This window comes from Oryzias latipes, chromosome 5 (assembly GCF_053564925.1).
Source record: "Oryzias latipes strain Hd-rR chromosome 5, Olatipes_Hd-rR_3.1".
In the NCBI taxonomy this organism is placed as follows: domain Eukaryota; kingdom Metazoa; phylum Chordata; class Actinopteri; order Beloniformes; family Adrianichthyidae; genus Oryzias; species Oryzias latipes.
Window position 1 is genome coordinate 21,800,487 of NC_136241.1, and position 518,437 is coordinate 22,318,923.

Genomic DNA, 518,437 nt, shown 5'->3' on the forward strand with positions numbered 1-518,437 from the left:
AAAAGAATCTTGAATCTTGAATATGGCTTCCAACTGCTTTGTCGATACTACTTTAGCCTTCATTGTCTTGATACATTCAAAGTTCAACGTGATTGAACTTGATTACATTTTTACTTTTTTTTGCTTGTTTGTCTTTTACTTGTCTTGAAAACAAACAGTTAAGAACTGGGGCCCTTTTGCGTTGGACAGATTTTACTATAACAATAGGGGGTTACATAGTTGAGGACACACAAGTTGTATATTTGCATTAACTTATTTTGTATTTTAGGCTAAACTTTATTTTCATCAGGGATCAAGGTAGAAGCGTTAGGTTACAGGGGGCTGAGGTGGAGAAGGTGCAGGAGTTTAAGTACTTGGGGTCAACAGTTCAGTGTGATGGGGGGTGTGGAAAAGAAGTGAAGAGGCGAGTGCAGGCAGGTTGAAGCGGGTGGAGGAAAGTGTCAGGAGTGTTGTGTGACAGAGGAGTGTCAGCAAGACTCAAAGGAAAGGTGTACAAGACAGTGGTGAGACCAGCTCTGCTCTATGGGTTAGAGACGGTAGCAGTGAGACAGAGACAAGAGGCTGATATGGAGGTAGCGGAGATGAAGATGTTGAGGTTCTCCTTAGGAGTGACCAGGTTAGACAGGATAAGGAACGAGTACATCAGAGGGACGGCTCATGTTGCCTGTGTTAGCGACAAAGTCAGAGAAGCCAGACTGAGATGGTTTGGACATGTTCAGAGGAGGGATAGTGGATATATTGGTAGAAGGATGTTGGAGATGGAGCTGCCTGGCAGGAGGGCAAGAGGACGGCCAAAGAGGAGATATATGGATGTCTTAACAGAGGACATGAAGTTGACTAATGTTAGTGTAGAAGATGTCCATGATAGAGTGAAGTGGAAAACGATGATTCGCTGTGGCGACCCCTGATGGGAAAAGCCGAAAGAGAAAGAAGAAGATTTATGAATTTTTTTATAAACCGTACAGAAGATAGAGGGACTTTGGACTAGTAGAGCTGGGGGACAAGGGTCCAAAAAAGAAAAAAAATCTCCACTTCTCTCTGGTCTTTGGATACACCATCAGTTCTATAGTTACCAGGTGCAGAGCTATGGGGGGACAAGCCCCCCCCCCGACACAAAGACACACACTTGCCTCCCTAATTTTTGAGCCAATAGTAGTATCATTATTGAGACATATTAAGAAATCATCAATACAAGCGTCTTTAAGGATTGCAAAAGTAACCATTAAGATGAAATATCATTAAATTAACAACACATTCCATTAAAGTCACATTAAATTAAAATAATACATTCTGATTTGCCACCCTTTCTTTGTTTGCTGCCTCCTTCCAACCCCTTATTTTATGTTCTAGCTCAGCCACAGATGGTCACTAGCCTGATCTGAGCTTGTCGAGCTTCTTTCCAGAGACTGACCGCCAAAAGACTTATATTGTAGGAATACATTTCACATTCTATATCCTACTGTTCAAATACCCCTTGTTTCATTCCTCTAAGATCTCTCCTTAATGAATTGAGAAGGTAATTAGTCCAAAGAAACCTGAAATCGGTGGAGCGATTTCCATCCTCTCACAGTTAAGTCTTCATGCTTAAAATATCCTCACAACATGTCTCCTCCCTGCTACCTGCATGTAAAACTACTTTCATGATTGTACTCTGCCCGAAATTGTATAATCAGTTATTCTAAACATTATAACATAATACTTTTAATTATGCCTTCCTGGTCATGCCAGCATTCCAAAAGAAACTTTCTGGCATGTTTTGCTGAAGAAGCAAGTGCTCTCAGTGACATGCTGAATGTCCAGCCCCCATGTGTCTCCTCCAAGGGCGTTAAGAGGTTGTGCTGCAGAGAGGGACACGCGGTCTAAGGTGAGATTGTCGACATTTCAGCAGGAACAAGCCATTTTCCAAACGTATAAACCTCCAGTTTGTCTTTGTGATTTATAGCCAGCCAGCTGTAGGTGTACACCCCGCATCGCTCATGTGGGCGAGCAGAGCGTTAAAGGACAAACAGAAAGAAAAACATGCAAACTGCAACAAAAAGGGGCAGGCAAACCAAATTATTAGTGTGGAATACTTTAAAAAAACAAACATCCGCTTTCATGTACACAAAGATAAATACACAAAAGCACACTCCCAAACAGATGATGGTGACCTGCCTCAGATATGTCCAAAACTTTACGTGAGAGTATATGCTTATAAAAAAATTCTACATAATGAATTTTTTATTGAATGGATTCACAGAAGCTTTGACTACATCCTTGTATCAGAAGGAGTTTTTTTTAATTATTTTTGGTTGATTTTGCAAAAAGTGTTGGAAGAATTGTGACATTTATTTGGAGACCACCTGAATCAAAAAGCAGCAGCCCGGCTTTTTGTCAATTGTCCTTCAGAGCTGGTTTAAAAAAAAAATTCTGATAACTTTTGGAGTATCATTTTATTCATGAACGTTCCACCTTTGTTCAGTTTGAATCAGTTATGTGGAAACAGCTTTTCATAACCTAACCAAGTGTAGTTAAATCAGTGCTGAATCAACTTGCATTAAATCCGAATGAATTTAAAAATTCAATTGATTTTCTTTTTGCAGTGATACTCGGCTCTAATGTTCAATTTTACCTTTTAACCTCTTTTTCTGATGTCCTTAGAGAGGTGCTGGCCACTAATCTTGTTTCAACCATCTCCTCTCTTTTGTTGGCCTCATCCCTCCATACAGTTGCAGTCATTCCTCACATCCTGTTCTGTTCAATTGTTGCCTTTGTCTCTACAGTAGTTCTGCCGTAAATTGCAGAATAATTTCTTCATCAAAAATTTATGATCCTACAAAATTGCTTTAACTAGATTCAAACACTTTTTTGCCCATTAGTAGCTAGGATAGGCTCCAGCAACCATTTGACCCTGACAAGACGGACGGACGGACGGACGGACGGACGGACGGACGGACGGACGGACGGACGGACGGACGGACGGACGGACGGATGGACGGACGGACGGACGGACGGATGGATGGATGGATGGATGGATGGATGGATGGATGGATGGATGGATGGATGGATGGACGGATGGACGGATGGACGGATGGATGGATGGACAGATTTAGACATGAATATAAAATCACTAGTTAATTGGAAGTTGAAAAAAATAAAGAGATAATCAAAGAAAAGGTTGTCATATACTAACAAATGAGGTAAAATACAAACATCCTGAAGGATCCCGCTCGACAGATAAGCCAGTTTGTTAAACTCCAGGCATGTGTAACCCAGGTGGTCATTAGCACAACAGAAACACAGCAGAAACATTTCTGCCATTTGGCTGTGGAAAAATTCTGTTGCAAAGTCGTGAACAGAATGTGAGACAAAGTCAAATAATTCTCATGTCACCTGCTGTCCAAAAGTAATTAACCAACCACTGTCTGTCTCACACACTATTTGAGAACACATACACGCGACTTTGTGGCACAATTAAATATTTTGACTGACAGAGTCATTGTTGCGTGTAAAGATAACCCTACATCCAAACACATTCACACACATCATTAATATTCAGGATCTTATAGCTGTATACACTGTTTCTTCCTCCTGCTCTATTACACACCCAGATAAACTGTAAGCCATCCCAGAGCCTTGAATGTAAATTTAATTATAGTGTGTTAGTTTTAATGAGGCTAAAGTCCCTGGAATCCTTCATTGAGCTCACACAGACGCATAAAGTAACACGACAAAATAAAACACATTAAAGCAATAATTTAAAACAAGCCATGTAGATGAACCCACAAACAAATATATCATAAACTCTTTGTAGATACAGATTTTCCTATGACTTGAGATTTTGCTCTTTAAACGAGAGCAATGTTGTTGTTTTTTCAGATTGAGAACAAACTTTAACAATATTAATAACAGATATCGGGGTTTCTCTGAAAACCCTTCAGTCGCAATACAAATGTCCACTTCCTGCATCTGTTATGTTACCACAACTTCTTCCATCCCCACTGATCTATTTTTGCAGCATGTCCATATACAGCATTTGCTTAATGAAAACAGCACCTATCATGTCAACATATAATGTTATGAATTCTGTTAGATGAAGAGAATGGCTTTGCAATTATCATCTATACAAATATAATGGGGCAAAGAGAGTCACAGATGATGTCCCATCTTAAAATATGTGAGATGTGAGAGATCTGTCATGTTCATCAAAGATAGACTTCAACTATGGAAGACAGAAGGTAACAAATATAATTCAGGAAAGGGATCTTGTGCTAATCAACTAACACAGGTGTCTGCAAGCTGAGGCTTCTGAGCCACATGTGGGTCTTTTACCCCCTCCAGTGTGGCTCTCTGGTTGAAGAAAAATTAATAGTTTTTAATTAAAAAAAGTAACTGTAAAGTTAAAGTAAGAAAGTAAAGTAAAGAAAAGGAAGGTAAACCAACTCAAACTTTATTCAACTCATTCACAAAAAGTTGAAGAACAGTACGTCACTCCTCGAGGCTCCCATCTATATACTACCCATGATGCTCCAATAATTCATCAAATAGTTTGGCTTCTGTCTTTAAACACAGATTAAAAAGAACGTATATATGAGACCTATGGTTTAACAGTGAAAGTACCAGGTACAACAGCTAGATCTCCTAATAAGACCACTCACTGTACGACTTATGAGCAGCTTTTTGTGGTTATTCCATAACTTCAGAAAATTTGAATTCCAACCTGAATGGGTTACAAATGTAGGCCTATATTTTACCAAAAAAAACAACAACAATTGTTGTGAAGAATTTATCGAAATGTGTGTTTTTAGAGCAGAAAGTCAAGGACTCAGGTTACAGAGTCTTCAGTTAGTATTTCTACTCACCATTTTCTAAGCAAAGAGTTGAGGGTAAATGCAAGTGCACGAGGGCTATGTTTTAAGGAAAAATTCCCGGTCAAGTCTGGCACAAAATCAAATAAACCAACAGTGTTTGAAAACAGCCCATTTAAATATTCATTCAATTTCATCCAAGAAGATTCTCCGGAATCTTTCACATCAGATGCAGATTAAAGTTTCTGCATAAATACTGTATAATTCATGAGTCCCTGTATTATTTTATTGCATAATTCATGAAATGTAACCCACTACTAATGACTGGATTAACTTAGATCAATAAATATCTTATTTTTGATACGAATAGAGCTCAAAAGTCTGTTGAGCCTTTTGATCCTGCCAAGTTGACGCCGCTTGGAGGTGAAACCACTTTATACTGTTAAAGTTTTGTTTGATGAGTGCACTTTTAAAATTGTGACTATTTCCTAACTATTTCCATGAAATTTGCAGGAAATCTAAAACTCCTGGGATTAAGAGTAAACACAAAGCACAGTGCATAAGTCTATTTTCCTTAAAAAATCAGTCAGAAACGTTGAGGCTGGACCATTCTTAGTTGACCAACTAAACCTACAAATTTTGGCCTTTTTACTCTTTAGTCCATCTCTATTGAAACTCTTTTCTTCAATATCAGTAAACTCAAATAAATGAGGTAATACAGAAAAAATGGAAATTTAACCTCCAAAAATAATTAACTAAAACATTTCTATCTTCATTTTCTATCTTCTTTGCATTAAAATCAGTTTAGTTTTTCATTTTTGTAAGTCTATATTCATCCAAGGGAAATCCACCAAGACTTCAACATCTTTAAATCAAGTAATTTAAAATAATCTAAAAAGTTTATCTTTTGTGATTAGTGTCTCAATATTTATCTGTTTTAAACTGAGTTAAATCTTACAAAATACTGGGGGGTTTTTTGTTAAAAAAAAAGTGGTTTCACACTTATATGCCCCACTTTTGTTAGGTTTGGAGTTGCTGGACCCAAAAAGGTAGACAGGGACTTGGTATGATTTAGTGAGTTTTATTGGAGGATAAAAAAGAAGGGGTTGGGCGTTGGATCTTTGGCGTTGGTCTTGGTTCTTTGGGTTTTGTTCTTTGGAGGTGGATTCAGAGTTTCTTGTGGCTTTTGATCAGGAGGCTTGGGTTCTGGAGGCTTTGGTTCTGGTGGCTTTGGTTCTTGTGGCTTGGGTTCTGGTGGCTTTGGTGTGGACGTTGGTGTTGGCTTTGGCGTTGGCTTGGGGCGTCGGCTTTGACTTGGTGTTGGCTTTGGGCATCGGCTTTGGCTTGGCTTTGGCTGGGCGTAGGCTTTGGCGTAGGCTTTAGCATAGACTTTAGCATAGACTTTGGCTTTGGCGTTGGCGTTGGCTTTGGCGTAGGCTTCAGTGTAGACTTTAGCGTAGGCTTTGGCTTGGATCGGCGAGTCCTTCATTAGAGCAGGCGAACCGACACTGGCTGGAGGGCAAGATGGACTAAAATAGGTTCCCCGATTGGATGCTGAACAGGTGTGCGAGACCGGATCCTCAAGCAGGTGTGCGGGGACGACCCCGACGCCTTTACAGCTGGGAAGTACTCATGTACTTGAAAATACAGTACTGTGAAGTACTTATGTACTGTTTCCCTTTCTGAGCTTGTCAGATTAGTTGGCACAATGAAGTCCTCCTCTTGCTCTCTCGACGTGCTGCCAACATCTCTGCTCAGAGATGTCTTCCGGTCCATCTGTCCCTGTGTCCTGTCAATAATGAACTCGTCTTTGCTGTCTGGTCAAGAAAGCTGCTGTCCTTCCTCTCCTTAAAAAACCTGGGCTTGACTCCTCCCTCTTGAGCTGTTTTAGACCTATTTCTAATCTTTCATTCATTCTCACTTCACTGAAACAGCCCTTCTCAGAGTCACTAATGACATCCTGATGCTGAGGGCTGCTGTTACTGGACCTGACCGCAGCCTTTGACACTGTTGACCATTACGTCCTCTTGGAAAGGCTAAAAAACTGGGTTGGGGTATCCGGTTCCACTTGAAACTGGTTCTCCTCTTATCTGACTGGTAGATCTTTTTCTGTTGCTTTTTCCAAGTTTAAGTCCTCTTCTGCATCCCTCACTTCTTGTGTCCCACAAGGCTCAGTTTTGGGAACATTATTGTTTATTTTATATATGGTCCACTTGCTTCCCTTATCATGGTGTGTCAGGAACCTTGGGGTAACTCTAGACCTGATTTTATCCCTTGACTCTCACGTCGGGTCACTTGTTCGCTCTTGTTTTTATCATCTTAAATATGTTGCTAAACTGAGTCCAATTGTGTCACGTTCTGAGATTGAGATGCTCATCGCTTTTATATCATCTCGTCTTGATTACTGCAACTCCAGCTTCACATGTTTAAGCAAAGAATCTCTAGAACAGCTCCAGGTTGTCCAGAACGCTGCTGCAAGGCTTTTAACAAATTCATCCAAGCTTTCACACGTCACCCCGTTGTTAATCTAGCTGCACTGGCTCCCTATCAGCTACCGGGTTCATTTTAAAGTCCTGGTTTTAACATACACAGCTCTTAAAGCCCAAGCACCAGTCTAAATAAAAGACTTTTTGCAGCCGAACACTCCCAACAGGTCCCTGAGATCATGTGACCAGGGTCTGCTGGTTGTAAAGAAAACTCGGTTAAAGACTAAAGGTGACAGAGCTTTTGCTGCAGGGGCTCCATCCCTCTGGAACTCCCTTCCTCTCAGCCTCAGAACTGCAGACTCAGTGTTTTCTTTAAAAAAAACAGCTAAAAACCTATCTCTAAAATAGCTTGTGACTGTTGACTGTGTTTTATCGTGTTTGACTGTGTTTTATCGTCTTTTATTGTGAAGCACTTTGTGATTTTTATCTTGATAGATGCTTTACAAATAAAGTTTATTATTATTATTATGTAGCCTAATCAATGACTATCGTTGAACTGCCGATATGCAAAGCCGCTTTTCTCCACTACAGAATCAGCTTTCATAATAAATGTGTGAACATTTGCTCTTTTATTACCTCTTTTTAAAGAAGTACACCTCTTCAAAAGGAGGTAATAAAAGAGCTGACAAAAACTTAAAACATTCTCAATATGCAAATAACTAATAATAAGGAATGTAAAAGCACTTTCAAAAAATATTACAATTCATGTCAGTTTCCTGCACTTGTTTTCATTGTCAAGATAATCTCCAAAAATATCTCTTTGTCTAACCATCAACTTTTGAACTGCATATTGACTTCCAAATGGTCATGGTCAAACATCCAAAGTGGCACACCAAGTCAGCACGTCACGTATGTCCAGAGTTGGTCTCCAATCAATGGACGCAAAATCTTTAAAAGCATTCGGTTAAAACCACCGCCATTTAACTGATGGAAACACGAGTACTTTTAGAGCTCATCAAAAAAAATTCTTCCCTTTCAACAGAAAAATAAAATGTAAAAAAAAAATTTTAACCAGTATTTATGCTATTAATTTTTTGATTTACTTACTTTTATTAATTTTTTTATTTACTTATATAAAGCTTCTTTGCAGAGGTTGTCTTCTTCTAAAGTTGTCTTATAATGGAAAACATCAAAACAGGAAGTCTCAAATTTTACAAAAACAGAAGACTGTTTCAATTCCAAATATATTTCTATAACAGTTTTTCCCAATGGCTAAATCGCATTTTCTGTAACATTAGACCAATTTAACCAAACACCAAAGACAATTTACAAAATATAAGCTAAATATACAAAATACTTAACTCTTGAGTCAATAGCTCAATTTGAAGTCAAAATGAAGACTCTTCTAGCCATCTGACAAATTTGGGATTTGTGTTAAACTAATGTCTGATGAGCAAACTTTTGTGAAAACTGACAATATCACAGAAAGATGTTTCTGTTGACTGATTATATGAATGATGCAGAGTAACAACTTGAACCTGCTAAGTTAAGGGCTGACCTTTTGACCTGCGTCCCTCATGGCCATTTCATAAACCAACAAATGGTCAATAACTGTGGCCTGGATCTAATCAGAAATTCTTGTCCTCTGTCTGGATCCAGGTCTTGGTGCAGGTTCGGGTCTTAGTGTGGGTCTTGTTCTGTTATTCATCTTTAAAAGCTGCTCAGTTGTTCAAGAACTGTCCTTATATTTATGTCTTCAGTTTTGCTCAGCTGTGTGTTGATGGTGACTGTTGTGTTGAAACAGAGTTTGAGTTTTTCTGTAAATACTCCTTGTAAATCCCAACTGTGTCTCAAAAGTAAGAATATGTCATGTGTTTAGCAAAGAGTAGATTAGAGTTTTGCAAATTGTGTGTTAACTACAAATTGTGTTTTAAGTTTAGACCCAAGAGTGCTGTTTTTGAGAAAATAGTTAAAGCAATTGTTTGGGTGGTTTTGAGAATGGCACTTCATGTTTTAGCAATTGGGAAAAACTGTAAGTTCTTTCACCTATCCTGAGCAGAACAGTTCAAGTTAATGTCTTGTATCATTTTCAAACATCCCTGAACAATGAACACCATTGAATTTCAGGTTTGCCCTGCTGGGACACCATCACTCCCTCAGCTCTGTTTACCTGCTTACTGGAATAAACACATTTCCAGACATCTTATCCTCCTCTGTCTCTCATACACATAAACACACGCGCCAAAATGATCAACAAAATAACAGTTAGAGGGCAGAAAGTGATTACTCAGTGCTTTTTTTCTTCTCAGCGCTTTTCATCTGCTTTCCCCCTTTTTTTTAAACTGCAAGAAGCGGCTGTCACAGAAATATTGCTTGCTCCTCTTTGCTTAAATGGATATTGGGAAGAAATCAGATAGAAATGCAATTTATTTCTTATATCTGCTGATTTACTGTTGACTTGCAAGAAAAGACAACAGAGAAATAACAAAAAATCCTCAACAAACTCTGGACAATTGCACACAAAAAAACTGTCAAAATGTGTGCTACAAAATCTAAATATAAAAGGTCAATTTAAATTTAACATTTTAGCAAAATGCAAAGTAAATTAAAGGTGTAGTTTTAAAAATTTCCAAACCCACACAATAAATAAAATATCATGACTATCTACCTACTCCACCACATTGAAGGATATATTACAAAGTATTAGCAGAAGACCTTTCAAGTTAGTTTAGTTAGAAGTGGGGCTTTCATGGAACTGCACACCTTTGTTCAGATCGTCCCAGATACTTGTTTGAATTAAGATCTGATGATGTCACATCAGTCTAGCTACTGTGCTCCATAAAGCACCCTTGAACCATTTTAGTCTTGTTCCAGGACATATTATCCTGCAGAAAAAAATCCATCAGGGACCACAAATCAGTGAATGGTAATGGTCCATCACAAGGTTTAAATAGGTGGTGAATGTACCATTATATGCGTGGCTAGACTAGAGGTTTTCCAGGAGAAAACTGCTTAACCCTTTAACTCCGGAGATGTCATTGTCGAAATCTAAATAACACACGCTCTGACATATCGTAAGTCCTCAACAATTCACGCCATCAATGTGAATCAGCTGATTCCGATGAGGAAAGAAGCAGCTCTTCATATGGGCTTTGCACATGAAACACATTACTAATGCAAAGTGGTGCAAAGCCACTTTTCTCTGCTTCAGAATCCATTGGAATTGCATTGATTGCGTATCAGTTGAAGTGTTACAATAGTTAAAAGAATGTCAACACAGGAGCTAAACCTCTAACTTTAGAGAGTTAAGCATCACACCACCCGCTAGGGGCTTGCCTTCTTCCCATGATGCATTCTGGAACTATAAGTTCCATGGTAAGAAACAACCATGAACCCTGCCTTTTGAATGATGAGAAAGAAAACATGGTTCATCTGTTAGGTCGCCTTCTGCTGTCACTCAGTGGTATAATTCTTTAATATTTGTGTAGGTTTTTATTGCATTTGTGCATTCCTTCTTAAACCTGTGCAATTTTAGTGATGTGCACAAGATGTAAGCGTGAACGAGTGGCATTTGAAAAAAAGAAGTTCTATGTGAACTGTTCTGTGAAGGACCAGGCAGCAACATGATTAAGGTTCCTTGTGTCTGGCCTTTAAAACTCTTATGTTCTTTGGTCAAGCTTTATTGGATCAGTTTGCTGACCAGCGTGACGTGACTCAAAAGGTCAATCCATTTATCTGGCCATCAGCTGACTGTCACACAAACCCTCGCTTGCTTCTTCAAAGAGGTGTTGCACTTACATCACATTAGAAAGCATTCCAACTTAGCTTATAACAACAATGGGAATTAAAAAGATATCACAGAGACCAAAGAGTCAAAAGGCGATTGCCCATCAACTTGCTTTGTCTTCTGATCCTGCTAACATAGAGGTGTTGATCCTTTTAGTAACCCTGTGGCTTAGTGTCAACAGCAGTTTACTGACCAATTTGTCATGACTGTTGTTTGTAATTACAAGTAACATTTTGGCTGATCTTTCTCCATTTAAAAGTATTCTAATCTGCAGCATCAGCTGGCTCAATCAACAAGAACAGTGAACTTGGTTTAACCATCATCTGTGGTCTGACATAACTGTTGAGTAAATACTAACTATTTTATTAAACTGGGTAAGGAGTTAAAGTTGTTAAAGAATACACCAGTAAATTTGACTTGTATGTACATTCAAAAGCTAATTTAATGACTTTGATCAGGGATTCATTTAGGGGTGTCAAACTCCAGGCCTCAAGGGCCGACCTCCTCCTGGTTTTTCAGAAATCCTGCCTCAACTGCTGTTGATTACCTGGATCAGGTGTGTTTAGCCAATAAGGAGCTTCAATGGCAGGTTGTCTATGGTCTATGGTGGTCTCAGGTTTATTCTTCTATCCATCTACGGCAGTGTTCTGAAACCCATAAAAACCAAGCCAGTTCCACCTGGGTCATTAACAGCTGAAAGAGATGACCAGTTTGGGGAGGGATTCACTGGCTCCCCAGCTGAGGACAAAGGACTCTTAACGACCCGAAAACATGTAGGCTAAGTTGACAATACCATTCAGTTTCAGGTCTGACTCCTCCCCCATGAGCGCATATATACCAGCTCTTTTACCAGCTAATTCAGAAGGGACAAAGCCTTTTGGATAAGAGGTGAAACATCTTCTAATTTTTATAACTAAGTCCAGATGACAGCCCCTAAACCTACTACTATCTATGGCAGGTTGGTTAGAAAACATGCAGGACACCGGCCGGCCCTTGAGGTCTGGAGTTTTACACCTGTGCTACATGAATGTGGAGGGATTGTTGTTGGCCCCAACCAGTCATAGAAAGACGCGATGACAAAAGAGCAAAATGTGAACAGATTATGATACAAAACTTCTTGTGCTTCTGTTGTAAGAAAGGACATTCTTTAAGTTTGAGTATTTACCATGTTCCGCAGTTGAACTCTCTTCTGGTTTCTCCATTCTTTTATTTATTACAATTTTTTCTTAACATCAAAGGGGCGCATTGTCAATCCTAATAGACACTGGAACTGACATCCTAAAAGGATGTCAAACTAAAGACAAAATATGGCTCTTAATGTGCTTAGATTTTACTTTCAAGAGTTTGGATTTTTGAGTTTTTCATTAAACAGTTTCTAATTATGGGCTTAGTTGCTACTTACTTGTTTGTCTGGGGATGGGTTAAATACAGTCAACAAATTTGGCACATTCTAATGTATACACGCAACAATACATATCAGCAAATCCCCTGGGTTCTCACTAGTGCGAGTTGAATACTCCTCCTGTCTTTGCCACTTTTGATAGGCTGGACATACCTGGTCCAGGTTATCAACGGTAGAGCTAGAATATTTGGAAAGCAATCAGCGTCTCCAAAGTTCTTCATCTTGCTGAAGTTCAGATGGAGCAAAATCTTTTAGGATGGACTCCATCTAAACGCTAGCAGTCTCCTGCGGTGCCCTCATCTTAAAACTATCACCACAGATTAGCAAGTCAAACTTAGATCTGGAGTTGATAAATACTAAATTTAGTGAAGCTGCAAACAGTTGATATACAAAATGACTGGAGGAAACACAGTACACAGTGCAGGTAAAATGTCACAGAAAATCTACGGGTTCACATTCACTATAGATGTTTTTTCTTCTCTTTGATAACTTTCTAAAACTGACTTTCTCACAGCCATTTTTAACTGATCTCCCTGTAAAGGTCAGCGGTTCAATGTTACAGTCTCTCATGGACAAAATGCAACTAAAATATTTGTTTTATTTCCCACACAACACTGATCATCTCAACTGAGCAGAAAAAGAGCCCAACTCTGCCCTTCCACGACCAACTGACAGACTGGAGGTTAATGGGGGTCAGGTGCTGCTTGTTCTCTTGTTGAGCCTTGCTTTATCCTCATCAGGAGTAGGAACAAAACTGTATTTGACTGACTCCATTAGATAAGTCAACATGCTCAGTGACATGCCAGATGGCTAACTATTTGTAATTAATTTTAAAAACGTTGCACAAAAACATAATTCCTTCTTGATTTTATTGAACTTGTTTACATGTGGTTCTCCTTAGAGTGCTTAACCGTCATTTACCACTGAGTACTCAGTGTCCTCCATTTCTGCAATGACTACTTAACAATTAACCCCAAAAGGAACAATAAGGTCGAAAGACTAAAGGTTATTTAAAAAAAGACAAGATTTCATAGTCATTCTCCATCATTACTACCCCGAAAGTCTGGATGATATCACAAGCAGCAAAGACCACATAGTTTAGGAGCAGTGTTCCAATTTGGTTCCGACACATACCTGTTAATGATTGCAGTGATGAAGGACTGGGATTTTTTTGATCAGGTTTATTAGGAATTTAGGAATTTACGAGGTCTTGTGACCCCCCAAAAACTATTTGATTTTGTATTTTTTATGCAATCTTATTGGGAGTGAAGAAATTAAAACTAAAGTAAAATTTCACTTTATTATTAAGATTTAAAATTTTTGTTTTATTTAAATTATATACGTAGATACCAAACAAAAGTGTTTTTATGCAATGCAATTTTTGTTCCAACCTAACTACTTCTGGTGGTTTGGGTTCGGTTTAGCTTGTTGAGACCTATTCTTTGGTCCTTGTTCTCTTAAATGTTTTTTCATAATGGTTTTAAATCAAATCAAATCAAATCAAACTTTATTTATAAAATAGTGCTTCTCATGCATTTTGCGCAGCTCGAAGCACTTTAACATTAAAAACAGAAAACACACAGTAAAAACAGTAAAAACCCAACCCACCCTTCACCCTTCCCAATCCCCTCCGTTAAAACATATGACCCATGGCCCCCATGTACAAAGAATAATGACTATGTAAATTTAAATAAATAAATAAATAAGCAAACAAACAACAAGTATGGCTTGGCTCTGCTGTGAGGAAACAGTATCTTATCATGATAAGATACTAAAATTAAAGACATAAGATGTATATAAAAACATAAAATTGAGAATAAGATGCATAAAATGAAAATAAATACATAAAATAGCCTATACTAAAACTAATAGAATAAATTAGTAGTTAAAATGAACTAAAAGCTAAATTAAAAAGGTGGGTCTTGAGCCTCTTCTTAAAAACCTCTACAGTCTCTGCGGCCCTGAGGTTCTCCGGCAGACTGTTCCAGAGGCGAGGACCGTAATGGCAGAACGAAGCCTCACCATAAGTTTTGGTCCTCACCTTAGGAATAACTACAAGGCCCGCACCGGAGGACCTCAGGGTCTGCGAGGGCTCATACTTTAAAAGAATATCATTTAAATAAGAAGGTCCAAGACCATAAAACATTTATAAAGCATTAAAAGAATTTTAAAATCAATCCTGAAACACACAGGGAGCCAATGCAGTGATTTTAAAACCGGTGTAATGTGTTCCTGCCCTCTGGTCCTTGTCAGAACTCGTGCCGCTGAGTTCTGCAATAGCTGTAGATTTGAAATAGACTTTTTGGGTAAACCAGAGAGCAGGGCATTACAATAATCTAAACGACTGAAAATAAAAGCATGCATCAGCACCTCTGCTGGCAAGAGAGAGGAACGGGCGAACTCTGGCAATGTTTATAAGATGATAAAATCCTGTCTTAACAACGTTTTTAATGTGTGGGATAAAATTTAGCTCAGTCAAAAAGTACGCCCAGGTTTCTCACACATTGAGAAGGTTTAAAAATAGGAAGATGTGGTAAAATCATCTCTCTCTTGTCTTCAGAACCGATGATTAAAACTTCCGTTGAGTGAGCTGTAAGAAGTTTTCTGCCAACCATGACTTTATATCTAAAATATAGTTTAAAAGAGTGTTAACAGGTTCAAGGTCATCAGGAGACACGGCGATGTAAAGCTGTGTATCATCAGCATAGCTGTGAAAGTCAACGCCATGTCTCCTGATGACCTCCCCAAGAGGCAACATATATAAATTAAAAAGTATTGGCCCTAAAATCGACCCTTGGGGAACCCCACAACTTGTTTAATGGATTCCTGAAGAGCACGTATCCATACTTACATAAAAGTGTCGCCCTGAAAGGTAAGAGTAAAACCACTTACCAGTTTATTTATGACCATAAGATGTGGGAAAGATGCACAATTTCAACGAGTTATAGAAACTGATTCAGTTCTTCCCCTAAAAAATCGTGAACACAAAATAAGTTTTTGGTTGCCATCTTTAACATTGTGCAGTTATTTCCATAAAGGCACAATCATTTAACACTTTATTTGATTTGCTTTTTATAGTTTATAGGAAAAATTTCCTCGGAGGGTCAAAAGAGCAACTGTGTTGCATTTATATAGTATAAACAACAGCTTGAAGGAAAAAAGAGCCACAGCACTGCCAGAAGGATCAGGATCAATTCGTGCAGATACAGATCCTCAGTGTCCTTTCCAGAACCTGGCCAACCAATGCAAAGTGAAGATCTGGCAAAACATAAACATCTAAAAGCAAAAAAGCAAGCGAACAAAATCCAATAAAATAGACAACCAAATAAAATAAGAAAGATGAAAACTTTCTGGACAAGAAGAAAACTTTAAATGTGAAATATTGAAGTTAAAACCAAGCCACAAAATACATGGCAAACAACAGAAGTCCCAACAAGCTCAAAAACATTTTAAAAACCTACCTTCTGTTATGTTGCTCTTGATCAAACACATTGATCACCTCCTGTTCCCTTCATTGTTTGTACAGTTTTGCTGTTTTTAAAGTCATGATATGTCAGCAAAATTTGGGCCCTGTAGTCATGTCATAAAGGGAATGTTTTTGCATCCAAAATGAGAAAATGCAATAATCTAAAAACCTAAACTGTGCTGATGCTTCTTCATGGACAGAACCCTCTCACTAATCTAAATATTTCACAGTCTGTAACAGCCACACTTTAGTGGTTCTAATGTGACATAAATGAATATGTAAAAAGAAACAAACAGTGGAGCAAAAAACCTAAAGGCTACTTAACAGATTTTCTGTTTGTAAAGGGCCCCTAACGTGTTCATGAATATAAGATTTTTTTCTTTGTGAAAATCTGAAAGAAACGCAAAACTCTTCCATTCACACAAACAAATTTAACCAGACTTTAGAGATTGCAGCTTCAGTCAGAGTTAACTGTGAAAATGAGGAGACCAGCCATTATCAACAATGTGTTGATGCTTAAAGCAGTTTGACCCCAGCGAGACCGAGTCACAGAAGGACAATCCCATTAGTGACAAGTCAACCAAATTCACCAAACAGGAGGTCAGAAAAATACCTATAGATGCCAATCCAGTAAAAATCTGCTTTTGTTTTCATTGTACTGCAGCTTTGGCTTTACTGTTTGTATAACAGGAGTTGCAAAAAGTATCAACTTTGAGTAATGACACAAGATGTATTATAACAACAAGTGGTGGAATGTTAGATAAACCCTAATGATAAAAAAAGGGACATTGACAGACAGGAATCAGGCCTCTGGATCTTAGCTGAAGAAACTCTTGAGTGTAGATGCTGATGGTGGCCATAAGGTGGATGATATCCCAAAAATAGAATACGGTGGAGAAAAAGGGTGGAGGAGAGCATGCACACACAATGGTAAATATTTAGAGTAAAGCAAATGAACACTGATTTGCTGGAAACAACATTGAGGTAGACCATTAGAATGAAATAATGAAAGAGCATGAGAGTGAAAGTGACAGCAGCCCAAGTTGTTGTGAAAACCGCAACAACAGATCCTTCTTACTGAAATTACGCCAAGGCTTTACTTGGTTCTTCTTGCCAATATTTGATAGATCCGTCTCATGGCTATATTTTAATTTAAGGTGAGCTGATGTGCATTAGCGGTGCTGTTATTCCCTTGATGTGTAAATACAGAAGCCCAACCGAATAACTATTAAGCCTACACTGTTCACACAATGACCTTGGTGACCTGTTGGGTGGAGCTGGTGAAAACCTTCTGAAAGGGAACAACAACAGAACGCAATCAACACAGCCTACACTTTCCAGACATCCAGACAACACCTGAAGCTACTGAGAAAAAGAGCTGATAAAAGTTGATGTCCATCTTCTTTTTATGCATGTAAATTAGGAGAAGGGGATTGTGTATGTTTGCATTTCTTATTGTAACCACTGTAACCACTTTACACTTTATTTTTGTGCAATTTTCCTCACTTTCTTAAAGTTTATTTAAATTGGTTCAATGGAAAAAAACAACAACTTACAGGGAGTGATAACACTGACTTTCAACTCATTCAGCCAGCACTAGATATAACGTTATGAAAGTCACCCAAATAGTGGATTCATAAATAATCGAATCATAAATAATTTCCAAGGAGTTTCAAAGTTTAGATCTTTACAGATGAAACAAAAACTGGAATACAATTTGTTATTCTACAAGGAAAATAACTTGGAAATGTTTAAACCCTAGACAGCTCCATTTATTTTCAGCTATAAAAACATTTCACTTACGTTTTTGCTTTCAGCCAGATGCTAAATTATGGTAATTTTGGAGTCGAAAGGGTTTGATGCACATTTGCATCAATAGGCGTCAAGGGGTTAAGAAGATTAATTATATAAATAATGTCAGATTACCCATGTGTCCCACACAGCATCACATTGTAGGGTAATCTATTTAAAAGCTTTGATGGCTTGAACGGGACAACCTTTTTAGCCTGATAGATGCACCCATTGCTGATCTTCCTGCCGTTAATGGCTGAATACTTTTTGTCAGATTTTTTAGCTATCAAGGAATAATGATGAACTTAACACTATTTTTTGTTGTTTGTTTTTTAAAGTACAAGGTGAGACATATGATTACTTTGAAGCAAAAAATAAATAAAAAATAATAATAATTCAATGTTTTCTGTTTGGCTTCAGATGCAGCAACCTCAGTAAAATGTGAGGTAAACATTGTAAAAACAGCCCATGGGATTTTTTTTTTCCCCAGACAGCTCCATTAGACACTTCTTTGTTCCTGCATTTGTTTGTCATGGCAGGTGAATCCTTTTGAGATGCCACTGAGAGCCCGGACATGCAGAAGTACACAAAGTGTCAGTGTCAGAAGTTAAGCCAGAGGAGGATCACAAGGTGTCTAAGCCTGTTAACTGCAGAGGGAAGCATGCCAACATTTTACATAAGCTATTATGACAGCAAAGCATGATGCAGCTGGCAAAATGGAGAGCAGAAATAACCAAAGGGTGCAGCAGCTTTTATGTCCTTTGCGTCTTTTTATGCTGATCAGCTAAGCTGTTGCTGCTGTGGGCTGACATGAATAGTATTTGTGGCTTTGATTTGTTACAGACGCAAAGGAGAAGCACAGGAAGGTGTTAAGAAAAAGAAAGAAAGAAATTATGCTGGACAGGAATGAGAGAAAAAGTAAAGTTCAAGAGGGAAATGTCTTTTAAGAAGATGGGGAATTCAGAAGCAATGACAATGACAGTTTGAGGTGCAGAAGGGGGTGGGCGGGGTGTGAACCTGCCACAGATGAAGATGTGTGTTTAAATGAATTTTTCACAGTTGGTATTTCTTTTTATCATCCTAAAGACTCTTCAGTGATGGAGGACAGACAGACAAAGAGAAGCACTTCCAGACAGGCACTTCCTTCCACTGGATTATCCTCTCCTCTAATACTAATCTCTGCTCACACATCCGTACCCTCTCACTTAGTTCCACTAACACATCTCTTTTCCAGTCCTTTTATCAGTGTGTGTGTTTTGCTACGACAGAAAACAGTGATGTACACCTGAGCTGATTACAAACAAGAACAAACAAGGGAAAAAAATGTAATAATGTGAACTTTTTGTGGGTCCATCATTCACTGAAGTGTCTTTGGGTAATGTACTGAATCAATGTTGCCTTCAATGTCTTCATTAGACTTTTAGAACCTGTAAATATCTTTAAAGGTTTTTTTTTAAAATAAATATTTTTTATTTTTGCCAATGCAATTTCACAAAGCAATAAAACATAAGTAGAGTTTTCTAGTGAAAAACATAATGACTGTCTTTGGGACAATAATTTGCATTTTGTAATTTACCTGTCTAAAACTCTTCATCAATTTATCCACATTGTCTGTACTAAAACCTTATAAAAAACATTGAGATGTATTTCTTTGCTCTAGGTTTTTTATCCTCGATTCTGTTTCCCTTCATAGGTATCCTGGACATGCTTCCACATAAATCAAGCAGCTGCCCAGCAATGCCACAAGTAACATGTGACAAGCCTAAAGTGTGAAGATGTACAGTGACAACACTCACCACATGCTGTCCATCCATCCATCCATCCATCCATCCATCCATCCATCCATCCATCCATCCATCCATCCACCCACTGTCTTAACCTGCTATATCCCTTTTTGGGTCACTGGGTTGCTGGAGACTGTCCCTGCAACTGTTAGGTGAAGGTGGGGTACACCCAGAACAAGTTGCCAGTCTGTCGGATACACCTGCACCAGGTGTATCCTGGGGCAGCCGTGGTGCAGCGATAGGGTGGTCGACCCATGATCTTAATATTGCAGGTTAGATTCCCGCCTTGCACGTCCATGAGTCGATGTGTCCTTGGGCAAGACACTGAACCCCACCTTGCCGCTGGTGGTAGGCAGGCGCCTGTGTTCGGCAGCGGAGCCACCACCAGTGTGTGAATGTGTGTGTGACTGGGTGAATGGGTCTGTGACTGTAAAGCGCTTTGGGTCTTGTAGGTAGAAAAGCGCTATATAAGTATACGCCATTTACCAGGTAATCAGCTATGAAAAGAGCAGGGATATCTGGATATCATGCAGACACACAGACCCCTGAGGGCTGGTACTGCCCACCCCTGCTCTTACTTGTGCTAAAGACTGAACATTGGAATCATAATACCTTAGTCATACATACCTGTATGGGGTTGACCCGTATGGCTGCTGCTGGTTTTTGGGTTCTTCAGGGCCGTGAAGGTTGTTGACAGGTGCAGCCGCATCTTAAGGGGAGCACACGTGTGTCTTGCAGTTCCTTTCTGGCTCGTGCGGCCACCTTAAGGGACATAGAATGTACCATTGTTGGTAAATGTATAGTAAAACGTTTGTAAGGATAATGTAAGTTATACGCAGTTATGACGTACGCATGATGTTCTTGCATGGTGCTCTTTACACATGACTCTGGTCATTAGTAAGGTGCGCACACTGGCTCTTTACTGACTGCCCGCAAATGCTGCTCGCACGGGGTGTGCAGGTAACACATAAGTGCCTGTAGAATGCCAAGACAAATGAGGCTCTGATTGTCTTATTTCCTCATTTCCTAACAGTCAGGCTGCAAGCACGGAGTGCACAACAAGTGCGAAAAGGAGCACGTACTGATCACTTGAACAGTACTGATGGGCGCAGGTTTCAGTGAAGTTAAAAAAAAAAAAAAAACCTGTAGAACGCTCTTACCCTTGCATGTTGCTTAAGTGTTCACTACGGCCTGTGACCTGCCCGTAGAAAAAACGACATCAGCATTTTCCCTTTTCAGGACTCACAAGTGGTCTACAATCTTAACATTTCCTGCGCTCCACCTGTGTGCCTCGTACAGGTTTGCTCATTTTTTACCCACTGACAGCCCATGTCCACTCAGAAGAGCTGTTGTGACTAAAACATTAAATACTTTGAATTGAATCCCGATGTAATTAAATAAAATGTAGTGAAACCTTTTCCTTAGTCTTCAAACTTTAAAATATATTTATAGATTGTTAAAATAACTGAATTCTTGTAACTAAGTTTTTAGTTCCCAGTTAAAGTGACCTTGGATGAGACTAGCAATGTGAAAGATCAGGAGTAATAATGCCTAACAGAAGAAGACAAGTGTGAATGCATAAGTGCATACAGATGGTTTGAACATTTAAGTAAACTGCAGAAATGTCGTCTACCTCAAGGTTACAACTCAAAAATATAACACACACAGCAGAATTAAGGTCACATGGTCAATGAAGTCAGAGGCCATAACCTTTTCAGAGTGATACATGACAACACACTCTCACCAGGTCATGGGATATTTTGTCCTTTTATTTACAAACCTCTTAAAACTTAGCCAGCTCTGCCTTTTTCTTCTAAAACTACTTTGTTATAATAATTCAGTTATGTTTTTGACAAAGTATGTAACTTGAAGGTGGAAAAATAAATATCCTAATCTGTGCCATATATAGGGAAATCCTTTAAAAGTCCCAGCTCATCAGAACCTGACAGATTCCTCGACAGCCTGCATCGCATCAGTTACAACGTCTCGGTAAAAGCCTCATGAGCTGGAACATCCAATGTGAAGAAATGAAGAGAGCAGGAGTGTGTTCACGTTTTAGGAGGTTAATAGAGCATCTCCCACTCTCTGAGCTCCCAAGAGTCATTAATTAAGTCATGCACCCACACACAGAAAGACACATACACACTTAGGCACACACACAAAAGCTGCTGCATGAGCCGCAATCTTTCAAGTTCATGCAAACGCACACACTGCCACCTCCATGGCTAAGGAGATAAAGGATTAGCAGCTGATCCTGTGAGCCGGGCTGTTTGGCTGAGCTGACTTTCACACTACTGGGTTTACACTCAGGAAAACACACTCCAGAGTGTGAGACACAGGCAGGAAGTGTGCCATACAGAAGGTAATACAGTCAGAAATGGATGATTTCCCATTATATTGATACAAATGGTTTTAGCCCCTTTAAAGGTCATTTAACGTTCACAAACAACTCATGAAAACATGCATAAGGGTGTCAAAATTTGAGCAAGATTTAAACAAAAATTGTTTTGGGAAATGGGCTTTGTATGATGGCTGCTCAGGATAAACTGGCCTGGAGAACCATAGAATAGCATTTAATATTTAAATAATTTTATTTGATCAAAACCTTGGTATCTTACCCAAAAAAACTGTTTTAACCCAAAGTTAAAAAATGTGGAAATGATAAGAATTCAGCATCCATCCTCTGAAGTATCACAGGGAATTCATTATCACTGTAGCTGTATTGCCACTTCTGTACACAATGACATCCCTATAGCCAATTTAGTTGTTTTCACACCTCTAATCACCTTGCTGTAAACAAACCCAATGGTGTCTAATGTTTTTCTTTCAAAGATTTAAGGTGCTTGGACTGCTTGGGCTGTGCACTTTGCTGAAGAACACTTCATACGAGTTGTTTGTCCATTTTCTGCCCATTGGTAGCACTACTGGTCTTTTGCAATCACTCTCTCAGCACAACAGCTGAAGAAGTTTGTCTGCTTCAGCATTTTCTAAAGCTGATTAAATTCAAACACGCTCTACACTGCAATCCACTTCAAAATAGGTTTAAAACCTAAACGTTTTTTATTAAAAGTCCAGTTTGTTGGTCAGTTTGCGAGCAGATATGGAGCTGAAGGTCAAGGCAATAAATCACTGTCAATGAATTTGAATCCAGTTGTATGTTTTTTTGTGAAACATGGCAGAGGGGAGAGCCAGTGAGCCAGTCTTTTGATTTGGATTTGTCCTGAAAGCGAACTGGTTTCAGCCAGAAGAGAGTAAGATGGAGTTCTTACCACAAAAAAGTTCATCACCACTTGGTGTCCATCTTTGAGCAGGTTGATGTTTCTCCTCAACATGTTTCTTCAATTATGTTCAGGAGGTGAATTTTCCTACATGCTTTCCACTCCAATGCTCAAATCTTCTAAGGAAAGGTCAAATGTTAAAGGAATTGTCAATAATTTTTTAATGGACTGTGTGATACCATTCTGCTTGAAGTGTGGCCTAAATAAGCAAGTATTTTGCTTCTTTTCCCAGTACTGTCACCGATTCTCCCTTACTCTATGCTTTTGTGTTGCTGTGGTTTCTTGTTGTTTCCCCATTGCGCTCTCTCCATCTCTCTCTCATACTCTGTTCAAGTGCGGCTGAGGGAGAGTCCCTTAAATTCGCTGTGGCTCTTTAACAAGGTGTAGGCAGCTGTGACTGCTCCACAGGATCCACAGGTGCATGGGCGGAGTCATAGACAGCCTGCACAGAAACACAAGAAAAGGACAAAACTGAAGAAAGCTAATCAAGCAAATTCTAACAAAATATTTTTGTTTGTGTTTTTTTTCTTCTTTTTTTGGATTAGCAGCTTTTTACCTGACAGGAGAGAATAACTAGGAAAATATAGGGAGGCTGGGGCTTGGATTTAGAGCAGTCATCTCCCAGCTGAATGGTTGATGGTTTGATTCCAGCTGATCCCACATGTCGAGGGGTCCTTTGGTGGGTTAGATGTGTGAAAGTTTTTGCAGGAAGGAATATGTGATGTGAAGCAGTACACATGAAGCGCCTCCCAAGTGCTTGCTCTTTAACACGCGGGTGAGTGAATATTATGACATCCACAAAAACATTAGTATTTTAGGTCCTCCAGTACTGGAACCAATCTTTTAAACACGCAAAGACGTGGTAAAATATAGCTCAAAAGCTGCTGTCAATTTTATTTTACCTGCTACAAAAAAACAATGAAATCTCATTTAATCCTTTAATACTGTGGTTGGCAAAAAAATAAGTAATGAGATTAAAATATGTGAATGACTCCCACATGTGTGCATTTGTGTCTGTGTGTGTTTCTGTTTGCATACTAGGATAACATGACCTGCTTCCGAGAAGTTCAGTGGAGTGTGAAATACAGACTGTTGCACAGTTAATGAAGACTTCACCTGCCTGCAGTTTTCTCCATTTCATTTATGTACGTGCCTTCTTGTTGCTTGTTTCCCCCCATAATCATCCTGGAATACCTAAAATATCTATTAAATCTACCCTGAAAGAGTGTATGCAACTATTTTTCTCTTGTGTTGTTGCATGTTGACTGATTTAATGTAAAGCTGCCCAACCATACTCATTTTTGTAAAGCCTGTGCATTTGCTGAGTGTGTGGCATGTCTAAATGTGTTGCCTTTTGCTAGTCCCATCTCTATTGCCCCCCAACACACACATCTCCCCAGTTCTGTCTCCCTTGCCAATAGATAATTGATTTGGTTCCAATCTGCTTGCTCTACTTACTCAAGTAGTTAATTAACTTAACATAATTTACTTTCACACGCAGAACTCAAGTAGAAACAAAAGCTCAGTGGCTTCATGTTACCACTTTTTTTGTTTTTTGTCTAAAAGGCATCCTAGAAACCTCATCTGTCCTGCAGGGGTCTCGATGAGCCTTTTCTTTTATTCTTGCGAGTCTTGTGCTGCTTCAGGACTTTAGGATAGCTCTATTTCTGTTCCTTCAACTCAGTTTTTGCTTTTTGCTTATTTATTTAATCAGTGTGCAATAAAAATTACTATTGACTGCATCTGCATGGGGTTAATGGGGTTCTTGATGAATTACAATGACTATGAAATTACTTCACCTGGTGCAAAGATCTCTTATCTTTCAAAAACAAAATGGAGGAAAATCATTTTATAACATTGGCCTCATTTACAACTTTTTACATTTGAGCAATTTCACAAAAACAACAGAACCAAATAATTGTGGAGTCCTGAAAGTTCTAAAAAACACAAATTACTTAGAATATGGTAGAAGAAAAATCCTACTATAATGTAGGTTGCCGTCAGCAGTTTAACATGGGCTACATTAACATGAAGAGAACAGAGGATAAGCAATATCTTCAGTTTTTCATGTAAAGAATTTGTAATTACCCATTTATATTAAAAGTGCTTTTTTTCCTTAATAGGTTCATGCCAACAGAGAAGTCCTTGCAGGACTTATTAATATCATAATTTGTGCTTGATGATCCAATTGACAATCGATATTGCTTCATTTTGAAATGAAGAGATATACCTGGGTACGGAAAAATGCAGGTGAAGTTTTCCAGTTTCCTTGTATTTCTTGCAAAATAATCAAGTGTAAAATAAATATGTGTACCAACATACAAGAAAACAAGAATTAATAGCAAATCCATGAACATTTGTATTTAAAAAATTCAGCTCACTGTTGTTTTTCTACATCAGTGTATTTCGTGATTTGCTGTTGTGTTTCAGTAGTTGCTGTTGTGTTTCATGATTTGTTGTTGTGTTTCGTGATTTGCAGTTGTGTTTCGTGATTTGCTGTTGTGTTTCATGATTTGCTGTTGTGTTTCGTGATTTGTTCATTTGTACTGGGATTTGCTGTTGCTGTATCTGAAATGTAAGCGTGTCTTGCACCTCTCGGCCACCGTCGTATAAATGACTGGACAAACTTTAAAATGTAGTTGTATCTAATGTTTATTTGATGACACGACCTGCAAATTGAAATTTCATTTTATGCTTATGGATTTATATGTTCATAAATGTCGGCAATGCATCTTACACATTGATTCATCTTGTTGCTGTGAGATGGTGAAAACCCAACAAAGATTAAAGGGCTTTGGAGTTTCTGTCACAAAAATGTGGACTTTACTCAAAAATTCCTTCCATGCAAAACAGAGGGTGGATGAGGATTGACAGTTGAAGACAGGAGGTCCCAGAAGAATGAATGTAACTCATTGTTGGAGTGGTGCAATATTCAAAAAAACACTGCCATCTGCTGGACACCTTCCACCTTTACTTTGTGTTATGTGCAAAAAGTATATGACAGTTTGGTATTAAAGGCCATTGTCTAAGATAAAGATTCTTTATCTTTTTTAAGCATTTTTTAAGTTATCTTCTCACTCCTTTTCAAGCAATCAATAAAGCTCGAGTTGACATTGGTTAATGATCACTATATTTAATTAAGCAAATGTGACTTAAGCGTCTCTTTGTTTTTGTTTGTCTGTTTTTTTAATCTATGCATTTCATCATTTCTGTAATGAGTTTGATAAATCTGTGTGACTTTTTATTGGATTGTACAATACAAGCTTAAAACAAAAAAAACAAAAAATAAATAAAATAAAGTCTTTATGTTTTCCCTCTCAGAAATTTACTCCTTATGTAGTATGTAGAACATCTTCAAATGTTGATTTGTTATTGACTGTAAATTTAAAAAAAACTTCAAATTGAAGTCAGACAGAGGCACTTGAACCATTTCCTTTATATTTTTACACATAATTTTGAGGTTTTGCATCTTAAGAGTAAATGGTGGTTTTCTCTTGCACCTTGTGTTGTTGAGCAGCAGAGGTCAGCATCACTTAGTTTTCATTTTTGCATTGTAATTATGGCTTTGTCCATATCTTTAAGTTGGACAGCAGACTTATAGTTGATCAAAGAAAAAACAACTTACATTTAGGTGGGCATTGCAATCACAAAACCCAGACTTTTCTTTTTTTTATTATTATTATTTAGTACTTTTATTTATCCAGGCAAAACAGGTTAAGAATAGAGATTTATATTTTCAGCTGTGGTCTGGCAAAAGGCAAGAAATTTTGAGAAACAAAACAAGTTTGATAACAAAAAAATACGAGTTACAGGAGAGACATAGAACAAAAATCAGGATAAAACAGCAGGAACATCAGACAATCATTAAAATAATTAAAATAATAAAACTATTACAATCATTAAAATTATAAAACTAAGTTAAAAAAACATTTTTCTTTAAAATGATCACTAAGATTCCTTTTAAAAGCTTCTTTGAAATAAAAATGTCCATTCTAAGGTTTTTTTGTAAATTATTCCAGTCTCTAGGTGCTGCAGACTGAAAGGATAACAAACCCAAAGAGGACTTTGATTTAGGGACTGTTAACAGAATCACTTTGCAGGCTGGGTGTTGTACATGGGAGATGAAGTGTCCAAAAGCTGGCTCACAAAAAGGAGGAGAAAAGCCAAGGTTTTACAAATTAAGGCCAAGGTTTTACAAATTAACAGCAACCAGTGGATTGTATGTCAAGTGAATAAGGAAGTCCAATTTAATGAAGAGTATCGGGAACAGCCGGTAGGTTTTGAAGGGAGCATTTGTTATAAATTGAATGGCAGAATGGTAAAGAGGGTCCAATTATTTCAGCAAATGTTTATTTGCTGATCTGTAAATGACATCACAATAATCAAACAAGGGTAGGATGGTCATTTGGACCAATGTTTTTCTTGTGGAACGCATTCTATAAAGAATTCCTAATTTATATTAAAAGGAAAAAAACTAAAAACATTTTTTAGAATTGAAAAAAAAGATTATTTTCTTTAATTTAGAATTATTCCAAAATGTTCAAATATTTAGAGATAAATGATTGTGTGGCCATGTGACAGGGTGGTGTACTGTCCAGGGTGCACCCCACCTTTGCCCAACAGTAGACTCTGGCAGCCCTGTGACCCCAAAAGGGGCACATTAGGAAAAAAGGGGAATGTATATTTTATATTATAAGAAACTTGCCATATCAGTGATGTCTCTGGATCTCATCCACACCAGAGCCACTAAACACCTGGCAACCTTCATCTAGCTAACTTTCCCCAACGCAACAACCCAGCAGCCGGATAATACAAAACTGGGAAGCCACTGTAATGTCTATTTCAGCAGAATAATAACATTTATATTCAAAGTTTGTTTAGGTCTGGCCGGGTTATTTTTAAAGTGCCTTCGCCTTGACCAAACAACGTTTTTCCAACACTTACAGCTGGGTCTCTCCAACAAACTGCAGCCTGACCCAGCAGCAGGTCTTTGCTTCATAGCTGCATCACAGAGCTGTGGAACAGTGCATAGTCAATGTGACATTTTTTGTACAGGCCCACAAAACAGGAAGAAGATAATGTTGTTGCGACCATCAAACGGGTGCGGAAGTTGTGGCGCAGCAGGTGTCAACCCCCCAAGCACAACCTAGAACCCATGAGCATGTAAAGCTCTGCTAATAATCCCACAAACCTCACTAGATGTTCCATAAAGTTTGTCAGCTCACATAAGAGGTTCAAGCCTTCCCTTAGCAAAATGTAGTCCAATTGAATTTGATTAGGTATAATTGAGTAAAAGTATGGCTACCAAGTACTAACTAAATACTTCTTCAAACTAAATTGGAGCTATTTAAGTTTATAAAATGGAAACTTCAACAATACTGCCTAACTTTATAGTATAGACTAAGTTTATTTGCAGTATGCTTAAATAAACTACAATTTGCGAAGAATTGGGGCAGAAATGTACTCATGTCCCAAGCACTGCAATAACCTGAGTTGCTTTTTACCCCTTGTGCTATCCTAGGCACTTTACCGTTGGGAGTTGGGTCATCTAGACCCACTAGACAGTGCTCTGAACCTTTTTTCTTCAATGATTTGTGATCTTCACTGTCCATGGATTACATGAAATCTTTCCACCTTTATCCACCTTTGTCTTGGTAGGGAGACCACATCAATGGGGTGGGGTCATCTAAGATAGCAGAAGGGTTACCAGGCTCAAGACGGAAAATAACGACTCAATAAACAGAATTTTACAGAAAAGCTGAAACGGATCAGAATAAAAACAAAAACGTATACAGTAATAAAGAAAGCTTAAATAGTTGTTGTAAACTAGCAAACTACTTGTCTGACCATGAAATTCCAGTAGCAAAAATGATTAAAAAGGCATTTATTGCAAAGTAAAATGTATTAATATGCTTGAAGATATTTTACATTCTGTAATATTGATTTTTTTTTTTTTTTAACATTGAAAAATCCCGATACCGTTCAAAACTGTCCGGTGTCTGATACTTTCAAAGCGCTCTTGCCTCACAGCAAGAAGGTCCCGGTTCAAGTCCCAGCTGGGGGACCTGAAACAGAACATGAATGGGGGACCTTTCAGTGTGCAGTTTGCATGTTCCCCCCGTGCATGCGTGGGTTTTCTCCGGGGACTCCAGCTTCCTCCCACCGTCCAAAAACATGCTTCACAGGTTAGTTGGTCACTCCAAATTGTCCATAAGTGTGAATGTGAGTGTGCATGGGTGTGTGATGTGTGACCCTGCGACAGACTGGCGACCTGTCCAGGGTGTCCCCTGCCTTCGCCCATAAGTTGCCGGGATAAGCTCCAACAGCCCAGTGACCCCGAAAGGGACAAACGGAAGAAGAAGATGAATGAATAAATAAATGAAAAAAAAACGTTGCAGTCAACTCCAACTGTGTACAAAGCAAGTAAATGCCCATTCTGAAAAAAAGTAAAATAAAAGAAAAAGCCAAATATAAATCATTTATTTGTGATTTGTTATATTATTAAATATGGCACTCTACAAACAATGTGACTGACAAAAAGAAAACGAAAAAAGTTTTGTTTTCTTTAACACAGTACCATAACACAATGAAAGGTTCAGAAATAGCTGAGTGTCATTTAGTTGTAAACAAAACATAATAAGATTTTTCTGATATTACCGTTGAGATAATAATTAACCCAGTGCTGCATGTCAATCGCTTCAAACAACTCAGCGTAAAACAACAACGTGAACTGAACTGAAAACAACATTATGCTAAATAAGACTGACCATAGTGTAAAAGAAAATATTCTAAAAAAACTTTTTTGTGTGTGTGTGTTTCCACAAGTACCTTTCCTTTGTTGGTGGTTGGTAAACCAATGAAAAAAAGTGCATACCGCCGCCTGCTGTCTGGGACCCAGAACAGCAGCATCCTTGCTCGTGGCCAGCTTATTTTTGACAAAGTGAGTGCAGAAGAGGGAAGAGTCGGAACAGTGGGACAATAGTTTCAAAAGTCCTAATTTTGCTCTTGTTTTTCAGTACACATATGATCATGCAAATAAATGTTCTCACACAGCATCAAAGCTCACTACCTGTTCAAATTGTGACACATCTGCTGGATCTGCTGGATACAATTTTTCACCTTATTTTGAAGGCAGACGAAAGAGGAAGTATGGTGTTGATGGATTTTAAACTGGTTCATTTCTAATAAATACCACTAATCTCATGTTCCTGGTTTATTTTGAAACTAGGACTGAAACCTCCTGATGTCCTTCTCCAGCTAATTCTCAGAATTTGTAGGAGTTGGATCAAACTGACTGTGCTCAAGAACACCCTGAACACAGCATGTGTCCTGCAGAACCACTGCATTTTTCAGAAGATGCTGACCGGTACTTACAAAGTGTTTCTTCACTCTGTGCTTTCTGATCCTACATCCCTGTTTTTCCATTTGTGGACCTTCATTAGCATAAGTACTCTGAATATGGGTACCATCAGAACTTCAACCACTGATTTCAGTTCAGCCTCCGGTCTGCCTCTATCTTTAGACTGTTCCACTCAATGTGGACCGCACTTGATCTACTCCAAGAATCTTGATTTGTTAGTTTGAACTCTGCACAGCTGAACTGAAGCACACATAACCGTGTCCTGTGGTTTCACATCATCAAATGTTTTTGTCTGGAGAATCAAACTGCTGATGGTTTTGCTGTAGGATGTATTCATCCATGGTTGATCAATCTATGATCAGCAGCCTCTACCCTCTCTCTGATTGTCTTGTAGGCACATTGATGGTGTCTCCAGCTCTGTCTGTGCTCCTCATCGTGCCAGCATGTCCTCAGAGTCTACTCACACCGTGAGCCTGAGGAGCATATCTTCTTCTCTTGCTGCTCCTCATCACAGTCTTCTCTCAGTGTGTTAGTGGCCTGTTAACTCATCAACGCGATGTCCTCCGGTGGACATCTTCTGTATCTGCTAGACCTCCTTCTCCTCTTTGCCATGACAGGACGTCCGTCTCAGGTTCTCCCTGACTTTGACGAACTCTGGAGCTTTCAGGTTTTCCTGCTGCTGCTGCTCCTGCTGTCGTTCCAGCTGCAGAGACAGATCACAACAAGAACCTGAAAACCTCCTTAGGGGCTGATGCTGTGAGTTGTTGTTTTGTGAGCTTTTATTGACCTATTGTTAAGTCTGTCGTTTCAATTTATTATTCTCATTTTTTGGACTAAACTTTCTCTGCATTCATTTAAAAAAAGGCATTTCTGTTCATTTTGCTTTTTTGCTGGTAGTGTGTAAATGTGTGTGTCTGTGCTTTTTATTGCATGTGTTATTTTGTATCATTGTTCTTTGCTGTGTTTAGTGTTAGTGTGTATATTGTTGTCTATCTCTGTTGTGTGTCATTTTGTTGTTACTCTGTCATTGGTTATAGTGTGGTTTTGAATTGTTCTGCTGCTGTATTTTTGTTTGTATGTTGTGCATCATTGTTGCGTTGTTGGGTGTTCTAGTTGTGTTTCTATTTTCTAAAATTATTGTGCTGTTATGCATTCTTGTTTGTTTTGTGTGTGGTTGTGTGTCCTTGATGTTAAATTGTTGTTAAATGCTGGGCGTTGTCTTGAAATTGGTGTTTTGTTGTGTTTAGCTGCTGTTGTGCAACAGTGTGAAGCTCCAGTAACTATAGTGTGAAAAGTGTGTGTTGCTGTGCTTTTTTTGGGGTTGTTGCTATGGTGTGCTGTTGTGTGTTGTAATTCTTTGATGTTGTGTTTCCTCGTAGTGTTGTGTGTCAGTTTTGTGTGTTGTTGTGTGACCTCCTCCAGCTTCTTGTGTCTCTTCAGCAGCTCAGCCTCCAGAGGGGAAACCTTGCGGTGGGCTTCTTCCTCCTGCTTTCTCTGTCGGATCAGCTGCTCTCTCTTCCTGGACTCCAGAACTCTCTGCAGCTCCGGCTTTGTCTCCACACTCGTCCCACTGCTACACAAACACACACATTGTGTATATTAGCATGTAAGCTCTGTGAATGTGTTCTGTCAGAATTATTAAAATGTTTTAAAATCTTCTGCTGCTTCTCTGGTTTTTAGGTATTTGGCCTGAATCTTTGTGAGTAAATCGGTGTTTCGTGCAGCAGAGGGCGCTGTTTCACACAGGTCATTCACTTTCTGTGTCTAATCAGTTTTGGATTGTGTGACCAGGTTTTTGACTATTATGTGAATATCACTCAAAAATTGCATTTATAGGGTTTCCTACCTATGAAAGTACACTACAGAGGCTTTCTTGCAGGGGTTTTAGCAGGTAAAAGACTCAAACGTAATGCATTATGGGAGTTTAAGCACTGAATTTTGACAGGATGCCTATAGACTTAGGAGTCCTGTCCTGATGGTGGTGGTGACTCTCCTTAGAATCACACAAACGTATTCAGTGATGTCTCTGTTTTGAAGTTCTATAAAAACCCATGACAGTAAATCATCCCATCCTCCCCGGAAATTCCATTTAATGATCATACAGTTTTCAGGACAATTTCAGGCTCCTTTTCTGTCTAAATTTCGTTTCTTTTTGGGGAGGCAGATGCTGCTTACTGACTGAAGGTTGTCTGAGTCACAGATAAATTATTTGTTTGTTATCTGTCTGCTCTTTATGTCGTTTTGGTCAGAATTAAAACATGTTCCGAGGGTTTTGCTTCACATTTCTACTGATTAAAGCAACAGAAACAAATGTGAGGGGGTGAAACAGTGGGGGTAAAAAGCTACCCAGCATCCTCTAAGCTGAATTCCTCAGAGGTGGGAAGTTGTAGCTTAGCAGCATGTTTCTGTCTCTTCTCGTGGTTTGAATAGTCAATTGAATCCAACGTCTGAGTCCTAACATGTTTTCATCAAAGACATGAAACTCTCAGGGTTCTTACCTGTTTAAGGTTGCTGCTGTGTCTAATTTATAAAACTAAAAAGATTGTCTTTAAAAAAACAACATTATCTACCACATGATGGCTTTCTAACCAGGCTGTGAGTGATTGCAGAGAAAAGGTGGCTCCCCAGTGTCTCAAGTCTAACTCTCCTCACCGTTTGCAGCTGCTTAGTAGTTCACGATGAAGCTCCTGGTGGCTTCTGGAGGACTTCACTGGATTTACCAGCTTCCTGGGTTTGATCAGTTCTCCATCCTCGTCTCTGTCCAGGTAATCAGGTGGGGGAATCCCGCTGGAGACCGGAGCCGCCCTCCGCGGGAGGCTCTCTGAGTGGTGCTGGTGCAGCTCTGCATGTGCCGAAGCTAAAACAGGAGGACAGAAGATAGAGCCATGAAGATGTCAACCTCAAAAATCTCAGATGAAACCTCCTTCTCCTGCAGGGGGCGCCGCTTAGGTATTCAGTCACTAAATCCTGGTCTTCAGCATACACTGTCCTATTCATTTTCTAACCTACTTTCCCTAAACACAGATGGCTTTAATGACTATCATTGTAAAGCCTCTACAAAGGTTAATGATGAGCTAAATGAAGTGTGTTTGAGCAGAGTAGCTTTGAAAACATGCAGGATAGTGAGCCTCAAGGACCAGCATAGGGAAACTCTGTGCCGGAGGACAGATTCTTGGCTATGTGATTATCTCCCTCAGATATTCTGGGACACAGATCGAATGTCTCCAGTCATTTTCGCACAATAACTTCTTTCCTCTGTGGTGCAACCAGAGACCCACATGCACGCCTGCGTCATATTTCGGAAAAATGAAATGAGCTGCTGCAGGACTTAACTGCTTTGTTCTGAGGTCAGTCACACTAAACTGATTCAGGCCTTGTTGCAAATTTTATAATCACACACAAAAACACATTTTCCTAATATTACGGGGAAGAGTTGACCCATTCTGCCACGTGCAGTCCAATCTCGTACTCTAAGTGAATCATTTTTGGACCTGCTAAATCCAGATATTGCATCAAGAGGTTTCTGAAAGCATCTGAAGTTGATCTAAAACTGAAACTCTTTCAAGATTCAAGATCATGTTCATGCTGCTTTAAAAAAAACTCAATAAATGTTTGCAGCTATGGGGCTCCAGAGAACCACACTAAGGCTCATTATCCACATGGGCAGAAAACTGATAAGTGGAGAACCTCCATGGATTTAGCAACCAAAATGAAACCAATCACTCAAGGACTCATTCAAGGTCATTTAAAAGAAAACAGAGAAACAAAGAAGTACAGGCTTCAATTGTTTACAGACCCAGTCTGATGAAAAATGTGTTTTTGGTGTTTTTAACATGTTCTTGTGACATTTTTCTCATGATGGAAGACATTAAAAAAAAAAACGCCCCTCTCACCCTCTGCGGGTGGTTTCTCCTCCAAGCTCGGCTCCTCTACCAAAAGCCTGGGAGCTTGAGAGACCTGTGCAGTATCTTAGCTGTTCCTAGCACTGCACCTTTCTGGACTAAGAGGTCTGAGGTCTTTCCAGGTATCTGTTGTAGCCACTCCTCCAGCTTGGGGGTTACTGCCCCGAGTGCTCCAATTACCACAGGCACCACTGTCACCATCAACTTTCCAGGCTTTCTCCAGTTCTTCTCTGAGTCCCTGGTATTTCTCCAGTTTCTCATGTTCCTTCTTCCTGATGTTCCCTTCGCTTGGCACTACCACATCCACCACGACGGCTTTCCTCTGTTCTTTATCCACCACTACAATGTCTGGTTGGTTCCCCATTACCATTCTATCAGTCTGGATCTGGAAGTCCCACAGGATCTTTGCCCTCTCATTCTCTACCACCTTCGGAGGTGTTTCCCATTTTGACCTTGGGGTTTCCAGTCCATATTCTGAACACATGTTCCTGTATATTATTCCAGTCACTTGATTGTGGTGCTCCATGTATGCTTTCCCTGCCAGCATCTTACACCCTGCAGTTATGTGCTGGATTGTTTCAGGCGCCACTTTGCACAGCCTACACCTTGGGTCTTGTCTGGTGTGGTAGATCTGAGTCTTTATTGCTCTGGTGCTCAGGCCTTGTACCTGAGCTGCCAGGATGAGCGGTTCAGTGCTGTCCTGTAGGCCAGCCCTTTCTAGCCATTGGTAGGACTTCTTGATATCACCCACCATCAGTTATGGTCCGGTGGTACATCCCATGCAGGGGTTTGTCCTCCCATGAGGATCTGTCCTCCAGCACTGTATCCTCTGCTCTCCATTGCCTGAGACATTCACTGAGCACACTGTCAGTTGGGGCCTTGAGCTTGATGTACTCATGCATCTTGGATGTTTAATCCTGGATAGTGGCTTCTACACTCACTAGTCCTCGGCCTCCTTCCTTGCGGCTAGCATACAGTCTCAGGGTGCTGGATTTGGGATGGAACCCTCCATGCAAGGGGTTACTTGAGTAGTAGCATTTTAACAGAACCTTGTTCTCACATCTAGTCCATTTCCGTCTTGTTCCAGTAGCCCACTTTCCATCAGGGTGCTCTGGTCCCCCAGCACCTGACACAGACCTTGTTTGGCCGGGTGACGTCTGATCCGGCATGACATGTGTCAAACCCTGTTTTTCCTGCGTGACAGTCCTGCACCTTACCAACTGAGCTACCCAGCTGTATACACACACACACACATATATATATATATATATATATATATATATATATATATATATATATATATATATATATATATATATATATATATATATATATATATATATATATATATATACATAAAGAAAATTAAGCTCAAAGTGGTATTTTTGTGTATTTCTTTATTAAAAAATGTTTGAATCAGGAGCAGACAAAAAAATGCCATTTTAAAAAAAGCCTCCTGCCCTGCTCCATTCTGAGGCATCCACTTGCAAACAAATTGATCCATGTACGTCGTAATTTTCCTCATCTGAGCTAGTATCTGACTCAAAACTAGACACAGTAAAGTTTTAAAAATCGGAATGTTCCCCTGACTTAAAAAAAAGAACGTTAAAAATCAAGAGATGAGAAATTATTTTAGAGAAGACATGATCTTCTCAGGTTAAAGTTTATGTCTTAGTAACCTGGGACTGACATCTGACCTAAATGATCACTCCAGCGTTTAAAAAAAAGAACCTATTTAAAACCTTAAAAGCAAATAGTGCAATCATAAAATCAAGTGCTGGTTCCCAGTAGAAGATGAGTGGCCCATAGAATATAAAATACAACTCTCAACTGTCTTCTCATTGGTTGGGGGTCAAAGGATGATGGCTGCACTGGTTCTCCCATGTCCAGGAAGCCTTGAGATATCATATCGACCCAAACCGTGTCTGAGTCTTCATCGACGTCTCTGAGAGCATGTTCTCTGGTTACATGAGGAGGCTGAAGACATCAGTCTGACTCCACCTCAGAGGCTGGAAACGTGATCATGTGGCACAGAATCGCCCTATCTCCCACCATCCTGTTATCCCAACGTTAACCTTCCAGGTTACTGAGTCGGATCAAATCTGCTGCTGACGCGCTCCAACTACAACCATGCAACACGAAAAAGGTCAAGTCGCTATCATTAGAAGGTCTGACTCTGTCTGCTGAAATGTCCACACAGCTCTACTTTAACAAAAATAATTGAGAAAGGTGTCACAATGTTATGCAAAGCTTCAGCAACACTGATGCAGGATTTAGCTTATCAAACATTTACAAAGACAGCCGGTCAGCTGAGGAACTGTCAAGCATCAAAGCTCCTAAACAAACGTTTCTCTCCTTTTCTTGACATCCTAAGGAGGGACCAGCTGTTCCTGTCAGAGTATGCTGTGGAGTGAACACACTGATTTTAAGTGTCAAAGGTTGTCCCAGTGAGCTTGTGCAGGATTTAAGGATCTTTGCATAGAAGGTCAGGAGATGCCTGCTCTGCAGCAGACTGGACTTTTTTTTAAAGCAAGAATAAAGCAGCACATCAACAACTGTCTCAGAAAAGAGCTTGACATCAGCCTCAGCTTTGGGTCTCTGGTTTTTGGCTTTAGAATGACTAAAAGGTTAATGGAGTGGTCAGTTACTCAGATCCTCACAGATTTGGACCATTATGATAAAAAAAAAAATCTTCATTCTGCATTAAAAACCCTTGTGCTATCTTAGATGACCCCACCCTTACATTGACGTGTTCTCCCTACCATGACAAAGGTGGATAAAGGTGGAAAGATTTCATGTAATCCATGGACACCAGTGAAGATCACAAATCATTTAAGAAAAAAGGTTCAGCGCACTGTCTAGTGGGTCAAGAGGACCCAACTCCCAATGTTAAAGTGCCTAGGATAGCACAAGGGTTACAGAATTTAGGTCCTCTTAAGCATAGACATCTAATTCTCTGTAATTTTCTTATGGATTTGTCATATGTTTGGGGCAGATGAAACTTTAAGACACAAGTTTTTATTAGTAAGTTATGATTATGACAATTTATTTATTAGTTTTTAACTAATATCTGTGGTTTGTGATCCAAGTGGTGCACAAATGATGGTTAGGATGAAGTCTAAATATTCAATGAGCAGCTCACATTTACTATGTGTAATTTTTTACAATAATGTTTTATCTACAATAAATTAACTATTGAGTTTAACTATGTTGGCTTTTTGATTTCATATAAAGTTTTGTGTTGCAGGCAGCTCAATACCCTTGTCCCTAATGTTAGCAGTTAATAGTCCTGATGCTGATGGCCAATAAGTGTCACCAACAAATCACTAACTACAGCCAGAAACAAGAGTTTTTACACTCATCAATGTAAAGGAATTCCCAGAGACTAATTTTAAACTGTTCAGTGGTTTGTACAGAGCAAAACGAAGGCATTATCTCATCTTTTTTTGCTAGAATTAAATGTTAACCTTTCCAAGATGGCGATGACATTGACAGACAATCCAGTATCTTATGATGCAGTTAATCTTTCTACATATCTATGCCTTCTACAATAAAGATAAAAATTAACTCTGGTGCAGGTGCATATTAAAACACCTGTAAAAATAGTAAAGAACGACTGAATAAAATGGAGGTGGCTTTTTTAAAAAGAAAAAACAAGACCAAACTGGGATCCTGGGATCATCAACAAGACAAAAATGATTAAAGCTTCTACTGGAGACTGGACAGAACAAAAAATTTACATTTGTTATTTTTCTGGCATTGGTTATGCAACATCCCAGCATCATTCACGATCTGCGCTCCCACTCCGAGTAGGTGCTCATGCCAGCAGTGACTTCATCTCCATCATCCCACGCTCACTTTGTCCAGAACAACTTGAAGCTGCTTTAATAACAGTTAGCCACTCTTCATTTTATGACTCACATCCTGAATAATTCATGGGTTAAAGGTGTGAAAATGAGAGAGGCTACATCGACAGGTGCTGCAGCAGCAACAAAAAGGGAGTTTATGCACTGAAACCCAGAAATGTGTCCGTTATTTTTATCTTTTCTGTGCTACAGAACAAAATAAAAACACCTCACCTGCTTTACACAGGTTCAGTTATCTGGTTCAAGGCTGTACAACGGTCTCAATGATAAACAATCGTTCCAGCTGGTCTTTTTTAAAATCTGCTGAAATTTTTGTCCAAAAGAGAATTTTACTTGTGCATTTTCAGGTTTAAGTGACAAACCACAGTTCAACAAAAGTTTATTCTCAAAGCAGATTTATAAAACAGTATACAGTCATTTTGGGCAGAAGATGACACTGAAGACAGCTGCTTTGCAGCTGCACAGTGTCTGACAGGATTTGGGAACACCGCAACTGAACAAACTACAGGTAACAGTCGAAAAATACAAAACAGCACAGATGAGTGGAGACTGCACGAGCTTCAACCTTACCAGACTTCAGCATCCTTTCAGTGGTTGTGGTGTGATGTGGGGGGCTCCTGGGCATCCTGTGGTCCATGTAGTCCATCAGATCGCCTGATGATGTGTTCTGCTCCTGTTGTATTTCAGTATGTGGGGACTTTCATGCTCCCTGCAGCAGCAATGTTCACCTCCTCCTGCCTCAGTCATGTCATATGTAAAACAGCGATCACATGATCCTATGTGCTCCCCTTCCTCCTCCTCCTTTTCTTTGTGAAGTTCCAGCCCCCCTTTCAGTTCACAGCTTTTTCCCACGCTGCCTCACTTTTTTCAACACATCCATCAGCAAGAAACAAAACCTGAACTACACAGTGGTGAAGTCCAGGTTTCCAGTAAACAGTCATGGTATCATGATGGTAGCACGGTGGCTGAATCATCATCTTTTCATCCTTTTCTGACCCAAAACTGTGAAGTGAGCTCAGACGTAAATAATCTGGGCTTTATCTCAGGCCATAGGAGCAGCTCCACAATCTGCAGAAGAAGCTCATTCTGGGTTTAAAAAAAAACCTAAATTGATTCTGCGTGCTGCAGCAGGGCATTATGGGTAAAGCAGTGTCAATCCATTAAGTTGGAACCAATAGTGAAGGATTCAAACATGAATCTGCCAGAAGTTCATGTTGTCTGGAAGAGTGGGGAATAACAGCAAGGTCCGATGTAGAAACTTGTCCGTGTCAGAAACATATTTCTCCATGTGATCCGAGTCCAGCTGGCAGGATTAACGGAGCCTAATCTCACAAGATTACAGGCGAGCAGCGTCACGGCACTGGCCGGCAGGAAGTGAACTCCTGTTCTATAAATCACAGCAGTGAACAGTTGTGTGTTTTAAAAGAAACATCTAAACAAGCAACATCTAAACAAGCAAGGTGGAAGGCCTTCCCTTTAGAGTTTAATCTGCAGCCCTGATGGTGAACGATCACTCCCACTGAGGCTGGAAGAGGGACGATGCCTCTCTCTGATAAATCTTTCTAGAGTACCGTAACTGGTTATGATGACATGACATATTTGCCTTATTCTATCAGGATCTTCTGTTGCTAACGTTAGGAGCAGATTTCCACAAGGTTAAAATACTCTGCAAAAAAAATCAATGTTTTTGTGCAAAAAACGACATATTCATGAATGTTTCATGCAAAATATCATCAGCATCTTCTGAAGGCGTGTTCATAATTGCTTAAAAAGCTTCTGAAAACTCCTCGAAATTTCTTCTGAGTCTCAGTCGGGATTAGCTGATGAACCAAAACATCCATTTAAATGTGAACCTCCAGTCTTTTTCCAACTGAAACAGGCTTCAATAAAAGCGTAGCTTCCAGTTTCAGATCCAGCAAAAAAATCCCCCCAAAAAGATTAATCTTTTACTTTACTTCTGTTTTTTTCCTCTTGAAATCATTCATTAAAGCTTTTTCAAACTTTTTTATCAGAGGTGGTTGCACATTGCTTATTGGCATTGTCAGTCTGAACCTTGCAAATAAATAATAAAGCAATAAAGAATACAAATATTAAATGAAACTTACATGAATAAATTATATGAATTTTTGGAGTAAAATGTATTAAGAATACTGTGATTATATATTTGTTTAAAAATTGCTCTTGTAAAAAATTAGTCACCATTTAGAAACAAATGCTATTTTATTTGGCTTTTGTGAGGTTACATGAAATTGCATTTTGATAAATGGTAGAAAAAACAACTACCTTGGCAATTTTTCAACTAATTTAATTGAAAATTATTATTGAAAACCATCGCAACTTCTAGGAAAAACAGCTGCAACTTCAATTTTTTGTGCCTCAATTATTGATAAGAGGGCACGCGAGATCGAAGAGGGACTGTAGATCAATACAGACAACAGTTTATCTTTTTTCAAATTTCTAGTTCCTACTGTGCCTTGTGATTTTTGTCCAAGATAAAGTGTACCTTGTGTCAAAAAAGGTTGAAAAACACTTTTTTAGAGCACTAACAATATTTCCATTTTTGTAAATTAAATGAAAATAAAATTAAAAACCTATGACAGACTGGCAACCTCTTCCAGATCTACTTTGGCTTTGCCCGACAGTAGCTTGGATAGGCTCCAGCAACACCATGAAACCAAAAGGGATGTTGTAGAGTCGGAAAATGGATGAATAAAATAAAAGCCTGTAATTCAGACTTTAAAAATGGGTTTCAACATTTATGAAGGTGTTTTAAAATGAAATAACTTGTTTCACATCAGTGAGTTTCATTTCTCAGACTTGATGGATTTTCCAGTGTGAATAATGTCTTATTTCAATTGCAGGTAAATTAAAAAATCATGTAGCTAACTGCTACATGATTTTGTAGATCTGACACTTTGAGCTTTCACCCTGAAAGGTTTTGGCCTTTTAAAATGTGTTTCCTTTGGTTCTATTTGTTTGGCAGGTGTGACAACTTATCTCAGATCTGCTGTGGACCAAATATAAAAATAGCTGGAACCACATCATTTAACAGGGTCCACATCAACTGGTTTATTAAGCATGTCAAGCCCTAATCCATTTCATGTAAAGTCGTTTATCAGAAATAAAAAATCTGGTTAAAATGCTTTTATTGGATTAGATATGCATAATAACATAAGAATGGTCTACTGAATGAAGCCCATAATTAGCTACTGTTTGAAATCAAAATTATTTTTTAACAGATGTGTATTTTATTGATAGGTTAGAGTCAAATCTTTATTTCTAGTGCAGGTTTAATGGCCATGTTCCAACAACTGTTCCAATGGACCACCTGTTAGTCCATTTTAGAAAAGACTTGGGGTCTTTGATGTTATGGAAAGTAGAGATGCATGTGACATCCTAAAAACTATGAGCATTTTTTAGGAACAAATACCAGAAGTCAATTAAGGCCAAAACTTAGGTTTTTTGCCATCTCAGACAGACAAAGAGATTCAGAAATCTCATGTCCGGATTTGGAGAATCCTTCATTTTCTGCAGTCTAAAAACAGTTTTATGTCTGCTCTTCCTTAAAAAACAAAAACAAAGTTAGAACGCTGGATTTCAAGGAAAAAAATAATCATCCGAGAACCTTAACACTGACCATCTCCCGGTGGTCCACAAACCCAGTAGGACAGAGATGCACAAAAGACTTAGCCGTTGGAACCTAAAGTCAAAATCTAACAAGGGGAAGCTGCTTTCAGGAACACAGATGGAAGCATCTTCCTCATAAGGTCAGGTGTTCCTCAACAGTTTCTATCGATAAGTCCAAGCATTCACAGTTCTGCACATAACAGCTGGTTTTCTGTCATGAAAACATCATAGGTCAGGAGTTCTTCCATTGTCATCTGGATCTGTGGTGTCACAGAAGCCAGCAAATGTAAGCAGTATTATTTAACTTTTAGACCACATTTTTATGTGGTACTTCAAGGGTTGATTTTACGTGTGAAATCAAGGTTTTGAGTCAAAAGTCGATTGCAATACCAATATTTATGCTCCTAAACTGTAAAAGGGTTATTTTTATGTGTGTTGCCTAAAGGTCACCTAACTGCTCTGCAGCTTGGATCCGGTCTGATTTCAGAGCTTTTATCTGCTCCTGTGGTGCAATAAGAGCAATCAGCCATGTCAGAGCTGGTCTCTAGTAAACAGGCCCATTACAGGCTGCTACACACCAACTGTAGCGTTCACAGGTCAGAGCTTCTTTGTTTTCAGGAACCTGAGAAACCTACCTCTGCCCTTTGCATGCTTCCCGTTCTTCACACACTGCTGCTTCGGTGGAGGCTCATGATCAATGCTGTACGACTTCTGAAAACAGACAGTAAAGTTATGGTGAGACACCGAGTTTCAGACTAACAAGAAAAAATTCTGGCAGATTCATGATTTTTTTGAAAACACCAGACAAACAATGTAAGAATGTAAAGCTTGGTTTGTGAAGTCCCGAATGATTCTACTGTTCCAAACTGTTGCATCTGTAAAAGTTAAGTTTGTCTCTGTCCAAGTCTGACAGCAAACCCTGAAAATAGACCTAGCGTGAGGGTCCATGTGCATCTTCGGGGCAAATGTAAGCCTCTTGGGAAGCAAGGCGATCTGGTTGTGGCGTGTCTTACTTTAGAGACCAAGCTATTGTACAGAATAGGCATCTCATTTACAGTGACTTCTGAGGGAAAACTCTCATTCCAGGAGAAGTTTGGAAAGGATAAGATTCAGATCATTTTCCTCTGCAACAGAACCAAAAGAGATTCAAGGAGTTCTGCTTTTTAGAATTTAATCATTGATTGACTCAAATAAAATCAAAATAGTTTTTTACTTTAACCCTTTCCGAGGGTTTGGGTTGTGGGGGCACCAGTCTCCATATATATGCAGAAGCTCTTTACTATGAAATAATGAATGGTTTTATCCATGTAATACAGAGGAATTCAAAAAGAAGCTAAACATGTTGCATGTGACAGAGAAGAGATGTGTTGTTGTTGTTCACCTTATATACAGCCTATCCCTTTTGGGGGTTGCCACTGCAAATCAGCTTTTACTGATTCGCACGGGTGGTTTAGCACAGAGTTTTACACCTGATGCTCCCCCTGACAAAACCCTGCATTTGTCAGGGCTGGGGACCGGCGCAGGGAGACCCAGACTTGGGCCCCTTGTGGCTACATAGTTAGGCAATAGCGTGACGGGTCTTGCCCAAGGACCCAGACTGGATGAAGCTCATTGCACCCTCTGAGAAACAAACCCTGATTTCCCATGCACAAGTCCTACATGCAGGCCACTGAGCCATCCAGCTACTATAGTGAAGACATATGTGTTTTATTTATGTTTTATTTTAAAATATAACCTAGTTTATCTGCTGCCAGTAAGACTGATTATGTATGACACTTTACCTCCTTCTAGGCGGGTGGTTCATCCCTGAATCTCAAATCTCTGTGAAAGCTGAATGCAGATCATACTTAAAGCAGCAGTTGCCATCCTGTAAACAACATTCATCTGCACCACCAAAGAAAAAAAGAGGGGGGCATGCAGTGTGGTCCAGAGACAGTGGGAGCCTTGTCACCATGCTGCCGCCGGATGAAGTCGCTCCTAGCAACTAAAACAAAGTCCCTTAAGTGTGAAAGAGGGGAAAAAAGGAGGAGACAATGGCATATCTGGCTTGGGAGGAAAAAAAAACTGGAGGAAGGATGTGAGAGCGGACTTTTATCTGTAAGACACAAAGAGTGACCCTTCTGCTTGAAAACTGAAGGACATGGATGTCTTCAAAACAGTTAAACAGTCTGATCTTCAGTCAGATGTTCAGATTTGAAAAACCTTTCTCTCTTCAACGGTAAACTGATGCTGCATGATGAGCACCTCAAAAACAGACAACGGAAAGTTGCTGCCACCTTCTGTGGGCTTCCCTGTTACTGCAGTCAGCCACCTGCAACCATGAATCCAGGCCTTCAATCTCAGCAGTTTATCTCCTTTGGATTATTGTTGATTTACCATAAACTCATTTTAACTGCCCCTTTAAACAGGACCTCAGATGCTGTAATCTAAATGTTGGCTTCATTAAACTTTCATTAAATTAAATTCAACCCCAGCTTACTGTATTTAACTGAACAATAACAAGAAAATATTGATATTACCAAGTTTCGGTCACAGTAACATAATGTGATCTCATTTGACTGGTGTTCTTGGATATATCAACTCATGTTGCATGATGTGCTTTGGCTGTGGACTTCAGGAATGCCTACAGCTTTATAACATCATCTGTTATTTCTGCCTCTTTGGCTGCTTCAGCGCCTTATATCTGTTTATCTGGCTTCAGTCTGCTGACAACAGTCACGACACACAGACCCACAGCACAGACGGGTTAAACACACCAACCACAAACCAGTGACCTGTCAGCAATCTGAGCCCGGGTCAGCGGAGCCCTCGGTCACAAATCCTCCTAGTTAATGAGGGCTGTTGCATAAGTGCAGCTGAAAATACTGTTTGGTTCCACAGGCCTCATTCCCACTCTGGTTCATGAACTTGTTCACAGAAAGAGAATCTGAGCTGTGATTGGTCAGCAGCAGGCCCTGATTGTGTCTACTCAAAGACGCTGAGAGGCTCATGCTGGCCTTCTCAGCAGCTCTGACTGAAACAACACACTCTTGTTTCTGTGTGAATGGCACAAACAACAAACTCCACTCGCTTCACTGCTCAGACATTTACAGGAAGATTATTTTCTCTTCTTATTACAACTGAAGCTGTTTGTTCTCATTTTCTTCTTAGGGTTTTGTACACTTCCATGAACAGTACAATAGGTTCCACTGACACAATCACACTATTTCAGGGGCACAACTGACAGCCATTTTGTTGCCTCACTTTAACTTTAAGTTAATACTTTGAGTTCTTTTTGTTGTCTACTTGCAACATTTATCTCTCCTTCTTCTCACTCTGTCTTAGTTTTTCCCAGTCACCTGTTGGTTGCTCTGCCCTTGAGTCCCTTTTTGTTGCAATTTTTTGTTCTATGCGGAAGTTGTCTTCACACCAGCCTGCTCCCTGTGTTTGAGTCTTATTTCTAAATCCCACTGTGACTAGCTTAACTCAGGGTTTAGCCCGTGTGTCAGACGCTAAGCTCCTGGGTCAAAACAAAAGACCATAAAACTGAAGTTTTCCTGTTGTAGATGTGTTACTGTGCTTAGATAAAACTAGGTCATGCAACAAGATAATGACAACAACTAATCTGACCAAAAAATATCAAAATCTTGTAACCGTAAAACAAACCCATATCATAAAACTTCCACCACCATGTTTAACAGTTGATATTGAATGTTTACATCTTTGTTTTTTGTACCTCATTTGTCCAGATGTCATTTTGTGAAAATCAGTCATTATAAATGGCTAGTTACGTCCGTTGTGTGGAAGTAGAGTGGTCGACCTCTGATTGGAAGATTGCAGGTTTGGTTCCCTCCCTGCCCACCTGTGTGTTGAGGTGACCTTGAGCAAGACACTGAGCCCCAAATTGGTCCAGTGGTTATAGGTTGGCGCCAGTGTTGGGCAGTGAAGCCATCATCAGTATGTGAATGTGGGTGGGTGGGTGAATGGGACTGTGACTGTAAAGCGCTTTGGGCCTTCTAAGAAGGTAGAAATGTGTATACGCCATTTAAATCAGTCTTTTTTTTATGCTGTCATACCCTTTACATCCAGACAAGCTCCACAAGGGAGGCTTGTGAAGACAGGTTCTACTCCTGCCCTAAACTTCCTTTGAAGTTCAACAAAATGGTCATAAAACTCTTTCACTTGTGTTTGAGCCAAAAAACTGAGAAAGACTTGGTTCTTAGTAGGATTACCAGAGGTTTATCTTAATTGTTTCTTTCAGTACATCACTTTAGGCATAAACAAACAAGCTCTTTATATTAAATTCTAGCTGTTTTGTAAGCATGCTGCCATTCCTACATCCATTGGTTGTTTTAAAGAGAAATTGTGACCCAAAAAAACTTACTTTAAGACCAGAGACCAGAGGCTTGTCACTTTGACTCACAAAAAGTGAGCATATGGGACTTGTGAGCATCTCTAATAATCAACGACCCAAAGGTGTCCTCTGGCTGGGGTTCAACTCACCTGTTTCCATGAGGGGAGGGGGGCTTTTAACCCCCTGGATCTGTTTACAGACATTCCTCTCTGTGTCTCAGGCTTATGTAAGACACGCATGCTTCTGGTGTGAGATAACACTGACGGGAAACTCAAAATAACCCTCTCAGCACATGAGGCTACATTCCTGGCTAGCCTCCTGTCAGCTGCTGGTTGCTGTAGAAACCGGCGCACCCCAACACAACCCCTCCCCACACCCCCACCCAGCAGGTGCACCTCAGGCGCACCTCATAACTCAAATATTTGTCTGCACTCAGGTTTCCAACGCTTGGTTGAAACTCCAAGGGAGGCAAAGAAAGCACTTTCCTCTTCAAAAAAAATAATAAAATTCATCACCATGACCAGCAGATGAAGTCTTTGACATCTACTCTCACAATTGGAGTCACAGTGGTTTCACTATAAACATTGAAAAGATGGAAGAGACTGAATGCGGGGAAAATGAGGATTTATAGTCTCAATCGGACTTCAAATCAGAGCATAGCATTCTCTCCATCTTTTCAAAGCTAAGCAAAGCTTAGGGACCAACAATCCACTTTTCCCTCAGCTGTATCAGTGAGTCCAGATTCTAATATCCTGAAAACGTTTGACCCTTGTAATAATAATTTAACAAACATTTAGTAACAACATTTTACACTGAAAAGGGAGAGGACCGTGGTCGGAACGCCCTGCCATGCATTGTTCTACCTCAGAAGCTTTTGAGGCAAGTTTCTGAGGCTTTCTTATTGTGGCAGCAAAGACCACAAATGTGTTGTTTCATTGACACATTTTGGTGTAGTATCTCTAGTTTCTACTGCTCCACTAAACGCTTCAGGAGGCAGGCATCCTCTCAAATCCTATAAAATGGACTTCAGTTTTTTTTTTTCACGAGGGTTACAGCTAGACAGCCTTAAAATGGTTTAACAAACAAAAGGATTGTGCAAAAATGTGTGCAGGGCAGAAAAAGACACAACATTTAAAGAAATTAGTAGTTGTGATTCATCAAAAAAGTTTAAATTAAAGAAACCTTGAGAGTAGTTGACTTTTCAAGCATCATATGACAAACAAGCAACAGTTGAGGCCATTGGAAACAGAATTCAGCTGTGAAACAGACAGGAAGCAGAACTCTGCAGAACAAGCAGCTTCAAAATAAAATAAAAAGTGGAATTCATTTGAACCACAGTTTGATCAACTGAGCACGATAGACTTTGGATGTGATTCACATATTTACTCTGTCAATGCTTGACTCCCCATTGAAACTAAGGCTAGTTTTAGCACAAACTGGTCATGGATGTACAAGTAATGAACATCTGTGAGGGACCATCCGAGTCTATTAAAGACATACTCTTGATGTTTCTCTGTCGGGCCTCCTGAGCAAGCAAAGGTCATCAGGCTTGTTAGAGCAGAATGTCATCCGGTGTGTTCTGTGATTTATCAGTCTGGTGAAGTCTGACAACCCCAGGTTTATATTTTTGCTTCAATGTGTTCTGATATCAAAACCAAACAGGGCAGGAAGCAGAAAAGTAAAATATTTGTGATTCCTGCCTGAACGTGAGTCCAGCAGCAGGTGAACCCACATTCACATCATCACCTGACAATTCAGGAACAAACCAAAACCTTAAAAGAAGCACCGATTGTAAAAAAAACTACAACAGAGCAGTGTGGACGAGAAACAAGCACTGACCTTCTTTCCATAAGAAGCTCCCATTCTGCCTTTGCTGGGCCTCCCTGGTTTGTTTGTGGCAGCAGGTTCACAGTCTAGCAACCTTCCTGTCCTAATTTCCTGTTCAAGACTTCAAGATCAGCAGAGGTGTCCCCTTTCTTCTGCTCTTCCCCCTTGTCCCCCTCCTGAAGCTTGACGGTCCACTTTCTGGGATTTCTTTTTAATTCAGCGCACAGTCTGAGCAACCCCAGCAGCCAGGCCAGCTCCACACCAGCTAAACAAAAAACAGAGCAGCCGGTGCGACCTGACACAGTCCGGGAGTCCAACTGTGAGGAGGAAAAGGAAAAGGAGGAGGAGGAGGAGGCGTCTCTGCCACCTGTTCCAGCCTGACTCTCAGCTCTCAACAGCGAAGAGTTAAGTTGATCTGAAGGGATTAATCTGACTGAAGGTGACACGTATCCGGAGAGCAGAGAGAGAATGCCAAAGGATGAAAAAGCAAAGAAAAGGTTTCAACTTCAAACATCTTTTGATAACAAGTGATTAATTCCCAGTAACCAATAACAAAAATGACACAGTCTAGAACAATTTAATGAATCCAAATAAAAAGTTCAACTTTAAATATATTTCCCTCACAGAGCACATTATTCATAGCCCAGGTTTTAACAAAAGTATCAATTTATAAAACTTGAGATCCTATCTGCCAAAAATCTCTATGCCAGAAAAATTGACTTTCTCCTTAAGACACAATCCTTGAATCGGATTTGGTTCTCTTCTTCCACACTGAGAAATGGTCTCCCATGAAAAAACAGATGTTCGATTTATTCACTCGTGACAACAAAAGGGATGTGTCCGATGCCAGGATTGAGGTGCACCAGACACCTGTTAGCATCCATAAACCCATTCACAATACCACTGGAGATCAACAAAGGAACTCTGTGAGAGCAGCAAATTAGTCCACCTCAACATACTGTCCCTGACCTCTACTAGAGAAGATAAACTCAAAATCTTCATGCTGACAAAACATGAAGTCTTTATGTTAAGCTTCTTAAAAACATAAAAGGTAGAAAACATCAGAGTTAAAAGTTATTCTCCTGCTACTTTCCAAAAGGCAGTAAACAAAGAACAATCCTGTTTAATTGCTAAGTTTATGTTTGCTTTATAGCAAAGTCTCAAAAGCATCCCGTCAGTAAAACACAATCCTCCTTCACAAACCTCAGTGGCATTTTAAAGAGATAAAGTGAGTTTAGAAGATGGATGGATGGATGGATGGATGGATGGATGGATGGATGGATGGATGGATGGATGGATGGATGGATGGATGGATGGATGGATGGATGGATGGATGGATGGATGGATGGTCTGCATGTGGAGGGAAGTTAAAGGAAAATCTTGTTATAAATGGGTGGAAATAAAGGTTGTGTGATGTCGTGTTATTTCCAAATGACAGTTTGTGTTCATTTGTTGTAGCGGTGGGTGACATGTTAATGTCATTGTCAGCTGCTTACTTTGATTCTTCTCAATTGCTTGAGAACAACTGAACTCCGAAATGAACTTTTCAAACTTCAAAAACTAAACAGGTTGGCATGAAGGTTTTATTTGATTGAGGTCAATCATGAAACAATAAATGGAGGGTTGTCAAACAAACCAGTCAATGACTATATATGAGTCCATTCTTTTTTCTTGATGGCATTTTCTGTCTCCGTTTATTTATTATTTTCTGTAGGAGTGGGAGGCTGTCTGTCTATTTCTCTTGGTCGATTTTTCCTTAATTGTCTGGAGCACCTGATTGGGTAAAGATCTGCGAAGGCAACGTGCAAATGTTGGAACACACCCCCAGCAAGCAGCAAAAGAACAGAGAACTGGTTTTTCTATACAGTTTATATAGGCTAAATAGTTCGTTCTTTTTTCTTTTTTTGGTATATTTATTACTAATAATTTTTATTCCTGGGATTATTGTGAGAGTTTTTGAACCGTTGAGGCATTTAATTTGTTTTTCTTTCCATCATGTTACATACATTTAAAATTCTCCAGACTGGGGTGTAACTCTATAGCTGACCTGCATTTACAGATTTGTTTTATCCCCATGTTTAGGAGAACCTGAATAGTACATGTCCCACATTTTAAATTCCCTTTTTTTTCCTCCTAAGTCCATTTTAAGGACTCTGAAAAACTTTTATTGCTGCAGACTTTGCAGAATGAGCACAAGGAAGATGAACAGTGACGGTGAAAAGGTACATTCCATTTCTTTTTACAGTTTCGGCAGTCAGGTTGTTCAAACAGGAGCTATATTTAAAAATACACCATTAAATTGTGGGTAAATAAGCTTGAAAGTACAGATGGTGAACCACAAATAAATCAACATGGTTCTTAAAATGTTCTATAACTGATGATTTTTTTCTTTTATTATCCTCTAAAAGGTTCTTTAGCTTCATGTCCTAAAACATAATTGACAATAAACAGTAGATCTCATGTCAGGGAGCATGATGCGTTTGTCTGGTGCAATCAGAGAAAAACAAATCGAATCTGACAAAGGGAGGAGAAAAGATGCTAACTGCAACGGTAACAATGCAATGAAGAAACTGGGAATCTGACCCTGAATTTGAGATGTCCCACCACATTCTAGAATCATTCCAAATCTCTGTCCAGAAGTTAATATTTCTGACATGAAAACCTGCCCACATGGTTCTGGTTCTTCTCATCAGATCAAATATCAAAATATAGTTTAAAGACTTCAGGATATGCTGGAGGTTTGTGAAGCTAAAATAATCTAATTTTCAACTAAAATTGTGCATGAAAAAAGGTGCCCCTCTCCTACCAAACATAAACTACCTTCTGGTTCCAGTTTACAGCTCCTGTTGACCAAACAGGTATGGAGTGGTTTTTGCCTTGACCCAGCAAATGGCTGGTGCCAATAGAAAGCCAGTTTATGATAATGTATTGTTGTTCAGGTATATCTCAATCTTTTCAGATATTCACATTCAGATTCATCACTATCCTATGTGGCCAGATGGTGGAACAGCTGCTAATGTTTCTTCTAGAGCCACAAGGGGCAGTAAGGAGCTACTCAAGTGAACATCAATGCAGTCTGAAGGATAAATTCATAAACAGGTGGCTACAGCATGGTTGTGCTCACTGCACTTGTTGCAGGTACAGCTTTCACTCAGGCATGGGAATAAATGTATAAATTTCACACCAAAGTCCCACGGCACAATGATTCTGTGTTAACTTGTAAGTACAATACATAAAACATTTTATGTCATAAACAAGCTCACACAGCCTAATTTTTTAAAGCATTAGTCCTGATGTGCCACAGGTTTCCATGGTGACAAGGAAAGGCAGCCTTTACTGGTGTGACGGGGCTGGAGGGTCTGGTCCCTCCTGGCCTGGCCCTGACATCTGCATGAAAAGCTCTTGCAGCTCAGCGATGTCATCATCCATGGGGGGCAAAGGTGGGCCTGAATGCTGTTCGCGCTCTTCGATGAAATCCCAAAGGCGGACGTTATTCATGAACTAAACACAAGGAACCAAAGCTACATTAATAGACTACAAACCCCAGAAGCTAAGAGCACACAGGAGCAGCTTGTTACCCGGATGTTCCCTTCAGAGCTCAGCTGTTTCCGAGGCCGATCCGGTTCTGCTCGGGTTCCGTCTGGGAAGGCGTGAAGATACAAGCACTTTCCCCCAAAGGGACACGAGCCGCGGCCCTGATCAAAGTACTTACAGGCCTTTTTGCTGCAAAGACACAGTCATCAAAGATCAATGGCTTACATGAAGTGAGCGTGGCACAGGCAAGAAGCTTACCTGACACCGGACTTGAAGAGCTCTATTAGGTGATCCTTCTCGTCTTGGTCTTCCACCCAGTACACCGAAGGAATTACAAACTCTGAGACCACCCGACATTCTGGACAAGATCTAATGTGCAGAGTGAAGCAATGGTCAAAACATGCAAACCTCTCAAGACTTCAATACACCCTGCAGTTCTGAAAGGCTGATGAAGCTATGAGTGATTATTTAGAACCAAGACTTTACTTAGATCGACAACTTGAATGAGACCCAGAACCCATCAGAATAGGTCAAGATCACATCAAACCACTGATGCAACAGAAACCTGATGATGGGCCATGTTTGAAGATGTAGCTACAGTATGTCAGCTGGTTGAAACTGTAGGATACACTTGTGTTGATACTTCCAAGTTATGACTGATCAAACACATTCGAAAAGAGTATTTAGCAGTGAGTGAAGCAGGAAGAAGTGGGTAACAAGCAAGGTGGTAGTTGTAAATAACTAAGACTGGGCAACCATACTTCTGTCAAAGTTGAAAAGTTGTAAGACCCAACTAATCAAATCGCCTCCTGAACTCCAGCCTCAGATCTAGGACCATGCTACCAGTCTAGTACCAGCTAAACGTAAAAGATTCAAACAGACACAATCATGACAACATGACAACTAGTAAGTCCAATGAGTGGGCTTCTCATCAAAGTCAACTTGAACTAATGTATCTGCTTCTGAAGATGGCACAACAGACTTCGTCGTTGTAGCTGTAGCTGGTGTAGCGCCTGGTGGACTTAGCATGCTAACATAAATGTTCTCAGGGTTTTTTCATTATTTTAGATTTTTTTGAACTTCAAACTTTAAAAAGTGTGTTTCTTTCACACAAGGATATACCCTCTCACCTTGGTTCAGATGTGCAGGTAATGCAATAAAGTTTCAACCAATTTAACTTAGTTTACATTCACATGGCACACTTGGTAAAGAAAAATTAAGAGAGAAGCAGACTAAATGCATGAAAAAAATCTGCAGTTCCAAGAGCTGCTCGTTTGAGGTCAGTAATCAAACTGGAAATTAAAGGAAGCAAAAATAAGAAAACTGGATAGCCCCCAAACAATAATGTATTAATTCATACCTGTATCTCCTAGCTACACCCTACTTACAGAGCAGAAGTTGTCTAACGTACTCATGATTTCTGCATTTTCTCAATATTTAAGCTGTTATGATTTTTTTTTTAATTTGTCAGCACTTCTGACAACTCCTAACTTTGGCTCATGTTTGTTTTTTGTCAGTGGATCATTCACACTCGGGCAAACTAGGGTCTTTTTTTCTAAAGAGAAAAAGGGTTTACCTGTTTGAGTCACACTAAAGTTTGGGGGAGCTTTTAAATCTGCTAAACCAAGAGGAACATGGGATGAAATGAAGCCTGGTGCGAATCACCTGCCAGTGTGAATGTGCCCCTAAAAACTATAGACATAAACATGAGATTTTTTTTGTTAAAAGGTGAAACATTTTCAATAATAAAGACACTAAATATTTGATTAGAATTCTTTAGAACCTTGGTAGAATAGCGGGCTGAATGTTATTCTCAATTTTCTTTCCAGTTCAGTTTAGATTCATATAATCATGATTTTACAATCATATACTGTTCAGGTCAAAATTAAAATTTAAAAGCAATTTTATTTTGTTATAATGAAACAAGTTTGACTTTTTTTAATCAAATTGTTAAAACAATTGTGGACTATCATTTATAAAACAAAATTTAACTGAATCTACTTTGAAATGATTTGGATCTATAGGTTTCACAAATAAATACTGTACATTGTAAAGTAGAATATATTTTCTCGGTTTTACTGTGAATCAGAATCATAACAGACGACCCCAGACCCTTTCCTGAAACCTGCATGCCATTCTCACTTTATGATCTTGTTACAGAAGCTTCTGGTGCAGCGCCACTGTCGGATGCAACCCAGGCAGAAGACGTGACAGCAGGAGGACAAGATGCCGAACCTCCGGTCTGACGGATTCGCCTTCTGTACCACCACCTCCATGCAGATCGAGCACACCTGGATAAAAACAGCGAGGGTCAGGGCTGCCACCATCACAGAAACCATTTCTGGGACTGAGTGCACCCACCTTGTCCTGGCTAAGCTGAGCTGCAAAGGCTTTTTCCATGTCAGCCTCAAATGCAAGGAGACATGTCTGCAGACAGGAACAAAAAATGAAGCAGTTTCAAAACAGACAGTCAGACAGGATGAAGAAAAACAAAAACTAACATGCACACCTTCTCGTGTGCTCTCCTCTGCTCAGGGTCATAGGGATGTAGCGCCTGCAGTCCACACACATCACACTGGTCGCCATGGAGATATGTACAAGTATCTTCATAAAAGCAATGTCCATTTGCGGCATATGGGCACAGAGGGGCGAACTCTCGCAAAGCATTAGCCATTGTCGGCTGAGACGCTAAAAACACAGGAAAAAATCTGTTACTGATGGCATTGCACAAAACCACCAGCCAAACAAATGAGTGTGTTTGTGCCTCACCTTGATCCTGTGTGGAGGTGTCAAGCCCAGTTCTGATAGCATCCACGTAAGACTGTGGAGCTGCCGCTGCTGCCAAGAAATCTAGACCGTCTGCTGAGCCTCCAAACGCACCATCAGGACCCAGAGCTGCAGGAAGAGGTGGCATTTGAGGTGAGGAAGATGTCTGCACCCTGAGTTCATCTGTTCGTGTTTTAGGGCAAAGCAGCTGGCACCCCACCTCTGTCCCTCAAGACAAGCGCCCTCCTCCCTTCTCCTCGGCCAGCTCTGCTTCCACTGGGGGTCTCCTCTGAAGTACTCCCCCCTCTGGATGAAGGTTTGATGTGATCATACCTAAAAATAAAACACACAAATTGTGCTTGTGTCCCGAAGACGATCTTTGGCTTGCCGGCTGAACAAAACTTTTTAGAAGAAACAGGTGGGTGCGGTCTCACCTGCAGCGCTCCCCATAGGCACAAACTCCTCTCTGGTAGAACTTGCAGATGGTGGAGGGTTTACTGTTGGTTAAGTCATGAGAAAACAGACACCTGCTGCCCTCTCTGCATACACCATGGATAAAATATCTGCAACAAAAAACAACAATGAACCCTGCTGACATGTTTAGTTTAGCAGCAAGTAACCATAGCGATGAATCGTCTTCTTCTCCATCTTTTTGATCCTCTATTCTTTTGCTCTCTCAAGAAGTTTTACGATTAGGGTCAGGTTAATACGTGCAACCAACAACAGCATTTAGCCTACGACGCACTAATAATACGTGCAGGCAATGCATGTGCATCTTCCATCATTTTTTGCGCTTGGTCGCATGTAAACACATGCAAATAACATCTGCTTTTCTCTATACATCTGTCAGAACAATTTGAGTTTCTGAAAAAAGCGATCAGATCAAACCAAGCAGTTTGTCTTTTTATTCTTGAAAGTATACTGTATTTAGCTAAAAATCAGATGTATCCTTGTCTTTCTCACTGTCTTTATATTATTGCTTATTCACCCAATTAATGTTTTGCTTTGTCTTTTGCTCTGTGAAAGCAACTATGATTACTTTCAGGATCAACCGGCATGAGTTTTTTTTTTTCCAGTGTTGTTTTAAGAGTGTTTATTTTGTGCCATATATTAAAAGTAAACATTCATATTGTTTGTTTGCAATAATCGTCTCCATAAAAGATAAATATATTTCTATTTTACACCTGTGGGGATGATTTTTTTGCAATTAAAAGCTATGTCAGGCAGGGTAAGCTGCGTCAGGAAGGGCTTCCAGCGTAAAAAGTCGGCCAAAACACCTGTTTGATTCAGCGAAGGCTGATTCACTGTGGCGACCCCTGGGGGGATATGCCAAAAGGTGACCAACAACAAATAAGGTTCTATTGAAAATCAATTCTATGTAAAGTTTAAGAGTTTACAAAAAATGTGGTTACAGATTAAAATGTGTCTCGCTTTGTCTCATAGGAATGATACTGTGAGCAATGAAATTACACTTTTTTCCGTTTTCACAAATCAGAAACATGTTATTTATAAAATGTAACAGGATTTTCACTTTTTCAGTCTGGTAAACTCATTTCTTCCTTGAGTTTACCTAAATATTTTTGGACTTTCGTTAAATATTGGGGGATTCATTCCCTGTAGTCATAAATAATAATGGACCATTGATGTATACATTTGAACATCCAGAAGGCAGCGCCTCACCTGCTGACCGTTGCTATGGTAACGCGTGAGCCTCACCCTAAAACCACACAAAAACTGGCATCATCATCACCAATAGATTCGTGAAGTGTCCTCCCACTTGAGCTGTGGCGCTCCTCTGATTTTTATCAGGTCAACCAACCAGGTGAGTCCAAACTAGTTCGAACCTCGGAGCTAACAGCTAAAAACATTAGCACGAAGAAGAAAGCGCGTGCGCAGTACCCTGAGTCAGGTCCGGACAGCAAGCCGAACGGACGAGTGACCGACAGACGGGCAGAGAACCGCACACTTACCTACATGTCACCTGTCTGGTGCTCATCTTCCTCGCGGTCTTCAGACTTTGCAGTCGGAGTTGTGTTTGGTGTTCCCTTCTAAACACTCCGATAGGGAGCAGCAGACAACGAAGGTCAGTTCCGGCTGCCATGGAGCATCAGCACCCCATGTGGACGACCTGACCATGAAAATGATGTCATCGTGTGACAGAGTCATTCAGAGAGACAAAAAATACGATGGACAATAAAGAAGACCAAAATATGCTCAACAAAACCTTTTTTCTTATCTTGTCAATTTCCGTGAGATCAGTGGCATTTGGAGTCAGAAAAACACTTTTTGTCTATTACTGCTTATTATGCCCTGTCCTATTTTATTGTTTCTGATGTTTCTTGCTGACCAGAATAATGACAAGAAGAGAGAGGAGTTTTGTGGCCAAATAGATGCTCTGTTTAGCTAAAAATGATCCATGTGTAGCATATGTTGCATTTGAAATTTAATGGATATCTGTGTTTAGTTAAACAACTTTTGCTCACGGGACTATAGTATTTTTAACAGATAATGACTAAACTGAATAATTTCTCTTTTTTTTTCATCTTCATTTTTCCTGCTATCTTGCTATTTAAGTCCTATTTGAGGAACAAATGCTGCCTTTATGATCTTGTGGGAAAAACAGGAAATCCTTTTTGACAGACAGAGATCACTTTGTTGCAGAAGTTTTTGCATGTGTGCTTGATTATTTCCATACCAACTGTGTTTCTTGTGACATTAGGAATGGGGTTGCACAGGGAAGCTTTTTTCTGTGATAGCAAAAATAAAACAACTAAATGCAACCCGATTGCATACTACTTTCATCAAAGTCTTATATGTTTATTATCTGGTGAGATTAAACAATGTGTGCTCTGACAAGGACACTGACTCCATCATACTTACATTTTAGCTGTGGGACAAGATGGTAAGGGTCTAATTTGAAGCATAGTTTTGAATAAAAACTGTTTCTTCTTTTTCAAGTTAATTTTTTATGACATCTTTCATCCATAAAAAAAAACGTTTAATATGTCTTGACTATTCCTTCAGAAATATTTTTCAAACATAGCCTATTTCTGGTTCAAACATAGAAGATGAGGATGGTGCTGCTATTATATTATTTTTCTTCTCTCTTTTTTTATAAGCAAGTTCCAGTGTTAAAAAAATAAATAAATAACAAATTCAGTAAAATTGGTCATTTTGGTTTCAGCATAAACTACCTTCCTGAAACCTTCCTGGGGAGATTCTGTGACATTTGTCCACAAAAGAAAGTCTGTCTCAGACTCACCTGAGCTGTCAGATCAGATCTCTTGTGAGATGGAAAAAGTGTCCACTGACCAGTCACATCTCTGTTCTACTACTCATACAGGTTTTCATTTTAAAATTTACCTGAAAATTGTTTTAATAATTCAATCTTTAATCATGACTCTGCACCATTAGGAGATGTAGCTCCTCCACAGATAAAAACAAAAAGAAAGTTTTAATGTAAACGTACACATTTTAAAACCTAGTTCAGACTTTTCAGATTTTTTTGTATTAGTTTCATTTGTTTTCTCAGTTGACATCCTATTTTGTCAGACACTTTCCTCCAGACCAACACTGTTGGTTTCCATGACAACAATAGGCACACATTCCAAAGGTCAATGTTCAGAGGTAAACAGACACAGGTGGGGCAGATCACATGACCGTTTTATAGTAGTTTGGCACCTGATTGGCTGGAGCCAGGTACAAAGCTATCGTATGAAAGGCTGTGACCAAGCAACTGTGTGAGGGGGAGGAGCCAAGTAAGGAAGAAAGAATTGGGAGTCAAGGGTGGGGGCAAAAAGAGCTGAGGGTAGATGAGTCTGACAGAAGCAGTTGAGTCGAGAAGAAAAAGGAGAGGAGATGGAGCCCAGTGTGATCCGACTGAGTCACTGCCAGAAGGACATCTTCTGCTTCTCTGTTCCGGAACAGTGCCCGAGCTGCGGTGATGAGCTGAGGGGGAGCAGACTGCAGGAGGCACCGGTCAGCCTGCCCTCCCCCTTTACCAATGGCCACAAGAGCTCCTGCTGCCTCCTGATTGCACCTGCACATGACAACCACACCAGGTAAGAGCGATCATGAATAAAGAAGCATACAGAGAACTGATGTGTTTACCCAGAGGGTCATTCAGAAGCAGTTTAGACAGAAACATGTGGGATTGGTGTGGAAGACAAATAAAGACAGGCCACTTCCTAGGTCCAGTAGTCATCATCTGTGATAATATAAAACAAAAAAAACAACAAGAGTTGATGACTAAACCTTAGGAAAAGGATTGTGTGTTAATAGACACAATGTCCCAAAATTCAGCCTTGGGGAACCAGTATCCCCATTGACTCTATAAAATGAAGTTCAGTGATGCTTGGCTCAGATAAGCTCCGTTTTTTAGACTTGAATATCCATGTCAGCGAGTAAAGGATGTGGTTTATTGTGTCAGACTGTGCAGAGAACTCAGGTAAGTGAAGACGTTGGCGTCTCAATGCAGAAACCAGAACGATCTGGATCAAGATCAGAAATCAGAGACCTGCTCGGAAACTAGCCTTTAAACATCATTCGATAGGAGGGATAGGAGCGGAAGAAGTGAAACTGGTTGCAAGTATTTTGCTTTAGCAGATTCTAAGACATGCCAAGGTGCAACCTGAGCCACCGGAGGTTCAGATGTCACCTGCACACCTGCTTAAGATTAAAAAGGCAGACCTTACTAAGGTGACTGTCCGTGAGTCAGAGCTCAACTGGTAAAGACCAACACTAACATTTACCAATGCTGTATGAGCACAAGGGAGGATACAAGGTTTTTTGTTTCTTTTTAAAGATTTGAAGACAAGGTTGGAGTTGTGAAGAACCACTTGTACGTGTGGCTGTGTTTCCTTAACTCTCACTGTGAAAAAGGAGTTTAAATCTCCTTTTAAATAGATGCTATATTTTGTGTGGGGGGGGGGTTTATATACAATATTTTTCAACAAAAAAGACACAAATCATGCAGCCGATTCGAAAACCATGTCATACACACAAACATACTGTTTATAAGAAAAGAACCCTCTCCATTCCCCTGTTGTAGGCTAACCCATTTCCCCATTATCCTTTTCAGTATTTGTTTCAACACACCTGTTTTCATTGAGTCTGTTTAGGGGTTACTTTCTTTAAATGTTTGTATGTGTAAAAAAGGCAGCAAGTTTTGAAACAAAAGCTTCTTGCACTTGGTTTACTAACTGGATTTCATCTATCAAATGGGCAAAAATAAATGTGTGTACTGTAACCCACCTACAACATCACCAAACACCTCACAATCCTTTCAACTTCATTGCTGGACAACACCTTACACCCCAGCATCCAGAGCTTTGTTAGCAAGGTGCATTATATCAAGTTGGTATCAAGTAACACAGATGACACCGTGGTCTGCTATGATGTGTCAGCCCTTCTGATCTACATCCCCACTGCGGAAACCACAGAAATGGTGAGGACAAGACTGGAAAAACATACAGCCCCATCTAACAGAACCAATCTGACACATGTATATAACCAGTTCATCCTACTGTGTGTTATATAGCGACTTCAATGGGACTTCAGATCTGCACACTGGGATCTCCAATACAAAAGGTAAAACTTGTTTTTGGGGAGTCCAACTTCTCTTCTCTGGAATTCTGCTGGCTGCTGTGAAGACAAGAGCACAGTTAAATTGTTTTGGAAGCTGTCCCTCATGCCTGCAGCTCACCTTTGGGTACCTGTGTGCAGGAGTGGTGTACAACTACACCCAGAATGGGGTGCAGAAAGAACAGAGAGGCTGGGAGCGCTGCATCAACATCCCTTTGGTCCGACCAGACATGTTCCACCTGTTGGCTCAGTGGGATCAGTACTTGGAGCGCTTCTCAGAGGGACCCATGTGGGACCCTGTGTGGCACAGGTAACTCACAGGTGACACAGTCAACACAGGTGATGCCAGTCAAAGCCCCTACCCACCTTTGTCTTCCAGATTCCATGAAGACGACCACAACTGCTTCAGCTTCTGCCTGCAGTTTCTAAATACCGTCCTGACAGTGGAGGGTTGCAGCTCCCTGAGCAAAGAGGATTTCACTCGCTGCTTCATCTTGCCAAGGATGAAGAGGGTGTCAAAATATACCACACTGGTCCAACACATCGAGAAACACCAGTTCTACATGGTGGACCGACCGCAGGCAGCAGAACCCAGTAGCTAAAGTGGCCTGACCTTTGACCCAATGAAAACAGACCCACTAGACTAAGGGTGAATTCAGACTGGACACATTTGGTTTGTTTTAAGTGAACCAGATTTCATTCCTGGATAATCCGGAACAAATTTTCAGTCTGAATACACCCAGGTGGACCCTGGTCCAGGACCAGACACCGCTCTCTGACCCATCTTTGGAGGGGGTCTTGGTTCATTTCCAATCGGACCAAGCTTTGGTTTGCTCTGGGATTCCTCAGTCTGAATACAATCCGTCCTCTGAGCGGAACAACTGAACCAAAACAGCCCCCATAGCTGACGTAAACAGAGTAGGAATGAAGGAACCGATGAGCTGCGAAGAAATGTGAAGCAATGATTGTCATGTTATCAAAGAGGGAAAAAAAGAGTCCAACTGTTTACTTGTTACGTTTGTTTTAACTCAGCTGAAAATGCGTCTTACATGCTTTTCTGTGTGGTTACGCGGCATGCACCCGGCGGTGCTGTAACGTCACCATAAAAAATACCTTGTAATTCCTTAACAGAATTTACTTTAAAACTATGCCATGAAACCAGAACAATGAGACACAGCACTCATTGAAATTTGGTTGGATGTATGCAGGCTCATTAAAACACTTTTCAACGTGACACACATTGCTTCTTATACTGTTTTCCCAACAAGAACAAAGGATTTGAATCTGAATACACCCTTAGCGGTCACACTGACACAAGTTCTGAATGATATATTGCTTTCCAGCAGCAGTACGGATCAGAACAAATCAAAACTGGCTCATAAACCATTCAGTACATAAACTTTATTCTTTTAAAACGCACTTCTTAAACCAGAAGATTTTCACCCAGTTTGTCTCCATCTGCAGAGACGACACCCCGACATAAAACATAAAGTCGTAAACATAATTGGGATTTTTTTTTTTTCTCCAACATGTTTCTTTTTTATTGGTGTTTAAAACTAAATGTTGATGGATGTCTGTTTTATTTATTCGTTCAATGAAGCAATAACAAAACAAACATGTATCAGAACTGTGCAGATACAGTAAGTGTGGAGGGATTCCTCAGAGTGGTTTTATTGTTGCTAAAGATCATTTTGCCTTTTGTTTTGTTTTGTTTTTTCTTGTTTTTTTAATTTTATTTTGCACAATATTTAAACATTTATCTTGTATTGTTGTTCACCTTTCGGTTTATTGAAAATGAGCAGGATTTTTCTGCTCATTTTTATGTCTGACAAAACAACACAGGAGATAAAGACATGTATACACAAACATGAGCAGAAATGACAAAATACAAGTTCAAGCAAACACATGGCTGATTTAAAAGATTTCATGAGGCATTTATTAAGGCACAGTAAAATTTTCTTGAAGGATGTGCAAAATTGTCTGACCTCTGCTGGTTTATTAATGTGTAACATAGAGGATGGAACTAGTAATAATTTTACATTTTTGACAAATTCTGGAAATGAATATTTTTGTTTCAGTTTGGTGTGATGTATTACACTTATCCCATGTTCAGTGGAGCATTTATTGTTGTTTTTAAATTAGTTTGTGGTAAAAACTAAATAAAACCAACTAGGAAACCTGTATAGTTTCCTTTCAATTTCATTCATAGTCATTATTGTAGACAAGCAAACTTTAGGGAATCATGGACTGTTTGTATGTCGCTTTAAAGGTGGATTGTAGTTTACCTCCATGCCAATAGGTGGCTCTCTTGAGCAATTTTGTAAAAGTATGAGTAACTACAGAGAAAAAAATTCGAAAGGACCAGTTTGATTAGAGAGGACCCACGTGCACGGCAAAACCCACATTTATTCTGGTTCAGAAAACAGTACACAAATTTCCAGGTCAGAATCCCACAAAGAGGTCAGCCGTTTAGTAACGGGTCCACAGCAATGCAGGCCGACTTCCGCGCTCCCCGGCGGCGCGCGCGTGTTTACGAAGAACTGGAGGCTCCGCTGCCGGTCATCCGTAGTGCCGGGGAGAAGTGCGTGTACCGGGCTGAGCTCATCAACCAGCACGTGCTTGTCTGCCACCCCGACCATGTCAGGAAGATACACAACCAGGTCAGGGTTGCCAGTTCCGACTCACTGACAGCAAAGCAATCCTGCAAAATGTTACTGAAAAGATCCAGTGTAGATTATAGGATTTAGTTTAGAATGCCTTAATTACATGAATACTATTTTTGTTCGTTTAATGCCGTCGCACTGATACATTATAGGTGCATCTGCAGCAACAGTTAAATGTGCTGGACTCAGATAACTGTTAAAGCTGGGCGTAAATTTTGTATTTCTCTGATGAAAACAATCTATTGCATCCCGTCTTTCTTTTACCATAATAAATAATCAACGAGAGGACTTCATCATCATGCCAAATGATAATGATCAATAAATCAAAACTGATCAAATCAAACTGAATGTAAACCCTTTAGTTTCCTGGATGGAAAGCTCTTAAAACGGGAAGAAACATGTCAGTTTGTGTTTTCATTATTGTCTTCTTTCCCACCTTGGTCCTATGGTGACACTATTGCTGCTCTATGCCTCTGACTACAAGGACTAGCAGTGATGGAAAGAACCAAGTAAAAACTAAGGAGATTTACTTCAGTTTTATCTAACTAGGTTTGATTTTTCAGGGTTATTTTGGAAAAGGCATCTTGTCCAGAGCCAGACCAGATCACAGCATTTCAGAAAAATGGGAGGGTGAGTCTACACCTGCACCTGCATGAGATCATCATTGATCTGGTCTAACCCACACAGCTCTGTGCAGTCAGCTGGTTTGTTTGTCTTACAGATTTCGAAGATTTGTACCTTCCCGTTGTCTCTCAGGCCAGGTTAGCAGCATCTTGTTCTGTCTGGCTGATGACATCACTTCCTGCCTTACATTTCAGTCTTTTACAGGTATGAGGAACTACTTGGATGGGCAAAGGCAAGTCTGTGTGCTCAGGGAATGTCTGCAGAGGCTGTGGATCAAATATTTCACAAACTAACGCAGAAATTGGAGATAGAGGATGTGAAGAGTGAACTGAGGGAGGCTGAGGGGGCAAAGACTGAGGATGGAGTTTGTGACAACACAAAAAGTCTGGGAAGGGAATCTGAGGCGGAGCCTGAGGCCAAGAGACCATGCAGGTGAAGTGCTTGTTTCATCCATAGACATTTACTAAATGGACAGATAATCTCTGATGTCACCCAAATTCAAAACACCAAAATAGAGGTGAAATGGGTCTGCCAAGTTGACTGGAGTATGCTCTTCCCAGTCAAAAATGGCACAAGTTCTTTAAAACCAGAGGTGTCACAGACAACAGGAAATAACATGCTCTTTGACTTATTCTAACTCTTCAATCGTTTACGGAATTATTGAGAAAAGCAGCTTTGTGCTGATATGCAGCACTTCATTACTGAAAAGTGTTGCAAAGAATCAGCTTCAGTGTCAGAATCTGTTGGAATTCTGACATTCTGAATGGTCAAAGAGTTACTGTAATTCAAAGGGGAATCAACAAACACCGGAGCTAAAGCTCCAGTGTTGAAAGGTGAAACACTAATAAAATCAAAACAGCAAGCTGTCGAGAAGAGTTCATAAAGAAATAGAAAACAAAAAGGTTTTGTATTCAGCCTGTACATACACTCCCATTTTGGTGTGAAGTGGGATTTTCTTTTCCTCTCATTACTCTGGAGTGGGAAACCTTCCCTTCTCAACTTCTGTGCCGGTCCCAAGCCCGGTTGCTTTGAGAGGGTTGCGTCAGGAAGGGCATCCGGCGTAAAACATTGCCAGGTTTACCATGCGACTCGTTCGCTGTGGCGACCCCTGATGGGAAAAGCCGAGAGAGAAACAACAACAACTCTGGAGTTGGAAACTGCCCCTTTTATAAACCCAACTCTAGAGTTCATTTAAGGAACTATAACATTTTGATACCTCTTGGTATATTTTAAACTCAGAAACAAGACATGGGGGTTAACTTAACTGTGTTTTGTTTCAACACTCAGGTCGGACATACAGGACCTAAACTTTGACCAGAACTCTGAACCCAGTTTTGACTCCGATCAAGACTCTGAACCAGATCTTGGCTTTCAGGTTCCAGGTCCTGGTTTTGTGCTGGTAGTCTCTGAGAACCAGGCAAGTCCCTATATGAATCTGCATGTTGTTAAGTGTTTGATGAGCTGTTAATTAGGTTTGTGTTTCTACAGAATGAAGGTGGGGTTAGAGAAGTGAAGCGGAGCCCATTGTCTCTAACTGAGTACCTGCAGCTCAGCCTGGAGGAGGTAACCCACCTGGCACCTGCATCCACAGTTGGGACATTTAAGTGGCCTTCTCACCTTTATGTCCCTGAACTCTGCAGGCCTTCTTCCTTGTCTACAGCTTGGGCTGCTTATCTGTGTACCTGGACCAGGTGAGTTATGATTGTTTTGGCTGTTATATTTGTTGCATTGCTATATATGAAGAAGTAAACCCTGTTGTGCATTGTGGTTGGTCAGGAGCCACAGTCAGTCATTCAGCTGTGGCGAAGGTTTAGGTCTCTACGTCCGGACTTCACCAGCTCTTACGCTGCATATCATCATTTCCGAAGCAGGGGCTGGGTCCCCAAAGGAGGCAGCGGGGCCAAATATGGTGTGGACTTCAGTAAGATCACACACAGAGCTGAGACCTTTTACCTGTGTTTGTGAAAGAATTTTCCTCACACTGAGGGGACAAGAGAAGCTTGATAACTATAATGTGTTTTTTTGCAGTGCTTTACAGGAAGGGACCCCCTTTCTACCACGCCAGGTGACGCTCACACAGGTGACTTTACTCTGATCAGCCACGGTTTTATGAGTGTCTAATCATGCCTGTCCTCTGCCTGTAGTTACTCTGTGGTTGTAGAACAAACTGATGATGAGTTCAGGGGCTCAACTCTGCGTCCGTTTTCATGGCGTTCTTTTGCTGCCCTTAGCAGAATTACCGCCAGTGTCTCCAAGGTACAGATTCATCGGGAGGAGGTACACTTGGCCTGCCATGTCCCTCTGATTGGTTTTTATCTCACAGGAGCTGATGCTGTGTTACATCGTGTATCCTGGTGAGCTACTGAAGGAGGAGCTTGATTCACCTGTTTGCCTGAGCAAGCTGAAGGTTCAGGTGTGGAGCTGTGATGTTTGTTCAGCGTTGCTGCCAGTTTTCTAGTTTTAGCTATCTGCTGTTCCTCATCCCTCCCCATCTGGGTCTAGTTGGTTTGTAGATTTCACAGCTTTCTGTTTGTCTCCTTGGGCTCCAGAAATAAAACTGGAGCCCAGCACACCATATCAGTGAGCATGATCTTCTACATTTTGTCTCTACAGGAAGTCATCATTAGCAGGTGGGTTTCCTCCAAGGAGCGAGCCGAGCAAGATGACGACTGATTCAAATGAATTCGCAAAGAACAGTTTGGAGCCAATCAGGGACGTGGATCATATTGAGCTCATGAACTTTCTCGTGTGTGGAGTATATAGAATATGCCTTCTTCCTCAAACAGGAGTGGGAAGAAAAACAAGGAGAGAAATGTAGAAAAAATCTTATTTCCTTTCAAATATGATCAGAGCAACTATGACAAACTACAGAGAACGGAAATCATCTTTCATCAAATGAGGACTTAAAGGTTAGTAAGCCTGACAGCTTGAACACAAAGAAATATGACCACTCTCCTTTAGAAAAGGACAGACTGAAGGATGCTCCTCTCTGTATTGTAGTGTAAGTTTAAAATGAAGCAGAACAACCATGACTTTAAAATCTAACTCTTCTGAACAGTCTTCCTTCTCAAATATGCTGTTTTCAATCTAACATGGCTTCACATCTCTTAAATAGTGTGTACCTTTGTAAATACTGTAAAAAAAAACGATTTTTATTTTTGCTGAATTCCTGCAACCAAAAAAAGAAATGTAAAATATAAATATTATTTCAAAAGCGTATGTTTTATTTTTATTTGTGCATTGAAAAAAGGTTTTTCATATTTATTAAACATTTGTCGTTTTGGCTCAACCAGTAGAAACGGTATGGACACACCACTGTCCTTGTTAACCCTTGTGCTATCTTATGACCCCACCCTTACATTGACATGTTCTCCCTACCGTGACAAAGGTGGATAAAGGTGGAAAGATTTCATGTAATCCATGGACACCAGTGAAGATCACAAATCATTGAAGAAAAAAGGTTCAGCGCACTGTCTAGTGGGTCTATATGACCCCACTCCCAATGTTAAAGTGCCTAGGATAGCACAATGGTTAATGAAGGATAAAAGATTTATAATAGTTGAAAATATTTCTTTTAAATAGTGGCTAATATTAAGGAATTGGAGAGATATGTTAAACACATTTTGTGCCTCGAAATAAAAACGTCACTTTATTTTGTTGTAATAAAATGCTTACATTTACAGTGCTTTATGTGTAGTACTCCCAAAATACTTTTTACTCATTTTCGCATTTTGCTCGCCAAAATCTTATACAGCTGGTGTATTATTGTTCAGTATACCTTTAAAATCATTGTTCTACGTTTTAGCCGCGTTCAGGGGTCAACTCCGTGAAATCAAAATCTCGCGAGAATATTCGCGCTCTCTGTTTGGACCTCGAATCCTCGAGCTGCAGGTTGGAAAACTTGCCTCGGACGGACAGAGTGACGGTGTGCAGATATTTACCCCAGGAGCTACCGAATATTCAGGTACAGGGGTATTCTACTGTCGATAACAAGCGCACTTCGACCGTCCTACCCTGGAAGGTTCCGGTAAAAGCAGACACGTATCGCGAGAGGCCCGTTAGCCTTTAGCTGCTAGCCTAGAAGGACGGGGCTCGCGCTCTAGGACCATCATGGCATGTCACATGCGAGTAACTGTTATTTCTGCAGAACTAAAGCCGGAAAAATAGTCATTTTAAATTAAATTTTGATACATTACCATTCTGTCAGTGCCGTAGCACTTTGACCCAGTTGTTATTGCGCCTGTTGAACATAGTATGTTTTTTGTTTTTAAGAAAGGGACGAAAAAATACGGCGGATCGGATAGATCTTTGGCCGACAAGTCAAGAGCAGATGCCACATGTTAACTTGTTCTGATACTGTTCTAATTGACTCAGTAACGAGGTTAACACCGCGATGATATGTGATTCGTGACGCCAATGAAACCCTCGAAAGTCTGAACCTCGACATTGCTGCAGGTCAGTGTGTGGGTCACCTGGGGATCGGTCAGGGTCCAAACTCCCCACCACAACACCCACATACACTATGACGGGATGTTTTTGCCTAGAAACTAATCGATTTCACCTTCACTGCTTTGCTTGTGATCATCGTAATTCATCAGGTTTCCATAACACAGTAGACCTTTATTTTGTTCCTGTCTGAATGATGTGATGTGATGTTGTGTTTTGACAGAGTAAACTTGTGCTTAATACATAGACTCTTGTTGGTGCAGTTCTAGGTTTTGTTGCTTGATCTGCTCAGTTTTTAAAATGGTCTTATCAAAAATTACAACAATCACTTTACAAATCCAGGATTTAGAAGTGGGTAATGATGTTTCTATATCTCTTACCTCCCTAGCCTCGTGTGCTCAGCTGCTAGTTTTTGCCATGTGTGGACCATCACCATTCTTGTTTTACTGTCAAGAATTCCTGATAAAAGTGACGCTGTGTTTTTGTGTTTGTGAAGGACCACAATGGCGGATGACCTGGACATCGAGGCCCTGCTGGATGCTCCGTTTAGGAAGGTGAGTGAGCTTGTCCACTGATGTGTCGATCGTCAGCCGGACCCTACTGCTCCTTACACAGCCATCAACACACAGTTGTTCCCCTTCAGCTTAGGGTTCAAGAGAAACATCAGTCTTTTTTTTGTGTGACTTCCATCCAGAAGGTTGTTCACTTATTCGTTCATTTTTTACGGTTTATTTTTCCCCTTTCTGCTGGACCAGAGCAGGATGTAATGATAAACAGTTTGAAGTTGAGCTGCTAAAGCAGGGGTCGGGAATATTTTTTAGAGAGCCATAAACGCCACATATTTTTAAATGTAATTTCGTGAGAGCCATACAATATGTTTAAAAGTAAAAATACAAGATAATGTGGGCCATCCATCCATCTTCCTCCGCTTACCTGGGACCGGGTCGCGGGGACAGCAGTCTAAGAAGAGATGCTCAGACTTCCCTCGCCCCAGCAACTTCCTCCAGCTCCCCTGGGGGGGCTCCGAGGCGTTCCCCGGCCAACCGACAGACATAGTCTCTCCAACGTGTCCTGGGTCTTCCATGGGGCCTACACCCAGTTAATGTGTGGATTTTATGTCATTTTAACACTTTTAAAGTATAATAAGTGTGGATTCAGTTTTAATAACATTGTTATTGTAGCGGACTGAGTTGAATTTGGCGGCTGTTGGGTCGCGTTCTAAGTTCCGGAGTTCATTGACCGCATCAAGAAGAGATGCTGATTAGCCCTCAGTTCTGTCGCTCAGCCTGTCGTAGGGGGTTTCGACCAATGGGGTTCAGCTATGGGCAGAAATAGGAGGGCTAATGCGGGAGCAGGGGTATAAAAAGTTGGGGGAGCGCTCTCGGGGGGAGAGATTCAGGAGTTGCTGAATAAGTTGTGCGGCGTTGGTTACGGCCTGCAGTAACCGGAATAAAGAACCTTAAAATAGGTTAAGTCTCTGTGACTCAATGTGGGAAAGGGAGGCTACATTATGCTATTGCTAATAAATGATGATTTCTTAGCATTAATGTGACTTCTGGTGCTGCACCGTGGTTTTGCTGATGGTCTTGTATGGTTGATACGTGGTGAGTTTAAGCTTCATGCGGGCGTTGAGACTTTCATTCGTTAAACGTGATCATAGGATGGTCTGAATGTTCTTTAGATGTGAGAAAGACTGCCCACATTCAGACGTGGAGCCAAACATTGTCAGTACAGCAATACTCACATGATGCAGTGTGGTATGTGACGGGCAGCGTGTTCTAATCAGAGCGTGGTTCACCTCGCTGCCTGAGCCCACTACCCCTCCCCAATTCAAAGACGGAAGCGCGCATCTGCCGGTGTAGGTACCACAACCGTTTGGCCTGGAACTTCCGTTCGGGGTCCTGGGACTAGTGCCGACATCACATTATGTGAGTGGCTGTCCGTTGGTCCGATGACGTGTCAGATAGTGATTGGTCTGGACAAATTACAATACTGTCATAGAAGTAGAAATTATGAAGTCTGTTGTAAACAAGCAGAGCTCCGACACAGAGCGAGATTATCTTCTAAACGTGCCTTTATTATTGTTATGATTATTATTAAATGCATGTTCGCTTATAGTTTTTTTAATCTGTGCACCTAGTGCTTTATTATTGGCAGAACGGACCCGGCAGAACAACATTTAGCCGTGCTAACAACATTTTCACCCCCAGCTGAACTTAAACTGTATTACAAACGGATTGTGGCAAAATCCCTTAATGAAAATTACAAGGAATTTTGTCAGACACAATTTATAAGGGAAAATAACTTTAGGTTACAAAAGAGAACATAAAAGGAACATTTGTAGAGCCCGAGCAGATCTCGACGTACGTAGTTTGTCCAAGTGGGGTTACTGTAGTGTGACGTTATCTTCAGTCGAAAAGACCCCGAACAGAAGTTCCAGGCCGAACGGTTATGGTACCTACACCGCAACTGCAATTCACAGGTTTCAGGCCGTTACATATTTGGAGTTTGATACGCGGTTTTGATGCGCAATACATTAGGCGCTGAATTGACACAATACGTTACAAACTGGCATTGCGCCAGAGAAGGACTGGTCTAATGAAACTTTATATATATATATATATATATATATATATGTGGCCATCAAGAGAGCCGGATATGGCTTGCGAGCCATAGGTTCCCGACCCCTGCCCTGTGCTAAAGTTTGGTTCTCATTCTTTCTGCCTTTTTACCAGTACTGGGCAAAAGCAACCCCCAAATAGAATTGTTGTCTTTTCCTGCTAGATTGATCCACGTCTGTTTTTAGTTATTTCCAGAGTGTGTCGCGTGTGAAAGCAAATCTAAACAAGATGAACAGGGCATATTTTTCAGAATTTCCACTTATGCCAACAGACCCTATGGGATTGTCAGATCTTTTTGGCCCAAACACTGTCAGCAGAGACACCCTGCTTCATATCTGCAACTTCCAGAGATGGTTACAATGTTTTCATGATCAATGTTTTAATTGTGCCCTGAAAAGGAGCAAAGACATGGTCAAGTTTCATCCAAAGCTCACTCTGTGCTCATCTGTTGCTGAATAGAGTAACATTGGACTAGAAACAATGTCAGATCAGACGTTCTAAACTTTTCCCTGAGTGGTTCCTGTGAGCAGTAGGGTGGGGCTGACACGTGATGATGATGCTGTGGGGGCGGTGGCACCCTGTCAGACTGTCATAAATAAATGCACATGTATCTCTCTTTTAGACTTGCCTAACGATTTCTCATCTGTACTCCCCTGAATGCCAGTGTGATCTGTCACAGACACCAAGGTAGTAAAACAAAAAGCCCCATTATGCTTTGCTGTTCTGTGGTCCCCATGGTAACATGACTGTAGTTCCCTGGGTAATGTCACATAGGCCCCGGCCAACCCCTTCCGCCATAATCAAGAAGAGCTGAGAGTTGTGGGTGGGTTAATTGAGACATGAGGGACTGGTCAAAGATTAGAGGACAAGTGGGAACTGTGAGTTTGTTTTGGTCAGTCTGGGTCCAGGTGAGTTCTGAGTTCAAAGCTGTAGCGGAGGCTTACCTAGGCTGAGTATTGTAGTCGAGTTAAGCTCTTGAAGGTGAGACATTCCTGAGGTAGGTACAAGGCAGGTTTGTATGCCCAGTAACAGTTTGCCAATCGGGAAATATTGATCAGGTTAAAAGAGGTAACTTGTTCAAGTTTATTTGTCTAAACCACTCACATAGATTAACTAGATGCTTAATCTATGATGTCACTTATTGGATTCTGAATGTGAAGCCTGAAGTGGGTCAGGCATACTGCACCCAGGTCAATAAAGCACCAGAAATGGGCAAGACAAAGTACCAGAATGCATACAGGCCCACCGAGCTGACAATAAAAAAACACATCCTTAATTATACAGATATTTGAGCTTTTATAGAGTCAAATATGCTGATACACCAAAAAATGTCCACAAAAGAAATCACTGGATATTCATGAAAACAAACATACCAAACCTGTCTATATTTATATGTTTGTTTTTCTTAGTGCAAAGTTTGACTTTTTAAGATGGAGTTTATGGAAAATTGCTTCCGTCTGAAACCAGCCTCTGTAGGTCATTTAAGGAACTGCAAGATTTGGGGTTAAAATTTGTGAACATTAGGCCTGCACAATATACCGCAAATTTATCGTTATCGCGACATCAAGCTGTGCAATATGCTTACCGCAAAAGACGGCGAAAATCGCAATAAATGGTTACCTTAAATGTGCTAAAACAATCTCATGGCAGCTTGAAATATTGAACAAATAAAATAAATCCCTTTATGCATTTAACCAATCAGAAGGACCCGTTTACGTTTTTGACCAATCAGATTTTTTATGTTTTGATGTTTGCCTCCTACGTCGACAAGGGTCATTTGGAGTATAATTTTTAAACTGTTGCAGTGAAATGGAAATTATGTTTTTGGGTTTTTTTGCTATTTGTTTATATACCGCAATTTATATCGTTATCGCAATATTAATTACCAATATCGCATATCGCGAGTTTTCCTCATATCGTGCAGCCCTAGTGAACATAATGGGGATTAGGTTAAATTAGGTTGATGGTGGTGATAATCTGCTGTAACACAGATCCTGCTGAGGTCTGGACTCCTGCAGGAACTCTAGAACATGATTAGAACTAACTTAAACTCCATAACAGTTCTAAACCCGGGTAAAAGTATGGACCCTGGGTTTGTGATGGATTTGGATGGATTCTGGGCTCCAAGAAGGGTTCCTGTTTGCTGTGTGGTTCTTCAGAGGAGGCCACACAAAGAACAGCACATAGACAGTCGAGTGACCCCCTTTCCTTGAAGATTAGAACTCGCTCTGGCTTGTCTTTAAGCTGCCCAAGCAACCAAAGATTGACTCAGACTGCCCCGTGCCAACAGAACTGCTTTTTTTGTCTCATTAAACATTAACTGTTGTATTCTCTTTGCCCCTCCCTGAATGATGCCTCTGCATCCTCACGCTCTTCTCTGTCGACCTGCTTAGGAGGACAAGAGCCAGAGTCCCAATGGACAGGAGGATCGTAGCAAGAGGTAAACCCACCCCACTCTTTGCACGTTATTGCTGGATCATATTAAACCATGATGGAAAATCTTTAATGGCGATTAAAAAATAAGCAGGGATGCTGCAAAATTATGTTTAGAAAATTCTCTTTTTGTGAGATTAGATACCTGCAGCTTCCAATATCAGCTAGTTAGTTGCTGTTAAAGTGGGTTGGTTAGGAACTCGGTAGAAAAAAATGTATTGAATCTTCTACTGATGAGTCACTTTGGTCATCAGACCAAAACAGCTTTACATCCTTCCATGTTCCTTTGAAGTTAATACTGCAGGACTTGACACGATCACAACCTGCAGTTCCTACTTAAAGACTTATTTCTGCTGCTGGTCAAACAGAGGGAAACAGTTTAAATGAGCTTCAGTACCACTGATGTACGGCATGCAACTTTCCAGACTACATGCACGGATAAATATATAGAAGAAAGATCCACAGAGAAAAGTAAGAATAAAGATAGATAAACTCAACAATTTCAGTTAGTAGAAGATCACTTTTCACAGTTTCCGCATCAGCTGATCTGAGCTTTTTACAGAAAGTTTGTATTATTGTTTGAAATAATTTTCCTGCAGCTGGAGCTTTACCTTATTGTCCCTTGCAGGCCAGAGAAGAAAAGGCGCAGCCGCAGTCGCAGCCGGGACAAGAAGCGGAGCCGCAGCCGAGAAAGGAAAAGGAGTCGCAGCCGGGAGCGCAAACGCAGCCGGAGCAAAGACAGGAGAAGAAGCCGCAGCCGAGAGCGCCGGCGCAGCAGAGAGCGGGGGGGCCGCTACAAGGACCATCACAAGCAGTGAGTGACTCGCTTCCTCCTGTTTTCAGAATAAAAGTTTACAGTGACTGTTTGTGTAGCGGAATTGCTACACTGATGTTTGAGAGTTTAAACCACACTAATGACTGTTTGTGTTTAAGCCGTAGGTGGTCAAAGAGTAAGAGTCCAGTCAAGAAGGAAAAAAGTCCAATCAGGTAGGCGCACCAAGGGTTATGTCTTTTCTGTGGACTTTGACAACCGGTTTGAACCTGGTTGTTGTTTGCAGGATGCCAAACGACAACTTAACCCCAGAGGAGCGCGATGGCCGAACCGTCTTCTGCATGCAGCTGGCGGCACGGATCCGACCACGGGACCTGGAGGAGTTTTTTTCGGCAGTGGGAAAAGTACTGCAGATTTCTGTTGATGTTGGTCATTCCATTCGTTTGCTACTCTGGTAACAGCTGCAACATCCTGCAGGTGCGGGATGTGCGAATGATCTCTGACAGAAACTCCCGCAGGTCGAAGGGAATCGCTTACATTGAGTTTGTAGAGGCCAGCTCCGTTCCTTTGGCCATTGGACTGACCGGGCAAAGGCTGCTGGGAGTCCCCATTATCGTTCAGGCTTCCCAGGTACAGCTTTTTCCACACATTTCACACAAGTAGTTAAATAGTTGAATTAATGTGTGTGCATATTTACAGGCAGAAAAGAACAGAGCTGCTGCTGCTGCTGCAGCTAATAACCTGCAGCGGGGCTTGACTGGACCTATGAGGCTGTACGTGGGCTCGCTGCACTTCAACATCACAGAGGATATGCTGCGAGGAATCTTTGAACCATTTGGACGGGTAATTTACTCTCATTCTTGTGCACACACACAGACCCGGACTTGTGTGTGACAGCTGTTGTTTTTGTCAGATTGAGAACATCCAGCTGATGATGGACAGTGAGACCGGGCGCTCTAAAGGCTACGGCTTCATCACAGTGAGTTTCTCATTGGGACTTTTTCTGATCGTTCATCAGTTGAGCTGCAGCCTGAAACTGGTCCCATCAACACAGAAGCCTAAATGTTGTAATGTTAGTTTTCAGACGCAGAATGCGCCAAAAAAGCTCTGGAGCAACTGAACGGCTTTGAGCTGGCAGGTCGGCCTATGAAGGTTGGTCACGTGACCGAACGGACAGACCCCTCCTCGGCTCCGTCCATCCTGGACAACGACGAACTGGAGCGCAGCGGCATCGACCTGGGAACCACGGGGAGGCTGCAGCTCATGGCCCGGCTGGCAGAGGGTGAGGGTACATTTCCTGGTATCTATTTGAGTACATCATCAACCACAAGTGACCTCATTTGTGTGTGTGTGTCTTCAGGCACCGGCCTGCAGATCCCTCCTGCAGCTCAGCAAGCTCTCCAGATGAGTGGTGCCATCGCTATTGGGGCCATGGCTGCCGTCTCCGGTAATGATATAGTTAGGAATGAACCTTTAGGTTTGAAGTAAAAGCAAGTACTGGTTTCCAAAAGTGCTTCTGCTGATAATGGTGACTCTTAGATTGTGTGTGTGTGTCAGATTGGCACTTACACATGCACACACCTATGTGTGGTTGTCTCTGTGTAAATCTGTAATTTAGCTGGTGTCCTGCTTTTCAGCTGCCATGAATCCCTCACTCAACGTCAACATGAACTCTGGCGCTCTGAATCTTCCTTCTCAACCGCTCGCCACTCACTGCTTCCAGCTGTCAAACATGTTCAACCCCAGCAGGTAAAGAGTGTCTGAAAAGGCAGATCTCCAGACTTGGCTTCACGTCGCTCATCTGAATGTGTGTGTGTGTGTGTTTCAGTGAGAACACATTTGGCTGGGAGGTGGACATCCAGCGTGATGTGATTGAGGAGTGCAACAAGCATGGAGGAGTGGTTCACATCTATGTTGACAAGAACTCTGCAGAGGTACACCTTTTCCAAGAGCACTGTCAACACACAGATGTACAACATAGCAGATCCTCAACAGGGCATGGGTTTTGGCAGAACATTTTTTACAACAGCAAATCAGTAAAATTCTTTCAAGCTTTTCTAAAATCTAAGTGTAGCTGTTGGTGTGTCTGACAGAGAGAGCTCTGTAACTGTAATTGCTGCATGTAGTGACTCAACTACCTGCATAGAGGATGTCTTACTTGTGTTACATTTCAGGGAAACGTTTATGTCAAGTGTCCGTCAATCCCTGCTGCCATGTCTGCAGTCAATGCCCTGCACGGAAGATTCTTTGGTGGTGAGTCGTGTTTCCTTACAGCTGTGTTGTTCTGCACCAATGGTAGCGCAGCCTTCACTTCCTCACCTGTGTTTTCAGGTAAGATGATCACGGCAGCGTATGTACCCCTTCCCACCTACCACAAACTCTTCCCGGAGTCGGTCACTGCCACACAGCTGCTGGTCCCTCCTTTGCGACGATGACTCAACAATATTCTTCTGTGACTGAACATTAGAGCCCGTCGACTCTTTCAGTTTTCTTTTCTCCTATTGGTCAACCAGTGAGTCAGTTCAGCCAGTTCAGATTTTTTCTGTTTTGTTTTCTTCTGCTGGACTCAAAGGCCACGCCCTCTTGCTGGTGTTATTTCATGATCCTTTGGTCATGTGATCACCATGCTTCCTGTCTTCGAGCTTTTGCGCGTGGTTTCAGAGAGGCCTACACCATCTGACTTTTGTCCAATGATGAGCTCTGTGAGCTGTGGGAGGGAGGGGGGGGGACTGATGGGAGGCTGTCATCTGATTGGTTAATTTAGGGGTGTTTGGTATTTAACTGTTTTTGTAAACAGATTTGATTTTGTAAAACTGATGATTAAATTTTATTTTCATGCGAGTCTCTGCGTCTGTTTCTCATTGGCTGCATCAAGCACAGTAATTCTGACCAGCACCCCTCTTTTGAACAGGGTAAAATGAAATACGTTTTTAGTAACATGTCTGCAGATTGTCGTTCTTCAACGTTGATTGTATCCAGTAAAGTGACCGTCAATTGGAATTGATTTATCTTCATAGGAACTTAAATACTTCACATAGTTTTGATTCAATCTCCTTTTGTGAAAATCTGAGCTGAAAATAATCTAAGACACAATCACAAGACAAATCTCCATGGTAACTGAATTAAGCTCCAGTGATTCCTGAGTCAAGAATAAGTTTAACTGGGTTATCTGGAAAATTCTATCTTCGTTTTTAATTTCTGTTCAAAACCCCCAAGTCATAACATCAGTCATGTGAGGCATCTTCTCCAAATGGAAATCACATGATGCATGCGTGTTAACACTTTAATCCATGTTAAATGTGACTAGTGTTCATATCGAGAACATTTTTATACATTTTTTAAAAAACTGGACATTTTTTTTTAAATCGGGTATCTGAAAAAATATTTGACCATAAGTAATTTATGTCTTTTTGTTACTTACTTGTGGAACTAATTCATTTGAGTTTCAAACTTTAAATAAAATAAAAAAACTTTACTTAGGCAAACTGGAAGGGACGGAATCACATCGCCACTTCTGCCAATTATAGTTGTAGAGTTGTTGTGTTTTAGAGCTTGAAGTTGTAAATCTGACTCCAAAAGGGCCTCATACCCAAGATCCATCCTTCACCTAACTAGTTGTCATGTATGTAGATTCACAGTTGATATCAGCTAAAATGTGTAACATGTTCAAACTTTAAAAGTGAAACTTCATGGCCAATGTCAGCTGTGTTTTAGAGATAGATTTTGTATTTTAAAAAAATGACACAAAAAAAGAGAAAAGCTATCTTAGTGAGGTGTTGTTTTTAGAACTGCTAGAGCAAAAGTCAATTTCCCGCTTCTTATAAAAAAGATTTGGATGACCCTACTCTATCTAATGATGTTTTTCTAGGTCAGGTGGGTTTCCCACTCAGAAGCTGCCAGGATGGGACTGTTTGTTTAGTTTCTTCTGCAGATTTTTACCTGGCAGCTCTGAGGTTTAGAAAAAAACGGTAGGGTGCAGAATTAATCATGAAAAGATGAGCACAGATTTGATTCTCACTTTTTTTAATACTAAAAGTATTAACTGTTCAAGCATTTAAAATATCGAAACTGTTCAGCCTGTTGGACTTCAAACTGTAACTCACTTTAATCATCTTTTGATCCATTTTAAAAATGGTCTTTTTATCACAATTTGCAGTTTTTTGCCAAAATAAAAGATGCCTGGGCCCTTTTATAGGACATAGTTTCAGTTAGTTACAGAGTGGCTGTAGTTCATTCGAAATTTGTCGGGCAGGACTGTTTGCACAAAGTAACTCCACCCCCTCTTCTCCTCCCCGTTGCTGAGAGATCGGAAAAGGGAGCTTGTGGCCCGGCTTACGTATTTCTTTAAACATCTTTTTACATAATTATATTTTTCATTTGCTCATGTTTCACAACAATTGAAGAAATACTCAGAAATGCAATTTTTGAGGTTAAATTTCTTTATATATACCGTATACATGTCCTCCATCATCAGAAAAATGCCACAAGACTATGTTAAAAACACCCAAAACACAACTTTTATTGGAGTGTGTCTTTAAGTTGGTATAATTCAGTAACTAGCCAGAATTTGATGGATTCAATGTCGTGACTTGAGTTCCTAATAATGACATTCTGTAATGTAGAACAGTATATTACTCTTCAGATAGTCACACTTCTGTGAGAGCTCAGTCTTCTTGAAAGATTTATCATTTTGGATTTAACTCTTTAAAAACAGAAGATCCACGTGTCAGTGTGGAAATAAAACGACATAATGTAAAAAATTACTTCAACATATGCCTTCAAATCCATCAAAGTGTCCTAGCAGGGGCATCAATGCTACTGAATGTCTCAAAGTAAAGCCTAAAGCCCTTGAAGGCATCAGGATGAAACCTTGACCTCTGGAGACTCCTGCCTCGGCTTCAAATACGCTGAAGATGTTGTAGGGAGAATGCCTGAAGGGTAAAAGACCTCAGTGCGGACCCTTGATGCTTTTTGCAGCTCACATGCTGCTCAGCAGTTGTTAGAGCTCGTTCAGGTGGATGACGGTGATGGTGATGTCATCACGGTACCTGCGAGCCAGCTCTGTCGGCAGGCTGAGCATCTTGGCCAGGCGGTTTGGGGACACGCTCCCATAGCCATCGTCCCCCAGAGCATGCCGAAGCAGATGAGTGGCAGCATTCTGGTCCTCCAGCACAGACAGTACTTTGCCCTTCCTCTCCAGAAGGAGGCGCTGCAGGCTGCCCAGCGTCATGTTTTCACTGGGAACAATGGGCCTCTGCTGTTGAAGACCTGCAGGACAAAGAAACAATGCTGTAACAGCAGCAGATTCACAAAATACACTCAAATCTCCCTCAGAGACGCGGGTGTTGCACTTCCCACCTGCCTACTCTAATAATGGGAGGAAATGGAGACAAGTTTGGTTAGATGTCATGAGGACTTTCTACATCCTGTTTAATGTCGATATTGATGTGTGACATAATTCCTTTCATCAACCCTGCAGAGAAATCTAAAAGCCACGCAGGCAGTACTCCTAATAGAATGAGACAAAACTCATCTTCATCAAATATGATTTTAAATGTTTCACAGCACTCTCAGGAAATAACAAACATTAAAGTGAACCTAATCCAAATTCATGCAGCACCAACGACGACTGATCATTCAGGTACAGTTTTGCCTGGAAGGAGGTTTGACCAGACAGGAAAATGCATTTCCTTCTGACACAAAGAGCTTACTTTCCTGTTTTTTTTCTTCTCTGCATTCAATGGAAAGTCCATCTACCTTCACACTGAAAGAAATTGTTCATTTGAATGAGGACCAAAGTTCTCTGGTCTGATCCAAACCAGAGATCAGGTGAGCTTTCACATCCATTAACCCTTGTGCTATCTTAAATGACCCCACCCTTACATTGACGTGTTCTCCCTACCATGACAAAGGTGGATAAAGGTGGAAAGATTTCATGTAATCCATGGACACCAGTGAAGATCACAAATCATTGAAGAAAAAAGGTTCAGCGCACTGTCTAGTGGGTCTAGATGACCCAACTCCCAATGTTGAAGTGCTTAGGATAGCACAAGGGTTTAACCTAATGGAATGGTTAAACTAATGGAAGAAACCAGCTCTGGATTAAACCAGGACCAAAGCTGGTATAGTGGATGTCACCAGAGTACCTCGTGACATGATGTGAGATACACAGACACAAAGTAATTTGGACTAAAGTGGATCATTTAAAATAATGAGGAAAAGTAGCTTTATTTACCTGTCAGTTGTTCTGCCACCCGCTGGATGACGGTTTGTCGGTGCATCAGCTCCCAGAGTCCATCCGTCGCCAAGACCAGGAACTTGTCTGTAGGTCTGATGTGGTGTTGGGTGACCTCTGGGAGGGCGCTCAGGTAGGGTGGAGTCATGTAGTGTTGGGGTAGAGTTCGGACGGCATCGTCGACTGCAGACATGACATCCGGCCGACTCTTGTAGACTTGTCTCAGCATCTCTGCGCTCCATTTGAAGCGAACATCGCCAAACGCCCTGAAGGGCAGCAGCAGACCCAGTAGGCGGTCATGCCGGATCACAGTTTTATGCTCCGAGGGCGGATGCTCTTCCAGAATCCTTTGCAGTTCATCTGGGTTTTGGGCATTGTGGTCATTTGTGAGGCTGACTGCAGACCAGCGCCCATCTTCATCCAGGACACCCAGAACAGCCCGACTATCACCCAGGTTGGCCACATGCAGGACACCATTAGAGACGTGGACAACACACGCAGTAGAACCAGACAGCGCCACCCGGAGGGGGGAAGACGAAGACAGTCCTTCTCCCGGGACAGACACCCGTCTGCGAACAGACAGTGAGACATTAAAAGGCTGCATTTCAGGAAAAATTTACCAACTTGCCTTTCTGCTCCAGGTTATGAGCTCAAGTTTTTTAAGTTGCACTGCTTGTGAAGGCTAAGGGTTTGATCCCTTTGGGGTTGTGTGTACCAGGTTACCACATGAGCGCCTGAGATCAGAAGGGTTTACAGTTTCTGAAGGCTGTTGTCCACTGCTTTTTTCCTACCAAAGGATGATTACCTCCAACCAGATGGTGCGAGGGCAGTGGTGGTTGAAAGAGAACCAGGACTTAAGTTGGAGCCTAACCTCAGAAGAGAGAACGGAAGGATCACCTGGGTGAGGAGAGGGATAAGTGCACCTGGGCCTCTACAGACAGATCATAGTCAAGGCGACGGAAAGCGCTGAACAAAGCCGATGTCACTTTGCCTTCATCCTGTATTCAATCAGATGATAGATGAAAGTGTGTCATTACCAGAGAGAATATTTGAAGCTGAGCAGGCAGAGGCTCTATGTGCTGTGACACCTTTATCTGGTACTAAAGCAGAGTATCTTGTTAGTCACTGACGAAATACATATTCAATATTAAATGCTCACTGTAAACTTCTCAATTTCAGTCATGTAAACAGGAAAATAACACAGTTATCTTTTTCAAAATTACAGAAACAAATACATTTGGTCTTCTCGTTTGGCCCCAGGCTCTGAAGGTTGAGTAGCCACAGGTTGCTACCACAGGTTTACATTGGCTTCTAACAGGATTCAGCCAACCACAATGAAGAAATCATAGTTCTTAGAAAGTGGTGGTGTCTGTGTGTGTGTGTGGGGGGGGGTTCTTGTTGATTTTAATACTGAAGCCTGCGGGACGGTAAAAATTTGAATACGGGCCGCATTGGACCCACATGCCGGACTTTGAACATGCCTTTGTTAGTGTTTGCAAGTTTTAGCACAATGCCATCGTTGGACACTTCGAGTGATAGTGTTTGAACAATAGACACCTAAGGAACTGGCATTGATGTCCTCCTGTATTCAGTTTGCTGCGAATGGAAACATTTGACAGGGACTGCCTATCCCTGGACTCTTAGATCGACTTCCCCTGAATCAGGAGAAAACAAAACTATTTAAAACCACCAGTAGGAGAGCAAAGACAACTGGAAAACAAGGATTGTTAAGCCGAGGTGCTTAAGTTGGGCAGCTGTGCTTAAGAAAGTAACTGGTACAGACATAAAAAAGCTCTCTTTAGTGTTTAGGTTTACTGACGGTGTGTCTTTTACACACTTTGTTGTCTTTGTTCTGGGAGCTCTATGCCTGATTACCTCCTGGTCCTCGCCATCCTCCAGCCTCTCCTGCCAGAAGTTTCTAAGACTGTGGAAGGAAATTGAGCCTCCGTCTTGGAAGCTGTGGTCCTGAGGGTGCTTATGCCACTCCAGCAGCTGTGGCACGGCCCGCTCATTCTCCACTGCCCACTCCAGCTCTTCCAGCATCTTCAGTGGCAGCATTGCCATGGTGATGTAGTAGAAAAGTCGCTGGCTGATGGCCTGTGCACAAGCTGGCCCCGCGTGACCGTCAAACACGGCAAAAAGAGTGCCGCCCGGAGCCGGCAGAAAGGTGGCGCTGCTTCGACTGTCTTCGCAAGGGTTGTTAGATGGCAGCATGTTACTATGGAAGCTGAGGACTCCATGAGAGGCGGGGCCTTTAGGGAAGGTATGACTGTACTCATTGGCCTGGGGATACATGGAGCATCATGTCATCTGTGGCTGAAATGTAGAAATTCTGAAATTTGCATTAGTCTTACCTTTAAGATTCTATTGATCTGAGCTGAACTCATCTGCCCTGCCTCCTGCCTCACCTGAGACCACCTGCTCCCAGTGCCTGCTGGGAATTGCAGACTGGGAAGTTTGGGAAGAATAGGAGAGGAGGAAAGGGATTGGTGCTGCTGGAATTTGAATCTGCAGCGTTTCCTGGAGGTTCCTGTTCTTCCCAACATGACGGCCCAACAGAATCAGTGGAACCCGAGGAGAAGAGGCTGGTTTGGATGGGAACCAGAGCAAACATCAATGAGAAACCCTTGATTCCTGCGTTCTGACAACAAAAATCTTTAAAGCCACTTTCAGTTCTGCATCTCATTTAATCCTTTAAACCAGAAAACCCAACAACCTCAGATCCTGATCTTCACAGACACTAACTGGAACCAGTCACAGTCCCATCGCATATTAGTTAACTTGTCTTTAATGGGTAAGACAGCTAAGGAAAGGCATGAAAAACTCCCAACAGCTGCTTTCAGCTTTCTACATAACCAAACCACGATCCACTTGTACCGATAAAAAAATGGGTTCTGTGCTCATATTTGTAGACAATTTATGATCCAAATATATGTAAAGGACAGGTATTGGCCAAAACAAACAGAACCCCTGAAGGATCACAGCTGGAAAGTTTTAAACCTTCAACTTCCCTGTAACTGAATTCATCTTCTCAGTCATGTGGGTAATATTAAGATTATTTGAACTGCAGAACCACCAGACCAGAAACCACACATGCACCTGGATTCCCATGTTTCTGTTGTTCAACACTCACCCGGGCTGACCTTCCCGCCGTCTTTCCCCTCTGCTCCACTTTCCTGGGCTCAGTCTAAGGCGTTTATTCAGAACCGCCTTTTTTCATCTCTCAGAATGAGGACAGAACAGATATTGGAGGTGGTTGTGATTGCTGGAGATGTTGATTTCCTGGTGAACTTGCTGTTTCCTGTAGCTGGACAGGAGAGCTAGCGGTTCTCTCTGACCTCTGACAATTCATATCTACGTAATAAGTCACCCATTACTGAGTTGCACTTTACCTTCCTCTCCGATTCAAACACAGACCATTGAGGTTCCGTCTGACTGGACAAGTGATCATGGAAACACAACCTCCTACCCGAGTCTCCACCTCCACAATCCTCAAAACCTAAACCTGTAACATTTTAACTCTCAGGGTTTAGTCAAAGAACAGAAAAAGAATGTTTTCAATTTAAATCTCTCACTGTTCTTAAAGTTATCCGGGTTTCTGAGTATGACCTTGCTACAGTGTCTCTCTCAAATGACTTAACATCTGGGTTAGGTATCAGTATTCACTCAGTGAAATACATAAGTGCGTCTGGTGTCCTGCTTTGAAAGCAAAACTTTTTCAATTTAAAAAGATGAAGGTGTGTTTAGGTTTGTGAAAGCTCACAGAAGGCTGTTCGGACCAGAACAAATTCAGTCAAAACTTGAAGAGAGCTGCAATTTTAAGTTTCCATAATTAACACCGTGAAGACCAATGTTTTTTAATGAAACAAAATGACATGGCTCTAAAAATTTTCTTAAAGTAACCAGAACACGTGTGTGTGTGTGTATGATTAAAGCTTCCTAAACAATGCGATTTGTTTTACATACACCCAAACTGCATGGTGATTCATTTAGAAAAAAAGACAAATGTATACAGATATATGGGACTTCATATGCACAGAGGACTGACACATGACAAACCACACTTTAGTTACAACTTTATTAGAACTTTTTCCACATACTATGAAGGTTGACGAATATAAAGAACAATACAGGTAAAACGTGGGCAAACAAGACGGTTAGAAATCTGCAGAGATGTTGGTGGCGTTCAGCTTCAGCTCTGCGATGTGCACCTCAATCCTCCTGTGCAGCTCCTCCATGGAGGTGGACAGCGTGTCGTACAGCGCCTGCATGCACACACATGTCAGCCAGGATCTAGGAAGGCGCTCACAGTGGGGAGCATTTTGATCGCTCACCTGAGCTTTCTCGGTCTCCTTGCTGCACACGTCTCTCAGGCTCTTCATCTTGGCCTTCAGCTGCTGTGTTTCTCCGGAAATTTCCTGGATTTTGTCAGCCATCTCCTCGCGCTTCTGGTGGATCTGGTTGCACTCCCTGGAGAACATTTCAATTATTTCAGATCCAAATACATGAACATAGCAATTACTTGTATGGTTCCTGCATGCAAAGATGTTGAAGTTGTACCCCAACACTTCTTGAACGTGCTGCTCCTTCATCTCCCTCTTCTTCTGCCTCCTAATGTTCTGCTTGTGTTCTTTATCCAGCTTCATGGCATGAGCTCGCTTTAGCTGGCTCTCCTCCACGCAGAGGTTTTTCAGCTCCTTCTGCTTTTTCTCATACTGAGCCATCAGCTCCTGGCCCTGGGTTTCAGTCGTCAAAACTTAATGAACGCCAGAGCAAAGTGATGAAGGTCATTACGATTGGTCTGTATTGTACCTCCTCCTGCCGCTGCTTGGTGTTGTTCATGCTGGTTTCCAGGTCCTGAAGGAGGCTCAGCATCTGCTGGATCTCAGCCTCGGTCTGGGTCACACCTTGCATCATGTTCTGCAGCTCGACAATGCGCTCATCCGTCTCTTCCTGCACGCACAAAACTATGCGTCACCCTTCCCCACGTCAGCCTGAAGGGGGCGCATCTTCTTTGTGACTCACAATGCTGTTCTTTATGTTTTTCACGTTCTCCTTCATCTTCTCCATCTGGCTCTTCAGCTCCTCCGGAGACTCCACAATCTGAGACTTCAGGCTGCTGATGTCTTCCTTCAGGTTGGTGATTTCCACCTTCACCTGAGCCTGATCACACGCAAACACGGATGAAAACAGGATGAGGACAGAGACGCACATACCAGAGATGTTCTAGTTTCACGTACCAGCTTCTGCGTCTTCTCTGCAATCTTGGATTTCCACTCTGTGATGCTGTCATTTTTAGCGTTCTGAAAAGGAAACCAGTATTTGCTTGGTCTGACAAGCACAGGCTTCATGGTTCTGACAGCGATTCCTCGCCACCTACCACTTCCTGATACTCGTGCATGGTGGTGGTCTGCAGTTCGGACAGAGCGGCCGCCAACTCGTCAGCCTCAGCCTGCTGCTCGGGTGGAATGGTCCTGTAGGAGCAGGCGAGGAACCTGTGAGCCTTTGAAGCCGTGTGTTTAACTCCAGCACTGATTTGAAAGAAACTCATCAAAGGCTTACGTCAACATCTCAATCTTCTTCTCAGCTTCCAGGTTGCCTTTGGTGTAAGTCTGCAGTTTGTCCAAGTCTGCCCTCTGATGAGGAAACAACAACATTTGTTTAAACGATTATTCTCCTTTATAAAACAATCAGAATTGAACAGAGTTTAGCACTTTACAAACGTGCCTGCAGAACATGATTTATTTGAAAAAAACAGAAATGAACATTTATCCAGAAAACCTAATTGAGAAGCAGCTCTCATGTACCTGGAAAAGCCACTGCAAAAATAAATAAATAAATAAAAACAGGCAACAAGCAAAAGAAAAGGGTTCTGAGACCCAGCCTCACATAAAATAGACTGTTTCAAAGCAAAACTTTGTTCTGTGATGCGACGAATCCAAAAGTGATGTTCTTGTTTGTTATTTGGGACATTGTGTACTCTGGGCTAAAAGGCAGAGACCTTCCAGCATGTTGTCAGTGTTCTCCTGCAGTGAGAGCTATGTAGAAGATTTATAGCTTCTTTAACCTCATAAGACCTGGTGTCCACGTGTGTGGACATCACACTATGGGTTATATTACCACAGTAGTTCATTCTGCTCAACTGGGGCCCTGTGACTATGTGTGTACATCAAATATTAAAGACAAAAATACGTCACAAACCCAAAACAGACAAGCATGGGACAAACTTTTACACAAAAACAAACAAGACTGAAAAAAAGGGTTTCCAAGGAAACCAAGAAGCTTGACACCCAAAATTTCTTCTGAGCGTTAGGAAAAACAGACAAGATGCTGCACCGTGCTAATGTCCAAATACTGAGAGACACAGCACCACCCCCCTTTAATTATGGAGAAAACTAAACGTTTGTACTGGCATACCCATTCTAGTGAATTAATGATTGCCAAACATAGTTAAAAAGTCTTTTAGTTTGCGTTCCTATTGAAATTTAAACAGTTGACCCACTTTTCCAGGATTGAGTTGCACATAAAATCAAATGATTCTGAAAATGACGTACAAACTTGGCTTGTTTCTCCATGATCATCTCCATCCGCTGCTTCCTGAAGTGCAGAAAGTTCATGATGGCACTTAGGATGGTCAGGGTCCTCTGCTTTTCTGTAAAAACAACAGATGGCCTTTTATCAAAGAAAAAACAAAAAACTGAAAACAAAGGCTCATTTAAAAAAACGAACTAATTGTCTAAGAATATTTTTAACCGTGGAAACTTTCCAAAGAAACCCTCTTTGAGAGAAAGGAACAGACACTCTTTTTACTATTTATTATGTAGAATCTTTATCATTTTAAAATGTCTTTTAAGAATCAATAAATGCTTGTTTTACATGAGTTTGCATTGAACAAAGGTGAAACTTTTCTTGATGAAAAGGATCAGTTCTTTAAAAAAGAAAAGAAAAAAGAAAAAAAAATTCAAATAAAATCAATCCATGGGTTGGAAAATTGAATGTTCTTTTTCAAACCCCTCAGCGCGCTGAACAAACACGATGAGAGCCAAAGAACTTAGCTGTGAGAGCTGAGATCCCATCAACCAGACTTACTGGGAGCCAGCAGGTCATTCAGAGAGAAATCGTACACCAGGCACACGGGCAGGAACTGTCGCCTGAGAACACACACAGAAGAACCACATGAACGTTCACGCTCCCACAGCCTGACAAAATGAGAAGCAGAGACTCACATGCGTGTGTACACGCTCATGATGACGGTGGCGCCTTCATGGTACTCTGGATACTGAATGTTCTCCAACATTGGAACCTGTTCAAGACAAAAGGGCTGAAGCTGAGAGAGACGGAGCTCTCATCGTTGCTCACAGATCGCCGCTTCCAGCAGCTAAACACGCCACCTCTTCAGACTGCTCAGCTGCCATTACTGTACTTCAACTTCATAACATACAGACATTTTTCCTTAGTTGGTAAAATGTCTTATTCTCTTTGCTGAGTAAAATTCAAATTTATGACCTTTTGAAATCATTTTTATTTGCTTTTTATTTTTATGTTCGAGTTCCTTCATGTTTTTTTAAAGAACATTTACATACGGTGGCCCTGAAGTGCAAACCATTCAACAAATCACTCGATACAAAAACATTTTTAAGATCACAGCAACAATTTAAAAAGCGTATTACATTTTAGAAAACAAAACAAAATTTCAGAAACCAAAACATAAAAAAGAAAAAAGAAAAAAAAGAAAAAAAGATTTCAGAAAACAAAATTAATTTCCAGAAAAAAAAGAAATATTACAAAATGAAAACATTTCAGAAAAAAAAATAATTTCCAGAAAACAAAATGAAATAAAAAAAATGAAAACATTTCAGAAAAACAAAATGAAATATTAAAAAATGAAAAACATTTCAGAAAAAAAATAAAATATTAAAAAATGAAAAACATTTCAGAACACAAAATGAATTTCCAGAAAACAAAACGAAATCTTCAAAAATGAAAAACATTTCCAAACCGGAAGAAGCAGGTACTATGGGACAACGCTGATTGGATGATGAAGTTTGTCAATCATTTGAACTGAAAAGTATTTTAAATGAAGCGACGACGGATTTTATCGTCCAAACAACAATGTACCATGATAATTCCCGTATTTCCCATTTACATATTAAATCAAAAATGCAGCAAACAGATAATGAAGGTTTAAATTATTTTTTGAATATTTCGTCTGAAGCAGAACGGTCACCCGGAAGTAGTTTGTGTGGATGACGTCCGTTCTGCAGGTAAACAAAGAAAGGGACGGTAAAACGTTAACATAAACGTTAATCTTTGAATATTTAGCGGATGTGATGACAGAACGCACGCAGAAATATCAACACCAACCAGGTTTACAAATGTTTCAAAATGTCGTGAGAGGATTCTGTCTAAAGCAGCAGCTGCGAAGAAACGGGCGTTAAAGACGGCGCACTTCAGGAAATGCAGTCCCGCCATCCACAGATAAGGTATGGAGGCACATTTATTTGATCTAATAAATGTAGCGTTAAACGTGATTTCTAGGTGGGTGTTTACAGACAGATCCAAGATCCTTCAGTCATACGTTAATGACAGGTTACCTCATCAGCTGGAGAGGGGGGGGGGGGGGGGGGGTCACGTGGGCAGGATTCTCAGACAGGTGTACCAGCCGCATAAATCAGCAAAGCTGTCAGGTAAACTGCAGCAGTTTGTGTCTCAGAATAACATTTATGAATGCGTCTCATTCACACTATTAAGATCTGTGACTTTAGAGTGTGTCAGTGCACAGAAACATGACAGTAAATGACTGGATGTGCTCATCATCAGACACGTCCAGGTGTGTAACTAAAGGTGGCAAAGTCTGTAGTGTAAAATAAATCTTTAAAAAAAACGTTTTAGTCTTTCAGGCAGAGGAGGAATACCAAATTGTTTTAGAATGTATTTTTTATAAGACTGAAATAATGTATTTTATTCTGAGTTTGGTGTTTTGACCCCTCCCTAATGAATTTCTGGTTTAACCCATTTTCTCCTCATTTTGATGAACTCAACTTTTTCCTGAATGAAAGATGAACGGCAGCCGATGTTTTTCTGTCAGGGATTTTTAATTTATTAATTTATTTCTGTCAGGGATTTCAAGAGCTGGAGCTGGAGTCCAGTGCAGAGGAAGCTGCAAGCATGTACGAGCAGGAACTGGGGTCCTTTACCTGTGCATCTTCCTCTGGATGTGATGCTGAGCAGCAATGTGGACAAAACTTCCCTGACATGACTCTTTTTGATATAGTTGTTAAGCACAAACAGACTTTTCCCAGATGCATCTTTTCCTCTAATAAATGTGACTGACAGGTACGCTGAGTAAATGCTGATTGTAAGCACAACATTTGATTGACTGCATGAAGAAGCCCATAAAGGAAAATCCACAACTGTTTCTTTGTTTCTGTTATTGAATGACGTATTCATGTTAAGTTTTCAATAAATATACTGCATTGCTATGAAACAGATTTGTTTATTTTCATATCCATTATTACAATCCTCACGTCAGCATTCAGTTTTTTCATTGACAAAAAAACATTTCTAAACAACAGCTTTGAAAATCAAACATCATCTTTGTTAATAAAGCTTTAAAACCTAAAATGGTAAACATGGAAAAACTCCTAAATGAAGCAAGCCTAATATGAACATTTTAAACTGGAGTTTTGCTTAAAGGAACATTAAGTTGTTTGGAGTTGTACAAGTGTTTGATGCGATTCCTCATAGATGTGATTTCCAGATCATCAGCCCGACGCTAAAGCCAGGAATTGTGCTTCGTTTTTCACTCCCCACTGCATCATTTACAACTAATCAGGCTTATGCAGCAGGTTAAAGACGTTTTTTAAAGGACCTGCAATTTAAAAAAAAAAAAAAATAGATATTAAGGTTAAATAATATTTATTGATTACATTTCACATAAATCATGGTGACTTGCCTGTACACTGCACAATGATATGAATGACTTTAGTCTTCTTGTATTCCCATGTAGAGCTGCCATCTGTTCTTCTGCAGCACAAACCTTTCTGGAACTTCGCTTTGAGAAACTTCACCTGCAGAAATATCACATGTTAATTCAATTAAGTATTTTATAAACTTTTAAAGTTCATTTTTAAGTTTCAGTATATGTGTACATGCATGGTTCAAAAATATACAATGCACTTTAATATTATTTACCATAAGAACTTGTTTACTGATTTCAGTCTTAAAGTCGATTTTTAGCAACACTGATGCCATATAATTACTGTATAAATCACAGAATCAGGCTGGCTCGGAGCTTTTTCTCTCATGTTGTCACCGAAAACGGGAACGGCTATCATGTGAAGACGATTCGTCTCCATCGGGTTCTTTTTGCGCATGCGCAAGATAAAAAGAAATTATCTTTTCAAAGCAGCACTTTAACATCCTAAAATTAACATCCCTAGAGACATGTGACTGACAAAAGAAAAGATCACAGAATTGATTCTTACCTAAAGATGATTGACAGCGTGAACCTCGCAGCCGTAGACATTAGCGCACAGCGTTCAAAGTAAAAGTGCTCACAAACTACTTCCGGGTGACCGTGTGTCAGGCGAAATGTTAAAAAAATAATTTTAAAGTTCATTAACAGTTTGCTGCATTTTTTATTTGATATATAAATGGGAAATACGTGGATTATTATAGTACATTGTTGTTTGGACGATAAAATCCGTCATCGCTTCATTTAAAATACTTTTCAGTTCAAATGATTGACAAAAATCATCATCCAATCAGCGTTGTCCCATAGTACCTGCCTCTTCCGGTTTGGAAATGTTTTTCATTTTTGAAGATTTCGTTTTGTTTTCTGGAAATTCATTCTGTGTTCTGAAATGTTTTTCATTTTTTAATATTTCATTTTTTTTCTGAAATGTTTTTCATTTTTTAATATTTCATTTTTTTTCTGAAATGTTTTTCATTTTTTAATATTTCATTTTTTTTCTGGAATTTTTTTTTTCTGAAATGTTTTTCATTTTTTAATATTTCATTTTTTTCTGGATTTTTTTTTTCTGAAATGTTTTCATTTTTTAATATTTCTTTTTTTTCCTGGAAATTAATATTTTTTTCTGAAATCTTTTTTGTTGTCATTTTTGTTTTTCAAGTTTTGGTTTCTGAAATTTTGTTTTGTTTTCTAAAATGTAATGCTGCTTTTTAAATTTTTTTTTTTTTTTAATTGTTGTTGTGATCTTAAAAATGTTTTTGTATCGAGTGATTTGTTGAATGCTTTGCACTTCAGGGCCACCGTATTTACACAATAGTATCTGAAATCCAAATTCAAGAACATTGAGGTACTTAATTAATTTAAGAAACTGTTCAGATGCTTCTTCTGAAAGGTTTTAAAGCCCAAAAGCAACAAATTTTTCATTTTTTACATTTTATTTGTATTTTTCAGAAAATTGTCTTCCCCTTAGTATAATGTTTAAGTTTGTAACTGAATGTGTTATTTTCATGCAGGTTTTGAAACATCCTGAGGAAAAACAACACCACGTGCAAAACAAGACGATCTGAACATTGTCCTGATCATAAACCAGGGGTGTCAAACTCATTTTCACAGAGGGCCACGGGATCAGCATAATGGCTGTCCTCAAAGGGCTTATACATTACTTATACATTAAAACTAGATGTAATGAAAAACAAATGTAACTACTCCTTAATGTTAAACAACTCATTATTTATTCATTAGAATGTTTTAAAGTGAGAATTACAGTTGCATAGAAAACATGTTTGCTTGTTACTCTAGCATAAATCATGTTAAATTTTGTCCGCTTATTAAAACCCACATAACTCCATTAATGAAAGATCAAACTGTCCAAGTGAATAAAGAAAAATAACATTAAAATGAGCTAGAAAGAAAATGTATTAAACGTAACATTTTGTCTGCATAAAGACATAAGAGCTGCAAATATTGAATAATTACAGCAACTACACATGAATAATATGTAATCAACGTAAGAAAATTTTTATTTTAAGAGATTAAAAACTTTTATGCTCTCGCGGGCCACATAAAAATAGCATGGCGGGCCGCATGTGGCCCCCGGGCCTTGAGTTTGACACATGTGTCATCAACTTAAGGAGGCTGAATACAAATGGAAGAAACAGCGCAGGGTTTATGCTGTTTATTAGTCATTCATGTTTCCAAAGGATGAAAGATGGAAGTCCAAAACAGGGAAAGATGTGACCTTACCATGGAATGACACTCGGGCCTGAAACGGTACAGCAGGTGCAGAACTCTCATGTATAAAGTCTGGACTGTTTCTGGCTGAAAGAAACAAAAGCAAAAGGTCTTTAGTCTGAGTCAGTATAAGTATGCAACTATGTCCTATTATTATTATTATTATTATTTTTAGTTTGTAAGGAGAAAGAGCTGCTGTCTTTTGAAAGTCATTTCCTTCGTTAAAAGATCCTCTTTTAAAGACATTTTTAATTTAAAGATCATAAGGATTCCCAAATTCATAAACTTGTCTAAAAAATTCCCAATGTGGTTTATTATCAATACATTATTAGCTCAAAGAGAATTTCATATAGTTGTAAAAACAGTCTTTATATAATGACTACATTAAAGAACCATATTAGGGTGCAAGACATCTTATACTGAAATTCTTTAATATCAGCCTAATGATAAAAGTTAACTTCAACTAACAAATCATATTCTGCTGTTTATTGTTTAAACAGACTTTTTTATATATATAATTAAATCATTTGGAAATCACAGCCGACTCCAAAACTTCTGAATTTAGCTCATCGCTTTAGCTAACTGAAGAAAAGAGAAAAATGCTTCAATTTTACATCTAATGTGACAAAGGAGATTTGTGTTTTCTTAAAAATATGAATAAATCATGAATTATTCTTTAAAGGAGGTTTAGAGATGACCCTGACAAATATGTGTGGTTTAAAAGGCTTTTTATGAGCAGCACAGGAAAAGACCCGGATTGTCTGAAAAGACTGTAGGTCAATAACTACTGACTGGGTCACATGATGCTTTGCAGAGAATATTTGGTCACATAAACCGTTTAAAGCTTTTATAAACCTGTTGAACATTAAAGTGTTTGGGTTTACACAAGTAAACCATGCAGTTTTAACAGTTTTTCCCCCCTGTTTAATAGGTTAAATTTATGGCATTTAAAAGCACCTTAGTGTACAAAGTGACCATAACAAGCTTACATTACATAAATGTGCAGAATTTAATTAAAACAGGGTCTCACTTAGTATGAAAAAATAGGAAACATAGAGTTTAAGTTTTTAAAAATGCAATTAAATGTGCAATATGGTAATGTTTTTCCTTACATTACAACACAAGGGAAACAGAAAATAAGTTTTAAAAAAACTTATGTCGACTCGTAGCAAAATGTGCTACATAATTTTTTTTCTAAAGACAACAAGCAAAAGCACACCTTTAATCTGAAGACAAATCCGGATTTTTGATATCGTACTAAACTAAAATCGGGAAATATTTTGATTAGTTTTCCTCGTCTCTTGTCTTGTCAATGTCAGAAATTCATGAGGGGCTTATTTTGTCAATTCAACGCTCTTTAATACATGGAAGTGTTGAAAAACTTGGCTTGCTAAATTCCATGACTTATTTGAATGTAACATATGTGTTGTGGTATTCTGTTTCCCATCCGAGGACATTGTTGTAGTTTTGCAGCAGGAGGATACCTTGGGAACCGGAGTCAGGTCTCCTTTAGTCAACTGTTTCGCCTCCTGGCCGGTTAGAATCTCTGTTCGATAAAAGTTCACGATGGCCTCCGCGTTGCAAACCGGAAAAGTGTTTTCAGTCATCGTCGCAGTTCAGATAAAATTCCCAAAACAATTTGCAAACCTCCGGAAAAAGAAAATACAAAAATGTCTACACCAACCGAAAGTTAAATTGGCGCCTTCCTTGTTGTTTTCTTTCTGAGACATCTGATTGGTCTATTTCTTTTATCTGTGGTGGGTTTGGTGTTGGTAAATAGTAAGTGGCTCATTACCGCCACCAAGTGGAATGGAGTGTCAAACAGTATTTCCCGCTGCCTTCTTCATTTTTTCTTTTCCATTGTCCCCAAAGTTTTTTGTGTCTTCTTGCTCTAAACATTTCCTTTTCCTCCAGTCATCCACATATGGAGTCCTATACTGTTCATAATTAAATAAATAAATATTTAATTCAATAAATAAATATGACCCCATGCAAATACACAATCAACCAATAAATCTCTCATAAATACATAAAAAGATCATGAAATTGTGAAAAACCAGCACACTGATTTTAAATTAGCCATTGTATTATTCAATATATTTCATTTTGCTTTAAAAACATGTTCATTATTTTAAAACAGCATTTTAAAATATTCATTTTTAATCATGTTGAATTTTACTATAATTCTGTCTTTTTTCAGAAGCTGATATTTCAAAATCGAATATTTTCCAAAGTAGCTTTGTTTTTATTTCATGTTGCTGTTTTTCACAATGGCGTATTTATTTCATGAAGAGCTTTTTCAGCAGAATGGGTCCTTCTGTCAATCAGTGAAAGTGGGCGGGATCTAAACGCTCATTGGCTGATCCATGGAAATCGACTCATATTCCTCGATACCCGCTCAGCGGTGTGCCAGTCAGAGAGATGACACATTTCAGCGATATCCGCGAGGCTTTGCCGACATTAGAGGATCAAATAGAGACAAACTATCTGTCTGCTGCAGAAGATGCAAACATCCACAACTCTGTTTTTGTAGTTTGAGGGTTTGTGTGGACCAAACCACAAAGGAGCTCCGGTCGTCAACATCTTTCACACTCCTCATTCTTACGCCATTCACTCACAGCTCACATCGTGACATATGTCGGCTCGCAGGAGGATCGACAGAGTGAGACCAGGCAGCTGTGCAAAGCGGGACAAGCCTGCTCGGGCCTCCTGAACCTTATGATATTTTTCTATTTTCAATGAGACAATGATTATAATCAGGTCCTCTGGTTTTATTTTTCCCTCTCAAGAAAAATGTTTAACCTTTCCTGCGATGACGTTTCTGACATCTTAACACACTCCATGTTCATTGTGCTTCCATGCATTGTTACTGAGATAAGCACAAGCAACCGCTCCATGTGGCTATAAGGCTAAAAACATTAGCTTGTTGCCCCTCCCACACGCGGCATGGTGCGTTCATGGAAACTCCAGTTCATAGAAGCTTAGTGGAACTCCAACAACCACTCAGCCTAACTTAGACCACTACTATACGTTCATGAGAAGATGAAAATTGCCAAACCGACCACAAAATCACCTGAATTATGCACACTCGCCCAAAGCCACTTTTATCCGCAAATTTAGAACCAAAACTGCCCAATTTCTTGTAACACTGTGGATGTGTTGAGGTGCATACTCCCCCTAGTGTTGAGGGGTGTGCATTGCGCCATCACGTTTGCTGACGCATCTTCGATCGATATAGTCAGGGGAGTTAGGGTGCTGCTGCTCATGTCTGGGTAAAGGATTAGCCAATCACAAAAGTGTCTCCGCCTTGTCTAGTTTGATTGACAGATAGACTCATTCTCCTGAAAAAGCTCTTCATGAAATAAATCAGCCATTGTGAAAAACAGCAACATTAAATAAAAACAAAGCTACTTTGGAAAATATTGATTTTGAAATCCGAGGTTCTGAAAAAAGACGTAAAATTATAATATATTCCACATGATTAAAATGAATATTTTTAAAATGCTGTTTTAAAATAATGAACATGTTTTTAAAGCAAAATGAAATATATTGAATAATACAATGGTTAATTTAAAATCAGTGTGCAGGTTTTTCACAATTTCATGATCTTTTTATATATTTATAAGAGATTTATTGGTTGATTGTGTATTTGCATGACGTCATATTTATTTATTGAATTAAATATTTATTTATTTAATTATGAACAGTATAGGACTCCATATCCACAAAGTACAAAATAAATAAACAATCTAAACAAATAACAAAGTGAGAATTCTGACTTTATTCTCAGAATTCAGATATTTTTTAATTCAGAGATCAAAGAACAAGGTCAGAGTTCTTTGAAGAATAAAAATGAAAAAAAAAAAATATAATTGCTCTTAACTTTTTTCTTCTTCTATGGTGCCAATCCCCTTCAATACAAGACAGTGGAGTGAAAATATTTACCTTTTGAAATTTCTTGTTCATGAAATCATCTCTGATTTGTGTCGGAAATACATAATCCCAAGTAAATACAACAGACATTGTCTCCTCAGTTTTTGAGGTTTCACAGTTTTTTCAGCTAATTTAGATTTTAATTATGTTAATAATAATACATTTTTAGGACAATAGGCCAATACTTTTAAATTGCACTTTGGTGATTTGCACTTTTTCCTCTATTTAATGCTTGGACTATATGGTTCTTTTTTCTCACATCAATAAGCGTGTTAAGCTTGCAGACCTCATTATCCAGACTGCATTTCAGTCAAAGCCTTTAAAAGAAGAGATAAAAGAAATTTTTTGATCCTTTTTGGAATCACATCTGTGATATTTCTGTGTAAAGTATTTCCTGTATTTTTGGTCATAAGGCACAAAAAATATGGTATGCAGAACTCTACTGCGTTAAATTACCTTTATCAACGTTAACTTTTCTGAGTCACTGATCTTTTTTTTGCCATTAAAAATATGGAATGGTTCTACAATCAATTCATTTGGAGTGGAAAATGTAATATCAAATTGTTTTTTGTTGTTCTTTCTGAAGTAAAATTCATTAAATTTTGTATCAAACAATTTTCATGTGCTAAATAATTCCTAAAAAAAATATAAAATACAATAATAGATTAAATGTTGTATTAAAGCAGAATGAAGTTTTCCTGAGATTCTTGCAGCGCATCTGATATAAAGGATCCCCCTTGTAAAGTTTTGGTAAAAGCCTTTTGACTGTTTGTTCATTTTAAAAATATCACTATAGTTTCCACCTACGTGGATACTATGTGATTTATAACATACAACAAGAATACTGGAAGAAGCATAATTAATAAACATCAGCATGTAAAGCACATGTCAAACTCAAGGCCCGTGGGCCAAATGTGGCCCGCCATGTCATTTTATGTGGCCTGTGAGAGCATAAAAGTTTTTAATTTCTTACAATAAAAATTTAAATTGGTGTGTATTTATTCATATATTGGGGGAATCTCACTTGAAATATCGGATTGGACTTAAACACTGTCCATATAACTTAGCCTGACAGAATCAAATTTAGAGGGATTTATGCTAGAGTAACAAGCAAACAGATGTTTTCTATGGAACTGTAATTGTCACTTTAAAACGTTCTAATAAATAAATAAATGAGTAATTTAACATTCAGGAGTAGGTATATTTATTTTTCATTACATTTAGTTACATGTATAAGTTATATCTGGCCCTTTGGGGACAACCACTATATTGATGTGGCCCTCGGTGAAAATGAGTTTGACACCCCTGATGTAAAGCCCCTGGGGCCTCATTTATAAACGTTGCGTACGCACAAAAGAAGGCGTACGCCACTCTCTACGCAATAATTGAGATTTATAAAAAGCAAACTTGACGGGAAAATGTGCGGTCCTTCGCGCAAGCTCTGACCCAGGCGTACGCACAAAAACGGGTGAAATGAGAAACGGCGACGCCGTCGGCAGATGGAAGAAACACGTGAAAGTGAAAATGAAGATACTGCCTCTCAGAAATAACATGAAGACTTCACAAAGCAAGTCTTACAATTACCAGCCTACACAAACACCCGTTTGATCCATCAGCAGTGAAACAAACAAAAAAAATCAAACGAAAATTACAACAGAAATTCAAATGAACACATATTTGCAAAAAGAAAAGTGAAACATGTTCTGCAATATTGGCATGTTGTGCAATTCATCCTCACAAATAATATAGTTAACAGAACGAAATAATGTACAAAACTGACATTCCCGTCGATGTGTCCGTCTGGCGGAGCAGATAAAGGTGCAATTAGACAGACAGATGGATAGATAGAGAGATATGCATTAATTGTCCACTGGGGAAAGATGTTTACATATTAAAACATTTCTTCATAAGCCACGGAATTATGGTATTCATGCATATGCCTTTAGTTTGTTGTATTTTTAATAAAACAATGCATGGTGTATGTCTCAACCATTCAGAAAGCAACAAGAAATTACATTTGCGCTGATCAATTTCCCTTTTCCACGTCGATTATTACCGACAATTGTAGCTTGTCAGATGTAATTAAATGGATGGAAATAAAATGCCCCATCACAATGCGTAATGATGCACAATGGCTGATCTTGCGCTCCTAGAAGATGAGGCAAATGGAAGAATTCTAAAGGAGTGAACGCATCTTTAGACAGCAAGAAGACTTGCTGGCAAACATGGCCGGCCCTCCCTATACGCGAATTACGCAGCCGCGTAGGGCCCCCGTCACCACCAGGGCCCCGAAGTGGCGAAAAAATAAAATTAAAAAAAGACCCAAATCTGGCAACCTTTTTCATAGCTGTGAATGTTGTGCAAAAGAATATTGCCTGCACTTTTGTGATCCCCCCGTCAACACACCTGAACCAATCTGGCAACCCAAATAATGACGTTACGCCACTCTCAGCAACGATTGGTCAACATCACTGCATCTGATCCTGGCACAGTGTGCATTTACGAGCGCATTTTGTTTCAATAAAGTTGAGAAAAGAAAAAAAACGAGCGCATTTTGTCACGCTGATCAAAGCGACAACAAGAGCACTTCATGCCACATAGACTTTAACCATCAGGAGCTGAAAAAAGATGAACAACTTCAGCATCAATCACCAGGTAAGTTTGGAGGATGATGGGGCCATATTTTTTACATTATCCAGTATTTCTGTGCATTCGCGATTTACTAATTGATCCGAAGTTCGGTAAAGTTAGAAAGACAGGTGAAGTTTGCACATAAACGACCCTGTTTGTCGTAATTTCCAATGGAAAACTCTGAAATAATTCTGATACCCAAGTTTCCTGGATGAGGTCAGACAGGACCTTCCAAAACGGCGAAGAGAAGATTAAATAACGACAACGGTGATGGCTGATAAATGTTTAACTCACGTTATTGTATTGTTTAATTGTTTTGCTAACACATATTTAGTGCGTTCTGCATTTTCCGGTTTATGTCAGTATAGAAACTGCTGTTTATCTGTTATAGACAGTCTGGTAGTCTGACTTTTTCAACAATGTGTCTTAAAATCTTGCATTGGCATGAAATATGGAGAATCAAAACTGCCAAATACATAGGAAATAAAGGTTCTAATTTATTAATGACAAATAAAATAAATGTACTCATTTTAAAATTATGAACATACAAAATAATAGAATAAGAAGTGTATAAATTCTTATATTTCCATTTATACTCAAATTATTATTCACATTTATTATTTATAAATAGGTACATTTCTTTCTTATTTGTATTTTGCAGTTTTGGTTTTACATAATGAGGATGTTTTGCACAGTTCCGTGTCAGCCAAGATTTTCTTCTGCTCTCAAAAAGTATCAAAAAGTATTGGAGGTGGTGCAGCATCCACATCCCTTCATGTGGCATGTAAAGTAATTTAAAAAACAGTGTCTGCATAACCCCTTTTTTTCCATAAACAGCGGCTGAAGAGTATGGAGCCCCAAACTGTTCATAATTAAATAAATAAATATGATCTTGTGCAAATATATAATCAAACAATCTATTTCTCATAAATATATAAAAAGATCATGACATTGTGAAAAACCTGCACACAGATTTTAACTGAACCACTAAACTATTAGTAGTATTCTGCTATAGTTATTTTATTAACTTCATCATTAATTATTGTATAATAATTCTTGTTTTTTAGCTGCAGAAGAAACTCCTGTCACCACATCTTCTGTTGAAAGGGAAAACGTTGATGTTGCTGCTGGTAAGTTCAAATCTACCCAATATGGAACCCAAATCAAACTTATTGTTTCATTATTACTTAAAAGGACAGTCATACATTTGTGCACAGACGCACAACAGTGAAGGCACTTCTTTCCAACATTCTGCACTAGATATATCTCATTTATATTACAACAACAGTTGCGTTTTGTTGGTGCTGCTGATCAGTTAGAGGGCCCACAAATTAAATTTCGCTTAGGGCCCCCAGAAGACCAGGGCCGGCCCTGCTGGCAAACGAGGACGAGTGGCTTATGAGCCGGTTCCGACCTCCGCGGGCTTTTGGGGGTGTGTCACCCGATGCATCTGGCGCGTCGGCGTCCCCCTGCGCCTCAGTCACCACTCCACTAAGGGATTCCCCAATTCTTGCCGCTAGTCCCCCCCCCCCCCCCCCCCCCCTGGCAGATACACTCTCGATGCAGCGCCAGACGTTTTTTTGCCTCGACTTTGATGTCCGACCATGCCTTCTTTATTTTGGCCACGGTCCGAGGTTGTCAGGCTACAGCATTACAGCGTTTGCCACTCACGTGGCTTAGGCATTAGTAATGCCCACACTGTGCTCTCCAAACAACATTATTCTCCTCTTTTCCACCTCGCCAACGATAACTTCTACTTCACATTGAGTGAAGTTACGTTTTTTTTTTCATTTCCTCTCTGTGTGTGCCATGGTTTCGCAATCAATGAATATTCATTTGTGGGCGTGTCACGGACTATTTATGGGCAACTATAGGCGTGTCATGAAGCCGCAAAAGCTGCGCAGCATTTAGAATTGGTTGTGATTTATTAAGGGAAAGATGCGTAGGATGTGCGTGCGCACGGTTTTATAAATCCGAATATTTCTGTGCGTACGCACGTCCTATGTTTCATCCATACGCCACTTCTGACGCAAATCCTACGCAAAGTTTTATAAATGAGGCCCCAGATCTCTGCATGACACATGAGCTGACGAGGAAGGATTTTAAGAGGAAGCTCCTGGATCTTTGGTTTGGAACTTTTATTGACTTACATTTTAAGAGAAGACTAAAAAGGGAACAAACATAGGTTTATTAACATGCTTGGCGTTGCAGCACAGACTTGTGACGGTCAGTGATGAAACGGCAGGTATGAAGACACCATGCTGAATCCGACAGAGCTTTTGTGGCACCAGTGAAGATCTGAAGCTTTGAACTGTCCAGCTAAAATGGTCCATGCTCCGTCTGTGTGTAAAAACATGCATGTGACATTCAGTATTTCTTTTTCTCAACAGGAACAGTGATCAGCTGAAGTCCCGATTGGTGAGGATCATGGGAGCCACCAGAGTCCAGATGTAGAGGGCCAAACACAACCAGCTGGAGGAGATCTTCACCCACACTGTGGGCCACTTGCTGGTTATCGTGTAGTCTGCATCAGGACTGCAGAGAGGGGAAAGAACCATTTGTCTTTATTTTTCTCAAATGAGTGTGGACAGAATGGAGGTGGGGTGTGGAGTGGGGGGGGGGCACTGACCTGTACCAGTTGGTGAGGATCATCATGATGTACAGTGAAGCCAGGAAGAGCATGAAGTGGAAGAAGGAGTAGCTGTACTGCACCATTTCCCGTTCGTTGTCCTCCACCCGCCGGAGGGACATGGACTCGTCCGACAGCTCGCCGCTGCCCCCACCCTCCGCCAGGATGGCCGAGTCTTTGGAGGCCATGGTCAGCTTGTTGACTTGGGTTGTGTTGGACGATCGAATGCTGGGAACAAATGAAGACTACATAAAGAACTCAAAGACTGGGATTGGAACCCCCATTCTCTGTCTGCTCTAACACTTTCAGTTTGGTCTGGTGATGTGATTGCTGAGGATTTATTGCCCTTTTTTTTTTACCAGAAAACATTTAACAAATAAAAAGATTCATATGTTTTGAAGAACTGTGTCTCCAGAATAACACAAATGAGAAAAAGGGCGTCTGTAAAACCTTAAAACAAATTTAAAAAAAATAAAAGGAATCTTCTTTTTTTTTGGAGGGGGGGTGTTCATTCCCAGACCCTTTCCAGAGCACAAAGCTTATGTTTGAGGGTTTACCTGGAGTACAGAATGCACAGAACAAATATGATGAGCCCAACAATGCTCTGACCATCCCACCACTGCAGATATGGGGACGTCGGGACGGGTTCTTCTGTGAGGAGGATCACCACAGCCGTCTGGTTCTCGATTTCCAAAGTCGGGGGTGTCGGGGAGGCAATCTGCTGGAAGATGCTGAGCAAACTGGGGTTGCATTCTCTGTCTAAGGAAAAGAGGAAAACCCGGATCATCGTAGGACTTTTTTTTTTTCCACAGGTTTTAATTAAAATTACGGCTTCAGAGATGAAACGATAACCGAGAAATAAAAACACGGATGATACATGTTCCTACATGTTTCCTGATCCTCTGTTTCACCAAAGAGAGGCCAGAAGGGAAAAGACAGTGAAAAGGTGCACGCAGGGAGACTGACCAATCAGAGGCGAGGAAACATCCACTAACTCCAATATCTAAAAACCAGACAGAATTTAATTTATTTGATTTAGAAAGTGCCAATTCACAACTGAGGTCGCTTGAAGGAGAATCACAACAAATGCAAGAAAAACATTCAACTGAGTGAAACTAAGTAATTTCTTCTTGATCAAACCAGTAAATAAAAATTATATTTTTTTAAGCTGATTGAAGTGAACAGTAGATTACATGAGGACATTTTGGTCTGCTTCCCCTATCCTCCCTGTTGAGCATAAAGCTAGGTGATTGTGGAGAAACCAGTGAGTTTGTGTTGTTCAGGTTTTCAAAGAGGCCCCTTTTGGTCATGTGATCTGATGCATCCACTTTGGAGACCAAGTGGCTCTTTTGACAGCACAGCTAAGCTCTGCTGTGTGATAAACACTGCAATCATAAAAAATTACAATAAAGGCGTTATTAGTTTTATTAAACAAAAGTACAGTAAAACTAAATGTTTGTCACTGATTAGAGAATAAGATGCACAAAACCTCACGGCCTTCATGCACCCCCCTTTTTGAAGCATGGCAGCAGCAGCATCATGATGTGTGAGCTAAAGTTAGCTGAGGTTGAACGTTGGCAGGTCTGAGATAATGGTCTGTTCAAGTCTTCTAGATTGTCTGCAAGAGGTTTACAAAAAAACATGAGATTTTGGATTTTATGGATAAGATCGAGCCAATGCCAATAATTAAACAAGACTGAAAATCGGTCATAAATGGAAGGATACTGTAATCCGTGGTGGAGTAGATGGCATGTATTGACTTTGCAAACAGAGATAGAGTGAATCCTGCAAAAGTGTTTACCATATGAGTTAAGGCGCCAAGTTTAATTCCAACTTACAAAAGATAAATACGACTAATTCTGGCAATTATTCACACATGTTGTGGAACATTGATTGAAGTTACTTGAAAAAAACATTTATACGTCTATTCAGAGCCCTCAGAGTTGGAGGGGGGGGGGGGGGGGGGTGCTCACCAGGCTCGTTGGTCATGGCAGACCAGGTCAGAAACATGGTGTACAGGGTAATGAAGGACGACTGCAGCAGACCTGAGCGCGGCTGAAACTCCTGCAGCAGCAAACAAGAGAGAATTTCATCAATCTGTACTTGGGAATATGAAGCACTTCAGAATAGAGTTTTCTGTGTCCGAAAAGAAAAGCAGGATCCATCAGAGGTCTGTTCTGCTGTACCTGGACTTTACGCAGAACAGAGACTACAGAGGCCATGATGCACAAGAACAAGTTAAAGCTGATGAAGAACTTGTTGATGAAGCACTGATCCGGTTTGGTGTAGAAGACAAAGAAAAGCCCGACAGCAGTCAGCGACAGGGCGTAGTTCAGCATGGTGACGGTGAGCAGAGCTAAGAACAGAAAGAAAAGCAGAAAATCATTACTTCAGCAACCAGAGGTCCTATTTTTCACAAAAATAGAAAGATGAGGTGGAGCTCACTAACCTGCATACCAGCCTCTGAAGCTGCCGCTCTCCATCTTCTGCATCCACGATTCATTCCAAGAGTGAGCAAAGTCCACCAGCAGCACCAGCTGGATCAGGATGAAGAAGAAAGCTCCACAGGAGCCTATAACAAACCACGCTGCAGAAGCACAAACCAGAAACAACCTTTTTCAACTTTTCTGCCACGGCCCGACTAACCCAAATTCTCAGCGTCTTACCGTAGGTGAAAGGCCTGTCGGGAATATAAAAGGCACTGACCATGATGGCTACCAAGGCAACAAACTTGAAGAACCAAAACCTGAAAACAGACTGCATGTAACTGCTCTGGTTCAACACTTTGACAAACCTTTCCTGATTACAAACAGAAGAGTGAATCTGGACAGACAGGCAGAAGTTATAAAGACAAACATCAGGTTCCCTATGTCTAACAGCCTAACAAATGTCTGCTCTGCTCCTTTGGTTCTTTGTTACAAGTTTGTTTGCTTTTTATGTTGGATTTCTTGAGAACCAATGATTATGTTTGTGATCACCACAGGCTGTAAAAACTGTCCTGACTTTTCTTTAAATCTATCATGGCTTGCATTCTGCCTTTCAGAAGGCTGCTGCACAACTACTCAGGATTGTGTGTGTTTAGTTGTCTAACCTTGTCACCAATCAATCAGCCAATCAAAACATTATTATTATTATTTTTTAGCATTTTTAATACAGTTCAAATAAATCAATTCAATTTAGCCATTTGTGAAGCTTTTACCCGTTGTGGATAGAAGCACGGAGGTCCCTGCTGGTCTTGATGTTTACCATAAGAATGCAGAGGCCCAGAAACCACAAACTCATGCCGCAGCAGACGCGGTACACCGCTTTATAGCCCACAAGCATCTCACACCGCAGGTGGGCCTGGAAAACGGGAAGATGGGGGCTCGCTCCGTCCTCACAGAAGCCTGGAATCTGCAGGAATTTACAGGAGAGTGAGGTTTGTTCCTGAAGGAAACCTGAGACACAGAGCCACATTATCTACAACAGCTGAAGACGCTGAAACACTAAAGAAAATGTAAAAAGCTATAATATTTTTAAAAAATAGCTTCAATTTACTTGTATAATACTGCATGAGCTAAAGAAGTTAACCACAAGTCCAAAAGAGTTACTTACAGGAAAAACCTTCCCAACCCAAAACTCCCTCAAAAAGCTGCAAAGTTAAATTATAAAAAAATAATAATAATGAACAAAAAAGTGCAACAAACGTGAAAGCATCTGTTGGATAAAAACAAAATCTCTTTTTGGTTTCTTAAGGTTAAAATTATGCCTAAAATGAATAATTGATGATAAAGTTGCAAATGTTTATACTTAATTCCACTGAGTGATCCAGTTACCAGGCAGAATTCTCTGCCTGAATCAGCTCTAAGTCCCTAAACATGACATCTATAGAAACCTTTTAAAAGGGCGGCCGTGGTGCAGTGGTAGGGATATTGTAGGTTTGATTCCCGCCTTGCCTCTGGTGGTTATAGGTTGGCACCAATGTTGGGCAGTGGAGCCGCCATCAGTGTGTGAATGTGTGTGTGTGTGTGTGTGTGTGAATGGGAGTGTCACTGTGAAGCGCTTTGGGCTTTTCGAGGAAGGTGGATGGGCGCTACACAAGTATATGCTTGAAAATCTTACAAAACTTTGAAATCTGTGACAAAACCATAAATAGCTTTTAAAAGGACGATTGTAACGATCAATTCTTTTAAGGATTTTTAAGGTTTTCTTAATTATTTTAATTTTATTCATAAATGAAGGCTTCCCATTCAGGCCTGTGAAGTTCTGCTAAATCCAAGATTCAAGCAGCTTTCTGACAGAGAGAAGCACTACAGAAACCTCTCTCTGACAAAGAGAGAAAAAGACTGTTCCATTTCAGTGGAGCAGCAGTCACACACTGACGTTTTAACCTTGAAGAGGAGAACATACCAAGATACTCATCCCCCCTAAAACCTTGAGAGACTTCGAACAAAGATTTCTTTCAAGTCCATCCTTGAATTTAGGAACAGATAGCTAGGAGGCATGTCATGAAATATATGAAACATACCAGGAGAGGAGTTTGTTGGCTGTAATTAAAAAATAAGCATGACAGTAGGAAAAGGGCGTTAGCATCGGGAGGGCCGTCTTCATCCTGCAGGGTGTCGTGTCCAGGAATTGAAGTGACCCAAGTGTCAACCATCGGAGAGCCGAGTCCTGAGCCTAAGCTATTGTGACTTTGTGACATCGTCCATTTCTTAGTTTTAACATATACGGTAACTGGATTTTATCATCTAGAACTTCATAAAAAAATCTTGTCATTCTGAAAGTCTGAAGAAATTTTGGAACAAAGAGTACAAACTGAGAACAAAGCGGGCAGTGTGTGGAAGAAAACAAGGGTGCAGGAATTTCCAAATACGTCGATACATCCTTTTAACAAAAAACAGTTTAAAACTAGTTTCAATTGTTTTACTTTCATGAAGATTTAGGAGTTTGTCTGACATTTTTTCCAAGTAAATGAAACCAAATGAAATTATTGAAGTGCATTTAGATAAACTGAGATCCCTGGGGTAATTTTGCCAGGTTTTGGTTTGATATCTATATTTTTTAAGCACAAAATGTTTGTTATGAAAAATCACAAGAAAATCAGATGTGTTTTATACTGAAATTCCTTCCCATACTTCCTTTTTACCATAATGGACAATCTTCATAAATCCCTAAGAAGCAGTTAGAGGCTACAAAGTATATTATTTCTGACCATACAACTTCCTCCATTTTTTAATGAAATGAATTAAGATTGGTACTCTTTTGAGCTGCTGATCGACCCCCGGCGACAGCATGATGCAGGAGACGAGTGTGCCCAGCAGCAGGATGAAGGCGTAAACGATCCTGGTGACCGAGGAGTTCCTGCCTCTGGGACAGCAGCAGCAAACTGGACAGGTGGCGTTGCTGCACATGCATGGCATCTGGATGAAAACCACAGGAGCTATTAGACAAACATCAGCAGGCAGGAAATGAGCGCGCAATCACAACTCAAAAACAAAAAGCCACCTTAGATTAAAGCAAGGCTTGTCAGACAACCTAATGAAGGTGTCTAAGAGTGTATAGCGGGATACATGGTGGCACACATTTCTCTTGTTTTCATTGTTGCCATTTTTCATGTCTTGCAAAAAATCTATTTTCAGGCTGGAGTGAATGTTGTGAAACTTTGAACTTGTGCAGATGAACTCTGTCACCTATGACAAGCTGCTGACAACCCACAGCAAAATAGACTAACTTTCTTTCAAAACAAGCTGTTTTCTGCTTTTTTTGGAGGAAATGTGGGATGATGAGCTAGGGAACGAGAACAGTTGAATTTAAACCTTTAATTTTCTGTCACTTCGGGCTTCACCTTACCGTAGCCTATGATACATGCCTTAAAGACACATTGTGTTTTAGGGGATTTTTAACACACTCTTGTGGCATTTTTTTGTTGGATGTTGGAAGACAGGTATATAGAAAATTAAGTATTTCTTTATTCAAATCAATGTAAATATGGAGCAAACTATGTCCTGGAAAACAACACAGGTTTTTTGATTTACCTAAAAAACAAAAAAATATATTTAAAAGAACTTTGGGAATGCTTTTACAATTGATCTAAAGATGATGGGAATGAGAGATAAAGATCTTTAATGGTCGTTAATGCTTTTCTGTGGGGTAAAAAGTGGAGCTAGATTAGAAAACAAGAAATCAGTCAGAACCTGATTGTTAAAGGAGATTCTAGAGTCACTTTCTCCAATCTAAAACTTGGATTATCTGCATCCATCACTTTTAAAAGGCTCCTTGTGGAGCCTGACCGTTTCCTAACAATGACAGCTGAAAGGACCTCATATGATGAGATCTTAGACCTGAGTGAAGGTTTGATGGACTGGAGCAACTTTTGCAGACACAAGAAAGCTGCAACAAACATGTGAACATCTTGATTTCTTAGTTGCTATTTACAATACAATTCTGCAACAGGATTCTAACCTTCTTTGGTCATGAGCTTCAGAGATGACGGAAAGACTGAGGTTATAAATTTCTTCTGAAGGGCAGCTGGATTTGCTCTGAGGTGGTCAGGACGCCTTCTGATCTCCCCCCACTGCATGGGGATGTAAGGCAGTTCTTACATCCAATGTTTTTATCTTTCTGCTGAGCTAAGAAAACTCTGGTATCTCCTCAGACCAGCTGGAGAGAAGGCGGTGTAAAGGGAATCAAGCTTTTCTTCTGGACCGGGATCTTCCCTCTTTTTGCAATTTGAGCTCCTTTTTTCAGCATCAAGGGGTGATGTCAAGAGATAAGGAGACCCAAGACTGTCAACAAGTTAATTCCTCTGCCGGGCAGACAAAGTCGGCTTACTTCCCTCACAGTCTGGGACGCGGGAAGTCATGCTGGAAACATGAGGCAGGAAAATGCTTCAGCCTGATCTGAACCATGAGGAAAACCCTGAAATGATTGAATAAAACTCAACAAACAGTCTCCAAATCTAGGGGAGTTTTCTAAAAATGTCCCAAAGAAGACACAGATCTGTCACATATTAATAAAAAAAAGAAAACCAAATGAAGTAAACCAGTAGCTTGTGTTAGGAAATATAACGTCAATATGTAAAAAAGAGGAATATGGTTTAAATTTTTTCAATGCAGTATACGACATCCCTCTAAAAAAGACTGAAAATATTCATCTGACCTGTCACTATTTGAAACAGTGTTCGTTGAAGCTCCTCTGTCGCACATAAACACATTCTGGATTCCCCGCAGAGTTCATGCGGCACTAACTAACCAGTTAGCACTGATAATCCAATTAAACACGTGTAAGCCAGTATGAGCAGCTGACCCAGTGTGGTGATGTTAACCCTTTCTTCTGCTGTCAAACTGGAACAACTGACAGATTATATTCTGCAAATTAACTGTATGTAAATAATATTTTGATAAACCTGCTTTCCAAGCAGCTCATGTTATTGTTTGGAGTCAAGTGTATTTTTTTGTAGGGATTATGCTTCTGTTCAGAAAATGCTCATAGATAACTTTAGTTTCTTTGGACTTTGATTTTTTTTGAATGGTATATTTGATTTTTGCTTTTTGTTACTGTTTTCTTTTTTTGTTTTGCATTCTTTGAATATTTAGTGCAGCTAAGGCTTGAGCAGCATACAGGAAAATGAACAATAAAATACACTCAATTAAACAGGAGTGCAGTTTTTTAAAACAAACACAGCAGTAATTGATTCTACCAGCTAATTGCTTCCAGCATATCTCTGATCTGTTGGGTTTTAGGAACACCCGGGAAATTCATGCGTTTAAGTCCTAAACCATAACCTTAACCAGCTTTAACCCTGTCATGGCGTACGTACCATATAACCTAGGACTCTGCTTAATTTAGCATCATTTTGAAAAAAAGAAAACACTGAAGAATGTTATCTTTAATATATAATTGGAAACAGGTATTAAACGCAGTTCCCTATCAAACTAGTGATGGCTGCATAGTTTGGGGATATAGTGTTAGTTTTTTTCTGGACTTTGGCAGCATCCTGAATGAGCTGCAGCTTTCTAATATTCTTTTTTTTTTTTGTAAAAGAGCAAAGAGTAGATCATCTTGAAGGAGATGGACCAGCTTCTCTAAATTTGGACATGAGATCAGTGAGTCTTGGCCTTAATGTGAGCACTAAAAGTCTCTCACAGACTGAGTCCACAATGACACCAAGGTTTCTAATTTGATGTTTGGTCTTGATTCTTCTAGAAATTTGCTATATGGGCTACTTGTTCTAAAAAACAATGAATACCTCTCATTGTTTAGCTAAAGGAAGATTTCCATTCAGAGGATCTAATAGAACACAGTAGTTTGATGTCTGAGCCTCATAAAGCTGAGTGTTGTCTGCATAACTGAAAAATGATGAATCTATATGATCAATAATGCCTTTTAAAAGAGAAACTCACTGACACTTTTTATTTTAGGGTTCAAAAACAAAGTCTTGTTCGTTGACATAACAACTATAAACATAAAAACTTGACCTTTTGGATTTTTTAGACTGTTTTTTTCTGTGTGGTTAAATAAAAGTGTAATTTTAATTTATTTAGACATTGTTTGAAGTCCTGTGAAAAAACGGGTTAGTGCACACAAAGCACATCCCTCACTGTGGTTCACCTTCAGCCAATTGAAATTTACTTAACTTGGTAGAAGATTGGACCTTTTTTTGTTTGCATCACAAATACTTGTAAAGGAAGACAGTAAAGAGCAACAGAAAGAGAAACTATGACAAAGTTTGCCTGAAATTGATTATTTACTTCCAGATCAATTTGATAGCAACATAATCTTGTTCTTTGGTTTTCAACCACACTGCTTCTACTCTCAGCACTAAACAGATTTTTCGTGGAAATTGCTGTGCTAGCATCACACCCAGCTGCAGACTGTGGAAAACATCAGAACTGATGTGAACCAACTCCTACACCCACGCAAGGGGGACTAAGATTGTCCGACATGGTCAAGGACAGGGCTGTGCAGACTGAGAAAAATAATATGCCTCGGTGCAGACTAACATGTTGCCATTCTCTGTGCCCATTGCTTCATGTAGGACCAAAAGATAAGTTTTGAGTCTGAGTCTTATTGAATTGTGCTGGGAAACTTGGGTACAAACAATCAGCAATATTCTACAGTCCATTTTTGTAATTTTCTGATCAGATTAAATCTGATCAGAAAATTACACTCTAATCCCCATCCACAGTTGCCCACCCCCACTGTGGATGGAGTGGGCAAACTTTTTAACTTGTGAGCCACAAAGATTTCTAAAATATAACAGAAAGGCTGCATCAGGAACAGATGCATGGTGTATTTTGGTAACCCATCATCTTAGAAAAATAAACAATGGAATATGGACAAAAACATGCCTTAACTTTGATTAAAAGTATATTTATAAAGATAAATAAAGCATGTTTTTATTTTGTCTTAGAACCTATGGCACTACTACCCCATTAAAAATTCTCATGTTTGTTTTTCTGTAAAGCACCTTCTGCTAATATAAATAAAACGTGATATAGATTAAAATTATTAACAGTCGAAAATCTGAATAATCTAATTTACATTTGTATGTGGAATATTATTAGCCGGTAATTTTTAACCTATTCTGCTTTACTTTTTAAGGTTCTCAAAGTTAATTAAATTACATTTGCAGAAATCACTGAACTTTATCTTTGTTAACTTTGAGAGGACATGTTGCTACATCAATATCTCTGATCACTTTTCCATCACTTACACAGACAGAGAGGATCCTCAATGCAGCTCCCATGATGGATCATCTGGATCTGAACGGAACCAGGCGCTCCTGCGAACAGGTCTATTCCTCCTGAGTCCTGGTGCCGGTCATCTGCGCCGCTTGGAGTTTTCAGAACTTCGAGCAGCCGAAACCGAACGTTCCGGGTCCACGAAACACTGATGGAGCATCACGCGTGTTTTGTTTGGCTGTAATTTCATTTTTTCCACTTCAGCGTCAGTCCGTCCGTCCGCCCGGATCTATGGAAAGCAGGAAGTGCCATAACTTTTGGTTCAAGCCTGTTTTAATACACACATCACACTTAATACTTTCTTCAAGAGGAAAATATTCCAAAATTGTGTGTTTAATTCGTACGACAGAGTTTTAGGGTCACCAAAAAAAAATACCTGAACAAATAAAATACAATAAAAAATTTATGAGAAAAAAATCTTGAAAATAACGACTTTAAATCTAGTAAATTTACAAGATTAAGGTTGACGTGAGCACACAGTGCAGCAAGTGAACGCAGCAGCAGACCGGACCGAATAAAAACATATTTGAACAGGTAAACTGAATGTTTATTGATAACGTTACACATATTTGGATTCAATTTACGACTTATTTGCAGTGGTTTGCAGGACCTCTGCAGCCCGTTGATGAAGCCATAGGTATCGCTGCAGCTGTCCACTTAAATTCTTTCTTCCTCCACAAAATGGTAAATGGTCTATACTTACATAGCTTTTCTACCTACAAGGCCCGAAGTGCTTTGCAGTCACAGACCCAGTCACACACACATTCACACACTGGTGGCGGCTCCACAAAAGAAAAAGATCTCTGAGTCTGTGTGACGCTTCTGTCCGAAAAGGCCCAGTTTTCTGCATTTTCAACGTTCTTATGCTAATACAACACACTATTTTCATTCTTTTTATTGTTATGTGTTGAAACGAGACTTTACATTTGGAGGAAGGGGATGTATGTAACACTATTTTCATTCCCCTTTGGTGTTTCTTGTGCGCATGTACTATTATAGTACCAGAAGACATTTTAAATCACATCAAACTTAAATTTTCATCAGTTTTTAAAGAACTGTATGTGGGCCAAATGGCTTTCCAAAAAAAAAAACAACAAAACAAGTCCAAAATATCAAAGAGAAACGGTTTAAAAGACAGATAATTTTGTTTATGCTCATTAAAATTGACAATTAAATGTTCTTACACTGCACTGAAAAAGCTGTGGGAAAATACTGTGGTTAAATGTCTTCAAAGTTTAATAGAGTCCCAGAAAAAAAACAAATGTAAGTAGATGAAGAAACAAAAACAGGACTTGGCAGTTTTCCAATTAGCCATAGAAATAGCACAATGACAGAACAAAATTGGGAATAACAGGATTTAAAATATGCTGTAAACAGTGTTGAGAAAATGTACATTTTGAGTTTGTTAGTTCAAATATATTGTCATACCAAATCATAGTTTGTAGAAATGCTCACTGTTTCTGATTTTTTCTTTAACTTATATTATCATAGATTTTAGTTGTAAGAATTGTTAGACACTGTTTTTATTATGAGACAAATTTGTTGTGACATTTTTCTGCACCTAGAAGCAGCCGCTCCAAAACAAACCCAGATCTAACTTCATCTACTAGGGAACCCAAGGCTGCAGACATGCAGGTATGGGAGAAAAGAAAATCCTTTAAGTGTGTGTGTGTCCCGAACAGCATAATAGACCGTGATTTTCAGTGTGCAGATCGAATGTAACCATCTTTTGCTCTTTCCTTGCTGCAAGTATACCTCTAAAAGACATGTATTGGACCTTTTGAGTCTTATTGAATCTTTCTGTTTGTCTGGAAAACTGGTTACAAACTAATATAATTTTTTACTGTCCTTTTTCAGAAAGAGTTTCCTGACTCGCTGGTTGATCAGAGACCCACATTTGAATCTGCCACCTTTGATCTAATACAGGGGCTACATGGACATTCACACCAAATACAGGCTAAACAGACACAAAAGCATTTTAAAAAAGCTGGACAGCTCCTTGTTCTGAGCTAATTTTGTGAACCTGGTCTGTAGGAGGTTCGAGTTTGTATGATCTGCTCATTTCCGCATTTTGTCGAAGTAATGATAAGAAGGATATAACTGAAGTTTTTTTCTTGCCCAGAATATTCTGCTTGATATGGATGTTCTTACTTTTTTTACGAGATGCATCAACTAGAACTCTGAAACTGCAGCTCCATCTTATGGTCACAGTGTTCACACACTACTGACTGACCTTTGGTTCCTGTATCAGAAACGCTGAAGGTGTTTTATCAGACTGTAACGAATCAAACTGTATTTATTCAATAATTGTGTTGGTTAGAAAATTACATAAACAATTTGTCTTTATAGTAATTCTAGTAGAACAACATAAGAATTATTGTGTTGAAAAAGAGTGATCTGTCCGTCTCAGGATCAGCTCCACTATAATTACAGTATGTAACCTCACCTATGAAGCTACATAGGCCTTAGAAATATTAATGATTACCTGATGCTGATAAATCAGGATAGATGGTGAACTGTTGGTATTTGTTATTCATGTATACTTTATTATTTCCAGTTTCTTCTGTAACTATTTATCAAAAACTGATCCATGTATGAACACTTCATGTATAAATTATTACCACCAATATTTGATCGGCAATTTAGGTTTTTTGACAAGCACTTTAAATAAAGTTATTTTCAAAAACTAGGCGGACATGCGCACTAGGGCTTGTACGTGGTGCGTGCGCGTTCCCGTGATGCAGTGGTAAACATGGCAGCAGCCGCCGGATCAGGTAGTACAGCTTTCCCGCGCCCGTACTTTTGTCATTTTTATTTATGAGACAATAGGGTTTGTTTGTTTTTTTTCATCTTTTGCTATTTCTGTTTAGTCGTAGTGCTCACCAATGGTCTCCCAGTTTCCGGCGAAAGTGAAACGGGGTTAAGTTTTAAAGATTTCTGGGGTCAGAAAAGGATTTTGCGCTGTTAGCTTGCATGCGGCTCTGTGGGGAAGCAGACCTCCCCTTTCGTAGCTTTCTACTTCGTTTTCGGCGGATTCTGTGGCTGTAAAATGATTAGAAGACGCGAAGACCTGTGGTTTTGTATGGCAGATGATGGTCCTTGGCCTGGGTTTGGGTGGCCGCAGCGGACGTGGGTGTCGCTTGGCAATTGTTGTTCAACCGGAGACGCAACATTCCTGACAAAACTTACTGCTGAACCTGCTGCGTCCAGCAGTGATGATGCGTTCACCGTTTAGGGCTAAAACATTCAGAATAGGGGGCCCACAACCTCACACACGTGTGAAGATGTTTTTTTATTTTAAATGATATGCTATTTTATCAATTTGCATGTTTACAGTCAGTTATTTATCATAACGCAATGTTTAGGATTTTAACAAATGAGGTTCTGTCCATTCATGCTTCACCAATAATGTATTATAATTTAAATTTAATGTAGTTTATTTCTTTTTGTTATCCAGCCATCATTTCTCGCTTGTTTCCTTTTGGCACGAATGGCGTACCCGGTAAAGTACTGGAGGTCTGTGATCCCCAACTAGGTCAGGGTTTTACAGACATTTTCAACTCGTCTCTAACCCGAGCCAGCATCCCACCCTCCTGTCATCGGTAACATCATCCAGATCCCTAAAAAACCTCTCAGCCAACCGAACTGTAGCAGTGACCTGTTCAACCCCCACCCTAAACCCGCATCAGTTTGCATACAGGTCAAATAGATCCACAGAAGATGCCATTGCCATCACTCTGCACTCGGCCACCTGGAGCACCAGTACGACTAGACCTATGGAGACCTGACCCTCCACCCCGTTTATAATTGGTCAACATGTTGAGGGAGTGAATTCCTTCAGAGTCCACATCACAGCAAACAAACCTCTTGGCCCATGAACACAGCAGCAGGGGGATAGAGAAGACTCAGCAGTGGGTTCACTCTTTGAGGATACTGAGAAAAGAGAACTGGTACCCAGCTGCTGGTGACTTTTTACTGCCCCAGCATAGAGTTTTCTGACTTATGCCATAACAGTGTGGTACTGCAGAGGAAGAGAAAAATCTGTGGCAGAGGGTTGTGTGAACAGCAGAAAAGACCTCAATAAAGCTCAAAGCATCACCAAAGACAGTTTCCGTCCCAAACGAGGTCCTCTGGGAGGCAACACAGGCCACTATGAACAAGAACAGACTAAGAGACGGCTTCTAGCCCCGTTTAGCTGTCCGTCTTTCTCAACTTGTATGCGAATGTATGAAGGAAGCAAACTCGAGATACATATGTAAATAAACATGTGTTTGCCAGATGGTTTCCTTTGTCAACCGGGTGTTTTGAACGCTCAGTTCCTCTGCAAATCATCTGTGGCTCACACACTTTCTGACGAAAAGGTAGTTTAACTGCTGCAGAACATCAGTCAGGACACAGCTCCAGTTCTGGTTCAGGTTCAGGTTCTGGAGACGATGACTGAATGTGCTGCGTACTGTCAGACGGAGACTTTCTTAGCCAATAATAGTACCCTGCTTTAGTGCTGTGTCTGAAACCTAACCGCAGCCAACTAATCAAGATTATGAGGCCAGTCATTCAGCTTTAATCATTCTCCGTACTGTTTTTATCATCTACATTAGTAGATGATAATACATTAGTCAGATACTGAAATGTGTGGCTGCTGTGAGAAGGTAAAGTTGCTGACATGTTTGTGTCTCTTGAAGGCATCACGGTTCCTCGCAACTTTCGGCTGCTGGAGGAACTGGAAGAAGGTCAGAAAGGGGGTGGAGACGGAATCGTAAGCTGGGGTCTGGAAAATGACGAGGACATGATGCTGAGCCACTGGAATGGAATGATCATCGGTCCCCCGAAGGTGAACTGCACTCCCCAACACCCGAAAGCCCTCCTCTCCAGCGGGCCGGAGCTGTGCTCAGGGTTCTGGTAGTAGGTTAGGAGAAATTGCAGTGAAGTGAAAAGTGGTATGTAGACAGCTGAACCACAGATGGAATGGGCCAAACACACTGGTCAGGACAGACTGAGCTGGCATGTTTGCAGTCATGAAGACTCTTTTGTGTCTACAGGTGTGAAGGTTGGGTCACATTTTTGGCCCGACAGTCTGGCGTTCTCTGGATTAGGAAAGAGACACCCACTTCTTTACATTCGGTGTCTTGCAAATGTGGTTTAAAAAATCCAACATATTATCTGTGAGTTCAGGGCATTTCTTTTTATTAGGTCTATAATCTGCTGTGTTACTCAGTTGCTGAGTCATCCACCAACTTCATACCTGCAGTAGGTGTCTCCACACCCAACCTTTTTTTCATTATGATGCAAGAAAACTGCACAACAGTGAACCCTGTTGAACAGAAAACAAAACGGATTTCCATAGTTCTATTTTTGATCAAAGATTTTTCACATTTCTGTATTCTGGCTAAGGCAACGTCAGCCAATGAAAACCTTTGATCGTCACTTCACAAGTGGAGTTTGATCTTTATGAATGGAATGGCTCTGTGAATGGGTTGTAGATATTAGAGGAAGTTCATTCATTAAGCTGAAGTTGTGTAAAGAGCACACATGGACCCTCGATCTGTCTAATGTTGATTTCAAGACAAAAACCTTTGGAATCGGGCTTTGAGGAAGTTCATCCCTAAATGTTTAAAAGAGTAAATGTGCTGGAGAACTATGATGATACTTTCCTATTTTTTGTATCAGTGCCACTACGTCCACATTTGCTCTTTGTCTTATTCTATTGTCTGATGCTATGAACGGTTTTCAGGCAAAGACGATGCGTTTTAATTTTCCTTCAGCAGATTTAAAGGAAAAGAAAATCTACCAAAGCTGAACAAGCTTCCCTATGATGTTCATGTTGTCATTTCCTGACTTGCAGACGGTTTATGAAGGCAGAATGTACAGCCTGAAGATCGACTGTGGCTCCCGGTACCCAGAACATCCACCTCACGTGCGCTTCATCAACAAGATCAACATGACTGGTGTGAACAGTTCAACCGGAGTGGTGAGAGTCCTTTCTTACTCGCAGAACCCGTGGGCTTACTGGTTCCACCGAGTCTCGGTCAATCCCAACTATCAGGCCGATTAAACTGTTAGTTTTTTCTCAGGTGCAGCCGTGCCGCTCTGTTTCCAGCGTTGTCACATTGTCACACACTGTAGAGCCATCCTTTCACCTTATCACCCTCCACCACCTTTTAATCAGACATCTCCACTCATCATGGACCAACATATCGTTTTACATTGGGTTTTATATGTATACTGTTGTTTAATTGATTAGCAAGATTCCATCTGAATTGTTTCACCCAGTGGTGAAACGACAATAAAGATCCTTGATATCCATGACACCATCCAGTCTGCAATAGTGCAGTGTCCGTGTATCCTGGCCCAGGCAAAAACATCTTTCGTTTGTTCCAACATTATTGCAATGGCTTTCTGGCTGTATTTTGTCCCGTTACCCCCTCAAGATTTTCACTCTTCATAGTTCTAACTTGAGACTGGAGGTTCATCTTTGTTTCTGTTCCCTCTTTTGGCTTCATGGTTTTAACGTCTTCCTAAAGCATGGACGCCACACATTTTTACGCAACAACACTTAGCAAAGTCGCCTCACATGGTAAAATAACCATGTTGCTTCTCTGTCCATCTTTTATATTTTATTGACAAAATTCTGAACAATAAAACATCTATAAATTACATCAACATGAAACAATGGGTCTACACCCTTTAGTCTTCACACCATGTGTAGGTTTATGATTGAAACAGCTGATAACAAATATATGAATTTGATGGAAGTTACCATAATAGAAATAAATTAATAGTTTTAAAAATCATCAAATTTGGTGCTTTCACTGTCCTTAAATGTGTTTTCTGCCTGTAGTGCAGCTGTTAGAAACGTGTTTTCTGATGCAGTTGTGACTTTGGGTCTCGATCTCTTCCTGTCAGGGTTTCTACTCAGTTTCTGAGAACCTTTGATGGTGAAAGAAACTTCATTCATTGACACCTTTTCGTTGTTAGTTGTTCTTTTTTTTGTCGTTTTTGACACAACACAGCAGTGCAATACCACAGTGTGTTCCAGGACAGCTTTAATGCAGCTGGAGAAGAAACGTTGGAACACCTACAGCACAGGTGTCAAACTCCAGGCCTCAATGGTCCATGTCCCTCACATTTTCCATCTAATCTGCCATTGAAGCTCCAAACCTGCAAAACACGCCTGATGCAGGGAATCGGCAGCAGGTTGGCCTGGATTGGTCATAAAACCAGCAGGATGTTGAGCATTGAGACCTGGAGTCTGACACCCCTGACCTAAATGAATGACTTGTAACACTTCACTGGACTTTCATTTTGGTCTACTTCGCAACTCTTTGTCTCCCAGATTGTAGTCATTTTATATTTATTTTATGTCTCCTTTTTATCTTTTAAACGATTTTGCAGAATTTCATTTCTTTGATTATGAAGGTTGTTCTAATTGAAGTTGGTCTTTTTTAAAACATTTTTATCAACATATTAGCTTGTTTAGTATTAGTATTGTTTCAGAATCAGAATCCTTTTATTGTCATTGTCCATGGTGATGCAATGAAATTGCAGCAGCCTTGGAGTGGTGAAGAATAGAAAATAAAATCGAATAAAATAAAAATACTGTAACTCACATGTCTAAAGAAAAATGTACAATATGTACAGAAACAATAGAATAAGATGAGTTGAGTTTCCATGAGCGCAGCAAAGTAGATTTTGTGTGTGTTTGAAATGTAACATCAATTTCAATAACTTTCACTGGTTAATCTTTGTAGCTCTGATTCTAAAAGGGATTACTGCAACACAATGTGTCATAAAGGCAGCATGAACTTTTCCAAACACTGCAAAGGTTTTCTGAATTTCCACTTAAGAGCTCCAACGTTTATGACACTTCAGGCTTCTGTGCTCATTTCTGACGCAGCTTTTTGTTCAGGTAAATAACTGTTATTGATTCCAAACTGAGACCACAACTTATTTCTTCCACCATCAGGTTGATTTTCTGCTAAAAAGGCAGAAATGGAGCGCATCTGTAAAGCCTCGTTTCCACTAAGCGGTTGGTACGCTCCAGTTTAGAATGGTCCAGGCAATTCAGGTGAGCGTTTCCACTCAAAGTTGGACCGTGCGGAGTGAAGCTAACAACAACAGTGGAGGTCATCCAGCAGCAGCCCCCCCGCTTGGCTTCTGGTACTTCGTACATACAAAGAATTAAATGTTGTTTGACAGAAGATTGCGGACGGCAAAGACGAATACAGCTGCTTTTCTTGGCGCTTTCTTTTATCATTATGACCTTCAGCCAATCAATGGGTTTCAACAGTAGCTCCGCCCTAACCAGTCCGTTCCATTTTTCCATGGACCCACAACCAATAGGGGGCCCAAAAATGGTATGGTTCGGTCCGGCTTAATGGGTCTATGTTTATAATTGAAACGCTCAAAATACCGGACCGAACCATACCACTCAGTGGAAACGAGGCTCAAGTGTGCAATGATTGAGGGAATAACAACCATGAGCACTTCCTCACCGCAGGTTTGTTTGTCTTCAGGTGGACCTGAAGTCCGTGCCGTCTCTGTCTCGGTGGAAGAACTCCAACAACATCAAGATGGTGCTGCTGGAGCTGCGGCAGCACATGATGTTGAAGGAGAACAGCCGTCTGTCACAGCCGCCAGAAGGCCAGGTGTTTCGCAACTGAGGCTCCTGCTGCTCAGCAACCCCGCCTTTGCCTGTCACACGTGCGCACACCCACCACCGACCTTCATCCCCTTCTTTTTGGGGAGGGGCAATGCAGAGGAGCCTCCTCCATCCTTCCTTCCTGCGTGGACGCTTCATCTTGACCATCAGGACCCCCCACCTTCTGTGATGTCTGTGTTCTTCTGTAGATCATGAAATGAGTGAATGGATGCAGCTGCCAAATCTTCACATCAGATCAAGCTTTACATTTCCAGAAGGGTTAAAGGTTGTTTTTATTTCCCCACTAATGTCAGGATTCTTAAAGAATAAACAAATCTCCACCCATTGACCTGACATCTCTAAATTATTGATCTCCCTCCCTCCATACTGAGTTTGACCCCCGCATGTCCACTTCAGAGGAAGAAACGATGCTGAAATGCGGTGTTTGTATCAGCAGAACCATGGTGCCTCGTTCTTTCCCGTCTCTGTGCCATCAGTGCGCTGCTGGGGGGCAGTTTCTGTTTTCTGTTTTGGGATCACCACTGTATTCTGATGTGTGTGCAGAAGGGGGCGCTGTGCCTCCTGTTTACTGTTTGTATTTCCTCTCTTTGGTCTGGGCTGCCTGTGTTTCTGTACGCCTCTGGATGTTTATTTTCTAACTGGGTGAATCTTATCAGGGTGGCGGTGTCCTGTCGCATGGTTTCATTTGAATTAAACATTATTACTTTTGCACAAATGTCTCATTATTGGCAGTGGAGAAATATTAGGATTTCACCTGACAAAATTCCATTTTTCCCTCTTTTATGTCAGAAAATGAATCCATGCATTAATAAGATCAACATCAGACTTCATAAAAACTCTTGTGTTATTGTTCTTCAAGGTGCATGTTGAAGGATGCCTGGCCATGATAGCGCACACATTTTTACCTGGATGAGTACATGAATCTTCATGTACTGATGAATCTCATTCAAACCCCTAAACTGACTCCTGCTTGTTCTGCAGGAGTTCTGGAGTAAATGAAGGTTCCTTATGTCCTTCATCAGATCTAGACTAAAGATTTTGGGTTTCACGCTAAATATCAGCCAAAAGAAACAAACGTTGCAGAGAATTTCATTACCCAGGAACATGTGACACAAGAAGCAAACTTTAAACACCATGAATGAATCTTCAGTGTCTGCAAAATAAGCATTTAAACTACTTAAAGGATTTTTTAGTTCATGAAACTTCTCCTTAATCCAACACCAAAAACGTCAGTTAAAAGTTATAAAACTTTATTTTTTAATAGCTCACTTCTTAAAAAGAAAAAGCAGAAACATTAAGGCACAATTCATTATGTCCATCAATTAATGTCAGAAAAATCCACTTAAAAAAGTAAAACTATTCAAAAAAACATTAAGAGACATAAAACAATGATTTTAAATTGTTGTTTTATTGTCATTGTATGAATAAACAAATGAAACGGGTCCCGACAAATGTGTTGCAGTATTTTCTGAATCATGTGACCCTTTCATAAAAAATGTGACCATTTAAACAGGCAGACTAACTGATCACAGGGTCAAAGACATCAGTGATGCTGATTGGAGGATCGACTTTTGTTGTGGCTGCATATCCCTCTTCCTTCTTTTCAGGAGGAGCAAACATTTTGTTCTGACCTGTTTCATTACCTTCCTTTTTTAATGATCCTTTTGTCAATAAAAAGAATAAGACAGCACCCAAAATACGGGAGACCGGGCTTAGTGGCAGAAACTCCAAATTTTGAATAAAATTCTGAAGAAAAGGAGAAAGAAAAACATGGAAATATGAACTTAAAGAGTGTATCAACACAAACTGAAACAGCACTTTTCTGAACCAAAAACTTTTCATGATAGGCAAAAATGAAAACGGGAAACTGAGGTAACAGAACATTTAATACTGTAATCTTTTAAAAGTGGTATATTTAAAGTTTATTTTATTAAGTATACTTGAGTATAAGTACTTGTAGAGCAAGTCTACTGCAGACTTAGAGAGACTTACAGAGATATATATGTGTGTATATATAGTACACACCTCTATTTAGAATAAATTGTAACATTATAAGTTGACAATACGTAGATAGTATATAAAAATACAACAGAGAATATTCAAGGACAAATGGGTATACTGAAGGTAAACTGGAATATACACAACATGCTAAGTACTACAGCTGCTTAAGAATTTGAAATTAGGTTGGAACAGAAAGTTGTTAAGGAGAATTTTGGTGATGTGGTACTAAAAAAAGAGTTGGAGTTGGAAAGAAACACCACCCAACCCTCACACCAGACTGGGTGGTGACGGAGCCACAAAGCTGTTTGCCAACCGCCAGTAAATCACAGAAGAAGAAACTAAAAAAATTGATGGCTGGACCAGGTGTGAAGCAAAAGAAGCATCAGCATGATTCATGAAAACTCAACCAAATGGACACCAATACTCAACTCACATCGTTCTCATTTCAAATGACAAAAGTTCAAAAACATTCAATATCTAATTTGTATCCATCCATCTTTTAAACCCACAGATTCCCTTTTGAGTTCACAGGGATGCTGGAGCCCATCACAGCTTCTGTTAGGGTGAAGGTGGGGTACACCCTGGATGGGTGTCAGTCTGTCACAGTGCCACACAACCACATACACACTCACATGCACACCAAAGGACAATTTAGAATCTTCCACAAAAAAACAACAACATTCAAAGCATGTTTTTGGACTGGGAGAGGAAGCTAGAGTGCCTGGAGAAAATCCATGCATGCACGGTAAGAACATGCAAACTCTAGAACGGACCCAGCTAGGATTTGAACCATGACCTTCTCACTGTGGGGTGAGAGTCCAAACATTAGACCCCTGTGCAGCCCTGTATCTGATTTCATGGTTAGATTTTCAGATGAGCTTAATTTATTACTACTTTTTCTGATTCAAAGATTTCAGGAAACCATGTGTAGCCATAGGGGGCCCAAGTCTGGGTCTTCCTGTGCTGGTCCCCAGCCCGGACAGAATACAGCACATGTGTCAAACTCAAGGCCCAAATGTGGCATGTTATTTTATGTGGCTCGCGAGAGCATAAAAGTTTTTAATTTCTTAAAATAAAAATTTTCTTTAGTTGATTACATATTATTTATTTGTAGTTGCTGTAAGTACTCAATGTTTGCAGGTCTACTGTCTTTATGCAGACAAAATGTTACACGTGTAATACATGTTCTTTCTAACTCATGTTAATGTTATTTTTCTTTATTCACGTGGACAGTTTGATCCTTCATTAATGAAGTTATGTGGGTTTTAATAAGTGGATAAAATTTAAAAGGATTTATGCTAGAGTAACAAGCAAACATGTTTTCTATGCAACTGTAATTGTCACTTTATAAAACGTTATAATAAACAAATAATGAGTTATTTAACATTAAGGAGTAGTTACATTTATTTTTCTTTTCATTTAGTTACATGTACCGTATAAGTTATATCTGGCCCTTGATAAGTAATGTATAAGCCCTTTGAGGACAGCCATTATGCTGATGTGGCCCTCGGTGAAAATGAGTTTGACACCCCTGGAATACGGGATTGAGTCAGCAAGGGTGTCCGGCGCCAAACCACCTGTGCAAATCAGTAAAAGCTGATTTGCTGTGGCGCCCCCTGGAAGTTTGTGAAGAAACTTAAGGTTACCTGAGGGATACAGAGCTGTCACTGTTTGTTATGATGATACAAATTTGAAAAGTGTGGGAGGGGAGGGCAGACTGGATTCAACTTTTTGCCTTCACCACAGCCCCTCTGCTCAGTGTGAATGGGGAGGATAAATGGCTTCTTTCAGGAGGGTGAGGGCCTGGTCCCCCCGCTCCTAAACAGGCCCCGTCATTCACACCCTTCTCAGCACTTTTCTAAAAGTTTCTTCTCTTTGCCACCCCCCCCCCCCCCCCCCCCCCCCCCCGCAGTCCTGTCAATACAGGCGTTTTCCCAGAATCATCATCAGTCCACACAAACAGACCTCAGTCAGATGCCGACCCACCCTCCCCCGTCCCACCCCAGCATGAAAAACCTGCTTTATGCGTGAATTGCGTTGCTTCCACACAGACGCATTCATTCAGACATTTTCGAATCTGCATGTGAACTTCTGGAATTGAAAGTGACGCTGGAGCAATGACCCCACTCCATCCCCTCCCACCCACCCCCACACACACCCTACCCATGCACAAAGACACACCACACTAAAATAGGAGAACTCACACACACTTGTTCCGATTTACTTTTTGGATTTTATCTTTTTCTCGTCACTGGATCATCTGTTTGTCTGCTACACAGAGTCCATGCAGCTTTACAGGAAACCTCCTTATCTTCCCCTCCGTCAGAAATGAATGTGACAATGTTGCATCTTCATCGTGGTGATTTGATGAATATCTGGTCAGAGATGGATGCTCTTAACACAGGAACATTTCAGCTGGAGTACAGAAATTTGTTTGAAGAACTTCCTGGTGAACTCAGGCCACTCCCCAACAAAACACTTACAAAAGTTCTATTTTTAGACATCCCTCAATCATCAAATTCTTACTCAAATATTCATAAAAGGGGAAGCTGGTCAAATTAATCATTAGTAAGGAAACATCTGACTTCATCCAGCATTTAAAAATAATCATTTTTTTAAAGAAATCATAGATTTGTTAAAAAATTGACGCGATTTGTTTGGAAAATCAACAAGAGCACATTTATATGAAAATAGTGTTTAAAGTAACCAAAACTTATTTTTATCCAAATAAGAAAAGAAAAAAAAACACTCAGACATTGCTTCCTTTTGCTTTTGTACTTTTATTTTCAGAGATTTTTGGAGACCTGAATGTTTAGGCTGCCTAACCAGAAACAGAAACTGTGAAAAAAAGTGAATGTTGACCTTCAGACTGTTCTAGTTTTAGACTGAAGAAGATAAAACACACTGAAAGACATGGAAATAGTTCAAACTGGCATCAGAGCTGCTTTAAGCATCTAAAGTTTGGTGAATAAACTCATCTTAAATCAACAATAGAAGCTTCTTTCGGAGACACACAAACTAAATGATGCAACTTCAACTCAGTTTGACTTGTTTATTTCCAAAGACGACTACAACTGAATCAAAAATTTGACAAAGTAGGTCTCACTGTCAAACTTAGGACATGAGACTTCACTAACTTGTAACCAAAGACTTGACTTTACATTAGGACCAAAGACCTGAGGCTTCATTTAAACATGTCTCCTCAAAATATTTGCATAAAGTAGTTAGATATGTGTAAATGTTGATGTTAATAAAAAATAAAAATGTGTAAAAACTCCAATCATTTTTACACATTTTAAAATTGATTTAGAACGCTAAGTGGAACACTAAAAGGTTTTCCACTGCAACATTAGAGACATTTAACAGCAAAAAAAATAAAAATACTCAACTGTAAAGGACAACATAAACAGACATAACATCACATTTGTACTCTGACCTGTTCATTTTTGTGACTATTCAAAAAGTCATTCATGAACATGATGGAACAGAAATGACTGAATACATTTTCCAGTAATTAAATATGCTGTGATGCAATTTATTACACAGCAACAAATGACTAACAACTATAAATATGAAGGAGTGACAGTCTGCAAGGTGCAATAAAAAGCAGCTTTGAATGAAAACATACATTTACATGTTTAAATTAGTTTCCTTTCAATTACAATTTGTGAAGGTAAATCAAGGTAAGAAGATACCTTTGTCCACTTATCAAACTGTTCTCTTTGCTGATTATTAGAATAGAATAGAATAGAATAGAATAGAATAGAATAGAATAGAATAGAATAGAATAGAATAGAATAGAATAGAATAGAATGCCCTGATGGTCTGGAGGCCTGTTCAGTACATCCCTTTCCTTCTCTTCCAAGGCAGCTGGGATGGGTTACTTCACCTTCACGCCTTTAACGTTGTAACATGTACAGTGACATTTAAAATTTCTAACTCAGTCCATGTAAGAAATATTTAAAATTGAAAATTAATGGTATTATGTACATAAAATAAACAGATTAGGTTTCAAGACACTGAGAGGTTTTTATGAGGTATGTAAAAAATGAGTTAAACCCTTAAAATATAATGCACATGGATTTTTATAGGATTAAAATTTAAGCGATGAATAAATGAATAAAGGCAACAATTTATGAAGACTTAAGGTTTAAAATTAAAAACGTTTTTTTCTAGCTTAGCTGCTTCTGTGTTTATTGAGTATTTTTACGTAGTATAATAATTAATCTCATCTTAATCTTCTTAGAGACCTGTCAAGCGGTGAATTTAGAGTGAATTAATCGGTTAATCTGTCTGACACTAAAATCCAACAAACAAAATGAATCATCCGATTCTGTTCAAATATACTTTACTGACCCTGATGTGTGAGTTAACTATCAGAGGGATCTAGGCGTGAAAAGGATGAATCATAGCTGAGCTCAGAAGGGGCTGATGGAGCATGACTGAACACTCAGCCAAGAAACCTGACTGTATCCCTGATTGTATCTTTGCTCCTCTGTAATCTGGAACTTTGTGTTCTGTTCGTGGTCTGGTCTCTTGGAGGAAATTGATGAACCTTCAGGTTCAGACCTTGTCTTGATGCATTTCTGCTGCTGGCCTGCAGGGGTCTCTAAAGCACGTGTCAGTTTATTAACCATTGTGTGACGTTCAGAAGCTCATGGAAATATTTGAAATCACCACAACAGGTGAGCTTTGACGCTGTGATGTTTTTTTTAATTATTAGGACGAGAGATAAAATCCACACATTTCTACAGATTTTAAATAGGTTTAGGCTCTTAAATGTAAACTGGAAATGAGAAGAAAAATATAACTTTAAGGAACAACAGTTATTGGTTTTACTTCTCAGATTACATTTTCATTCTTGGGGTAGAAAATGCACACGCACAGGTGAAGACAACGAACAATGAATCAGAACAGATTTTTATTTTTATAATACATTTCAACAACAATTAAAAAATAAATCTGGAAAGAAAAACAGCATTGATTTGCAGATTTACGGTCAGAAGAGAATAAATTAATCTGGGTTTTGGACCGACTCGGTTTTCACACATTTCTTTGTCAATAACTCGGCTGTGAATTTAGAAAATCGTAGGCTTTTGGTTTCAGATCCTGTTAAACATATTTTAGATTGTCATTACTTGCATTCGTTATGTAGAGTTTGTGTAAAATCCGGAGCACATGTGAACGCAGCACGTTTGGGTCAGGCCCCTATTTGTCGCCACGGGGAACAGGGCGCGCGGAGTCTCAATACAGCCGCGGCTGCTGCGCTGCTTTACGGACGCACGCGGGGTCACAGAGCTGTTCACGGTGACCGGACCTGTGGAACTTCACCGAGCGGCTCTCCCGGAGGTTTAGCTGGGTTCTGTTCGTGGGGTTGAGAAAGTTTAACTCTAGCGTGGAAACGTTTAAGTTTTCAGGAGCAGAGTTGGAGAGGCGTCGGGGTTTGTTTGGTCGAACCTCGAGGAGTGAAGTTCCCCAGTCTGTCTGGGGGGTCATTCATCTGAGGATCAAGTACTGAAGTAGCGGGAACCGAGCGGTGAGTTTCAGCCCTCGGGTGTTTTTTTTTTATGACTGCTGGCATTTGACAGGGGAAACTCCAGCGTGCAGGTTTTCCCACTTGTTCCCATTCTGAGCTTTAACCGACCTGCCGGAGAGAAGCTGGCAGCTTGTTGTTGTGAACGTATTCAGTCCCCCTGCTCCGTTTTCATCACCGTATCGATCCCTGCTGGAAAGCAGACGACCGCCTTGTCCCGGGTCGAAGTGACCCACCATCATGGACCTAACCAGTTAGGAGCAGAACCGGGTTCCTCCAAGCTTGGAAAGTCGTTTTGTCATTCACAGCAGAGCGGAACCGCAGTGATGGTGGACTGAGACCTGTGATAACCAGCAGCACAGATGAATTTGGTTTTAACAGTCCACTAACTTTTGGTCCTTATATTTTGATGATTAGTTTGCGAAAATTAAAGTGACAAAAAAAAACTCCTCCTTCAAGGAAGACGCACACAAACCTTTTAAAATAATCAAAACAAAACCAAATAATCAAAACCAATTCAAAAACAACTTTATTTAAATCTGAAGGCACTGGTACAATCAATGTTTTCCTTTTTTGTTAGTGAAGCACATCTAAACAGTGGTTAAGGAGGAAAATTAGCTTTTCTAAAATATACAAACACGAGTAATACGATTAAGATGTATCTTCCTCTAATATGGCATAAAAATGATTACATTTTTTTTCCTTTTTGTGTTGTCTTAAAGTAAATCAATACGTTTGTTGCAAAGAATTTTTTTTTTACCTGGTTAGTAATTATACAAATATGTGTGCCTGTTTTAGACTAATTATCATTCAGAGGCTTTTTCCTTTTCTTTTCATTCCAAAAAATGGGCGTTCCAGGAATCCTTCTATGATGACTTTACTTCTTCCATTCATGTGCATCATATTTCCAGTTTTTGATGCCTTTAGCTGTATGATGGAGTCTTTTGTAGGGCTGGGTTTCCCCGCCAAGATACAGAATCTGTTCCATTTTCAAATTTACCATTTGATTTGCTAACTGATTCAACAAGATTTTATTTGGTTGAGGAATTCCTACATTAAAGCTCAACAGTCTGTTTACATTAGAAAAATGCAAGAAATTGCTTCAAACTTTTTTGAATGGACATTTTCTCACTTAATTCAGTTAACCCTTGTGCTATCCTAGGCACTTTAACGTTGGGAGTTGGGTCATCTAGACCCACTAGACAGTGCTCTGAACCTTTTTTCTTCAATGATTTGTGATCTTCACTGGTGTCCTTGGATTACATGAAATCTTTCCACCTTTATCCACCTTTGTCATGGTAGGGAGAACACGCCAATGTAAGGGTGGGGTATCTAAGATAGCACAAGGGTTAAATATATAATTTTTTCTCTCTTACCCTGTCCTAACATGTATAGTCTGCTGCGGTTTTTGCACTTACTTTAAATCCTCCTGAAAGTGTTACTTTGTTATTCCAACATCAATGTTATTCCCACATAAAGAGTACGGTATTTATGTTTTCTTGTTGTTCTTCCACAATGTTTTCCTATTGCAGAAGATAATATTCCAATAAAATATGCCACTTATGACTGCTTGCATTACTAATAGTGAATTTATATTTTTGGCTTAAAAATAATTATTTTATGTATTTTAATTGTAGTTTTTTATGTGTCAATTTTTACCACAGAGCAAAGTTTGAGTTGAGACTAGTTTCACACAGAGTATTGATTGTAGATGTTTTGTTTTTACAGTTAACATTTATTTGGCATCACTGGAATAACAAAAGTAGTCATTGTGGATAAACACATTTTTAATTCTTGTATAAATTAATGCATTCTCCATTTTATTTTTAGAAGAAATAATGTTTTAAAAATGTATGTTTTTTTTTTTACCTTGGAATAACTAACTCTTTTAATATATGTTTATTCTAGCTGTTAGATGCATGAATAGCTTGCTGTAGCGTGCAAATGTGGAGGGGCTTAACTTTCATCTTTCATTGCTCGGAGGCACAAACTAAGCCGTTGTGTTCAGTCTGTTGGGTGAGGTGTGGCCACAGCATTATGGGTTTCGAGTGATTAACTTACATCTACATCAGTGAAACAGATTTATAGTCCCAGCTTTGTGCTGCAGCGTCATTGAAAAGTTCAACATTCCTGTTAAGTCAGGATGAACTTCACCCTGACTTATCTCTGCTTAATGAAGGCTGTCAGGTGGATGGGAAGGAGGATATTTTTGCTTATTAAAAAATATATTTTCGAACCATGCAAGGATGTAGATTTCACTTCTAACTCTCATTAACAGCTCTTTGATTATCTCTGTATGTTCGAGTGAAACTTAAAGACTCACTCCAGTGATATTTGTTTTGGGTGTTTTTAACACGTTCTTGTTGTTGCATGTTTCTCATGATGGAGGACATGCACAAAGAATATTAAAAATTGCATTTCCTGTTGTGAATCAGGAGCAGACGAGAAAATGCCATTTGAAAAAGCTCGTATTTGTGATGTAGAAAATACACAAGGCAGACCACAAGCTCCCTGCTCATCAGAAAGGCTCTACTCTGATGCATCCACAAACAGACGACTAGATCCGTGTGCGTCTTCGTTTTCCTTTTCTGAGCTGCCATCTGGCTCAAAACTGTACGGCTGGATAGCTCCAATGTTGCTCACCATTTTTGATGCACGAGAATGTTGGTTTTGGGTCTGAGGGGTTGTAAGCTAATGGGAACATCATGTTACCTTACAGGAAGCATTTGTGTAAGTCAAGTATCTGTTGCCTTTGGCTGAAGGGCTTGTCCCTGTGGTTAATGTGGTTGCATTTGTCAGGTCTTCTTTACCTGGCTCTGGGTGTGGATCTAACTTTTTACTTATTTTTGTGGCGTCAATGGATGCCGCTTGGTTGCCTCATGGGAGAAATGTCATTAAGTTTTTAGATGCAATTCAGCAGCCAGCAGGTCTCTACACCTCCAATACCTGCCAAGAACAGCCCGCCTTCATCCAGCTGCTCTTTTTATTTGAAAGTTGTGCGTTAAGAAAGGGATTTCCCCTTTAGGAATCTTCCTCAGGATGGAAGGTCTCTATTTTGCATAATGTCTGGTAAACAAAGCTGATGCTTATTAACAATCTGTTTGTTTCACGTGTAAAAGTTATTTTCCTGGGTTCTTTTTCAACCTAGAAGTAAGAGGTCTTGATCTCTAAGGCGCCATTTCATGATGTCATTCAAAAGTCGTGTCTGCGTCTCACCCACGGAAACGAACAACTTCCCAACTTTTGCAAAGATGGATGTGCATACTGTGCACCTTGAATTACTTTGTGTACGAATTTTGCTATACAAATAAACTTGCCTTGCCTTACTGTGCAGATAAAATGAACTAGCTAGCTCTGCAGAGAAAGTGGGTGTTTGTGTTAGCCTGGGGGTGCTGCTGGTACTGCAGACTCTTCCTGGAAGGGGCTGTTCTCACTGGTATGCATCAGCTCACAACCTGCTTGTTTTCCTGGGTTGGGGGGGCTGGGACTCAGAGAGTAGGTTTTTAGAGGAATACTCAGAAATGTGTGAACAGATCAAAATACCACTTTGGGGCTTTCTCTTCATGAGGAATGAACATTATAATACATTTAAAAGCTAAAAAAACTGATTTAGCATGGTGTTGGCCCTTTAAATCCGCTAAAATGTGGAGGGGAACTATTCACACAGAGCAGCAGGGATCTACACCACTGAAGCTTACCTGTATTACAAACATTTGCAGAGTGTTCTCAGCAAAAAGCCTCAACAGAGATCACCGGAACCAATGAGTTAGCAGAAAACCTGATAGAAAAGAGGGCGGTCCAAAAACAGCTGATAGGAAAAAAACTAACCCAGTAAGTCATTTATTTATCGATCACTTCTCTTCACTTTACTTTACTTTACTTTACTTTACTTTACTTCACCGTCTTCTGCTTCATAAGCCAGACTTTTATAGCAGTTACCAAGAAGCAAAGCCCAGCATTGATCCCACAGTTTGATACACCAGGATATTTTTACACTATACAAAGAAGACATATTTGGATGATTAGCCTCAACAGGTGTTAAATTGTTTCCTTTAAACCAAATTCAACTAAAACTAAACCTTCGACCATACATAGATTCAATTTTAGTTTATTTGCAAGTTAAACGATGTCCTGCTTTGTTCAGATCTGATTTGGCTTTTCTTACATCCTAAATGAAAACCGTAGCGAATAGATGCATTAACTACGTTAGTTTTGTCCACTTTTGACTCGTTGTTATTGCTTCAGTAAAGACAAAAATGTCTTTGTGAAAGGATTGAAGTCAAATTTTGGGGGAGATCATCAACACAGTTGGGTAGAAAGCCCCAGATTAGTACTTAATTTTTATTTAAATGTGTCTGTGGGCTTTTAACAGATTAAAATCCTCTCTCTTATCAAGAAGAAGCAATTATCAGCCCTGAACATGTAAATATTTAAATGCCTTGATGCCAAATCTGAAGCTGTTGAAGCTAAAATTCAGATTGTCTCCTTGTTTGTAGTTAAGATCGGTGCAAGTTGGTATTCTGTTTCTGACTATTCAAAGCAAACTGCAGTTGGTGTCTGCCTGCAGCAGAGACGGTTATTAATTCATAATCTGTCATAAATCACAGGATTAGTGCTCATATGGATGAACATCAGATTCATCTATTTAATCGCAGCAGGTGGAGGGTTTGTCAAAGACAGGATTTTAATAGATGGAAATAAATCACATTTTATAAGTCTAGAAAAACAGGTCTAAAATTTATCCCAAATACAATAGGGGATAATTCACTGTGAATGCCATTATTTACTTTCTTTTTTAACTTTTTAAATAAAAGATAAAATTCAAAGAACATCCTCTTGAATTCACAAAAAACAAGATTAAATAAAAGTTCTTCTCACATTGAAATTGGGAAAATAAAAAAGAATTTAAACCCCCTGTAATAAAGAGTCATGAAAATGATCTGCACTTTTTCTTTATTTGAAAAAGCACCTAAACCTGTTCATATCAGACTGCACAAGAGTGACGCAAACTTTGACAAGGAGCTCAGATAATTCCTTGTCAAAGTTTACTTCACTCTTGTCATCATGAAAGGCCACTCCAAGTTGTAATTTGCACCCAAGTATGTTTACAACCACGGTCAGGTTTATATGGGTGCTATGATGAGTCTGTTTTGTGCTTGGAGGCAACCAGGGGATTTCTGCTGAATTCACATAATTGGTCCACTGTAGACCACTGCTGCCGGCTGGCAGGATTGGTCCACAGCACAGTTTAGTGGACATTTGCTGTGATCATTTGACGTGCCAAGGCATGATTACCCCAAAGCTAAGTTGTAAAAATACGTAACACCCCACGATGACTTTCATCAGCCCAAAACGGCTCCATTTAGAACTCAAACTTCAAACAACATCGTGCCCTACAAGCATGACCATTGTGAAAAACCTAAAACACTTTTTTTCCTCCTCCAAACCCACAGGTTTTTCTTCTCTTATTTATTGATGGATGGTAAATCAATGAAAAGAGTGCATACTGCCCCCTACTGTTTGGGTGATGAAACATTTGCACTCAGACTTTGGGAGAAATTAGTTCAGGAGAAGCATCAGTACTGTACAGATGAATTTAGGTGAATACATTCCTTATTTTAAAAAGTTTTTACATTCAACAGTTCATTTCTGGCTCATCTCACAAAAAGAACATTTTGATACTTCACATATGTATTTGTGTTTGACACAAAACTGCAGTTGGGGAGATTTCATTCTTGCAGGTTTTGTCTTGGTTTCATCCAGAGCTGCTTTTTTCTGGTAATCCATTTTGTGTGGCAGGTGTGAAACCTCGCCTGAACCCTGGTCCTCTGTAGAATAAGCGTCTCTGCTTACCTGCGCAGGAACTTCAGAGTGAATACAGAGAGACTTTTCACAGACTAAAGAGAGTAAAAAACAAACTCAAGGAAGCAAATGACGCCAACTGTGTGTATTGCAAAGAAAAAAATGGCCCAAAAAAGTGGGAGTTTGAAAGAAGGTCCATGTGCTTTTTATCTCATTTAGTGAGACTAGCTTGTTTTCTTTCTATTGCTTGTATTGTTTTCAAAGAAATAAAACCTTTGTGTAGCTTAGTATAGCTTGTTTTGGACAATAGCGCCCCTCAAATGAGAACCTGTTGGAACTGCGTGAATTTTTTTCAGGAGGTTTTTCTTTGTGCTGTGAGGGAGAAAAAAACAGATGAAGGGGGATTTTTTTTATTATTATCACAGAGGAAGATGCCTAACAGAATATCCTGATCCGAATGAATCCACATGAAAGCGATGAAAACCTTTGGTGAATTGTTTCCAGAAACACTTTTAGGTTTTAAAAAGGCTGTAACTCCTGCTGAAGACAGCAGCACCAACACAGTTCGGTGAGACATTGGGCTGGGGGCGCACTCCTCTTCTGCCTTTGCCTTTGTGCCTGGCACTTTGGAGATGCTGCCTCCCGTTTACCATGGAGCAGATCTGCTGCTAAGACGACCTTTGATTCTTGTTCTTCTGCTGGGCTCGTGCACCTGAATGCAGCTGAAGGTGGACACATGCCCACCAATATAAGCCATGCTCCAGTTGCTGCTAATTACATTTCCAAGCAGACACAAAGGCTAAGCCGCGTGCCAGACAGGATGAAGGCCCTGAGTTTTTCTGCTTGTCATCTGTGCTATAGGGTTTAAAAATCCCATGGCCTTCATTGTATGTGCAGTCTGATGCATATTCAACCATGCAGTTCAGGAATGCACAACTGTTGAAATGACGCCGCATAAGTGAATCATTGACTTGTTGCAGTGTGTTGGTGATTGGGTTCAGAGTGTGTGTTTGTGTGTTTTCATTGTTGCCTCATGAATGAGGCAGGTGTGTTTGCATAAGGTCGCAGTTGAAGCAAAGATGCGGTCTACCCAGAATCCTTTGCTCTGTGAGCATGAACCACACTGTGAGGAGTACAAAGGCCTTTTTTTCGGACTCCCACCATTAACACATATGTAATGTGCATGTCATGCTTTTAAGGGATTTACGTGGAGCTCTGGCAAAAGTCCAGAGTGCGTCACAACTGACCCACTCATGGATCTGGAATTGGAGCATCACTTCATGGTAACACTGACGTCACAGCCATGTGACCTATTATTGACCAGTAAACTCGAAATGAAAACATGGTGTTAATAATTTAGTTCACTCTTATGACGGTCATTAAAATGAGAGGCACAACAGAGCAGCTAGATGATTAAAATAAACTTATTTTGAAAGAGAAAACATGAAGGAAGAGTGTGAATTAAAAAATAAACTATTGATCAAAGCCATTGATATTGGGTTGATGCGTGTTGAGGGTTGTCTACATAGTGAAAGACGGCGGTAATCATTAATAATATTCTTTAAGCAACAGACTCGTAAGATGTCTGCATAAAATATACCCGTGTCTACAGAAAGTACGTCATTAGTGCTTTTCCTGTGCAGTAAAGGAGCAGAGGGTTTTCTTCACTCTCAACATTGCTGTGCATGCTTTCTGTCCATTTTTGAATTTTGCAATTTAGTGAATATAATAAGGCAAAGAATGTTTTACTTCCAGTTTGTCTGTGTGGATCAGGTGTTAACACTTCGGGAACCCAAAATTGTAAGCCATTTGATTATTCTAGTTTTATTTAAGACTCCTTTTTCTTCATTTGTGCCGTGTTGCATTTGCCCTTCAACTCAAACCACTGGAACTACTATCCTTCCCGTCCATCTTAAAACTTGGATGTGAAACAACAACATTCTTATGTTTTTCTCTTCGAAACTGCTTCAAATTCTCCTTTCTACCAAAAGTGAACTGGTTTTAGTTCACGTTTTGGCTCGTTCCTCTTTGGTGCCTAAAATGTCAAGTCATTACATTATCTATTCGTTTGTCTGCACTTTATTGTTATAGAAAAATAAGGATTGTTTCTTTCCAGGTGATTTGGCGTCTCAAAGGCCAAACATACAACATCTTCTGAAGAATGAGATTCTGTGTTTCAACTGTAACTCCGCCTCCAACTGTTGGCCTAACCATCATGAAGGGGTTATTACTCTGGGCCAGCCGGTTGGTGCCTGTTGAGAAGCAGTTTTCAGAGCTACGAGTCCAAGCTTAGGCAGTGATTAGCCAAAGAAGGGATGCTAAGTCAGCCTTCCAGACTAGAACTAGATACAGCTTGGTGGAAAAGGGGCTTAAAAAGTCTACATGTATCTCAACTCAGACATTCAAAAAGCTCATTTCACTACCAAATGTGTGGGTTTCATTAGAACTTAGATTTTTGTGCCCTGGTTGACCATTTTCCCTCCTGATTCAACCCTTGGCACTCCATTCAGTTTCATCCGTCTTCATTCATTCATCCACATTCTCTAGGATCATTTCCATTTTTTCCTTTGTGCGTGAATGAAGCTGGGGTCTCTGGAAGGCCCTCAGGGCTACAGAGAGTGGAGGAGCTTTGGGGCAATGCTCTGCATGAGAAGACGAGATCTCCATTGAAGAATGAGACGCAAACACACACGCAGACCTGCTGTGAAACCGTAAAACTCTTACGCCTCATCCCCAGCTTTAATCCTCTCTTCTGTTTAATGCACATCCAAACCTACTGAGCTCTCATTATGAACTTAAATCGTGGCGGTAGCTGCTTTTTCCTGCTGTGCATCTGATCCTTAGAGCAGCTGAGATGTATGTTATTTACTTTGTTGTTGTTGCAGAAGTAAAATCCAGAAATATATTAGAATGTTCCGAAAAGCAGAACCAGGTAAAGTCGGAGCTTAGCGCTAAATATACTGACAGTAAGTTCCTAAAAGGAGTTCAACTATAAATGTTAATTAGGTAAAAACAGGCCTTTATGCAAAGATCAATCTACTGTCATCATTTAAATGAAAGATTGTAATGTTCCTAACGCAACATAATGATATGAATGAAAGCTGTATCTGCATGGTTTGCTGAACCACTGGTCTTGCAGCCGCCTCTGCAGCCGCCCTGCTGCCATCATTAAACTGGTAGATCTAGCTGTGCAGCTAAACTTCTCAAATTTTAACTAAAAAGGGCCACGCGTGTTTTATCAGGACCAGTCATGAATGTTGCTGTATACATTATTTTAATGCATTGCTAAAGTCCCACTTCAACTACATTTTGATCTTTTGTAAAAGCGTTCATAGTGTTCTTTTAATGAGGGTTATGCCGTTTTTAGCCAAAATCAAAAACCCTGTAATTTATTTTTTTTAAACGAATTTTTTGCTGAGCGGCGGCTTTTTATCAGAAATTCAGCTTTAAGTTGTGGGCCAGACAATTGGCACTGAAGTAAGCCTCCACTGATATTGCATCATCCCTTTTTAGTACGCTCTCTCTACCGGGATCTTACAGCCCCTCACAACCCTAACCTAACATTACAGGTGAAACAAAAATGGCGAGCAATTAAGGAGCTATCCAGCTGTACAGTTGAGCCAGATGCCAGCTAAAACGAGAGGAAAAAAAGACGTACATGGATCTATTTGTCTGCAAGTGGATGCATCAGAATGGAGTGGAGCAGTGAGATTTTGGCCCACTGCATTACAAATGAGAACTTTTTCAAACTGCCTGTTTCAATCTGCTCCAGAATAAAGAAATACTCAGAAAATGCAGCTATATGTTCTTCATTATGAGAAAAATGCGGCGTAATCATTATTAAAAGGCCACTATAAATGTTTTAAAACAGATCAAAAAATTATAATTTTTACTCAGGTCTTCAAATCAATAAAAGGCAAACTTTTAAAACATTAAAAAATGATTGTAATTGGAAAAAAGCTTTGAAAACTTATGTTCTTGGTTTTTTCATTCCCCCCTCAAATGTTGTAAACTGGATTTTAGGACGTTTCTAGGGTTGATGTTTCACTTGTTCCATGAGCGCATACACACTCCTCAGACGTGCCGGACTGTTTTCAGTTTGCATGTTTTTGCATGCACTTGTCTCTAAGGTAGACAGAGGTGGGGGCAGGGTGGGGCTGCCTCCCCCTTCTTTGTGCCCTTTGTTAGGGAGGAGCCAACCAGAGCTTATCACACAAAGGTGGGAGTCTCTGGACGTGCCGGTTGGAGTAGAGGAGGGGGATGTTGAGATTAAAGAGGGCTTTTTTTCCTCTGGAAAACAGCTGGTGCTGATGGCGGAGTGGATCAGCTGAAGGACAGGTGAGTGGGTGTGGCTGGGGTTAGCGCCTTCCATCTGTGAGACTAGATGATGGTCCATCTGATTAAGGTGGTCACCTGGTTCTTCTGATAAGGTATGGCGTCTTAAAGAAGTTCCCTTTGGTGCATGGAGACCTGCAGGTGCTGGAAAGTTGCTATTTTTCCTTGTTTTGGGTTTTTATGCAATACGATGGAAACTGAATGTCCTTCAGGGAGCCTTCACTGCAGTTTCTTGAGTTTCTTGATGGCATGAGAGCCTGTTTTTTTTTTTACTTGTGTGTGCATGCGTGTAGTGAATCCGAAGCATAAAAGCAGCATTTTGAAGCCCGGCCAGTAAACTGTCGCCAAGTGGCAGCCCTGAAAGCTGCTGGGGAAGAATGAATACTCAGTTTCCGTAGAAACGCCCTTTTCTCAGGACAGGTCCCTCTAAATCGACTCACCCCCCCTCAACTCCATTTGAATGCTCTTGGGGAGGGATCTGCTGTGGGAAAGGGGGAGGGTTTCTATGGAAGGCCAAAGACGAATGCAGGACAGGCGTGCTGAAGTTTCCGACTGGCTGCAGGACTGCGATGACGGACCGGCCGTCCTGGGACATCTGAGACCCTCTCACTTCATTTGAGGTGGGAGGAAAGCTAATGCTGCTGGGAAAAAAGTAAAGCTTTCTTTATAAGTGAATATTTTTTAGTTTTGTTGTGGAGTAAAGGTATGTAGAAGTGAAACCGAAGAGGACACAATTGTTGCTTCAAAAATGGTCGGAATCCAAAAAAATACTTTAATGACAGCAGTGTTGATAGTTCATATTTTTCCTGAAAGTTTAATAAAAAGAAATGTTTTTTAATTACCGGTATCTGTCGGTGTTTGTAACAGAAAATGCACAATAACTTTGAGTGCATTGAAACCAGCAATGATAATACTGAACAATGCCAAGAATTTTAGATCTGAGGCAACAATGTGAGGTTAAAGCTGCATGCTAACTTAGCTAAAAGCGCACGAAAGCTGAAAAGAAGCAACACGTGCAAAATAATGTACTAAATATAAGAAAATAGCAGCTATGTTAATCTGGCGGAGTCGACTGAAGGCCACGACAGAATGCTAGCCATTTCTGAGATGCTACATTACTAAACAGGCTAAAATTTCGAAATTAGTTGTGAGATGGCTAAAAAGACAATGTTGTCATTGAAAAGAAAAATGTCTATCTTGAAAAATGCAAAATAAATGCTTGGAGCCAAAACTGAAACGTAAAACTGCTGAGCATTGTTAAAAATGCTGCGTATATTTAAAAACCGAATTGTAAATTACACAAGAAAAAAACAAGAAAGTCCAAAAGACGACTAAAAACCAAAACCGTATTGCTAACTTGCAAGTAAGTTTGGACAAAATAAACCTGAAAACTTAGAACTATAAATTAAATGATAAATACTAAACTAGCTTAAAAACTCTTGCTTGTTAAAAAAAGATGAATAGTTAAAACAGCTTTTTACCTAATTGACAAAGAAAACTGGTAACTAAAAGTTTTTTTTAACTCAGCCTAAATTGTTAAATAGGAGGTTTGAGTGATGACTATAATGACGAAAAGAGAATATTTGCTAAAAAATAAAAACTTTAACAAAAAAGCTCCACTTAAACCCCAAAACTGAAATGGAAAATGATAAATTAGAAAATGTGTAAAAGGGTAAAAAAGGTTCAAAACGGATAAGTCTCACTTATTTCTGAATCTTTTTAGAGTATTTTCTAAGTTTTTTGTAAATGAATGAAGAGATAAAAAAGTGAGATCAAATCTTAAATTGGATTTGATCAAAATACTCTATTAAAATCTGTAAACAGAACCTAATCAAAAATAAGTGTGTTTTAGTAGTTTTAGTGTTTTGGGGATCTCAAAGGGCAGCTGTTACTGAAGATCTGTTTTACTATTTGATTTAAGTTGAACCCTTAAAGTAAAAAAAAGGTTTAAAATAATATTCACAAAACTTAAAAGTTTGAACATTTTGAAAGTAATTGAGATTTTTTTAAGCAAACCACTTCAATGGTAATAATGAAAGTCTGCAGCATTTAAGCCAAGGAATGAGCTTTAGCAGTAAAGGTTGATATTTTTTATTTGGACTTACCATTGGTTTGTTGCTTAGTGTAAAGTGGCTAAAGTCAATCATATGATAATAAAAGACTAAAAAGAGTTTGATCCCAACTGTTTTCATAAACATAGAATCTTTAGAAGCAAAGACAAATGGGAGGTTAGACTGGTAGAAAAATCAGAATTACAGTAAATTACAGATCTTTGCACAAAACTGAAATAGTTGCAGCGGTTTCCCTAAGTCTATCGTGTTTAATTTATTTCACTACTGTTTATTTGTATTTGAAAAGAAAATTCAAAAATGGTTCTCATTCAAATGCAGCCTCTGCAGAGTGAAATAAAACACATACAGAGTAAATGTTAAGTGGAGGCCATCAAGTGTTAGAAAGGATGGGATCAAATTCATTTTTGCTTGTTCAAATTGCACTTGAGTTCACAGGTCTGTTTATTTTTGCTGCTGTGTGTGTGTCATGCTGCAGGTTTGGGTGAGAGTTAGTGACGATGAAGCTGCTGTTTTTGTCAGTGATGCTCCCAACTCTTCTCTGTGACAGAGCTGCCTTCTTTTTCTTTAGCACTTTCATTGTTGGCACGCTTGAAGTTTAAAATCCTGAAACTATGAAGTAAACGACAGCCTAAAATGCAAAGATCTCTTGGAATCCGCCTCTGATCGTAAAGTTTGATCATGACGATTTCTGCAAAATGTGAGCTATAAGGAAAGCCTCAGCTGCAAGTGAACTGACGTGGAACAGCGGATGTTGCTGTAGTCGTGGTGTCTTTAATGTTCAGATGTTCAGGTCCAGTTGGATTATTTCCACTGGTTCAGCCGTTTGTGATCTTTGCTGCTTTCTGAACTGTTGTTTAATGCGTCTCACTAGAATCTGTTCTTGGGCCAAATCAGGTGTTTTGAACAAAAAAAAAATCCCTTTATTCCAGACCTGCTGTGATTGGCTCATGGAAGCACATAAAACGCTTCCATCGCTGAGACTTTGAATTGAAACCAGTCTGTAAAAATTGATCAGTAAATCAGTCAGAATAGTTTTAGAACTTTGTTGTCATGGTTACATTTATAACCAATAAAGCCCAGATGATACTGTGTTTGGGATTAGGGATGGTTGTTATTGCTGATTCTGAATCAATTCAATTCCAATTCACAAAGTCACATTTTACTTATCTTTATTCATTCTTTACATTTCATTCAAAATTGCTGCAGGGCAGCCTAACGCTTCCTGCTGGGGTCAGAGGTCACAGGGTTCTGTAATCCGTGTACAGACCTCTCAGTGAGGTTTTTTGACCTCTGAACTGTGTTAACAGCATTAAAGGTGGTGGAGCTTTCAACACATTTACGTTTTTAAAGTCCTTCCAGGGTCCAAATGGGCCCTGAAAGCTATACTGCTGCACAGTTAATCAGTGTGCAGAACCTCTCTCAAGTTCTGTTTGTTCTGCAGAAACAGAAAATGTTTTTCTGGCTGTGTTTGGACGTGGTTGTGGTGGGGAATCTCACAGAGAATCTGTTTTGTGTACTCAGAATCTGCTGCACGGGTCAGAACCGCTAAACTCACACAGACCCGCAGGTCGTTAACCCGCAGTGACGCAGTCATAAAAAAAAGACTTGAGGTCACCAGAACGGAGAGCAAATGCTCCACCTCTGCACCTTTGAAAGACCTAAACATGAAGCAGGCCTCTGTTCAGACTCCCCCCTCCCCTTCACTGTTGAAAGTTCTGCTCTCCTTCTGCAGTTCCTCTATGGAGAATCAATGATTCATGAGTGGTTGGAGCCATTTCAGAAGTGTCAGACGAGGCTCAGACAGTGAATGAAGTCCAGTCGGGCACCTCGGTGTGCTCACTGCCCCCTCCAGCATAGATTGATGTTCATTATGCTGCAGATCAATCAGGGGCGACACACTAACCCACTATACTCACCCCCGACCTCCGGTCCTGGGGGGCAGACACACTCTGATCGGATCTGTGGCTCATTTCTGTTTCAGAAATTTTACAGTCACCGATGAGTCCATCTGCAAAGACCCACAGCTGCCCTCGCACATGCTGGTCCGATGATCAATGAAACACCTCATTGATCAGAAGCTGATTGATGTTGGATTCACGCTGGTTTGGAAGATTTCCCTGAACTGATTGGTGTTGATGTCATTGTAATGAACGAATGGACTGCAGACCTGCTCTGCTGTCGTCCTGTTCAGTTTAAAAACCAAAGCACTGAAGCTGGGAGGCGTTCCTGCTCAGACATCAGGATGACAGAAGAACTTCTTCTTGGGAAATGAATACCTTGTTTTTAATTGGAGACAAGTCCAGCCACTGGGTGTTTAATCAAGGTCTGAAGCATTTACAGAGATAGTTTTATGAAAGTGACCAACAAATGAGGTTTTTGACAAGGAAAAACTGTGTCAGAGTCACAATCTAAATTAAACCGTGCCTTTTTTATATTGTCAGATAAAAATGAGACCTGCATTTTGGATCATATGGAGGCTTGATTCCGCAGGTTTGCAGTAAAACAAAACCTAATTTGAATAAACTCTGAAGAAAGTAAACAAAGAGGAGGGTCAGATCTTTCCTGTCCTGTGCTCGCATTGCCCATGAAGATCAGAGGCTGAGCCTGGATAACACACAGGTTATACACTTTTCATGGGTTTATCATGTACCAACAAAGGAAAACAGAGCAACTTGTAGATGATAGAACTATGTTAGTAAAGCGCGCTTATGTTTTCCTTTATGGTCTGTCTTAAGCATCATGTTGTTGTCGTTTTGGTTTGGTGGGCTTCACGAAATCAGGAAAACTTGTGATCTGTGATCAGTATTGCGACGACAATAGGACTTGCGATACATTAAAAAAAAGTAAAACAAACAAATACATCATTTCCGCTTCACTACGACAGGTTTGTTTAAATATAAGTCATCATAAATTGTACTCCAATTTGCCCACGTCTACATGGGAGGCAGGCATCTAACATGAAACAGCTCAACAATGTGATTAGTCAAATGCATAAAGGGCTCAGTTTTATTTGTTAAATACTTCAAGTCTGATGGCAATGAATGAATTTATGGTGCAGGCCTAGGCTGCGTGGTTGGTCGATGCATGTACTTAAAGGGCACTCAAGGGGACCAGGATTCTCATGTTTGATTTGCACCAGGGCAGGGCAGCAGACTATCCAAAGCAACAAACTTTGGTGCCAATCAAAGCTGGCATTGTAAAAGTACCTTTTAGCTATAGGTAAACATTTAGTAATCACAGCAGATCCGTTAATGATCCGTTAGATCAGTTAATGAGGGCAATTTTCCACGGCACACTTGACCATCTCCCACGGCACACTAGTGTGCCGCGGCACACTGGTTGAAAAACACTGCTCTAACCTGGCATGGTTAGGAAAATTTTTCCAAGAACACATAATGAAGCCATCCCATCAGCCAAATAATAAGCAAATTTTGGTCTTAGATGTACTCTGGTAGGAGCTTTCCGGTCTAAGTGTAACCTCAGTCATTAAAAAATCTTACTGAGACCTTACTGAAACAAGAAGACACCAGGTGTTTGTCTGAAACATTTCCTTTTTTCATCTGCGCTTACGAGTGCTTTGGGGAAAAACCTGAAAGTTTATGCACACAGAAAGGATCAGTGATGAGACTTCAAAGATGCTGGAGGACAACAGGTGTGAAGCTTTGAGCCACGCATGGCCCACCATAGTCCTTCATGAAGCCTTTTTGCAGGTTTGGACAGGTTGAGAATGTCAGAAGATGGGATGCTCTTCTTGTTTGTCTGGCTCTTGTCTTAAACTTGTCTTTTGTTGTTTTTAAACGGAGTCACCTTAGCTGAACTGCAGTGCCTCGTGGACTTGGACTTGCAGCACATCGGCTTCACATTCCTCCTCGGCGAGCTGCTATTTAAAACTGCTGCTGCCCCCTCCATGCCAGACCTCAAACCCTTGTTTTCATACCTCCCTGCCCTGCAATACCCCTCCTGCTTTGTGGTCTTTCTGTTTTTCCTCTAGCTGACCTTGGTTACATAAATGAACGTCTGATCCTCCTTCCTCGCTGCTGTTGGTTTTTGTTCTCCTAATCCTTCCCTCCTGGATCCTGTGAGGGATCTGTAGGCAGTGGGCTGTTCCCATGCTGGGGCAGCTGGGGAAGAGCTGACCGTCAGCACTGGAGTAGTACTTGCTGCTGTCGGTGGGTCAACTGTTCACACGTTCTCTGGCAGTTTTCCAGCTGCATGCACTTAAACCTAAAAATTGGAAACTTTAACAAAAAAAAAAGTAAAAGTGAAAGAATATTTTCATCCTCTCAATTTTATTTGTGAATTTATTAATATGGGTTTGATCAGGCTAACGTAACTAAGAGCTTAACGACAGCTGAAAGGTTGTTCTGTTTTCCTTTGAGAAATGTTCCTCCGTCATTCTGGAGATGAAGACAGAGATAATACCGTGTTTTCCTTTTTCTTTTGTTTGGTATCACAGCATGAAGCAGCTGGCGGATAAAAACCTTGCAGAGTCCACCTCTGTCTTTCTGCCTCACACAGACAAGGTGACTTTCGGGGCGTCTGGGACTCCGCCTGCAAACACAGCTATATAATCAAATCATGTCATTTAGTCGCCCTCTGTTTTTATGACGGCAGTTTGTTCTTCTCATGCTCTGAAGTCAGAAAAAGACAAGAGAGCCATGAAGGGGAAGAGCTCTGCTGCCCGTGTCCTTGTTCCTTTGAAGACTCCTGCATCGTCTGTGCTTTATCAGACTCCACGCAGAATCTCAATCACAACCCCTCTGCTTCCTCGACTTTCATCGTCCTTCGAGGTTTTGTTACGGTCCAGCTCTGATGTGGGTCTGAAAGCAGCTCTTTTTTTGTCACACTTTGATGATTCATGGTGGGTTGTTGACCATTAAGCCTCCAGTTCTCCAAGAGATGTTTTGGACCCATAACTTTTTATAGTGCCATTTTTCCTCTTGTTGGTCATACATGTGTGCTCCTTATTACCAGTTCTTTTGTCTTCAGGTGCTGTTCTACAGATCTGTAACCCTTGTGCTATCCTAGGCACTTTAACATTGGGAGTTGGGTCATCTAGACCCACTAGACAGTGCGCTGAACCATTTTCCTTCAATGATTTGTGATCTTCACTGGTGTCCATGGATTACATGAAATCTTTCCACCTTTGTCATGGTAGGGAGAACACGTCAATGGAAGGGTGGGGTCATCTAAGATAGCACAAAGGTTAAACGTGCTGCAACCTCTGATCAAGAACCAACAGTGCTAAATTCAGAAAAATTCCTACTGCTTTTATCTCAAATCAGTAAAAACAACTAGTAACAACTTTTTTGAAAGAGCAGGTGATCTGATTTTAACTCATTCATGAAATAACTTATTTGCACCGTGTAATCCAGGACACCACTTTATATTTTTTTAAGGGCTGCACGATAAGAGGAAAACTTGCGATATGTGAAATTGGTGATTAATATTGCGATAACGATATAATTTGCGGTATATAAACAAAGGGCAAAACAACCAAAAACATCATTCCCATTCCATTGTTACAATTTAAAAATTATACTCCAAATGTCGGCGAACATCTAACATAACAGGGCTCCATCTGATTGGTCATCAACGTGAAGGGGTCCATCTGATTGGTAAAATGCATAAAGGGATTTATTTGTTGCCATATAAGTTGCCATTAGATTGTTTAAGCACATTTAAGGTAACCATTTATTGCAATTTTCGCTGTCTTTTGTGACATGCATATTGCACAGTGATAATGATAAATTTGCGGTATATTGTGCAGGCCTAATTTTTTTAATACTAAATAAATTCAGGCATGACTGGGTTACCTTTGTCCAATATCAATGTCTCTTGTGCTAATTAAGGTAGCAAAAAAAAACTGTGATATTTTTGCTTCTGATCATACTTTGATTCTTCTGGTTCACTGGAAGCGTTCCAGATCAAAGTAGAATCTCAGGCTCAGGTTCTTTAGCCATGCTTTGATTAAAGTAGGTTTACGGGAGGTGCGTGGGCTGTCAAGGTTGCATATCCTGGAAGAAAATCTGTTTTTTTCTTTTTTGGAGGAGGAGGAAAAAGAAGGTCTGAGGATGTTCCTAAGGAAAAGTTCCCACATCTCTGCAGTAAAGTGGAAAACTTCAAGTCCATGTGAGTGTTTAATCAGATAAAAGAATGGCCAGCTTCAAAGGCACCTGCTAAAACCTGGCAGTAGTTTTGCAGATGTGGAGGCTCAGAGGTTCAGGTAACTGTGGTTTGGGAAAGAGCAGCTACACCTCAGAGGAGCAAGTCAGAGCAAAGCAAACAGGGTTTTTTGATGCTTTTCAGCTCATCAAAGGTGTAGTTGCTTTGATTGGTTAAAGGTGGAGATTTCTGTGTCTTAACTGTTTCCATGTAAAATAATTTAGCTCATTTTAGCCCACAGTCCTGTGGGAAAGGGTACAAAGTATTAAATACTCAAGTTTTTACTGTTTCCATTTACCTGTAATTCAGATTTATTTAAGGGTTTCCACATATTAACATCTGAATATTTTAGCAATATATCAGGTACTGAAGTGGCATCACATTTGTGTAAACTTTATTTTCATCATTTCTTTTGTAGTTCAGTAAAGACTGCGATTAAAACCTTTTCGGATGATGGAGGAGATAAACTGAGAAAATTACGCTGAAAATTGCATTGCTGAGTATTTCTTTATTCAAATCGTGAATTAGGAACAGAAAAAAAAATGCTGCTTGAAAACAAAAAACAACCCAACTTTTGTGTGGCGTAGAAAATATACAGGGTGTACCATAAGCTCTCAGCAACTGGGAGGGGCAGGCGGCGTAGGGTTGCTCCGTGCCAACGGTCCCGCCCACAACTCTGAGACAAATTTCTAATGAACTATTGCTGCTCTGCAGAAATTATGCCCTAGAAAATGACAGGTGTTTGGGATTCTGGCTAAAAAACAGCGTAATCATAGTTAAAAGACAAAAGGAACGTGCGTGTTCTGTTGTGTGGATGTGTTGGATTTAGTTAAACTTTGAAAGTTCTAGTTCTACCTGAAGTTTCTGGATGAAGAGCGTAGCTCTCTGATAAGAAGCTCTTTGAGGAGTCACCCCGCTGCTGGAACCATAATGGGACTCACGGGGGCTGGGAGAAGCCTATTGTGTTCTGGGGGAGGGGATATGTATGTGTGTGGTGGGGTTACCACAACTTCAACTACCCTTCTCAAACACAACTTGGTCTTTATCACTAGCTGCGTTTACATGGACAAAAGTAATCGGAAAGAACGCCTGATCGGGAGGAAAAATGCTTCGTGTAAACACGCAGTTCGGAATAGTCTGCCCTGATCGGACTCTTTCAGATCAAAATTTCATGTAAACGGTTCATTCCGATCGTGTGTCAATACTGCTCTGGTTTAACGTCATGCATAGACGATGTTTCGCTCCAGAGAAAGCTTTGGAGCTCAAACAGGACCGACCAGCTGCTCTGCGGTCGCCCGGTGCGAAGCGCCGCCCCGTCCACGCCCCGCCCTCCCCCCGCCGGTTCTTCGCCTCTCCCCTCTCTTACACCCCTCACGAGGGGGCTGCGGGAAGGAGCGTTTTGTGCCCCGTGACGTCTGGACCCTGTGCGATCCTGGCTTGGGTGCCGGTGGACCGAAAGAATTGTGTCTCTGAGCAGAGCAGCTGGATTAATAACTTTGTTTTTGAGTGGAGGATGCTTTGTTACGTGTGCGTTTTGTTGTTTAGTTATGTGTGGGAGACTTCGGACTGCAATCCGTCCCGCCGCTCTGGGTTAGGGGCTGCCGGACGCAGGAGATCCGTGTGTCTGAGCAGAGCTCGGACTTCCAGCTCACACAGCGGCTTTGGAGTGTGAGCTTTTCAAAGCAGAAATGTTGCTCAATCCTTAGAAACTGTTCAAACAATCACATGGATTTGTGCTTCCAGTCGTGTCCCGACTAAATAAAGGCTGCTGTTATTCCTACATATTAACGTGCAGCCAAGATACAGATTGCAGCATTTCCTGCATGGGTTTTGTGTTCATCAAACAAGGCTAATGTTGTTAACACGTGTTAGCCCACTCCTAACCCTGGCTTCTTCCAGCTCCGTTCCTCCACAGAAAAAGCACTGACCACACGGATTAAAAATAACATGATGAGCGAACAGGCGCTTCATAATATTCATAAAATTAATAAAAGCACGTTTAGGAGATCATTTCGTATATTGCCGAGCTGCTGCATTAATGTATGTGGCATCTCAGTTTGTTTACAATGGGACTCATTTCCTCTTCCGGTATTTTCAACACTACAGCGCGTGCCCAAATGATTTATTCGGACCCATAGTGTGACCATGAGAACGTTTGTTCTAATCGGAAAAAGTTTTTCTGATCCCATGTACACGGTTGAATTCTAATCCATGACCATTGATCCAATCAAGATATTTTGCGCATGTAACCGTGGCTAGTGAGGGTTTCACATTGATATAAAGTTCCCTGACACCATTTTCACCCCTCCCTATCAGCCAATGCATCTCAATGCATCACCCTGAAACCTCCTTCTCCCACCCCACCCCCAAACAGACCACAGCTCTGTGAGCTGAAGTTCTAATGATGGTGGCGGTCCTCACAGCTACATGAAGATGTGTTCATCACCCTCCCCGTTTCCCAGCCGTTCCTTTTATGCTATTGAAGAGAGTTGGGGGGAGGAAGCCACACACACACACACACACACACACACACAGAATGAGAGCACTGATGCGTCTTGATTGCTCCAGAAAACTTGTTGCTCCAACGCTGCTTTCTATTATCCCCTGAATACTGTAGAAGAGTGTTCGAGCTGCTGAATCACGCATTTTGCCGTCTGACGTCATGTGAAAAGATGAGGCTGACTGTCTGTGGTTAAGTGGTTACATGTGGCTGTCTGTTTTCCCAATTGTTAAGGTTTTTGTTTTTACTTCAGGAGCACAGGGTAGGAATTTATTAGCTATAATGATTAATGGTATTCCCTTAGGCAGGTTTGAAAATATTGAAATTTTGGCAAAAATATTGAATTCCCCTAATATTGTTTTTATCTCTCAGCAGTAGAGAAATCTTACACCGTGATTGTTCTAAAGAAATAGTAAATTTGTGGCACTAAGGAGCCTGTCATCTGCATATTTATTTGTTTGTTTATAATTGCATGTTATTTATTATATCACATGTTCTGGGAAACCACAGTTGGGATATTTTATATAATTACAACTGAATACTCACAGGATTTCTATTGTATATAATCTCTGGGCTCTGTGGATCTCCAAATTCATGAACCAATCTGATATCATGACTTTGTGGAAGGGAAAAAACAAACAAAAAAATAAACCTCTACAAATTTTAGTAACTGATGCTGGTTGTCCTTTGATTCCTACTGTGTTCAGGAAAAGCAGCCTCGTTTTGACTTTGTGACTTTGCCATGACATTTAACAACACCCTTGTGTCTAATTTATTTTTGTCACTTAGTTTTGTTTTAGTTTGTTGAAAGAAATCAGTTAATAACTTGGTGCCCCCCCCCCTGCTGTTAGTTAATTTGACCTAATTTAATTTGGGGGAGCAGATTAACTAGGATGAAGTGCAGATAGAAAATTTGACTTGAGTCATCACAGATGACAGTTATGACTAATATGATGACTACACAAAGCTCTTTAAAAGGTTTAAAGCCTATTGGACCATGAGGCTTTGTTTCACCAACTCCATCCATCTTCTGAACTTCTTTATTCTCATTCAGGGTGATGTGGATGTTTATGCACACAATGGACACGTTGCCAGTCCCATCAAAGGCCTACAGAGACATACTGGCATTCACACCTAATTTAGAGTCCTTGTTTGATCTACCGTATAAAGCATATTTATGGACAGTGGGAAGAAGCTAGAGTTCCTGGAGAGAGCCCACAAATGCACAAGGAGAACATGCAAACTCTACACAAAAGGTCCCAGATGAGATTTGATCAGCCTTCTTGCTGTGAGGCACAAGTGCTAACCACTACACCACTGGGCAGCTCAATCCACCAACTGAGACTTCAAATCTGTGAGGGTGGCCCAAACCGCACTGGAAACTTGGACCTCAGGGTGGTCCACTGTTGTACGCCTGTCTGTTTTAGATGATTTTGAGCTTTGGGCAGAGCCTGTGTCCGTTCTCTCTCATGCATCCTCCATCAGAGGCTCAGTCTGCACTTTCCTCCCCTGGAGTTTTGCAGACAGATCTGCGGCTTTCTGAGGGTACGATTACAAAAACTGGATGTAGTTAACAGAGAAGTTTGGAGTTCTTTCCCTTCAGTGTGACTGTTTGTTTGCCAGTTTGTCAGCTCTAGAACGGCTTTACTGGGCATACAGTACATTAAGAACTAAAAGGCATGTTTGTACAGTACTAACTGGATGAATAATCTCTGACTCACCATTGTTCTGAACCTGGGCAACTGGACGGAACAAAGTAAGAGATTTGTTGAGTTTATTCATGGGCCAATCCACCTGCCAATCAATAAACATGCCCCTGATGATGCTCAAATTTAAGGTCTAAAAAAATCCAAACACAATTTTTCATTTGTCTCCTATTCACACACTTACAGAATGACATTGAAAATAAAGCGATAACCACAAAAAAGTACCAAAGGTAATTTGGGTTTAAACTTTGACTTTTTCACATGGCAGCTTATAAGAAATTGGTCCCTTCTGAAACCTGCCTCCAGTGGTCATTTAAAGAACTGCAACACTAATTCTGATACTTCTGGGTTGGCTTTAATATTGGGAAAGGAATATGGAAACTTTATTCCAGAGGGAAGGTGTCCAATGTCCGTACTGGCCAACCCAACTACTTGTCAATGTAATTTCCTGCCTGAAATCTATTGGAAGACCCCCTACCCCCCATGTAACTGACTATCTCAACAGGGGATAGCATTCGTCTACTTACAGAGTTTTAAAATACAAACCTTAAAAGTTAAGTTTGGTTTCCTTGAAGGAATGGCTTACTCTGACATGAATGAGATGAAAAGACTTTTATAGTTCAATGCCTTAGAAATGTCTGCTGCTCTTCCTGAATATTTCTCCTTTTCTAATCTCTGCTAAACAACAAACATTTATCCTCTTAGTTGTGTTTACGTGCATTTAAGTAACATGAGAAATCAGCTTACAAGTAACCACTTCCACGTTCTCACGTGTTTATTGTGATTCCTCCGTTGTGCTGGTGTAATCTTGAAGAAATCTGATTTCCCTGTGGAAAGCTAAATAGGAATTAGGAATAAGGACCCTAACTCCAGCTTGGTTACACAAGCCTGGTTTTCCGGTTTAGAAGGAACTTTAAGAAAGCGGCTACCTGAGAAAATCAGTGTAACATAGTTATTTAAGCACATGTAAACACACCCAGTAATTAAGGTGCGCATGAATCCCTGTTATTATGTTTCTGTGATAATGTCAGGTGTCGTTACTCTCAGCTGTTTTTGCCTCGACTGTCCAGCTCTGATCCCACAATGACTACATTCTTAAATAAATGTTAAAGTCCTGGAGCCTCAGCACTGAAGCTCCGATGCCTCAGGTTTTTACCTCTAAACGTAGAGTCCAGCTCTTCTCACCCTGATGTTTTATGAAGAAACGTGATGGAAAAGCTGCTTTCTCCACCCAGAGCACAAAGCAGCTTTTTATTCAGCGCTGCTGTTTTCCACACACGGCTCAGAGATGAGCAGCACTAACATTTACCCTGCGCTGGCTCTGCCCGCCTCCTGTTATTGGCGGGGAAGCCACAGAAAGGAACCTTTATTTGTGCGTGTGTGCTGGCATGACCCAGCCCTCCACAAGAATATGCTTTGGCTGTTCCACCAAATCTCCTCTTCTACTACTACAGCAGCAGCAGAGCTGGTTTTTTGCCTCGGTTGGAACAGCTGATGGCTTCTCAGAAATAGTTATAAGTTATGACGGAAAGAGGATTATGAAGGTCTGCTGCGGCATGGATACAGACTGTGCTGCTTTAACCCTCGAGGGCTAGATAATCCTGATTTGTTGCGCTACTGTTGTTGTTTACAAACAATCAGCAAGTTTACCGTCGTTGAGATGTCAAAGTCCTCTACAGGCAGTTGGGCTGATGCATTCATGGTCATTGTGGCTGTAGAATCTAACCAGAACTTTATTTGAGACTTTTCTGCAAACATGTTTATATCTGCAGACACCAATTTAGCAGTTTTAGGACCCACCATTTCTGATGATAAAGAATCGATCATTCAAATATTTTTCCTCTTCAGTTGTTTGCCTGACTTGACTCCGCCTCCTCAGAAGGACTTGAAGTAGTATTATTGACTGTATGTGAGAATTGGACTGGATGACCCCTCACCCCTCGTGTTGGAAATAGGAAGTACGTTATTCAAGTCATAAATTAACCAATCAGTTGCCTCAATAACAGCATCACGTCAAACTTTTAAAACGCTTGATTGACAGATTCTCCCGAGCCCACTTTCAAGTGGTAGGGGTGTGGACTTCCAACTACCTCCTTCCTGATGGGTGAGAATGGTTGCCATAGAAATGTTGACTCAGACCAATTCTGACCAACAACTGCTAATTGACGTCGTCTGGCTCTGTATTGCGAAAAAATAGCGACTGAATTGACTTCCTTTTGTCCGTTCAGTTTGTATGGGTCCAGTTCTCATATACAGTCAGTGAGTTGTATGCATGATGAGGACAAATGGGTTTGTGGCCCTGGAGTGACAACTTTTTTCAAGGGTTGTTAAGATGTTGTGGGTCATGAAGGGACCCCCCACCACCACCACCAAAAACACGGCACCCCTTTTTAACCACTTTTTAAAGAGCACCCTGGATAATGAGTACAGACCAAGCACACATGATCTAAGCCAGCTTTATGCACACAAAGAACAATGAATATGTAGGTAGAAAATGGCAGCTTTAAACTCACAAAGAACATTTCTCACTTGAAAACCAAATACTGTGTCAAGATAAAGAGCCAAAATGTACTAAAACCCAGTTCTGGTTTCTGCCTTTGTTAATCATATTTCATTCGTTGAGAAGCAACTGTTCAGGAGTTCCTGGAGGATCAGAGAAAGTTCTGTCATTCAGATGACTGAATCTTGTTTTAACTCGTGTTTTCTGGTTTAACCCCTGCAGGAGCATCTTCCTCTCACAGTTTGTGTTCCCGTGTGTGCTTATTTTTCTCGAGGCCTCGTCGTGTCTGCCCCATCTGCTTTCAGCTCTGGTCCTGCTGAGAGTTAAACAGTCTGGAAACCTGTTAATTCTTCACTGCAGAGTTAAACTTTGACCAAAGATGAGGGCTTCAGGATGTCTCGTGTATTTTTAAAGTCTTAAATTTTCCAACCAGGTAGAGTAATTGGTCATGAAGCTTTTGTCTGCAGATCTGCAACTTACTCTTTATGAACCGTCTGACTTTACTTTTCATTTCTCTTTTTTTCTTGCCCTTAAAACCATAAAGATCAACTAAACGTCTTTATCCAAACTAAATTTCTTGTATCGTCGGACGCTGTTACAGGAAAATGTTTCAGCATTAAGCAAGGTTTTTGTCCAATAGGTCCCTAACAGCTCCTGGGGTTTTAGCAGAAAACATTTATTCTTTCTTTTTCTGCAACGTTACACTGTTTCAAGCTCCAGAAGCTGAGTTGTTGGAAAGGAGAGGTCTGTCTGTAGCTGTGAGGTTGCTGCTCTTTAATCTACAGCAGTTAAAACCTATAGTTTGTTTCATGTGAATCAAATTTTATCTTGTCAAATGAGGTGAACTCAAACCCGTTTCTGGTTCATCATTCTATTAGGACTAGTTTTCCGTGAGCTGCTGTTTGTGAAAGACTTATTGAAACCTTTTAACATCAAACTTTGGTTCAGTGTTTTTATTCATTGTGATTTTAAGACAGCTGTAGTCTTTTCAGAGCAAGACTATGATGGCAGGAAACGCCCTCGCTTGACCAAAGCCACAGACTTCTCAGAAGGGAACCAGCAGATCCAAGCTGGGCTCATAAAGTTACCATACTTCCTTCGCATCTACAGCTAGAAGCAGCAGTCCTCTGACCTCTGAGACATTTCCAGAACACTGACCCACTGTGAACGGGATCAGGGACTCATCGGGAATTTACTGTCCTAATTTTCTGGAACACTGTTGTCTGGAAAGGAATGCAATAGACCGAATCCTCGCTTTTGTCTTTACTTTCCTTGACTTTACTCGGCTTCATCCGCCGGTCAGGAATCTGTGCTTGCAGAAGGCCGGCAGTGGTTGAAAGTTTCTCTATAAATAACTTCTTGTCAGGAAGCCAACAGGGCTTATCCAGCTCCAGTAGGCAAACTAATGAAATGACTAAAGGGTTGCACAGTTTCACAGTCAGTTGTGCTGCTACACATGACCGAGAAAATAAGAAAAAATCTGAGAGTGAAGCCCAGACATGTGCAGAAAGAAACAAGAGCATAACCTGAGGTGTGGGAGTGAGCTTCAGGTGGGTTGGGATATGTGATAACTGTGAGACTCATAAAACCACCATCATATTCTGGACATGGTTCTGTTTGAACCACAATGTCAGTCATCTTACTCTTTAATGGTCTCTCAGGCTGCTTTCTTTCTGGGACTGGAATAGGTGGGAATGGGGATGAATGTCCTCCCATTAATCTGGTTCGGTTTGCTTTCACTCACGGTGCTCAGGACAGAACCAAAGGCTGAAGCAGACTTTAGCGCTTGGAAATCCCCCAATTCCAACAGCTGCTCATTTTGGGATGCCATTGTCCAAAACGAGCTCTGACTGTGGCAGGGAGAAAAGAACAAAGAAAAGACCAGGCTGGTACCATTATTGACTGTTAGGCCGAATCCAAATTCTTCCCCCACCCCTACAGCTTCTCCCTACCCCTACATTCATCCCTCCAAACGGAAAGTTATGGAAAAAAGCGTCTTCCAATTTGGAGGTGACTCCCACTCGATGGCGTCATCAATAGCCGCCGGTCATTAACATTAGCGAGTAGCTGCCAGGGCTCGGAAAATGCACAACAACATTAGTTTTATAACTTTTAAAAGTCATGCTAAAATGAAAAGTTATTACCAACATTTAAATGTGAACTTCTGTGCTTCAGAGCACACCCACATGAAGAAATGCGTTTCTCCTCCACGGCACAACGCAATGCGGATTTCCCCTAAAAAAAAAAATAGAAAAAACTATTTTGTACACCCCTACCCCTACAAATGCTGAAGGGTTAGGGGAAGAATTCGGATTCTTCCTTATATATTAAAAAGAGCTGTAAATAATAATAATGGATTGGATTTATTTGCGCTTCTCAAGTCACTCAAAGCGCTTACAGTGTGTCCATTATTCATTCACTCCTCATTCATTCTTGGTGATGGTAACTACTGTTGGAGCCACAGCTGCCCTGGGGCAGACTGACAGAGGCGTGGCTGCCAGTTTGAGCCTACGGCCCCTCTGACCATCACCGGGATCATTCATACACATCCACACACCAGTGGATCCTCACTGGAGGCAGGGAGGGTGAAGTGTCTTGCCCAAGAACACAAGGACAGTTGGCTGGTGGAAGTTGGGATCGAACCGCCGACCCTTTGATCATTGGACGACCCGCTCAACCGCCTGAGCCACTGCCGCCCACAAGATACATAGTCGAAATAAAATAAACTACATTGAATTAACAACTGACAGCTTTTAACAGCTTTTAGAAAAAATCTTTTAGAAAAGATTGACTGGAGTGGGTCTTAAAACAAAAAGGTGTCCCAGAAGTTTTAATATCCACCTACAGGGGGCGCACCGTCCTGAAGAAACACAGAGAAGCTCACAGATTCCTGTGTAAAGCATTAGTACGTTCTGGCACAAGTGTTGCAGCTGTGGGTGTGTGGTTCCTTACCCAGGTAAATCATACATACATCCCATTTACCATTAAACATGTTTGCTTTCATGACTACTCCTGCCAGCAACCTGTTCATAGTGTACCCTGCTTTCATCCTGATGTATTCACCTAGCACGGGACTAAGAGGAAATAGGAGGTGGATGGATGATTCCAGCTTCTTTAGAGTCACACTATGGACTGCTGTTTTCTCGTAATGTAGTGATCTCATGTTCTTTCCTCCTCTTGGTTCTCTTCCTCTTTGATCTGTGGAAAGTCTGTTTGTAAACCACATCAGACTTCATCTGCAAGTGAAGGAAGATCCCTGTTTTTTAAGAGAAATGGAATTCTCTTGTCTTTTCCAAACCATAGTTCATAAAAGGATTATGAGAGGACAAAAACTCTGGATAGAACTTCAGGGTTCAAGTCTCTGCTCGCGGTCCCCTGTGTCGGAAAACTTATCGAGTGGATGTTAATCCAGGTGGACATGGCGTATTTTCACTTTCCTGCATTCCTGAATGGGTTTTGTTCACTGGAAAACCAGGTGGACCCCCATGAGATCATGAGTTTTTGGAAAAAGAGGCACCAGATTTACACATGAAGATTTAATCAGTCAATCAGCCAACAAAAACAAACACAGCGGTTTGATTGAAGATCCTGCAACAGCTGGCAGGAAGAATTTGTGAAAATGTTAAGTTTGTGCTTGAATGGGATCAGTCTCCATTGAAGGTCCAAACACCTAGAGGGCGTGTTCTGGTTGCCATTGTTAATCACCTTTCTTTTTACCACGCTTCCTCTTGTGTTTCATCAGCCACGATGAAAGACGCCACATACAGAACAGCGCGTCTTTCGTGTGTTCCTGGGTTTAGAGTGACCCTGAGAATCTGCGGTGAATGTTTGAGCCGCCCTCCGTTATGAGGTGGTGCTGATGGTTTCCACCGCTCCTGTCGGACAGCAGGGACGGCAGAAGCTGCAGCAGGATGCTGATGTTTGTGTAAATGAAGAGAGCGCTTCAGTTTCCAGAGCGCTACATGAACACTGTTTGTTGATGTGAAGCCGATGAATGATTACAGATGTCTGTGTTTGTTCAAGACTGCCCCCTATCCTGCTGTGTGTCTGTGTGTGTCTGCTGCCAATTTAGAGATTTTTTTTATTTTTGTGTAAACATGACTACTTCTCATCATAGTTGTGTGTTTTCTTTCATTCATGTAACTAATTAGAAACCCGTTTCATTTCTCCTCCTCCTTGTTCTGGCAAATGAGTGGCTGCTGAATGAGCTATTATGTGTAGGCACTGTAATTAAGGCCTGCTTCATCCTCCTCTTCCTCACTCCCTCTTTCTTTCCGGTTTATTTTCATTGGTCACATTCCATCAGAGCACAGATGAGACCTGCCAGCACTTGTTGCTGTCGCTTTCCCTCCTTTTCCGACTCCCTCCCCCCGTGTTCGGTCTGTTCTTCCACATAGATATGTTTTCCTCTCTGGAATCTGGAGCTACTGAATTGAAGATTAACTGAATTAAAAAGAAAGAGTGGACTCAGTGAAGTGGATAAATGCTCTTTGGAATGCTGTTGTATGTCTGGTTTAGCACTAAAGGATAACAGTCTTAAAATATCTCAAATGACATGGGCACAGCAATGAAAAAAACCCATATCCTTCTGTTTATTCTTTATTTCATTTTAGTAAAACTCAAATTTTGACAATATTGTTTTCTCAATGGGCAGTTGTTGGTTAGACCTGTGTGTAGACTTAACAAAGCTCTCCGCCCAATTGCCCATCTTGGAACATCGAGAAGGAGGGTCTAAGGTCAGGGATTCATTATCCTGAATTTTTTTTACCATCTTAATCCCAGAACTGCTCCAGGTGAAATGTCAGTTACAGAGACTTCTTCATGTTGCCCACCTTGTCAAGGCCTTGTTCAAGTAAGGTTTAATATGGATTTGTATTTATTTAGAGATGTCTGCATGAAAGCATGTGCCACACAGTTTATATTTGGTTGTACGCTTTGTTGTACTACGCAGTTTGAAGAATAATTTGTTTAATAATATTTGTTTTTTTCATAGAACACCATTAAAACATTGAGAACTCAAGCCAGGCCCACGTCATCTTTCAGAGCAAAAATATTTTTATATTTTGTTCTTAAATAACTCCTGATTCATTGTGTATTTACTTTTAAAACAGGAACATTTTCTCTGCTAAAGTTTCTTAACAGCTATAATTCAACCTTAATCTCCTTTTTAAAGGTTTCCTCAGATCAGAAACATCTTTAGCAAGTTGCCAACTTTATTTGAGTGAACAGATGTTTGTGACTGGTTTCAACTTAGACTTTGTGATGAAGATGAAGACGTCAAAGTGGATGCTAACAACCAGATGCTAACTTTAGCTGTGACCAACTTGTAAGGTGTGATGGATAAATAAAGCAAAATGAAATGACAACCGTCGTAAAACTGGTATTTTCTAAATATAATCATGAATCCACCGTGTCTGCGACTTTCTTATCTGCGTGTGTGAAACATTTGAGAATCAGTCGCCGCATATCAGGCAGAGCGGCTTCTGGTATGTGAGAACAACTGTCTCAATAAATTCATATGATGAGTAAAACACAGCTTTATTTCTCTTTGAAGTTGAAGTCCCTTATTCGGCTTCCTCACTGGCTCTTTTCTTCCTGCAGAAACTTTCCAAATACGTTTTTTCGTTTGTTTTTATTAGCCTTTTTGCTTTGGGCTACTAACTTAGCAATCCGAACAGCTACTTAAAGTCACATGATGCGTCAAAACAGACGGGTGTGGAGAATAGAATCCAGTAGTTTTCCAAAATAAAACTTCCTTCAGTATCAGAAAATAAACTAAACTGAAATAATCAAAGTTAGCGTATGCATTGCTTTTCTGTCTGCGGCCTTACCAAGTGGCTCATGGACTGGCACCAGTCCACAGCCTGGGGGTTAGGGTCCACTGCCTTAGAAGATATAACATTTTAGTGAAGCTAAAACACTCTACTTCCAGCGTGAAGCTGATGATATTCCACCCTACCTTTCATGTGGATTTGAATTCATTTATTTGGAGACGGCACACATGTAGTACACTTCAACTTCGGAAGTGTCAACCAAAGTATCAGCCACTCATTTTGAGGTATTACAGGATTGTGGTTTGTCAATTAATTGTTGAGCAGCAACAAAGTTTAAACAACTTACCTGTGTATTTGACCAAAGTTGACATTTGTGTTGTGTTTGCGTTCAGCATGGCATGGCATTTTCATCAACTGCTGTGACTTTAGCACAAATTCTTCTCTGGTGATATGTCTAGTGAGACAGAGCTTCAGTCCATCAACAGATGTTTTGGATTGATTGGATATACCTTCTTCCTGATACAGGGGTGCTTCTCCTGTTTCTTTAAAGTAGGATGGCTGCTGATAAACCAGTATTCTGAGGACCCCTCTTGTTAAAGTGCTAAAGAGGAAACCAGTGTTTTCTGTGTTTTTCCAAGCAGGTCAATGTTGCAGGAATTATGAAAATTAGCCCTTTGGATCTTGTAGAATACAATATATATTTTTTAATACAGCCTCCCATGTTGGCAGTTTCCCATTAGTTGCCATCTTTTGGCTTTAAAGGCAGACAGCTCCTTCTTCATATTTATCAGCTCTTACTTCAGGACCTCATTCTTGTTGCATGGGGTCAACAAGTGTCTTTTTCCAACTAAAAAAAAACAAACTACCGGATATTTCTGTCTGGAGTCAGCCAGTGATCTCCTCCAGTGGTGACTCAGCCGTCTCATCATTTTAAAGTTTTGGAGTTTTAAGTTTCCAGATGACAGCTATATGATGCTTTTACATTGTAATGTATCACAAATGTTTCCTAAACATGATCAAACATGAAACGTATTTACAGCCTAACAAATTCTGACAGAGCTCTGTCATGCCCATATTCCCCCTCTACCTTTACGGATGTCCTCTCAGCCAGTGCTGAATGAGAGGCTTCTTTTCCTGTTCATCTATCTGAATGAATTGAATTCTGATTGGATTATATGCTGCATAAATGGAGGATTTTTTTTTAGTCCAGTTCACAGTTCCTGAGACTCTTTAGCAAAGACTTTGTTAGAATGCCGTCAGTTAATTTGGAATTTGTTGAGTGGTGGCAGAGTTTTCAATTGGCCCTTGGACCAAATGTTCTTAACTGAAATTTTTAAAAAGAAGGACAGTAGTTAGTTAATTTCCTTTAATTTTTGCATAAACACGCTACAGATATTTGTCCGGGTCTGGAAAGTGTAGTTTTATCTGCAGTGTTATCTGTGTGAGCATCATCAGAGATTCATGGCTCCTGTTGCTGTTATCCTCCAGAACTGCTGCCATCCTTTTTATTAGGGTGCTGTTCAGCAGATAATAGACTCTGAATCCCCTGCAGGCTTATGTTTTTAGTGCGGCTCTATAATTTTAAAACTGGAAAAAAGGGTTTGATCTTTAAGTTTGAAGCTTACTTTTTAAATGTGCTTTTCTACTCTCACAGTAGATGAGTTGGTTAATCTGTTCCAGGGCTGGGATGCTTAAATGCAGAGGATGAAGAGATGTTTGAAGACGCTTCTGAGAGATTAAGTGCAGGATTTGCCGAATATAGTAAAGGAATTAAAGTTTGGCGGTTGAAAAGTAAAAGCAATGTAAAGCCAGAAAAATGAGAGTAAACACAAATGGGAACTACTGCTAGACGTTTTTATTTTGTTAGACCAACAAAACAAATCTGAGATTTGAGAGAAATTGGAGATGTTGGTAATGGAATTTGAACCAGCAACAGACCAATTAGCAGATGGTTCCTCAACTATTGATCAACCAGTGTGTGAGCCTTTGCCCCTGAGCTTCAAGTTCAGCGGTTTGTTGGAGTCTTTCTGGGTTTTTGTGTTCAGTACAGTTCCTGTTTAGGGGGTGTCCTTTGGTATCATTACTGTTAGATTTGAACTTGAGTCACATCAAACTTGCAGGCATGTTTTAGGCTGGTGGTAATGTGCACTTTTTCTGCATTTAATGCTTTAAATTCTACATTTTCCAAGAACAAATAGTAATATTTATTTCTTTATTCTGCAGGTTGTGTCTCAAAGGATGTGCTTTTAAACCTGCGCTGCCGGGGGGGTCAAGAGGTGACATACCTCTGTGAAGCTCCACTGGAAACAAATGGTGAGGACACATTCTCCTTGAGGCTTATTAAATGATCAACTGCCACTTTGTGCGCCACCTACATACCTGTTAAAGTCAGCACTATAGAAATAGTTTTGTTGATGCTTCCAGTTTCCAATTAATTTGGTTCTGCTTTTACCATATCTGGGGAAAATTTACCGGTAAATCAAATTTAATTTACGACAGTTCAATTATTTATTAAAATCAATGGATTGATTTTCTTTTTACACAATTATTATCTTATTTGGGTTGACCTTTATTGCCAAACGTCATGCCTACGTTTAATATTCAATGAAGATTCTAGGGCCACACGGTGGAACGGTGGTTAGCCCCCTGGCTCAAATCCCAACTGGGACCTCTCTTTGTGGACTTAATGTTCTCCCCGAGCATGCGTGGGTGTTCTCCCGGCTCTCCGGCTTCTTCCCACAGTCCATAAACATGCTTCGTAGGTTGAGTGATGACTGCAAATGGTCACTAGGTGTGACTGAGAGTGTGTATAGGTGTGTGATTGTGTTGCCCTGTCCAGAGTGTACCCTTATCATTTATTTTAATTGAGCTAATTTTCATATCTGTGAAATACTGTTTTAATTTTTGTATTAAAAAGTAACACAGGCAGATTTTCATCATGGAAAAACAAAAAATGGCTCTCATTGGGAATAGGTCCTCTGTGTCTGATCATTATTTTTTAATCGAACCACACTTCTTGCAAATGTCGTGAAAAACCTTTTCAGTTTTGTCAATGAAAGATCTTAGAACTTTGAGAAATGATATCCGTAGGACTTAAATACTTGGTGTACTTTCCTCAATCTCAACTGAAATCTGAGCCAGAAGCTTTCAGTACAGGAAATGAAAGGGAAACCCGTGACACTGCAGTTTATGACTGTTTTCTCTTTCTCAGCTTTGCTGCCATGCCTCCAGGGCCAGAGCAACGTCTCTCTGTTCTCATGGTCCAAGTGCAGCTTTGTCTCCTGCTCATCGCCATTGGCTGGCCCTGCAATGGCGGCGTTGTCCATGGGTCAGGCTCATCGGAACCATATCCCACCTTTAAGTGGAACAACACACTTTTTGAGCACCTGGCCCTGCACCCTGATCCCACCATGGGTTGGATCTACATTGGAGCCAGAGATCATCTGTTCCAGTTGGACCAGTTCCTCCAGCTGCATGTCCAAGACAAAACTGGACCCATGATAGACAGCCGAGAGTGTTTGCCCCCTGTGACGGAAACCAACTGCCCCCAGGCAAAGGAAACCAGCAACCATAATAAGCTCCTGCTTGTAGATCCCTACTCCATGGAGCTAATTACCTGTGGCAGTGTCAACCAGGGAATCTGCCAGAAACGGAATCTGGATTCTGTGAATAAAGTTCTTTTTTCTACAGAAAGGCCAGTGGATACTCAGTATGTGGCGGCCAACCACCCTAATGTCAGTACTGTTGGGCTGGTGGTTCGCTCTCGTCCTGACAGGCAGGCGGTGCTGTTTGTTGGACGCGGTTACACCAGCAGTCATCCACCCATTTCCACTCGAAACCTGGCCCAGGAACCCATCTTCTCCTACGAGGAGACCGCGAAGCTAGCTGTGGCAGGACGACTCTCGGAATACGATCATCATTTTGTGGCCTCGTTTGCCCACCATCAGCATATCTACTTCCTCTTCTACAGGCGGGACCTGAAGTCTCAGTCGCGAGAATACCGCACCTACATCTCACGCATTTGTCTGGATGACCAGGCCTATTACTCCTACGTGGAAGTACCGCTGACTTGTCGCTCAAGGACAGGCAAAATGTACAACCTTTTACAAGCTGTGCAGCTCGGTCTCTCCAGTGATGGGAGCCAAGGTTCCGGGTCAGAGATTCTTCTAGGCGTCTTCTCCACTCCCACGTCCTCAGCCTCGCCCAACGAGGATTCAGCCCTCTGCATGTTTCATCTTGAAGATGTGGACCAACGTATTGACTCCACCAGAGATCTGTGCTATACAAAGATGGGGAGAGAGGAAGGAGACGAGGCGGCCTACATAGAGTATGAGGTCAAATCCAACTGTGCCAACCTTCCAGAGGTGAGACACACACAGACCTACCTCTTCTGCAAATACAGCACAAGCTATAAACATCCATCTTCACATCCACATTCTGGGCATTTATTCAACTTAATGTATGACTTGCTTGCTCAGATGATTCCAGTAGGTGTTTATCGACCTGTCTGAAGCTGTTACGTTCCATAGACCTTTTGTTTTTGTTGCTTAAAATAAAAAATACTAGTAATGAAAAGTTTCTCTGTTAAAAGGCTTTTTCATTTGTTCGTTTTAAAAGCCAAAAGAATAATAAATATCTAGATTGGATCCATTTAGGCTAAATAATTGGACTGTGTAGTCTCGCAACAAAGTTACTTGAACGTATGGATTTGTGGACCTTGTATCGAGATCGATATCGAATCATAATAGGGAAAGATGCACAGCCTGCAGGTCCAAACTGTATTTGGACCTGAACACTTTCATAAAAACGGATTTTTTTATTAGGAACACAACATCAGGCAGGAAACATCTTTTAATGCTTCACAGCTCTCTCTGCAGGACTCAACTGACTTGAAGTCCCTGGAACAACACATGACAATACCCCTTTGTGTTACTATTGTAACACAGCAAACAGTGAATCTTTATGCAGAACTGAGACAGTTCTAACCTTTCAGACACATCACAACCATCAAGCTTGATTTAGAAAGAGGCGTGAAGTTTGGGCTGTTTTGTTTTTTTACCTTGGAAACCACCTGAAACTAAGACTGAGACGTCGTGATGTTTAAATAAAGATTTGTGTCAACTAACAGTTTAGTTTCTGCATCTCTGATGTCTAAAATCTGGTTTAAATTAAACAGGATTGTACCAGTTTTTAAAATGTATCCACATTTTAGTTTCAGGAAAAGATATGGTTAGAAAATTGTTTGGTTTTGAGTGCACCCAAACGTTCAGTAAGATGTCTCCTATCCGAACTCGAACCTGGACCTTGTCAGACTCTTGAGGTCTCTATAGAATGAGTCAAGTTAACCAAAAGTCTTAAGAGAATTCCTCCTGGAATACACTTCAGAGAGGGAAACCACTCAGTGGCATTCTTAGGAGCTGCTCCTCTCAGTGTTTCTAATTACATGTTTGTGTGGCTGTGGCTAAAAGAAGTGACTGCACACAGGAATATTGAGAACCCTCCTGTAGCAGCTTCTCTGAATATACGTATAATCTTCATTTGTTCTTCATTTTTCTAAGAGGTCACAGAAAATGTGAATCTTGAGCTTGTTAGGAGCATCTTTGTGGATTGCAACAGATAACAATTATATTTACAGAGATTTTGTTCTTTAGAGAGGAATATGACATTAGCTTAGTGTGATGGATTTAGAGATGATGATAACAAAGACCTTTCAATGACAGTTGGAAACTCTACAGACAAAAGAAGGTAAAGAGAAAGTGGTTGGTGGGTCTTCACAGATGTCCCTTAAGTACTTTTGAAGATGAAGGTAGAGAATGGAGATGACAGCAGAGAACACAAACACACAACAGTGCAGTTAGACATAGAGATGTATTTTCTTTTTAGTAAAATGTGCTGGGATCCCTGAAGATAGTCGTTTGTGATCAGACTTTTCTAAGACTCTGGCTGTTCCAGAGATCCCACAGCTCATCCAAGTCTTCTGTAGCTCCAGGTTCATGAGCAAAATGGATTACCTAACATTGGTGTATACAGCTGAATACTCATAGCTGTCATTACAGTGTAGACACTGACTGGACGTCCTTGACCTTCATGTTTTTTGGTGCTATTTTTAGCATCAGGTCATCTCTTCTGTATCAAAATAATTGCTCACACTCCAGATTTTTCCGTGAGACGTCAACTGAGTGTGGTAGACGGGTCTGAACCGTCCGTTAAAACATCTCCTCTGTTTGCTTAAGATTTTTTTTAGCAGCATCTGAACTTAAAACACATAATATTGTCCTTTTCTTCAGAACAGCACAAATGCTTTTAGAACCCACACTCCATTATAGCCATTTAACATTTTGAAAGCAGTCAAAGATAATTTAAATAGAGCTGGTTTGTAAAATCATTTAAAAAAATGTGCTTCTTATTATACTTTTGTTTATAGTCTTTCTAACAGAGTTTTGGAGTTGATACAAAGGGACCAAACTCTCACTAGTGGGTGGTTTTTGAAAGAAACCAACTGGAGTCAAGACAGTTTACTAATTGACCTCTAGGTCACTTGCTACACAATAAATGTAATCATCCTATGGTCCAGCGTTAATTGGTCCAACTATGCAAATCAGTTTTTGAGTTGAGCAATGTTAAAAGGTGAGCGTCCTGATGGGCAGAAAGAAGAGTTCGACTGACGCATGGTTCTTCTATCAGTTGCACGAATCCCAAAGAAAACAAACCAAAATCTTATTGTTTATAAAATTGTGTTCTAAAAGGAAATCCAGACAAGAGGATGCTGTAGATTTAATTAGCAATTGGCAAATAAATTGTATATTTAGTCTTAAGTTCAATGTTATCTCAGATCACATTCATTAACCATTTAAACGAGGCTAACGGAGAAAGGACAGTTGAGGAGAAAGTTCAGGGAAAGCCTGTGTCACATGGAAGTAGGTACAGTTTAAAAACTGCTGTGAGGTTTGGGAGAAAGACCCCAAGTTTCCCCTAACTGACAGCTGACTGCAATACCTGTTAGCTTTGAATGTTGAAGTCTTCATTGGCTGTTTTCATTCTGCAGTAGAAACCTGGTGTGAGCCTCGTTATTTTGGTCTGCATTTTGTGAGGGGCAGAGTCACGGTTTCCATAATCTATAACTTCTACAAGGTCATGGGTGTGTTCCAGCTTCTGTGAGCTTCTCTCAGAGGAGACATTGTTTTGGGCGCATGCAATGGTTTCTGTGGTCCAGCTCTAAAGTCTCTGGACCTCAGCGGTATTTCACTCATAGACCTCTGCTCCTCATACTAGATTGTGGTGATATGTTTTTCTCTCCATCAAACTTTCCGTGTGAGAACTTCAGTCTCTTCTCGTTCTGATGTTTTACTACAGAACACGTTGAAAGCGTACCCCTGCGGTTCAGACCACACCCCCAGCCCCATGGCCAGTCGGGTCGCAGTAGAGGTGGAGACCATACTGGACAGCCCGTCCGCCCAACTCACTGCTGTGGCTGTGAGTGTGAGGCCGGGACACACCATCGCCTTCCTGGGAGACTCCAAAGGAAATCTGCACAAGGTACCAGTGTGATGGGGACCCTGGGTATGCAGGGGCAGGTTGTTCAAGGGGTCTATATCATGCAAAATCAACTTTTTTGTGGCGTTAAGTGTATTATAATGTTGAATCCTCACAAAACAACCCCAAAGCAGTGTTTTGATCCATTCATGCATTTATGAGTATTCCTCTAAAAACCTGCGCTCTCAGCCCCAGCTGCTCCCAATCCACAAAGACGAGGGGGTTTCTCACATTTATATGTATTAAAGTGAGGAACAGCCCCTTCCAGGAAGTGTCTGCTCTGCCAGCACCGCCCCCAGGCTAACACACACACACACACACACACACACACACACACACACACTTTATCTGTGAAGCTAGCTGTGATCAGCAAAACATTTTCCTTTTAGATGCACAATAGGCACTTCCATCTTTGCAAGAGTTTGGATGTTTTGTTTTTGTGGGCAGAGCACAGACACACTGCGAGGGTGTCACTATGTTCATGAAAAGGGGCGGCACCCAGAAGGAGCAAAAGACGATGCTTGAGAGATCCAGTCGTCTTACTTCCAGATAGGAAGCTGAGCTGCGAAGATAACTCATATTTCCTAAAATATATGTTCTTTAGTGTGCCAAAGGTAATATATTACCGTATATTTGAATATAGCTGACTCTGAAAGGCTTGAAATAGTGTGATATAGGCCCTTTTAAGTTTAAGAATGATTTGAGGCCTGCTGCTTCTCATGCAGCATTTCAGTTTTTAAACTCACTCCTCATAACCTAACTGGACATTTCTGAAGATGTCAAAGTGTAGATTTGGAAAAGGGGTTTTGGGGAATGTGCACACATGTATGTTTTCAGCTTCGGTAAGTGAAAATGACAACATCTCTGTCGATAACTTCACATCAATGTAGGTCATTAAAATTCTCGTTTCAGTGGTAAGGCCATGACTCCAAATCCTAAAACATTCTGGAGTTAGTGTTCCTTCTGATGGCAGTTTTGTAAATTCTGGTAGATTTGCAGGAAAAAAACTAAAAATGGGACAACTTTGTGTTCTTTGTGATCAAATGACTTCTGCAGACTTTGACATGAGTCAAGCTTTGTCACTAGATTCTGGTTTTAGTCTCCTTTCAGTTTACTGATACCATTTTGTTATACAGACTTGATTAAATAAACTAAGATTTACTTAAGTAATCGTCCCTTTCAGTCTGTTCACGGTGGTTATATAAATAAGTACTTAACATAAACATTCTTCTGCATGATTGTATTTCAATCAATTCTGAGTAATATCCAGCTTTTCTTAAGATGGTTTATACTTTCTTTAAGTATTTAAGTAGTGAGATTTTTCTTTTTTGCCTTTTCAGCATTTAATTAAAATTGTTACATGTATTATTTCTAACATTATTTTGTTTTATTTTAACCTTTTTATGCTATATTTTCTGAAAAATTTCTCTGAATTATACATTTTTACGCAGTGTTAAGTGTGCTGGCAGACGTTCTGCTGATGGTCTGGTGCTCACAGTTGCGTCTTTGTGTCATTTTGCAGCACAGTGAAGTACAGTTACATGTTACCATGCAGTTGCATCACCCAGCGCTGTGCATCAGTGTGGGTCTCAGAGAAGCCCTCACTGATGTCACCACTGACGTGCACGCTCAGCAGAGGCTCGCTCTCCACCCACAAGCCGGGAGTTTACTTTAAATTACAACAATTCAGAATCCATCAATTTGTTGGATTGTTGATCTGTTTGTGGAAACACAGCTGTTGGTGGTTTTGAGATGCAAACTTCTGTGTTGTCTTTAGGATAAAAACCTATTTCCTCGAGCTTCATTTTTCTCACCTGCTGCTGCTAAAACATTAAAAACTGTAAAAATGTGTCTAAGATTGGCTTTTACTTGTACATCCATCTTCTCATTCTGCTTAGTCCTCTGCAGAGTCACAGGAGCTCGTGCCAGCTACTTCAGGGTTAGAAGACACGCTGGAAGGGTCACCACTGCTTAGCTGGGCCTTACACTCACATCTAAGTGACCATGAATAAGAGTGACCAATAATGTTGACACAGGGATTATTGGCAAAATTGACAGAAAAGACTCCACTGGGATTCCAACCAGAACCAATTTTATAGTGAAGAAACATTCTAAACGGCACATACTCAGCTCTCTGCACTGTTGTCAGCTAGTATTTGTAACAGTTCCTTGAAGCAGAAACCTTTTTTAAGTTAAACCAGGTTTTGCTCTAATGACACTCTCCATCCCTTTAGAGAAGAAGTCTGCAACTTTAAAAAAAAAAAAGAGCCATTTGGTCCAGTTTCTTACAGACCGAAACCCAGCGAGACCCTCAACGTTTCGCTGCACAATTTTAGGAAAAATACACTTTGTTTTTGTGGACATTAAGCTATTACGTTTCTAAATATCTTCAATAATTGAATGATAACAGTTTTTTATTCTATTTTTAACTTAAGTTGTGACAGCAGCATATGCCTTTCAAAATAAAATTCACCCTGTGTCAAATAAGATCCTCTTATTGCAGCAGATTTCTTTGAAATCACATATGACCTTTTCTATTTAGATGACTTTAGTGCACTTTCATCTTTTTATCTCCTTTTACCATTGAATATAAACATGACAACAATGGTATAAAATCCAGTAAAAAAAAACCCTGTATGTGCTTTAAGCTCAGTCTGACAGTAAAATGAACCTTTTACCATCATTTTGCTCAATTATCTGAGATGTAAACATAAATGACAAAACTTAAGTAACTGAAACAAGAAATGAAAGACTCTGCATACGACTCCGGAGCCTCAGGTTGCAGACCTGTGCTCTAGATAAATCCAGAGTAACTTTTTTTAAACTCTTTTTCTGGCTTTCCTTTCATAGATTGAAGTCTTGGTGCTTTTAGAGCAGAACTACAAACTACAAAAACAGCCAGTTTTAGAGCACAACTTTGTTAATGTGCAGTTTCATTCAACTGTTGTGCGTCTCTGCTGCCTCTATGTGTAGCCTGTTGTGTCGCAGTTGTGACTTCTGCAGTAATCACTGAGTGACAGTGATGCTGTGAAGTGAAGATTCCACTCATGGAATGAGTTTAATCATCCATCCATGACTGTGACCTACATGTTTTTGACTTTTCTCTGATCTTTGAGAACTTTGTTGTAATATTTCAGTCTTTCTCAAAAACCTTTAAAAGCTCCTGTAATCTCTCAAAATACTTTTGAAGTTTGTCTTTGAACATTTCCAGCTTTTTTTTTACTCGTTTTTAAAGCCTGATCATCTTCAATGATGTGGAAACATCACTGGATTAAACTAAATGGTTATGAGAAAGTGAACGTGCTGAAAGTATCGGAAAAGTTTCTCTTTTTTAGTTGGAAAAGTTTGCTTGAAATCGTCATCAAGTTATAAAAGAAATTTAAAATCAAAATTTTGGCTTTTAATGAAGAATCTAAAGTATTTAAAAAATGTATTTTAGATTAACTTTCTAGTTTGTTCTATTTGAAGTTCAAACCATCTTTTAGAACTTTTTAAAAATGTCACAAGAGCAGGAATGTCTTAAATGATAAACGCGTTGATGCTGGAGCTGCTGTAAGACGGGAAGGATGCAGGAGGAAAACCTGTGCTGTACCTAGATGATTCCCTTCATCAGTGTGTCTGCATCACACTCAGATCTGTGAAGGCCAGGACGTGGTAGCACCAAACCACACGAGTCAAAACAACCAGCTTTGTTATTTCCTCGATCCGTCCTGTCAGCAGCAGCTGGACATGAACTGTGACGCAGCAGAAATCTTCCCGCCTCTCTGCTCCTTCACATTAAAAAAAATGTCTTCAGCGTGTCCTTTCCTGTGTTTGCTTCAAACATCTCCATGGAAACGTTCAATCCTGAAGAGTGCAAACAGTAATTATGTTTTTTTTTAACTGTTGAATGTTTCCAACTACTGCATCTACTCCCTCTGCTGGTGGAAACTGGAAGGAATGCAGAGGATGTGGTTTTGAATGCGGACAGTTTTAGTTTGCTTAAGGTTCTGCGGCCTGAAAACTCTTCCCTCACTGACTGTGGATGCAGTTTCTGCTTCAGAGACACAAGATAAGAAAATCCTCTGGTTCAAAATCCTCAGAGTTTATGCGCACAGCAGTTTCCTGTGGCGCTTATGGGGATGTTTGACAGTAAATACATCAGAGATTTTCCAAATTATGTTTCCAGGCTGACATGGAGCAGCTGCTGCAGCTAAACTCGTCCACCAACAGCTCCGGTTTTACATTTTTCCTTTCAAACCAGGATTTCCAATATTCCTGTCTGGATTTGTTCTTCCAGGAACTCAAACTGGATTTTCCAGTTTTTATTTCTTGGATTTTGGGGAAATCCAGACACATTGTTGCTCTGACATGTCTCCTCACAAAGTATAAACTCCAGTGATGATCAGCTTATCAGCTTGATGGTCCTGAAACTGCTGAGGCTTGTGGGTAAAACCAGAACAATCTAGAGTTCAGCTGCAGTTCAAAGCAGAAGCTGCGTTCAGATCCCCCAGTTCAGTTCTGGTAATCTTCTGATTGGATTGATGCCCATCAGCAGAACCTTTTTCATTCCAGGACAGGTTGGGGAGAATCAACATCATTGTTACCATATAATTTGGTTGTTTGTCTTTAAATACTATTTATTATGTTCTTTTTTTATGTTTTTACGTTGCATTTTTTTGGCCGCTGTCAATTACTGCTACCCAAAACAAACAAACAAAAAAAGTCAAATTTACTTTAAAAGCCCAAACGAAATGTGTTCTTGGATTCTCCGGGTGTTTTCTGTGTGCAGTTTTTCAAATCATACCAGAAAGTTCATGAACACGTTTTTGTTTTTGATATTTTTTTGCTGTTGCCTCATCCCTTATAAAACAGTTCAGATCTTCTCTATACATTTAACATATTGACTCCAAGAGAAGGACAAAAATGTTTATTTTGTATGTGATCATATCTGTGACAGTGTTGTGCGGATCTCCTCAGGTGTTCCTTGGGCCGCACGGCGAGGTGGAGGAGTACTCTGTCACGTCTGTGCAGAAGAACGCAGCCATCAGTTCAGACCTGATCCTGGACCAGAGTGAAGAGCATCTCTTCATCATGACGCACAGCATGGTACCAAGCCCCATCCAAATGAAAAGATCATTCTTAGTGTTTGTTCCATGAGGGCAGAAGGATTATTTGGACTTTCATTTTTTCATTGTCATTGTTGCTCTGGGGAATGTGGGCCATCTATTGTTTGTAATCAGATTTGGGGAGCTTAGTGGGGACAGTTTGCATGACTGAACACGAGGCTTTGTCCTGCTTCCAGTTGCAGAAGAGGCCGGTGGCTGAGTGCCAGCAGAACCCCGACTGTAACTCCTGCCTGCAGGCCCACGACCCGTACTGCGGCTGGTGTGTCCTGGAGGCGAGGTGAAGCACCGCAACTCTGTCAAAGACGCCGCCAGAGGCTCTTCAAAGCAGAGTTTCTCGTTTAAGTTAACATAAAAAACATTTGGGTTGCATTTTCACTACAGATGTAAAAGTTTATAAGTTAACAAAGTTCAAACTGTACCAGAAAGTTCAGAAGAAGTCTCATTTCCACAATCCAAGAAATTTTACCAAAAAAACCCTGAAATTTAAGTTAGAGTTCCTGTAATCTCCTTGCATTTATGTATCCCATCATCCCCCAGTGCATCAGTGTTTTGTTTATACTCCTGGTGTCTGGCTGCAGGTGTACGCTCCAGTCTCAGTGCAGTCGGGGGGGTCAGCCAGGTCAGTGGCTGTGGAGCTTCGACATGGAGCAGCACTGTCTGTACATCAGCGACTTAAACCCATCCAACGTCAGCAGGGAGGAGAGCAGGCCGGTGAGTCCTCTCTTTTTCTGCACAAACTGGAAATGAAAAGAAGCGCATTAGGATGATGGAGCACGTTTTGGTCCTCAGGTCTTCCTGTCTGTTCCTGGACTCCCCGTGTTAGACAAGGGGGAATCGTATTCCTGCTTCTTTCGGGACGTCAGGAGTCCCGCCGTCCTCACAGACCGCGGGATCAGCTGCCGCTCTCCTGACAGCAGCAGGATCCCTTCAGTGCCCCAGCGACAAGGTGAGTCCACTAAACCCAGTTCTAACGGGAACTAATGGGTTTAGGACCAGTTTTCAGGATTAGGACCATTTTGCCCTTGAATCTGTTTCACCCGCACATTTATATCATGATCTATGAACTTTATTGAGATAAAAACTGAAGCAATAAGAGAAGGTCTCCAATTTTGTGACTCCACAAAGGGAACCTGGTTACTAAACCTCGGTTCCTATGTTCCGATGGATTTTCTTGGATCAGCTGAGTGACAGAACCCTAGTTTTGAACCTGTTGTTGCATTTCCATGTTAACAAAGCCTTCATAATTCTTCCACAACTTTCCCGTTTTTAAAACTGTTATTCACAGATGCAGAGGAAGGTAAAAGAACATTTCCCAAATCGTTTAACTGATTTTGTATTTTCCAGAAAAAAATTTGGTTTTGAAATCAAATCGAAAATAAAAATCAAATACTGGTAACCATAAACTTCAAATGAGTTGCTGCAGTGAAGACGAGGTTTTATCAAGAACAATTGATTTATTTGATTTTAAATCTGGAAACTGAAGTTGCTGAAGTTTTTCAGTTACTAACTTCAAGAACTTCTGAGCAACTTTGTTGTTCAGCTTTATCCATTCGTTTTAATTGTTGGTTGTGATCAGCTGGGATCAGATGCGTAAGAACAAAATGTTTCCAATGGAAAAATTTCGTTTGGAATTTTATTTTGTGGAATCCGTTGTGATCGGCGTCCTGCTTTGTTTGTCTGTAGACGTCCTGCAGGCTCAACCTTCGTTCTCGTTCGTCTACAGATTTTGTTGTCGTTACCTTGTCTCTGCGGTTTGGGGACGTTGTCGTCGCAGCGAAAGACTTCACCTTCTTCGACTGCACAGCTGTGAAGCAGCTGTCAGGAAGCCAACCGTGAGTTTCTCCTCTGTAACTCTTTATCCTGGTCCTACTACCTGGATCAGGTGTATCCAGCAAATCAATGATGCCTAATGGGTTTGTTTTTTGTCTTTACTAACATCCTCCTTTCAGATTTACAGCCTACACTTTTTCAGTGAAAGGTTTCATGTTCTTGAAAAACAGTTGTTTCCATCTCTGACACATTTGTATGTGTTCTTTTCTGTGTGTTTAGTTGTCACAGATGTGTTTTGAGCAGATGGGGCTGTAACTGGTGCGTTCACCAGCACTCGTGCACACACAAGTCTGTCTGTGGGGAGGGCGTGATCATCTACAACCAACACGTAAGTCCCAGAATCACAGGACGCTGTGGGATCTGCGGGCCTTTGAACACATTCTCTCCTTAAAATGCTGTGTTTGTTCAATACATACACGTTCCTGAGCTCTAGGCTTTAGAGACAAAGATCACAGCAGAGATTTCCCTCATAAATAACTCCCTGGAGTCAAACTGGACACTTGCTGTTTTTGGCGTTTTGCGCCGGAATGAAGCGTGGCACTTCAGCTCGTCATCCTGAACCTGGAAAACATGCACTTCCCCCAAAGTTTAGGCTCCTTCACGTTCTTCCTCCAAAAAAAACCCTCAGTCGTTTGTTTGTTCTTTTTACTACATAAGGAAACCTCATTACATTTGTTTACATTTGAATCAAACTAACCTTTTTTTACTTGATATACAACATTGTATTTGTATTGAATATCTTTTTCTTTACAAAGTTTCTAAGACATTACCTGTTCAGTCATTTATCCTTAAATCTAGTGTAAAGGGTGATTTTGACCGAAAAATAGACAAATATAATCACTGAGATTTATAATCTTTGCAGTGAAAGTAGATCATTGTCAGTTTGGCTTTTTGTTGTCTTATGTCAAATTCATCATTTAACCCATCCATCCTTTTTTTGTTAAATAATAGTCATCCAACAGACTTGCAATGAGATGACACAAGAAAAGCTACACATTTAGGAATACATTTGGTGCATTTTATTTAGCCACTTTAGTCTTGTAACACTGGCTTGAGCATAATGAGCAGAAAAAACAGACCTTATGATCAGGATGGTCAACTATTTTATTTAACATTATTGTTTGTCTAACTTCATCTTTTTTATAATTTATCATTAATTTGTTTGTCCAAAAATACATTTAGTAAATAGATTTATCATTTTAACTCGATTTTGCTTTATTTTTTATTAAGTTATTGTTTCCTCTCCCCTTGTTCCCCCCCACCACCTTTATGTTTCCATCAGTTCAAACTCCCCACCTCCCCTCCTCCCACAGCCAAACCCGCTAAAGTCATAACAACAGGCCCTGTCACCACAGCAACAAGCCCACCAGTGCCCACCACAGCCTTCATCCCTGAGCTAACCACGCTGCCCCCTCCTCTGCCCCCCGGGCGCTCCAGTCTTCCTCCACCTGTCACAGCTGCACCACCCTCTGTCATCACAGGGGGCAGTGTTGTTGTCGCTGATGAACTCGTAGTTGTCACTCAGAGCAGCCCTGCTGACACTCCCGGTGTCGTGATGGTAACAACAGAGGTGGCTCGGCCCAGCGACGGACTGAGTGGAGATGTTGACCCCACTACAATGCCGGGGGCCACCTCCACCAGCCTCCCAATGACAACCCGCTCTGTGGAAGAGGCTCCCCTCACCCCATCACCCCCTGAGCCTGCAGGGCCAGCGGAAAACGATACGTTTTTAGCCCCAACCGTACTGTCCGGTGATGGGGAAGTGGACCCCGGACTGCCCTCCTACCCTCAGCCAGTGGACTTAGAAGCAGAACTGGAACTGGACTACCAGAACGACCCGGATGATACTTTCCTCCCGGTGAGTTAAGCTCCGCCCTCTTCTGTCATTCTTCTTCAGCCCTTGCTTCAGTGGACTCCAATCACAGAACTTTCCCATTCTGCTGTTGGGCAAACAGGAAGTCCCGCCCCCTGTGGGAAACCGTTTCTGCCTGATGGATAACACCTTTGAACTCTAAACAACATCTTGGCTTCATCAGGCTTCCTTTCTCCTCCTCTTCCAATGTTTGCTTTCAGATGTTGTTCTGTGCTTGACTGAGTCTTTCCTCTTTATTTATTTGTGGTCTGTTATTGAAACTTCTTCATCTCTCAAAGTGGGATCACAGTTCATCAGGTAAAATGTTAGTTAATGTAAAGATGTTTATCTGTTCTGTGTGAAATCTGTCTGTAACATTTCAGATCTAACAGGGAGGGCTTTCATTTCTCAACAACTTGAAAAGAACTGCTGGGACTAAATGCTGCAGTGTGAACGCCCTGTGTGTTTAAAGCTAAAAAAGAGTTTAGGAGTCACTTCCATCTGAAGTTGTGGTCTTCAGGGATGTTCCTTTTTAATTAATTTGAATCCTGCTATTCAATAAAAAGGGCAGATAATTTCTACTTGATAAAGTATTGAGGAGAGGATGAAGCTGCACCAGAACAAAGGTTTTGTAAGATGAAGATGATGATTGGTTCGATTCAAACAAACTGTCTTTAAATAAAAATAAAACCAAGTACATTATATTTGGCTATAGAAAACGGGAAAACATCTCTGAGTTAAAAATTGAGGATGTTGTTCTTGAAAGAGTAAATGAAATAAAATTTCTGGGAGTAATTTTGAATCATACATTATCATGGAAACCACACATAACTTATGTTCTCTCTAAATTGTCCAAATCATTAGCCATTCTACATAAAGTCAAATATTTTTTAAACACAGCTACATTGTATATTCTGTATTGTTCCCTCATAATTCCTTATTTGACCTATTGTTTAGAAATCTGGGGGCATAGTTACAAGTCAAATACAAAACATATTTTTATTCTGCAAAAAAAGCAATTAGAATTGTAAATCACTCTTCATCCAATCAATCCACAAAACAAATATTTCCTAAATTAAGGGCAATAAATTTTTTTTGATTTAGTTGATCTTAGTACTGGAATTTTTATGTTTAAAGTTAAAAAACAATGTGTACCTGCCAAAATACTGAGTTTGTTCTAAATAAAAGTTAATAATTATGATTTTCGAGGTAAAGATATGTTTAAAAAGAAAGTGGTCAGAACTAATGCATTAAGGAATTGTATTTTTGTTCAGGGGGTCAACACGTGGAATTTATTATCAGACGAACTGAAAAATGCAAAATCCAAACTTCACTTTAAGAAAATGTATAAAGTTAAAATGTTTCAAAAATACCTTCTGGACTGAGAGACTTTGGTGGTTGTGAGGTCATTTTGAGAAGTGTTTGTTTTGTTTTTTTCCTCTTCTTTTTTCCTTTTCTGATTTAAGGTTCTAACAATTTGTAGGTAGATGTGATGTTTGTATTCAGGGTTGGGGAAATAAGCCTTGGCTTCACCCAACACCTTTTTTGGTTAATTTTGTTCAATGTTTATGCTATTTTTTTATTTTATTTTATTTTTTTCCCAATGTTTATGTTGACATTGATCAGTGTCAATGTTTATGTTGATGTTTTTAAGTTTGTTTGTTTAACATAACCGAAATAAATGTTTCTCACATTCCCATGCTGCCCCTCAGGGTGATGAAGGCTCCTTCATCAGCTGGGGCTCCTCAGCGTGTCCGTGCGTTGAAAAGGTACTGGGGTCGTCTCTGCTGCCTGTTCACGTGGAGAAGAAGATCACGTTACTGGCACGCAATCTGCATCTCTACCAGGTAAGTGCAGACCTTTAAGCCATGCGCCTGTCTGTGTTTAGACGTGAGAAATGTTTATGTTTGTGTGTGTTCAGGACACAATGCTGGAGTACGAGTGTGTGCTGATCATTGAGGGTCAGACGGTGGTTGTTGACGCCTTTGTTGAGGCCGACTACGTGAATCCCTCCAGCTTCTTCATCACCTGTCAGCAGCACAAGGTTTGAGGAGCTGGCATGTTGTTCTGGCTCTGTCCACCAGGGTACCATTGAACCCCAATTTAAACCAGATAAACTGGAGTTTCTGTGAGGTTCCACTCACACTTTTCCTTTTTGTTTATTCACCCGAAATGTTTTAAGGCCCACTACACACTTTCTACACTTTTCTCAGACAAATATGAACATTTTTACACGTTTCTCTCTTATTTGAACTTTCAAAGCTCAAACCTTTGTAGAAAAATAAATCCAGCATTAAGAAAAAAAACAAAGATCTGCTCTCGATTGGAGATTTATGTCGATTTTGAGAGCTGCTCATACCACAGACACAGCATAGAGGAGATTGATTAACAAGGTCTCCAGCCAATCACGGCGCAGAACACAGCGCACCGTTTAAAGAAGAGGCATGCAAAATTCCACAGAAAGAAAGCAAAACAGCAAGACTGTGAAAGGTAAACCGGGATATAGCAAGGAAACACTGTATCTAAAAAGTAAAGTACCGTAATACATGTATGAGACACAATCTACCCACAGGAAGGCTTGTAAGGGATAGGTGCAGTGAGATTTGGGAGCCAGTTGAAGGCAGATGCCTCAATGGTGGGGTAAGAGAAAGTTTAAGGGGGCTATTTTTCTTCAGAGTAGAGCATCTGTTAATGTGTTTTCTGCTCATGTGAAATTGTCAACAGAAACTTGAAGCTCCTGATTCTCTCCAGCCTGTCTCCAGAGAGAGAAAAAAGGGTGACAACCATCTTTTTGTAGTCCAAAATGAGTCCTTATGTCCTCTGGCTGTTGTTTTAAACCTCTGCTCTGTAAGGGGCCCCTTCCTCCACCGTGATGCTAATTGTTGTATCATCTGCAAATTAAATGATACAGTAGTAAACCAGGATGACATCATAAAACAGCAACTCACAGTTCTTGGATCATGAATTAACTTTGAAACAGCAGTTTCACTGGAGGGAGACAGATTGGGGTTAAAAATGTTTTAGATATTTATTACAGACAGATAAATTGTCAGAGTTTATAGAAATTCTTCCCTCAGTAAACTCAGTATGATCTCAAAAATCTACTATTGATTGAGGCGAAATTGGTGTTTTATTATTGTAAAACTCAAGTATTTCTGTCCCTAAAGGTCAGATTTTCTAAAAGTGCTCAAAGTCTTTTTTTACTTAATCTAATCTGAATGAAAGTTAAGATGTTGGATTAGATTAAGCAAATTGCTGCAGTGGGAATCTGCCATTGGAATAAATCCTGTTAGGATTTTTTCTGTGCAAATGTCCATCGCTGATGATCAGCTTTAATCCAGGGAGTCAAACCCTTTTCCTTAGCATTGATGTCTGAATGAAAATTGTTTTTATTTGCTGCTGCAGTTAACGTACTCCGCTCCTGTGGAGGAGTACAAAGCCATGGTGTATGTGAAGAGGAGGAACACTTTTCACGTGGACAGCTCTCCGGATTTGTACGGTGAGCTCTTCAGATCGGGACTTTTCCTGTCAGAGGTTGTGGCTGTAGCATTAAAAGCTTGTTTTTCCTGTCCTCAGTAACTCTGTACAGCTGCTCTGTGGGCCGATCAGACTGCAGTCGCTGTCGCACAGCGGACCCAAAGTACAGCTGTGTGTGGTGTGGGGGGGCTCAGCCCAGTTGCTTGTATTCAAAGTCATGCAGTGCAGCTGCAGAGACATGTCCCGCCCCTGTCATCCACTCGGTGAGTCATGAGCTTCAATTCATTTTTGTTTTTTTGGGTTGAAATAAACCCATTTCCGATTGGGAAAGATGCTGATGTGGACTAGGATCAATCAGGTTGTCAGGTTGCTGACATTATTGAAAGCAAAGCCGCACATTGGGTTCTTCAGTTCCTGCAAGGCTCCTCTTTTCGTCCCTTCAGTTTGAGCCACTGTCTGGTCTGCTGGAGGGAGGAACCCTGGTCACCATCTCGGGCTCCAACCTGGGCCAGAAGCCCACAGACGTCCTGGACTCTGTGTTGGTGGCAGGGGAACCCTGCACTGTCATCCCAGAACTGTACCAAGTCTCTTCCAGGTACGCAGCCAGCAGTTTCAGAGGTTTACATGAACATTTTTTAAGAATTAGAAACTCTGTTGGCATCAGTAGAAAACACACAGGCGGCTGTTCATCCTGTAGGATCGTGTGCAGAACCAAACCCAGTCAAGGAGAGAAGGTGGGATATGTTTCGGTGTGGGTGAACGGAGGAGAGCGCAGCCTGTCCTCGCAGACCTTCAGCTACCAGGTTTGTCAGATTAAAAGGGGCATCTGCTGATCTATTTTGTAAAAGCGTTCACAATGGTCTTTTCAGTTTTTAGTTAAAGTTAAAGTTTTTTAGGACATAGTGTTTGCAGAGCTGCAATGGTTCTGAGAAAGGGTGTCAAACATACGGCCGGCATGCTGTGTCCGGCCCACAAAATGGTTTAATCCGGCCCAGTCATGAAGAGTAAAAATTATAAGGATGTTTTTTTTAAAAAAAAGCACGTTTCTAGTCCATTCCTGTGGAGAGTATGTAATGTTTTTTAAAAGAAATAACCAAAATGCGCAATCCCGCCACTAGGGGGAGCATAGGAAAAGCAAAACAGGTGAAACAGCATATCTCTGCATGTGCCATAAGCAAAACCTAACAGCTCTGCGTCTGTGTAAGATCTAGTTTGGTTCCTCGTGAGCCCCACCGCTTTTGCAATGCTATAAGACTGATCAGTAGTGACTCCCTAATGACCAAAATGTTGTCAAAAAGAAAAAAAAGGTTGAAGTGGAGTGCTGAGCTTTCCAGGAAAATTGACAAAGTTTTATTTATGTAAAGAACAGTTTAACCATAAGCAGGGGCAGTTAAGAAAAGAGAAGACTTACCAACTATTAGCTGGACTGATAAACAACCGTCTGCATTTTCCGCAGCCGTGACACCAGTGATGGAGCAGTGACACCTAGCTACCTTATTGCAAATAAGTTGGAGCAAACATCCAAACCATTTTCGAATAGTGAACTTATTGAAAAAGGCTGAAGGCTGCAAAAGTCTTGTGCCCAAAAAAGCAGTCAACCTTTGCTAGCATGAGTCTGTCAAGGATTTTGATTACAGATACAGCATCTCTGAGGAGACTTGGGCGGCCAAATGAAGGAATCCAGTCATTTATTGCATTTTTGGTCACATTTTTGGATACAGATATTGCACAACTGTGCATATTTATTAGAGGTGTTAAGGAAACGTCACAGTAGAGTTTCTTGAGTTGATGGACACAACAACAGCTGTTGACATAGTCAGCTCTGTAGTTATTGCACCAGACTATGTTGGAGTGAACTGGTCACATGGTGTCAGTCTGGTCACTGATGGCGCTCCATCAAAGGTCAGGAAGAAGGCAGGTGTTGCTACAAAATTCAGGCAGCAAACCAGGAAAAGATTCTTGAATATTTCATTGTGTGTTGCACACTTGAATGACGGTAAATGGGTTTCTGCACAGGATTTGAATCCTGTTATTGATGGCCGAGTGAAGTTTCAGGAGAGAAAGGGAGTTTAACTCCAAATTCTTATATTCACAAATGTTTGCAAGTTTAGCTTACTGGTAGTTTAATTTTTCATTGAGTTGCACATTTAGATTTTAGGAAGGTGTTTCATTTTTTTCCGTAGCCCGTCTTGAGTTTATTATTTGGATTGCTTCAGTGTCAGATATAAATTTTTCAGTCCTTAAAAAATTGAATACACCAATTTTTTAAAAGTGAAATGCATTTTATTTGAGATCCATTGGCCTCTGCAAATGAATGTATAATAATAAGTGATTAGACTACAATGTTGGCATTTTTTCAGTAAAAAAATAAAAAACCTGTTTTTTGCTTTTATGTTACTGGTCCGGCCCACTTGGGATCAGAAGCCTTGAATGTGGCCCCCGAAACAAAATGAGTTTGACACCCCTGTTCTAGAGCAAAGAACATCACGTGTAATGTCAACGTTTGCCTGTAGGGGCAGCATTACGTCCCTTTTTCTTCCCCAATAAAGGATTGTAGTGAAATCAGGGATATTTATTGAACATCTGTTCTGTGCACTATCCTGTGTTAGTTTACTAAATGTCAAAGATGGTCAGTTTGAACAGGTTTCCATAAAAAATCAAATCAGAGTAGGTTTTTTTTCTATATTTTCCTTTCATGTTTTTTGTCCAATAAAGATTATCTATGTTAGTGATGTCACAGCTTCCAGGCAGAGGAAAATTAGTAGGAAAGTCCTCCATGATTCACAATATGTTCATTAATCCTCGTTTTCTTAATCCTTAATACTTTACAAATTAATTTTTTCATCCCAGGACCCGTCTGTGATGGGGGTGACACCTGAGAGGGGCCCAAAGGCAGGAGGAATATCTTTGACCATCACAGGCCGAAACCTGCGGACGGGGCTCCCGTCTGACCTTACCGTCACTGTGGGAGGGGTCCCATGTGAAATGTGAGACTGGGATCAACGGGTGTCATCTTCATGCTGATCTGACGGTTCCTGACTCACTTCCTGTGTCTCCTCAGCATCTCTGAGATCCAGAGCTCCAGCGTCGTCTGCAGAACAGGCAGCAGCAACACCACTGGAGAGCACCGGGTCACACTTCACTATGGCAGCCACCAGCGCCACCTACACTCCTCCTCCTACCGCTACACCCCCAACCCCAACGTCACACGCGCAGCTCCGGCCAAGAGCTTCATTGAGTGAGAGTGCAAGTCTTTATCTTCTCAACTTCATCCTAGTTTGCAGGGATCTTCATGTGTCTGTCTGCTTCTTTGTTAGTGGGGGTCGACTAATAATCGTTCACGGCCAGAACCTGGACGTGGTTCAGGAGCCACACATGGTGGTCTCCTACCCCGTTAGCCAGACTCAGAGGAGGCAGAAGAGGAGGCTGACCAGTTCGTCTCCTGACACCGGGTGTCAAGGTGACCCGCTTTGTTCCGTTAAACAGGTGGGTTCTGGTCGCTGTAGGTTATATGTTGACAACAAGAGTTCTTTAACCACAAATTCCTTCTTTTCTTCACCAGTTCACAGAGCGCTGTAAGGTGAACTCCTCCTCCCTCATGCTCTGCTACTCCCCCGCCGTGGACGAGTCTATCTTGAGGTCAAAGTTTAGGGTGGAGTTTCTGCTGGACAGTCTGCGCTTCGACTTCAACGCTCTGAGCCCGCAGCCCTTCAGCTACCAGCCCAGCCCGGTTCTGCAGCCACTGAACCAGCAGAACCCCCTGAAGGCGTACCGCTACAACCCTGGCAGCTTCATCCAGCTGGAGGTCAGTTAGACCGTGCTGGCAGGAAGTTACCGTGGCAAGCAGTCCCCATTGTCATTAGCAAAGACACGCCCCCCCTCAGCCAAAGCTGCAGCTGTTGGATCAGCTGCAGGTCCACGAACCAGAGCCTCCATGAAAACGTTGAAGTTCATCTGTGAATCATTAGATGTGTAGAATTTTTCCGAATTAGGCAGTTTAATATCAACGTGAACAACATGAAAAGTAGATCTGTCATCTAATCAAACTTACCAGGAATTTTTCGGCAAAAAAATATATGGGATGTTAAATATCCACTCCGATGAAAATTGAATTTTTGGCGTTTTTAACATGATGGGTTCATATATGAAGAAAATTACGCTTAAAATTGCATTTTTGAGTATTTTTATTCAAACTTTTGTGAATCTGGAGCAGATAAAAAATTCACTTTATGAAGAAAATACTCTGGGCAGACCACAGGCTCCCTGCTCCGCTCCATTCTGATGCATCCACTTGTAGACGACTAGATCCACGAATGTCTTTGTTTTCCGCGTCCGAGCTGGTATCTAGCTCAAAACTGTACGGTTGGATAGCTCCAATATTGATCGCCATTCTTGTTCTAACAGTAATATTAGGTTTGGAGTGTTAGGGGCTGTAAGCTAGCAGGAGAACGTGTACACAGAGAGCTCACGGTAAGGCGGGTGGGGTTGCTCTATGCCAACATTCCTGCCCACAACTAAGAGGTAAAATTCTAAGGAATTACTGAATTACTAAATTAGAAGGAATTACTAAATTATTGGGAATTATTTCAACTTTGCATAGAAATTGGACCTGCAGGTTTTTTTTCCTTCATTAAACTTAACTTCAGTTTGCAGTGCATTTGAGGCTTTTCTGTTTTTCTTAGTGAAACGTGTCAGATATCTTCTTATATTCGAGCTTCATGATGCTGGGGAGGTTTGATGTTACAAACCGGCTATGAAGCTGATGTTTTCCTAAGCCAGTCTTGATCTTCTCAGGGCGACAACCTAGACCTAGGCATCAGCAAAGAGGAGGTGGTGGTTCTGATCGGGGACGTTGTGTGTGCTGTGAAGACCCTGACCAGAAACCACCTGTACTGTGAGCCGCCGCCCCAGCAGCTCAGACCCGGGCCCAACTGCAAGAAGTGCGAGGTGTTTGACCAGCTTCCTGAATTCACGGTGAGTCCTTCCTTTTATGCTCACAGACAAACAACAGTTTTTTCTCCCATAAGAGCCTAACTTAGGATGTGTGTTTCAGGTCCAAATGGGAAACAAGAACTTCTCTCTTGGCAAAGTGCAGTATGATACTCTCAGCTTGGCCACGTTTCCTCTGGAGGCTCAGATTGGAGTTGGAGTTGGAGCTTCTATTGTTGCGCTCATTGTCCTCATTATTGTGCTCATCTATAGGTCAGTGTTTGTTGTTTGTCACCAATGAGATTATTCAAATAAAGAAAATAATCTCGGAAAGACAGAATTTCTGATACTAAAATCCCTTCTGGAAAAGCATCTTTTGCAGTGTGGAAACAGGAGGCTAACATCTGACTCTTGATTTGCTCTGGTTTCTGTAGAAGGAAGAGTAAGCAGGCTCTGAGGGACTACAAGAAGGTCCAGATCCAGCTGGAGAACCTGGAGACGAGTGTGAGGGACCGCTGCAAGAAGGAGTTCACAGGTAAGAGCCAGCTTGTTTGACGCATGAAAAGGATGAGATCAGGAAAGGAGGGATTAAAACTCTCGCCATTACATGTAGCTACGTAGGTTTCTACCACCGTTTTCGGGCTCTACGTACAAAACATGCAGGCGTTGAAAGCGCTTTCCAAGTAAAACCAGGTCAAAGTTTGACCAGTCATGGACTCGGATTTGGTAATGAGGTAGGGAGGACATGAATGGTATGGCACCAGGTCTTTCATATATCAGAATGAAACTGTGAAAGAAAAAACTTCTGAGACTTTTCTAACTGTAGGTGCTGGACATGTAGCTAGTAAACAGTAGAAAAAGAAGAAGAATCCACTTTCCACACTTTCCACACACTGTCCAGTGTGAACACCACACTAAAGGCTCACTCTTGAATGTGCGTTCTAGAACCTGTGTCATTTTCCAGTGTGTACGTAGCTTGACTGATAGAAGAATCCTCTCTCACCCATTACTCTCTGTCAGATTTGATGACGGAGATGATGGACATGTCCAGCGACCTGGTGGGCTCAGGCATCCCCTTCCTTGACTACCGAATGTACGCAGAGCGCATCTTCTTTCCTGGCCACCGGGAGTCTCCACTGAGGCGAGAGTTGGACATTCAGGAGAGCCGGCGGCAGACGGTGGAGCAGGGCCTAGTGCAGCTGTCCAACCTCCTCAACAGTAAACTCTTCCTCACTAAGGTTGTCTTCACACTAAGGAAATGTCACGCTGTGGACAGGCTGAGCATTTTCAGGGGGAATGACCTGCCCTTTTTTTCTCCTCAGTTCATTCATACTCTGGAGAGCCAGCGTACCTTCTCTCCCAGGGACCGGGCCTATGTGGCATCGCTGCTGACTGTGGCTCTCCATGAAAAACTGGAGTACTTCACCGACATCCTCAAAACGCTCCTGAACGACCTGGTGGAGCAGTACGTGGCCAAGAACCCCAAACTCATGCTGCGAAGGTAAAACCAGGAGATGAGACTGAGCGTCACTTCAGATCAGTGTTCTAACTCAGCAGTGTTCTTCTTCTCAGAACCGAGACCGTAGTGGAGAAGCTCCTGACCAACTGGATGTCCATCTGCCTCTACACGTTCCTCCGGGTCAGTTGGGTTCTGTTTGCTCTGTGTGTCATGTTCTGGGTTTATGCTGAGTTCAGAGATTTTGTGCTGCAGGACTCTGCAGGGGAGGGTCTGTACATGCTGTTCAGAGCCATAAAGCACCAGGTGGACAAAGGTCCGGTGGATGCAGTGACTGGAAAGGCTAAGTATACCCTGAATGACAACCGCCTGCTGAGGGAGGACGTGGAGTACAAAACGCTGGTGAGGAGAGTCACAGATCTGCTGAGTGTCTTCTCATTATGAGCACCAGATGACGCATATTTACCCTCGCCTGCTCTACAGACGCTGAACGTGCTGGTCCAGGGTGGAGGCGTGAACGAGACTCAGCCGGTGCCTTCCAAGGTGCTGGACTGTGACACCATCACACAGGTGAAAGAGAAGCTCCTGGAGCAGGTCTACAAGGGCACCTCCTTCTCCCATCGGCCCCACGTGGACTCTCTGGACCTGGGTAAGGAACCACACACCTCCAGCTGCAACTCTTAAGGCCTGTTCACACCGGGACGAATTTCGCCGGCGATTTTCGCCGACGTTTAACGCCTCGTGACTAAACAAAGGGCACCAATGAGAGTGTGCACACCGACGCGAAAAAACGCCACGCGTTAAAGCGTCAAAAAAAAAAAACGCCTCGGGTTCGTTTTTTTTTTTCGACGCATCGCGTCGAAATCTACTCGACCAATGAGAATGGCGCTTTTGCTCACGTGTCTGGAGCTTCTGAAGTTACAGTAAAACACAACTTGGGGGCGCTCAAACACAAAACTGCCTTGCTGAGCACACATACCAGCGAAGAAGATAGACGCCAAGTAGCGTCTACACAGCCGCGAAGCAATAATGACGGACATTCTAAAATATCCCCGAACCAAGCACCAGTTGGAGCTACTGGTGCTTGAAATATTCATGTTTTCTTTGTTTGATTCTGACAAGCACGTAAATACTTGCTCTCTTCTTCTGAGTGAAAAGCGACTTTAAGAAGCGTAAAGTTGCGCAGCGCCACCTTGTGTACAGGAGTATTTCTGTTTTACATTAAGCGCCATCTAATGTCAGGGAATGAAATTGCATGTTCACTCCACTCATCGTCAGCGAAAATTGCCTGGGTGTGAACACAAAAAACGTGGCGAAAAACGCTGGTGAATAACGCCTGTCGAATATTCGTCCCGGTGTGTACGGGCCTTTATGCTTTATACAGGAATCTGTGAGCTTCTCTGTGTTTCTTCAGTACGGTGCGCCCCCTGTAGGTGGATATTAAATCTTCTGGGACACCTTTTTGTTTAAAGACCCACTCCAGTCAATCTTTTCTAAAAGCATTCCCAGTTGTTAATTCAATGTAATTTATTTTATTTCGACTATGTATCTTGTGGGCGGCAGTGGCTCAGGCGGTTGAGCGGGTCGTCCAATGATCAAAGGGTCGGCGGTTCGATCCCAACTTCCACCAGCCAACTGTCCTTGTGTTCTTGAGCAAGACACTTCACCCTCCCTGCCTCCAGTGAGGATCCACTGGTGTGTGGATGTGTATGAATGATCCCGGTGATGGTCAGATCGGCCGTAGGCTCAAACTGGCAGCCACGCCTCTGTCAGTCTGCCCCAGGGCAGCTGTGGCTCCAACAGTAGTTACCATCACCAAGAATGAATGAGGAGTGAATGAATAATGGACACACTGTAAGCGCTTTCAGCGTCTGGAAAAGCACAATCCATTATTATCTATTATTATTATCTTTTTTTGTTTTTAATGTTTATTGACAATGTTGTTAGTTTTGTTTTTGGCATTATTATTATCGCGAGATTGAGATTACGCTACATATAGAAACATGATATTAGTTACGATTGTTTTTCTTCTTTTTTTGACAAAAACTTGAATTTTATGGCAGAAGAAATCTGATATGGCTAACGATAAATCAACACATATAAATGTAAGATATCTTCAAATCCACATAATGACCATTAACCACAAGAATAAAAGTCCTTGCAATTAAAAAAAAAAAAACACTTTTTTTTTTCCTGACACCAAATCTGAATTTGCATTAATGTAGTCTAATTTTGTAAATAAGTCATTGCATCATCTTCAAACAAGATGATTTGATTTTCTTGTTCAATGGAGTAAATTGTTATTTGAATATAATCTTGCAGCTAATTATTTTAAAAAAGAAATTGCTGTTTTCTTAACAGCTACTTAGTAGACTCATGAAAGAAAAGTGTATGTGGGTTGTACCTATATTTGTTGATTGTGGAGCCCTTACTGATATGTGTGGATGGTGTTTTCAGAGTGGAGGTCCGGCGTTGCGGGTCATCTCATCCTGTCAGACGAGGACTTAACTTCTGTGATTCAGGGGAGCTGGAAACGGCTGAACACTCTGCAGCATTACAAGGTGAGGCCAGAAATGCTGCAGGAGGACAGGGAGAACGAAATTACCAAAACAGTTTGAACATGGGTCTTTCCTGGTGCTCATCAGGTCCCAGATGGAGCAACAGTAGCTCTGGTCCCTCGCCACACCAAGAATCTCCACCATGACAACCACGACTACATAGCTGGAGAGAGTGAGCCCCTTTAATCTCTGTGTTTCTACCTGGAGGCGAGTAACGGTGAAACGGAAATTCTCAGTCAATCACATGGACATCTTGTGTGTTCAGAGACACCGATGCTCGAGGACGCAGATGAAGGCGGCGTCCGGCTGTGGCACCTGGTGAAGGCCAGTGAGGAGCCTGAGCTGCCAAAACACCGGCGAGGCAGCTTGAGGGAGCGGGAGAGGGCCAAGGCCATACCAGAGATCTACCTCACCCGTCTGCTGTCCATGAAGGTACTGAACAGACACGACATCCGTCCACTCAGACGTGAGTGCACACGTCCACGACAGACTCCGGGATGACAGCAGGTGTCTGTGGTTTGTTACGGACTAAGGCTGAGCTCCAACTGAATCCAAAAGAGTTTCCGACTAAAGAGTGAGGTGGACCCTCAGCTTTTGCACTAGATCTTGGTTCAAGTTGATCAAATAAAAGCAACACCAGCAAAGATGTGGATGTACACATGCAGAAGATCCAGAGGGGAGGACCAAATCCCCACAGGATAGGGTCACTTTTTGAAATTGGGGACAAATTGGAAAATAATAGCAATAATGGATTGGATTTTTCTGTGCTTTGTAAGCGCTATGACGCTCCCCCCGGCCACAGTTGGCCGGGGGGAGCGAGGATCGACCTGCTCAACCACCTGAGCCACTGCCGCCCCAGAAAAGTCAGACACGATGTCTAAAGAAGGCATAAAGCTGTATAGGGGATGACGCATACAGCTGCTGCGGGTTTTTGAGTTGTCCGGGACCATGGAGGGTCGTAGACAGGAGCGGCTGCATCTGAAGTGGAACGCAGGTGTAGTTCTCTTGAAGCTCATGTGACCACTTTAAGGGACCTCTTGAAAATGGTACGTGCTGTTGTTCTGCGTGCGGTAAAGGTATCGTGAAGTATTTGGAAGGATAACCCAACTTGCACTCACTTATGACGTATGGGGGATACTATGGTACGGTGCCCCTTACGCCACGCTCTAGTCGTTGGTAGTAAGGTGCTCATACTGGCTCTTTACCAAATGCTGCACACACGGGATGCATGCGCTGTTCGCAGGTTTTTGGGGAGGTTGAAAAACATGAAAAATCTTTCACATGCCTCCGTCTCGCCTACTTCACCCATAGGTGTTCAAGTGTTCACTATGACCAGTCGCCCGCACCATGCCTGTAGGGAAAAATGTGCATAAAATATTTTCGTGCCACCTTCCTGTCCCGTACATTTCCAACCTGCAGACGGCCCCTATTCCCCCTATGGGGCAGTTGGAATGCAAGCTTTGCCAATGATGTCCAAAAACGGCTGTTTACAGGTGTCCCAGTCGTTGCTATTCTGATGTATTTCTTATGTCATCGCTTAAATAGCAGCTTGCTTGGGTTTAAATTTCTCTTCCCTGGTTTGTGTCTAGCTTTATGTGAGGAAGACGGGGAGACTCTAAACGTGACCTTTGATCCGTCCTCCTTTTTGTTTCTCAGGGAACGCTTCAGAAGTTTGTCGATGATCTATTCATGGTGATCCTCAGCACCAGCCGCCCCGTCCCGCTGGCTGTTAAATACTTTTTTGATCTGCTGGATGACCAGGCGGGCCAACATGGCATCACAGACCCTGAGACCATCCACATCTGGAAGACCAACAGGTACCAAGTGTCCAGGTGAACTCCTGCTTATCTGGGACTGCGTGATGTTCAGGTTCCCCCTGTTTTTTTACAGCCTCCCGCTGCGCTTCTGGATAAACATCATCAAGAACCCTCAGTTTATCTTTGATGTCCAGGCGTCTGACCACGTTGACGCTGTGCTGTCGGTCATCGCTCAGACCTTCATGGACTCGTGCACCATCGCAGAGCACAAGCTAGGGCGGGTCAGTGTCACTTAGTTATGAGATGGTGCAGCTTCTTCTGGACATTCGGACAGACAGGTTTGATTTATTTAAAAAAAATCTTCTCTGGAAAACAGGATTCTCCTATCAACAAGCTGCTGTATGCCAGAGACATCCCCCGCTACAAGCAGATGGTGGAAAGGTCTGTGACCCTCATTCACCTCCATGTCAAACATAAAACATGACTCCGTTAATGATGGTCGTTGTGGTTGCAGGTTCTACGCTGACATCAGGCAAACCATCTCTGCCAGCGATCAGGAGATGAACTCTGCCCTGGCTGAGCTGTCCCGGGTGAGTGATTACCTGAAGACAGAGTCCGAGCAGCCGCTCACTTGAGTTCAAATTCAAAAAAGTTCATAGTGTCTGTATGTATTAGATGATTTCTTAGGTTACTTTTTATCAGACACTGTTGTGTTTCACATACCTGACATCGGAGTCGACATCGGAGTTGAGTCTGATGAAGGCGGAAGTGCTTCTGCCAAAACATGGTATGTGAAACACAACAGTCACTTGAGTTCTCTTTGTCTTTCAGAACCACTCTGGAGGTCTGAACTACAAGGTGGCCCTCCACGAGCTTTACAAATACATCAACAAGTACTACGACCAGGTTTGTACTGGTGACACATCCCATCGAAACGATCTGGAAGAGCTCCCCCCTGGTGGAAGGTAGTGGGAGGATCATTTCATTCCAACACAATCGTCAGTGTTTGCTGATGTGAGCATTTGGACAGGAAGGTGTGACCCAAAAAAGGCCATAAGAACACGTAAAAACACAATTTTCTTAAGAGTGGGTGTTTAGGAAACTGGAGAACTTGTGAGGACAATCCATTTTAAACGAACAATAATCCAAACTGAAAAACTTTTGTTTGTTTAAAACAAAACAACAACTTTATACTGATTTCTGATCAGTATAAACCACAAACAAAATAATCGGATAAACAAAATTATTTTTAGGATGATGATTAATCTTATTCTAAATGTTTGTCCTAAAATATGAAGCTTCCAGATCTAAAAGCACAAAAGAGAAAATACTCTTCCTCTATTCCAAAGCAGCAAACCTAAAAATTATGGATTTAGATGAAATCCTGTTAGAATCTTCAGCATGTAAATATGATTTCAGCCCTTTGTAGGACTTAAAATGTTTACCACAAAGATCAAAGTGAGAACAATGAAAGATCAAAGAATTCAGGCATTTTCTTCTTCTGTTTTTATTCTTGAATGAGGAGCTTTGAGCAGATCTGAGATCAGTGTGACATCCCTGCAGCAAATCCAGAACGGAGACGGGCCGAACTGACCACCAGACTCATTCTGTCATTGATCCTCCCGCAGTAGCTTTGTCTCTAAACCTGTCAGTGATGCTGTTTGTCTGAACTTCCAGATCATAACGGCGCTGGAGGAGGACCCCATGGCCCAGAAGATGCAGCTGGGTTTACGACTGCAGCAGATAGCCGCTGCTGTGGAGAACAAAGTCACTGACTTGTAAAGGGGGGTGGACACTGACTACTTAAAGCTGGGGGGGGGACGCTGAAGCTGCTGTTCAGCTGCTCCTCCTAGACCTGAGGCACCAGCAGATCCAGACCAGCAGTCTCAAACCAGGACCAAGGGGTTGGATAAAAACTCTCCATCAGGCCCTGCTGTCACGTAAACATAGACTTTGGGCTCTTCCAAAGTAATAAAACGATAATCCTACAAAAACAGAAAAGGGACACATCCGAGCATCAGAGCGGCATCCAGTTTCCCTCCACGCTGATCTTCACGGCGTGACCCGGCTTGGTCAGGCGCCGGATGAGTCTCTCACTGAGCGTTGTAACGGTTTTATTTGTTTGTTTTCCCCAACAGCTCCGTTCAGGAATGCTGCATTGCTGCTGCAGAAATGGGTTCGTTATTGTTTTTCTGTGAATGGTTCTGGTACTGAGTATGTGACGCATATTATTACACAAAATCGAAGGTTTTAGTTGTGGCTCTAAAGAACAGGCTTCAGTACTGGCATGCAGCCATCAGGAGGTGTCAGCCGCTCTACCTCAGCCCGCCACACTGCACCCTCCTACCTAACACAGCCGTATGCCCCCACCCCATCGCTTCTGACTGACAGTCCAATTTTTCATATTTATTGTTCACCTCTGTTCTGATCATTCCTATTTTTCCACGTCAGAAAGATTAGTTTTGTCACACATTGAACGCCATTGTTGGCTGAATCGGCCCCGCCCACTTTCCGGTTTACTGTGGAGTTGGATGGAGATGGCCCTGAGCTGGATCCAAACATGTTCAGCTTCGTGCGATCTCGGGGAAACCTCAGCGGGGAGGAGATGGTGGGAGATGGCTGTAAGCCCCCGTCGCCCCACGGGATCAGATGTGATGCGTCTTCACGCTCACGGATGAGGTGGCCTCCAACCAAACACCACCCTCCTGTTTGTGCTGCTGTGTCCTCGTCCTCCACCTGTTACTAAACGGAAACTAACGGCTCCAAGTGAAAGTTTGTCCTCCGAGAGACACTAACGTCTGATGTAGAGCAGGCTCTGCAGGAGCAGTTTTAAAGAGGTTCCTCATTACGTGTTAATATTGTTGTACAGACGGATTTTAAATGTAACTGTAGGGATTTAACCTGTTGAAGACAAATGCAGATTTTCACAGATGTAATAAAATATTCTTAAAATACGATGTTGCATTATTCTGAGTGCTAAATAAAGGTTTGCGTGGCTCAGGGGGGATGGAACTACTGCTAGGACCTGGCCTGATGTAGCTTTAGGGGCTCAGTCCAGCACGTTCTTAATCTCTGGACTTTCATCAAAGTCCAGCTGCAGTTCCTGACAGCGGTGCTCATGTGGTTCTTTTCTTTGCTCGTTCTGAGTTTCTAGGTATGGTTTCTGCAGAATGTTCTGATGATGTTCTAATGGTAATGAGAGTGATATTCTCGTCAGTGTGAGCGGAGGACCAGCTCTGTTCTGGGATTTCCCGTAGAGTCTGACTGTGGCGGATGAGAGGTGGATGCAACAGAAGCTGGAATCCATCATATACAATCATCATCCTCTGCATTAGACCATGGGTTCACTTGAGCTCCTACAATCAGAGACTTGAACACCTCTCTGCAGGAAGGAGCACTTTCACACATCTTGTCAGCTTTTAGACTACAACGCCTCATAGGCACTGAATAACAAAATTTTTTTTAAGTGTATTCGATCTCCTGTTTTAATGGAGCTATAGTAATAAGGTAGTTTCTCCTTTGTGGGATCAATAAAGTTAGATTATATTTTACAAGCAAAACCTGTATGGCGTTTCATGGCTGCCATTAATTGAACAAGCGCAAAGACAAGTGAGCGGTTGCATTCAGAAACTGAGTGAGCGAACCTTACAACTACGCAAGCGCAATGCTAACCGAGCGGCACCGCATTTACAACTGCATCTTAACTGAGCAGCAACCCTGAGCCCTCGCTGGGTTTGGGCCAGCAGTGTTCAGGCGGTGTTTGTCACTTAAGGGGGGTAACCTGTCTGGTTAATCTGATTGGCCGAAATTTGCACGTCAAACCCGGCGAGGCAGCGGGGCGGGACTATAAACTGAATAGCTGGAAATTGTCACAAGTTGATCAACCAGTTCTTCAACCTTGGCTACTTTGTATGGAAGCGATTCTGTAGCATAATTAAAAATAAAAGTCAAAACCAGAAATGCTTTTTCATTTTCAAAAGGAAGTTGCATTTTTATACTCAAAATTAAAATGGAAAAAAAATGCTTTTTCATTTTCTTCTTCAACACTGCTTATAATTATATTTATTTGCAGCTTCGCGCTGATTTTGCTGTTTGATGACAGCTGGAGCCCCATCACCATGCTAAACGTTTGCTGGTTGGACCAACTCAGCGCGAAGCTGCAGGAGACTATCTTCTAAATGTGCTTTTATTACTGTCATGATTATTATTAAGGGCCTGCTCGATCATATTTTATTAAATCCGTGCGTTCAGTGCTTTTTTCTTCACTGCAAGGAGGACCCGAAAGACGGGTTAGCATTAGGCTTCAAACAGCCGTGGAGGTACTTAAAACTCTGAACGGACAATGAGCATCTTGGATGTAAATATGTGGGGATTACATCAGTCTTTATTTTTGTTCTGGACACTACTGGAAACACAAATTCATATGATGGTTTCTCAGATCATAGCAGCATTTCCGCCTTCGGTGATCAGGAGCTTCGCGCTCCGCTATGCGAAGGCAGCTGCCAGTCCGAAGGAAAAAAGCTTTTCCGCGGTGCGTCCGATGAAGGAGCGCAGAAGGCGGAAATGCTGCTACTTAGTCCTGAGAAGCTGTGTAAACTCATCAGAAGTTCACAACCATCACAAAGCCGTCTTCTCTGCCGCTAACACAAAGCTACACTGCTCCTAGCATGTGTCTCTTAGCAGCCGGACACACAAAGATAGCAGTGACGTCATCGCCTCGCCTCCCCGCTGGAAATGCTTATTCAAATTGAATATTGCGACAGTGTTCACAGGGTGGATGTTGAAATGAAAATGCAATCCCCTCTTTGCATTTTTGTTTTAATTATGACACAGAATAAGCAGTTTTTAAGTAGAAGTGAAAAAGCATTTTGAAGTATTGATTTTTCATTTTCATTTTGAGTCATTTGATGCAGCTACATTTTGAAAATGAAAAAACATTTCTGTTAACCCATTTTAATTGTCAAATTAGACATTTCTTAATGAATTTTGCTACACCTTTACCAGAGAACTTTTTGAAAATGAAATGTCAAATACCATTTTCTTTATCATTTTAATTAAGTGACAGAATAAGCAGTGTTGAAGTAGAAAAGGAAAAAGCATTTTGGCGATTTACTTTTTCATTTTAATTTTGAGTCAAAAAATGCAGCTTAATTTTGAAAATGAAAAAGCATTTCTGGTTTTGACTTTTATTTTTAATTATGCTACAGAATCCCTTCCATAACTTTGAACATTCAGGGGGCTTGTTCAGATATTTCTGTGCAACAGGAATTTGTTTCCTTTTTTTTTAACTTGAATCATTTCCCCCTAATTTCTATTTATCGAGCATATTCAAACATGTTTTTATTTTTGGTAATGGAAACATTTAATTTGTTTAATCAAAAATAAAATTAATTGAACTAATTAAGGGCCTCCTTAAAAAAAAACTTAAGCTGTTAATATTTAATGTATTGGTAGATTGTAATTGTTTTTTAGCTGTTTAAAAGTTTTTGCATATTTTGCCTTTGGTGGTAAACTTGTCAGTTTTGATGATAATATTTTATTTCATCATGTCACCTTATGACGCTTCAGAGAAAATCATAATCAAAATAACGAATCAAAACAGTTGACTCTGGAAATAAATGATTTCAAACTTTTACAGGAAATGTTATGGTCTTTGTCTTTCGTAAATACTGTTAAAAGTAATGTTTATTTATTTATTTTTTGTAATATTTCTCTGGTATTATTTCGTCGTCGCTAAGCGTTCGCCTCCCGCTATGACCGTAGTGTTTGGCTAAGACGCGCATTGGAGATTTGACCGCGCGTGCAGGCTAACGAAGGGCGGCTAGCTTGACTGTCGCTTTCCGCCCCTCTCTTCTTCAAAGGAAGCCCGCTTGACCGCAGCAGCACAGGCGAGCACACAGAAAGACACCACGCTTTAAGTTTGAAATTATCTCGCCCTGCGTGAGAGTTGGACTTCAGCGAAACGGGAGAGGAAATTTCGGTCTTCATCGCTGTCCGGAACCACAAACGTTCAGGTGAGGTTAGGCCTCCGCGCGGCTCTGTTCGCCTATGCTAACATTAGCCTGTCGTTTGAAATTATTCCAGAACGACATATAATAAAAACATAAAATAAAAAAGACAGATTAAGTCCAATAAACCGAGATAGTATTTCGATGCAGAAATAACAGATTTAAATTAAAGAATTCCAACTATGTTATTTGTGTTAATGTCGTCGTGGGGGTAAGCTCCCCCTGTTAGAATTATTATTATTTATGAAGTTTATTAAACCTTAACCTAACTATAACTTTATTTTGCACCATTTTGCAATGAACTGACCTCTTTGCCTCTCTGAAACAAGTGAAAAGCAGATATTACCTCCCATTTAAATATTTTATTTTTGTGAAATCTGAGAAACATTCAGACTCGCTGAGCTCCTCATGTTTTCAACTGACGCAGAAAAAAGGTCAGCTCTTCCTTGAGATTTCTGAAAGTGCCTTTTGTTTTAGCAGCTTTTAAATTTAATATAAATCTTGTATAATTTATGATGTAATCTGCAATTTGCAAATGAATGTTTGAAATGCCAGTTCTTCGTAAACTGCTCTGTAGCTCAGACAGTGGGAAAACTTTCACAAAATCATTCATTGGCCATTTTTCTACTGTTTTTCTAATCCTTGCTTTTAAAATGTTCCTCTGGCTTCCATCTAACATCTGTTCTGGTTTTGAAGACTTTGGACCAATAGAGTTTTTAGTGAATTTAGGTCATTTTTCAGAAGGGTTTGAGTCAATGACGTCATCCAGGTGTGTTGAGGGCCAGCGTCCTGCTGGTCTCTCAGATATCCATGCCCTTACAAGCAGCTGATCAATTGGGTCAGGTGTGTTTGGCTAATAAGAAGATCCAGGGAGGAGGTTAGCTGGAAAATGAGCCGGGCATTGGCTGGAGTTCAACACTGCTGATACAGTTTGATCAGATTACGATTCTGAATTCTACCCAGCAACTGGATGATGTTACTCTCTTCAGCATTTTAGACACATCAAGATCACTTTGGTAAATTGGTTCGATGACTCACTTTGGCATCAAAATCTTTTTGGCTCCATTTTTAATTGGTTTTTGCTTCATAAAAAGTGCAATCTTTTCTAGTTCAAGCTTTAGGCTGTACCTTTTAACTCGGCATCTTCAAAAGTTTAATCCAGGGTGTTTCCATTTTTTTGTTCCAACTTTTTTTTGTGTTGAACCTTTTAAGCAAATTTTTTGGTATGCAGTTTTGTACAATATTTTATCTTCTACGTTTTGTTTTAGGCTTAAGCTTCAACTATTAGATGAAATTTTTATTATTTTTTTCACTTCCTTTCCAATTTTGTCTGGAATCGGCCTGTTTTGAGCCGGGCTCTTTTGTTTTTGGCAAATATGAGGATTTTGAAAATTTATTCTGCACATCCTGAAAATGTTTGCTTTATCATTCCCCCCTGCCTCTTCCTGTGTTAACCCAGTCCAGAAAACATGGAGCCATCAGAGGAGCCAGGACCAGAGCTGGGTCCTGCAGACGTGAACCCGGTGTTTCTGCAGCAGCTCAGGGAGCTGGACATCCCTGAAGAAGCAGCCAAGCAGGTGGGACGAGTCGTGGGCTTTCATACGTTCAACCTGCCCATGGCTAGACAGCATATAAACTTTAGTTTTATTATTCCTTTGATAATTGATGGATTACATACAATTATAATGGATGATCCTCTTTTTTTTTTTTAAACAAAGTTTATTGAAGTGCAGCAGCTTCTCTGATTTTTTTATGAAGCCTGGGGGAAAGAAATAACATGGTTTACTGCATACTTGTTCTGAGATGCTCCTGTTTTCTGTCTGACTGTTGCTTTTGTCCACTCCAGGCACTCCTGCAGACGGGGAACGTCTCTGCTGAGGAGGCCGCCATGTACTACTTCAACAAGCTGGAGAATGAGGTGCCCATAAGCTAGCCTTAGTGCCCTACAGGTACACCTGGGTACATTAGACCCCACAGTTTGTCCCAAGGCGAAGCTCAGTGTCTCTGTTTGCTGCGGTGTAGGAGGAAGTTGGGGATGACGTGCAGTTCAAGATGGTGTTTGTTGTCAACATGGACCTGGGTATGGGAATTGGAAAGGTAAACTGGTGGACCTGCTTTCCTTCCCTTCAAACACAGAGAATGTCTGATTAAGTAGCAAGTTGAGTAGAAAATTAGATTTTTTTTTCATCATTGAAAAGACGGAAAAAAAAAAAGACTATGAAAGAAACAACTTTTTCAGTGTTATCACCAATATTAAACATCAAGACAGTCAGAAACAAAAATGAAAACTTGACCATAAACGGAACAAGAACACTCAACGGCTTTCTTTTATTATTGATACCCGCTTATTCTGCTGCTGTAGTAGAACCATGGACTTTCTGATTAAAAATCAAATCATGTTATCAGACAAAAGTTTATTTTTTATTAAAAACACAAGATCAAAATTATTCCAAATAGAAACATTTGGATTTTAATTAACATTTGTTGACTTTTATTTTTACATTGACATAGTTTCAAGTTTAAACACACACATCTGTAGTTTGGCTATTTGGATTTGAAGAACAGTGATGTTTTTCTGTTTCTACTTAAAGACGAAGCACAGAGGATGGCTGTTGACTTGGTTGGTTTGTGTGCAGGTGGCCGCTCAGGTGGGTCATGCTGCCGTGGGTTTGTATCAAACTCTGCAGGAGAAGAACAGCTGGAGGGAGATGGCTTGGAAGTGGGACCACAGTGGGTAAGACCCTCTCTCATGTTGGTTGAGGAGTTTTTAAAAACTAATGAGGCATACTTGTCAAATACGCTTTATAAATCAGCCTAATCATTTATATCTGCAGAATTATGTTTATTCATTGAGCAGGGCTCTAAAATGTAATTTGAATCCTAACAATATGGAATACTGATTATTGCAATCTATCAATCAATTTTCCTTTAAAGCTATTTCTTGTGAATATATATATATATATAGATTTTTTTTTTTTTTTTAATGTACGGATGTCAATTGTTGTCGTAAGATTAGCTTTTGCTGAGTTTGATGGTATTTAATATAACTGTAAATCACATCATGAATTTGGCAGTGATCATTTATTTAGCAGGCTTTATAATTCTGATTCTTGATTTAGTCTTTAAAGGAAAGAATTGGGATGCAGAACAGGTTTTTTTTCCTGTTTTTTGTGTTCTGCAGCTACATGTTATTACCACTGTTACACATTTCTGAATGTAGCCATTGGTTTAGGGGTAAGAATGACTGATAACGAGAAAAATGTTTTCCATCCAGAGCAAAGAAGGTGGTGCTCCAAGGCACAAATGCAGCTCACCTGCTGGAGCTGCAGGCCCTGGCCAGCAGCCTCGGCCTGCCCACGCACCTAGTCCAAGATGCAGGTCACACCCAGGTGAGCAAGCATGTGTGTCATTATTCAGTCCGGATTGACTGGGATCATCTCTGGTATTGTCGGGGGAGGATTATTTAAAAATACCCATGTGTCTTTCTGCAGGTGGCATCTGGCTCCCGCACCGTCTTGGGCATCATGGGAGAAGAACAGATGGTGAACAATGTCACTGGTAGTCTGCAGCTGCTCTGAGGGCCCAACAGGGTCCTCACAGACTCTGCACACAGCAGTCAGCAGAGGGCACCGTCTGCCACAAGCAAGAAGACTGTTACCTTGAGTGTTAGGAACAGTCCAGAATGATGGTGATAAAACACCCACCCCTGATGAGACCACAAGCTCTCAGCTTGGTTTCTTTTTCAGTCATGACTCACCTCGCTTCTCCCTCCTCCTGACATCTAAAGATCTGTTTGACCAAAATGACATTTAACCATCTCTGTTCCTTAAATATTAAGTCTGGGTTTAGTCAGGGGAGCTGTAAACAAGAAAATACTATTCTGATCCCTCTGAAGACATGCAACACCTCAATGCTTACATTTCATTTGAAAGCTTAATGCTTGTGTTAGAAAGGTGATCATGTTGCAGCAAATGAATCCTGTGATATGTGTGTCATGGTGACCAGCTGATCAAAAGAACATCTCTTTAGAAAGAGCTTGTAAAGGTCTCTACCCTGCTGTGAGTACTGGAGGAGGAGGGAGGTCATTCTTTACAGATGATACCATGATACATTCATTTTGTATGTTTCCTGTGGATTCTCCTGGGTGTACATTCTAAAATATTAACTGTGTCAGATGCTTCATTTCTTGTCATTCCATCGTTTTTCTTCATATGAACACACAGCTGTTTTGGAACTCATCTGGAAATACTCTTATTTCTAAAGCGGCATCTGAAAAAGTTCCAAGCATTGTACTATTTTTTATTTTTGCTTTGTTATTGCAGAGGAGGGTAAATGCATTCACTGAATGGTTATTTGGAAAATCCAGAAAATTATGTTTAGCCTGTACAAATTAAAGCATACATAAGGGGGTTTTCCTCAGTTATACTTTTCTTTTCTTAAAACACTTGTGCTTGTTGATCATTTATAAACTGTTAGTGTTTGAACATATTCATTCAGAAAATCACTTGAGCTGTTTAAAATGCTGAAAAGTCTGAAGCCTAACTGTGCATGTAGTACTAAATATAATCTGTGTGAGACAACTCCTACCCTGGCCTGTGTGTTCTAGTATTCCACTCAAGTGAAAAATAAAGGAAGCAGCAGTGTGGGTAACTACGTGTGTGTTATGTTCTCACTGACACGTACACAGAAATTGTGTTGACATGAAGGTGGTGCAGCCAGGTGGCAGTGTGATCATGTCTCAGTGCAGGCTTTAGCCTTGCAGCATGTTTGGATCTTAAGGCGGGTCGCTCTGTGACGTCAACCAAACAAATACAGATGTTTTCAAAATTATTTCTAACGTTAGTTCTAACTACAATAATATGAAAAAGGCAATCTCTAGCCCTATTTTACTAAGCTGTAGATTAAATTCATTATTGGCCGTTTCCTTTAAATAGTATTTCCTTATGCATTCAGATAAAGAATTGAAAAATAATTTCTTTTTGACACTTTACGTTTTTAGAGTTGCATAAATAATAAGCATAACCACGGGCGTTTGACAGGATGTATTGATTATAGTGTATGTAGGTGAACGTAGTTTATTCCAAAATAGAAGAATTTTCTATTTTAAACGTCGGACGGACTGGTATATGTAATCCTACCTTGCAATAAAAGTCGGAAGCGTTCGGAACTACTCGGCTATTCTCGAAGATTCTGTGTGGGCGTACAAAGTCGCAATGAAACTACAAAACAGTTTTTCGTTCATACAGAGAAATGTCCTGCCACATCCAAGCTAAAAAAAAAGCCTGTGCGACGGACAGCCATGTTTATAAGCACGTAGAGGATGTTAAAAACGGTCGGTACAAATTCTTGGGGCAACCACCCAAAGCTGCCTAAAAAAAGATATACAACCGCTTCTCGGACATATCAAATGCATTTTTTTGATGAAATTGTTGGATTCCAGATCATCTCAATGGGTGTTTTACCAAACAAAGGATTCGCATTTTCTGTGAAGAAGCCCATAAAAGGGAAACGGTCATTTTGGTTCTCCCAAGCGGGCGCCTCATCCTGAGATCAGCGGCACACCGGTAGGTGGGGGTTGACCCAATGGGCTAACCCTGCCGCTCGCAGCCCTGAAAACGGGCCCAGGAGACCCCGTTCGGTTAACGATTGATAATGTACGTGGAGTGAAGCGCCTTCCGCTGTTAAAATAGAAACGTAACCCATAAAGGAAAAGCAATAGTCCCATAACAGAATTCAATTTAAATCCATAGAATTTGTGTTAGATAACGAACATCTCCCGCATTAAGAAACCGTAGATCCTCACAACGAGTATTTTCCCGAGTCCATGATCCTTCCCTAACTCTACATTCGCCCAACTACTGTACTCATACAGAAGAATAAACCCTCGCAGTCCTGGTGAAAGTAGATCCCACCCCGTTTGGTGACGTAAATGGAAAGAAATGATTGATGTTTTAGGTTACCAATGAGTTCTGCGTGCTTCGTGAATGGAAAATAAGCAGTTCTGTATTCTTCAATCAGAAACGAAGGGCGGGAACGCGCTCCAAAGCCGCCCAAGAATGTCGCCCGTGCACGGCTGCCAAGGAAGCCCCGTACTGTGATTGTATGTCAGTTTCGGTAGGGCCTGCGGTGGATGCCGGCGTGGAGGGGGATGGGTGCTTCACGAACGTAAGGATCCGACACAGAACTGGAGCCCCGTATTACATACAGCAGACTATACCCCTGTATAAACAGCGACTGTAAATATGCAGCACATTAAAATAATTTAAGTTTTTCAGCTTTGGAATGTTTTTAGACACTCAATGGATATAGGACACGCAAGCAAGAAAGGGAATTTAACTTTCTGGCAGTGTGTTGGAGATACTGAGAACTTTTTCCTTACGCTTGGAGAGGAAGCTACTTCTGAGGGCAAAGTATACAGGAGACTCCGAGGCCGATACACCGGCCTACTTGCCTAATTGGAATTGATGCTGGGATAATACATTTGCGTCGCCTGTACACATTTGGAATGCCTCTTTAGGTGAGTATCATCAAATTGTGTTAACTTGGCATAAAATTGCGCACTTGTGTTACGGTCGTGAAAACATGTAGCACTCACTGACTAACCAACCAACCATGGTTTTAGTCCAACTTACCTCCAGCTAGGGAGCTAACCCACTACTAAGCTAGCAAAACCCAGCGCCCAGTTGAGTTATGGGACCCACCTCGTTTCTTCCAATATTTTTCAACTTTTAACTGGCTTTTTGGTGTAGCTTAAAACAATAAAATTGTAACCGTACCTGCAGGATTATTTGCTTTGGGCTATGTCTGGGTGGATCTTGCGTGGCTCTTTGGTCAGCCCCTCGTGTTGTTTTTGTAGTTAACTACTGTAACTCTACTTAAGTCGTATAAAAATATCATGTTATCAAATTAGTCGCAGCACCAACAGTCATATTCGGCCTCAGCAGTCAGATTTGGCTTGTTTGAGTTTGTTCTATACCGCGTTTAGGGTATCATCATCATGGCATGGTGGGTTTTTTTTCTCCAATTTTTTTGCGGTTCAAGTAGTAAAGCAACAGTAAAGGCACATTTTATGTTTTTATAAAATCACAGTTGCGAGAACTGAGGCAGGACAAAGATCGATACGCTTCACACGGATGTCGTCTTTAACCATAAACACATTTGGCTTGGTGTGCTCAGCAAGTTTCCATAATGTTCCCACGGAGGAACAACACAGCTCCATGTTACGTAGCTCAAGTGCGGTTAGCAGCACTCAACGCTCAGTTTGCTTGCCCCCCTCCCCATTTTTCCTCATAATAGTTTGAATTATGTTTATTAATCAAGTTAAAGCGAGACTTGATTATGGAACATGCGAACTTGTTTGAGCAGTTTCTTGAATTAGTGTTGTTTTTCGACACCCGCATATTGTTACATTTTACCTGACCTCCAGTGTGTGTCCGACTAGTTTTGGGGATTGTTGGACCTTGTTTGCGATCATTTTTTGTGGGGGGGCTATGATTGAGCTGGAAGCAACAGCTAGCGGACAAGCCGAGGGCAGTAATCGCTCTGCTAGCTCACTTAGGTATTCTTCAGCTGGTTGTAGTCGGGTTTAGCCTCCTGAAACACCTCTCAGTCATACCAAAGCTTTTCTTTGAACGAGCAATAACCGACCTCTTAGTTCGTCACATAATGAATTTGATGGAAACCTGGCTGCATCGCTGTGGCTTATTATTGCTGAACTGTGCTAATGGTTGCAGTTCCGTCTTTAGCGCGGGCGCTCGCCTTTCTTTTTTCTGTTTGGGTTCGTGTGTTGTCTTTTTATGCTGTGCTTGTGAGATGAAGGCTCCAGGAAACCAGAGCTGTGGCCTCAGTAGTGACTTGCTGTTGTTCACCTCCCCCACCAGTCAACCCCCAGCCTCGGTTGCTGTTAAGGGAAATGGGTGGCATTTTAGAGCAGTCCTCTCCATTCCCCTTTAGCCTCCATTTTCCAGGGTAACAGCAATCACGACCCCCTTATTTAGACTACAAAATTGTCACGATTGTTCACATTTTCCCTGATAAGCTTACATAACATTCAAACGTGTCGTAGCTTATGCGACACCAGTAGTCTAGCAGGAGAAAATGGTTTTCACCTCCACGGTGACACCAAGACACCGTCCACGGAACTTATTCCGTTCCGCCCGGCTTATGTTTGTCCGCGTGTTTGCTATCCCAGCCGGGGCCTGCGCTGCCGAGTCCACGTCGCCTGGCAGTGCAGCAGTTTACAAAGAAAACAGGCTGAGGAGACGCTGGATGTGTGTGCTGGCATATATGTGGGCTGGGTCTTCAGTTCTGTTGCTCTGTACTACTGGCTAAGAAATGTATTTTTAGGCCGGTTTTAGTATCAGATGATGAGTTAATGATTAGGGCTCATTTGTTGCTTGATTGCTCAACAGTTAAGTTTTGCTTGGTTAAAACAACATGCAAATATTAGTTGTAAAAGTTTTTTTAATATATATTTTTGTTGTTGAACAATTGTCAGTTTTCTTAATCCTTCATTAACCTTGCTTTATGAGCGCTCATCTCTGCCAAAGTGTTTTGTCAAAGCCAAAGTGAGCGATGGCTCCTTCCAGGTGTTAAAAGGAAGCATGGCTGCTCTTTGCTAAACCCAATTTTCAGTGGTTCAAGTTGGAATTTCTATGAATATGCTTTGGGTCTTTTAATAGACTCTTTGGATTATAGCTCAGGAACCTGGGCACTCAACGCCATTGGAAATATGAGCCCCCGAGCACCCTCCTCCCCCAACCCAAACCATCTTATTATCTTAAACGAACACCGTTTTTCACTAACAGAAACAAAGAAATGTGTTCTGGTGAGTATGTAATGCAATTACTGTTGGGGACATAGGAAAGCATATGGGGCTAATTCTTAAGTCAATCTGTAACCACAAGAAATTTAGCTGTGTCATTGCCCAACACACACTGTTTCTGTTTTTATTGCAGAGCGCCACTCTTTTCCGTGCGCATGTACTTGTTCTTGTTATCTGATCACTACCTTTTGTTTAACCATGGAATTGTTTCAGACTGCCAATCCTTACACTGGCATTCCTGATCTCTTGGGTTGTGTTGGGGCTTGTGTTATAATTTAGTGCCGGTTTGTTCATATGGTACTGCAATTCTTTAGTTGTAGCTGTCCACACGAAACAAAAATTATTTGTGTTGTCCAATAAGAATAGCTGCAAATGCATGCACACGTGTGTGTGCATGTGTGTGTGTGGACCTGTCTGCAGGATGTACTCCCTTCTATGGGCCTCTGGGGTTTTGGAGATGGGAGGAATGTGCAGACAGGCAAGGTTAGCTCTGCCACATTTTTAGTGAGGAAGGAAATAAAACCCGTTCCTCTCATTTCACGTTGCAGCTACAGACTAGTAGATCGAACTCAAGTCAAATATCCTTGAATACTTTAGCTGTTGCATTGCTTATGGGAACTGTTTGCAAGTTTTTTTCTGACCCTACTAGGATTTTGGGCTTGTTAGTCTCCTAGTCTTTCAAATGTGATTTGCAGTGCTAGTTCTAAACATTTAAATATTCACGATTCATTTTAAAATAATTTTTCAGCCTTTCTGTCTCTGTCTTAGATGTGATGTCTGCAGAGGAATATTAAATGTTTTGTTTTGCCCTGGGGCATAACAGATGGGTTGGTCACACTTTTTATTCTTGTGTCAAGAATACAATAGCATAAAACATATTTCAAGCTTAACATTAATTGTGGTAAAAAGAAAGACCAAAAATAATCTTTGATTTAAACCTTGACTTGTTGACAAAGTTAATGTTCTTGTCTAGATCAGAACAACATGGTGAAGCTGACAAAGACTGTCAGCTCAGTTAGTTTTCTATTTCAGCAGCTCACTGAAATGAACCAATTTTAGGATTAAAATAAATACAAATCTTTGGGGTGCTTGAGTCTAAGGAGCTTTTGTTCAAATAGTTTTTTTGTTGCAGGGACTTAGCTCTTTGTTTTGACATTCTTTTGGATTGAGCAGATTGATCAGAGGAGATCGAAGCCGGAAGCTGGGCCATTTTTAAAGGAAATACAGGATTCTCTAGTAGTGAAGACGCTCAGAGGCACGAGGCGGAAAGCAGAGCGTAAGCGAAAGCACATCTTTCTGTCTCTCGTCTGAATCCTGATGACAGCCTCCATTGCTGCATGAAGGGCAGGTGTAGCTGTTGATATGGTAATAAGGTTGCATGTGTTTAATGGCCATGTGACCAAGTCAACCCAACTATTGTTTGGGATCCTTCAGTGTCCACAGTCTCATACCCAATCTACTCAACGACGGAGAGATCTAACGCTACACTGCATTTATAAAAACACTTTAAATCTTTTTTTTCCTCAGTAAGTTTTTATGAAATACATGCAAATGTAGAAAAAGGATGCAAGGCAGGATGGCCTTCTGTGTTGGCTGCTCTGTGCTGCTGTGTCTCTGTCAATGATAAAAGATCTTTGAAACAAAGCTGAAGGCAAGTTAAGCCTGAGGCATAAAATAAGTATTTCAATGTGGATAATTTGATCACAGCCTAATTAAAAAATTTGATTAACTCCAACAATAACACAATATCGATTTATTTTTAAAATTATAATACGGTGATTTTTATCCTTCTGTCCAATGTTATGCTGGTCCATTCATCTGACCACAGACAAATAAATGCAGTAGTTTCTAAAAACTGGAGGAGCAGGTCAGTGTTTATTCTCAATATGGAATCTGATGTATCTGAGAGACTAGATGATGAAAACTCAGTATTTCACAAAAAATATCTGTTATGACAAAACCAACATCATTTTTTTAGACCATAATTTTTACGCTAAACAACGAAATAAACAATGACTATTTTATTTTCAAGCTGTTATGTAAAAATTCTCCATGTATTGATTTCCAGCAGAGTACAGACAGAGATAAATTGACATGGAATAAAATCCATATTTCGCATTTTATTGTAAGCAATATTTGTCTTTCTGTGTTAGATGGAACACGACTGAAACATTTTTTTATCTGAATTTTTTTAAACATGAATTGATTGAAAGGACACGGAAATTGGGCATTCTTTTTGGTAAAAGAACAAAATCAAATGTGTAAAAGGCAAATTCAACAAGTCATAAATGTCTGCTGTCCAAGAAAATGTTTTAAAAACCTCTTTTTGAAAAAATACTCCTTAAAAAATTAGCAATTCTGTTGCTTGAGTCATCTTTTATTTAATATTGTCTTGCTCTGTGTGAGGGTCTTCAGATGCTTCCGTCTTTGTCATTTTTGCTTTCAGGGACATTTGGAACACATATTCCATGCCCCCCCCCCTCCCCCGCTGCAGCCTCTCCTTTGCAGCTGCTATGTTTTCTGCAGGTTGCCATCTTGCTCAGTGAGGTTAAAAACAAGTGGCTGTGTCGCCTGCCTCTCTGCGGCCTTCCTATTGGTGCTGCAGCGCTGAACCGTCTCCAATGAGGTGAAGTGTTTTTCTTCCCGTGGGGGGAGCAGCACTGCAGAGGGTTGTGCTGAAAGGAGGCAGTGCTTCTTGGGAGAATAATTGAGGAGGAGGCCGCTCAAGAAAAAAAAACAAAAAAAAACAAGGCCATGTGGGGGTGAGACAGGCTGGCTACAAAACGTAGCTCTCTCTCTCTCCCTCTCGCCTCCCCCTCTTCTGATTTTTCTTGTTTTATTGCAACCTCATGATTTGTCCTTCCCTTTTCTTTTTCTCACTGTGACACTGTGTTCACGCTCACTTCTTATGTCTGTGTGAAAATCCAAATCCTGTTGGTGATGCATTCTTGCCAGTGTTCAGGCGATCTCTCGCCACCTTTTGAACTGTAGCAGCCATTTTACTCTTCATCCCAGTGACCCCACTGTCTTCTGGCCTTCTCCAGTTTCTCTTTCTGTTTGTGACATAACTACAACAAACTTAAAAAGAAACACACTGGATTCATGCAAGCATTTAAGTGTTTTACTGCACAAACAAAATCCCGCATTTACTTTGATGCCGTGTCTGGCAGAGGTCATCATAAAGAAAAAAGAATCAAGTGCAAAGGTCACCAAAGTTTTGAAATTGACCAAACTGGCCCTGTTCCTCCTGTTTTTTTGCTATTGTTGCTATTAGCCCAGAAATAAGTTCAGGAAAATAGTTGGGTCATGCCAGGTTTTCCTGTTTGTAAGCATCATGGCTACTTCCTGCTAAGAAGACTCTCAAAATCGTTAATGTTCTTTGTAAGTGGGCTTTTTCTGTTGCTGTTATCTAATGTGATGATTTTAAAGTTGCCTTCTCTGTTTTTTTTTTTCTGTCCATAAGCCCCCTTTTTAACTCGACTTATGTGAACTTGTGCTTCTTCCTGTAGTCCAATACCATTAAGCACCTTTGTTATAGTTTTGTATGCATTTCATTGGCATTTTTTTTTTTTTTTTTTTAAGGCTTGACACACCTGATAATGTGTTTTTAAAACCAGAACTAAAAAGTTCCTTAAATAGGAAAATTGTGTTTCTGCTGAGGGGACAGAAATTATTTTCTTTGTTTGCGAATTAAAAAAAAATTCAGATAGTCTGCTTGTGTGACAGTCTTTTGGAGACTTAACATTTTTGGGATAAAATGAATGTGTTTCAGATCTGTAAGGTCCCAGATTCCACTGAATTGTGCTTTGGAGTATATCGGCAAAGTTTGAATCTATTTTGCCCGAGCACTGAACTGAGTGATTACAGCAACCAAATTACGTGGCCTGAGTGAGGCTGTTCCTTCAGTCATTGCTGGTTTTTTCAGGAGTAGCCAGTATAACTTTCTTATTGAAAGCGCTACCAAAAATGTAGTTGAACAAGGAAGACCAATTTTTTCTCAAATATACCTTTAACTTTTCTTGTCTTTTCTGCAAAACTCACTCAGTTGCCTCTTTGATGTTTAATAATTTTTGTCATAGTCTCCCTGCTTCCTATTGCCCCCCCCCCCCCCCCCCAACACCTCCTAAAGCGCCAACTTTTCTTTTTTTTCTTTGTTTTATTGTACATGATGCGGTCAAGTACCGATATGTTCAGGAAGATATTATCCTCGATTTTTTTTTTCTTTTTTTTTTTTTTCTACATTACTGTAGAGAGGTGGAGTTCAGGGTGAAGACATCAACAAAAACCGTCAAAGCAGGATGGCAATAGTTTTAGGAAAGCATCGTGTGAAAGTTCTGCACACTTGAACATGACAGTTTTTGTGGTTTCCTAAATTTATAGAGGGAACAAAAACTCTTAAGACCTAATCATAAATGCCCTAACACAATCATTTTTTTTTTGTTGGATGATGCCCCACCTGTGTGAGAGCCAGATCTTGTTTGGTTGGTTAACTTGTCAGGGTACAGCATAGTGTTTTCTTTAATTGGGACAGTATCGTCTAGACCAGTGTTTTTCAACCTTTTCTGAGCCACGGCACACTTTAACCTTAAAAAAAATCCCGCGGCACACCAGGATCCAAAAATAAAAAAAAACAAAAAAAAACGGAGAAACTCAGTCTGTATTGATCTACAGCCCCTCCACAATCTCACATGCATTTTTGAGATAATTGTGGCAGAAAAAGCTTGAAACTGCAGCTGTTTTTTTCTAAAAGATGCAATAAAAGTTAAGTTAGAAGATGTAAAAACAGTTTGATGTGTGTTCGTTGATTTCAAGACGTTTAACAACAGATCTCCTTGAGCGCTGTCACTCTCACAACCCAATGGATCATGGGAGATGTAGTGCATTAAACGGCCGGCGGAGATCGCGTCTCTGAGCTTCCTTGTTTTGTTCACTTGTTCCACGGTCTGACATCGGATTCTGTGGAAAGCTGCACCGATAAATCGCTAAATCGGGACAAGGAAGTGAAGACTTTAACCACTTCTGATTGGTCAGACTGATGACATGTGATTAAGCTCCCCAAGAATGATTGGTGGAGACAGTTAAAAGGACGGGACTTTTCCAAAATACAGCCGGAGTTGCAGCTGAATCGCGGTACGTCATTCTTATCAAAATGTCTTTAATAAAATAAAATAAACGCAAAGAAAAAGTATTTTACGATCTTTTATATTCCTAACTCCTCAGTGTTTTATCAGGGCCTGTTTGGATGAACAGAGAGCTGAAATCCTGGAGATGGGAAATGTTTAATTTTTCAGTTAATGAGGGCAATTTCCCACGGCACACTTGACCATCTCCCACGGCACACTAGTGTGCCGCGGCACACTGGTTGAAAAACACTGGTCTAGACTGAGATGGGTATAACTCGTACTATAGCGAGAAAAGCTCTTGGAACTTTCCTAAACGTCCTATAGGGTTCGAGGGGCAATAAACTCATTGCTGATCAGTTGGGTACATTTATGCCGGCCAAGCTAGTAAAAAGCAAATGTAGATTGTTGTCTAGAAAGAAACAGACACTCTAGAGTTTGATCATCTTATGCGGAATAACACAGGGCATTCCAGTCTAGATGGGAGGTAAACATGGCAATTTAGGGGTTCAATGGGTTTTGCTCAAGTAGTCAACTGGAATTGACAGTTCTGATTTCCTGAACAAGCCTTATCATTATCAGGATGAAAAGTGGTTCTTCTCCTGGACAGCGTAGGATGGTAAAGTCTGACCTGGATGGTACACAACTTGGGGGTTGTCCGCAAAGTCATTTCCAAGTCTTTTAATGAGTTTCTGACTCAACTGCTGCCACAATTGATTAAAGCAGGGCGAGCATTTCCTTTACGCCCCTGGCTTTTGCAGATGATATTGCTCTTTTGAGTACCTTAATAAGGGGGATGGGATGGAGTCTGAAGGTCTTGGGGTGGGGGGTGTCTGTCATATGACTGGATTGAGCATTCCGTCCAGGATCTGTCACTGTTTCTATATAGAAAATCCTGGACACTGGGTCAAACATCAACACAACTAGTTGGTTCTGAAAAACAGTGTTCGTTATTTGGGTATTCATGGTGAGAGACAACTGGTTTGGTTAACATTTTTATATTGAGTAACTAAATGTCTCACTTTACCAAAAATGCTTTTGTTGGCTTCTGACCAAGGAGAGGGAAGGCATGAAATCGGGTAGAAATCAATGTTGTTTCTGTTGTTACTTACTTTGCCATCATTGGCTTTGTAGACTTCAGATCATTGAAAGACTAAAACTATTACATTTGTTTCAGAAGTTTTTTTAGGTCTTTTATTTTGTAAGAGGTATCATGGATAATTCTCTTTACCCTGCTTCTTTTTGATGGCTTTGATTATTTTTTATCAACCACAAAGCTAAACTTTTGTACATTCAGAATTACCTTTTATATTTTTATCTTAACATTTATATTTTAGAAATACATCTACAGTATTTTTTTAAAACAAAGGTGTAGTGATGAATTAAAGTTCTACCCCAGTAATTTTTATTCTGCTTCCAACAGTTATGCAATGATCTTATAATATACAGCACATCAAATTAATAGGACGAAGCTAACACATTTTTATTATTATTGTCGTGATCATGCTGATTGTTCTGATCCCTTATCCTGGCCTTCTGGTTGAGAGCAGCACTGGCTCTTTGTAGATGCAGCATGTATGTGTGTGTGTGTGGCATTGAAAACAATGGACAGCTCAACCCCTCCCTTCTCGTGTTCCCAAGTAGGAAGTACCATTGCTTCCTGATACGAGCACCGCCGGGTTGAAACCAGTCCACAGTGATTGGTCTGAGTCACTCTGAGTCATCGTATCTATGGCAATTACTATCGCCATTGCTATAGATATGATGACTCAGATTTATTCGGGCCAATCACTGTTGACTGGTTTCAACATGGAGCCGCCAGTATCAGGAAGCAATGGTGAGGCATTTTGCCTCATTTTGCAATAGCCAGAAGTAAGGCTTTTTTCTATGAGTGACGCCACAATTCGATTCGTCTATTGTTTTTACAGTCTATGGTGTGGGGGGCTGGTGCCATCTTGCTGTACTGGATATCTTGTCAATGTTTTGTTAAGCCAAATGGACATTAACGATGGTCATTATTGTCGACCTGCAGCTTTAAGGAAACCTGGTTATGTATGTTAAAAAAAAGACTGTTTATCAGTAATAGGTGTTAGCTGTAATGAAGCAAATTTATTTTGCATGAAGTTCCCTTCTCTTCTGACGATAAAGCCATGCTTTTACCCCATCAGATGAACACTTGGACAAATTCAAGTGTTCTTTATTGTTACTTTTCTATAACCGCTTTATGTTGGACATTGTCATTTAATTAATGTATTTACATTTTTATAGATTTCTGTTGTTTTGGTGAGAAATTCTACGGACAGTATGCCCACCTTTCCAGCAGTCTTTGTATCAACAACAAACTTAATTTCAGGAAAGAGTTTTTTTCCCCTCTCTAAGTTTTTTTAAGTATTTAAAGTAATTTATTTTAAAACCAATGAAATTTAAAGACCATCTGCTTGGGACTGGGTATCATCCAAAAGCTTTAGTACCGACGCTCATACAAGTTTAATACCTGTCGGTGAATACTACAGTAAATAATATCTGGACTGCCATAATATTGCATTTTAAAAACACAGGAGCAACAAAAAGTCCTGCTTTTACTCTTTAATAATTATTTTCTGTTACCCAAGGAACCTTAGCTTTTCTCCTTCTCTGTTCTTTATTGCGTACATTAAACATTTCATGCAAATGGGTCGACGTAAAATATAAAATAGTATCAAATATGTTTGGAGTTTTGCGTATTTTGAATATTTTTGTTTATTTTCTATCCTTTTAAGTATGGTTGTTTTGTTTAAATCTGAGCTTAAATGTAAAGAATATTGAAACAAATAGTGAAAAATGTTTTAAAGAATTGTCTTAGAATAAGTGTTGCTTTTTTCATAAAAATGTTTTGGGCCTGGTATCTCAAGCTTTTATTTTTATTCTGTAATAACTGCTATTGTCAGTAAAGCTGCTTTTTATTTGGAAATAATAAAAAAAAAATGGTTTAAGTAAAAGCCGGAAGTTTTAGTGCCGTGTGACATATTGTGATTACCCAATAGTTTCCAACCTAAGATAAAACATCAAAGGGTTTGCTGATTATGTCATTATCGTCTTCCTACGTGTTGAGTCTGAATCATTCCAACGTTCTTCTGTCTTCAATCTTGTATTTTTCCTTTAGGTTCACCAGCACATTCATATCATTATCGTTGACTTGGACAGTCCTGTTAGACGGCATAGCTTCACTGTGAAAGTTGATCTTCAAAAACAAACACATTTTTATTATTGCTGCTTGTCTGTAAATTAATATATGATCTATTTAAAATGGATTTAAAATATTATTATAGGATTTATTTCCCTCTTTTTAATTAATTTTGTGGGAATCGAAACTCAGTTTAGCAGAAATCCCAGTTACAGAATGAACTTGATGTTTGTCTACAGGTTGAGCAGTCTGGTTCCCAGCTGTTTAAATGTCTTAAAAATAAAAATATTAAGACATAGATTTAAAAAATCATGTAAATATTATTTTCTAGAGACTCAGGGTTTTATAAAGCATGGAGAATTTAAAAAAAATACCCAAAACATTTTGTATTCCACTATTTTTCTGCTAGCTATCTCTATTACTTGTTGTTATTTATCACTATTTTAACATTTAGACAATTGTCGAGGCTGTTGTTCTTTGAGGTTAAAATGCTAAGTACTTTATAAATAAAATGTGATAATTATTTCTAAACACTGAAATATTCATAGCCTTTGGATTTGCCATGTGATTTCTGTAAGCATGAAGGCGCTCATAAGCTTCTGGTGCTGTGATTGGTAGAAAAAATCTTGGTTTGACTCGGTACCATCAGTCATCATTGTTTCTGGAGCCTTTAGAACCAGCAACCATGGAACCCAGAGATCAAAGTAACCTTTTTGTATTGCTTCATGGACTCTCAACAGTGAGGGTTTGGGGTAAAATACCACTACTTGAGCCTCTCCTGCAGCATCTATTTTCATGATTTTTTTTTTTGGCCTGAATAGTCAATATGTTCCAGGATTGAAGACAGTTCAGCACGAATAGGAGACTTCCTTTCCCTCGTCTGAAAATGATGTCTATAAGCTATATGTACTGCCAAATTATTTTGTGCCTTTTGTTTGCAACAAAACAAGTCGCTCTTATTGGCTCCTATTTTAGAAAGTTTGTCAGCACCGTTTGGCTTCCATAGCTGAAATTTTACTTATGTATGTAAATAAAGTTTTTAACATTTTAAACTATTAACTTGTCATAAAAGCTAACTGGAATTTCTTGTGCAACGTACTTTCGATATGAATACTTGTTTTAAAAAAATCCTTCTTTCATTTTTAGACTAACAAAAAACAAAAAAAGATTTAAAAATACAATATGAAACTCCATTAACCAAACTTATTAGATGATTAGCAGTGAGATGATTGACCATTTAGCTCCTCATTTATATTATAATTTTTTTATTTTTTAATTTGACTTTACTAAAGTAGTAGTAAGAGATGCAATTAAACCATTTATCTAAACTTCACTACAGGTATCAGTGGTGGGCTAACCTAAACGTTAGCTTGTAGCATCACCAGACCTTTTTATTTTGAAAACCAAAAATAAAAGTTTGCTTTAAAAATCTTCATTTAGGTCATTTGAAGTTTTTGTTGTGGCTACACAAAATAATAAATTCTAGCTACATATGAACTTTCCGGCCTCTTTACAATGTTTAGTAGTGTACGATGCATACTAATGTTTGTAATCTTTTTTGCTATTATTAAAGGATTAAAATTTTTCTGTCTTGCAAAGCTTGGAGTTGATTTGATTACATGACTGTAGAAATAAACATTTATCATTACATATATCAATGAGTCTTTTAGTTTTTAAGTTGGTTTATTCTTACAATATATGCATTATTCATATTAAATAGTGATAGTGGAAATGCAGAAACAAATGCTGAAAGAAGGGAAGTGGTCTAGACTACATACCGGTAGGTGGATATGCCTCCTGCTGTATATTTAAATGGAAGGTGCTCCAGATATGCTTTGCTTGCACATCCTCACCCACGCAGGTTTTCACCAGAGGCCCACAAGCTCCAGATGTGTTCAACCTCACACAACACTACACAAGTGTGTGAGGATTGCTTAAGACGCAGTGCGACCATGAACAGCTTTGGATGGAAAGACTCTCCATCCTGAAGGATCCATGTTCTGAAGCCAGTTGTTTTATTTTTGCATTTGAACAGAACTTACAGGTTTTGAAAAAATAAGAAAAGAAATCAGTCAGATTATAAGCAATAATCAAAAGTACCATATTTTCTGCAACCAGACGGAATAGATGTGGTGTTTTATCTGTCAAAGGAACCAAATGGCTCGGTGTTCTTTGTCAGTGAAGCTGGCCTGCATGTAACACAAAAAAACATTTGCAGAGGAAGGAGAGAAAGGAGGAGGGTTGTCTCTGTGGCTGTTAGGCTGATCTGTCCCTCCTCCAAAATGGCCTCTGCTGCTGAAGTGAAGACTTTGTTGAGGCCTCTAGTAATTTGAGCTTGGTATTCATGGCCAGACAAGCGAAAAAGGAAAGGAAGGAGGTGGAAGGGTGGGGAGAGAGAGAAGGGAAAGAAAGGCTTTCCTTCTTTATATGGAATCTACCTCCTCAGTTTTTTCCATCTGCTCTGTTTGGAAGAGCGCCTTTCTGTTTGAAAAAGATAGGAAGCAGCCCTGTGGCTATTTTTGGGAGGCACATTTCTGATAAGGCACTTAATGGGGCAGCTAATGTCCTCCGCAGGCCGTCTATAAATGTTCTTCTTTTTCTGAGCCGGTCACTGGAACAGGAACTCGATAAGTGAAGCTTAAAGCTGTTGCAAAACCCAACTTTTGGTTCATGCCAGCCTCTAACTTGGTGCAGCTTTTGCAACGTATTTTTTTATGTTGGAGTGTACCATAAAATACTGTGCAATATTAAATTAAACAAGTAGATTATAATTTATTGGTCAGGACTTTTCTGTTTATGCCATTGAAATGAATTCAGCTCATATTTCTATCATGGGGAGATTTTTTTAAATATATTTTTGTTTTGGGGCACAACAGAATAACAACAGATCATGCTTCATGGTCTTTTGCACAGATATGTTTGGACCGACCGGTCCATGTATAGGCTTGGATGAGGTTGATTCTGGATTGGATGGTGATCCGGATCTCCCCCATCCTGCTCAGGGTGCCCAGGTGCTGGGGGGGGTTTAACTCTTGTATCCATGGAGGCTCAGCAGGAATGTCATGCCTCCTGCTCCGGCTCTCTGCATCCTCTGCTCTGTTGTGCTTGTGCGTGGTGCTGCTCAGGTAAACCCTGACAGAAAAGCCCCGGCGGGGTGGGTGTACGGCACAAACTACCCTCTTTAGGGGATTGGAGCTTAAAAGAATGTGGAGTTTGGGGGAGTGCAGGTCACTGTTTCAGTGTGCTCACATGATGAGGGGGGTGGAGCCTGGCGGAGGATGACTCATCCCTTCAGGTATTTGGATGCAAAGCGCCACCTCCTGGTTATGCCTGTCTCATTAGATAAACTCTAAATCCCAGGTTGTTTCTTTCTGCACAAACCCCTCCCCCCAGCCGTCCTGCCGCGTACATTAGCAGTTCATATTTTTGTCATGTGCTGTGACTGCAACTTCATGACGCCTTCATTGATGGCATGAGTCAGCAAAGCTGCAGTTTTGATTTGAACAGTTCTGCTGGAATTTCCCCTCTGTGTTTTCAGACGTTTGCTCCTTTCTCACTGTTCCAAACACAAGTAGCTTCATGTTCCTCTGATCTTCAGAGAAAGCTTTGCACGTAGTAACAATTTATCATCTGCTCCCCATTTTTCCAATATTTTGCAATTATTAAAGATATTTTTTAAGTAGAATGGCCGCTTAACTCTGGTACTACTAAACTTTATTTATCTTCCATCTAACACACTCAGTATTTTGGGATTTAGGAAAACGAATAGTTCATTTGGAGTTTATAAAAAAAGATCAACACAAACCCTGTCAGTGAGTTCCTCCTGGTATTGATCCATTTATTTAGCTCAGCCCTTGCTTGTTCTGTAATAAGGGAGTTTTTGCTCTCTGTATTAGGTTTTACAACCCCCCCAGCAGGACTGCCCCCCTCCCTGTCCATTCTGAAAGGCAATTTCAGTTTCACAGACAGTCTGGTACATTGTGATGTCATTTGTTGATCATAACCATCAGACTCATGTTTTCTCTGGGTTTTCCTCCTCAGGCCCCCCCCATGAGCGTCGGCTGTGGGCTGCGGCACAGCGGCGCCCCCCCCCAGGAGACGTCTGTTGCTCTAGACTGGACCTCGTGATTTTTCTCCCTCGTCCCATCCTGTTCCTCCTCTCCCCCTCCCCCTTCTCCCCTCCTCCCCCCCCCTCCCACGCGTCGCTGTGCTGGACGTCATGAGCATAGTAATCGCGCTGGGAGTCACCACACCTGAGACGTCTTACTCCGATATGGCTGCTGGATCCGAGTAAGTGATTCTTGTCCGCTTCAGCAGACGGTGTCCTAATGCGCCTGTTCCTCTGAGCAGGGCATGTTTGAGCCCAGCTCCCTCACACAAACAACACTTATCACAATCTGAAAATATAGCTTTAAGTAAAAGGAGTGTGTAACATGCAAGGCATTCTTAGGATAGTTGTTTTTTTCAGTAGGTAATAATGTCTTTTTATATTCTTTATGATGGCATTATTAAAGCTCCCACCAGCCTTTGTCAAACTGGATTTAATCCAATGCTTGATGACTTAAAAATATTCAAATCTTTTATTAAAATGTCTTCCGAGCTCGTTTTACAAAACTGTTATTAACTATTAACTATTATCAAGTCACCATTGTTACCAATATTCAAACCCAGGTCTTTAATTGGCCCCACAGCTCCATCTTTGACATTTCTGTTTTTCTAGTGAAATTACAGTTTTCTAGTTTTTGGTTATTTTAACTTGTTGAAAGTGAATTTTGTTGTGAAGCTTTTTGCTGTGTTTGGTGTAACAGGCGGAAAGCTCCTGCCCGGACCATTTCAGCTTTTAGTGTGCTTACTTTGGAAAGAGCTCTCTTGGATTGGCTGCAGCCTCTCTGTACCTGACTGAAGTGGGCAGAAATACAGCTACGTCCCTCCTTCCAGCTTCACTTTTGGCCTAGTCCGGCTTTCTCTCTTACATGAGCCAGAACGGCACCTGCGCAGTTCTGAGAACTGCGATGCTTTAAATAGATCCTTTTCTGTTTCTGCAGAGCGGAAATGTAAAATGGCCAGAGCCTGGAGAAGGGTAGAGGAGTTGAATAACACAATGACAGGCCACATTCTTAAAACTAGGCAGAATTTCACCATGAAAGTTTGGCGCCACCTGCTGATTGGTCTCTGTAACAGCAGAAAGTGTCCTGCACGGATGACATTCTTTATTTCTCTACATCTTTTCAGCCCTGAGTCAGTTGAAGCGAGCCCTGCAGTGAATGAAAAAAACTTGAACACCCACAGCTGTGGGAGCGCACAGAGTCATGGGTATCGGGGACTACCATATACTGTGAGTTCATAACGCTCTGTTCTGATCAGAGCATTTCTTATTTATCAAGCATCATCAGTTTGTTCTAAAAAAGAAAGCTACTATATGATCACTTTAAAAATCTGTTTTTGTTTTTAATGTGAAAAAGTAATTTGTTTTTAACATGTATTTAAAAAGTAAAGTTTGTGTAGCTGAGACTGCCTTCTGATTATCAATGTCTAAAATGTTTACATGCCTGTTTTTTGCCCTCATTTTCATTTTTCTCCATTTTCCGTTTCCCCTTTTGCCTGAACACCCGTTGTTTGAAGATGCAACAGTCTTCCGTTGTGTGTTGTCAGGATCACAACTATGGCGCACCCCCTCCCCCCACCCCACCCGCCTCTCCGCCCTCCCAAACCATCATTCCCCGCATGGAGCTTAACGGCGTGGTGCGCAGCTCCCTTTATCCCAAATCCACAGAGGAGCACTCTGCCGACAGCGAGAGCTCCTCTGAAGAGGACGGCTCCCCCTGGTGCCACTGCAGCCTGTCGCCAGACGGGCTGCTCGTCAAATGTGACAACTGCAGGTGGGAAACGGATCCAGAACCGACGCACATCTCTATGAACACAATCGGCGCAATTCTGGTCACCAGATGTCTGGGTAGCAGTTCTCAAAAGCTCAACTGTTCTAGAGGAAAACTTCTCTTAGTTGGACCCTGAGCGTTAAGAAATGAAGGAAGGAATCACGCCAGGATTTAAAGTCCCACTCCGATCCTTTTTTCATTTATTGTCAAAGCGTTCCCAGGAAACAGGCTCTGTAAACAGGCTCTCCGGCTAGATTGTACCCCATCACAGCCTCAATCTAACATTACTAATGGTGAGCACTACTGGAGCTATCCAGCCGTACAGTTTTGAGCCAGATTCCAGCTCAAACGAGGAAAACAAAGGCATGCATGGATCTAATCGTCTACAAGTGGATACATCAGAATGGAGTGGAGCAGGAAGCTTGTGGCCCACCCAGCGTATTTTCTATGTAACAAATACAATCTTTTTCAAACAGCATGTTTGTCTGCTCCTGATTCACAATGAGTTGAATAAAGAAATACTCAGAAATGCTATTTTTAGCCTAATTTTCTGTATTCATGTCCTCCATAAGAAAAATGCCACAAGAACATGTTATAAACACCACAAACACTATTTTCATCGGAGTGGGTCTTTAAATAATCATAACATAAGCCGACGTTTCACATTCGATTCACATGAAGGTATGGCACACATCAGTGAGCTTTCAGCTGCAGAGAACATCAGGACTATGAAGGCAAATCTGGCAAACAGGAAAGGTTTCCATCAGGTTTGGAGACCCAGATCCTGACAGTTCTAGTGATGGCCATCCAAAGTAAAACCAAGCAATTACTAAAAGTATAACTTGATTCTTCTGTAAGTTTATTGCATAAATGTCGCTGCTAGCAGACTAAATGCTAAATGTTGTCAGGATTAAATAAGTGACAAGAGATATGTTTTTGTGTTTACTCCTGCAATATTATTTTGTACAATGTGGGCTCAAATAGGGTGAAGAGCTGCAGACTTTCTGTGATGCGATTGAGCTCAGCTGCTATGGTTCTGTTGCAGGGAGCTGGACAGGAGGAAAGGAGCTGAGGGCTTGCACAGAAAAACTGAGAACGTTTCCGGTACGCCGGCTCACTCTCAGCCACCCTGCTGGAAAAAGTGCACAAATCCTTCTTGTGCTCAGAGTTGAACCTTTGTTGTCTTACAGTTGGGGAGAGCAGCGCCACGGAGAGTGGTGATGAGGAGGTGTCCCCCTCAGCCGTCTCGTACACGGCCACTCAGCACACACCCACCAGCATAAAGCTCACGGTCAACCGGGTCAAGAGGAGCAAGTCCAAGAAGAGGAAGAAGAGTGCGGAGAAGTCCCGCGGGACTCCAAAGGAGAAGAAGGTTAAGGTGTGTTTCTAGGTTATCGGGCTCCTTGAGGAGCAAAAGCAGAGAAACCTTCAGTTGTTTATTTACATTTTTTTTTGTCTTTCAGGCTTTTAGAGAGGGTTCTAGAAAGTCCATGAGGATGAAGGTACATTTTTCTAAAGTGGATATTTGTATTTCGCTCCTGTAACTTCTGTGGATTAAACTGCACCTTCTATGTTGATCAGAACTCCACATCAGAGGCAAGCGGCGTGGACGAGAACACAGCAGAGGGCTGGGAGAACCGAATCCGACAGTGGACGGACCATTACGAGGAGGCTCTGGCTAATCAGTACAGTGCAGACATCCAAACGCTGCTCCGCCTTTACCGTGCCGCCTCCTCCACCACTGAGAGCGGTGCCACTACGCCTCCTTCTAGCACAGAGCTGCACGTTGCTATGGACACCATCAACCGTACAGAGCTGGCCTGCAACAACACGGTGCTGGGCTCACAGATGCAAGTATGTCCCTTCAAAGCCACAAGAAAAGGGATTTGTTTGTTTCAGTTTAAAAAAAATCTTAACTCCAGCTTCTTATACGCATTTTTGGCGATTCCAAATTGAAGATGAGAACACCACCTCGGACCCATCTGAAACGTAGAGACTCAACCTCTGTGACTTGCTTTATGCAATCAAACTAATACAGTTGTGTTTAAAAAAAGAATTGGCACTCATGCGGTTCAGTCACAAAATTCACCTCTTCTCAGGAAAATAGTCCAATTTGCAAATGTTTTGGAATTCATGTGTTGTTTTCATATTGGTAGCATCCACTTTGGAAAAAAACACAACTGAAATCAATCATTTCCTGTTACCATGAATGAGTTTCTTGCACCTCAACACAGGATTTTTGAACTTGTGTTTTGCAAGCCGAAGTGCTTCAAGAGACCTTTTCACCTGTGATTTATGCATGTATGTATTTATAACTGTTTAATAGAGGTGTTGTCCTGGTCCTTTGCCACAGCGGTTCCTTTTGTTGATGGATGTGTGAGTGTGAGTGAACACTACCGTACCCTGAGTCTGCAGATCAGCTTGCATTTGTTTGGACGTTTATCAGGGTTTTTTATTCAGTTTAAATAGTTTTTTGTTCACTTTTCACTTCCATCTACATCCAGGAAGTAAGCAGGATTCTGGTCCAATAGCTCCACTCAGCTGGGTCTTTAGTTACTTTTTTATGTAACTCGTATGGAAGTATTTTGTTAGGTGAAGCAATTTACTGAACACAACAAAATGATTTTTAAACTAATATAACAAAGCACAATCCTGCAATCCTAAGGAAAGTGGATCAGCCTCGGGTGCTAATCCAATTTTTACTCCCTTGATGTTTCTGGAAATACAGCGTTCCCTTGTTTATCGCAGGAGTTATGATGAAAAGCAACCTGCGATAGGTGAAATCTGTGAAGTTGGTCAGTTGTTTATTTGTTTTACAACAATGTTAGATGTTTTAAGGCTGTAAAACCCCTCACTACACACTTTACAAGCAACTCTTCTCTAAAACAGACATGAACATTTTCACACTTTCCTCCTCTGTTTACACTCAAAAGTTCTAACTTTATCGAAGAAAAATTCTAGTGTAATAGAATGAAAACAAAGATCTGACTGTGATTGAAGATTTCTGTGAAATTATTTTATTGAACGCCTTCTGTACAGGTCTACAGAATAAGGGGATTGATTGATTGAAAAGGGCTACAGCCAATCAGGACGCAGAAGACGATGCGCGAGAAAAATTAACCGAATCTGTAAAACTGCACTAAAAAGTTCTGTGAAATGCTGAGACAGTGAAAGTTGAACCATGATATAGCTGGGAAACTCTGTATTCACCGTCTTCGGGCAGTCTCTTCTCCCCGTTGAGCCCAGATCCTGTTCTCCATCATGAAACACTCAGACAGAAAGAAGAAACGGATGGGTTGTTACCGGTCATACAACTGAATCATTTTCTGTATGTTAGCGGTCTCTTTATCTTCAGGGCTCTGACACTTTTATCATTGGTCTGTTTTTAGCACTTTTCATGTTTTTGTCTATACGTGAACGGCTCCATGTTCGGTCAACAATATACACGGTTTTTAGATTTTGTTTTTTTTAAAGAAATCATCTTTAAGAATGTTCAGTTTCTGCCTGAATGTACCTAAGGCACAGTGTGAGCACAGATAAAGAAAAATGAACATTTGTCTCTGCGTAGCCAAGGCTCACCTAACAGAACAATTCTGTGGAGATAAAAACAAAGTCGTTCTTAGACTGCTTTGGTTCTGCTTCATATTATTTTTGTAAATAATGTGATGATTGCATCTAATTGCTGCGTTCCTCTAAACGTCTGTATATAATGTCTCCTTAGTGAATTGATTTGTGTGGGTCTGTCGGCAGCTCCAGCTGGGCCGCGTCACGCGGGTCCAAAGACATCGGAAGATCCTTAGAGCCGCCAAGAACCTGGATCCAGACACGCTCATCATCGAGTACCGCGGCAAGGTCATGCTCAAGCAGCAGTTTGAGGTCAATGGGCACTTCTTTAAAAAGTAAGCGCACGCCACTCTCACGCTGCTGCTGAAAGTTGCCAGCGAGTGCGTCTGCAGGAACTTTGTGCATAAGCCACCTTCAACTGCATCTCTAATATCTCCCAGGCCTTATCCCTTCGTGCTGTTCTACTCCAAGTTCAACGAGGTGGAGATGTGCGTGGACGCCAGGACCTTCGGTAACGATGCACGCTTCATCAGGAGGTCGTGCACACCCAACGCCGAGGTCAGCAAGCAGCTGCTGTCACTGCTGTTGTTGGCTGATGTCAGAGTAGTCTTTGGTTGATGAAAGGAAACATTTTTCTTTTCATCTGCAGGTTCGACACATGATCTCTGATGGCATGATCCACCTGTGCATCTATGCTATCAGTCACATTTCTAAGGACTCTGAAGTCACCATTGGTTTTGACTATGAGTTCAACAGCTGGTGAGTCCTGCCCCCCACCCTCACCCCTTTTAGTGAGAAACTTTGAAGTAATTTTTTTTCCTTCACTAGTGACTATAAAGTGGACTGTGCCTGTCACAAGGGCAACCAGAACTGCCCGGTGCAGAAGCACAATCTGAGCCCCAGGGACGGCTTGATGGTCTCCCCCAACCTTCCTCCCCCATCTGCTCTTGTTGGAGCTGAGACTCGTCGCAGAAAAGCTCGGAGGAAAGAGCTGGAGGGCTGCGTGGCCTCCGACGCCAACAACACAGCTAGTCAGCAGCTGGAGGCCAAGGATCATCTGGGAAGCAGCGATGCAGAGGTGGTTTTGAGTGGATCCGATTCACCTCCGTCTGGGTCTAAATGAATCGATATCTAAAGGGTTTGCTGATGTTCTGTTTTCATTCACTTTTAGGAAAAACTCTTGGATGAGACCAAGTTGGAAGATGGAGAGGAAGGCGAGGTGGATGAGGATGGAGTGAACCTGTCCAACAAAAAAGTATGTTGTTTTTTCCAATCTGACTAAACTGGTTTCAATTGCTCAGATCCTAAAAGGAACCACTTTACAACCTCAAGAACCAGGAATTATTTAAAAAAAAAAAAAAACTTCCAGCCTTCAGGGTAAACGTGTAGTGAGGAGGTGCAGATGCTTGTCAATGTTTGGTCAGAGAGCAGTATTAGTACTTTGTAATATTTCCAGGGGCTTTGGTTCTCTAAGTTCAGCAAGTGAAAGCAAACAAGACTAGATGAAGAGAACTCTTTTGAGCATTCCTGCATGATTCAACTAGACCAGGGGTTCTCAAAGTGCGGCCTGGGGGCCAATGGCGGCCCGCCTAAAGATTTTTTTGTGGCCCTCAATAAAAGAGAGCCAGAGCAGGTTCCTTTGAGGAAAAACGTTGTGTTGGCGAGAAGAAAAGGCGCTTTCAAGCTAAGTGGACAAATGCTTACTTTGTCATATTTCAAGGGCTGGATAGAGTCATGTGCCTTATCTGCAAGCAGGTAAATGCAAAAAGAATTCAAAAAAAATCGTCACTATGTTGCATCATAAAAACTATGACAAATTTACCGAAGCAATCAGCTCCAACAACTACGAGGCTATGCTGCACACCAGATGTTCACAAAAATGGCTAAATCCATTGAAGCTGCTATAGAAGCTAGCTGCGTTGAGGCTTTGGAAATGGCCCGGCGTAGCAAATGTTTAAGTGACGGGGAGTTTGTAAAAGAATGTAAGCTGAAAGCAGCAGACATTGTTTGTCCAGAGCAAAAGAAAAAGTTTGAAGAAATAAGTATCACATGATACAATCAAGTAGAAGATCTGAGCAGCAACCTCTGACCAGATGGGAAAAACATCTGGATGGCTGGTTAACACTTGGTTAACACTTTTAAATAATGGTTAACACTTGGTCATTAAAGATATTGAAGATATTCAAAATAACCTTTTCTGTTTATCTGTTTTTTTCCCACACCAAAATTGGCCCGCAGTCTAATGTCGAGTTCCTAATTTGGCCCTCCGCTACAAAAAGTTTGAGCACCCCTGAACTAGACTGTTCCAGAAAGGGGGGGACCCTCCCCCCCCCCACTCCTCGAGTTTTTAATCACACAGCCATGCTTTCATGACACAGAGTCTGGTTTCTGTAGACCTTCAACAACAGGAGGAAGAGAGGAGGGGTTGAAGTAAAGCCTGAAGGTGTAGAGACAGAGAACGGGGCAGGAAATCCCTCAGGAGGCTCCACGGCGCCTCTTAATGTTGGAGTGGGGATCACCACACGAAGAACCACCTACATTACGGTCAGATAGAAGCATGGCTCCTGCTCGACGTGGTTCTGCGCGTTGCTTTTTTTTTCACTCATCTGCTGGGGTGTCATTTTCTTCCAGGAGCCCCCACCAGTTGAAGAGAAGAGCTGCTTACCGAACCCACCTGCTCCAGTTGTTCCCCCAAAACCCACCAGACCAACCAAGCCTCGACCAAAAAGCCGGATATCTCGCTACCGCTCCAGTTCTTCCCAGCGAGCCCGGCGGCAGCGGCAGGCTCTTGCCCAGCAGCAGGCAGCAGCAGCAGCAGCCTTGGCACAGGCGGCGTCCGTCCAGGCCGCTGCTCTCAGTGAGGAGGGATCTCAGGGCTCACACAGCGCTGAGCACGGCCACGGAGACTGCAGTGTAGTGGGCCATCACCCAGACGGAGACGGTCAGACCTTAAACAGCTTGAACCGAGGCAACCTCCGGCACCCGAAAACCAAGAAGGTCAGAATCATCAGAAAGGAATTTTGGGATTCTGCTGAACATGGCCGCCATTAAAGCTGCTTTTCCTTCGTAGTACCTCGTGACTGAGTGGTTGAACGACAAAATCCCAGGAGGAGATAAAGTTCAGCATGAAGTGTCTGCTGAGCGCCCCCTGAAGATCACCACTGACCCCACTGTGCTGGCTACCACGCTTAACATGCTCCCCGGCCTCTCCCACACCTCGCTCATCTGCACAGCGCCCCGACACTACGTTCGCTTCGGCTCGCCCTTCAACCCTGAGAGGCGCCGGCCCCGCCCTCTTCAACTTGATGGTACTTATGGCTGCTACAAGAAGGTAAACCTACAGCAGCATTCAGACTCTGTGCACCACTTTGAACACAACAAATGTTCTAGAAGTGGTCCCTGCATGGAGAATGTAACATTAATTTAGTCTCAGATCTTTGTTTTCTATATCAAAAAATACGTCTGTATGATATTTGTTTAATTCGAGCCATAAAAAGGAGCGAGAACCCCATTTCAGTCCTCGTAGTGTGATTTTAGATCCACTGTGGCCTAAACATTAGAAAATGTATTCAAATATTTTTAATGCTAATTAAGGACATATATATTGGGTGGATCCCATCTTATGTTGAATCCCAATGAGCTTGTAGTTCACTGGGGACTTTGTTTCTCTAACAGTTTAATGTTGTTTTTATGCTCCAGTATAAATAATTCTCCTAAAAGATGTTCACACAGAAATCTGTAAAATAATGCAGCAAAGGGTTGAATGTTGTGGCTCTTCATGCAGAGGTGGATCAAGCAGGTGGAGGATGAGAGCTGCTCTGCCAGCCTGGAGGACGGCACAGAGTCCACTTCCTCCCAGCAGAGCACCAGCAGTAGGTCCACACCCAACCCACACTGTGCAGGTAAGACCCATGCGCTCAGAAATCAAACCGTTTGGTTCGCTGCTTCACCTCAAAAATTATTTTCCGGTTAAAATCTCAGAGGTCAGCGCTCCAATTAAAAAGCGCCGCCATAAGTACATCAGTGAGAGGACGGCAGAGCCCTCAGACCACCTGCTCCAACCGCTGTCGCCCATCACACCACCACTTCCAGGGGACTCCCCTCACCCGCTGCTCCACACACCCTGTGGCACGCTGCTGTCCAATGGCCTCGTCTTCTCGCCCATGCCATCGCTGCCCACCAGCCGCTGCAACACGCCTCTGCAGTTTGAAGTAAGAACACGAAAGAGTGGAATAACCCACAAACCCAAAGAGACTTTTCCAGCAAAATGAGAAAAGATGCACTTCCTGTTATTCTGAAAGTTTGCGCGAAAGTTTCTAGGATGAAAAGTCTTTTTTTTTTTTTTTGAAGAAGAAACGGTTCAGTCTGTATTTGAAAGATTTATTAAACCTTGTTTCTGCTGTTTCCATTTTTTGGATTTGTTTCTAAGTTTTCTCGTTTTCAACCTGTCCCTGTAGAACATCTCCTCTCCTGAAGCCTCTCCGGTTCATCGGCCCGAGTCGGTCTCCCCTCAGGTTTGTGCCATCCTCCCAATACCAGTAGACTGGTTAGTCTTCTTCCTCTCATCTCTTTTGTCTTCCTCCCAGCTGTTTCAGGCTGATTCTGATGCCTCCAGGCCTCAGTTCCCAGATCTGTCCCTCCCCTCTACCCTGGAGAGCCCCGTGGCCACAACCTCAGAGGACTTTTCTTTTCCTGGGGGGGCTTCAAGCCAAGATTCCCAAGGCCCTTCATGTGCAGGGACCAGCTCGGCAAACCTGTCATGTCCTTCCTCTGACCCGCAGAACAGGGAGCAGGCCTTCAGGACAGAGTTCAACCTCATTTACACCTGCTCCCCCCTCAATGCAAACCTGGGGGCGCACCCTGAGCGCCGCCCCTCTCAGGTGGAAGGAGGCTTCTCCCCTGCCGACTTACACAGTTCCATGAGCGGACCGGGGCTGCTGGGAGATATGTGCTCGGGCTCCATGTCCCCATATATGGAGCATCATTACGGGCCGGCATTTAACGAAAGCAGCACGCCGCCACACCCCAGCAACCCCCCTCAGAGGAAAAAGGCAAGTTCTCAGGCTGTTGATTGTGATTTCTTTAGGTGAATCTTAAAGGTTTGATCCTGGAAACCACCATGATCTGCCCCCTCCCCTCCTGCTCTGTGCTTTTCTGTTGTCTTCAGCATTTCACCTGGACCGTCGTCAGGTCCGCCCCTTCCCCCCCAAACACAGCACTCACTTAAACTTGTGTTTCTGTATCTGAACTATAGCTTTAACCCCCCCCCCCCTCCTCCTTCCTCTGCTCTCCTCCTCACTGCTCCTCTTTGCCACGCTTCTCTCCCACTTTTCTTCCAAGGCAGAAGGCCCCCCAGCATTCCCTTAGTCTGCTGACAGGACAGGCAGATTTCCCGCCTTTAGGTGTAAGAAATATGGTGAATATTCTCCCTACGAATCCATCTAGAAGTGTGCATGTCAGTATTGTTTCCTTGCATCTGCATACAACACCCACCCATGCTCCAGCTGCTCCGTCCCCCTCCCGGCCCGCATTCAGTTCTGAACCAGGACTTTCTCCAGCCATGTGTGTCATGTTGGTGTGTGTGGTTCATCCATCCACGTTTGGGACCAAACTTCACATCTGTCACACTTTCACGACCACAGGACAACGAATACTCAAGTGTGCTTTGATGGATACTTTCATCCTGTTGAAAACAAGAAAAAACAAACAAACACTGTTATGTCTTTAATGAAAAAAATGGATCTTAAATACTATCTGCACTAATCTAGTTTTGCTAATCACCTAATAACATGTCATCATCCAAATATTAGCCTGTAGAGAAAATAACACCAGCAGCTGTTTTTTAACTGTGCTCCTTAAAAAAAAAACATCAGACAAAACCAGCTTTAAAGTTTTGGATTCTTTGTCGGGTCCAGCTCCTCATCATAGAGGCTCTGCAGCAGAAAGCTGTTCCCAGGATCTCCTGAGATGATCTTCTTCAGATGAAATGAAAACCAGAGAACAGCCACAGTTTGTTTTTAAAACAAGGCAGAACACAGAACCGGCCCAAATCGAACCCTGACTGAAGAAGATGGGCTCGCTTTAGAATAAGAGTCAGAGAAATTCAACCCAGGATACAAATTCTTGAAAAGACTAAATTGTAGTTTTGTCAAAGTGAAACATTTTTTAGTCCAAAAGTTCTTAGCATTGAAAGAACGCAAAGTTTATCTGAAGATGAAAGCAGTTTTGGTTCTATTGTAGGAACATGAAGACATTTGAAGTCCCTGATGAATAAACTACAGAAGAAAGCTTGAAGTTCAGAGAACAAACTGTAATAAGTCACAAAAAAACAGTTTTATGGTGAAACTTTAGGGTTTCTGGCAAAAAGCAGCAAAGACCCCGACCCTCAGATGCTAATGCACCCCCAGTCCGATTCCACTCATCCTGACAATTCATCCCTGCCTGTGTGGGGACCTCCCCAACCCCTTGCTGTCATGACGACATGAAGCTGGGGGAGAGCTGTCATTCTCATAGTGGGTGGTGGAGGTGGGTGTCGTGTCGTGGGTGTGGTTCAGATGATGCATCGTGGTGCGTCTGTGTGCCTGCCCCCTCCCCCCAGAGCTTCACCTGTCTGTGTACCTGTGCATCCTTCTGAGTCTTGTCAGGACGTGAGTACGCTGATGCAGAGGCCGTTTCCGTGGTGACGAGGCTGTTTTCAGGACTCCGGTGTGGTGCATGTGTTTTGCCATTGCTCCAAGTGTCAGTGAATGTGTCAGTGGGAGCGGTGTCTTCGCAGAAACGTACTGACGCCCCCTCCCTCCCTCCATCTGCTGCCTCAGGTGTCTCTGCTGGAATACCGGAAGAGGAAGCAGGGCGGCAGCCGTGACTCGGAGTTGGCTGGCAGCAGCTCTTCCACGGACGGTGCACACCCCCGTCCTGGCTCCCACTACAGAAACGACTCCCATCACACTCATTCCCATCAGCGGAGGCAGCCCCCGGCCTCCCCGAACACCTGCGTCAGCACTTCCAACCGCTCCCCCTCCATCCCTCAGACGGAGGAAGTGGGTCTGCCGGAGCATCACGCATCCTCACTAAAACCTAAGCTGCAGGACAGCAGCAGTCAATGGTGAGTGACGATGAGTTCAGGGACACCAGGACAAACTGATCAGAGAGTTTCTCCTGAATGCAGCGGTTCATTTTCTCTGCTTGTCATCTGACTGTCAATTCAATGCTTTTTCCCCAAGGATGGTCCCGACCACAGTGGAGCGCCTGAGGGAGGGCCAGAACCTGGAGCGAGTGCTGAGGAACTTCAAAATAGAGCAGATCTACAAGAGGAGCGGCTCCTCAGAAAGAGAAGCTGGTACGGCACGGTTTGAAGAGTAACATCTTTACCATTAAAAACAATGAAAAGGATGCAGTTTGCATATATGTGGATGAATTTTATGCTCAGACGCTGAGTGGTTTGAGGCGCATGCAGCACCTGTGGCCCCCTCCAGGAAGAGTCCTCACAGGTTCAGCCCTTCAGGCTTCTCCCAGCAGGTAAAAGGATGTTTTCACGTCTGAAAAAAACAAAGAAAATGTTGGGGCATTTGGTATAACATCAAATCACACCACCATTAATTGTCAATTGAATATTTTTTTAGAATTATATTAGAAGCATGATAAAGCGGAGACATCACATTAAAGCTCTGTATCGCGCTCCAGAGTGTGGCCAGGAAGTAGGTAGCTAATTAGCGTGGAAATGAGAGAGTTGGAAAGTGGAAAGAAAATATTTGAACACTAAGCTATAAACGACAGTAAGTTTTTGTCAGAGTAAAAATTAGGGATGGGCAATAAATCCATGCCAGTATCAATATTGGACGATATTTCAATAATTTGAGTTTATCGGTATCGGTCCATTATTTAAAGAATCTACCGATATTCTTCTAACTATTTTCAGAAACAGTTTATCTTTGAAATGTACGTTTGTCCCTTATAGATGGGGAAGTTCATGCCTACAGTCACAGTCCGTAATTGACTGTTTTCAGTTAAATGTTATTTTTGATAGCGATACATGTTGTTCCCAATAGGTCCCTGATCATGGAGAGTTTATGGTTTTCAGTGATTTTCAGAATTCAATAATTGATCTGAATGTTTACAGACATTATTATAAGAAAGTTCTAAAGTGATACTTGTTCCTATGAGATGCTTTGCCGTATGTATGGATGTCCAGTAAAATAAAACGTGTGCATTTCTAATAAAGACACAAAAGGAAATCTCTTTTCGTTACTGTAGACACTTAAGTATTGGGATCGGCAAATATCGCCTATAGGCTACAGTTGCAGGGGGAATATAGGTTAACGGTATCGGACGGAAAAAATTATATCGGGCCATAAACAGTAGAAATACTCATTTTGTCTTAAAAATACATTTCATGGTACTTCTATTCATTTATGTATTTTACTATCGTTATTGTTTTTCCCACTCCGATCATCTTTTGATCTATTAAAACATTTCCAGCATTTATTTTAATTATGATCATGCCCTTTTTACCCAAAAAGGACATAGTTTCTGCAGAGCAGCAGTATTTGATCAGAAATTTGCCTCTAAGTTAACTCTGCCCCCCTTCCCTCCCTGTTGAGCTCGGAGCAGAGACCTTGTCTCGCCCAACTTATTTTTTTGCATCACAAATAGAATTTAGTCTGCTTCTGATTCGCAACAATTTGAATAAAGAAATACTCAGAAATGCAATTTTGAGATTCGTTTTCTTTCTCCATCAGAAAAACACAATTTTCATGGCGAATTGTCTTTTAATCTTTTGTGCCTTATTGTGTGAACTGTAAAAACGTGTTGGTTGTCGATCACTTCCTGTCTAATGTGAAAAATGTTTTAGTTGTTGATCACTTCCTGTCTGTTTGTCAGGACGGTCAGCAGCAGAGCGACAGCCCTCTCCTCCTGCCGACGTCTCGCTCTCCGTTCCACGCCTCCTACAGCCCCTCATCAGGGCACAGCTTTTACCCCCTCCTGCCCTCCTCCCACCCAGGACTGTCCCAGGATCAGCCTCCCTCCTCCAGCCCTACCCCCACCTCCTCAGACTTGCGACAGCCAGCAGGTGGCGCACACCAGCAGGGCAGCAGCCACTTGAAACTGAGCCTGCCGGGCAGCGCCTCAGGGGGGGCTTCCAGAGGACAAGGACAGCAAATGGAGCAGGGTACCCCGGTCCCTGGAGCGGGGCAGCTAACTCGCAGCCTGAAGGCGGGGCTGCAGGCCAGCTCCACGCCGTCTGCAGCAACACATTACCCACAGCGGGGGGCGCAACAGTTCCAGCACTCGTCTCTGCAGGGAGCCAGCGTTCGGACGCAGTCGGGTGGTGTGTAGGAAGCCCACGGCTAAAGACTCCTGAGGCTGCAGAGGAGCCAGAACTTCTTTTCCTTTCTTTTCCGTTTGTGTTTTTGTTAAAAAAACTGGACCCCCCCCCCCTACCTTCAGTAGGACTCCAATCAGTGGAAGTTGTGATCCTCTTTGGTTATAAAAGGAAGTGCAGGTAATCATGTGTAACTTGAAATTGTCCTCAGTGTGCAGACAGATTGTACAGCCATGGTTGTCGTCATGGTAACTGGACAAACCCGTCAGGAGTTGCTTTTGTGTTGGGGGGGGGGGGGGGGGTGACACTATGTGCTAGATTGTCAGTCCCCCACTACCCTCAGCTCAAGGCGTGGGTCTTGTCCTGCTCCACTGAACTGGTTTTGGTTTCCCCTGCTGTACTGGTCATGCACAGGTCTAATGGTGCTGCATCCTTTCCAAGAGAAGTCCACGTCTGCGCACTTTCACCTGCTCATGACGGAGGCGGGGCTTCACCAGACTGTGGCTTCATCCGGGAATCCGGACGTCTGCTTTTTTTCTCTGACCAATCTTTGCATTCCACGACTTGGAGTTTGGAGGGGGGGGCATTCGAACTGTCCACGCACCAAAACGCTGCTACACCCCACTCCCCCTCCCCACTCCCCCTGCCAGCTTCTCCTATGATCAGCAGATGCAGCTCTTTTAGAACTAGACACATCGTGGACAACCCCCCACCCCCAAACCTCTGACCTGCCACTACAAGCCCCCCCCCATTCAGGAGGGCCTCACATGACATGAATGTTTGACACGTTAAAGAGTGGAGACCCAAAATGAACCAGCACCTTAAACAGAAGATGACCTAAACTCGCGTTGGGATTTCTCTGAGTGCGCACAGAAAGAATGTGACGGACAGATTTTATTGTACACTGAATCCACGGTGCTCGTCCGCAGGGCCTAGCCGCCAGCCCCCGTCAGCTGCTTTGGAGGGAGTGTTATTGGGTTCCTTCAAAAACCAGACACGTTCTTTGTTTTGTAAAATGTTTCAGTTCTGTTTTTCACTTCAAAGTAGAAACTATTTCAATTGTTCTTTCAGAGATTTAAGAAGCGAGAGATGTAACACGTTTTGATAATAAAATAATCATGATGTGAAGGTGGTGTGCTTCATTTTAGAGTCCTCCTGAGGTCCTTTTCAGTTGGTCTGGTTCCTGCTGGGAAGAGAGGGCGGAGTAAACTCACCGTTGAAATTTAAAATCTTGATCATTGACTATAGAGCTAGAGTGTGATGTCACCCACAGAAAATGATTTACTTCCCCCTCAAACCAAATGAAGTCAATTAGGTCGCCATGTTTTCGCCATGTTGGAATGAGATGACGTCAATAAGCGGTAATTGGTCCAAGCCATTCTGAGTTATTGTTTCTTTGGTAAGCACTCGCCAATCAGGAATAAGCCTGTTGGAAGCCCACACCACTACTACTAGAAAGGGAATCAAGAGAATCTGTCAATCAAATATTTCAAACGTTCAAAATGAGACCACATACTTTTGTTGTGTGTATATATATTTATATATGTGTGTTTGTGTATATAATAATAATAATAATGGATTAGATTTATCTGCGCTTTTCCAGACACTCAAAGCACTTACATTGTGTCCATTATTCATTCACTCCTCATTCATTCTTGGTGATGATAAGCTACGGTTGTAGCCACAGCTGCCCTGGGACAGACTGACAGAGGCGTGGCTGCCATTTCGCGCCTACGGCCCCTCTGACCATCACCGGGATCATTAATACACATCCACACACCAGTGGAGCCACACTGGAGGCAGGGAGGGTGAAGTGTCTTGCCCAAGGACACGACGACAGATGGCTGGGGGTAGTGGGGATCGAACCGCCGACCCTTTGATCATTGGACGACCCGCTCAACCACCTGAGCCACTGCCGTCCCACTATATATATATATATATATATATATATATATATATATATACATACATATATATACACACACACACGTGTGTGTGTAAATATGTGTGAATGTGTGCGTATAGATATATATGTATGTATATTATATGTATATATATTTATTTGTGTATACATGTATATACACATGTGTAAATATATATATATATATACACACATGTATAGATGCATGTATGTGTGTGTGTGTGTGTGTGTATCCCTTCTGCTATCTTAGATGACCCCACCCTTACATTGATGTGTTCTTCCTACCATGACAAAGGTGGATAAAGGTGGAAAGATTTCATGTAATCCATGGACACCAGTGAAGATCACAAATCATTGAAGAAAAAAAGTTCAGCGCACTGTCTAGTGGGTCTAGATGACCCAACTCCCAATGTTAAAGTACCTAGGATAGCACAATGGTTACATGTGTGTGTGTATATATATATATATATGTGTGTATATATATATACGTGTACTTATATGTGCGTGTGTGTATATATATATATATATATATATATATATATATATATATATATATATATATATATATAAATATATATATAAATATATAAATATATATACATACACACGTGTGTGTGTGTGTGTGTGTGTGCGTGTGCGTGTGCGTGTGTATGGATGCATGTATGTAGGCAGGCAGGCGCAAACATTCAACCCAGTGGTGATATTTCAAGTCAAATTTCTCAGATTGGTGTGTAGTTCCTGATGAATCCAGCTGGGGGCACTGTTGTTGCCAAACAAACGTAAAAGGGGATGTGGCAGTCACATGATTAGGTCAACTTCCTGTTTACTGTGAGCACATTCAGCTGTTGGTTCTGGTTCCGGTCTGTGTTCGGTTGTGCTCTTTGGGGTCCGTATCGTTAAGATCTCCGTCCGTGGCTTAGGCCGTCTCCCTTGCAGAGCTATGAGGACGTGACACCTAGGGGAAGCCCAACAGGCCAGGACGAATCCCGGAGATTTCCTGAATCCAACCGATCGGGGCTGAGCTGGCAGGTTCGGGTACGCGGCGGCGGAGCGTTGGAACGGACAGTTAGACTAGAGAAAAGGAAAAACAACAGACAGACACCCGCGTCCCCGCCTGAGCGGCTGTGTTCGCGGCCGCTGCCGCCGGCTTCTCTGTCCGGGAGTGGCGTGGAGAAGTTCGCCCTGAATTCACGGGACCTGTCCGGCTCTGGCCCCCTCAAGCGGGCGGTTAGGAAGAAGCTGGCTGGGAAGGGATGGCCAGGCCGGTCTTCTCATCCCAAAGGACAAGGCTCTGCTGTATTTGAAGGGGGTCGAGTGCGGTTGGAGGCCGCCGCCGCGGGCCGCCGCGCCATGCTGGCCGCCTCTCCCTCCGCGGCCTCCGGGCTGTCGCTCCGGAGAAGCGAGGAGATCGCGGATCTGATTGACCTGTTTTCCAAGACGCAGTACCGCGCCAAGGAGGTCACCCCGCGGGTAAGGGCAGAGAAAAGCAGCGAGCTTAGGGTTACTGTCACCTGAAACTACCCGGCAGAAAGTCGTCCTAACTTGTGTGAATGACAGCTCGGGCTGTAGGGGCTCCCCGGGCTTCATGATCAAGAGCTGCTGTTTGTTCGTGAGTTGTCGTGTCACAGCGACACCACTGATGAAGGCAGTGAGCCGTCAAAGTGTTAGTGGTTCTGGTTCCGTTTGGCTCGTGAGGAGTAGTCATGGCTCTGTTCCTCCTGCAGGTGGAAGCCATAGAGACGCGCTGTCTGGAGCTGTTTGCCAGAGATTACAAATACAGCATCATCCAGAACTCCAGCGGGGACGTGTGCGGCCACTACCCCCGCCAGATCGTCTTCCTGGAGTACGAAAGCACGGACGGGGACCGAGACCGAGACAGGTACCGTTCTCCCCCTCCGCCATGCTGGAGGCAAAGTCCTGCTCAGTAACCAGATAACCTGTTTGTTTGTGTCTGACCCCCCCCCCCCCCCCCCCCCCCCTTCTGGAGCAGCGAGCAAAGGGCAGTCAACATGCAAAGACTCAAAGCAGAGATGTTACTGATGGCTGATCGATCCTACAGATCCCTGTCTGCACCTCAGAGTCGATCAATAGAAGGAAAAAAAAACTAAGCAGAGCTTTAGAGTTGAACCAGCAACCGTTGCAAGGCGGCTGAGGACACCCTTAACCCTTGTGCTATCTTAGATGACCCCACCCTTACATTGACATGTTCTCCCTACCATGACAAAGGTGGATGAAGGTGGAAAGATTTCATGTAATCCATGGACACCAGTGAGGTTCACAAATCATTGAAGAAAAAAGGTTCAGAGCACTGTCTAGTGGGTCTAGATGACCCAACTCCCAATGTAAAAGTGCCTAGGATAGCACAAGGGTTAAGTGATCAGACGCAATGCTGTAAAGTTTTCTGATCTAAGAGGGAAAACCTTGAGAAAGTGGGAAATCAATTTGAAATTGAAACTTCATGAACATGAGACTAATAAAGCTCATTTTTTACTATGGAGGTGACGTTTACAGATCCTTTAACCCTTGTGTTATCCTATGGAGTCAAGCTGACGTGTTCTTCCTACCATGACAAAGGTGGATAAATGTGGAAAGATTTCATGTAATCCATGGACACCAGTGAAGATCACAAATCATTGAAGAAAAAAGGGTCAGAGCACTGTCTAGTGGGTCTAGATGACCCAACTCCCAACGTTTAAGTGCCTAGGATAGCACAAGGGTTAAAGACCCACTCTGAGGAAATCTGTGTTTTTGGTGTTTGTAACATGTTATTGTGACATTTTTCTGCTGATGGAGGATATGTATAAAGAAAATTAAGCTTAAAATCGCATTTCTAAGTATTTCTTTATTCAAATCAGGAGCAGATGAAAAAATTTGAAAAAATACCGCTTTTTATTAACAGAATATATGCTGTGAGCCACAAGGTCCCTGCTCTGTTCCATTCTGATGCATCCTCTTTTAGACGACTAGATCCTTCATTTTTCTATCATCTGGCTCAAGTCTGGATAGCTCCATTATTGCTCGCCATATTTGTCGCACCGGTAATGCTAGGCTGGGGGTGTGAGGGGCTGTAAGATAGTGGGAGAGAGATGGTTGAGGAGAAGTGGGGCTCCGAGTTGCTCCACGCCAACAGTCCCGCTCACAACTTAGAGAATTTTGAATGAACTCCTACTGCTCTGCAGAAGCTTTGACCCTGAAAATGACAGAGGTTCTTTGGATATTGGCTAAAAACGACATAATCAGAATCAAAAGACCTCTTTCTTACGGAACAATTTTACAATGGGTCAAAATATGATCGGGCTGGGACTTTAAATCCAAGATGGACTAAAGAATAAAAGAACCCAGATTACTTTCATCTCTAAAACAGTCATGATTAAGATTTTGGAAGAGTTCCATCAATACAACAAACACAGCTGTCCTTAATGAGATAAGAAAAACATGATAATGACATACTAACAAAAAAAATATTGAAAATGTGTAACTAACGAGGAAAACAATAAAAACAAACTTAAATGAAATAAATATAAGTAAGGAAAGTTTACTCTTCTTTCCTTCACTTTCGACTTCATGCAGAGCAGAAAGGCCTCATGAATGCTCTTTATTTGGTGATGATTTGATCAGATCAGGACTGTTTATGTGAGGAGCTGCTGGTTCTGCTCCTGCAAATAGTCAGTTCAGACACTAGAATTTGGTCGGGAAAGACTCTGAGGTTCTGCAGCTCATCGCGTCTCCACAGCAGGAGCAAACGTTTCACATGAAATACGAGAAAGGTTGTTGAGAAGAAAAAGGAAGTTCCCAAACCTCTTTAGAAACTGGAGTTCTTGCTGACCCTAAACAGCTGTTTGTGTGGTGCGTTCATGAACGCTGGGAAAAACAAGTGCTTGTGTGTTGCAGGTATGAAAGCACGGTGCAGATCAGTAAACTGCAGGACCTGGTGAACCGCAGCAAACTGGCGCGCTGCAGGGGGAGGTTCGTCTGTCCCGTCATCCTCTACAACGGCAAGGTGCTTTACTGCAGCGTCACGGAGGCTCCGCCTCTTTCTGAAGGCTTTCACCTTGGTGTTTGGGCATTGCTGTGGTAATGCCGCAAACATGTGAGCGGGAAAAAGCAGCACAGCAGATGCAGAAGTCACGAATGCTGATGATGGATTTGTTTTTCAAAATAAGAGCTCACAAATGACAGCTATAAAGCGTTATACAGGAAGTAAAAGTCTGCTGGGAATTCTTTCCATTCGGAGGTTTCTCTCAGCTTTTTCTTTTTTATGTGATTAAAAAGGTTGTGATTAGAAATCTGTTTAGCAAGTGTGTCAGTAGTTATCAACAGATATGCAGATCTGCAAAAACAAGTCAATAAAAAGAGGAAATTACATTAAAAAACCAAAGAATAGGAATGAAACATGGGAAAAAGCTTGGTGAAGTAATTCCAAATACTCCTCAACAGAAACAGCTGATCCATGTTTGTTCCTTTCTCTGCAGCACATTTGTCGCTCGGCCACCTTGGCGGGATGGGGGGAGCTGTACGGACGCACAGGCTACAACTACATCTTCTCAGGTAACACGTGCAGCTCACGTTTTAGCCCGAGACGGGAAGTGAAGTCTGAGTTTTGTTTTCCATGGCGGCTTCAGGTCACAGATTTAGACCCAGACTTCCTCAAAGTGGTTCCAAAGCTGATTCCTGCTGCTTCTGCAAAAAAGAACCTGGATTATGTTGAGCAGTATGAAGCTAAATGCTAAATTAGCAAAACACTGTAAGAATTGGAAAGTTTGGGAAATTATCTGGAACAATACAGTGTAGAGAAGCTGAAATATAGTAACCTAAAGCTACATTCATCTATGAAAAGCTAAATGCTGAGTTAGTTAAGCTGTAAATCAAGAGCATGTATTGCATTCATACTTTTTGCATATGATGCAGCTTTATTCCTGTAGGCCTTTTCAGACGATGTTTGTAACACAAAGGGCTTTAAGGAGGCTCTAAGCCCCGCCCATACTTTAATATGTCACAAAACCTGAGTGCATAAATCTACTCGTTCATGGAAAAAACTTTACAACTTGATGTAGTGACCAATTTGATCAAATTAAGTATGGCAATAAAAAAATGATTAAAACTGGAAAATAATTTTTTAAAAAGGGTCTAAAGTTGACTGATGGCAGCATTAAATGCACTTTTTTAAAAGGGCATGAAAATTAGTAAAGGAGATTAGCTGTGATCTGGTCTTTTTGCTGAAGTTGCAAACTTTCGTGTAAGCGCCGATCTATCAGCCATCCCCTCTTTTTCTTTTTCCTTCTTAGGAGGGAGTGACGACACCTGGGCAGATTCAGAGGAGTTTCCAGAGGACAGTGAAGTCAGGTATTTGTTTCAAACACAAACATGCCACTCACCAGATTTTCATCTGTAGGCTTTGACGAAAATTTTTTTTCATAAACATAAATGAAAGAACCAGCCATTAGTCTATGGAAGCTATTCTGTAGCATAAATAAAAATCAAAGTCAAAACCAGAAATGCTTTTTCATTTTCAAAATGAAGTTGAATTTTTTGACTCAAAATTCAAATGAAAAAGTAATCCACCAAAATGCTTTTTCCTTTTCTACTTCAACGCCGCTTATTCTGTCACTTAATTAAAATGATAAAGAAAATGGTATTTGACATTTCATTTTCAAAAAGTTCTCTGGTAAAGGTGTAGCAAAATTCATTAAGAAATGTGTAATTTGACAATTAAAATGGATTAACAGAAATGTTTTTTTCTTTTCAAAATGTAACTGCATCAAATGACTCAAAATTCAAATGAAGAAGCAATACTTCAAAATGCTTTTTCATTTTATACTTAAAAAGCGCTTATTCTGTATCATAATTAAAATGAAAATGCAAAGAGGGGATTGCATTTGCATTTTCACATCCACCCTGCGAATACTGTCGCATAATTCACTTCGTTTTAGCTTTTCCAGAGGGGAGGCGGGGCGACGACGTCAGCGCTATCTCAGTCTGTCCGGCTGCTAAGAGGCACAGGCAGTCTAGGAGCAGTTTTGTGATAGCGGCAGAGGAGAAGGCTTTGTGACGGTTGTGCAGTCCTGATGATTTTACACAGCTTCCCAGGACTAGGTAGCAGCATTTCCGCCTTCTGCGGTCCTCCATCGGACACACCGCTGTTCATCGAAACTTTCCCCGGGACTAGCTTTGTCTTCGGACCGGCAGCCGGATCGCCGAAGTTGGAAGTGCTGCTACGTACGATCTGAGAAACTCTAAACCATCATATGAATGTGTGTTTCCAGTGGTGTCCAGACAAAATAAAGGCTGATGTAATTCCCACATATTTACATCCAAGATGCTCACTGCTGTATTGACCGCCTGGAGTTCTGTTTCTTTCACGGCTAATGGTTTTAGCGTATTAGCCTAATGCTAACCCTTCTTTTGCAGCCAAGAAAAAAGCACTGACTGCATGTATTTAAAAAATTATGAGCAAGCAGGCCCTAATAATAATCATAACAGTAATAAGAGGACATTTAGAAGATAGCCTCCTGCAGCCTACTGCACACATGCTTAACCATTCTTATGAATTTGTAACCCAAATTGCGTCCGTTTTTTGCTAGTTATTCTTAAGATTGAGATCTATCAAACTCTGAGGAGGGGAAAGAAATGAGACTCCAACGTTGGCCTGTTTCTTTGGTACCAACTAAGCTCTACTGCCTCCTGGTGTTTCATGGTGTAACTGCAGCTCCTTGCAATCAATGAGTACGAATGTAAATGTTTGTCATGTGACTTAATGGTTTAGACATAGGTGTGGATAATCTGCAGAGTAAACATAAACATCAATAAGTGTTGAGAGTACTTGATGTGAAATAAAAATTTTCTTTAATCAGATCTCTTATGGAGAAGCACTGCGCTGTTGCTGGTTTTTAATGAAAACACATATGTCACATGGAAATGCTTAACATAAAAACTCGCACGAGATCCCTGAGAAAACGGGATGTTGATGTAATTATATATCAAAATGACCACATGAATCCAATCACAGGAACAAAATGGAACAAAACAAATTCTTCTAAAGTGAAACAGCACAAATATAAAGAGTTTGCAAACCTATTTATTTATTTACAATTATTTATGACATTTTAATTTGAGTCATACTCTCATCCCGCTCAGGAATGGGGACTCGCAGCTCTTTGACAAGGTTCGAGGTCACGACATCAAGCTGCTTCGTTACCTGTCGGTGCGCTACATCTGTGACCTGATGGTGGAGAACAAGAAGGTCAAGTTTGGACTGAAGTAAGGAGTGTTCTTCTGTTTCGGGACCTGCAGGGGATGAAGAGGTTGCCTGTTTAGCCTTAATCCTCCATACTTTCCTGTCATTAAGGTCAGAGTGATGGAAATCATTTAAATAAACATTGTCCTCAGCTGAAGATCAGTGGATGGTCAGAGGCCTCTATTCAGGATATCTACATCTCCTTAAAATATTTTTATCAGCTGATCTACAGAAATACTTTAAATTTCCTCCTGATCTGCATTTTCTTCTCATTTTGAGTGCAGCTCTTGTGCATGGGCTTCAGAGGATTTTTGCTCAGTTTTCTGCTTGAATTATCCTCCGATTTATGTTTATGAGGCTGAACCTCCTAAAAAAAAGTGAAACAAGCTGAACAAGAATGATAGAGGGCAAATACAAACCATCTGAAAGAGAGTAATTTAGACCGTTTATTTGAAGAAGGGATGATCTGGAGAGGAACTGTTTCAGATGACCTGCAGCTGTGAATCCCAGTGAGACAGCTGAAGCAGGTCAGGACATCTGGACTCATGAGGCTGTTTGTGCGTCCGCAGCGTGACGTCCTCAGAGAAGGTGGACAAGGCCCAGCGATACGCAGACTTCACGCTGCTCTCTGTGCCGTACCCAGGTGACCTCTCACTCACAGATGGTTGTGTGTCTGCGTCCCCCTTCACACTCATTTGTGCGCTCGTGTGTCTCTTCTGCATCAGGCTGCGAGTTTTTTAAGGACTACAAGGACCGGGATTACACCGCCGAGGGTCTGGTGTTCAACTGGAACCAGGTACATCGACGGCGCTCGCTGTTGTGTGCGGCCAGAGCGAGCTCTCATGCCTGTGTGTCGTGTCTTCTCACAGGACCATGTGGACGCCCCCCTCACCATCCCCCCCTGCTTCAGTCAGAACCTGAACATCGACTGGACCCAGTACCAGGTCCAGTCTCCCCCCCTCATCTTGTTACCAGCACCTCTCTGCTGCTCTAGTCTGTTTACAAAGATTCCAGTTTTCTTTTCTTGTTTTTAAGTGGACATTAACTTGAAGGACGTTACTTTTTTTTTTTTTATCAATGTTTCCAAGTTAAGGTTCAGTATTTCGGTTTGCCAGATCTGTCTTTTGAAACAAGCAGGAAGCTCAGCATTCATTCATCTTATTGTGTATCTATGTGTGTGTGATCCAGTCGTGGGACCTGGTGGAACAGACCCAGAACTACCTAAAGCTGCTGCTGCACATCATCAACAGTGATGGTAGGTGATGAAGCTGCGCCGCAGGAGCTGCGTTCACGTAGTCCTGACACAAACAGAACACAGTCTGGTCCCTCTGTGTTTGCTCTGCTCCCCAGAATTGAGCTAAAAGTCAGTGAGACCCCTCTGGTGTGGTTTATGGCAGAAAAACATGGCTTCTTTCACATCAGTAATGAGACAGGCAGACAGTTGAGGAATAAGGAAACCTTCATGCTGAAACATAGATTTAGTAAAAAACAAATCTACGCATAAACAAACAGGATTTTTTCTCAGCTGAGGAGTTTGAGGCTCATCTATCTTCATGCTCCTTGAGTCCTTAAGGAGATCCAATGAAAGACCAGATTGGACTCTCAAGTCTCCAAAGAAAGTCGTGGTTGTGGCGTTTTTAACATATTCTTATGGCATTTTTCTGATGGAGGACAAATATAAATAAAATTTACCTAAAAATTGTTTTCTGAAAATTTCTGTTCAAATTGTTGGGAATCAGGAAAAAAGTGCAGTTTGAAAAGATCCCCTCCTTATGTAGAAAATGTATATCCCTGCTCCGCTCTATTCTGTCCCATCCACTTGTAGACTAGATCTACTAGATGTAGGTCTTTGTTTTCCTTGTCTGAGCTGACACTCAAAACTGTACAGCTGGATAGCTCCAATGTTGCTCACATCGTTACTGTTAAGGTTGGGGTTGTGAGGGTAAAGAGATTGCTCAGTTATGAGTGACGGCAAGGGGGGGCGGGGTTGGTCACTGTCTAGCCCAGAAGTCGGGGGTGAATTTCTAATGAACTACTGCCGCTCTGCAGAAATGATGTCCGAGAAAACAAAAAAGACCATCAAACAGATGACTGGAGTGTGACTTTGAGTTTCGTCAGATCTCCCAGGGTTACAGGAAACTACAGATGGTTTGAGTTTTCATGAGAGGGTCTGATTTTTGCAGTCATCCAGTTTCTAAATGAAAACTACAACAAGTGTTTGATCTTTTTTCTTTTGTTTTATTTTCTGCTTCTGTTCTTCAGACAACAGCGGCCTCCTGGTTCACTGCATCTCTGGCTGGGACCGCACGCCTCTGTTCGTGTCACTCCTCAGACTCTCCCTGTGGGCTGTAAGTTCTTCTCTATAGCGCCCCCTGATGGTTGCACACTCTGCAACTGCAGAGTGGACTTATGGCTGCCTGAGCTTCACAAGATTTCTCCTTATGAATCTGCATGATTCCACTCGGTGATCTGCTGCAAGAAAAACCTTTAACGATCTAAACTCAAGTGTTACAATTCATCCCACATCTGTTTGTTTGTACAGCTATTACTTTTATTTGATCTCTGTAGTTCATCACACTTTGATCTGCTCTTGTTAGGACTGTGTTTTCGAAGCTCTGCTCGTGTGTTTGCGCAGGATGGAGCCGTGCACGCCAGCCTGGAACCCGCGGAGATCCTGTATCTGACCATTGCGTACGACTGGTTCCTGTTCGGGTAAAAATCCTCTCTGTTTGTCTGAAGCAGCCTGAGCGTCACGGCTAACAAAAACACCAACTTTAGGATTGCTGGGGCCAAAACGCCTCACACGGGGTGTTATTGTCAATACCATCCTCTCAGTCTGATCTGTTAGAAAGTGTTGTTCCTCACCATCATCTTCTTCAGCAGACCAGGACTAACGTCCGGCTCGGAACAGACAGATGAGCGATTTCAGAGGGAGGGGGTGAACTGAAACACAATAGGATTCCTAAAAACAGAATGAGGATCACATGATTTCAGGACACTTTTGAGTTTCTAGGGATGAACTTAAACTCTGAAAAGCAATGAACATCCTCTTCAGTTCCTTAAATCGTCCCCTCTGTGATGACCTTCTGCAGGTTCACACTTTTGTTACTGCTGAGCTCACAAACACACTGATGCTTGTCTGTCTTTGCAGTCACCTGCTGCCAGATCGACTCTCCAAAGGAGAAGAGGTCTGACTCTTTAGTGTTCCCTCTCCTTTACTCCACATTCATCAGTCAATAACTGCCTCTGGATCATTTCAAACATTTTTTTTTTTCTCCTGCAGATCTTTTTTTTTTGCTTTAATTTTTTGAAGCACATCGTGTCAGAGAAGTTCTCTGCAGTCAGGAAACAGAGGTGCGCTCCGTCCTCTTCCTTCTGTCAGGACGGGTCTGTACCAGTTTGGCTCTGACCGTTTCTGTTTGTTTTTCTGTTTTCAGGAGGAAAAACTCTCAGTTCAGAGACGGTGAATTCACCGTGGAGGATCTCTGTCAGCTCAGTAAGCCTGCAGCTGGGATCAGCCACTGCATGTCCTCATCACTTTTATCTTTGTCCTTTAATCAATCTGAAAATACCATTTTACTGGATATAAAATGTGAGGAGTACATTTGAAAGAAAACAGATGTCATAGTTAACTTGCTGTGTGATTATTAGGTCACTTAATGATAAAAATGGCAAAACAAAACTCACAGGTTTGGTCATTTTTCAGTGTCTGTTGCTCACAGAGAACTGTTCTTTTGTGCCTGAGTACCTTGGACCCATAAATGGAAAATGTTCTGGTCAAAGCTGGTTCATTTTTTGGCATTAGTAATATTTTACGTTTGCTTTGATTTGGGCAAATTTGCAGGTTGCACCCTCAGCTCACTTTCCTCCAGGGTGACCTGCATTAGAGCACAGCAGCGCCCTCATCTGACTCATGCATGTTTTCCTGCACAATAACGTTGGTTAAAAAAAAAGAGACCCTTTTATAAAATAAAATAAAATAAACTCCCTAAAGACATCTGTTTGGTTCTGTTGTGTGGAGTCTGGTTGCTGGGATGAGACTCTGACCCAGTTCTGTTTGCTCCAGGGTCGAGGGACCGTGGCAGCGTGACGAGCCTGAGCAGCGACTTCTCCCTCATCACTGAAGAGATGGGCGGAGCTTCTGCCCCAACTGCTGACACTCTGGATCCCTTTTCCAGCCAACCTCAGACCTCCAACTGGTCAGTCCTGAACATGCGGCATTCATGCTTGAACTGTGAATTTTGCTGCACCTCTGCTGGAATAAAACAGACTCCATGAAAACCAGAAGGATTCTGATCCAGGAAAACCCATCTGAACACCATCAGTTACTGATGTGAAAACAGAAGAAATGGGAATTTTTTAAACTAATTAAGAACTAGCTGTAATTTCAGCTCTAATATGTGTGATGACAAAAGTGTAAAACATTTGCAACAACAGTTAAAAAAAGAATTACAGTTGGATTATTTTATTGAAATTGTTCAAATAAAACCCTAAAATACATTTGAACCAAGCGTTGGTAACCCCGACTTGATCCACATTTCCTTTGAACATAAATTCAGATTCAATTGGTGTAAAAACGGCAGAAAAGGGAGAAACTGTTCTGACACTCGATCGTTGAATTGGTTCAATCAGGATCAATGGGATCAGGTGTGATGACATGGCTGAATGCTCTGGACTAAACCAATGTTTGCCCCCACCAGGAGGAAAATAGCTGCCTCCTCCCCTCAGATGGTGGTTTGGTGTAAACAGAACCCTGCTGAGGAGCACTTGTCCCAGCTCGTCAACGAGGGTCGGTCCTCAAGCTCCTCCTCCTCCAACCAATCGGAACAAGGCGCGGCATGGACCGGTAGCAGCCCGCTGGCCGTTCCCAGCAGAAGGTAGTTATGATTGTGTTGGTGACTGCTAGAGGGCGCTGTAGAGTATGAGGTCATTTTTCTGACCTGTGTATGTTTGTCGCAGGTTGGCAGCAGACTGCGCTCGCTCTGGCTCCTCCCTCTCCACAGACTACGGCAGCTGGCAGATCGTCTCCGGCTGCGGCAGCATCCACGACCACGCCCACTTTCCTCAGCCGGTATCCTCCAACTCCACCTCTGCCGGTGCCACCTTTGACCCCCCTCTGCCCTTCAGCTTTCAGGACGAAGGGCCAAATGGACGGATGTGAGTACCAGACGAGGTTTGCTCCTCCTTTAGAGGTGCAGGTGGGGCAACAGAGGATGGAGTAAACAGGAGCGGAAGAAACTAACGATTGCCTAAAATAAAAACTGGAAATTATTCAGAATTAGTGCCAGTGAGATAAAGTTTAACCAAAACTCTGTATGCATCAAAAAGCTTAACTAAATATCATTAATAATTCAGATTCCTAATGTCTGGGTGGCGTTCTCTTCCGACTCTAAAGGTGTCCGCTCCCCACTGAGCGTCAGGTGCGTCTGGAGGCGGTGCGGGAGCTTTTCCTGGCTGCATACAGTTCCACAGTGGGTCTCAAGTCATCCACCCCCAGCCCCTCCGGCGCCATCTCCGGCCTGCTGGAACAGTTCGCCCGTGGGGTGGGTCTGCGTGGCACTAATGCCATCGTCTGAAGCCCCCCCCTCTCCCCAACCCAGCTGACCCGGCTCATGGAGGTGCAAGAACTCTGCAACAGGTGGTTTCTTTTCCAGCTTTGTTCCTGAAGCTGCAGGAGGCACGGAGGAGAAGAGGAACTCAGGAACAAACATGGAGTCAGAGACTGGAGGTGCATGTTCTAAAGTCACTAAAGTGCCAAACACAAGTCCACTTTAAGCTTTATGGTTAAGTTTGTCTTTTTTTTTTAAGCTGCAGGGATTTAAAAGGGAATTAGAGAACCATAAAGGTCTGAAAAAAAAACCTCCTCAGCTTCTTGGTTCTGGACCCCTTGTTGGACTTCTGTTGGTCCGGCAGACCCGCCAGCTCTCTGTCACCCTAGCCTTTATCTTTCAGTTACATTCGTTTTCTCATGAGTTTTATGGTCAGGTCTTCTTTACTCTGTCTTAACTCAGACTCTTACCCGGATCTGCTTTGACCCAGAAACGATTGCCTTCAAAGACCCAATATGTGCTGTTCTGGTCCAGAGTCCAAATCTTATACAGGATCTCGGAGGAAGCAAAGTCATCTGACATTTTTCACTTGTGTGCTGCTGAAGTTCAGACATGAACTCTGCAGCCTCCTCAGATCATCAAGCTGGGGGGCCAGGGCAGGGAACGCCTCACAAACACACACACACTTAACACTCTGCTCAGTCAGATCCCAGCTGAGAAGGTCTCACGGGTCAAGAAAGTGAAAGAGGAGCTCAGATTGCTCAAACAGAGCGTTCCTGATATCATTTAAAGATCATTGCTATTGTTGGGATGATCAGTTTGTCCAGTTAACTCCCAGCAGGGACAGATTTCTCTGTTCTTCAGACGTCCAGTCGAGGAGTGAGCACCTGAACGGGATGTTAGTCAGCATCCAGCCTGCACTGCCATCTAGTGTTTGATGTTCAAACCTCTGAATTAGTAAAACCCGGTTCATACCTTTGTCAGATTCGTCTGGATGTTCGGAGCAGAAAGAGGAATGGGCTGCAGAACCAACGTGTTCCATACCTAAAAGGTTGTTTAGCTTTCTCAGCATTGTTTTCACAGATACTGTCATTCTGTGGAGACAGTAAGGGGAGCAGGTTTTAGTCTAAATATTCTGACTTTTAAATCGTTTTGGTGAAGGGCAGATTGTGATCAGCAGCTGACACACCTCAGGATTTTCTTTGTGCCTTTGTTTTTTTATTCTTCCTCAGTAAAATCTGAGATGATTTTTAAGTCAAAGCTATAAAAAAAAGGTGCTGTTTAAGTTTTCAAAGCAGAAATGATGGAGTTCAGTTTGATTATTTTTTGTTTTTCACATCTAACCTCAAAAAACAGCCAAAGATTGATCTGAAAACCTTTTGTTGTAGAGTGTTTTTTTATTCAATAGAACTTTCAGAGAGGAAAATAATCCGAATCACCTTTAGATTCCTCAGGTGAAGTCTGACTCATCAAATTCATACAGAAAATTGTAGCAAACACTTCACGGTCTAATCAGACACATACATCTAAGTGAAAGATGTAAAGTAGAATTAATTGTTCCAAACATTCAAAACTGTTGGTAAATGTGATGGCTGTGCTGCTCTCAGAGTTGAATTTATCACCATTTTTACCTCTTGGATTTGATTGAAACAGCTGCAAAACAACTGGAGGCTCTCCTCCCCCATGCCGGACAGTTAAAAGCCTTGGTTTTCTCTTTGCTTTTCTTATTTTGTAAATCAAGTAAAGGAGCAGGAGCTGGTGAGGATCGGATAATCTTTTCTTTTGGCCTCCATGCATAAAAGCTCAAAGCGGACAGAAGCTGTTCTGAGGATGGCGGTTTGGGCTCAGAACAGGGTCTTCAGACCCCTCCCAAAACCGTTTCCCAAAAGAAGCAGGCTGGGAGAGCTTCAGTTCATCCTGGCAGATTGATTACTTTACTCCATGTCAGCATTCCTGCAAAAATCCCTTCTGACTGATTCGTTTGAACTTCAGAAAATAAATTCAAACGGTTTTATTTGTTGTCCCAGATTGTTGTTTTGGAGCGCTTAGAAGTAATTTTTAAATGGTTGAAATTTTTATGAAACATTTTATTCGTCCTGTGTCTTCTGTGAGAAATGTTTTTATTTTTGGTACAGTTGATTTTTTTTTTTAATGAGTTTTAAATACTGTGGATGACGCACTGCAATGAAAGGGGGAGCCGCGCTGCCAGAAAACGTCAATAAAGAGAAGTTTTCTGATTGAAAAGTGATGAGTTTTCCTTTTGACAGCTCGTGTCACCTCCTCACTTATAAGTTCTCTCTGTGATGTTTGTCTCCCCCTGCTGGGCTGGCGATGAATTACTGATGTCCACACTTGACATCTTCCGCTTTGTCCATTTTCTGGCACATCAACTCCTTCATACTTTCAGCCATTTAAGTCAGGTTAATATCCAAACATTCAGAGGATTCCTTCTTGTATTTTGTTACTAATTTGATTTGAGGTTTATGAGATATTTAGTAAAATATGAAATTTTCAGCCCCATGGGAATGAAATATAAAGTGTGTAACTCTTCTATAAACTTTGTGCCCTTTGAAAGCTTTAAACTTATCCATACGTTCAGCTAGAGAAACCATTCAACCTTTAAATTGTTCAACGCTGATTGGCCTATTTCACTTGAACTCAACTTTCAGCAAATTTAAGGACAGATGACATTAACTACAACAACACAACAACAAATGCGTTTATTAATGGGGTCAAAACTAAAATATTTGTAAAGTTAGTTGGAATTTAGCCTCACAAAAATGTATTCCGGTTTTTCTGATTATATTAAATTACTATACAGAACAGTTGTTTTAATCAATAAACATATGAACATAAAAGATTATTTAATAGGTTATGTAATTCCAAGAACACTGCAATTCTGCATAAAACTGCAGCAAATCCGGATTTTTGAAACGGTGAAAAAGATATGGATTAAGCATTTTGTAACTTGTAGGTATTGTTCAAAGGAAAACTGAAAAACGCAGTCGTTTGTGTTTTTGACAGAGCAGCAGACTGAGGCAGTCTCTGTTTTTAGGGTTTCTTTGAGCAGTCGCCCACAGTGCTTTCAGTATAAAACATGAACCATCTCCACATGAAAACATAAGAGGCCGGAGGGAACAGTGCAAATTACCATCATCCTGACGATTAATTATGCAAATGCAGCCTTGTGAGAATAAAACAGTTTTGTTTTTTTGTTCCATGTAATGATAAATAATTATAAAGATGACAGCAAAGCAGCGGATGCTTCAATAAATGAATATGATATTAACCTTTGTGGCTTCTTGAAGGAGTTTTGTACATATTTCATATATTTTATTAGGCGTTTTTTTTTTATTTTTTTATCTCAAAGGATTTTTCAGCCACATTCAAGTGTCAAATGTTTGGCATCCACTGTCTGACTCTCATGACTTTTATACCTGTGTGATGTATTTAACAGACTCTGGACAACTTAGAGGACAGAAAAATAGCCATTTAATTTGTTTGATTTTGACACTTTCTTTCAAATTTACTATTTAACTGATTTTAAATTCCACCTACTTGAATTTAGACTTTTAAAAAAGGCAATCAAACAGGATCAGATGGAATGTAAATAAATTGATCTTTGATGATAAACAGTGTCTTGCCTTTGTCAACGGAAAGAAAATTGTGAATTTTTCCATTCATTGTTTTTATGCAGCATAGAGTTCTCCCTTTTGGCACATTTGTGTATTAAGAATCCAGTTTAAAGTTTAAACCTTAATTTAAAAAGAAAGACACTTCATATAGCATATTTGATGTTTGACAGTTTATCTTTATTTTACTAAGTTAAACTGTTTTCCCATATGAAGCTTTTGTTATTTAACCTTTATTCTATAGAGTTCTCCTTTCACCTTTTTGTTTAATTTACGATTGTTACTGAATATTCGTAAATTAGTATTTGTATATATCTATATCTATATCTATATCTATATATATCTATATATATATATATATATATATAGATCTATATATATATAGATATAGATCTATATATATATATATATAGATCTATATATATATAGATATATATACATATATATATATCTATATATATATGTATGTATATATATATATATTTATATATATATATATATATATATATATATATATATATATATATATATATATATATATATATATATATATTTAGATATAGATATAGATATAGATAGATATATATATAGTCTGGGTCCTTAAAATCTACCACCCCTCCTATTTTTGGCTCTCCCTGCATGCATTTATCCTGATTACCTGGATCAGGTGTATTTGGTTAGCAGTGGTGGAGCAAGAACATTTTATATCAAGGTGGTATTTCCATAAATTCTAACTATATGTGGTAGTATTTCCACAATATATGAAAATACTACAGACAATACAAAAATATGAACAAGCCTGAGATGGAAACAATCAGAAGAAGAGCAATATTTAAGAAACCGATACGAATAAAAAGTGAAAAAGATTGAATCGTGATCAAATAGCTTCATTTGCAATTGAGGCACAGTGGGTTTATAGGTGTGAAGCAACAAACTCATTTTAGAAAGAAAAAGCTTCCAATTTTCATAATACAAAAAATCTGAAATGAAAATCCTTTAGAAGTGGTATCGAGTATTAAGAACATTTTTTGTCTTAAATTGTCTATCTTGTATCAGATGCATTTTTGGGAACCTGTCAGAATTCCTCTTTTGGAAAAGGAAAAGCTCTAAGTGAAATGACCCAGAAATGCCACCTCAAAGAAGCAAAGCACGGTCTCCTTTTGCAGAGGAAACAGTGACCCTGTCTGAAAAGGGAAAGTATAAATCAATCCCATAATTCTTTGTTGTGGTCACACCATTTCAAGTCCCACTCCAAACATCTTTTGATCTTTTTAAAGCGTTCCCAGTGGTCATTTAATTATGATTATGCCATTTTTAGCCAAAGTAAAAAAAACTGTCATTTTCTAGGACATACTTTCTGGAGAGCAGCAGTTCATTGAAATTTTCCTCTGAGTTGTGGGCGGGACTGTTGGCATGAAGCAAGTCCGCCCCTACTTCCTGTCATCTGTTTACACTCTCTCCTGCTAGCTTACAGTCCCTCATACCCCCAACGTAACATTACTGGTGCAACAAAAAGGACGATCAGTATGTACAGCCATCCAGCTGTACAGTTTTGAGACAGATTCCAGTTTAGACGAGGAAAACAAAGACGTACATGGATCTAGAATAGACTTTCGAATAGAATAGACTTTATTGTCATTGTGACATGTTACATGCTCAACAAAGTTCCAGTCGTCTACAAGTGGATGCATCAGAATGGAGCATAGCAGGGAGCCTGTGGCCTGCAGTAACTTGTACATCACTCTTAGTGACTTACAAGTCTTTAAGAGTGGGTCTTTAAACAAAGTTTAATAATCTGTCAGTGTGCTGTAAAGAAATTCATTGTGGATTAATTGTTCATATACGGCTAAGTTGAATTTAATGAACTGTTCTGACTTAAATTTCCACGTATTTTAATATTTCTTATACTGACACTGTTTGTAATTTCCCAGACTTATTTGTAACTTCTGCCTGCTCTTCATCATTTTTCCAGCAGCTTCAGTTGGCCACCAGATGTCTCTTTAGGACTTTGTTTTTAGAGAAAATTGACAGAGAAGCTCGTGAGCTTCATGAGGCTTCATTCGTCTGAGCATCAGGTGTGTTTAAGGGCAAACGGAAAACGGAGCTCTTTCCTTTCTGTCTGTGGGTTCTGTGGGAGTCTGTCGGTTTTGTCTCCTGCGCTGTGATCTCTCTCTCTCCATGATCCTTTCTTCTCTCCCCCTCCCACTATAAAGTCTGTGTCTCCCCCTCCCTCAGTCCTGTTCATGCGTGGAAGGGGGAGAGCGTCCAGCAGAAACCTTCCTCTCCGTGAGCCGCGATTCAGTCCGGCTGTAGCCGTGGGAGCAAAAGGACGCGCGGCAGGCGCGGGCCGTGCAGGTTCCTGTTCACGGCGATCCCTCATAACCCCCCTCCCTCCTCTCCCGGATCCGCGCGCCGGCGGCACATCAGAGGGTTTGGAACGGAATACTGGACCTGTGACTGCGCCTGCGCGCCGCCGTGGCTCTTCACGCAGCGTCGCCGAACTGACAGCGGTGGGAGGAAGTCATCAGCTGTTGCTGCTCGCGCTCCGTGGATGTGCGTGTTTCTGCCATGTGGGGGCTCGTGCGCTCGCGTTGCTGCTGGATATTGCCTGTCATGCTGTCCGCGTGCGCCTTGCAGCGGGCCGACGGTTATCCCGGTAAGTTTGCGCGGGTCCCGCGTGTCAGTGGACATCACCTACGAAACTGTCATGACGACTCCCCCCCCCACCACCACCACCACCACCACACACACCTGCTTTGTTCTTCAAACCTTTTCCCAAAGACATCTTCATCTTTTGTTCCTGAACCTCCTCATCTTCAATTCTGCTACGCGTCCTGCTCCTTAACCCCCCCCCCCCCCCCCCCCCACACACACACACACACTGCCGACCGGGCTGCAGCTCGGGAGGAAGGGGGGGGGGGTCTGGGAAGCTGCCGGGGGAGCAGAGGGAATGACAGGCGACGAGGAAGATGAGATGCTCTTCATCCTCTCACAGACAGCAGCTTCACAGACCTCATACCGACATTTGAGGCGTGGATGTGGCTCACACATCTGCAGCTCACTTTGTTCCTCTCAGTGGATCATCTGTGGTGCGTTCAGGTACCTCACTGTTGTGGTAGCTGTCAGGTTTAGGTACAGGACAGCTCCTTGTCCTCACACCAGAGCTGCAGCTCTCAGGAAGAACATGAAAGAATAAAGACATCCACCGCCACTCATCTTCCTTCAGCAGGAACTCTGATGAAGCTCAGATCTTCTCTTCTTCTTCTGGGGTTTTTGTTGAACCTTCTCTCGCTGTCCTGCAGCAGCATCCTGAGAGTTTTCTCCCTTTTAAAACTAAAATTTTGTACAGAGAGATCGTATTTTTGTCTCCCAGAAACAGGACAAGAGAAGTTAATAAAAATTAATGGATGCCTGTTGAAGAAAAGATGTTTAATGAAGTCACCACGGATGTGAAAAACAGCTGATGGAGACGTCTGCTGCTAGTTTAAGAGCTGGCACACAGTTTAAGTGAAGATCAGGGGAAAACAATGGGAGTGAGACCTTTCGCTGTGTTCCTTCTCCTCGTCTTCATCACCACAGTGGTGTAGAGCAGGTTTTCTCCTCTGGAAGCCTTTCAGGCTGTGCCCTGCTGTGGTGCATGCTGGGAGAGCAAACTATCTCGTAATCACGGCTGCTGCTGCTGCACACTTTGCTGTTTGGTTGAGGCTGGAGGTGGAGTCCAGGATCTTCAGGTGAACGTTGAGAAATGATGGCGAGAGACGTCATATTGAGGCCTTTTGTTTGAGTGGGGCAAATAACGTCTTCCGGCTGACACCGGCATCACTTTTTCACGTCATCGTCGGCCCCCACCTCAGGCCCGGCGAGAGGAGGAGGAGGAGGAGGAAGACAGAAGAGGAAGGAGATGTTTGTCCTTCGGTGTGTAATTTCACAGAATGAAAGATGAAGGTTCTGTCGCTGCAGGCTGCAGCCGAACAACCCAGCAGTCACTGCAATTTCACAACAAGCGCCTGAGCTTCCACGTCCTTTCACCCCCACAAAGAGACACCCCCCACCCCACCCATCCATCTCAGTCTCTGTCACCCCCCCCCCACCTCCTGTCTGCTGTGAGTCTGTTGGTGCTGGATCAGGGACAAATGACATGAAGGGGTTTGTTTGTCACCTCCAGCAAGCCTCCGTGTCACACACCTCCACTCTGCTGTGAAACGGGGGGGGTGTCTGAAGGCACCTGGTTTCCATCATCATCACACCATTATCCCACTGCTGCTTAGTCTGAGTCCAACAGAACCACCCCCTTCAGATGGCTGTGAGGGAAAATGCAAACGAGATGTGAGCATCGCATGTTTCTCAAACATCCTCGTACGTTTGTGCTCTTCTTTAGGCTACGTTCACGTCGCCCTTGGCAACATGTGTTCAAGCAGCCACTTCCAATGACAGGCCTACGAAAATGTGTGCTTTGCCTTGTAAGGTCAAAACTCTGGCGCTCACATGTCACTGAGCACATTTTAAAATCCAGGTTGAACTTCCATCAATCTGGGATTTTAGGTAACCTATGGATGGCGTCCCTTCTCAACTGTTTAAAAAATTGATCATAAAGGAGAAAGTAATAATTGCGAGTTTGTGCCCCGGCAGGAATTCTGTGACACCAAATCTTTCCGATATTGAAATAGAGCTTTGAAAGAAAAAAGCCTGGAGTGAGATTTGCACCACTTCCACATTTCACTCCACGCCTCTTCCAACTGTAGGTGGCGAACATGCACTAGTAAACAGTAGCAAAAGAAGAAGCCGGAGAAGCCCCTCCCTGCTGGTCCAGTGTGAACACTATGGGTTAAATGCGCATTCTTGAATGTACGTGGTGCCCGGTGTGTCCGTAGCTTTATAAAAGAATCCGTGAGTCCCAACAAAGGGACTTTGAAGAACGTGCATTCGGTGGGTTCCAGAATGCACGCCACATGCCCGCTGGGAACACGGCGTTAGTATTATGATTGCTTGGAATACAAATGAAAACATAATAAAAACTCTTAGAATTGAACTAAATATTTTCATCTTATTATCACGAAGCTCTAAAATCTTGGTGGACAAAAAGACATTTTATTTATGACAGAGAGCATGCTGGGAAGACAGTTTTCCTCTTGCAAGCGCGTTTCTCTATGACTCACGGATTCCTCGTTCCAGCTCTTCCCCAGATGTGCAGGTTAGTCAGATCAGGGCGTCGTTGGCTGCTTGAATTGTGAATTTAGTGACAGTTTACCCGCCGTAAGAGTGATGAACGCTCAGATTCAATCTCCATCACCACTGAGCTGGGAGGTGAGTTCTGAGGTAATGAGGGGCGTGGCCTTTTGACAGACAGGGAAGTGTCAGTCTCTCATCTTGCTTCCTGGACTGACAGGCTTGTCAGTCTCACATGTTTGTGCATTTTCGATAAAGGCTGTGGTTTGGAAAGGTTAAAAGTGGCTCCAAGTGGGCCATGTCATCATTTTCCGTGTTTTGTTAGAAATGTAATTGTGTTTTCTTGAAAACCTTCATTCCTTTTCTTGATCTTATGTCTTGTGTCTATTTTATTTCCAAGGTTAGTAGACTAGAAATTAAAAATACTCACTTTTCTTCTCAGAGGTTCTATGTTTTGTATCTGATTTTGAAGATGGAAGTGAAGTCAGTTCTCCGTCTTCAGCCCTGTAATGTATTGACAGTGGGAGACAACCTGATACCACAGCAAGGTGCAGTTTTAAAAGGAGCTGCGACTGATGGGCTGTCAGCCAGCTCAGAGGCTGACAGGAGAGCAGCAAACAAGCAGCAGGAGTCGGGGAGGGAACCGACGGGACGGGAGACAGGAAAACAAGAGAACATGTCAGGAAACAGAGTCCTCCTCTGAAAACAAAGCCGAGATGCTGCTTGTCAGTTTGGAAACGGGGAGATTAACTTTGACACAGAGGGAGCTAAAGAGTGAAGGTGCTGCATTTATTTATTATTTACTGTTTGTTTACTGTTGGCCATGGGCCCTCGTCCCCTGCTGACGACATCCTGGCGCTTGTCAGGACTTCCAGGCTCTTTGTGTTCTCTGTCAGGCTGGATTAGTGGCTGCTCCCTCTGGAGTCGTGACAGCTCTCCGATGCCGGCGTGAACGCTGCGCGTGGGTGTTCCTGCCGTTTCCCAGAAGTGCTCCTCTTCTGATGCACTTCTCTGCATCCGTCATCCAGCTGGCACGCAGATGGAAGCAGCTGTCTGTAAAGTCGTGTCACCTTCTTACAGTCATGTGTACTCTGTCAGAGAACGGGCCTCAGGTTCACGCCGTACTGTTCCTCCGGTCTTCATCCTTCTGCCTGGTTTTCTAGAATTGTGTTCGGCTCCTTTGTAGGGGTGCAACGAATAATTACCTTAATCGATTTATATTCCTACGATCCACAGTCTGAAACAAGTTGTTAATCGAATCAAATCCATATATCCCTTTATAGAAACATTTCAAAATGACATAAATCGATTATCTGGAAGTTGGAAAATACCATTTGGATTGTAACATTACAGCCACCAAGTGCATCACAGCAGACAACACAGATGTGATGACAGCAAAAAACAATCAAGCATCATTACAGTCCAATGTGTGGAAACACTTAGAATTGTGTAAAGACACGTGACCATACAGTGTGATAGAATGTTCTAATAATGTTCTGTTTGTGTTATTTGGATGTGGAAAAACAACAGTGGGATGAACTTTAGGAAGCTAAAATGTGAATGGATTTACTGTTATTTCTTGTTTACTTGTTTGTTTGCACACATAGTTAATCTACACTTGATTATTCAACAAGAAATACAAGAATCTGGAAAACTTCACTTGCACTGTTCAGTAGGTATTTATCTCTGAGTGACGCCTGTAGAATTTTTGGCTAAAGGTGTCCTGGATCTATTTCAGGCCTGTGATCTGTTCCTTCCAAATGAACCAATATCAACTATGAATTGTTTTGGCAACCACTGCATATTGGTATGAATTAAAATGTTCAAATGAATTGTTACACCCCTACTCCCTTGTTTCTTCTGCTTTTCAAACATTTCTTTTCCGCTATTTTCTTTTTTTTATTTGCGAGTCCTTCATGCAGCAGGGTTTGTTGGACTGTAATCAGCTCCAAATCGGTCTTTTTGGCTTACTTCATAAAAGTCTGAGGATTCAGCTTGGGTTGAAGTGTCACAGTCACGATGCAGCTCCTGCCAGATGTTGATCCCATCATTGTGCTTGATTTTCAATGCAGCTCCAGTAAAACTTTACAGTCAGAGATTGACGGCATTAACTAGCATGTTTCTGGAAGTACAGCTTTTTTTCAGGAATGGCGGGGGCTTCTCATAAAAGAGCTCTACGAGATGCATAAAAGCCAATGATTGGTTTTTACTGTCCACAGTAGTGGTTTTCTAATAGAAGGCAGTCAAAGGTCTGGTGCAGGGCTGTACTTTTTAGTTGTAGCTGGAGCTAAGGTAGCAGGGCAATTGTTGAAGAGCTGGTGTTGTAGTGCACTAAGTCTGGAGCTTACATTTGTCAGTTTTCATTATTGACATAAAAAGTGCATGTTTACTTGTCCATCTGTCTATCCTCACTACACATGTTCACCCAGCAGACATTTTCAAACTTTTTCACGACCCCTGCTCCGTTAGATTTATGCTGTTGGCGGTTTTTCTGTCAGACTTTCAGAGGAAACCAGTTCTGCTGTGCAGCCGAGGAGGACTAAACACATGCAGTTGTCGTTTGTGTGTGTGTGTTGAGAGGAGGAAAAGAAAATGAAGAACTTGGTGTTTTTTTCTTTGATAGAATAATTTATATTCTCACTACTTTTTTTTAAAGAAATGTGTCCACTTTCAATTAAACAAAGAAACTGAGGTGTAAATCAATGAGACCCTGGAGTTTAACTAAGAAACAACAGCGCTCCTGCACTTCACATGTCAGTGCGTCCTTGAGCAAGACACTTTAAACAAAGACAAACTGTCTGAATGTGGCGTGTTGTAGGAGTTGCATTTCAGGGATCCACTCAACCAGAAAAGATCCATATTTATAAAAATGTAGTCAGTTTATCGGGTGACTGAGTTTAACTTTCTGGGCTTTGCTAACCCAGGTGCTCAGGGTTTAACTTACAACCCCCCCTGTGGCATCCATCTATGAAACTGGAGTTTGGTCCTCCGATGAGGTGGTGGTGGGGGTTTTCCCCCCTGTATTTCTTCTCCTGCTCGCCGTTAGTCGGCAGCTCATGTTCCACCTGAACAGTCTTTGGATTTACGGTGCGAACCGCAGCCATCTTTCTCTCTGTAATCCGCTCAGCTCGGGTTTGGCACCGGAGACGATGGATGAGGTGGAGGAGACCAACCAGGCCTGATGCCCCAGAAGCAGCGATGGACGGCAGATCAGTTCAGCCTCTAAAGTGACGTTAATACTGAGTGCTCCTTCCTGCGTCTCTGAACCCGCCTTGTTTTCTGATTTTCCTGGTGTCGGATGATTTTAATGCAGCAGACTGTTTCACATAAACAGCAGTGGAGCAGCTTAGAGATGAGCTTTGGATGTTTGTCTGGATCCAGGAGCTCCTCTTCACAGAGATGCTCTCTCAAGTCTCCTGTTAAACACTGTTGCACTCCACAGACTCAATTTGTATCAACAGAAAATATTAATAAAAGCTAGAATGTTATAAAGTGGCTTTGGGAGTTTACACATCAGTGGAGCACTCAAGCAGCCCACCTCTCATTTGTCAACATGTAGAAGTGCCTGTAAACTGGGAAAAGACTTTTTCATTTTACAGTTTGAAGTTTCTTCACAAAGTGAATCTAACAAATGCAAAAAGAAAATAAAAAAACAAAGAAAAGCGGGGGATAAAGAGATTGTATTTTGTCAACACACAGGGGAAAATATGAATAAAAGTTCACAATGTGTTGAATTCTCAAAGTAAAGAACCCAAATTTTTTATTTTAACCAAGATGAGATGACCGGTTTCTATGGTTACACGGATGCTGAAAATGGATGAATCATAATTATTGCTGTGCAGCACTCAAAGCTTCATACCCAGAAAGGGTTCATTATTATGCAGCATGCTCTGTTTCAAATTGAAACCAGGAGCAGAAAGTTTTTCTTTATTTTTTTAAAATCACATTTGCTGCAGTTTGAATCCCAATACATTTTTATGACATTTGGCATTTTTGAGTTACAATATGAAAAAAGCAGAACAACCAATTTCATAACCCTCAAATAATAACAGGGACACATTTTCTAGATGTTGCTTTTTAAAAGACCAAGTTTATTAAATCTATGCTGACTGCAGATTAGCTAATGTGCGATCATCAACTCCCTCATTTCAGACATGCTGGTCCATGCAAAAAAAAAAAAGGCAACAGCCATAAAACAATTTTAAACCTGTTTTTATTTCCCTTAAGGGCTCAAATAGATCTGTTCTGTCATGATACAGAAGGGTCACCTGTTTTGGCTTATTATAATAGTGATCGTGCGTGTGTACAGAAGTCTGCAGCCTCAACACAGACTCCTGATATCTGGGATTAATCAGGGAAATTTGATAATCTGGTGAGTTTAGATGCACTTCAGGATCCCGAGAAAGGAAATCATTGCTTCACACTTTTTTTTCTTCATTGCCAGTTTTCTTTTGGAACATTTGCGCTTTTATTTGTTACTTAAAACTCAAACTTTTTTGTGGTCTCCGGTTGTACACAGATGTTGTTGTAGTGTAGGAGCTTAAAATGTTTGCACATTTCATTGACACATGAAGAGAAAAACAACTTTCATGTGAAAAGCATGTTCCCCTGGCGCTTTGCTTTTTGCTCATGTTGTGACCATGCCAGGTTGTTACAAGACTATATTATCTTTTTGATAAGAATGGATGGAAAAAACTAAATAACTTGCAGGAAAAGGTTATTTTATTGGAGGAGAAAATGCAGGTGTTTAGATCAGATTTCATATAATCAGTTAATCTGCTGAAGGCTATTAAAGGGTACTTGATTATTCTAATGATCTGAGAAATGAGATGATAATCAAATTTTCTGTGTGCATGTAAATAGTAAATAGACTCAAGGTTGTCTTTGAAAGTTGGAAAATAACCACAAAGCATTAATCTAAGAACACACAAAAAAAGGGGGTTTAACTTAGCTACCCCTGTCTGCACCTTTTATACCAAATCTTTGCTTGCAAAGCTAAAAATATCCACCGAATGACGAGCTTATGATCTCTATTAGTGATAAAATATGGTTCTATCAAATCACACTTACAAGTGATAAGTCACTCACCTGACAATTTACAACTTCACAATTTTTATCACTTTTTTTCCTAATGTTACACTTTTTTTCTTTGTCACACCGAGAAGAAACTTCTAAAGGGTTTTTGATTATAGTCTTTATAAAGTGCTGAACAGACAGCAGAAATGGTCTGAAACACAATGTTGAATTTTAGCCATCAAATATGGAGATTTTTCCACCAATTTTTAAATTATTTTATGTAAAAGTACTTTGTTGACCTACATAAGGACAGCTTTGTAAGAAGCAGAGTCCTAAACTTATGTGCTGTAAAGATATTCTCCATCTGGATATGTTTGATCTGAAACCTGAAGTGATGTTTGTGACTTTGAGGCTCTAAAAACCACTAGTTCCAATTCAAGTTGTTCCTGCCAAAAAACCAAACAAACAAACATAATGCATACTTTATAACAACAATATACAGCATATGAAAAGTCATTATGATGACAAATCTTTCCACATCATGGTGACATGCTGTGAAACAGGGATGGTGCAGATTAACCCATTTTAGGGGAATTTATATCACGCTGCAGCCTTACCTCAGGCTTTTTCCCATAATAAAACCAGCAATGCATAAAGTCATTACACTTTAAGAATATAATAGGAATCTCTTGAATCATACAGAAAAAAAGCCTTAACACAGATCAGTGGACAAGCGGTGAGTTGTATTTGCCGTAGGATTTTTTTGTCTTTAAAAAATAAAAATAAATCTGGCTTACAATTCCCAGTCAATTGAGATTTCATCAGTTTTATTTCTTCTAACCTAATCTTTTTCCATAGCTATTTATGCTTTTTTATATAATTTAACCACATTTTGTTCTATTCTGTTATATTGCACTTTGTTGTATGTAATGTGTTGTAAAAAATAAAGTTTGAACAGATCTTGTTTTGCTTGATCATATTGTGTTTTTTAGTTCATATTTTTGCTTGTTGCTTTGTTCAGTCTTACAGGACCCTCCCTCGTTACGCCCTCCTCCTTCTCCTCCTTGTTTGACCAATCTCAGTCTGAGGCATTTTTTTTTATCTCAATAGAACTAAGACGAAGCCAAAAAACTAAAAACTGCAACGCTAAGCTTTGTTTTGTATGGATTGCAAACTAAAACCACAACCACCAGTTTTCCTTGTACTCCTAATTAGACAATACGATTTCAGTGCTAAGGCTTTTTCTGCTAAAAAAAAAAGAAATATCTTTGACTCCAGCGCTGCTCATCAGATTTCAGCACTTTTCTAAGAAGTGTAAGCTTTTAGACTCTTTGTCACATAATGTTTTTACAAGTTCGTGTGATTTGGAGCCACTCAAGTACTTGGCTGAGGCGAAGGAAAGGCCAGGACATGATCAGAGCGAACAAGTGTTGACTGGATGAGTGGAGACCGCTCACACCAGGATGTGCCTCCATGTTCCTGCGAATGGGGTAATAACCTCACCCAGCCAAGCACGAACAGGAGCCGCCGCTGTGGAGCTGAAACGTTTCCTCGCGACCAGCCAAAGAGAGCTGCGCTCGTTAAATCAATTTGTCTCTCCAGTCATTACAGTCAAGTTGGCTTTTCATTACAGATCACAGGAAAACACACAAGGAGGCCACGAAAGAAGGAATCTTTCATTGTTTTATTGATCTAATGAACTGTTCTGGTCTTCTACGTTTAGCTCCGTTAGGGAATAGGAAATGCAGATTCAAATTCACAGATGCAGAAAGCCAAAAATGTTCAATTTGTAGTGCGATTTGGAGATGCTGAGCTTCATCATTTAAGCTCTGATAGCAGAAGGCAAAAGAGCAGAATCATTGATGATCAAAATACTTCATCTGCTTCTGACGCCACAAACGACCCCTCCTCGTTCTCCGCCGGTCCTGGTCTAAAGGCTGATTTTTGTGACGAGGTCAATGAGGCTGCAGATAATGGATGAATGGGGGGCAGCGGGGGGGCATTAGCAGTTAGGTCAGATTAGCTCCTGTAGTGAGAGTCACAGCCTCCGCATTTAATTTCTCTAATTAGACCTCATCATCATTAACCAGCTCCTGCCCCCCCCCCACACACACTCCCCAGCATTATCAGAGAAGAGGCAGAGTGAACCAGAAAAGACCAGACAGAGAAATTCCTGTTTCACTGGTGCGTGAGAAATAAGAAAAAGGAAGACACTTCATTTCTAAATGAACACCTGCAGCTGTACAGACATAAATCGGAAACAAGTGAAAACCTACCAGAAAAATGAAAGCTGAAGCATGAAAAAGCCTTTTAATGTCTCCCCTAAAGGAAAACACAATGTATCTATTTAAACATGAAGCCATTATTTTCCCTTTTAATCTAATGTAAAATGATAAGAACAATAATTTGATAAGTAAAAAACAAAATATTTTGGTTAGGATCATGTTTGATTCGGTGAGATTAGGGCAGCAGCAACAATAGTCGTCAACATGAAAAAAGTTAAAATCAACATTCGTTTTATTGATAGTTTTTATTGCAAAATCTCTTAAACACATTAGTAAAATGTGATTTACAAAGGTTAAGTCCTAAGGAAAATGGATGTCTAAATAAAAAAAATAAAAAAGGTTTTGTGACAGATAAATACTTCCACCAAAAATGATAGAAAGATGAATAGTTTAAAGTTTAAAGCCCCACTCTTATGAAAATCCGGTTTTTTGGCCTTTTTAACATGCTCATGTTAACTTTATTCTCACTATGGAGGACATATGTAATGAAAAGAAGCCTAGAATGTTTTTTCTGAGTGTTTCTTTATTCAAATCTCTGTGAATCAGGAGCAGATGAAAAAATGCTGTAGGTAAAAGAGTGTATTTTTGGCGTAGAAAATAAGCTGGGTGTGCCAGAAGCTCTCTGCCCCGCTCCATGATGCATCCACTTGCAGACAAGTAGATCCATGCACGTCTTAGTTTTTCATTGTCCGAGCTGGCTGTGTGGCTGGATAGTTCCAATAATGCTCGCCATTTTTGTTGTATCGATATTATTGGGTTTTGGTTGTGTGGGGCAGTAAGCTACTGTAAACAGAAAGCTCTCAGCAACGTGAAGGAGAAAGGTGTGCGGGCATGGTCAGCGTCAGAAGTTCCACCCACAACTCAGAGGCAAATGTCTGATGTACTACTGCCGCTCTGCAGAAATGATGTTTTAAAAAATGACACAGGTCTTTTGCTTTTGGCTAAAAACAACATAATTATAATTTAAGAGAAACTGAGAATGCTTTTACAATAGATCATAAGATGATTGAAGTGAGTTTTTAAGGTAAATGGTAGAGGCTAATTTAGATAAAGTGCAAAACGAAAAACAAAAGAAAAAGAAAACAGAATATTAGTAAACTGTGCTACAAATTCTACTATATTAGAATTCGAATATTTTATTTATACCAGGCGGAAATTGTACCTGCTATAAATGATTTGGCAACCGCTAAATAATCTGAAAATATACATTTCAGACTTAAATAACAAATAAAAATTGTACAAATGAAAACAAAACTTGGAGAGTAAAAGCTCAAACCTGTGTAATACATACTGTAAACCCATCGTAATGCGTAATATGTTTAGTGTACTGTGCTGTTGTTCTATGCACTGACATGATTTTCAAATTCATCAAATGTGAAGCAGAGTAATATTTTGGAACTCATTTTAGAAAGTAAGAAAAACCTGAAGTTTATTTAGGGATTTCCTAAAGGAGCCAAGTGTTTCTACATTTGATAAAAAACGCTTAGAAACCTTTAAACAGCTGAAAGAAAGAAGGATTTTGAAGGAGCAGAAAGCCAAAAGAAAGAACTGAAAGATGTTGGTTTGAATTTTCCTTATTATTCATAAAATTACAGGTGCCTTTCTATGAAGCTAATTGCTTTTGTATTGAAAAGAAAGAAGAAATGGTTTAATTTAGTTTCATTTTTTGTTTAGAAAAACAACTTTTAGCCCCTTTAACTCAAACCTCACAGAGAGAGAGAGAGGGGTCCTGATGTTACTTTAAAGTTGTGGCCAGCAGGACCTCTCAGAGTTTAAATACAGATTTAGTTTATTTTTTGAAGAGATTACCCAGAGGGCAAATCTGTGGATCCACTGGAAAAGAGCTCCATGAATTATTGATAAAACATCACAGAACTGCCAGAAAGCTTGTAATTGAATACTTTTCCAGGTAGGAGGGATGAGTGTCCTCCGCTCAGTCACATCCAACACAAAGAGGAAAAACTGCTTCAAATTCGTGGAGGGTAGCAGCGCAGGGAGATCCGATGATAAATAAACCAAATAATCATCAGCATAATTTTCCTGACTACTTGTGGATCCATCTGATTTGGAGGTCGACCTGAACAGAAGACATATCTCTTAGAAAAAGATTGCCCAGATTTTCTGTCCTCGTTTTTGTTATATTTGCTAAGAAGAACTTCATCAGAGCTTTATTGTAGTATTATAGGCTGTTTAGATCACATTTTAATTGTGTTCATTATAAAAAGGTACATGTCCTAACAGAAAAGCAGCTTGAACCTTAAGATTTGAAGCCCATATTGGCTTCAGGGTTTTATCCTACAGATGCTGCAACCATCAAGTCTGCTGATCAGCACCATACGGTGCAGGATTTTGAGACTATTGAGACAGGGTGTGGACTTCTTTTGTTCTTTCTTCCAGAGTCATGAGAGTCTTCAGCTGTGCTCTCTGTAGTCGAAGATGCACGTAAGCTACGGACACACCAAGCTGGTGATGCGGGTTCAAGAACATGCTAAATGCTGTTTCTTTCCTTCTTTCTGCATTCATGTTGCAGCAAAGACTGACAGCCTGCAGAAATCCACCTGCTCCTTGGTTTCCTCCACTTTTACAGCCAAAGAGAAGTTTATCCATTCCGATCAATACCAATGTATCACTCAAAAGTGTTAGTTGGATGGTGTTACAAGACAAGAAAAACCAAAATGTACAACTCTCCCTATTTAAAGTTTAGCCTCATACCAACAGGAAGAAGTATTGACTGGTTTACCTGAGGGCGGAGATGTGTGAAGGTTATTGCCATTGAAAGCCTCTTTAGTCTTCTGGGCAGGACATCTGTAGCCCTGGCACCACACAGGACGTCTTCCACAGATGGGGCGTGCCCCCCCCCCCCCCCCCCCCCCCCCCCAGTTTCAGGGTCAGACCAAACAACCAGAGCAGTATGTAGTGGGTCCCCCTTAACCCTTGTGCTATCTTAGATGACCCCACCCTTACATTGACATGTTCTCCCTACCATGACAAAGGTGGATAAAGGTGGAAAGATTTCATGTACCGGTAATCCATGGACACCAGTGAGGTTCCCAAATCATTGAAGAAAAAAGGTTCCGTGTACTGTCTAGTGGGTCTAGATGACCCAACTCCCAATGGTAAAGTGCCTAGGTTAGCACAAGGGTTAAGCTGCTGATGTGCTCCTGTTGAGCTCTTACCTCACCTGGGCTTCTGTTAGGGTCAAAAAAACAGGGGGAAGATGATGTGGAAGATGGTTCCGGATTCTACTTATTCATCCCCCCTCGTCCCCCACAGCCTGAAAGGATCAGCTTCCTGTGACCAATATTGGTTTAGTCTCTTTAGCTTCATCAAACCAAGGGAATAATTCTTGATGTTGACTTAGTTAAGTATTGACTTTAGTTAGGCAATGAAGTCTACTTAGCTAAACTGAATCAACCTGAACAGATTTAATTAGAAATCTGTTCAGCCTAATTTAATTACACACAATGAATCAAACTTATTATGATTAATTTGACCATATTTGGACTGAATTTAAAGGAACTGAATTCAGCGCATTGATTGAAATTACACACCTGAACGTGTTTGACAGTCAGTCTGAAACCACTGCTTCAGACGTTCTGCTTGCAGTGCTGACTGCCGTCGTCTGTGTGGCGGGTTGACAGTCGATCCAGTGACGGTTTCGATGACGTCATCAGTGCGTGCGCTGGTGTTTGCATGTGTCTGTTTGCGGCTGTGTGCGATGAATACTAATGCTGCAGCTCCCGTGTGGAGCGAGCGATCCGTGTTTATCATGCAGCTGGCAGCAGTGAGCCTGAACTCTGCAGCACAGAAACACTCACAGGCAGGGAGGAGGATGGAAGCTGGAAATGCTTTCTGTGCACGTGCAGTCAGCTGTGCACGTGTTGTTAGCTGAAGGGTTTGCATTAGCGAAACATGCTCTGACTTCAGGCTGCTTTACACTTGTACACCTTTCCCTCTAAACTGCTGTAAAACCTGTGAAAAAAATCCTGTTCAGAAAAACTCGGAGCTGTGAGTTCTTAGCGCTTTGACAGGATGATGCAAAGATATTTACCAGAAGTAAAGACTGGATCAAGTCAGGAGAGCATCAGAGGAGATCACAGTCAATATTAACACTGGAGTGTGTGTTTGTAACTAGCTGTGTGAGCACTAATCTTTAAGTAAAGAAATTAAAGAGATTAAAACAGGATTGAAATAAGTTATAGCTTTGTAGTAGAGGAATTGGAAATGTTACTCTGATTACAAATCCCCCATCTGATGGTGCTTTTATGCAACAGTGGGTCAACAAACAGCCAGCAAAGAGAAAGGTTTCAGAGAAGACCTGGACCTTAATGTGAACCGGAGGTCATTGTTTACCATAGTGTGACCTTTAGAAATGCCAATATTGCAGGTGCAAAGCTGTTTATGGGAGCCTGTGGTGCAGAGGTAAAGGGGTCAATCTTTGATCAGAGGGTCACAGGTTTGGTTCCCACCTTGCCCGCCCGTGTGTCAAAGTGTCCTTGGGCACGACACTGAATCCCAGATCACTGCTGGTGTGCAAGAAGAGCTTGAAATGGGGCAAAAAAACAGTAATTCTTTTATTCTTTTTAAAATTGATATTAACAAAAGTGTTTAAGTTTGTATGACTGTGAACCCTTTCACATCAGAGCTTCAGCTCCAGTGTTCACATTCTTTCGACAACCATCACCTTTCAACCCTTAACGCAATCGATGTGAAGGAGCTTATTCTGTTGCGGAGAAAAGCGGCTTTGCATCCTTATGCAATACTTCATAGTAGTAATGTGTTGTGAAAAGCCATTTTAAAAGCTGCATTTCTCTGTCATTTAGCTGATTCACGTTGATCACTTAAAGAATTTTGGTATGTCAATGGACATAGTAGGTTTTGACAGTGACATCTTTGGTATTAAAGGTTTAAAACTTAAAATAAAAATAAAAATAAAAAAATGTAACTGTTACGGTCGCCAGTAAAATTTGTGTTTTTTGACAAAAAATTGTATTTTTCAAAGGAACGAGGGTGGCTGGGACATGAATTTCCGGTTCCCATTGAGGACATCCAGTTCTGGCTGATGTTTGGGCGCCATCTTGTTGTCTGCAGCAAGGTCGTCTTGAAAAAAAAGCTGTTGAAGTTTTCCTGGAGAACAGATTAACTTTTTAAACATTAGTTTGCGAAAGAATGTCATGATGAACCAAAGCCATCCTGTGCGTTTTTCTGATGCAGTTTGGCTCCAGAAAACTTTAGGTTTGCTTTTGACAGAGAACCTTTGGTGTGGAGCAGGGTTACAGCATGTAGGAAGGGTGAAATGGGATTTCAGGCCCGTGCCAGCTGATAACAGTTCAGTCCAAATAAATTGCTAATACCATCCATGGTGGCGGCGAGCCGCTCAGCAGCTTTGACTCAAGTATGAATGCAGATTGAAGCGCGGTGGAGATAACACGCAGCCTCTGTGAGTGCTTTGATGAATGCTACGTTCATGGCTGTTCTGCAGGTTCTTCCGTTTTCTGCAAAAAAAGAAAAAATGACTAAAATTTTTATGGCAGAAATGATTGGCAGGAAATTGTATTTAAATCTTTGGCATGAAAGCCATGACAAAATGATTTGAGTGACTCAAAAGCAGAAATTTGACTAAACTGTTGTTTTCTGTCCCCATGAAATAGGCTGCCTGTCCCTTCATTACTGTACTTTACAAATATCTTTTTCTACTACGACTGATGGGTCATCTGCCCTCGCATCCTGCTCTCCATCATTTGTCTTCACTTTCAGATCCTCCTCCCAGAACTCTTGTACATCAACACAAAACATGTTAAGCATTTTCTGAAGCAATGCATGCCTATAATGTTTTCCCTTTCGTGATGTGAAATTGTTCAAACCCATCAAATACACAAAAACATTTATAGAATTGTTATTTGAAAATTATAATGCCTTCGCCCACAAGTGACCGGGATAGGCTCCAGCAGCCCCGTGACCCCCAAAGGGAAAAAACGGAAAAAGAAAAATTATAATTCTTAGGTTTTACAGCTGTGCTAAAACTACATAAACTACAGCAAGAGTGACTAATCTGACATTTAAAAAATAAGATTTATTTGTATCTTCTATTCTTTTTAGTTATGTCCAAATAATGTCTCTGAAAGTAGTGGCACATGTTTACAAAACTAGCATTAGCAACATGCGCTCACTTAAATTTTTACAAGGACGATTATTTTCTTCCTTTGCAAGAAGCATGTCCTGCAGAGCCTGGACCTGTAGGCTTCAGAGAACTGCTGAAGGGCAACTGGACAAACAAGTATTCTGAAGGAGTATTTATCTGATCAAAGGTTGTTTCTCACATATTTGAAGGTTGCTAGGATGATTGCGTGTTTTGTGTGAACCTTGAAATACTTGAAATCAGACATCGTTTTTTCTGATCATCGGTCTTCCCTTCGTTTGCTACAGTTTGTTTCCTGTCTGTCTTTACGTTCTGCCATTCTGGATTTTTACTATAAACCATCTTCCCTGATTTTAAAGCGATTTCATTCATGCTCAGGCACATGTACATGTTTTTTCATGACCATGAGTGATTTTTAATGGGACTTGTGTGTGTGCACAGACATTTTGACAGATAAAACTGCAGAGATTGGTATGTTCCTGCCACTATGTTCCATATCTGCAGTATTTCCATAATCAAAGCAGACTCTGGAAGCAGCCTGAAGAGATGCCAGAATCATTGTGTCTTCATGCTGGATGTTGCCGTTTAACAAAATCTGTCTCATGTTTTCCTTCCTCTCACCCTCTCTTTCCCCAAAAGAGTGGCTTAATGACTTTAAGAACACATTGATCTTAAAATAACATCAAAGAGGTTCAAGCGCTGGCTGATGTAGTGAGCATGTGCTGGGGAGGAGAAGGCAGGGATCCAGAGATGGGGGTACCTGAACACAAACGGGTTGTGGAGTTTTGGATCAGGCAGCTCACAGATTTAGGATGTTTTCTGACTCAAAGACAGTCTTCTTTTGTTTGACCTAGAGAAAAGGGTTTTCGCAGTTAAAGTTTTTAAACTTTAACAGATCTAAACAGGAAGACAGAGGAAAAAAAGAGAACAAAAGGAGACGTGTTTTTATGACAATGGGAGAAATCGCATGAGCATGCTTTTGGACTGTGAGAGGAAGCTGGGAAGGAGTGGCTTGGGAAAACACAAGTACAGGGAGAAGATGCAAACACTACAGTGAAAGCATCCAGCCAGGATTAGAGCCAGGTTCTTCTCTCAATGAGGCGAGAGGGCTAACCACTATATATTCATGCAGCCCACTGAAGGACAACATTTTTTAATTTTCATCTTCTAAACCCGTTTTGTCCTTTTCGGGGTCACAGGGCTGCCGGAGCCTATCCTGGCCACTCGTTGGCGAGGGCAGGGGACATCCTGGACAGATCGCCAGTCTGTCGCAGGATCACAAATGACACCCACGCACTCTCACATTCACACCTAGGGACAATTTAGAGAAACCAATTAACCATGTTTTTGGATGGTGGGAGGAAACCAGGGCCAAATGCAAATTCCACACAGAAAGGTCCCCCCGTTGGTGTTCTGTTTCACGTCCCCAGCTGGGACTTGAACTGGGGGACCTTCATGCTGTGAAGCAAGAACGCTAACCACTGTGCCACAATGCTGTTTTGCCTAACAACAGCATACTCATAATTAAACGACCATTTGGAACACTTTTAAAATAGATCAAAAGATGATCAGGTTGGGTCCTTAATCAGGAGCCAGACTCTATAATCTTCCTGATGTTCCTTTGTTGGAATCCTGTCAGGTTTTGTAGTTCAAGAAGCAAACATGTGCAGATGGACATGAAGCTGCTTTGGTCCTGATGTCCAGTTCCTTACTAAGGAGCAAAAGGAGTAAAAAAAAAGTCTTATAATATCCATCCTTCCACACTAACCACCCAGCTGTTGTTAGATGCTGCAGCTCTCTGATCTCCCGCTGAGCTGTATGGAACTTAAATGTGATGCATCACTTTGCTGTCTTTTTAATATTGTGATCAAAGCCTTTTCTGCCATGTAAAGTTATTCCAATATAAACTCACACACTGTGAAATGAAACAGACATATTAGACGGACAGAATGAACATTAAATCTTTTATGTTAAAAGATTTTAAATCTCACTTTTGGAGAAAATAATTAATTTCTATTTTCTACAAACCTGAGCCAGACTTTTTTTCTTTTACTAATCTAGTAAATCTGACAGAAGCATCTGCATAAACTAAAACAAACTGAGAAATGAAAACTTTTTTTCAGAATTGTCAGTTGCCCCCCCTTTAAGTGTGAGCAGTCTTAGTCATTTAGTCCCATCCAGCAGGGCTGGACTGGATTTTAAACTGAGGTGAGTGGGTTATATTATAATCCCATATTGAAAATGATTACAGCTGTCATAAAGTAAACATGTGGACTGAAACCAGCCGCCTGTTGCAGTGAGAGCCTGCACGGTCTCTAGACTTCAGCCAATCTATTACTGAGCAGATTGGACTTCACAGAAAATGACTTCCTCACTGCCGTCTCCTCCGTTTTTGAACACCTACGATTTTATGGACTGCATATTTTTATGAGTCTTCTTTCCACATTAAATACCTGCTGTGTGTGTAAATATGCAGCTGAGCTGCTGCTCACATAATGCATTTATTCCAACATTTTTTAATGAAATTGGACGTGCTTAAGGCTGGTCTGCTGGTCGCTGGTTAGGCCTGTCAGGCTGAAGAAACAGCCGTTTCCAGAGAGCTGCCAAACACCCTGAGCTACTGAGCAAAAGAGCGTAAACAGGAGAACCAAGGCATGAAGACGTCTAGCAACTTCAGCAATATAAGGATGGGCATGCAGGAGGAACATGGGTTTGAAATCAGGAGAAGCAGGCGTGATTGAAGACACTAGAACAGGGATGGGCAACTTCAAGTGTCAAGGGCTGGTGTGTCTGCACGTTTTCCAGATATCTGTACCTGACTCATGGCTGATTACCTGGATCAGGTGTGTCCAGCCAATTAGGTCTTGGCAGAGCAGGAATGCGACCCTCAATGTCCATCCATGCACTAGAAGAAGAAAGATCCAAGAGCAATACGCTGACAAGAAGTGAACCTCACCAGAAGATCAAAACACAAAATTTTATAAAACCAAGTTGACTTATTAGGCTTTATTGTGTGACCAACTGAAGATTTAACCAAGAAGAGAAACCTGAAAGTCTTTTCGGTTGTGTGACAGAAGGGCTATCTGGCAGGATAATTTGAAAAGCAGAGGAGTACAAAATCTCAACACAGGAACTGTTTGTGGAAATCACGTGTTTTCATCATTTGCTCTGTTCATGCAGACTTAAGTGAAATCCTGAAAGAGTTAGAAACTCAAGATTAGGATATTTTTGATAACATGATCCATCTGCTGCAGCCAAAATAATCAACATGATCAGTTTTCTACCATTTTTTTCAAAGACCGAAAAGAAGAAACAAACCGTTCCAAATATCCCAGTGAAATTACTGTTCCTGAAAGGGAAAGAGTTGACAGAAACTGCTTAATTATTGATTATTATTAAAAGTAATTAGGAATTTTAGTGAATGTGGAAAGTCGTTAGGCCTTCAGATTTCACACACAGTGTGAGTGACACACTTTACACTTTAGTCACTCTCACTACACAGCTGTTCTGCACGACAACACTGACATGTCCACTCACAGTCTGGAAGAGGCTGAGAAGCATCCAGTTTTAATGATGGCTGCTTCCCATTTGGTGTTAGCATTTGCTGTTTATTTATTTATTTTTACAATTTGGACGAAAAGGAAAATATGACATAAATATTGGACAGAAAGAGGCAAAAAAAATGTGCTGTATGGCTGTATGTATACATTCATATCCATATAAGATATGAACACACAGATATGTGAACACAGTAAACTTACTTAACAATAATAATTACAAACATTATAAACACTAAAATAAAAGCATAAGTGAACGACCCTGGGAGTATTTCAGGCAGACTACTCCAGCAGTGCATTTACCTGGTTACTCCTCCCTGTGGAGTCTAATCAACTCACCTGCTCATTGACCTTCTTAAGTTCCAGGTGCGGTCCAATACTCTTCTTCCATTTCTGCGAGCTCTGTGTTCGTAATCCCACCCTCCTCCCCGGCTTCCACCTGTGAGCTCCGTTAGGGGTAGTTTAATACCCAAAGTTTTCTATGGAGATCTTTGTTTTATGTATCTGAACGAAGCCTTATGCCAAACCAAAAGAAATATTGAATAAATCTTCTTTACTGCATGAGTTGTCTGACTGAAAAAAAAAAAAAAATTCAAGGATGAAAATGAGAACTTTGTCCGGTTCTTTGCTTCCAGGTTGGGTTAAAAAATGAAATCAACTGGTGAACTGACCTGGCTCCAGTTGGTCTGGATCGAGCTCTGAACCTTGCGTTTGATCTGTATTAAGACACCCAAGTAGCAGCCTTTCCTTAATTCGAACCAAAGCCAGTAGACAAAACCACGTGAATAAAAATCTTGTCACGCGTTGGTCAGGAATTGTGAGGGCGGGGCAAATAAATTATAGACAGAAATTACGGAAGTCCTGCGTTTTTAGTTTCTTCAAACGTTATGTTTTGCTGACCAATTTCAAACGCCTTTATCAATGCCAGGCTCGCCACTGTTTTGGTGGAGGCATGCTGCAGGGCGGTTACTGGCAAGAAGACCTCTGAGAAAGTACACTGATAATAGTTTATGACACATAGATTGTTGGGAAAACAATGAGAAGCATTGTGTGTCACATTAAAAAATGCTTTAATGAGTCTGCATTCATCCAACCACATTTCAATGAGTTGCTGTGTCTCATCGTTGTTGTGTTATGTCATTGTTTTGAGAGAATTCTGAACTACAAGGTAGCTTTTAGAATGACGTCACAGCAAGGTCCTCAAGAACAAGGTAGAGGACCAGGATCAATCAGACCAGGTGATCCTGTAAAATAATCAAATTTTAACAACTTTTTCAACTAATATTACATTTAAATTTTTTTCCCTTTTTCTCATTACTTATGTATTGTAGGATTCAAGTGATTAAAGAAGAAAATGGTAGCAAACAAACAATTTATTGAATTTCATTTGCAAATTTAAAAACTCGAAGTTTTTTAAGACTCAGCTGCGATCATTTGTCCACAACTCTGCAGACAGGTACTTTACTAACAAAAATGATGCTTTTTAGCACACTCTGCATTATTTTGATAAAAACTATTATTTCAATTTGAACAGATCTGTTGGCTTCAGAGACTCACGTGACCCTACACAAGTAACAGCAGATGCTGGTAATGGACAGATAGATGGAAGGTATCCACCTTGAGTTCATAGCCTTCCTTTCCACCAATTTAAGGTAAAACTCAGATGTTTTAACTTCATGTCTGAGTATTAAAAGTCTAATTTAGACTAAAAGTCTAGATTTTGCCTAATGGATCAGTAGAATCTGAAGATCTCCCAGTTTAGGCACTGATGGAAAATATAGAACTGATAATGCTTTCTATGAGCAGAATGGGGTGGAGAGTGGAGTGGGTGAGGGTTTGGTAACAGTGTGGAAAGGTGATGCAGACAGTTGGGAAATTCTAAAAAGAGAACATTTATTGGCTTTAATGTAGCTGTTGAGGAAAACAGCAAACGAAATGACAGCTGTGAACTGAAATGATAGACGCCCAAAAGCAGGTGATAGAAAAAACAACATCTTCTTAATTGAAAGGCTTCACAACCTTTTTTTAGTCGTTTAAAAATTACATTGCTTATTTTTTAAACAATGTCTGCATGTGTTTTTTGAGGGAAGGTTTTTATTTTATAGTAAAGCAAGTCAAATTTGAAAGAGATTTTGTGATATACAAATTAAAAGGTTTCAAAAATGCGTTTTAAAATAAGGAATTAGTTTAATTTCATTTTGGCCCCATAATCTTCAACCCTGTTATTTTATCGGTACTTCCTGTCTCCTTTTCATGTTGTCTGGTTGCCTTTTGTTCGTCACCCTGCTGGCACCACCTCATCAATAAACTCCACTCTGTCCAGAAATGATCCAGAATCAATGACTGATGCAGATTTAGAGCTGCGTCTCTGTTGTAACTCCTTTTAACAGCTCAGGTTGGGTCTCAGATCCTGACAGCGGCTCCTCCTCGCCCCCTCCAAAGCAGCAAGCATCCATCAGGGGCATGGCGGTGCAGTAATGCATGCTCTCTGGACCTGAGCACCCTTTCACTCGTGATACTGGACATGCAGATAATGGCTTTAATGCTCTTCCACAAATGCCCTCGAATGTCATGTGGCAGAACGCTCTGAGCGTGTGCGGAATGCAATTACAGTCTCTGATGATTAATTGGTCTAAAGGCAGCAGTGGTGTCCCTGAAGGAAGAGGGTGAGGAGCTGTTTGAGTGGGTTAGTGAAGGGGGCTGTTCCACGCTCAGTCAAACTCTCAGTTCATGTATGTCTCAGCAGTCAGCAAGCCAGCCAGTCAATTTGCTAGCTGGCGGGAACCTCCCCCATGGCGAAGGCCAAAGCTAACAGGCTAATTAGTGTCCAGTGTCCTATTTAAATCACTGTGAGACACTTAAACTCAGTGACATGCTGAAGAGCGCTTGTGGTCACACTTAGTCCAGTCAGTTTTTCAAAGCTTTTGTTATGAAACATGGAGAGCTAAAGAACAATGTATCAAGAAAATGCTGCTCCAGATTATGCTGTCCTGTTTTTCAACTGTTATAGAAATCATGGAAGAAATGACAAATGTCTTTCTTTCTGGAACAGTCCCATCAACTGGAATAAGCAGAAACACTGATAAATAAAGTTTAAATTGATATTCTGCTCCTTTGCTGTGCAGTCCCTCATGGAAACATTTCTGCAACCTTCCAGATGAACTCTCTCTCTGAGTTTGGTAACTTTTGCTTGAATATTGAGTGTAACGTTTCTCCACTTTATTAGACACACCTGTCCAACTGCTCGTTACACAAATTTCTAATCAGCCAATCTCATGGCAGCAACTTAATGCATTTAGGCATGTAGACATGGTCAAGACCATCCACTGCAGTTCAAACCAAGCATTGGGATGGGGAAGAAAGGGGATTTAAGTGATTTTGTTCAGGGTTGTTGTTGCCAGATGGGTACAGAAACTGTTTAAACTGTTGATCTACACAACCATCTCTGGGGTTTATAAAGAATGGTTAGAACAGGATACAAGAGTGGCAGTTCTGTGGGAGGTAATGCCTTATCAATGCCAAAGGTCAGAGGAGAATTGCCAGACTGGTTGCAGCTGATAGAAAGGCAACAGTAACTCAAGGAACCACTGGTTACAACCGAGGTCTGCAAAAGAGCATCTCTGAACACACAACATGTCCAAACTTGAGGTAGATGGGCTACAGCAGCAGACGACCACATTGGGTGCCACTCCTATCAGCCAAGAACAAGAAACGGAGCCAACAATTCACACAGACTCACCAAACTCGGACAATAGAAGATTTGAAAAATGTTGTCTAGTCTGATGTTTCTCCATTTTTGCTGCAGCATGAAAGCATGGTTCTATTCTGCCTTGTATCAAAAGGCTGCTGGCGGTGGTATAATGGTGTGGGGGATATTTTCTTGGCACTTTGGGCCCTTTAGTACCAATTGAGCATAATTCCAATGGTACAGCCTACCTGGGGTTTGCTGCTGACCATATCCATCCATTTATGACCACAGTGTCCCATTCTCTGATGGCTACTTCCAGCAGGAGAACGCTTCATGTCATAAAGCTGGAGCCATTTCAGACTGGTTTCTTGAACATGACAATGAGTTTACTGTGTAGTTTACCAGAGCTCAACCCAATAGAGCGCCGTTGGGATGTGGTGGAAGTGGAGATTGGAATCATGGATGCGCATCCGACAAATCTGCAGCAACTGTGGGATGCTATCATGTCAATATGGACCAAACTTTCTGAGGAATGTTTCCAGTACCTTGTTGAATTTATGCTATGAAGGATTAAGGCAGTTCTGAAGGCAAAAGGGGTCCAACCTAGAACTAGCAAGTGTGCCTAAGAAAGTGGCCGGTGAGTGTAACTCATGTAGTAAAAAAAAAACCTGATCCAAGACCATATTAAGAGATATTCTTGATCTTCTTGATCGTGAGCTCCCAACCAGTTTGGCGAAGCCATTGTGTAATTCAAAAATTAGACTACCACTTCATTCTAATTATGACCTTTTCAATAGAAGTACCATATCAATCATATGTCATTATTGAACTATAAATAATTTTTGCCAACTTATTCTTAATGTGTTTCCAAATGAAACACATTGAACAATCTTCCAGCCAATAGCTTCCTCTTGACTGAAGTTGCCGTGGTAACTGTACACAGCTCTGGTTAATACTGGATTGAAACTGGTTGTGGACTAAAGTAAGTAGGCCTGAAAGGTTGAGGAATTACAAAGGTGGGAATGTCGACTCAGGTGCTGATCAGACATCGTAAAGGGGTAAAACTCTGTTTTTATGTGTTCGCCTGTTCTTTTAGGTGCACGAGGTCTGTTCCATAATATGGTAGTGGGCTGTATGTTAATGTATGCCCAGCCGGCAGCATGCACTTCCTGTAGCATTTTAATTAAAGTCCCACCAGTTCCCATTATTGACTCCTTCGCAGCACCTGCTGCCACAGCAGATCAGAAAAGAAACATCCCAGAGGAAACGCTCTAATTTCATGTGAGCAGAGCTGTGGCAGCAATATCCCCCCCCCCCCCCCCCCCTCCCAGGACTGCAAAGCACGCCCTCAGCCAAGGATGCTTAACTCTTAGAGGCCTGAACACACAAGAATATGAGCTGGAACAACTGGTTGTGTGCCAAAGAACAATCCCTCCAGTTTTTTTCATTTCATTTCTCTCTTATTTTAGAGCGTGCAGCTGATGTAAGAGGGAGGGGGTGGGCTTGGTTTAAGTCTGAGCTTTTCTTTATTCTTCCTTCTTTATTGTCTCCCTTAACCTAAAATGGATCTTTGCGTGGTTGCTGTTGGAACAGAAACAGTTTCATGAAGCTTCACATCAGAGTCTGAACTCATCCTTATCTGCTATCGCACAGATCAGCTGTGATGTTTTTGCAGCATCCATCCTCAGCCCAACTCCCCAAACCTCCACACATCGGATATTTCAAAAGAATTTGTGAGAAGATGTCAAATCTGTCATTCATTTACTAATATTCCTTTTTGAAGATTTAAAAAGGATATTAGAAATCGTGTGTCATCACTGAGCTGCTTTTTCTCCAGGATTTCTGAACCATTTGATCGACTGAAAAGAGCCTTAGTTTAGTTTATATTAACTGTGGCTTAAATTAAAAAAAACAATTCTGGTATGTTTATTATTTGAAATAATAAAGAACAGAACTGCAGGTCATGATCCAACTTAAAAAACTAAGAAACCTCAATTTCCCAAACAATGTACTGTAGATAGATCTGAGTTTCTTGCAGATTTTTAGCTTGAAAGGTAGTAAAAGAAATCCCTCTCCTGTAAAGAAAACCTGTAGTGAGTACTGTGCTGTTGTAGTGTTGACTCATAGCCTCTGTTTTCTTCTCAGTGGTCCTCTGATACTTTTCTGCAGACAGTAATTTTCATTTCAGACAAATGTCAGCAGGATGTACTGAGGCGATAACCTTCCAACGAAACACAAGGCGACACAAATCTGAGAAATCAGCTGATATGACAGGTTGCTGCGGCTCAACAATTAAAACTTCCTCTGATAGCAAACCTTTTTCCGACTTTTTGAACTCTGGGTTCCTCTGTGGCCGACTATTCTTTTCAGCTTAGTTGTGTTAATTAATTACCAATTCAAAAACCAAGTTAATTAAATGCATCAACACTATGGGCTCGATTTGTTAAGGTTTTCATGGTAAAGCTATAGACTTGACAGTACACAGTGAACCATTGGTCATCCTCTGCTTGTCTTTGGTTTGAGTTGTGGGAGCAGCTGTCTCCAACAAGAAGACCAGAGCCTCTTGTCCTCCCTTTTTTATGATGCCAAAAGCACCATATCATCTGCAAGCAGCAGAGACTTTATTTTTTTCCTGAGTCGAGACTTCCAAGTGAAAAATTTAGCTTCAGGGGCATTTCTGTTTCCACTTTTACAGATGTAAAAGGCATGGGATGGCTTGTTTGGACAATGATAATTGTAAACTGCATAGACGCTCAAACACAGGTTTTAGTCATGCCAGTGCATTCGTGATAGAATTATACATTCTGTAATTCCTATATTGTGCTGTTTATTTCTTATGATTCATTTCGAGTGTAGTTGAATGTGTGAAACACCACAGCCTCGTCTCTTTGCAGTGTTTCTTTGTTTTTGCTGTTTAGATCTTTCATCCGTCTTTCCCCGTGTGTTCTCTAGCTTCATCACCTTCTCCTTCTGTCCTCCCCTGTCTTTCACTTTGCACATTTCTCAACGACGTAGACAAAGGAACAGGTGCAGCTTTAAAACAGCCAAACAAAAATGGACCATGTGTTTGAACAGGAGACAAACCGGCAGGATGACGTCTACATTTCAGAGGCTCAGTGCCCATGGAGGAGCATGCCGGATCCACAGCCCTGTCTCCGACTCAAATGTGGTACATTAGGGAAGGCTGCTGCTCTCACTGGGACTTATTTGTCAGGGTACTCTGATGAGAATTCTTGGTTTTACTACGCTGTACATTCAGTTATCAGTGTCTCCAGAGGCTTCACCCTCAACAGAACCGATACCAGCAGAACCTGGGGATCACAGATAGCAGTCAGTGATACAAAGAATTAATAAGATTCTTAATAAAGGGTTCAAAGAGTGCATGCAAATAGATTGCACAAGTTGCTTGCCTAGGACTTGTGGGTGATCAAGCAAATGCAACAAGCAGTATTTAAATGAGGATTTAACGTGCGCCATGGTTTATTCACAATGAATAAATGCAATACAATAGATGCAAATAGGAATAGAGACATGGACTGGGGGGTTCTGAAGCAAATGAAACAGACTGCAGCCCTTGAAGATAGTTTGTAATTATGCACAAGATGCATGCTTTTTATTGCAAAAAAGCTAGGCAGCCTGTATCTGTGTTGATGATGATAATTCCCTCATAGGAGGGATCGAAGATGGGGTACAGGCAAGGGTCAAGGCTCTCAATGGCAGCTGCCCTAAAGCTTGGAGACTGAGAAAAGTGCAGGAGAAATGCAGGCTGAAGAAATGCTCAAGTGAAAAACCTTGAAATTGTAAAACAAAATCTTAAATGATTCCAGTTTTGATAGCTAGAACCAGTTTTGCACACTTCCAAAAATGTTTTTGTCCTATAGATATTTTTTTGTGTTTTATCTAGAAACACACTGAGATTTACAGACATACACTCAAGCTACAAACTTAGACTTTTGACATAAATTGTTCCATCTAAACTGATTAAACTGATTATCTAATCTCTCCTGTCATTAGCCATTCAGTGCATCGCCTCTCAATAACCAAACGGATTGCAAGTCGTCACACATTTATTCAAAGTGATCCTTTCTTCCTTTGTAATTTTTACTCCTAAATTATGGTGTTACTTTCTACTGTCAGCCTATTATGTCATAATGAGAAATACAGTCAAGACTGTAGTGTACTGAACCGTAAAAAGGGGATCTGTCAACACACTTTCCGCTCTGGAGGCAGAGGCTTGGGGTTAAGGAATGGGCAAATCCCTTGATGTTGGTGTGCTGTCTTGGGTGACTCCTCCTGTTATTTTGTAGACTAGTTGGGGACATTGCCTCTTGAGTGTCAGACTACAGTGGTGCTCCCTCTTTTAGAGGTGAGGGTCTGGAGAGTGTGCTCTAACTGCAAGGGGATCACACTACTAGGGGTTTATCTGATAGTCGAGGTGCAGTCGGGAGGAACAGTGCTGTCATAGAACAGCAGATCAGCTCTACACCTTACATTATATTGGCTTTAGATTTGCCAATTCACATGTGCTTTGTGGGTTTGGAAAAAAAAAAGTTCAGTCTTCCCTTGTGGTGTTATGTTGGAGACACTGGAAATATGGGTTCCATGGCCGCCTTTTGAAGGACTGTCTCTTTAAAACCAGAGCAGAAGTTCGGTTTGCATTGCTAGCAGTAAGTCAAATATGTGCAGGTTCGAAAGTGGCAAAGATACAGTGTGTCTCGGGTTCTATTTAGAGTATTTATGGAAAGAATGTCTCTGTACTGCCAGGGGTTTATGGGAGTCTGGTAGTGAGGCCTCTGAATTTCCTCCCTTCTTTTTGCAGATTATGTTGTTCTGTTGGTTTCATCAAACCAAGACCTTCAGTGTGCACTGGTGCAGTTAACGGTTGATTGGAAAGTGGCTCAAAGGAAAATTAGCATTTGCAAGTCAGAGGCTATGGTTAATGACTGGAAAAGGGTGGTTTGCCCTCTCTGGGCAAGAGTTTACGTATCTTTAAGTCCATGAGCGAGGGAAGTATGGAGCGTGAGATTGACAGCTGCTGCTGTAATGCTGTTGCTGTAATGATCAGTTGTGTTGAAGAAAAGTCCTCCACTTACTATGTTTTTTACCCTCACCTATAGTCATGAGGTTTAGCTCATGGCGGAAAGGAAAAGATCCCAGATACAAGCAGCTGGAATAAGTTTCCTCAGCAGAAAGACTGAGTGTTCCTTTAGAGATAGGGTGAGGAGCTCAGTCACCCTGCAGGAGCTCAGAGTGGAGCTGCTGTTCATTCACATCAAAAGGAGCCAGTGGAGGTGATTCGGGCATCTCTTTTAGACTCCTCTTGGGAATGTTTTCTGGGAAGCTCAGTGGCCGAGTGTGGTAGAGTGTAACCCTGAGACTGGAAGGTCGTGAGCTCAAATCCAAATTCAGCATAAAGGGGTTGCAACTACCAAATGGCTCTTGAGTGTGGCTGTGTCTCAGCTAGCCTGGGAGCACCATGGGGTTCCTCTGGTGAGAGGGAGAGGTTCAGGTTTCTCTCATAAGGTCTGGCTCCAGATGAGTGGAAAAAGACAGAATATCCCTTTAAAGCTTTTATTTAAATTTTTTTTAGTGTTTCTTCATTGGTGACTTTGTTGTTTTGGCAGTTTTTCTGGCACTGAGAAAAAACGTAATCCATCATTCAATTCAATTCAATTTTATTTGTATAGCCCAAAATCACAACAACAGTCGTCTCGATGGGCTTCGAAGTAAAACATGAACTTAAAAGGATCACGAATACAAAGAGTTCAATAGGAAAATACTAAAATGAACTAACAAACTGACTAAGCTATACTGGCATCCCTGCCCTTAGACCCCCCTTCGCGGTAAGGAAAAACTCCCAAAAAAAACGGATTCCGGAAAAAACGAAGAAACCTCAGGGGTGCCCACATGAAGGAGGGATCCTCCCCCAGGACGGACAGGCGATTTACCAGAACTCTTAGAGAAGAATTAACTTATCTAAATCTACAACTACACACATATATATATATATATATATATATATATATATATATATATATATATATAAAAGTCCAGCAGACGAGCTTCATCCAGCCGTGGTTGTGGGGACAGTCAGGGGCGCGAGTCGAGCCGGAGACAGGAACCACAGCCAGGTGTAGGAGCAGGAGCAGAGACGAGGTACTCGGTCAGGTACAGAGCAGAGACGAGCCAGAGATGAGCCAGAGGCAGGATCCACAGCCAGGTGTAGGAGCGGGAGCAAAGGCGAGGTAAACGGTCAGGAACTGTTTATCATTAAAAGCGCAGATGCTCCAGAACTTCTCTCATATAACGTTTGAGGAGAAGTGTGTGGAAGTTAGCTGGTTGTCCTTTCAGGAATGAGTAGTTTGGCCGTTCTGTTTGTTATCATTAACCCTTGGATCTACAGGCTGAGGGGCTCAGTGGCGCTGAGTTGCGATAACCTCTGTTAGCAACCATCCAGCAGGAGAATCAGACACACAGATTAACCCAGAACTCAGGGTTTGTAGCATTGATTTGAGCAGATGGCAGCATGCACAATACATGCACTGATCAGCAGTTTCTCTGCTGCAACGCCTTCACCTCTTTCACCTGACTTATCGCGGACATGCTGAAATCACAGATGAAGGCTCAGCCCTGTGAAGCAGGAGGTTCTGGATTATGTTTTGACTCACTTTTTGTTGTTCCTGTCGTTGATTTAATGATGGAGTTAAGCACTGGTTCTCATCAGCTAAGGTCCAGCTGAACACATTTTGATGACAAACATGCACTAAGTGAAAAAGGTGATACTTTATGAAGAAACTATTGCAATCAGTCAAAGCAATACAAATGGATGAGCTATGGTTTAGAACCAAAGGGCCAGATTTCTGCAGTGGCAATACATGGTAGTTCTCAGCTGGATGGCTCCAATATTGCTTGAAATTTTTGTTTAACTGCTAATGTTAGTTTCAGGGTTGTGAAAGACTGTAAGCTAGTGGGAGAGAATGTAAACAAATGGATGTCAGGAAGTAAGGACAGGCTTACTCCATGCCAACAGTCTGCCCACACCTCATAGGTGAATTTCTAAGGAACTCCTGCTGCTCTGCAGAAACTATGTCCTAGAAAACGACACAGGTTGTTTTATTTGGGCTAAGAATAGCATAATGATAATTAAAAGACCTCTGAGAACGTTACGTTTTGTATCTGCACTTTTAACCAACTGCTGACTCGAGAGCTCTGCAAAAGAAATGGGATGTGCCTGGACTGTCGCAAATGACCAAATAAAAACCTTGAACCTTTTATTTTCTAAAACAAAATAATCTCTCTGTAGATATGAAAGATGGCTACTTTGATGATACAATTTAATTTATTTGACACCATAAATTTCATTAACAAACAAGCTTGTATAAATATTTTAAAACTCACCCACTGCAAAAAAAACAGTCACACCATGTTGACTTTAGAAGATTTCTTCGACAAATATCCCACAGGTGCTGCACTTTCTGAGTGTTTGTTGTGGTGAGATGCAGATTGTCCTGCAAGAGCTGTAGTTTACACGAAATCCCCAAAGTAGGTCAATCAGCGCAGATCTGCGCTCTACTACGAAGTCCTTTCAGCTGGACATAAACAAGTGAACTGTTATTGGTGGTCTTTAGGAGGAAGGATAAATGATGCAGTCTGAGAGGATGAAGGAAAAAAACAAAACCTGTCTGCATAGTTAGTTGTCATCCGCTCATTAGTAAGGCAATGGTTTGAACCATGGACTCTGCAGTGTTTGTGCTGAAGTGTTTTTGTACAAGAACCTTTCATTTGCTGAATGTTTTTTTGTGGAAACACATTCTCTAGTGTTCCTGCGAGAAAGCAACAAACCTGGAGCATCATCACATCATCCAAACAGTAGATCGGATCAGCAAAGGAACACAGAGCGCAGTATTTCACTTCAAGTCACAAAGTCAGGAATGCATGAATAAATCATCAAGGAACATAACGGAGTTTAGATTTGCATACCATGTTAGACACACGGAGCACAAACGCGCTGCACAGTTTTCTGTCTTTAAATAAAAGCAGCAGATGGCAGTGAGAGGGGCTCTGCAACAGAAATAACACACCAACTGCGCTCTGGTCTAACTCCTGTGTTATTTGTGTGCATGTGTCGATGCTTTACTGTGAATGTGTCACACTCTGCAAATAACTGCCTGCTCAGTTTCCTTTCTTTTGAAGTGATTACCCAGTTTCCTCCTTGTTTTCAGAGGAAGAAAAGATCCTGTTGTTGGCACAGAAAGATAATCAAGTCTAGTTTCAGGGGAGGCAGGCCTTTTTTACTTTTTCTGATATGAAGATGGGTTTTCATCTTTGAAGGAGGTTGGGTGGCACTGCTCTGTGTTGATCTGTCAATATCATGTGGCCTCAAACCCACTGATCTGTGGATTAAAACACCTGTCAGAGGTACTTGTAGTTTTGCTTCCACCAGGTGATCATATTTCATGTTCTCTTGCTCGTCTCCCTTGTCTTTTCTTTGACTTTCTGTGGGCGTCTTTGAACTGAAGCTGGGTTAGACCGCCTCCATGTCCTCTCCATGGGCTGAGACGAGCTTCAGCTGAGTTAAAATGAGTCTGTTTTAAAGGTTCCTGGTAATCACTGATGGTCTCAGGCAACACAAAACCCCAGCCCCAGCTTCTGAAAATGGCTACATTGAGGGAAAACAAGCCCCCTGATTTTAAGTACTAGGAACAACACACTGACTTCCTTTTTGAAGCTCCAGGGCTTTAGCTCCAGTGTTTACATTCTTTCGACTGCTGTAACTCTTGTACCATTTACGCAATTAACTTAATTCTAGCCGATTCTGAAGCAGAAAAAAATCAGCCTTGGGCTGATATGCAATGCTTTACAGCAGTGAAATGCTTAGACAAACAATGTAAGTCAGCTGATTCTGTTGCAGAGAAAAGTGATTTTTCAAATCAGTGCATAGCCAATATGAAAAGCTACTTTACTCCACATTAGCTGATTCACTTTGAATGTGTAAACAGTTACGGTATGTCACAGAGCGTGTGTCAATTAGGTGTCGCTGGATTCATCTCTGGAGTTAAAGGGGTTAATAGACTGCTCCTGGTTTCAGTTCACTCCATTCTCAAGGAGGATTTAGACTGAAGGACAAATATTTGGCATCATCATGATCAGCATTACTGAGACATGACTGTGCACAATAAAAGTCTCTGGTTTGCAGCGCCTTCCGTCTGTGAAACCAGGGTTCAAAGGTTTCTGCTTTTATCAGGGTTTCTGCTTTTATTTATTTCTGCTAGCTTTGTCCATATTTTCAGTATAACTATGTAATAAATGTTGTGTTTTAAGGCTGTAACTTTGTTCAGCTCAGAGCTGCTGAATGGACTGTTATTAATTTCTCTCTCTGTAGTCCCCTGAAAGCACCATTATTGACCTTTCTGACCTGAGTTTATGCTAATTGCTGTTTACATTTGCTGCAGCAGCTTTCTGACAAACCAGCTGGGTTTCATGTTTGGCCAGGACATGAACTTCCCGCTGACTGTTACGTCAAAACACTCGGATCCGGTCTGACATTCCCGTCTTTTCTGCTGCTGGGAAGACTCAGAATTATATTTACACGTCAAATCTATGCTTTGTCCTAATTGCCTCCTTCATAGTTGTGGAGCTAAACGTGCGAGGTTAAGCAAATAATTTACTCTCCTGGTTATTCATCCTGCGCTTATTGATTCCAGCTCAGATTTAACTTTCAGATCGGCTCTGACTCCATTAGAAAGTAATAACTGGCTGGGTCAATAAGCAGCAGTGGTACCAGTGAGCGATGTGGAGGCTGAATGGAGGTTTATTGGAATGCACCATTAAGCGCCGGCAGGACGGTGAGCTCGAGGCTGGGGGGGGGTTAGGGAGGGGTTGGACATCCATCATCCTGTCCGGTGTTCAGTCATTGGTGATGAGAGGAGAATGGGGGACAAAGCACTTCTGCAGTAAATTCATCATCTGCTCATTTTTATCAGTCCTTCATTGGAGAGCTGGCGTTTGTGCACGTGTGTGTGTCCGTGTGTGTACAAAAATATGAGTTTACTGTTGGTCTGAAGCAATCAGAAATGAGATGTTGTGCTCTGCAGAGGTAGGCGATGAAGCAGCAGAGAAATGAACCCAAACAAACAAAGATGGGGAACAGACGTGAGCCTGAAGATATTCAAATGATGCCAAAATGAGCTGAAGTTCTGCTCCCCTCCTTCAAGCTGAACTTTATGCAAATGGGTCAAATGTTTTCAGAGAAAACCAGTTTTTCTAGGCTGAAGTGTTGAAAAAATACACTTGAGTTAAAGAAAATTGTTTTAAAATGGAGGGAATGATTTATTCACTAACTGCAGGCCATGAAATTTTTACATTTTCTATAAACAATCTGAAACAATATACTGTCTCAAAAGCTTTTTCAGACCGTGCCACTCTGGTGGAGGCCAACTGCAGTAACTTTTCTTATCATTATTTTGCCTTATCCTTAGTACAAATAAACATAAATAAGCTGGACTAATCATGTTTTTCGTCCGTGTGATTCTGTACGGTAAAAAAGGAAGTCTCGGGGTGAGTCAGACAAAAGTTTACTTCACTTAATCCAATAGCATTCAAAAAGTGGCCAGTTGGGAGCGATAAAGTAAAGTATGACAATTGTAGAGTTCACACATGAGTCCAACCACCTGCCAGTGAAAAAGACATGCCACTAAAAAATCCCAAACTTCAGCTCTGAAATAAAAACAAAAATGAAAACAACTCTTTGAAAAAAATGTTTATCAAAGCCCTCAAAGTTAGCATTAGAAAGAAATAAAGCGATAGATATTAAAAAGTAAAAATGTTTATGTTTAGTGTAAAATCTGACTTGTTAAAGTAGAAATCAATGGGAAATTGCTCCCCTCTTATACCAGTCTTTAGTGTTTTTTTTGAGTAACTTCAACATTTGGTGCCTCTGTCACATTTTGGAATGGAAGATGGGGACTCTTTAATATTTCTTCAATGAAACAAACAATTTTTTTCAACTGTTTCAATTTTTATAATAAAACATCAAAGTATCTCCTGCTTTTGGGTTCTTTGTCTCATAACTGTGTATTTTTAAATCAAACATTTACATTCCACAAGAATCAGGGTCATTGTTCCTGCCAGCCTCAGTCTGGATCAAACACTGTGAACATCAGGACAACATTCCTGCAGCAGGGTAGAGATTGGTCCTCCATAAATTGCTCTACAGCAAGATTTGGTACAGACAGACAGGTGTGTGTGCGCACTAAATCATCAGCTTTCACTTGCACAGCGGTAAGCCATACTTTCTCCATTCCACAGGGAGGTCACCCCCTCTTTAATCCAGCGGCTTTATGATTACACACAACCTCCCTGTGCTCAACTAATTTACTGTAACAGTCTGAACGCTCCGTAAAAATGTCACTGTTTTCACCATGACCCCCCACCCCCCACACCCACCACCAGCTCTGCCACTGGTTGATTATGGAAAATAACAGTGTTTAATAATGATGGGGAAGGTTTTCTTTCTTTTAATGTGCAGGTAACAAATGGCATTTCTGTCAGAGATGGTAGTTCATAGATGTGCACAGTCACTATGGCAACCAAAGTTTTTGCAGAGATGCAACCTTTACAGTGGAGGTGGAATGAGCTGAGTGAAGTCATGTGATTATTAAAGGTAAAGTCCCATTAGCTGTCACACACCTGGGTGTTTGAAATTTGTTCTCCACACCTGACCAGTCGCTCGGTGACCTGGACACACAGCTGTGCTCAGGAACCATTTGGTGGTTTAAACCACCAATCTAACATCCTAATGGGAGCCATTGGTATGACTTTGCTATGGATTTGAACTCACAACCTACCTGTCTCAGGGCAGACATTCTACCTCAAGGCCAGACGTCAGTAGTTAAACTGTTACCTGGCAACAAAACGTCCTCCAGACTTAGTTGTAGAAAGTTTCAGGGTTCAGAGATAATGTTGATCTTGTTGATGTTCAGAACCTGGAGTTTGGTCTGGTTGGGTTTGTGGAGACAAATGTGTCTGTGCACAAAATCTTCTGACTTGTTTTGTACTTTTGTGCCAAAATTACTTGAAGAGAACTTGGCTGTTTCTGCAAGTAGTGGCTTAAGATATATAAGCTTAAATTTAAAACTCAGAAAAACAGGCAGAACAAACATTAGCCCAGACAAAGACATCATTAACTCAGGTATAGATGTTTATGTGATCGCCGTGACCACGTCTGTTTTGCCACGGCCACTCTATTATCGTCACAGTCAGGTTCTCACTGAAGCTCTGTAGTTCAATAAATCCATTTATACAATCATAAACTGGTGGAGAATGAATGTGTCTTTTGTCATTTAACGTTTTGCATTATTTCACCAGTGTGATTAAAGTCTAAGCTTCTAAAATGGCAAAAGAGGCAGTGCCTCTTCTGTGTATCTAAATCTCCAAAAGGGGTTCCACTCATAGGGAATTTTACTAATTTTTGTCATTTTAATAAAAGCAATTCCAATTATGAAAATTGTTGTTGTTTTGTTTGTAAGGGATCTATTTCATATGTTTTTTTTTATCACCTCCCTGAATAAAGACCATTATAAAGTATTGACCAATAATTACATTAAAATGTTCATGTGACTCTTAAAGATAAAAAAAAAAAAACTTTTTTCTCCTACTATTAAATGTCACCAACTAATTTGGAGGGTGAATGTGTCTTTAACCCTTGTGCTACCCTATGACCCCACTCTTACATTGACGTGTTCTCCCTACCATGACAAAGGTGGATAAAGGTGGAAAGATTTCATGTAATCCATGGACACCAGTGAAGATCACAAATCATTGAAGAAAAAAGATTCAGCGCACTGTCTAGTGGGTCTAGATGACCCAACTCCCAAAGTTAAAGTGCCTAGGATAGCACAAGGGTTGCAAGACCACATTTTATTCTGTAAATGTTAAAGGTTGCAGAAATTTTAATGAGCACCAATCTCTTATGTTGGCAGAGCCTTATGAGTGCTGCCGCTTTTGTAACGTGTTCTGCAAAATTCCACAGGAGCTGAACTAGTTAGATTCTGGTTTTGATTCCACTCCTGCAGCCAGCATCAAGCAGAACCTTGCAGCTTAGATGACTGTCTTTGGACAGCAGACCAGTGCATCGGTAGCAAACACCTCTGTGGGAGTTCCTATGTGATCCTCTTGTGGAGCCTGATGCTTGTTTGGTTGGATGCTGCTCCCACATTAGAGTTCATCTTGGGTTAAGAAAGAGGGCTGTTGCATCACAGTCCAGCTGCTCCACATGCACTAATTTCAATTTACTTATTAAATCTGTTTCAAAACACAACATACAGAAATAAAAGATACATTTCTAACAGTTGTTACAATTCAGATATTTTCAAAAAGTCCCAATTCGGTGTTTTTTCTAATAATCTAATGGTTTGATGATTTTTCATGACCCTCTGCCCCCAAATTCAAATACAGACTTTTTGGAGAGAGAAAACATCTTGACAAGAAGAAACCTGTAGCAGAACCAGACTCTGAAACTGCAACTCTGATCCAGAGATGACTTTATCTTTCACAACATGAGAACAAAAAGGGCTTTCATGTTTGATTTATAAAGATGGCACATGTCCACGGTACCTAACAAACACAACACAAATGCTGTCACTGTGTAACACCCTAGGAGATAATTTATTAGTTTTTAAATGTAACATTACTTAAGTATTTTGTTTTGTTTTGTAATGGACAGTATCATTGGCCTCAGGCTTCCGCTCTGCTGCAGCTGAGGCAAACACTAGGGCTCATTGATTCAACATCTGCATCTCAAAAACACCTATTGTATTTCATTCATTCCAACCATTAACAGTTTATTGATTGTTTCCAGTGTCTGAAGGACACTGCAGTTCTGCAGTTACAACCTCACAGACTTCACGTCTCGTCAGAGAACCTCTGAAACCTACTTTCATGCTCTCGGCTCAGAAAAGGTGCTGTGTCAGAAGCGTGGGCTTTCCTGAAATCTGCGGAGATTCATGGTTTTTGTCTGATCTTGACCTCAAGGTCTCATGGCTTTATTTAGTGTGATCTTGAGAACAGATCTATACTGCTTGCAGTCCTCAGCATGGCCATCGCTCTCATGTCGTTTGGTTTGCTCCCAGGACGAAGACCCTTTTGCCAGGTAGTTTTTTCTTGTCTAATTTTCTGTGTGGAAGCCCCTGCAGCTCTATGTGTTAGGGCAGGGAATTTGTCTGACAGCATTTTCATGGATCGTCATCTGCTTGCAGAGATAAAGAGCCCAGCAGAAAATGGACAGGCCTGTTTCAACGTTTCAATGCTTCAGGCTCTAATTCATTTATGTTTCTCAGGTGTTCGATTTTCCCAAAGTGACAGATGTGGAGCCTTAAATGAGCTTTCACTGAACAAACAGGAATATTTTCAAACTGACAGACAGATATTATCATGTGCTGATTTGACTGTAAATAAAATATACCTTTTTTTTAGGCTGATGTAGTTTTTATGGTTTCACACCGGATTGATGCATCCATGTGACCGGACACACAAAGATGCACATATTGTTTTGTCTCTCAAACAACCTCAAAAGATAAGAACAAATGTTACAAACATTGGATTAGTGTTCCTTTGTTCATTGAAAGGGTTACGTTCTAAAAATAACCTGCTTTAAATGAAATCCAGAAAGATGTTTTAAGGTTGTAGAACCTCTCACTACACACTTTATACACTAGCAGACGTGAACTTTTTCACACTTTTCTTTCATGTTTAAACTCACAAGCTACGTATACAAATAAATAAGTCCAGTTTTACAGAATCAAAACAAAGATCTGATCACAATGGAAGCTTTGTAAAAAATGTGGCAAAGTGAACGCATTCTGTACAGACGAGGTGGATTGAGGGTCAACAGCCAATCACGATGTGGAACACAGTGCACTGTAACACCCCCCCCCCCCCCCCCCCCCCCCCAAAAAAAAATCTGCAAAACAGTGAGACCGCTAAATGTCATCCATTCATCCATCTGTTTTTCTAGACCTGTTCAATCCCTTTCGAGGTCATGGACATGTTGGAGCCTGTCCTATGCTATTGGGTGAAGGTGGCAGATCGACCCTGAGTGGTTTCCAGTTACATTCACACCTAGAGACAATTAGGAGACAAGAGTTGATCTGCCATGCATATTTGGAACGTAGTAGGAAGCCAGAGTGCCTGGAGAAAACCCACAAATGCACGGGGAGAACATGCAAACTCCACCCAGAGAGGACCCAGTTGGGATACAAACCCTCGCTGTGAGGCAAGTGTTAACCAACAGATACCCCCTTATAGCGCCAGTTTGTACCCATTATAATAAAATAATTACACAACTATTCACCCATTAGAAGAAGAACAAAGAGTCCCACAGATTGGTCTGAAAAGATCACTGTGGACACATGTCACTCATGAGTTGCAGGTTCTGATGGCTTGATATTGTTTCAAGACACAGATTGTTCTGGGAGATTAGTGGATATTGCAGACCCAGCAGGTAATATAATTTACAATATGGAGGTTGAAGAAGGTGAGAAAAAAGGTGTTGGTATGGACAACACAACTTTAGCTGTGGCTATCACACCACACTGATAAAAACTCATTTAGCTTTATTGGCAGTCGGTTGAATTTAAAGTGACAGCCTCAGAGTAAACCTACAGCTGAATACTGAGAACAAGGTCTCAAAACTGCTGTTTTTTTATTTTTAACAAAGAATATTCTGGCTTAACTGTTGCCCAACATAACTGGATAACACACGCTCTGAGCCTCTTCTATCTAGACACAGTAGGATGTGAATCTGCTGCCGATCTGCATCAGAATGAAACGTTCAGAAATCTAAGCTCTTTTTAGAATTGACAGTCGTTAGAGATGCATGCTGCCGATGTTCAGGCTTTCATTTTCATCCTCTGCTGCTCAGAGCACAACACCTGTGCTTTGCATCAATCGGTGGAGGAAAAGCTATTTCATGCCATGCAGTATTATTTAAGGATGCCTCTGTTTCGCACAATTCTGTCCGTCACACCAGAGTCTGACCAAAAAATCGCTTTCTGGAAATGATCCCCTGTGTTTAATCTTCTGCAGAACTAAAAGTTTTATATTACAAACAAGAAAAAACTGTTTCCACCCCTTGAACATTTTTCAGTCTTTGATTTTGTCTTAGAAAGTCCTGAGCTGCAGAGACTCTCATCATCTAGTTACAAGATTGTGAACTGTCAGTTGCACATGGTGCTTCTCTGTGATGAAGGCTGAATTCAGAGCTTCAGTCCGAATGATAAACATGCTGAAAATCTTTTTGTAGAAGCAGATGAAAATGTGTTCATCATTTACTGGTTTCCATCCCAGACGGTCCTCTGCTGGGAGATAAAAGCCCTGTGAAGCAGCAGCTTGTTTGCAGCCACAGTGCAGCAGCTCCTGAGCAGCCTGTGGCAGGAGGGGACCCTGATCCAGCGCTGTGGGATGGAGAGGGGACGGGAGGAAAACCCAGGAGAGGAATAATCAATTTTCCCACTTCCCAGCCCTCAAATCACCGCAGAGGAATAGTAACCTGCAAATTCTCATGGCCTGCCTGTTTTTAAGCGCGCTGAGGCTCAAATATAATCTAAAATGCCTGACAGCGCTTGGATGCTGTCAGGCTCTTTAGACAGCAGGAGCGTGGTATCATTTTATCTGCGCTTGTGTCTTAATTTGATCAAAAGTTTGTGAGAATTCTATTATTTCTTCATTTCCTTTCTCTGTAATCATATTTGTCAATCAGAGTGATTCAGAGGAGGGGAAGTGTGAAACACACTTAAGGAAATGAAAAGCAGGTGGAGTTGAGAAGCAGACAGATGAGACCTCTGTGTCAGAGATTTTTCGAAGCTGCTCAGATCTGTGGAGAAAGGGAGTTCTTCAGATCTCTCTGTTTCCATTGCTTAAGAGGAGTAAGGGACTCCAGCTGGGTTTCACAGATTTAAAGATTTGAGTCTGATGCGTGCAGTTCATTTTGGTCCTGTCTCTTTCTGACTTCCGAAAATCCTTCTGTGTAATTTGTTGGTCACTTTTAAAAGGCAATTTAAAATCATCTTTGAGAACTTTGGACCTTAAAGTTCCACTCCGATCATCTTTTGATCTATTGCAAAAATGTTCCCAGTGATCTTTGAACTATGATAATGCTGTTTTTAGCCAAACTTCTTGTCGTTTTTGCTCCCTGTTCCCCACGCTGTTGCTGAGAGCTCTCTGCTTAAGCAGAGCAGGGAGGATGAGGCCCGCCCAGTGTATTTTCGGCGTCACAATTAAACTTTTTTTTGTCTGCTCCTGATTCACAATAATTTGAATGAAAAAATATTCAGACCTGCAACATTAAAAATCTAACTTTTTTTATCTGAGTAGTTATTTTCTCTTGACACAAAAAGTAAAAAAATAGAATAGGAAAAGAAAAAAGAATAAATATTTTTAAAAAATTAATTGGTTTACATTAATGTTGCATTAATGTATTGATGTACCAAAAAAATATGAATCTTGCCTGTGAGCATAACTTTCTCAGTGATCTGAATTTCCGTCAGAAGATGAAGGTCAGCAGTGATTTATGGTCAGAACTGAGGATGATGATGATGACCATATCCTATTTTGACACAAACTGAGATGAAAGCTTTCCAGGAGCAGAGGTTCACATGTCCTGCCAGAGTTCACGCAGACAGAAAGCGGCTCCACATGAGTAATGCTGAAAATCTGGGGGCACAGTGGAGTGTGTGAAGAGCCGTTGTGTAACCCACTTGTGTGGTTTGAACATTAGTGACGCGCAAAGCACAAACCTGAAACCGCCTGACGTCACCGAAGGAACCCATTTGTTTAAATGAGTTTCATGAAACAATTTTATCATACAGAGTTTATCACTGAAGGTCACGCTCTTCTGACTGCACTGTGAGGGAAGCAAATGCATTCATCAGCGACCACAGTCTCCACAGACCTGTGGTCTCTGCCCGTTGTGGCTTTCAAAGAGAATTGTGGATTAAATCTGCAGATTGCTGATGGATTTCAGGTTTAGTGATCTGTTCTCTACTGATGGAGAAGATGGTTGTTTAAAATAAAATTGACCTTGTCCAAAGTAAGATGAAAATGAACCTGACAGATTTCAGTATATTAATTATTTTAAAACACATATTTTTGACTGAGAGGAAAAAAAAGGTAAAAGATAAATTCCTAAAATGTAAAACTGCTTCCTCTCTGCGTCAGTAATGTGGACACGAGGCAATGGAATGCTAACAAATTCATCGAATTGAAAAAAGACAGCCATATAAAGAGTACCAGGGTTGTCTTGTTAGGTCTAAGCTGGGGTTCAGGTGAGATTTCACACCTGTCAAACCAAGAGGAGAATCTCTTGCATTTATATTCTTTGTCATTTTTTTTATCAACAAACCTTAAAGACCCTCTCCGGTAAAAACTGTGTTTTTGGTGTTTTTAACATGTACATTTTTCTCATAATGATTTTAATTGCATTTCTGAGTCTTTCTTTATTTAAAACCATTGCAAATCAGGAGCAAATAAAAATTGCTGTTTTAAAAAAGATCTTATAAATGACGTAGAAAATACACTGGGGGGCCACAAGGTCCCTGCTCAGCTGCATTCTTAGGCATCCAGCTCCAATATTGCCCTCCATATTTGTTGAACTGCTAATGTTATGTCAGGGTTGTGAGGGGCTGTAAGCTAGTGGGAGAGCGTGTAAACAGATGGGGGATGGAAAATGAGGGCGGGCGTGCTCGCTGCCAACAGTCCCACCCACAGCTCAGAGGCAAAATTCTAACTCCTGCTGCACTGCAATAACTATGTCCTAGAAAACTATTTATTTTTTTAAATATTGGTTAAAAACAGCATAATCATAATTAAAAGACTACTGGAAACACTTTTACAACAGATCAGAAGAGGATGGGAGTGGGTCTTTCAATCAAACTCTGGACACTTGCGCATATGTGGTGCTAGAATCAGGATCATCTTGCATAGTTTATGTCAGCTGGCTTGAACTGCTCAACTACTCTTTAAAGAGAAGAAAAGCCACATGGGCTTCTTGCAGTTACAGAGTCTCTAAAAAAAAGAAGCAGAATGAGTCTTTATTTAATTGATGCTAGTTTATTTTGAGTGAGTCTCTTTGAATCTGAGAAGATGCGGAACTTATCTGTGATTTCGGAACTTTGGAATCCTTTTTATTTTAATCTGAGTGTGTGAACACATCAGCGACCTCGCTGTCTGTGTGGTGGTTCACAAAAGGCTAAACACAGAAGACTGATTTACAGACAAACGTGAAGACAGGAAGAAAAAATACAGTTAAAAGCAGGCAGACGTGGGGTCGGTCAGGGATGGTCCTCTGATTCTGTATCTTTGGCAGATTTATTGGTGACCTTTAAGTAACACTGATTTTATAGTTCAAAGACAGTGTAAACGTTGCAGTTACACTAAGTTACACTAAACTTGAGGAAACAGACTTTTTAGCTGCCGTGTTGTCTTGATTTCATTCAGACCTTCTTGCAGCTTTGATCCAAAGTTATTCTGTTTACTTCCGTAAAAGTTTTCTGTAATTAATTTTTATATTTCGAGCAAAATTAAATCTTTTTTGGAACATTAAGAACAAAGAAAATGTCTATACACTTAATAGTTTGAACTGGATAGATTAAGACAAAGAAAACCAGACAAAACAATGCTTAGAGCCTCATGTGAGCGCAGATTCACTGACATTTTGTTTGGCGCAGTGGCGCAGGATAAAATGTCACATTTGAGAATGGTGAGTTATTAAAGACGATGTTTTGGAGGCGAGCACGAAAGAGAAGCAGATGCCTTTAATCTCTGGCTTCAGTTTGCAAAGCGACATCTGTTGTGTGGATTGTTTGAGACGCAGTGACCTTCTTAGAAAACCAAAACTGAGATCAACTGGCAGACTTTTGTTCTGCTTAGTGACACCAGCTTGTGTGCGCACGCTGCCACGCAATAAAACTCTTTATTGCATGTGGAGGGAAAGCCTCTTCCGTGGGGCGTTCAGGAAAAAAGGAAACAGAAAAAAAGCACCTTATTTACTATCTCTCAGTCTGCAGTTCCTCAGCTTAGCAGAATTTACTTAAAGTTTTATTTTGAAATTTGTAGGTGCGAAGTCTTACTTGCTTTTAACTTATGAAACCCCCAGACCTAAAATACCTGGAGCTAGGTCAGTTTACTAGGTAACTACCGGTACAAGGGATCATGTTTCACTATCAGGAAGAGTCTGTCAAAAACCATATAAATATAGGTTTTAAGATGTTTTTTAAATTAGTTATCAGAAAAACAAAACACAAAAACAGCTGATTTGGACACTTCCGGTTAAAAAAGTCCTTTATCCTCAGGAATGGGATTACACCTGGGATTTCTGTGGGGAGGGGGGAGCATGAGCCTCGATGATCATGTTTTTTTTTAGATAGAAATTGAACTAAAAGTGAGGGTGGCTTTTTGATTTACAGGTGAACATTTGGCAATTAGCTTTAGAACAGTCTTACTGGGCATTGTTCAATCAGGGATTCCCCATGGTGCTGTAATGGTCTTCTGAAAGATTCATTTCTAAATCGTCAAAAATCTCTTCATTAGTTTTCCAGGGTGTGAATATTCCTTTGCAATGCTTCTCAGGTCAGGTTCTTACATTCTTTTACATTCCTTTATTGTTCATTTAAGTAATCACAAATTTGTCTGGCATCCTTTTATCACTGACTTCCACAAAAAAATAAGAATGTGGTTCGCTCAGACTGACTAAAATTTCAGTCTGGGTAGATCGAGGGTTACTCTGAGGAGACCCCCTACTTGCTGAGACTCGGCCAAGTTCTTGCATCTGACTGATCGACTCTGATAGTTTCAGGCTCTCATTCTTCATGTGTTCCTGAAGATGCAGCTCAATGCTTCAAATCTGTGAATTATAAATCTTAGTAAACAACATGCAAGGGGAATTGGGTACAACTTTGCACAACAGACAGCAAACCAGATAATGTTTGGACACGGGTGTGTCCCGATGCTCTTTCATTAAATTCATGTTTCTGCTGGGTTCCTGTTAAAAAAATCAGCCTCTGTGATTTGTCTCTGGATGTTGCTTTTGAGGGAAGATGCTCATCCCCGCTGGGAATGTGTAACCATGGTGATAACATGGAGGACCTCCCGACAAATTAATGCTTTCTAGATGGTAAAACTCCACAGGGAATGCTGGGGAGAGAGCATTAAAGTGCTCTCCATTAGGAAACTTGATGGAAGATACTTTGATGTTCTTCTGCCTGGCAGGCAGCGTGAAGGCTGTGGCTCATTTATAGCATTATTCTGATGTTCTTTTCTACTTTCTCTGTCATGATTTGAAAGTTTCATGGCTGCTAAGGCTGCATTCCACTTTGCCAGGGAAGTTTATAACAATCACACTTCTTGACCCATATACTAACATCAACAGGTAATCACCCAAAAACATGAGCATCAATGATCTACTTTTTGGTCTCACATGTTTTGCCACTTTTGTTCCAGAAGACATCTTGTTTCAGATGCAGTTTTGTGAACCTCATTGATGCTTTCTCAGTCTTTTTCTAACTGGGCTGTCATAAACTTCAACAGAAAAAAAGTTTTATTTGCTTAATGATATGAAGAAAAAAAATTACGACTAAATATTTCCTGCAGTTTAACTGTCCCCTATAGGAAAATCAGAAAACTGTGAAAAAAATCAGAGAAAAAAGGAACTTGTTTGTTGTTTCTGAGATCTGAAACTTCTCGACACATTTAAAAGTTTATTTCTGGTGCTTTTATGATTGATTGTTCACCCAGAGCAGAAGTGACCATCACATAGTTTATGGCATACCTGATACTGTTATTGTTCTGGTATTATCAGGTACCCTTACTGTCTATAAGTGTGAAACCATTTACAGTTAAAAAAAGGAAATGTGTTTCTTGTTTTCTCATTAATCCATGTTTGTCTATTTTTAGATTGTGAAAAATAAATCAGAACTAAAATAAATTGTAGTATTTTTTTCTTTTTTGGTTTAACAGTCTTGATAAAAACAAAAATTTAATGTAACAGATTGTTTGTCCTGTTAAAAAAGTCAATTTCTAAAAAAAATATATCCCTTGAACTAAAGCAAATATTGTGTTTTGTCATGTTTTAAGAACCTTAAGAGATTGTTTTTTAGTCTAATGTTTGTGGAGGACTATTGTTCCTCCTGCACTCTCCGAGTTTCCACATTCTTTACTGGGATATGAATAATTGGTATGCAATAAAAAATGCATGATCATAATGCTTTACAGTAAAGATGATTCAAAGATGGTTTACCGGAAAGTCGATGGTTTTATCTGAATACGGTATTCCTGCAATAGTTGTGTTAGATTTTCATGTGTCTTTGAGTTTCTCAACGTTTCTGTAGTTTAGAGGTCACCAGCACGCATAGAGCATAGTATCAGACTGGAGAGTCTAATACTGATGCCACTAAACATTCTGAAAAGAATCTAAAGGCAGCTTTTTTGACTTAATGGTTGTGGTTTAGTAGAAATGCACAGATCAATGGCATCTTACTTGACACTTTTTAGCCTGTCATATGTGTACTTTATAGGCTGTACAGGTTGAGAAGACAAATGTTGGCATTTTACACTCCAGTAATGCAGAATCAGTTGTAGACAATGCTGTAGTATCAGTGCTGGAGAATCAGAAAACTGCATGGACAAAAGTTGATGGAACAGACAAGTCAAATAAAGAGAACAGAATAAGATGGCAGCTTACACGACATACACAAATAAAGGGTGTGAAACAGGCAACACAACAGGAGAAAACTCATTTGCCACTATCGTACAGAACACCAGACGTGAAGGCTGAAAACAGAGTATTTAATTTGGAATGGACAGATTCACATCAGGTCTTCCTTCACTTTGGGAACACTAAAGCAGTGTGTCAGATATTCTCAGAAACAGTAGGCCTCATTAAAAGCGACATTATGTAACAAAACAAAAAGGTTTTGAACAAACAAACTGCAGATGAGCCTCAGACAGCTCAATTTAAGCCGCTCATTCCCTGCCCAACAACGAGCTCAGCAGAGTTCCCTCTGAGTTGTTCTGGGTTTTGAACCAACACAAAAAGTCATTTACTGATGGAGGGGTTGCCAAAAAACACACAAGTGTAACTGAAACACTGCTTGAGGGAAAACAAAACAAAGCAAATAATGATCCGTCCACCCTCTGGCTTTGACTTGTCTCCGATATTCCTATTCTGAGTCTGAGGACAGCAGGTCTGTACTTCTTTACCATGTTTGGCTCTACATTTAACTAGATGTGAAGGAGCTTTCTTTACAATTAATAATATTTAAACCAGATAGGAGAATATTTGAGGATAAATTACCATCTTAATACAAAAATCTCTAAAACTGGTTGTGACCCACAATATTAAACCTAAAAAAAGGCATTTTTTAGAAGCACATCTGCATTTTTCCTATTTTTGTGTATTTTAAAAGACAAAATGTTTTCTCCTTGGTAACTGAACATACATACTTTTGTACACTGCAAATTGAATCATAAAAAGTAAAAAGACCCTTGTGTCTAGAAAATTTGTCATATTTTCTGTCTCGAAAAAAACAAATCTTATAAAGAAAAAGTAAATAAAAATACATAAACAAAATGATCTTAATTTGAAAAACATGTCTAAGTGACTTGATTCTTTTTTCTTAAAATGATAATTCTTGGTAAAACCAAATTTCTTACCCCATTGGCAGATTTTCTTTGCCTATGAAGTGAGAAAATCTGTCAATGGGGTAAGAATTTTTGACTTACTTGAGTTACTTGTCACGCGATACTGAAGTTTCCGGTATATAAATTTGGTGTTAGGTAACGATTACATTCTAATGTTAATGCTAATATAACCAACAAACTTGAATACAAATGAAGATTTTGCAAACTTTTGCTTCAAGAATTATTTTTACAATGGAACCCTTTTAAGTTTTTCTTAAAAAAAACCCCATAGATAGATTCATACACCACCCCCCTCTCCATTTCTGCACGTTCTAACCCTTAAGCAATTCTCATCTTGCAGAGTTGCAGGATGAGCAACCTAGGACTCTTTGGACATTGTAACACTATAACATGCAGGGAGGAGTGCAAATTTTTTTTCTAAAGGAAGACAGGAAGCATCAGACTATGGTTTGCTTTATATCATGGGGAATGGCAGAGAATGCATCTGACAGATCAGCATGAAGGAAACTGCTTTTTCTCTAGTAAAACAGCTGATAAACTTAATAAAAAGGAAGTTTAGAGCAGTGTTTTTCAACCAGTGTGCCGCGGCACACTAGTGTGCCAAGGGAGATGGTCAAGTGTGCCGTGGGAAATTGCCCTCATTAACTGATCTAAAAACATTTTCCATCTCCATGATTTCAGCTCTCTGTTCATCCAAACAGGCCCTGATAAAACACTGAGGAGTTAGGAATATAAAAGATCATAAAATACTTTTTCTTTGCGTTTATTTTATTTTATTAAAGACATTTTGATAAGAATGACGATACAGTACCGCGATTCAGCTGCACCTTCGGCTGTATTTTGGAAACGTCCCGTCCCTTTAACTGTCTCCACCAATCATTCTTGAAGGCTTAATCACATGTCATTAGTCTGACCAATCAGAAGTGGTTAAAATCTTCACTTTCTTGTCCCGATTTAGCTCGTAAAGTCGCTCAGTTCTAAAAAAAAAATACCAGCTAAAGCTCGTCTTTAGCGGTGTAGCTTTCCACAGAATCCGATGTCAGACCGTGGAACAAGTGAACAAAACAATGAAGCTCAGAGACGCGATCTCTGGCCGTTTTTTGCACTACATCTCCCATGATGCATTGGGTTGTGAGAGTGACAGCGCAAACGGATATCTGTTGTTAAACGTCTTGAAACCAACGAACACACATCAAACTGTTTTTAAATCTTCTAACTTATCTTTTATTGCATCTTTTAGAAAAAAAACAGCTGCAGTTTCTAGCTTTTTCTGCAACAATTATCTAAAAAATGCATGTGAGATTGTGGAGGGGCTGTAGATCAATACAGACTATGAGTTTCTCCTTTTTTTTAATTTTTGGATGCTGGTGTGCCGCGGGATTTTTTTTAAGGTTAAAGTGTGCCGTGGCTCAGAAAAAGTTGAAAAACACTGGTTTAGAGCACACACAGGCATGTTTGAAACCTCCTTATTAACGTGGGGATGAGGGGGTGACTGGAAATAGCTAATGAAGGACTGACCAATGCAGAAGTTAAAGGTTTCTTGTGCATACTTGTAGCCCTTGTGCTATTCTAGGCACTTTAACGTTGGGAGTTGGGTCATCTAGACCAGTGTTTTTCAACCTTTATTGAGCCACGGCACACTTTGACCTTGACAAAAATCCCGCGGCACACCAGGATCCAAAAAAAAGAAGAAGCAGAAATTCATGGTCTGTGATCGACAGCCCCCCCCACCACCACCACAATCTCACGTGGATTTTTGTGATAATTGTGGCAGAAAAAGCAGGAAGTTGCAGCTGTTTTTTCTAAGAGATGAAATAAAAGTTAAATTAGAAAATTTAGAAACTGTTTGTTTGTTGTGGTTTCAAAACGTTCCACAAGGTCGACTCATTATGTGCTGTCCCTTTAAGCCAATGCATCATGGGAGATGTAGTGTTAAACGGCCGAAAAAGGGCAGAAAGACTCTCGTCTCTGAGCTTCATTGTTTTTTTCACTTGTTCCACGGTCTGACAGCGGACTCTGTAGAAAGCTACACCGCTAAAGACGAGCTTTAGCTGGTATTTTTGTTGGAACTGAGCGACTTTATCAGCAGAATTAAGAACAAGGAAGTGAAGACTTTAACCACTTCTGATTGGTCAGACTGATGACATGTGATTAAGCCTTCAAGAATGATTGGCGGAGACAGTTGAAGGGGCGGGACTTTTCCGCAAACTGCTATAGCTGCAGGTAAACCGCGGTACCGTCATTCTTATCAAAATGTCTTTAATATAATTAAATAAACACAAAGAAAAAGTAATTTTAAGATCTTTTATTTTCCTAATTATACAGTGTTTTATCAGGGCCTGTTTGGATGAACAAAGAGCTGATCTCCTGGAGATGGAAAATGTTGTTAAAGCAGTTAATGAGGGCAATTTCCCACGGCACACTTGACCATCTCCCACGGCACACTAGTGTGCTGCGGCACACTGGTTGAAAAACACTGATCTAGACCCACTAGACAGTGCGCTGAACCTTTTTTCTTCAATGATTTGTGATCTTCACTGGTGTCCATGGATTACATGAAATCTTTCCACCTTTATCCACCTTTGTCATGGTAGGGAGAACACGTCAATGTAAGAGTGGGGTCATCTAAGATAGCACAAGGGTTAAAGATACACAGATTCTGCTTCAGAGTCCCATGAAAACAATCCAGGCTTTTTTATGAATTCAAATTTTGTCTTCCTGACCCTGAAATCTACATGTTTCTGCAACCACAACACAGTGAATCTGACCTTCCTGATGACTCTAAACATAGAGATAAGATCCTGCACTGAATCGTCAAATGGTTTCAGTTTGGTCCTGATCTGGAGTCTTACGGCTGCTGGAACCCATAATTCCCCTCGACAGGGCTGTCAACAAGGGCTATGCAACAAGAGCCATTATTGCATTTGCAAAAATGCCACTTAATGATAACATTGGGATTCTCTAAGGATTCACATACACAAAGAACTTAGATTGACAGAGAAGGTCTTAGTTTGAGTTTGCACTGTTCCTCCAGACATCATTGTCTCCAAAGACTTTTGCACCATCACCAGAAGCCAGAGGAGCTGTTTTGGATTACTGAATGGTGATCATGACAAGAAAAACGGGAAAGCATAATTCTTTTGTTTCTAGAAATGTAGTATTTATTCCATCTCTCCATCTTGCAGAAGGTCTGTTCCAGAAAGGCTGAGACCTGCCGCTCAAAGCAAAAGTTGTTTTTTCTGCTGTGATTGCTACAGACACAATTATTTATACGTTGAGCGCTGGACAGGGAGAGAGAGGTGGGATTGGCTGCTGTGTCTGATCCCTAACAAGAGCGGGATCTAAAAGTTGAAAGAGTCAGAAAAGTTCTGTGGTGGTTCTTGGTGAAACTTTCTGACTCAACTTTCAACTCAAAAAAGAAAACAGACGTTTAGAGGTCATGTGGATTCTCTGATCTCTGAGGTTGTTACCCCTTAACAGAAACTGTTCTATCTTTCCTTGTTTTTTCTTCTGATCATCTCCTCACCAAGCAGAAAATTCCCTTGTAAAGGCTTCTAGAGTTTTGACAGAGTAGATGATGTTTCTGTGTTTTATTTATTTTATTTTTTTGTTGGTCCTTCTCTCTGACCTTTTGAACCTTGTCTTTCTGCTGTTTGAGAACTAAAAATGCAGGAGAAAACTCTTTCAGCTTCAGGACTTCACCTCTAGTTCTCTGTTTGCTCATTATCTGCTTTCATATGGAAATAATCCAGAGTGTCTGCATCATTTCGCGGTAAAAAATAGAAAATCCTGGTCCTGTGAGGATGACCTTGTGCTTTTGGAGATTTATTCAGAGATCATTCTTTCATGGATTCATAAATCTGTAATGATGAGCGAGCATCTTTCTGTTGGTTGAATACAGTTATCTGCGGGAAAATGCAGACCTGGATATGTTTGGTTCCATGGAGTTGAATGTGAGAAGTTTGTTCACGTATGATCTCTCTGTGGGATGCCAAGGGGGGGTGCTGTGAGTCAGCATGAAGTGACACTAGAAAGGAAGATCAGACACGTCCAGGCTGTATCTTCTTAAATCAAACCCAAAACTGTCATTTTCACTGCGGTGATGCTCCTTAGCCTCTCTGTCAGTGTGCATCCCTCCGTTGGATCATGGTGACCACGGTGTTTCTGGGGTGACTGGGCTAGAAACCCACAGGCCCAGCAGGAGTCTTTGCAGACCTGCAGGGGGCCACAGCTCAGACCTGAAGCTCTGCTTCTCCACATGCTCACCCTTCTTTCTTCTCCTTCACAGCAGGGACTGAGAAACCAGTGGGGAGCCGGGCACCTGTCCAGAGTCCACACAAAGCTGCGGCCGGCGGGTCACGACTCAGCAGATCTGCCACTGAGGAACCCTACTGGGCCTACTCAGGTGAGCATCGCCCCCTGACAGCGATGCGTTCAGTTTCAAGCTTTGGTGGTGGTGTTGGGGGATGTTTTACACGATGAAAGAAATCCAACATGATCCTTTTATTAAACCAAATGAGAGTTTTCTGGAGAAAAACCCAAATGGTAAAAACTCAAAGTCTTACTTAAGTTGAATTAAAACCATCATGCAGGGTCACTTTAAGTCTGTAGGTTTGTCAAATGAAGATAAAGTGTTATTCCTTAATAATTTAGAAGCAAAAAAAACTTGATGGTTGCTTGTCAACAATAGTGAGTGGAAAGCGGGGTAAACAAAACCATTTTGAACTTCAATAATTTCTTTATGCTCTTAAACAGGAGTGGCTATTTCTTGTACCGTATTTTCAGCACTGTAAAGTCCACTTAAAAGCCTTATTTAAAAAAAAACAACAGTCAGGAGTGCCTTATATATGGATTAATTCTGGTTGTGTTTACTGATGTTGAAGCGATTTTGAGAGGTCCATGGCACTCTGTCAAAAGTTCCAAACAAGGTTGGGCATTATTGTGAATATGCTAATATAAAGATGTTGGACTGTTTTATTTTTAATTTTTTTCAGGTATATAAGAAGTATGGGAGTTAGTGTAATCACAGTAACGTTTGTTTTAGCTGTATCAGTCTGTTTTTTTTATGTTAACAAGGTTAGGTTATAGGTATTGTGAGTACCCCAATGTGGGAAACATGCAGCATGTTACAAACCAGTTCAAAAATTACTGTGGGTGTAGTTACTACAGTCTGACTGACGAACTCATCTCTGACTCTTTTGTCTCACTTAATGCGTCTTTTAATCTAGTGCGCCCTATAGTTAAAGTTTCTTTAATGAAAAATGGAGGAAAACTTTAAATGGCATATCAGCCTATCAGCAAAATTTCCAAAATGTTGCAACCCTGTATCTCATGGTCATCCCTCAGGGTTTGTCTCTGATCTCTCTGATCACTGCTTTGGCCCAAACTTCAGTCCTGCATTTGCTTGTCAAAACTGTGAGAAGCTGCAGGTGTTCAGTTTCTCCAAACACAAACGTGTGATTTACCGAAATCAGCTCTGTTTTTACAGTGCCTGCTCCTCACCCTCCCTCTTCCTCCTGTGTGCTCCTCTGGCCTGGAGGCATCTTCAGGCCCTTTTTTGTGTTCCAGTGGTGCTTCAGAAAAGAAGAAAGTAACCTTCTGTCCCCCTTTAGAGTCTTCAGCTTTTTATAAGGGCAGCTTTAATCTTTCAGCTCGTGTGCAGCTGCAGCTTTAGGCCACAAATGAACTTTTACTTTATTTATTTCAGCATTCTCACTCTTTGTGTAATTAGCTGTACATCCGCCCTGTGAGAACAAAATAGACCCGGGGTCTGACTGAGTTGCCAGTGTCTTTGGAGGGATCTCAAGTTCCTGAAATAATCAAAAATTGTGGGAGAAGGAGCCATTAAAACAAGTCGATGAATTCAGGAGGTCTCCTGCAGCAGAAGATCCTATGTGAGTAGAGAGGAGATAATTATGTCCCAGAGTTCCCTGTGACCACAATGTACGAGTCACTATTATAACTTAAAATGAAACCCCAAGTGAGTAAGGATTTCTTCCATCTTTAGCCTTTGTGAGGTGGCAGCACCTTAACCAGGCTTGACCTTTACACTGAAGCATCAAAGCAGTACAGACCCATATCAGATGTGTCCATCATCACATAACAGTTTTCGCAGCTTATTGGAGGTGCAGCTGGAGTCTCTAAAAGTCCGGATGAAATCCTCTCACTGCCCCCCCCCCCTCTTTCAAGCTGATTTTTCTGACAGTTTGGACAGTTTGAGTCAAGCAGCAGATGTTCAGAGATGCTCCTCAACTTAGTGCCCGCCTTCACAGACGGGGTGATGTAACGTTGGACAGGATTCAGGAAACAGACGGTGGATTTTTGAGTTTAGCGTTGTGAAGCTCCGACCCGGCTCTCATGTGCAGACATCCTGACAGGTTAACACCAAACTCTTCACACTTTTCCTGACGTCTGCTGGTGTGTGAGTGGGCTCAAACACACAACCAAAGGTGAAGGCGCTTTATGAGAGATGGCAGACAAACTGTAAGAAATACAAAAGCAAAGCAAAGCTAAATGGAATTTGCAGGAAGAAAATGGAGAGAAGTGAAGCAGATGAACGTCCAGCAGTTCAAAGCTCAAAGATTGATTCTTCTGATCTGTGTGAAGTCATTGCAGAGTAAAACTGCACAGACAGGGCTGTACCAACTTGTTTTACAAAGGGTGCCTCCAAAAATGATGTTTATGGGGAGGCTTCTTCCTGGCTAAGACGTATCATTTTGTGTTTTGACAGAGAAGCTTTGTCACAGTGTTGTGGTCATTATCAATGTAAATGTTAAATATTGTACCTGCAGCAAAATCCGGTTTATACTTCAAAGCGATTTGTGATCGCTTGGGTCACATTGATCACAAGGCTATTGACAGGGAATTGCCCCAAACACTGTGAAATGTGACACAGCTAATGACAACATTTCACGATTGGAATATTACCCCCGTAGTATAATTGGGTGCAAGTGGCACATTTTAACAGAAACTTATTTCGAGTGATTGGAAGACGCAATGGTGTAGCAAACAAGATCCAGTAAAAAGATTTTTCCAAGTCCCAGGATTTGAAGCTAAGGCCGCTAATAATGCAATCTAAATATAAATGGGGTTTGACATTATTTCCTTCAAAATCTGTTGCAAAAAACCCACTAAAATTTTACTTTCTGTTTTTTATAATTTACTTTATTTATCCGACATTGGGGAAATTCTTACTCTGCATCTGGCCCATCCCCTGGGGGGAGCGGTGGGCTGCAGGCTGGCCGCGCTCGGGGGGGGGGGGGGGGGGGGGGGATGACAGCTGGCTGGGGAGAGCGGGGATTGATCCACCAACCCTTTGGTTGTTGGACGACCTGTTCTACTGCCTGAGCTAAACTGCCACCTAAATTTCCTTTTTAATGCAACTATGACTTCAGCTATAATTAAATTAAGCTATGGAGCAAGTGGCCAATCATTTTAAATCTAACTTGAAAAAAATTAGTTATTTGGTATGTTTATTGACTTAAGATAGAAAAAAGGACCTACTTTGTCTTGTATGCATCATAACCTAACCACAACCCATATAGATGTAAGCATCTTCAGAAAAACTTTGCATATGAAAAAAAGCTTTATAAATTTACATAAATACATATTTAAAATGCCCCTCTCACCCTCCGTGGGTGGTTTCTCACCCAAGCTCGGGTCCTCTACCAGGAGCCTGGGAGCTTGAGGGTCCTGCGCAGTAAATTAGCTGTTCCTAACACTGCACTTTTCTGGACTGAGAGGTCTGAGGTCTTTTCAGGTATCTGTTGTAGCCACTCCTCCAGCTTGGGGGTTACTGCCCTGAGTGCTGCAATTACCACAGGCACCACTGTCACCTTCACCTTCCATGCTTTCTCCAGTTCTTCTCTGAGTCCCTGGTGTTTCTCCAATTCTCATGTTCCTTCTTCTTGATGTTTCTGTCACTTGGCACTGCCACATCCACCACAACGGCTTTCCTCTGTTCTTTATCCACCACTACAATGTCTGGTTGGTTCCCCATTACCATTCTATCAGTCTGGATCTGGAAGTCCCACAGGATCTTTGCCCTCTCATTCTCTCTCTGTCTCTGTCTCTGTCTCTCTCTCTCTCTCTCTCTCTCTCTGTATATATATATATATATATATATATATATATATATATATATATATATATATATATATATATATATATACACACACACACTGCTTTCCTATTGTAGATTCAGTCTTTCCAGCCTGGTGCAGGTCAACAATTTTGTTTCTGGTGTCCTTAGACAGCTTTTTTCTTGGCCATAGTGGAGTTTGGAGTGTGACTGTTTGAGGTTGTGGACAGGTGTCTTTTACAGATAACCAATTCAGAATAGTGGCATTAATACAGGTAACGAGTGAAGGACAGACGACCCTCTTACAGAATTTTTTCCCCTCGTTTTGTCACTCATGTTTGAGGTATACCTATGTTAAAAATAAAAGGGCCCCTCTCATCTTTTTAAGCAGGAGAACTTGCACAATTGGTGGCCGACTAAATACTTTTTTGCCCCACTGTATATTACCATAAATAAAATACCAAACCACAAAAACAATGCAGACAATGGCATCATCAGGTTTGAAAAGTCTAAACGCCACTCCAAAGTTTGTTGCAGTTATCGTGGACAGTCACAAGCAAAACTGGCCAATCTTAATATGAACTAGACCGCATGATTGGAGTAGGGATCCAACACGATTGATGCGATGAAGCTATGAAGTACAAACTGGAACTACAGTGGAAACCAAAAAACAACATTTCCAAAAATGAAGAACAACTCTATGATGAAATTAATACAGATAAAGAAGCAGTTGTGAGAAATATTATGGGTCAAAATGCTGCAAAAACGATTGAATTTTATTTTCTTAGTGACAAAATTAGGGAGATTTTCCACATAAAATTCCTTTTTTGCGGTGTACATGGCAATGCTAGCTTACAACCAAAGTCTCTGATGGATAAAAAAAGCCCATCAGCTAGATTTTTATGCCTTTATTACACAACTTCCTGCCAACTCAGCTCTGCTTCAGGTGAAACTGTTAGGACAGATAAAGTAGCTGTGGGTGGGGGAAGAACTGTTGGAGGTCCAGCTCTCTTTTCCATTGGTTATTATTGATCAAATGAACCCCTGACATAAATACTTTAGATTGATTCTAATTAAAAATAATAAATGCACATTCTTCCCAAATAAACATGAAAACATCTTAAAAAAGGTATTTTAGAAGATTATCTGTTATTGTCTGTTCAACATTGGTTCAGAAATGAAGTCAGGGGATCTCCTATTGTCCTTAAACGTTCATCGCATCAAGAAAAAAACCGATTAAGCTGCTGATGATCCCAAAAAAAAATGCAAAAACAAAATCTCTGCTGAGTACAAACAACAGAATGCTGCTGAGCTCCACATCCCTCTGGAGGAGGAGGATCACAACTGTGTCCTTCAGCAAAGGCGGGGATTACTTGTCTGGTTTTACATCTTAGATTTTAATCCTTTTCCATAAATGTTCCCATTAAAAGTGATTTTTTATATATATTTCTGTTCCCGCCTTACACTATAAAGAACAAAGCTTTTGAAACACAAATCTTATGATATGGTTTTCTTCCTTGTCATCAGTAACTCTCTGCATCAGGATCCAGTTTTAGAAAGAAAACATTTTCCTGCAAATGGATGAGACAGCTCATGTCTGTGATGTTGTGCTGGATCCCTGCAGCTCTGCAGCTCTGCTTAGATGTTAACAGTCTCAGAGCCAGAGATGAAGAAACAAGTCATCATCAGTCAAACAAGTGCTGTGATGCGTGCCAGCATGGCGTTCTCCATGACACAGCCTCAGCGCCTAGTGATGAAGTCTCACTTCTTTCCTGATTAGCACAGTTTGAATGATGACAGCTGTCAACAGCTCTCATCTCCACAAACACGAAAACATCCTGTTTTAGAAAAACCTCTCTGCAGAGAACATGTTCTTCAACACTTCATTTGTGAAAATATTCCCCTACACAGATGGTTTCTCAAAAAGGGCTTGAAAACATGACACCGCGAATGAAAGAAACCTCTGACCTATACAGCAAAATCTTTGTCAATCATAAATAATCAGATTTTTGTTGGTAAAATCTATGTTAACTTAAGTCCTGTTTATTGCAACACTTAAGTTTGGGAACTTTGTTTCCCAATGGTTCTCCCACAGGAACCGTTTGTTGGTTTAACCTCCATTCTAAAGTTTGATGATGAATATCGGGGCAAATACTTTCTTTTTCAGTCTTGAATACGACCTGATTTGAGACTCTATCACTCAGTCACTATGGTTAAATCCAGTTTCAAACAGGAAGTTTAGCATAAACTATTAAAAAACGACTAAATGAAACTTTTCTGAGATTTCATCTTGAACTTGGTCAATGGGCTATTCTGAACACAGAGAAGCTGTTGGTGATTCGATGCTTCTGTTGGACTTAGAGCTTCGTTGGTTTCACTCAGAAGTTCCTAAAGAACCCATGTGTACACACGGAATGCATCAATATCCCAGAAACAAATGTAAAATTTCACCTATTTGGTTGATTGTGTCTAGTCCCTTTTCTAATAACAAAAACCTGTTTGTGATTTCTTCAGCTTGTTTCTTTGTTGGTCCACAGCAGCCATAGAGCCAATCAGAAATGTGCTTTCATACCTCTGAACCGGGTCCACTGCTTGTTCGACCAAGTTGGTTTAGTATTTTGATTCTCGCAGTCTAGTCATGCAATTTATCTATAAATGCAGTGTTTGTTTATACCCTCTACCTTTGGCGAGGTAATCTCACCCCTTGCTTTGTGAGTGAAATAGGTAGAGTGGTTCTTCACTCTAACCCAGCTGGACTGAGAGTTGGAAGCAAGCCTTTAGGTTGTGAAACAAAATACTTCTATATGCACTGGAGCGAGGTTAGTGGGAAATTGATTAATTTGCTTTTAGAAGAACCACCAAAGACCTCCTGATGACCCTTGAGTCTGCTCTTCTTATCACAGTCATTCTCTTTGACTTCAGCATTGGTCACCAATTCACACTCTAATAACTGTCTCAGATGAATTGGCATCACTGGCATAGCCCCCAACTGCTTTCAGCCCCATCTATAATTCCACACTCACTTAAATCCACACAAAACTTTCAAAAAAAAACTGTAAACTGTTTCAGACAGTGGTGATCCCCAGGGCTCTTTACTTTTACTCTTGTTTTATCATCTTTCTTCTCTATGTCAATATTTATAAAAAAACATATTTTCTTCAGTTCTATACAGATGACATTCAGCTTTACCTTTACACTGGTCTTTTTTTTTCACTTCCTCCCTCTTAGATAGTCTATCAAGAATCAAAACTTGCGCCCCCCCCAACTTTTTGCAATTTAACAGAATCAAAAACAGAATTCTGTAAGTAATAGTTTGATCTACAGAGGACCTTAATGTCTTTTACAGCTTAACACTCAAACTTCCACTTTGGTTTCAATCTTTATTTAACTCTAATCTTAGAAATTTTAACTGTTTTCAAGCATTTTTTCTTTTCTTTTTTGGGGCACAGTTGTTGGTGCTCATGGTTACATCCCATGCTTTTCCTTTTTGGTCTTACACATTAATGTCTCTAAAAGACGCAGCTGGGTCAAAGTGTCCTGCTCAGATTATATCCAGAATCTTCCGCAACCAAAGACAGATTTTCTGAACTTCAAGCAGCTTCCATTTTAAAAACTGGATTGAGGATTCATCTCCTCACTGTTAAAGCTCTCTAGAGTTTGACACCTCCATTTTTCTCCCAGCTTCTTCAGTCCTCTCACCCTCTCCACTCTGAGATCATCTTCAGCTTCTCAGCTCCCCCTCCATCTGCTCATCACCCCACTTTGGGGTTGTAATAGTTTAGCTGATCTGCTCTTCGCCTCTGAAACTCTCTTTACTTTTCACAGAAATCTAATGTTGGTGAGAAGAGCTCAATATCACTAAGTTTACTTTTGTCTAAAAAGACGATTATTTATCTTTAGTGAATCTCCAAAAAGGTGTAAAATCTAATACTTAAGCACATTTTTTAAAGTCGATTCAATTTTGTTTGTAAAAGAAAGGAATTTTAGGTCACCTCTAGTCAAGCAATATAAAGATAAAATTACAAATTAGAAATGTTGTGTCACATTGTTGCTTCTGTTTTTCTTTTCACATACACATTGTCACATTTAGTTGCTCTCATATCTGAAAAGTAGGTCAAGCGGCGCTAAATCCAGCAGTCAATAGGATGGGACAACATGACCACTGCAGCCAACCCAAACTGACTTTGACATCAAACATCCTCAGGTGCAGTTACCTGGTGTGAGTGTGCTCTCAAACTGAAATCTGAGAAACACATCAAGAGCCTTTAATGCTAGTTTTTTTTAGTACAATGCCATCAGCCTTAAGGAAACATGCTACTTTGTGAAAGTTTTGATTTTCTGCTGTCTGGAGAAAATCCTGGAGCTGCAGGGAGATCATTTCAAACGGGAACATCCCATAATGCACTCTTTAGAGGGTGGTGTTCATTACATCCCTGCAGGCATCTCAGGACGACTTGTGCAGAACAGGAGCTGATGGCTTTGCAGCTCCGCTAAAGTGTTTTCACTCGTGTTGTTTTTCAATAATGACACACATTATAAATTCATGATGGGGGACAGCGAGGTGGAGGAAAATGACTTTTTTTTTCAGCATGCAGGGACGCATAGCAGGCCAGAGGAAGAAGAATAAACAGTACAAAAATGTGATCAGACAATTATGGCAAAAGAGTGATGAGCAGAAAAAGCTGCACATGAAAACACTGAAGACCAAGAAAAGAAACAGAAATGATTGACTTTGGAAAACAGTCATAGTGAGGAATTCTCCAACAAAAGTTAAGATTCAGATGATTTATATCTACTTGGCTATGCATGCTGCAGGTTTTTCACTGATTTTTGTCAGTTTATAGATTTTCTTATAATAGATGCTTTAAGTATTTACATTAAAAATTCCATAAGATTACAGAATAAAAGCTTTCTTGACAGTCCCTCTTTAAATTGAGAAAAATGAACTTTATCCTCATTAATTATCTGAATTGAATCAGAAACCACAGTTTTCTGGAACACTCATTGTTCAGTTCATGCTGAACTGCCAGCCTCATATGAAGTCTAATGAAAGATGGAGCTTTAATAAATTATCTCTTCCTGTGACAGCTTCATTAAAGAAGCCTGGGCACTCCTCGTGGAGAAGAACGGCTCCCCGGAAACCCTTTGCATCTCGATTAAGGATATTAGTAATGAAACAGAAACAACATCAGGCTGGTCATACATGAAGGAACAGCAGGCGGGATGTAAAAGTCATGTACAGTCATGAAGATGAAAAGAAGAAATAGACTCACGCCAGTTTAACTCCATCTCCCACCACTAGATAATATCTGAAGCTTCAACTTCAGTTGTGATCTGACCCATCGTGAAGGACATTAACCCACCTGTGTTTTGTTGATCATAATCTAATAATTCAGTCTAATCCAAACAAAAGGAAAACGCGGGAAATACTCAGAAGGGATTATAGATTAAATTTAAAGCAGCAGTAATCTGCAATCAGTTAAACTAAAAATACATAACAAAAGTTTGCATTTTATTATTAACACACCAAATGAGCTCACTTTAGAGGTGATGCTGGTGCATGTCTCTCCAGAAAGGAGTATGGTTACCATGGTTACCATGGTGATCCATCTCCTCTATTTAAAGGTTTGAGGCCATTTGGATATGGTGGTTCTTACTTTCTGGAGATTCTGGAGTTTTGGTTTAGATTTGGTCCCACTTTGAGTTAAGCTTGTGATCTTCAATATTTTCCCCTCAATAAAGGTTCAAATGTTTTCTATGGATGAAAGATCTGGTCTGCAGCGGGGCAGTTTAGCAGGGGGACTCTTCTACATAAATCACTGAGATTACACTCTTTAATGCTTATGGGAGTCAACATAAAATCTGTGTTTTTCTTGTTTTGTTGCCAGAAGAAAAAGTGGATTGTGTGATTTTAAAGGATCAAAGCTCATTATTTATGAAACAATGTCCAAAATCTGGGTTAAATGTATACCCGTATTTTCCGGACTATAAGTCGCTCCGGAGTATAAGTCGCACCAGCCCAAAAATGCATTATAAAGTAGAAAAAAACACAGATAAGTAGCACTGGACTATAAGTCGCATTTTGACGGGAAATTTATTTGACAAAATCTGAGACCAAGAACTAAGGTCCACGACCTCATATGACACAATCATAGCAGACTGTTTATCTCATAATTTCACAGTAATTCTTTCTCATATTTATTTATTTATTCCTTTCATGAAGCATCATTGGCCAACTAATACTCTGTTTTCATCCTGTATTTGTAGTAACAGTTGTCATTTTTATTGCATTTCTGAATCTATGAAATCATTTGAAAGTAGAATATTATGTTTTTAGCCTTCAAGATCTTACTGTAAAAAAAGGTTTGCTGATTCTCTGAGTCACTTAACATACCTCATACATCAAATTGACCCAGGAACATCATCTCTGTTCCTCACAAATGAACATAACAGGAGGGTAAACAATGTATTTATTTCAATTTATTTCTAATATAAGTTGCTGCGGAGTATAAGTCGCACCCCTTGCCAAACTATGAAAAAAAGGGCGACTTATAGTCCGGAAAATACGGTAACAGTTTTTAGTTGCATGTCACAAAACATGGTGATTCTTATTTAAAAAGCCCAAGCCTTAAGGACAGGAACAGCTGGTGAAAAGGGTTAAGGATAGCGTCTACAGCTCCCTGATAAAATGCAGACATAGAGCACTGCTGCTTCAGGATGGAACTCTTAGCTTATATTCATTTTTTCTTTTTTAATCTTCACAGTAAAAGTGGGGATGCACAAGGAGGGGGCGGAGCCACAGTGATGTGAATGTTTAGCAGCTCTGAACTCCTGCAAGCACCCGCAGGCTTCACAGACACTTGAGCCATCTGTGTGCCCTGATCCCGTCCCCACACACATTCACATGCAGCTCTCTCCCCCTTCCCAACAACGTGTCGATCTTTGCAGTTAACGTGGTGCAAATTCATAGAGCTCTGCTACAACTAAGGGGGTTGGGGTCCTGTGTGCTGAGAAGACAACGGGCACATTGAGTGTTTCATAGAAGAGAAACAAGAGTCCTCTGACCGTCTTAACCTTACACTTAATGCAGAAATTTTACATCATGCACTCCTCCACACCTGAGCGTCATTGACATCAATTTACATTAATCAAAGGAAATGTAGATTATTGAAAGGTAAGGCTGCCAGAGATGTCCTGCATTTCATTTCTGTCCTCTTTTTTGCAGCTGGTTTGTGTTTGTGCACCCTTTTAATAAGTGGCTTCCTTCTGAGCAACCTGCAGCACCCACAGCCTCACTCATGGATATTGAGACTTCGTGGACTTTTGTGCCTCCAAATGTGCAGTTTACTGAGGAGCAGTGTCTCTGTGCTTTGACTGAATATGCCTTTGTCCTCTTTGAGTAATTCCAATTGATGCTGTGACCCATGACGACAGAGAGTGACAGGGACACAGACTGTTGGAAATGAAGGAGATGGGAGAATCTGGAGGAGATAAAGCATGTGGGACATTTTGAGCTCTGGCCCAGAAAATAGACACATTTGGGCCAAAACTGGGCCACTTTAGGCGCATGCGGCTATGGTACGGGGCTGGAATTTGATAGGTTTGTGAGATCACCAGCAGAGAAGGTTAAACATTTCAACCTTTTCATGCAAACTGTCATATAGATTTCTGTTTAACTGCTTTGGAGATGGTAACTGCACTGCTCAGCTCAAAGTCACAAACAAGAAGTTCAGGAAGTCCGGACCATTTCTGAATTAAAAAAAAATACAGGTAATGCAAAAGAGATTTAAAGTTACAATTAACTCCTTTCAGATATAATACTCATTCTGATATGGTTGTGATTGTATTGGATTGCTATTATCAAAGAAGGGTATAAAGACAGATGGTTTTGTTACATCCCAACTAAATTGCTCCACCTGGGGGAGGGACTTGGCCCCTAAAGACTGAGTTTTTGGTGATTTTAACAGGTTCTTGTGGCATTTTTCTCATGATTGAGGACATATATAAAGAAAATTAACCTTAATGGCATTTAAAAGTATTTATTTTTCAAATTGTTGTGATTCCGGACCAGATGAAAAAATGGTGTTGGAAAAAAGCTTGTAGCTGTGACGTAGATGCAACAATTGGCAAGCCACAAGCTACCTGCTCCGCTCCATTCTGATGCATCCACTTGCAAACAAATAGTGTATAACTATGTCTTTGTTTTCTTTCAAGCTGGTATCTGGCTCAAACCTGCAAGGCTGGATAGCTCCAATATTGCTCGGCATTTTTACACGCTAGCAGTATAGCATGTAAACAGATGGGTGACTGGAAGTGGGGGTGTGCTTACTCCATGCCAACAGTTCCTCCCTATAACTCTGAGGTGAATTTCTAATAAACTACCGCTGCTCTGCAGAAACTATGTCCCAGAAAATGATAGAGTTTTTATTTTTATTTTGGCTAAAAGCGGCACCATTGTAATTAAAAGACCGCTTGGAACACTTTTACAGTAGAGCAAAAGATTTTTCGAAGTGGGACTTTAAAGAATAACATCATCTGCATACAGCTTAGGTGAGATTCTCTGAGCTCTCAAAACCAAAGCCTTCCTCCATTTGGTTGTGCCAAGAAATTCTGTTCATAAATGTCCTGAGCAAAATCTATGACAAATTTAAACCCTAACAGAGTCTGAGTCTGACCAGAGACTAATCTGACTCCATGCTGCTCATGACATCCAAGCCCTGGCTCTGTTAGCAAGGGGATCAAATGGCTCTAAAACAGCAGGGCATGTATCCCATAATCGCTCCATTTTCAAACATTAAATCAAATTAAGTCATATGTAATCAAATTAAAACTGACTGCTGTTTCTGAAAAGTGCTTCAAAAGATGCATCTATTCTAGAATAACAACAAATGTGTGATTATGGCAGAGGGTCACTTTGTGGCATAAATACTAGAAATTAAACTCTTCTTATCAGTTGTATGTGTGAAAAACTCTTTATAGAGCAAACAACAAGGCATTTATGGCCCCTATAAATCAGGTTACATGTTTTTTCTCGTTGTTTATTTTTTCATTGGTGCACTGACAGGCTCACATCTCCAAAACCTTTCAGTTCAGGACATTTAATGCAGCCTGCGGAGGTGCAGCTGCCTCAGTTACAAACTGCTGTTGACAGTGTCAATTTACTGTTATGCACGCGGACGTGGATGGATGTTTGTGATGTCGTCTCGTGGAGTTGCATGTGAATGAGGATGAACGCTCATAATCCGCTGTGTTTTCTGCCTGATCAGTCTGTGAGCTCATTGATCCCTCAGTGCTTCTGCTGCACTTAAAGCAAGTCAGAGTTGAGCCCCCCATTATTCATTCATCCACTCCATCTGAAAGGACAGGCAAGTGACTGCAGGAATGATCTGCTTCTGCATTTGCTGCTTTTTTTTATCAGTCTTTTAAGCTAGCAGAGGAGAAAGAATCTTGTTAAAAACCTTTTTTGAAGTCTCTTGTCAAAGGCAAACATAATAGAACCATTTAACTTATAAATATAAACTATAAAAATCAATCTTCTAAACAACCCGTTTGTTCCCTTTCGGGGTCACGGAGCTGCCGGAGCCTATCCCAGCCACTCGTGGGCCAAGTATAAAAATGATCACAAATGATCTGCAAATAGATAAAAAGTCATTTATTATTATGTTATTTAGCTTATCTGTCAGATTAAATGCTTTCAAGGTAAAAAAAATGTATTTAGTTCAAAATGTGTCATACTTTTAGGGAAATGGTTTTTCATATCGAAAGCCTTATTTTTTAAGGACAGACATGGGAATGATTTTCAATGCACCAATCGGGAAGTTGTCCCAAGAAACATTTATGACCAAATGTCTGAGCTGGAACCTGAGGCATGCTGGGACAGGCAGCCTGTGCCAGCGAACAGCACCAGGTGATGGGTTATACCTCTGAGACCTGCAGTGAAACTCACAGCTCCACCATAAAGAAGATCAAGTGCAAGAAAATTCTGAGGTGTTGCGTATAAATTGTATTCCCACGGTCCAACCTTGACATAAAAGTTGCAGCAAATTGTCTTTGTCTGGCCTCAAGGGAGCAACGCACCTTTGTTTTAAAATGAATGCTCAGAATGAAATTTCCGTCTAAATACTAAAAAACTAATTCCTTCTGAGCCATGACAGATTTTGATCTGTGGGATGTTATAAGGTGCAGACTGTGTTTCTTAGACTATTAAATGGGATTTATTTGAATTTGAGTTTACTTTTAAATGGAAAATGATACTTTAAACATATTGAAGACTGACTGAAACTTTTCTGATTGAACAAGTTTTTCTTTGGGAATTTATTTAAGGGCTTTCGCCTGCATTGTGAAGAAAATAAAGCGATCAGAGGTCAGATCAATTCTGAAATCGTCTCTTCATTATCTCTGTTTGGAGGTGACAGCAGCTGAACTCTCCTTTGAGGCCTTGTCTCAGTCAGACAGTCATTTGAGCCATCTCTGTTCATTAGGAGGAAAAGTGAGACCAGCTGCCAGCTCGTTGCTCCGTTAGGATTTGAAATGCAAAAGCATCCTCTGGAAACCTCCTCTTCAGGTTCTGTGCCTCAGAACAGACGTCTGGGGATTTTAATTGAGGACTTTCTCTCCTTTGTCCCTCCTTTTCCACTGCTTGAAAAAAAAGACGGGATGTAAAGCAGAGTTTAGCTTTGGATTCTGGTCCTTTTGTTTACTGGGGGCTATAAATAAGCTATTTTCTTCCAATTTGTCTGTGGACAGCTAGGATGTGACACATACTGAATGCATGCATTCTTTTGTTGCAGCCAATCTAGTGGCGCTGTCACATCAGCTCACCTGGATCTGACTCCCTTTAAATCCAAGGTCCAGGTGGTGTGACTGCTGTGGTCAGCTTGCAGAGCTGGTCCAAAACATGGTTGAGTGGACCCTGGCAGCATACAGATCCGGTGTGATTGCTAAGCTACGTTCACACCATCATGTGACATACATTCAAGAAGGCACTATATATGCCCATTTTTGAATGTGCGCATATGGTGTTCACACTGGATTGTCACTACCTGATACTAGTGCATGTTCCTCCAGTTGAAAGAGGTTTTGTATGTTTTGTATGGAGCCCAATAACGCTCTTAATAACTTGCGCAGCGAAGTGTGAATGTGTGAGTTTAGAACACAGAAGGACAAAACGCGTGTTTAAGCAAGTTTATAGATATTTTCCATTGATAGTGGTCACTTTATCGTGCTTTGCCGAGGCTGGTATAAATGTAGCTTGAAATGAAACGCGGCGCAATTCTCCAAAATTATGACATCGATTACACGGTTCAAAACTATTGGGTTAGGACAACTCAGTGCACTGCAATTGAAAACAACATTACGAATGACACGTTTAGCTGCAGCACTAATAGGAAAAACATCCCCTTTGTCTTTTCACTGAAGTGGGCTTCTGATGCGTTAATCCCATGTTGGCATTTAAGGAATCATTTGGGAACCTGTTATTTTGAAAGTAGCTGCGTTTTCACTTTTTACAAATCAAACGTGATGAATCTTCAGAAGAGATTAGAGTTATTTATGTTTCATTTTCATCAGAAAGCAATCGCATGCTCTCAGGCTTCAATCATTATAACTAAGAAGGATTAGGAGTCTTCATTCTAGAGATCTAACCTTCACATCCGTAACCTTTAAAAACAGCTTCTGTTTGTTCTGTTGGTACGGGTCGGGGGGGCTAACGGGTCGGGGTCTCCGCTGAGGCAATCAGTGGCTGTGGGTGGTGCCAGGCCTGGGGTGTCGGCGCCTCCGGGGGTGGGGCCCCTGGGCTGGGTGGCCCTGGCCCCTTTGCTGGGGGGGGGGGGGGGGGGAACACAGCTGTTTGACCACCGGGGGACAGTCTACCAGCTGTCCCCAACTTACCCCCTTCCTCATATAACCTCATATTAGGGTGAGGGGGTGGGGGGGTCTAGCCTGCGATGCGCCTTGGGGGGGGGGCTACTTGGCAGTGGCCCCCCTCCTATGGTTGCCGTATGGAGTGGGCCCCCCCTCTTTTGGTTTTATTTGCACCTTAGACATGTAGGGTCCTTGGTAGGGGGGGGTGCTTGGACATCACTGCAAGCAAGCAGCAGATGTCCTCCTGGCACCCTACCCGCCAATTTTAACCGCACCTTAGACATTTAGGGCCCCTTGGTGGGGAGGGTGAGGGGACATCACTGTGAGTAATCAGGAGATGTCCCCTTAGTTCCCTACTCGCCAATTTTAACTGCACCCCCCTTAGTACACACACCCCTCCCCCTTCAATATATACATTCCAACATAAACACACACACATGCACACACACACCCTCTCAAACACACATACACGCACACACATTTTGCAAGGAAGGTGGGACCTGGGTCCATCTGTCCCCTACCCCTTCCCTGGTGGGGGTTGCGGGCCCCTTGGCGATGGCGGCCGTGTCCCTTGGATGCCGGCTCCCTGGGCCCGGCGGTGCTCTCTCCGCACGGTGGGGGGGTTCATATTACACCTGAGCCGGGGGTGTTCATGTCCCTGGGGGGTGGGTCCTGGTCCTTGCCACTGAGCGCTGGGCCCCGCCAAACTTCCAACATGGCCGAGCCTGGTCGGGCCATATTTATAACACCCCTTGTGGGCCACCCTTTTTTCCCCGGGGTCCCCCTCCTGGGCGGGGGCGGCGGGCCCCTGCCTTGCTCCTCCCTGGACCAACCGTGGGCCGGGTGGGTGGCTGCCTGGAGTGCGGAGCGGGTCTCCCTTGGGGGGTCCTGGCTCGTACCTGGGGTTGGGGCGGGGGGATGCCCGGAACTCCTGGGTGGTGGAGGGGTGCTCGTCTGGGGCTGTGGGCGTCCTTCTCCGGTGGGGCCCTGCGTTGGGCTCTTCTGGCGCGGCGGGGGGGGCTGCTTTCCTGGCTGGGCTGGGGTGGCGCTCTCTTTCCCTCCGCGCCTCCCTGCTCTCTGGCTCTGGGGGCCTCGCGGCGGTCCTGCTGGCCCTGGCCTGGGTGGCGGTCTTGGTCGCCCGGGGGGCGGTTGTTCCCTGCCTGTTCCTGTGTGGCGTTGGGGGAATTCCGGCTGCCCCCACACCCAGCCGGGGGTCTGGGTGTGGGGGTGGCTGGGCGCTCCTCCTCCTTCTTTTCACATTCCACCATCCATTTTAGAATAACATAAACACTCACCTGAAAACAGGTGTTAGCTCACCTTTGCACTTATAGTTTGCATGATTGAATGAATGAAAGATTTCACACTAGTTGGTTTAAAGGCATAGGTATGCGTTCGTGAACACTATCTGTTTTGTGTACATGTTGACATGTGAACATTTTTTGCAGCTAGCAGGTGTGTTGATAATATTTGAGTGTGTGTGAACAGGCCCCGCCCTTTTTGTACTACATTTGAACTGTACCGTAACGATAAACAACCAGTAAACCTGTCTGCTCTATGCTGCTTCATGGTCTTACCCCCCCTCTCACTATCCCCCCCCCCCCCCCCCCCCCCCCTCTGACATCCCTCCCTCTTCTTCCCTTCTTTCCTTTTCCGTCCGGTCCAACACCAAAGATTTTCAATCATGGTTGAAATGAATAAAGTTTGGCCTCAATTACAAAAGGGGTTTGTTCAGTCACACCTTTGGTTTGTCTGAAGATTAATAACCCCTCTTGTTAAAGTAAAATATGTCCAACACAAGAGGCCCTCAGCTCTCATCTGCCTGCCTAGCTGTTGGACAGGACAAGTTAAAAAAAAAAAAACAAAAAAAAACAGCTTCTGTCCATTTTGTACCAGAGGTACAAAATTGTCAGAGGTGTCCAAACCTTTTTGCAAAGACGACCAGGTTTTGTGAAGGTGTAAATGTGTAAGGGCCAACCATTCAGCCTGCATTATTTGAACCCTTTAAATAACGTTAAATGCAAATGGACTATTTAATGGGAATGCTATTGCAATGGAATGCTTGTCATTTATTCACATAAAACAGAAATGTGTCTAAATACATTTATACCAAAATGACTGTGAATTTCATGTTTGAGAACAAGAAATAAAATAAAGTAACAGTCCATCTGGAAAAAATAAACATTTGTCAGCATTAAATGTCATATGAAATGTTTCATATTATCTACAAATAAATGCTGATGGTGAACTTCTGAATTTAAATCACGTGAACAGGAAAATAACACAATTGGTTAGCTTATTTGGAAGCACAAACCACCAGGGTTGTAAAAACAAAAACAAATAAATCAGTTATTCTTGTTTGGCCCGTAAGGCTCTGAAGGTCAAGTAGCCATAGGTTGTTGCCACAGGTTTATCACATAGTTTAGACAATCAAGAAATCATACACACAGTTCTAAGAAAGTACTGGGGGCTGCATAATATTAATTTTATGTCAGGAGCCGGAGGGCCGGCAGACATTTGAACGCAGGCGGCATTTGGTCCATGGGGCGAACTTTAGACATGCCTGCCGTAGAGCATTTAGGAGGCACTTTCATCCAAAATAGATTGGTGAAGAATTGCTTAAACCATTTAGATTTAGTTAGAAAGATCGGTGGGCCTTTAGGCCTGTTTGAATAGTTTAAAAACCATGCTAAACATCAGTCAGAGACTCACCTTGACCCTTGTGCTATCTTAGATGACCCCACCCTTACATTGACGTGTTATTCCAACCATGACAAAGGTGGATAAAGGTGGAAAGATTTCATGTAATCCATGGAAACCAGTGAAGATGACAAATCATTGAAGAAAAAAGGTTCAGAGCACTGTCTAGTGGGTCTAGATGACCTAATTCCCAACGTTAAAGTGCCTGGGATAGCACAAGGGTTAATCCCTTAAATAAACTTTTCATTCCTTGTTTCTCCTCTTCTTCAAAGTTTTCTTCTTGGATCCTGTATCTTAAGTCAGGAGCTCACATAACTTCCCCTGTCTGTTTATCAACTGTGTTTCAAGCAGGAAGGGGGGATGAAGGGTGTTTTTGGTGGAATTGGTTGCTCTTCATGAAATTGATTATAGTCTATTTGGAGCAAACTACCTGTGCTTTGGGACTCTTCTTCATCACAATGTAGTATTGGTATCCAGCCCCCACATACAGGGACAACCCCTCGAGGCCGTGTTTGTGTTTTGTCGCGCAGTGGGACTTGTGGGCCCAGAAAAGTGTTTGAAACCAGAATCTGTCTTTTCTCTATTTAAAATCATTTTCTGTGAACTGAGAGCTGGATTTTCCCCTACTGTAATTAGGACTTGAAAGCAACCCCACCCCCCACCCCCGTCTGTTTTTATCAAAATTTTTCCAGCCGAGCATCATTCTCAACTTTTCTGTGTATGTGTGTGTGTGTAAGTACAAGAGTGTGTGCTTGTTCCTGGCTCTTTGACTAACAGCCAGCCAGGCTACGCCTCAGGCCTCCTGCCCCCCCCCCCCCCCCCCCCACACACACACACACCCACACACTGCCTGAGTGTCCCCTGTGCAGGAACGTGTGCAGGATTGTGTCAGATGGTGTAGGACGCAGCATCTCATTTATCTGCAGGTGACGGTGTTTGTAATTTTCACTGCTGTAGAAGAGCGATGCTCCTGCTTATTAATTATGCCTGAGATATTAGAAGAACTCCATCAAGACATGAATTATTTATTTTTTTGGCCCGATCATCGGAGCTGAAGGTTTCTGAGGCTCCTCGTACATCATCTGCTGAGGTGGAGACGTGGCTGCGTTTAGACAGACTGAGGAATCACATGTGTGTGTTCGGCGATGGCCCCTTTAAAATGGGTCTTAATTCCACAGGGGGTGTTTTTTAATTTGCAACTTATCATTCCAGTAATACCTCTAAAACACTGTCACCCTGAGGTACTTTAGCATCCATTAAATCACTTCCAGTGCACATTATAAGATTTCAAGGTCTTAAAGGAAAGGTCAACTTGCTCTGACTTTTATCTTTCCATTAGTCCGATGATCGCATTAAAATAAAGTCAAATGAAAAACTGTGCATCCTTCTGTCAGTTTCAAACCTTTGACATGTAAGGACAAAAGGAAAAATCAAAACCTTCGTTCTTTTCTTTCTTCTCATTCAGTTATAGATCTGCTGCTGCATTAGATCATGGTTCTAATGCAGGATTTAAGTCAAGACTTAATAACTGGACCTCAAGTTGTAAAAAAAAAACACCTGCATGAAAACCTAAAAAAGAGAGAAAAGGAAAAGATCAGACACTTAGTAGCTAAAAGCAAACACTTAAAGAGACTCCAAAGGGATTACCTCGAGCTAAACCCAATGTGATCAGAGGCTTAAACCTGCTGTGAACGTGACTGCTGGAACAGAAAGTGTAAAGACATCACCTGAACACAAAACAAAACACTCATTAACTAAAGAACAAAAGCCAGGAAAACAAAACAAAAACAGAGAATTCCTCATATTTTGAACATTAACAGGACAATGATGTCACCATGCTGGAGCCAGAGGATCAGTAAGCAGGAATTGGCCCAAACTGGTCCAATCAGGAGTGAGGTTGTTGGGAGTACAAACCCCATTGAAAGCGGGCTTGGGAGAATCTGTCAATCATCCGTTTCAAATGTGATAAACGACAAATGTTTTAATGGGACTTCTTACTGGTCATTTGCATAACTTGCACCACAAAAGAATATAATTAAAAAAATATATTAGTATTAGCAAGAACATGTTAAAAAATGGTAGCAGAGCAAGACTGGTTACCCTGACAAATGTAATGACTGAGCAATAGCTGTTTATTTCTCTGTAGAAGTCTATGGGATTTTGACTTCTTGGAACCGCCAAGTACTTCCTTTTTGGAACGCGGGGGGGGGGGGGGTGTCCCTCAGTACAGTTCTCTCAATGCAGTCAGTGATTGTACCATGAAGATCGGCGTTCTACCATGAGGTCCACCCCTCTTTGATTACATACACAACAGTACCAACACTTGGGTCATTTTAAAGGACAAAGTTCACTTTTGCATAAAGGTCAGAGGCTTTTAAAGAAGACTATCTACACTTAATATTTTGTATTGAGGCTTTGAAAGAGAGCATCTCTTCAGGTGTATTGATTCTGTCAGGAGTCATCAAGGTTTATGGTGGACTTCAGTTTTCCGATGCAGACTGCACAATCAGAGAGAGCCTGTTTGTACTTGCAGCCTGAGTGGCTGCAGCTGAGGATATCACTTATCCTCCTCCTAACACGACAGCCGTGATGACTGGTAACTGCCCTATCACTTTCATTGTTGTGTTTGGAGGGATTGTGTTGCGGTGCATGTGCCTGTGTGTGGCAGGGCGACCCAAATCAGGCCGAGGTCAACGAGAGTTTGAAGCTATCCTTCCTGCTCCATTTCTTTTCCTTCTTCAGTTCACAAACTAATCCATCTGCTCCATACTTCAATGTTATCAAGGAACCATCCAGGCTAACCAATACACAGACACGCACATACGCACACACACCTAAACACACACACACACACACAAACACACACAAAATCGCCTTTTAATTCCCTGTGATTTATAACTGTGGCAGGAACCAATTTTAGCACCCAGAATTGGGCCTTAAATCACCCGATCACCGCATTTCATTCTTCTATCCATTCATTCCAAACAGCTTATTTCTCCTCAGGTGTGTTTTTCTTTTGAGACTTTTCAATCACTTTTGTTTTCATGACGATTTCCAGATGCCGGGAAACTGTTGGAACAATAAATAGCTCCAGTCATTGTGGTTTCGTTTTTTTTTTCTTCTTCCATTTTCTGCCTTTAATTTTTCTTTTCCTCTCTGGTTTATTTATGTTCATAAACAAGAGCAAACAGTCTGGAAGATTATTTTTAGTTCTGCGTCTTATATATTTCCACTGAGGTTGGAGGTTCATGGCAGGTTAGATCATTGAATTCAGTTCAAGTGTGAAAAACTGTTTCTCCTTTTGTTGCGACTGTAGCGCTCTCATGTGAGGCCAAGGCTGCTGCCTTCAGTGCTGAAGCTGCTGAAGCACAAATGTTATACTGGTTTTTTTAAACCGGAGCGTGCACAAAGACTGGAAAGCTTCTTTTAAAGCTTCACGGCTCTGTTTAGAACAGCCACTTCATAGAGGCATGACACTCTGACATCACAAACGCTCTGCAGCCAACCAGCGTTCATGTATGTCTGCTTAGCTCCTACAACCCACTTTTTCTGCTGGAACTTAAATGAATTATTCTGATCATGAAAAATACTGTGAGAATCAAATTAAAAAGAGAGTGATAAATAAAGGTTCAATCTGTTGTTTTGCCTGAAAGATGTGTCAATGTGTCCTTGAAGAAAAGAAAGTTTATTAAAAAACACAAGTGAAACATGTCAACACCTTTTCTTTTAATAAAACATAAGGAAATGCAGCAAAGTTTAAGATCAAGATGAGCTTTTCCACAAAAAGGTCTACCAGCTAAAGTTGTGCCTCAAACAAACGTTGAACATTGCAAATTCAATATTACAGGATTCCTAAAGTATTTAGGCAAGTCTTGGTTTCATATTTTCAATAACGTAAAAATGTGTTCAAAGATTGCACAATATAAATGTCTGCATATCGCCATCCAAAGTGGTGCATCCTTATCTGTCCCACTCAGCCCTTCTTAAAATCCCTCATGGTTCCTCTGAAGTCTATCTTAAAGTCCCACTCAGATCAAATTTTGATCTATCCTAAAAGTGGTCTTTTAATTATGATTATGCTATTTTTAGCCCCCCCCCCCAAAAAAAAAACAAACAAACAAAAAACTGTGCCATTTTCTATTACATAGATTCTGTAGAGCAGCAAGAGTTAGAAATTCAACTCTGAGTTGTGGGTGGGACTGTTTGCATGGAGTAAGCCCGCTGCCAATTCCCGCCATCCATCTGTTTACACTCTCTGCCGCTAGCTTACAACCATCTTGACCCGTGTGCTATCTTAGATGACCACACCCTTACATTGACGTGTTCTCCCTACCATGACAAAGGTGGATAAAGGTGGAAAGATTTCATGTAATCCATGGACACCAGTGAAGATCACAAATCATTGAAGAAAAAAGGTTCAGCGCACTGTCTAGTGGGTCTATATGACCCCACTCCCAATGTTAAAGTGCCTAGGATAGCACAAGGGTTACAACCCTAACCGATGATTGGCAGTGCAACAAAAACTACAGTCAATATTGGAGCTGTCCAGCTGTACAGTTTCGAGCCAAAACCCAGCTCAGACGAGGTAAACCAAGATGTACATGGACCTGCAAGTGGATGGATCAGAACGGAACGGAGCAGGGAGCTTGAGGCTAATTTACATTATAATGTAATTCAAAGCATTTTTCATGGGCTTCTCAAATTTCTTTTTTCATGTCTAATTTTTTTTAACAGCAGGGTCTGGCACATTTGTTTTATCATTCAATACATTGTTCAAAAAGTGTAGATTTGGAACCAAAAAATTGTCGCTTGTCACCATTTCTTTATCGCCAAAGATAAACTTTTGAGAATAGAGACTATCAGTCGGTGTCCTTTGTGTCGCCCCCCCTCCCCTTTGTGTCAAGCTCGTCACTCATGCAAGAAATTCAATTTTCAATTCAATTCAATTCAATTTTATTTGTATAGCCCAAAATCACAACAACAGTCGTCTCGATGGGCTTCGAAGTAAAACATGAAATCAAAAGGATCACGAATACAAAGAGTTCAATAGAAAAATACTAAAATGAACTAACAAACTGACTAAGCTATACTGGCATCCCTGCCCTTAGACCCCCCTTCGCCCTTAACCCTCCCGAAAGGGATTAAGGGTTAAGGTTGGGGCTACTTAACTCAGCACCTGTGGCCACACCCATGTAGAGGAGATTTGGGAAACAGAGGCTTCAGATAGACATGAGATATGGCTTTATAAGACATTTAGGTTGTGGGATTTTAGTTAAAAACTCCCTAATCATAACTAAAACACCACTGGGAATGTTTTTATTAAAAAAAATGTGATTGGGGAACTTTAAATTAAGAAATACTCTGAAATTGAATTTGAAGATTAATTTTCCTTATATATGTCCTCCATCATGAGGAAAATGCTACAAGAACATGTTAAAAAAACAAAAACACAATTTTCTTTGGAGTGGATCGTAGAGAAGGAACCGCATCTAAACTTCAATTTTTGGTTTAAATTTTTGATTTCTTATTTACACATATGTTTTTGAGAAGTTTCAAATCTCAGTGACAACAAAGTCTTGGTGTTAAAATCAGAGAGATTGAATGTCATTTACCTACCATCAGCATGGCTGATTAAAATGTCCTGTGTTTGAATTTTTTTATGAAAATAATGTAAATTAACTCAGGTAAATACTATTAAAAGAAACAGAAAACTACTGATGATTTAAGATGATGTGCAATGCAAAGACTTAACTTTTAACTGAACTTTTTTTTATTAATAATGTTATCAATAACATTTATCAATATTATATGATATTAAAAATGCAACACTGATCATTAAAATAAACATGAGAATAAGAACGCTATGAAGTGTGAAAAAACACAAGTAATTTATTTCTAAGTTACTACTTGCAAGAACACATGAAAAGTTGAACATCTTCCTTACTTACTTGTACCTACACATATATATGATATATAGCTGCACTGTTGCTGCAGATTTTCCCACACTTGTCTACAGTAAGGTGGTGGTTCACTCTGCAGGTTAGCTAGAGGGATGTGTGAAGTCATTGGCTGGATAGTTCAGTGTTAAAATACAGAACATGTTTATCCAGCCGGGAGGTAGATGAGTGCTGTTCTGAGTTTGCGGTGCTGCAGCTGCAGTTCATGCTGTGTGTGATGGATGCTATGTGGTGCTCATTGTTTCTGCATCAGCGCTCTGTAGCTGCTAATGAGAAGATGAATTGCAAGGATGGTTGAGTGCTGGTTCATTCGGACAAAACAGAGAAGCGGTTGATTTGCTGCACTAAACAATCGTCCATCCAGGCAGAATGGAGCACTTACAGAAAAACTGAGGAATATACTGAAGGAGCTGCGGATTTTTCTTTTTTTATTTGGGGGGGGGGGGGGGGGATTTCTGCAGCATCCTTAGAGAATCTACGGAAGGGGGTTCATTTCAGCTCTATCGTTTTGGGTGTTGGTCATCTTAGTTGAGACAGAAGGAGAGGTTAAAGTTGACTTAAAAAAGCTCTAAAGTGGCTGAAAAAGCTGTGTTTATGGACTTTCTCCTCTGTAGGACCAGTATATGAGCTAGTCACAAATCTTAGAATAAGAAAAAGTTGTGAAAGAAGAGATGAAAATGCACCCTGATGGTCCAACAAAGATTAAACCCTGATGTCTGCTGATTATTTGGCGTGAGCGATAACACATTCAAATGTCGAGAAAGCAGGGCCGAGGGGACAGTAATTACTGCTCAGTGTCAGGTAGCTGTGTGTCAGTGTGTGGGTGTGAGTGCTGAATGAGTTTCATGCTTCATTACTTGAGGCCGATAAGGTGGTAAGGCTCTGATTGTCCATTTAAAGAACTCATCACTTCTTCTGGAGGTGAAATTAGCACAACATTGTTCTCTGGGCTCCTTTCCATTCACTGCAGCTGGTCTGGAAAATTAAAGCCAACTCTAGACAGGTGACCCTTCAGAGTGTGCAACTCTCTCATTTGATCACATTTAATCAACGTGTCCTGCTCATATGCAAGGCTGCAGCCTGAACGCTGGTGCATCAGTTCTGTTCTTGTGTGCATGTGGATCAAATAGCTGTAGGTTTAAGTTAAATAGCCAAACAGGAACCCATTCTTAACAGAGCTATGCTGTCCTACAGCTCTAAACAGTTTAACCTTTTATCACCTGAGACACCTGAATAACACACTCTTTGATATTCTGTATCTCTTCAACCATTTACACAGTTGACATAAATCAGCTGATTCTGGTTGCAGAAAAACTGGCTTTTTCTCAGCTTTGCAACAATAAGAAAACATTATTTACTTAAAGTGTCACTTAACGGCTCAAAGCTGCTTTTCTCTGCTCTGGTGACATCTCTGAGGTGCTGAATCAGCCCACAACATGACCCTCCACCTCCATGCTTTGGAATTGGCTGCATTATGAGTTTCAATTTTTAAGCTAAGTACAAAATCTGAAAGTGTACCTGCACATGGAGACACATGTGACAACAAATTATGTGTTTTGTTTGTTGAAACTAATTAAACAGAAATAATTGAGTATAGACTATTTTAAAATATTAATTTTGGAACTAAAATAACATTTATTCTAGCGTTTTTAGCATAGCATTTATTGTAAATATTATTTTGCATATAATTATTTTTAGTGCTCAATGAGGTAACCTGGAGAAGGCTACTATTCCAATTTTCACCTGCTTCTAACTGAAGTAGTTCAGAAAACTTGTGAATAGGATATTATGTTTAGAACATTACCTGTAATCTCTGGGGTGGATATTACAGATGGATGTATTTCTGCGTGTGTGTAGGTGTGTGTGTCTTCTTCTTCAGCCTTCTTGGTTTCATGCCAGCTTTAGTGAGACATCTTCTTCATCTGCTGGTAAATTAGCCACAAGTTAATCAAAATCCCCAAAGAGAAGAAATGAGTTTGGCTGTTTTTGAGAATTATTCTGCTTCGGAAATGTTCAGCTGACTGATCATAATCATTTCATCTGCCACTTACATCCTGCACACAGCATGCAGCTCTCCCCCCAAACTGATTTGTAAGAGAAAACATTTTCAGCATAAAGTAAATGAGCAGATCGCGACAGGTTTTTGAGAGAGCAAAGTCAAGGACTTGTTAATCATCTTGTTGTTTAAAGGGTTCTTGAAGAATTGTGGCAACCTGGTGAGTGAGAAACTTGAAGTCAGCTGAGAGGAGAAGCAGAAAAAGACATAAAGATGTCTACCTAAATGAATTACAGTATTCACAGACAAAACATTGCTGCAATCACAATAAATACTTTCAAAAATATTCTCACAAATCACAAATCACAGATCACAAATCATTGAAGAAAGAAGGTTCAGCGCACTGTCTAGTGGGTCTATATGACCCAACTCCCAATGTTAAAGTGCCTATAGCACAAGGGTTACAAAGACCTGAAAATATTTGCCCATGACAGTCATTTGTCAGAGTTTTAAACTCATCATCTTAGATGAAGACTGCTGCAAGGAGCAGGAATTTCTTACTCTAAATGAAAAAAAAGAAGCTTTTTTAGACATAGCTGTTATTTTAGACAAGACAAGAATTTTAGACAACAAACATTAGATTAGGTATGCATTAAACTTTAAATGAAAGTATAACAGCTTTGAGAACTTGCAATCATATTTCCATAAAAACAGTGGCTTTCCTGCAGAACATGAGTGTTGTAAAAGAAAATATAGGTGTTTTCTGTGGAGCGTGAGAACAATGCCGATTATTTTCCTGAATCTTTCACAGCCTCTGTGTTTCTCCACCATAAACACTTTTACATAAAAAGCTGTATGAAAATAAAGTGAAATGTCAGTTTTGTGTTAAAAAAAATCTAGCTGGTATTCAACAACCCCATTGAGGTGTTTGTGTTAAACGTCACTCTGATCTGAATGCAGAATAGTGTTAATATGAACCACACTTATTTTCCACACAAAGATCTATGCACACATTGTTGAAAACACTGAACACACACATCCTTCCAGCAGACTTTTTACCAGCTAAAAGACTTCAAGAAAAATAAAAAATAAAAAAACAGGACAGTTGCAAAACACAAACCGATTGTATTGTATCTAGATAGATGTTATGGTGTTTCATTTGCCAAAGTTCAGAACTCCCATTGGAAGTTGTGTACCAATTTAAAACAAGGTAAAATTGAAAAAATGAAATTGAAAATGAGAGTTTTAAAGTCTTTGACCTTTTGGCCCATAGTGTAACCCTTATACTATCCTAGGCACTGTAACATTCGGAGTTGGGTTATCTAGACCCACTTGACAGTGCGCTGAACCTTGTTTCTTCAATGGTTTCTGATCTTCACTGGTGTCCATGGATTACATGAAATCTTTCCACCTTCATCCACCTTTGTCATGGTAGGGAGAACACGTCAATGTAAGGGTGTGGTCATCTAAGATAGCACAAGGGTTAAAAACATGTTTTAGACATTCAATTTTACACACTTGCATGCAATTCTGTTAAAAAAAACTACACAAACTATAATGTTGTTGTTCACCTTTCGTCGTATCCCGTTAGGGGTCACCACAACCGCTCAGCACTGATTCTCACAGTTGGTTTGGCAGAGAGTTCTTCTGCCGGATGCCCTTCCTGACACCCAGAAAGGCAGCAGTGTCTCCTAAATCATCAGGGTGAAGTATTTTTTGTAGCACCAACAAGACATTAGGCATGAGGGGGGAAGGGTGTTCAAAATACAGTTGTTATGGTGGGTAAATGGTGGGAGGAGATAAAACGGCTTTCTGGTAATAAGTTTTATTGTAACAACTCTTGAATAAAAGAATAAAAAACTTGGGTTTCCAGTAGAATTCTGCAAAAGACCATTAAATTGTCCACAAGAAGACCAAAAACAAAGGAAATAAAAGATTGCAAAGTTGCAAGGATTCATGATGTGGCTCTGTTTACAGCTCTGGAAAATTCCAATGTGTTTAAAAACAAGAAATAAAGATAAATAATTAAATAATATAAACTGACTTGTTAATTTTACTTTGATCTGAATTTTTCATTATCCTAGTATTAGGATTTGATTTCCTTTTATTCAAGTGAAGTTGTAAAAAATCTAGTAGAGAAAGTTTTAAATTGGCCGTTTTCAAAAATGTAACTCAAACATTTACTTGATTTCTTTAAAGAAAAGAGACATTTGAGAGATGTTTTTGGTGTTGGATATTTTTAAATGTAATTTAATAAAAATTTGTAAGAAAAACTGTGCTGTTTTAAAAACTAATATAAAAAAGTAGTCTTGTGAAAAGTCAATTGGCCAATAGCTTCAGGAATCTACCAGCCATACAGACAAGTGATAAAAAAAATGATTTTGAGCCTTGGTCATAAGAGGTTATCAAGAGGTTTGTCTGTTGTGCTTGACAAAAATTCACTAAAGGAAAGGAAAAAATCTGTACTAAAATGGTACAACTGGAAGTGAAGTGGCTGTAAGAATGGAAAGAGCAGAGAAAAGATGAAGGTCTATTGGGAAATGAGTAAAGAAAAAGGCTTAGAGAAAGGTTGGATGGGAGGAAGAGAAGTCTATTTGCTCTTAGGTCAGCAAACAGCCTGACAAATTAATTAAGAAAATGATCCATGTTAAAAAAATGTCGATGAGATGTGACCTGTGGGTGTGTTTGTGTGTGTGTGTGTGTAATCCTGCCTTCTCTCCATGCACAAGTATTTTACGAGAAAAAGCGAGAAAGGTATTGATTTTTTAAAGGGCATAAAGGGTTCTGGTGGCTGTTTGAACAGCCAAATGTACGATCAATTTACAAACAGATGAAAATGGTGGCATTTGCTCTGGTTGGTGCCCCAGGGCAACAAGGACCCGTGTAGAGTCCCCCTGTTTCTGGTGGACTGTGTTCACACGGGAATGTGGGACACTGCTGGCATCAAAGAGCTCCCAAAGCTTTGGGCCGAAGGGGCCCTTCGTCAACTGTGATGGAAAACCTTCAGGGAGAATCTTTCTCCCGGGCAAAAAAGGCCAAAGTCTGAGGCAACAAGAAAACGGCACTGTGATGGCGGCCTGAGAGAGTGGCTCAGCAGGCTCACTTATCATTGACTCTTTTATAGTTTTTAGTTTAGAAGTGGACTTAACTAACTACACTGACCAAAAATATAAACGCAACACTTTTTTTATTGCTCCCATTTTTTATGGTATAACTCAAAGATGTGAAACATTTTCCACATACACAAAATAACCAGTTCTCTGAAATATTGTTCACAAATCTGTCTAAATCTGTGAAAGTGAGCACTTCTCCTTTGCCAAGACAATCCATCCCACCTCACAGGTGTGCCATGTCAAGATGCTGATTAGACAGCATGATTATTGCACAGGTGTGCCTTAGACTGGCTACACAAAATAAGGCTGGTTCATCTGTTAACCAGAAAGAAAAGACCTAATGTAGTCAAGACCTTATGTAGTCATATTTGTCAGTTTAACCATTCCTACTCTGCTACCTTTTTTTAGCATGTTTTTACTCATCCTATATTTTTTTATGATATTTTTTCTCTATTACAAGTTATTGAACTTATAAACTGACCGTTCAGGGGCCTCAATAAGTGTGTGGTGCCCATAGGCCCCATGACAAAAAACACTTGATTGGCAGATTTCCTGTTGCCTGTTTTTCAGTAGTATGGGTGTAGACTCCCACTAAGCTCACTCCTGATTGGTGAGAGTGGTTGTCTTAGTAAATGGTGATTCAGACTGACTTGGACGAATCATTGCTCACTGATCTTGTCTAGCTCCAACATGGCGGTGTCCGTATCAAGAAAAGATTACAACTGAATTAACTTCCTTTTGTTCAAATAAGCAGAAGTACGCCATTTTCTGTGGTTGACGCCACACTCACTTGGTCCAGTTCTTTTTCAATCTTTTAAAGCCCTACAAATGTTCAAACAATGGCACAATATTTGTCTTGATGTTTGTGAGACAAAGTTGGACCAAGAGCTGTGTCAGACACGAACTGGAAGAGGAGTGTTTGAAGGCTGTAAGACAGGATATAAGGTCAACTGATGCCTCACAACTGAGCAGAAATCCTTGGCAGTATTTTAATCAAAAACTAAAAGATAAAATCTACCCCCTTAGATAAAGGCTGTACAACCTTTCTCTGTTTTCTTTTCTTCCATGAATGTTGATCCCATTGCTTCATTCTATTAGACTATTTTGTCTCTCTTTGCCATCAAACACATGTTGCAATGTTGGTTTTCATATTGTTTGTGTCTTTCTAAGTTTGAGTTCAGTCGCTCATAACAGATGAACTCTAAAATTGTTTCAGAATTGGTGTTAAATAAAAATAAAAATGGTCTGATGGCATTGGATCACAGATGAAACATCCTCCAGCAATTTTGCTTTATCAGACTGAAGTTAGTTACTGCAGTAAGTGAAGTTGGATGAATGGATGGGACTGAATGTGTGGCATTCTTGCTTCTTTAAGCCACACAAAAGAGCTGAACAATGACCTGATTTGTTCTGTCTTCTTTTGTTTTCCATGTACACTGATCCTGATCATCATCCAGGTAAGAGCTTTGTTTCTCTTCATATCTCCTGACATGAGTGAACATTTCTTTTGTTTCTTCTGTGTGGATAAAAGCATCTGGATTATAGTCACTCTTTATTACCGAATTTCTGTGGTGGCTCAAAGCGAACAATCTGCACCATAGCAAGATGATTTACCTTACGCCTCTGACTTCATAAAAGTTTGTTTTCCTGAATGTAGGCCGATGCTCCAGACTCCTTGTGGTCTGATCTCTGTCCTCTCTGGGGCTTTTTGGTTCGTTCGGTGATTGATAACCTGCAGGTTAATGAAGAAAAGTAGTCATCTGTGGTTTGTGTCTGTGGCATAGATGTGTCTTAAAGTGAGGTATTTAACCTGATTTTTCCTTCAGTCAGTGTGTCATTTTCAACACTAACTTGGAAATGCTGTGTAAATTTTAACGTTCACTTTGAATGTAGTGGACAAGGCAATAATTTGATTTGACCACACTGCTGGAAAACTGTTGTGAGCTGAGTTTTTTTTTAATGAAATTAAACTACTGACAAACCAAAACGGTGTGTTTTCGGTACCACATAAAATACTTTACACATTTGCTACTTATTCTGTCACTAAGAATTTCTATCTCTACTACTTTATGTGTTTGGTGAATGTTGATCTCAGAGCTGTGTGTTAGTAAATTAAGTGCATTGGTCAGACACTCCCTTTTCTTTCTGTTTCCTCTGTTGGAGAGCTGCTGCGTGCTTTTGGGTCACACCAGAGCAGACCACAGATTATATGTTTGTTAGATCTCAAAGTCTGGTTTGTTTGTTTGTGATTGTTTCCTTATGTAACACCTGTGTCCTAGCACAAACCCCTCCCCTTTAATGCTTTACCAGCTAGTGAAAAGAGTGTATGCTGCCACCAACTGAATGGGGGTGAAACATCCATGAACAATGTAGGTGCTGAACATGGAGAACAATCAAAAGCTCATGCTACGTTCACACTGGGCTCAGCAACGCGTGTTCAAACGACCACTTCCAATAGAAAGTCTTTGTATGTGTGTTTCAGGCTTGTACATTCAAAGTTTTTGCATTCACGGATTGGGACGTGCGTTTTTAAGTCAATTTTTGGGCTGTATGGACAAAATGCGCAGCAATTGAACACTGAAACACTGAAACTGAAAGTCAAACCAGTTGAACTTTGACCAATACAGAACTCAGATTTGGTAGTGACATATGGATGGCGTCCTTTTTAATTTATGAGAGTGCCAACCATTTAAAAATTGATCTTGGAGGATAAATTACTGAATGCAGTTTGTGCCAAGTCTTTCATATATTGGAATAGAGTATTGGAATAGCAACAGTTTAGTTAGAACACCTTATGCTGAAAGTGCATTCAAGAACCCGTGTTAAGTGCGCTCTTGAACACCCGACACATTCCTGGTGTAAACATATCATAAAATGAATCAATACGGTCTGTCTGCTGTAAGGAGGCCTATGGTTTGTAGTGTGGGGGGCTTACGGGGAGCAAAGATTGAGGTGTCAGCAGCAAAAAGGGGAGGAAAAAACCTTTCCTAATCCCCGTTGTAAATCAATGTTAAATCAAGTGAGAGAACATGGTGTGGAGGGGGGTCACGGTGTTTGTGTGATTAATGGCTATTTTGATTAGCTCTGACAGGGCAGGTGACGTTGGCAGGGAGGCATAGTGGGGGTTAGGACGCACTCTCTAAGGACACATTTTAAACAGCTGGCCAACGGCATCATGGGAATGGGATACTTTGTGTGTCACCGAGCTGCGCCCTCTGCGGTGTTACTAGTGTCCCGACCATTTTCTGCGATCCCTTTAACGGCCTTTTTCCCTCACAGCGCCTGTCTGTTGGCGTCTTTATCGTTTATGCAGCACTCAGCCTGTCAGCCAACATGTCTTGCCATTAACTGACACCTGACTCAGGACAACACTTTCAAGTTAATTCTGGGGAAGGGCTTGGATGGTTTGAGCTGCTCTGAACTACATGCTCTCTGTTCATTAAGTCTGAGGGACCCAAAAACAGAGCTCTGCTGGCAGCAAGAGGGGGGGAGGGAGGGTGCAGTCTAGTTTATTTGACCAAGTTATCTAAACTACTTTGAAAAACAAAAGAAACACAAACGGTGTATACTTCTATAACTATTCTTAGAAGTGCCAAAGCACTTTATAATTGCAGTCCCATTCAGGGCTGGGTGGGACTTGAACCAATTAACCACTCTGCCTCTGGTCCACTGCAAATACCAGCAAATGAACAGGTACCAGACCAAAGCTTGGTGGTTCTCACCATTGTAGCCCAAAATGACTCTGTCAAACCCTTACATTTCATGCCTTATAGTCTTCTGTACTCGCCCACAGAGGCTGCTTCACTGAGGCTGTTTCGTCTTTACTATCCAGAGATGGAGAATTGGATAAAAGACTCAAATTAGAATCTCACAGGGAAGGACTTGAGGCTTAATTTGAAAGTAGAATCAAATCGTACACACTAATACCTAAGTTAAGCAGACAACTAAGCTTTACATAGCTTTGACATCAAACCACCGTGATCTATTAAACTCTCTCTGTTGCTGTTTAGAGCAGCTCTACCTGTGGATTCTGGATGCTTCAGCTGAGCAATTACTGACAGATGTTATTGATTTTGGAAACAAGAGAAGGAAAGGTAACCGGAGAGCTAATTTTAAGAGGAATTAGAATTAAACATGAACTCGTGGAGTAATAACAGAGGCAAACTTGAGTTTCTGGCACACATTAAGGCCACAACGTATTCAGCTTTTTAAATCTCTATTGAATATTACATCAAGACCAAATTCATGGAAGCTGATTCAAACCTTCCTTCTGCTACAGGCTAGATAACTGTCTGTCTGCTCTTTCAATGAAGACTTTCAGAAACTGCAGCTCATTCACAATACTGCTGTTAGTACTTTTACCAGAATCAGTAAAACAGACCACTTTACTCCTATTCTGAAGTCCTTATACTTCCCACCAGCTACATATGGAATTGTTTTAGAAGTACTGCTGCTAGTTTAAAAATCCCTAAATGGTGTGGGACCCAAATTCTTGTCAGAGCTGTTGGTGTTCCATAAACCCAGAAGGTCTGAGATCTGTAGGAAACAACTGGCTGGTAGAACCTAGAGTAAGAACCAAACAGAGGGAAGCTGCTTTTAGATGCTCTGCTGCTCACAGATGGAAGCAGCTATAGTGGAATGGTCAGAGCTTCCTCGTGAGCTGAGCTGTTCACAAATTGTATTTCTATTTAAGTCTAAACTAAAACAGTTGCTCTTTTCTGCTGCCTTGTTTACTTTAACAGAATGCACTGTCACTTCATTTTTCCCCAGTGCCTTCCAAAGATTTAGTGTCTCTACAAAGCCCTTTGAATTGTTTCTGCTTGCAAGTTACTATACAAATGCATTACCTTGGCTTTAGAGCAGGGGTAATGAACTCCAGGCTTTTAGGACTAGTACCCTGCTGGTTTTTCAGACACCCAGCTCTACATGCTGCTGAAAACCTGGTTCAGGTATGTTTTGCCAACAAGATGCAACAATGGGTGACTAGTTGAAAACACGTGGGACACTGGCCCCAATGCTCAGAGTCTGACACCTGTGATTTACCACCATCAGTTCACTTGCCCATTAAAAAGCCACACTTACATTTGAGCACAATTTTGAGGTCAAACGTAAAACAAAATAAAGTTCATCAACACTTTCCCCTGTACTGTCATAGATTCTGCTTTACACTACAGAGGTCAAAAAGCACTGTTTCTGGACACTTGGACCATTTTTATTTGGAGATGATGGGTATTAATTTACTGATAGAACAAGTCGCCTAGTGGTGACTTTATGCACTGACCTGCATTCTGTTCGTCAATGAGGAAGTTCAGTTAGCTCTCAGCAAAATCAAAACAAACATTTTTCAAAACTAAACCAAATAAGACTGAGATTTGAAGAAACAGACCTGAACAGGTGGAACTGTGACACTTTCTACAATAAAATCATTTGGAACCCAAATTCACGGCGCATTATTTGGCAGAAGATCATAGTTTGCTGTTGAATTCAATTTTTTTATAATTTATATGTAGGATTTGACTCTTACACTTTGTTTCTCTTTCTTTTCTTTGTTGCTGAAGACATGCATGTGCTTCTGTACCTAAATTTTTTAAGCATGAACGTCCTCATTCAAATGCAGATGCTCTAATACAAAAACATGGCTGAGAATCCAGCAGGTTTGAGTTGGCGTGGGTGTGTTGTTGGAGGGAGGGGGGGTTAGACGGAGCAGTGTTCCCTCTGGAGCTGCTGGCGGCAGATCTATGAGGTCCTGAAACTCAAAAAAGTAAAAATCATTCTCAGTGCAGTAGCTCTGATGACCCATATTTACTGATGATGTTCACCACCTTGATTTAAACTGTGAGAAAGTATTGATCAAAAACTGGAGGTTTTCAGAAGTTGGACACAGGTTTTCAGTGTCCTTTGAGTTTTGCTCTTTAGCAGTTTAGCTAAAACATAATTCAATTCTCAACTGGAGTCTGAAAGAGATTCACGTTTAAGTTTATATACAGTCAGCTGGATTGTTTAAACTCAAACTGAAATGCATCAATAGCTTTGGTTGAATCCAGTAATGATGGGAAATTCTAATCCTATTCTGTTTGTGTTGATGGAAACCCAACAACCTGTTTTTCTAATTTCCTAGTAAACTTTGAACTGAAGAGCATGTGATGGACTGAGACCTTTAAGTGTGTTGGAGGTGGAGGTCTATGGCTGCTGGTCTTTCTTGCTGAGATCCTGTCCCAGCATTGTGGTCAGATCTCCTTTCCTGCTGGAAAAAATTCAGACACATCCCAACTTCCAATGGAAGCAGTAGCTTTGTACAGTGGCTTGAAGGTCAGCAACAAGGGTTTATGTGGCATAACGTAACTACTAAAACAGCATGTTTTTATCTCTAGCTAAAGAGCTTGTCAAAAGCAGGTGTATTTTGGTGGTAGAACGTTGAATCGAACAAATATGCAATCTCCTCGTCGATTGATTTTTTTCTTTTTGACTCCTGTGTTTACGGAAGATCTAAAACATTAAAGCACTCCCAGCCTTCATGAGCTGGCACACAAGAAACTGTAGCTTCTTGCCCTCTAGGGGGCGCTCCACTTGGAATGTTGCATCACATGTACAACAAGTACAACCCACAGATGCAGGGGCATGTTCCCTTCCCAGCAGGACCCGGGCTTGCCCACCAGCTGGAAGACTTGGAATGGGTAGTATTTCTCATGACAAGCAGGCAGTATCTCTGCAGGCTGGAACGCCTCCTCTTTTCAGGGCACACAGCACTTTTTGTGACTTTGATTCCAGTCGCCTTATGTGTATTAACGTCAGTGTTTTTTTGCCAAGCCATTAAGCACGAGTAATTGTCTTTTACAGCCAAGCCATATTGGTTTTATTGATCGTGAGTGGTTTTAACAGAAGACTTTAAGAGCTACATAAACATTTACTGTAACCGCACACCCATTTGGACTGAGGAGGACATATAGTGCAGTGCTGTAAATCTAAATTAGTCTCAGTGTCTCTGTAGATATTTCTGTCCATACAGCTTATTCTCATTTTATTTGTTGTGGAGCCATTTGGGCGTTCATAATGAAGCCGGTGCACAGTCTGATGAGTGCTGAAGTCAGTTCCTGACGGGAGTACGAGGAGAAAAATATCGGAAACATTTCTAAATTGAATCTCATTAGCCAAACTTGGAGAAAATGAGTTAGGATGCTAGATGATGGTCGTTGGGACTTTTTGGCTCCGTACAGTCAGAAGATCTGGCAGGAGGCTTTTGTTTTCAGACCTTTCACAGCAGCATCTCAAAAATGACCCAAATATCCGACAAGAATTATGAGGGCGTTTTAATTTAGAGGTCAAACAGTCCAAGTAATCTTTATGCTTTTGTAAAACTCTCAATTACCTTAATTTTCAGCAATTTTTGGTCTTGATAGGTCAGAGGTGGAATTTATGAAGTTAGATTTCAATGTTATGTTAAAAGACTCAAGATATTATTTAGCTATCATGCAGCAGATGGCGGAGACAGCCGACAGATGCAGTCATTTATGTGTTCAAGCCTGTGGAATCAGATCAAACATAGTGTAAACTCAGGACACTTTAATGTCACTTTGATGAAGAGCTACTTTGAGTTTGTCCTGCATGTCAACAGCCTCTCTATGCTCTAAAGTGATCTCTACTTCCTTTGTAACACAAACATGTCGAGGCAGTTTAAAGGTGGAATTTCAGATTGAGGTGAGATTAAATGAGGGCACTCAACTTTGTTTTAAAGAGTTTCAAATTCCCCAAAACTCCACGAAGCTGGTAATATTTGGCCACCACCAACACAGAAAGGCTACAAGCTTGCACAGCGTCAGTCTTCTCTGTGGTGCATCACCTTGCAACAGGGCAGTTTCTGAGAGGTTTTAATGTGGCACAGAATCTTTTCTTTATACACTCTGGGGACTTTATCCATGAACTGATGTGTTACATCCTTCAGAAACCCCTGACCTGAAGCTTTGGTCCTGTGCTTCCATTCCAGAGACACAGTGAGCCCACCTGTCCTACCTTCCCCCCCACAATCATCCTTTTGATATGGCCAAGCCTTTTTCATGTTGCAGGAGCTTTATCACTCATTGAAAGCTTCACTGTGCCCCAAGACAGTTTCATGCTTGTTATCCCTAACCCCAGCTTTCATTTTCTTGTGTTGAACTTGAACTGTGAGACTGATTGGTTTCCTCATTAGTTGACAGCTATTTCTTTTGTCTTCTCAGCTGGAAGGAGGATTTTAGGCTGGGGGGTGGACACTTTGGCTTCCTATTTGAGGTTCATTCTGTCAGAAACTTGGTAAACAATCTTGATGGCAGAAACGCACATATATATTTAATAATTAAGCTTGAATATGGAAAAACCCAGTAACTGAAAAATAAAGGGTGACAAAGCAGAGCAGATGACCCTTCAACCAGATGCTTATATACACTGAGGATCACTAACACAAATCAAGAAAGCTGTGGATGATTGGCAATCAAAACCTGGTAGGACTGATGGAGGGAAAAGTTAAAACACAACATGACAAGAACCAAGGAAAGGTCACTAAAAATGCAAACTACACTGCACAGTCTTCAAACATTTAAACCAACACTAACTGAAACCTGGTGATTTTATCTTGGAACCACTAGGGAGGTTACTAAACAGTCAAGTTAGTATCCATTCACTAAAGCATTCAAAAAGTAAAACATTCCTACTAACAAAAAAAAAATACTTGTACACCTTTTTTTCTTCTTACCTTATTGAGATTTATAGCCGCTGTAAAAGGAGGACATTTTTATGAACTGTCATTTGATATAGAAGACTGCCGTTTTAAGATTGACGTAATCCAATAATGACCTCAGACATCAGGACCCAACAACCAACCAATATGTTTGTTTCGCCTTTGTGGCCATTTTAGCCTTGAAAGAGATCCAACAACACCATATCTGTGCAAAATCGTGATGACCACAGCTACTGCCTTCAAATGAGCACTTACTAAATGCTCTTATATAAAGCAACTTACAGATGCTGGCAGTTTTATGAAAATTATCAATAGGAGTGACAATCATGATTAAAAAGACTTTTGAGTTTGTTTGTTTTTTGTTGGAAAGTTGGCCCATTTTAGATTTTGGTGAACAAACTGTTTTATTTAAACTATACTTATGAGAAAGTCAGAGATTGTGGCTTTCTAAAACCTGCTTGTCCATCCAGAGTTGCTAAATCCAAACATTGACTTATTCAGGTTAGAAACGTTGATTTGCTCCTCAATCGTATCTTTTTTTTTTTTTTTTTAATTTACGCCAGATACTTGGCAGACATGCCAAAGTGGAATCAGTCCAAAAACCAGTGTCTGTTAGATCTGTACTGTCAGGATTTCCAGACTCTTAGAGTGTGCTTTCATAGTGAGTCTGAAGATCCTGCCTCACTACTCGCAAGGGCAAATGGTCATTAGACATGACTGTTGGCAGACAGGGAGACGATGTGAGCAAAATTATCATCTTCCTGAATCTATTTTTATTGAAAAGTGGGTTCAAGCACCATGCTGCCAGCTAGCTGGCAATTAAAGTCCACATTTTAGCCTCAATTTACTGCCATATCATCTCTGAGGACTTCAGGCAGTCTCATCCCCTGCAGCTCTGGCTGAAATATCATTTTCATTGGTCATTTCCAATTTCAAAGTTAAACTTCTTGTAAAAACAGAGCTCCCAAGATGAAGCCAGGCTGTAAAATTTCCGAGTATTCTATTATCGTCCTGCTGCCCTTTGCAGCGCGGCTTCTCGCTACAAGATTTGTGAAGTGAAAGGGAATGAGAGCGCCAGAGGAGCCAGTTTAAGTGATGCTGTGTTTCTCTGTTCTTGGGCAGGGAGCATGTAGTGATAATTGAGATGATAGGCGTGCACTTTCTTCCAAATGGATTGAAAACAAGCCTGAAGTGAGTGTGCGCACGCAAAGTGCTGGTATTATTAGGTTGGAGCTTCGTTCATCTGCCAGATGCCTTTCCACTCTCTCCATCTGACTCTGTAATTACGGTGGATTGCAAAAATAAATCATAGCACAACAGTCACGCTGCAGCCTTTACAAAGCACAAACTGCATTCTTTCATCTCGCTTCATCAATAAGAATTGAATTTCTTCTCCGTCCTTACACTATCTCTGTTTTACGTCTCATACTCTGGGGTTTTATAAATTCTTAGTGCTTTCTAGACTCAAGGACATTTTACTGACGGCCAATCAAAACATCACAGCAGAAACAACTGAAAATACTTACCACTGATGTGGCAGTGACGGCTGGGAAGGGGCTGGGGGTTTGTTAAACTGCTTCACAGAGCAGTTCCTTTTCAGTTTGTCGCAGATCTGGAGGTCCAAGTTGAGTGGCAGCCGAACTGCCGACTCTCAGGTGCAGACTTTTATACAGAAGATTGAGACGATTCAAAAAAGGAAGTGTTGAAACCAGCAACTTTCAGATTTTTTTGAACCCTTGGATAGAAAGAAAAAGGAGCAGAACAGAAAAAAATACCTTTATTCCTCCCAGCAGATTCATGTCATTATATTCCACACTGTGTTTCTGCTGGATTTTCTTATCAAGCTCAAATGTCCTTGTTAATGCTATTTGCCTAATTCCGAAGGGGAAAAACTAGATTAACTTTGTGGAGTTTTCCCTTAAACTAAATCACATACTCGGGTTTTACATTTTAGACAGAAAATCTCAAATACCAGTCAGTGATGAGTTTTAGGCCTACTTGCAGAGTTAAAGGATCCTGCGTTGTTTAAAAGAAAAAGCAGAGCCTTTATTGCTGTACATTTCTTTTTTTAACAGACTTCAGTTTTGTTCCAAACAACCTGCAGCCACCTTCAAAGCCATACTCACTTTACAGTAAAAGAAGCTTTAATCTTTTAATGTTTTTTTTTTTTTTCATTTTGTGGACAAAGAGACAAAAAAGCTACAGTAAAGCATCATAAAACTCAATACCAGCAATTAGTGCATTGGTTATTTAGATCTTTGCTGTTAATACTAAATAAAGTTGTAAATAAAAGTTACAACTGACAGCTTAACTTTGTAAACTTCGATTTTTATTTATTTATTTAATCACTATCTAACCAGGAAATTCCCACTGAGAACTGTAGATATCTTTTTCAAGGGAGTCCTGGCTAAGAGGCTGACTATACCACAACCCAAAACATTACATTCAATTATAGCAATAGAAACTCTGATCAGAGGCTGAGTTAGTTAACTGCTATCCCTTTACAGCTGCCAGATCCGATTTTATTCAAATAATAAAACAAAAGACAAGGGCTGCTTTAAAAAAAACTAGGTTGGTCCACTTCTCAGCCCTTTAACTTTTTAAGTACTATACATTACAAAGACCCATACAATAAGAAATATGAAGAGATTTTCACTACTTTAAAATTTTAAAAACCTTTATAGTGCAATGTTTTTAAAAGATAGTCAAATAAGCAACACTATATTTTACAGTCATTCATATTATTGTTGCACTTATAGTATATTTGTTTTTAGGAGTTAGTTGTTCAAAAATGAATAGTGTCTTATTGGATTGAAGTTTTGTCGTTTATCTCTTGGGTTGTAGTGGGTAGCACTCACAGCAAGAAGGTCTGGCTGGGACCTTTCTGTGTGGAGTTTGCATGTTCTCCCCATGCATGCATGGGTTTTCTCTAAGCATTTCGGCTTCCTCCATCAGTCCAAAATCATGCTTCATCGGTTAAGAGATAATTGTAAATGTTCCTATAGGCCTGGGACAGACTGCCGACCCGTCCAGGGTGTACCCCGCCTTTGCCCAAAAGTAGCTGGGATGGGCTTCAGCAGCCCTTTGAGTCTCTTTTGGATCTCTCTACATTCATATTTTTAACCAGGTGGTTGGGCCCCACATTGTTCAGTTTAGGAGAATTTTAGAGCTGCAATTAATAAAGTGTAAATAATGTAAAAACTCAGTTGAAGTCCCTCAAAGGCAATGTGAGGTTCCTTTCTGGTTGAACTGTATTTTAAATACATCTCCACTGTAATGAGATCGCGCCCCTGACGCATGCACAGATCTGACATTACTGCAGCTTTATGCTCTGAAGCTCTGTTGTTGTTTCTCTTAATTACAGCTGCTGAATGTTATTTTCATTTGTGGATGATCCTGATCATTACAGGCTCTGGCGTGTTTGCATTAGTTACATGAACACATTGGTTAGAGGCGGGAAGGAGTGTCAGTGCTGAAGCAGCTCTCACAGGCGACGTGAAGACGAGGTTAGCCCCATGCAAGCTCTATTCTGTGAAACGGCTTTTTTCTAGAGGAAAACTACATCTGCACAGAGGACATCACCGCGATTGAGGCTAAAATCTGAGGAAAGCAAGACTTTCTCTGTGTCTGTGTCAGCTCTGCTGCCTTGAATTTCTTGGAACAATAACCTCCTTTTGTCTTCCCAGAAGCCCTTGGTGCATTAAAGAGAAATGAACACATGCACCCCCACCCGCCCCGCTGCCTTTGCTTTCCTCCTTCGCCTTCTCTGGGTGAAAGGGAGAGAAAGAGGACGTGATAGATGTGTGTAGAAAGAGAGAAAGACGTGCGGGGATGCAGAACCAGAGGGAGAGGAGAAAAAATGGTGAATAAAAGAAGGATGGCAAAGAAAGCAGGAGAAGCAGCCTCAGGCGCTCTTTCTTTCCATCTCTTCCTCATTTTTTTTTCGTTCCCCCGCTTATGAAGAAGCTCTGCTGGATACTAATTACTCATTAGATTGCAGATATGTGTGGCAGGGCAGCAAGGCAAATTGGGTTAGTGGCCTGCTAAATGAAATGTCTTAATGCTACTTATGGTACCTCCTACCCCCCCCCCCCCCCCCCCCCCCCCCATGCTTTAAGTCTCCTCTTCCTCCCATGATCCATGGTCGGGCTCGACGAGATGCAAGCTGCTCTGACTGACGGCTAGAAAGCGACGTGACAGCACAGACAGACGGGAGGAGCGCTGCTCCGGCCTCTGACAGCCCCCATTATCCCTCTGACCTTTCCTGCATACTTGGCCTGGAACCAGAGGAAGGAGAGCTGCTGCCCATGTGACTTCAGATTGCTTGCGTGTCTGTCCTTACAGAAAAATCAATAAAGTGATTGTTGAAGTGCCTTAAATGTCCACTGACTCTTGTCTGTCAGGACAACGGAGAACGAGACACAACAAAAGCAGGATGTGAGGAGGAAAGAATGGCACTTTTTTTTCAGCACCAAAGTGTTTTCGTGCTGCTTAGCTTGACACGGAAATGTCACCAAACTATGGTATTGGTTATTGTTCCGGAAACTGACAGCAAACGGTGATCATGAGATTGAGAAAAAGCTTCAAAACCATTCTGCTCTTCCTTAGATAAGTGCGCAGAATACGAGTGAGAAATACAGCTTTTGAAAGATAATAAACAAAGCAAAACTGGGCACTTATCCAGTCACTGAGCCTATTGACTTTTTAGGCTTGCGTCGTTCCGCAGTCTTTGAAGAAAGACTACAGTCAAACGGACAATGTCAAGAGAAAACGAGTGACGGAAAATTCTTGTGTTGGAATTATATACATACCTTTGATCATTTAGCTCAGACTCCGCTGGACTAAAGCAGATTAAATGATTCTGAATTAGGTTTTTAAAAAAAATGCTTTCAATTAGGTTATCCTAGTTTAACCCTTGTGCTATCGTAGGCACTATGACGCTGGGATTTGGGTCATCTAGACCCACTAGACAGTGCGCTGAACTTTTTTTCTTCAGTGATTTTTGATCTTCACGGGTGTCCATGGATAACATGAAATCTTTCCACCTTCAACCACATTTGTCATGGTAGGAAGAACACGTCAATGTAAGGGTGGGGTCATCTAAGATAGCACAAGGGCTAGAGCAGGCTAACCCAGGATAAGTCAATGACTGTTAGTCTGTCTGCCTTTACAATTGCATGTGTTTCCTTTACGCCCCTTTGTTGCCACAGCTATTGTCATGCCTTAAAAATACCACTGATATTGTAAAGTTTATTCGTATTAAAAGGAAAATTTATAAGGTTTTAAAAATATATCAGCTGAATGAAACTTTCAGAGGATTTTTGTTTGTAGTTTTCCTTTCTTTGTCCTCCATAAAAACAAGGACACCTGATCCCACAACCCCACATTGTCCTCAGTTGTAAAATATAATGAAAAGTATTAATGATAACAATCCGTTGTCATGAAACATTCACCCTCTGAATTTTTTAGGCATCAGCAGTAGAGAAACGTCAACAAAAACTATTTTATCAGCAGCTGAAGTGCAGACATGATGCTTTATCTTTAATTCCCAAACTCACAAACAGATGAGTGCGTCCAGAAAAAGCCAGGAGAAGCCGGTCAGACTTGGTTAAGCCAGCATTTTTCCCTGGATGTCTTATAGAGTTTTCCAGTTTCAGCTCATGGGTCACACTTGGCCCAGAAGGGACTTTTGAGCATCCCAGAGCACTTAAAACAATGCCAAAAGAAATCCTGTTTTTGCATTAGTTTTAAAGTTGATACATTTGGCCCATGATTCCAACACCTAAATTAACCTAGAATTCAATGCAGTTTTGCATATGATCTATTTTAACCATTGACTGTATATGTATCCATGATGCCAAAATCCCATAAACGAAACATTTAACATTGCAAATTTAAGTAAATAGGAGGGACTTGGCATTTTAATCTTCTTAAAAGAGTCAATATCAGCAAAACCCATTATTGAAAATATCATAGAATAATGGATTGTGCAGATGTAGTTATTTGGGATTCAAAAAGAGTTATTGTTGCTTTTACCTACAGATGTCCTTTGTAAGTGTTTAGACCCTTACAGAACTTCTTTAAATGCACCTGTGTCCTTTTTTCTTGTTAAAAACAACCGATCAATCTTAACTCTATTACCCTGTCCTGGTAAGAAGTAACTCCGCCTCTTGTTCTAATGGATGCGTTAATTGGCTGAAGCAGTCCAATCTTTCCTACTCTTAAATGTGTCTATGAAGGATTTTCTCTGCCCCATCCTTTGCCTCCAACCCTTCTCGTTTCCCCCCTCTTCTCCCAGCTTCCCCAATTAGCAGAACAAAGAATCCATATTTGATCCTCCAACAGAAATTCCACCACAGAGAAGTTTGTGACTGCATGAGAACAAACCGTCGATTGCGTTTATTAAGGTTCTTTCTGAAACCATGTATGTCGAAAGGAAATCGCTGTGTCTGTACCTAAGAAGTGGGCTGTTATCCTGATGAAGCCAGGGACAGATGCTTTGTGGGTGGCAGCAGGGGAGAGAGGCCTGCAGGTCCTTGAGATGGAGCTCCTTGGCCCCTGGAGAAGATCTTCTGGAAACCTTGTGCTGCTAATTAAAACAGAGCTGGGTTAAAGCAGAGCCGCCTGTCAGTTTTACAGAGATCTGTGTGTTTGCAGCAGCCGCCTGAAATGGAGAATAAATTACACTTCTGAGTTTAACGATAATCAGCTCTCCTTTTCTCACGGACGTTTGTCAAAGCAGCAGACATTAGAGCTGTGACAGACGATTCTCTAAAGTGTTCACTTTGCTCGTTACAAATCAGACGTCTTGATTTACTGAGTATTTGTTATAGGTTTGGCTAAACTAAATATGCCCCCCCCCATCAAAAAAAAAAAAAAACAGCTTAAAAGGTATAAAACATTCATGATGAATGCTTGAATCATTATTGGCTCAGTCTTAACAAAAATTAATGGATGATGGGTAATGATGGGTAAGTTTTGCAGGAAGTTCTCCCAAACAGAACTTTTCTCCAAAAGTGCGAGTTTTACAATATTTGTGATCATTACCCCCACCAGCCCGATCACTGTAGGGACTGTTTATCTGCACGAATCAGATGTTGAAGTATTTCTCCTCTGGCTTGCAGCGGAGCCTTCATCACTCCCATAACTCGGTCTGATTACATATGGGCAGCTGAGGCTCAGGAGCTTTGGGTTTGCTTCCTTTTCATATTTTCAGATGTGATCAAGCAGAACATTGAATTCCTCAGCAGGTTCTGTTGGGTCTCAGTGCGACCAATTAACCATCATTTTGAAGAAAACATGAACAGGGTCAAGAATTTGTCACATGCGATCATAGTAGTGATGTTTTTCTCCAAGGAAACTGTGCTTTGGCTTGTTTGTGGAAGAAAAAAAACCTCTTCATCACACCTCTGTTTGTACTGCACAATCACAGGAAAATCATTTTGTGTTAAAAACACATTTTCATCGGGAAAAATCGTATAAATAGACATTTACAGATCAGAGGAGGTGTGGGGTGAGGAAAAGGGGCTGTTTTTCAAGATTTAAATATAGGTGTGCTGTGACATGTTGACATGCCCTCTGAGCTCTGAAAGACTAGAGATAGATCTTGCTGATTGGTCGAGCTGTGCCTCAGCTGTGGACTTTTTTTGCTCTAATTGGAAGGTCAGAGGTTCAATCCCCAGCTCTTGCACATCTGAAAATGTTCTTGGGCAACACACTGAAGCTCACATCCCCAGTAATGTTTTTACATGCTGTAAGTGAATTTATGATGGAGAGAAAAAGGAATGCAGGAGTACATTCTCCTAAACGAACTGTAAGGAGTGCGATACATCTACAGGAAGCTTCAGACGGTTGTCCTCTGACAGCACAGAAGAATACAGAGAGACACATTTATTAACAGACACCCTGAAGTGTTTCTTTTCTTGAGCAAAAATACTTGAGACAAAAAGGTTTTCTGTGAAACCCGTTTTAAAAGACGCTACAGATCGATTCATCTCAAACATAAACTGTCTCATTGTAAAGGAGCCAGAACAACAATAAAGTCATATCAGTTTCATATCTATAGTCTTTGCAATCAAATACAAGGCCTACTACCCCTCCAAGAGAAGCTTTTGTCAATTTTTATGTAGAAACATATCTGCTAAATAGTGACAAATAAGGGAAATATTTTATTGGAGAGGAGACTTACTCTATCACACCGTAGATAGGTGAATAGTTTCGGTTATAAGATGCAATTGAGCTTAGCATGCTTGCACTTCTCGCCCTTTTCCTTTGGGAAAGATTTTGTTGAAATGTTGGTGTTTCTCATCATAGTTCCCCTGCACATTATAGTCCTTCAGTGCTGCAACACTTTTATCACAGCTTAACACACAGCTTTTGTGTTGAGAGTTTGCAGTAAAACAAAACAAACATCCATCAGTCCAGTACAGTCAAATGGAGATTTTAATGTTTTGTTTCACCATGTTCATGTTTTTAAATGTGGACAATCTCAGCCATTTGTTAAAACATCAAAGGAAGCAATAATGTACAGAATACTGGGTGAATATACACAGCACCCACCCATCTGAATAGACTACTGGACCCGCCCATGGTCCCAGGAATGCCAGATTTGGTCCTGTTTAAAACCCGAGTTGGATTTATCTGACACTGCTGGTTTGGCAGGTGTGAAAACTCACCTGAAATCTGGCTTGAGGGTCTTTTTTCCCCATCCTGGTAAGAGTTTGGGAAATAGTGCCACCAGGTGAGCAACTATTTGAATTATATCATTGGTTCAGACAGTTTGGCCAGCTTCCGTTTTTGATTCGTGACTGAGAGGGCTGTAAGTGAAATTAAACCATTCTGGATGAGGTCATGTATAAGTTTTCTTATCTTTTAAAACATTGTCTATGGGACTGGATATATGGAACTGTACCAGTGAAGAACAAACCTAAGTACCTCTTGGCCTTGTTTGACCTTCTTACACTGTGTTGACTTTTATTGGTTTGTGGAGTCTTACCACAACCACATTCAGATAACTCCTGCCGAACTCTAACCATAACCTCCTGGTCAAATGTCCTAACTACCATATGCTCTTTACGATGAGGCGCATTCAAAAGCCTAAATTTAAAATAACAACAACACTGCGCCTTATAATAGACAATTTCTCGCTGTGAGATGAATAAAGTTCGATTCTCTAGTCTATTATAGGCCTCATATATATAGGCCTCATATATAGATTAACTCTGGTTGTCCTTACTGATGTCGATCCGGTTTTGAGAGGTACACGGCGCTCTGTTACAATGTCCGTTTTTTTTATGAGTTGCAAACAAGGTTGGGTATTATTGTAAATATGCTGATGGGGTTAAGATGTAGCGGTGTCGGATTGTGCCTTTTTCCATGTTACTGACAAGGTTTGGAGTTAGCGTTGTCCCAGTAACATTTGTTTAGCGGTAATAGTCTGTTTTTTATGTTTTAAAAAGAAGGCTGTGAGTTACATGTGTTGTGAATTTGCTACCGTAGCTAACGCTTTCCAACGTGGCAAACGTGGAGCTTTTAACAGAAAAATTGTAGAACTACTGTGAATGCAGTTAATGCAGTTTGACTGACTGACGGTCTTATCTCTGACTCTTTGGTCTTGTTTAATGCACAGTATAGTTAGTTTCACCTTACATATGACAGAAGTTCAAAAATAGACCAACCATTGACGGTACACCTATTATCGGGTGCGCCCTATAGTGCGGAAAATACAGTAGTTTTTGTGGCCTTTTTGAAGTCCGGGATTATACCAGAAATAGCCACCTACCCCCACCACTCCCACAGCAAATGTCTTCTGCTGGAGGAAACAGACTGCATGAAACATGTGGAAACTGTCAGCTGCACGGTTATGTATGGATGTAACCGTGTTTGTGAATGTCTGTGTTAGAACTTTGTGTACACAGGCTGAGGTGAACGGATGGGATGGGTCGGTGCGGCAGACAGGCAGCTTGTGATTAATACAGTGTTTACACTCGGGGTGCCAGCACGCTCCGTCCCATTAATCTGTCCCACCGACTATTTGATGAGCCTAATGTGAAATGAGGCATGGAGCCGAGTCGTTTATCATTTGCGCTGATAAGAGAAGTCGTGTCAGCCACAAAAACTCATAAAGTCCTGAGAACTTACAGTCATAAGGAGCGTTTAAGTGCATTACATGCTGTAAATGAAGGCTTTATTATTCCACTTTATAGCAGTAATTAGTTCTCCCACCTGAAACCATTGGTGCTGAACTTCTCCTTTCTTTCTACTTATAAAATTTGAACATATTCAAATAAAACATCCCACATCTGTGCAGGCTTTGTTGATATGTCTATGTTCTAAACTAGTTTTAACCATGCTGCTCTAACATGCCACATAGTAAAATCTGAGCTGAATTAGGAGAGTGTAGCTCTTTCATTCTGTGGATTATGTGAAAAAGCATGTATCTGGAGCACAATAAAAATCCCAAAAGAACCAAACCACTAACAAAACTGTGATTTAATGAATTTGTTTCTATATTTGGCGTTATATTGCAGAGGGGGAATTCAGGCCGTGGCATCGTTTGATTTGAGGGAACTAGATAATCTGAAGGATGTGTCATTAAAGCTGGTGAGAAAACAAACACAGAACATTGTATTTTTAGCCATGAGTTTCCGAGGTTTGGTGCAGTCTGGCTTCCCTGCACTGAGCTCCAACAGCATCTTGCTAAATAGTTTTGGTGGATATTTGGGCCGATGTGGTATCAGCTCCAGAACCAGATTTGCAAATATAAAGCATTTGGGATTTTTTTTTGCATCTTGAACAAAGGAAAAGAGAAGATATCCCTTTGTACAGTTGCAAAATTACAGTTTCAATAAAGGGCCACAAAACACAGTATGGTGCTGAGATAGAATGGTCAGCCTCTGATCGGAGGATCACAGGTTTAGTACCCGCCTTGCCCGCCCATGTGTTGAAGCATCCATGGGCAAGACACTGAAACCCACATTGCCCCTGTTTATAGGCTGGCAACAGTGTTGGGCAGCTGAGCCACCATCAGTGTGTTTGTATAGGTGAATGGGACTGTAAAGTGCTTTGGGCCTTCAAGGAATGTAGTAAAACACTATATAAGTATGCACCATTGATGATAGAAAAGGCTATTTCTAGTACCAGAATAGAGAAGAACCTTGATTATTTGGCTGCTTGTTGTATGGTAAAAAAAAAAAAAAAACTCTCGGTAATAGCGCAAATTTGAAAACATTTTTGATTGAATGTTTTTAAGGATTGGGGTTAAAAAAAGAAGTCAGGAAGTTCTGTCTGTTTTTTGGTGACCTTTCTTTTCCCAATCTGCTGGTTGATTGATGCCGTGTGGACGCTGCATCAGGCTTGACTGCACTATCTCCACACTGTTAGTGCTGCTGGGAAGAATCACACAAATCATTATAATGTGCTGGATGTTTGATGAAGATATGCTGCTCCTTCACCACTATGATCCTGTCATTGAAGACAGCAGTGTCATCCTCGCACACAGAACCATTTATCACTCATGGAGAAAATTCTAAACATGAAATATGGAAATTTTTAGCAACCCGTTTTTGCCGCCATCCTCCCATCCATCTGATCATAAATCCATCCATTTCTTGCCATTTGTTTAGGGCAACCACAATGGGATTCCCACAATTATCCATTAGACGGTCTCGCTGTCATGTGACCCGTTATTTCATTATGGGCTTATTTGAGGCCTGTTTCTCAGCTCTATAATCATCTTGAGCAGCAGTGATGCTATATAACACCTTTTTTTCTTAATAAAAAATGGTAAAGATTAAACATGAAAATCAGTTATTGAAACCTGCCTATTAAGTCTAATTAAGAGCTTAAGATTCGATGTTCATCTGTATGAAAAGGTCATGCCCCCATTGGATCAAATTTTAATCTTAAATGTAAGACTACCGTACACAACTTATTTAATTTAACCACAGTAGAGATTACACTAGCAACAGATCTAAACACAGAAAATTAATATAAGCCGCTGGAACCAGACTGTATGTTTGTCTTTTCCTGGTTGGACTTTTATGTAGGAATGAACGGAGACTGACTTAATTGTGTAACAAGGTGACGGTTAACAGCTGAACAATCTGATCAAGGTATTTGGATATTAAACAATCTGAAAAAGAAAGTAAAAATGTTGTTGAAAGTGAAGGGTTTCCAGGTCAGCAGATGGATAGAATCTCCAACCTGTCCTGTTTCTGCCAGGAACCTCCTCCTGGTTGGACATACCTGAACGCCTCACCAAATGGCATCTGGGTAGTTTTTTCATCAGATGTCTTAACTATCTCAATTCGTTTCTCTGAATTTGCTTCACCATGGTGTGTTCCCTGACAGCAGCACCAATAAAGGCATCTGCTGCTCATTTAGTTGAGTCAGGTCACAGACACATGCTGGCCTACCTCCAGTAGGGACACGACACGGGCCACAGACCAGAACCAGTTGAAGGTGTTAAATCACGATCAAACAGGTCTTAGACTTTCAGGCAGAGGTGTGATGCTGAGAAGATGGATGTCTGTTTTATATCAGACGGACTAATCTGTGTCGGACGTGAAAAAGGAAGCTCCTCATAACCTGAGAACCTCTTCATCTGCTGCACAGCCTGTGGGCTAACAGCTGCTTGGTGAAGGGTAAGACCAGTCTGAGGACAGATGAAAGTAAAAGAAACTCTACTGTAAAATTTAGACTTCTATCGTTTTTTGGAGCTGATGGCTTTTTAAAGTGTTAATGTAAAGCTACGTTCATACCGCCCTCTGCAATGCCTATTTAAGAAGACACGGAAATGCACGTTTTGGACATTCTGCGTTCAAAATTCTCACGGTCACATGTCCCTACGACCGGCTTGTCCAGTGTTAACTCTCCAGGTTAGATGCAACCCACATTTCGCTTGTTGTTGAAAGCGTGTCTTATGCTTGTGTGTCCGTAGCTTCACAAGGCAAGGCTGTTTTTTGTTCAGCATCTTCCAAACTTATAGGCAGGTTAAGGTTGTCCTGTAGGAACATAAAAGCTTTTGAAACACATATAAGACTTAATGAGAATGAAATGGAAAGAAATCAGAAATAGATTATTATAAATAGGAAGAGATAAATATTTAAAGCAAAGGAAAACAGAAAATAACAAGGTTTAAAGTTGATATTGAAATAGAAATCAATCACATCTGAGCTCATGAGAAATCTGATTCCATTTGTTTGCAGCAGAGCAGCTAAAAGCAGCTTCATCCCGTTTGGCTTTTACTGTAGGTTCAACCAGCTGAATGTTTCTTGTAGATTTCAGACCTGCTGGGTTGGGAAGTTCTAGATCATGTTGAGAATTTGCATGTAACGAGGCTAGGAAAATAACTCCTCCTTGCTCATAGATCGATAGGAACAAGCAACAACAAAGAAGTGACTCTGTATTTGCTATTTTTAAAAGTAACAATTGTCCAAGTAACAGTGAGTTTTTATGAAATGGGAAACTGCACACAATTGCTGGGTTCTTCCTTCAGTCACAAGATACCGCCACCTAAAGTTCACCTTTCTCCTCCTTTGTGGTGCACCTTCATGCTGCACTTTGTTTATTGTTATGGCAATATGTTGTCTGGTCACCTCAGAACAGTTAATTCTTTTGAAATACTATCTTAAAGGATTCAGGAAAAAAAAAGCCAGATGATGCTAACAGAAATGACCTGGACTATTCTGCCAGATTTTGCAAAACAGATTTTTCTCTAGTCTCTTCTAAACTCTGTTTAAATGTGTTTGCATTTTTGTGTGTACATTTGTGTCTGTGTGTCCACTGGACATTTGCTTCATGCCTATTCCTCCTGTTTTTTCATTTAACAGTTCAACATTTCAGGCCAAAATCACTGATCTGTTCCCGATTGTTTTTGTGTATCGACTAAGTTTTCAGGCTGGTTTTTAACCGGAGACAGTACTTTGTTTTAATGCTTTAGCTTAAAGCTAATCTTGATTGGAAAATAACAAAACAGCATTTCAACAGAACAAAGCAACTATGGAGCATAGTGGTGGAGGTTTGTTAATGTGGGCTGAAGCACAAACCCCCTCGTTTACATTGTAGAGTCAGAAGTTGAGTCTATGTGTGCATAAATATTAATAGTTGCTGTGTTCACATATTTCCTCAGCGTTTATTTCAAGAGAGAATAGTAGTAACAGTGGCTGGAGATCTTTTTTGTTGTATAATTGGTCATAAATGAGATAAATGAAGCGTTTTTTGTAAATTCTTTGCAAAGTCTCAAGTCGGAGTGTGCGGCTCCTTTCATGTAATATATTAATGTCACCTAATGCATTAATGCAGCATATATCTTAACTGCTGTGAAATGCCTTTTATTTATTGTTTTTCTGAACCCATTATCTGAAAGAACATTGTGTCATTAACTGGAATATCTTGGGGGCTGGGGGGGGGGGGGGGGGGGGGGGTGTTTATTACATGTATGGCATTAGCCAAAGAGTGATGGATGAGTGGCAGCACACCTATTTAACCCTTCACTGAGCACTGGTACCCCTACTGCCTCTCTTGACTGCATTCATTTTTTACTTTCCTCCTTCTGCTCTTGGATCACTTTCAGTTCCTCCTTTTTTTTTGGTTTATTCCATGACAGAACCACATGAGAGATGAGTCACTGAGCACATTAAAGCGTAAAGAACAACACGCATTAATAATTTGAGATGATAAAAGCTGTAGAAAATGCATGAAGCAGCACTAGTGTGAACGCCGCATAACGAGCGGCTGCAATAAACCCTGAGCACTCTGCGCCTAATAGCTTTTGCAATTTGAAATACAGCTTTCTTTAAGAGGAGTGCTTTTCTGCAAGCATCAAAGATCAAACACTCTCCTGCAAATACAAACTGATCCAGCCTCTCTGTATTCATCTTCTAAGGACCCAGACTTGTCTGTAATCTTTTCAAGGGGTTGTTAGCAACTCTTCTGCGGGCTTACTGAAAGACTTAGAAAGTTTTCGGATATATCGGCGGCCGTCTCCTTCATCCTCGGGTTAGAGTCCCTGTACCTTTGGAGGAATGTTGTTTGTTAAGCTGCTTAACTCTGATCTATGATTCCCTGAAGCAGGAAAAAGACTCCTTTTTCTGTGATCAACAGCTGTTGTGTCCAAACACAACAAACACCACAACTAACTAATTTGACCAAACCCAACTTCTTGTTAGTAAACTATGACTTTAACCCTCCTGTTTGTGTTGATCTTGTTAAACTTAAATTACTTAAAAATTAAGAGAGTAAAAGGAAAATGCACCAACAAAAACAAAGTCTTCAGAAGTCCAATTTACGGATTTTTAGTGGAATTCATGTATTGTACTTGGAAACGCAATGGCACTGAGATAGACTGCACTCTCTTTGGAAAACACATCATCATTATAAAAAAAATTCTCTTGTAGGAAAGAAAGATTTATCCAGAGAACAGGTGAGGATTTCACATTAGACAGGGTGCTTAGTACATTCTTCTTTCGTATGTTCTCTGACAAAAACACTCTCTTGAACAGTTTTCACTGCAAAACTTCGAATTACATTTTTCTGCACTACCATGTTTTTGGCGAACACCAATTTTATATCATTTCAGTCAGACAACTCATGCAGTAAATCCTTTTTTTTCCATATTTCTTTTAGTTTGGCATAAGGCTCCGTTCAGTTACATAAAACAAAGATCTCCATAGAAAACATTTTGGTATTAAACTACCCTTTATGGAGCTCACAGGTGGAAGCCGGGGAGGAGGGTGGGGTGACGAACGCAGAGCTCGCGGAAACGGAAGAGAAGGAATGGACCGCACACCTGGAACTTAAGTAGGACACTGAACAGATGAGTTAATTCAACTGAACCGCCCTCAGGGAGGAGTAACCAGGTTAGCGCACTGCTCGAGTTGCCTGCCTGAAATACTCCAGGGTCGTTCATTCTCGATGAAAATCTAAGGTTCAATATTTAAAGTCCCCATTTGACGATTGTTTTAATAAAAACATTCCCAACACAAACTAAATGTCTTAAAAAAACACATTTCATGTTTATTCGAAGCCACTGTTTCCAAAATCTCCTCTACATGGGCGTGGTCATTGGTGCTGAGCTGCATAGCTCCACCCTTCATCCCCCCTTTCTGCAAGCTCTGTCTTGCATGAATGAAGACATTACTAAATACCTTTTTTGTTCCAAATCGATACTTTTTGAACAATGTTCAGAATGACAAAACAAATGTGTGTACCAAACTCTGCTGTTCAGTAAAATTACACACCGAAAAGAACTTTGATAAGCCCATGAAATATCCTTTGAATTACATTATAATTTAGGCTACATTGCACCAGCAAGCAGCACAGGCTGTGGTTCAGAACTGATTTGATGCACATGCAGATTGTTGAATTCACTTGCACAGCAAATAAAATGAAATGCCAAGTGTAAAAGGGATGATGAGAAATGAGCGCAGGCTTACTCTGCACCAACAATCCCGCCCACTACTTAGTGCTGAATTTCTATTAAAGTACTGCCACTCTGCAGAAACTATGGCCTAGAAAGATTCTTAATCTCAAAGATTCATAACCCAGAAGATTCACATAACCCTCTTGTAAAAGTAAAATATGTCCAACACAAGAGGTCTTCAGCTCTCATCTCTTGGCTTAGCTGTTGGACGGGATAAGTAAAAAAAAAAAACTATGGACCAGAAAAATGACACTGTTATTATTGTCATTTTTTTTTTTTTTTTAATTTTATCTGAATGTACAGCATAATCATAGCTAAAAGACTACACTTTCTATTTTACAAAAAATAAAAACATGATTGAAGTGGGACTTTAATACTTTGAAATTGTAAAACTTGGAAAAATTAAAAAACCCTTTGTGGGTTAGAATTTCCTAACTTTTACAATTACTTCCTTGCTCATGGATTACAATATATTTTAAAATGGCATAATAATAATCCATCAGATCACTCATGGATAGATGTAGAAAAGTCACTATGTGAAGAGATTGAACTATCAGATCTTCCTTTTAGCAGCTCCATCAAGCGGTAAATTTGCTTTAAATGTATCAAAATGAAAACCACGTTTACAGCCTGGTGGGATTTTCTTAAAATGAATAACTCCTCTCTCACACCGAGCAAACTGACACCCATTTGGAACTGACATCTTGGTAAACAAGAACATTATCAGTTATTTCTGAAAACACAAGACAGTATTTAAAAACAGGCATAAATGCCCAGTGCGATTTCTCGCAAGGAGAAACAGAAACAGACAACCATTCAACGCCTCTGTCTCCAACAGCTCTGCAGATGCCTGTCCGATCTTCCATTTTATTTTGAATTGGTTGCCCTGGTTACAGAAAAGAATAATGGATCAAAGAGATGCAAGGTCAGTAGTTAACAATACACTTGTTTAAACTTCTCACTGCGTACATGGGAGTGTTTGTTCACAGTTCCCTGTGCTTTCTCAGATGTCTCTTTTCTCCAGATGGTATCTGGAAAAGAAAAAAATCCCAACATAGTAGCCTTCATGTGTAGGTTAACAGAGTTCAAAAAGCAGTCTTAAAATCAGCAGTTAAAATGATAACAAAGAAAATGAAATATATACATCTAACTTAACATCCCAACCTGGAAGGCTAACCGAATTGCACATCTAGAACACATAATTCAAGATAAAAATGTCGTATCTTTTGAAAACTTGAAAGGAGGTAATGGATTAAGTAATACAATTTATTTAGAATATTAGCAACTGAAATCAGAGCAAGAATTAACCTGAGTCAGGAAATCTGACACTAGCTGATAAAGTGAATACATTTCTGAACCTTACATCATACAAAATTCTGTCTAAAATATATACATATATATTTATAAGTAACATAGGAAACGAAGTTACATTACCAACAAAGAATTGGGATTCAGACTACAGACAACTCTTTTTGGTCACAGATCTGCTCAAACACTTTTAGACTAACCAAAAGTCCTTATCTGCAGTTTATTCAGTATAAAACTCTTCATAAAACTCACTACACAGGATAAAGGATATTTAAGATGGGTCTCAGAGAATCAGACACTTGTGGGTTTTGTAATAGCAATACACCGGATAATTATTTGTACACAGTGTGGCTCTGGACATCAGTCTTAAAGTTTTGGCACAGGGTGTGTAGATCTGTCAACCTGGTTTGACATACCTATCACAGCTTCTCCATCTCTCTGTGTGCTTGGTGATATGAGTACCATTAGTATGAAATCTGTCATCTTTGCTTCCCTTTGCATTGCTAAAAAAACAAAAAACAAATATCCTCGACTCTTGGATTATAACAGCTTGGAGTTAACATCAACTGCGAACAAAAACAAAGTAAAGGAACTTCAGTCCATTTGTTCCCCCGTAATTAGATTAGATTAGATTAGAATGTGCCTATGTGCTCCTTTCCAGGGCCTATTGGTGGTGGTGGTGGTGTGGGGGTGGTGGTGCAGTAATCTGGTGGGGGGGGTCCTCTGGGTATGGCTGGGTGGGCCTGTGCCCCTGCTGCTTGGGACTGCGCCTGGCCTAGGTGTGGTGCTCTCCTGTGTTTGGGACTGTGCCCCCGTCGCCTCTGGTTCCGCGGGTGGGTTGGGGCAGTCCTGATTAACTTGCCTGTACCCTGGGTGCCTCCCGTCAGCTCAGCTTGGGCTGATAGGGTTGGGGGTCAAATACTTGGCCGCCTGGAGTGGGTGGGGATGGTTGGTGGTCGGTGGAGGTTGTCTGATGGGTCTGGGGCGTACTTGCTTTTTCATACTTGTTGTGGGCATGGGTATTGTTTTTACACCCCTTTTCAAAAATATTGGTTACGCAAATCTTGTTTTTACCTGTCTGTGTGCAGAAGTTAATTTCAGTTGGTTCACCCTGTAAGACAAGTGTTCTATTTGTGAATATGCTTAAAATCTGTAAGTTGTTGTGTGCATACTAATTGTAGATGTGTGTAAGTGTGTGTATGTGAGAACTAAGTCACGCAACTTACCTATGACAATCTTATATTATGACTGTATTATCTACAAATAAATGATTATAATCTTTAATTGATATTTGTTTTTGTTACCGGCAAACAAGATTGAAACTTAACAAAAGTGAGATGTTTATTGTAAGTGCTGTGTTTTCATGGGTGCTGTGTCCAAGACAAATGTTTGTCTGCATTTTTGAAAACTGTATTTAAACAGGGAAGATCGAATAGGAGTGAATTTTCATTTTCAAGGACACCTTGTTTACAATCCAGGCAGCTGTATGGTAGAATCACAGGAAAATCTGCGGCCCCTGGGCCTATTCATTGAGGTAATTAGGGTCAAGGGTCTTGCTCATGGGCACCAGAGGGGCAAGGGTGGAGTAATCACTGTTGGGTAGCTGCCCCACCCAGGCGCAATCCTGCTGCTGCCGAGGCTTGAACCAGTGACTCTAATGATGAAAGGTCAATGTTATTTACCACTGTCCAAAATTAATGCCTAGAAAAAAGCTGTTGCTTTTAAAAAGTGAAACACAATGGAACATTTTTTTGTTTTTACATTGTTTCCATATTTCCATCAGCACATCACATTGGTGAGGTCCACACCACAGTTCACGAAGATCAATTGTATGTTGATAGTAGTTTATTTTCATTTGTGAGTTCATGTCATCACAAGGAAACTTGAAATACAGAAATGTACACAGACCCCATTACAGATTTCAATTGTTTGTTTCACGACAAGATTTAAGGGGCGGATTTTCAAAATAAAATCCATATAACACAAAAATTTCATGAATGTAAACAAATATATCTGTGAACACACAACATGTGAGAACAGAAGAGTTTTTCTATAGGCAAGGTTTAAAGGCAACTATTCTTTTTCAGAAAAAAATGTAATGTAAATGTTACTAGGGGTGCATGTATAGATTTGTGAAGTTAAAATGTAGACTGAATGCCAGCTTGCTTGTCTTGTCTCGTGACTGATGCAGTTTCCATGTTCTCCCTCATCCATCCCCGCCTGCCCTTCACCATCACCTCCAGCTATGGCCTAAAACACACTGCACTCTGATTCTGGATCTATATCTTTCCTTACTTTGTCTGTTGGCTTTTTCTCCTTTTTGTGTTTTTACCCCATTTATCTCATTATGTTTGGGTCTCTCTAGTGCATTGAAAATGAACTGTTAATCTCTCCTCTCATCAATCTCCCCAGCACTGAAGTGCCCCCGTCTCTCCCTGCATGGCAAAATGATGACTGGCACTTTTACTTGTTTGGAGAAATAAGTGTGGAGGCCAAATTGAATTTTAATGGAACGCACATCCCCCTAGTGAAAGGTGCAATCCATTACTGAATGATTGTAATGTTATTTGTTGCCAGTGTTGATTTATGGTGCATGGAGTGTGGGGGGCCAAAGGTGGGTACATTTGGGAAGGAAGCTGTGCTGTGTTGATGGACTTCTTACTGTGGAGAGAGAAGATCCAAATCGCGTCAGCTGTTAGTTGCTTCATGAAGGTGTCAGAATGTGGAACCCCATTAGAAAACAATCTTCCTGATGTTTTACCAAAACTTGTGTGCAAACGTTGTGGATAATTACCAAAGTTGCAGATAGGTTGCATTTAGACATTTACATTCATTTTGTGTTTCAAAAAGAACAATTACACACATTTTACAAAACAAAACATTGAACCAATTTTTCATAACCAGTCTATAACTACACTTTAGTTGCTGTGAAGTTGGACTTTCTAACATTGTAGTGAATGGAAAATTGCTCACATCTGCAACCAACCCCCAGTGGTCCTTTCGGGAAATACAAAATTTGACACACGTGGGCTTACGTTTAATTCGAGAATGATAGTTATGACGTGGAAACATCCTAATGTTAGCTATATTACCTGTGTATATTTTTGCATAATAGAAATGTCTCAAATCCTGTTCAATGGCCAGAACAGAACTACATATATATCCCACTTACTTCTAAGGTTTAATAACCAGCCAAAATCCCTTTTTCCAGAAGAATGACATAAAGTTTCTCATTGATGTTTTACATTTGTAAAACATATGGGGAGGCCATGATGCAGAGAGAGCGTGGTCAACCTCTGACTACATCACAGGTTCGCTTCCTGCTTTAAGCACCCACATTGAGCAAGACACTGAACCCCACATTGCTCCTGGTGGTTATAGGTTGGTGCTAGGAGTAGGCAGCAGAGCCGGCATCAGTGTGTGAATGTGTGTGTGCATGGGTGAATGGGACTGTGACTGTGAAGCGCTTTAGGCCTTCCAGGAAGCAGGGCTCTACATAAATATACACCATTCACCATTTACCAATTGTATTCCATTGAGCCCTTTGAGTGAATATCAATTGTAAGGCAAAACCCCTTGCCTTACACATGACCATCTCTCTTTACAGTGTTTGGTGTCAGGTGGGGCTGAACCCGCACTTTGAACCCTCCCTCAAAATGAATGACACCAATTTTTCAGTTAGGTAATCCACAAAAAATGTTTTTTTCCTCTTCCTTGTGATAAAACAACAAATCAACTGATGAGTCACCCTCACTGCAGAAATAAACAGTATGCATTCCTTCGATCCTGCAATGCATAAGTATTTAGGTTCAAGGTTTTATTTTCCAGATAAATCAATGTCTTTCTGCATCTCTGGATGCAGCTAATCTGACACAGGAACAAAGCGTTTAAGCCTGGCTTCAGATTTCCTAGCTGCATCTGAACCGACGCAGCGCAGCTACACATCCGCTGAGAGAGAAGCGTTAACCATGTTATCCTGATAGTCGTCTTCAGATGGAGGCTGACACTCCGTTATCTGATCTGGCAGCAGCAGCTGGTGCTCCGGGGAAAAAACAAATCAATTAAAAATCTTTGCGAGCACATGGGGTTTGTTACTGCGTCAACCAGCTGGTGGGTTTTATTGTTTTTGCATCTTAACCTAGCTCAGGTTAGCACTGTAAGTCATTTCCTCTCAGAGGATTTGCCATCTGCGCCTGATATTGTATTCGAGGGGAGGGCTCTGTGGGACAAAGTTAGCCAGATTGTTGTGATTTTTCACAGAGTTATTTTCATCACATGCATACACACTTCTGCTGCAGAAAGTTTTCCTCTAAGCTGTGAGTGCTTCAACTTTTTCGTCATTCAAGACAGTTTACAGTGAGTGGAAAACATTACTGATGCCATGCTGCTATAAAAGAGAGCGATGCACTACAAAGTCAGTTTGCGAGTTAAGTTGTTGTCTTTCCGTAACTTGACAAAAGAACATACTTTAAAACCTGAATTCTGCCTTTCAGTTTGTTTTAAATTAGGGATTACATGGCAGATATATGTCAAATAGAAATCCATATATGTGAAAGCTTTTTTCCCCTTTTTTTAATAAAAAGAAAATTCTTTTTTATTAAAGGGGTCTTAAACAAATATGAAAAAAAATGTGCAAAAATATGGAGAATTGTAAGAAATCCTATTGGCCATCAGAAATATTTGAAAAATAAAGAAAATAAGCAATTATTGTAAAAAATATTAATGAAGTCACAGAGCACGTGAGGGTTTTGGGTGAGAGTGAGAAGGATGTGAAGTATTAGAAGAAAGTTAAGGATTTGCTATGGCAATAAAGGAAACAAAACAAAACAAAGTAAAAAGCATGTGGAATTTTTTTTCTGTGTCATAATTAAGGGAAAACATAAAGATAATAGCAATATTCTTTTACACAAATAAATAACTGTGAAAGCCCCCTCCCCCCAGTGGCCCCCTGACACACCTCTTCCCTCTTTCTCCACTCTTACTGTAGAGCTCTCTAAGGACAACAAATGTCACAAATATGTCACAACTGCTTGCTAGAAGTTAATTTTTAAATTCTTTTTCTCTGTTTGACCTGTGGTGTTGTGAAAAAAAGAACTTCTAGACTATAAGTTTGTTAGTGATCCCTGATTACCGGTACACAATGGCTGTCTGAGAATACAACATGATCCTTAGCCCTCTTTTGAAACCCATGAGACAGAATAATGTGCTGTTTTTTATTTAAAAGATGTAGGAAAAACACACAAAGAGAGGTGGATCAAGATATTTCACATATTTAAGCAAGTATTTAAAAAAGTATTCCTAAAATGAGCTTTTCTCTCAGAACATTATGAAAAGTGCTCTTTCATTTTCTTATAGAGACAGTTCCAACCTCTGTGAGTGATGAGCCACCCTCTTTGTCTCTTGATTGGCTCACTCTGATCCAAAGCTAAACAGACCAAGCCAACGCAAGATCGGGCTGCAGCCAGAGGCAGAGGACATTTTTCACCGTCCACAGTGGAAATGGTAGATGGGGCCATGGCAGCCAACTTCAAATCGATGAGGCCAAACCCAAAAGACTGACCTTCTGAAGGAACAGAGAAAGAAACCTTCAGCCTTCTGACACAGAGTAGCACTTCTGAGTCCTGGCTTCAGTCGAAGGAGTTTCTATGGGAACACAAAACAGGTTTTTAAATGATTCTCACTGACAGTGGAGAAAACTGAGCTGGATTTAGTCAGTTAACACTTCCTTGAACTCGCTTTCTGTGAGCATCCTCACTGATCACATCTTTGTTTGGTTTGACCTCCTGACCTGCAAAAGTAGAAACAAGCTGAAAAACTGAAGACCAACCTCTAAATAAAGAAGAAAAGGACAACTTTAAAAAAATTCCTGTCATTAATGTCCTCATTACGACTGAAAGACAGAAAAGATGATAAAGACAGCTCTTTTACATATGCTTTAATTACAACAAGCCCAATTTTTATTCCCTTTTTTTGCCCTGTCTATTTTTTAAAAACAGAAAATATGACATCCTGGTGACCCCACGTCTGAACGTCCATCTGACAGATTTTTATATAGTAAACCGTTTTTTCTGAAAGTTTAGTCTTTCTGCAGTCCAGGTTCCTCAGGCTTTGTTCTGGTTTTCAGAGCTTATCTCTCATCAGTTCCCGATGAACTGACCACATCACCTGCAGAGTTCAAGTCCAGCCTCCGGCAAATGCTAATAAGTCCACGTTCAGCAACTTTAGATGCTCAATGGAGGAATCCGCCTTGCCTCATTTACCTGTTAAAGATCTGCTACCAAGCCTGTCACCCTGCTGGAGGTGAAAGAAAGACATTAGGAGTTTCCAGCCCCACTTCACTACACCCAACCAGACCAATCAGTCACTATAAATCTAAAATCTGAATTTCTATGTAGAGTCTTAGTTTTACTCAGTGAAACCATGAAAATGCACACAAATCAAAGGTTGATATGCTGTTTTTAACCTGGATTGCAGAAAAATGTTCAAACTTTTTAAAACCATTTAAATTAGTGGTCCCCAACCCTTTTCAGGCCATGGACTGGTTTAGTGTCAAACAATGTCACAAGGCTAAAGTGGTCATCCAGTTTCCCTTTACTTTTACAGTTTATCTTTATCCTCTGGTAAAAACTTTATTTGTACACTAAATTTTTTGTAGGTACCATGTATGTAATTAATAAACGTGAATCCACCGTTTATTAACAGCATCCTCAATTCAATTCAATTCAATTGAATTCAGCCAGGGGCCGGAGGGGGTCTGGTTTGGGTACCACAGGATTTTCTCTTTGCTTTTTGCAGATGATGTTGTCCTGTTGGCTTCATCGAGCCAGGACCTCCAGCGTGCATAGGGGCGGTTTGCAGCCTAGTGTGAAGCGGCTGGGATGAGGGTCAGCACCGCTAAATCTAAGGCCATGGTTCTCGACCGGAGAAAGGTAGTTTGCCATCTCTCGGTGGGTGGTGTGTCCCTGCCCCAGGTGGAGAAGTTTAAATACCTTGGGGTCTTGTTCACGAGTGAGGGAAGACCAGAGTGTGAGATTGACAGGCGGATCGGAGCGGCGTCCGTAGTTATGCGGTAGCTGTATCGGTCTCTCGTGGTGAAGAGAGAGCTGAGCCACAAAGCAAAGCTCTCAATTTACCGGTCGATCTTCGTTCCATTACTCACCTATGGTCATGAGCTCTGGGTCATGACCGAAAGAACGAGGTCCCGAATACAAGCGGCTGAAATAAGCTTCCTCCACAGGGTGGCTGGGCGCTCCCTTAGAGATAGGGTGAGAAGCTCGGTCACCAGCGGAGAGCTCGGAGTAGAACCGCTTCTCCTCCACATCGAAAGGAGCCAGTTGAGGTGGCTCGGGCATCTAGTCCGGATGCCTCCTGGGCGCCTCCCTAGAGAGGTGTTCCGGGCATGTCCCACTGGGCCGAGGCCCCGGGGAAAACCCAGGACACGCTGGAGAGACTATGTCTCTCGGCGGCCTGGGAACGCCTGGGGGTCCTCCCAGAGGAGCTGGAGGAAGTGGCTGGGGCGAAGGAAGTCTGGGCATCTCTGCTTAGACTGCTGCCCCCGCGACCCGGTCCCGGATACGCAGAGGAAGATGGATGGATCAATTCAATTCACTTCAATTAAATTAAATTCAATATCATTTATGTAGCCTGATATTACAACACAGTTGTCTCAACGGGTTTCAAAACGGTATTTGTGAAAACATAATATCAGTTATGAAATATAATAGCTCATTGCTAAACTAAACTAAACAGACTAAGCTAAACTGGGCATCCCTGACTTTAGACCCCTTCTTGGTAAGGAAATACTCATGAAAAAAAAAAAAATCACGGATTCCAGGAGAAAAAAAAACTAGAATGTGGAATCATTTTCTGCCAAACTACCCTTGCAAATGAGTGAAAATGAAATTCTTAGTTTTTGTCTTTTAAAGCAGATGTTTTTTTTTTTTCTCTTATTTTGTTTCATCAGTGGCTCTTTTTGTGAAAAGAAAGTTTCCAAAATGGTTTGTTTTTTAGTAACTTTGCTAGCTTGGGGGTTTCAATTTAGTGGTGGGAGCCACCGCTTTAAGAAAGTAGCGGATGTATTCTCTACACATTCTATACACACCTTTGCAAGTGCACAAGAATTCCAATGTATGTACAAATGGCAAATAAAACTTTACTCTACTCTACATGACCGAGCAACTTTACATGCTTCAAGAATGAATAGACATTGTGGAGAGAATCCAGTGGTTTTCCCAAAAATAAAACTTCTTTCAAAATTAGATTATAAATAAATTGGATAAAATGTAGGTTAAGTTTTTGTTATTGTTGGGGTGGGGGGTAGGGGTTAAATGTATATTCATACACATATATCAAACTGCTAAAAAGAGAACATAAATAGTTAAAATATAAATTAAGTTCCTACATTTCAATTAAAAGCTAGATTAAAAAGGTAGGTAGGTCTCATATGAGTGTATTCTCTATTGTTTGTAAAAATATTATCAATAAGAGTAGCACTTGGAGTAGTGATTCTGCTGGGTCTTGTTATGGTTGGATATAAGCTCATACCATACATTCTGCTGATTAAGTCGTTGGTTGCTTTATATTTGCTATGGTTTATCAGATCAATATTAAAATCTCAACAGATTAATAATATTTTGTTATTTTTAACGTTAAACATCTTTTCCATCCAGTCACTGAACACTTCTAAGCTTGACCCTGGTGACCTATAAAGACAGCTTATAATGACAATTTTCCCTGAATCGTTACACATTTCAATTGTAAGAAATTCCAGTATTCCATCCACTGCGACAGACAATTTAATAATAACTGTAAACTTAGTATTTCTTTTGACATATATTGCAATTCCTCCACCTTTTTTGCTTACTCTGTTCATATAGTGAAGTTCATAGTTTTCCAATTAAAAGTCAGTGTCCTTGTCACAGCTAAACCACGTTTCAGATATGGTAATGAGGGCTCCAAAGTTAGTTAACATGCATCTAGTTTTAAAGTGGATGATTGACAGTTTTCCTTCTGGGTTAGGGTTTAATACAGCGGAATGACCCCTGACGTCCACACAGTGTGGCAAAGACCTAACAGTGAAGGAAGTCAACAACATCCAAAGCCTTTAGAACTGAGAACAGTCATTTCAGATCCATAGTCTGTAGCCTCTGACTACTCAATAGAAGACTCATTGGTAGGATTGATAAGGTCTCCAAAGTGTCCTTTCAACTGCTTAACTACTTCCCCTGTTGAGGCCAATGAGTCTCCCCCAGCCTTGTATTTGAGGAACACTGTGCCTGAGGCCCCCTACAGTTTGCCAGAGTCTTTGTTGAGCCGATCGAAAGTCATTTTACATGGTTTGACCAATATTGAGCAACAGGTGCAGCCCACGCACTGTGAAGAGCAGATAACTGTAACACCAGGGTGCTGCTGGACAAACAAAACAGTCTGAAGTCCATGAAGAGGTTTTGAAATTACGCACGATATGCTTGCTGTTTGCTGAGACACGAGCAGTGAGGTTGAAAAAGCAGGTTATTGCAGTGCACACCTGGCAGTTAGTCCGCCTGCACCTGCACTGATGATGACCAATAATGTCATGGAGAGAGTGAAGATGGGGTTCAAGCATTGGTGAGCAGCCTCAATGCCAGCAGCCAGAGTAAAGATAAAATGTGGCTTCGAAGAAGGGCACAGGAGAAAAGAAGTTCCACCTTTGCAACACTGGATTTATGACATCTCCAAAACTTTTGCCTCTGGTAATCACCAATGGCAATATGCAACTTTGAATAGATACAACTTGTTTAGTTCTCATGCTTCCAAACCTTTGGTAATTCAGAGAAACCTTAACTTGTCCTTGTTTCTAAGAAAAAAACTACATCAAAGCTGTTTTTAATGACACACTCGTATAGTTCTGGAAACGTGATAGAGCAGAAAGCTACACGCACAGCGCAGAAGCATACCTGATCAAGATTTGTACAGTAAGCTTTGAGGAGCCCGTCCAGAACTGTGAAAATTCAAAAATCAGTGCAAAGCCTTCACATGCTTCCAGGCTCCACTGCAGCGGAGAGCAGCAGAGCGTTTCTAATAAAACTGAATGGCTGTTCATTTGCTAGTGTGCGCACAGTCTCTACCGTGACTCCACAGGGATTTGTGTATATGCGTCTGATTGTCTACCGGCATGTATTTTAAATTATGATTAATTACTCTCATAAATTCTAACAAGTTTAGTGGTTCCTGTAAAGCAGGAAGGACACACATATTTAGGCCTACGTTTTAATCTCTTGTGGTGTTCTGTCTAAAAGTATAAACCATGCTCTACCATCTGGCTGCACACAAACAAACGATAAACTCTAAAGTCACACAAAAACAAAGAGCTGCTCATTTTCCTTATTCTTCTGACTGCAGTTTCTGAAGCAGATTTAGGAGCAGAGGAAATCTTTTTAAACCTCTCAGATTTTCTGGCTGTAGATGAGGCTTCTGTTCAAGGAGAACGCAGATCTTGTTGGTGCAAGTTCTCATAAAAATGCGTCTTTTCTCCTTCTTTTCCGCTCTTCTCTTTGACCCCATTGGCAAGCACTAAGAATTAACAGAAAGGAAGCAGATGAGATTAAAAAGGAACAGAAAAAGAGGACCCAACCATCCTGCAGCTATGCTAACCAAAGATGACGTCAATCTTGATCACCAGTCAACAAAAGTGGACTAAAAATGCCCATTTACTGCTATATCAAGCAAATATGAGCAATTATTTCTGGAAAAAGTAAATATGACACTGGATAAATAACAACATTTTCAGGGGGGGCAGGTGGAAGTGGAAAGCATTTTGCTGGATATGCAGCTGTCCCCTCTTGGCCCCCTGTAGCTCCACCCTGATGTGTCCCAAACTGACTCAGCTGCAGCAGCGTGAAAATAGATCTGTCTGCCTCACTTCCCCTCACAAATTAACACACTCATTTAGGTTTACATGCACACCATTTTCTGCATGAAGGCTTGGTTCAAACAAGATACTAATCTAAATAACACGTTTATATAAAATTGAAATATTTCTGTCTACATGTTTATGATCATATGTGGAATAAAAGAGTGAGATGATCTGACACATCATTTTTCGTTGCAACCCCTTCTAGTTAATTAAAGAAAGTTAACAAAAGACTAAAATCGTAGCCTGCAAAAAGACATTTTAATAAAAATTTTCAATTCATTCATTGTTCTTTTTTAGGTGCATTTTATTTTTTACTTGAACCATTCAGACCAGACAGATCCATCCTCTACCTGCTGGTTCTGATCTCCTAAATTTAGATTCTGTATTGTAAATTTGTTGGATGACCTTGAATTGAACCCTGCATCCATTCATCTGTGCCTCACGACATTCAGGATCATTGTTCATATCTGCTCAATGCTGAGTTAGAAACTTTAAATATCCATGTGGACATCTCCTGCTCTTACTGCAGCTGGGAGGTTCTGCTGCATCAAGATGATTAAGATTGGTTCAACCCTAATTCATTACAATCTGATTGAAGCCCAGTTTTATTGCCAGAAGATCCTAACGCAGACAACTTACAAACAAGGGAAATACTTTCTATTAGATTTGTACAATGTGTGGTTGATGGAAAATCCCTGGGAATTCAGATTTGATTGGCTGTCAGAATCCCTGGAGCATCCATCAGCTTAAGGCTGGTGGAGACAAAAAATGCTGCTGTTTCTATGGTAAAATCCAAACATTTGCAGTTATGTGGGCTCTTCCTCTCAGGTGTTGTTCCGTTCTCTTTTGCAGTCCTCTGGGGGGGACAAGCTCTAGTGTAGGGTCTCTTCTCCCATACTTGACAAACCAAAGATGGATGTAAGAATCTTCAGAATCCGACCGTCATCCATCATCTCACTCAGAGAGCAGTCGTCCGCTCAGACGGCATGTGCTCCTTTCATTGGTCCACTTCAACACTCCATAACTCCTGCTGCTGTTAGACTGTCAGCTGAAAATTTAGGAGAAATCCGTCACAGTGCTAATAACTCATTCCCAGACAAGTTCTTTGCAAAGATTCAGTCATAAGACAGAATCCTTTCTTTACATTTATAGAACTCAGGAACACTATGTAAACTCTGCCAGGTGAAACTTTAAACTCATACATGAAAAACGTTTAGAACCAGATGAATCAGGAGACTGTCTTTAAATAAAACAATAAGAACATAAATAACTATAATAATGATGGCAGTTAAAATGCCCCAAATGGATGAAAAAGTTGCAAAAGTTGCAATGAAATGAACAAAAAAGCTTTTTTACAAGAAGATTAAGTCAAATGAAAGCTGAAGTCCGAACAAACCAGACCCCCCCCCCACTGCACTAGTGTGTGTGGGGTGTTAGTCCCTCTGACACAAACTGCACATTATATCGGAAATCGGAAGAGTCCACTGCAGTCAGTGTATGTGTGTGTGTGTGTGTGTTTGTGCATTTGGGGTGGGGGGCTGTCTTGTTCCAAGGATTGAAATGGGACTGTTGCTGAATTTCATCTCCATATTTGCTCTGGGATTGGGGGTATCACAGTCGTGCTGCTCCTGGCTTAGTTTAGGTTTAGGATCAGATGGGGTTATCGTGCATGTGTGTGGAGGGTGTGGGGTTGATGGTTGTGGTGGGGGGCTTTACGCCTGGATGCAGGAGGAAGCCCTGCTGATGGAGAGCAGGGTGGAGGTTACAGTCTGTGTTTACAGTGAGAGTTTGTTTAATGGTTTAGTGGGAGCATGAAGCATGTCAGACTCTGCGTCCATAAAGCAGATTTACACACCGTCTGGTCTAAACCTGGAAATTAGATCATTCTGTTAAAAAGAATGATGCTTTTTTTCCCACCTCTGATTCAGACAGATTGGCAGGTTTTTTTGTGCGTATGCGTGTGCATGTATGTGTGTGTGTAAAACGCTGTACTTTTTAAAGGCTCCAGATGATTTAATTACCACTCTGCTGCATAAATTTACATATCAATGTAAAAGATGAATTTTTCTCCATATTTGCAGAAGTTTCAGATGCAGATCGGATTTCAAGGTTAAACAGAACCTTTTACTTTAGCCATTAGTGAGAGAAGATTAATGAGAAGAGCCATTAAACAACTTCTACTATACTAATGGCACCGTGTGGATTTGCTCTTTTGCTCTTTTTCAGTTTAAGAACATCAGAATCATCCGCTGCTTATAATTGATCATTTTATGATATCAAAACAAACTTGACTTTACATTAATGTGAAGTCAGCTTCTGTCACTGTGTTGCCTTTTGTTTATCAGAAAGGAAAAAAAGTAGGATCAGCTCGCGTAGTGGTCTTATAATTATGTGTATGCCATTTTTTAGCCAACATAAAAAAACCTGTCGTTTTCTTGGACTTAATTTTTGCCGAGTGGCTGTGGTGCATTGGAAATTTGCCTATGAGTTGTTGAGGGACCATTGGTGTGGAGTAATACTGCCTGCACCTACAGCATGTCACAGCACCTACAGTATGTCACAGCTACAAGCTTTTTCCAATGGTCAAAACGTGATTAAACCACGATTTTCATCAGAGTGGTTCTTTAATGCTGAACAACAAGCAGGGAAGCGTTGAGTCCCATTTCTAGAGTCTTTGGTATAACTTGACCATGGACTTGCACTTATGACCCTCCAGTCTCAGGGCAGACACTCTTCCAGAATCAGTTATGTGCGTTTGAATTTGAGCAGATTTCTCAAAGGATAATGATATTGTGCTCCTTCTTGCTGATCCACATTTGATAGTCCCTGAAACATATCTGCACAGAAAATAGAGCAGCTGCTGCTGTGAGATTAGGATCTTGCCAAATACGCCTGTATTCATGCTGCAGACACTCGCCCCCTTTCTACGTATGAGTTAAATCCAGAGAGAGAACTCCCACTTTGTGCGCAGGACACTGCAGCTCTGTACCAAACTTTAAAACTTTAGAAGCGCAGAAGTTCATGAGCCTCTGTAGTCCCAAACCCTGTTTAGATGTGTTACTAATTATTAATCTTTTAGCCTTGCTTCCCAAAAGGCAAACTGTACCTGTGTAGGTTTTAACTAGTTGCCTTTTTTTTTAGCATCGGCTTCTAAGGCTTTTACTCCACTCTGTGTGCCATGATTGATATCGCGTGACCCAGAGAGGTGCAAGTGACCTAACCTGGTGAGGTCAGGAGATCCTGACTCAAGGGTGTAATGGAGGAGAGCATCTCCAGGAGCCACAGAATAAGGCTCACTGTTCTAAAATGAATTCAGCTTGAACCTTCAGAGTTTTCAAAGACAAAGAGGACAGCGTCAGCAGCTCCATAAATATCGCATCGCTTCCTTTCATTCATTCTTGTTGTCTCTCAAACAGACACATTTCCACTAAACTGCACAAACCCACAACAATGGAATTAAACACTTGCCTTTCCTTTTCTAGGGGATTTTTATCATGTTTTATTTATAAAGAACAAGGACATTAATATTGGAACGATCCGGGAACAGGAAAGCCGAGTAGGATTGGAACGAGACAAGGTCAGAGGGATTAAGAAGTGTGAAAATGAAATGTTTTTTTTTCCACAATCCGGATCAGAGCTGTTTGTTTCATCGTGTAAACTCCACACCACAAGGATAAACAATCGTGCACGCGGGGGTGTGCACGCTCGCCTACACAAAGCCGCCTGATGACTGGAGAACAGGCAGAATGCAGATCGGAGCAGAGGAGCACAGACGCTGATGTTTTTTAAGTAGAGCTTTTAATATTTAACAGCCTCTGATTCCAATGGAGGGAAAAAGACTCCAGACGAGCGCCTGAGCCTTCAGCTCACTGTGACCCACAGCAGGAAGGCTTCGCGTCCCAGCCGAAAAGTGCCCCACACCCTGCATCATCAGCCAGACTCAATGATCGTGATTCAACTAGATGATTCAAGAGAAACAAACATGTGCTATTGATGCAATTCCGGAACAACGGATCTGCAGCTTGAGGTTAACCTCCGAAGAAAAATGATTAGTTCAGCTAACTGAACATCCTACGGAGCACAATTAAATCCATTATGAAGAAGAAAAGCAGCACAGCCAACCTGCCAGCAGAGGAGGAGCACAGCACTTGTGTTCATCAGAGGCAGGAGATAACCCTGAAGGACCTGCGGGGCTCCACGCTCTGAAGCTTCCCCCCACCAGAGAACAAAGGCCTCCTTACACTTCCCTATATTTTTCATGATTTTCCTGCTCTTGAACACAGATCTGCTTCTGTCACAGTAAATCATCAGAGTCACTTTGAGCTTCAGAGTTTTCATTTGAGTCTTATTTTTGTAATTTTCAAGATGGCAAAACTTTGGAAGGAAGAAGGTTTTAAGTCCAGTTGCCATAACTCAACTTGAAGATGACATCACCATGAATCGATGAGAACCTTCTTTGGCAAATGTTTAAGATATTTTTGATATCTATGCTGTTTATGGTTTCATACAAGAGGATCTGTAAAATGGAATAAATAAGTCAGGGTTTACACTTTTTCAAGTTGTTGATATTGATATTTTCTGGCTTCTTGTGCTTTGTCATTGTACACTTTTCCACCTTTGCTTTAGTCATGTTTATTTCTGGTTTCACCAATTTGTAACCATAGTTTCTCACTTCAGATTTTGCACATTAAACTGAATTTTTGCAGATTTGTTCAAACACATTTTGCTCAGTTCCAATATCTAGTATTTAATTGTTTTTCCCCTTTATTGAAGATAAAACTGTTAGTCTTTTCTATTTTATAACTAATATGGATTTTTTTGTGTTAGACACCCGTCACTCCATCTCCACAAACAAACTGCAGGTTTGTTGTCTTCTAATATTTCACACTCCTCCACACGCCAACATGTTGAAGGTTCTTTTTTAAGCATTCTGATACGCATTTTCTACGCATTCTTATACGTTCATAGTCATGATCATTGTTCAGTCGAAGAAGTTTACTGAGAGACTTTTCTGCAGAAATATTCACATATGAAGATGATGAAAAGGGCTATGTTATGAAATAATCTAATTATTGTGCTGAAATTTGGGCCTGTCTGCCACGTCTGACCTCCTAGTGATGACAGAAAAAGAGACAGCAGTTAAAAATGTATCAGAAACACCAGAACATCAACCACTGTGTTCCTAAAACTAAAAGCAGAACTTTCTATTATGTTCATCCAAACTGCCAGAAGAAAAAATCCCTTGTCTTCCTTTTTTTTGCTCTTGTGTTTGAACAGTCTGGAAAAGCTCTCAGGGCAACAGAAAAGTTGAAGGAGGGGCTCATAAAGACCTCTTAGGAAAAGTCAGTCTCAGCAATTTCGGCGCAGACCCCCACCCTCACTGCTCCCCAAACGAAGCATGGACAGACAGGTGGGACGTAAGTCTGCAGGTCGAGCTCCAACTTTACTGATGAAGCACAAAGACGCTGCTTTGAAGCTGCTGCCATGCGTGAGCTACTGCATTACGACGGGGAGAAGCAGAGAAACGCTCCTAGGTGCACTCAGCAGGAGTCCCAGAACATTTTGGAAATTGTAAGATTTTTATGTGAAAATATCTTCTTGTTGGCAATGATCAGAGTTATTTCAGTGCTTCTTCACTGTATGCGTGCACGCACATGCATGACCGTGCGTGATTGTTACCTGCAGTTTTTTTACATTACCCCCCCTGCAGTCAGTCTGCTGCAGTCCACATTCCATAAAAATGGCTCTGTGCAAAAAACAAGACAAACATCTCACAGTTTATCAACTCATCATTCAACTCAAAGAGCCTGTGACTCCTCCCACGCAGCCGTTTATCACAAAGTTTCCCAACAAAAGTCATCCCACACTCATCCGAGGAGTGTTGTTTGGAGGTGAACACAACGTGCAGCAGCGTGGGTGCAGCTCCTCAGCAGCTGTGAGTTAATCTACTGTGGAAACCAGCATGCATTTATAATATCCTGACAGCTGGGGACTGGAGATACAGGACCACTGCTGCACTTCCTTCTCATTCGCACTCTGTTATTATCGTTTCTGCAGCAGCCTGCTGCTGTTTGTCTCCATCTTTTATTTTCCGTTAAGATTAATGCAGGGAAACTGGGATTAAATAAACCAGTTTTTCAATGATTCATGAAGGGAATTTGGAATTAGATTAGAATATCCATGCTTAGTAAACTTAAACCACAGCAAACACTAGGCTTTACCCCAAGATCTCTGCAAAAGGCTAATCAGTTTTCTATTTTTGCAGAGCAATTTTCCACACATTCAGAGATGTATGACTTATCCATTTATCTGTGCTGTCTTCAAAAGTTAATAGTTTTGACAGATGAACCAATGAATGGGTCAAGAATCAAATCCATAGGATTTCCATGTGATCAGCTGTGATAAACTCCTGCTCAAAACAGACCAGTAGCAAATTTAGAGACATTTTCAGCTGTTTTAGTGACTCTTGGATGCAGTTTTCTGTCGCTGGACTTCTGTGGAGGATGGTTCTGGTTTGAGGGGTTTGAATAGAATTTGCCAGATAGAGGAGAGAGGTATACAGGCAGGAATTGATGAGCACTAAGAAAAACTGTAATAAATAAATCCAAATGAATTATTAAAACAGAGAAAAAGTTGGCAGCACAAAGAATATCTTTAGTTTCAAAGTGTTTTTAAGTCGTTTTTGTCAGTGGTTTTCCTTTGTCCTGCAGCCTTCATCAAGCTGTTTTTTGAAGTTGGAGAAAAACGATTCACTTTAACACTGTTGTTTCATTGTGAAAATGGCTTTTTACTGACAACATTGTAGACTTTCCTCCTGTTGTGTACACTGATACATACCTTAACCCGAATTGACCAAAAAAAAGGAAATTGGTGGATTTCTAAAAATAAAATTCAAATGAATTATTAAGAAGCAAAGTTTGAATTTGAAATCAGTGCTTTTAATTGCAAAGCCTCTATCATGTATGGAAAAAGATGAGGAGGAGGCTACAGATGTTGTCCTGTTGGTGGCTGATGGTGCTGTGGGAGCAGCTCTCATCTCGCTGAATGAGTGTCCGAGTGTTTGTGTGTGAGCAGGGCGGACGGAGAAAATGGGGCCGTTCATCAGGTGGATCGGGCCACTCTCTGACGGACGTCGTTACAGGAGAGCCGCTCATGATTACAGCTGCTGGGAACCACAGATGAACCCCGTCATGCTCTGAAAGTGAATAATGACACTGGCAGCTCGGCGTGCTGGGAAACAGACTTAATGATGCTTTCAGGCTGCAGAGGATCATGGAGGCCCCGAGTGGGAGTCCAAGCTTCTGCTGCTGACTGCTTCTGATCGGATCTTCCTCCGCCAATCTCCTGTGGCTTTTCCCAAAGATCACTTCTCAGTATCTTGCTGGGTTCTTCGTGCGCTCCACATCCCCTCTTTTACCAACAGTAGTCTCAGCTCAGTAATGATTCCCACTGCTTTTAAACATGTTGCTGTCTGGCCACTTCTCAAAAACCAACATTGATCCATCTGTTTTATTCAATTTAGGAGCTGTTTATAACTTTCTGTTTTTTTACATAGAGATGACTGAGATTGTGGATTTGGGTTATTTTAGGGAGGTAGATTAAGCTCTTTAGTTTTCCAAGTTTAAATTTAGATTAAATCTTTTTTTTTCATCTAAGAAAAGTCAAACAGGTGATCACAGCAGGCACAAAAGCTGCAGATGGAAACATCTTTAAATAAAAGTTGTCTCAACAGAGAATAAATGAGTTTATCAATTTAAAAATTCTCATAGACATAGATGCCCTCTTTGCCAATTCTAGTCCTCTGCTAAATGTGCAAAAAACAAGTGTTCTGAGGTTACAAATCCTTTGAACAAGCAGTGGAACCACAAAAACGGACTATTTATTTATTTATTCAACTTCTTGATTGAAACACCACAGGCTCTTTTGGTTTGATCTGACACTGATGTCCTGGAGGTGAAAGTAACAATCATGAATTGTTGACATGGTCCAAATCACAAGTGCCTAAAGTCATGATTTATGGATCTTTAATGTGACTCAAGTCGAAATCCAAATCTATAGATTAAAATGCAGCTATAAGGCTCCAGGATGATTTTCTTTTATCTGTGGTCTCCTAAAATCCTCATTGCTTCCTGCGATTTTATGACTTTGTGGGTCAATTTGCGACATGTGTGTTCGAACTCACTGTCATTGAGAATTCTGTTCTTCACTGGTTCAAGTTTCTGGCATCCCGCCAGCCTTCTTTCCCTTTCTTATTTATTTATTTTTTACGTGTAGCCACCAGGTTTGGTTTTTGTAAAATGTGACGTTTTGTGTCACCTCTGCTGATGATCTGTTGTTCTGCTTGCCAGTTTTTCCAATCCTCTTCATGTAGCTTGTTACTTGTTTTATTTTGAATATTCCATGTAAAAACCAGTGATGAATAATTTGGGAGAAGCTTGACAGCTGTTTAAAATGGAAAAATAATTGATTTGGTGGTTAAAGCACTTTTTTATGTTAATGTCAGTAAGAACTTGGAAAAGGCCTGTTCACACTTGCAGGAGTTTTCACACCGATCACTGTGGTACCCTGGATGCTGACGCTCACATTACTGCTTTCTTTCCTTTTTGCATCAGCTTCCAGTTATTTTCAGAGTTAACTTTAAACATTAGCCGCGGTTACATGGGCAGAATATCTTGATCGGCTCAATGGTCGGGTTAAAATACACCCGTGCACATGGGTACAGAAAACCTTTTTCCGATTAGAACAAACGTTCCCATGGCTCACACTTTCGGTCGGAATGAATGATTTGGGCATGCGCAGTAGTGTAAAATCACCCGGATGAGGAACTAGGTCCCGTTGTAAACAAACTGCTGCCACAGACAGACAGCTTGTGCAGCAGCTCCGTGATACGAGACGATCTTCCAAACGTGCTTTTATTAATGCTATGAATATTATGAAGCGCCTGTTCGCTCATTGTTATATCTAATCTGTGTGGTCAGTGTTTTTTTTGTGGAAGAATTAAGCTGGAAGAAGGGTTAGGACAGGCTAACACGGGCTAACAACATCATTAGCCTGATGGACACAAAATCCAGGACCGTGCGAAAAACGCAGCAATCTGCATCTTGGCTGCACGTAAATGTCTGGGAATAACATCAGCCTTTATTATGTTGAGACACAACTGGAAACACAAATCCACGTGACACCACGCAACATTTATTTCTGCTCTGAAAAGTTCACAAAGACCGCCCCAAAGCCACTCTGTGAGCTAGGAGCCCGAGCTTTGTTCGAACGCGGTTCCTCCTGAGTCCTGCAGCCGCTAACCCAGAGCGGCGGGACGGCTCGCAGTCTGAATTCTCCCACACATAACAAAACAACAAAACGCACACGTAAAAAAGCCTCCTCCCCCCCTCAGACACACAATTATTAATCCGGCTGTTCTGCTCACTTGGGTGCCAGTGGAGCGAGTGAGCGTCGGGGGGCACGAAGCGCTCCTGCCCCGCATCTCCCTCATGAGGGGTGAAAGAGAGGGGAGAGCCAGCGGGGCGAGAGCGGAGCGGCGCTTTCCACAGGGCGTCCGCAGAGCAGCTGGTCGGTCCCGTATGCGCTCCAAAGCTTTCTCTCAGCGAAACACCATCTATGCGTGACGTAAACCAGAGCAGTAGTGACACACGATCGGAATGACCGTTTACATGAACAACGATCGGATAAACGATCGGTATAACCCACCTATCTCGATCGGAACAAAATTTTGATCCGAACGAGTCTGACCGGGGCAGAGTATTCCGAACAGCGCGTTTACATGACGCATTTTCTTTCCGATCAGGCGTTCATTCCGATTACTTTTGCCCCTGTAAATGCGGCTATTGACACTATGTTTGTAATGCAATAATGTTCTTTTTTTGTTTATGTGCGCTTTTAAAGAAAGCTATCAATGGCTGTGGTCCCGATGTTTTCTAATCAGAAATTTTCAACTTTGGAAAGGCAGCTGCTCTCTTCTGGAACTGCTTGGTGATAAAACTAAAAGTACTTCTTTAGTCTTTCTGTTTGTTTCAAATAATTGATTTTAGTCTTCAACTTTTCCCTTTTTTACATAATAGCATAGGTGAAGTCTGGTTAAAAAATCCTTCATCCCCATGTTTTTGGGGAAAATAAACTGCCAGGTTTTTTGAATGTTGATCTTCAGCTCTTAGAACACAACAGAGACCATTTTGACCAGTAAATCTGATATATTAAAGGTTATCAGACACGGAATCTGGGCATGAGGTGGATATATTTCTTAGGATGAAATTCAAAAGTTTGGATCTTCATTGAAGAAGTGTGCTGAAGTTACCAGGAAGAACTATCAGAGCAGATGAGTGTCAGAGCCACGGCTCGGAGGTGCTGCAGATGTGAAGGTCCAAACAGCACACGTGCAGAAACCAGTCACCTCTGCCGTTGTTTGTGCTTGTAGGAGTGTGATCGGATCTGTCAGGGAGGCTGACACTTATCGACATGTGTGGAGGGATCATTTTGTTTTCATTCTCTTCATGCTCAGTTGGGCCCTCAGATGGGATTATTGGTAGGTGGCATGCAGAGCGACGGGGCAGGAGGACACGGCTGAGGTGTGAAATCACTTTTCTGTGGCTCAGTGGGTTCCAGCCCAAGGACAGGAAGACATCGATGACTCCTCTCTCCATGGGAATCAGACTCTGAAGAAGTCGTTAGAATGAGCATCACGATCGTCATCAAGTGTCAGGGTTGTGAGTTTTTGTTGGCTTTACTTTTTGTGTTTTTTGTACAGCAAACTGGCCCCCTTGGTGTGCTGGCTTTTATAGTTTCTGTCTTTATTTCCACATTTTTCTCAATGTTTTTCTGGTTTGTTTAACTATGTAGATTAAGGTTTTGTTTTTTAGGTTCCATTTAAATTCCTTTTTATTTACTTTTTAAGTTTCCTGTGCCTTCCCCTCCTCTACAACTCTGTTATGTGCAGAAAGGCCTTTCTATTAACTTTGGAGTACTCTGCCAGAGGACTTCATGGTTCTTGCAAGGTTATAGATGAGGCACACATTCTAAGCCATACACCAATAGGATTTAGAACCCATCCACTGACAAGTTTGGTCCGGGTTTGATCCAGAGCTGGTTTTCTCTGACAACATTCTTGGTTTAGCAGGTATAAAAGCTCACCTTATAACTTAGGTTTTGACCAAACAATGGAACTTTGGCTCTATTAAGAACGAGGGTCTCTCTTTATTTGAATAAAAACTCTGGTGTGGTTCATTTAAATACTAGCAATGTTGACACTTCTGAGTTGGATCTGTTTTATCCAGGCAACAAGACTCCAAAATCTTCAGTGGGTGAAATCATGTGACGGTTCAGGGTTTCTAGGTTGATTTGAGCTTATTGGAGATTGTGGACTACAGCCCACCAGTGAACCTGTCTGTCTATGGTGTGTAGGAGCCTAACTGACGTCCTCATGTCTTTATGTGTCCGCATGTAAGGTAGCAAGCACTCCCAACCTATATCTGAAGCTACGTACGCACCAGGCATTAGATGTACATTCAAGAACACGCTAAACGTGTGTTCTTGAGCACGTTTAGCCCTTGGTGTTCGCACCGGATAAGCAGGAAGGGGCTTTCTCTCCTTTTTTTCCCCCTACTGTCCTACTTAACTAGCTCATGGATTACCATTATGTCAGGAGCCTTGGTTTATCTTTATATGAGAAACAAACACAGACGTCATCATGCTCGTTGCTCTGTCTGGGTTGACCAAATGAACCAGCTACACTTTAAGTTTGGTGAGTTTCACCCCAACACTACCAAATCTGAGTCACTGATTGGTCAAAGTTTGACCTGGTTTAGTTGACAACATGAGTTAATGGTCGCACGCTTTGTACTTGGAGCCCGAAAACGGTCGTGGAAACTTATTAGGTATGCGTGAACGCAAGATTTTGGAACGTAGGTGTCCGAAACACACGTTATGCGTGTTTACTTCAAATTTTCATTGGAACTGCAAGCAGTTGGCTGACTCTTTCTCCTCAGTTTAGCCTCTTTGTTGAAGGTGTCAGCATCCGTTAGTCAGCATCAGTCCCGAGTCTGTTGCATTTCTGTTGATGCCTTCTCTTCTCATCCAAACCAGGAGCTGAACAAGAGCTGCCACACCTCATGTTTCTCATTAGATTTAATGAGATAAGGTGTGGAAACATTTAGACTGATTGACTCCTGAGACACTTGTGAGTAATTCCTGAAAATGTGCTGCTGACAGACAAGCCTCTGTTTTTTTTGTTTTTTTCACCCTGAGTGTTGTTTTTTTTTCTGAAACTGGAGTGGCATTGATCGCGTCTGGTTTTGACCGGAGGGTATGTTTTCTCAGCTCTTCTCCAATGGAGCGCCGTAATTGGCTGCTCTGAGTGACAAGCGTCGTCTCAAAGGAGCTAATGGGGGAGCCATTTTGAGCTGTTAACACAATTAGCTACTGCAGCAGACAGCTCGCTGGGTAAATGTTTTAACAGGCTGATTACAGATCACAAACTCATGAATATTCATTAACAACTGATGACTTAGTAGTGTTAACGGCATGGAAGTAGTTTCTGTGGATTTGGGACAGAGTCGTCAGATTTTTCATGGATTCAGTTGTTTCACAGTTGAAATAGCAGACAGGCCCTCTACGTGACAAACCTGTCTGTCTTCTCCCAAAAATCACATTTGGGAGGAGTCCTGTAATCAAGAAAAGATTGGGGGGACTCTGGGTAACCTTGTTAGCTGCGACACATTCATGCATTGTCATTTATCCAATACTGTCTCCCCCAGACAGTGCCTTCAATGCAGAGAAGGATTATGTCCCGACTGCAGGACATTTCTGCTTGAAAGCTCCTGCTGCTGCAGCAGAAACATCAGACCCAGGGTGACACTTTCACTCAGACACAGCGGGATGAAAGCGTACTCATGAAAATCTGTCTTTATGGGTTTATTTGTGGAGGATTATTGCTGGTTTGTCCTGGTCAGAGACAGTTTGCAGCTCGTCACTCCCCTGAGGCAAAGAGGGAAGATGCAGATGGGGAGAGTTTTATTTAGTACCTTCTACAAATTCAAACTCCTCCTTGGGATTTCCATCTATTGCCTCCTAACTCTTTGAACATCATCGGAAAGCTGCATGGAGAGAAAAATGTGGTTTTGGAAGTTGTAGATTTTAAACAACGTTAGCATTGTGAGCTTGCAAAAGTGGTGTTTCCCCACATTTTCTTTACCAGGAAATTGTTAAAATGAATCCCTGGCACAAGCTGGACTCAATATCATTCGATATGAATAGATTTAAAATGTGGGTGTGGTTGATGAAAAAACCTCTGTTGCCAAGGAAATCCAAAAATGTACTTTGGCTGATTCTTCTTAAAATGACAGATCTGTTTGTAACCATAGCAAGAAATGGTTGCTCTGGAGATAAAAACCAACAGAAAAGCTGCTATTTTAAAGAAAGTGTTTTTTTTTCATGACTTTATCACATTCAGCTCTGATCAAAAGTGGAGAGTGAGGGGTAGAAGCCTTTCAGCCAGTTAGGGCAGGTCAAAGGGGGTGGGGGGGGGGGGGGTAGTGCCTGCGGGCCATTTGCTGCATTTTTGGACTTTTGTTTGAAATCATAAAATGTAATATTGTTTTTTTATTAATTGTTTAGCTTTTTTAAATTGTTGTTGTGATCTTTTAAATGTTTTTGCATTGAGTGATATGTTTGCACTTCAGGGCCACTGTGTCTTTTAGACCCGCAGAGAATTCAATTCAAAACAGAAAAAAATTGGAGACTTTCTGGTGTTTTTAATTATCCTTCAAGTGGCAGAAAAAAGCTCTTGCACTTCAAAACTGTTTCAATGTTCTAATTATATTAGCAAATCAGAAAACAGATTGGTCAAATGTCGATCTCTGCAGATCTCTGTGGAAGAGCACAGAGGGGGAAAAAAAAGCACAGAGGACAAACTCTTTTCCTGTTTCATATCTGAACACTTTACAAATCTTTATAGACACAAACTTTACTCTGATCATGAATAAACTGCCAAATCTGACCTTTAAGGGTTTGATGTTCTCAGACTGTGAAAATGTTTTTAAAATAGCTTTTTGCTGTGCTCATCAAAAAGCACACACAGAAGAAAAAAAAATCCAACAGTGGAAAGAAAACAAACCGGTTTAGCTCGTGCTGGTTTGCGGCGCCTTCCATCCGTGAAACCCAGGTTCAAATCCGGGCTGCTCCCTGTTCCCCTCTCTACCTCTGTGCCGGTCCCAAGCCCGGTTGCTTTGAGAGGGTTGCGTCAGGAAGGGCATCCGGCGTAAAACATTGCCAAGTTTACCATGCGACTCGTTCGCTGTGGCGACCCCTGATGGGAAAAGCCAAAAGAGAAACAGTGGAAAGAAAACAAACAAAAAGTTTCCATGATGAGTAAAAATACCATAAGAACAAGGCTTTCACAGACGGAAGTGTTTCTGTGTGAAAGAGAAACCCAAACACGGGCTTTAAAACCAGGCTGCACCAAATGAGCTGAGAATCAGAGACAAACTCTGAGGAAGCAGTCATTTTTTAGGGTTGTTAAAGAGAAAGGGGTCTTTCTTTCTGTTCTTTTGCAGCTGGAAGTGAGGACTGCAGCTTCATTCTTTTTTGAACTGATTCTATCAGGATTAGTGGGAAAATGGCAGAAATCAATGCTCTCGAGAAGACCCACATGTCAGAGATGCTGGGATTTGAAGGGGAAGAACTAATCCAGTAAAGCAGGGTATTAACTGTAATCGCCAGACTCTTCATAGACCCTTCTCCTTCTCCTCCAAATCCTCACCTACCATCAAAAGGCACAACAAGTTGTACACAAGCTGATCGTTAGATAACCCAAACATGCAGCATGCATGAGATGCTGAAGGTCATTAGCAATAGCTTAATCTGAGGTTTTCTGCAAACACAGGAAACTGGAGGGATGTGTCAACCTGACGAGCAAAGGTGATGACAATGTCAGGTTTAATTCAGATTTTTTCAAAAACAAGTGAAGAGAAGTATTCCAGCATAAATGTAAACATGTCAAGAATATTCCAGCGTATGCTCTTCTTAAGAATTTTATTTAAAAATGCTGAAATCACTTCTGATGTGATTCACCCGTCAATTTCTCGTTTGCCGCGTGTCAAATTTACTGCTTGAGGCCTTGACCCAGTGGAGCAACCGCCAACATCATTCGTTGCCACCTAATGGAAAACATGGATGACGTTGAGCGAGTAGCTTGGGTTTATATGTCTTGGAGAGCTCTACAGAGGCGCCTGCTAGCACATCGCCATGTCTAGGTTCACCAGATCATACAGAGCCTCTCCCGGTGCACTTTACTCCTGCAGCGGGAGCTACACCTGGGTTACGGCTGTTTTAAATGTTACTTCTGTCTGTCTGTGGCTCAGTTTGAGCATTACTCCGCTGGGGTATAAATCATAATAAAACTGGAGGGACTTTTTATTATTGTCTACATTAAAATAAGATAAACATCATAAGCCCTTGAAGAAGAAGCAATCGCGGCTGCTATGACAGCACCCGATGTCTGTCTGCCGGGCAGCCAACTCAAGGCGCTGAAAATTCCCTTTATCCATAATATGTTATTTTTCCTGGAACATACCTCTTATCCGATACAGATACATAAACCAGAAAATGCTTCTCAGCACGCAAGCTTTTTATTTAAAAAAGAATTCACCAGAATATGTTTTATCCAAAATGTACTGTATTTAAACACTTCTTGCAGAATAATATTTATCTAAATTCAAAAGCATGATCTCAATTCTGGATACTCTTTTTTATTAGCTTTTTATCTGGAGTACATTCTTAATCCAGAAAGTACAAGACATACCCTTTATTTAGAAAACTCTTTATCCTGAATATTTTCCATCTAGAAAATTATCTTTGTCCAAGTAACTTACAAATATTGAATTAAATGAGAAAAAAACTGGTCAGAATGAGTCTCTTTCATGTATCCAGGAACTTGCAAAATAATTAAGTTTTCAGCCTGCAAAGCAATGTGCCGTTTGCTCACAACTTACTTTCTGACTAATATAGGCTCTTTTTAAAAATGCTCTTTGCTTAGAATATATAATCAAGGCAGAAAACTCTTGATCCAGAAAGTTTCTTCATCCAGAATGCTCCCAATCTAAACTGGGTCAACTCTATCCAGAACCTGCTCATTATTAGAAAAATGTATGTAGATGTAGCTAAAAATAGCAGTACAAACTTACATTCGGAAGGTTGTGCTGACTTACATTCCATTCACATAAAGAATATGTTGTGACTTTTTTTGGCCTGCCAGCCCCTGTTTAAATGGCTGAATTTCTCCTATATGTATCATGACATTAAAATCCATCGTGTGAAAAATACAGATTCCAGTTTGAGCAGTTTGTTATGAGTCATTTTGCTATGAATTTCTTCAACAGTAGGAAGGTGATAAAGCTTGGTTGTACTTGGTTCAAGTCTCTGCTTCACTTCCACTCTCTTCCAGACTGATGCTTTTAGCAGAATTGAGCTATATTAAGGCACTAACTAATTGCTCCACATTTTCCCTCTCCATGCATCTGCTTGCCGTCTGGATCTTTAGGTAATGCTAGTCTCATATATGAGCCAGACCAGCTCGATCAATAACCCCACGGGCAAGGATGGGATATAGGATGAAGACAGGAGAAGAGGATGCGGCCTAATTCAATGAAATAGACATTACCTGAAGCTCTCAACGTGCCAAGTCATGAAAAATCATAGACAAATTAATTTTAGAAGCCAAGAGCTCAGGATTGCTTTCAATTAAAGGACGAGCTGAGTGGGTGTGATGGCAGGAGTTCATTCAAACAGTCTTTTTCATCCCTTTTGGTTCTTGCTGTCTTCAGTGGTACAGATAGGCAGTTCAGTCATTTTTGAACAAAAGGTTGGAGCTGACTTTCAGCCAACTGAAAAGAAAAACAGGCTGAATGGTTGTAGTTGTGAGTGACTGTGTGTATGTGATCCCAATTGTGTCCTCCCCATCTGAAACACCTGTTTAGTCTGTTTAGTCTGTTTAGTCGGATTATTTGTTAAGAGAGGTACAAAGAAAATCATTTGGAGATGCTACTTACATTTGCAGTTTTTTTTATTATCTCTGATGATTATTATAAAAGAAACTGTATGTTTTTACTATGGTAGACACACTGTGTGTTTAGGTTTTTATCTATAAGTCATGGTTTTGAAGTAATTAAGTTCCCACTCCGTTCAGTTTCATGGAGAAGGAGGTTCAAAATATCTTATGTTTTTCTTTCAGGTAGAAACTAAATTAAGGTACTATTTTCGGAGTACAAGTCATGTTATTTATTTATTTTTGTAGAGTATGACTGGGGGTGCGACCTATACTCAGATGCGACTTTAATGTGATTTAAAAAAAAAAAATAAGCTCATATATTTGTTAATGTTTCACTAATAACCACTAGAGGTTTAGGTGACAGCAACGTAAAAGAAGTACCCTGAGTCTGCTCAGCGGGTGGAGTCCAGAACAAACATGGAGGACGCATGCGGGATGAATCGAGCTCAGTGTGAACGCAGTATTACGCTGGGCTTGGTGACATTTTTCAGAAGCGTTGCACTTTTCTCCCAAAATGGCAATTTTTAATTCAGTGTGACATTTTTTTGGTATTTTCAATTTATACTCCAAAGCGTCTTATAGTCTGAAAAACACGATAATTATGGAGACGACGTGGTCTTATGTAAATTTGTATCAATAGGGATCAAGGTTCTTTATTATTTCACTGCTTTGGTTTAAAACTGATGCTTTTTGAGGACTTTTGCATTGTGTGTTGTTCAAATATACATACAAGTTTGCTTCAATAAGGACATGTAAAACAATAAATGAACTTTAGATAAGTAAATTTTTTGATGGTGGATCTGGAAATTGCCCTGCGATGTACTAAGAACATATCCAGGATTTACCATGCCTTGGCCCAACAGTAGCTGGGACAGGCTCCAGCAACCCAGTGACCTCAAAAGGTATTCAGTGGTTTCAGAAAATTGGATGGATAGATGATCTGGGGATCGATACTTCTCAGTTTAGTCATCTGGGATGCCCCTTAAATAATTGAAAATTGATTTTTTTGTGCACATAACAATAACAACATTCTAATGTAATAAAATCCTTTGAAAATATATTAAGTTTTGCAGTAAAATGTCTATGCTAGGTTTGGCTGTTAACCTGATTTTTCAAAACAATTTCTGCTGTGAAGAAGTAAAAAAAAAAAAAAAACAGAAAAGAAGATAACTCAACTTTTTGATGATGGTTTGTGGATTCTGATGATCAGAATTCTTCTTGTTCTTTCAAAAGACACACAGAAGGTTACAAGATACATGATTACAAGAGATGCAGACATCAAAGCTTTGAGGCAAATGGCTTAAGTATGAGAAACGATGTGTTTTATTCCAGTACATGGTGCAAAACTGAAATAGCTAATGTTTTAGCTTGTTAAAACCATGACCAGTAAAGTACAGTTTTTTTTCTTTTTTGACAAAGATAGGGAACTGGACCTGCAGGTTCTCAGTTATCATAATTTTTGACTGGCGAATTACTAAACCCCATTGGACCTGAAGTGCCTTGAATCGTAATTGTGCTCTTGCAGGCTGCTGTAAAGTCTTTCTAATTAAAGTCATTCAAAAGATTGCCTCTGAAGATGCCGTTCCATCACCTATCCAGAATTTAATAAAATCTCAGTTCTTTTAAATATGCTTCACTGCTTTGATTTCCTCAGAGAATTGCTTTGTCCTGATGCAGATCAGAGATCTGACCTGTGTTAGTCACAGGAAGAACTTCACCAAGATGTAAGTAAAGCAGAATTCTAAAATAGCACAATTAAACCTTTGGCATCAACATATATTATTATATTATCAATATTAACTGGCTCAACTAATTTTGATATCACTTTTTTTCTCAAAGGTCTGAGGTAGGATGACTATTGTTTACTGTAGTTTACTCCGGACAATTCCAAAATTTTCCAGTTAATTAGGAAAAAGTACTTTTTTTCTTTTTTTTTAACTTGTCCTGTCCAACAGCTGAGCAAACGTATAAGAGCTGAAGGCCTCTTGTGTTGTACATATTTGACTGTTACAACAGGGGCTTATCATCTTCTGGTGTGTATTTACAAGGTGTATATTTGATCAGAGGTCCGACCTTCCTTGTGTAATGTATGTGTGTGTGTGTGTGTTGGAGTGTATTGTTGTGGTGTAAAGGGTGTGCCTAATAAAAGGTGCAGTTAAAATTGGTGGGTAGGGCACTGAGAGGACATCTCTTGATTGCTCACATTGATGTCCAAACCCCCTCTCCACCAAAGGGCCCTAAATGTCTAAGATGCAGTTAAAATTAGCGGGTAGGGCACTAAGAGGACATCTCCTGCTTGCTGGCAGTGATGTCCAAGCACCCCCCTACCAATGGTCCAACGTGTCTAAGGTACAAACAAAACCAGGAGGGGAGGGGCCTGAATCCATGCGGCAACCATGGGAGGACCACTGCCAAGTAGCTCCTCCCCCCAAGGTTCATTGCAGGCTACCCCCCCCCCCCCACACACACACCTATAACCCTAATAAGTGGTCATATGAGGAAGGTGGGTAGGTCAGGGACAGTAAGGTTTGACGTTCTCTTGGTTCCAGTCATGGGTTCACCCACCTGCCAATCAAGATACGTTCCTAAGGCCATGGTCAAAACTGCCTCTACAGGTGGATATTGGCTGTCTGCATGTGAAACCTTTGCGGGGCCCGCAGGTGGGCCACACAAAATATCAAGAGAAAATGTTCATATACAGTTTTTTCTATGGACATGTTGCAAGTAAAAGGTTGTAGTGAACACTTATACAGACAGAGAAAATTCTGTTTCTCTGTCCGGAAGTCGGTACCAATATGCTGTGGCAAATTATTATGTAAAAGGCTCTGTGGTTCTCTTGAAGCAATTCTGATCTGAATTCTTGGCGAAATGTCATTAACATGGACACTCATCCTGGTTTTCTTTGGTCAGAGCGGGATATTTACAGCACAGGATGAGTCATCTTTGATAAATGGCTTGCATTTGTGTTGCATTCACTGCTGTTGTTGACCACTCTAAACTCTTTTAATTTAAAAGCTGCTTTTGTGCAACACTTCTGCCGGTGAAAAGCTTCTTTCGTCTTCCTCCACATGGAAACATCAGAAGAAATGTTTTCAAAATATGATTCCTTTTTTCACAGAAGCTCCATAAGTGATCACTTAGCATGCATTTAGTAAAAATCAAAGAATAAGATGAGCTAAACGGGAAGAGGCAGAACGGGGAAAGAGTAGTTTCTTCAGTGTTTGCAGCAAAGTTTCTGTAATTCCTTCATAACTCCTATTCTTTGTTTCCAGTTGGTAAGGTTGCTTCTTCTTTTCCTTTCACAGGTATCTACGGGCCAAATGAGGGCTGGGAATCTGCCTTCCCTGAATGTAGAGAAAAAAATCAGTCACCAATCAACATCGTTGACAAAGACGCCAAAGTTTCCACGGAATATCAGGAACTGACTCTGGAAGGCTTCGATACCAAATCTTCCAATAGGACAACCATGAAGAACACTGGAAAAACTGGTAATTTGGAAACAAACAAGAAACTTATTTGTTTTTTTATTGACACAACAGACACTGACAATGTCAGAATATTATTGCAATGGGAGAAAATGTGCTTGAACGGTGTTCAGGCAATACTTAATACTCAGGTTCCCTTCTATAATCTGATTATTGCTTTTCATAATACATGTGTTTACCTTCACATTGATGGAAATGCTCAAACACTAAATAAAGCTAAATAAATGAAAACATTTCAACTCAGTTAATAAGATGTTGGATAGAAAAGTGTCACCAAAGCAACCAGTGACTCAGTCCCCTTCCCTCTGAACTAATTAACCACCACCCCCTCAAACCATTAGGATCTCCTGAGGTCTGGGGGGACAGAGGAATGAGGGGAGAATGCTCTGACATGCAGACTTTCAGATTCTGATAAAGCAGAATAAAATACTGAAATCATTTAAACTTGCTGGACTATCAAAATGAAATCACAAGTTAGACTTTTGTTGAAGTTTAACAAAATCAACAGAACCGCACTGTCTCCTGGTCACTGTTTACTGCTCAACTGTATAATCCAGCAGCTGTGGATATTCATTCAGCAATTGTGGATCCTCCTTCAGTAGATCCCCCCTCAGCACAACTCTCTTATGCTTTCTGTCTGATGTTCCCAGCGCCTCTTGTAGTTCTAAAGGAACTTTGGTCTTCAGTTCACATGGGTTTTTGGAGCTCTTAAAAGGTTCACCACAGTATTTGAGTCAGACTGAGGTTTGGACTTTGACTGGATCATTGCAGCTTCTTTAGTCTTCTGCTGCAGCTCTTGGGCCATGGTCCTTTGATGACCCAATTGGAACTTCAGATAAAAAACGATGGACTCAGATTACAGTAATTTGATTAGAAAGTGAGACTGTTGTTCAGTCCTTTTTTGTTTCTTTTGGTTCTGATGTTTGTTCAGATCAATTTTTGGTGGAGTTTAGATGTTTTCGTTTTTTTGTTTTGTTCTTCTGTTGTCTTTTAACTGCAGAGCAGCAATCATCTGCATCTATAGAGCACAATAATGATGATTAAAAATTGATTAGCAGCAATAATTGAATGATCAGATTGAATTTGTTAAGGACGAGGATTTAGAGCATTGCATGTTAATCAGCTGTTGCAGCAGATGCATGAATTATACAGTTGCTCACTGGGGCAGCATCAGCTCAGAACAGCCCTGAGTGGAAACATTGAAGGAAAGCTGCCATTGGTGAGCTCCTGCATGCAGTCAGGATTTGTTCCTGTTTTGTATGAAGGGAAAAAACATGTGGAATTTACAAGTGCAGGAAATTAAACAGTTATAAAATCTACAAAAGTTCTCAAAAAAAGCCTTATTGTGGAGACACTGAGGGAGAAAAGTTTTTGCTATGAATTCAATACAATTTTTTGCTGGAATATACCATGTTTTACCATAAAGCTCTGGCTGTTAACTGAGGTCATAATTCTGATTCCAAAAGAGTTTTCTCAGTCAATTTTTATTGTATCGTTAGTCAGAGGCATGCAAAGACATCCCAAAGGTATGTGTTGGCTGTCTTACAGTTGAGAAATGTTGCAGCTGGTAAATGATTAAAGAAATTCCCATGTATTTTCACATACATGATGACATTAGATATCAGCAGTAGTCCAGTATTGTGGATCCTTACCCGCCACACTGGTAAAGATGAAGGCTTGGAGCAGTGTGTCACCATCCACCAATGACTCCCCAGGGGTGAAATGAACAAGATTGTGATGAAGGTCCTCTGCACAGGAATGGAAACCTAAACAGAAACTCAGCGGTGACACAAAACTAGCTCTGCAATAACACAAAATCCCGGTTTTGTGTAACACAAAATCCCCTAAAGTTAGTGCTGGATTTTTGATTTGCAGGGGTAACACGCACCAAAACATTCACCTCTACACCACTTTCACAGTGAAATAACCTGAAAATTAACACCTTAATAAACTTTAAACCTGCTGTCCCATGTGCCCTGAAATGTATGTGAACCAAAAAAAAAAAAAAAGAATGAATGTCTAATTGCTGACTGAGGACAGCAGGATTCAGAACCACAATCCGGTTATTCTGTTTGGGAAAAAAGCCGCATAACATTTTAATTTAAACTAATCCAACAATTTGTTCTCCACAATTTTTTATGATTGTTTTTTTAACCCCCCTCACTTATAATGATTGCAGTTCTAACCCTGGCAGTGCTGCTGGAAAATAATAGATATTTGATTTTTAACTAACAAAAGTGGATAAGTCTGTCTAGCTATTTTCAAAGATGACATCTGCCTTCACACAGAGGGACGGACTGGAAAATTCAACTTAGCTTTCAAAAGTTGCCTTACCCTTTTTGGGGGCATACAATAAAATCAGAAACCCAAATAACTCCTTTATAAGGCAGAACAGAAGTGAAAAAGTTGACAGTTTACTATACAATGCCTTTATGGATTCCAATCTGAGTTAGCTGGAACTTTAGGTGAGCGCCATCCTGGAACAGGTTCAAATACCTGGTGATGTTTATAAATGCAGTCTTTGAAAATAGAAAGCTGCATGTGGGAATTCAGACAACTTTTACACATGAAAGAAGAGAATGAGATGAGCAGCCATCAGAGGTTTTCCACCTCTCTGGGTCTGGGATGAAGGTCGGTTTATCTCCAAAAGGGGTTGGACTTTTGAAAGACGTTCTTCACAAAGTTATATCTGGTCCCCTGGATCCCCCCGCCCCTCCACCTCTGACCTGATGCTGCTGTAGCAGAAAGCGCCGATGCTGAGTCGTCTGAGAAAGAACCAGAACTGAAGACAAAAAATGTCATTATTCATGAGGCTCAAACAGTCAAAGGTGGTTCAGGCAGCGTGGGACATCTTTTTACTCATGCATGAGCCCCACAGGCCTCAACCCTCCCCACCTCCCTCTGAGAGAGCTTAGTTTGACTTTACATACCAACTCTCATCATCAACACAGGATTATGGAGATGAGCTGTTGTTTTGAAAATAGGTTTGTTTTCTACGTTTGATGCCTGACAACGAGGCAGCACTGCACGCGTGCAAACCAGAGAGCAGGGCGCCGTAAAACATTATGACTGCATAAACAGCCTTTAACCTCTGAGCCCTCTCCAAAGCAGACATTTCTCTGAGAATGGTGAAGATGTTCCAAACAGCATCCAGCCTTTTTTTTAGTTGACACTAAATGTGCGTTTTCTGCTGCAGTTTTGTCACTTCAAAGAAGAATGCTTCTGCTTAATGTGGAGACCAATGACCCTTTAATGGTACCAGAGCCTGAGGAGGGTTTAATGATGTAGTCTTTGGTTTGTGTCCAATGGTTTCAGGGTCATTTTAATTAAAAAATAAATAAGAAAGCCAATCAGCATTACAGTTGCAGCACATTTCTGATCAGAGAGCGGGAGTCAGATGTTGTAATGTTGTAACAGTCCTGCACCACTAAGCTCTTACCAAACTCATATGACTGGTCTTTAGTCAAATTTAATTTCCACTGCAGTGACCTCAGCGGTAATATTTCTCTGAGATCAAATATTTTAAGAGTCATTTGTTTTTTTAACAGATTTTTATAGAAATCTAGGATTTTCAAAAATTATCTGTTTAGAATTGTATTTTTTTAAGTACGTTAGTAACCGTATTCATTGTCCTGTCATTGTAATTTAAACCATTTACTGTTTTAGCAATTACTTTGTTCTTCATTGTTTTTAAAAACTCTTTTTTAATATAAAAAGTGTCCTTCAGGGACATAAATAATTTGTTATCAAATTGTTATATTTATGGGGTATTTTGCACTCTGGCAGGTTTGGTCCTGGTTTGATCCAGATCTCGTTTCCTCTGAGAGTTCTTTTGGTTTTGCCCGGTGTGAAACCTCACCTGAACTCTGTTTTGGACTCAACAAGAGAACTTTGGTCCTCTTTTGTTCTCATTTTAGTGCAGATTGGACCAAACTGCTGATGTTGCTTAGGTATCTCAAACCTAGAGAAATGCTGCGTTCATGTGGTGTTGCATTGATGGGAAAAAGGACTGTCCAACTCGGAAGACACACAAAAACATCAACAAAAAAACACCACATGATTGCAGAATAACTTTCTGCACCTAAACAAAGCTCATTTTATCTGTCACCATCTATGGGGAGACAACAGAATTACAGGTAAAATGAAAAAACAAGAATTGTCAATATAATTTTTTTCCAGTTTGGCAGGCCAGATGAAATAGTGTGATAGACCACATATGGCCCCTTGGCTGTTGTTTTCCCATCCGTGGACTTAAATATCTCAGTAAAATGTATCCTGCAACAACACCAAAACTAATGTAATTTCATCTATGATTACTTATAAAGGCTAATCTAAATAGGTCACAATTGTTTCCAAACCCCCCACCCTCCATTAAAAAACCAAGATAAGATTCAAGCATTGTGTTTTCTCAGCACTATGTTCACTTATTTTCTTTTTTTTTTTTGTCAAATGTAATGATTTATGTCTGCAGTCGCCTGAAAGAATGACTGAAATGATGAGACTCTCCTCCCTCCCAATCCATAAATGTGACTGGGAGGGGGCACTGCCCTGCTCAGTCAAACATGGGAAGAGCATTTGAGTTTGAAAGAGTCCATCTTAATTGTCACTATTTTTAATCACAATGTGACAGAATAACAAAGGACCCTGCAAGGGCAATTTTCAGCTGTTGAAGAGAGCAATTTTCTCAGCAAATTAGAGCCTCGTTCAAGAGCTCACCTTGATAAAAAATGACACAGATGGACTGAGAGAGCGTGCACCTTCATACGGGCTTTTGTCTGTCCAAGACAAAAAAGAAGCGGCGTGTTTTCATGTGCCAGGGGAAGACTGAAACTTCTCAGTTTTGCAGGAATAATTCTGATAAAGCGATGTTCAGTGATGTGTGGCCAATCATGCTTGCTCACTCTCTGCTCTTTTCTTCTTTGTTCCAGTGGCCATAACGCTGAAGGATGAGTACTTTGTTCAGGGCGGGGGCCTGCCAGGGAGATTCAAGGCTGAAAAACTGGAGTTTCATTGGGGTCCAGTCAATGGCTCAGACGGCTCTGAACACAGCATTGATGGTCGCCGCTTCCCTGTAGAGGTAAGATGAGAGTCTGAGCCAGCGCTCACCTTCACCAAGCTGTTGTCAGAGGGAAAACTGAATTTAGGCCTCTTTCTTTTCACCCCTCCCACTCTTCCTATTCTTGCATGGTCGCTATGACATCAAAGGACACCTTGAAAGCATCTCAGCGATGCTACCAGCCTGACTTCATGCAAAATACGGGGGTGTAGTTGAGCATAAGTAATGGAACTTTTATAAATGAATAATTAACGTCATACTCAAAGGTTAAGTCGACGGCTCTGGTGCTGAAAAACGTACATTTAAATAGTTTGCCTGTTTGCTGGAAGTGAATCTGGTTGAAGGATCTTGTTTACCTTTAGTCTTAATTAATGTCATATTTTTTTCTTGCATTAGGATTAGTATAAACAATTCTTTAATATAATTGAGTGCACTTTCAGGCATTGTGTCACAAGTCAAATAACCTTAAATTTAGGTCTCAAAACCTATTTTCCTCACTTTATGTCGACCTTCTTTTCTCTCTCATTCTTTGAAATTTCTGACTAATTTTAGTAAAAAATGTCTCCGTTTTAACAATACATTTCAACAAAGAAGGATTTTTTTGTTTTTGTTTTACAATAAAGTTCCACATGAAGGTAATCTGGTTTGTTGGTTTGATTCCTTCTAGCTGGTTTGATCATTAGCAGAGTTGGTCTCTAGAGACACAGTTGGCCCAGACTGTAATTGGTGCAGAAGCTTTCATGGTGTTTCATGGTGCTTAGTATGATGGGAAATCCAGTAACGAGAACCAAATGGTTTCTCTTCACACATTTATTTTATTATTTTTTCAGTTACTTATTACTATAGTTGAGGATATTTGACTTGTTTTGTAAAATGACATATCGCGTGAACTGCCATCTTGGACTGCAGTTTTGCAGGATCATGACCTGCTTTAAAGGTTTGCACACAAGCTGATCAAGATTTTAAATAGCCTAAAACTGTAAAGGAGTAAGATCAGATGATTTAACTGTTTTTTTTTGCCAGAGAACCTGTAGATTCATGGCAAAGCTGCTTCTGTAGTAAAGTGTGCACAGACACGTGCACATGGGTGTGAAAGATAAAAGTTTGTGTATTTCCATCTATGTGCAGCTGTCTGTCTCCTGACTACTGAAATGTCACCATCTTTCTCTTTGGACCACCAAAGAGCAGCGTGTGTTTTTCTGCAGACCGACAAACACACGAATATCATGAATATGTATCTCCTGACATTTGGATGTGCCGGCTGGCAGTTCACTCTCAGATTCAGATCTCCTTCTCCTGTGCTGTAAAGTTGCATTAAGGTGTGTTTGTGTGGGAGCTGGAGTCCCTGAAATGACTCTCTCTGCAGAGTTTTCGCTGACTTTATTTTATTGTAAAGAATTCAGAGATTGTGCTGAAAACACAAAATCCCTGCGTGCATGCAGGAGTTGTACTTTCAGGCTGCAGTCAGAGGTGATTTAGCAGAGAGACTTTGACAACGAAAAGTTTCTATGTTGCATTTTCATGAAGTTGTGCTTCCTCATCCCCTGCACGCGCAGAGACGCTCAGAAGAGATGATGCATGGGACGTTTCTGCAAATGAAAATCACAGTCTCGTTTTACGAAGCTCGGAGAGTCGAAGCGGAAAAAATGAATCACTCCAAAATCCCATTTCAAATGGTTTTTTATTGAATATACAGATTTGCATTTTAAAGAGACATTTAAAATTCCCACCCACACAGTCCTGTTCTCACAGGACACCCAGATATTTTCCTTCGTTTCTTCTCAAAACACAATAAAGTCACAATATTTGGTCAACTTTAACATGCTTGATGTGCAGAAAGACAAATTTACAGATGATCAATTAAAGCAGATTATTGATTTGGAAAAAGAGTACAACTAATTTGTAAAGTACCTGCTGATCTTGTTTTGGACACAAATGTTTGAATGTAAGAAGAAGTGACCATTCCGTGGTAGATGTGCAGCAGAGGACTCAGAGGTACAGCAAGCGCTGCTGATGTGGAATCTGCAAGGCCATAATTTTACTTCTTTTGCACCCTCCACTCATCTGTATTGCCTACCTGCTGCAGGGCACAATGTTATCTCTGCAAGGGCAGCTTGGAAAACGGACATACGGACACTCACGTGCACTCTAACACACATGCACAGAACAAACCATAAGCTCCAGCCAACACCAAAAATATGCTAACCGATTTAAACCTTAAAACGATAAAAGAAGAATTTGGATTTTTCCAGCTTTGCTTATACTTTTATAAAAACCCTCTGGCTGATACAGATAACACACATCTAATATTTAAACATTAGTTTTTCTTTACTGGAGACATTACCCCTGCCCTGTTCCCATCAGTGTTGTGTTCTAACAAACAGCAGGCTTGTTCATGGTCATTCTGGTCATTCAGTTTAAGCAGGCCTTTGATTGGAGGATTTTTCTGGAGGATAGTAAGTGAGTCCCGATAATACCCAACATCCTTCTGTTCTTTTTTAAAATGCATTTTAGACAGCATTTGTGCAGTCAGCCTCCTCCGGGGTCGTTAAGGCATCACAAAAAAAATGAATCAAAAACTATTTGTATATAAATTCAACTGTTTCCTGTCGATCAGCTTGGCATGCCGTCATGATGTTCATGGTGGACAAAAATGACCAGATATGCCCAACAGAAACGTTTTCATTGTTTTTCTGTTTGTACCTTTAATATTTGTTCTTTTGTCTCTATTCCAAGAAACGTCTTTTTTGAAATGTCTGCTTCCTACCTTTGACAGTTTCAGTAGACCTTTTCAGGTGCTTTCATCCATCCAGTTTGTGGCCCCCCCCACACACACACACCTCTCCCCCTTCCATGCTGGGATGTCACAGAGCAGAAAATGTGCATGTCCTGCAGCGTAATGGATGTCTTTTTTCACACTGGAAGGTCAGTCCAGCTGTTCAGGGCTCACAAAGATGGAGTGACCCCTCTCACCATGACAGCATGGGGGCGCTGTAGCTGCTGCACACTTCTTTGTTATCTATTTGTTGTGTTTTGTGTGCACGCGTGTCCCTGCACTCATAGGTTTTTGCACTCTGTTAAACCTCCAGTCTAAAAGGCAGACAGTGATGGTTGAATGCTACGTTTTTTTTTTCATGTCAACTACCAGTAAATAATGCGACTATCGTCAAAAACACAGAACCAGACTGGTTTCCTTGTAATCTTTGTACATCAGAAAACAGCAATATCTGACAGACATCGGTCACTTGCACTGATTCTGGTTCTTGTCCTCCGATCTGATGATGCTAGACCACGAAGCAGGCTCCCAACAAAGCTTCCTGTAAGAAAGTCCACCAGAAATTAAAATAACCATCAGCTATGATCACTGCGTTCACAGTGTGTAACCATGGCAACCAGGTTTCTGCCAGTTTAGGTGCACTCAGGAACCCTCGGTACTTGAAGGCCACGTCTACGTGTAGCCGATAGATAATCTGATTTTTCATTTATGTCAGACTTAGTTTAGAGGAATCAGTCACTGATGTAGACAGCATAGAGAGGCTGCTTTCCCGGATGCTTTGTTTATTTGTTTTTTCCCATGTGCTGGGAAAAGAGGTGGGTGGGTGGGGTCCTCAACATTGCTCCTGTTCCTTTTATATAAACAAGTACTAATACTCCAGTAATAAAATATTTTTTCCATATATTGGCTCAGGGGGAAAAAAAAGCTCAACTAAAACTTTTAATTGTTGTTAAGCATTAATTATATTCCATTTGACATTATCAAACATTAAAAGTAGGATCTGAATGAAAATGAACTTTGTTTACAGTCTTTGTAGCATCAGTGAAGTTCGTACTAATGTTCATTATTAATCAAAAAAGCAAAAAGTAACATTAAGATGACTACTATTATTCAATAATAGGAGTAAAAGTTTAAAGTATAATGCAATAAGACACTTTCTCTTCAAAAACCTTGTTCATGTAAATGAAACTGATTGCCATGTTTGTGGAATGATTGACACACCTCTCTTCCTGTGACTAACTAGGATAATTGGTGTTAAAATATTAAGCAAATTCTGTGACCCTGTTAAGTACGGGAATGAAAGCATGGTGACACCATGGCTGATTTTCTGCCTATTTGTTATGGTAGTAATCCACTTTATGCTCTAACTCGTGCTCTTTTTTTTCAAGGCTCTCCCACTGGTGTCAATATGTAAACAAAGAAAGTACACACTGGCTTCAGTGTTTTTTTACACAAAATTACAGAATCTAGTAAAGTAGCTGTCATCTCATTTAAAAGACAATACTTCACAGATTCCAAAGTATGTATTACTGCAATGAAAAAAATATGTATGACTGCATTGAAAAATATGTATTACTGCATTGAAAAAAAAACACAGAAGGACATGAGCAAAAGAGTAACAAGACAATTTGTGTGTGCAACCTCATTATTTATACAAGACCTGTAAAAAAGTCTCTGTTGGTCCAAACATGTCAACAAATATCAACAAATGTCAGGAATAACTTCAACTTACAGGCTAATATGACCATTTACATTTAAACAATGTATTAATAAATCCCAAGAAAATGATTTTGTGTACAGAACATTAGCTAGCCTGTTAAAGAATGTCCTAATTCTTCCAATAAAACTCTAAATCTCATAAAAAAATAAACAAAATAAAAAAATAATTCAGGCTTTCCATACATGTCTGTCCCATTGCTGTGAAGCTACAGATGTGTCAGGTATTAGCCCACAACGCAGCAGACAAAGCTAAGCAACAACCACATTCCTACCTTTGATGTCTCCTGCTGAAAATGAATGTAATCTGAAATGTCCACAGGGGACCCCAATCGACTGTTCTGTATCATCAAACTGCAGCTAACATGCTCTCTGCTGACTTCAGCAGCAATAAACAGGACAAATGTTAGGAACTCTGTTCAGCAAAAAGAAAAAAGAAAAAAAAACACAGTCTGGGTGTGAGGCAGCTCAGCAGCCTGTTTATTTGCCATTTTCCCCATCATCCCATACCTCTGATAGGTTGACACCCCTGTTACTCTTCAAAATTGTCAACAGCAAAGAAATCTGGCAGAACTTTTAAAATTAAAAGGCCAGTATACAGGAAGTTCATTTTACATTTGGCAAATTAGTATTTTGATAGATTTGAAAACTTTATGATTGATGACCTGTTCAGGGTAAAGCTGGTTTGATTCCAGCAGCTCCATGACTCCAAAAGGGAGTAAAGGGGTCCTGAAGATGGATGGATAGATGGATAATTGATTTCAGTCTGGTTTAAAAAAGGTTTTTAAATTACTCTTTGTAACAAATTAACCTTGCCTGGATGGTTTTCATATTAACACCTTTATTACAATATTCAGATTTACTGTTTTACAATCCACTTTTGCACACTTGCTTATAAGTGACTTACAAAAAAATCATGAAGAATTCTAGCAATTACTGATAAAGGTCTTTCTTCTCCAAAAACTTGTTTCTTTTTTGGTAAGAATTTGTTTTGGGAGAAATTTAGGAAGACTGAGTAAAACCATTTTTCTTAAGCCACTTTAAAAGTGGTTTTTCATGTCTTATCTTACTTTCCACCAATGTTAGTCACCCAGGCCTTATAGCTGTAAAACATTTTACCGTGTATTTTGTCTTGTGTTACCAGTCTTTTTCTACCACAAGAGGAGGAAGGACAGCCCTGTGACGTGTATGTCTCTGTTTTCATCTCCATCTAAACACAAATCACAGAGAAAGCCCAGCCCTGCTTTCCTCAAACAGTGTAAGGAATCAATCAAAAGGTTATTTTTTTTTGGATATGACTTTAAAATTATCCTTTTTGTGTGTTCCTTTGCAACAAAAGGACAAAAGGGAGAAAAGTGGTAAGTGTGGCTTTTTAAAAAGGTTCACAAAAACCATTTTGTCAGCCATTATCTTTGCAGTTTGGGCTCTTTGTCAAGCTAATTAACACAAAACCTGAGAAGCGGCTTCACCCGCCGGGTCAAGTGTCAGCCCCAGCCAAAGATTCGTCCTGCGGGAATCCTGTGCACTCCAGATTTCATAAAAATTTCACGAGCAGAGCTGCCGTGCTTCCTTTAGCCTTGTTTTTTTTGTTCCATTTTTTTGTTTTCCTTCAGTTCTCCCCCCTTTTTTTAAAAACATTCTCTTCATTTTCTGTTTTTCTCTGCATCTCTTCTCCCTGCTAAGCTGAACAGGAGAGTTGTGCTTTCTCTGAGAGCTGCCTATGAATGATGTATGATTTTACAAGCCTTTCCATTTAGTAATTGTAGTCTAATAGGACCCTTGAATGGCATGATGAAGAGGGGGCCCGCTGCTCCCCCACCTGCTGTTTTTAAACACTAATGCTCTGGTTAATATGCCGAGCACAACACTGCCAGGCAGCGCACGCCTGCAGCGCTGAGAAAGAGCTTCTTGCTGTTATGTGCACATGTGTGTGCACATTGTGCATTTCTCATTTAGGGTCAGATGTGCATGAAGTCACCCAGAACTATTGTCAGATTACGGCCCGAATTGTCTTTGACACAGATACACACACACTCATAGATATGCACACACCCCATATGTACATCACACATGCACAATAATGTACACAAATCCACAAACACGTTCATGCACAGACATGCAACATGTGCAAAACACACATGTACTTACAAACACAGATGTGCACACACCCCATACGAATGCACACACATACGTACATGCACAGAAATGTACACATAACCACAACCATGTACACACACAGACATACCCCCCCCCCCCCCCCCACATGTATACACACAAGCAAATATGCACAGAATGGCACACACAGTCAAAATTGTACACAGATCCACAAAAAGAAACGCATACATCCACAGCAAAAGGACATATATCTAGAGAAGCACACTTACACACATGCAAAAACAGAAAACAAAAAAAACCTTTATTTTCACAAGTATTTTTCTAAAGATATTAATTCCCATAAATTTACATTAAAATACAATTAAAATTCATGCCCTGAGAATTACTTTAGTTGATATTTAGATTGTTATATTAATTAGAATAATTTTCATTTACCTGAAATATTAAATTATATTAATCGTGAAATGAATAAACAAGAAAATAACCATATTTTAACAGAGGATGCCCCGCAGGACTGCACGTTGGTGTAGTGGTTAGCACTCACAACAAGAAGGCTCTAATTCAAATTCTGGCCGGGTCCTTTTTCATGTAGAATTTGTTTGTTCTCCTTGCGCATGCACAGACTTCTCTGGACACTCCAGCTTCCTGCCACAGTCCAAAACATGTTTGATAGGTTATTAGCAGTCCATTAGGTTTTGAGTGTGTGTGGTTTTCTATCTTTGTGTGGCCCTGTCATGAACTGGCAAACTGTCCAGGGTGTATGCCACCTTCACCCTTCAGGAGCTTGGTGGGCTCCCGAGTCCCCATTACCCCTGAACAGGAAGAAGCAGGTGTAGAAAATGGAAAGACGGAGTCCCGGCAGGTTCTGTAAATTTGGAAAACATTGTTTTGAAATCAGCCAAGTCAAAAAATAATTTTGTTATTCCATTCTGCTGTTTTAAGTTCATTTATTATGTATGGAATTTTTTTTCCACCTATAATTCAAAATAATATGCTATTCTCAATTGACAATTTCATTTGCAATTTGATCATGCAATTTGGAAACGCATTTTGTAATTGGCAATTTTATATGGAATTTAGACTTGGAAAATGATAATGTATGTCTTTAGAGAGATACATTTTGTTTTTCAAATCTCACAGATGTTTTAATGGACTTTACTCTGGAAAATTTGTATTGTAGTCCAATGTTTGGCAGGGGGAACAGTTTTAGTGAAATCCATTAATCTTTATGGCCAAACTGGTTTAAACATTTAAACACTTTTAACCCACTTATTGGATTGTTTGGAGCTTATTTGATTTTCAGCTTCAATTTCATTATCATATTCACATTAAATTATATAATAAATCTTTTACATTAGCTAAATTGGACAAATAATTACTGCTTTTCATTTTATTTAAATAGCGGAAATAACTATCACTTGTCACCTGAAGGTCATGCACCATTTACATCCAATTTCAGTGCCAGAAAAGAAAAAGTAAAATAAATAAATTAAACATGTCCTGTTCAGTTTAGCTGTCATGGATGCAAAAATTAACAAAATAGACCAAAAAAAAAAGAAACCAGGAATGAGCTGTAAATAGTTTTTTTTTTAATAAAGTGACTGAAATTTTGTTTTAGTTTCATGAATCTGTTTTTCCTCTTAATATTCCTCATAATGCAGACGTATTTAAAGATAAATTAATTCACACCTTTCTACAGTTTTTGTAAAGTTTTCAGCCTTTTTTTAACCAAATGCAAACATGAAGTGCAAATTCTTTTCTTTTTTCCAACTGACCAAACAAAAAGTGCCATTTTTGAATATCAGAGGTAAACATTAAAACTGAAGCGTAACTGTATCTGTGAACAAAAGCGCTGAATAAACAGAAGAATCCTCGTCATTTTGCGGACTTGTAAAAAAAAACTGTTTGCAATAAGTTTTCTTGCAGATAAATAGTGTGAAGAAATGAAAAGCAAACGCGCTCTTATCATTATTCATCTGATGATTTAGGAGCTGGGATGCATTTTCAATTTCCCATACAGCAAAGGTTGATGGGAAATAAAATCCCATTCATCACTGACATATCTCTATATGTGATACCTGCAGCAAAGCAAACAGAAGAAATGTGTGTGAAAGAATGAGGCCCCCCTCACCTCACAAACACACATGCTTTCCTCTCGCCCACCTATTGTGTGTTAATTTACAGTGCCTCTCTTATCTTGGCAGGGGGGTAAAAGCTGCGAGCTCCTGTTCTGAAGCCCCCCACACAAATGTCCTTCTTCTGCTTCATCTTTTCATCCTCCGCTCCTCTCCTTTATCACGTCTGCGAGGGAGGGAGGCGGGCAGAGATAAAAACCAGCTTTGGTAAGAAGCAGTCAGGCAGAATAGATAGCTCAGCACCTCGACCTCACCTGCTCTGCAGGGGTGGGGAAGGAATAACTGACTGTAAACTGACTGATGATTTTTGATGTAATGTAGCTAAAAAAAAAAAGTAGTTATTAACCAGTAGTGGACAAATCCACTTTCCTTCTTTGGATGCTGTAAGTGTCTGATTAACTGAATGTTTGGGTGGAAAAACAAGTTGCACTTGATTTATTAACCAGACTGGGATTATTAATAGAACTCACACAATCCATTTTGCATCTCTGAATTTAATAAATATGCAACATGGGCGTTTCTGCCAGAACATGCTAAGAAGTGGGAGGAGTAGATGTAAATAGATCAGTTTAGTGTAAATAAAGTGATTTATCAACTGGGAATCAGGAGAGCAGTCGCTGTTTTGCATCTAGATTTTGCACATCTGAAAGCCAGGTGCAACCTATAGAGCTGCAGTCACTGTTTCAAGGTACCAAAGGCAGCAAGGAGAGCTCCTATTTTTAATGTAAATACTTTGAAATGCCTGAGGCAAAGATTATTGAGACACAGTCCGTGGTATATCCAGGGTTCCAATGTTTGAGCTTCAGGATGAGTCAACCACAGATATATGGAACCAGTCCTTTAATTATTAATCCCTTTTACCAATGTGACATATTTAACAATTTTTTGATACAGATTCCCCCTCCCTCCCCTTAACTGCCGTGGTCTGATGCTTCTGCATTGGAACCTTCACCTTTCCCTGTACCCTGTTTTTGATTGTCCTTGCTAGGGAATTGTTGGCCATCATCACAGATATGAGTGTTTCTGGCATTGGTCTTAGGATCACATCTTAGATATGTCATAGAAACTCGTTTTTTTTTTTCAAGGGCTGCAGACTGTTATTTTTTCTTCCGGCAGTGTTTCAATCTGTTAGCTCCTGGGATCTCTTGTGCAAAAATCTCCCAAACCTAGTTAAAAATTGTTAGCTGGTATCCTAGCAATCCCTGCTCTTAGACAGCATTCCCTCTGGTTTCTTTCTATAGAATGGAAATTGTCTGAGCTCCACATATTAGTGTAAAACCTGAAGAAAGCAGGAATGATAAAAAAAAAAGTTTAAAACAGCCGCTGGGTAAACATAGCTATGGAAATATTAATATATTGATAATTACAGGATGAGCAGGACCAGCAAGTTTTCTTCTTCCCACTTTTATCCGTTCTTGTATTTTTTTCTGGCGCTTTATTCCATTTCAGTCTTTGTTTCTCTTCTCAAATAGTTGTGTGTGAAAAATATGTGTGAAATAAAAAAAGAGATTTTACTGTTGTTTTTATTCTTTTCATCCAACAGATGCTCTTCTTTAATATTATACATTTCTTGTCTTCACTTAAATATTTGTTATTTTATGAAAATAATGTTCAGCTTTCGTTAATAACTTTGAGGCTTTAATTTATTTCCCTCAAAAAAGACAAGGCATTTGTTAACTGAAGAACCTTGAAGCAAATTCACATTGAATCGTTTTCAATCCTCCATAGAAAAGCTTTACAGACAACAACTGCCTCTTGGTTAATAAAAAAGAAAAAATGTAAAACATTAAAAAAAGTAAACTGATTTAATCACAAAAAAACCCAGAAAAGAACATTTCTAACATTACAAGTAAATTAAAAGAATAAATATATTTGAAAAAGTTTGCTATCATGATGTTGGTTTCCCCTCAAATTTTTATAATTTTAAGATAATATTCCTGGAAAAATACCTGAAACTTTTTTAAGTTAATGTTAGTTCTTTTGTAGAGTGTTTTAGAATCAATGTTCTTTAATCAATATAAGGTACATTTGGCCATTTTATTATTTAATAGCTACTATAAGCATGAATAAGCATGACTTACACTCTTCCCACTCGTCTGTGGTCCCAGGTACCTGAGTCCTCTGAATTGTGCGCTGGACATGTCTGTGTTATTATTGGTCTGATAATAAAATGGAGTGATTACAGCAAACCAACCGGACCAGTGTATAATAATCTGCTGTGAATGAACTCTTAAGCTATGTTCACACAAAACCCAATTTGTGCATCAGGGGCATCCAGTTTTAATGTTAAGTCAATGTACAGATATAATCAGAGCTGCTGGCAGCAGCACATTTTGGGCATTGCACTGTGATTTAAGTGTTAAGAGATAAAAAAAATCTGAACTTTGGCAAAGGTGACCAATCAGGGACTCAGCTTTGGCCTGTTATGTGTTGGTGATGCAATCAGCGGGTGGAGTCCAAAACAAACACGGAGGAGAATCTGATCATTCTCCTCCTGAATTTTACTATATTTTTATAATTTACGTGGAGACATTAGAAAAAAAGGTCCTTTCATTTTATTTTATTTTTTTACCTCCTCAGACTAATGTGGGCAGTAAGTCATCAAACTGGGTCACAGAGATGGAAATACTGCGAAAAGCGGCCATCATTCTGATGCAGCTCCTGGAGAGTCTATGAATGATCTAGTGAACACAGACATGAGACATTATTGACAATGCTTTTGTAGAGTTCTTTAAAATAAGTAAACCTGATCTCTGAACATCATCCTTGTCTTCCATGCATTTTAAGTTAGATATAGATTCAATGCTTCTATATAGTGATGAGGCTAAACATTTTTGGCGGTAGATCCTCCCACATGCTTCTAGTTCATGGACAAGCGTTGAGCAGCAAATTTGACGTGCGTTGGAAGAATGGTGTCCGACGCAATTTAGATGCTCAAATCGCGCTCAGTGTGCTCGCAGCATTACTCTAAAAGTAAAGATCCCTTCATGTCAAAAAAATGAGTACAGCCATTAAACCAGTGAAACATAGCTGTACATGCGTAGTTCTCAAAAATGTGAACTCCATCTGCAAGGATGAAGCTTTGTCTTTGAACAGAACTGACGTTTATTAGAAGCAGTCTCTCCTTTCAAACAGTAAACAGTCAGAAAATCAATAGGTGATGCTTTGGGCTGAAAGTGCGACATGCTTCACATCCAGGTTCTGCTGAAAGGACGTGTTTTCATCTGAAAGTTTCAGTCACGTCTTTATTTTGTTCCTCTAACAGGAACATGAACCTCTTTGCCTTTGTGCTGTTTGCTCTTCGCAAATATATTGATTTCTTTTTTTTATCTTCACTCACTTCGTTTCTGCAGAGATGACTAATGACTACCAGGTTAAACTCTCCTCTTTCAGATCTTCTCTCTCATGTCTGATCATCTGTCTTTTCTTGATATTTCAAGAAGAGAGCCATATTTCAACCTCCTCCCCAGAACAAACCAGATGATCAAGCTGCATTTCCCCTCTGACAGTGTCTGCTGAACATGGTTTGTTCTCTATTACTGTGATGAGTTTTTTCTGAACCCTCAGAGGTGAAGACGTTTAGTCACCTGACCAAGGGCCTGACCCAAGAAACAAAAATGGCAGCAGTCAATCACTCCATCCACTCCACCACAATTTTATTATTTTATCAATTTTAAACTATCAGAACCATAAAGCTGCCCTCTTTCATATCTGAAGCCCCAGTGGGAGTCGTGTCCTTTTCATGGTTCAGCCCTTTATTCCGCTTATTAGGGTAGCCATCAAAGTGTTTTCTGAGTCTCCCCCAGGAGTGGAGTATTTCCAGCAGCAGAGATGATGTTGCAGACGTCCTGTGGCGTCGCTGCAGGAACTCCAAGAGCTGAACTGACCTGAAAGCAGATCAGAGGCCATGTTCTCCATTCCATCATGAAGATTTGTGCACACACTTCTTGCGCACAAATGTGTGCCTGCAGGACGACTCATTATCCCCACACCAAAACAAGAGTTTGATTGTTACGCTTTTCCTATTTTATTGTACTTTCATTTGCTTTAAATTAAAAATTGCCTGGTGGGAAAGAGTGGTGGGGAAATTGCAGCCAGATGGTTATTATTGTTATTATTTTATATTTATGATTTTCTGTTGTGATATCAGCTGGTTGATTTGACTCTGAGTTTCTGGTGCAGAAATGAATCAGCATTGTCTGCCTCACTTCGAATGTTCTGATAAAATTCAGGGGCAACAACTCCCTCAATGCAGCATGTCTTCAGCCATTTTGGAACTTCTATGACAACACAAGCTGATCAGAAGGAGTGCCCACTTTGTATTTTTAATCAAAACCAGTCTTTAAATTGCTGCTGTTACTCTTATCGTCATGCTTGCACAGTTTCTGACATGTAAGGACAGAGCAGTTTCAATTGAAAATAAAAGTGTAAATCTGGCCTGTGCATGTGAGAACAATCTAGTGGATGTTGTAAATTTCAAAAAGAAAAGTCAGCTTTACTTTAAGTCTCCTGATGAAAAAGCTCAGTACACATATTTGTGTAAAACTGCATTTATCAGCAATTATCCTCAGTTCTCTGATCAATAAAACCGATCAGGAAAACGAGCGCTCAATAATCTCAGCTGTGAGGCTCATCTTAAGCGTGTCGCAGCAAAATGTTCAAGTTTTTCAAACAACAACAAAAATGAGTCACATTAGGATTGGAAAATAATTTTTAATGATGAAATTACTGATTTTAAAATGTCTTTACCCTCATGATTGTAAAAAAAAAATGAAGTCAATAAAGTTAAAAGGCTTCCTTCATTCATACAGATGACAGCTAAACTCACCTGCCGCACTTTAAAGACCCATTTTAATGAAAGTCCTGTTTTTGTTTTAACATGTTCTTGTTCCACTTTCTGATGATGAAAGACATATCCAAAACAATGCTTCAAATTTTGGTGAAACAGGAGCAGATGAAAAAAAGCTGTTTTAAAAGAATGTATTTTTTACATAGAAAACATGGTGGGTTGGCCACCAGCTCCCTAATGTACTCCATTCTGATGCATCCACTTGTAGACAAGTAGATCTATGTGAGACACATGCTGTATAAAGAAAATTAAGCTCAAAATTACATTTCAGAGTATTTTTTTATTCAAATCCTTGTGAATCAGTAGTAGAAAAAAAATTGCTGTTGGAGAAAGAGCATATTTGTGATGAAGAAAATATGCTGGGGTCGATGCTCCACTGCATTTTGATGCATCAGCTTGCAGAAAAATAGATCCATGTGCGTCTTTGTTTTCCTAGACTGAGTTGGTATCTCAAAGCTGTATGGCATGGATAGCTCCAATAATACTCGCCATTTTGTTGTTACACTGGTAATGCTAGGTCAGGGGGGCTGTAAGCTAGCAGGAGAGCGTGTAAACAGGTGGATGATGGGAAGTGGGAGTGGGCTTACTCCACGCCAGCTTTCTCTGCCACAACTCAAAGGTATATTCCTAATGAAGTACTGCTGCTTTGCAGAAACTGTATGTCCTAGAAAATGAGAAGTCTTTTAAATTTTGGTTACAAATGATCTTATTATTAAGGACAACTCTGTTGTTTTTTTAATAAAAAGACCACTGGGAACACGTTTAAAGTCAATCAAAAAATAATCAGAGTGGGACTTGGATGAGGCTGAAGCAAAAACAAAAACTCCAAGACAGAATACTAAATGGTAAATGGCTGATACTTATATAGCAATTTTCTACCTTGGAAGGCTCAAAGGGGTTTACAGTCACAGTCTCATTCCCCCATGCACACACACATTCACACACTGATGGCGACTGCCGAACACTGACGCCAACCCATATCCTTCAGGGGCTAGTATTTGGTCATGATGACATAGCCCATGGAGAAAGCTGCTTCAGCTAGTCTAAATTTCTGCAGGAACGATCTACATTAGTGTTGGACCTTGACAGTAACTGGTTCATAAATATTTGAGTCTGGGTACAGGAGACATCTCTGAAGATCAGATAGCATTTTTCTCGGTGGAACATCTTATAATGTAGGAAATGTGCCCCTGAGGCTGAATACTCTTCATCCAGAGACCTAGAAGAGGAGGACCTGGAAGGAGTAGTTTGAGCCACAGATCTGCTAATTGTTTTTTTTTTGCACATTCTTGTAGATTCTAAAAAACTTTCCTGGACTCTGTTAAATCGCCTATTTTCTGACCCTAACTTGACAGATGCTTTAGCTTTTTGTTCAGAAACTGGTTAATTATTTGCAAGAAAAAGCTTTGAACCTTTTAATTAAAATCTCCCACTTTATCGAAGAACTGGTTCATCTGTTCATTTGCTGAGCACCACGGGGGTTGGGGGTGGGGGGTCTGGGGGGAACAAACAATCTTTTTTTTCACCAAAGCAACGGAAATTAAAATCCCACAGATTCAAAATGCGTGAAACATTTTATTGTAAATAAAAGAAACTATCTAATTTGTCTCGTATCAATGCTTGAATGTCGCTATAAATAAGAGTTTGTGGTAGTAAATTAGTGCTTGGTAAATAAGATGAGCTGAAATTACAGCTGTGGCGTCGCACCACAGTGAGTTTAAGTGGCTCCAGAGTAAATCTATTGAAGAAGAACTCGAGTAAGTCAAGGGAAGCGATGGGAGGGAGGCGGCCTTTGCTTTCTTTAGGCCATATGATTGATCGGAAAATGAAGCATATTAATCATGATGCTTTTAAATGTGTAGTGTTCTTGTGACCATTCTTCTGTCATCCAACCAGTCCATGACCTGCAGCATCAACCCATTGCACAAACCTCAACTGTGTGACACCATCTCACCTTGTGAGCTTCTGAACATCTTTTAGTTGATGTTTACATGCAATTCCTTAAACTTGTTACAATCATTTTTAAATCCATTTATAATGTTTTGTTAAACTGAAAGCTTGGTTTCTGGAAGTCTGCAGACGCTTCACCCCAGATGAGAGACTGAACTGGATGAATTAATATGAGAGATTGTGGTTATGAAAAACTTGTTACCCTTCAACATTCTAACTTAACGTGTCTGCTGGGTTATTTGCTGAAACTATTTTCTCTCAGAAAGCAGATTCCTTAAGCACATGGAAACATTGAACCTGTCATGCAGCTTTTACACCTGTCTGTTCCTGCTTAGTCTTCAGTTCTTTGACCCATCCAGACAGAGCTGTTGCAGATTTAGAACTTTGTCTCATAAAGACTGATCTGCAGCCAGTCTTTGCATCAGCTCTCCTTGTTTCTCTGTGGATTGCTGATCCATGAAAGCCTCATTCCCGAGCACTACAGAGATCTGCCATGCTTGTCATGATACATAGGATCCATGATCCATGATGGAAGTTTATTTTGGTGATGAAAAAACTCTATGAAAGTTGATGCAAATCTAGTCAATAATGTTCCACATGTAAGTAGGATTTCTTTTTCAGCATAAAACCAATCTGATGCTTGGAAGCTTTACAATTGTATCCACTGCACCATGAAGCAAAAAGAACTGGAGAGTTCAGTCAGTGACTTGTCATCCAACTATATGTCAGCCCATGGGGGGGGGGGGGTCACTGTAGTGAAATAAAGTTTTCAGCCACCAGACTGCAACATTCAGGTGGACCTCAAGGAGCAACGGCAACCAGGAGGTGATGGCGCCAAATGTTGAATCCAACAGGGTTGTCTGCCCACTGGCACTTTTTCAGAAAAGAACGTTTTATTTATTCAAGTAAACATTGTAGATATCTAATTTATCAAAATGTAGGAGTTCATGAAGCAAATCCGTTTTTATCGGTGCCTGTTTTAAAGTTTGATCTTGCAGTGTAAGTGAAAAAAACCCTGCAATGTTACATTTGTGGAACAAAGGTCACGATCCTGCACACAAATCTGAGCCTTTCAGGTTTAAGTTTAAAACACATCAGACTTTTAAAAGACCTGGAATTCTTTGTACCAAACTCCGTTCAGCTTTATTGTGAATAGTTTTTTGGGGGCCATGAGTAATTCCTAACTCACGCAGAGATGCTTCTGTCTAGTGCCATGATGGAATGCGTTCATGTACATTTAGTTTCAGCAGGTTGTTAGCTTTAAATCACTTCATTCTTCTCCCTCAGAAACCACTTACGTCTGTAATAATGAAGCATCACTGCAGCAGCGAGGCTGCCTGACTCCTCGCTGTGAGAGTCTGTCTCCAGCGCTTTTACCCTCTCACATATCTCACATATTAATAGTTCATTATGTGCTTTATGCTGTAACACTTATGTGTCCACACACGGTTTTCTTCAGCTACCTTTAGAAGGTCGCTGCATTGAATTTACAGCAAAGCTTTCAGGTTTGTGGTGAAGTGAAAAGTTAACTCAACCTACTATTTATGAGCCTGTTATTGAAGGATGGGTAAAATTAACCAAATTAATGGAGATAATTTGTGTGAGGAGAATCAGAAGTCCTGAACTATAATTAATCTGAATGTGACACATGATAGTTTGACTGATAAGCACATCAGTAGGCTATCACCTAATGCAGACCGGTCGGGATTTGATGTTTTTGGAACTTTTTGTTACAGTGTTGGATATTTGCAGTCTAAAACGTCAGCTGTAGAGAATGACTTTGCAGAGGTTGCGTCCTTTGTTCCCCCAAAGGCGACCTTCTTTTGATTTGTTTCCTCTGCAGGATGATTATGGGAGAGCGGCAGCAGGACTGGTTTGCCTCAGCATTCACATGTTTTTTTCAGAAGTTTTTCTGCTGTGCTCCTTTAGATGGAGAAGCACCACAGCTGAGATCAAGATGGCCAAGAGGCTGGTTTTTGCTGTGGGGGAAGCTGGTAGCTTTTCATAAAATAGCAGGAGTTGTGGTTACTCAGCATGAGAAGGTATTTCTCTGGATTCCCATAGAGCCGTGTTAGCAGGTAAAACTATATTTCCAAATGGAAGCAAAAGATCAGGAGGCACAGATGTAAACATCACCCGTGGCTACTTCTGGTGTACTGTTCCGCTGCACAATAGAACAAGGGAATTGCTGTTTGGGAAGAGGGAATGGAATGGAAAATCCATGTACCGGTACGTGAATGATGCTGACAGAAGCACCCCAGATGTTTCATGTCGGTCATTGATTAGATTCTCCTCTTGGACTCTTTAACCATTCCTGACTGTGTTTTAACCTAAATAAAACCCATCCATCAGTCCCTAATGTGCATTACTTATAGTTTCATCACCATCATTAGTGCAAATTCATCAGCTTTTTGTTCCGCCTTTATTCCCACACTTAATAGGAGTCTGTAGAGTGTGTTGTTCCAGATGAGAAGATCTGCTTCACATTCATCAAATTGTGTCTGCATCGATGTTTGCTCTACAAACATCATCGTGCAAAAAGCATCAGCTGCAGCGAACACAATGACATTTATGCTTAATGTACTCTGACACACACTCAGGATATGAACGCCTGTAAGTGCATCTCTCCTCCATGTTTCCACAGTAACCGATGCTACTCCACTGTTTTGGACAGTTTTCTGTCTTTGTGTGTATACGTCTTGGTGAGCACAAACACATTATCATGGTTTGCTTTGTAGTGTTGCTGACATTTGATGGAGGCGTGTACGATCTGCCAAAGTTAATGCATGAAGACACAGGAGAGCGCCAGGATTCAGCAGGACTCTGCAGGAACAGGCATCCATAAAAAGATTCTGTATGTGCTGATGATCCCTCTAGCAGGTCACTAAATGAACTGCTACATTATTGTGTTTCTGCTTTTCGCATAACCACTCACTACATTACAAGTGTTGGATTGGGCACTTATTGCAGCGGGTCCTAGAGTATGGACAGAGTTGTGAAAAGAGGTTCTGCATTTTCATGCATCAATCACCCTAAACGAATCATTACACAGGGGAAGAAAGATCTAGGAATAAATTACATTCAGTGACATATTTTATTTTCAAGACCTTTTATACTAGAAAAGCCCTTTTAGATTAAAGGTCGGCTCTGTAGCTCACACCCCCCCCCCCCCCACACACACACACACACCCACTCACACACACACACACACACACACATATATATATATATATATATATATATATATATATATATATATATATATATATATATATATATATATATATATATATATATTCATATATTTTTTTTTTTCTTAGCTCACACATATATGATTGCACTTTCCATGGAAATCTTTTGGCCAAATAAATTTTATTCTATTAATTTATTCTTTTGCTCTGGACAAACAATGTCTGCTACTTTTAGCTTACATTCTTTTACAAACTCCCCGTCACTTAAACAGTTGCTACGCCGGGCTATATCCAAAGCCTCAACGTAGCTAGCTTCTATCGCAGATTCAATGGATTTAGCCATTTTTGTAAACATCTGGTGTGCAGCATAGCCTCGTAGTTGTTGGAGCTTATTGCTTCGGTAAATTTGTCATAGTTTTTAGAATCTGTAACATGGTGACGATTTTTTTAAAATTCTTTTTGCATTGCATTTACCTGCTTGCAAATAAGGCACATGACTCTATCCAGCCCTTGAGGTATGACAAAGTAAGCATTTGTCCACTTAGCTTGAAATTGCCTTTTCTTCTCGCCAACACAACGTTTTTCCTCAAAGGAACCTGCTCTGGCTCTCTTTTATTGAGGGCCACAAAAAATCTTCCCGCGGACCGCCATTGGCCCCTGGGCCGCACTTTGAAAACCCCTGCTGCTCAAATAAGGTTTACAGACTGTACAGAACATAGTACATAGTCACCAAAAAATGTTGGATGTCATCAGTTTGTCACTCCTGTGATCCACTGTAAAAGCAAACTGCACTGGAATTACCCAGAACAATTTGAATGGTAACATTGGTAAATCATATTATGTTTTCTTACATTCTTTATGTAGCCCTTTCGGGTGAGCTTGACTGTTAATTGAACATTTGTAAAAAATATTCAGTAAAAAATTAATGTAGGTAACTGTTAGTATTTGTTTCTATGTGAGTGGCAGGTCTGAAAATAGGAAAATAGGAAAAAGTTTCAACTGGTTATCTCTGCTTATTTAATTGTCTGAAGTTAGGGGTTGGAGGACTGAAGGGGTTAGTGTGTGTTTGGATTCCTATATTGAGCCGCACCCTGACATTTCTCTTTTTCTTTCAGTCTGGACTTTCTTGCATATATAAAGTTGTCTGTTGAGTTCACCTCCTGCCTTCATTTTGCTTAGTCTGTCGTCTTGATTGTTTGATTTTCCGTTTCAGCCCAGGTATTCTGTCTTTGCAGTGTCCTCTGTTTGGTTTCACAAATTCTATCTGGCTGCTCATCCATTTACATCAAACCTGAGTCCTGTGGTCAGGTGCACCTCCACGTCGGTGTGAATAATGGAGATCTGGGTTTTTGGAGGCAGGGGAACTTCAGAGGCTGTCAAATTTGATTCTTGTGTTTTTGGTGTGGACGCTCTGGTCTTGTTCCACACCTGTTGCTTTTGACAGACTGCACACACAGCTGAGCCCAGCCGTTTGAAGGCTTTTCATTGTTGCCAGTTGTGAAGAAAGTGTGACACGTGTTTAATTCAGTGTTGCGTTCCTTTACAGATGCAGATCTTCATGTACAACTCAGACGATTTTGACAGCCTCGGTGCGGCGCTCAGGCAGAGGAGGATGATTGCAGCCATGGCGGTCTTCTTCCAGGTGAGAGAATCTATGTGTGTGTGTGTCCCAGAAGACCATCATCAGTCTGTTTGGTCTCAACTTCAGATGAATCCAAATCTGTAGTATGAATTATCTGCTGATAAGTGGGACAGAAGCTCATGTTAGCATAAAGGCGGTGATGAAAGTGTGATCTCTCACACTGACCCACACTGCACGCTCTCAATTTTTGATGTTTACGATTGAAAACATTGTTTCTGAGCTGGACTTGTAATTAAAGTTGAACTCAGTGAAGGCTGGCTAACAACAGAGTTCCATGAGCGACGCCCACGCAGGGTTTCTCTGACAGCCGCAGCTCTGATTGGAAACGGTGTCGGTGTAACATACAGGTGGGGACGCTGATAGACTCTGACAGCATTGTGCTCTGGGCTGATTGGACTGATAAACAGATATTTACCAACCATGACGTCTGACACTGAGCTCTGAGGCTAAGAGCTCCAGCCCGCAGATGAAGAGAAAGGATTCATTTTCAACCACAGACATGTTTGCTCGTCTCATTTTTTTTCTACCATTTTTTTAAAACCTGAACATGGACAAGCTGGGGGGTTCAGTCAATCATGTGCCAGGTGCCACGGAAGACAGTTCCTGTGTTGCCATTCTGTGCTGCTGACAACAGCTGAAGCTGACTTTGAAGGATTGTTCAATGTTAACTTAAAGATCTGGCTATCTCAACTTGTGCCATCGATGCATTCTTGATTCCCTGTTTTTTTTCAGGGTTCAACCGTTTCTTGTGATTGGTTGCAAACACCTGAACAAGATGATCATCAGTGGGCAGAGCACAGATGTCAGCGACATCTGTAAATACTTGAGTCCGGGAAATAAAATACCCCTTCCTGGATAGCAGTTCGTTCCTGGAGGTCTTGCTGGTGATACCTAAATAACCCATGCTCTTTGACATACCATAACTCCTCAACTGTTTACGCCAGAGGTGTCAAACTCCCTGCCTCAAAGGCCAACATCCTGCTGGTTCTTGTAAAAACCCAGTCTACCTGCTGCCAATTATCTGGATCAGGTGTGTTCCACTAATAAGAAGCTTCAGTGGCAGGTTAGCTAAGAAACATATAGGAGACTGGTCCTATATTGTATAGAAATTAATACCTGGCAACACTTGGTTGGGGGAGACAGGGGCTGGTTGTCACACAGGTGGTCTGTCATATTGTTAATTGCAGCCACCCTATGGGGGCACCTAGACTCAACACTGATATCCAACATTTCCATAAAATTCCTTCTCATTTTACCACAAAAAAAAATTCTCCTGCAAACAACACTGAAGTGAGGAGGTATTTTGTTGCTTTCATAGAGTAAAGAATCTTTTTACCTATTTGTTGTTTTTCTATGTAAGTCCTGCACGCTATTACTTTGCTCTGAATCAAACATCTACTAAAAACTTCAGGATTTCATCATAAATTGAGCTCTTTCCTCTCTTCCAAGTTAAAGCCACATGCTAGCCAGTCATAAATATTTAGCAATAATAACTTGGGGATGGTTTAACACCAAGAAGAAAAGTTTTCTTTGAATCTACAGGCCCACATAATTCTTAGAAAATTATAGTGTGAACACTATCTGTTTTGTGTACAGGTCGACAGGTGGACATTTTTGCAGCTAGCAGGTGTGTTTATAACATTTGAGTGTGTGTGTGGACAGGCCCCGCCCTTTTGTACTACATTTGAACCTTACCATAATGATTAACAACCAGTAAACTTGTTGCTTTATGCTGCTTCATGGTCTTACCCCCCTTCCCCTCCTATTATCACCCTCCTACCCCCCCCCCCCCCCCCCCCCCTCTCTCTAACGTCCCTCTCTCTTCTTCCCCTCTTTCCTTTTCCGTCCGGTCCAAAACCAAAGATTTTCAAACATGATTGAAATTAATAAAGTTTGGCCTCAATTACAAAAGGGGTTTATTCAGACATACCTTTGGTTTGTCTGAAGATTATTAACCCCTCTTGTTAAAGTAAAATATGTCCAACACAAGAGGCCCTCAGCTCTCATCTGTCTGCCCAGCTGTTGGACAGGACAAGTTAAAAAAAAAAAAAAAAAAAAAAAAAAAAGATTCATTTGTAATTACATTTATAAATTAAAGAATTGGAAAAAATGGTAAATTTTGTAGTACATAGGATTCTTTAATTATTCAATACTATTGCATGCATTGCAAATAAACAAGATTTTTGTTGTAATTTATGATCTAAACATAGAAAAATTACCCACAAACTGTTTTGTCTGTTTTCAATTACCAAAAGTCAAAAGTTATTTATTTTATTATTTTTTGTAATATTTACTTGTAATGTGTCAACAATTGAGCTCTCTTGTCCTCACAAATGACTAATAAAACATGTTTTTGATTATCAAGTCATACAAATAATAAAAAGGGAGATATGCAGCTTTTGTTACATACATTTTTTTTTTTACTTAAACGAAATGTAACCTAAAAATCAATTCCAAATATTGTTATTTAGTAGGCTACATGAATTAGATCATAAACGAAGTTGTGCCTTCAGCAGTTTTTGGTGCAACCTAAAGTCACTGAAGTTGCAGTAGTAGACAACAAAGTCAAAGAGTTTTTTTTCTCTTTTTTTTTCTCCCAAAAATGTTTTCAAAATAAACCTACTTATCTAATTCTAATGCTGTCAGTCCTATTTGCACATTTTGAGTTCAAAAGCAGCTGGAGCTCAGTGGGTTGACTAAATTCTTCAGTTCATTTGCCAGAATTCTGTTAATAAAGAAACCAGAGCAGACAAATAAATTCCTGTTTTATTGAAGTCCAGCTCACACTTAAGGTTTAGATTTTAGGAGTTCAGCTTCCCTCTTTTTTATGATAGTTTATGTTCCTGTAATTTAACAGATTTATCCTTTGAAATAATTATATTCAAACTAGACTTATTTATAGCTGTATAGAGATGGTTAGTGAGTGGTAAAGATTTCAGTTTACCATGGGTACCTCCATTAATTTACATATTAGAGCGGAAAACGTAGAATAGTGTAAATGTTTAAAAAAAATATTGAATTTATCGTCTGTTTGTTAAGGTAAAACAAAAAGAAGAAAGTTCATTATTAGTCTTCTTTTCTATCATTTTGTTTGTTTTTTCCCCTATGCAACATTCTTTCAAATCCTGACAAACAATCTTTAACACTCCAAAAGCATTGAAGCCACTTTTCTTGTTAGTTTGACATTTGTTTAGTAAATAATGACCCAGCTTGATGCTTCCCAGTAATGCTTAATCTGATATAACACAGATGACTTATTATCATGTCCTGAAATGTCAAGATGCATAACTGATGGAGCGAGGAATTTGTTTCCTCTTGACTGCCCCTTATATCCATCAGTTCTAGACAGAAACTTGTGCAGTTACCTGCAGAGAGGAGGCACCGCTCCGGAATGAACAATGAACTGGGGCGATCCTAGATGCAAACTTAATCACATGGATGTTAAAGAGGCGCTCTGCAGGATCACACAGATGCCTCCCTGCATAGATTTTTTTTTTACATGTTTTTGTTGGTAACAGCTTAGTGTCACAAAACAAATATATGGATCAGTGCAATAAAGTGTATCCCTGCGATCTGCAGCCGAGGTTTCCCACCGTGAAACTGTGAAATCTGTATTTATTGGATGGCTGCTTCTACAAGGTGTTGAATGTCTTCGGTCAACAGCTTCAAACTCCTTTTGGTTCAGAGTATTAAAAATCAACATTCCTCCAGGTGAACTGTTGGACCCTCAATACTCTTGTTACAACTGCCTAAAGATACATTGAGAACAATGAATCCTTTAAAACCATTTACTAAATTTCAATTTTGTTTACTTATAAAATCTTCACAACTAATGTTGTCTTGATGCGCTTTACAAAAAAATAAACTTCAAACCGAGTTTTAAGGTCTACTATTGTTATAATCCAATTCATTGGATGGGGATGCTTAAATCTCATTGTACTATGCACAATGACAATAAAGCCATTCTATTCTATTCTATTCTATTCTATTCTATTCTATTCTATTCTATTCTATTCTATTCTATTCTATTCAAATCAGTTTATTCAATAAGGTTCAGATAGTTTGAATAAGCCAAAATGGCAATAAAATGATGTCCTGAATAAAGTGAGCAACAGGCAACTTTAAAGGGTTTTTTAGCATATTCTTATACTGAGCAAGCAAAGGTTACAATTGAGAGGAAAACTCTATATAAACCAAAAATTACAAGAAAAAAAAAGGAATTATGAAGATCAACAATCTGCTGTTACCAGCTCAGGTCCAAGAAGACAGGAGAGACAGAAAAACATAGAAAACCTGCAAAACATGAGTTGCAAGGAAAATAAGTGTTTTTCTCTTGCAGTAACAGTGAGGTAACAGGAGAGCGACAGAAACGCTGAAAAAAAACGCACAAACACTGAAACATGTCTTGCAAGACAAACAAGGACAGTTAGTGTTTGTAGCATAGACAGAACAGGAATGAAACACACCGATTCAATGGAACATTTGTGAGAAGACATAAGACTTCCAAAGCAGTAAATGCAACAATGACGGAGGCCTGTCCTACCTGCTCCAAAGATGGGATTGTTTGGATAAGAAACAGGTCACAATCAATCCTTGAAGCTTAGAGTCAGAGAATCCTTCCCTAGAAGAACCTATGGGTACCAAATAGTCACAAGATTTATTAAAATACTGCTGTGTTTTCCTTATTTGTTAAAATGAAAAATATACTAAAAATTGCTTTTCAGGGACAGAACAGCCAGATGAAGACAAGAGTTTATTAATCAACAAGTAAGATTCATTTTTCTTCTTCTTTTTTCAAGTATAAAACACATAAACTGGCCTTTGAATAGAAGTCAACAGAAACATCATTAGCTCCAGTAATTAACTAAACTTTAACTTAATCAGGTTATAGCCCAAAATAATTGACAGATTGTTTTTAAATTTAAGTTTCATTTTAAACCCTTTGATTAAATCCCCAAAAAACCTCCAATATATTTTTTATGAGAAATACACTTATTGGCCACTGTATTAGACACATCTGTCTAATTGCTTGTCAATGCAAATTTCTAATCAGCCAATCAGATGGCAGCAACTCAGTGCAATTATGCGTGCTGACATAGACAAGACAGGGAAGAAACGTGGTTAAAGGGACTTTGAACATGGCATGGTTGGTGGTGCCAGACAGGCTGGTCTAAGGATTTCAGAAAAGGCTGATATACTGGGAATTTCCTCCACAACCACATCTAGGGTTTACTGTCTCCTTATTTCCTGCACTGTAACAGAGATTTCACAGGAGCAGACCTTTTGAAATGAGCAGGGAAAAGCCCTTCTACTGCCGCTAGTGGAATGATGAACTACAGTGCAGAAAACATGGACCAAATGATAAACAATGTTTTTTTTAGGAAAGTTTGGATCATGCTAATGAGTCTCAGAAATGCGTGTATTAAATATTACATGAATGGTAACGAAGGAGTTAATTAAAATGAATAGACAGAGTAACAGAAATAAACTCAAAACTTATAGCAAAAACTAAACACAAGACTTGATCTTACAGTGAAAAGAAAGTGAGCACATACAGAAGATGAACATAAATGCATGACAACCTAAAAGAGCTAAAGCAATCAAACATTTAGACTAGTCAATTTTTTCTCCCCCTTGAAAGCTAGGGTAGAATCCAGCCTACCAAATTGTCTGTCTGTTATTAAGTCTGGACTGACTGTTTTTGCCTCCCATCACACTCTAGAATGTGAACTTCAGATTTTGTAATAGCAGAACCTCTGCTATCACAGTGTTATTGTACGGTAGCTCAAATCATTTTTAAGTAAATAAGTTTTTTGCTAAAAAGAAAAAAATGAAGAATTAAAAAGTAGCACGAGAACAAAAATGAATGATGGTCTGCTGATCTTTTTGTGATTCACTAAAACGTGGTCTTGACGTTCAGAGTCGTATTTTTTTTCAAACTGCTGTAAAGCTGTTTTCTTATTTTTTTTTAAGACCCATGAAAAAAGGAGCCACACCTTTCATTTAAACAGATCTCCAAAGCTCCTTCCATAAAGTAAATTATAGAAAATGCCAGAAGAGATGGAGAACATCAAAGTGGGTCTAATAAGATGAAACACAGAGGTGCCTGGTCGGCAGAAAAGCTGCAGAGATTAGAGTTCATGTTTCTCTGCCTGAAAGACGTAATCAGCCTTCACTCAGACTCAAACAACAAATTCACATTTTTCAGGGTAACTGCAGTTTTAAGGAGCTGCAGTTCTTTGTTACAGTTTTCGTCATTGTTTGATCATTTTTCTTTAAAAAATGGTTTTCCTTTTTTTTTCTGATCTTGACTTTCACTTTAAACACCAATAATCCTGCTCTCGAAATTACTCACAGATGTGAAATAAGATCCAAAAATTAACACTATTTAAAGGCAGAGTTTTGATCTTCAAATGTTAAATCTCTGAAAGACTTAAGTGGAGAATATATGTTTATATATAAGTTTTAGAAGGTTTTAAGTCACTTGAATGTTACTGTGGTGGCATTGAAGTGCAAATCCCACCAACAAATCATTATATTCAAAACATATCTTATTGAGTTTTAATTTGTTAACTTTTCATTTTGATTTCTGGATATTACTTTTGTTTTTATGAGTGTTACATTTTTATTTTTATTTATTTTTTTGGAATTGCATTTTGATTTTTTAGAATTTTGTTTTCATTTCTAAAATGTGTTTTTATCAGTTATTTTGCTTTTTTATTGTTGTTGTGATCTTTAACTTTTTGAGACCCGATCTCTTGTTGTATATACTTTTTTTTTTGTAGTCACAGGGCCCCAGGTAATCAGAACTAACTGCTATGAAACTAAGAACCACAATGTGGCGTCCCTGTATTTGGACGCCAGGTCTCAAGAGGGTTGCATGTTTTTGCATTGAGTGATTTGTTGGTGTGATTTGCACCTCAGGGCCACCATATGACCCAATTACCAGTTACTTTATACTCTGATTCAACAAAATATGAACAACATGTTAACATTTTCCACTCAGGTCATTTATTTAGGAATTTTTTTAACATGAGAAGTTTGTCCCAAATTGGTTGACCTAAACAATCACACAAACTTGAAAAAAGAAATAATTAGTAAAATTAATATCCCCCCCCCCCCCCCCCCCCCCCCCCAAAAAAAAGTGTTTTTCATTTTTTTGGAGTTTACATGACTTTCATGCAGAAGAGCAGATGCTAAAACCCCTACATGCAGACAGCAGGATGCTATCATCTGTCCATAAAAAGAAATCAAATCTGACCGACCACTGCAGAAGGGTCTGATCATGAAGCAGATCAAAGTGGGCAATCAGCTCCTATCAGGAACTAAACATATCTGTTGTTTTATGTAATCAGAGTATTTGTGGGTCTGTTGACAGAAAGGCAGAGGGGTGTGTAGACGATGAAGTGGAGGAGAAAAAAGTGAGGACATGTCATTTCCTAGTATGGTTTCTTTTTTCCATTTGTCACAGCAGTCGCCGTCCCTGAGGAGACGGAGGGGATGGATGGAGTTGTGAGGGGAGGGTAGAGAGAAGAAAAAGACAAAGAGATGTAGGAGGAACGAGAAACGAATAGACAAAGTGAGAGAGCGGGGCGTTTTGATGTGAGGCCCCTCGGCCTGAACTCTCCGGGGACGAGCCTGTGGGCTTTCGGAGACAAACATTAATAATGAAACTCTAATTCTCTGTCCTCTTTTCTGTTTCCTGTCTGTCACTTCCTCTCCGCGTCTTTGTAATCGTTTCTCTTGAGCCTTTCTCCTTCACCCACTTTCTCTGGCGTTGTGCGCAGAAACATAACCCCTCCCCCAAGTTTGTAATGGCGAAGCAGTTTTGACTGTGGGATGATACAACTTTTACTGTCTTGTTTACTCAACTTTGTCACCTCTGAAACAGTCAGAAACAAAAATAAACCATGAAATCCCATGAAATCAATCGAGGCTGTATCATCTGGTGGTTATAAATAAATAATTAAATAAATAAAAAAACAAATACATAAATAAGTAAGTAAATAAATAAATAAATAAATAAAAAAATAAAATCTAAAGCTTAATTTTTAAGATGCAAAAATGTTTTCTAATTTCAACTCCGGTCATGTTTTGATCTATTGTAAAAGTGCCCCAATGGACTTTTAATTATGATGATGGCGTTTTTAGGCAAAATGAAAAAACCTGCATTGTTTTCAAGGACATAGTTTCTGCAGAGTGGCAGTAGTTCATTCGAAATTCTCCTCTCAGTTGTGGGTGGGACTGTTGGCATGGAGTAAGCCCACCTTTGCTTCCCGACATCCATCTATGTACACGCTCTCCCGCTAGTTTGCAGACCCTCAAGCCCCCAAACCAGCATTAGCTGTACAACAAAAATGGCGAGCAATATTGGAGCTACCAAGCCGAAAAATTTTAGCCAGATTCCAGCTCAGACAAGGAAAACAAAGATGTACATGGATATATTTGTCTACAAGCGGATGGATCAGAATGAAGAGTGTGCATTCTAGCTGGGCTGCATTCATCTCAGACCATGCATGAGTCCCAGCACCTTCAAAGTGAGCCCGGGTTTAGCCGGCAGTGAGGCACGCAGTTTGTTGGCAGGTGTTGGACTCCATCATTGCTACTATCTGTCTATGACTTTTTTCATTAATTCAGTATTTCAATATCTGTAAAGGTGTTGAAATCCTCTTCATCATTTCATTTTACCCTGCCTCAGCACCTGGGGGCCAGAGCTTTCAGTTTCTATGCCCCCAAACTTTGGAACTTTCTCCCACCTATGAGGATGACAGGCTGTTTATCCATTTTCAAATCCTGACTCAAAGATCGTCTGTTTAAAATAACATAAATTACTTAGCTTTGTTTCCACAGTATCTAAATCATTTGTTTTTATCTGTTGTTTTTACTGAGTTTTCCTCTCTACAGTGTCCTTGGAAAGGTGCTTTTTAAATAAAAAGAAGTATTATTATTTTGTTATTATGTATTCTCTGAAAATGTTTTTCCTTTCTCCTTTTCCTCAACACATTTCTCATGTAGAACATTACAGTGTACATCTGTGCACTTTGCAGAAATTAATTTTATGTTGAATTTTTAAACACCAAAATAAAAGCGCATCCAGAAAGTAATAACCAGCAGTTACGCTGGTTTCTATGTCCAGCAGCCCTCCTCCCCATACCCAGGATCTAGAGAGTTAAAACATGATGATCTCAGAGGTTATTCTTTTGCCTAATTGCATGATTTCATCAAAACCATAGCATACATGCTTTTAACAGTTTGGAGATTGGTTTCATGTACCTTCAGGTTGCTGTTGGGAGTCCAAAAAGTTTCCAGTTTTCAGAACATTAAAGTTTGATCCCAAACCAACACCACAAAGACCATGGAGGGGAAGTGGTGGCCTCACTAAAGCTCAAAGTGATTGTTGTTTCACGTGAGCACAGGATTCCATTCCTCCATCCATATTCTGAACCTGTTGAACCCCTCTCTGGGTCACGGAGCCACAGGATTCTTCTTTCTTATATACACGTCCGTGTCCAAGCCTGTAAGGATCAAAGCCACAGAAACACATTGGTTCACAACTCCCCCTTTATGTTTTTTTTTAATTTTATGTTAAAGTTTCATCTGATTACATTAGATAAAAATGTTTTCGCAGTTAGCAACCTGACAGAAAACATACTTTGTGAAAAAATATCTTTAAAAATATCTATTCTTTCTGGAATCACAGACTGTGAACTCTCATTTTCAATTAAAGCAGTTGGCATAAGGAATAAATGGCAACCAGTCTTCGTAGAAATGCACAATTTCATAAAATGTATGCAGCTTTCATGTATTTCTCCTCTATCAGATCAGAATGCGTTGTTAAGAAGCCTTTTATGCTGTGTTTAAAGCCCCTTATAAAAGTCAGTAATTGGTACTTTTTGAGTTTCGCCCGCCTCCCTGGATTCGCAGCTTCCATGACAACAATGATGCTGTTAAGGGGAGGGGGCGTCTCTAAGAGTCTGTTGACTGCTGCACTTCTCTTCTCAGCATCTATTCTGGTTTTTTTTTTTTTTTTTGGTCCACTTCAATTCAAATTGTATACACCAGTATTGCTTTAGTACTTGTGTTCTACAGATAGATTTATAGAAAAGTTGTTGGTTTGGGAAACTGGGCCAAATAAAAGTTGAAGAGCATCAATCTGCTGCAGCAAATCACATCAAACGTCAGTTTTTACAACTGAACAACTCAGTTCTGAAGTGACACAGATTCTGGTGTCAGACTTGATTTATATTCTTAAAATTCTAGAGTAACAGTAGACATGTCATTCTGTTCTCAGGTAGGGGGGCGGGACTATCATGCAGCGGATGCCATAATCCATGGCCTGAAGGGCGTTGTGCACCACGGTGAGTCCAAATGCATGCTATTCCTGCACTATGCATGACCTTCCTGTTACATGTGTTCTGTGCATGCTCTTAAAGCTCGTCAGTGGATCATGGATGCAGTTTGTGCTGTAATTCAATAATCAGGACAGTTTGAAGTTAAAAACGGTTTTCCTGGCCTCAAGATGCAGATTCAGTTCGGCAGATTTTCACTCAACACAAGTATAGCAATGAAAATAGTGACCAAGCCTTTGAACTGGATTAACACATACAGTATAAACTATGGGACAGTGAAACCCCTATCTTTGTGCACCTCTGGTGTACAAATATATCTAGCAAATTTCTTACCCTTTTGAAACCCAAGCTTTTGTTTTACATGCTTTTTTATTTCATAGCCATAGGGCCCCAGGTAATCAGAATGAACTACAGTGTAAATAAAACCCACGATGTGATGTCCTCGTGTGTGGACGGCAGGTGTCAAGAGGTTAAGATTGAAATTTTTATTGGGATCATTGTGGAAACAGCATATTTCCAAGAGGTTGATTGTGGGTTTTTTATAAACTCACACCTTGTTATGTTTGATCAGTAATATCTGCGGTCAATATTCAGCTGATACCACACCATCTTTTCAGAATGAAAGGTTTTTATGTCTTTCTTTTAATGTACAATGTTGAATATAATAAAATTTGGACAATTTTAAATATTTTTCCATCTTATTAATATTCTGTACATTCAAGTTATGTTGGTATGGTAACACTAACAATCAGAGAACATTAAAACCTCAAAAAGGGACACAAAGCAGTTAAGATCAGCACCAAGTGGCAGGTTTTCATGCCCACACCATGTACTCTGTGCTGCACAGAGATACAGTACGTTTGACCCCAAAGTCTGATTGGTGTGGCTGTTGGAATCACTTCCATCTGTGCTCTGGCATGATTCAATGAACTGTGCCAAAGCTGGCCTAGAAGTGGTCCAAATCGCAGTTTAATGGACTCTGGCACCTTACTGTTCACCAAACGTGCAGTAAACGTAATTACACAACACCTATGTCAAACTCCAAAAAAGGAGATTGTTGACAAACAAAACAAAACCAAACTGCAAATAACATCAGGCTTAAAAAAAAACTAGCCAGAATCAGTTTTAATGGCGTACTTTAGATCCAGATGTTTGTTTTTGTTTAGTTCCACTCAGACAGCAAGAACAAATATGTAGGACAGTAATGTGGAATAAGTATATTCAAAGTGATTACAAAAATCTGCAGTGCTGCATAAGAAGTCCATGAGGCAGGTAATATTATTATGTCAAAATAGTTATCATAGTGTTTATATGTATACAAACTGTGGGCTGTGATGCGGTTCAGTACAGATTAACTGGTGTGAGGAAATCTTTAACCTGCAGGGAAACCATGAAGTCAAGTTGTCCTGACATGTGTTCTACGGTGAATCTCACAGAGAAAGAAACGTTCCTGGAGCCGTTTGTGCTGAAGGACCTGCTGCCCCCCTCACTGGGAAGCTACTACCGTTACTCTGGCTCTCTGACAACCCCACCCTGCAGCAAGGTGGTGGAGTGGATCATCTTCAGCAGACCGATCTACATTTCCTACAAACAGGTGTGTGTTTATGGAAAAAGAAGAACAGCAAATATAATTGTGGAAGACACTTTCATGGTGTCAGGCACAGGCATGCAGCCTCACAAACACCTGTCACTGCCACTAGTAAGCTACAACAAGTATTTCTGTAATTCAAAATGACCTGATCTAATATTCTGAGCTTCATATTTCCTGAAAACTAATTATAAGTGTCTGAACATTTTCCAAGGTCTTGTTTCTTTTGAAAGCAAATCACATGTGCAGCAAGTGTTCAGACTAATGGGCAAACTGCTGCAAAGGGCCATCGGAGGGTTTATGCATGACCTGACCGAGATAACAACACACTTTTTTAAGCAAAACAGGCTGTGCTGGAACTTGATTATGCTACCATCCAGACAGATATTACCTTTATGCTGAATAAATCAAGGTATCTGTCTGCTGATCCACAAAGGGAGAATGACTGAAATGTTCAGGCTGCTTAGCCAAGTAGAAGAAATGCCAAACAGAAACCCAATCAGGTAAGTGAAAAAGGGGTTTGGCACCTGGACAGACCACAAGAGCATCTTGTGCCTGAAACCTCAGACAACCAAGCTACAACAGAGTATTGCAAGGTCGTAATAGAAGGTGATGGGTTTACCAACATCGACTCCTTCTAAAGTGCTTTAATCCAAAATGAGAAAAAGGTGGAGTAAACCAATGCTGGATATAGGCATGGGCAAGCGGGGCAATGTCCCCCTGAATGCTGTGATTGCCCTCCCACCAAAAGTGATGGTCTGCAAGAATATCCACATTTAAGAGCAAATAATTACAGCCCCCCTCCCCACACACACACGCACACAAACAAAAATACAAAAACAAAAACAACCAAACAATTACACAACACCTCCCAAAAACAAGTAATAAAATAAAGCAAGAAATGATTGACTAACAGATAAATTGACAAATAAATGCAAAGACATAAAAAGACAAAAAATAAAAAAAAGATTAAAGCAGCCTCAATAGAGAACAAACCAGTATCCTGCTTTTGCCTGTCCCAAACCTGGTAAATGCAGAGGGGATAACTGAGAAGAAATATCAGATAGATCAAAGTAGAAGATAGATATATGGGTGGATGAACTAAAATTATTATAGCATGGTTTTCTAGGTATTTTAGGGGCTCTGAGGGATTGACACCCCAAATTCTCAGCACTCACAGACTTGTGCCCAAATCTGAGCCTGGAGTAAACTCGAGATATTGTGGATTTAAGTTGTGCTCAAAACAATCTATGACTCTTTATCCAGAAGTGAGGAGTAAAGACAGATGATTCTGATGCTTGTAACCCTTATGCTATCCTAGGCACTTTAACGTTGGGAGTAGGGTCATCTAGACCCCCTAGACAGTGCTCTGAACCATTTTTCTTCAATGATTTGTGATCTTCACTGGTGTCCATGGATTACATGAAATCTTTCCACCTTTATCCACCTTTGTCATGGTAGGAATAACACGTCAAAGTAAGGGTGGGGTCATCTAAGATAGCACCAGGGTTAAATGCAAGAATATTAGTACCCTCGACTTAAAAACTTCGGTGCCATTTTAGGACAAAAATCCTTTATCAAAAACTAAAAACCTGAAGCTAAACGTAGTCAAACGTGCATTTTGATCAAATTGAAAATCCAGTTTTTTATTCACTTCAGTTCATTTTTAAAACACAAAACACCCAATGGACATTGGGTTGCGGCCACAACTACGAGGCAACAAATTTCACACTCACTTGTGTGACAACTCATGAGACTTTACTGCTGGTAGCTGAAGGAGGGGTGCGAGCACTGAGTCCTCACTGACCTACCAACTGGAGAACCCATTACTGTGCAGAAGCAGCACAGCTGGGCATGAAATCACTGAATCCAACAGGTAAAGTTTAAGCTCAGTGATCACGTCGATTCTGATCATCCAGACAGACATTTTTCTGCTGCCTGATTGTGACTCTGCTGCAGCGTTGAGGCTGCAGAAGATGGAAGAATAAATGCTCTCAAGCTATATACAATTGTATGCCTCATTAATGAATGATTCACTGAAAATTCAATTGGATCTTTCAGCTGCTTCCTCAAAAATAAATGGAAAGGATGAGTCGCTGCAGTAAAACATTTTGCAGCCACTGAAATAAAAAAATCATGATTCTTGGGAGGAGGCACAGTTTGCAGTCAGGAAGGAAAACAAGCTTTCCAAAGTTTTTTGGCTTTTAAAATTTAATTTTAAAAGTTTTATTATATAACCATTATCCTACATTTTTTTATACATTTTTTTCAAACATTTTTAGCTTCTCTTTCAAAACATAACATCAGGAAACATAAATCAAGGCAGAGGTGTTGCTATTGTCATCACCTGGTTCCTCTTATTCTACCTCTCTTCTGTTTTCCTTGTTTTTTTTTTCTATTTATGACGATAGCTGAAGTCAGCGGAAGAGAAGGCTGCTGCCCTGGACCTGCTTTTAGAGTGGATCGATGTGCGGCTCTTACACAACCGCTCAGTGAAACACTTTCTTTTTCAGACACTCAGCCTGATGTGTGAGCTGTTGCTTGCCTGAAATGTGATGGCTAATGTCATGTTGCTCTCACATCACGTCTCATAAGTACAAGCTGCCAACTGGGAAGTAGTACGGAGACTTGAAGGAAGGGAAATGCAGAGACATCTTCCCACCTGGCAGAATATTCAGGAGGGCCAGAAAGAAACTGACAACAAATTGCTTCATTTCTCAGAAAATTAAATCAGTGCTGTGAGAAACGTTTCAGTCCTAACTGTACAAAGTGATGGAAACACAAACGATAGTCATGACCTCTCCAGCTGAAAGAGAAAACTAAGCTGGAATCATAGATAATGTACAAGAAGCATCCATCCAGCCATTCAACCATTTTCTAAACTCAACTACATCCCTTTCGGGGTTACGGGGTCCCCTGGAACTTGTCCCAGCTACTGTTGGACAAAAGCGGGGTCTGTTGCAGGGAAATACAAGCACTCCCACACACACTCACACATGCACACCTAGGGACACTTTAGAGCAGGGCTGCTCATTCTGGTCCTCAAGATCTACCCCTCTGACTGTTTTCCAGATCTCAAAGCCCTGATATTTGCTGATTAACTCAATCAGATGTCTCCACATTCTGATTGATTGAACACACCTGGTCCAGGTCATCAGGAGCAAGCAGTGCAGGGAGAGCTGGAAAACAAGCAGGGTGATCTTAAGGACCAGGGGCCTCATTTATAAACGTTGCGTACGCACAAAAGAAGGCGTACGCCACTCTCTACGCAATAGTTGAGATTTATAAAAAGCAAACTTGACGGGAAAATGTGCGGTCCTCCACGCAAGCTCTGACCCAGGCGTACGCACAAAAACGGGTGAAATGAGAAATGGCGACACCGTCGGCAGATGGAAGAAACACGTGAAAGTGACAGTGTGTGCCAAATCGTGCTGGCATGTGCTGTGCTACACAATGTGGCACAGCTTAAAAACGTGCCTCTACCCCATGGCGCTGATTGCTGTGTTGGCCCCGACCCTGAACCCCATCCCCACGCATTTGAGCCATTTGCTGCTGCTGTGCGCCAGCGTTTGGAAGTGATGCGTCGCTTGTAAAGAAAAAGAGGTGTGGAAAATATTATTTATTTAAGAATTCCCTCATCGTGCAGTTTATTTCAGTCAGGGCGATCTTGATTTCGCCCAACTCCTTGGCCACCTCTCTGATTGAACTACTGACTTCCCTCTGCATTTCAAGGACTGCATCGGTGAGGACGCGTCCACTGCTGGAGGGTTGGGAGCCGCGTGCCGTGGAGACGCTGGGGCCAGACGGCTGCTCAGCTGCAGCATCGTAACCACTGGCCCCGCTGGAACACCCAGCAACTAAAATAAAATTTTTCTATATTAATAATCTGTAATTGTGTAGCCTGCATACATGTGACTTGACTGCATTCATTTGAATTATTTCTCTTACCTGTGTCACCCTGACCCTGGCGCGTCGGCGTCCCCTCCGTCTCAGTCAGGTGACTGAGGCGGAGGAGGACGCCGATAAGGGGGACTTAATAGGGATTCCCCAATAATAGCGGTCAGTTTCTCATCAAGAGGGGTCAGCTCCGGTGTCCCCCCCCCCCCCCCCACACACACACGTGGCGGACACACTCTGCCGATGCAGCGCTAGACGTTTTTTTGCCTCGACTTTGATGTCCGATCATTTCTTTCATTTCTTTTTTATTTCGGCCACGTCCGAGGTTGTGAGGCTACAGCATTTACGGCGTCTGCCACCGTTTGCCACTCACGTGCCTTTTTGGCATTAGTAATGCCCACACTGTGCCCCAAACAACACTTTTCTCCTCTTTTCCACCTCGCCAACGATAACTTCTACTTCACATTGAGTGAAGTTACGTTTTTTTGATTTCCCCTCTGTGTTTGCCATGATTTAGCAAGCCATGAATATTAATTTGTGGGCGTTTCACAGACTATTTATGGGCAACTATGGGCGTGTCATGTAGCCGCAAAAGCTGCGCTGCATTTAGAATCGGTTGTGATTTATAAAGGGAAAGATGCGTAGGATGTGCGTGCGCACGGTTTTATAACTCCGAATATTTCTGTGCGTACGCACGTCCTATGTTTCATCCGTACGCCACTTCTGACGCAAATCCTACGCAAAGTTTTATAAATGAGGCCCCAGGAATGAGCAGCCCTGCTTTCAGAGTTTCCAATCAATCTATAAAGCATCTGTTTGGGCTGTGGGAGGAAGCTAGAGAAAACTCACGCATGGAGAGAACATGCAAACTCCACACAGAAAGGTCCCAGCTGGACCTTCTCACTGTAAGAACATTAAGTCAAGTGTTTTCCTAAAGGGTAAAACAGTGGTGACTCACGTCAGACTCCCTGCTACAGGTCACCATAGTTCCTCATAAGGTGAGGATGTTTAAAGTGATTCATGTTTATTCTTTTGGTGATCTAGATGTGAGCTGTGAGGTGAAGCTCTTCTTGAAGCTACATGTCTGCTGCACTGGAGCTGAACTCAGATCACATCTGGAACCTTGATCTCTTTTTTTCCTCTGGCACATCATCTATTGCTGAAGCTTTGAAAAGGGAAATCTAATGCCTTAGTCACATGCACCTGTGTGGGGGTTGACCCACACGGGTGATGCAGGTTTTTGGATTGGGCTGTCGTGGAGGGTCATGGAGAGGAGCAGATGCATCTTAGATGGAGCACAGATTTGAGAGGACAAGTGTATCTTGCAGTTCCCTTGAGGCTCATGAGCCACTCTAAGGTGTGTTGTTTGTGCGGTAAATGTATCGTGAAGTATTTGTAAGAATAATGTTAGTTACATGCACTTCTGATTTACAGGCGATGCTGTCGTATGGTGCCCTTTATGCAACACTCCACTCATTATTAAGGTGTGCGTACTGCTCCTTATTGACCGCGCACAAATGCTGCATTCTCGGGTTGTGCAGGAAATGCCCGGATGCTTGTTGGATGCTCACACAAACTGTGCTCTGATTGTCTAATTTTCTAATTTCTAACAGTCAGGCTGCAAGCATGAAGTGCGTAACGGGTGCACAAGGAGCATACACTTCTCAATGGGTTGTCTGCGATCTTAAAATTTTGTGTGGGTCACCTGAGTGCCCCATACAGATTTGCCCATTTTTTGACTGCAGATAGTCTATATCCACCCTTAAGGGCAATTGTGACAAAAGCATAGTTTCAACCAGCTGAGGCTAAAGTCAGTCATTACAGCTGTAGGCAAACTGACACGGGGCAAAGAGGATGATGCTCTTCACTGATCTGTTTAGTTTTGCATTTGTTTTTTGAAACTTCAAGGTAAAGACTTACGACAAGCTAAAAAGTCTTTTCTTATTCTGTCAAATGTTTTCTTCACTTGCTGTTTCCTCTTTCAGTTGATTATTTGGTTGGATTTAGATATTAGCATATTCAAATGCAAAAAAAAACAGACAGATGCTCGGAGGGGCCTTCACTTTATTCTCATCTCTTATTTTCTTTTTCATTTCAGACAGTGATCAGTTCCTCAGTTTACCATGAGAATACTTTAGAACAAAATAAATTTTTCACCATCTGACTAAATTCAATTCAACATGTATTTCAATAAAGAGAGATCCTTGGAATGCGAACAAAGAAATATTTATTTGTGCTACAAAGGATGTGAATGAAATAAGTCCATAGCCTTTGGAGGTTAGGCTCTGGGCCAGATGATATCCTGCATGTTGATGGCATAAGCTCAGACCATAGATAAATAAACCCCACAGCCTAGACGCTGATGCTGTTGAAGGTCCGTCCATGACAAAGCGAAGTTCCAGGAGAAGGACGGGGTGAAGGAGGGTCAGCAAAACCATCGAGAATGTAGAGAGGTAAACATCCAAGAATTCAAATGCATAAATATGATTGTGATTGGCTGGGCAGAAAAGTCGGGGCGATTAGCTATTGATTTAGAATGAAGGCTTAAATATTGAGTGGAGTGCGGAGTAAGTGACGTAAGAAACCCAGCTTTGCCAGAAGTGAGGCAGATATTCCATATTGGAAACTTCCAGAGCTTCGCATATCAACTTTTATCATTGAGTTTTAGGATTTTTGAGAGTCAAAAGATTTACAAATGAGAATCACATAAAAAAATAAAGCTTAATCCAGATTTCATATCATCATCACAGAATGCTGTGTAGGTGTTGCTTTTTGTGTATGTCTCTTTAAGCAATCACCCATGGCCCCATCAGATCAAAGAAACAAAGCAAACACTTAAAAAACTAAAAAGAAATATGCATCAATCAACCAAAGATAAACTTAATATTGAAGGAACTGGGAGTTCACAGAGAGTTTACTGTTGGTCGTTTCTGCTCTGCTGCATGTATTTCCTGTTAGTTGCTTTCTAGTATTACCAATAACAAAAAATAAGACAATCCACATATTAACTCAAACACACAATAAAAAAAAGGACCACGTGTTTGTCACAAAACCCTTTTCTTTTCCCTGGTTTATGGGCTTTATTAACCTCTCTGCTGGCGGCTTCAGACAATGACATATAGGCTCCCTGCTGTCACACTTACGGCACCTGCTCCTCTTTTACCCCTAACATATTGCAACAGATCGGGATAATGACGACCAGGAGCATTCCTTAATTACCCATGATGCAAGGTGCAGAAACCAGGAGTACTGCACAAAAAAAACCTTATCAAAGCAATGAATGAAAGGAAGATAACGTCAGGATGGATCTGCAGTTCATTTGCAGGCTAGGGTCTCTGCCCTCTAAATCCAGCTGCTGTAAAGGCATCTGTAAAGACATTTATGGATGAACAGAGGGCAGTTCTGTCACTGCCAGATTTGGACCAAAGCTGTTTTTGAGGAAAAAAAATTACCAACTGTTTGGGTGTATGATAACTTTATCCTGCTCTCCAATCTTTTTTTTTAAGTAATGTATTGGATTGGATCATCTTTGATATTTCCATCAGATGCTGTGTCTTTAATGTGATGTCTATAGCCCAAAAAAGGCACATGCATGACCCCCAAGGTTCTGCTGCACATGATGAGAACATTTTGCTTAATCAAAAACCACTTGTTCCATCTAATGGACACAGTATTGATGAGATCAGACAATTTATTGGAAGATCTACACCAAAAAGAAACTCAAATACTTGGACAGTGGAAGGATCACACCGAAAACTTTATTTTGATTTTGATTTTTCAGATTTTAATCAAGAGAACATTCACTCTGGCAGGTTTGTCCTAGTTTGATCCAGAGCTGGTTCTTCTAATAGTTGTCTTGGTTTTCCAGGTGTGAAAGTTCAGCTGAACTTTTGGACTAAAAAGGAGACCCAAAAAGGAATTAGTACCTCTGTTCACTTGCAGATTTACCTTTGTACTGTTCACTTTGGTGTGAAGTAGACAGGACTTGGACCCTTTGCAAAAATCTGAAGCAGTTGGAAAAATAAAAAAATATGTATTTTAGGTAAACATAGTGTAGCAAGGAGGTGATTTTTAATGTATGATAGCCAGAGGACTAAAAGGACAAACAGATTTTCCTCTTCCTGCTCCTTTTCTCACTCTAGTCGAAGTCTGTTTCAGGCAATTGTGCCTCCAAATGAGCAGCTGGAGAAATTGCATGATTTTTCTTTTTTGGTCCCACTTTTGTGTGGTCCTCTCCTGAGAGCGCTGTGTGTGAAAGCAAACCAAACCAGATGAAGGGGAGACATTTATCAGCATTACCACCCTTTCGGGCCAAGTCCCAAGACTGTCCCAAAGCAGAGGACACCAAAAGCAAGCTGAACTAAAAGATAAAGTAATGAAAATAACACTTAAAAACATGTCAATTTATATTTAGATCAGTTTTTTTATTTCTCTAAAAGTTTTGACAAACTAATGAACATGAACCCCTTTTAATTGAAAACACTTCATGAAATCTGATTTGGAAAAATAATTTTTTTGTTTGAGTAAATAGCTGAATCATAGAGAAACACTAAACTCCATATTTGCCAACAGAAGCCAAGCAGTCAAATTTACATTTACCGTTCACATGCACTGTCTCCCTTTAATTCTGGAACAAACAAAGTCTCAAAAGTAAATTTGCATCTTTACCAGGAGTGGGAGGATTATTCTACCGCCTTGGGACCGTTTTGGATTACCTGGTTGAGGGAAGAACACAAAAATACGCTTCTTTTAGATCTAATGGTATGAATAAGTACCGAATCCAGCTTACAGTGTGAGGGGGAGCGTGAAAACATTGCTGAACATATCGAGTGCTTCCTCTTTGCTCTTCGTCTGTTAGAAAACCAGAACAAAGACTTACATGAAGTCTGCTGTCTTCAGCTGTCTGCACGCTTAGACGTTTACCTCCATGAAGTCCCCCCCCCCCGGTCCAACACTCCCCTACACACAAGCTGTTTGTCAGTGTGCTTTTCTGTCAAACACAGAGCTTCCATCTGCGCGCACAGACAGGGAGATCACACTTGAGTCCCACGGAGCATCTTCATGTCTGCTTGGACGTTTTCCTGCATTTACTGTGGACCAAACCAACGCAGCACAAACTGCTGACAGCTCCACTTTAGGAGAATCTCCAGTGCTGATAAATAAACGTTTTTTTGAAAAGTCCAATACAACCCCCCCCCCCCCCCCCCCCCCCCCCCCCAAGATAATCTCACAGGCTCTGTGATAGGAAAAAAATTCACTTCAGCTTGATAAACACTAGATCTGCTCAGTTCAGAATGGGAAGAAACTGCCTAAATTTAGTTTAGCTGCCAGCATCTATGTTGCATGCCAGCATGTTTCCGCTGACCTATGGATTAATAGACCTGTCACTCCTTGAAACAGCACAATATACTTTTTGTCTGACACTTTTTCAATTATCTGGCAAATCTTATTCATAACTTTTTGTCTGATCAAGATTTTGCGATATAGTCCTGATGATATGCTAAATTGATCTTAGGGTGTATTCAAACTGGACACATTTGGTTCGCTTTAACCCTTGTGCTATCCTATGACCCCACTCTTACATTGACGTGTTCTTCCTACCATGACAAAGGTGGATAAAGGTGGAAAGATTTCATGTAATCCATGGACACCAGTGAAGATCACAAACCATTGAAGAAAAAAGATTCAGAGCACTGTCTAGTGGGTCTAGATGACCCAGCTCCCGACGTTAAAGTGCCTAGGATACCACAAGGGTTAAGTGAACCAGTGTTCGTTTCCCCTAAGCAGACCCTGGTCCAGGACCAGGAACTGCTCTCAGATCCATCTTTCGAGGTGGTCACGGTTAATTTCCAATCAGACTGAACTTCGGTTTGTTCTGAGGGTGTATTCAGACTGGGAAAACTGTTCCAGACCCAATCAGCTTAATTTGGTCCCGATCGAGCTCTGAACCTTGCGTTTGGTCTGTATTCAGACTACTGTCAAGTGGCCTTTCCTGATTCAAACCAAGACCAGTAAACAAAACCACATGAATAAAAATCTCTTCACTCATTGGTTAGGAATTACGAGGGCTGGGCACAGCAACTAAAGACAAAAATCATGGAAGTCTTGCGCTTTGCAGTCCTTCTCAGGATAATTCATTGAAACTTGATGTTTTGCTGACCGATTTTAAACCTCTGTATCAACGTCAGACTCAACCCTTTTGACTAGGTTTTTTGGTCTGGTGGAGGCAAGTTGCAGGGCAGTTTCTGTCAAGAAGACCTTTAAGAAGGTACACCAATAACTGTTTATGATATGGATTGTAGGAAAAAAATAAGAAGGAATGTTTATCATGTGAAAAATTGTTTCAATGAGCCTGCATTCATCCAACCACATTTCAATAAGTTTCTTTGTCTCATCATTGTGGTGTTATGTCATTGTTTTGAGAGAATTCTGTTAAGGAACTAAAAGGTAGCTTTTAGGATGACATCATAGCAGCGCGTGCCTCGAAACGACACATAGAAAAGCATGTAGAAGCGTTTTCAGTTGTGTTAAAATAAACATTGTAACAAGTAAAGAGTTGGACTCTTTTTTTCCTCTTTGATAACACGAAAATTGTTGCTTTACATTTGTTCGCGGCTCATCGGTTGCTACATTCTGACTGTTTTTAGATCACGTGACCACTGGCTACGGTGGTCGTTTTGGTTCAGTTGTTCCGCACAGAGGACAGATTGCATCCAGACTGAGGAATCTCAGAGCAAACCGAAGCTTAGTCAGATTGGAAACATACCAAGACCACCTTCAAAGATGGGTCAGAGAGTGGTTCCTAGTCCCGGACCAAGGTCCGCTTGGGTGTATTCAGACTGAAAATTTGTTCCGGATTATCCAGGGAAATGAACTCTGGTTCACCATATGCGAACCAAATGTGTCCAGTCTGAAAACACCATGAGATTCCTCAGTTTGAATACAATCTGTTCTCGGAATGGAGTATCTGCATCAAAACGGCCACCTTAGCCGACGTAAACAGAGTAGGAATGAAGCAACAGATGAGCTGTGGACAAATATAAAGCAACAATTGTTGTGTTATCAAACAAATGTATCAACATGCTTTTTTGTGTGTTGTTACGCGGCACGCAGCTGGCGCTGCTGTGAGATCACCATAAAAGCTACCTTGTAGTTCCTTAACAGAATTCTGTTTTAAAAAAAATGCCATAACACCACAACGATGAGATACAGCAACTCATTGAAATTTGGTTGGATGAATGCAGCCTCATTAAAACATATTTAACGTGACACATTGTTTCTCACACTGTTTTCATAAACACTCAGCAGCCTACCTTTTATACTTGACGTCTCCTTTGAGTAAAAGCACACACAGCATTGCCTTGCAGCATGCCTCCGCCTTAACAAAGTAACAAGGCATTGTTCCTGACGTTCAAAATTGATAATTGAAATATAAAGTTTCAATAAGTAAACTATCCTGATAAGGATGGTAAAGTGCAGCACGCTTTCTTTCGCAGTTCCTGGGCAATGAAAGAAGAGATCTTCAGTCACATGTTTTTGTCTACAAGCTGGTTCGTAATAGAATGGTCCGCTTGATGGCAGTCTGAATACAGACAATACACAAGGTGCAGGACTCGATCCGGAGGAAATTAAGTGGGCTTGATCCGGAACAAATTATTTTTTTAGTCTGAATACACGCTTGGTCTTTTTCCTACCAGTCACAACCAGAGGAGTCCAGGGGCCTCATTTATAAAACTTTGCGTAGGATTTGCGTCAGAAGTGGCGTACGGATGAAACATAGGACGTGCGTACGCACAGAAATATTCTGAGTTATAAAACCGTGCGCACGCACATCCTACGCATCTTTCTCTTAATAAATCACAACCAATTCTAAATGCTGCGCAGCTTTTGCGGCCTCATGACACGCCTATAGTTGCCCATAAATAGTCCGTGAAACGCCCACAAATGAATATTCATTGATTGCGAAACCATGCCAAACACGGAGAGAAAATCAAAAAAACGTAACTTCACTCAATGTGAAGTAGAAGTTATCGTTGGCGAGGTGGAAAAGAGGAGAATAATGTTGTTTGGAGGGCACAGTGTGGGCATTACTAATGCCAAAAAGGCACGTGAGTGGCAAACGGTGGCAGACGCTGTAAATGCTGTAGCCTCACAACCTCGGACGTGGCCGAAATAAAAAAGAAAAGGTCGGACATCAAAGTCAAGGCAAAGCACCCCCCTTAGCACACACACCCCTCCCCCCTCAATATATACATTCCAACATAAACACACACACATGCACACACACACCCTCTCAAACACACATACACGCACACACATTTTGCAAGGAAGGTGGGACCTAGGACCATCTGTCCCCTGCCTCTTCCCTGGTGGGGGGTACGGGCCCCTTTGCAACGGCGGCCGTGTCCCCGGGGTGCCGGCTTCCTGGGCCCGGCGGTGCTCTCTCCGCGCGGCGGGGGGGTTCACATTACATCTGAGCCGGGAGTGTTCGTGTCCCTGGGGGGTGGGTTCTGGTCCTTGCTCCTGGGCGCTGGGCCCCGCCATATTTCCAACTGTGGCCGAGCCTGGTCGGGCCATATTTACAACACCCCTTGTGGGCCCTCTTTTTTTTTCCCCGGGGTTCCCCCCCTCTTGGGCGGGGGCGGCGGGCCCCTGCCCCGCTCCTCCCTGGACCAGCCGCGGGCCGGGCGGATGGCTGCCTGGAGCGCGGAGCGGGTCTCCCTTGGGGGGTCCTGGCTCGTACCTGGGGTTGGGGCGGGGGGATGCCCGGAACTCCTGGGTGGTGGTGGGGTGCTCGTCTGGGGCTGTGGGCGTCCGTCTCCGGTGGGGCCCTGCGTTGGGTTCTCCCGGCGCGGCGGGGGGGCTGCTCTCCTGGTTGGGCTGGGGCGGCGCTCTCTCTCCCTCCGTGCTTCCCTGCTCTCTGGCTCTGGGGGCCTTGCGGCGGTCCTGCTGGCCCTGGCCTGGGTGGCGGGCTTGGTCGCCCGGGCGGCGGTTGTTCCCTGCCGGTTCCCGTGTGGCGTTGGGGGGATTCCGGCTGCCGCTGCTGCTGCGGTGGGGGTCTTGGGGTGGGGATGGCTGGGCACTCTCCCTCCTTCTTTCCACGTTCCACCATCCATTTTAGAAGAACATAAACACTCACCTGAGCACAGGTGTTAGCTCACCTTTGCACTTACAGTTTGCATGACTGAATGACTGAAATATTTCACACTAGTTGGTTTTAAGGCATAAGTATGCGTGTGAACACTATCTGTTTTGTATATATGTCGACAGGTGGACTTTTTTTTGCAGCTAGCAGGTGTGTTTATAACATTTGAGTGTGTGTGTGGACAGGCTCCGCCCTTATTGTACTACATTTGAACGTTACCATAATGATTAACAACCAGTAAACTTGTTGCTTTATGCTGCTTCATGGTCTTATCCCCCTTCCCCTCCTATTATCACCCCCTACCCCCCCTCTCTCTATCGTCCCTCTCTCTTCTTCCCCTCTTTCCTTTTCCGTCCGGTCCAACACCAAAGATTTTCAGACATGATTGAAATTAATAAAGTTTGGCCTCAATTACAAAAGGGGTTTATCCAGACATACCTTTGGTTTGTCTGAAGATTAATAACCCCTCTTGTTAAAGTAAAATCTGTCCAACACAAGAGGCCCTCAGCTCTCATCTGTCTGCCCAGCTGTTGGACAGGACAAGTTAAAAAAAAAAAAAAAAAAAAAAAAAAAAAAAAAAAAAAAAGTCAAGGCAAAAAAACGTCTAGCGCTGACCCCCCCCCCCCCCCCCCCCCACACACACACACACACCCGTGTCTGCCACGGGTGTGGGGGGGGGGACACCGGAGCTGACCCCTCCTGATGAGAGACTGGCGGCAATAATTGGGGAATCCCTTTTAAGTGGAGTGGTGACTGAGGCGCAGGGGGACACCGACGCGCCAGATGCACCGGGTGACACACCCCCAAAAGCCCGCAGAGGAAGTCAGAACCGGCTCATAAGCCACTCGTCCTCGTTTGCCAACAAGTCTCCTTGCTGTCTAAAGATGCGTTCACTCCGAATTCTTCCATTTGCCACATCTTCTAAGAGCGCAAGATCAGCCATTGTGCGTCATTACGCATTGTGATGGGGCATTTTATTTCCCTCCATTTAATTACATCTGACAAGCTGCAGATGTCGGTAATAATCGACGTGGAAAAGGGAAATTGATCAGCGCAAATGTAATTTCTTGTTGCTTTCTGAATGGTTGAGACATACGCCATACATTGTTTCATCAAAAATAAAACAAACTAAAGGCATATGCATGAATACCATAATTCCGTGGCTTATGAAGAAATGTTTTAATATGTAAACAACTTTCCCCAGTGGACAATTAATGCATCTCTCTCTCTCTATCTATCCATCTGTCTGTCTAATTGCACCTATATCTGCTCCGCCAGACGGACACATCGACGGGAATGTCAGTTTTGTACATTATTTCGTTCTGTTAAATATATTATTTATGAGGATGAATTGCACAACATGCCAATATTGCAGAACATATTTCACTTTTCTTTTTGCAAATATGTGTTCATTTGAATTTCTGTTGTAATTTTTGTTTGATTTTTTTTTGTTTGTTTCACTGCTGATCGATCAAACGGGTGTTCGTGTAGGCTGTTAATTGTCAGACTTGCTTTGTGAAGTCTTCATGTTATTTCTGAGAGGCAGTATCTTCATTTTCACTTTCACGTGTTTCTTCCATCTGCCGACGGCGTCGCCGTTTCTCATTTCACCCGTTTTTGTGCGTACGCCTGGGTCAGAGCTTGCGTGAAGGACCGCACATTTTCCCGTCAAGTTTGCTTTTTATAAATCTCAACTATTGCGTAGAGAGTGGCGTACCCCTTCTTTTGTGCGTACGCAACGTTTATAAATGAGGCCCCAGGTGTGTAAAAGGGCAAAGCATTGTTTTACACTGGACAAAAATATTAATGCAAAGCTTTTGTTTTTGCTCCCATTTGTCAAGAGATGAACTCAAAGATTTGAAACATTTTCGACAAACACACACAAAAAATGTTTCTTTCAAAAATTGTTTACGTATCTGTCTATATCTGTGGTAGTGAGCGCTTCTTTGCTGAGATAATCTATTCCACCTCACAGGTGTGTCACATCAAGAAGCCATATCAAGGCTACTCTGAAATGGGAGTTTTGTTTTCACGGTTTTGTTCAGGATACATTTTTTTATTCTTACTGTATTGTCGATGCCAGATTGACCAGATGTTGCAGCAGTCACACGTTCCCTGAACAATTAATCAAAGTTATGGAATTATTTTTATGCAGAGCAGTTTTGGCAGTAAACACTGACCAAAAGTAATTATATGTCTGTTTATGTACATGAATTATAGAAAACAGATTCTGTATAAACCAGTGTTTTGGTCAGAGCTGCAAACAGCCCACACAGCAGTGATTCTGAACCGGGTCTGATCCACATCTCAAACCCAGCTTGTATGAAACTAAGGTAATTGCCTGAAAGCTAAAGGATCCTGTGTAAACTCAGGCACTGTGTAGGAGTTATTAATATGTTGAAGAGAAACAAGAGAAATGAGACGAGGATCTTCAACTGGGTATTGATGTGGAGATTAATAAATGTACATAAAAATGTGTGTTCCTGTAAACATTTTTAAAAGTTTTGTAGTCTTAATTCGAATTTCCTTCTGTTTAATGATCTACTCTGCAAACCTTTTAGCAGAACAAATGTTGAAGTTCTGCTGTTTTCTGTAAAAATGTTAAGAAGCCATTTTGTCACCGTCATTCTCTTTTATGTAACTTTTTTCCAACTTACAAAACATCGAGTCAGCAATGCTAACTTTTGTATTTTCTAACTGATAGAATTTTACCTGAATAAAATAGAAGTCAGCTTGTTTTCCATTTTAGTCTCGTTTTATGTGATATAATGAAGACTTTCTGACCTAAAAACAACTTGTTTTGCTTCTCTGCCTGTGTTTCCACCCTGCATGCTCTCTTTTGACTCCAGTTGGAGGCTTTCTACTCGATCTTCACCACAGAGCAGCAGGACCACGTTAAGTCTGTGGAGTATTTGCGCAGTAACTTCAGACCAGTCCAGAGCCTGGACAACCGGATTGTCTTCAAGTCTGCCGTCAAAGACGCCTGGATGCACGACTTCGCAGACAACAGCGGGAGGTCATACGGCGCTGAATCTTCCAATGGTAGGACTCTCCTAGGTCATCAAGAAACTATCCACAGACTGCATTGCATTGATCCCATGCTTGGGTTGAGAGCTGTATTCATTTAAACCATTCACCGCAGAAACAAAGAAATCCCACAAACTCCCCATATTATTCCAGTTCTGACCATTCAGGAGACATCACAGACCTTCACTAGAACCAGAACCAGAGATAGTGGCTGTAACCACTGAGTCATTGAATCGGGAGGAGACCAAAAACACATAAAAAAACTTAAAGAGGTCAACACATTTTGTCGAAACGAAAATATCCAGTCAGCTGTTCAAGCAGCAACCATTATATGTGGGTTTGAAACAAATTATTCATGACTGAAGCCCATGACTCCTTAACAACTACTTAATTCCAAGATCTTTAAATTCACCTCTCTGCTCAAGAGTTCCAGCAGCTACTGCAATCCTTTTCAATAAACAATGCATTTGTAGTTTCAGAGAGAAAATGTAAGAAATTTCAAGGAGCATTACTCCTTTAGTGTTATGATTATGTCTGGGTTAAACAAACCCTTTGATTGAGATCATGACTGACAAATATTTCCAAGTTGTCTAAAAAATGCTTTCAATTTTGCTCAAAGAAGTTGCTGCATGTAACTGATATTCACATTTTACTATAGAAGATTTAGATATTCAAAATCTTTATAGCTCTACTTGCTAGTTTGTTTCAACTACATAAACTAAAACTCCTGGGACTGCTGTGATAATGGGGATTTCCCAGGATGGGCTATATTTGTTTCCTCTACATAAACTCATGTAACAGTGTGACTGTTCTAAATGGGCGCTCAAGCACCACTCTCCTCCATTTGAAAGAAGCCCCCAGACCTTGTGAGATCCATCATTTAATGATGAATGTAGTCAACATCATTTATACATTTTGCTGGGAGGAGTGAGCTCCGATGGATTCAGTGTGTCTGTAGTGTACATCAGAGTTTGTCACATGCGTTCCCCAAGGGCCAACTAGCCTCCATTTTTCTAAGGGCACATCCGCTCTGGCGTTTGTGGTCCTAGTTTAATCTTTATTTTACCTCTAATAGTCCTCTTGGTTTGGCAGGTGTGAATCCTAACCTGAATTTTGATTTGACCCAAACAAAAATACTCCGTTCCTCTTTGGTCCACTTAAATCTTTGGTTCAATGAGAGGTCTGTGTGGAAAAGTAAACAGACGGGGAACATTTGTTAGTGTTCTCACCCATTCTAACCAGTCCTCCACCTCTAAGCCTAAAGACAGCAGTCATTGAAGGAAAGTAACAGGGAATTATGGAAAACCGTCTGGAATACATGTAGGAATGTGTAGGTGGAATTAGCTGCACCCACATAGGACAGCATGAAACTTTATCAGGACTAAAACCTCCTTTTTAAAATCAAACTCTCTAATTTCTTTCTGAGTTTAAAGCCGGTTGAAAATGAGCTTTGCTCTGCTTCTCCTGAGTCCTTTTCCTCTTTGGCTTGCTGCCCTTGATTCTAAAAGGTGTGCTGACCTGAGCCAGGTGGGGGGCAAATTTAGTGAGGTAATTCAGCATGCAGGAAATCAGCTCCTGCTCTGCCTCATTTTCTAGCTGCTGCGTGTTACAGATGGTTTTAACCCTGAGGGTATTCAACCCATCAGCTGTGAACAGAGGAACTAACTTTGGTGTCAGAGAGGCGACCTTCTCAGACCAGGCAATAACAAGAGGTTGTACATGAGTTTTCCCAAAGACAACAAAGTGATTTGTGATATTTGCTTCACTATTTTTTGTTTTTGATAAATAATAGTGAAAATGGTTGACCAGTTGGCCTAATGTATTTTTGTTTCAATGGTACTTCAGAAGCTCTCCGAGGGCCTGTGGCACTTCTACAGGTGGAAAACCTGGGTAATTCTGGTTCCTGTCCTGAAGCTCCAACCTTCTTTATACTTGGCAGGCTTTAAAGATCCACTCATATAGAAGTAAGGGTTAATGGCCGACGAAGTATGCATTATCACTTTTTATACCATGGTCCGGTTGAATACTCGATTATGATTGGCTGTAGGGTGTGCATTAAAAAGTGATATACCACAGGATAACCGCACAGTGAAAAAAGAAGTTCCGGTCACCTAGCTTAAATGTTTTTTCTATCACTGCGCCGGCTTCTTTAAAACAAACTTTTGCTTCATCACTTGGAGAAAAACAAGCGGTAAGAGATGAACTTTCTCTCTGAACTGATGCTTTATGCAACCCATCGGAAAGATCAGCAAATGTATATCACCGAGTCTTGATTGCAGCGGTGGTGCGGCACGACGCAGACTATTTTTACATGGTGCAGCAAGACGCTTCGCGTCAGACTGTTGCTTCTGCGAAGTGCGTTAAAAAGTGATAATGCATACTTTGAAGGCCATTAACTTGCTTATTCCATGGTCACTTCCAAAAGAAATAAATAGTAACCAGTTTTTAGTCCTTAATGCTTGTTTTTTTCCAATTTTGATCGCTTTTCTCACAAAAAGAGAACTATTTGTCACGTGGTGCGGCACCGCACTGCACCACGTAACAAATAGTCCGCGTCGCGCTGCACCACCGCTGCAGTCAAGATTCGGCGATATAAAGCGATATACGTATATATGCTGATATTTCCAATGGGTTGCATAAAGCATCAGTTTAGAAAGAAAGTTCACCTCTTACCGCTTGTTTTTGTCCAAATGATGAAGCAAAAGGTTGTTTTAAAGAAGCCGGCACAGTGATATAAAACATTTAAGCTAGGTGACCACAACTTCTTTTTTCACTGTGCGGTTATCCTGTGGTAAATCACTTTTTAATGCACACCCTGCAGCCAATCATAATCGAGTATTGACCCGGACCATGGTATAAAGAGAATTAACCCATAAGAACCCATGGTGACATCAGAGTAACAGAAAAATATCAGAAATGGATTCTGTGGTTTGTGGTAAAATACACATATTTCTTAAGAAAAAATGGGTCTGGGTTATTATGGTTCAAGCTTAAAATTGCATTTCTGAGTATTTTTTTCATTCAAATCTTTGTAAATCAGGGGCAGACAAAAAAAATTGTTTGAAAAAGAGCGTATTTGTGACATAGAAAATATGCTAGGCGGGCCACAAGCTCCTGATCCAAGCTCTCAGCAACGGGGAGGCAATTGGGGCGGGGTTTCTCTATGCCAAAGGCCCCACCCACAACTCAGAAGTGAATTTCTAATGAACTACTGTCGCTCTTCAGAAACTAAAAAATATATATATATATTTTTTTCCAAAAACGGCATAATCACAGATAAAAGACCACTGAAAATGCTTTAACAATAGATCAAAAGATGATCGGAGAGCGTCTTTATAATTCCAGCATTCTAAAAAGAAATTCTTTACCCTAAGGCCTTAGAGATGCACGACTGCAATGAGTGCAGACGTTTACATGCATTGTAGTCTAGTGGGAGGGAGCTTTGTTTCAGCTCCCAGTAGAAAATGTCAGTGTGCTTTTTCTGTTTGGGTTTGCTTTGGATGTGCAGTAACCTTTTAGTTTCAGTGCGTTTGCCCTGCAGCCACGTAGCTGATGTTTGCCTGCTACACTGGGCGTGACCTTCTTCAAATCTTTCACGGATTTTACCCTGGTTTCTGCTCCACTATCCAGCCCGCATGTCATTACTAGTTAACTAAACAGTTTTGGTGCCTAAACCAAAACATTTCAGTCTGATCTCAGGAGGTGAAATCAAAGCAAGGAGTAAAATATCATTTTAAATGTTCTATACATTGGATTGGTTTGTATCTTTTGTAATAAAACATGCTAAATGAATTGAATGAGCCAACAGAGATGTGGTACTCCATGACACACTGGTTAGTCATTATTTACATAAATAAACTGGAAGCTTTTTATATAAATGCAACTTAAACCAATTTAAAGTAGTTCCTGGAATATCAAATAATTCTTCTAGAAAAAATGTTGTCACATTAATCTAGAAGAACAATTACAATTCAAGCCTACTCCCTCAGGGCCATGAGGAGTGTTGTTATATATAGCAAAGCTGTGGGATTTGATTTTGTATGCAGTCGATGCTCAATTTTATTTATAGATGATGGGTAGACATTATGAATGGAGCTATATTTTGAATTTTTAAAGATCTTTTTTTGTGTGACATTGTATATTACAGATAAACAGTGTCTAGGGGTCAAAATCTAACCTTTCTAAGTGTGACTTGCAACAGATGGAGGTTTTGTTTGTTAGAAATTCTTCATGCAGGACTACTTCACAAACAAAACCCAGCAGGAGGTCTGAATTTCCCTAAAGCCTTTATTTAAATCAGGCAGTCATTAAACTATACACAAATCTGTGGAAGAAGTTTGTGAGTTCTGTTTGTGAGAAACAGTGTAAGGCTGGTATGGGCAGTTCCATCCTCAAAGGACGATGTCCTCTTCTTTTCCAATTCCCCCTGCCTTTGTTGCACCTCCTTGGTGGAACACATCGGATTGGGTTGATTGGGTTGATTGGGTTGAGGGAAGGGAGATTAGAAAAACAAGCAGGACATAGCCCTGAAGGACTATGGCTGGATCTCCCCTGGTGTAATTAAGAACTACATATCTGACAGAATATTTGTGTGCAGATGCTCACACACCTGTAGGTTATGTACATAGTACAATGCCGGCACTGTGGGAAAGGATAGAACATGTTGGCCTTGCAAGAAAAATCATTTTGTACTATTTATATGTTTAAGTCATGGTAACATTTGTGAGCCAAAGATTGTTTTTTTATATTATTTTTTATTTTTTTTCAAAACAGTTTGGGGTTTAAAATTATTGTCTGGCATGACAGTTTCTAATGTTAATAAATGAGACAGTTTAAGTTACTCCTGTGCACAGAGGAAATTGTTTTGGGTTCTCTCTGTGTGTTTGTGCTTGTGTGTGTGTGTTTGTGTACACCTGTCTTTGTGCATGTCTGTGGCTACAGCAGCTTTCTGTCATTCCTCCAGCTGAAGTTGGGTAACTCCCCGAGCATAAGGCAGTGGGAGGCACGCTTGTCATCCCTCCACTCCTGCCTCATTACCGCTTAGACACCACGACACATTATACAGCATCTGTGTGTAAGTGTGCATATTTGACTGTAAGTGTGTGTTTGTGCTTGTGTGAGTGTTTGCCAGCAGTTTTCTGTGTGGTCCTGCATCTGACAGTAGCCCCAGTCGGGTTTGTCCCTCCTTCCCTTCATGTGTGCTTCCATATGGTCATCTCAAAGAGGTGCATCACCTCCATCAGACAAACACATGAACACAACCCCCTCGTGCACATGTAGTGCACGTGCATGCTCTTCTGGCAGTGCGCTGAATGCCCATGGTGTTTGTCCTTGAGTGCTGCTGTGCTGTGGGATATTTGCTATAAGCAGATCTATAAGCTGCTGAAGGGCGTACGCATTAAAACCAAGGGCGTTTAAAAAAAAGCAGAGACTCGAGGCTGAAACAAAGAGCAGGCAGACGGACGGATTTAACGCACCACACCTTTGTTCTTCTGCAGTTGTTTGAGACAGATTTTTTTCTTGTGTGTTTTTTAATCAGACTTAATAGACTCCACAAAAAAGTCCCAACTGAACACGTGTTTACAGTTCAGGTTTGAATAATTACAAGCTCTGAAACCCTCAATTATTTACCATACATAGCATTTTCTGTAATTTTTACTCTGAAATAACATGCCTGTGTTCAGTTTGGTTCATTTGGCATACAATCTAATTTTCTTACAAAGACTGGTAAGAAACTCTAGGCAGTCATAATACATAGATTTGAGTATTTTATTGCAAATAAGTCAACCTTTTCCTTATAAATATCCTGAAGTGGATCCCAGGATGATCTGGATGTTAAACATATGTTTAAGGTCCTGCACATGCCAGACCGATCAGTGCTGATCAGAGATGTGCTCTGGAGTAAAAGCTGTGAGGCATCGACTCTTATGGAGTCCGAATTGCATTTACAATGAGAAACAGTTTGACTTGAAACTGGTATTGCAGACCTGATTTTAAATGCAAACACATAAATATGAGGGCATATTTTTGTTAAAAGGAAATATGTATTTTGCAGTTATAGAGGGGATGAATACAACACATTTTATTTACATCTACAATGTATTCCTAATAATATAATATTGTTATTGTGTAAAAAAAATTTTTTAAATCTCTATATCTCATTTTTTTGTTTCTAAACTTTAATATAACATTTAATGCAAGATGTACAAATAGTTGGAAAACATCAGGAAAACCAAATCTTTCAAGTTTATTGCTTTAATTTAGCTTGTAACTTCCTTTAATTTGGTGAGTTTATTAGGTCTAGTCAGTAATAAGTTATTTACAAGTTGTGTAAAAGCATGTCCTAAAAATGTACTTCAAAAAGCAACACATTATTATGAAAAAAACTTTTTTTATATTAAAAACAAATTTTGGCCTACATTCATTTCATGTGGAGTTAAAAGCTGCAACAGTTTGTAAAATTCCTCCTTTTATTTTCTTCCTGGTCTTAATCATTCTGTATCATGGAAGCAATATTCAAGGAAGGAAGATTTACTGGATTTGTCGTATTGTGACAAATTATTTTCACATGAAAAAGAAGCGAACTTAATTTAACTCATAATGTCAAAACTTTTTGTTTTTATGTCCATAGACTTATGCTCCTTCAGGACATGTTACACTGACTAACTAAACAAAGGTAGCACGGATCAACTCATTTTTATGGGGATTTAAGAATTCAGGCAAATTTATGTCACATTGCTGCTTCATCTTGTGTCTAAGCTGAAGAGATGCATAAAGTTAGTATGTTTTAACAAAGAAAATGATGGGAATCACAGAAAGAAACAATTGACAGGTGGACAGATTGCAGGTGGGTACTCTTCTCTGCCTCTCTGCACATTGATGGTGCTGACATGGTTTTGATGATTCGCCCCAGCACTCGCAGTAATGTAATGTCTTCAGGCTTGAACTTATTCAGGTTCTGGTGGAGTTTGTCTGCTGCTAGACAGATCTGAGAGAAAGATCAAGCTATACGATCAGAAAATACAAAAGCCTAAGTTACATTTTCTCCTTTAAAACTGAATTCTTTGAATAAAAACAAAGGCAGATTTTGCTTATGGCAGATTTTTCTTAACTTCTTACTTTGCAAACACATTCAGTGGGCTTTGAACCGCAGCATTTAGCATGAATTTACATTTCTGAATACTTAAAGCACCTTTCTATCCATTTTCTATACCTGTTATTTTAAGTACAGTGTCATAGGGTTGCTGGAGCCCTGCCATTGTTGGGCAAAGGTGGGGTACACCCTAAACAGTTCGCTAGTCCATGCAATGGCCAAACAGAGACAGACAAACACACATAAGCCAAAGGGACAAATCAGTCTCTAGTTAATCTCTCAAATATCGTTTTTGGAAAGAAATGCTTATGGGAGACATGCAAAGTGTCTGGGGAAACTTGAACTTGCATGAAAAGAACATGTAAACGGCACACAGACAGGATCCAGCAGGGATTCAGACCAGGGCCTTTTTGATGTGAGCGCTAACCACTACACACTTGTCCAGTCTCTTACTTTAAACATACAAATCCCAATTTTTTAAACATTTCAATCAAACAACTAATAGATTTCTAAAACATTAAATCTGTGTGGATGTGTTATAGTTAGGAGTCTACAAGACTTCCAGCTTTGCAAAGTCATTAGGCCTTCTGTTGTAATGAAGTGAGTACAGCGTTGAATACAGATGAACATTGACGTTCTGCAGAGAGACCGACTCTGAATGATAATAATCAAAGTGCTCTGGAGGATTCGCATCATTCACAATAACAGGTCCTTGTGTCTCCTTTTCAGTTTCAGTCAAGAACAAAAATCCTGCAGAATTACCGAACAGAACAGAAAGTCATGAGTTCAATGCTGTCCTCGATCACTAATGCAGACATTTCTGCCGAAAAACATGCCCAACTTCTTCAAGTTAATTATTATATAAAGCTCTTCTTAATGTTACTTTGTGACTTTTACAAAGCAGGCCCTTGTAGCTCTGGGAGTAAACTTTTTTTAGCAGGGGCTGCGATTATTTTCATTTTTCCTTCATGACACATCAGGTAACTCTCCCGCGGTGCTCAAAATTACCAGCAGTTCTGATCATTTGAACATTTTTGTACAGTTCCAGAGGAAAAGCTGCAGATGAGATTTCTCCTGCTGTGTTTAAACATAAGAAAGGAAATGGAGCCCTCAGCGGCTGGCGGCAGGAACTCATGAACTCTGTAAATGTCCTACAAACCTGAGCCAGCAAACAGTGGGAGAAAGATTAGGCAGCTAGTTTTTTTTCCACACATACAATTGGTGAGAGTTCACAGCAGAGCTGCCTGTGTGAGTCCTCATTCCGTCCACGCGCTGCAAAACTCTGCAGACCAAACTACAATCAAGGCTGTGTCATCAATCTGCTGCGGCCGGCCCGCCGCAGGGCCACAAATGTCCTTTCCACCTCTAAATGGCCTCTGAGAGCGCTATGAAGGATGGAGGAAGAGGAAGTCTCTGATGGGTTCACCTGTGGAAAACACCTCAAACATGCCTCTGCCTCGCTTCATCTCATTACCTGCCCCTGTCTGACTTCACGGGGGAGGTTTGTTGTCTTTGATGAACATCGTGAGAGGATTTCTTCATCACCCAGCAAACCTTTTACCCATGGTTAAAACGCTGCAGCCACCTGTCTCTGTGTTATATTCTGTATAAATATTCCATAAATATTTCTATTTATGAACCTAGCACAAAATCCTAATCATCTCTGCATCAACAAAGAACATGGACTGGCCCAAACAAATCCGCCTGTTTCTGCAGCTAGTCTGATGCAGGGAGAAACTTTTTGTTTTGTGTCCAATAGACTTATGCTCCTTCAGGACATGTAACACTAACTAACAGCTATACCGCTATACAGTTTTCCACACAGTGTTAAAAGAACTGGGGTATAAACCAAGTTCAAATGTTATTTGGCAATTTGTGAAGCTACCTGAAAAAAGTTTTTTTCAGTCACGTGGTCTGATGATTTCCAACTGAACCTGCTCCAGAGAGATAAGAGTGTGACAGGTGATGAAGCAGCCACTAAGGGGGCTATCATTATCTGGGATTGCTTCATTGGTCAGGTTTAAATTCGGTAAGGTAATGAGTCCAGAAAATAAAGACAATTTCTAAATGAGAATGTCACTCATGAAGAAATGGTTCTAGAACTGAGGTCCTCAATTTTGTGCGATGTTAACTTTTAACTTCCTACTTAAGAATTACCAAGAAGAGCAAAATAATGCAATTCTTCGATCACTTACTTGGTGAAAGATAAACAAGTAAATTCCTCATTACTTCCATGTAAAAAATGTAACTCTGGACATAAAAATGATCTTTTATAAAACTATTTTTCTTTAACAAGGTTTTATGGTCAGTCAAGTTCTATGATACCGAAGCAGCAAATGGCCTACCTAGCTTTTTTTTTCTTGCCCATTTTCCATGATCACAACGTAATTTTCTTGTGATAATAACTTCTACTATCTCGTTATCATGAGAAAACAAGTTGTTTTGTAGCCAGTTCTCGTTACATGATGATGACTGATTTGTTTATGACCGATAACATCAGCGAAATCTGTGCCTGTGTTAGACCACGATTAATGTAATCAGAAATGAATTGATCGGTTCTTCTGGTTTTCCACATTTTCTCTAACAAACTACTTTGTTTTGTTGGAGATTGTAGAATAAGGAAACAAAGTATTTTCTTTGTTATCTCACCATCACACTATAACAAAATTTATTTTGTCAACGACATCTACTATTTTCCTATCAGGAAAAAGAAAACATTTTTTGTGATAAAGTGACAGTTAATGTTGTTATGATGACTAAACAGAAAAATTAAGGCAGGCCTATGTGGCTTCCTTAGGGTAAGAAGTGAAGCTTTATTTACCATATTTTTCGTACTTTAAGTCAATTTTTCTTTTTTTGCATAGTTTGGCCAAGAGTGCGACTCATATTCTGGAGCATCTTATATTTGAATTTTTTAAATAAATAAATGGCAGCAACTGATAGAAGGCAAAGTGTGTGAATCAGTATTTGCCACTGACAGCAACACAGAAGAAGAAGCACCGCTTAATATTATGCCGGGCTCAGCGAAGTTATTCAAAAGCACCACAAAAGATGAAGAGTTTTTGAAGATTTAGTGGTTTGAAGTGATAAAAGTTAAGAGTTTAGTAGACTTGTTAGCATGTTCTTTATGCTATGGTCATCTAAGTGATTGCTAATGTGTTGCACTAATATGCCAGAGTCCTCCTGTTTCATGACGCTAAATAAGCATCAATGTGTTACAGTAGTGAAGCATGCAGATATTCAGTCTATTATTGTTATCTGTTTTGTTATTGTGGTTTGCCTTTCAAGATGCAATGTCCATTCTTGTTTCTGTATTTTTTTTCCAATCAGCATTGTAAATTAGAATAAGGTGTGTTAAGGAAGGTAGATCATGACTGTATATAGGAACAGCAATAGTTGCTGTGTGTGACGTGAGCATTTACTGATCCATTTTAGACAATAAACAGTTCAAACCCTGCAGAGATGGTTTTAACAATATTTCTCATCAATCTGCAACATCCTGATCAAAATACACCTACATGTAGGCATTAGCTTCATCTGTTCCTCTATTCTGATTAAGAAGAGTTCCGGCAGAATTGCCCAATGACTCTGTTGTCTTCCTTCCATCCTTCAAAATTTGATTGAACCAAACAGCTCATTATTACTCTGTTGTCATGGCAACCAGTTCTTCTAAAGTATTGCTCATGCAGTCACCAAAGCATCAGACAGACAGACAGAGAGACAGGCCCTGTAACAAGGTCCAGCTCTGTAATCTGTTTTTATAAACTGGTCTGCAGTTGATGCCCTCAGCTTGAAAAATTCCGCCAGTTTTTCTGACAAAAAGTTGGCAAAAAAAAAAAAAAAATCACCACATTTCTTCTTTTATAGCCTCACAGCAACAGTTACTGAATTGATTTGAAAATATTGCTTCCTAAATCATTGAGCAGCAGTGCACCGCTCCTCATTACTGACATTCTGGCCCTCACACCCCTCAGAGATCAGACTGCAGAGAAATCTTAAAGCGTTTTATAAAAGCTTCTTTTACACTTCTTAAAAATGTCACCTTCTGATATTCTTCTCTCTTGTTTTTCTTATGTATTGGATTTTGTGGGGGTGTGGGGGTTGAGGTCTCAGCTCAGTGAAAGTGTTTCTCCATTGAGCCAGTTTTGGTTGATGAGAAAAGGTGGACAAACACAATCAGATGGAAATGTTTGCACTTTTGGAGTATTGAACCCTCACTTCCCTTAGATGTGGCTATGTAGCCTTGGAGGGCACATTCTCTAACCTGAGGCATGATGTACTAAAACAATTCCCTTTATTGATTTTTTTCTCATGCAGGTTTGGTTTTCCTCTTCTTAAAAAGAGCCCCTAACCTGTGCTATGCCAGAATGGGAATGCAGTTTCCAATCACAGGAAGGTTCTCCAAACCGTTATCCCTGTACTTGTTTCTTTAAGACCTACTTTGACGAAAATTGTGTTTTTTACATGTTGTTGTGGAATTTTTTCTGATGGTGGAGGACAAATATAAAGAAAATTAAGATAAAAACTGCATTTCTTAGTATGGCTTTGTTCAAATTGTGAATCAGGAGCAGACGAAAAAGCCTGTGGCTGTGATGTGGAACCCACAACCTACCTTAATCGTGCATGGTCCGTCAGTCAAAACCATCAATCACCTAATCTAGTTTTTAAAAAAAGGCCAGGGATAACTGGAAAGCAAGGAGGATGGTGGATCTTGACAGCCAGCATTGAGGATCAGACACCAAAATGACAGAAAGGAGCTCAGGATAAAAGAAAAATGTCATGCTTACCAAATGCAGACACAAAAAACCCATTCAAAATACACATAATGAGCTAAAAAAGAGAAAGCTAAACTGACTTGTCTGTTTTTTTGTTCTATTGGAACTCATTTTTCAGAATAAAACGTCTCTGATTTTTATAATCTACCAACAAGACAAGTTTTTCTACTATCTACAGCTGCTGTGTTTGTACTTATCAGCATACAGCATACTGCCTACCATTATGGCGCCAGCGTGTGCGGCTCGCCTATGGTTCAGTCTGCTTAGTTTGTTTTTTGTGTTTATACTATTTTTTATTAGTTACCAGAATGTATCTGCTCTTCTGGTCTACGATCGCCAAGCACTCTTAAACATCGGACAATATTATGAGTTTATGTCAAAATGGACTTACAAGAACAAGACGTCAGAATCACCGCTATTGGACATACCGGCGTTCCTGCGCCGCACTCCGTTCAATCTTCCACGAAGGCAATGGTCAAGGAGACGAGGAAGGCGAAGTGGTGTTCTGGTGAAAATCAAGGCGCTCCGAAGAACGTCTAGAGGAAATATCCGACGGTGTGGACGTGACTGCAAAGTTTTGCGCTGGATCCTTCCCGTTTGGCCAGGGGCATTAGCTGACCAAGCGCACCTGCCGGTGGCGGCTCCACCTGTCCGCCGGTCTCGCCGTCAGGTCGTTGGCGTAGATTTCGGCATTCTTCGGCCGCTGAATCGGGCCTTGTCTTCAGCCACGGACGAGCTGATTGTCCGCTCAGCTCTCATAAACGCTAGATCCCTAGCCAACAAAACTTTTATCCTGAACGACTTTTTCACGTCCCGAGAGCTGGATTTTATGTTCTTGACAGAGACGTGGCTTCGGCCTGGTGAACTCACTCCATTCTCTGAACTTTTGCCTCCGGATTGTGGATTCTTCAGCTCCCCGCGAACTAAAGGCAGAGGCGGAGGAGTCGCCGTCGTGTTCCAGTCCAGGTTTTCTTGTCGGCAGCTCCCGTCTGACCGCTTCTCCGGGATCTCTAGCTTTGAGGTCCAGCTTGTGGAGATCAGATGTGGATCCCCGGTCCTTTGTGTGGTGGTCTACCGACCACCTAAATTTAACAGTGACTTCCTGCAGGACTTTGGAGATCTTTTGTCAGCTATTATTTTAGACTACGATCGTATTTTAATTCTTGGTGACTTTAACATTCATGTGTGTTGTGAGTCCAAGCCACTAACAAAAGATTTCATGGACTTGACCGGCTCTTTTAGTCTGAACCAGTTAGTGCAGTCTCCTACGCATGCAAAAGGACACACACTGGACTTGATTTTAACTCTTGGGTTATGTGCAGAGGTTAAAGAGGTTTGTGATGCCGGGATTTCTGATCATTTACCCGTTTTATTCGAGTTCGAACTTTTAAAGCCTGTACCCGGCTCGCGCCCTTCTGCGCGCCCACGTCGCCTGATCAATGCACAGACGGCGTCGCACTTTGTAGCTGGTCTTAATGAATGTACATTTCTTTTAGATACACAGCAGCATGGAAATGTTGATCAGCTCTTAAATGATTTTAACTCTGTGTGTGAGAATATTTTAGACACTATTGCCCCTTTTAAAACGAAGCGCTGTAATTCAGCATCAGAGCCGTGGCTCAATGAACACACCCGGACGCTCAGGCGCGCTCTCCGACAGGCTGAGAGGAGATGGAAGAAGGACAAGCTCCACATTTCTTTGGAGATTTTAAAAAACTGCTTATCTGAGTATCAGGCAGCTGTCAAAAGTGCCAAGGCACAGTTTATTTCTTCTTATGTGGCGGAGAATCTCAGTAAGCCCCAAATTCTTTTTAACTCTTTGAACTCTCTTTTAAATCCTCAAGATTCATCATCATCATCCTTGACTCCTTCTTCTGCACTCTGTGAACGATTCTTAAGATATTTTATTGATAAAGTAAGTGCTGCCAGGCTTTTATCTGTATCCTGTACCCCAGATCCTGTTATTGTATCTGCACTTTCTGCTGTTTTAGATCATTTTGAACCTGTGACTCTCTCAGAAACTTCTGAGATAGTTCAGCACCTGAGACCCTCTTATTGTCCAGGGGACAGTATTCCCCCCAGACTGCTGAAGGAAGTATTCAGTTCTATCGGTCCCTGGGTAGTCAGTTTTATTAATACTTCTCTTCTTTCAGGTTGCGTTCCAGCTGCCTTTAAACATGCTGTGGTGCAACCACTTCTTAAAAAGAGCAGCTTGGATCCTTCTGTTCTCTCAAACTTTAGGCCCATATCCAAGCTGCCTTTTCTGTCGAAAGTTTTAGAGAAAGCTGTTTACCTTCAGCTACAGGACCATCTAGAGCTCTATGGCATCTTAGACAAATTCCAGTCTGGTTTTAGAGCACGTCACAGTACGGAAACATCTCTACTCAGGGTATACAATGATTTGTTTTTAACTGTCGATTCTGGAGCTTCTGCTGTTTTAATCCTTCTTGACCTTACCGCTGCTTTTGATACGGTGAATCATGATATTTTACTCTCTCGATTAGAGCAATCTGTTGGTTTGAGAGGCACAGCGCTTCAGTGGTTTAGGTCCTATTTATCCAATAGGAGTTTTTCTGTCCAACTGGGACCATTCTCATCCACAATGGTCCCACTCGGACATGGGGTTCCTCAAGGCTCAATTTTAGGTCCTATTTTATTTTCTTTATACCTGCTTCCACTTGGCTCCATCTTTGAAAAACATAATGTCTCATATCACTGTTATGCAGATGACATCCAGATTTATCTACCCTTAAAATCTGGGGGAGTCCAGTGTGTAGAGAACTTACAAAGGTGTTTAGAGGAGGTTAAAGCCTGGATGAACCTAAACTTCCTCAACTTAAATGAAAGTAAAACCGAGGTCCTTCGGTTTGGGAAAACGGACCTCCTGACAGGATGCAGCAGTGCCATTGGGTCATTAGACTCTAACCAGTCTTTTATTAGGAATCTTGGGGTCATTTTAGATTGTCATTTTAAATTTGACAAACAAGTTAGTGCAGTGGTCCAGTCCAGCTTTTATCATCTGAGATTAATAAGTAAAGTGAAGCCATATCTCCCCCATGACACCCTGGAAAGGGTTGTTCATGCATTCATCTTTTCCAGACTGGACTATTGTAACTCCCTTTATTCCGGGATCGACCAGTCTCTCCTCCACCGTCTTCAGCTGGTCCAGAACTCCGCTGCCCGACTTCTAACGGGGACCAGACGGCGTGATCATATCACACCAATACTGCGCTCTCTGCACTGGCTGCCTGTTTCTTTTAGAATTGATTTTAAAATCTTACTCTTGGTTTTTAAATGTTTAAATGGTCTGGCACCTCCTTATCTTTCTGAGCTCCTGCAGAGCCATTGTCCTCGTAGAGCTCTGCGATCTGTAGACCAGATGCTCTTAGAGGTTCCAAGGACTCGACTGGTGACCAAGGGGGACAGAGCGTTTTCAGTGGTTGCTCCCAAACTCTGGAATCGTCTCCCCCTGTCTATGAGATCTGCCAGATCCTTAAACGATTTTAAATCTCTGCTAAAAACTCATCTTTTTACATTGGCTTTTAACACCAGAGAGAATGATAATTAGACAGTTTTTTTTTTTTTTTTTTTTTTTTTTTTTTTTTTTTTTTTTTTTTTTTTTGTGTGTTTTCTTTTATTGATGATTTTATTATCATTTTACTGTGTTTCTTTGAATTTTACCTATGGTTTTAGTGTAGTTATACGTGTGCAGCACTTTGGATGTCTGGAAGATGTGAAAGTGCTATACAAATAAAGATTTGATTGATTGATTGATTGATTGATTATTTATATATATTATTTATATATATATGTATATATTAAAAAAAAGATCATCAGACTTTTATCTAAACAATTCAATTTTTCCAAGACACTGATTGTACAGTGGCTCAAACAGTTGAGCAGATCGTCCAATGATCGAAGGATCAGTGGTTCGATCCCCGCTCCCCCCAGTCAACTGTCGTTGTGACCTTGGGCAAGACACTGGGGGGCTTTAGGTGCAAACAGGCAGCCACACCTCTGTCAGTCTGCCCCAGGGTAGCTGTGGCTACATCAGTAGCTTACCATCACCAAGTATGAATGAATGAATAATAGACATACATTGTAAGTGCTTTGAGGGTCTGGAAAAGCACAGAAAAATCCAATCCATTATTATTACAGTACTGTTTACGTAAGAGTGTGTTTTTCAACAGCTGTTCACAAAAATACCTTCTGGTTAGTTTCTTGCCAATAGTTGATACAAACTCATCAGTTAGTTAATACTAACATAGTGACGTTCACTTTTTTTTAAGCCTATTTTGTCCTATTTTCAATTAGTTGCGACATACAGAAGCTCCACTCCCCTTCCATGAAGCAGGACTTTAAAGGAGGAGTTTTTTGGAGAAATCTCTCCTGAGCTTTTTTAGTTGTTGTCAACATTTGTAAAATAATTGCTAAAGGTAAAACAAAATACCAAACCTGTTTCATTAAAATGTATAAATATGTTGTAGCTAATTTGTAACATAATTTGTTTTTATTTTCCTAAACAAATCTGTCAGTGTTACTATTCACTTTGATACTCACTGTGTTAGATTCTCACTTGCTGAATCCCTATTTAGGAGTTGTTATTCTTACTGATTTTAAACAGGAACTTTAAATGGAAGGTTCTAAAATATGCTTTATTCAAAACATGTGAAAAAATTTCAACTGGTGCCAGAAATCTGGATAAAAAGCCTGAAATTCCAGCAGGAATAAAAAATACTTAATAATTTAAGAGATAGTTTAAAGAGATATTTATTTATGAGACTAAAACAGTTTAAACAGAAGCTGGAAGTATGTTTCATTTTAGTCCAATAAGACAGTGTATGTGTAAATTTACATCTCTTTCATAAAAAATATATTAGGAGTTTATTTTAGCTTGGTGTCTTGCTTTAATCCTTTTGTATTTCCTCGTTTTAACATTAATCCATGACAGTGTTTCATTTATTTTAATTTAAACAATTATTCATTTTTATGATTATTAATTGCTATGCTTTTTTATGGGACTGCTGTGACTTTTAATTTTTTATTACGGATGACTATGGTCTCTCTATAAATTAAAATTGAATGAAACTGAATTGAATTTCCTGAAGCTCATTAGCTGTGGCGTGCAGTAACACATCAGCGCTGCTTCGTGTGTTTCATGAGGAAATGCTGGAGCTTTTTCAGGTGTTTGAAGAAAGGCTCGAAGCCTGACATTGAACCCTTCAAACCGAAGCTTCAAGCCTCCGCTCTCACACAGAGACATCTGGTGGTCAGAGTGCAGACATGTGCATCTTCAGTTGTCACGGATGCCACAACTGCCTCCTTTTTTTTTTTATGCTTTTACACGATTTACCAGCCACATCAGTGCAGAAAACTACATGTTCTTTATCACCTTCACACTGGAGCTTGATGAAGAGGAACCAGGAGGGAGGAAGAGAGCTTCCTGCAGTGAAGGCGCAGGAATGAATGATAAATGATCAGATCAGTGAAAGTCTAGAAGCAGATATGTTTACAGAAATGTTTTTCAATGAATCTTTGGGTGTCTGTATGGCTCTGAGACAGAATTGATAACAAATGATGCCTCCTCTTCCTTTTGACAGTTTTTTTTTTCCATTTTAAACTTCATTATTTTTCTTCATCACCCTTACACGGGGCTTTCCACTTTACTTTTTCTTTTCTCCTCTTCTTTGTTCACATTTTGATTTTGGTATTCATCTCTTTATTTATTTACCATTCTTCATCTTTTCATTTATTTCTCATTGTTTGCCTCCAATCATCATGAAATCAGCATATCCTTCCTCGCTTCCATTCCTCTTTACTTTCGCTTTTCTTTTCAATCTTTTATTTGTGTCCTTCCTTTGATTGCTTTTAATTTACCCTCCCTCTTTTCAATTTTTTCCAAATCTTTCCTTCTCCATATTTTTCTTCCTTTCTCTTCTCTCTTTCATTCATCATTTATCCTGTCATTTGTATTCTTCTATCATTTTTCTCTAAGTTTGTTTTTTGTCCTTGTCTTTGCATCACCCCTCATCTTTTTTGCATTTATTCTTCCTTTCTTATCATGTTCCCTCATGCTAATACTTTCTACTTCCTGACCTTCCTCTTCCATGCCTCCCCTTCCTTCCTGCAGTGTGCAGCAGCGCCCCCATCAACACGAAGGTCCAGCACGTGAATGGCAGCACGCTTGTGGTTCGCTGGGCCCGACCCGAGGTCACTTACCATCCGCCCATCCTCCACTTCCTGGTGTCCTATAGCTGGACGGCCCACGATGACAGCTTTGAGGAAACGCACCTCGCCGATGCCAAACACAAACTGGTGAGACGTGAAAAGAAGTCGCGAAAAAGCATCACATCATCTCCTGACGTTCACACAGAAATTCTTCCACTGGAAAGACAGAAGCCTTAATTTTTTTTAATTTACGAGGAGGTCTAGTGAACAGACAGTTGGTGTTTAGGCTCAGATGCAGCACTGAGATCGAGTTCTCTTTAAGACGTTTTAAAAGGTTCTTCCAAGGAAAGATTCAGAGAAAATTCATCTTTGAAGATGATTTTTTCACGTTTTGGTAGGAAGAACAAATGGAAAAACAACTTTTTAAACCTTAGCAATACTTCGGTCAACTGAATTTTAAATAAACTCATTATAATGTTGAGAAAGTAATATGCAGTTCTTCAATATATAAAATGAAGTCTTTCTAGACTTGCAACAAAAAATGATTGAGCAATTCTGTCAGCACAGTAGTTCGAAGCCAGAAACTGTTTTCTGAAGTACTTCCCAAACTTCTACATCATTCTGGTGGCTTTCTGAAGTTTCATATAAACTGGGAGGAGCCATGCATTCTTCATGCCTAGTGCAGATGGACAGCCAAAAACAGACGATTGTCCATCTGTGGAAGTCAGAACAAGTTTGGAAGAAGAAGAACTTTTGAGGACAAAATGAACTGCTCCATGTTGTAATCTCTGCCGGACGGCTTCTCCAGAACTCCTCTCAAGACAGACGTATTCAGATGCATAAGAGCTTTTGGATGATGACTCTTTTTTGGTTGAAAGAAAACCGTCAGGGAGGATCTGTTACCCTCAGACTTCCCCTGCAGCCCAAACATCCAATCATTATCTCACAGTACAAGACGTCTTTGGGATGTTTTGGTCCCACAGAGTTCTGATCCGGACTGTGTCTGGTTTTATGGAAATTTTCTCTTCAAGTTTGAAAAAAACAACATGCAGAGTTCCTTCAAAAAACCAAAGCAGACTCAGAAAACCTGCTTTTGGTTTGAAGTAAAGAGGTGATCAGAAGATTTTAACGTTTTTTTTTTAATTATTGAACTCCAAAACTGCTCTATTCATGTTCAGCGGACTGGGATGGGGTGCTGATTTGAGCTTTTAGAGATTTCTTTCAGGCCCATAATGATGACAAAACACTAAGCCTTAGGCGGAGTAAATGTTAAATTTATAAATTGGATTTTCCACCCATGATTCCATATAGTTATAGGCAAAAAAAAGCATTGGTCCAATGAAGGTGAGGGGACTGAAGCTATTGACTTCCTTCAGTTGTGCTTTTTCACATCAGGGTCTTTTGATGCATCTAAAAATGTCTGTGCACGTGCATTTTGTATAGATAAAGGGAAAGGAGCTCAGTGGGGTTTTTTTTTTATCAGCTGCTCACATTTCTTTTTTCTGATGCACTCCTTTCATCTGCCATGTTTAGGAGGCAAAGAGCTTGTCAGGCTGAGTTTGGAGATGTTTGTTCTGCCATAAAACCCCTCAGCAGCACGTAGAGCACCTCCTTAGGCTCTCCACAGACTGCACGTCCGCAGATCTGCACGCCCCATCACACAACATGGTCCGAGGCTAAGTGAGGAATTCAACGTATCAAGTTGGTTTAAGGCAACTTTTATTCCAAGCCATGTCTGAACATGAGATTTTGAAACTGAAATCAGGCACGAGCCCCACAGCTGAATAATGAATGCGTTGTGAATAATGAATAGTGCGGGCAAAGCTGGTGTTTTTCATGAGGTTGGATGCAAGAAACCAGAATAAAGAGAAACTCCTCACTCCTGATTCTGAAAGCATTAAAATTAATTATTTAATTTAAACGAGGATGAGTTTATGATAGAGCAGCAGCAGGGCAGAGACAACAGAATAACATCAAGCTGTGGTTCCAACAGTTAAAAAGCTTCTATATCATGACTATGGTTTCTTTAAATTCTTTGTAAGCAGCAGGTAGATGTTTTTGGTGTTTTCAACATATTCTTGTGGCATTTTACTCACTATGGAGCACATTTATAAAGGAAATTAAGATTATATTCCTGCTTTCAAATAGTTGTAAATCAGACGATGACAAAAAAAACTGCATTTAAAAAAGCTTGTAGCTGTGACATAGAAGCTACAATCACTCACGCTCCGCTCCATTCACACTCGTCCGCTTGAAGATGATTAGAGCTGTGTATGTCTTCGTTTTCCTCGTCTGAGGAAATCTGAGGAATCTAGATCAAAACTGTAGCTGGATAGCTCCAATATTTCTTTTTTTTTGTTGTTGCACCACTAATGTTAGGTTGGGGGTATGATAAGCTAGCCGGAGACAGTGTAAACAGATGGGTAACAGGAGGGGGGTTGTTCTGCGACAACGGCCAAATCTGAGGCAAATTTCTGATGAACTACGCCACTATGCAGAAATTATGCTAGAAAACAACACAAGTTTTTTTATTTTTGCTAAAAATGGCATGATCTTTATTAAAATACCATTTGTACGCTTTAAAAATAGATCAAAAAGATGATTAGAGTGGGACTTTTAATCATCATCTATAGATCATCCTTAGCAGCTGGAAACCCTTAGACATGTTTCATGACTGTTTTCAGTGCCTTACAATGTTTTTGGTAGAACTTTGTTCGGCTAATTTTTGTGTTCCTCCAGTTCAGGGAGCTGTTAGCTTGTCATATGCTGTAGGGCACATGTGTCAAACTCAAGGCCCGCGGGCCAAATTTGGCCCACCATGTCATTTTATGTGGCCTGCAGAAGCATGAAAGATTTTGATTTCTTAAAATAAATAATAAAAGTTGGTGTGTATTTATTCATATCTAGGGGAAATTGGACTTGAAATATCGGATTGGGCAACTATACATAAGGACTTCAACACTGTCCATATAACTTAACCTGACAGAATCAAATTTAAAAGGATTTATGCTAGAGTAACAAGCAAAAATATATTTTCTATGCAACTGTAATTGTCACTTTAAAAAGGTATAATAAATAAATAAATGAGTAATTTAACATTCAGGAGTAGTTACGTTTATTTTTCATTACATTTAGTTACATGTACATCTGGCCCTTTGAGGCCAACCACTATGCTGATGTGGCCCTCGGAGAAAATGAGTTTGACACCCCTGATGTATATAGGGGATCTGCTAATGTAGAATTAATTCAGTCTTTTGTGAAATCCTTTAGTTTTTCACATTATCTTTGGAGCTCACTGACATTGAGGATGTTTTGAGAATTTTAACTCAAGCATTAGGTGTTTTTTTTTTCCTTCTTCCATTATTTAATTATAGAAATCCTCCAAACTTAACCAGGCTTACTCCAGTCATTTTCTCTTTTTTTATTTTTAACTCAAATGATAGTTTCCAGAGATGTTCAAATTGACTCAGACTGTCATTGGGGTGAGGCACAGAACCACCACCCCCACCTCCAGCATCCTCCTTCACGTGTTCATTTACAAATGTTGTAGTTAGGGCCCAGAAGTGAGCAGAGGGAGAAGAAACACAAGTTTCATTCCCACACTGCACTCTGCCAGTTGGCTAGCAGAATACAAATGCCGAGCTGAAGGGGATGCAGAGCTGTCGGGCTGAGCAGAAAGCGTGACCTTGGGCAGAGCCTCTGTGGGCTAGACAGGAGCAGAGCAGCTGAGGGACAGGAGTGCCCCCTGCTGGTGAACTGCCTCTTACAACACCACATTTTATCAACCACTCAGTTCCTTTTTTTTTGCATCCTGTCAGGATTATTATTATTCTTTCACCTTCAACCACCAACCCTCCCCCAGCAATAATCATGATAGAGTGGTTCAAATGTTGATGCAGGCTCTGCATTGACTCTTAATTGTTATGCACAAAGTGTCACATCAGAACAGCACTGAAATAATCATATTAATAAAAACATATTAACAAGCTAAGCTTAACCATACCACGTGGGTGCTAATTAGCCAGTTGGTACTGAGATGATCAGTCATCTGGATCCTTGATCACATGATTAACTTAATATTTTTATATTTTGTGTCAAGCAGTGATAAATGTTACAACCAAAAGCTGAGCCCTGTTAACTTCATTACTGCAATCAAGGCTGAAGCTGCAACATTTGCTCTTATGTTAAAAAACTGTCAAAACAGAGAAGTGATCGTGTTAAAAATGTTGTCACTTCAGAAGCTTTAAAGATTTTATCTTAGTTTTTCAAAACAGTAAAATAAAGTGACACATTATTAATGACCTTTTTCCCATGATGATTTCCAGACGTTAATATAGTTATTACAGATATCAGAAAGCTGTTTTTTTCTGTTCATCAGAGCTCCAAATAGATTCATCTCATTTCTGTTCAAATAAAATGTTTTGAATAACACAGCAAACATCTCATCATGGGCTCCTTATGGTTTACCTGTGGGGTGCATGGATGGCACCTTAAACAGTATATCTGCAGATCTCATTGTGGTCCTTGTTGCGTTCCCCCTTGTCAGACCTTAGTGGGACTTATTTATAATAAAGGTAGAGCTCAAATATTGTAGCGATATTAAAACCACTTACCACATAAATATGCAGTTGGAGACCAAGGGAGACCCTTCTCCATATGTGTGCCCAGAAGGAAGATTTCATTATTGAATTGGACTAAGCTAAATTGGACTAAGTGGGTTAAACTTGCACTCTACATATGTGTGCTTCAGGGATTCATGAAGATTTAAAACATTGATGTAATTGCTTTAATTGCATGAAGTGGCATAAATGGGAACAGAGTGATAAGAGGATGTTTTTTTATTACTTGCCAAAAAAGGTGGACATTAATATACAATATATAAAACTGTGCCACATAGCGCCAAAGTTTTCTCCTAAGTCAAAAACATGGTTGCAGATGATCCTTTTTGAAGTCTAAAAAGGTAATACTCATTTTTCCAGTTGTAATTTGCAGCATGTAAACACTGTCAACACAGGAACCTGGATCAGGTGTGTTTAGCCAATAAGGAGCTTTAGAGGCAGGTTGGCTGGAAAACATATTGGACACCGCCCCTCAACGTCTGGATTCAGACCCCCCTGGTTTGTTTTATTGTCCACCGAACTTCGAAAACAACAGAAACTGCTTTTAGGGCTGTACGACTGACATGGTCCAAAATATATATCCATTTTCCAAACCTGCCAATTCTTTTCCGGAATCATGGGGATGCTGGAACCTATCCCAGTCACTGTTGGGCTAAGGCAGGGTGCTCCCTAACCACCATGCACCAAGAAGAGTACAACACAATAAAAAAACCTCACATAGTTTTTCCATTGCAAGGTTGCAGTTTTTTTCTGGTGTCATACAAACATGAGACCTGGGTCCTGTAAAGAAAATATTAAATTGACTTGTCAAGTTGGACTTTGATCAATAACTGTTTCTATAGGCTTTGGTAGAATACAAGTGTCAAGGAGCGACACTGTTTACTTTGTTAAACTATTTCATGTTGCCACACATTAAACTACTGACTGTCAGTGAGGTAGATTAAGTTTTTTTTATTATTAATGTGTGATCGTTAAATACATAATTATAATACAGACACTGTTTCCTTTTTAAACCTGCTCTGTACATAGAAGTGCACAAAAAGGAGATTCTCACTGTATTTTTTTTTAATTGGTGAAATTTGACAAAGGCTGACAGCACTGGGAGGCTGTTTATGAAAGACATTTTGCTGAGGTAGCAGTAATTGTAGCTGATGGCTGAACTTTTTTTCTTCTTTTTTTTGATTAAGTGCATTAGTTAGTAAGACACTTTTGTGCATGCATATGCTGTTCTGAGGATCTGAAAAATATTTCTAAAGACAGAAAACGCTTTCACATTGTGCAAAATATATTTTGTAGTTGTAATTTATTCTGCTCATGGTCAAATAATTCACACATTCACACGTTTTTACATCTTTCTACTCAAGGACAAATTAGTAATGCAAAAGCACAAAATACTTCTGCACTCAAGTTGATTCTTACAGATGTACAAATGTTGTTCAAAATGTATTACATTTGTGAACATCATTTTACAAACACAAAATACTTGTGAAAGGAATATAACTCCATATCAACCTCCAAACCTGAAAGATTGTTCAAAACAACAACCCATACACTGGCCAATTGAAGTCCACTTGCTTGCCTAACTTAAAAAGAAAATCTCAGAATTAAATTCACATTGGAGGAAATAAATTGTTACATAAAATGCTAATTTGATTTTGAAAATAAAATCTATAGAAAGGATAACTAGCTACGTTACCCAGTTTTGTCCCTTAATGTCAGAATTTATTTCCAGTTATTTAAAAAAAAAAAAGTCTTCAGTTTTTTTACATTCGAGGTGACTCTAGATTAAGTGGAGTCTTAAAGGAAAGGCTTCATAACAAATTAGCATGTTTAGAATCAGGTGATGATCGGGATGCCAAGGTCATTTAGTTTTGCAGTCACCTTAACTGGTGTTGAAAGCAGAGCTTTAATCCAGAAAAAGCTGCAACCCAGATGTTGCAAAGTGCTATGAAGAGCTATGTCAATGGCTGGTCAATGTATCTATTAGGTAAACGGGCGAACTGTAGACAGTTAAGCATGTGAGGGATCGCGGTGTTATTAAGCGTGAGAACTTTTCCAATGCACTTCAGTGCTCCTGGGCCATAGTAATTGTTAATGGTTGATAACTCGGGGAGTGCCATAATGAGGCTAGACTTAAACACCTGGGGGACCTTTGCTAGTTTTACAGATTGATTGAGGGTGTCTTTCTACACACCTGCTAATTATGCGGTGCAGGCCTTAAAGACTCTTGGTGAGACGCCATCTGGTTCTGCTGCCTTCCACAGCCTTTTGTGGGGCCTTTATGGCCCGCATTTAAGTCGCCTGTGGTGTGATGTCCTCAGGGTCAAAGCTGATGTGCAAGCTGTTAAGGGTATCAGGTAACATGCTGTCCTTAACCCCCCTGTTTGAGCTCTTCCTGTTCTTTGTGACAGACCGGATACCATCCACACACTACATGTGTTTTTTTGTGGTGTTGGGCTGTTCCGGTCAATGGAAGTAAGCCCTTTTGGCAACCTTAATTAAAGTAACTGACATTGTCACTGTCTGTACCCCTCACTACCCTCTTGTTGAAGGGCACACATCTGTCTCTGATTTTCCTGTAAACATCAGCAGTGAAACACAAATGTTGATTAGGGAGCCTACACAGCTCTACATAGGACACAGATTGATGTACACCACCCAATACAAGTCAGAAATATGGTTTAATCATTTGTAACCCTTGTGCTATCCTAGGCACTTTAATGTTGGGAGTTGGGTCATCTAGACCCACTAGACAGTGCGCTGAACCTTTTTTCTTCAATGGTTTGTGATCTTCACTGGTGTCCATGGATTACATGAAATTTTTCCACCTTTATCCACCTTTGTCATGGTAGGGAGAACACGTCAATGTAAGGGTGGGGTCATCTAAGATAGCACAAGGGTTAAACACATTTTGCTGTTCCACAGACATTTTACGTCACCTGCTTTTTGTTTCGTTTTTTCTTTTTCCAGGAGGCCATCATCTCTCCCGTCTCTCCTGATGTGCTGTACCTATTTCGAGTGCAGGCCATCTGCAGGAACGACATGCGCAGCGACTTCAGCCAAAGCATCCTCTTCAGAGGTGATTATAAACTCCCCCAAGATACTCCTTAACATCTTAAAGACCATTTCATTTCTATTTCAAACAGCCTCTTTAATTGGTTGATTGTTTAACTGGTTGGTTGCTAATGATAATGTTTACTCTGAGGCTATTTGATGACAATCCCACAGATTTCCTCTAAAAGTTAACACCTTTTAATGTATCCTGTGTTTCAGCAAACACCACCAGAATCTTTGAAGGGACACGGATTGTAAAAACCGGCATGGTAAGGATGGCAAGTTTCATGAAATTATCATTTTACTTGAATATTGGAATTGTAAAGTCTTAAATATTTAGAAATAACAGTTTACAGATTGATTTATTTAGATTTAGATTTATTTATTTATTTATCCCACAAATGGGAAATTTCCTTGTCACAGTAGCATGTAGTTTGGCACAAGCATGTACAGACAGTAATGACGAGTTATCAAATACACATTTTGAACAGATTTTGAACACATTACACATTATGACTTTCATACAAGGTTTGCAGGACTAATTTTGAAACTTTTTTTGTTTTTAATTGAAGAACCTCAGTCAATTTTAGGATTAGAATTTTTTTTATTATGAAAATATTTAATTAGCTTATTTCTTTTCTGTTCTGGCCTTTTTCATAATTCTAATTCATCTAAGTGCATTTTCTTTTTTAGAATGCAAAATATCCATGAACTTGAGCTTAAAGATTCTTAAATAAATTATTTATAATTTAACTTAATTAGATTTTATTTAATCTTTTATGTCGGTGATGGTGGGGTCATCCCACCTTTCCAGACCGCTGCAAATGCTGCAGTGGACAGAAAAAGTTTGGCTCCTTTTTATTTAAGGATCTCTTTGTCTTGCAGCCCACAGTGTCTCCAGCCTCCTCTGCTGACATGGCCCCTATCTCCTCTGGCTCATCCACCTGGACTTCTGCTGGCATTCCTTTCTCTTTTGTCTCCATGGCAACAGGCATCGGACCATCCTCCAGTGGTAGTCAGGCAACAGTGGCATCCGTGGTGACCAGTACTTTACTGGCTGGCCTTGCCTTTAGTGGGGGCGTCATCTCATCGTTCCCCAGCTCTGTTTGGCCGAGCGCCGGATCAAATCGTAACCCCGTCCCCTCATGTCAGAACACCAGGGATGCTTCCTCCTCTTCTGCTGTGACCGCCACAGCCAGTGATGAAGGAGGCACTGAGGGAGATGAGGACAACTGTCAAAATGAGGATGTAGAGGAAGAAGACAAGGAAAAAGACAAGAAGAAGAAAAGGCGGGAAGACATGGATGAGGATGGGGCAGAGGACGACAATCCTGCAAAGAATCAGAGGAAACAGGATCCACCTGATAGTCCACCAATTAAAGAAAAGCAGCTAGAGGGGAAGACCCTTCAAGCTCAACCTTTCACCACAGAGGTCACTGCTGAGGTTTCTGCATTTCCTACCTCGAAAAACCCTGGTAAGTATTGATGAGTGGGTCCTGATAGATGCTTTCTGACATCTGCTGTTGTTTAACTCCCAAATGTGAATGCAATTATTTTTGGTTATATTATAACCATGACGGGCTGCACGGTGGCGCAGTGGTTAGCGCTCTTGCCTCACAGCAAGAAGGCCCCTGGTTCAAGTCCCGGCTGGGGGACATGAAAAATACATCAATGGGGGACCTTTCTGTGTGGAGTTTGCATGTTCTCCCCGTGTATGCGTGGGTTTTCTCCGGGATCTCCGGCTTCCTCCCACTGTCCAAAAACATGCTTCATAGGTTAATTGGCAACTCTAAATTGTCCATAGGTGTGAGTGTGAGAGTGCATGGGTGTGTGATTGTGGATGTTCTACCCTGCGACAGACTGGCAACCTGTCCAGGGCATCCCCTGCCTACGACCAAGTAGCCGGGATAGGCTCCGGCAGCCCCGTGACCCCGAAAGGGACAAAGCGGTACAGAAAATGAAGGAATTATAACCATGACCAGAGTTTGAGTGGGGTCAGAACGTCGTTGTTAAAGAAGTCTTACACAGCAGTGACAACTGAAAATATGGAATAAGTTCTAATCCAGGGCTGCACGGTGAAGCAGGTCAGCGCCCTTGCCTCACAGCAAGAAGGTCCTGAGTCAAATCCCATTCGATGCTTTTCTGCGTGAAGTTTACATGTTTACAGTACCTGGGTTGGTTCTTGTGGACCTGTGATCCTGAAAGGGATTTAACAGGTTCTGAAAATGGATGGATGGATGTTTTGATTCAGTTGAACCAGACAGATTCAAATTATACAAAACTAAACCAGACTGATCTAAACCATGAGCTGTATCATTCTTAACTGTAAGCTACGTTCACACTGCCATCAGCAACAGACATTCAAGTGGCCGCTTCCATTGAAAAGTCTATGTAAACACACTTAAACACGCCTTTTACATCCAAGACTCTAGCATTCATGCATAGCTACGCATTTTACACCATTTTTTAAACCCTTTTTAACTCCTATTGGTCAAACTTCGACCAATAGGGGACTCAGATTTGGTAACTACATTAGCATGGTGTGCTTTTTAATTCACATTTTAAATGTGACGATGAAGGAGAAATTAAAAAATGCAGTTTGTTCGCGGGAGGACTTGTATGAAACAAGTCTTTCATATATCAGAATAGCCCTGTGAAAGAGAAAACCTGTGGCAACATTCACGAAGTTTGTACCTAAAGCCTCTTCCAACTTTAGGTGGTAAACATGTGGTAGTAAACAGTAAAAAAAGAAAAAGCCCCCCCCTGCTTTTATAGTGTAAACACCAGGGGCTAAATGTGTGTTTGGCACATTTTTTAATGTTTAAACGCTAGGTGTATATGTATCTTAAGATTCTAATAAAAAAAAAGGGACACATGTTTGTTTCTGAAAAAGAAAGAACATGAATGATCTTACATTCATTAGCATTTTAATTGCCAAAGTAACCAAAATGTTGTTTACCCTGCAGGTTACCAGACAAATGTTGCTCAGGTGTGTACATGTAAGAACAAGGGACACATTCGTGTTTGTGAGTAATTCATAGAGGAGCCAAAGGAGCTTCATCAAGCACATCCCATTTTTGTGCTGGTGTTCCTCGTTAAAATCCGTCTCTCCAGTTGTTTTGTCCACACCCCCCACCCCGCATTACCCTTTCTTATTTCTTCCTGCTCTGATCCCAGTTCTGGCCTAGTTTCACACATGTCTGGAGGAGCTGGGGCTGCGAGAGGCTGCAGGGAGGAAAGAAGATTCAGCTTATTTGTAGCCATGTGTGCGTGTATGGGGAATTGAAGCTTGCTGCACATTAATAAATGCATGCATGTGTTCTGTGTGTGCTGGTGATGGTGTTTGGCAGAGAGCTGGAATTATTACAGAGCTGGAGAACAGTCGCTTTTATGTGTGCACGTATAAAAAAGTGGGGGCCAATGGTGGTTTTACCTGGAAAGGTCCCGTCTGATGTGTGGTTCAGCTCCAGGCAAAGCTCCAGATCAACTATCAGGGTCTGGGTGGTGTGGAAGCTCAGCCCAAAAACTGAGGGAGCTTCACTGAACGCAGGCATCATCTGGAGTTTTTCAGGAGTCAAATGGATGCTCCAGCGGTTACCATGGACACCTTGCAGAAAGAGATTAGTCTGATTTCTCATTCATCCTCTTCATTGTCAGCGGCAGAAATAACTATTGAAGACTTGGTGTCTTTGTGTGGGTGTTTACTGCGTGGGCTTAGTAACCAGGTGACACTCCACTTTCTGGAGTTGCCTGCGTCTTAAATGTCATGTAATTATCTAATCCCCCCCCTGGTTCCCACAACTGGGGTGGGAGATCAGAGAAACCTGAGATCGATATCTCCAAGAGCACATCGGCATTAAAGGCTGCTGACGCTTAAAAGGAGAGATGATTTACATGAAAGAGTGGGGGTTTGCAAGCCCGGTTCAGGCAGGTCCACATTCTCATCGGAGAATGCTGAGTGTGCAAAGCTCTAAGCGTTGGCCCAGCTCAGCTGAGAATTGCTCCAACATCCTCTGCTGACTGTGGGGTTTAATGTTGGATTTTCATGCCCAGGAAAAGAACATGAACAGAAGCACTTGATTTTTAAACAAAAAGTTTTGGTTAAAACGTTAAACTGAAACTACAAAGACGAAAAATTCCAGCTGCAGGGAGGCAACGTTCATTTAGGTTTTTCTTCTTAATGAAGCTTTCAGTAGTAACGTGATCATCTTAATTCAGGAGTGGAGGTTGTTCCAGAGCAACTCCACGCATGCAGCTTGATGAAGAATCCTTTTTTCCTCCTCCTGTTTTCTTCTGGAAGCCCCTTAAACATCATAAAACATCTTTTTATTTCCAACTCCTTCATCCTTTGATTCCACCTTCTCCTGTCCAGACAGTCTCAAACTTTCTTTCCAGATTGGAGGAGAACAGTTTAAGAGATGCCATCTACATTCTGATTGATGTCCTGGTTCTGGTTCCTAAAAGGTCATGTTTAAAACCTAATTAGAAAAGGTGGATTCCTAGGTTCTTAGATGAGTGAATCCTACTGGGTCTGGAATGCAGTAGGACAGTCAGTCAATCCCTCTTTCCACACGGCATGATGCCACCTCCTCTATGTTATTTGTAAGTAGCTCTTTTCCAAAACATCCAATACTTACATAAAAAAAAGAAAAAAGGACATTGAAAACAAAGTATTATAGGGTTAAAGTGCAACAGGATGAGAAAAAATATGTGATCATTTAAGTTAAAAATAAAAATCCATAAAACTTATATTGCCAAAATTTCACCTATAATTTCCCAAAACATGATTTAGTGTAATTCAATAAAAAATATATTTTGCATTGTAAGATTAACTCAACTCAGCATTTATAAGTTAGCAGAAAATTCTTCTAAAGAAAAGAGAGGAAGGAATTAAGAGAAACCAAGACAAGAAGGGAAATAGAGGAACTGTTTTTACTCTTCTACAACCCGTCTCCAAGAACCTAAATGGGATACTTTGGTTTTACAATTTCCCATTACAGTTGTCTGAAATGTCTTTAAGTTCTCCTTAATGCACAACAGAGAGATTTCTCCTGCAGAACTCAACTCTATCTATGAAGAAACAATTCATAGTTTTCTTTTTAAGATGATCCACAATGAGAGTGAGAAACATCAACCATGTCAATAAAGACAATCATAAGTTATGGTATTTATTCAAATCATGTGTGATGTGATAACGGTCTAAATGAGCGATATGCAAGACTTTGCTGTAATAATTCAGCCAAGAAATGTGGTTTATGAATTTTTGAATTAATAATTCTTGCCTTCTGTGGTTTTCCCTTAATCTGCTCTTATGAAATAATTGAGATCAGTCAAGCACTGTTTAACTTATTTACAAATTATTAAGAATCTTCTTGAAAATTGTCTAATAATATTTCAATATTTGAAAACTGACTGATAAGTTTAATTAAAATGTCAGGATTGTTTTTTCTTTCCAACAGGTGATTTCAGAAAAAAGGTTTGCTCATGTCTCCATGTCTTTTTTTCCCCAACTGGCTCACATTTTTTTTCTTCCAGTCATACCTGTCAGGGAATGACTTGAACTCCTTCCTCTAGCTTTGATTTTTTAGGAACGCTCACTTATGTTTGTTATATGAAAGTCTAATCTGTGAAAAATTTAGATTTTTACAGGTAAAGATTATTTCAATGTGCAGCAGTGACACTGTGATCATCTTCTTTGTTGTCTATATAATTGATGTAATGTCTATATATAATTGATGTAATGACCGTACGTATGTGTGGGAGGGGTTGGGAGGGGGATGGCCTAAAAAACTGTCCCTAATTCACCAAATATGATGCATCTTTCAGAAAGCATTTGTGGTTTTCAACATGATTTATGCAACTTTGCATAATTTTGCTGTTTTCATAATGTAAGAGCTTGGCAGCTGACTGCCCCCCTTACACACACCCCCCTCCCTTGAGCAGAGAAATTACCACAAACAGACCCCTGGAGCTGCAGAGATGCAGTTTTGGTGCTCAGCCGTGTCAAATATTCATTTAGAGTCTAATGGAGCGTGGCCTGCACAAGGGAGACTCATGGTGCTGAAGCAAAGGCCGGCTGTCTGGAACATCTCAAATGATCTTTGATTGAAAACACGGCTTCATGCTCCTCCTGCTTTCACATCAGCTTCACTCCTCACTCCCTTTCCTCCTTAGCTGAATTTGGCGGAGGGAAGTTGAGGCTGCGGGAGGAGAAGGACAGCAAACATGGCGATGGCAGTGACAGCAGCTGTGTGAAGGTAAGTGAAACTCATGGAAAAATGCCTTCATAACATTAATGACATCAATTACAATATAGTTTCCTCCTGGTTCAAAAGTATCAGTCTTATTCAGAACAGATAAAACGTTCCATCCATCTTGAATGAATGGGAGTAATTTCTTCTTGTGATCTATCGTTTTCATGCCTTTCAAATGTCAATATTACGATCTTTTAAACAACAGGGTGGAAGGAAAGATCAGTGTGATACAAAAGTGCTCCTACACAGTTACCCCCAGAGGCTGGAGCCCACCCTACCAGTCCTCAGTTTGACCCCTGGGTCCTCTGTGACCCAGCTGCCTGGCGTTTCCTGCAGGTAAAGTTTCTCTGTAAGATACTCTGATCACCACTGTGCAGCAGTTAACACAGCCCCCCTGCAGAAACACAACCCCCCCTGGATTTCCTGGTTTTAAGCTATGACTGTTTGTTGCAGTTCTAAGGTGGAGCAGGCAGGAACCCACACCTACACCAACAGGAGCCTGCAGCAGATCAGAGACGGAAGAACCACAGACATCTTCAACCTCCTCCTCTCTCAGAGCAGCTACCTCCTTCACACCGAGGTTTGTTTGAGTGAAACTTTGAACGATTTTTATTCAGGCCTACATGAATGTATGAAAAAGTTCCAATTAAATATTAAGTAGAAATGTAAAAGTGGACAGATTTGAGTTGCTTAATTACTTTTATTTAAATTTAGAAGTTTGTGAAAATGCTTATTTACTTAACATTACTCAGAAGAAGTCAAACAAATGTCTTCAAAAAAGAATAACTAGAGATCTCTGTCTGTCCAGTTTACCTGCAAAATGACTCCCATTGAGGCTCTGGGAGTCATTTTGGAGGAGGAAACATCAAGCAGCCAGCTGCACCGCCTCTTCAGCAGCCTCCTGTCATTGGGACACAGAAATCATGTGGAGAAACACCTCAGGGTGAGGGTTTGTCATCACACCAGTTCTGCCTCAGTGCTCAGAAATGACTCCCTTTTCTCAAATGTGGATCTGCTGTTTAGAACAACAGTGGAGCCAAATGACAGAAATGTAAAGGCCTAGTTTTCTCCCCAGTCACCAACAGTCCACACTGATTCTGCTGAATGCTGTTTTTGAACCAGAACTGTTCTGTTAGAGCGATCATTAAACTCTCTGTCCCTCCTGTTTCAGCGGTTACCCAAAGCCAGACTTAAAGAATACTTCGACACTAAGAAGAGCAAAAAGAATGATGGAAGCTCCTCTGTGGTGCCATGTAAGCGTTTAGTTCTTTATTACCGGCATACTATACTATACTATACTATACTGTCACTATGACATTATTACATTGTCAGAAGGAAGTCAGAAATGCAGATCCTTCAGCTTCATCAGAACTCAATGTCTCAGCATGAATGAAACTCGCAGTTTCAGATGATCACCTGCATTCAAACCTTCAGAAAGTTGGTGGTTAAACAGCATAGATACTGTTAAGCAGGGAGATTTGTTTTTTTGCTCAGCACAAAGTCCTTATTCCTGCAGAATATGATCATGTGAACAGAACGCTAACTCCTCTGTGGAGAAGGAATTTGTGAATCTGGAACTGATCATTTTTCTTAATGTTTAATTTGTTAGGTAAAAGGTTTGGGGACTAATTTCTTAGCATTCCAACTTTGGTTTTAATTCTCATATATTATATATAATTCTATAAATAATTCTATTATTCTAATTCTTATTCTTTACTGGTATACACGCAACCCAGTAGGATGGAGGGTATAGCTTGATGAAGGACCACACCATCTGACAGCAGAGACAGGGTTCTAAGGCTCCAAACATGTTGAGGGGCAACATGTCAGCTGATGAAGTGAAGTCCATGAAGAGGGCTTGTTAGTCTGTAGCTTTTCTTCAGACTCCCTTGAAGTTTGAGGATATTGAATAAAAACCAGGTTTGCACCGTAAAATATGTTGTTTACGGGACTCTTGAGTTTCTATATTTTACTGCAGTTTGTCTGCTCAAGATAATAGATGAACTTGGGCAGAAGTAGAGCTTGAACCAGCTCAGGGGGAAAGGCTTTTCAGCAGCTTCAGTGTTCAATCAGGATGTACGACTATGGAGTTGCAAATCTTTTCTGAAAACACAGGGGGGAAAAACAAAGAAATTCTTACTTTTTTGTAAATGTGGCCCTATTACCCCTCCCCTCATGCTTTCTCTTTGTGTTTCTGTGAGCAGCACGACAAGCCAGCTTGGACCAAACTCCCCCACCTGCCGTCCAGGGCGCCCCGTCCACCACGGTCAGCTCCTCTTCTGTCAGTCTCTCTTACGTCAGAAGGGTCAGATCAAAGTCTGACGACAAAGACTAACACATCAGAAGAACAGAAACACACAACACACTGTGTCGTCATCACTGAGCAGAACTGAGACAAAAGAAGGAGGATCATTTGCATCAGTGTGCAGACCTCCATGGACATCTCAGGTGTTTTGTTCACATGCTGAGAGCAAAGACATCAGAGTAGATCTCAGAGAAATACCTGCTGCAAGTCCACATGTGAGGATTATAAAGATCCATCTGTAGTCCATCACTCTGCAGAGAAAAAGACAGTCATCCCACCAGCAGGTCTCCTAGCAAGTTCAGCTCCAAATTAAGATGCAAAAACCCAAGAGATTTGTCTCCGACTCTGTTGACTTTAGTGAGCATGCTGACGTCAGAGTCCATGACTTCTGAATCGGTTTCCTCTGTGTTTACTGTGTGAAGCTTAAAGCTGGAAAACCCAGCACAGCAGATTTCACAAGAAGGGGAAGACAGGAAAACTCTGTTCTGGCTCTGAACGGGTTTCAGGTTCTCTTTCACAGCAGTGAGAGTTGACCTCAGGGGTTTTCTCTGCAGGCTTTGTTCACATCAAAGCTGTAGTCAAATCATTGATTTCTTGTCTTCTCAACTATTTTGTGTCTTTTTATGTCTTCTTTTACCTGACAACCAGGATGAGCCCTCAGTGGGGATTCATGACATACAAGACTGGAGGAGGCTGAACCCTGAGCTTCCCTCCCCTGAGCTCATCATCAAAGAAGACGCTGCCCTGCGAGATGGACCAGCCGTCACTCAGTAAGTCTGAATCATTTATGCTATGTACAGAAGCAGCTTTAACGCCTGGGGTAACACGTTTGCATGAGCTTTAATCTGCTACAGATCTGCTACAACTGGCTGTAAGGGGCTGCACGTTCCTTTCAGTCATCACAGAACTGATCCACAAACCACTGCCCCTGTGGGATGTTCCTGTAAGCATGCATCCCACAGTGCATGATTCACACGTTACATAAGTGATGGGAAACCGAAAAGTTTACAGGGTTTGGAGTGGTCCTATAGAAAAACAAAAGGCATCTCCATCTCTTAAGCATTATGAGAAACTCTTTATTTAAATTTTTGCTTGTAAATGTTGCAAATTTCACTTCCTGTGGCTCCTCTAAAGCAGGGGTCCACAACCTTCAACACTTAATAACTCGGATCAATTTCTCACCGACCACAACCCTGCAAGAGCCACAATGTCTTCCTTCACCCTTTAGATAATTAAGACACTGATTCGGATTTTGTATTGTTACTTTTATGAACAATATAAATTAACTGCATAAACATAAGAGAGAATAGCCTTTTTTTTATATGAAATTGCTTCTAACTTTTGACAGTGGTTCAAATGACTTCCTTTTCAAATAAAAGACACACTGTCACATAGGATCATCTCAATGCAGCAATAGTGGTAGGTAGTGTGATGTCAGCAGTGATATAAAAACAGTGTGTACTGCATTTCTGCCAGAAATTCATAAATCTAACTACCAAATACATAAATCAGAGCTACTTAATTGACCCTAACCACATTTTTTTTAACCATATCACACTTGAATTTGCTCAGAAAAAGAAAGCTCACCTTATAATCTGGTGTCTTATTGTGCTTACCGACCTCTAATTGATCTTCTGTGGTAAATAGGGGTCAAGAATCTGTCAAATGTTTTAGTGCACTTTTGTTAAACTATAAAACTGAACCGCTTAATGGATTGTTGGAGCATAGTGAGTAGTGTAGTCAGGGACCTTGCAGAGTGATTTACTGTTCTTCAACTGTTTGTGAATGAGTTGAATAAAGTTTTAATTGGTTTACTTTCCCCTTTTTTTCTTCTTTCATTTTATTTTAGTTACTTTTTAAAATAAAAAAAACTATTTTTATTTAACTAGAAAGTCACAGTGGAGGGCTAAAATACCCATATATTCTCATCATGGGCTCATTAAAGACACCTGGTTTATCACCTGGTTATGACAATATTGATAGTAATTTGTTAAAATCAATCTATGTCTTTATTATTAAACCACTGACATATGTTTTTAATCTCTCTCTGGTCAATGGTACTGTACCCATTGAGCTAAACAGAGCAAAAATTACGCCAGTTTATAAAGATGATGATCCAACCCACTTCAATAATTATAGACCAATTTCTGTGTCACCAGCTGTTTCTAAGATTTTTGAAAAAATTGACTATCAAAGATTAATGGATCATCTTGAAAACAATACCATATTATACCGTTACCAGTACGGTTTTAGGAAAAAACATTCCACTTACATGGCACTGGTGCATTTAATTACTGAAATCTATAAAGCAAAAAATAGAAAAGAGAACACAGTTGGTATCTTTTTAGATTTGTCAAAGGCATTTGACAATGTTAACCATACTATTCTTTTGGATAAACTTGCACTTCTTGGCATCACAAACAACTTTACTTTGGTTTACTAGTTATTTAACTGATCGATATCAAACCGTAAACTATAATGGACTAGAGTCCTCACCCCTTCCTCTACAATGTGGTTTACCAGAAGGTTCCATTTTGGGTCTTCTGTTATTTTTATTATATGTCAATGATCTACCCAATGCATCAGTTAAACTTTCTAAAATATTATTTGCAGATGACACCAGTGTATTCTATTCCCATAAGGATTTAGATACTCTTAACTATGTTGTAAATGATGAACTTGACAACATATCTACTTGGTGCAAAGCTAACAAATTGTCACTCAATATAAAAAAAACACACTTTTTATTGTTTGGTCTAAAATCAAATGCCGTGGATTTCTCTTTTAAAATACAAATTGATAATAGTGGATGAATCCTTATCCTGGAAACCTCATGTTACTTTTATTAGTACAAAAATTGCCAAAATGGTGGGTATCCTAGGTAAAACCCGTCATTTGATGAATACAAAGGTTGCAATTATGTTGTACTATTCAATGATATATCAATATATTAGTTACTGCAATATTGTTTGGGCTAGTACACATCAAACTAAACTTGAACCTATTGTGCGTCTACAAAAACGAGCTCTGAGAATAATATTCAATGTAGGACATAGGCATTCATCTCAACCTTTGTTTTGTCAGGCCAGTGTCCTGAGTATCTATCAAGTCAACCAACTTCAAACTGGTCAGTTTTTTTTTTCAATTCTATTGGAAAACTTCTTCCCCAACATTTCACCAACATGTTCAATTTTAATAATGAATTTCATGAATATCCCACTCGGGGTGACTGTCTCATCAGAGCACCTTTCTTTCGAATAACTCAGTCACAGTTTAGTGTATATACGGAGAATGTAAAATTTGGAACAGTCTTCCTTCCTCTTTCAAAGTACTTTAACAAACTCATTTTAAAAAAATTCTATAAAGCTTTCTTCTTAACAATGGTACTTTTCCATATGGCATGTATTTTTAGTTTGATAAAAGAATGTAAGTGCATGAATTGAATATGCATTGATTTTTTATGTATTGTATTTACTGAAGGGTATTGTTTTTTAGCTTATAGACTCATTATGGTGGTTGCCACATGTTAAGCCCCTTGTGGGTTTTTGGCAACCATCCATCACATCCGCATTGTTGTATATTCTGTTTTTATTTACTTTTTTGATATGTGATAAATGAAATAAATAATTTTAAAAAGTCCTCATCGATCCAGTGGAAACATCCAGATCACAGAGCCACCCCCATCTTCAAAGCTCCCACCAACACACGGTTGACCATGAAGGCCAAAAACTGCAGCTGCATATTTCCTGATCTGTTTGTGCATTTCATCCCGTCAGTGTCCTTCTACTCCAAAAGACAAATTATCAGCTTTCAGCAGTCGTCTCATCCTATGTTGTGTTGTTTTTCTTTTTGTGTGTTGCAGGTGTGTGTCAGCATGTGTGGGTCTGCTGCTGAAAAGCAAAGGCATCAACCACATTCATCAAATGTTTATCAGAGGGATGAAACCAGACGTCTTTACAGACCAGAGCCTGCCTGCAGCTCAGGTGATGTTCGTCTGTCTGTCTGAGTTTATGTCTCGGCTGCAGCGTTGTTGACTGCACATGTTCTCCTGTTTAGGGGTGGGTGGGGTTTGAAGCAGTAATGAAGTTTAGAGCAGGAACCCTCTGGTACAGCATGCAATTACTTTTTGAGTTTTACTGTCATTTCTACACTTTGAGCATCTCTGTTGTTATAACTTTTCTGCAGATAAAAATGTGTTTTCAAGAAAAATTATATTCTATTGGATTTTGCCAATAAATATTACATATAAATGTTCTTTTGACAGCTGTCAAACCATGAAACACTTTACTTTTTCTGTGAATATTCAGTGATCTTTAGGCCCGACCCAGTTACATCCTCACTGCATAAACTGCGTGACCTTCAGGCACTGTCAGGACATCCTGGATCTCATTTCATTCTCTCCTCTCCCTGAAAACTTTCAGAACCAGTACCAGTGTCTCTGTGAGGTTCTGTTCAGCATGGTTACACAGAGGAGTCCAACTCGGGTCTTCAGGGGAGGAACTTTAACAGGACTCTAGAGTCCCATTTCCACCGAAAAGAGAAGATCTGAGTACCCAAGTCTGGTGTCCCACTGGTCCAAGTCTGTCTGGATTTCCATGGAACTCTTGTGGATTTTTTGAGGCCTTTTTTGCCAGATTCTTGGTTAAAAGAAATACTCTGATAACTTTTTTACACTGAGACAGTTTTGGATATTTTCCTTTTTTTCCCCCCATTTTTTGTCTCGGTCTTATTGAAGGACTCTCAGCTGCAGGTTTGGGTTTTAGGACAGCACAGGGAGGGGGGGGGGGGGTAACACTTTGTGTCTTTTCTTGTTGCACTATGACCTGTGAGTGTTACTGCCGTCATTAAAGCTGACCCATGGCTTCTCCGCACTCAGATGATTTTGTATTTATTTTTTGTCAAACGCCACATCCTCAGCTGCTTCTGAAGTACCGTCCACGCACCCCAACCCAGATGTTACAGAGGACAAACCCTGGGGCTTTGCTGGCTCCGATCATTTCACTTACTGACCCACAGAACCAGGATCTGGGTGTGCTGCCGCAGACACCTCTGCTGACCCTTAGCGGTGTTTCAACTACTACTGTGAACTTTTATGATTCTTTCTTTGTATAATTCAATTATGCTTTTAATATATGGGAATTCTGTATGTATACATATATGAATATACACTTACCATGATGACGTTGTGAATTTTGTTTATGTTCTTTGTAATTTCCAACACTCGCATAAACATTTAGCTCACATTTATTTGCCTGGATCACAAAGTAATTATGTTAATGTACCAGTTAAGCATAAATATGAACACTCACTGGCCATTTTATTACACACCTGTCCAACTGCTCGTTAATGCAAATTTCTAATCAGCCAATCACATGGCAGCAACTTACTGCATTTAGGCATTTAGGCATGCAGACATGGTCAAGACGGTCTGCTGCAGTTCAAACCAGCATCAGAACGAGGAAGAAAGGTGGTTGGAGTGTTTTGAATGTGGCATGGCTGTTGATGCCAGACTGGCTGATCTGAGGATTGAGAACTGTGGGAGGAAATGCTTTGTTGATGCCAGAGGTTCAAGAGAATGCTCAGACTGGTTGCAGCTGATAAAAAAGCAACAGTAACTCAAAGAACCAATGGTTACAAACGAGGTCTACAGAAGAGCATCTCTGAACGTACAACACGTACAACTTTGAGCCTAAAGGGCTACGGCAGCAGAAGATCCCACTGGGAATCATGCCATAACAGATAACAATCACCAGATCTCAACCCAATAGAGAACCATTGGGATGTGATGGAACGGGAGATCGGCATCATTGATGTGCAACTGACAAATCTGCAGCAACGGTGTGATGCTATCATGTCAACATGGACCAAACTCTGAGGAATGTTTTTTGTACCTTGTTGAATCTATGCAACAAAGGATCAAGGCATTTCTGAAGGCAAAAGGGGTCCAACCCAGTTCTAGCAACCTCATAAAGTGGTCAGTGAATGTATTTCTAAGCAGAAAAATCAATTTGTTAGAATATTAGCAGACATAATAAGATTCTGACAATCCTGTTTTGACATCTTTGTGGTCCCATTCACACCTGCTGCACATGGACAACAAACCACTAACCTTGCTACAACCTAAGCTACACCAAATGACACCACACCAATATATTGGAAAATTAGCCAACCATTCTAACATCCACTGGATCTTTATTTTGCATTTGCTCACATAACATCTAGCCAAGTACCTTTTTGCAACACTCTTAAACTCTACATGCCATGTGTAACTAACTTACAACTTACTTTTTTAATCTATTACTCAATTCAATTTAGCATCACTTTCAAACGGAAAAAACATTGTAGAAAATATTTGTATTTATTTAATTGGGAATAAATTCAGACATGAAGGGGTTAACCTGAGTTCTCCGTTAGCATTTAGAACAAAAGATGCCTCTTGGATGAGGAGCAGACTGTGTTCTAGATCAACCTTAAAGTCCAGTTTCCCTGGAGAACAGAACATCTTGCAACAGTACCACTGTGCATCACCACAATGCCTGCAGGTGAAAAAAATAAAAATGTGGAAAAAATTCATACATAAAAGAGATATTGAAAAATAGCTGAAAAGGCAAGTCAAGTGGGTTGAGGCTCAGGGATGGAAAAGGTGACAGGGTTCTCCTCAGGTCATTTGTGAGAATAAGTAGGTGGAGGAGCTACTGGAAAGGAGGAGGGGTCGCAGAGATCAGCTGATGGAGAGCGTGGGAGCGCTCTCCTAAAGGTATGGAAGATCCACACATACACACTATTATTTTTAGAGCTGGATCATAAAAAATAAAATCATCAAATATCACTATTCATTATTCAGTCCCATTTACAGTATTGACTATGCTAATAAGTAGTTAAAAAAGAAGTATAAAATGGAGATGAACAACAGCAAAAAGAGATATATAGGCATGGAAAGGAGGAGGGAAATAAGATGTTTCCACCTTTATTTGCAGCTGTGCTCACAGCTAGCTTTAAAGAACTCAGATAAATATGGCTTGACAAATTTTGTGATCAACAGCAGAATCATGATTTCTTATGTTTCTTTCTCTACTGTTACAGGATGTAGGCAACTGGAACCAGAGTTTCAACATCTGAAGAGAAAAATAAAGTCAACACCCTGCTATTTGAACTTCAAGAGCCAATTTCTTTGAAACATTTTCAGCTTCTTTTAAAAATATATATAAAAATATTATTGTTAACAGCTCTTCACAGTCTATAACCCCCCCCCCCCCCATAATTACCAAAAATTGAAATGGTAAAACCTCTTCTGAAGAAAAGTGGCACTCCTGAATGTTCTACAAATAACAGAACCATTTTCAATCTTCCCTCTGTGGAGAGTGTATTGAAAGGCTATTTTAATTTTGCTGAGCAGCCTTCTTACCACTATCATCTAATTCGATACATTATAATCAGAATTTAGACAACAGCACAATTCTAAGGGTGAATTTGTCAATGTCGGACTCACTGACTCAGGAAAAACGTTCAAATAATAACAGACAAAAGTGTTACAAATAAAGAATATTAGTCCATATATTTATTTGACATATTTATTAGATATTATTATTGTTAGAACCTTTAAATACATACTGTAACTCAGACAGTATTTGATGCAGTTTTCTGTACTGTAATGAAAACCGGGTTTGATAAAGAATAGACTAATGCAAAAACAAAATGATGCTAATGTCTGAGGCTGTCCTTTTCTGAGGCTTTGTAGTGTTCTTTACAGGAACTGTGAGGCTTTTTATATCAAATTTTATCCATACAGTAATTTCATGCTTCCATAGTAAAATCATATTAACTCACATGCCTTTTAGTCTAAAACACAAAAAACAGGTTAAATCTAGTTGGGTTTTTTTGAATAAAGTAGAATTTGCAGGAAAAAAACTGAATTGAACAATGAAAGGCTGAAACTATACTGATAAAGTTAAAGAATAAAGTTAAACAGTCTTTTAAAATTGTAAGGTGAAAAATAGAATGAAACAAACTGTTTCCTGTGTTTTGTATTAAAAAAAACTGGTGGTTGCAGTTCCCAGGTCAGCCACTAGGAGGCGGCTGAACTCCAGTTTTCAGGGAGCTCTGCTGCATTTATTGGGTGACTGTTACTGTAAGACAGCATCGCCTCCTCTGAACCTGCCCTCTTTGCAGACCAACTTTGCATTCCTGCAGAATTTCCAGATAATAACATACCTCCTAAGAGGAATCTACTGCCTGTGCAGGTTAAAACACTTATAAAACATGTGAACATCCGAAGATTAGCAGCAGAGTGTGGTAGAGTGTCTGCCCTCTAACTGGAAAGCTGTGAGTTCAAATCCAGGCCCGAGTCATACCACAGACTACAAATGGGACACAGTGCCTTGGCATTACAGGGCTGGATTGAGGGGTTAAAACACCAAATGGTTCCCAAGCGCTGCTTTTTCTGCAGCTCACTGCTCCCCCAGGGGATGGGTCAAATGCGGAGAACAAATTTCACACACCTAAGTGTGCGACGGATAATGGGACTTTAACTATGAAATGTGTCCTTTTTATTTTATCCATCTAAGTTGGTCTGGTCTTGTCCTAAACTGACAAAGGCCACAAACATCCTGATGTCTGCATGCATTCAGGGGAAACCATCTTATGTGGGAGACCCCCCCCCCCCCCACACACACACACACACACACGCACACACGCACACACACACACACACGCACACACGCACACACACACACACGCACACCCACACACAGTTAAAGTTTTAATATTAGGTGTTAAAACTTTCAGAAAGATCCAGAATTTGAAACAAAGGGATGGATCAATGTGCCTCTTCAATTACAAAAACTGTTGATAGAAGTCAAAAGTCAAAAAGGTTGAATTCATAATTTGATACCACAATTCCAAAAGAAATAGCATAAAATGGTCAGCATTACTATCATTTCTCACAAAGCAAACTAATATATTTTATTTAAATATCTGATTTTGTCTTCTTAGTTTGATTGTTCATTGATAAATTGAAATAATGTGTTCCGCAGTTCTGGTTTTGTCCACTAGAGAGCCCCAACACACTAAACAACAAAAGAACAGAATTTCTCAAAATTCTTACCTTTTTTTTTTATAGAATAGCCTCTAGATAGATAAAAATATATATCTTTATCACTCTCAAGGTTCATTTTATTATTTTCATTTAAGTGAGCCTATTGAAAATGGTTCCTAAATATATTTTACCCAAAGAAAACGTTGCCGAATATAAACAATTGTTCAGAAAACCGGTTTGTCAAAGTTGATTAGAGTGTTTGGTTCTATTTTTTTTAAACACTTAGTGACTGTTGTTTTCAATTTAACATTCAACTTCTTCAGCTTTAAACTTTTTATGTTGTAAAAATTTATGGCATTTTTGTTATAACATTCAATAACCTTTATGTCTTTAGAGCTTAATTTACATAGTGGGGACGATTTAAAAATTATTCCGAATCATGAAACATAATTTTTATGATTAAATTGAACGTATTTTGGGTTTTCCTGCAGCTACATTTAAATTGGCTGTGTTGTTGTTGATTTAGCACTTATATGCTAAATATAAATTTAGCTCACATTGGCCACTTCTAAACTCAGCTTCAAAAATCTACGTTTAGCTAAAAAATTGCAGTTTAAGTAAAGATTAGAGACAATGTCAGAGTTTATAGGTTCTACAAATGGTGTTTTCAGAGCTTGGCACTGATGACATCATCCAGAAAGTCTGATCAGATTCAATTCAATTCAAAGAAATGTCATAGCTAAATAGACCGCCTTTCATCTTGTCAGACAATCACAATCATTTTTGCCTTTAAATTTGTGAATGATTGTCTGTCAGCATTGTAGATGTTTCCACAAACCTCCTCCACCCTGTTCTCCACCTGGAACAATGCTTTGCAATAGACTGACCTCTAACCACTTTCAGCTTCTAGGCTCTGGGGTTTATTCATCTATGGTCCAATCTTCACCCTAAGCATGCAAGACATCATGGATCCAGAGCCTAACCAACAAAGATTATGGACACTTTCATACACATTTCACAACACAAATAAAACTTTATTCACATTCTTTCACATTCACAAGTATCTTTCCATTTTACAGGGTTGTATTAGATTAGCAGGTTACCATCAATGCCTTGTTAACTTTTGCGACTGACTGAACAGTTCTGCAAGACGATAAATAACTGTATTGAAGCTATACATCATCTAACAGCTCCAGTTTCTGCAGGGCTTTGATGTACAAATGAAGATTCTAACTGGCGTAACCCTTGTGCTATCCTAGGCACTTAAACGTTGGGAGTTGGGTCATCTAGACCCACTAGACAGTGCTCTGAACCTTTTTTCTTCAATGATTTGTGAACCTCACTGGTGTCCATGGATTACATGAAATCTTTCCACCTTTCTCCACCTTTGTCATGGTAGGGAGAACACGTCAAAGTAAGGGTGGGGTCAACTAAGATAGCACAAGGGTTAAACGGCATTTAAAATTAAAAACGTTTTTAGTTATGTTTAAAAAATGCTACTGCCAGTTTTCAGGGAAACTACATCATTCACCACCTATCAGAGAGTTCGAAGAACTTTAGACTGATTGTTAGGTTTTAGCGGTCAATGATCACATTTTGAGAAAGACAGCTTCCTGATGGACTCAGGGCTCAGTTTCCCATTATCCACATTCAGTCCTAACACTTTGCATTTTTAAAATTAATTTAATTTCTCTGTAGGAATAAAACCAATTTGGCATCTCTGTAAAGAACTTTGAACTGTGTGTGAAGAAAACTGCCTACATCTGTGTGCCTTAGTTAAAAAAAAAAAAACAAAAAAAAAAACTAAAACGGAGGGAGGGGATTGTAGCTCACTACAAATGGAAGCAAAGTCCAGAGAACATAAGGTACATTTACATCACTCTGGAAAAGTTTTATGCAGGTGTGAGAAATTAAATGCTGTAAACAAAGAATGCTTTCATGGAAGGATTAATTATTTATTTCCATTAGTCAACAAAAATGTAGTAAATAAAAAGAGACATTTAAATCAAATGACTGTTAAGTGTAAAACACCCTTTGCCCACACTTGTTCTGTTTCTATGTATTCATTTGGTGGGTTGTTTCAAACATCTGAGAGCTAAGTACACATCTTCTGTGGATGTGGGGTTTTCCCTCACCCTTCTGTCTCTTCATGTAATCCCAGGACACTATGAGATGTTAAAAATCCGGGCTCTTTGCACGACTTCACTTCCAGTACTTCTTGTTCTTCTTTATGCTGAATACAGTTCTTTGACTGTATGTTTAGGGCTGTTGTCCTGCTGGAGAGAAAAATTAGGGGCAAATCAAACACCACCCTGATGGTATTGCATGATGGAAAAATATTTCTCAGCATTGAGAACACCATTAATTCTGGTCAAATCAGCTGTGACTAAATCTCCAACTCCATTTGCTGCCCCAAAAGTTCAAAAACCTCCACTATGCCTCTATGTTATCTGCAGACACACATTATAGCCATTTGACAAACAAACTATCCTCTGCTGCAGCCAGAGATTTCCAGTTTTGATTCATCTGTCCAAAGCACACTCTGCAATTTTTCCTGCATCCTAGCTCTTATGTTTTCTACCTGAGCTTGGTCTTGTTTCCATGTTGGAGATTTGGCTGCAGCTCCTCCATGAAGGCCACTTCTGGTCAGACTTCTTCAGACATGCATGGGCATACATGGATCCCACTGGTTTCTGCCAGTTCTGAGCTAATAAAAATCTGCAGGATATCTTTCAAAAGTTGAACAAGTTTTCATTAAAGAGAGATATTGGTCATATGATTGAAAGATTTATAAGTGCTTGAGGGCAGACTGTGCTGAAGCAAAGGAGGGCTGGCAAAAACATGGAATGCGAATAAATAAACTTCTATGAATTTACAGGCAGGAATTTGGTTGTGATTGGCTGTAATGAAAATGGACAATTTAGCTATTGGCTCAGAGTGAGGACTAAATAATAAGTGATGTGTGGAGTGAAATAATCATCAACCTAGCGTACCTGTAGATGAAGAAGATCTTCCTTATTGAAACTGCACTAAAGCTTCACTGCTGTGTCTTTTATCTGCTGCACTAAGTTTGTTTAAAATCTTTGTCTGAAGGGGACCTTGCTGATGCCTAGTGTCTTGTTGCTGCAGTTACTATGACACAAAACTCTTTCACAACCTCACTGTGGTAACAGAGTTATGCTGTTCCTCACACCGTTTTAGGCCTCCACAGCTGTTTCTGTTTCAGTTCATCACTGGATTTTAACCTATGTGTGACATCGATGATCATTAGCACCTGTCTGCCATTATCCTAATCCTGACTGTAACCCGGCAAAACTTTGTGCAAGTTTACCTTTGACGAGTCGATGCAAGTTTAAAGGACAATTATACATTTAGTAAATTAATAACATTTGAACAAACCTCATTTATAATTCTGAAAGCATTCTTTGCTTACAGCCTTTTTCACGCCTGCTTAAACCTTTTGCGTGAGTTTATGTAAACATAGCCCTGGTTCATCCCTTTGTCTGTTGCTGGCATTAAAAAAACTGTAAAAATTTGTAGAATCCCTGCAGCTACGGCAACAATTTTTATTTTTTATTTTTGTTTGTTTTATTTAATTTTTTTTTTATTCTTCTTTCTTATGATGAAAAGGAACCCCCCCCCCCCCTCCCCACATGTTTCTGCCTTATCATTTGGATCTACATCCCATTATTTACTAAGACTTAAGGAAGAAGTCCTTTGCACCAACCAACAGAGCGGATGAAGACACTGAACCCATCACTCCCCCCTCTTCAGTAAGCTATAGCCTGTAATTGTGATCAGATCCAAGTCCGTTGATCGGAGTGGCGGCTTGACAAACGCAATCATCCGGACAGCCGGGCTTGACTGGCTGCTGCTTGGCAGCTTCCCGGCTCCTCAGCTGGGGCCCTGGCGTTGCAGACCCTGGGGGGGGGTCATCTCGCCAGCGGCCACTGCTGACTGACTGACTGGACCAGTGTGGTTCGTGATTCAAGCTGGGTGGTGGGGTGCAGGTTTTGTTTAGAAGCAGGGTGGGGGCTGTGAGGTCAAGGGCAGGATTAAACACAAAAGAGGAAGGGGGGCAGTAAGGATGCATGTCCATGGGGTGGGGGTGGGTGATGATGAGGATCCAATATAGGGAATTATCTAAACGAGTTTTGAAGAGCACGATCTGGAGCCGCTCCAAATGACATTATGTATTCTAATAGCCTAGACCCTGAGGTGGGGGGTGGGGGGCTGCTGCCGCTGCTGCCAGCCACCAGACCAAGATTTTACCCACCAGTCTGGGATAAGGGGGATCTGTCAGACAACAGTCCTCCTCCAATCAGGATCCTTGTGATTATGCAACAGTGTTTGGCCCCCAGTGGTGCCGGTAGATAACTGGCTGAGCCCAGAGCCGTGCAAACGCTGTTGACTCCTGTTGATTGGATAATTGCTGTAATTGTATGCTGCGTTTCATTCAAAGAGGTGCTCCATTTAGATGGGGGGGAGAGTGGGGGCTCCCTCCTCAGCCTCTTTTTTCACTCTGATGTCAGTAGGTTGGTTTGGATCAGAAGCCTGCAACCCTCTAAGGCAGCCCGGTTCTGCTGCAGATGCATGGGTCTGGTCCTGTTTGTAACTCAGCCTCTAAAAAACACCCTTTTTCTCCCTGCTCATCCCCTCGAGCTGCACCATTGCTGGTGCGGGATCCAGTTGAGGGGGTGGGTTGTTGGGTTTGTGTGGAGTTATTCCTGCTCGATGAAGCAGGCAGCTGAAAGGACACGTTTACCTGCAGTTCTTTACTTATGCCTTTTCTCGGCATCGATTCTTCGTTACAGCTGAAGCAGAGTCGTGCTTGGATGGCTCTTCATCAAGTCCTTCATCATTCCGTAATGACTTTAGCAGCACACACGGCGCCTGCACAAACAACTGTATTAAGTCTTCATCTGAAGGGAAAACTGCATCGATTACAAGCTGCTTGTTGGTCTTTTCTTTACGCTTTATTTCTTGCTTTGTCTCCAAATATTTCTTTATTCTCTCTTAGATTCAAAACTACAGTTTCTCTGTTAAAAAAGTATTTTTTGTGACTTCAAGGTTAAAATCGGTGTGTAAGTTATTAGATGTCATAGTTTCATCACAAATTCAAGTGGAAAACGTCTGTTGAAATGCCCCCCACCCTGGTTTGTTTTTTGTTTTTTTTCCACACTGTTTTAACAGAAGACAACCAAAGTTAGAAGTGGAGCAACTATCTTCAAAAAATCAACGTGAATTTTCAAGAACTGCTGATTTGGGGGTGCTGTTGGCAGATACAAGCTCTGACTCTCTGACTGAAAAAGCTAGTCCTGCTAGTCCTCTGATTATCGTTTACTACTAAGTGGCTCCATCTTCTCATCTTAAACGGTCCCCTGTTTCCTGCATCTTCCGATTTATTGTTAAATGTGTTTTGTTTGTTTGATTGTTATTGTTTTTAACACACCTAGCAAACCAAAAGGACTACCAGAAAAAACAGACTAGATGAAAACACAAAACCACTCCCCCCAGATCAGATTTGGCCCTAGAACAGGGGTCTGGATGTTGCTTAACTTGTCTTGATTGGTAAGAAATTGAAAAACCCACAAGGCAATGCAGCTAAGATGTTTTAAAAGCTTTATAGATCTGTGTTGGAGTTGAGGATTTTGTGTTTTAGAGTAACAAAATCAAACAAAACTGTACACGGAGTTCCTTAAGACTCCATACCAAGTCCTGTAATTTTTCTCCAGTAGCTTTTAAGGGGTATTAGTCCTTAGCTTTAGTGTAATGGATGTAAATGATGGATGTTTCCTCACGGACACAGGTCGGGTCTAAAGGATTATCTGTGGGAGCGGACATCTCCAAACCAACTGAACTTTCTCAACACCCACAAAAGAGCTGAGAGCAGATAGACCCGACATACAAAATTAGAATTCTGAATTCAAAAGACATTTTATTTGATCAGAACAGAACAAATGAAATAATCAATTATTCATGGTAATCCTGCTCAAAGCACAAATGGGTCCGCAGTTATTTAGCCCATGTTTTAACATGGAAAGGTGTTTCTAGTAAATTCCCCTGCTATCATAGTTATGTGCACAGCCGCTGAATGTGACAAGGTTCAAGAAGTCCTGTTAGCAAGGATCACAGCTCAGTACAGACAGGGTGTAAAACACAGATTTGCTGATTTAAATCAATCTCCTTAAAATCCCACTTCGATCATCTTTTGATCTATTGTAAAAGCATTCCCAGTGGTCTTAGGATTTTAGCCAATATTTAAAAAACCTGTGTCATGTTCTAGGACATAGTTTCTGCAGGGCAGGAGGAGTTTATTAGAAATTTGCCTCTGAGTTTTAGGTGGAACTGTCGGCACATGCCTGAACTGACTTCCCATCATCCCTTTGTTGACACTCTCTCTCGGAAGTTTACAGCCCCACACAACCCAACCTAACATTAGCAGTGCAGCAAAAATGGTGAGCAATATCTAAACAATCAAGCTGTAGGGTTTAGAGGCCCATACTGGCTCAGACGAAGAAAACAAAGCACATGGATCAATTCGACTGCAAGTAGAAGCATCAGAATGGGACAGAGAAGGGAGCTTGGCCCACCAATTGTAGCAGCTATGTCATTGCTACAAGCTTTTTCCAACAGCGTTATTTGTCTGCTCCTGATTCACAAAATTTGAAGAAAAAAATACTCAGAAATGCAACTTTAAGCTTGATTTTTCATTTAATATATGCCCTCCATCATAATAAAAAAGCTGTTAAAAGACGATTTTCATGGAAGTGGGTCTTTAACTTACATAATGTATTTTTCGCTTTTATAGCACATTTGTATGTTTTTCTGTCATTAAATTAGTAAAAAAAAAAAAAAGATTGTTTGTTTAAAATTGTTTATAATGGAAAAAACTAAGAGGGACGCTTATAAAATGAAAACTAAAAAATGATTAGAAATGTAATCAGATCATAAATCAAATTGGTCCATAAATTTGATTGTGATAATTGACATTAATATTTATCATTTCATTAATTAAACAAAGATCTGAGTAGTTCCTGTTATGGTTTAATGTCATTAGGCAGTCTCGCCTCCACCACCAAAGGTCTTCAAATGTAAATGAACTGGAAAATAAAGATTTATTTTCTTTTTATATTATAAAAAAAAGTCTTTACTTGTCATACAATTTCAAAGTGCAGAATTAAATGTGTATTTTTTTTTTTACTATAAACATTATAGGAAATGGCCACTTACCTCAGCTGGTCATTAAGGCAGCATTCACTCTGGCAGGTTTGACTCTGGTTTGGTCCAAAGATGGTTTCCTCTAGAAGTCCTTATGGTTTTGAAGGTGTTAGAGCTCACCTTCTTCCTGCTCTTTGTACCCAACCTGATCAGAGTTTGTTCAGACAACAGCTCCCTCAAATGAGCAGTTGTTGAAACTCCATGATCAGGAAGGTTGCCCTTTGTTTCCATGCTGAGAGAGAAATTAGAGAAAATATATTTAAATTAACCAACACACAATTTTAACTAAGCTATGTAGTCAAATAAAAGAGGCGAAACTATATGAAATATTCAGTAAGTTTAGTTTACTTATTTCAAACATATTGTGAAAATATAATATGTGAATGTATATATTTACTGATAAATACAATCAGTCATTGAAAAGAGTCTTTATTTGACAGAACCTAAGAATGATAAACATGTTTGGCAGGGAGATAGGCAGATAATATCAATCTGTTTGAAGGTTTATCAGCGTGGCATTATCACATCATAATAAATAGATGAATAATAATTCATTTTAGTCATCTTGGGGCTCAGACATCAACAGTAAAAAGTGACCACATTACTATGATCCATCAAATTCAATGCATTAACATTTAACGTTTTGGTTCTTCTCACTAAACCGATGCTGCATTTCTATGTGGAAGACTTTAGATGCTGCTTTGTTGAATGTTTTAGGTGATGTTTTATAGCTTTGAAAACTGTCTTCAATATGTATCACTTCAAAATAAAGATCTGAGTAGTTTATGTTATGGTTTAAATTCATTTGCTCCACCACTGTCAGATGTAAAAGAAGATTTGCCAAAGATCTTTAGCAAATCTTTATTCCTGTCAGCTATTAGACTGCACAACACCTTTGACATTAGACAATAAATATTGTTGTTCTTCATTGTATTTTTTGCACGGCTGATTATCTATCCGTTTTTATTAATCGAGATACGGTAACAAGGTCATTTCCCCTTTGTGGGATCAATAAAGTTTTGTTCTATTTGGTGTGTTGGCTCACATTTTTAGTGTTCTTGCTATTCTTTGAATTCTAAAAAGGAACATCTCTGCTCTTTGTCATCCAGAATGCTGCCTCATGTCTGCGCGAAGGCTCATCAGAGCTTCTGTGCTTCAACCCTTAAGAGACTTCTGAACCTGGCGTAGATGACAGTGAGATCTATACTCCATTTTCAGTGAGGACCAAATTAATACATGCATGTATTTCTTTAATCAAAATTTTGGATGTGAAGAAAGTGCAACGATGTGGAATGTAGCAGGTGGGTGCCCTCAGGTGCTTTTCTCCAGGTTTGTTGTGGCATTTTTTGTGTGAATAAACATATTTTAGATTAAGCTGAATGTGAAAAAAGAGGTCCTGGGAATTAGGTCAAATTCTGAATATGGATTTAAAGAGCTCCAAACGTGAGCCCAGCCGCACCCCCATGACTGCAGAGGAGCTCTTGGGCCTGGAGCTACAGAGCGCTTGGAGGGAGGTCAGAAGGGAGTGAGGGTAACAGCCGATCAGCGATGACCTCCCCTGGCGGTTCCCAGCAGCCCCACACTCCCCCTTCCAACCACGAAGCTCCTTCTCCGGACCACCTTGCCCTTGATTCAGGCAGACTTGTCTGGGAAGGAGATTCTGGATTCTGCAGCAGCTCTGTGAGATTCTGGAGCCGTCCCCTTCGAGCTTCCCTCTGATCCCTTGAGCTGATGCTTTCAGGACTTTCTGGTTCTGCTTTTCAAACGAATCGGGGTCAAGGACAGCATTTTCCTCCACAAACATGTCAAACGGGTTTATTATGAGGAATGCGTCGAATCCTGGCGTTCCCAAACCCCATTCTTTTCCTTCCATCTCTGTCCTCTCAGCTGCTGCTCATTGAAGGAAAGGAATAAAGCAGAGAGTGAGGAGAAGCCACTGCTCATTAACCCCTCAGCACTTCACAATGAATCCTGGAGGCTCTTTGTACCGGGGGCTTCCCTAACGAAGGGCGGGGGCCGGGATGGGGTGCTCTTTAAAGTTCCCGAGCACAATGTCTCAGTATTTATTTTCAGTGTGTGAGCATACAGAGCAGCAAGCACAATAAGCTGCAGGGACTTAGAAACCCCCAGAAAGAGCAAATGTGTTCATGGATGCAGGCAGAAATCCAGGCAGAATTCCAACACTGTGTCTTCTTGAGCTTTTGTGCTGGGATCTGTCACTCTGTCTGAGCGCTTTCTCGCTGTGTTTCTGTCTGAAGAAGGTTGAGTGGATGGAGCAGACTGCAGCCGGCTGAGCCGATGCTCTCTTTAGAGACAAAACATGAAAACACCAGCAGGCCTGTGGTGGAGCGGCCGCTTCTTGTTTAGGCGAGCAGAGATGCCGCTGATCTGATGCCAGCTTCAAAGCCAATAAAGAAAAAGTCTCGCTTCCACATCCAGATGAACCGAAACGCATCCACTCGCTGTTTAGAAAAAAACAAGAAGATCAAACAATGAAATGGTTTCTTTATCAGCAATTTCAGTTGGCTTCCTAAAAATTATTATTATTGTTTTTAGAGATTTTTTTTTGCATTTTTGCTATTAACAATATTAATTTCATAATATTTTTTAATTAAAAACCTATTTTTTCCACCTATTTTGCTTTTCAAATTCTTAAAATCTTTTAAGCTAAAGTTTAGTAGACAATGTGTTAATATGCTTCAGTCCGCTTTAAGTGTGGCTGAGCTTTTTTTAGATTATGTTTAGTTTTCTTTGTTTCTCAAACACAAATGAAAACATGGATTTTGCAGTAAATAAAAGACTCGAATGAGGCCTGAAGTTAAAATCAGAAGCATCAAGTCTGAGCCAATTAATACAGACAAACTACTAAATTAAGATAATATACATATATATATATATATATAGAAAATACACTCATCCTAAAAACTGCAATTCAGATATGAGGACCCCCCCCCCCTCACCCACCCACCCACCCGAATGAGATAAAAGCTGCGGCCCGGGACGCTTTAATTGGACTTTCATGTGGGCAAAACTGGGGGGGGGGGCTGAAGTAAGTTAACATTTGGTAGACTTAATTGGTCCTTTTCTCTCCTTTCTCCCGCGCGGGCCCCTCGCGGCCTCCACAGTTAATCTCCCATTTACAATCAATTCAGCGCGCGAGACAAAGAGTCCGCCGTGCGCCTTTCTTCTCTTCCTGTCTCTTTTGTGGCCGTAAACTGCAGACGAAGACCGCAAATAAAGACGTCCGTATTTTATTTAATGCGCGCTCCCGCTCATTCGGGCCCTGCTGTTGACACTTTCGCGCGCACCTTAATTAACATTAGTGAACGCTTATAGGTAAACGCACGCGGAGAAAATGGCATATCATGAGTGTTGGTTACTGCAGAGTGGATGTATCTACGCCGTAGTCTGCATGCGTGTTTGTCAGATCTGTTTGAGGGGAAAACTAAGACTGCGCGCGCAATACACAGTGACGGAATGCGTGCACGCGCACACACAGGCTGTTTTTAACCTGTTACACTGAGGAGGGAGGGCGACAGCTAAGAACAAACATGTGCAATTTGTGCATTTGTTCTGGATGTTCAATAACAAATGTTGTTTACAGGTTTCACTGCAGAAGAACAGAAGATATCCGACAGGAACTGCGCGCCAAAAGGGAAACATATTTCAGTTTGGCGAAAGAGAACTTTTTTCAGACGCTTAAGCTGTACGAAAAAAAAAGTTAGATTTTCACCCCTCATCATGACCACCCTCACTGAAGGTGAGATGGGTGCTCATCTGCTAATATTAGCCATGCGCGCGGCTGCAGGCCCGCCCGCGCGCTAATTGGCCGTTAATGGAGAGGGCGCCGTTGGAGAGCACGAGGCTGTCACAGTGCGCCGCGCCTGTGTGGATAATGATGTTCACGAGTCGTGCGTGGAATAACGTGCGCCCCATTAGCGCAGAGAGGAGCGGAGGCTCCATCGCCCACCTCCTCCTCCTCCCGCCCTCCGGGAACCGTTAATGTCGTTTGGTCTCGAGGGTCTGTGTTCCGATCGTCTGCGCCATCGACGGAGTCAAGAGCATCTTCTTTAGCCAGATCGTGTCTGTCATTAATGTCGCAAACGCGGCTCCGCGCCGCGTGCGGCACCGCGCAGCTGTCCAGAGGTTTGACCGCGAGGAAGCAGACAGGCCTGTCGCAATGATGACACGTTCGTACGCATGAAAAATGTGTCGCCCACCTGTGAAGATAAAAACGCGAGTTGAAGCGGTTTGACTAATTTCCCGATCCTTTTTATTTACAAATCTGTTTCATTTATGTGACCAATAATTCAGACAATTTATGGATTTAGCAGGTTGTGAATATGGATGGATGGATGGATGGATGGATGGATGGATGGATGTATGGATGGATGGATGGATGGATGGATGGATGGATGGATGGATGGATGGATGGATAGTCTTTAAACAACTTATTTTGTCCCTTAAAGACACATTTTTCCCATGTTGACCCTACAGAATAACCCGTCCGAAACAAAAAACAGCAGCTGAAACACCTCTTTACACAATAATTTATAAATTATTTATTCAGATGAACAATTTTGTGAAATACACAACATGAAATTTCACATTTTAAATAACATTTTTTTTGCTTCTCTAAATTCCATAACCTATTATTTACATGTACTTGGAGAAGGAATCAGCTAAAAAAAAAGTCTGCAGTTTCATCAGGAGCTTCTTCAGCTCTGTCCCTTTTTTTCTTTTTGCAGGGACACCGCCCCCTCCCTCTTATGTGCCCTCAGATCTGCCGATTGCAGCACAGGAGCCGCGTTGAGCTTCAGCCTCAGCTTTGCAGCTCTCTGGAGGCCTCTGATGCGGAAGCAAAGCCGTTGTCGTGCAGCTTTCTGATGTGCTTCTTCAGGTCAAAGTTGCGGCAGAAGCCTTTGCCGCAGGTGGCGCACGTGAAGGGCTTCTTGTCGTTGTGCGTGTGCATGTGGAACGTCAAGTTGTAGACCTGATGGAAGGCCTTGTTGCAGATGGAGCACTTGTACTGCTTCTCTCCGCTGTGCGTCAGCTTGTGGTTCTTGTAGTTTCCTACAAAAGTCAAAGAGAGAAGTTAGAATCGTTGGAGAAACACTGCGCAACTTCACCAGAATAAACTAATGACTTGGTTTGAATTTCTCTTTAAGATCACAAATGCTTCAGAGCTTTCCTCCAGAACCAAGTGACTCTGATCCATTTCACTTCATCAAACCAGCTGATGTTCTGAAACTATCACAGACCAAGCCAGGTCCAAAGTTTAATGAAGGGTCTGGTTTTATATTACTCAATGGATAAATATCTAATTCATGAGAAAAAAATAGATTTTCTTAACATCAAAGTTCTGATCATCAGCGAAGCTGCTGTGACATTTGTGATCTCAAAACTTTCATTATGGAATGTGTTTTATTGTGAAAAATGCAATAACTTCCGACTATTTGATAATTTTAAATATTTCCAATTTACAGCTGGTTCATCGTTTTCACTTGGACTTTTCAATAATTAGATGAAATTAAATTGACTGTAATGTTTCTTGAACAAACGTCTTGTTATTTAGTCAAAACTAACAAGAAATAATTACATTTAGCTATGACAATCAAGTCTAACCCACAGAGTTTGATTAAACCTATTACACCCAACGAGTTTTTTGACCGCTGAGTAAATATAAAAGATTTGTAAGGCTTAAATAGCAGCTATAATTTCCGACATTAAATCCAACAAACGGATAATAAATTATTGTTTAAAAAATCCTTGAATTTTTATTCCTTTTCAAAATAAATTCCGCCATAAATATTTATAGAAAACCCGAAAAACCAACAAATCAAAGTCATCTTCCGCAGAGATGATGTACCTGCAGAGATCTGCGGCGCACGAGCGCTCAGAGTGAACAAAAACCAGTCAACAGAAGCACAATGCAAACAAATGACAAAAACTGGATTTTTTTGGTCCCTTTTCTCTAAATCTTTGAAAAGAACAAAAAAAGTCTAACTCAGCATTTCTGTCTAACCCAGAAATACAGCTGTGTGTTTGTGTTTGTGTGTGTGTGTGTGTGGGGGGGGGGGGGGGGGGGATGTAAGACTTTGTATGCATTATACCGGAAAAAAGTTAAACTCTTTTTTTAAAATCTGAATTTATAAAACACATTATAGCCGTGCGGAGCCCTGCAAGTAATCACGAGGAGATGTCCTCGAACCAGGCAGGTGCCTGCAGGTAACCCGCGCGCGCTCAGCCGCCATCCATGATCACCGGCGTTTACAAAGAAACTTATCCAAACACAACAATATACAACTTGTTGAAGAAGAAAAAAAGAGGCCCTAAAAGTAAATAAATAAAACATATTTTGAGCACAGAAATGCATTTTCTTTTCTATTCTTGTTTTTATTAACAACATCTAAAAAAAATAAAACCTCAATTTAAACTAGCGGAGCTAAAATCAGCAGAATCTCCCCGGTTCTGGTTCTGGCTCACCTTTTTGATGGAATCCTTTACCGCAAAACTCGCACACGAACGGTTTGTAGCCCGCGTGGATCCGCACGTGCGTGTTTAGCGTGGAGCTTCTGTTGAAAGCTTTCCCGCACTGGTTACATTTATGAGGTTTTTCCTGGAGGAAGGAAGGGTAGACACACAATTATAAATCAAAACCAAACAAATAAATGAATGAACTAAAACTTTAAAATGGGACGCGCACGCGCCGCGCACCTGCGTGTGGATGATTTTGTGTCTGCACAGCGTGCTTGCCTGCCGGAAACCTTTCCCGCACACTTTGCAGACGAAGGGGCGCGCGCCGGTGTGCACGGGCATGTGTCTGGTCAGGTTGTAGTGCGCGTTAAAAACCTGCAAAAAGTTTTAAAAAAAAATTCAAAACTGTCCACAAATATTTTGACATCTCCGCAAATACCCAAAACATATTAAATATTTTTGAGAATAAATATATCGAGGAAAATGAAAGACAGAAAGAAAAGAAAAACAACAACATAAATAACGTTGTTTTTTTTTAAATCTCATTAAGACAAAAAAAATCTTGATTAAAAATCCATGATTAAAAATCATGGACGCGCTCGCTGATTTTACCTTTCCGCACACCTCACAGGTAAAGTTTTTGTGTTTTCCGTCCACGCCGCTGCCGCCGCTTAGCCGGCTGTGCGCTTTCACTGCACTCTTCTCGGAGCTCAGGCTCTGGTTCTCCTTCACGATTTGGTCCAGCTGGCCCGGCAGATGCTCTTTGTGCGGGTACTGCGGCGTAGGCAGCTTCTCGGCGCCCACCCCGCTCAGTTTTGCGTTTTCCAGCAGCAGAAGTCTGTGATGCGCCGACAGGGAGGCCTGCGCCTGCGGCCCAGAGAGCCAGTGTCCCGCCAGCAGCTCCGATTGCTGGTACGCGGAGTCCAGGTAGTTGAGGTAGTAGAGCGAGCCGCAGCTGGGCACGGCCACAGCCTGGTGGATGACCTGTGGCTTCACCACCCGGCTGCCCGGCGCCAGCAGCGGCTGCTTCAGGCCGGGCTCCTCTTTGCCGCACATGGCGCAGCCCCCTTTGCATGGAGCAGGTGCGGAGCCGCACAGGGCTCCCCTGAAACTGGCTCTCCACAGGTCCGTGTAGTTCATCAGCGCCTTAGCCTGAAGGTCATAGCTGAAGGGCTGTAGCGGGATCATGCAGGGGATGGGGGAGCAGAGCCCCAACACCTTCTTCCCCTCGGTGCGCTCCTCCGTGCTGCGCCGCGGTTCCACGCTCTTGGCCATGATGCGGTCGATGGAAAAGGCCAGGCTCTTTGGAGGTGCGGCAGGGCCTGTCCTGCCGCAGGACATCACCGTCTCCAGAGAGGCCGAAGTTGCCATGCTGCTTCCGCTGTTCGCAGCCGAAGTCAAAGTGAGTAGGTCCGGGTACCGCTCCAGCTGCCGCGCGTCTCTTCACAGTCCTGAGCTCCCGCAGAACAGACAAGACACGTCACTCTCATGGGCACCGTGCTGAATCTCTGCCTTGCATTTGTATTCAAATGGCCGCCCCCCTCCCCACCGCAGCAGCATCCAGGGGTGATGGGCTAATCCTCATTAAGCAGAGCAGCAGACAGAGGACGCAGCAAATTGCGCAGCCGCCTCTGCGCTGCGCAATTTGAGAAGAAGTTGAGTCAGAGTTGGAGTTCACCTCTTTATGGTCACATGAGCAGGCGGCTGAGTGACACACGCTGACAGGGCCCGCCCCTCCGCGCCGCGGATCCCCTCACATCAGCGGCCCTCACCGCGCTGCCGCTCCGACGCGTCCGCCGTACTCGGACTGTGACCGGTCGTCACAGCCCGCTCCGCCTGCGTGCGCTTTCGTTAAACAGAGTAATCTCAGAGTAATCCCCCCTTCACCACAAGCCGAGAGCGCTCGGAGGTGCAGCCTTCTTGTTTTTGTGTGGAACCGAGAAGGTTCCGCTTCCACCTGTTGAGGCGCGCTGGTCCTCCTCTCAGCTCCACAGAAGCGTCTCGTCAGCGCGTTGAGGAGAAAGAATGACAGCGGCTCCAAAGCTCCACGGGAAGCTGTTTGTGTTTTCAGTCTGAAAGAGAGACGGAAGAAAAAGGAGACGAGGGGAGAAAAGACTTGATGGTCAGAGGAGGGCAGAGAAAGGCCGCAGGGCTGAGGGGGAGTTTCAATCGACGCGCAGCAGACTCTTATCTGCGGGCATTTTTCTCCTTAGTTCACGCGCACGGGTTGGGGATGCGCGTACATGACGCAGGGCAATCTTGAATCTTGAAGAATGCAGCGCGTTTTCCAGACTGAGATCAGAGAGGAACTGGATCAGGCAGAGGCTGCAAAAAACAACGAACCCAGTTAAGATCAGAACAATTTAACAGTTTTGCCAATAAAGAAAACAGCTCAATTCATATCAGACATGTCACTCATATTATGCCGACTCCTCAGTCCCTCCTGTTTTTGCTATTCAGTTCTGCAGACCTGACCTAAGGCACAGACACCAAGTCTGGCTGCAAGAAACAAGAAAACGACATGCCCAGTGACATTTGTTGAACTTCACTTTAAACAGGCTGCTAAAAATATATGGAGAGAAGCCTGAAGATTTGGACATTCTGGGAACAACCAGGAATACTACAGATGGAGAAGATGTATGTCTGGAAAATTTTGAACCATGTGGTCTTTGATTTAAAAAAATCGAGATTAAATATTAAACAATTAGTAAGAAAAAAACATGTTAAATTTTAGATATCGCAGAGAAGCTAAAACCACAGAAATATTATCTATCAGATCTCAGACACATTGGAATCATTCATTTTAAAATAAGATACTCAAAAATGTGTCTGTTCCTCGTAGGAATTTACCCCCTTTTTGCTCTCAACATACTCCCTGCTTGAAACTCAAAAGTGGTGGAAATAACTAAGTTCTCTGTGTTTTATCATGATTTCAAGTTGTGTTTTTTTAACAAACGTCTAGATTGTTTTCTTTAAATCTTGTGATTGTTTAATGAATGCTCAAATAATATATATATGTATATATAAAACCCAATTAATGGGTCAGAAAAAGAACTCATTATTTGGGTCAAAAATAAACAATAAATTGGGTTGAAATAAAATCACTACAAGTCAGAAAATTAGTGTCGCTCCCAAAAGTAAGCCAGAATTAAAATGCAACATGAATAACCCAAGAACTTTGGCAAAGAAATAAGCCAAAGGTTTTGAGAGTGTAATGACTCCACATTTATCCATTTATCCACATGAGATCCTTCATGGATCTGTGCTAAACCTCCAGAGGTGGTTCTGCAGGAATGTCACAGCTTTGGTTTTGGACCACCCACCACTGGGTCTTCATATTTAGTAGGTTTAAATGAGACATATAGGAGGACAAACTCATAACTTTGCAGCCACAATTAAAGTTTGGTGAAGAGGGAGGTTTACCTCAATCCCTCCTGATTTAAAGCCTTGCTTATCCCAGCATGTTGCTGCCCACCAACAGCAGTTTTCCTGTTAATAACCTTAAAAAACATCCCTCATCACTTTTGTCCCACACCTGCAGCTCAGCGTGGAGGGATTAGGCTCCGTTGTTTCTCTGCTTCTCATATGGAAATCGAGCAAAAAACTCTAATTTGAGTTTATTCAGCCACAATGGCTGGCTCATCCACACAATAAACATTGATCCCATTGCTCTAACACGGGTCCCTCCATTCACTTCCAACAGCAATTAGCTGCAGCATTGATTTAACAGGTTCCTGTGTGGTGCCTGCAGGCATGTAGGGGTCACCTCTTCTGGCTGCAGGCAGGCTCCCCCTCCTGGGCCAAGGTGCCGCGTTTCCTCTCCTCCTCTCAAAACATTTGGTGAAAGATTCCAGTGAGTTAATAAACAATTGAAATATCAAGCACATAATTATAGCTATGGCAGGAATTTACTCCTGCAACCCCACAGGCATCCCTTTTGATATTTTTCTGAAATGCGTTTTTTAAAACTCATCATTCAAAGATGTTCTATATCGGACACTAACATTGTTTTTAGCGTTGCTTCAATGTCATGTAACGATTGATCAAGCATGGCACAAAACAAAAAAACACAATGACTGAATATTTTCAATACAATGTTAGTTCATAAACCCTATACACCAGAAACTTGCCTGAAAAAAATCAACATGTATAAATCTTTGCCCCTTCACAACGGATGTCGCTGATTTGCAATGTACTATTAAATCCAGGAATCCACCTAATTTAGCATCAACTTGAAGAAAAATGACACAGAAGAATGAAAAAATATATATAAATTGGTAATGAATCCAGGGCTGCATGATGGCGCTCTCGCTTCAAAGCGATTAACCCTTGGTTCAAATCCCCACTGAGACCTTTCTGTGTGGAACGTATGTCCCCCCTGCATGCGTGGGTTTTCTCTAGTCACTCTGGCCAGTCCAAAAACATGCTTCATAGGTTAATTTGTGACTCTGTGGATCTGAGGGCGTGTGGCCAAGCAACCGACTGGCAATCTGTTCAGGGTGTACCCTGCCCTTGGCCAACAGTAGCTGGACTGGCCCCAAGTATGGTGCCCCTGAAATGCAAATAACATCACAAATCACTTAACGCAAAAACATTTGAAAGATCCCGGCAATTCAAAAAGCAAAATAGGTACTAAAAAAACAGTACTACATTTTAGAAAGCAAAAAACAGAATTTACTGTGTATGAAAAAATATGCATCTATGTAAAGATTTTTCATATTTATCTGGATAAGTTGGAACCATAATTAGAAAGAAAGAGTCTTTAATTAAATTATCTTGACAAAAAAGTATTAAAAATTGAAAGCTTTCAAAGTAGTTCTCCTTTATTTTTGACATTTTCAAAATAAAAGCAGACGTGGTAGTTTTGAAACTGCTATTACTACTTTAGTTACCATTACAAACTGTAGGAATGTCAATAAAACTATGAAAAAAATAGACACAAATGATCAATTATTACATTACCAGCTACCTAATACTATATGCTCCAGTTAACAGAGCTTCATGCTACTTTTCTCAATCTTTATTTGTCTTTTAGTCCAACAAATGAAAAGGATTTAAAAAATGTAAAAGCTTCATCAGTATCATCTAATTCTGCAGATAAGCTTCAACATAAATCAATACAATTTCAATGCTTACATCAAGGAACTAAAAAGCTGAAGACTTCCCGTTTAAAATGTAAATAAGTATGATTTAGTTCAAATTACAGATATTCCTGTTTCTTTATTGTTCTTAAATATCTTATTTTGTTGTTATGGGGAAAAACTCAACAGAACCAGTATCAGACTTGTAAACATCACTCCACGGAGACAGCCCTGCTTAAAGTGTCCAGTGACATTTTGATGTCTGATTTTGATTCTGGCAAATTCACTGTCCTAGTTTTACTAGATCTTTCATCAGCCTTTGACACGGTTGACATCCAATCTTATTGGAAAGATTGAGGGACCTGATTGGTTTGTCAGGGTCAGTTCTCCACTGATTTTCCTCTTATTCAACTGGTCGGAATTTCAGTGTCATGGCTAACCACATAATGTCTCATTCAGCATACTTACTGTGTGGTGTTCCTCAGGGCTCTGTTCTGGGCCCTGTTCTATTTCTGTTGTACATGATGCCCCTTGGAAAGATCATTCAGGAGTTCAGCGATGTCTCCTACCAATTCTTTGCTGATTATATCCAGCTATATTGCCTCATGCAGATGAAACAATGGCTCGGTAAAAACTCTCTGCAGCTAAACTCAGAGAAAACAAAAACACTAGTTATTGCCCCTAATGATGCTATGTCAGGGATTAAGTCAAATCCAGCCTGAGAAATTTAGGTGTCATTTTTGACAAAGAAATGTCGCTGGAGCAGCACTCCAAACAGCTAACCAAAAACTGTTTCTTCCAGTTGAGGAACATTTTTAAGCTCAGGAAAATGGTGTCACATGAAGATGTAGATTAGAACTTTTGATTCATGCCTTTGTATCTACACAGCTAGACTATTGTAATAGCCTGTTTTCCTGTCTGAATAAGGAAGAGCTGTCTCGCCTGCAGTTGATCCAAAACTCTGCTGTGAAGATCTTGAGCCGCACTAAGAGAAGAGATCACATCTCCCATTTAATCGAAGCTCTTCATTGGCTCCTGGTTGCTAACCGCTTTCAATATAAAATCTTAGTTTTGACTTTTAGGGCCCTCCATTGTCAAGCTTCTCCATATGTTTGTGATTGTGATCGGGCAGCTGTGGTGCAGTGTTAGAGTGGTCAACCTCTGATCGGAAAATCGCAGGTTCAATTCCTGCCTTACCCATCCATGTGTCGAAGTGTCCTTGGACAAGACAGCCACCATCAGTGTGTGAATGTGTGTTTGAATGTGCCTGTGACTGTAAAGGGCTTTGGGCCTTGTAGGTAGAAAAGTGCTATACAAGTATACGCCATCTACCATTTTACTACTTGATTGCCTCCTAAAGACCATCTCGAACACCCAGATCTGTGGATCAGAACTTGTTGATGGTCACTCACACACGGTTCTGGCCTAGAGGAGACAGATCCTTCCAGGCTGTTGCTCCTAAACTCAGGAATGAGCTCCTGTTGTCCCTGCATTCCCTTGACTCTGTGAATTATTTTAAAAGTCAACTTAAAACTTTTTTGTTTTGCAAAGCATTTTAACTGAAGCTGTTTTTATTTGGCCTTGGGATGATTGTTTTAGGTGATATATGCTTTTGTCTTTATATATATATATATATATATATATATATATATATATATATATATATATATATATATATATATATATATATATGTTTACGTATATATAAAACCTGTGAAGCACCTTGTGACTTCTGTCTGTGAAAGGGGTTATGTAAATAAAATTCACTTACTTAATTACTTACTCCATAAAGATGCAATAAGAGAAAGTTTTTTTTAAATGCAGAGACAAAGATGAGTTGTAGCAAACCAGCCTGCTGATGAGACTCAGGTCAGGCCTGGACATTTCTAGACCTGCTGCCTCATTTGTCCTCCTTCATCTTTGTTCCGGTTTTGAATCCAACATGGGAAAACTTAGCACACAAAACACATCTGCTTGCATTCGCTCTTCCTCGAGAGCCTCATTGTCACATTCAGCGTAATGGCACTTCTGCTCTGCTGTTGTTGTCGTTGAAGTATCTAATAACTTGTGGTGCAAACAGCATTTTTACATGCAAATGATTAATTAAGGAAGCATCTCCATTCATTCATGGCTTCATTGCAGAGGGAAAACAAGGGATCACACACAAGAATGGATTTTGAATATGTCAGAAAGACCAGCAGAGACTCTGTGCCAGGACAAAACCTTTTCTCCAGCACAGAGGCAGTAAGTCATTGTGAGAGGAATATATTTAAATGATCTGCTGAGATGCAGGGACAGCTGTTAAGGTGAAGCTCTTAACAGATTCTTCCAAAAGAAGCAAGAAACATCTTTTAAGAAATCACGTTTAAGCTCAAAATCTGGTTCTTTTTTTCTGTTTGATTCTTGAGGGAATTGGAAGTTTATACCTCACATCTACATTTGCTTTAGGGCTTGGAGAAGGAACTCAAGCATGTCCCTCATTGTATCTATTGAGGGAGGAGCTCTGGAAGAGGCCTTTTGATCCGTTTTCAAACAGAGCCGGAGTTTGATTAACTCAGACTCCAGTTAGAGTTAGACTTCATCAGAGTTTAGCTTTGTCACAGATTCTGTTCATTACTTTGTGCAGAATTTCTTTTTGTGCAGTCAAATGGAGAAATATATTCATACTACGTACTTTCAATCCCATCTCCTCTGTTTATGGTGTGGTTCTTTTGGATTTGTGAAACCATGACCTCCAGCTATTTTCCAGTTGAACTTGCAGCAGATGAGATAAAAATCAGAACTTTTAGATTTTAAAACTATGGTTCTTAGCCAGAAAAAAGGGCAATGGGCTCTTCAAATAGGGAATGAGTCACTGAACCTGAAGAGCGAAAGTATCTGAGCATTCTGTGAGCAGGTAAGGATAGGAGGAACCATGAGACTGACAGGTGTGATGGACAGGAGTGGCATCTCTAGTTTTGTGCACTTTGTAGTACGTTGTGGTGGAAATAGCAGAGCCTTGTGCTGCATTCACACCGCCCTCTGCAATATACGTTCATGCGACCACTTCCAATGAAAAGTTTATGTAAACGTGTGTATTGTTTATGGGCATTTCAGGGTTCCACATTCAAAACTCACATTCACAGGTAGCTAAGCAAGTTTTTAAGTTCATTTCCGGGTACTGAGTGCAAAACACGCAGTCATTGAACATGCGTTGAAAGTTAAACCAGTTGTACTTTGTCTAATCAGAGATTCGGATTTGGTAGTGACGTATGGATGATGTCTCCTTTAATTCACGGAAGTGCCAACTGTTTGAAAATTGATCATGAAGGAGAAATTAACAATTGCAGTTTGTGTATTTAGAATAGAGCTGTGAAAGAAAAACATTGAGCAAGATTTGCACTGTGTCGACATTTCGCATAAGGTCTCTTCCAACTGTGAGCACCTACATTAGTATCAAGTAGTGAACACTGCATGCTAAAAGCTTGCAGTGCAAAGAACTTGCAAAGAACTCGCGTTTGTTGTTGGAAAGCAAGAGACCGGGGGGGGGGGGGGGGGGGGGGGTTGTGTCCTTTTCATTGGAGGTGAAGTTCAGGCATCCAGGAGGAACTCAGAGTGGAACTGCCATAGAACCTCCATACAAATAAGAGCCAACTGAGGTAGTTTGGACACGAGGACAGAGGGATACCTGCACGCCATCCCAGAGAGGCATTGTCCAATCAGGAAGAGGCAGACCTAGGGAATCTTAGAGGAGCTGGAAGTGGGACTGCTTCCTCTACCACCACCTGGACCTTGGAAAAGCGGATGATGATGGATGGATCAGCGGCCCTCAGTTTAACAAATGTTAAGAGTTTCATGGTGATCCCAGTTTCTAAATATCTACTTTAATGAGTCAAACAGTTTTTTCCGCTGTATCTTCTGATTTCCTCAGGTTTATTCTTTCTTCCAGAGTGAAGTTCTGGTCCACATGATGCTGAAGAACAGCCCAAGCTCAAGCTCTGACTTTTTGTACGCTCCTTCACCAGCCTGCTGCTGTAGACCTGCTGATAACCCTCCCAGCTGCAGCCTCACACATCTCTTACAGGAAATCACAGACAGTAGTCCTCACACGTTCACCCGCGGTGACGACTTCCAGTGACAGCAAACCTGAGGAAACGTGAGACCGGGAAGGGAATTCTCCCATGGAGGTAGCTCATTTGCTCACACTGGTGTCATATATGATTTCTATTAAACATTCAGCCTTTTTTAATTAGAGGTACGTTTTCTGGAGTCACACCGAGAAGGAGAAGTGATGACAGTGTCTTGTTAATGTTGTGAAGAACAGAAATCTCTAAATGATTCTGTTTTTGTCTGCATCTGCTCCTATGTGACAGAACTCCAGCTGCTGTATTTTTTTCAGGCTTCTGGGCTTAGACCAGAACTGGGCCCTAGAGTTCTGATTCAGTTTGGGCTGCATGTTTTTCTGCTGCAGTCCATCCGTCCTTTACTCCACAGCTGCAGGCTTTCTCATTTTTCCTCCGTAAATGATGAGACAGTGTCACATTTGACGTGCTGGGATTGTATTTGCATCAGTTTAAGACCTGGTGAGCGCCCAATGATTTCCCATTTTCCTTGATATGCAGGTATTTCTTTTTCACACGACTGTTTGATGCTTGAGAAAACAATATCACCTCCTCCTGCTAAGAATCTATGGTTTCTGAACGAGGCGCTTCACAATGAGGCCTCCATGATGGGATGTTCAAAGAACAAAACAAACAGGAAACTCCCAGAGTTTGATGGCGCAAAAGGGTCAGGTGGAGACAAAAATGGTGTGATCCAGGAGATAGGAAAGCAGAATTTTTGTTTTATGTCACTTTTAGATTACGGTAATCTGTCTTTATTATGTAATCAAGTAAAATTTTGAGGGAAAAAAGAGCAGCTATAGTGCAGGTTTGCATCGTTCTTCTCCCTTTCCTTCGCTTTCTGAATTTCTTTAAGCTGCTCTGAAAAACAAGTTTCTGATGAAGCTCTCAGTCTGAGACTGTTTTATTCTACAAATCCTAACCTATCAAACAGAAACAGTAAAACAGACTATATTTGCTGCCTTGCACTTCTCTGACAGAAAGAGGAAAGTTTTTTTGGGGGGGGGGTGGGCGGCGGGGATGCTGGTGTGTCAGCTCTGTTTGTGCTGGAAACAGCAGAAGTGACTGTTTGACTGGATCCCAGCGCCAGTCTTTTTGTCAGCATGAGTTTCCGCCCTGAGTCTGCAGAGGATTTTCAGCCTGTCGTGTCCTCACCTGTCCTGGATGCAACCCCCCCAAACACACACACAAACACACCTTGAGGCATGAAGCGATTCAGCTTGCCACAATTCAAAATAACCATCCCTCCACTGCTTTTGACTGTGTTGACTGTTTTCTTTAATCTGGTTTGTAAGTCTATATGTCTGAAGAGGACAAATCCTCAGGAAAAAGCGACAAAAAGGGTTTATGGGAGGATAAAAGAAAGCAGAACAAAGGTTGTGGAGATGCGGTTGAGACAGAATAGAGTGTTGGTTAGTTCAGTAGTTCTGAGCCCCATTAGAAAAAGATAAAAACCCTTTGAATAATAATCCACATCAACGACAACAGTGGATAAAAGTTATTTATTTCATAATAGATTTATCTACATTTGTATAAACATTTAAATGGTGAGTTTTCCAAACATGAGCCAGCAGCAGATTTTGCCAGCCTGGTTTGGGGTGATAAAAACGAACAGACTCTCAGGCCTCCTCCCTCGGTGAAGAAGACGAGGAGCTGAATCCAGAGAGAGTTCCTCACACAAACAGAAGAAGCTGCAGGTTTGCTTCTACTGTGAGGTTTTCCAAACGTGTTTTCCTAACGCATCAGTGCAGCTTTACATCAGACTTCATTGGAGGACCTTGCTCTGACTGTGAGTCGGACTGAAATAAATCTGGATTCAGAATTTCAGTCCACAACATTTGAGGCTTAACCCTTTGATGCCTAGTGATGCAAATACACACCAAACCACTTCAGTTCTAAAATAACCTTAATTTAGCATATACATGAAAGCAAAAACACAAGTGAATTTTTATGGGTGCAAATAAATCCAGGCATCAAGGGGTTGACTTAAAAAAGACAAATGAATTTTAACATCACTTTTATTCCTCTGAATAAGATAAAAATAAGTATATTGATCCACACACTGAATAATCAAACGTAGAAATCTATAATGTAACTCTGATTTAAATAACTTTAATAAAGAAATATATTGTATAATATTTTTAAAGTTAGCTTTTTTAATGGTTACTTTTTATTCATACTTTTGATTTAACTGCCGGGGGGGGGGGTTGTGTTGTTGTTTTTTGAAGTCATTAGCCATCTTTGTTCACAGTATTGGACATTTTTTCTTTCATGGATGTGAATCAATAAGTGGCAGAAATAGAATAGAATAGAATAGAATAGAATAGAATAGAATAGAATAGAATAGAATAGAATAGAATAGAATAGAATAGAATAGAATAGAATAGAACTTGATCCCACAGAGGAGAAATTCACCCAATATTGAAACTGGTTTCAGTAAACCAAAATGAGATCAGAATGGGAATGATGCCTCAGAGATCTTCAGGTTTATGTTCAGGATTGTCTTTAGGTGGACTTTGAGATGTGTGGGGCAATAGTGACCCTAAATGTGAATCTTTTTTGAAGTTTACAGAAACCCTCAAATGGAAACGGAGGAAGGATTGGACTGAAACAGACTGATGGGAACAGGAACAGAGAAAACTATTTCAGAACAAAACCAGTTTGTAATTTCCACTAGAAATAAATCAGATAAATTAATAAAATGAAACATGGATCTAAAGAAGAAAGATTTTATTCTAAAATGATGTTCAGCTGTAGTTCCAGGCCCTCCTGATCCTCTCTCGGATCTGAACCGTGCGTGCCGGTGCCGGTGTTGAGCGGCTCCGGGGTTTGACATCATTTGTCCCTGCTGTGTTTGGAGGCTGAGATTGCTTTCAACTGTCGGTTACGATTTCCAGGGAAAAGATGAGAATTAATCAGTGTCCGTGTTGTGCCTCTGTAAGCCACAATAAGCAGGTTTGGGAAACATAAGAGGCTTTAGGGGCCGTTTTTATCATCAGGCTCTGACATCTACCTGCCCTCAAACAGCAGCCAATTACCCCAGCAGAGGCACGCCGGCGGGTCAAAGAGGCGCCTCTCGGCCTGTTGGCACACTGTTTACCTCCAAGACGCAGTGAAATGAAGTGCCTCTTCACAGAAAAATCACACCAATTTCTGCGTCGCGTCGGCTGATTTCCCTCTTCATTTCATTTCCCCTCCTCGCATACCATGAGGGAGATGGTGCAATGGGGCCCCCCCGCAGCACAGGGGCCGCTTCTCCCTGCCATAGTCAGCTGGAGATTCTTTTTATTTGGATACAGTTATCATTCCCCATTTCCCCCTTGATTGGAGCTTAAAAGCAAAAGCAGCTCAGATCGTGCCGGCGTAAATCTCCAGGCCCATTAATCCTCCCCGGTGTCTATCTTTGCGCACAACTGCCCGCTCGAGTCTGGATATTGGCCGGGAAATTAAATGAATGATATTCAGAGGAAGCTCGCCCGCAGTGCAGATTGATGCTAAAATAGAGCGGCTGCTTCCAGCGCTTCACGCTGATTATATTTCTGTGTATTGGATATGAAGGAGGACGCAGCCTCTGCAGAGACAATTAGCGTCAAAAGTCCACCGAGTTCCTGTCACTTCAGCACAGACGGGCCCTCTCCTTTGGGGAGGCGTCCATGGGGGAGGATCCTCCGGCGAGTCTGAACATCTGAATCTGCAAAAGTACTGCACACAGACATGTCAATCAAACCCAAGAAAATCTGCTGCCTGTTCTCCAATAAAAACAGTTCGTTCTTCCATGTCTCCAATGGGCCAAGGAGCAATACATCAGGAGATGTTTGAGGTACAGGCGCACATGACATGACAGGGCGCCAACTTTGAGAGGTTTGGTCCTGGTTTATCCTTCTTCTTGTGGTAAAATGGCATATACTTTTATGGCCCTTTACAACCTTCTTAGAAGTGTCTTGCTCAAAGACAATTCAACACATGGGCGGGCAAGGCAGGAACCAAACCTGCAATATTCCGATCAGAGGTCGACCCCTCCACCGGTTGTACCATAGCCTCCCAAAGTAGTTTTCTGCAACCATCCCCTGTTAGTTGGTCAATTTTGACCAACTATGTCCCAAATCTACGCATACTACTGTTTTTTATGACGGATTAAGCCCCTTTCCATCCTTCTGTCTCAGTTTGTTTATTTTGTACCTAGGGTTAATTTATACATTATTCAATGTTTTAATAGTTTTACTTGGTGATTGGCCCTCTTTCTGTCAGCATAGCTCTTAATTTTTTTCCAACAAAAACAGTATAATGAACATCAAGACAATTATTCAAATAAAACTTTGTTGTTTTACATAAAGTTTTGCTATAGCAGACAAGTAAAAACATGACTTTGACCAATTTGTTTTCTTTTTACGGGTCAGTTTTGAACCACATATATTTGATTCAAGAAGAAGTCAGTAAAGAACATTTTTCAGCTACATAGCTAAACAATGAATGGTCATAACGCAGAACACAACCAATGGCCATTTAGCTGACAAATTTAAGTGATGTCCTGTCGAGGTTTTGGGAGTCTCAGAGATTGTTGTTGTTTTTTTCATTTGACACATATTTCTGAAAAGTAGACAGAAATATCCTGAAGATGCACGGGTTTCCTTGAAAGTCCCCCTGCTTTAGCAGGTGTGAAAGCTCACCTGAACTCTGGTTTAGACCAAACAAGAGAACCGTGGTCCTCTTGAAGAGGATCGCTGTTTACTTGCAGATGAATTTTGGTGTGATTCTGTTTAGTGGGAATGCAAACAGACTTTCCAAGGATCAAACAGCAAAGTTAGAAATGGAGAACATTTGCAGCTTTCACTTTCCTCAGATCAGGCAGGAACTGAGACCCAAAAGAAGAAAAACAGTCTAAGTTCTCTACTGAACCTGCTTGTGGAACAATTCACTGTTTTTTGCTGCCAATTAGAAAATTTGTAAGTCAGGGAGATGAAATGATAAACTTATAGTAATGCTGCCGGAGCTCAGCAGGATTTGAACTCAGGCTTTTTGGCTGGAATGAAGACTTTTCATTCTATTCTTGGTTTCAGTAAGAAAGAAGATCTGAGTTGAAGGAAAGGTTTGAGCTTAATATCTTGATGATGCCAACAGGGGATGGAACCTTGTTTATCCATATTAAAGTCACCTGAAGGAGAAAAACAGTTGTTGATGGTGGTGCAGCTTCCACTATTTGATGAAAAACTAAATTCAGTCACGTAAATAAAACAAGCTTAATTCACTTTTGTTTTCAGATGAATCTTTGATACTTCTCAAGCTAATGAATGAGTTAAACCACTCAGAGAAGACCAAGCTCTTCTTTTGAGGATCTTCTTTGCTGCTTAGAAACTTGGAAAACATGGAGCCAGATTCTAATGTCTGTCTGTTTCATCTTTCCATCAGGAACTGAAGATGGACAAGTGGAGAAAACATGAAGTAAAGTCAAGAATGATGAAAGTTTTATAAAAGCAAAAAGTCCAACCCCTTTGGAGCAATTTCTACTTTGTGATCTATAAAATTTGTTGAAAACTTAGCAGAGCTGCTTCTGAAGCAACACTTATAAACATATAAAGCTCTGACTTGTCCTACAATATACATGTATATATAACAATATATATATATTGTTATGTTGTTATAATTCTTTTCTTCCCCTTTAAACAAGCTGGGTGTCAGCCCATGTACAGCTCGTCGGGTTTTTTGAGTAAGTTCCCTTTTTTCTTGTTTAAAAATCCACTTTGGTGAAAATTGGGTTTTTAACATGTTTTTGTGCCATTTTCTGATGATGACATACATAAAGAAAACTAAGCTCAAAATTGCCTTTCTAAGTCTTTCTTTATTCACATGGTTATGAATCAGGAGCAGATGAAAAATGCAATTTGAAAAACATTGTATTTGTTATGCAAGTTTAAGTAAAAGTTCAATGGTTAAAAATCTGTTGCATCAAAGTAAATCTAGACGATTTGGGATGAAAAATATAGGAGACATTTAAATCAAGTAAGGGTATACGCAGACTGGAAAAGTTTGTTGGTCCAGATCGAGAACCGGAACCTTGTGTTTGTATTCAGACTGCTGTCAAGTGGACGTTCCTGTTTCGGTCCAAAGCTTCTAAACAAAAGCATGTGACTAGAGATATCTTTAGTTATTAGCTAGGAATTCAGAGGGCAGTGAAAAGCAATGAGTGAAAGAATAATGGAAGTCCTATACTTTGTAATTCTTGTCGGGATAGTTCACTTATTCAAACTTTATATTTCGCTGGCATCTGTATCAACGTCAGGTACAACACTTTTTACTTGTATGGTGGAAGCCTCCTGCAAGCCGGTTACTGAGGAGAGACAGGTATGGTGATAAGTGTCTATGACATATAGATTCTTAGGAAAACAATGAGAAGCAATGTGCATCACGTTAAAAGTTGTTTTATGGAGCCAGCATTCATCCGTATACATTTCAATGAGTTGCTGTTTATCATTGTTGCTCCGCAACTGTGTTTACATCCCATAATCCCCGGCTACGGTGGAAGTTTAGGTCCAGTTGTTCCACTCTGAGCACGAAGCCTATTCAGATCGAGGAGAAGTGGAGCTCAGACCAATTGGAAACAAACTGAGACCACCTCAAAAGATGGGTCCTACAGCAGCTCCTGGCCATAAGTTACGTAACCCTTGTGCTTTCTTAGATGACCCCACCCTTACATTGACGTGTTCTCCCTACCATGACAAAGGTGGATAAAGGTGGAAAGATTTCATGTAATCCATGGACACCAGTGAAGATCACAAATCATTGAAGAAAAAAGATTCAGCGCACTGTCTAGTGGGTCTAAATGACCCAACTCCCAATGGTAAAGTGTCTAGGATAGCACATTAAAAAAAACTACTTCTAATTATAAATCAGAAACATCTCAATTTTAACAAAAATAAAACTGTGACTAACAATGATGAATTGCTTGATCCTAAGCTACAGTCAACCTTCCAACCAAATCATTGATGACTAACCACAGCAGCATTTTTGTATGTGCGCACAACAAAGAAATCTTTTTTAATTTAAGATGCTTAATGTTTACACATAGGAAACCATTTAAAGGTGTAGTTGCGTCTTTAGATCCAGGTTTATTTTCAGAAATAGTCAATATAGATATAATCATTTAATTTTTATATTTTAAAACTTTAAAAAATGGCAGCAAAATTTTTCTTTGGCAGTTTGATTCACCTACTTTCCTGAAATCCCATCCAAAAATCTTATTGTCTTTTTCCAAGAAGGATTTGTTTCCTCCTGTCCATTAATGATTAAAATCTATCCTGCCATCTTTTAATTTGAACCTATATGATATGTAATCCTCCTGACTTGAGTCTGAGCTTTCATATTTGTGAGGATTTGAATTTGGTCTTTGCAGACTTGATCTGAGGCAATTCTTTCAATCTCCTTCTGGACGGTAATATCAGCCCTGAAGATGCCGGAGGCTTTAATCCACGGCATTAATCTCAGACGGAGCGTCTTAAGGAACTATGGAGGAGGAGAGGTCAGGGATTAACAAATATGTATTTTTTGCAGTCTGCCAAGGCAGCGTCTTGAGAAAAGTGGAGCAGATGAAGCCGATCATCAGGTCAGTGAGCAGAAACACACACAGGGCCCCCCCACCATTCACCTTTTATTGGAATATTCTTGGAAAATGCAGGTTTTCCCAGATGACCCAACAGTGGCTTCACACACGGAGCAAAAACACTTGGAGTGAACAGCAGGTATATGCAGCACGTGCACAGCTGCAGCATAGAAAAGAGCTGACAAAAGGAAACTACAGGCTCTTGGGGGTGGGGTGGGGGGTTAAGTCCCATCAAATGTGGATGATCACATCCAAGCAGAAGGTACAGAGCACACAAGCATGTCCGTGACGCACAAACCCAGAAGGACCAGCTGAAATTGGAGCCTCAACTCAAACAAACACAAACATTTAACGGAATAGGACCTGGAGATGCTGTAGAGCGAGCAGGCCGGTTGGAGGGGTATTATAAAACTTCCTCACATATTTCTACATAAACATCCATCCAAGCTTGATAACAACACAAAGACAAGTCTGGATAGTTTCATGCAAACATTTTTTTTTTACTTTGGAGAATTTTCTTTTCTGTACTTCTGTCAGAACCTTTAAAAAATGTGGGTCTTTTAAATTTGCTTCCAGATCACAGAAAACATTTCCTGGGCTACTAAAAATGAAGAAAGCCAGTTTTAGCGTAGCTTCACATTTTAAGTGGAGGTCCCTCTGGAGAACAGAGGGTTTTTACACACCTTAAAGCTTAAAAGTACTATGCAGGATTATTAAAGATTTAAACTCTTACCTATACATTTATAAGGATTTCCTTTTCTCTTTACCTCTCGGATCTATGGGTTTGGAGGTGCTAGGAATGGGTGATAAGAACAAGAAACTCTGTTTCTTATTTTTTAAGAGGAGACTGAAATATTATTTTAAACAAACTGACAGACTCAGTTAATTCCAAATCAGTTTGGTGTAAGCAGCCATCCAAAGCTACGTTCACATGTGCATTTGACACGGGCAAAGCCCATGATGTTCACACTGGAGACAGCAGGAGAGGCTCCTTCTTTTTCTTTTTTGACTGTTTACCAGCGCACGTCTGCCACCTACGGTTGGAAGAAGTTGCAAATCTTGCTCCAGGCGATATATGAAAGGCTTGGTGTCATTCCATCTGGGCACTAATCATTCTTTTCTCATCCGTGATCGATTTTTTAACTGTTGGCATGTCGATGAATTAAAGGGATGGCATCCATACATCACTACCAAATGCAAGTCCTTGACCGGTCAAAGTTCAACCTGGTTTAACTGGCAACACAGGTTCAATGCTACACATTTTGTACGTAAAGCCTGAAAAATCTCGTAGAAACTTGCATACGCGAGAGTATTGAACGCGGAATCCCAAAATGCACATTTACATAGACTTTTCATTAGAAGTCGCTGGTTGAACGCCCGTTGGTGAGGGCGGTGTGTACGTAGCCTTAGACTGCAGTGTACCTTCCCGGTCAGCGCGCTTGTCACATGACTGAAAAATGTAAAATTTTAAAATGAAGCAAAACGTCAGACTTGGCAACCTTTGTCCTCTATCTGTGTTCATCTGACTAAAGTTTGAAAACTGTGTTTTTTATGGTTTGGTTTGCATCACATTCTTATTTGTTTTTGTTGTCATTCTTCTGCTTTCAGGTACATTTTTGTTTACTGGTCTTAAATTATACTGAAGGGATAAAACAGTTGGAACAAACAATGGTTTTCCCTGAGGATATTTTACAGAAACATAACAGTTAACTGAGAATAAAGGAACTGCTCTTCATTTGTGCTGCAGACGTGTCAGGAGTCCTCCTCCAATGAGGCTGCAAAACTCTCTAATCTTTGGAGGAGGATGGATACTTGTTTTAATGCTTCTATGTCTGAATCATTGTGGAAAGACATGTATGAATGAAGAATGTAAGGGAAAGTATAACACTCCGTTTTCTTTCTCCAAATCCT

The 518,437-nt window shown here is 40.7% G+C and overlaps 15 protein-coding genes and 3 long non-coding RNA genes across 31 annotated transcripts; 10 read left to right on the top strand and 8 right to left on the bottom strand.

The window, feature by feature from the left end:
* Nucleotides 1-29,185: 29,185 nt before the first annotated feature.
* LOC101154860 (protein FAM107B) lies at nt 29,186-48,002 on the bottom strand. Of its 2 annotated transcripts, XM_011475194.4 has the most exons (5): nt 47,649-48,002; nt 42,112-42,187; nt 32,734-32,938; nt 31,495-31,654; nt 29,186-30,784 (listed from the first exon to the last, which is right to left on the bottom strand). In XM_011475194.4, exons 1-5 carry the CDS (start codon nt 47,670-47,672, stop codon nt 30,668-30,670), a joined length of 582 nt encoding a protein of 193 aa, XP_011473496.1. In that variant the 5' UTR covers nt 47,673-48,002; the 3' UTR covers nt 29,186-30,667. The 2 variants fall into 2 exon arrangements, with proteins under 2 accessions (XP_011473496.1, XP_004068951.1); XM_004068903.5 differs by lacking the exons at nt 42,112-42,187; nt 47,649-48,002 and adding an exon at nt 38,420-38,733.
* Nucleotides 48,003-49,205: 1,203 nt separating this feature from the next.
* mkrn2 (makorin, ring finger protein, 2) lies at nt 49,206-56,064 on the bottom strand. The gene is made up of 10 exons (XM_004068996.5): nt 55,907-56,064; nt 54,371-54,499; nt 54,157-54,269; nt 53,940-54,065; nt 53,680-53,858; nt 53,532-53,597; nt 53,313-53,461; nt 51,429-51,539; nt 51,215-51,359; nt 49,206-51,137 (listed from the first exon to the last, which is right to left on the bottom strand). Exons 1-10 carry the CDS (start codon nt 56,035-56,037, stop codon nt 50,970-50,972), a joined length of 1,317 nt encoding a protein of 438 aa, XP_004069044.4. The 5' UTR covers nt 56,038-56,064; the 3' UTR covers nt 49,206-50,969.
* A 1,622-nt stretch (nt 56,065-57,686) lies between these two features.
* LOC101158687 (MKRN2 opposite strand protein) lies at nt 57,687-61,700 on the top strand. Its single transcript, XM_004068997.5, has 4 exons — nt 57,687-57,997; nt 59,476-59,525; nt 59,661-59,829; nt 59,899-61,700. Exons 1-4 carry the CDS (start codon nt 57,795-57,797, stop codon nt 60,119-60,121), a joined length of 645 nt encoding a protein of 214 aa, XP_004069045.1. The 5' UTR covers nt 57,687-57,794; the 3' UTR covers nt 60,122-61,700.
* Nucleotides 61,701-61,839: 139 nt separating this feature from the next.
* On the top strand, nt 61,840-66,020 carry tsen2 (TSEN2 tRNA splicing endonuclease subunit). Of its 2 annotated transcripts, none has more exons than XM_004068998.5 (12): nt 61,840-62,179; nt 62,746-62,812; nt 62,904-62,943; nt 63,011-63,238; nt 64,094-64,223; nt 64,295-64,369; nt 64,447-64,497; nt 64,583-64,727; nt 64,835-64,871; nt 64,951-65,062; nt 65,130-65,219; nt 65,420-66,020. In XM_004068998.5, exons 1-12 carry the CDS (start codon nt 62,009-62,011, stop codon nt 65,477-65,479), a joined length of 1,206 nt encoding a protein of 401 aa, XP_004069046.1. In that variant the 5' UTR covers nt 61,840-62,008; the 3' UTR covers nt 65,480-66,020. The 2 variants fall into 2 exon arrangements, with proteins under 2 accessions (XP_004069046.1, XP_078803607.1); XM_078947481.1 differs by having other exon boundaries at nt 61,849-62,179; nt 64,583-64,715.
* Nucleotides 66,021-66,631: 611 nt separating this feature from the next.
* Nucleotides 66,632-75,919, top strand: LOC101155103 (RNA-binding protein 39). Of its 3 annotated transcripts, none has more exons than XM_011475195.3 (15): nt 66,632-66,770; nt 67,749-67,806; nt 72,267-72,313; nt 72,935-73,120; nt 73,240-73,293; nt 73,365-73,482; nt 73,556-73,708; nt 73,778-73,921; nt 73,992-74,057; nt 74,156-74,360; nt 74,439-74,525; nt 74,716-74,827; nt 74,907-75,012; nt 75,253-75,331; nt 75,410-75,919. In XM_011475195.3, exons 2-15 carry the CDS (start codon nt 67,756-67,758, stop codon nt 75,511-75,513), a joined length of 1,512 nt encoding a protein of 503 aa, XP_011473497.1. In that variant the 5' UTR covers nt 66,632-66,770; nt 67,749-67,755; the 3' UTR covers nt 75,514-75,919. The 3 variants fall into 3 exon arrangements, with proteins under 3 accessions (XP_011473497.1, XP_011473499.1, XP_078803606.1); XM_011475197.3 differs by having other exon boundaries at nt 73,246-73,293; XM_078947480.1 differs by having other exon boundaries at nt 66,673-67,261.
* Nucleotides 75,920-77,499: 1,580 nt separating this feature from the next.
* Nucleotides 77,500-82,669, bottom strand: LOC101155506 (pyruvate dehydrogenase [acetyl-transferring]-phosphatase 1, mitochondrial). The gene is made up of 6 exons (XM_011475199.4): nt 82,447-82,669; nt 81,668-81,898; nt 81,189-81,596; nt 80,211-80,311; nt 79,314-79,882; nt 77,500-78,346 (listed from the first exon to the last, which is right to left on the bottom strand). Exons 2-6 carry the CDS (start codon nt 81,857-81,859, stop codon nt 78,078-78,080), a joined length of 1,539 nt encoding a protein of 512 aa, XP_011473501.1. The 5' UTR covers nt 81,860-81,898; nt 82,447-82,669; the 3' UTR covers nt 77,500-78,077.
* A 708-nt stretch (nt 82,670-83,377) lies between these two features.
* Nucleotides 83,378-93,252, bottom strand: nuf2 (UF2 component of NDC80 kinetochore complex). Its single transcript, XM_023955050.2, has 13 exons — nt 93,003-93,252; nt 91,531-91,605; nt 86,540-86,616; nt 86,403-86,464; nt 85,868-85,965; nt 84,876-84,949; nt 84,694-84,787; nt 84,554-84,616; nt 84,339-84,476; nt 84,126-84,266; nt 83,874-84,049; nt 83,648-83,783; nt 83,378-83,578 (listed from the first exon to the last, which is right to left on the bottom strand). Exons 1-13 carry the CDS (start codon nt 93,123-93,125, stop codon nt 83,471-83,473), a joined length of 1,365 nt encoding a protein of 454 aa, XP_023810818.1. The 5' UTR covers nt 93,126-93,252; the 3' UTR covers nt 83,378-83,470.
* On the bottom strand, nt 88,794-89,933 carry LOC144992188 (uncharacterized). The gene is made up of 3 exons (XR_013656059.1): nt 89,801-89,933; nt 89,269-89,383; nt 88,794-89,184 (listed from the first exon to the last, which is right to left on the bottom strand). It is a non-coding gene; the product is annotated as an uncharacterized LOC144992188 (long non-coding RNA).
* A 4,730-nt stretch (nt 93,253-97,982) lies between the features above and the next one.
* Nucleotides 97,983-99,251, top strand: LOC144992322 (uncharacterized). The gene is made up of 2 exons (XR_013656194.1): nt 97,983-98,106; nt 99,150-99,251. It is a non-coding gene; the product is annotated as an uncharacterized LOC144992322 (long non-coding RNA).
* Nucleotides 99,252-100,205: 954 nt separating this feature from the next.
* serinc3 (serine incorporator 3) lies at nt 100,206-110,660 on the bottom strand. 2 transcript variants are annotated; one of them, XM_023955051.2, is made up of 10 exons: nt 110,409-110,660; nt 105,952-106,113; nt 103,911-104,104; nt 103,378-103,457; nt 103,161-103,298; nt 102,898-103,067; nt 102,685-102,775; nt 101,269-101,470; nt 100,712-100,939; nt 100,206-100,617 (listed from the first exon to the last, which is right to left on the bottom strand). In XM_023955051.2, exons 1-10 carry the CDS (start codon nt 110,439-110,441, stop codon nt 100,482-100,484), a joined length of 1,434 nt encoding a protein of 477 aa, XP_023810819.1. In that variant the 5' UTR covers nt 110,442-110,660; the 3' UTR covers nt 100,206-100,481. The 2 variants fall into 2 exon arrangements, with proteins under 2 accessions (XP_023810819.1, XP_023810822.1); XM_023955054.2 differs by lacking the exon at nt 110,409-110,660 and adding an exon at nt 107,156-107,285.
* Nucleotides 110,661-113,080: 2,420 nt separating this feature from the next.
* Nucleotides 113,081-119,810, top strand: LOC101155761 (ubiquitin-conjugating enzyme E2 variant 1). 2 transcript variants are annotated; one of them, XM_004068906.5, is made up of 4 exons: nt 113,081-113,210; nt 115,119-115,267; nt 116,279-116,404; nt 118,950-119,810. In XM_004068906.5, the coding sequence occupies exons 1-4, from the start codon at nt 113,189-113,191 to the stop codon at nt 119,094-119,096; spliced, it is 444 nt and encodes a 147-aa protein (XP_004068954.1). In that variant the 5' UTR covers nt 113,081-113,188; the 3' UTR covers nt 119,097-119,810. The 2 variants fall into 2 exon arrangements, with proteins under 2 accessions (XP_004068954.1, XP_078803608.1); XM_078947482.1 differs by lacking the exon at nt 113,081-113,210 and adding an exon at nt 113,504-113,579.
* A 6,489-nt stretch (nt 119,811-126,299) lies between these two features.
* plxnb1b (plexin b1b) lies at nt 126,300-190,937 on the top strand. Of its 4 annotated transcripts, none has more exons than XM_011475201.4 (38): nt 126,300-126,632; nt 159,707-159,796; nt 160,695-161,847; nt 164,837-165,019; nt 169,976-170,104; nt 170,301-170,401; nt 170,703-170,835; nt 170,914-171,070; nt 171,848-171,956; nt 172,174-172,282; nt 173,237-173,812; nt 175,519-175,653; nt 175,728-175,850; nt 177,212-177,305; nt 177,383-177,546; nt 177,727-177,878; nt 177,981-178,086; nt 180,134-180,270; nt 180,345-180,521; nt 180,601-180,769; nt 180,846-181,088; nt 182,078-182,257; nt 182,337-182,485; nt 182,647-182,747; nt 183,233-183,450; nt 183,535-183,713; nt 183,785-183,851; nt 183,924-184,070; nt 184,152-184,317; nt 186,126-186,229; nt 186,314-186,398; nt 186,492-186,658; nt 187,883-188,043; nt 188,117-188,264; nt 188,360-188,424; nt 188,498-188,573; nt 188,815-188,889; nt 189,661-190,937. In XM_011475201.4, exons 3-38 carry the CDS (start codon nt 160,705-160,707, stop codon nt 189,763-189,765), a joined length of 6,333 nt encoding a protein of 2,110 aa, XP_011473503.1. In that variant the 5' UTR covers nt 126,300-126,632; nt 159,707-159,796; nt 160,695-160,704; the 3' UTR covers nt 189,766-190,937. The 4 variants fall into 4 exon arrangements, with proteins under 4 accessions (XP_011473503.1, XP_078803609.1, XP_011473505.1 ...); XM_078947483.1 differs by lacking the exon at nt 126,300-126,632 and adding an exon at nt 136,611-136,769; XM_011475203.4 differs by lacking the exon at nt 126,300-126,632 and adding an exon at nt 137,259-137,386.
* A 2,793-nt stretch (nt 190,938-193,730) lies between these two features.
* Nucleotides 193,731-198,641, top strand: LOC101156005 (putative peptidyl-tRNA hydrolase 2). The gene is made up of 7 exons (XM_004068907.5): nt 193,731-193,997; nt 195,451-195,568; nt 195,838-195,909; nt 196,014-196,088; nt 196,628-196,725; nt 197,266-197,380; nt 197,483-198,641. The coding sequence occupies exons 2-7, from the start codon at nt 195,461-195,463 to the stop codon at nt 197,567-197,569; spliced, it is 555 nt and encodes a 184-aa protein (XP_004068955.1). The 5' UTR covers nt 193,731-193,997; nt 195,451-195,460; the 3' UTR covers nt 197,570-198,641.
* A 1,027-nt stretch (nt 198,642-199,668) lies between these two features.
* On the top strand, nt 199,669-230,988 carry setd5 (SET domain containing 5). 4 transcript variants are annotated; one of them, XM_023955057.2, is made up of 25 exons: nt 199,669-200,508; nt 215,140-215,388; nt 216,331-216,433; nt 216,721-216,977; nt 218,020-218,078; nt 218,165-218,352; nt 218,438-218,476; nt 218,556-218,828; nt 220,725-220,873; nt 220,979-221,096; nt 221,188-221,297; nt 221,367-221,616; nt 221,710-221,793; nt 222,933-223,082; nt 223,170-223,535; nt 223,609-223,869; nt 224,323-224,440; nt 224,520-224,749; nt 224,996-225,052; nt 225,125-225,589; nt 225,883-225,954; nt 227,357-227,643; nt 227,762-227,877; nt 227,968-228,056; nt 229,419-230,988. In XM_023955057.2, exons 2-25 carry the CDS (start codon nt 215,318-215,320, stop codon nt 229,872-229,874), a joined length of 4,368 nt encoding a protein of 1,455 aa, XP_023810825.1. In that variant the 5' UTR covers nt 199,669-200,508; nt 215,140-215,317; the 3' UTR covers nt 229,875-230,988. The 4 variants fall into 4 exon arrangements, with proteins under 4 accessions (XP_023810825.1, XP_023810827.1, XP_078803610.1 ...); XM_023955058.2 differs by having other exon boundaries at nt 200,098-200,508; nt 216,751-216,977; XM_023955059.2 differs by lacking the exon at nt 225,883-225,954.
* A 1,593-nt stretch (nt 230,989-232,581) lies between these two features.
* On the top strand, nt 232,582-246,808 carry mtmr14 (myotubularin related protein 14). The gene is made up of 19 exons (XM_023955061.2): nt 232,582-233,251; nt 233,506-233,660; nt 235,673-235,781; nt 236,254-236,329; nt 237,067-237,124; nt 238,916-239,038; nt 239,585-239,658; nt 239,741-239,811; nt 239,885-239,959; nt 240,204-240,270; nt 241,278-241,363; nt 241,651-241,727; nt 242,167-242,203; nt 242,299-242,369; nt 242,453-242,511; nt 243,082-243,214; nt 243,716-243,892; nt 243,975-244,172; nt 244,411-246,808. Exons 1-19 carry the CDS (start codon nt 233,132-233,134, stop codon nt 244,589-244,591), a joined length of 1,947 nt encoding a protein of 648 aa, XP_023810829.1. The 5' UTR covers nt 232,582-233,131; the 3' UTR covers nt 244,592-246,808.
* A 3,624-nt stretch (nt 246,809-250,432) lies between these two features.
* LOC101160156 (receptor-type tyrosine-protein phosphatase gamma) lies at nt 250,433-482,197 on the top strand. 2 transcript variants are annotated; one of them, XM_078947503.1, is made up of 21 exons: nt 250,433-250,852; nt 302,027-302,143; nt 389,137-389,319; nt 394,245-394,393; nt 414,651-414,746; nt 425,038-425,104; nt 426,532-426,689; nt 442,575-442,782; nt 460,751-460,935; nt 468,378-468,486; nt 468,681-468,730; nt 469,347-469,935; nt 474,635-474,717; nt 474,920-475,050; nt 475,168-475,294; nt 475,523-475,657; nt 475,886-475,967; nt 476,919-476,980; nt 477,668-477,789; nt 480,882-481,002; nt 481,441-482,197. In XM_078947503.1, exons 1-21 carry the CDS (start codon nt 250,765-250,767, stop codon nt 481,534-481,536), a joined length of 2,958 nt encoding a protein of 985 aa, XP_078803629.1. In that variant the 5' UTR covers nt 250,433-250,764; the 3' UTR covers nt 481,537-482,197. The 2 variants fall into 2 exon arrangements, with proteins under 2 accessions (XP_078803629.1, XP_023810830.1); XM_023955062.2 differs by having other exon boundaries at nt 442,575-442,767.
* A 5,787-nt stretch (nt 482,198-487,984) lies between these two features.
* Nucleotides 487,985-489,224, bottom strand: LOC101156243 (uncharacterized). Its single transcript, XR_177375.5, has 3 exons — nt 489,047-489,224; nt 488,635-488,782; nt 487,985-488,329 (listed from the first exon to the last, which is right to left on the bottom strand). It is a non-coding gene; the product is annotated as an uncharacterized LOC101156243 (long non-coding RNA).
* Nucleotides 489,225-497,812: 8,588 nt separating this feature from the next.
* fezf2 (FEZ family zinc finger 2) lies at nt 497,813-501,905 on the bottom strand. The gene is made up of 4 exons (XM_004068908.5): nt 500,364-501,905; nt 499,992-500,126; nt 499,761-499,893; nt 497,813-498,347 (listed from the first exon to the last, which is right to left on the bottom strand). The coding sequence occupies exons 1-4, from the start codon at nt 501,120-501,122 to the stop codon at nt 498,097-498,099; spliced, it is 1,278 nt and encodes a 425-aa protein (XP_004068956.1). The 5' UTR covers nt 501,123-501,905; the 3' UTR covers nt 497,813-498,096.
* Nucleotides 501,906-518,437: the final 16,532 nt, after the last annotated feature.

Bases quoted from the DNA above. Each gene is read 5' to 3' on its own strand.
- LOC101154860 (XM_011475194.4), bottom strand. From the start codon at position 47,672: ATGGGAGCTTCTTATGGAAAGAAG. The intron at 32,939-42,111 runs GTAGGTTTCTCA...CTCCTGTTTTAG, and splicing joins GAAGCATGCAAAGGGCAGAG to CTTCGGCACATGCAGAGCTG. The intron at 30,785-31,494 runs GTCACACAACAA...CTGTCTCTGCAG, and splicing joins GACACAAGAAGCTGGAGGAG to CTGGAACGACAGCAGGAGCA.
- mkrn2 (XM_004068996.5), bottom strand. From the start codon at position 56,037: ATGGCAGCCGGAACTGACCTTCGTTGTCTGCTGCTCCCTATCGGAGTG. The intron at 53,598-53,679 runs GTGTGCATGTTA...TCCTGTCTGCAG, and splicing joins AGAGGAGAGCACACGAGAAG to ACATGTCTCCTTGCATTTGA. The intron at 53,462-53,531 runs GTGGGTGCACTC...GTTTTTATCCAG, and splicing joins CTCAGCTTAGCCAGGACAAG to GTGTGCTCGATCTGCATGGA.
- LOC101158687 (XM_004068997.5), top strand. From the start codon at position 57,795: ATGGAGCCCAGTGTGATCCGACTGAGTCACTGCCAGAAGGACATCTTC. The intron at 57,998-59,475 runs GTAAGAGCGATC...TGTGTTATATAG, and splicing joins GCACATGACAACCACACCAG to CGACTTCAATGGGACTTCAG. The intron at 59,526-59,660 runs GTAAAACTTGTT...ACCTGTGTGCAG, and splicing joins TGGGATCTCCAATACAAAAG to GAGTGGTGTACAACTACACC.
- tsen2 (XM_004068998.5), top strand. From the start codon at position 62,009: ATGCAGGCCGACTTCCGCGCTCCCCGGCGGCGCGCGCGTGTTTACGAA. The intron at 62,944-63,010 runs GTTAGCAGCATC...AGTCTTTTACAG, and splicing joins CCCGTTGTCTCTCAGGCCAG to GTATGAGGAACTACTTGGAT. The intron at 64,370-64,446 runs GTAACCCACCTG...TGAACTCTGCAG, and splicing joins TGCAGCTCAGCCTGGAGGAG to GCCTTCTTCCTTGTCTACAG.
- LOC101155103 (XM_011475195.3), top strand. From the start codon at position 67,756: ATGGCGGATGACCTGGACATCGAGGCCCTGCTGGATGCTCCGTTTAGG. The intron at 73,922-73,991 runs GTAATTTACTCT...TGTTTTTGTCAG, and splicing joins TCTTTGAACCATTTGGACGG to ATTGAGAACATCCAGCTGAT. The intron at 74,526-74,715 runs GTAATGATATAG...CCTGCTTTTCAG, and splicing joins GGCCATGGCTGCCGTCTCCG to CTGCCATGAATCCCTCACTC.
- LOC101155506 (XM_011475199.4), bottom strand. From the start codon at position 81,859: ATGTTGGGAAGAACAGGAACCTCCAGGAAACGCTGCAGATTCAAATTC. The intron at 79,883-80,210 runs GTGATCCTTCCG...GTCTGTTCGCAG, and splicing joins TTATCCCTCTCCTCACCCAG to ACGGGTGTCTGTCCCGGGAG. The intron at 78,347-79,313 runs GTAAATAAAGCT...TTTGTCCTGCAG, and splicing joins GGTGGCAGAACAACTGACAG to GTCTTCAACAGCAGAGGCCC.
- nuf2 (XM_023955050.2), bottom strand. From the start codon at position 93,125: ATGACTGAAAACACTTTTCCGGTTTGCAACGCGGAGGCCATCGTGAAC. The intron at 91,606-93,002 runs GTATCCTCCTGC...TGTTTCTTTCAG, and splicing joins ACCTGACTCCGGTTCCCAAG to CCAGAAACAGTCCAGACTTT. The intron at 86,617-91,530 runs GTAAGGTCACAT...TGTCTTGAACAG, and splicing joins GGCCCGAGTGTCATTCCATG to GTTCCAATGTTGGAGAACAT.
- serinc3 (XM_023955051.2), bottom strand. From the start codon at position 110,441: ATGGGAGCTGCATTGAGGATCCTCTCTGTCTGT. The intron at 103,458-103,910 runs GTAAAAGCTTCA...GTCTGTTTTCAG, and splicing joins CGTGCTTCTATCCACAACGG to GTTTTGGTTCTTCAAGTTTG. The intron at 102,776-102,897 runs GTACAGCAGAAC...TTGCTGCTGCAG, and splicing joins CTGTTCTGCGTAAAGTCCAG to GAGTTTCAGCCGCGCTCAGG.
- LOC101155761 (XM_078947482.1), top strand. From the start codon at position 113,519: ATGGCAGATGATGGTCCTTGGCCTGGGTTTGGGTGGCCGCAGCGGACG. The intron at 115,268-116,278 runs GTGAACTGCACT...CCTGACTTGCAG, and splicing joins TGATCATCGGTCCCCCGAAG to ACGGTTTATGAAGGCAGAAT. The intron at 116,405-118,949 runs GTGAGAGTCCTT...GTTTGTCTTCAG, and splicing joins TGAACAGTTCAACCGGAGTG to GTGGACCTGAAGTCCGTGCC.
- plxnb1b (XM_011475201.4), top strand. From the start codon at position 160,705: ATGCCTCCAGGGCCAGAGCAACGTCTCTCTGTTCTCATGGTCCAAGTG. The intron at 170,402-170,702 runs GTGAAGCACCGC...GTCTGGCTGCAG, and splicing joins TGGTGTGTCCTGGAGGCGAG to GTGTACGCTCCAGTCTCAGT. The intron at 170,836-170,913 runs GTGAGTCCTCTC...TTTGGTCCTCAG, and splicing joins GCAGGGAGGAGAGCAGGCCG to GTCTTCCTGTCTGTTCCTGG.
- LOC101156005 (XM_004068907.5), top strand. From the start codon at position 195,461: ATGGAGCCATCAGAGGAGCCAGGACCAGAGCTGGGTCCTGCAGACGTG. The intron at 196,726-197,265 runs GTAAGACCCTCT...TTTTCCATCCAG, and splicing joins TGGAAGTGGGACCACAGTGG to AGCAAAGAAGGTGGTGCTCC. The intron at 197,381-197,482 runs GTGAGCAAGCAT...GTCTTTCTGCAG, and splicing joins AAGATGCAGGTCACACCCAG to GTGGCATCTGGCTCCCGCAC.
- setd5 (XM_023955057.2), top strand. From the start codon at position 215,318: ATGAGCATAGTAATCGCGCTGGGAGTCACCACACCTGAGACGTCTTAC. The intron at 215,389-216,330 runs GTAAGTGATTCT...ACATCTTTTCAG, and splicing joins GATATGGCTGCTGGATCCGA to CCCTGAGTCAGTTGAAGCGA. The intron at 221,298-221,366 runs GTGAGTCCTGCC...TTCCTTCACTAG, and splicing joins GACTATGAGTTCAACAGCTG to TGACTATAAAGTGGACTGTG.
- mtmr14 (XM_023955061.2), top strand. From the start codon at position 233,132: ATGCTGGCCGCCTCTCCCTCCGCGGCCTCCGGGCTGTCGCTCCGGAGA. The intron at 241,728-242,166 runs GTAAAAATCCTC...CTGTCTTTGCAG, and splicing joins TACGACTGGTTCCTGTTCGG to TCACCTGCTGCCAGATCGAC. The intron at 243,215-243,715 runs GTCAGTCCTGAA...TGCCCCCACCAG, and splicing joins CAACCTCAGACCTCCAACTG to GAGGAAAATAGCTGCCTCCT.
- LOC101160156 (XM_078947503.1), top strand. From the start codon at position 250,765: ATGTGGGGGCTCGTGCGCTCGCGTTGCTGCTGGATATTGCCTGTCATG. The intron at 389,320-394,244 runs GTAATTTGGAAA...TCTTTGTTCCAG, and splicing joins GAAGAACACTGGAAAAACTG to TGGCCATAACGCTGAAGGAT. The intron at 474,718-474,919 runs GTAAGTGAAACT...TTTAAACAACAG, and splicing joins GTGACAGCAGCTGTGTGAAG to GGTGGAAGGAAAGATCAGTG.
- fezf2 (XM_004068908.5), bottom strand. From the start codon at position 501,122: ATGGCAACTTCGGCCTCTCTGGAGACGGTGATGTCCTGCGGCAGGACA. The intron at 499,894-499,991 runs GTGCGCGGCGCG...TCCTTCCTCCAG, and splicing joins ACAAAATCATCCACACGCAG to GAAAAACCTCATAAATGTAA. The intron at 498,348-499,760 runs GTGAGCCAGAAC...TGACTTTTGTAG, and splicing joins TAAAGGATTCCATCAAAAAG to GAAACTACAAGAACCACAAG.